This window comes from Syngnathoides biaculeatus, chromosome 11, assembly GCF_019802595.1.
Source record: "Syngnathoides biaculeatus isolate LvHL_M chromosome 11, ASM1980259v1, whole genome shotgun sequence".
In the NCBI taxonomy this organism is placed as follows: domain Eukaryota; kingdom Metazoa; phylum Chordata; class Actinopteri; order Syngnathiformes; family Syngnathidae; genus Syngnathoides; species Syngnathoides biaculeatus.
This window is the reverse complement of record NC_084650.1, coordinates 8,337,673-8,862,954: the sequence shown is the minus strand read 5'-3', so window position 1 is coordinate 8,862,954 and position 525,282 is coordinate 8,337,673. Positions and strand designations below refer to the sequence as shown.

At 43.4% G+C, this 525,282-nt stretch overlaps 8 protein-coding genes, 1 long non-coding RNA gene and 1 other non-coding gene across 49 annotated transcripts in view; 6 read left to right on the top strand and 4 right to left on the bottom strand.

Annotated features, from left to right (window-relative positions):
- Positions 1 to 26,845, top strand: part of nkx1.2lb (NK1 transcription factor related 2-like,b) — a 30,846-nt gene extending 4,001 nt beyond the window's left edge. Inside the window, exon 3 of the mRNA XM_061835610.1 lies at positions 26,106 to 26,845. Coding sequence (XP_061691594.1) covers positions 26,106 to 26,845 — 740 coding nt within the window. The remainder of the gene's footprint in view (positions 1 to 26,105) is intronic.
- Positions 26,846 to 31,090: 4,245 nt separating this feature from the next.
- LOC133509240 (uncharacterized) lies at positions 31,091 to 54,782 on the top strand. The gene is made up of 3 exons (XR_009797281.1): positions 31,091 to 31,316; positions 42,102 to 42,329; positions 54,724 to 54,782. It is a non-coding gene; the product is annotated as an uncharacterized LOC133509240 (long non-coding RNA).
- Positions 54,783 to 57,012: 2,230 nt separating this feature from the next.
- uvssa (UV-stimulated scaffold protein A) lies at positions 57,013 to 187,883 on the bottom strand. Of its 6 annotated transcripts, XM_061836067.1 has the most exons (19): positions 187,542 to 187,880; positions 178,935 to 179,046; positions 177,492 to 177,585; positions 177,124 to 177,277; positions 162,201 to 162,375; positions 154,874 to 154,996; positions 151,317 to 151,784; positions 151,072 to 151,102; positions 150,236 to 150,378; positions 139,031 to 139,140; positions 131,933 to 132,052; positions 108,355 to 108,451; positions 93,673 to 93,877; positions 92,439 to 92,558; positions 86,278 to 86,403; positions 86,008 to 86,191; positions 78,124 to 78,232; positions 58,314 to 58,488; positions 57,014 to 58,211 (listed from the first exon to the last, which is right to left on the bottom strand). In XM_061836067.1, exons 3-19 carry the CDS (start codon positions 177,524 to 177,526, stop codon positions 58,118 to 58,120), a joined length of 2,469 nt encoding a protein of 822 aa, XP_061692051.1. In that variant the 5' UTR covers positions 177,527 to 177,585; positions 178,935 to 179,046; positions 187,542 to 187,880; the 3' UTR covers positions 57,014 to 58,117. The 6 variants fall into 6 exon arrangements, with proteins under 6 accessions (XP_061692055.1, XP_061692051.1, XP_061692054.1 ...); XM_061836066.1 differs by lacking the exon at positions 177,492 to 177,585 and having other exon boundaries at positions 57,018 to 58,211; positions 187,542 to 187,874; XM_061836071.1 differs by lacking the exons at positions 177,124 to 177,277; positions 177,492 to 177,585 and having other exon boundaries at positions 57,013 to 58,211; positions 187,542 to 187,883.
- A 304-nt stretch (positions 187,884 to 188,187) lies between these two features.
- On the top strand, positions 188,188 to 313,929 carry tctn1 (tectonic family member 1). 21 transcript variants are annotated; one of them, XM_061836088.1, is made up of 14 exons: positions 188,188 to 188,412; positions 190,380 to 190,554; positions 217,251 to 217,365; positions 256,428 to 256,506; positions 270,982 to 271,084; positions 274,205 to 274,317; positions 278,573 to 278,593; positions 286,738 to 286,872; positions 286,938 to 287,063; positions 290,011 to 290,100; positions 290,186 to 290,322; positions 290,411 to 290,564; positions 306,543 to 306,674; positions 310,190 to 313,929. In XM_061836088.1, the coding sequence occupies exons 5-14, from the start codon at positions 270,997 to 270,999 to the stop codon at positions 310,331 to 310,333; spliced, it is 1,140 nt and encodes a 379-aa protein (XP_061692072.1). In that variant the 5' UTR covers positions 188,188 to 188,412; positions 190,380 to 190,554; positions 217,251 to 217,365; positions 256,428 to 256,506; positions 270,982 to 270,996; the 3' UTR covers positions 310,334 to 313,929. The 21 variants fall into 21 exon arrangements, 19 of the variants coding, with proteins under 19 accessions (XP_061692072.1, XP_061692070.1, XP_061692074.1 ...); XM_061836081.1 differs by lacking the exons at positions 188,188 to 188,412; positions 190,380 to 190,554; positions 217,251 to 217,365 and adding exons at positions 251,164 to 251,293; positions 255,711 to 256,064 and having other exon boundaries at positions 256,428 to 256,579; XM_061836079.1 differs by lacking the exons at positions 188,188 to 188,412; positions 190,380 to 190,554; positions 217,251 to 217,365 and adding exons at positions 251,179 to 251,293; positions 253,942 to 254,508 and having other exon boundaries at positions 256,428 to 256,579.
- On the top strand, positions 263,588 to 263,660 carry trnai-gau (transfer RNA isoleucine (anticodon GAU)). The gene has a single exon. It is a non-coding gene; the product is annotated as a tRNA-Ile (tRNA).
- On the bottom strand, positions 310,494 to 363,995 carry hvcn1 (hydrogen voltage-gated channel 1). 3 transcript variants are annotated; one of them, XM_061836105.1, is made up of 6 exons: positions 363,866 to 363,995; positions 361,600 to 361,800; positions 349,226 to 349,330; positions 341,183 to 341,414; positions 340,051 to 340,163; positions 310,494 to 314,056 (listed from the first exon to the last, which is right to left on the bottom strand). In XM_061836105.1, exons 2-6 carry the CDS (start codon positions 361,774 to 361,776, stop codon positions 313,856 to 313,858), a joined length of 828 nt encoding a protein of 275 aa, XP_061692089.1. In that variant the 5' UTR covers positions 361,777 to 361,800; positions 363,866 to 363,995; the 3' UTR covers positions 310,494 to 313,855. The 3 variants fall into 3 exon arrangements, with proteins under 3 accessions (XP_061692089.1, XP_061692091.1, XP_061692090.1); XM_061836107.1 differs by having other exon boundaries at positions 310,494 to 310,622; XM_061836106.1 differs by lacking the exon at positions 310,494 to 314,056 and adding an exon at positions 332,882 to 333,105.
- Positions 363,996 to 364,292: 297 nt separating this feature from the next.
- Positions 364,293 to 395,985, top strand: LOC133509230 (protein Jade-1-like). Of its 3 annotated transcripts, none has more exons than XM_061836102.1 (3): positions 364,293 to 364,431; positions 372,141 to 372,277; positions 394,118 to 395,985. In XM_061836102.1, exon 3 carries the CDS (start codon positions 394,767 to 394,769, stop codon positions 395,400 to 395,402), a length of 636 nt encoding a protein of 211 aa, XP_061692086.1. In that variant the 5' UTR covers positions 364,293 to 364,431; positions 372,141 to 372,277; positions 394,118 to 394,766; the 3' UTR covers positions 395,403 to 395,985. The 3 variants fall into 3 exon arrangements, with proteins under 3 accessions (XP_061692086.1, XP_061692084.1, XP_061692085.1); XM_061836100.1 differs by lacking the exon at positions 394,118 to 395,985 and adding an exon at positions 373,703 to 374,971; XM_061836101.1 differs by lacking the exons at positions 364,293 to 364,431; positions 394,118 to 395,985 and adding exons at positions 365,489 to 365,734; positions 373,703 to 374,971.
- LOC133509237 (uncharacterized) lies at positions 374,762 to 436,667 on the bottom strand. 7 transcript variants are annotated; one of them, XM_061836112.1, is made up of 5 exons: positions 436,534 to 436,657; positions 425,850 to 425,924; positions 389,912 to 390,016; positions 375,215 to 375,335; positions 374,762 to 374,939 (listed from the first exon to the last, which is right to left on the bottom strand). In XM_061836112.1, the coding sequence occupies exons 1-5, from the start codon at positions 436,655 to 436,657 to the stop codon at positions 374,762 to 374,764; spliced, it is 603 nt and encodes a 200-aa protein (XP_061692096.1). The 7 variants fall into 7 exon arrangements, 3 of the variants coding, with proteins under 3 accessions (XP_061692096.1, XP_061692097.1, XP_061692098.1); XM_061836113.1 differs by lacking the exons at positions 425,850 to 425,924; positions 436,534 to 436,657 and adding an exon at positions 401,594 to 401,692; XR_009797278.1 differs by lacking the exon at positions 425,850 to 425,924 and having other exon boundaries at positions 374,829 to 374,939; positions 436,534 to 436,667.
- Positions 436,540 to 462,590, top strand: gfra3 (GDNF family receptor alpha 3). 2 transcript variants are annotated; one of them, XM_061836110.1, is made up of 5 exons: positions 436,540 to 436,677; positions 453,237 to 453,591; positions 459,853 to 459,962; positions 460,652 to 460,786; positions 462,160 to 462,590. In XM_061836110.1, exons 2-5 carry the CDS (start codon positions 453,413 to 453,415, stop codon positions 462,381 to 462,383), a joined length of 648 nt encoding a protein of 215 aa, XP_061692094.1. In that variant the 5' UTR covers positions 436,540 to 436,677; positions 453,237 to 453,412; the 3' UTR covers positions 462,384 to 462,590. The 2 variants fall into 2 exon arrangements, with proteins under 2 accessions (XP_061692094.1, XP_061692095.1); XM_061836111.1 differs by lacking the exon at positions 453,237 to 453,591 and having other exon boundaries at positions 436,610 to 436,677.
- A 21,725-nt stretch (positions 462,591 to 484,315) lies between these two features.
- Positions 484,316 to 521,983, bottom strand: hars (histidyl-tRNA synthetase). Of its 4 annotated transcripts, none has more exons than XM_061836095.1 (14): positions 521,794 to 521,952; positions 515,753 to 516,069; positions 515,532 to 515,618; positions 511,593 to 511,712; positions 511,420 to 511,515; positions 505,562 to 505,687; positions 505,008 to 505,115; positions 504,818 to 504,916; positions 503,406 to 503,499; positions 499,838 to 499,965; positions 499,479 to 499,751; positions 499,234 to 499,350; positions 497,485 to 497,627; positions 484,316 to 484,559 (listed from the first exon to the last, which is right to left on the bottom strand). In XM_061836095.1, the coding sequence occupies exons 2-14, from the start codon at positions 515,852 to 515,854 to the stop codon at positions 484,502 to 484,504; spliced, it is 1,551 nt and encodes a 516-aa protein (XP_061692079.1). In that variant the 5' UTR covers positions 515,855 to 516,069; positions 521,794 to 521,952; the 3' UTR covers positions 484,316 to 484,501. The 4 variants fall into 4 exon arrangements, with proteins under 4 accessions (XP_061692079.1, XP_061692081.1, XP_061692080.1 ...); XM_061836096.1 differs by having other exon boundaries at positions 484,319 to 484,559; positions 497,485 to 497,631; positions 521,794 to 521,951; XM_061836097.1 differs by lacking the exon at positions 515,753 to 516,069 and having other exon boundaries at positions 521,794 to 521,983.
- Between the last annotated feature and the right edge of the window lie 3,299 nt (positions 521,984 to 525,282).

Genomic DNA, 525,282 nt, shown 5'->3' with positions numbered 1-525,282 from the left:
TGGTGAGTTGAGAGGACAAGCAGCTTGAAAGATAAAATAATTATGCAGCTAAAACTAGCAGTTAAGATAAATGGGAACTTAGGACCTTGGACCTACCAAATTTATCATTATGCTTCAATTTCCCATTTCAATTTACATTCCCACCACTGTCCATCTTCCACAAAGCTAAAAGAAAACACCTTCCTTCCCTATTTTATGAGGGAATGTCATGCATTCAAAATGGAAGATGGCAGGGCGGATGTGTTAAAAAAGGAGGGGGATATTACAGTAAACAGTACAAATAAACAAATGCATAAATGAATCAATAGTCAGGGAAGAAAGATGGAAAAAGTGATCCTAAAAATGCCCAAGGCTTAAAGTCCAAACAGTGAAACAAACAAACAAAAAAGAACTTCCATGCTCTTTTACTGTTATATCACTGAGATTCTTTTACATTCTTCAACAGGTAGATCAAGGTTTACTGCCATGGTTTTCACCCAGGGATATCAAACGTTTTTTCATGTGGACTGTTTTGCAGCCTGCCATTCACCTATCGATGCATCAATTTTCTTTCACTGCTAATCCTCACAAGGATCGCAGGGGTCATGGGGCGCTGGAGGCTATCCCAGCTCACTTTGGAAGAAAGGCAGGCTACACCCTGAACTGGTTGCCAGACTGTCGTAGGGCACATATAGACATGGACAATGATTCAGCCTCACTGAATAGGAATTGTACCAACGCTGCTCACACCAAAGTCAGGCGAGTGTATCATTATACCGTCGGTGACCTGGCTTAAACTAAAAATAACATTTCACAGTTATTGCTAGCTATTGTAACAAAAGGCACCCTGAGAAGTGTAGGTGTTCAAAAAGTGTGTGTGCAGGAAGGGCTGGAGACAACCATGTTTCATGGGTGCAACACCCCTAACAAGTACTTCAACTAATAATAATACACAATATGAAATTGGTTTTATTTGTAGCATGAACTGGTTCTCAAACTTCTTACACCAAGTACCTTTTCAAAATAAATTAGTTCTCCAAGTACTACTATGGTCTTCTTTTCCTTTCAGCTTGTCCCGTTAGGGGTCGCCACAGTTTCCATGTAACCTTATCTCCTGCATCTTCCTCTCTAACACACACTGCCCTCATGTCTTCCCTCATAACATCCATCAGCCTTCTCTTTGATCTTCCTCTCGCTCTTTTGCCTAGCAGCTTCATCGTCAGTATCCTTCTACCAATATACTCACTCTCTTGCCTCTGAACATGTCCAATCCATCAAAATCTGCTCTCACGAACCTTGTCTCAAAAACATCTAACTTTGGCTGTCCCTCGAATGAGCTCATTTCTAATCCTATCCAACCTACTCACTCCTAACATCAACATCTTCATTTTTGCCTCCAGGATTGCAGGTATCTAGAGGACTGGGTTGATGTTGCAGCATTTGAAGCAGGTGGGTACGTTACATAGTTCTAGAGACCTGGTGAAAGTCATTGCGAAGACTGGAGCAAGTTGGTCTGTGCAGACTTTGAGGCAGGATGGGGACACAAGGTGTAGGCCTGCTGCTTTGTTAATCTTGTTATTTGAAGATGTGTCTCACGTGCACTTCGTGGATGGTCAACGGAGGAGTTGGAGATGTTGAAGTGGTCAGTGGTGCGACTTGGTGGGTGTGTGGAGTGAAAGTGTCCCTTTCGAATCTGTAGTAAAAGCTGTTCAGGTTGTCACCTATCCTACTACTGTCTACTGGGGGGGGGGGGCAAATCATCGCTTGTAATTAGCAATTATTTTGGCTAAATAATCCATCTTGCCCTGTGAATTTGTTTAGTCAGCTGGTTTCTGGTGTGATTGTACAGGGTCCTACCCCCACTACGATAGGCTTTAGCCAGGCTGAATTGCCTGAGTTTGGCTGAAACAATAACTTATTATTTTTGGTACACACCTCCGCACAGAAAAGGACATACAATGTAATAGCATCCGTATATGTTTATATTTTATCTACCTGAGGTTAGAATTAGTGTCAACAAACAATTGGCATGCGTGACTTTGCATGAAATTAGGTTGTAGCAGAGATGTAGGCTAAAGAAGGGACTTTCAGTTTTTTTCTGTCAGGGGTGTCCGCCACAGAGAGTCACTCACATAATCTATCTGTGTTATGCAACCCATTGATTTTTATCCAGTCTTGAAACCATATCGTAATTAAAATCACAAACTCATTTTCTAACTTCACATGTGCACATTGCACTTGAAATTACTTAAACAATACATACTTGCATATGTCATGGGCGTGTCCTTCTTCGACCGAGTGCGCACCTGCTCCGATGAGGAGATGCGCACACCTGCCTCTTGTTTCGCTACTTACGGTCCTGATATATTGCCAAGCGTGCGGTCCGGTCCTTGCCAGATCATTATACTTTCATTTTACGTTCCCACAACTCTATGTCGTTGTCCTTGATGTTCTGTGTACCAAACCCTGCCTGGTTGATGACCTCCCTTCTATGCAGAGTGATTTTGACACCGCTGCCTGTTTTGACTGCCTGTCTATGTACTGACCTTGTACTGAATACTGTACGCTCCCCAAACTGTAACTGGTCTTGTGAGTTGTGCATTTTGGGTACAGCCACCTGTTCTGGTCATGACAGAACGATCTGGCCACGACATTGACCCAGGCGACTCTCATTCAGCATCCAAGGTTCTCCAGGTTCAACACGAGGATCATTTCCTGATGTTTGGTGACCAGTTGGAGCAGCAGGGCAACATGCTGCGGCAGGAAATGGCTCGGCTCAATTCCCTGCTCGAATCTTCCCAAGCGGGGCAGTCACCAGACTGGCGCCAGTAGCAGCCGTGGAATCCTTGCATCTCCCCGAGTCAGTCACCTTGCCGGTTGCTGCCGCACATGGGGGCGTCTCCTCACTGCCCTCCCATCCAGAGCGATTCTCATGGAACTTCGGCAATATTGAACCATTCATCATGCAGAGTGAGCTCCACTACGAGCTACGAGTGGCCGCCTTTTCTTCGGACAGAGCCAAGATCACTTTTGTCATTTCCCAAGCGGAAGCTTGGGGGACTGCGGAGTACAGCCACGACGCGTACATGTGCCGAAAGTGGATGTCCTTCATGAAGTCCATGGCAAAAGTGTTCCAATAGGCATCCCCTGAACACAAGGCGGTGAACTCTTTGATCACACTGCAGCAAGGCAAGTGCAGGGTGTCAGACTAGGCCATTGATTTCCGCATTGTTGCAGTCAAAAACCAGTGGAATGACATGGCGCTCCTAGATCCCTTCTTTCAAGGGCTGTCCCCCAAAGTACAGGCCCAATTGATCCCAATGGACTTCCCGACAGACCCTCATCCTTCTCACTTTGAAAACTGACAAGAAGCTCATGGAAGGGCAGCAGAACTACACTTGGTGGAGGAATACTCTTTCACATATCAAGAACACCGATGCTCCTCAAGGTGCGTCTGCTGATACGGAGGAGCATCCACCTGTCACCCAAGGAACATCTACACCGGCTGAGGGAGGGACTCTGCTTCTTCTGTGGGCAATCGGGGCACACCAGCTGCCCGGTCAAACCAGCTAGTACCTCACTCTGAACCCCAACTACGATGAGTCTCAACCTCATCCAGGACAGCCCAGACCAAGGGTTTCCTCTAGTCACCCTGTGTTCAGGAGGACAACCACTCAGGACGACGGCTTTCACAGATTCAGGTTCATATGGCAATCTTCTAAATTCCCATTTGGTCAAAACTATGGATCTCGGGACTTTTGAGGTACAGCACCCCATAACGCATAGGCGGCAGGTGGCAGTTTTCTCGGCAAAATAACCCACCATGCTCGGACTCTCACGTTGACATTGCCGGACTTTCATTGGGAACGCATCAGCTTCGACGCCAAGAACCAGAACATAATCTTGGAGGGTCCCTGGCTGAGATTACATAACCCCCAAATTGATTAGTCAACTGGACAAATCAGATCTTGGGGAGCCAAGTGCGCACTAAAGTGCCTCTTATCCCAGAGGGGAAGGGGGAGATGCCGCTCAAACCTCGCGAGATGAGCCAGACTTATCATCAGTTCCCTCCTGTTACGATGACTTAAAGGAAGTATTTTCCAAGTGCAAGGCCAAGCCGCTTCCTCTTCATAGGCCATATGACTGCACAATTGACTTGTTGCCCGGGTCCTCACCCTATCGCAGGAGAAGATATTCTCTTTCAGGTCCAAAACATCAGGCCATGAAAGAATATCTGATGGAGTCCCTGGCTGCAGGACTTATCCGGCCTTCGCCGTCACTGGCCCGGGCAGGCTTCTTCTTTGTGGAAAAGAAGGCTCAGACCCTGCAGCCAAGGACTGAACAACATTACAAAAAAGAAGAGGTAGCCTCTCCCTCTCATTGGAACAGCCTTTGAACTCCTGAAGGGGGCAGAGGTTTTTACCAAACTAGACTTGAGGAGTGCGTATCACCTAGTGCGGATAAGAAAGAGGGACGAGTGGTAAACGGCATTCAACACACCCACAAGGCATTATGAATATTTAGTGACGGCTTTTGGACTCACAAATGCACCTGCCATCTTTCAGAATTTTGTCGACGCTTATGCAAAATGCTTAACATGTTTTTGTATACCGAGACGACATTCTGACTTTCTCCCCCGAAGAAAAATCCTATGATGGGCACGTTTGAGCTGTACTACAGCAGTTATTGCGTCGTGACCTGTATGTCAAGGCAGAAAAGTGTGAGTTCCACCAACCCTCCGTATCATTCTTTGGCTTCGTCTTGGTGGAGGGGGAGATACGGTTTATAGGGCAGAGGTTTATAGGGTTCATCAACTTCTATTCCAAATTCATTCAGAACTTTAGTAAGGTTGCGCCCCCATTACATTCACTAAACTCACCCCACAGTTCCTTCGATTGGAACCCAGTCAGGCAGCCTTCAATAAACTCAAGGCCAGCTTTACCTCCGCTCCGATCCTCACCTTGCCCGATCCTGATCAGCAGTTTGTCTTAGAGGTTGATGCATCGGATCCAGGGATAGGGGTGGTCTTCTCAAGGAGGAGTCCCAAGGACAGAAGATTACACCCCTGTGGATTTTTATCTAAAAAACTGACCTCAGCAGAATGCTATTATGACATCGGAGACCAGGAACATTTAGCAATCAAGGCAGCAATGTCTGAATGGAGACACTGGTTAGAGGGGGCTCAGGTTCCGTCCCTGGTGTTAACTGACCGCAAAAACCTGAAATATCTTAGATCAGCCAAAATTCTTCATGCCAGGCAAGCTAGGTGGGCACTCTTCTTCACGCAGTTTTGCTTTGTGATGTCCTATCACCCGGGAACCAAGGATAGGAAACCCGATGCGCTATCACGCATCACGATAGGGAGAAAACCAAATCCGACCCTGTGGCTATCCTCCCCGAAGCTTGTTTCAGCTTTTCACCTGGGAAATAGAAACACAAGTTAAACACGCTAAAGGACTCTCACAGTTCTGAAGGGTGCACCGATGACAAACTGTCTGTCCTTCCCCCGCTAAGGGGTAGAGTAATTGACTGGGCCCGCACCAATTGCACCGTGTGCCACCTGGGCATGGCCGAACAGCAGTCTGTAATAGAGCAACACTTTTGGTGGCTGAATATAAAAAAAAACGTCAGGGAGTATGTCAATGCGTGTCCTGCTTGTGCAGCGAACAAACCATCCCGGCAATGCCCCACCGGGGAGTTACGCCCTCTGTCCATTCCTCGACGACCGTGGTGACCTTTCTCTCAAATTCAGGATCGGGTTACCAGCTTCACAGGGTCACACCACTAATTTCAGTGATGGACTGTTTTTCCAAAATGGTTCACTTCATTGCGATGCAGAAAGTCCCCTCCACAAAACAGATGGCCGAGGTAATGATAAAAAGGTTTGCATGGTCTTCCCACCGACTGAGTTACCGACAGTTCCAGTTCATTTAACGGTTCGGGAAGGAGTTTTGTTCCCTAATAGGGGCCACCTTGAGCCTTTCCTCGGAAACCAATGGTCAGACTGGGTGCATTATTCAGGACCCGGAGACGGGCCTCCACTGTCTCGCTTCTTGTGACCCGCGCTCTTGGAGCCAACAGGTTATCTGGGTAGAATACTCCCATTATTCTCTTCCCCCAGCGTCCACTGAGATGTCGCCCTTTCACATTATGCACGGTTATCCACCCGTCTTTTTCTCTCTGTAGACTCTAACTCATCGGTGCCATCTGCGTTGGCATTTGTGAGGCATTGAAAAAGAACCTGGGAGCGAGCCCGACAGATGGTACTGCACAAGCGGGGCTCCTATAAAGCCACGGTAGACTGTAAGAGGACGCCAGCACCAGTTTACAAGGTGGATCAGAGAGTCTAGCTGTCAGCTAAAGGCCTTCCACTCAGAGTGGAATCACAGAAGCTTGCTCTCAGGTTCATCGGTCTGTTTCCGATTACCAAGGTTATCAATCCGGCCACCATGAGATTGACAAGTCGATGCGGGTCCACCTGACCTTTCATGTTAGCCTGCTCAAGCCTACTCCGGTGTTTTCACTGGTCCCGCCCACCAGGCTCCCTCCCCCTCCCCGTATCATGGACGGGGGTCCTGTCTGCGCTGTACGCTGTCTCCTGTTGCCATGCCGTCGGGGGAGGGAGGTGCAGTATCTACTTGATTGAGAAGGCTACAGTCCCGAGGAGCGGTCGTGATTCCTTCCCGGTTTATTGTCGACTCCTCGGTCATCAGGGACTTCCACGCTGTGCATCTTGAGGCCCCCAGGCCGTCTGGGGCTGATCTTTTGGGGGGATGGTACTGTCATGGGTGTGTCTTTCCTCGACCCAGTGCACACCTGCTACAATGGGCAGATTCACCTACCTGCCTTAGTTAACAGTGGTTTCAAGTGAGAGGGGATGGGAGGAAGATATTGGCATGGTATAGTCTGGACTCGAACATTGTATTCAGGTTATGAGAGGGGTTAGGGATTTTTGAAAACATTTTCTTTTCAGGGCATGAATGACGTATACAGTAAAAAAAATTTGGCAGTCAATAACCTTATCTTTTTAGACAGAAACCGTCTGCTTTGTAAAGATGTCTATACTCCCAAAAAATACAGAAATGGTAAATAAAATTCAGAGACAGTGCAGTACACTTCTCGCTTAACCACTTATTCAACTGAAGGAGCCTCGAGAAACGTTCATCTCCAAATTGTACACGTGGGAGAGGTTTGCTTATAATAACCTCAGCATCCAAACCTTGCACTTTTGTGAGGAAATCTGGCTTCACTACCTATGATTGCTACTTGAGAACATCCAGTCCCCCTGTGTGTATAATGACAGATTTCACAGTTGCTCATCAGTGATCTCCAGGATTTTTTGAGCGCTATAGACTGCAAAAGTGTTTCACATCCTTGACGGCTCCATCACCAACTATTGTTTGGGGTCCCAAATTTTTCTTGAATGATTTAATTTCATGCCTTTCAGTGGTGGTGGGGGATAAGCATTCTTTCCCAGGGTCTTGTAAAAGTGGCTCAAATCTATTTTTAAGTCTGATTCTTTCTTTTTTCTTGCTCTTCACTGTAACGACCTTCAGTGGCCACTCACTTGGGGTTGAGGTAATCTGCAATGCAGGCCAGCCGAATTCCTTCCTTGCTGGTGGTGTTGTCTTCCATTTTAGCCCATATCTTTGGACTTTCCTCCCAGTAAATTCCAGGGATAACTACTGGAGGATCCGTTATTGTTTCCACAGTCCACATCTGCTCTCGTTGTTGAGTACGTGGCTGTCTGTTAGCACAATGCTACACACCATTTTGAGACATCAGTAGAGTGGTTTCATTCCCCAACTACCCATTTACATCCACAAGGACTTCAGGACGGCAGATTTTTTATTCCAGAATTGAGATTCTCTGTATTCCATGATTGTCCTCAGTAGAGAAGTGAGGCATCTTGACTAGTCTTGTTGCTTACACCAGGCTTGTGCTAATTATCAGGCAACACTCACATAATGATGAAACAACTGACTATCCACACTAAATAATCAACTCCCACAGATTTAAAAGTATCCAGGAGTTGCTGCTTTAATTTTTTTTTTTTTTTTTTAAGAAAAACAAGCTTATCAGCAAGAAAAAATATCAACAGAGGCAAAGCAAGCAGAACAAGGAAAAAAATGTCTAAACTGTATGAGAAGCAAGATGGACTGTGGAGAAAACTTGTAAAATGGCTCAATATGTAACCAGGGCAAAACTGTCTAAGGTTTCCTGAGGTAAAGAAAGTCACTTGAATGTTGTTAAAACCATATCATTAACTAAAATATTTCACCTGACCATGTCAGTCTTACCTTGAAGTCGCCAGTTGGTGTTAAGGGAACCTTCAAATCATGATTAAAAATATGGATGATTGTGGAAAATTCCATTACACTCCATTTTCTATGGCGTATATCCTCGCAAGTGTCACAGGAGTGCTGGAGCCTATCCCAGATAACTTCAGACAAAATGCAGACTACACTGTGAACTGGTCATGGACGGATGGATGTACAGTATTACATTGAATCCAAAGAGGCGACATGGTGGATGACTGGTTTGGACATCTATCTCACAGTTCTGAGAACCGGGGTGGAAATCCCAGTCTTACATGTGTAGAGTTTAAATGTTGTCACTGTGTCTGTGTGGGTTTTCTCTGGGCACTCTGGTTTCCTTCTGCATCCCCAAAACATGTCTGGTAGGTGAATGAAGACTCTGAATTCCCCTTAGGTGTGATTGTGTGCGTGAATGGTTGTTTATTTATATGTGACCTGCAATTGGCTGGTGACCAGTGGACCCTGCCTCTCACCCGAAGACAGCTGGTGTAGGTTCCATCAGGCTCGTGACCCTAGTCAGGATAAAGCAGTACAGAAAATGGATGGATTAATGAATGGAACAGTGTATAATCAACAAAGTTATTTTACTTCTGTGTGTCCAATGCCCAGACATGTCATTATTTAAATGTGTAGTTAAAATACATAAAATCATTTCAGTTTTAAATACTGTCCCAAATACAACAGAGACTCAGCAAAATATTTATATTCAAACCAAACTATTCAAGGAATGATGAAAACAAGAGTAACTTTATTTGAAATTCTGATCTTTTTCAAACATCTCCATCAGGGAATTTTAAGACTTCCGCAGAGGACACATCAGACCTCCCTCGATTTAAGATACTGTAGCTCGTGGAGGCTCAATGCTTGATCCTTGGTGGGTGTTTAAAACACTTGAGATCTTCCTTAATATGCTTGCATAGTAGGAACCCCCGGTTCACGTTCATTTTTTTGAGCATGCAGCGAGGAACGTTGCATTTAACAGACTTGAAATGCACCCTTTGTCTTTACTGTGCTGGCTCAGACTGACCCACAACGTAGCAGCATGTTGAAGTTAGAATCAGAAGTGATCTTGTTCAAGTATTAACAACAAAGTGTGGCTGCTGCAATACTGGAAAGATAATCAGAGATGGACAGCAAATGGACTTGAGGTAAATACCATGCATAAACAATGTAACATTGTGTAGTCATGCTGTTGTTATATAAGTGTTAATTTCATTCTTGGGTTTGTGATCGCTTCTTGCGAACAGTGTAATCTTGGCTCCAAGGCAGTAATGTTTGATCGAATGTATTCTACAAAAATCATGTTCATGTTTATTCAGCTTTCAGACAATCACGCCATTTCTATTGTTGTACAAGCTATTAGCCTCAGTGTATTTCCCAAGCCAAACAACAGTTAAATGGAGCTCACAGACATGGAGTTAAATTTGCGTGCAACAAAATAACAACATTGTCTACCCCCCCCCCAAAAAAAATGGTCAAAAGTGAATAGTGCACATTATACATAGGAATAGGGGAAACTGATTTTTTTTTTAATAAATGTATCTTGCCATCCAGCAGTCATGAAAAACCTGTACTTTCACTCCAATGTCACCGCCACCTAGAGGTTATAAGAAAGCTGTAGACTTTCATTCCAATATGCCACCCAAAAAAACATGAAAACGTGGTCGAATTACTTAAAGGTAAAAACAAGACATGACTTAGCTGTCGTAGCATCTGGAACACTGGCAGTGACATGAGGCTAATACAGTGATGAAAATAAGTATTTTAACACCCTGCTAAATTGCAAGTTCTCCCACTTAGAAATCATGGAGGGGTCTGAAATTTTCATCGTAGGAGCATGTACACTGTGAGAGAGATAATCTAAAAAGAAAAATCTAGAAATCACCATGTATGATTTTTTCATGATTTATTCATGTGATAGACCTGCAAATAAGTATTTGAATCCCTGTCTATCAGTTACAATTCTGACCCTCAAAGACCTGTTAGTCTGCCTTTCAAAGTCCACTTCCACTCCATGTCTTATCCTGAATCAGATACACCTGTGTGAGGTCGTTAGTCGCATAAAGATACCTGTCCACCCCATACAATCAGTAAGACTCAAACTTGTAACATGGCCAAGACCAAAGAGCCAGAGACAAAATTGTACAACTCCACATGGCTGGAAAAGGCTACGGAGAAATTGCCAAGCAGCTTGGTGAAAAAATGTCCCTTGTTGGAGCAATCATTAGAAAATGGAAGAAGCTAAAAATGACGGTCAATGTCAATCGGAGTGGAGCCCCATGTAAGATATCACCTCGTGGGGTCTCAATGATCCTTAGAAAGGTGAGGAATCAGACCAGAACTACACGACAGGACTTGGTCAATGACCTGAAAAGAGCTGGGACCAGCATTTCAACGGTGACTGTCGGTAATACATTAAGACGTCATGGTTTGAAATTATGCATGGCACGGAAGGTAACCCTGCTGAAACCAGCACATGTGAAGGCCCGTCTTAAGTTTGCCAATGACCATTTGGATCATACAGAGGAGTCATGGGAGAAAGGTTTGTGGTCAGATGAGACCAAAATGGAACTTTTTGATCATAATTCCACTCACCGTGTTTGGAGGAAGACAAATGATGAGTTCCATCCCAAGAACACCATCCCTAATGTGAAGCATGGGGCTGGTAACATCATGCTTTGGGGTCTTTTTCTGCACATGGGACAGGATAACTGCACTGTATTAAGGAGAGGATATCTGCAGCCATGTATTGTAATAATTTGGTGAACAACCTCTTTCCCTCAGGCAGAGTGGTGAAGATGGGTTGTGGCTGGGTCTTTCAATATGACAATGATCTGAAGCACACAGCCAGGAAAACCAAGGAGTGGCTCCGTAAGAAGCATATCAAGGTTCTGGCGTGTCCTAGCCAGTCTCCAGACCTAAACCCAATAGAAAATCTTTGGAGGGAGCTGAAACTCTGTGTTTCTCAGCGACAGCCCAGAAACCTGTCTGATCTAAAGATCTGTGTGGAGGAGCGGGCCCAAATCCCCCCTTCAGTATGTCCAAACCTGGTGAACAACTACAGGAAACGTTTGAACTCTGTAATTGCAAACAAAGACGACTGTACCAAATATTAACATTTGTTTTGTGTTCAAATACTTATTCGCAGCTGTATCATACAAATAAATCGTTTAAAAAAAATCATACTTTGTGATTTCTGGAGTTTTCTTTTTAGATCTTTCTCACAGTGGACATGCACCTACGATGAAAATTTCAGACCCCTCCACGATTTCTAAGTGGGAGAACTTGCAAAAGAGCAGGGTGTTTAAATACTCATTTTCTTCAATGTAGAAGAATAAAGTTGATTAGCCACACAATGAAGTTATGGGAAAGAGTAGTGGAGGCTAGACTCAGGACAGAAATAAGTATCTGCGAGCAACACCATGGTTTCATGCCTAGAAAGAGTACCACAGATGCATTATTTGCCCTGATGATCCTAGTGGAAAAGTACAGAGAAGGTCAGAAGGAGCTACTGTACATTGTGTCTTTGTGGATCTAGAGAAAGCCTATGACAGAGTACCCAGAGAGGAACTATGGTACTGTATGTATAAGGATGGTGTGGCAGAGAAATATGTTAGAATAGTAGGGGACAAGTATGACGGCAGCAGAACACTGGTGAAGTGTGCCGTAGCTGACAGAAGAATTTAAGGTGGAGGTGGAACTTCTGTTCTGTGATAGAAGAATCTGCTTGGACGAAGGGCAAAGCTTAAAAAACAGTGGTGATGCCAGCCATTATGTATAGATTAGAGACGGTGGCACTGAAGAGATGACAGGAACCAGAGCTGGAGGTGGCGGAAACAAAGATGTAGAGGTTATCTCTCGGAATAACTAGGTTGGATAGGATCAGAAATGAGTTCATTAGAGGGATCGGCAAAGTAAGATGTTTTGGAGATAAAGTTGAAGAGAGCAGACTACGGCTTGGACACGTCCAGAGGAGAGAGAGTGAGTATATTAGTAGAAGGGTGATGAGGATGGACCTGGCAGGCAAAAAAAAATGTGAAGAATACCAAAGAGAATGTTGATGAATGTTGTGAGAGAAGACATGAGGGCTGTTTGTGTTGGAGAGGAAGATGGAGGAAATAAGCTTACATAGAAAAAGATGATGCGTTGTGGTGACCCCTAAAGCGACAAGATGAAAGGAAAAGAAGAAGTATCCTAATCCTAATCTGAACACAGTCTTTGTCATTTCATTCTCTGGCACTGTATAACACAACCTACTCCAGGATTCAGCTCTCCTCAGGTGCTTCCCTCACCTACTGATCCCTGTGAGACTAGGAGTCCCAGCCTGATCTTTGGTCTGGGCTTCAGAATCACAAAAGAGGATGGCAGCGTCACCGTCACCAAGGTGCCAATCGGTTGTCAGATCTTTCACTCTCTGCTTACCAAACGACCTGGTGAAAATAGAGTACTCTTACAGTTTGAAGCAGCCAATTTTACAAGAGGGCCAAGATCCCAACGGTGAGGGACAAGCCTACATGGCACAAGGTGGTAGGATAAGTCACTGCCAACAACCAGTTGCACAAAGTCTCCGACCTAAGCGCTCCAGTAAGTTTAAGTGAAACTTTTGGAGAAAATGGAGCGCAGACTTGATGCCACATTTAGGCTTTTGCCTCAAAATGTTGAGGAGCTGATTGATAACCCAAAAGACGTAGCTTTCTTTGTCAGCATGAAGGCTAACAGAGTGGCAACATTTAGTGTATTGGACAAAAAGATGCAGCTCAAGGTAAAGTGATGAGAAGAGCATTAAGCTGCCGCAACAATCAGGCAGCCCCGGTGTGAAAATGAGCTGAAGGAAATGACTGCATTGTCCAACTATGGTAAACAGCCACCAACTTCATTTTCGCCTGTAAAAGAAGTCGCACTCGGTGCATGCTGGGATATGATTGTGCAAAACGTGCCGTTTCTTTTCCATTTGTGTGTTTGTGAAAAGACCTCAAAATGACTCCTATTAAAAGACACCCTACGACGCAAAGTTTACACTCAAGGTGATCAGTCACGCAGTGAACTGAACTGAGAGGCACCAAAGAGGCCAAGGTGGCCTACAAAATGAACTCTGCAAAGAATGATCAACAGCACCCAGAAGATCACTGGCTGCTCTCTGCACCCCCTAGAGGATGTTGCTAGCTCTCGCTACCATAGTAGAGCTACTGACATTACTAAGGACTGGTCACCCTGGTCACCACCTGTTTAACCTGCTGCCCTCTGGCAGACATTACATGTCCCACAAAACACAGACAAATCAGAATCAGAATAAGAATCAGCTTTAATGACCACTTGTGTAAAAACACACAAGGAATTTTTCTCCGGCAGTCGGTGCTGCTCTGGTATGACAATCAGAACAAAGAACAAGGAACAACATAGCAAATGGACTCAAAATAGCTTTTTTCCTTATACCCATCAATGCCTCAAGACCACCACATAAACACGACTGTAATTGTAAAATTACTGCACAACTGCACTTTGTTTTATTTCTCTGAGCAATAATGGAGTACTAATGTGTAGTGATCTTACTAATGCCTGGACATGGGGAATAAGACTGCTTTATACACCTTATTTATTTATTTTTGTGGCACAGTAGCGCAGCTGTAGAGAGCGCTGGTCTTATGGTTGTAAGGACTAGGGCTCAATTCCTGGTCCTGCCTGTGTGGGTTTTCTCCGGGCACTCCAGTTTCCTCCCACATCCCCAAAGAAATATGCATTAATTGGAGACTAAATTGCCCCTAGGTGTGATTGTGAGTGTGACTGTTGTGTCTCCATGTGCCCTGCAATTGGCTGGTAACCAGTTCAGGGTGCACCCTGCCTCCTGCCCGATGAGCTCCCGCGATCCCCATGAGGGTAAACGGCTCAAAAATTGAATGGATAGGTGAATTCTTTTGGTGAATACTTCTTTTTAGCAATCACTCTTCCTTGATTGTAAATATTTTAACTGAATCATTTTACCTCACATTTATATACAGTATATTTACACATTATATATTTATTTTTTCATATTGGTTCAAGCACGGCGACACGGTGGTTCAGCTGGCTAAGTGTTGGCCTCACAGTTCTGAGGTCCCGGGTACAATCCCAGACCTGCCTGTGTGGAGTTTGCATGTTCTCCCTGTGCCTGCCTGGGTTTCCTCCCACATCCCAAAATCATGCAACATTAATTGGAGACTCTAAATTGCCCCTAGGTGTGATTATGAGTGCAGCTAGGTGTCTCAATGTGGTCTGCGATTGGCTGGTAACCAGTTCAGGGTGTACCCTGCCTCCTGCTCGTTGACAGCTGGGATAGGTTCCAGCACTCCCCGCGACCCTTGTGAAGATAAGCGGCTAAGAAAATGGATAGATGGATGGTTCAAGCACCTTGTGGATTTGCGCTCGAAAGAGTCATATAATGACAATAATGGCTTTTGATTAGGTGATTGCTTTTTGAGTTTTTGTTCTTGTTTTTTCTAATAGGAAGAATATGATACTATTACGTGACACGGTGGCGGACCTGTTTCGATCATTGGCCTCATAGTTCTGAGGGCCGGGGTACAAATCTGGGCACTGCCTTGTGTGGAGTTTGTATGTTCTCCGAGTGCCCGCATAGGTTTTCTCAAGGCACTCCAGTTTCCTCTTTAATCCCTAAAACAGGCATTAATTGGAGACTCTAAATTGCCCCTAGGTGTGATTGTGAGTGTGACTGTTGTTTGTCTGTTTGTGCCCCGTGATTGGCTGGCAACCAATTCAGAGTGTACCCAGCCTCTTGCCCGAAGATAGCTGGGATAGCCCCCAACACTCCCGCGACCCTTGTGAGGATAAGCGGCTCAGAAAATGGATGAATGATGTTATTAAACGTCTCAAAACAGCTTTTCCAGTTTTCCACAACAGAGATGGGGATAAGGTTGGAGAGTTGTTGGCTTTCAGAAAGTCATCCCATTCCTTCCTCACAAAATCTGTGTCCTTCAGGGGAGGTGTTGAAGCAGCATGTTGGTGGGGTCCCAAATTTGATTCAGCTATTATATTAAGAGAAATTGGTGCATGATCATAGATGATTAATGGATGTATTTTGGGAGTAATCCTTTGAACTGCTGAGTTGTTTGAAAGAAAAAAATCTATTCTTGAAAAAGAACTGACGAGTGTTTTTTCAGCCTCCATTTGCAGCAAGACCAAAATCCTTCATCTCCTGCTTTAATATATTAGAACATTGTGGCTGAGAGTTAATTTTCAAGATTCGAGTAATCTATTTAGGGATTTAAGTAAGATGGAAATCTCCTTCCATCATAATTATTGAGCAGGAAAGCAGAAAGATAGAAGTGAAGGTTCATGCCGATGCCATACTGATTCCATTTTTGTTTTGTCTAAGTTGAAGTAGAAGATTGGAACAGAATAATAGTCACTTGTGACAATTTGTAACAGCAACAAATCAAAAAAGTCGTAGTATGTACAATAGCTTACGAGTGATGTTGGTATTTCGAAATAGTTGACAGTTGACATAAAGCTTAATTATCAACCACACTCGTTTGCCTTTGTCTCAGTAATTCTTTATCAATGGGTTTAAGGATTTACGCCTCTCGTTGACTTCATTGGGGAACTGGTCGTTGATTCCAAACGCAGTTCCTTTAAGCTCCCGGCCTTTGGATTTTACAAACACTTTCTACCAAAAGTGTTCAAACTTTGTTATGATAGGACGAGGTCGATTTCCTGAACGTGGGCCTCCCAATCAGTGGACTTGGTGAAAAGGAAACTTGTTGACTGTATCTTGCTGTATCTTCAGTGCAGATGTCAAACTTTTTAACCTGAATTTTGGGGTCTTCAGGAGCATTTTCTGGGATCCCAGAAAAGATGAGGCTGTCACGCATACTTCTTGATTGAATATCTAGTGTAGTTTCTTTCAAAAGTTTATAATCCAAAATGAGAGTTTATAACTGTGCAGTACCTGAGATCATGTTGGACCAAAGTGCTGTATTATCTACCTTTAACTCCCTCACTTGCTGTTGCATGAATTCCAAACTCTTCCTGAATTTAGTGAGTCCTTGGCGAAGCAATTCAAGTGAGGTCGACAATTTATTTTCAATTGAGAGGAGGAGACTCATATTTATCTCTGTTGAATCAAGTAAATCTTCAGTTGCAGTGGAGGAATCAGTTTGTTTTCTTCTTCATCAGAAGGGTGATAGAAGCGCTGGGGTCCTCCATTGCCGGTTGTCTCGTTGGCGTTTGTCTTCGTTACAGAGATGATGTGTGGCAGTCTAGAAGTTACCGCTGCTAGTGAAGCTGGGGAAAGACGGGGAAAAAAACGAAACGATCATCCACCGTTTAAATAAACTGGTAAGAAAAAAGATTCTTTCTTGTAATAAGTTTTTTCAAATCTACGCAAAAAGTCCCATTATGTTTTGTTTTTGGAAGGTCACACGACTCTAGCGTTGTCACACCTTGCTCCTCAGGGTCCCTGTCCAAACAGTGATGCATGGTTCTGGCAGCATCGTGCTGTGGGGGTGCTTTTCAGCTGTAAGGACAAGACAACTGGTTGCAATTGCAGGAAATATGAATACCATCAAGTACGAGGATATCCTGGATGAAAACCTTCACCAGAATGCTCAGAACTGTAGACTGAGCCGAAGTTTCACCTTACATTATGAAAATGACCCTAAGCACACAACTAAAATTACAAAGGAGTGGATTTAGAAAAACTCTCAGTGTTCTTGAATGGCCCAGCCAGAATCCCGACTCAAACCCAATTGGCCATTTCAGGAGTTACATAAAAATGGCTGTCCACCAACCTTCACCATCCAACCTGACAGAACGAGTGAGGATCTGCAAGTAGGAATGGCAAAGGATATCCAAATCCTGGTGTTAAAACTTGTTGTATCATTCCCCAAAACACTCAAGGCTGTATTAGCTCAAAAAGATGCTTCTACTAAATACTGAGCAAAGGGGCTGAATAGTTTTGGCTGTGTTATATTTCAGTATCTTTTTTTTAACAAATCTGCAAAAATGTCAATTTTTTTCTGTCAACATGGTGTGCCGTGTGTACATAAATGAGCGCAAAAAGTTAAATTATTTTAGCCAATGGCTGCAAACGAGTGAAAAATTTAAGTGAGTCTGGATACTTTTCATACACATTGTATAGCTATCTGTCCATTTTCTACACCGCTTACCCTCACAAGAGTTGAAGATGTCCTGGAGTCTATCCAAGCTAACTGCGGGCAGGATGCAGAGAACACCATGAACTGGTATTTATGTGAGAGTGAAATCTTGCTTGTAATGTATATACAGTGAAGAAAATAATTTGAACACGCTGCAATTTTGCAAGTTCTCTCACTTAGACATGATGGAAGGATCTTAAATTTGCATCTTAGGTGCACTTCGACTGTGAGAGACAATTTAAAAAAGAAAAAAGTATCCAGAAATCACAATATATGATTTGTTAAATAATTTATTTGTATGTTACTGCTGCAAATGAATTCATGAATGAATGCCATTTATTTCATCATACAATGTACAATTAAATTGAGATCTTCTCCTGCGTCAGTGCATCCATAAAAGGAAATTAAAAATTAGAATAACAATAAATACAAATAAATCATAATACATGTGTAAAATGGAATGGATAAAATGTATTGCTCAAGATGTTGAAATCAGTATGCATTTGCAATACTAGTTCGGCTAGAGTAAAAATGAGCGTTCAGGATGGTGATGGCTCTTGGCAAAAAAACGGTTCCTCGGTCTGTTGGTCCTTGCTTTTGCGCATCTGTACCAGCTTCCAGATGACAGGAGCTCAAACAGTTGATAACCACGGTGTGTAGTGTTCTTAATAATGGTCTGAGCTCAACTGACACCATGGAGGGAACAGGGCAGCCAAAAATCTTCTATGCTGCTTTGATTGTCCTCTGAAGCCTTGCTCTGTCTGCCTCAGTATAGCTCCCGTACCAAATGGAGACACAGTATGTCAGCAGACGCTTGATAGATGCGCGATAGAAGGCCAGTCACAACTTTGTGTCCAGGTTGTTTTTCTTGAAGACTCAGGAAGTGGAGATGATATTGAACCCTCTTGATGACCAATGAGATGTTGTCGATTCTTACAGTCTGGAGTCTGTCGGTCAATAAGTCCTTCATCCAGGTGTATGTGAGAGGAAGGAGGCCCAAGATGTCCAGTTTAATCATCAGAATGTCTGGAATGATTGTTTTATAATCCACAAAGAGCATGCTAGCATAACTCAGCAGTTGTTCCATGTGACTTAACAAAGTATGTAGAGCTATGCCAATGGTGTCCTCTGTTCATCTATTCTCCTGGTATGCGAACTGGTGGGAGTTGAAGTTGGGGGGACAGTCTTTGATGTACTTTAGAACTAGCATCTCAAAGCACTTCGTAAAGACAAGTGCGAGGGCAACAGGATGACAGTCATTGAGGCTAGTTAATGATTTCATTTTTGGGATGGGAATGATTGTCAATGGATTTCAAACAAGTGGGGATGACTACTTGGACCAGTGAGAGGTTGAAGGTCCAGCAGAAGAGGCGGTCTGGTGCTCTGTCTGAGCCAGCAGTCTTCACGGCCAGGAGCACATGTCTCACAGCGTGCGCCTGTACAGTGAGTGAAGAGTTACTGGAGCCTGGTGGGGTGGGGGAAGGGGTGGCACTGGACAAGCTGAGTGACACCGAGATGATTCAAGGAAAGCCAAGAAGCTGTTGAGCTCCTCTGCCAATGACTCGCTTGTGTCTCCTGGTGTCGCGTTGCAGCCTCCGAAGTTTGTGAGGCTCCGTAGAACCTGTCACACTTCCCGCGGTCTGTTGCGAGGAAGATGGGATTGTATCCTCCTCTTGTACTCCTTTTTGGCATTTTTGATACCTTTTTTCAGTTCAGCTAAGACTCGTGCTGTAAAGAGCTCTGTCACCTGACCTGAAGGCAGTGCCAGTGGCCCTGGGGAGTGAACAGAACTGGCTGGTCATCCAAGGTTTTAAATCCTTTTCCTCACACACACAGTTTCCATACAGAACTTGAAATAGTCGAGCACAGCCCCTGTTTATCTGTCGAGGTCCTGGTGTACTAAAAGGTCCCAATCTGCTTCTTGAAAGCAGTCCTGAAGCTCACTGAGTTCAGTGTCTGGCAAAGTTGTTACAGTGTTTGTGGTGGGCCTGGATCTGCATCTGAGTGGGGTGTATGAAGGTAAGAGCAGCAGGGAGATATGGTTTGACTCACCAATGTGGGGGTGGGGTGTGATTCTGTCGCCTTATTGGACATTTAACATGCTGGTGGAACTTTAGATTGGCCCTGTTAAATTCCCCAGCTATTATGTCAACGCCTGCAGTGTGAGCCCGCTGCTGTTAATTGATGACATTCAGGAGGAAAGAGAGTGCAGCATAAGCATCCGGTGTGATGTAAACAACCGTGATTATGGCTAGAGTGAGCTCCCTCAAGACGTAAAGGGCTGGCTTTTGATGGACATGTACTCAATGTCGGGTGGACAGTGTCTCTCAATAACCAAACTTGTTATTGCACCAGCCATCAAGCAAATACATAAAGAGGCTCGTCACCATAGGTGAGGGTAGGAAAGTAGCTCAACCAGTAAATCGAGAGCTTCACCTTTCGACTTTGCTCGTTCTTTACCACAATGGATTGATACAAAGCCGCATCACTGCAGATGCTGCACCAATCCACCTGTCTATAATTGTCAGTGATGGGAATAATGCCGTTACTTTTTTTCAGTAATGGGTAATCTAACTAATTACTCTGTTACCATTATCAACACCCCATGTTACTGAAGATCAATAAAAAATATAAAATCTGTCATCCGACTCGCGCACACAGTCACAGGACTCAGGCCCAAATGTGTGTCTTGTCATGTGTGTGTGTGAGAATTGCAGAGTGACAAGCGAGGGGAGGGTGAGATAATCGCCTAAGCCAGGGGTGTCAAACTCCCTTTGGTCTGCGGGCCGAATACAGCTTAATTTGAGATCAAGCGGGCCGGACCAGTAAACTCATTGCAAAATTACATAGAACTAACAATAAGCCCACTTTTTTCCTTTGTATTAGTCACTAATACTAATAATTAGTGCAAAGAATGAGTAAATAATCAAAATGTTTATTAACAGAATTTTCCTTTTACATTATGAAAAATATATTATGAACAAGAGAATAACATAAGAACATAAATAAAGTATGTGCAATTTTAACAACACTTTTACACAGTTAAACATATATTTAAGTGTGTTGTACATAAAACTGATCACAGAAATAGTAACAATGTTCCAAAAACATTTAGTACCAGCCTTGTGGAACTTAAAAACACTGTTTTTCAACATCTGGAAAGCAATTTGAACAAATGAATAACTTTCACAGTAATTATTCGTCTTGCTTGGAATTTGCCCTTGAAACTTGACATCCTTTATCCTGCACAAGTGCATCAATATGAGGCATCATGTCCTGAGAAGCAGCCAATTTCAGAATCTCATTCAAATGCTTATGTGTGAGCTTTGAGCGCAGCTTTGTTTTCTTAATGTTCATTAGTGAGAAAACTTGCTCACAAAGGTAGGTTGTCCCAAACATGGACAATGTTTTAGCAGCTAGTGCTGTCAATGCGGGATAGCCTGGTAGGAGGTACTTGTAAAATGTGTCCAAGCTTACAGAGGCAAATCTGTCCTTCAGTTCTACATCACACTGTAAATCAATGATTTCAAGTTGCATGGCAACGGGGAAATCAGAAGCTTTGACGAGCTTTGGTGAGCGAAAAACTGCAAAATCTGTTTCGAGTTCGCTAAAAACCTGAAATCTTTTCTCAAACTCCATCAACAGCCCTGAAATCTTCTCTTTGTACCGTTTCACGTCAGAATCAACGCTTGCTGCGCACATATCTTTTAAACAGGGAAAATGAGCAGGGTCATCGCTTGCCACCTGCGTCTCCCATAACCCGAGCTTTAACTTGAATGCACGTATGCTGTCATAATACTGTGTTACGATTTTTTTGCGTCCCTGCAACATTTTGTTAAGAATATTCAAGTGCTCAGTGATGTCAACCATAAACGCAAGGTCCTGCAGCCACAGATGGCACTGTAATTCCTTAACAGGTTTACCTTTTTTCTCCATGAATTGTCCGATTTCATCACGTAAATCAAAGAAGCGCTGTTGTCAAATTGACGATGATTGAGACCTCTGGCTCGGATGAATTAACAGTTCGGACAACCACCTCCATGACGTGATCCATTCTTAGCGATTTGCTGCATAATGCCTCCTGATGCAAAATGCAATGAAATGTCCAAAAATTACCTCCCCCATTTGCGGCTTGTACTTTATCTCTGAACTTTGTCACAACACCTGCCTTTTTACCGATCATTGACGGCGCACCATCAGTAGCCAGGCTTACGGCGCGTGACCAGTCCACTCCGACTCTGTCCAGCGCTCCAACGACGGCGCTGAAAATGTCCTCAGCTGTTGTGGTGTCGATCATCGGCACCAGCTCGAGAAACTCCTCTGTGACAGTCAAAGTCTTGTCAACTCCACGAATGAATATGGCCAGTTGAGCGACGTCCGTGATATCAGTACTCTCATCAATCGCAACAGAAAATGCCACAAATGACCCCACTTTGCGTTTTAGTTGGTGGTCCAAATCTGCAGAGAGTTCCGAAATCCTGTCTGCCACGGTATTTCTTGTCAAGCTTATATTGGCGAAAGCATGTCGCTTCTCAGGACACACATTTTCAGCAGCCGTCAGCAAGCAGTTTTTGATGAACTCTCCATCACTGTACGGCTTTGATGCCATTGCTATTTGGCTCGCAATTAGGTAGCTGGCTTTCACCGCAGCATCACTGGCTTCTCGGCTCCGGGTGAAAACAGATTGCTGTTTCTTCAGACGCGCCATCATTTCATTTACCTTCTGTTTTCTCAATTCTCCATGCAAACTGCTGTATTTTTCACCATGCTGAGTTTCGTAATGGCGCCGAATATTGTATTCTTTAAGCACCGAAACTTGCTGCTGGCACACCAGGCACACGGGTTTCCCATTCACCTCCGTGAACATATAAGAACATGTCAATTTTTCTTGAAAAGTCCGACACTCTGTCTACTTTTCTCCTTTTTGACAAAGACATTTTGCTGATGAGGGTGCGAGGCAAACGGAAAAGTAGATAATGCAATTGTCGCCAATAGACGCTGTACAGACGTTCAATTTTACTAGGTCAAGGTGGTCCTAGTTCCGCCGCAGTGTTGCTTTCATGTTGTCTACACGTACTAAAACACTGCGCCCCCTAGCGGATAATACAAGAACTACAAGAAAGAAAATTCATATTTTTTTTATACAATGCAGGTTTCTTCCCCAGGCCGTACCAAACCACCAGACGGGTCGGATTCGGCCCGCGGGCCGTATGTTTGACACCCCTGGCCTAAGCAATGATGATTGGCTAAGGTACAGTAAGATTACGTCTTCGGCCAATAAGAAAAATTAGGTGGTCGAGATATGTCGAGTGAGAAGGACTCAGACACCGGTGGGAAGACAGCATTTGCCAAATGGAGACTCAGACACTCCTTTAATCTCATTGAGATGAAAGGTAAAAATGTGCATATCAAGTGTGGGAAAGCTGGTCTTCGCACCAAAGAGCAGACAGACTCTGACCTCAAGTTTGAGAAGCAGATTCTCCTACGATACAACCACTGGTTCTAAGGGCTAAAATCTTGAGATGGATATTTGGAGAGAGGAAACCATGCATGTTAATAGTTGGATTTAACAAATTAACATTTTCAGTTCAATGTAAACATGAGATGCAAAAAATTCCAACCTCTGTGCAGGTACCTGTTTATATATATATATATATATATATATATATATATATATATATATATATATATATATAAAACATGCCTGACTGATCATACCATTTCCTCACTTGTGAACAATATCCCAAGATACTTGAACTCCTCCATTTTGGGCAGGATTTCATCCCCCAAACTGGAGAGGCCACACTACCCCTTTTCAACTAAGGACCAGAAACCATGTTCTCAGATTTGGAGGTTGTGATTCTCATACATGCCGCTTCACACTCGGATGAGAACTGCTCCAGTGAGAGTTTCTGACCACTGCTTCACCGAAACTAGTCTGACTCACTACTGGCAATGGGAACTAAACTGACACCGGTCGTACAAAGTAAAGCAGATTTATTTATATAGCGTATTTTATACACAAGGCAACGCAATGTGTCTTACATGATTAAAATGGGGAGGAGAGCATGACAACAATATATGTATTTAAAAAAGAAAACAAAGTATAATTCAAAACAGCATACAGTGCAAGAAATATTAAAATTGGAAATACGCTAAAAAGCATGAGGAAAAAAGTTTTCAGGGATCAGGGATGAACAGCCCATATCAGGGTGTTCGATACCAGTGTTCCCTCTAATCTCTGCGCGTGCGGAATTGCACAGTGCTAATGTGGTCTCTGTGCACAGACATTCTATGTTGTGGCGCAAAAAAAATGAATTTAACGTATAAAATTACAGTATTCTATTTGTGGCATTTTGCAATATGATTCAATGATGGTCCAATAGGACAATTTAAAACATATTTACTGTCATACCCTCGGTCATGACGAAAATGAGTCACCAATTGGGTTATTTTCATTGGTTTTTTTTTTTGTGAACACTTTGGGAGCCTACCAAACTCTCTCTAATGAGCTGCAACTCAACCACACACTCGCGTCTAGTCTACCTTACACCAGCTCTTAAAGTGGTACACTCATAATTACAGCTATGACAGCGCTTACATCAATGTGGTTTACAATGACAGAGTCCTTATGCACCGCCCACTAACGGTGCCGGTGTTTAGTTAGCAACGCAGTCTGGGCAATGTAGAGCGAAAACGAACTAGACAGGCTGCTCATGTTTAGTCTCAATATTAATGGCAGAAGTAAAAAAAAAATGCTATCATTTTAACCTAAGCGAACCCAAGACATCTAAATTCTCTTTTAAAATTTTGTGTAGTAACTAAATTAATCAATAAATGTCAAAGGAACACAAAAAAAAATCACTCAGAAAACCAGAATTACTGGAGCCCTGTGGGGTGGGGGAAGGGGCGGCACTGGACAAGCATAATTAATAACTTAACATATTTAATGGAACAAGGAGGTCTTTTTGTCTAGGAGAATGGGCAGCTTTACTGGTTTAAAAAATAAAGGACATCATCCGCTACCATCACACAAGACTGCAAGCAGTCATTAATGCTAAAAAAAAAAAGGCAATCCACAGTATAAACATCCATCCATCCATTTTCTTAGCTGTTTCTTCTCACTAGGCTCACGGGAGTGCTGGAGCCTATCCCAGCTGTCAACGGGCAGAAGGCAGGGTACACCAGCCAATCGCAGGGCACATTGAGACAAACAGCTGCACTCACAATCACACCTCGGGGTAATTTAGGGTCTCCAATTAATGTTGCATGTTTTTTTTGAGTGTCCAGAGAAAACCCATGCAGGCACAGGGAGAACATGCAAACTCCACACAGGCGGGGCCGGGATCGAACCCTGAACTTCATAACTATGAGGCCAACACTTTACAGCTGAATCACCATTCCACTATAAAGAAATAAGGGCAATTTTTGAACATGTGTCACTATTTTCTTTATTGTCATGTTATTTATTTATTTTTTCTACAATTATGTTCCTCTAAAATGGCATATAGTTGAATTTGAATACCTATTAAGTGGTGTTTTTTAATGTGTTTTTCCCTGCAGTTATTGATTTCTACATGTATGGTATTTCGGTATATCAAAAAGTAGAACTTCATATAAAGCTTTCATACTGACAAACTTTTGTTAGAAATATGAACAAATACTTTAACTGTTCTTATACAACAATGGCAAAGCTGCTCAGATAATTTTTTGACACTTGAGAGTGAACCTGGCACACCATATCCAACCTTTCAGTCTATCAAGTGTGAGAAAAATTCTTGCCCAAGAACACAATTGTGAAGGTCGACAATCAAACGCAATTAAATACATGAAAAACTACTTATTTCCAAGCCACGAATAACTTGTCATTTTTTGAAATAGCTAGAACACAAATCATTTCATTAATAAACCTAAGTTACATTTGTCTTATGTCCTTTTAGAGGTTCAGTATTTTCTTGTAGTGCCAACACGCCAGACATACTATTCTCTCTGTGAGCAACAGATACTGCATGCACCTTTTGTTGAGGGTATCATCCTAGGAAGCACTAAAAAGTGGCATCCATCTATCCTTTCTCTTAGCCGCTTATCCTCACAAGGGTCGCAGGCCATGCTGGAGCCTATCAAAGCAGTCAACGGGAAGTACACCCTGAACTGGTTGCCAGCCAATCACAGGGCACATTGAGACGAGCACCCACACTCACAATCACACCTAGGGGAAATTTAGAGTGTCCAATTAATGTTGCATATTTTTGGGATGTGGGAGGAAACCGGAGTGCTCGGAGAAAACCCGTGCTGGCATGAGGAGAACATGCAAACTCCACACAAGCGGGTTCAATCATGAACCCGGAACCTCAGAACTGTGAGGCCAACGCTTTCCAGCTGATCCACCGTACCGCCCAAGTGGCAAAGTGGAATGATAAATGAAGGAAATGGAGAGGGACCTGTCTTTGAAGGAACATTGAGCAACTGATGGCCTATTATCTTACTTCATCACAAGTTTGTATGTATCACATGAATGTAGCAACTAGTTTTGTGTTAAGAATTCGTCGTCTTCTTTTCCTTTCGGCTTTTCCCATTAGGGGTCGTCACACCGTAATGTGTGTTGAGAATTATCATTTCATAAAAAATGTAAAACCTAATTTTTATTGTCATGTTTCAGAAAACCTTGTGTATAGAAGTCCAGAGGATGACCTCCACAGAATTGGTACCCCAGTTTCGGAAGCACCGGATGGTTCATATAGCAGTGAGGAGATCACTTCAGCACTGCACTTTAGTGACGACAGAGACGTCAACCACCAGAGCCTCCAAGATTTCAACAAACAGACAAAGAGTCCCAGAAGAGGCTCTGCAGGCCAGATCACCAATGTGCAGCCTAATGGGGGCCAGGGCCCACAAGGAAAGCCGAAGAGAAAACGTTCAGGCTCAGACTCTAAGTCAGGGAAACCCCGCAGAGCTCGTACTGCCTTCACCTACGAGCAGTTGGTTGCGCTGGAGAACAAGTTCAAGTCTACAAGGTACCTGTCAGTGTGTGAGCGCCTCAACCTGGCACTGTCACTCTCCCTCACTGAGACACAGGTAAAGATCTGGTTCCAGAACCGGCGGACAAAGTGGAAGAAACAAAATCCTGGTGCAGACACTTCGGCTCCCACCAGTGTAGGAGGTACAGCTGGTACTGGAGGAGGAATAGGAGCGGCTCTAGGAAACCTTAGTCCACTTAGTACATCACCACCAATCAATGGGCATCTAGGCATGCACACAGGCTATGCACCAGGCCACCATCACCCTTCTGCAGGCAGCCTGGTACAGCTGCCTTTCCTCACGACCAGCCACGTTCTGTCCCCATTCATGTTGGGGGGACAGAGCTATGCTGCACCTGCCTTCTACAGCTCCCATGTGTAGAGAAATATACATCCATGCACACACTGAGCCAAGTTATTGACATATTTCATCTTATGAATAAATTTGTTCAACTCAGCTTGAGTTTTCTGTAACATCATAGCTTGATTTTTACGGATCATTTTGACTGGATGTTGACCTCCATATAAAAGTGGTCCTAATCCTTAAGCTCCAGCTTCATATTCTCAATGCAGTTAAACTAAGCTAAACAAATATTTGATCTGTACTTAAATCTGTTTGGAATCTGAATGTTATAAGTATATAACTCAAGGGATTGGCGGATCTATTATAAGTACTACGTAGCTTCAGCAGTGAGTGTTTTTGTTTGGCCAATTTGGCCATGAAGCCATGGGTGAACTGATACACGACTCATATGGTAATGTCTTTGGTAATAAACAGTGAAGAATAATAAAAGATGATCAATGTCTATATGTCTGAACTTCATTTACAATAAAGGCGACATATGGAAAATTGACTTTAAGGAAAGACTGTTTAGCACAGGGATGTCAAACACATTTTAGTCCCCGGGCCACATTTAACCCAGTTAGACCTCAAGCGGGTTGGAAGACTATTTGTGGCTTAGATATCCATAAATAACAGCTATTCAAAATTTCCCCCATTGTTTTGGGTGCAATTTACATCTTCTTTTCCTTTCGGCTAGTCCCGTTAAGGGTCGCCACGTGTCATCTTTTTCCATCCAACCCAATGTCATGCATCTTCTTCTCTAACACCCACTGTCCTCATGTCCTCCCTCACAACATCCATCAAACTTTTCTTTGGTCTTCCTCTTGCTCTTTTGATTGGCAGCTCCATCCTCAGCACCCGTCAACCAATCTACTCACTCTCTCGCCTCTGCACATGTCCAAACCATCAAAGTCTGCTCTTGCTAACCTTGTCTCCAAAAACTTTAACTTTGGCTGTCCCTCTAATGAGCTCATTTCTATTCCTATCTAACCTGCTCACTCCGAGCGAGAACCTCAACATCTTCATTTCTGCTACCTCCAGTTTTGCTTCCTATAGTCTCTTCAGTATAACCGTCTCTAATCCGTACATCATGGCTGGCCTCACCACTGTTTTATAAATTTTGCCCTTCATCCGAGCGGAGACTCTTTTGTCGCATAGAACAGTGATTTCAAATCTTTATAGAGCACATATATTACAATTGAAAAATCCCTTGGCACACCAAAAAAAGTAAATGTCACCAAAAATGGATCGATTAATTACTGTATGTACTTCCTGCCATTTAATAGACGATGATTTTTTTGTTCTCTCCGTCATTGTGCCTCACTGGCATAAATAAATGAATAAAGATATAGGAGGCCGGCTTGCGAGAATGCGCCTTTATGTGCGTGCACTTGACGTGTTGGCCACACCTGAATGAAGCGACGAGGTGGATGATCATCTAACGTCTTTTTTTTTTTTTGGGCACGCCATCACACGGTCACGATCGACGCATTGAGCACCCCTGGTGTAACTAATTTCCTTTGACATATGTTGATGACTTTCGACGAAAATGCACTCGCAAGTACATGAAAGAGCTCAGAACATGTGCTTTTGGCATCACTTCCGAACATACACGTACACAATACAGTTAAACTGCATTTCCTGTTTCTGGGTGAATACTGATTGTTTAGGTTCAGGCTTGTTTTGTTACCAACGTTTATGAAAAAAAACACTTAAATTAATGTCAAGACTACACAAAATAAGCAATGTCTTTCAATATCTATTTTTCTACTCATAAATTTTATGCACGTGATTTTTCATTCTCAACTGTGCAGATTTGCAAGTTATATATATATATATATATATATATATATATATATATATATTGAAAAATCAGAAAGGCATAAAGGAGTTTTGAAATGACAGGCAGAGGGACAGAACAAATGGAAAAGATGTACAGACCACAGAACAATTAATTGAACAAACTACATACCAGAAAATGACGACAAGGAATGTTACTAAGGAGCCACATTCTTAAATGTGAATGGGGGACACACCCCATGAGGACATACAATAGCTAACCAATAGGGCAGGATGAGAACTTGCTGAGTTTCTTGGGTTCCTGTTGATGAGTGAGGAAAGAATGGAATGGGCGATCGTCAGGTGGGATCGGTGCAGCGTCTGGAGTGATGCAGACTCTGTATCGGCCAGAGATAAACCGAAAAACAAAGCTCTCAATTCACCAGTTGATAGATGTTCCTGCAGCACAGTGGAGAAGCTGTAGAGCATTGGCCTCACAGTTCTGTGGACCAGCGTTCAAATCCCAACTGACCTGTGTGGAGTTTGTATGTTCTCCCAATGACTGCGTCGTTTTTTTTCCGGGCACTCCTGTTTCCTCCCACATGCCAAAAAAGTGCATTCATTGTAGACTTTAAACTGCCCCGAGATATGATTGTGAGTGCGAGTTGTCTGTCTCCATGTGCCATGTGATTGGCTGGCAACCAGTACTGGATGTACCCTGCCTCCTGCCCGATGACAGCTGGGATAGGTTCCAGCACTCCCGGGACCCTTGTGAGGATAATTGGCTAAGAAAATTGATGGATGGGTGGATGGATGGATGAATGATGGATGGATGGACATAATCGGCCAAAATGTGTTGCATCCGTTGGGTGTCCGTGTCATGGTCTCAGTTTTGGTTGGGTTGGTTTTCTTTGTTACACGTTCCATGTCTCTTGTGTTCATTTTGTTAGCTGTGTCCAGTTGTTCACGTTTACACTCCTCCCTTGTGTTGTCCAATCAGCTTCCATGTAGCTCGAGTCTTGTCATGCTATTTCTCATTGTCTCGTCAATCTGTGTATTTAACTCCTTTGTTTCTTTCTGGTATTGTCGGTAAATTGCATTGTTGTCTGTCCATGTCCATGCCATGAGCTCTCTGTTTTGTCTAGTTTCTTGTTTAGGTTTATTTAAGATATACTGTCTGTCTTTAAGTATTTTGTTGATACTTTGTCTTTTCTCAAAAATTATGTATTTTTTGAGATACCTGGATTCGTGCCTTGAGTCCCTGCTTCCATGCACTTGGGTCCTTCCATGCCTTGCCTTGCCTTCCTTGCCTTCACTCATCCTGAGCTTAACAGAACGGACCGACCATTTTACCTCCACGTTTTTGTAGATTCAGATTTTTCTGATTATGAAGATGGCCTTGATTTCGTAAACCATCTGTCCAATAAAGTCTCCAACACAGATTTGGGTTTTTCCTGTTCCTTACCCAGTTTTACAAGTCCAAGTCAGTATTTGTCACGTCTCCCCTTCTCTAGTCCCCCTGAGTATAAGCCCAAGTACTTTTCCTCTGAGCTTTTCTGGGACACCTGTTTGACCATTTGGGACCAATGTGTGGTGGCCAGCAGATGCAACCAAGTTAATGTAGGTTTTTGTCCTCCCATTTTATTTTACTTAAGATACTTAATTTTTCGATAGTTTCCTCAACTAGTTCCACGCCACGCTCGACCAGCAGCCTCCACCTGTCCTTGTTACCTGGCTCCTGCTTTGCAACTGGAATTGTCATCACAGACGTCTGCCTGAATGGCCCTATAAAGAACCCCGTGCTTGGTCCTCTCCGACCTCCTGAAATTCCCAGCAACTCATCTCATTTTGGGTGGCCAGGACGGCCACCAGACGAACCCTGATGAGTGACTGTGCTCTCCTCCGGGCCCCCTATCGCCTGCCATGGGTTTGTGACTTTTTGTTGTTGTTGTTTTGGTGTGTCTGGAATCCATTCCTTGAAAGGAGGTAGTCATGGCCTCAATTTTGGTTGGGTTGGTTTTGTTTGTTTCCCATGTTCCATATCTTGAGTGATCATTTTGTTAGTTGTGTCCACCTAAACTCCCTTGTGTTGTCCAATCAGTTCCCTCCAGCCATTCACGTCTTGTCCACGTGTTTCTCATCTATTCGATCTCTGTGTGTTTTACTCCCCGGTTTCTTTCAGTTCTTGTCAGTCCATTGTGTTGTTGAAGTCATGTATGCCAGAACTCATTAGATTATGTCTCTGTGTCATGTCTTGTCTAGTTTAGGTTTATTTAAATGTAATCCAGAGGAAATGTATTTGATTTGTCTATCATACAACTGAGGCTAAAATTTCAAAAAAAATTTTTTTTCAATTTTAAATAAGAGAAATGAGCTAAATTAGCATCAAAGTCAGTCTCGAGATTTTGTTCGACGTGTCGCTTAGATTCGGCAAGTTCCGGTTCTCTCTGGAATCTAACGTCACGTCCAGGCAACATTTAGCAAGAGTGAAAAAGCTAGCAAAGATGGTGAGGAAGTGTGTTGCATACAGCTGTTCTGCGACAAACGCTGACGCAGTCAGCTTACATGAATGGCCGAAAAACCAACGGATGGGCAAGATATGGACCAGGTTTGTGAAGAAAAAGCGGGCGCATTAGAGTTACAAGTCAAAGTCAACAGTATTATATTCCAAGCATTTCACTGAGGACTGCTTTGAAAACCCCGTACACCGTTCACTTGGTTTCGCTACCAAGTAAGTACATCCGTGTTCAATTGTTTCGTATTGACAAGTATCTACCTCGTTTTAAATGTAAGTACAATATGATGTTTAGGAGGTGACAAAATTTGGACACTGTATAAAGTTAGTGTATTGTTGACGCTGATCTTCCTCAAATTCGACGACAGCAGTGTGTGCGCTCAAGTGTTCAGTGCATTATAATACGGTCTAAATGCATGTAAATAACGCGAAGAATGCGCTATAAACAATGGACATTACTCTGATCTGACAAAATATTCCAAATTGAAAATATGAATGAAATAAAAGAGTAAAGATGTGATGAAGCTATCTCCACTGGAACAGACCTCCACAATAGACTTTTTTTGACTGACGTCACACACCTTCCGATTGAGAACACAGGCTTCATCTTGGCTTGGTGAATTCACGGAAACACATGTAACTAACCAGAAATCATTTCAGAATGGCGTATGAATGGCGGTGCACTGCTATATTATGGGTTGCTCAAATGGGCATTGTAAAGTGTCTTTCTTTCGACTGACAGCTGTGATCAAAAACCAGTGCGAGAAAACGGAGCATTTAGCAACCAAACAGCGACAACTGTGGCTGTCTCGTATTAGCAGAGCAGCTGATCTAGCAGCCAAGCACAATACTCATGTGTGAATGCAATGCATGTCTCCAAAATCTGTATTTACTGTTTCATTATAAAAAACGACTTACCGCACCGCTAGTTGTTTCATGAGTTGAGTTAAAAATATAGCCGTGGAAGTGGAGAAAAAGGTGTGGGCTACACTTGGGACTCGTCCCGGTCGAACCTCTCTATCTTCCTCTAGATAACAAAAATGAAATAATAATCTACACCTCTTTCGTTGGTATAATCAACATAATTTAACACAACGCTGACTGTAATCATACGGTACATATTGAAATTGCATTGTGCGGTACACTAACCTTAGCAGTGTGGAGACACAGGTTGCTTACAATGGATACTGCCGCATCACGAACCCAGCCATTGATGAATTGGTTGTAGGCCTCCAGACCTTTGTAATTCTTTAGTTGGTCCATGGTACAAGCGCTTGTCGAGAAGAGGAGATAGTTGACGATGTCTGGATAGGTTACTGACACCCACAGTTGTGTGCTCCATTTGTGTTTCTCCGAGGCATATGGGTCGATATTGTCGATCAAAGCACAATTCTTGTCGTAACAGTTTCTTGAAACCACATCTAATGAGCCCTGATAACTTTCCAAAGTCTTTTTAGCCATCATGCGTCATTTTTACCCGCCGTACGAACATGTGTGTAACTCCGGTCTGTATGCAAAAGCATTAGAGTGAATGGCGCGTCAGTAGAGTGAACCCATCCAACACAGCCACGTCGTCATGTGGTTGAAAACAGTCTATCGAGGAATACCATAGTGTTGTGAACCACTTTTTTCCCAACATGTATCACTTTGGATATGATGGGATGAGAAACTGGAAAATGACAATTACTGAATTAGTCTGTAAGACACCATTTAACTTTCAATTTTGTGTTTCAACGAGAATGTTCAACTGGCTCAAGCAAAAGATAAATCTGGCAGTTTGATGTTCAACATAACCTTTCCAAAGGCAGAACAAGGGCATCACACAGTGAAGAAGATAATGCAGGATTGTACATTTGGTGAAAAGGAGTCGGAGGCGGAGTCTCAGAATCAGGAACAAAAGTTGTTTTATTGGCAGACATCAAAACACTACTCGCATAACGGCGGGAACTCTGAACTCGTCACTCCGGAAGAGGAACAACAAAAACAGTCCGTGCAGAACCCCGCACCCCAACTCGAGGTCCCGCGGGTGAATTATGTAAACACCACAATGGTACCGATTTTAAAACTGGTCAATCTTTTTTTTGCTACAGGTGTTCGGTTAAAACCGATTATGAAAGTAAGCGTTTTTTCGCGATCCCTAGTTGTCGTACTCTTGGAGTAGTTTTAGTTGCTCGTCCACTCTTTGGAAGGTTTGCCACTGTTCCCAGGTTTCTCTATTTTTGTGGATATTAGCTCTGACTATGGTTTGCTGGAGCCCCAAAACCTTGTAAATGGCTTTGTAACCTTTTCCTTCTTTCTTCTTCTTTTCCTTCTGGCTTGTCCCCTGAGGGTTTGCCACAAAGTGTCATCTTTTTCCATGTTAGCCTAGCTCCTGCATCTTCCTTTCGAAGACCAACTGCCCTCATGTCTTCATAATATCCATCAACCTTCTTATTGGTCTTCTTCTCACTCTATTGCCTGGCAGTTCCATCTTCAGCACCCTTCTACCAATATACTCAGTGATTTTAGTTGGTTGTCCACTTCTGGGAAGGTTTGCCACGTTTCCCAGTTTTCTCCATTTGTGGATAATGGTTCTGACGGTGGTTCAATAGAGTCCCAAAGCCTTGGAAATGGCTTTGAAAACTTTTCCAGTCTCACCTTTTCCAAATTTGTGTTTAGTGAGTGACTTTGTTATTCAACAATGGGGGTCAATTACTTTTTCATAGAGGTTGAGAAAGATTTTTTTTTGTCATTTCAAAACTGCATTTTGGATTCCTTTGGGTTGTCTGAGTAATATTAAAATTGGTTCGATATTTAGAAAGAAAACAAAAAGAAATCAAGGAAGGGGCGAATGCTATGTATGCCCTGGAAGAAGACGTGTTAAAATGGCGAACAGTGGAAGTCTAAATCGTAGTATTGCTCACAAAATAGTTGATAAATAAGCAATAATTGATCAAAGTAGCAAGAGATTTAGATTATTATAATGAAATTAAATTATTGTCACTTGGTATGCTGAAATTTTCAGAGGTCGTTTCACTGGAGCTCTCGGGGTATGATTTTGTACATTTCTAATTTCATGGGAACAGTTTGGAGATGGCCCCTTCCTATTCCATCAATGCACAAAATCAAGGTTAATAAAGACATGAATGAAAGTTTAGTCTGTATGAACGTGACTGGCGTGCACAATCCTGACCTCAACCCAATGGAATGCTTTTGATGAATTAGAGCAGTGACGAAGCGAGGCCATCTCGTCCAACATCAGTTTTTCATCTCACAAATGCACCTCAGAACTTTTTTTCATGAATTTCCATAAAGACACTCTTCAACCTTGTAGAAAACCATCCCAAAAGAGTTTAAGCAGTGATAACATAAGAGAGGGGACAAATGTCATATTCAACGCTCTGAATTAAGATTGGGATACCACCTAGACTTTGGGAATTAAATCTTAGTTATATACCCTGATGATAAATACAAATATTGTATCTAGGCTTCCCTTCCCTGAATGAGGGTTACCAGGGGCCCTCTCTGGAGCCTAGCCGGAGGTGGGGCTTGAAAGTGAGCACCTGGACCGGGTCTAGTTCCATGGGGCTCGGCCAGGCATAACCCAAAAGAGTAACATGGGTCCCTTTTCTCATGGGCTCATGGCTTATGGGAGGGACTATAGGGGTCAGGTGCAGTGTGAGCTGGGTGACGGCCAAAGGCAGGGACCTTGGTGATCTGATTCTTGGCAACAGAAGCTGCCTCTAAGGTCGTGAAATATCACCTCTCTGTCAGTTTGTTAGTGGACGTCTGTTCTCATCACGGGTTGTTTATACTGAACACCATATTCAAGCAGAAGCGTGTCCATATGTGCACTTGGCACTGGGACACCCTTGGTCACAGTTCGTGACAGGGCATTGTGGAGGAGGAGGCACACGCAAAACTTAATTCCAACTTCAGGTTCAACCTCCATTTTGATCCTCCCAAAATCCCATGGAGCAACAGCATGAGGCTACATGCACGCATGCCTTTTTAAAATTTCTCGTGGATTTCTTGTTTTGATGGAGAAAACAACTCCCATCTTCCACTCACTGGCACTAGCCATCAATTTCTTGGGGCCGATGCTGAAAAAAGATGAACAAATCTCCGAAGAAATTGTACAGTACGCTAGCGTACAAGCAATGAAGGGATGTGATGCAAGAAAGATGCTACGTTATGGCCAATAGTAGAGCAGCTCTTTTGCACCACACAAAACAAGAAACAGGAAGTGCATCATGGCTAAAGCTTGATGCCCCTCCAAGCCAATGTGATGACAGGAAGATGCTATGGCGATAGCCAATGGAAGAGGAGCTGTATCGTGCCACTTTCAAACCACAATACAGTACAGGATGTTTACGTTTGGTGGAATCCAGCACCATTTTTTTCCCTTTCATATCCTGAATGTCCTTCATAACTAGAGAGAACATTTTTCCGGGGAGGCTTTTCGTAACCTGAATTTTTCATTAGTAGAGACAAGAGAGCAGCCTTCAATGGTTTGGACATGTCCAGAGGTGAGAGTGAGTGAGTATATTGGTAGAAGGGTGCAGAGGATGGAGCTACCAGGCAAAAGAGTGAGAGGAAGACCAAAGAGCATGTTGATGCATGTTGTTAGTGAAGCCATGAGAGCAGTTGGTGTAAGAGAGGAAGATGTAGGAGATAGGCTTACATGGAAACAGATGACATCCTGTGGCAACCCCTAGCGGGACAAGGCAAAAGGGAAAGAAGAAGAAGATACATTTATAAGTAGAGGTATGACTGTAGTTTGTTTTCGGTTTCTTCTGTTTGGGGTTGCCACAGCATGTCATCCTTTTCTATGTTAGTATATCTCCTGCATCCTCATCCCTAACACCAACTCTCCTACTGTCTGCTCTTACTACACCTATCAACCTTCTCTTTGTTCTTCTTTGACCTCTCTTTCCTGACAGCTCCATTCTTATCACCCTTTTAGCAGTATTTTCACTATCTGCCCTCTGAATGTTTCCAAACCATTAAGGTCTGGGCTCTCGAATTTTGTCTCCATAGCATATAACACTGGCTGTCCCTCTGCTTAGCTCATTTCTAACCCTATCCAACCTGGTCATTCCTATCCAACAGAGTCCCTCCTGAAGACAACCTCAACAACTTAAATTTCTCCTCCAAACCTGCTTCCTGTTGTCTCTTCAGTGCCACTGTCTCTAATCCATACATCATGGGAGGTGTCACCACTGTCTTATCAACTCTGCCTTTAACCTAACAGAGACTCTTCTATCACGCAACACACCTGACACCTTCCTGCTTGGACCAATTCCTTTACTTCCTTACCACACCATTGATTTGGACCGTTAAACCTAATTATTTAAAGTCGTTTTCCCTCATGACCTCCCTGCAGCCTCTCTCTTCACCCTTTACTTTTCTCATTCAATCGCATACATTCTGTCTTACTTTGGTTAATTTTCATTTCTCTCCTTTCCTGTGCATGCCTCCACTTTTCCAACTTTTCTTCCACCTGCTCCCTGCTCTACCTGCAGTTCACCACCCTCATTTCATTTTCATCATCCTCATCAATCACAGCAGATTTTTGTCAAGAACTTCTTGGGGAAAATTACCCCATACATCCTTCCTTCAATGATATGAAGTTTCCCAGTACTATTTGTTGAAAAGCAGTCCCACACCATCATGTTCCCATCTCTGAACTGCACTGGTATGTATTTTTTTGGTTCTGCTGATATTTTTTCCCAAGGCAATATATTCTGTAATGAGATTTAATCAGTTATTGATGTAAATAGCTTGTTTTTTTTTCCAGTTTAAAACAATTCTTTGCATAGAGGTAGCTAAAGCTAGGAGTAATTATTGTGAATATTTATCAGGGAGGTCAATTGTGTTTCAGTCGCCAAGTATGCACAATCTTGGGGAACGTTTCAACTAACAATAATCGTGCTTCAGACAAACCTTTCAGGCTACAATACAGCCTCTGCGCAAATGGAATCCTGCAATTCAAAATAAAAGAGAATTTCTGTGTAACTGAAGACCAAAACCATTGAATTGTTGTGCATTCCCTTACAGTGTGAAAATAGGTATCTGGAGTATTTTTGGTCCATTGCACACAAATATTCGATGGAGAAAAGCCCATTGTATACATCGGCTAGTGGTTAAAATTTACTTGATGGAGTCCTTCCTATTTTATGACCTGTAGATTTATATTTTTTCCATTATAATTGTTAATGTGACATATTACAGTAGTTTCAGTCGGCAGACATGGAAAGATCCTCCTATTTGGTGATAGGTAGGCCAATTAACTGAGTACATAAAATTAATTTATAAACTCTTGGCAGATTTCTTTTACTTTGTGAGAGAAGATTTAATGTTTTCTTGACAAAATCTGGCTGTTCAAGAGTGATCTAAAGTATTGGTACTTTGAAAAAAAAATCTTGCTACTTTTCTTGTTTTCCTTTTGGCTTGTCCTGTTAGGGGTCACCACTGTGTGTCATCTTTATCCATGTAAGCATCTTCCTCTCTAACACTAACTGCCCTCATGTTTTCCCTCACAACATCCATGAACCTTCTCTTTCTTTGTCTACCTCTCACTCATTGGCCAGGCAGTTCCATTCTCAGCATGCTTCTACCAATATACTCACTGTCTTGTATCTGGACATGTCCAAACAATTGAAGTCTGCTCTCTCGAACCTTGTCTCCAAAACATCTAACTTTGGCTGTCCCTCTAATGAGCTAATTTCTAATCCTATCCACCCTGGTCACTCCTAGCAAGAACCTCAACATCATCATTTCTGCCACCTCCAGCTCTGCTTCCTGTTGTCTCTTCAGTGCCACCGTCTCTAATCTCTTCAGTGGTACCGTCTCTAATCCGTACATTATGGCTGGCCTCACAACCGTTTTATAAACTTTGCCCTTCATCCGAGCAGAGACTCTTCTCTCACATAACACACCAGATACCTTCCGCCAAATGTTCCAACCTGCTTGGATCTGTTTCTTAACTTCCTGACCACACTCACCATTGCTCTCGATTGTTGACCCCAAGTATTTGAAGTCCTCCATACTGCCTATCTCCTTTCCCTGTAGTCCCACACTTCCCCTCCACACCTCTCATTCACACACTTGTGTTCTGTTTTACTTCAGCTAATCTTTATTCCTCTCCTTTACAGTGCATGTCACCATCTTTCTAATTGTTCTTCCATGTGCTTCATGCTTTCACTGCGGATCACAATGTCGTCTGCGAACATCATGGTCCAAGGACATTCCAGTGTAACATCATCTGTCAGCCTATCCATTATCACAGAAAACAGGAGGGGGGTCAGACCTGATCTCTGATGCAGTCCCACCTCCACCTTAAATTCTCCTGTCACATCTACGGTATATATATGATGAAAAACACCCTGCTCTATTGAAAGTTCTCCCACTTGGAAATCAAGGAGATGTCTGAAATTTTCATCGCAGGTGCATGTCCTATGTGAGAGAGCGCATCGAAAAAGAAAAATCCAAAAATCCCAATGTATGATTTTTTTTAACAATTTATTTGTGTGATACAGCAGCAAATAAGTATTTGAACACCTCAGAAAACCAAAGTTAATATTTGGTATAGTAGCCTATGTTTGCAATTACAGAAGTCAAACGTTTCCTGTAGTTGTTCAGCTGGTTTCCACACACGACAGGAGGGATTTGTGCCCACTCCTCCGCACAGATCTTCTCTAGATCAGACAGGTTTCTGGGCTGTTGCTGAGAAACATGGAGTTTCACCTCCCTCCGAAAATTTTCCATTGCGTTTAGGTCTGGAGACTGGCTAGGCCATGCCAGAACCTTGATATGCTTCTTACGGAGCCACTCCTTGGTTTTCCTGGCTGTGTGCTTCGGGTCATTGTCATGTTGAAAGACCCAGCCACAACCCATCTTCATTGCTCTGACTGAGGGACAGAACAACCCACAAAATCTCACAATACATGGCCGCGGTCATCCTCTCCTTAATACAGTGCAGTCGTCCTGTCCCATGTACACGAAACCACCCTCAAAGAATGTTGCTAACACCCCCATGCTTCACAGTAGGGATGGTGTTTTTGGGATGGAACTCATCATTAGTCTTCCTCCAAACACGGTGAGTGGAAAAAGTTCCATTTTGGGGGATTTGTTTTTGAGAAGAATCAGGAAGTGACGTAAAGGACAGAAGCCCCCCCAATTGGACTCGTTTGTTTCCATTAGTTTTACCTCTGGGAAGGTAGCTTGTTGTTCCTGCATGTTAGCCAAAATGCCGGCTCGTTGCATTGATGGACATTGCTTGAACACTCGGGAGAATGGATTAACCCTTGCTAAGTTTGCATGAGACCTGGTTCGTCGTGAAAAATGGATTGCACAGGTGCAGAGGACGAGAGCTTCCTCTCCTTAATACAGTGCAGTCGTCCTGTCCTATGTTCAGAAAAACACCCTCAAAGAATGATGCTAACACCCCCATGCTTCACAGTAGGGATGGTGTTCTTGGGACGGAAATCATCATTTGCCTTCCTCCAAACAGTTAGTGGAAAAAGTTCCATTTTGGTCTAATCTGACCACAAAACCTTCTGCCATGACTCCTCTGTATCATCCAAATGGTCATTGCTAAACTTAAGACGGGCCTTGACATGTGCTGGTTTAAGCAGGGGAACCTTCCATGCCATGCATGATTTCAAACTATAACATCTTGGTGTATTACCAACCGTTACCTTGGAAACGGCGATCGTAGCTCTTTTCAGGTCATTGACCAAGTCCTGTCGTGTAGTCCTGGGCTGATTCCTCTCCTTTCTAAGGATCATTGAGACCCCACGAGGTGATATCTTGCATGGGGCTCCGCTCTGATTGAGATTGACCGTCATGTTTAGCTTCTTCCATTTTCTAATGATTGCTCCAACAGTGGACCTTTTTTCACCAAGCGGCTTGGCAATTTCTCCGGAGCCCTTTACAGCTGCGTGAAGTTGTACAATTTTGTCTCTGGGGTCTTTGGACAGCTCTTTGGTCTTGCCCATGTTACAAGTTTGAGTCTTACTGATTGTATGGGGTGCACAGGTGTCTCTATGCAGCTAAAGACCTCACACAGGTGCACCTGATTCAGGATAATACATAGAGTGGAGGTGGACTTTTCAAGGCAGACTAACAGGTCTTTGGGGGTCAGAATTGTAGCTGCTGGACAGGTGTTCAAATACTTATTCGCAGCTGTATCACACAAATCGTTAAAAAAAACATGCATTGTGATTTCTGAATTTATCTTTTCAGATTATCTCTCTCACAGTGGACATGCACCGACGCTAAAAATTTCAGACCCCTCCATGATTTCTAAGTGGGAGAACTTGCAATAGAGGAGGGTGCAATACTTATTTTCTTCACTGTATATATATATATATATATATATATATATATATATATATATATATATATATATATATATATACACACACACACACTTTTAGTGTATCATCAGTCTCAGAATTATTTTAAATAACATTGTTACTCTGTTGCTAACCAATGATGATAAAAGTACTTCTTACCATTAATGCGATTTCTGGTGCTGCATAGTTTTGCAGATGGCTTTATTGCTTGTTTCATATGTTGTTAGATTAACCTTTCATCTGTTAATCGTGACCATAATTCAATTTGATTTGCCATTATGATGGTACATTGGTGAACAGTTCTTTCCAACAAAGGCATGTCTTTTATCCGTTTAATTAGCTTGTCTTTATGCGAAGTTGTTAAAATGTTTATTGGCAAAATCAAGTATGAATGTTTTGGCATACTCCCCATCTGTGAATTTAGACACACAGCAGAACCCTCTCTCTCCACAAAGGCTGTCCAGTCTTGTTGAAAACTTCAGTACTCCCCATCTTTTTTTCTTTGCGTAATCTTTGTCAAATTGTTTCCATAATTAGTTGTTCTGACCCGATCACCGTTCAACCCTTCTGCGGCTGTGCACTTCGACTGCCACACTGAATTATGGCAACCTCACTAGGACAAAATCTCTCTGCGTTATTTGCGTTGGCTGCCACACCAAACTACGGCAACCCCACTACGACAAACTGTCTGCGTCATTTGTGTTGGCTGCACAACAGAAATCACATGTACAGCATGTCATTATGAGGGCTCTGCAAGCTATATGCAACCACCAAAAGAGCCAGGTCTGGCTTGCGAGCCATAGGTTTCTGACCTCTGCTCGAGTGCCTGGTTAACTTCCCCCTTACTAATCATTGCCACTTCCTGCTCCTTCACACTTGCCTATTCTACTCTTCCTTCTCTCTTGTTTTCTTCATTCATCAACTTCTCAAAGTATTTTTTTTCCATCTACTTAGCACACTACTGGCACCAGTTAACACAATTCCATTTCTAGCCTTAATCACCCTTACTTGCTGCACATCCTTCCCATCACTATCCCTCTGTCTGGCCAACCTGTAGAGACCCTTTTCTCCTTCTTTTTTTTAATTGCTGCATTTGATGTATTTAATTGAAGAAAATTTCCACTGATTTGGAATTCTCGTGTTACAGGCCTAACAAGTCAGCCTTCAGTGATTTGTCTAACAAAATATGAATTTTCAGCTAAGTGTATCCATCAATCAGATGTTTGCAATTCTTAGATGTTATCTTCTTCCACACTTCCTCCACTTTGTTGAAGTTCTTGAACATTTGCAGGGTTCTTTTCTCGTATGGAAGATTTCGTCTCCCCCCAATTCTTTTTAAAACGTTTCTTTCCCTCTTCAACCATTCCTGTTTGCTTTTGGATATGTGTTTTAGATCGTTGTCTTGCTGGTGGACCCAAGATTTTCACCTCAAAGTAAAATTTCTTACACAGGGTGAGAGGAGTGTTAATTAGTGATGCTTCCCATAACCGTTGAATACCCGAATGTATTGTGCAACCATGGTTATATAACTTGTTTTTCACTAACTTGTTTTTCTGGTCAAGACGTCTTGACCGTTTCACTATCTTGTTCACATGCATAACAAAGAAGAACATTGTTGTGGGATGTCTTGACAGTTATGGCTGCGTAATATGTTTTTCAGAGCCTGAAGGACACACTTAAGTGTCAATAGTAAATCAGGAAACAAACGTTGCGGCGCCAGGGGTGACGGGTCGGCCACCTGCCCTTCCTCTCGCACGGAACTGAAAAGTATAATAGAGAGATGCAGAGTACAAACAGGTAGAGTCTGCTGTGGATTGCGTACGGACGCCCAGCTGGTTGACAAGCGGAGCTCTGCCTGGGTGTTTGGCTCTCCACCTTCTCGGCATAGGTAAGGAGCTCATATGATGATTTCACGCAATGTCAACTGTGTTTTGAGAACTTGCATTTGGTCAAAATAAATATGCCAGTTATTGAGGCTAAATAGCATTTGGGAACGTTGGTCTTTTATTGAGTGTCGTCTTTGTCTCCTGAGCGCTGACCAGCACCGATCCCTTCAATAAAACACAGGGTAAGACATTTTTCTGTAAAATATCCTGATAGTTTTCTTATTTTATGATATCCATGAGAGAGTCAAGACCTTCAGTACCAAATGAAGACAAACAGCCCCACAGCATTATACAGTGGGTATGCAAAGTATTCAGGTCCCCTTAAAATTATCAATGTTATATGACACCCATCAAAGCATCCATTTTCTTAGCTGCTTATCCTCACAAGGGTCATGGGAGTGCTGGAAACTATCCCAGCTATCAGGGTACACCCTGAACTGGTTGCCAGCCAATCGTTGGGTACATAGAGACAGACAACAGCTGCACTCACAACCACAGCTCAGGGCAATTAATACATGTTGTTGGGATGAAGAAGGAAAGTGGAGTGCCCAGAGAAAACCCACACACCGAGATAACATGTAAACTCCACACAGGCGGGGTTGTGCTCTAAACCCCGGTCCTCAGAACTGTGAGGCCAACCCTCTCACCAGTTGCTCTACCATGCCACCTACAAAGTATATACAATATCCCATACTGACAGAAATAAATCAATTGTTGAAATCTTCTGAGATTAAATAGAAAAATTGAAATATCACACAGTGATATATTCTGTCCCTTCGCTCAGTACAGTGTTTGAGATATAGCGTAATTTCTGGACTATAAACTGATGATGTGAAGTGTCATGCATGTTTAAGAAAGGGACATTAAAGATGTGTGTGCAAGTCCAAATCTGTGCATGAGGTTGAAGAGAAGCAGGTAAAGGAGGAAGTCTTCCTCGGCAGCGTCGTGACAGATGGAGACCCTTGGATGGTCAAAATTGACATTAATAAATGTCAAGTGTCAAGTTCAAAATAACACGGGCGCCGATGTCACAGTCTTGCTGCACACTGTGTTCCAAAGAATATACAAGGACAACTCACCCATACTCAAGAAGGCAACAAAGTCACTGTTTGAACCAGGGAGGAGTCCGCTTGAGGTGGTGGGTGTCGCCAGGCTGCTGCTGAGGAAAGGTAAGAGGAAAGAGATGGAGAATGTTTACATTGCTCGCCATGTGCATACTGCCTTGCTGGGGAGGTCTGTGAGATGTAGGCTGGGGGTGGTGGCACACTTAGACAATGTCACTGTGGAGGCATTAAAGGAGAATTACCAAAAATTATGCACCTGGCTTTGAAAAGTACGTCAGCCTGAAACTATCAAGCTGAAACCGGGAGCTGTACCATTCTCTTTAAAAACACCAAGGAGTATTCCATTGCTGCTGTAGGACAAAGTCAAGCTAGAACTGTCCTGCATGGAACGACTCGGGAGTTATTTGCAGAATTCAGGAGCCCACAGAATGGTGCCCGGGCATCGTAAAAAGAATGGTTCTGTGCGGATATGTGTAGATCTCACCAAGCTAAATGACTCCGTGTGCAAGGAGAAATAGATCCTGCCTTCAGTGGAGGAAACGCTGGGAATGCTGGCAGGAGCCAGGATTTTCAGGAGCTGGATGCCAAAATGGAGTTTTGCAAATTCCCCTGACGCCAGACTCAGCGAAATTTACATCTTTCATTACGCCCTTTAGGCGCTATTACTTCAACAGCCTGCCTTTTGCGATTGCCTCCGCCCCAAAACACTTTCAGAACCGCATTGTGACGGAGGTCACTGAAGGGCATTGTCTACCAAATGGACAATATTTTTGTGTGGGGCCTAACACAGGAAGAGCATGACACCCGCCTACATGATTCAGTGGGCGGGCATCACTCTGAACGTCGACAAGTGTGACCTGTCAAAGACGGAGGTGACCTTTCCGGGCCATGTGGTCTCCACCAGTGGCATAAGCCCTGATCCATGCAAGCCATCTTGAAAATGAAGGAGCCCAACGACTGTAACTGAGCTGAGGAGTTTTCTCTGAATGCTGAACCAACTTGGGAGGTTTGTGCCGTGACTGGCTGACAGGGACAAGGCTCTGCGGGATCTCGTATCAAACAAGAACTGCTGGGTGTGGGGCATCAACCAGGTCTGGGCCTTTCAAGACTTGAAGGAGGCAGTGACATCTACACCAGTGCTGACCATGTGTGATCCCAACAGTCCAATGTCACAGCAGATACGTGGTTGTATGGACTGGGAGGAGTACTTATCCAAAAATGGGATGAGGGATGGAGGCCAGTTGCCTACATGTGTCAGGCTCTCACACCTACAGAGCAGGGATATGCGCGCAAGTGGAGAAGGAAGCTCTGGGACTGAAGTGGGCTTATGAAAGGTTCCGTAACTTCCTCATAGGGAAACGTTTCCAAATGGAGACAGACTACAAACCCCTCCCGAGTCTCCTGGGTACACAGCCATCGGATGCTCTACTTCAACGGATCCAACGCTCCAGGATGCCACTCATGCGCTATTCTTACTCACGAGCCAGGGAAGTGCCTCTGGACAGTTGACATACTATCATGAGCTCCTGTGCAGTGGGAGGAGATGCCTGCAGACAAGGAGCTGTTTGAAGATACCAACATCTACATGGACATGGTGACGGAGAACCTGCTGGCGAGCGTCGACTACCTGGAAGAGCTGAGGGAGCAGCAGAGGAGGGACAGTGTGTGTGCATGTGTGATGCAGCTGTGTACAGAAGGCTGGCCTGTCAACAGGCCCAAAGAGCCAGGATTCAAGCTGTATTGGGCAGAGCATGTGTTCCTCACAGTCCAGAATGGGGTCTTTATGAAGGGACAGACACTTGTCATTCTCTCAGTGATGAGAAATAATGTGCTTGCCAAATTACACGAAGGTCACCAAGATGTGGTGAAATGCAGGCAGAGGGCACAATAGTCAGAGTGGTGGCCCGGGCTGAGCCAGCAGCTGAATGAGCTGGTTCTTAACTGCCGAACATGCTGCAAGGAGAGGCAGAACCAGAGAGCCAATGATGCCATCACTGTACCCAAGCCGACCATCGGAGAAGCTGGGAGCGGATTTATTTAAAAAGTGCTCTGGAGTAAGACCTACCTTCTGATTGTGGACTACATGTCAAGGTATGTGGAGATAGCTCTACTGACATCCACAAGGTCAAATGATGTAATCAACCACCTTAAGTCGATCTACGAAGGTCACGGGATACCAGACCTTCTCGTTTCGGATGGGGGGCCACAGTTTTCAGGAGTCGCTTTCTTAGAGTTTGAAAAGTCCTATGGGTTGCGTCATATCACCAACAGCCCAAGATATCCACAAGGCAGAGGCTGAACGAACAGTTCAGACCGTGAAAGGTCTCTTGAAGAAAGCAGACGACCCTTATCTGGCCTTTCTCGCTAACAGGAATACCCCTTTGGAGAATGGGTATAGTCCAGCTAAGCTTGTCATGGCGAAGAAGCTTTGGACGACAGTACCCGTCCTTCCCGCTTTGCTGAGTCCAGCTATTCCAAACCTTGAACCTGTTCAGTTGAAGGAAAGTGAGAAGCGAGTGAAAGATGTGTGACGCTATTACCGGCTGAATCATGCACGGAACCTTGCGGCACTGGAGCCAGGACAGGAGGTTTGGATGAAGGAACAGCAAGGGCCGTCATCAGTGGTCACACCACCCCATGTTAGTATCTAGTGGATGGACCCCAAGGAACCATGAGACGGAACTGTCGTCATCTCACACCCATGAGAGCCGTGCCAGAGCAGAGTTGCCCCATTCCACTGGGGCCTTCCCAGAGGGGCCGTTCAGCTCAACTGAAAGAGTAACCACCGTTGTAGAACCTTGCAGAGCCACCATCTACTCCGAAACTCTCAGGACCAGGTCTGGGAGTGCTGTAAGGTTGCCAGCGAGGTTGGATTTATGATTACGTTTAGCGATAGAGATAATTCAGGAACTCAAATAAAAGAGACAAATGTTGAAATGGGATATGATTCATGCTAAGTTTTTCTAATGTAAATGTCTAGTTAGCTGCAGGATTGTTGGTTGAGTTATTGATTTGTTGAATTCTTCAAGCTAAGGCTAAAATGTTGTGTGTTGTGTAGTTCAAGGAGACATGTTTATTATATGCAGAGGTAGGGGATCGAGCAGGCAGTACGGTGCAGCAGCGGTAGTTGGGACGTCGGGCGAAGAGAGCAGGTGAGCGGACAGGCAGGAGTCAGTACACAGGAGAACAATCAAAGCAGGCAGAAGTAACGAAGGAGTCAGGCTTACAAGGTTGGTCAGAGAACGGACGAAGGTCGGTACACACAGGTTCAATCAGGGATACCGGAGCACACGAACGGGACATGAAGATCAACGAACTGGCGCCGGCCAGTTGTCATCGCAGTCATATAAATCCACAGCATAATCAGCCTGCATGAGGTGCAGGTGTGCACCTTCCAATCAGCGCACCTGCGCGCACACCCGCACAGCTCGTGCTGGAGCGGCAGGATCATGACAGTACCCCCCCGTCAAAGGCACGGCTCCCAGACGTGCCTAAATGAAAAAAACAGACAATAATTAACACAGGCAGGGGTGGGCGGAAGGGGTGTCTGGAGGAGGGCACACCCCCCCCGAACCACAGTCTGGTGGCCATCCAGGCCACCAAACACAAGGCGTCCGGGTGTACAGGTCAGGAGGACGACCCGGACGCCAAGCACCAGGGTCCCCAAGGGGCGATTCGGGCGGACAACCTCTATGAGCAACCAAACGGCGAAGCAGGAACCAGAACGAGGCAGGCCACTGCTCCGGACGAGAACCTCCCACACTGTGGTTGCAAGACGACCAGGGATTGGTCGCCACCGAGGCTTGGTCAGTATGCAGTCGTGGATTGGTCACCAACGAGGCCAGGTCATGAAGCGGCTGGGAGCCATCTGGAGCGAATAGGATGATGGAGAAAAGGACCAGAGCCATGACCGCCTTGCCGAAGTCTCTCCAGCTCCAGGGTGGCTCCACAGAACTCCCCAGCTCCTCCTGGACAGCAACGTGAGAAGGCGGCGACACCATCGCCTCCTCCTGGACAGCAACGTGAGAAGGCAGCAACACCATCGCCTCCTCCTGGACAGCAATAGGAGAAGGCGGCGACACCATCGCCTCCTCCTGGACAGCAACGTGAGAAGGCTGCGACACCATCGCCTCCTCCTGGACAGCAACGTGAGAAGGCGGCGACTCCATCTCCTCCTCCTGGACAGCAACGTGAGAAGGCGGAGGCAGCATCACCAACTCCACCTCCTCCTGGACGGGAGCGTGAGGCGGCTGGGGAACTGTCGCCACCTCCTGGACAGGAACGTGAGAAGGCGGAGGGAGCATCACCAACTCCACCTGGGCGGGAACGTGAGGCAGCTGGGGAACCGTCGCCACCTCCTGGACAGGAATGTGAGAAGGCAGCGTCAGTGTCACCGTCGCCACCTCCTGGACGGGAACGTATGGGCGTGCTCGTCGCCGACAGAGCAGGAACGGGGAGTGACCGCGGGGCGGTCGCCAACAGAGCAGGAGTGTGGAGCGTCCGCGGGCGGGTCGCCACTCGCACTCCAGAGCACGGACGAGAAGCGGCTGTGGAGACGTGGCCACCTCCTGGACAGCAACGTGACGCGGCATCGGGTCAGTCCCCACTGCCACGTGAGCTTGCAGTGCATCCGTTGCAACAGCAACGTGGGCGTGGCGCGGTGGCGAATCCGTTTCCAGGGCAACGTGAACGAGAGGCGGCAGAGAGTCAGTCGAAACTGACACGTGGGCGTGTCTCGGGAGCGGGTCAGTTCCGACTGCCGCGTTAACTCTGCTCGAAACAGCCAAAACCTCGACGTGGGAATGGCGAGGAGGCGGGTCAGTTTCCACAGCTACGTGCGCTTGGCGAGGTGGCGAGTCCGTACCCACTGCGACGTGCACTTGACGAGATGGCGAGTCCGTTCCCAGTGCGACTTGCACTTGACGAGGTGGTGAGTCCGTTCCCACTGCGACGTGCACTTGGCGAGGTGGCGAGTCCGTACCCACTGCGGCGTGCGCTTGGCGAGGGGGCGGGTCGGTTTCCACGGCAACGTGAACGAGAGTAGGCAGAGAGTCAGTCGAAACTGACACGTGGGCGTGTCTCGGGAGCGGGTCAGTTCCTCCTCCCTCTGGGCTGGAAACTTCGCCACCAGCTGCGGGTCTGCCGGTTTCGCCGTTGCCGCCGAGGAGTGGGAGGACGATGTCTTAGTTGCCGCGCAGCGGGAGGCACCGGGGACCGCCCGTCCGGGGCGTCTCATCTGGCCGCCACGCGGAGGTCCGGGGTAGATGGCCAAGCGGGTTCCCTCAAACGGATTGGTGTATTTGTATCCACCGGGCAAAGACGTTCGGGTGCTGGGAACGCGGGGAGGTGGAGCAAACTGACTGGGATGAAAAGCCGGGCAAAGAGATTCAAAATCAAAGTCATCGGAGTCGTACTCAGGCAGCCGGTCATACAAATCACGGTCCTCATATTCCGAAAAGTCAGAGTCCAGAAGAATATGAGGAGCCGGACGGGTTGTGTTCGGGACTTATTCATACCTCGTGGCGGAGCGTAAGACACGGAAGCGGAGGACGTCAGGGAGCCTACCCGGATTGGACAGGCTTGGTCCTCCGGCAGACGGTCTACCTTGCGTCGGTCCCGGCGACGCTGGGTCTTTCCTGCTGGGTCCTGTTGTGGCCAGTTCGTTCTGTCAGGACCCATCGGAACGTGAGTAGAACCCAAATGCAGGACTCGGAAGATGCAAGGTAGTTCAAGAAGAGACAGGTTTATTATATGCAGAGGTAGGGGATCGAGCAGGCAGTCTGGTGCAGCAGGGGTAGTTGGGACGTCGGGTGAAGAGAGCAGGTGAGCGGACAGGCAGGAGTTGGTACACAGGAGAACAATCAAAGCAGGCAGAAGTAACGAAGGAGTCAGGCTTACAAGGTTGGTCGGAGAACGGCCGAAGGTCGGTACACACAGGTTCAATCAGGGATACCGGAGCACACGAACGGGACATGAAGATCAACGAACTGGCGCCGGCCAGTTGTCATCGCAGTCATATAAATCCACAGCATAATCAGGCTGCATGAGGCGCAGGTGTGCACCTTCCAATCAGCGCACCTGCGCGGACACCCGCACAGCTCGTGCTGGAGCGGCAGGATCATGACAGGCAGAATAACCCTCAAGGTCTGTTGAATCATTGGCAGTCTACCCAATGATTCTAGTAAGGAGATATGAGTTGTGATTGTGTTGACGTCAGCAGGGCGCAAGGCGGAGTGACGACAAGGAAGTGAGTTAAAGAGTTGGCAGTCAGAGCGCAAAATAAATATCACGCACGTTGAAAGACAGTGGACTCACGTCTGTTATTTAATAACATGACAATGACTTAGAAGACAAAAGTGTCCTGGTGCAAAATCCAGTGAAAAGTCAAAAATCACATCTTCCATTTGCATATTGAACTTTGTCTCGCCTGTTTTTTTTCCTCAATCATTGAGGGTGCACCATCTGTAGCCAGGCAGACAGCACGGGACCTGCGCTACGACGAGCACGACGTTGTTGGAGCTTTCATTGGGACCCTCTCAACAAACTCTCTGGTGACGGTCAATGTATCATCAACGCCGCGGATTAAAAGAAGGAGTTGTGCAACGTCTGTTATGTCAATGCTTTCATCAAGTGCAACTGAAAATGCAATAAATTACTTTGTGGTGTAACTATATGTCCAAATCCACAGAAAGATCAGAAATTCCATCTGCAACCGTGTTTCTCATCAAGCTAATATTTGTAAAACCCTGGCGCCTTTTAAGACACACAATCACCGCTACCTTCATCATGCATTTTTTTTTTTTTTACAAATTCAGCCTCATGAATTGGTTTTGAAGCCACTGCAATTTCATTAGCAATGAGGAAGATAGCCTTCACAGCTGTGTCACTGATGTCTCTGGTGAGAGTAAACGCAGACTGCTGCTTCTTCAGACCCACCAATAGTTCATTAGCCTTCTTATTTCTTCTCCATTGTCCTTGAAAGTTGTCATATTTGTCGGCATGAAGACTCAAATAGTGGCAACAAAGGTTATTTTCTTTCAGCACTGCAACATGCTGTGACCACAAACATACACGTACAGCTTTTCCTTTCACTTCTGAGAAGAAATAGAAGGATAACAATTTCTCTTGGAACACGCTGCATGCACCCTGCGTCCACTTTTTGCTTTTTCGACAGACATATTGGGGAAAATGAGGCTGCCAAATGACACATTAGTATCATAGAAAGTAAAGTACCATAGAAGCCGTAATAAATAGCATGGGCAGTACACAAAGGAGCTCATCTGGACTGTATAATAAACCTGCTTATGCTACCTCAGTGTAAATGATTTGTTGAACACAATTGTTATTGTGCCATCCAGTGGACGAGACCAGAACAGCAGTTGCTTTCATTGACGACATGGTTTTATACTTTACAAAATCCTCTCGCGGGCCAAATTAAACCCATTTGCAATTGGATATCTATAATAAAAGACCAAAGAATAATACAACTCAAGAATAATACAACTCAACCGTACACTAAAAGAAACCATAATCTTAATAATTGCAATGATGGATTTGAGGTTGTCGGTTGTTGAGTTGGCGCTTCCTATCGAGGGTTTTTAACTGTAAGTTGCCCCTTGCAGTTCTGTTTTCTGGTCATTTCGGGCATGTGTCCAAAGTACGAGCTGATACTGAAGGTAGTAAGACTCAAGTAAAACGTTGTCCACCAAATAAATACTCAAGATGTTTTCTGTGAAAAAACTACTCCAGAACTGAGTAACATGTGCATAAATTGTATTTTATTTTTGTAGTCAGTGCCTAATTAAAAAAAAAAATGTACAAATTAAAATATCATCCTGTAATTTCATCCTTCAATCAATTTTCTTAGCCGCTTATCCTCACAAGGGTCGCGGAAGTGCTGGAGCCTATCTCAGCTGTCAGCGGGCAGGCGGCGAGGTACATCCTGAACTGCTTGCCAGCCAATCGCAGGGCACATGGAGACAAACAATCGCACTCACAATCACACCTAGGGGCAATTTAGAGTGTCCAATAAATGCATGTTTTTGGGATGTGGGAGGAAACCGGAGTGGCCGGAGAAAACCCACGAATATACAGGGAGAACATGCAAACTGCACACAGGGATGGCCGGGATTGAACCCAGGACCTCAGAACTGTGAGGCCAACACTTTACCACACCTAGCCTAGATCGCTAACAACAAAACTCATCTGTATTCTAATATTTAAATGAGTTGAATTAATATTTAACATCAAACGATAGTACTTACACTACATTTCATTTACAACGAGGACCGTGAGTACTTAGTAGGAAGTTGGGCAAGTAGGAACGTCAACTTAAACTTAAAAATTCATAGGCCTTAGCTGGCTGACAACAAGTCGCGTTTGTGATGAAACCATGCTGTTGAAGAAACATCGAGCATTAGTAACTTCATAACTTATATAACGAGGGCCATGAAGACTTATAGGAAATTTCTCATCTTAGTACATCTTCATACCCAAATTGGGGCCGTATTGTTCGCGTTGAAGCTGCTCGGCCCAAGTTAGCCTAGCGCGCTAACAACATTACCTACGTAGAGTATACAACAAGGATCAAACATCGAACGTGGACTCAACCTTAAACTATTAGAGTGAGGGCCATTGTGGTTTGAATCACTTCCATCCACGTATCCTTTAAATCGTCATATCCTTTATATTTTCACATAGGTAGTATGTGATTTGTGTACCTTATGTGCCGACTTGATTTAATTGCTTGTTTTGGTTATTTGCAGCCCGAAGGGGCTAACTACGCCCGCCCTCGTCACTGTTAATTTGCAAGGCGTAGGGAGATATTCAGATAATGTAGGTCGAAGACGAAATAGAGGAGGAAAGCGGCTTAGTGGGCAGAAGAAGAAGAGGCATGCACAGACCCTACAACTGTGTCTAGGGACTTTGAATGTTGAGCCTATGACAAGAAAAGCTAAGGAGTGAGAAGACATGATGATTAGGAGAAAGGTTGCTGTATTGTGCATCCAAGAGAGCAAGTGGAAAGGGAGTAAGGCTAGAAGTTTAGGTGCAGGGTTTAACTTATTTTATCATGGAGTAGATGGGAAGAGAAATGGAGTAGGGGTTATTTTAAAACAAGAGCTGACTAAGAATGTCTTGGAGGTGAAAATGGTATCAGACCGAATGATGAGGCTGAAATTTGAAATTGAGGGTATTGTGTAGAATGTGTTTAGCAGCTATGGCCCACAGGTAGGATGTGACCTAGAATTTCGAGAGAAATTCTGAAAGGAACTAGTCGAAGTAGTCCTGAGCATCCCCGAGAGGGAGAGAGAAAGAGAGAGAGAGAGAGAGAGAGAGAGTTGTGATTGGTGCAGATTTTAAAAAACATGTTGGCCAAGGAAACAGGGGCGATGAAGAAGTGATGGGTTGATGTACGGCATTCAGCAAAGTAACTTTGAGGGGCAGATGGTGGTGGTCTTCTCAAAAAGGATGGAATTGGCAGTGGTGAACACTTATTTCCATAAGAGACAGGAACATAGAGTGACCTACAAGAGCGGAGGGAGAAACACGCAGATGGATCATATTTTGTGCAGACGATGTGATCTGAAGGAGGGTACCGACTGTAAGGTGGTGGTGGCGGGGGAGAGTGTGGCTCTACAGCATAGGATGATGGTGTGTAGGATGACTCTGGTGGTGGGTAGGAAGATTAGGAAGAGAATCAGGTGGTGGATGTTGAGAACGGAAGAATGTTGTGTGGCCTTTCGAAAAGAGGTGAGACTGGCTCTAGATGGTTAGGAAGAGCTCCTGGAAGACTGGAATACTACTGCCAAGGTATTCAGAGAGGGAGGCAGGAGAGTACTTGGGTTGTTTCTGTTAGGAAAGGGGAGAAGGACACTTGGTGTGGAACCCCAAAATACAGGAATCATCCAAGGAACGATATCAGCGAAGAAGAAGTGGGACACAGAGAGGACTGAGGAGAGGCGTAAGGAATAGAATGAGATGCGTTGTTGGGCAAAGGTAGAGGTGGCGAAGACTAAACAAGTGGCATATGACGACATGTACTCCAGGTTGGATACAAAAGAAGGAGAAAGGGATCTCTACAGGTTGGCCAAACAGAGGGATAGAGATGGGAAGGATGTGCAGCAAGTAAAGGTAATTAAGGATAGCGATGGAAATATGTTGAATGGTGCTTGTAGTGTGCGAAGTAAATGGAAAGAGTACTTTGAGAAGTTAATGAATGAAGAAAATGGGAGAGTAGGTAGAGTTGAAGAGGCAACGTGAATGACCGGGAAGTGGCAATGATTAGTAAGGGAGAGGTTAAAAGGGCACTGAACAGAATGAAAAATGGAAAGACAGTTTGACCCAATGATATACCAGTTTGGTGAGGTGGCTGTGGAGTTTTTGATCAACTTATTCAATAATACCAGCGGGAGAGAAGATGCCAGAAGAATGGAGAAAAAGTGTGCTTGTCCCCATTTTTAAGAACAAAGCCGATGTTCAGAACTGTGGAATAAAGATGATGAGCCATACAATGAAGGTATGGGAAAGAGTAGTGGAAGCTAGACTCAGGACGGATGTAAGTATCTGCGAGCAACAGTATGGTGTCATGCCTAGAAACAGTACCACACATGCATTATTTGCCCTGAAGATGCTTGTGGAAAAGTACAGAGAAGGTCAGAAGGAGCTACATTGTTTCTTTGTAGACCTAGAGAAAGCCTATGATAGAGTACCAAGAGTGGAACTGTGGTAATCCATGCGCAAGTCTGGTGTAGCGGAGAAATATGTTAGAGTAGTAGTGGAAGGTGTCTGGTGTTTTATGTGACAGAAGAGTATCCGCTAGGATGAAGGGCAAAGTTTATAAAACAGTGCTGAGGGTGGCCATATTTTTTTTTCCAAGGTTACACATCATGAACATTTGACATGAAGAACCTGGTAGGTCAAACTCCTGAGATGTCTGGATTTTGTGTTCAGGGTAAAAAATAAATTTAATAAAGCTTAGCATTTAGATGTAAATTTGCAATCTATACTAACATGTACGCCATGTATTGACAAATTTCAAAAACCTTTCATCTTACTGCTTGTGCAGTTAAAAATGACACCTGCTTCATGATAAGAAACAATTTACACTTTGGAATGCAGACACGTTCAAAAAGAAAAGGAGACATCTGTACCTTGGAAACCCTTTAGAAATGTAAAACTGGCATATTTATGATTTAGATAGTCGGGAATATCAGCACTTGTGTTTTGATTGTAGCATTGAAAACAAGAACAAGCGTGACTAACCACCCCGCGTTTCACACATTCCCTGTGGTCAGAAAAGATTTGTCTTGGCTCAATTCTCATTTTTTTCCAGTTCTTCTAACCGCTCAGTCAATGTTATGTGCTGAAACCACGTAAGTACCGCATTCGCTGCCAATGCAGTGTCACCTCTGGAAATGACTAATTCCTTTTGTGCACAGGCCATCTGAGTATTCCCAATCTTTGCCTGTCCTGTGTAACCTCTGGACAAGACCCCCATCTGAAAGAACCGTTTTCACCAGCACAAGCCACGCATTTCCTTTCACTGCTTACACCTTTCCAAGACACTTGAGTAACTTCATTCTTTGCCTATACTGTGACCTCTGGACAAGATCTACTAACCTCTCAGACACCCAAGTTCACCCCCGAACATTTCAAACAAACGATTTCACCAGCACAAGTAACGTGAGTATCTCCTTTCACTGATCTCACCTCCCCAAGCCATGTGAGTATCCTCATTCTTTGCCCATGCTGTGTGACCTGTGGATATGGCCCCCTAACACCTCAGCGAAACCCTCGGGATGCCTACCATTCTTGAGTGACCTCTGGAAAAGACCCCCTCACATCTCAGACACCCAATTTCGGCTGCAGAACTCACGTGAGAGCATCCAATCTCTGTTTATGCTGTGTGACCGCTGGATATTACCCTCTAACCTCTCAGGCACCCGATTTCACCAACACAAGCTACGTGAGTGTACTCATTCCCTGCCATTCCTGTGTGACCTCTGGACAAGAATCCAATAACACCAAAGCAAACCCCTCAGGAGGCCCTACCATCCCCGGACACACAGGACAGAGCCAGAAAGCACCCTATTGACAGGTATGAATGCAAATGACCTTTTATTCCCCCCAATTCTATGACATCCTCATGATTTCCTTTGCTCATAGCCATTCCTGAACTTGATGTCATCCCCCAACAATGCAAGGAAACATGACCGCACCTTGTTTGCCGTTCCTTTTATGGTCAATGGATGCGATGCCATTTTGTTTCCCACAGATATGATGCCATTTTATTTCACCGGATCCAAGTCAACAGATGTGACGTTAGCACATGTGTCCCAAGAGGTGACACCAGCTGGACTCATGCCGAGTGATGAAGTCAGTGCCAATAAATCATTCTGATTGAAGAGGCAGATTCAAAATCTCTCGTGTTCCCTTCCGGTTCACCATTTGCGGTCCCACATACTCTTTTTTTGGCTTTCAAAGGTTTTTATTTTTCATAATGTATTTGAATTTGTGGTAGTTAGTTATCGAATTTTCTGGACAACTGTGCGCCCCAATTAAGAGGCTCTGCCCAATTTTGGAGCATTTTTTTTTTGTTTTTGTCCATACACAAGCTATGCCGGACGATCTGCCGCGGATATATTGTATACCATATGCACTAGTACATAGGTGCCCAGACTTCTTTACCCCAAGATCTACTTTTACAAGAGCTACCGGGAGGGGGGGGGGTTATGATGATGCTCCGAAACCGTTTTCAGGTTAATGTTATGTTGGCTCCTATATTTAAAATACAGAATTAGCTTTTTGTGCACTCTATTGTCTGTGCTTTCATCCTGGATCAGGCTGTGCCGAAGTGGAATTTTAAAATTACACACCATCTCATCCTGTACTTTCTACTTTGACTTCAGACCAGACCTTTCCCACTCGGAAAAGAAAAAATCTCGTCCAGTGTAACCACTTTTTCTTCAATTATTCACATACCCTGACAGTCATTGCATCTTAAAACAACAGCATTTCTTTTTTAACTTTCTTCATTAATATCGAAAGTAAACATAAGCAGTATGTCTAGCTCGTCTTTGCTCAACGTTGCCCAGGCTGTGTTGCTAACTAAAACAGCGGTGGTGGACGCTGTCATTATAAAACAGATTGACGAGTTGCATAAGTACTGTTCACCCAAACCACTAAAGTATCAGGGTTTAGAGGACTTTGTCCAAAATTTCTATGAACAATAAACTCTCCAATCCGAAGCAATATTATTATATATATTTTGGACATTAATTGAAAAAAAAAATGAAAATAAAGAACGTTTTTGAAACCCACGCAATATCTGGATATGTGCCAGCTTTAATAGCCAGACACGGAAGAAACATCATTGACCCCGCCCTGTGACATCACTGGGCCTTAGCATTCAAGGCATTCTTTCTAGCTAGACCAAGATGCCGACGTGTTGTGCTCTAAATTGTAACAACGATGAGAAAACGCACCCCAATTTGTCGCTCCTTAGCCTCCCATGGGGTAATTTCATCATTAGTATAATTATTATTATTATTATTATTATTAGAGCAAAGCAAAGCAAATTTATTTTTATAGCACATTTCATACACGAGGTAACCCAATGTGCTTTACATGATTAATGGCATTTGAAAACAAAGATATAAAACATTTAAAACGGGATAAAAACAATAAAAATGACAAACAAAATATTAAAAAAAAAGACAGTTAAAACTGCATACAGTGCAAGTAATATGATCAAAAAGTAGATACATTCCAAAAAACGTGAGACAAAAGAAGAGTTTTCAACCTTGATTTAAAAACGTTCGCAGTTGGGCCTGACTTCACCTCTGATGGCAACTTATTCCATTTGTGTGCAGCAGAATGTCATTTGTCATTTTACAATTGTTAGCGTTGCATATTTGTTGCTACTGCACCAAACATCAGAAACGACTACCCGTGAGTTTGTTTTAACTTAAACGAAGACATAAAATGTCGACTACAAGGGCTAGTTGTGCAGCCCCTTTTAAAAGAAATGTGTCATCACTCCAGTCGATGACGTGACCAAACCAGAACCAAAACAACGTGAGTTGAAACTACGTAGTACGATCATACAATCATTTAAAAAAAATAGCGCGCCTGACCTCTATGACACACAAGATGGCATAATTGGAAAACTATCCATTGGTGGTGTGCATTGTTCATTGGTAGAAGGGTTTTCACGATTTTTATGGCCAACTTTGGGGGTGCGCATTACACTTCAGGATGCATTATATTTGAGAAATTACAGTATTCATTCATTTTTTGTACCACTTAGCCACACATGGGTCGTGGGCATGCTGGAGCCAATCCCAGCCATCTTCAGGAGAGAAGCAGGGTGCATTCTGAATTGTTCAAAAGCTAATCACAGGGCCCATGCAGTATTGAATAAAGAATCTGTCATTTGCACTCACGTTCACACCTACGCATAATTTAGGGTCTCTAATTAACCGACAATGCATGTTTTTGGGATGTGGGAGGAAACCAGAGTACCTGGAGAAAACCCACGCAGGCATGGTGGCAACATGAAAAGTACACACAGGTGAGGCCGGATTTGAACCCGAGTCCTCAGAATTATGCTAACCAGTCGGCCACATGTCGCCGCATAATTAACATATTTTCTCAAATTATGTGATTGAAGTAAGATTATGTTATGCAATTGTTCATAAACAATACCAATGATACAAAACTGATGATCAATTCAGGGCATAGTTGAACTGGTTGGAAAACTTTTCGTGTTTTTTGCAGTCAACTTTATTCATCGTCTGGGCAACTCTGTGCATGGCGCTCCTAAAGGAACAAAAAGTAGTTGTTTTAAGGAAAAATAGAAACATGATCTTTGTTGTTTTTTCACACCTAATTCATGAGATGAGACCATAAAGGAAAACATACTTATTGAATATCCGTTTCTCAAGCCGAGACCGTGATGTGTTGGCGCTCTGCTTCAGATTACTGAGGTTGGGGTATTTTTTCTTTTTTCCTTTTCCCGGTTTAGCCATTCTGTCAGAACATAGCTTTTGTCCTCTTTCCATCTCAATGTCTCGAAGTAGCCCTGGATCATGCCAGTCTAAAACATATAAAAGAGATAAAATAGATCAGATAAAATTCTAAACAATTCAAATACAATTCTCAAGAACATTCTTATTTTCATTTTCTCTTTACATTTGAAAAAAGTAGGTTGAACAAAACTACCATTCAACCAGTGTTAATGCTCACACCAGGTATAATGTATAGTGCTGTGAAAAATTGTCTCCCTCTTTGCTAATGCTTATATTTTTGGATTTCCCTACTTGAATCATCAAACAAATGCAAATATACAAATATAACCCTAGTGAACTTAAAAATCAGTTTTAAAACGGTGATTTCATTGTCTAAGGAAAATAAACTACATTGGTACCTCTACTTAAGAAAGTCTCTACTGATGAAAGATTCAGGTTACAAAAAGCCTCTGCAGAAATTTTTTGCCTCTAGTTACGAAAGAAATTTAGGATACGAAAGGAAAAAAATGGCGCTGGAATCAACCGAATGTAATCATCTTGTCCTGTATCTTGGTCTGAAAGAGGCACCAGAGAGCTGCTCTCCCATTGGCCACCAGTGAAGCACTTTCTTGGCAACACATTGGCGAGAAGGGATGTCAACCTTAAGCCATGATACACATCCTGTCTTTTGGTATGTGTGGGGCAGTAGAGCAGCTCCACCTATTGGCTACGACATCTTCCTGGCATCACATCCCTACATTGGCTTAGTGCGACGTCAATTTAATTTTATTTTTTTGGAGATGTCAATCTTTACCCGTGACGCACTTCCTGTATATTTGTTACCAAATCCTTTGTCATAAGCTCGCGCACACTCGTACTGTAAAATGTTTTTAATGATTTTTTCATCTTCTTTCACCATAGGCCCCAACAAATTGATGGCCAGTGCCATCATGCTGCTTCCATTTGGTCTCAGGCTGCTGCTGCTCGACTTGAGAGGTTCGAAGTGAAGGTTGAACCTGAAGTTGAAGAAATGGTTTCGCTGGAAAAGGACATTGACGACTTGGTTCACCATAAGGATCTTTCAATGGAGAAGCTAAAGGCTGCCAGCGATGTAATACACAACAATGCAAGAGCAGTTTCCAGCTGAGAGGAGGAGCCAGCCACTCTTCCGTCAGTCAGAATAAAAGATGTGTTGGTGAAATTCCATGGCATTTTCAAATTTATTCAAGAGTCATCTGGAAAAAGTGTTAATTAGCAATCGTTCACTTTGATGATGTTTGCCTTGTACTTTTCCGCATAAACAAAAGACATCAAAGGCAACCATTCTTGGATTGGTACTTGAAGAAACATTGAAAGTTAATGTGAATGTTTGTTTTGAATTTACAGTTTGTGGAAATTATTAGTTTTAGTGGAATTAGGTTGTGTGCGTGCCTCCACCTCTGAAGACGCCACAATGCCTTTTTGCTCATCATACACTGAACGCCAAAGGGAAATCAACATTATTTTTTCATTATTCTTTACAATACGTAAACTTTGAATGCTTATTTTGGAATTGGGGGCTTGGAACGAATAAAGTTATTTAAATGTAAAATGCGTTACTACTTACGTAAGTTTCACGTTATGAAACGACTTCCGGAACGGATTAATTTCATAACTAAAGGTACTAGAGGTATTCAAAATTGAACAAGTTAATATCTTCTTCTTTTCCTTTCCTTTTCAGCTTGTCCCGTGAGGGGTCGCCACAGTGTGTCATCTTTTTCCATCTAAGCCTATCGTGCATCTTCCTCTCTCACACCCACTCTCCTCATGTCCTCCCTCATAACATCCATCAACCTTTTCTTTGGTCTTCCTCTCGCTCTTTTGCCTGGCAGCTCCATCCTCAGCACCATTCTGCCAATATACTCTCACGCCTCTGAACATGTCCAAACCATCGAAGTCTGCTCTCTCGACCTTGTCTCCAAAACATCCAACTTTGGCTGTCCCTCTAATGAGCTAATTTCTAATCCTATTCAACCTGTTCGCTCCAAGCGAGAAACCTCAGCATCTTCTTTTCTGCAACCTCCAGTTCTGCTTCCTCTTGTTTCTTCAGTGCCACCATCTCTAATCCGTACAACATGGCCGGCCTCACCACTGTTTTATAAACTTTGTCCTTCATCCTACCGGAGACTCTTCTGTCACATAGAACACCAGACACCTTCTGCCAGCTGTTCCACCATGCTTGGACCCGTTTCTTCACTTCCTTACCACACTCACCATTGCTTTGTATTGTTGACCCCAAGTATTAGAAGTTGTCCACCCTCGGTATTTCTTCTCCCTGGACCTCCATTTTTCCTCCTCCGCCCCTCTCATTCATGCACATATATTCTGTTTTACTTTGGCTAGGCTTCATACATCTCCTTTCCAGTGTGTGCCTCCAACTTTGTAATTGTTCCTCTGCCTGCTCCCTACTTTCACTGTCGATCACAATATCATCTGCGAACATCATGGTCCAAGGGGATTCCAATCTAACCTAATCTGTCAGCCTATCCATTACAACAGCAAACAGGTTCAGAGCGGATCCCTGATGCAGTCCTCCGTCCACCTTAAATTATTCTGTCACACCTACAGCACATCTCACCGCTATTCTGCTGCCCTCATACATGTCCTGTAGTCTTCTAACACATTTCTCCGCCACACCAGAGTTGCGCATGCAGTACCACAGTTCTTCTCTTGGTACTCTGTCATAGGCTTTCACTGGGTCTACAAAGACACAATGTAGCTCCTTGTGACCTTCTCTGTACTTTTCCACGAGCATCCTCAAGGCAACTATTGCATCTGTAGTACTCTTTCTAGGCATGAAACCCATACTCCCGATCGCAGATACTTCTGTCCTGAGTCTAACCTCCACTACTCTTTCCCACAACTTCATTATGTGGCTCATCAACTGCATTCCTCTATAGTTTCCACAGCTCTGAACATCCCCTTTCTTCTTAAAAATGGGAGCTACCATACTTTTCCTCCATTCTTCTGGAATCTTCTCATCCGTAAGTATTCTCTTGAATAAGTTGGTCAAAAACTCCACAGCCACCTCTCCAAATTGCTTCCATACCTCCACTTGTATGTCATAAGGACATCTTTCCATTTTTCATCCTGCTTTGTGCCTTTCTAACTTGTCCCTTACTAATCATTGCCACTTCCTGGTCATTCACACTCATTTTCTTCATTCATTAACTTCTCAAAGTATTCTTTCCATCTACTTAGCACACTTACTGGCACGACTCAACATATTTCCATAACTATCCTTTACTTGCTGCACATCTTTCCCATCTCTATCCCTCTATCTGGCCAACCTGTACAGATCCTTTTCTCCTTCTTTCGTATCCAACCTGTTGTACATGTCATATACCTCTTGTTTAGCCTTCGCCACCTCTACCATTGCCCTATGTCAATTTATTCCTTTGGCCTCTCCTCAGTCCTCTCTGTGTTCCACTTCTTCACTAATCTCCTTCCTTTCTGGCAGAAGTATTCCAGTCTTTTGGGAGCTCTTCCTGTCAATCTAGAGCCTGTCTCACCTCTTTTCGAAAGGGCACACAACATTCTTCCTTTCTCATCTTCCACCACTTGATTCTCTGCTCTACCTTTGTCTTCTCAATCTTCCTACCCGCTACCAGAGTCATCCTTCTACCACCGGTCTTGTAGGTCACTCTATGTTCCCGTCTCTTCTGGAAATAATGCCAATAAGGATCATTGAGAGCCTCCGAGGTGATACCTTGCATGGGGCTCCATGCCGATTGCGATTGACTGTCATGTTTAGCTTCTTCCATTTCCTAATAATTGCTCCAACAGTGGACCTTTTCTCACCGAGCTGCTTGGCAATTTCTCCGGATCCCTTTCCAGCCATGTGGAGTTGTAAAATTTTGTCTCTGATTCAGGATAATACATGGAGTGGAGGTGGACTTTTAAAGGCGGACTAACAGGTCTTTGAGGGTCAGAATTCAAGCTGATGTGTTCAAATACTTATTTGCAGCTGTATCACACAAATAAATCGTTAAAAAACCATACATTGTGATTTATGGATTTTTCTTTTTATATTATCTCCCTCACCATGGACATGCACCTACGATGAAAATTTCAGACCCCTCCAGGATTTCTAAGTGGGAGAACTTGCAATATAGCAGGGTGTTCAAATGCTTATTTTCTTCACTTTATGTACTTACTTACATTTGATGTTTCTTCAACAGCAATGATTTGATCACAAATGCATCCTGCTGTTAGCAAGCTAAGCTAAGGTATGCTGGGCCACGAAGCAAGTTTATGTTGAAGGTTCCACTTCCCCAGCTTCCTGTTCGTACTCACGGGTCCTTGTTGTATACGCTACGTAGGTTTTGCAAGTCGTGCAGGTACTAGCATTTGATGTTTTCCTCAGCATAGATTTGATTACAGACCCGTCTTGTTGTTCTCGAGCTAGGCTAGGCTGAGCTAGGCTGAGCAGTTCCAACGCAAACTATATGTCTCCAATTTGGGTACTAAGATTACACAGATGATGATTTTAGTCCACTGAAGTCATTACCAGGGGCGCCCCACGTCGAGGATTTACAACATTCGGTCCAAATTCAGTAGGATTTATTGGAGTACGATCGGGCGGACCAGAGCCTCCACGTTTAGCTGCCACCAGCTCGGGAACCGGAAAAAACTATAACAACTTATTATCACTCTTGTAAAATCATAACTTAATTGTGGCTAATCAGAACTTTTGGTCAATTTTCATTTATGACTCCCAAGCCTGATTACCTCTAGAACTGTTCAATCAAGAAATCACTTTAACTAGAGTGTGTCCCGAGAAACTGAGATAAAAAGTCAGATAAATCAGCTAAAAAAAAAAGGAAACAAAGTGACATTATCCAAAGACATTCCAGAAGAGTTGCAAAACAAAAACAAAAACAAAACAAAAAAATCTCTCAGTCTGTAAAGGGTTACAAAAGCCATTTCTATCTTTGGGATTTCAGCGAACCATTGGAATAGCCATTCTCCTCATATGGAGAAAACAAGGAACAGTGGCGAACCTTCCAAGGAGTGCCAAGCCTATGAAAATTACACCAATAAAACAGCAATGACTCATCCAGGAGAGCACAAAGGTACTCAGGATACATTTTAACGAACTGTAAGACAACCATTTCTCAGTCACAAGCCACTCATACCAAAGCATTCGATGATAACAAAAGCAAACGTGCGCAGGACGGTGACCAACACAGCAGTGAAGTCATGGTACTAATAGAGTTACAGTATACACTAATGATGGAGGCAGCACTCCTGGCGATTTGTATATTACTGTAATTTCTCATGTATAATCTGATTGATTATATTGAAAACCCCCAAAGTAGACCCAAAATAAGGAAGTCTTCTTTGTATTATCGGGTTCATACTCAGTCTGACCCAAAAAATTTAAGGGCTTTTTAGGGGCATTCTTAGGGGCTGACATGAAAAATTTAGGGCCAACACGGAAACATTTTAGGGCCGACATGAAAAATTTAGGGCCATCGTGGGACATCACCCAATGGTGCCATCGGCTGTTCTTGGTTCATCAAAGGTTCCAGTACCTCAGTACGTGTGACAGTGATCACCTGTCGCACCTTGTGGTAGTTCTCATTGATATGACCATTGTCAATGTCTTCACATAATTACTTCACATAAGTCTACAGAAAAACAGATAACTACAATTACAACTATATACACAAATGTCTTCTACTGATGTCTGTCTCAGCACCCCTACTCTAGCTCCTTGAGCCTACCCAGTGCCTCCTCTATTTGTTGCTGCAAAGGTGCCAAAGTGACTCTCTTGTCCTTTGCTCTGCCTCTGACTGCATTGGCCTTGGTGATAAACCTCAGATTCCTCTTTTCTTCTGCTTCTTCACACAGCCTGTCAGCCTTCTCAATAAGCGTAGATATGTCAGTCTCTAGTCTGGATTTTTTGGCTTTGAGGCTGTCTATCTCTGCCTTAGCTGCCTTCCTCTTCTCTGCCTGTTTTGATGCATCCTTCTTCTTCTTTTCCTCCTCTAGATGCTGCATGTAAATACTTCTGGCAGAAGACGCAGCGACCAACAGCTGCCTTGTGATAGGGACCATATCAGGCCCTCCATATTGCTGGACCACCTCCATGATTTGCCTCCGAGCAATCAGTGACTCGTTTCTTAGGTTGTCCTCGGTGACCTCTGTTTGTGGAGAAGCCCCTTTCCACAGATGCCTGTCCATGGGACAGGAGCAGGAGGTGCTTTATGACGCCCCATAGCTTCTGGAACTGCTGGTTTTCCTGCTGATGCAGAGTGGAGTGGAAGAGCGTTTCCAGCCTGTCCTTAGAGATGTAGAAAGCGACCCTAATTTCCTCATCTTTTTGGATCTTTTCACTCAGTCTGGAATACTGGAACAGAATCCTGTCGCAATTGCTTTCCTCCACCCTTCTGTGATCCACCATGATGTTTAAGGTTTTTTGGAGTTTTTTGTTTTTGTTCTCCTTTTCATCTTTCATGGCAATCTGCCAAGGGTCCATCCAGCTGAGTAGGCGGAGTAAACTGTATATGATGGGGGCCTTCTCCAGCAACTTTTCTATCATGTTTACCAGGAAAGTTTGGCAGCTCATTCTAAATTCCTGCTTTACACGGTCGATTGCAATGCCAGATTTCAGAAGCAGTCTCTCAGCAGCAAAGCCTATGCCTACTTTCGATAAATCCACCCAGTGTGACTTGTCACCCACATTAATCTTGATAAGGCTGGTGAGGGAGGCTGCCTTTTCTTTAAGGACTTTAGGCTTGATGAACTTCAATCAGAGTCTTGAGGAGGGTGCCCATGTCCTTTGCGATGAAGGGAAGCATAGGCTTGTCAGTCTGGTACAATTTCAGGAATGGTTCCACCAGCCTGGCGCACATGAGAAAGAAGTGAAGCTTGGCAACAAAGATGGGGTCCTGTGCTGCTTTCTGAACAACAATGAAGGAGCTGTTGGTTGGGCAGGTCACCTTCTTCGCCTGGCAGATGGATCGCGAAACAAGTTGTAGAGGCTGGACAGAAAATCTTCCACCCCCCATCCAGCTGCCTCGCAACCGATCCGAAATGCGTTATGGAGGATGTGTAGACCACAGCTTCCAGTCTGCAGCATACGGCGGGTGGTCATCTTTTCTATTTGTTCTTGAATTGATTTGTACAGCTTCCAATTAACATTGGGGTCATCCATTGAGAGCTGGAGTAGCTTTTGGTGACCGAAGTCACACAGAATAGGGTCCAGACGCTCCTGAAGATCAGTTGCTGCTGAATGTCCCAGGAAATTAGAGGTGATGTAGCAAGTGTGGACCCGGTCATCAAACCACAATCGCACACGAATGTCCAGCTGCTTCTCTTGCATCTCATGATTTAGAGACTCATCAAAGAGGATGACATTCTCTGATTTAGCCTTCACTTTCTGCCTCAGTAGAGATGAAAAGTGGGCAGCGATGCCAAATGTAGCCAGGTACCAAGTCTTCCTTTCCTCACAGTGGTAGTTTTTAGCAATGTCACTGTCTGGAAACATGACTGCAAACATTTTCAAATTATTTTCACAAGATTTGTAACTGTAATGGCTGCAGATCACTTTTAAAGTCCACACGATCTCTGCCTTTAACAAGTCTGTCTTCGTGTATTGAACTACGTTCATAAAGCCTGACTTCTGGCTGGTTGAAGTCGATGACTGGACAACTATAGGTGCGCATGCACTGCCAATAACACTGCCTGAACTTGATGCTTCACTATCTTGATATTTTAGAAACAGATTCATACCAACGAAATATGAGAGATTCTTCACCAAATCAGCGTGTCTCCCGTTTTTTCGGTGCGACTCCAGCGCTTTGACAGCCATCTTTCCAAGCTGGTAACTCTGCTTGCACAGATGGCAGTAAAACATGTGCCGATCTTTTGGATCTCGACGAACTCAGCTCCCAAACTCCTTACTTTCAACCCAAGCATCTTGAAAAATGCATTTCCCCATGATACAAGTTGGATCGATGAAAGAACTACGCTACGTCGTAACGAAGACGAAGTGAAATGCCTACTCACGGAAACGAACAATGGAATATCGACGACAAGATGGCGACTAGTTGTGAACACGGTGACTTCCGTTGACAATTTCCGGCTGTTTTGGACGCCAGACGGATCGCTATTTTTTTTTTTTTTAAATAAAAGATTAATTTTTTAGGGAGAATTTTGGTGGTAGAGGTCCTCCCTTTGATTTTTTTTTAATTTAAGGCCTTTTTAGGGGCTTGACCGGTTTTCGCGGACTTTTAAGGACTTTTAGGGGCCCCTAAATGCACCTTCGAAGCTTTTTGGGTTTTTAGGGACTTTTAGGGCCGCGTGCGAACCCTGACTATAGTATGACTTACATATTTTCATACACATTTTTTTCTATACGTCACTGATGGTGTAGTGGTAGACGTGCAGGCAGCGTGGGTTCAGCTCCCACTCAGTGACGGTGTTTATATGTGCCCTACGGCTGACAGGTGACCAGTTCAGGATGTAGACTTTCACCTGACCTATCTGAACCGCTTATCCTCACAACGGTCACGGGAGGGCTGGAACCTCTTCCAGCTATCTTTTGGCAGGAGACAGGGTACACCCTTGAACCAGTTGCTAGCCAATCGCAGGTCACATAGAAACAAGTATTCGCACTCACTATCACACCTAAGGGCAATTTAGAGTCTCCAATTAATTCATGTTTTTGGGATGCAGGATGAAACCGGAGTGCTTGGAGAAAACACATGCATGCACGGGGAGAACATGCAAACTCCACACAGGCGGGGACAGGTTTTGAACCCCGGTCCTCAGAACTGTGGCTCAGATGATCTAACCGAAGAGTTGGCAACATTTAACATTCAAAGAGTTATTTTGTTCTGGTTTCCGTGGAAAAGACAACATTGGTGGCCGTAAATGTTTCTTGATATCTGAAATGAAGATGTTAGCTTATATAGAGTGAAGAAAATGAGTATTTGAACACCCTGCTATATTGCAAGTTCTCCCACTTAGATATCAAGGAGGGCTCTGAAATTTTCATCGTAGGTGCATGTCCACTGTGAGAGAATCTAAAAAGAAAAATTCAGAAATCACAATGTATGATTTTTTAATGATTTATTTGTGTGATACAGCTGCAAATAAGTATTTGAACATCTGTCTATCAACTAGAATTCTGACCCTCAAAGACTTGTTAGTCTGCCTTTAAAAGTCCACCTCCACTCCATGTATTATCCTGACTTAGATGCACTTGTGTGAGGTCGATCGCTGCATAAAGACACCTGTCCACCCCATTCAATCAATAAGACTCAAACTTGTCACATGGCCAAGACCAAAGAGCTGTCCAAAGACCCCAGAGACAAAATTGAATACTTCGAAGACATCCTCAATTCCACCAACACGCCTGCCCATGAGCAAGCAGAGTCTGGATTCTCTGAGCCGGGCTATTCTATCTCTGGGGTTGAGGTCACCGAGGTGGTTAAAAAGCTTCTTGGTGGGAGAGCGTTGGGGGTGGAGGAAATCCGCCCGGAGTTCCTCAAGGCTCTGGATGTTGTGGGGCTGTCCTTGTTTACAAGCCTCTGCAACATCAGGTGATCAGGGACAATGCCTCTGGATTGACAGACTGGGGTGGTAGTCGCCCTTTTTAAGAAGAGGGACTGGAGGGTATGTTGCAACTATAGGGGGATCACACTCCTCAACCTCCCTGGCAAGGTCTATTCAAGGGTGGTGAAGAGGAGCGTCCATCGGGTAGTCGAATCTCAGATTCAGGAGGAACAATGTAGTGATCGTCCTGGCCGTGGAAAATTGGACCAGCTCTACACCCTCAGCAGGATCCTTGAGGGTGCATGGGAGTTTGCCCAACCAGTCTACGGGTGTTTTGTGGACTGAGAGAAGCTGTTTGACCGCGTCCCCCGGTCAGTCCTGTCGCGGGCTGTTCCTTGGATGACCGGAGTGAGTCAGAGTTTTGTCAGCATTGCTGGCAGTAAGTCGGACTCATCTCTGTCTGGTGGGAGGTGGCCGGAACATCTCACCAGGGGAGTGCCCGGGAGGCATCCGGATCAGATGCCCCGGCCACCTCATCTGGGTCAATACTGATCCCCTTCCTGACGACGGAACTTCTCATGCTATCTCTACAGGAGAGGCCGGACACCCTGTGGAGGAAACTCATTTTGGTCGCTTGTATCCGGCATCTTGTTCTTTTGGTCACGACCAACAGCTCGTGACCATAGATGAGGATAGAAACGTAGATTGACTGATAATTGAGAGCTTCGCCTTTTGATTTAGCAACCTTTTTACCACAGTGGACCGAAACAAAGTTCCCATCACTGGAGACGCTGCAGCGATCCGCCTCTCCATCTCTAACTCCATTCCTCCCTCACTGGTGAAGAAGACGCCAAAATACTTTAACTCCTCCACTTGGTGCAGGATTTCATCCCTGACCCAGAGCGGGCACTCCACCCTTTTCCGACTGAGGACCATGGTCTCAGATTTGGAGGTGCTGATTCTCATCCAAGTCGATTGACTCAGCTACGAACTGCTCCAGTGAGTGCTTGAGATCACCACGTGACTAAGCCATTAGAACCATATTCATCTGCAATGAGCAGAGATGCAATGCTGAGGCCACCAAACCGTACCCCCTCTTCGCCACGGCAGCGCCTAGAGATTCTGTCCATAAAAGTTATGAAGAAAATTGGTGACAAAGGGCATCCTTAGTAGAGTCCAACTCTCACCAGAAACGAGTCAGACTTACTGCCGACAATGCGGACAAAACTCTGACACTGGTCATACAGGGACCGAACAGCCCGGATTCACTCAGAGGGATGCAGTTGAAAGCCTTCTCCAAGTCCACAAAACACACGTAGACTGGTTAGGCGAACTCCCATGAACCTTCACGGATCCTGCAGAGGGTGTAAGGGCTGGCACGGCCAGGACAAAAACCACATTGCTCCTCCTGAATCCGAGATTTGACTTCCTGGTGAACCCTCCTCTCCAGTAACCCTGAATAGACCTTACCAGGGAGGCAGAGGAGTGTGATTCCCCTATAGTTGGAACACACCCTCCAGTCCACTTTCTTAAAAAGGAGGACCACAACCCCAGTGTGCCAACACAGAGGCACTGTCCCTGATGTCCCCTTTAGAACTCCGGGTGAATCTCATCCACCTCAGGGGCCCTGCCACCGCGGAGTTCTTTAACCACCTCGGTCACCTGAACCCCAGAGATAGGAGAGCCCGACTCAGAGAACTCGGACTTTGCTTCCTCATGGGAAGGTGTGTTGGTGGAATTCAAGTCTTCGAAGTATTTACTTCCATCTACTCACAACATCCCAAGTTGAGGTCAGGAGTGACCCATCCTCACAATACAGTGTTCAGTGTTTTGGCTGTCCCTTTAATTAGCTCATTTCTAATCCTTTCCAAACTGTTCACTCCGAGCGAGAACCTCAGCATGTTCATTTCTACTACCTCCAGTTCTGCTTCCTGTTGTTTCTTAAGTGCCACCGTCTCTAATCCAGACATCATGGCCGGCCTCACCACTGTTTTATAAACTTTGCCCTTCATCCCAGCAGAGACTCTTCTGTCACATAGAACACCAGACACCTTCCACCAACTGTTCCACCCTTCTTGGACCCGTTTCTTCACTTACTTACCACACTCTCCATTGCTCTGTATTGATGACCTCAAGTATTTGAAGTTGTCCACCCTTGCTATCTCTTCTCCCTGGAGCTTCACTCTTCCTCCTCCGCCCCTCTCATTCACACACATATAGTCTGTTTTACTTCGGCTAATCTTCATTCCTCTCCTTTCCAGTGTATGCCTCCATCTTTCTAATTGTTCCTCTGCCTGCTCCCTGCTTTCACTGCAGATCATCTGCGAACATTATAGTCCAAGGGGATTCCAGTCTAACCTCATCTGTCAGCCTACCCATTACCACAGCAAAGAGGAAGGGCCTCAGAGCTGATCCCTGATGCAGTCCCACCTCCACCTTAAATTCTTCTGACACACCTACGGCACCTCACTGCTATTCTGCTGCCCTCATACATGTCCTATACTATTCTAACATATTTCTCCTCCACACCGGACTTGCGTATGCAGTACCACAGTTCCTCTCTTGGTACTCTGTCATAGGGTTTCTCTAGGTCTATAAAGACACAATGTAGCACCTTCTGACCTTTTCTGTACTTTTCCACGAGCATCCTCAAGGCAACTATTACATCTGTAGTACTCTTTCTAGGCATGAAACCTGAGTCTAGCCTCCACTACTCATAACTTCCCATAACTTCATTGTGTGGCTCATCATCTTTACTCCTCTATAGTAGTAGTAGTAGTAGTAGTAGTAGTAGTAGTAGTAGTATAGGATGGATAGAGTATTTTCAATTACTGTGTGGCTTTCGGGGAGAAGAAATGAAGATTGACTAATGCAAAACTTAATGAAAAAGTTTTTTTTGGAAAGAAAAAACAAACTCAAGAGGATAAATGAGAAAAAAGCGTATCTGGTATCAATGTTGCAGCGGTGGCAGTTTCTCTTTCATCACTCTTTAGTCACTGCAGATGGGGTCTCTGTTTGTTTTTTTTTTTCAGTGTGTCTGGGTAGGAGCAGAGTGCAGACCACACACGACCACTACATAATGTGTTTTTATGGTTTGTTTGGTTATCATTTGTCTAATTACATGGACGTTGCATCCTTGCGTGACAGCTATTTTTAAATAATTTACTAAATATAATCGCTCAAATGATTGAATTTTATTCAGCTGTACGTGTTCCATAACGCGTAGTCGTGCAAGGAGAGATAGAGTGAAAGGGGGGCACAATGATGCACCTCTTGAGATAGCGTTGAGGGGCATGTGAAAGAGTAATATGACAGTCATCACAAGACAGACATTTTCTTTCGTTTTTATATAGGGGACATGAACCCCTGCTTACAAATGAGCTACTTCAACCCAGCCACAGTGGTAACTCTACTTACAAACGTCTCTCGTAACGAAAAATTCAGGTTTTGAAACACCTTGGAAAAATATTGTCTCTAGTTACAAAGGAAATTCAAGATCTTCTTTTCGTCTTTTCCTTTCGGCTTATTCCATTAGAGGTTGCCACAGGGTGTCATCTTTTTCCATATGCACCTATCTCCCGCATCTTCCTCTCTCACACCAACTGCCCTCATGTCTTTCCTCACATCCCGCCTCTTGCCAAGAGTGAGCCGAGACAGCTTGCCTGCAACCTCAGTAAGGATAGGTGGGATGTAAAATCGATGAATGGATAGTCTTCTTCTTTTCCTTTCGGCTTGTCCCGTTAGGTGTCGCCACAGCGTGTCATCTTTTTCCATCTAAGCCTATCTTGCGCATTTTCCTCTCTAACACCCACTGTCCTCATGTCCTCCCTCACAACATCCATCAACTTTCTCTTTGGTCTTCCTCTCGCTCTTTTCCCTGACAGCTCCCTCCTCTGTATCCTTCTACCAATATACTCACTCTCTCACCTCTGGACATGGCCAAACCATCGAAGTTTGCTCTCCCGAACCTTGTCTCCAAAACATCCAACTTTGGCTGACCCTCTAATGAGCTCATTTTTTATCCAACCTGCTCACTCCTAGAGAGAACCTCAACATCTTCATTTCTGCCACCTCCAGTGCTACTTCCCGTCATCTCTTTAGTGCCACCGTCGCTAATCCGTATATCATGGCTGGCTTCACCACACTGCACTGTCAGCACTGTTGCATTAATTGTATATAAAGTTAACTCATTTGTTTTGCTGTTAATGCTTGATGCTTTGTGCTTAAACCATGTGATGCAACGAAGAAAGGCACATTGGTGGGTGAGAGAGGGGTCACAATGGCGAGACGTTACAACAGTGAAACGGATGGAACGTCACAGGGGTCTGTCGTGCACATTCTGTGCTATACAGGAGAAGACATCACGCGTTTGCTTTGTTACTTTGTTGTAATTTTTGTTTCATGTGTGCAAAGTATACATATTGTACTGTTGACACATTTTAAACATTCTGGTACACAGACAACACACACACGCACACAAAACAACTCCCTATCTCAAAGCTTCACCAGCGCTTCCAGCAAAAGTCTGAGTGAAGAATGTTACTTCCGTAGTGCAATAAAAAAAGTTTTATTGTTATTGTTTAACTAGACACTTGTACTGTTGTAATCTTTGACTCAACTTTGCAAAGTATACATGCTGTACTGTTGAAATTTTAAGCATTCCGGTACCCCCCATCTCACACACACTCTCTCACACACACACACATACACACACACACACACACACACACACACACACACACACACACCACACACACACACACACACACACACACACACACACACAAAAACAACTCCCCATCTCAAAGCTACATTGCCAGCACCTCCAGAAGTCTCCAAGTAATGAATGGTCACTATACAGTAATATAATTGTGTTTTATAATTTATTTTTATGTTACAAATTTATGATATGGTATATATTATATTTACTGGATCAGGTTTTAGAATTAAATATTTAACTAAATACATATTTTTGTCTCAAATATACAAAGTACAAATACTGTTTACATATTTTAAACGTTTTGGTACCTTGATAAAGCCATCCCCCACTATGTCACAGTTTTTCACTTTTCACGGGTGGTTCTGGTCCAAATTAACTGCGAAAAACCAAAGATTCTGCTGTAATTATTCATAAAATGCAGTATATTGTGAAGTCCGGTTAAGGTGAATTTACTATTGTAGTCTAAAAGTAGACTAGCGATGTGCAAGCTCATAACAAGATGCTTACCAACAATTCAAAACATGCTTCTCATTAGTATGACTCTCAATAATTATGCTTACATTTATTTATTTCCTTGTCCATTCTACCGTCATGTCAGCAAGTTCTTGGTCAGTCAGCGGCTGCAGAGATCTCTATCACAAGGGTAACAGACACCCTAAGCCCTTTCTCTAAGAATTACGATACCCATTCATTCTCGTGCACATGCAAAACCAAGGGCTCGAGGCCACTTTATACTCTTGTGGTCGCCCAGCCGACAAAGCCTGGATTGTATCATGTGACCTATGCATTGACCTGAGCAACAGCCCTGGCTACCCTGCTACATACATGTAAAAAAAGGTTCCTGCATGGGGAAAGAAGCGGAGCTCATCTCTCGCGATTGACCCGTTTTCGTCATTTGCTTTGATGGCGTACTCACCGTTTCTCCCGGCTCCAAATACCACCTATCTGCCTTCTTGATCAATTTTGCAGTATAATTAAACATTTTATCTGGTCATTTAGGTCCATTCAACGGTCACAATTGTTGTTGCTTTTTTCCTTCTTACAAAAAGGAAAGTAAAAACGACTACCGTAAATGACCAAAATGTGCTGAAGAATTTTCATGCTGTGTCGTCCTAGCCAATACCAGCCGTAGTGAAACCTCTGACTTGAAGAACTGCAGCACATTTTCAAAACTGCACCCAAGGGCCACACTTGGGTATAAGGGCAAACTATGTGTGGGATAGCCACAGTAACGTTAATGCAGTCGCTGCGCGAAAGACACCTTAAAGCATAGGTGTCAAACCCAAGGCCCGGGGGCCAGATCCGCCCTACTGCATGATTTTCTGTGGCCCACGAAGGCAAATAATCTGTATTAAACTCCATGATTATTGAAATCTGTTCAAGACATTCAAATCATCATATCATAAATGATAATGTTAATACAGTGGAAATGTTTTGATGACCAAACATCAACAATAGTTGAAAAACCCATTACCCTTGATTTCTGATTCCAAAACTAAAGGGCCACTGACACCTGAAACATAAAATTTTGTATGTTTTTAACCAAAAATAACCATCTGGAATGGACCCATCCATTTTTTCACAGCAAGTCAGAATGTTGCCGAAAATTGTTTTCTTCATCTCCCGCCAAGAAAGTCTCTCTAGGATTTTGTGTTGAGGAAGAACTGGGAAGGGACCTTTTTTTAGAGTAGCGGGGTCGGGTGTTTATATTGGTTCATACCTATTGTACCGCGTGAGAAATTACCCGTTTTTTTCAGCGTGTTAACCAAAATGTCGCCTCGTTGTATTGCTGGATTTTGCTTGAACACTCGGTAGGATGGGTTAATTCTTCACACTTTTTCAAACCACCCGGACGGATCATTGTGAAAAATGGATTGCACAGGTTCAAAAGTGTTTCCAAATGGTGTTCATAAAGCTATTAACAAAAATAATAGTTGGGAGGACTAATTTGTCTCACAGTTTTAGTTGTTAAAACGGGCAAACTATAACGAAGCACTTGTATTGCGCTTAAGACAATTTAATCACACACAATACTATCCGACACAAAACAATAACAAAATGGAAGTACAAAGACAGTTGAGTAGCGTTCACGAGCTAACTAGCCAAACGACGTATAGTCACCACTCGAACAACTTGTCCGAAATCGGCAGGATGAATAAAATGCTCCGTCCGAGTCCGACGACGTAAACCTTCTCTCAGAACATAACAAAAGAGCCGCGTCATAACGGTGATGTCTGTGTATTTGTCCGTAAACGGCAGGATGGATAAAAAGCTCCGTCTGCGTCCGACAATGTAATCCTTCCCTCAGAACGTAACAAAAGCTCCACGTCATACCGCCGTTAGCCCTGTTGTGGAGGTGGGTCGGGCCGGGAGGCTGGCTTTTGCACCGCTGGTGGGGAGGAGAAAGGAGCCCCCCACCCCACCGGCCACCGGTGTCTGGGTACTCCTGACGTACTTACTTCGCCCGGCATGGGTGCTCCCAAGTACGCTACATACACAAGACCTCTAAAAGAGTTAGGAAATCAAGCAATCAAAGCATTATCGGCCTGTCATTTTGAATATTTCATCGGGTTCCTTGTCCGTCTGTCGGGGAGTCTGTTGTTAGTTAGAAGTGATCCGCATATCATCTAAATATAAAGTAAAATTGCCAGAAGTACAGTAGTGGTCCCCAACATTGGACTGAAAAGACATTTGTAATAAGTAATCCAGCATTTTATACAAAGAGCATCATGCTTTTAGTCAAACATGGTGGTGGCAGTGCGATGGTCTGGGGCTACCTTGCTGCTTCAGAATTTTGATGTTGAAGAAAAACCACAGAACAATGGCAGACTATTTCATCCCCTCAAACTCAAGACCTCTGGTTTCCAGCAGACAACAACCCCAAACAGACCAGCAAGTCCACTTCTGAATTAAAGTAGGAAGGCACCATCTTGACATAAATCTAATTAAAATGCTGTGGTCGCCGCTTGAAAGGATAGTTGGTGCAAGAAAATCCTCAAATATGATTAAGTTTAAGCAATTCTTTGGAAAAGAGTGGACCAAACTTTACATAGGGACGTTGAAAGACATCAACAGTTATCAAAAAAATGCTTGATTTCAGTTGTTGCTGCCAAGGGTGGCACAACCAGTTGTAATGTTCAGGGGGAATACGTTTGTCACATAGGCAGATACATTTGGATACCGTCCCTTTCCCAATTATTAAATTGAATAGTCTAATGATTTCCAAACTTTATTGAGCCAAGGCACATATCTTACATTTGAAAAAACGCACAGCACACCACCAAACAAAAATATCACAAGGAGTGGATACACAAGTCAATTTTACACTTTCTGCCATGTAATAGAAGAGCATTTACTTGTTGTCAGTCTTTATATGCCGCTGCCATACATACACAAAGATACATTATTTGTTCTCAATAATATTTTGACCAATTAGTGTATTTTCATAACTAATAGGCGGACCTAAAAGTCTTAAGGTAAAATGGATGGGACATCTTATGATGTGCGAGCGCCTTATGCGTGGGCCAAAATCTGTAACTCACTGGGAGCATTTCCTGCCAACACTACTTATATGGAGGAAAAACTGATGAGAGGACAGAAAGCAGAGGTTACAGGAGGAAGTGTGGGCATGGGAGAGGACACTAAAATCACACTCCCAGAAGGTATAAAATGCCGGTATGTGTTTTATGCTAATCAACATCGTTTTGGCTAAGGACTCCCAAAAATGGCATCAAGGAAGAAACACACTAATGAAGTACAGTTGAAACTGCTAGCTACCAGTTACACAGAGAAACATGGGAATCAAGCAGGAGCGAGAGAATTCAAGATCAATGAATCCATGGTGCTTGAGTGGAGGCAGCAGGAAAACAGGCTTCACTAAGTCAAGAAGATGCTGAGTTTCCACAGAAACAAGTCGAGGTGGCCAGAGTTGGGAGAGCAACTGGAGCAATGGATTAATGATCAAAGAACAAACAACTACCATGAAAAAACAAGTGCCGCAAATTAACTTGGAGCTTGTTATTATTCTGGGAGGCTGGACAAAGCAACTTGAACTGCTGGACATTAGTGTAAACAGGTTGTAAAAAGAGAGGTTTCAAGCGGCCTGGGACCAAAGGATGACAAATGGCGAACACAGCTTTATTAAGACAGAGGCAGTGCTGGACGAGTTACGCCACAATTTTTAAATGGATTGTGGATGCTTGGGCTAACGTGTCTGCTTCCACTGTTGTTCGAAAAGCCACCATCATATCTGAGGAGCTGCACTGCAACGAGATTGACTGAGAATGACGAGAGGGAACCTGGCATGTTTGATGGAGAACTTGCCCAACTCTTCATTTTGGATAGAGAAGATAAGTACATTGATGGATTTGTCTATGAGGATAAATAAAAATAACATATGTACATTGTTAAATACGTCAATAAACAACCACCAAACTCAGTTTTGCTCCCGGTGTGTTTTTTTAAATAGCATGCATGCAGGGTATTGTATGTTTTAAGTTAGTGTTGCTGATATATTGCTATAATTCTTGCTCTGCCAAACATGTATGTAAATATTGTTTCAAGGTGCATGTTTTGTTTCAATTATTTATTTACTCATTGTTTTGTCGGCTGGTTGTGCTGTTTTGATTGCTTTCGTGTAAAGATTTTGGTTTGGTGTGACACCGTGGGTGAGGATGGTGTCTTAACTGGTGACTTGCTTGCACCAGCCGTAGTAGGGGAAAAAAAAAGTATGAGGTTCTGAAAGATTTGATAGTCCTACTGATTGTGAGTCTTACTGATTGTATGGGGTGGACAGGTGTCTTTATGCAGCTAATGACGTCACCCAGGTGCATCTTATTGAGGATAATACATGGAGTGGAGGTGGACTTTTAAAGGCAGACTAACAGGTCTTTGAGGGTCAGAATTCTAGCTGATAAACAGGTGTTCAAATACTTATTTGCAGCTGTATCACACAAATCATTAAAAAAAAAATCATACATTGTGATTTCTGGATTTTTCTTTTTGGATTATCTCTCTCACAGTGGACATGCACCTACGATAAAAATTTCAGACCCCTCCATGATTTTTAAGTGGGAGAAGTTGCAATACAGCAGGGTGTTCAAATATTTATTTCTTCACTGTACGTACGACTGTACGCACGCACACAACTTAATTCCATGAAAGTTAGTTGGGGCCCAGTATACAGGATGTTTACGTTTGGTGGAATTTGGGAGCTGTGAATCTAACGCCCATTTTTATCCCTTTTGTATCCCGACTTTTCCTTCATAAGACAGAGACAATGTTTATCCGAGGAGGCGTTTTGTAATCTGAATTTTTTGTTACTAGAGACGTTCCTAAGTAAAGGTACCATTGCACAACTGATGTCGCTGTGAATAATGAGGACAAATTTAATGATTGTATTGAAACATTATTTTCTTCTTGAGCAACATTCCTCCAATACATCTTCAATTCTACATACCATGTGGATTCTTTTTCTTCCGCCAATCCTGCTCTTCTCTCTGACAGTCCTCCTGGATGCAGGGCCGACCCTCTTGATCTCGCGGAACCATACGACCATGAAAAGGGCACTAAAGAACAGTGTATAGAGGCACTGATCAGAAGCAAACGAGCACTGAAAAACAAACTAGTATCTGCTCTGACTGGCTAATTGACTAATCTTGAGATAAATATTTAACATTTTGGATTTATTAAATCATGATTGTGAGGAAAAGTAAAATTACATTCATTATACTATCCCTTGCTTCACAGGAACTGTGACAACACAGACAAGAAACAAACAGATTGGAGACAAATCAATGTGAAGTCATACATTTATGCACGAGTTATTGTAGTTAGATGGATGGGGTGTGGGGGCAAGAGGATAATCCAATGTGTAGTATATATGGATTAAATAAAAATTTAAGTAATCTAGGAGAATAGAACGGAATGAATAAAATGGAAACGACCCCAGCGTTACTTCCGGTTTAGCATAGCAATTATAGCATTACAAATCAAGCTATTTTATCTAGTAAAATGGACACCACGTCACTTTTTATACATATAAAATTGAGGGAAATTGATGAGAAACCTTTTTTTCCCCCCTCATAATCTGAAGGTTGCTACACTTTCTGAAATTTTTAGACACAACAATGAAGACTGCAATTTTATAGAAACTTGGACGACATCTAACATGGGGAATTTAGAAAAGGAAAATAATGCATGAAACCTAAAAAAAAAGCATCTAAACATTGGAAAAGGAAACGTACTTGTGTTGTGAGGTTTTAAGGATTCCCGTTCTTGTTTATTTAAACCCAAATCTGAACTAATCTGCATTTTTAGTAGACTGCAATGTTGGATTTACTTTATGTCTTATGCGAGCTTCCTGGGCAGCACGGGGAACAGGTGGATTTGTCAGAAAAGAGAAGGAAAAAGAAAAAAGGGAGCACAAAAACTGTCTCGGCTTGTAAGAAGTTTGGAGTGGACGTGTGGTGCCCACTTCCGACCCCACAGGGTGTGCTCAGGCCCCCAAAAAGCGTAGCCCAGGGTGCTTTTAGGATATTATGATGTCGGCGGTGGTCCGACATGTCCTCACCACTTGTGGTGAGATGCCACATGCTGCCTGGGCCAATCTCCGGCAACTTGGTCGGACAAGACAAAAGCTGAGCCGTGAACGAGCGTAGCTCAGGCTTTTTTATGGCTCGAATGGAACAAAAGGGCGTGGTTTACCCCACACACCTCTTCCTTTCTCACCACCTGAGGGACCAAAAGGGAAACTAGACCACCTATGAATGTTACTTTCCCTTTGTGGAATTATTTTGTGGTTAAACCCAGTGGCAATAAAATGTTAAATTAATTGGATTTAGGATATGACCATTGTCCCGCTTTGCCTTGTTAGACGCCCATCCTCTTTAATCCCTGTAATGAAAGTTTTAAGGGTGATTGTTGAGAACGTTGTAATATTTTCCAAGGTGGCATTTGTGTTATGGTGTGAAACATTTCATATGGCTCAGTTGACAACTGATCCAACATCAAACATTCAAATTTGTAAAAAAAAAGTTACATGTGGCGTTCATGAAAAGTTTTTAAAGCACATTCAAGTCTGTTGAAGATTGTGGTTGATTAAAACAGAGCTGCAGTGGCTCCCTGGCCTTTCAGTGTCGCTAGTGCCTTGTTCATTGTCAAGCCCAGGTGGGCAAATGGCGCGCGATAAAGGAGGAAGAAGATGTCATTGTTGGTCAGGCCCTCCAGGATGGCTGCTGGTGGAAGTTAATTAATTAAGCATCCTTGTATGAAATGTTTTCTGTTTTACATTTGATAATCTTTGATCTTAAAATGTTCTTAGAATCAGCGTTCAAGAAAAGCGGCCTGTGCCTCATTTCAATCTTTAGGTCACACTCTCTAATGCAGCCCAATAGGGGCACAAGCCAGTGCAATCTGTAGGCCGGTCCCAAGCCCGGATAAATGCAGAGGGTTGCGTCAGGAAGGGCATCCGGCGTAAAACTGTGCCAAACAAATATGAGCAATAATCTAAAGAATCCCATACCAGATTGGTCGTGACCCAGGTTAACAATGCCTGTCCCCGGCACCGTTAACTTGCAGGACTTTGGTGGGGATTGAGCTACTGTGGGTCGAAGACAAAGAAGAAGAGGAAACCGGATTTGTCGGCAGAAGAAGAAGAAGAGGAATGCACAGAGCTGAGATCTGAGTGGAGGGACTTTTAATGTTGGAACAATGACAGGAAAAGCTCAGAAGTTGGTTGACATGATGATAAGGAGAAAAGTTGATATATTGTGCATCCAAGACAGTAGGTGGAAAGGTATTAAGGCTAAAAGTTTAGGAGCAGGGTTTAAATTATTTTACCATGGAGTCGATGGGAAGAGAAATGGAGTAGGACTTATTTTAAAGGAAGAGCTGGCTAATGTCTTCGAGGTGAAAAGGTAATCTGATCGAGTGATGGAGCTGAAATTTGAAATTGAGGGTGTTATGTATAATGTGATTAGCGGTTATGCCCCACAGGTAGGATGTGACCTAGACTTATGAGAGAGAGAATTGTGATTGCCGCAGATTGTAATGGACAAGTTGGTGAAGGAAACACGGGTGATGAAGATGTGATGGGTAAGTACGGCACATCCAGGAAAGGAACTTTGAGGGACAGCTGGTGGGGGACTTTGCAAAAAGAATAGAAATGGCAGGAGTGAACACTTTTTTCCAGAAGAGGCAGGAACATAGAGTGACCTACAAGAGCGCAGGTAGAAGCACGTAGGTGGATTATATTTTGTGCAGACGATGTAATTTGAAGGAGATTACTGACTGTAAGGTTGTGGTAGAGGAGAGTCTAGCTCGACAGCATAGGATGGTGGATAGCTCTGATGGTTGGTAGGAAGATGAAGAAGGCAAAGGTAGAGCAGAGAACCATGTGGTGGAAGCTGAGAATGGGAGAATGTTATGTGGCCTTTCGGAAAGAGGTGAGACAGGCTCTCGATGGACAGGAACAGCTCCCAGAAGATAGGACTACTCCAGCCAAGGTGATCAGAGAGACAGGTAGGTTGGGGTGTCTACTGGTAGGAAAGGGAAAGGCTAAACAAGAGGCATATGAAGACATGTACACCAGGTTGGACACGAAAGAAGGAGAAAAGAATCTCTACAGATTGGCAAGACAGAAGGATCGAGATGGGAAGGATGTGCAGCAGGTGAGGGTGTTTAAGGATAGAGATGGAAACGTGTTGACTGGTCCCAGTAGTGTGCTAAAGCGATGGTAAGAATACTTTGAGAAGTTGATGAAAAAAGAAAAGAAGACGCAAGTGTGAAGGACCAGGAAGTGGCAATGATTACTAAGGGGGAAGTCAGAAAGGCACTACAAAGGATGAAAAATAGAAAGGTAGTTGGTCCTGATGACATACCGGTGGATGTATGTAAGCAATTTGGAGAGGTGTCTATGCAGTTTTTAACCAACTTATTCAACAGAATACTAGCAAGTGAGAAGATGCCTGAAGAATTGAGGAAAAGTGTACTGGTTCCCATTTTTAAGAACAAAGGGGATTTGCAGAGCTGTGGGAACTATAGAGGAATAAAGTTGATGAGCCACACAATGAAGTTGTGGGAAAGAGTAGTGGAGGTTAGACTCAGGACAGAAGTAAGTATTTGCGAGCAACACTATGGTTTCATGCCGAGAAAGAGTACCCACAGATGCATAATTTGCCTTGAGGATGCTAGTGGAAAAGTACAGAGAAGGTCAGAAGGAGCTACATTGTGTCTTCGTGGATCTAGAGAATGACAGAGTACCAAGAGAGGAACTGTGGTACTGCATGCGTAAGTCTGTTGTGGCAGAGAAGTATGTTAGAATAGTACAGGACATGTATGATGGCAGCAGAACAATGGTGAGGTGTGCCTTAGGTGTGACAGACGAGTTTAAGGTGGAGGTGGGACTGCATCAGGTATCAGCTCTGAGCCCCTTCCTGTTTGCAGTGGTAATGGACAGGCTGACAGATGAGTTTAGGCTGGAATCCCTTTGGACCATGATGTTCGCAGATGATATTGTGATATGCAGTGAAAGCAGGGAGCATGCAGAGGAACAATTAGAAAGATGGAGACATGCACTGGAAAGGAGAGCATTGAAGATTAGCCGAAGTAAAACAGAATATATGTGCGTGAATGAGAAAAGTGGAGGGGGAAGAGTGAGGCTACAGGGAGAGGAGATAGCAAGGGTGGACGACTTCAAATATTTAGGGTCAACAACAAGGTTCGAGAGAGCAGACTTCGATGGTTTGGACATGTTCAGAGGCGACAGAGTGAGTATATTGGTGGAAGGGTGCTGAGAATGGAGCTGCCAGGCAAAAGGGCGAGAGGAAGACCAAAGAGAAGGTTTATGGATGTGGTGAGGGAAGACATGAGGGCAGTTGGGGTTAGAGAGGAAGATGCAGGAGATAGGCGAAGATGGAAAAAGATGACACGCTGTGGCGACCCCTAACGGGACAAGCAGAAAGGAAAAGAAGAAGAAGATGCACCTATGTGAGGTCGTTAGCTGCATAAAGACACCTGTCCAGCCCATACAATCAGTAAGCCTCAAACTTGTAACATGGCCAAGGCCAAAGAGCTGTCCAAAGACACCAGAAACAAAATTGGGCTATGGAGAAATTGCCAAGCAGCTTGGTGAAAAAAGGTCCACTGTTGGCGCAATCATTACAAAATGCAAGAAACTAAACATAACGGTCAATCTCAATCGGAGTGGAGCCCCATGCAACATAAACGGATAAAAGACATGCCTTTGTTGGAAAGAACTGTTCACCAATGTACCATCATGATGGCAAATCAAATTGAATTATGGTCACGATTAACAGATGAAAGCTTAATCTAACAACATATGAAACAAGCACTAAAGCCATCTGCAAAATTATGCAGCACCAGAAATCGCATTAATGGTAAGAAGTACTTTTATCATCATTGGTTAGCAACAGAGTAACAATGTTATTTAAAATAATTCTGAGACTGATGACACACTAAAAGTGGATATATATATATATATATATATATATATATATATATATATACATAGTGAAGAAAATAAGTATTACACCCTCCTCTATTGCAAGTTCTCCCACTTAGAAATCATGGAGGGGTCTGAAATTTTTAGCGTCGGTGCATGACCACTGTGAGAGAGATAATCTAAAAAGATAAATTCAGAAATCACAATGCATGATTTTTTAACGATTTGTGCGATACAGCTGCGAATAAGTATTTGAACACCTGTCCAGCAGCTAACATTCTGACCCCCAAAGACCTGTTAGTCTGCCTTGAAAAGTCCACCTCCACTCTATGTATTATCCTGAATCAGGTGCACCTGTGTGAGGTCTTTAGCTGCATAAAGACACCTGTCCACCCCATACAATCAGTAAGACTCAAACTTGTAACATGGGCAAGACCAAAGAGCTGTCCAAAGACACCAGAGACAAAACTGTACAACTTCACGCAGCTGTAAAGGGCTCCGGAGAAATTGCCAAGCAGCTTGGTGAAAAAAGGTCCACTGTTGGAGCAATCATTAGAAAATGGAAGAAGCTAAACATGACGGTCAATCTCAATCGGAGTGGAGCCCCATGCAAGATATCACCTCGTGGGGTCTCAATCATCCTTAGAAAGGAACCATCCCAGACTACACAACAGGACTTGGTTCATTAAAGAAAAAAAAAAAAAAGAGCTGGAACCACTGTTTCCAAGGTGACGGTTGGTAATACACTAAGACGTCGTGCAATCATGCATGGCAGGGAAAGTTCCCCTGCTTCAAGGTCAAGAGTCATCCCTATAAACATTATAAATAGGTATTGTCATGAAAAATATATATAACATTATTCACTTCAATGTCAATACGAAAAAATAAATGTGAGCGGAGAACGCGTCATACATGCGCAAAGTTGCAGAAGTGTCATTCTACGACATCCAAGTGGTCGCCATATTGGCTGCATCCTCTGTCCGTGACGTCTCCTGGACATTCACCCAAGAAAACACGTAGTGCACCCTACTATGGGAGACAAACACGCCCCTTAATACACGGAAGCTCCATTTCGAAAAGGAGAACACCACACAACCGAGTGAAGATACCGGGCAATATTACACTATTGTTCTGAGTCATATTCAGATTATACTGTATGCAATTATGGCCAAACTGCCTCCCCATCCGATCCACTTCCGCGGCGGAGATGAGCCATTGCCGGCCGGTGTGGCTCATTTTCGGTGCCAGGGTGGCTTATCATGGAGCCGAGCCGTGCTGCTTTAGGGGGTTGTTCATAGCTGCCGCAGTACGCGATTAATTACACCGTCAAGCCGGGGCGCTTTACTGCATTGTTGCCGCACGCGGCTGAGTGAGGCATTGTCGTCTGCGTTCTTCAGAGCTGCCGCCGTCCGCAAGCCCGACGTGCAGCCTTCGCCGAAGGTGTGACCGGCAAACGCGGCGGGTCAGCCGGTGTGGCTCGTTTTCGGCGCCGTGGTGGCTTATAATGGAGCCGAGCCGTGCTGCTTTAGGGGGGGTGTTCATAGCCGCCGCAATACGCAATGAACTACACCGTCGAGCTGGGGCATTTTACTGTGTTCTCGTCTCATGCGGCTGAGTGAGGCATTGGTGTTGCGTTCTTCAGAGCCGCCGCCGTCCGCGAGCCGGAAGGCCAGCGAAGTGACACAGCAGCCCGACGCCATCCAACGCGCACATCGACACATTTCATACACGGGTCTTTTGTTATGTTATGAGAGACCAATTACGTGGTCCACCCCAAACTATTATTTTTTCTAATAGCTGTATACACACCTACTTGTCATTTGGAACCCATGAAGCTCTCGTCCTCTGCCCCCGTGCAATCCATTTTTTACGACGAACCAGGTCTCATGCGAACTTAGCAAGGGTAATCCATTCTCCCGAGTGTTCAAGCAATGTCCATCAATGCAACGAGCCGGCATTTTGGCTAACATGCGGGAACAACGAGCTACCTTCCCAGAGGTAAAACTAATGGAAACAAACGAGTCCACTTGGGGGGGGCTTCTGTCCTTTACGTCACTTCCTGATTCTTCTCGAAAACAAATCCCTCGAAATGGAACTTTTTCCACTCACCGTGTTTGGAGGAAGACTAATGATGAGTTCCATCCCAAAAACACCATCCCTACATGGGGGTGTTAGCATCATGCTTTGGGGGTGTTTTTCTGAACATAGGACAGGACGACTGCACTGTATTAAGGAGAGGATGACCACGGCCATGTATTGTGAGGTTTTGGGGAGCAAACTCTTTCCCTCAGTCAGAGCATTGAAGATGGGTTGTGGCTGGGTCTTTCAACATGACAATGAACCGAAGCACACAGCCAGGAAAACAAAGGAGGGGCTCCGTAAGAAGCATATCAAGGTTCTGGCGTGGCCTAGCCAGTCTCCAGACCTAAACCCAATAGAAAATCTTTGGAGGGAGCTGAAACTCTTTCTCAGCGGCAGCCCAGAAACCTATCTGATCTAGAGAGGATCTGTGTGGAGGAGTGGGCCAAAATCAACAGGTCTTTGAGGGTCAGAAATATAGCTGATACACAGGTGTTCAAATACTTATTTGTAGCTATTTCAGACAAATAAATCGTTAAAAAAAAATCATACATTGTGATTTCTGGATTTTTCTTTGGATTATGTCTCTTGCAGTGGACATGCACCTACGATGGAAATTTAAGGCCCCTCCATGATTTCCAAGAGGGAGAACTATAGCAGGGTGTTGAAATACTTATTTTCTTTACTGTAAGAGCAAGTTGATGTATGTGTGGAAATTTTAAGTGGCAGGAATAGTATCCATCACAATACTTAACAAAATGTATAAATGTGGTGGAAAAACTTTTCACTCCCTTCCGTTACCTTCAGTCGGTCCTGTCTTTTACACAGCTTCCCATTGCCTAATGGTGCATTACAATAATGGGTGACGGGAATGAATTTTCCAGAGAAAGTGATGAATCTGCATGTGCTCTCAGCTATAAGCTCCTTGTTTTGCACCTCCTCAACCACCTCTGATGGAACCCAGAACTGATGCTGAGAGGACAATCTGAAAAAGTATCACATAGATTTTTTATGTAGATAAGAATGCTACAGTTTAGACATAAGGCAGTTTAAATGTACCAGGTACAATACTTGGTGATCTTGCCGGCGTAAGGCTGCTCCTTTCCCCAGTAATAGAGATCCAAACCAAATGGTACCACTGGAGCCTTCAATGCCATTTGATCTTTGTTGGACTGAGTTGAACCGGGTTGAGAAGAGCTACAGCAAAAATAAATGTTAATTTGCATTACATTTTTAATCATATTAACTTTAACCAATTAAATTCACTGCTACCTGTCTTTCTGTATTACCACATCACACAAATAAATAAATAAATATCGCATGCATGCAAGGGGCAGATATTAAAGAAATTTTCTGAAAGGTGTTGAATTCCTGAGTGCTTTGAGGGTTTGGTGCCACTTGAGTATCAGCTCTGTAAAAACTAGGTCGAATTCAAATCTTCTGCAATGATTTCAAAGCCAAAACATGAGGGACTGAGCGACAGCCGTTCAATGAGTAAGATGAATTAGATGTTGGTTATATATAGTGAGCGGGTATATGTGAGAACATCCCATGCACAGGCAACCAGTAACATTTAAAATTTTTCCTCATTCCTTAATTGTTTATATACAGAGTGTCCCAAAAAAAATTATATACACTTTAAATAATTGTACACTTCATGCTTATTATAATTTGAATACTTTTTAATGTATAAAATAATTTGCATATATCATTGTTTTAAGTGTGTACACATTTTTTGGGACATTTTTTTTGGTATTGATTTTTTTTTTGCCTTATATCCTTGAATTTTCATGTATGTAGATGCATGTGTATTTTGTGTCGTGACAATTACACGGTTATATTGTGTATATATATATATATATATATATATATATATATATAAAAAGCAGGGTGGCACAGTGGCGCAGCTGTAAAGCGTTGGCGTCACAGTTCTGGGGTCCAGGGTTCAATCCCGGCCTTCCCTGCGTGAAGTTTGCATGCTCTGCCCGTGTCTACGTGGGTTTTCCCTGAAATCTCCGGTTTCCTCCCACATCCCACAAACATGCATTAATTGGAGACTCTAAATTCCTCCTAGGTGTGAATGTGAGTGCAACTGTTGTCTATTTCTATTTGCCCTGTGATTCGCTGGATACCAGTTCAGGGTGTATCCTGCCTCCTACCCGATGACAGCTGGGATAGGCTCCAGCATTCCTGTAACCCTTGTGAGGATAGCCAACTCAGAAGATGGATGGATGACACACACACACGCACACACACACAAACTTCACGACTGGAGCAAGTTCCATCAATCCTGTGGACTACCAGTAAGCATGATGTTGGGCTAATTAAAAATCCATCGGTTCAGATTGGGCATAAATCATTTTATTTTCCAGTACATCATCAATACCCATTGCGCGCAGATTTTGTTGATTATATTTGACCGGTATTTGAAGCATTGCTCAATGCAGCCCTATGGGGGGCACAAACCAGTGCAATCTGTAGGCCGGTCCCAAGCCCGGATAAATGCAGAGGGTTGCGTCAGGAAGGGCATCCGGCGTAAAAACTGTGCCAAACAAATATGAGCGTTCATCTAAAGAATCCCATACCGGATCGGTCGTGGCCCGGGTTAACAACGCCCGCCCCCGGCACTGCTAACCTGCAGGGCGTCGGTGGAAATTCAGCTACTGTGGGTCGAAGACAAAGAAGAGGAGGAAACCGGATCCAGCGTCAGAAGAAAAAGAGGAATGCACAGAGCCTACAACTGAGTGTAGGGACTTTGAATGTTGGGACTATGACAGGAAAAGCTCAGGAGTTGGTTGACATGATGATTAGGAGAAAGGTTGATATTCTGTGCATCCAAGAGAGCAGGTGGAAAGGTAGTAAGGCTAGAAGTTTGGGAGCAGGGTTTAAATTATTCTACCACGGAGTAGATGGGAAGAGAAATGGAGTAGGGGTTATTTTAAAGGAAGAGCTGGCTAAGAATGTCTTGGAGGTGAAAAGAGTATCAGATCGAGTGATGAGACTAAAATTTGAAATTGAGGGTGTTATGTACAATGTGGTTATCGGCTATGCACCACAGGTAGGATGTGACCTAGAGTTGAAAGAGAAATTCTGGAAGGAACTAGATGAAGTAGTTCTGAGCATCCCAGACAGCGAGAGAGTTGTGATTGGTGCAGATTGTAATGGACATATTGGTAAAGGAAACAGGGGCGATGAAGAAGTGATGGGTAAGTACGGCATCCAGGAAAGGAACTTTGAAGGGCAGATGGTGGTGGACTTTGCAAAAAGGATGGAGATGGCTGTAGTGAACACTTATTTCCAGAAGAGGGAGGAGCATATAGTGACCTACAAGAGCGGAGGTAGAACCACGCAGGTAGATTATATTTTGTGCAGACGATGTAATCTGAAGGAGGTTACTGACTGTAAAATAGTGGTAGGGGAGAGTGTAGCTCGACAGCATAGGATGGTAGTATGTAGGATGATTCTGGTGGTGGGTAGGAAGATTAAAAAGACAAAGGTAGAGCAGAGAACCATGTGGTGGAAGCTGAGAAAGGAAGAATGTTGTGCGGCCTTCCGGAAAGAGGTGAGACAGGCTCTCGATGGACAACCGAAGCTCCCGGAAGACTGGACGACGACAGCCAAGGTGATCAGAGAGACAGGCAGGAGAGTACTTGGTGTGTCATCTGGTAGGAAAGGGGAGAAGGAGACTTGGTGGTGGAACCCCAAAATACAGGGAGTCATACAAGGAAAGAGATTAGCAAAGAAGAAGTGGGATACTGAGAGAACTGAGGAGAGGCGAAAGGAGTACATCGAGATGCGACGTAGGGCAAGGTAGAGGTGGCAAAGGCTAAACAAGAGGCATATGAAGACATGTACACCAGGTTGGACACGAAAGAAGGAGAAAAGGATCTCTACAGGTTGGCCAGACAGAGGGATAGAGATGGGAAGGATGTGCAGAAGGTTAGGGTGATTAAGGATAGAGATGGAAATGTGTTGACTGGTGCCGGTAGTGTGCTAAATAGATGGAAAGAATACTTTGAGAAGTTGATGAATGAAGAAAATGACAGAGAAGGAAGAGTTGAAGAGGCAAGAGTGAAGGACCAGGAAGTGGAAATGATTACTAAGGGGGAAGTCAGAAAGGCATTACAAAGGATGAAAAATGGGAAGGCAGTTGGTCCTGATGACATACCGGTAGAGGTATGGAAGCAATTTGGAGAGATGGCTGTGGAGTTTTTGACCAACTTATTCAACAGAATACTAGCGGGCGAAAACATGCCTGAAGAATGGAGGAAAAGTGTTGTAGTTCCCATTTTTAAGAACAAAGGGGATGTTCAGAGCTGTGGGAACTATAGAGGAATAAAGTTGATGAGCCACACAATGAAGTTATGGGAAAGAGTAGTGGAGGCTAGACTCAGGACAGAAGTATCTGCGAGCAACAGTATGGTTTCATGCCTAGAAAGAGTACCACAGATGCATTATTTGCCTTGAGGATGCTCGTGGAAAAGTACAGAGAAGGTCAGAAGGAGCTACATTGTGTCTTTGTGGATCTAGAGAAAGCCTATGACAGAGTACCAAGAGAGGAACTGTGGTACTGCATGCGTAAGTCTGGTGTGGCAGAGAAGTATGTTAAAATAGTACAGGACATGTATGATGGCAGCAGAACAATGGTGAGGTGTGCCTTAGGTGTGACAGAGGAATTTAAGGTGGAGGTGGGACTGCATCAGGGATCAGCTCTGAGCCCCTTCCTGTTTGCAGTGGTAATGGATAGGCTGACAGATGAGGTTAGACTGGAATCCCCTTGGACCATGATGTTCGCAGATGATATTGTCATATGCAGTGAAAGCAGGGAGCATGCAGAGGAACAATTGGAAAGATGGAGACATGCACTGGAAAGGAGAGGAATGAAGATTAGCAGAAGTAAAACAGAATATATGTGCGTGAATGAGAAAAGTAGAGGGGGAAGAGTGAGGCTACAGGGAGAAGAGATAGCGAGGGTGGACGACTTCAAATACTTGGGGTCAACAATACAGAGCAATGGAGAGTGTGGTCAGGAAGTGAAGAAACGGGTCCAAGCAGGTTGGAACAGCTGGCGAAAGGTGTCTGGTGTGTTATGTGACAGAAGAGTATCTGCTAGGATGAAGGGCAAACTTTACAAAACAGTGGTGAGGCCGGCCATGATGTACGGATTAGAGACGGTGGCACTGAAGAAACAACAGGAAGCTGAACTGGAGGTGGCAGAAATGAAGATGTTGAGGTTCTCGCTCGGAGTGACCAGGTTGGATAGGATTAGAAATGAGCTCATTCGAGGGACAGCCAAAGCTGGATGTTTTGGAGACAAGATTCGAGAGAGCAGACTTCGATGGTTTGGACATGTTCAGAGGCGAGAGAGTGAGTATATTGGTAGAAGGATGCTGAAGGTGGAGCTCCCAGGCAAAAGAGCGAGAGGAAGACCAAAGAGAAGGTTTATGGATGTGGTGAGGGAAGACATGAGGGCAGTTGGGGTTAGAGAGGAAGATGCAGGAGATAGGCTAAGATGGCAAAAGATGACAACGCTGTGGCGACCCCTAACGGGACAAGCCGAAAGGAAAAGAAGAAGATTTGAAGCATTGCTCAAAGCTGGAATTATTGTACAATGCGATAATTTTCCGGTTCAAACACCGATATTTCCGGTGAGAAAAAAAAAAAAAAATCAGACCTCAAGGTCAGCCAACTGAATGGCATTTTGTTCAAGAAAACTGTTAATGCTGTAATAAATACTACAGCTTCTGGTGTGGCAAACCCTGACACGATTTTGAGCCAAATTCCACCTGACCCATAGAGATTTTCAGGTGTTGACCCTTCTAATGAATTTTTTTCTGTTCCAGTTCACAAAGCTTCATAAGTTTGGTTTCCTTTCACGCTCAAAGGGGAAAAGTACACTTGCACGCGCTTGTGCCCAGGGCTGCCATGCACCCCCACTGACTTCTGCAAGGCACTCGCCCAGTTTTGAACCTTTGACACTCACACTGGGCACAGCTTTGGCACAATATGTTGATGTGTTGATCGCTGCTCCCACCAAAGAACAGTGTGAGACTGATACGGTTGTTTGTTAAAACACCTCGCTTCAGAAGGCCACAAAGCAGTTTGTGTCACAGTTTCCAAGATACATCCTCAATCCTCAAGGGAAAATGCTTTCTCCAGCCTGACTGCAGGCTATTGTCGACACACCCAAACCACTCACAAAGAAACAGGTGCTGTTTTTTTTTCTTCCTTCCTTCATTCCTTCACTGCCCATTCACCCCCCCTTTCTCTCACTGACCTTCACTCGCTATCTACTCCTGCTGAACGTACTTTTTGGTGACAGAGTGCGGCGACTTTCGAGAATGACATTTGGAAGGGGCCTGATGATAAGTGTTGTCTCCCCAATGTCTCGTCATTTGTTATGATAAAATATGGGTTGGACCATGTTTCAAAAGGGGGGCTGGCTTTCAGATAAACCACAATTTGACCTCAAAACACATTGTAATCTTCGTTCTCAGTCCGGCGGTGCTGTAGAAAAAGAAAATGGGATTCTAAAAGGTAAATTGAGTAAATGTTGTGATGACGAAATTAAATTGGATTAAGTGTCTGCCAATTGTCTTGATGGATACGAGGACGCTTGTGCGTCCAAGGCACAATCTGTCCCCGTTTAATCATGTCTGCAGGCCCTCCGAATGTTGGACTGCATCCTCCAGTCTTGCCAATGGACACACACACACCATTGTAAGGACAATATGATCAATTATTGCACATCTGTGACGAACTTTCTCTCCGATGTCAGGAAACAAGTTCATGCAGCACTACTGAGGGTGTCAGATGGACCATTGCATGATGTCAAAGAACTTTCGCTGGAAAATGTGGAGGCATCAGTGCTGCCTGGGCTCTTTTCAAGTTCTCCTTGAGACCAACACTGTGGTGAAGGTTGCTGAAAGGGCTACATGCGTTCGTGCATCACACTATCTGAAATTCCCAATGCTGCCGATGGTCCTGAATCCTCCGCTCTCCTTATCTTCTACAGTGATTGACCATAAAGGTCACCAAGATCATAAAGTTTGGCCTATAAAGCCAGAGTAACTTCTAGGAAAGAGGGTTCACCTTCATCATGGTGTATCTGCTACATACTTGACAATGACCCACTTATAATAGATATTCTTTAACCAGAGGTAAGAATTTCTGGATGACTGGAGGTTGTTGTTTTATTGATGTATGATGAGTTGCTGTTTCATTTGTTATACCTTAGAGCTTTACTTTTTGTTTTACTTTCTTCTAGCACGTTGTTTGGTAGAGCAGACTTCGATGGTTTGGACATATTCGGAGGCGAGAGAGTATGTTGGTAGAAGGGTGCTGAGGACGGGCTGCAAGGCAAAAGAGCGAGAGAAGACCAAAAAAAAAGGTTGATGGATGTGAGGGAGGACATGAGGACAGTGGGTGGTAGAGAGGAGGATGCACGAGATAGGCTTAGATGGAAAAAAAATGACACGCTGTGGCGACCCCTAACGGGAAAAGCTGAAAGAAAAAGATTTAGTTGCTTTGCTTCACTTTTGCCTTTAGATGATTAATTTTTAGTGCTTAGTTACTTGTTTGGGTTTGTTTTTAATTTTTTGATGATTTTAATCGGTAGGGTTTAATGATGTAGTAGTATATTGATTAGGTTGGATTAATCAAAAGGGGAGAAACTGTGTTGACAGATATATGTTTTGCATATATACCGAATATTAGTTCTATTCGTTATACCTTGAACTTTAACAGGTTTTATCCCGTTGTGGGTTTTAGTTCTCTCGGTCAGGTTGTTAGCTGTTCCTCATGTTTTGTTTTTTTTTACCTGCTCCATGTGTATACAGCTGAACATAGATAACTGTCTTGTTTTTTTCTCTTTCTGCCTCTTTAACTTTTATATAACCAAAGGCCTTTTAGTTTGATCATTAGTCAGTGGTGACAACTCATGAGAATTGCACTCTTTCCTCTTTTTTGAAAGAATTTCCTTTATTTTGTCATAAAAATCCACAAAGACAAGATTGTCTCCCTGTTTATTGTGTAAGAAAAAGGTTTTGCCAAAACAGATGTAAATTTGAACAAGTACAAATGAAATGTGAAAGAAGGGTGAAAAATGTGCAATTTCGCTGATTTTGATTCTGAAATGTTGAAGCATTATGGAATAATGTAGATTTTTTTTTTTTTACCAATGTGTCCAAAAGTAGAATTTTGGTAAAGTGGTAATATGGGGAATGTGGAAAATATTTAAAAGTTCAAATGCACACATCTGTATGGTGAATTTTTGGAGTAAACTCAAATTAGAATGGTGTGAATCATGTAAACATTTTATTGGTAAATACACTGGAAAAAAAAAAAAAGAATCAGCGCAGAATAATTTAAATGTACTTAAAATAAAGAAAAAATAAATAAAGAACACAAATAGTGTGAATTCCTCCACTATTCACACAATAATTATAAGGTTACATGTAATATCACCTAGATAATCTGGTCACCGAAAAATCCTTTTGGAGGATGGGGAATGTTGCAGTGCCGGAAGTTGAATTCCACTCATCTGTCTGGACTCTTTTCAAACTTGTGTTGTAGGAATATGGAGGTCGGGGTGGAGTGGAAGATGTTTCAATCACAATGCTTTTAGTGACATACTTAGATGATGCTGGAGTGGATGAAAAGAGACTTGAACCTGGTAACAAAAAAAGGTAAAGTTGAAAAAAAACATTTTGCACTCCAATTTATTAGGATTTCTCCAGCTGATATCTGAAGAATTACAATATTGAAAATCAAACATTGATGCTTTAAGTATACAGTATCAAATACGAACATAGAGTATGGATCTTAATTTGAAATTGCTGATCAAGTGTTAATCTAAACAAACGTGAGGTGATGTTTTTAAACTAGCCCACAGGGGCATTACAGCCCCTCCTGGAAACGGTCACTTTAACATGGCGAATGTTATGTCCCAATGATCCAAGGAGCTAAGTTGGCTTCACACCTCTACTAGGGTCACCCATGACAAACAGGTCCAAAGTGAGGGAGCTGAGACTCGTATGATGAAGGACTTAAATGGATCGAGGTTTCCCTTTCCCGGACGCGGGTCACCGGGGCCTCATTCTGGAGCCAGGCTTGGAAGTGCGGCTCGAAGGTGAGCGCCTGGTGCCCAGGCCTGCCCCAATGGGGCCCAGCCGGCCACTGCCCGTACCAGTCCTCTTGAGGGGGGTTGGACTCTTTTCCACTCTGGAGTTGCCCACGGTGAGAGGTGCTGAGAAGGTGTATACTTGTTGCCCCGGCTTGGCACCTGTCCGTTGGGGTTCACCTCAGTGGATGAGAGGGTTGCCTGCCTCTGCCTTCAGGTGGGGGGACAGGTCCTGACGGTTGTTTGTGTCAGCAACAGTTCTTTTTTGGACTCCTTAGAGCAGGTGCGCGAGGGCACTCCCACTGGGGACTCAATTTTTCTGCTGGGGGATTTCAATTCTCCCGTGGACAATGACAGTGAGACCTGGAAGGGTGTGATTGGGGGGAGGGAGGAACACCCCCCCACCCCCCAGCTCGAGCTGTCCTCGACTTGGGACGTTGTGAATCGGTGGGGAGAATACTTCAAAGACCACCACAATTCCACCAAAACACCTTCTTATGAGAAAGCAGAGTCTGGGTTCTCTGAGGCGGACTCTCCGATCTCTGGGGATGAGGTAACCGAGATCGTTAAAAAGCTCCTCGGTGGCAAGGCTTCGGTGAGGATCAGATTTATCTGGAGTTTTTCAAGGCTCTGGATGTTGTGGGCCGTCCTGGTTGACGCTTCTGCAACATCACATGGATATCGGGGACAGTCCCTCTGGATTGACATACTTCAGTCGAATCTCAGATTCGGGAGCAGCAATGTAGTTTTTGTTTTGGCTGCGGAACATTGGTCCAGCTCGACAGCTCTAGTGCATGGTCGCGAGATTGACAGGCAGCTTGGTGCAGCGAAAGCAGTCATGTGAACTTTGTATCAGTCAATTGTGGTAAAGTGGGAGCTAAGTCCAAAGGTGAAGCTCTCTATTTACCAGTCGATATACATTCCTCCCCTCACCTATGGTCAGGAGCTGTGGGTCATGACCGAAAAAACAAGATCCCGGATACAAGCAGCCGAAATGAGTTTCTCCCACAGGGTGTCTTGGCTCTGTCTTATAAAAGCTCACTCATCAAGGAGGAGCTCAGAGTAGAGCCACTCCTCGTCCGCATTGAGAAGAGCTGGATGAGGTTGCTGGGGCATCTGATTTGGTTGCCTCCCAGATGACCCGTTGGTGAGGTTTTCTGGGAATGTCTCACTGGAAGGAGACCCAGAGGATGACCCAGGAAATGCTAGCAAGACTATGTCTCTTGGCTGGCCTAGTAATGCCTCAGGGTCCCCTCAGAAGAGACGGATGAAGTGGATCTGAAGAGTCTGGCCATCTCTGCTAAAGGCCCCCGTGACCCAACTTTGGATAAGCGTTATAAGATGGATGGAGGGATGGATGATCAGGGGCTGGTTATGGTGTGTGAATTTTACTTAGTTTATTTATTCTGGTAAAAAAATTGAGAACAGATTTTTACCTGCAATTTAACCCGGCAAGTGTTTAGGTGTCCACTGCATGCCCCATATACATAGATTTGTGCACTATTTGCAAAGGGGGCTCACATTGACTTTACACTTGGTTTATTAAACTGGAAGTTTAGCCAATAAGTGAACGAAACACCTCCTAAGAACCAATCAGCCTTAAAACTTGGGCCATTTGATTTGTTCAACCAGGCTATGTATTTTTGCTACTGCAGTTTAAGTATTTAACACAAAATAAGTATTTGAAAACCCTGCTATATTGCAAGTTCTCCCACTTAGAAATCATGGAGGGGTCTGAAATTTTCATCGTAGGTGCATGTACACTGTGAGAGATAATCTAAAATGAAAAATCCAGAAATCACAATGTATGATTTTTTTAACGATTTATTTGTGTGATACACCTGCAAATAAGTATTTTAACACCTGAGAAAAATGTAAATGTTGAGTAGCCTTTGTTTGCAATCACACCCTGCTAAAAATATTCTGTAGAAATTGTATAGAAACCTATAGAATTTTATATAATTTGTATAGAACTTGTTCTATAGAACTTTGGCTGTGACTTTCTAGAGAATTTCTACAGAAGGAAATGTTTCTGTAGAAATTCTATAGAAAGGTTTGAAGAACAGAAAGTAGCACATTGTTTGATCTGAAATTTCTATAGAATTTCTACAGAACAACTTTCTCTACAGAACTTTGGTTGTGACCTTCTATAGAATTTCGATAGAACAAAATGTTTCCATAGGAATTCTATTGAAAGTTTTGAAGAACATAAAGTGGCACAGTGCTTGATCTCAAATTTCTATAGAATTTGTACAGAAAATATTTTCTGTAGAACAATTTTCAAGCAACATCAGAGTTAATGCACATGCTGAAGTCACATAATAAAATCCATCAATTATTTGTTACAGTATATAAATACTGTCATGACTATGGAGATTTCAAAAATAGGGCAAGTCCATCATGTAAGTGCTTAAGCCACTATTGTAACATCTTGAAAAATCGGAAACCAGCTATCAGTATGTTGAAGAGGGCACTACGTTCACAAACCTTCAATCACTATCAACCAAATGGCCAAATTAACAGACCAAGGAGAAGTCATCTGACCAAATCCAGATTTGAACCATTATTCCACAGTTTGATGCAGGTTAAAAACAATCAATCAACTGGATTTTCATCCATTACATCTTGAGTACCAAAATGACCAACAAAAATAAACAGCTGACATGTTTTTTTCAAGTTCAAGTATTAAAGTTTGCAGAGGTACACTTAACATTTCTAACTTCTCTGGGTGTGGCATGTTTCGCCAGCCAGCAGGTGGCGGTGAGTTGTATGCTGATGCAGTTGACTTAAGGAAAAGAAGAAAATGTGCCATATCTTTTATTTTAAAGAATGGCAGTTTCTAGTTTTTAGTTATCGTCACAAAATTTGAATGTGCAGCTAGCTAGCCAGATTGCTACCACGGCCTCGTGTCGATAGACCATTTGCTTGGTTTTTGAACGTCTTGGTTTTCGTACAAATCGGTTTTCGAATGAAAACTTGTACATTTTTTTGCCTTGGTTTTCAAAGGAAAATCAGTATTCGAACACCCCGACCAGCTGACCCATGACTTTTTTATATTGTGCTTTCGAACGCTCCCCCGAAAAAAATGGAAAAGACGTAACGACGCAACCAGTTGACTCACACGCTCCTCTGCTCACGGACGTTTCTTCGTACTGTAGTGACTTTTTTTTCCTTCAAATTTAGCAACATTAACCCCTGATCAGGGCTGCAAAGAAGGCAAGTGGAACTGCTGGTGCTGAAAAAAGGAAAGTGGTGCGTAAAACTGTCAACTTCAAGAAGGATTTGATAGCCGAGCACGAATCTGGTGTGCGTGTTTCTGAGTCATCAAAGAAGTATGGCATGGCGAAAACGATGGTCAGCAACATCCTGAAACACAAGAATGCCATCAAAGAACGTGATGTTGCTAAAGGAGCAACCGTGTTGACCAAGCAGAGGCCAGAGATATTGGAGGAAGTTGAAAAGTTGCTTGTTATTTTCGTGAACGAGCAGCAGGTCGCTGGGGATAGTGTTGGCGAGGAAGGGAGGAGATGTTGTCTGATGAGGCTGAAGGCAGGAAGGTTGTCTCATGTGCCAATATTAAAGCTACCTGTGCTAAATGGAACGACATCCATAATTTGGTAGAACTTCATCACCCAAATGAAGCTGAATGTTGCAGAGCAATTCAAAATTTTAATGTTATGAGCCACTTCAGAAAAGTGCTTAAAAGATGGCAGAAACAAACAGATTCGTTCTTTGTGAAAAAGGGGAGAGTCACCACACCAAAGACATTTGAAACAGTTGTTTTGCGTTGCTTTTTTTTTTCTTCCATTATCCCTACCTCGAGTTGCAAGTTTTTTTTTTTTACTTTACGTACTTCCTGTGCAAATAAAAAAACAATTTGGTCCCCCCCACCCCTTATTTCTTGTTTAAAGTTATTCTGCACTTTTATTAATAAAAAAAAGTTTCCAAGGCTCAGGGCTGAGTCGCTACAGATACAGCAATGCACTCTCAGCCTAGCATACTCTACGAGGCTAAAGCATACATTTTAAGCAACAAATGAATATATTTAAATTATTTAATTATATAAAGTATTTAAACTATACATGTATTTCTACTATGCAGTTTATTATCAGGAAAAGCTAAAAAAAAAAAAAAAAAAAAAAAAAAAAAAAAAAATCGCTTAAAAAATTTTTTTAGGCTTGGAACGCATTATTTCACTTTCCATTCATTGTAATTGGAAAACGTGCTTTGGCTTTCAACCAGCCTTCTGGAATGGATTGTGTTCAAGAATCAAGGCACCACTGTAGTTTTTATTCAAAACTTTTCTCCGTTTTACACCTCGATCAAAACCCGTCGGTAAGTATATTTTTTTTTCCAAATTGCTTCATTTTTTTTATTTGTACTTATAGATGTAAAAGTCAGTGGGAGATGTAGGAGATGCATATAGTGAAATATGAAAGTGATATGACTGCTTGCAATGTTTTTTTGGGGGGTTTTTTTACGCTCGCAAAAATGTTGGTCGCATTGCAAAATTGGTAAAACTGCCGGATTTGGTGCTTTGTATGGAATTATAATGACAATAAGTGCAAATTGTAATAATCAAGTGATCGTTGAGAAACAAAAAAAGTCATGACATTTTAAAGATCCTATAACCGGGAAGGTCACAAGTTATTGTTCTTCTCTATTGTTTTACCAATACCATAATTATCCCATATTCCGAATCTTTGAATGATCATAACGTTTGTTGTTTGAGCTATTGAGATCATTTAAGTGAGATTTTAAGGGGTTTTCAAAGCTCTTTCCAATGATAGTTTTTTAAATTCCATCCATTCATTTTCTTAACCGCTTATCCTCAAGAGGGTCGCAGGAGAGCTGGAGCCTATCGCAGCTGTCAACGGGCAGGATCCTGGTACAAGCTGAACTAGAACATGTGTAATGAAAAATTTGGCACTTACATTAATATACTGACCTATTTTGCAGGCAAAGCTCCCTTGGCAAATCCATCGAAGAAAAAATATGTTCATCTTGAGATTGGTACGCAATTTTAGTAGATGCAATCTTGCTACACAACCAAATGTATTGAGGATATATATTCCATCAATTAAGGGTGCCGGCTGTGCCGATTACATTTATAATTAATCCAAAATATCTGTTCTTTTTTTCAGTTAACACAAGTGGGTTATGGTACCCACCCAATTTAATTGGGGCAGAATAAGACGGATATAGTAAAAGTGACCAGTCGGTTATTTTTCCCCACTTCGGTATGGTGGAATCATAATTGGCATGTCTCATTTAATTCTCTCACTGCATGCATATCAGCAGTGTCATTCATTGATTTAGTGTTTTTTTATATAAATGTATAATTTGGGATATTTTGTTTTATTTTTTCAAAGAGTCCAGGAATTCAATGAATTTATGTCAAGACTATATCTATCAACGTTTCAGTGATGTGATATTGCAGGTTGGTTTATTTTCTTTACAGCTCCAAAAACCTGAACTGGAGGATTCAGGAGGTGATGCCAGTGGTGTAATTGCTCGGCAAGGCCATTAAAGTACATACATGTTCTGTTTAAAGCACTTTATGAAAAGAAATCTGGCCCAAGGAGCACAATAAAAAAAGTTGGTTACAATGATATTCTGTTTTCTTCATACTGTTTTAGGCAGTGGAACAGGTGGTTCACCATCATCATGAAGAACCCCAAGGCATTCAAAACCAAGACATCTACCATCAACCTAAAGCCATCCACCACCAAACATGAGCCTCTACCATTCCTCGAAAGAGCTGTTTCATGTAAGAAGCAAGAAGGCCAAAAATTTCTACGAATAACTCATCTTAAGACCTTTTTGTCAGATTTGTGCTTTTGCATTGTGCATGTGTTGTTGTTCAGAATGCAGCCCCATGGGGGCACAAACCAGTGCAATCTGTAGGCCGGTCCCAAGACCGGATAAATGCAGAGGGTTGCGTCAGGTAGGGCATCCGGCGTAAAAACTGTGCCTAACAAATATAAGCGGTCGTGGCCCGGGTTAACAACGCCCGCCCCCGGCACTGCTAACCTGCAGGGCGTCGGTGGAAATTCAGCTACTCTGGGTCAAAGAAAGACAAAGAAGAGGAGGAAACCGGATCCGTCGTCAAAAGAAAAAGAGGAATGCACAGATCCTACGACTGAGTGTAGGGACTTTGAATGTTGGGACTATGACAGGAAAAGCCCAGGAGTTGGTTGACATGATGATTAAGAGAAAGGTTGATGTACTGTGTATCCAAGAGAGCAGGTGGAAAGGTAGTAAGGCTAGAAGTTTAGGAGCAGGGTTTAAATTATTCTACCACGGAGTAGATGGGAAGAGAAATGGAGTAGGGGTTATTTTAAAGGAAGAGCTGGCTAAGAATGTCTTGGAGGTGGAAAGAGTATCAGATTGAGTGATGAGACTAAAATTTGAAATTGAGGGTGTTATGTACAATGTGGTTAGCGGCTATGCCCCACAGGTAGGATGTGACCTCGAGTGGAAAGAGAAATTCTGGAAGGAACTAGATGAAGTATTTCTGAGCATCCCAGACATCGAGACAGTTGTGATTGCTGCAGATTGTAATGGACATATTGGTAAAGGAAACAGGGGCGATGAAGAAGTGATGGGTAAGTACGGCATCCAGAAAAGGAACTTTGAGGGACAGATGGTGGTGGACTTTGCAAAAAGGATGGAGATGGCTTTAGTAAACACTTATTTCCAGAGGAGGGAGGAACATATAGTGACCTACAAGAGCGGAGGTAGAAGCACGCAGGTGGATTATATTTTGTGCAGACGATGTAATCTGAAGGAGATTACCGACTGTAAAGTAGTGGTAGGGGAGAGTGTAACTCGACAGTATAGGATGGTGGTGGGTTGGATGACTCTGGTGGTAGGTAGGAAGATTAAGAAGACAAAGGTAGAGCAGAGAACAATGTGGTGGAAGTTGAGAAAGGAAGAATGTTATGCGGCCTTTCGGAAAGAGGTGAGACAGGCTCTCGATGGACAGCAGAAGGTCCCGGAAAACTGGACTACGAGACCCAAGGTAATCAGAGAGACAGGCAGGAGAGTACTTGGTGTGTCTTCTGGTAGGAAAGAGGAGAAGGAGACTTGGTTCTAGTTCCCATTTTTAAGAACAAAGGCGATGTTCAGAGGCGTGGGAATTATAGAGGAATAAAGTTGATGAGCCACACAATGAAGTTATGGGAAAGAGTAGTGGAGGCTAGACTCAGGACAGAAGTAAGTATCTGCAAGCAACAGTATGGTTTCATGCCTAGAAAGAGTACCACAGATGCATTATTTGCCTTGAGGATGCTAGTGGAAAAGTACAGAGAAGGTCAGAAGGAGCTACATTGTATCTTTGTGGATCGAGAGAAAGCCTATGACAGAGTACCAAGAGAGGAACTGTGGTACTGCATGCGGATGTCTGGTGTGGCAGAGAAGTATGTTAAAATAGTACAGGACATGTATGATGGCAGCAGAACAATGGTGAGGTGTGCCTTAGGTGTGACAGAGGAGTTTAAGGTGGAGGTGGGACTGCATCACGGATGAGCTCCGAGCCCCTTCCTGTTTGCAGTGGTAATGGATAGGCTGACAGATGAGGTTAGACTGGAATCCCCTTGGACCATGATGTTCGCAGATGTTATTGTGATATGCAGTGAAAGCAGGGAGCATGCAGAGGAACAATTAAAAAGATGGAGACATGCACTGGAAAGGAGAGGAATGAAGATTAGCCGAAGTAAAACAGAATATATGTGCGTGAATGAGAGAGGTGGAGGGGGAAGAGTGAGGCTACAGGGAGAAGAGATAGCGAGGGTGGACAACTTCAAATATTTAGGGTCAACAATCCAAAACAATGGTGAGTGTGGTAAAGAAGTGAAGAAACGGGTCCAAGTAGGTTGGAACAGCTGGCGGAAGGTGTCTGGAGTGTTATGTGACAGAAGAGTCTCTGAGGACAAAGGGCAAAGTTTACAAAACAGCGGTGAGGGCGGCCATGATGTACAGATTAGAGACGGTGGCACTGAAGAAACAACAGGAAGCAGAACTGGAGGTAGCAGAAATGAAGATGTTGAGGTTCTCGCTCAGAGTGAGCAGGTTGGATAAAATTAAAAATGAGCTCATGAGAGGGACAGCTAAAGTTGGATGTTTTGGAGATAAGATTCGAGAGAGCAGACTTCGATGGTTTGGACATGTTCAGAGGCGAGAGAGTGAGTATATTGGTGGAAGGGTGCTGAGGTTGGATCTGCCAGGCAAAAGAGCGAGAGGAAGACCAAAGAGAAGGTTTATGGATGTGGTGAGGGAAGACATGAGGGCAGTTGGGGTTAGAGAGGAAGATGCAGAAGATAGGCAAAGATGGAAAAAGATTACACGCTGTGGCGACCCCTAACGGGACAAGCCGAAAGGAAAAGAAGAAAAGAAGATGTGTTGTTGTTCAAGGGTTCCAAAAAAAGGGCTGATGCTGCTGACTGAGATAAAGGACACCAGCAGGCATCAAGACCATAAGAGAGCACAAGAAAAGGACATCCATCCATCTTTTACCGCTTTTCCGGGTCGAATCGTGGGGGAAGTAGCTGCAGCAGGGATACCCAGACTTCCCTTTCACCAGCCACTTGTTCCAGTTCTTCCGGAGGGATCCCAAGGCGTTCCCAAGCCAGCCGAGAGACATAGTCTCTCGAGCATGTCCTGGGTTGTCCTCAGGTTTCTCTTTCTGGTGGGACATGCCCAGAACACCTCATCTGGCTCTTCTCAATGCGGAGGAGTAGCGGTTCGACACTGAGCCCCTCCGGATGACCGAGTTTCTCACCCTATCTCTAAGGGAGAGCCCGGACACCCTGCGGAGGAAACTCATTTCGGCCGCTTGTATCCGGGATATTGTTCTTTCGGCCACAACCCAGAGCTCATGCCCATAAGTGAGGGTAGGAACGGAGATCGACTGGTAAATTGAGAGCTTTGCCTTTCGACTGAGCTCCCTCTTTACCACAATGGACCAATAGAAAACCTGCATCATTCCAGACACTGCACCAATCTGTCTGTCGATCTCCCCCTCCATTCTTCCCTCACTTGTGAACAAGACCCCAGGATACTTGAACTCCTCCACTTGTGGAAGGAACTCATCCCTGACCTGGGGTGGGTGCACCACATTTTTCCGACTGAGGACCATAGTCTCGGATTCGGAGGTGCTGATTCTCATCCCAGCTGGAGATCACGGCTTGATGAAGCGAATGGAACCACATCATCCGCAAAGAACAGAGATGCGATGCTGAGGACACCAAATCGGACAGCGTCTACGCCTTGGATGCGCCAAGAAATTCGGTCCATAAAAGTTACGAACAAAATCAGTGATAAAGGGCAGCCTTGGCGGAGTCCAACTCTCACCAGAAACAAGTCTGACTTATTGCCGGCAATGCAGCCCAAACTGACAGCGGTCGTACAAGGACCAAACATCTTGTATCAGGGGATTCGTACCCCATACTCCCGAAGAACCCCCAACAAGACTCCCTCAGGGACACGGTCGAAGGCCTTCTCCAAGTCCACAAAACACAAGTAGACTGGTTGGGAGACCTCCCATGCACCCTCGAGGACCCTGCCGAAGGTGTAAAGCTGGTCCACTGTTCCATGACCAGGATGATAACTACATTGCTCCTCCTGAATCAGAGACTCGACTTCCCGACGGACCCTCCTATCCAGTACCCCTGACTAGACCTTACCAGGGAGGCTGAGGAGTGTGATCCCTCTATAGTTGGAACACACCCTCCGGTGACCCTTCTTGAAAATAGGGACCACCACCCCAGTCTTCCAATCCAGAGGCACTGTCCCCGATGTCCACACGATGTTGCAGAGGCGTGTAAACCAGGACAGCCCCACAACATCCAGAGCCTTTAGGAAATCCGGGCGAATCTCATCCACCCCCCGGGCCCTGTCACCAAGGAGCTTTTTAACCACCTTGGTGACCTCAACCCCAAAGATAGAGGAGCCCGCCTCAGAGCACCCAGACTCAGCTTCCTCGTGGGAAGGAATGTTGGTGGAATTGAGGAGGTCCTCTAAGTATTCCGTCCACCGACTCATAACATCCCAAGTTGAGGTCAGCAGTGCCCCTTCCCCACGATACATAGTGTTGACGGTGCACTACTTCCCCCTCCTGAGACGTCGGACAGTGGACCAGAATTTCCTCGAAGCCGTCCTGAAATCGTTCTCCATGGACTAACCGAACTCCTCCCATGCCCGGGTTTTTGCCTCAGCGACCACCCAAGCTGCATTCCGCTAGGCCAGCCGATACCTATCAGCTGCCTCGGGAATCCTACTGGCCAGAAATGTCTGTTAGGACTCCTTCTTCAGCTTGACAGCATATCTCACTGATGGTGTGCTCGTGGGTTGCCGCCACGAGTTACCGACCACCTTACAGCCACAGCTCCGGTCGGCTGCCTCAGCAATTGGAGGTGCGGAACATCCAAAAAGGGTGGGTACTCTGCACTGCTGCTTTGTGCATAAGCACAAACCACAGTCAGGACCTGGCCCCCTACCTGCAGGCGGAGGGAGGCTACACTCTAAACCCCAACGTACAGGCCCCGAGCCAGGGAGGCAATAAGTATACCCACACCTGCTTGCCGTCTCTCCCCGTGGTCAACTCCAGTGTGGAACAGAGGAATGGTGCCAGACCCCAAGTGGTGCGTAGAGGCGAGTCCAACTATATCTAGTCGGAACTTCTCGACCTCACGCACCAACTCGTGCTCCTTTCCTGCCAAAGAGGTGACATTCCATGTCCCGAGACCTAGTTTCGGGATCGGATCGCCAAAGTCCCTGCCTTTGGCCACCGCCCAGATCACATTGCACTCGACCCCCATGTCCCCTCTCACAGGTAGTGAGCCAATGGGAACGGGGGGACCCATGTTACCCTTTCGGGCTGTCCCCAGCTGAGCCCCATGTGTGCAGACCCGGCCACCAGGCGCTCGCCTTGGAGCCCCACCTCCAGGCCTGGCTCCAGTGAGGGCCCCCAGTGACCCGCGTCTGGGCAAGTGATAAAGAAGTTATTACTATGTTAGTTATCATAATAAAAGTTATTACATTACTACTCATTACTACTATCGTTGCTGTTAGGATTGTTTTATCATGCGTTTGTTTCTGTTAGTCTTAGTCTGAATTGTTTTCTTTGTGAGCTGTGTGCGTGTCTTGAAGTGTGACCCAGTGACACCTGGGAGGCGATGCCCCCCTGCCGACCTCAAGCTGATGCCCCTGAACAGTGGGAAGCAATGTCTCCATCTGGCCTCAGCATGTTTCCCTTCTGATCTTAAGCAGATACTCCTCAACACTGGGAGGAGATAACGCCCTTCTACCGCAGGAGGATACCCCCAAATGCCATAAACGTGTCTTTAAACAATGCCCTGATTTTTCTCTTGTGGGTTTATCAAGACACTCTTGCAGCCTTGAAGAAACATGTACTTAGTGTTTGTGTGCTGTTGGTGTAGCCATCTGTGTCAGCATTTTCACATTGTATCTGATAAATCACAAATGGAATCATTCAGCAAAGAGGCCTTTTCTTTTGACATCAAACGAGTCACTGCACAAGATGGAAAAATACCTGGAAAGTCACACTTCAACTTCTCTGTACTGGGTGAACACTCCGGAGAAACAGTGACAATAGGATCAGGGCCAACTCGAGCCCCGATAAGATAGTTGCCGATTACCAAATCAAACCCTGGAACTCGAAGACAGTAAAGAACACCAACCTTGATGGTATTGGAAACTACATCTGAAGTCAAATTCACAAAATGACCTAATAAAGTGTTCAAGTTTAAACAAAATTTTTCTGGCTTCACAGTTTCAGTTGCAAATGTGCAAAAAAAGTTTTAACCAACGCTTTTAAACAGACGTCTCAAAGGACAAATGAATTCGATCCCGGACGAGCCCCCACTTTTGTTACGTGTGAATTTAGACTACAATTCCCTTTGCTCAAACCAGCAAAATGTGACAAAGCAGTTGTATTGTGTTTATATTAATTTAATCACACACACAACAATACAACACAAACACGAAAAACAACTAACAAAATAGAAGTCCAAAGACCTAGTAGTCAAGCCAAACGATGAATAGTCAAAGTTGAACGAATTTTCCTAAACAGGCCACTGTTCTTTCCAGCAAATATTCCAAGTGAATGAATGTTCCAGAAATGTCCAAAAACGAAAGGCAGAAGGCGCCCCTGTACTTGTCCCAAGCAGCAGTGCGGTGGTAAGAAGCCCCGTTGACGGTCTTTCTCGTCCTTATATAGGCACTCCTCAGAACATTCCAGACTTCCGGATCGAAAAAGATCCACATAAAAATAACTTCAAAATATGAAAGGAAAAAAAAAAAGAGAATAAAGAATAGAAATACGCACACGCACACACACACACACACACAACACACACACACACACACACACAGAACATTCAGCAACTCTTTCGGCAGGCGGTGCTTCCTTGGAAGCCTCAAGTAGTACATCCTTTTCTGGGCTTTTTTGAGGATGGGAGTTGATGTTTGTCTTCGACTTTGGGCCCTGTAAAGACTGTAATTCGCAGGAAACTATAGGTCCTGTTCTGTGCGGTGTAGGATGCCTGGTGAAGTCCACAATCATCTCTACTGTCTTTAGTGCGTTTAGCTCCAGGTTGTGTTGGCCATACCAAGGCTCCGGCCTTTCTGGTTGCTGTCGATATGCAGATTTGTCATCATGTTTTAATGACCCCAATGCTGACCTGAAGAAGCTTGGAGGAGAGGAGTTCAGGGATGATGGTGTTAAAAACAGAGCTTAAGGATCCTTGCATAGGTTCCCTCGTTGTTGAGATTTTCAAGGAAGAGGTGCAGACCCATGTTCATGGCATCATTCGCACACCTATTAGCTTGATAGGCAAACTGCAATGGGTCCAGATGGGGACCTGTGATGCTCTTGCAGTGGGACAGCACAAGATATTCAAAGGGCTTCATGACCACATATTTCAAGGCAAGAGGCCTATAGTCATTAAGACCTGAGACTTTTTGGGGGACTGGTATGATGGTGGAGCATTTGAAGCAGGTTGGTAATTCACACAGTTCTATAGACCTGTTGAAGATCTTTGTGAAGACAGGAGCAAGTTGGTCTGCGCAGACTTTGAGGTATGATGGGGACACAGGGTCTGGTGCTTTGCTGATTTTTTTTTGTTCAAAGATCTGCCTCACATCCCGTTAATACTTTTTAGAGAATTTCCTCTTTTTAATTATATTTCTTTCATTGTATACTGTTTTTAATTGTACTTTTATTTTTTAGTTTTTTTTTTCCATTCACATTTTGTCATTTTGTCTTGTTTGTATTCAAATCCTTTTAAACATGTAAAGCACATTGAGTACCTTGTGCATGATATGAGCTATATAAATAAATTTGTTTTGCTTTGCTTTTGAGAAGGTTCCAACATATAAAAAGCTGGAGAGGAAGGCCGTCCTGGAAGATCCAAAAGAGGAAGCATCTGATTGCTGACTGATGGCAACGTTGGATGTGGGGAACTTGGAATTGGAACTGGGGGTTAGGTTCCAAACAGGTGTTTGATGAGCATTCTATTTTTTATTCATGTTTAACACAACATTCCAACTCATTGGAATTGGGTTTGTATTTTCAGATAAAATGTTAAAAGTGTCCTCTGGCCTAATGATTGAAGAAACACCTCGACCAGAATAAAAGAACCGGATAAAAAGGGTTTCAACGCTCGCCTGGCCAAACTGAGGGCCGCAGCCTTTCATTGTTCTTTTTAGCATTTACAGAACCAAAGCAATATGTTAAAATCTGTTTTAAATTGATTTTTTTCATGGGCAGCAGGAGCAGTGAGCTGAAGCACCACTGTATAAACATACAATGTGTAAGAACTTCTTATCAACCAGCACGTTTTCTAATAAAATCAACTTGCAGAAGGATAACTTTTGACTGTATCACCTTGACAACCCACCTGTTCACGACAAAATTTCTAAAGATAGAACCAGAGATTTCAAATTATCAGTAAAGGCAAAATTGATAGATGGTCATGTGTGTCAGTAATGTATTTTACACTAACCACTTTCCACTTGTATATGTCCTGGCATTTGCAACTCTTCTTTTTCTGGTACCTCAATGAAGTCACTGTCGTCATCACTCTCTTCAAATGATGAAGCCTTAATGGCAGAAGGACATTTAATGCAATTAGTAAAAGGAAAGCAACAGTCTCCTGATGGAAGTAATTTCTTTTGCATCATTCCTGTATGATTATTTAATACATTTGTATTACTTGTGCAGAAAGCTCCACAAAGTGTCACCTGTAGTAGTTCTCTGACACATGGCTATTATCAGACTGGGTTTACACCTGAACAATATCCTCACAACATTCTTTAGAGGGTGTATGGACACAAAAAATGATATATAAGATATCATTCATTAGAGATGATAAGAAGTGTTCGCGGCTCCCAGTGTTGTCTTTTCCATGCAAACCGGGTTGAAATGGCTCTTTGAGTGTTAAAGGTTTCCGACCCCTGAACTAGAATGTGGTGGGACTGAGTGAATTTTAGAGATATGGAACAAGAAAATATGTGGGTTAATACATATGCTCTTTATGGATACATGAACTGATTATTGCAATAGGTTATTCATCCCACAGCCAGTGATAGAATCGCAGGGGTGTGTGCCTCTACAGACACATGCAAGTGAATTAACACCATTACGCATGCAAAAAGACTGACAGAAATGTCCTATAATATAATTCTATAATCCTGCAACGCAGAGGCTTGGTTGAACTGGTAGTTTATGTGAGAAAGAACACACAGTTTAAGTTGGTGTGTGACATTTACAATAAATCTGGCTGACCAAAGGTATGAGTGTGAGGAGGGAATGATGTGGCTCTTTGCCATAACACTCTTGATCTCTGACTGGTTGGCCAACTCTGGTTAGATCCACAAAGACAAAGCAGCTTCTGACATTCTCAGTATATTTCCATTAGCATCCTCAAGAGAAATAATGCATCTGTTACTCTTTCTATGCATGAATTTATATTGTTGGTCAGAAATACTTTTGTTACTTTAGTTCCCACAGCTCTGCACATCACCTTAGTTCTCAAAAATAGGACAATGATGACACATCAGAATCAGCTTTAATCGCGTGTAAAAACACACAACGAATTTTTCTCTGGCAGTCAGTGCTGCCCTGGTACGACATGCAGAACAAAGAATAAGGAACAACATAGCAACAAGAACAGGAACAAGAGACATTTCTGTTTATAGGAACTATTAATTATAAGACATGCAAGACGTAAAATCTATACGTGTGTTAATGTCAATTGTGCAAACGGAGCAGTTTAAAATGACAAATCGTATGGTGTACAAAATATAAAAAAACAAAGAAGTATAGATAAATGTAAAAAAATACATATAAAAATACATGTATAAATATATTACTAATACAGATTGGACCAGTAGGATGTGAGTGAGTGACCTAACATAGCATAAGTCAGAAAAATAATAGGTTCTCTAATCAAGAATTTGATGACTTAATTCCCAAAGGGGAAAAAAAAACTGTTTGAATGCTTGCAACCAATGAGAACATGTGTGGATTTATCTTGTGTGCTGATCATCAAAGCCCCACCCAGCAACATCGATACAACCCTCTCTCTTGTCCTTACTAACCACCATTTTCTACACTGTTGACTGTGTGCGTGATAATGTCTCTAGTTCACAATGACGCCAAAGCACTGTGCTGATGTTAAACTGCACTGTATTAAGGAGAGGATGACCGCAGCCATGTAATGTGAGATTTCGGGGAACAACCTCTTTCCCTCAGTCAGAGCATTGAAGATGAGTCATGGCTGGGTCTTTCAACATGACAATGACCCGGAGCACACAGCCAGGAAAACCAAGGAGTGGCTCCGTAAGAAGCATATCTTCTCCAGACCTAAACCCAATAGAAAATCTTTGGCGGGAGCTGAAACTCCGTGTTTCTCAGCGACAGCCCAGAAACCTGTCTGATCTAGAGAAGATCTGTGCGGAGGAGTGGGCATGCAGTGTGTACCTGGTGAACAACTACAGGAAATGTTTGACCTCTCTAATTGCAAACAAAGGCTACCGTAGCAAATATTAACATTGGTTTTCTCAGGTGTTCAAATAGTTACTTGCAGCTGTATCAGACAAATAAATAGGTTAAAAAAAAAAAAAGAAAAAAAATCATACATTGTGATTTCTGGATTTTTCTTTTTAGATTATCTCTCTCACAGTGGAGATGCACGTACGATGAAAATTTTAGACCCCTATATGATTTTGAAGTGGCAGAACTTGCAATATGGCAGGGTGTTCAAATACTTATTCTCTTCACCGTACATTTCGATATGATATTCAATGTCTTATGTTACCGTTACACATACATATATATATATATATATATATATATATATATATATATATTATATATATATATATATATATATATATATATATATTAGGGTAATGTGCGCCACCAACCTAAGCTCTCTGACTTCCTCGTGGGAGCTTTCCATTTTACGATCGTTAACGTAGCATATTTGTTGTTACTGCACTAAACATCATAAATGACTGCCCATGAGGTTTTGACTTAAACGAAGACGAAAAATGTCGACAAGGGCTAGTTGTGCACTCGCTTTTAAAAAAAAATGAGTCATCGCTCCTGCCGATGACGCAAGGAACCCAGAAGCAGTGTGGCAGTCCAAAACAATGAGAGCTCAATGGCTACAGGTTGTTATCAAAACAATTTGAGCTCAGACTAGATAGTATGAGCATAATGGGAATATTTAAAAAACAAAAAAACATCAAAAAAAAAAAAAAAAACAGGAGGGCGCACACAATTGAAATGCAAAAATGTTTTAAATGTGCCTGTTACACTCGTTTCTACATAGTTTGAACTCTCGTTGTTGGCAGAGTCGTTTCGAAAATACTTTTAAAGAGTCGTTTGTGATCTCCAGCATTTGATCTTCGTGTTGCAAAGACATGCTGGTTTCACCTGGTTTGCTGATAAATGGGCCGCGGATACATCCCTTGGTACTTCATGGGTGCTTTTTGGTTAGGAAGTAGCGCTCGAAGTCTTTTAACAGCAAAGACAGGTGACTGTGCACCAGATGGGAGAATGAAGGCTCTGTCTTACACAAAAATCCCTGTTAATGTTTGAAACATGTCAAATATGCCTTTGTGCATGCGTTGTACCCACAAATCCAGTTTGCCTTTAAATACAGCTACTTTATCTGCCAACTTGAACACTGTTGTCATTTATCCCTGAAGTGACAGATTGAATTAATTAAGCGGGTAGAATATGTTGCACAAGTACGCCAGTTTTGTGATCCATCCCTCGTCACTGAAATGTGCTGCCGGTTGCGATTTTTTTTCTGAGAATAATATTTGCAGCGGCTCTCGTAATTCAAACACTCTGGATAACGTCTAATTCCCATGTATAAGAGAAGCCATGTGTGCTCCGGGTCCATTTCCTTACTACTTCTTTTCCTATTGGCTTGTCCCGTTAGGGGTCGCCACAGCGTGTCATCTTAGATGAACGCTCATATTCATTTGGCACAGTTTTACATAAGAGGCCCTTCCTGACGCAACCCCTCTGCATTTATCTGGGGAGAGAAACTAACAGCACTTGGTATTCTCAGGTTGCCTCCTATCCATGTACTAACAAAGGCAAACCCCGCTTGGCTTCCGAGATCGGACAAGATTGGCTGTTCTCAAGGTAGCATGGCCATAAGCGTCCATCTCATTAAAAAGCTCTTCAAAAAGTCGCGAGTTAAAGGCATGTGCATTGATGTTGTTAATAACTTTCTTTTCTTGGAAGTTGTGGGATCTTCTGTCTCTTCATTGGGCCTTTTCCCCTTTGAAAAAGAAGCTTTCCAAAGACGTGTTTTTTTCCCCTCATTTTGCAAGCTTGTGGGGGTAAATTTTGGCATTGAATTGACCGAGATGTAACCAAGAGAATTGGTCATTTTTTAAAATATAAGATTGGTCAGACTTGGATAATGAGTACAAGGGAACTAATTAATTATTTTTTTGACGGCCCGGTACCAATTGACCCCTCCGTACATGGCACTTAACCACGCCTCCTGAAGTTATGTCACCCCACGTGTGCTAACCTTAGACAAACAATTAGCAAAAATGGCGGCGCAGGAAGAAAAGACTAGAGCGAAATTGTCCGATGTACCAGCTGATTTCTCACTTGCATTCTTAGCGAATAGTGAAATATCGTTGAAAAGCAGACAGCAGGGCTTGAAGTATTTTAGCGAGGGGTATTTCAATGGTATTTACATGCATATCGACGGAGAAACCATTGATATTAGCGCGAGATCTTTCCGGAGTTAGAGGAAGACCGAGAAGCCACATAATATAATATATAATAACCCAAAGACGAATTTGTCATTGACAGTTTCCTATTTTCGTGTTACATATCACACTTGTGTGCAGAATCTGTATGTGTATCTGTATAGCCATTTGTGAACCGCCGTATGAAGGAAAAGAAGGCGAGGCTTGATTTACGAGTTGTTTCTCTCGTTTTCTTTGTGTAACGTCACGCGCTCCCTTCAATAATTATTCTTGCATTAGTGTCCTCAAACATCCTTCCTTCAGTCTTGGTGTCTGTGCACGTCGAAGGCTTTTAGGACACGCTAGTCCGGTTTAGCGTAGCTCGGTAGCCGCCGAACAGAGACACGTTTGTGCAGTCAGATCATCGCAAAATATCGCGTAGCTATGTTATGCAAGCGAAGAACTGGTAATTCATTTATATGAGACATGTATTGAAAATCAAATATAGGGCATACCTTCGCGCAAACAGTCTGGTTTAACTTAGCTCGGTAGCCACCAAACAGACACGTTTGTGCAGTCAGATCATCTCAAAATATCGCTCAACACAGATCAAGTGTGTCAATCATTCACACGTAGCTATGTTATGCAAACGAAGAACTGCTAATTCATTTATATGAGACATGTATTGAAAATCAAATATAGGGCTTACCTTCATGCGAACATACCTGTTAGGGTTGATTTTAGATGGATTCAGTTGATCATACGATCTTCCACAATGTTTGATCCATCAAAGACATTTTTCGTACTCGGTCTTCTGTTCCGGTTGATTTTAGATAGATTCAGTTGATCATGCCTTCTTCCACAAAGTTTGATCCATCGAAGACATTTTTCGTACTGGGTCTTCGGTTTTGGAAAGGGTACGAATTGAACTCCACCAACTAGCCTTTCAGGATACCTGTCGTCACTATTACAAAGTCCGTGACTACACCTCTTAACCATATCTATTGTTAAAGAACCCAAATACGCGATAAAACGCTAACAAAAGCTATACTGGACCATGCAATGTTGTCTGAGGTAATGGTGGACGCCAAAAGGGGGCGTGGTTTATGCAGATCTCTGGCCTCTGATTTATCAGCGACGCGGATGACGCAATTTCTACGGAGGGGTCAATTGATTCACAGACCGGTACCGGTCCGCGGCTCGGTGGTTTGGGAACACTGCTCTAGACCACTGTTATACTTGCATCAAACACCATCGCGCAATTCCCCGTGCTCCCCTAGGGTCCTCTGATCACTGCTTACTCTACTTAATACCTACATATAGGTAAGCACTTAAAGTGTATCGAATTTCTAATTTCTATAATAATCTTATCTAGATGAAAACACATGTTCAACTGTTCCATAAAATGCATACCCTGTTCGATGTTTTTACTAAAAAACATGTTTATGAATTAATGTCCGCCAACTTTGACCTCGTTTATCTTACCTGCAAAACGACTCATTTCGTGGGCGGACGTCACAAACTCTGGGACGGGCTGTTTTGGAATGACTGGGAGTCTTTGTATTCATGCCAAAGAAAAACCCATTCGTTTCAAGAATTTCTTACTGATTGTTAGCTAAAACCAATTCGTAAAAATTATTTATTATTATTATTTTTATTTTATTGTTATATTATGACTTATTTGTGAAAATATACCAACTTAGATTATGTTATCAGCTACTGTGTGTTTCGGTGCAATAAGCGTTTTACACGCAAAGTAGTTGTAGCAGTTGTCGCGTTCCAAATCACTAAAATTGGCGACATTTGCATAATTTCAAAATTAGACCAAAAACTTATAGATATTGCAGCCTTTACTATTTCTCAGTTCATGACCAACTAAACCAAACAAAAACTTCACAAACGCTTACCAGTCGATATGTCCAACACGGGGCATATCCTCCATGATGGGTCTGACTGGTGTGTCGGCATCTTCGTCGCTAGCTACTTCGTCTGAATTTGAATGTGTGTGCTTTTTAACTGGCTCAAATTGATAACCTTCAACCCCTCATAAAGCTCGTATTCTTCAATCTTCATGGGACCCTTCAGAATAATGAATAATTGCTCAAATTATTGGAAAATTTATTGGCGTTCTTCCAGTGTATTCCTACGGGATCCATGTTGTTGTCACAACTTTCAACGTCACGCCCCTGATCGGCTTTCTACGCCACATTTCCATCGGATACAGAAATGTGCAAACATTTGTTGTAGATAATCAAAAAAGAAAAATGTTTCCTTCATTACGGATTTAATATTCATATTCAGCATAAAAATTGTATGATATTAACGAAAACGTGCATTGCGGTCCTTCCATTCCCTTTAAGTGTGGAAAGCCTTTGGTAAATTCAGTTAAAGAGTGGACCAAAAAGGCAAAAGTAGAGCTTCAAAGCTGCTTTGACTGCACAAACTGCAGTGTCTTTGAAAATTCAGCGAGCAGCCTTGATGAATTCACAGGTATTGTTCCCGCGTATGTTTCTGTGAGGAGCAATGTTCCCTCTAAGCTGCGTCAATGCCCAATTGGGCACTGGTCACACACTCTCAGAACACAAGAAAACCTATGCAGCGCAGTGAATGCACTGCAAATGAATTAGATATATATTTTTTTTCTGTATCATTTTGCTGTGTTAATTAATAATCCAGTGACTGACAGGAGTCCAGCCAATCATACCACACGATGCAATTACGCTACACAACCCATCACGACATTGACAGGACTTGTGCATGTGCTCTCCTCGTAAAAACTCTATCACAATAATAACAGTGCGGCAGAGTTCAGTAATGCTAATGCTTACCCCATATCCCAGTGAAACGAGCGGGCAGTGAATGGGATACGTCAACTCCCCAAACCGAAGTAAAAAGAACTGCGGTTCTTCTAACCCTAGAAAACCCATGGGGTCACATTTGACCCAGTGTAATGAAGGGTCCACTGTAGAAACACAATGCACCACAGTTACGTGTTTTACCCTTAAAGCCCAACATCTCACACGCGTCTGTATTAAATGCATTGTTTTTTGGTAGTTAAGGATCACTGGGCCATATGTGACCCATTATCTAAACCGGAAGTAAATTTGTAAAATTTTCCAAATTTTATGTTTTTGTGTTCTTTTGATGCTTATTGATTAATTTAGTGAGTACATAAAATTTTAAAAGAGGATTTGGATGTCTTGGGTTCTCTAGAGTAAAGATGGAATGGCTGTCGGAGTACATGCAAAAGAAGAACAAGCAGTGAAACTGGGTGGGATATTTTCTTCGAGTGAGAGAGCTCTGCTCTGCAAAACATGCAGTGAAGCTAAAGTTGTGAGTGAGATTTTGGATGGAAAAATATCAACTAAATGGAAGCTGGACTACTTCACACGACACAATCAGCAGAAATGTAATTTGAGCGCTGTTGGAATTATACGACTCAAACTAGGAAAAGGGACTGGCACATTATAACGGGAGCTTTTAACACACTTTCTTCCTGCTGCCCGCGCAGGATATGTTGAAGCAAACATAGTATGGCGTGTCTCAAACTTTATATTTGAGTATTTCATCATTGCAATTTTGTCATTAGAAATTAGACACACAACTGAACCTTCTCTCCCCACCAAGGTGAATTCCTCTGTCCACTAGGTCCTGCGGTTCATCTTTTTTTCTTTGATCGATCTTTGTCAAGTGTTTCCGCAATAAGTTGTTCTGACAAGATCTACGTTTGACCCTTCAGAAACTGCGTACATCTGCTTTGCCTACGCGACAGAAATGACATGTACAGTATGTTATGAGGGCTGCAGTATGTTGTTATGACCCCTGCTGTAGACTATTGTATGAATTGTCAATTTAAACTGCTCCCTTCCTTGTGTGTTGTTACATACTGGGCCATTAAAGTTGATTCTGATTCTAAATGAACATAAGTATATTGTGGTGTTTAGAAGAGTGTATAAGTCTGTTTGTACTACATTTTCACATTTGTACTTTCTCTGCAGAAATATCCGACTGGCACATGCATTGTTTGCATGCACCATATTTTCATACTGCATTTGGCGACTTTTTAGAACAGTGTAATGGTACCAAGTCTTGTTAGTATGTTGACTTCAGCTAAACTGTGTATGTGTCAAGAAATTAATTAGTAATAATATTTTTCTTCACGTGTCCTGGGTCCTGTTCCCACAGCACTGAAAATCACCTTTGTTCTTAAAAATGGGAACTAACATACTATTCCTCCATTCTTCAGGGATCTTCTTACCACACCCACCCATCCAAATTGGTTCCATACATCGACAGGGATATCATCAAGACCAACTGCTTTACGCTTTTCCATCCTCTTTAGTTCCTTTCTAACTTCCCTCTTACTAAACATTGTCAGTTCCTGGTCAAGCACACTTGCCTTTTCTACTCTTCTTTCTCTCTCATTTTCTTCATCAACTTCTTAAAAGTATTCTTTCCATCTAATTAGCTCAGTACTGGCACCAGTCAACATATTTCCCTCTCTATCCTTAATCACCCTTACCTGCTGCACAGCCTTCCCATCTCTATCCCTGAGTCTGGCCTGTTGAGATCATTTTTTTCCTTCTTTCGTGTCCAACCTAAAGGCCTCTTGTTCAACCTTTGTCACCTCTACCTTTGCCCAACATTGCATCTCAAGATATTACTTTCGACTCTTCTTTCCTCTGAGTGTCCCACTTCTTCTTTGCTAACGTTTTTCCTTGTATGACTTCCTGTATTTTGAGGTTCCACCACCATGTCTTCTTCTCCCTTTTCCTACCAGAAGACACACCAACTACTTTCCTGCCTATCTCTCTGATCACCTTGACTGTATTAGTCCAGTCTTCTGGGAATTCTTCCTGTCCATCGATAGCCTGTCTCACCTCTTTCCGAAAGGCTACGCAACATTCTTCCTTTCTTAGCTTCCACCACATAATTCTCTGCTCTACCTTTGTCTTCTTAAGCTTCATACCCACCACCAGTCATCCTACACATCATCATCCTATGCTGTCGAGCTACACTGTCCCCTATCGCCTTACACTCAGTAAACTCCTTCAGATTACATTGTATGCACAAAATCTAATCTACCTGCGTGTTTCTATATCTTTGCTCTTGTAGGTCACCCTATGTTCCTGCCTCTTCTGGAAAAATGTGTTCACTACTGTTATTGCTATTGTTTTTGCAAAGTCCCTCAGGGTTAGGGTTTGATCGATGCCGTACTTACCCATCACTTCTTCATCGCCCCTCTTTCCTTCACCAACATGTCTGTTACAATCTACACCAATCACAATTCTCTTTGTGTCTGGGATGATCAGAATTGCTTCTAGTTCCTTCTAGAATTTCTCTTTCAACTCTAGGTCACATCATACCTGTGGGGCATAGCCGCTAATCGCATTTTGTATTTCCTTGGGTTCTTATAAACTTAGCCTTGCTAACTAAACACCAGTGGTGGGAGGTGCATAAGGACACTGGCATTGTAAATGTCAGTATATGAATTGTGCCATCGAATGAAGCAGCCAGTCCCCCCCTCACTACTTGAATTACATTTCAAAATGCACAAACTGAATGTTACATGGTTGTATTTTTATTTTAAATGCGCAATGCAGAATGTGCAGAGACAACATCAGTAATGCGCAATTACGAACGTGCGCAACTTGGAGGAAACACTGGTTCAGATACAGCCAATCAAATACATTACATTTAAACTAGAATGATGCCATGTTGTTATTGAAAACAAAAAAACAATTGTGTGCTGCATTGGATAACTGCTTTCCTCACTTAAATTTTAGTTTGACAACATAGATGGGACTACATCTAAAAATCTATTCAATCATATGAACTGAGATTTAAATGTACTAGATTGTGATGGGCATTCAGTTCACTGGCTATTTAAATGCTAATGTGCATTACACCTGCCAACGTCTTGCAAATGATTACCGCATAGGAAAGGGAGAATGTGTGTGTGTGTGCCATGTGTGCGGATATGTCTGTGAAAGGGTGGGGTTGTATGGATGGGTGGGTGGGTATAGTTGGTGTGGGGTTATGATGGCACATTGGTGGGAATGGGGACAGAAAAGAGGAAAGAAAATAATAATGGAAGCATTGGTTGAGTTTTTAAAATTCAGCCTTCATAGATTAGAAAATAAAAAGTCAAGATGTGAACATCCATTTAAAGATTTCATTTTGAAAATTTGAAAAAAATCCAGATTTGGAGCATCATCTAGCTTCATAGTGACCAGAACTGGAAGAATTGATCGTTAGTTGACTTCCAGACACACAAATTTTAAGCACAGTGTTCAAATTATTATTATTAATTGTTATTATTATATTATTAGGACACCACATAAAAACATTTTTGAAAATCAAATTCAAACATGGACATTTAATCCATCCATCAATCCATGTGACATGTGAGTGAGAAACTAGTCGAACAGTTTCAGGACAATGTTCCTCAACATACAATTGCAAGGAATTTAGGGATTTCGTTGACGGCCCATATCATCAAAGGGTTCAAAGACCCTGGAGAAATCCCTGCATGTAAATGGAAAAGGCCGAAAACCAACACTGAACGCCCATTACCTTCGGTCAATCAATCCCTCAGCCACAATACATCAAAAACCGACAATGTGTAAAGGCTACAGGAACACTTCAAACAATCTCAGAAAATACAGTTCGGCTCAATAAGTGCATCTTAGACAAAACTTTGCTCATGTTCCGAGGGAGGCGGGGGACATTTAGTCTGAGTGGACCATGTTCCGCACCCAGATTGCAGAGGCAGCTGACCGGAGCTGTGGTGGGTGCCTAATGTGGCAGGAATCCCCAAACCCATTGGTGAAGACCAACAGTGAAAGATGTTGCCAAGCTGAAGGAGGACTTCTTATTGAGCATTTTTGCCCTGAAGGGAGTCCTGAGGCAGATAATGATTACCGACTTCCCAAGGGAAATACATATTACATGGGTGCTGAGACAAAGAAGAGGAGGAAACCGGATCCAGCGTCAGAAGAAAAAGAGGAATGCACAGAGCCTACAACTGAGTGTAGGGACTTTGAATGTTGGGACTATGACAGGAAAAGCACAGGAGTTGGTTGACATGATGATTAGGAGAAAGGTTGATATTCTGTGCATCCAAGAGAGCAGGTGGAAAGGTAGTAAGGCTAGAAGTTTGGGAGCAGGGTTTAAATTATTCTACCACAGAGTAGATGGGAAGAGAAATGGAGTAGGGGTTATTTTAAAGGAAGAGCTGGCTAAGAATGTCTTGGAGGTGAAAAGAGTATCAGATCGAGTGATGAGACTAAAATTTGAAATTGAGGGTGTTATGTATAATGTGGTTAGCGGCTATGCACCACAGGTAGGATGTGACCTAGAGTTGAAAGAGAAATTCTGGAAGGAACTAGATGAAGTAGTTCTGAGCATCCCAGACAGCGAGAGAGTTGTGATTGGTGCAGATTGTAATGGACATATTGGTAAAGGAAACAGGGGCGATGAAGAAGTGATGGGTAAGTACGGCATCCATGAAAGGAACTTTGAAGGGCAGATGGTGGTGGACTTTGCAAAAAGGATGGAGATGGCTGTAGTGAACACTTATTTCCAGAAGAGGGAGGAACATATAGTGACCTACAAGAGCGGAGGTAGAACCACGCAGGTAGATTATATTTTGTGCAGACGATGTAATCTGAAGGAGGTTACTGACTGTAAAGTAGTGGTAGGGGAGAGTGTAGCTCGACAGCATAGGATGGTAGTATGTAGGATGATTCTGGTGGTGGGTAGGAAGATTAAGAAGACAAAGGTAGAGCAGAGAACCATGTGGTGGAAGCTGAGAAAGGAAGAATGTTGTGCGGCCTTCCGGAAAGAGGTGAGACAGGCTCTCGATGGACAACCGAAGCTCCCGGAAGACTGGACGACGACAGCCAAGGTGATCAGAGAGACAGGCAGGAGAGTACTTGGTGTGTCATCTGGTAGGAAAGGGGAGAAGGAGACTTGGTGGTGGAACCCCAAAATACAGGGAGTCATACAAGGAAAGAGATTAGCGAAGAAGAAGTGGGATACTGAGAGGACTGAGGAGAGGCGAAAGGAGTACATCGAGATGCGACGTAGGGCAAAGGTAGAGGTGGCAAAGGCTAAACAAGAGGCATATGAAGACATGTACACCAGGTTGGACACGAAAGAAGGAGAAAAGGATCTCTACAGGTTGGCCAGACAGAGGGATAGAGATGGGAAGGATGTGCAGAAGGTTAGGGTGATTAAGGATAGAGATGGAAATGTGTTGACTGGTGCCCGTAGTGTGCTAAATAGATGGAAAGAATACTTTGAGAAGTTGATGAATGAAGAAAATGAGAGAGAAGAGTTGAAGAGGCAAGAGTGAAGGACCAGGAAGTGGAAATGATTACTAAGGGGGAAGTCAGAAAGGCACTACAAAGGATGAAAAATGGAAAGGCAGTTGGTCCTGATGACATACCGGTAGAGGTATGGAAGCAATTTGGAGAGATGGCTGTGGAGTTTTTGACCAACTTATTCAACAGAATACTAGCGGGCGAAAAGATGCCTGAAGAATGGAGGAAAAGTGTTCTAGTTCCCATTTTTAAGAACAAAGGGGATGTTCAGAGCTGTGGGAACTACAGAGGAATAAAGTTGATGAGCCACACAATGAAGTTATGGGAAAGAGTAGTGGAGGCTAGACTCAGGACAGAAGTAAGTATCTGCGAGCAACAGTATGGTTTCATGCCTAGAAAGAGTACCACAGATGCATTATTTGCCTTGAGGATGCTCGTGGAAAAGTACAGAGAAGGTCAGAAGGAGCTACATTGTGTCTTTGTGGATCTAGAGAAAGCCTATGACAGAGTACCAAGAGAGGAACTGTGGTACTGCATGCGTAAGTCTGGTGTGGCAGAGAAGTATGTTAAAATAGTACAGGACATGTATGATGGTAGCAGAACAATGGTGAGGTGTGCCTTAGGTGTGACAGAGGAATTTAAGGTGGAGGTGGGACTGCATCAGGGATCAGCTCTGAGCCCCTTCCTATTTGCAGTGGTAATGGATAGGCTGACAGATGAGGTTAGACTGGAATCCCCTTGGACCATGATGTTCGCAGATGATATTGTCATATGCAGTGAAAGCAGGGAGCATGCAGAGGAACAATTGGAAAGATGGAGACATGCACTGGAAAGGAGAGGAATGAAGATTAGCCGAAGTAAAACAGAATATATGTGCGTGAATGAGAAAAGTGGAGGGGGAAGAGTGAGGCTACGGGGAGAAGAGATAGCGAGGGTGGACGACTTCAAATACTTGGGGTCAACAATACAGAGCAATGGAGAGTGTGGTCAGGAAGTGAAGAAACGGGTCCAAGCAGGTTGGAACAGCTGGCGAAAGGTGTCTGGTGTGTTATGTGACAGAAGAGTGTCTGCTAGGATGAAGGGCAAAGTTTACAAAACAGTGGTGAGGCCGGCCATGATGTACGGATTAGAGACGGTGGCACTGAAGAAACAACAGGAAGCTGAACTGGAGGTGGCAGAAATGAAGATGTTGAGGTTCTCGCTCGGAGTGACCAGGTTGGATAGGATTAGAAATGAGCTCATTCGAGGGACGGCCAAAGCTGGATGTTTTGGAGACAAGATTCGAGAGAGCAGACTTCGATGGTTTGGACATGTTCAGAGGCGAGAGAGTGAGTATATTGGTAGAAGGATGCTGAGGATGGCGCTCCCTGGCAAAAGAGCGAGAGGAAGACCAAAGAGAAGGTTTATGGATGTGGTGAGGGAAGACATGAGGGCAGTTGGGGTTAGAGAGGAAGATGCAGGAGATAGGCTAAGATGGCAAAAGATGACACGCTGTGGCGACCCCTAACGGGACAAGCCGAAAGGAAAAGAAGAAGAAGAAGAAGGAGTTTGGTGAGGGCATGGAGGAAAATTTCCAGATTTCGAGGAAATTCTGGTCCACCATCTAAGGTCTATTTAGGGGTGGTTGACACGCCTCTGCAACATTGCATATACATCCAGGACAGTGCCACTTAATTGACCAACGGGTGGTGTCCTCCTTCTTAAGAAAGGGTGTGTTCCAACTCTGTGGGGATCCCACTCCTCAGCTTCCCTGGTAAGGTCTATTCAGTTGTGCAGAGAAGAAGGTCCGTGGGGAAGGCAAATCTCAGATTCAGAAAGAACAGTATTTTTATCCTGGTAGTGGAACATTGGATCAAATCGATATCCTCGGCATCTCATATCTATTTCCATTTTCCTCTTTGTGATTGTTTAGCAAGAAAAAAACACGAATGAAAAAAAAAACCCTTCTTGTCTCACCAAACTACACTCTTTCCCTGTTCAAATGGACTCCGACATAAACACCCATGGGCGCCTTTGCTTTAAGGGAGTAGTCAGCTCCTTTGATCTCTAAAGGGACATCTTTATGTCACTAATCTTCTGTGGCAGGTCTATTAGCCAACCCGGGAGCTTCCCAAAGCATTATCTGTCAAGGAGCATTTTCCCAGCTGTCTCGTCAACAAACCCTGTCTATCTTAATCAGATCACCCATAAAAATGTCATTATAAATTCTCACCATTCTAAATATGAAATAAGACTGTCCACTTCTATTTTATATGTGACACAATGAACTACCTCAAATTATTACTATGCTATTACTATTATTACTAAATATTGACTATTTTAAATTACTATTAATTATGATTCTGGTGGGGCCCACCTTAAAAAAAAAAAAAAAGAAGCCCGAATTGGTTTGTGGCACCCAAGAGTGATTTATTTTTACAGGGACTACAGAGAACAGGAAAATCCATCCCACAATCTGATGACTCCGGTAATTGGAACATCTTCATTTATTATACCATTTAATGCATACTGTACAACCTAAGAACCCAAATAAAGATGGTACCAGCATTGACTGGCTAAATTCTAATCTAATAGTAAGATGGACTTTTATAAATATAAAAAAATCATTTTTGCCACGCTATATTTATTAAAAGCTTTACTACGTTTCCAGTATATCCAGGGGTGGACTGGACCCAAAAACAAAAAAAAAATCCCAAAAACTTTAGTCTTAGAAAATAATAATTTGTAATGCTATTTTTTAATTTAACGTACTAATCCAGGGGAAATGTATTTCATTAACATTTTTTTTTCAAAAATTCTCAACAGAACAGAAATGAAATAAATTAGCGTCAAAGTCAGTCTCATGATTTTGTTAGAATTGTTACTTAGAATAGGCAAGTTCCGGTACTCTCCGGAATCTGACGTCAAGTCACGACAACATTTAGCCAGAGTGAAAAGGCTAGCAATGATAAGGAGAAGGGTGGGATACGGCTGTACTGTGTCAAACGTTGATGGAGTCAGCTTACATGAATGGCCGAAAGATGAAAAGATGGGCAGGTCAGGGACCAGGTTTGTGAAGACAAAGCGGGCGCATTGGACTTACAAATCAAAGTGGACAGTAATATGTTCCAAGCATTTCACGGAGGACTACTTTGAAAACACGGTACAGCGTTCACTAGACTTTGATACCAAGTAAGTACATACATGTTCAATTGTTTAGTATTGACAAGTAGCTACCTCATTTTAAATGTAAGTACAATACTGATACAGATATAAATGTCAGGTAATATCAGTATCCATGTGATGTTTAGGAGGTGAAATTTGGACACTGTATAAAGTTAGTCTACTGTTGACGCTGAGGTCTTGCTGAAATTCAAATACGGCGTTGTGTGCTCTCAAGTGTTAGGTGCATTATTTAAAATACGGGCTAAATCTTTAAACGCAGAACAATTCCGAAGGTTTCGATTTTTGTTTTACGCCGACCCAATCACTAGTACAACAACAACAACAACAAACTCACTCTTGTGTGCAAGCAGCATCAGACGTTTAAACGTGTTTGAATTAGATTATTTCGTCAACAAGGTTTAAGTACATTTCTTGAGGCACCTACCAGTCTGTGTTTTGTGTGTGAAGTTCCACGACAACTTCATCAGGTCTCGCCGAATCCCGTCCTTACATTTGACGCTGAGACCATCACACCGGTTCAAACGTATATGGTTGAATTATATCTGCATGGGATGTTTTTCCAAACATAGGAAGAATGAGAAAATTCCTCCCCTTCAGTTCCTATCTCTTCCACAGAGCATTCTGGAGATTATTGGTTGTTTGTCACTATGCCGAGTAGGGGCATACACCTCTCCTAGGTGTTATGGGTTGGGTCCCTTATCTTTGTTCTAATTATTTAGCTGTGGCAGTATATGTGTAACCGCTCACTGTGTTCCATGTCCTCGGACTTCAAGAAACACTCATTGCTTCAGAAACCCGAGTTATCTCTTATGCACGCACAATAAGCCAGTAGCATTTACACTTTCCATAAAAACTTCATCACTGCTATCTATCTTCTCTAGATTCCACTCGCATGTATGATTGTCTGTGTAGGAAGCCATTATTTACTGGGGTTGTCTCAGTGTGACGTCACACGGAAGCAGCTTCAACAGAGCCTTGGTTTGAAACAGACATGGGAGGCATTCGGATTACATAGAAAATGTGCACTTTGGCACTAATTTATTTAATCATTGTTGTGTTGAAAACTTTTTAAATATTTTTAATGAAATTTTAGCTACATTTGCATGATAGACAAAATACATTTCCTCTGGATTAATACTTTAATTGAATTTTCTTCACAAAGCCCAAAATCCTTATTCATACAGGGGCAAAAATTAAGATTTCATGTCACCATTTTTCTCAAATTTCTTTCCAAAGATGATTTCAGCAAATGTTGGTAACAACCCAAGTCCATGCATACATAGAAAGTAGAACACCTATCTGAAATTAGGTTTTGCATAATACTGTAAATCACACAGGGAAAAAGAATTGAACACGAAGAAAATGAGGCGCAAAAAGGCCTGCAAAGCCAAGATAGCACCTAAATACTATCAATAAACAGGAATACAGCCCGTTAAACTTAGCCTTAACACTAAGCATCTCACCGCATTACATACAAACCAAAGTCAGTAACCTAAACCCAATTGTTTTCATATCATTGTATTCACATCATTGTTTTTGACATAAAGACATCAACAGGATGCGTTTCAGCAGGCGTTCACACCCTGCGGTTAGCAACGGCGGAGCAAAGCTGCCTGCAAGTGATAAACAGGATGTTTGCATCATCACTGAGTTGCTGAACAGGAAGCCTGTGACACCCTTGAATTACCAGTTTGCAAGCACTGACATTACTTTTTTTTATTGCAGTTTTAACTTGCAGTTTTGATATTTTTTTCATCTATCTTATAGTGAAAAAGATGATGCTTTGAAACCGATTTGTGTAAAGAATATAATCTGTGTATGACTGTCTCTAAGGCAACACACGATGTGCTACCAACGAGAACAAGCCTGTTGAATACATGAGAGAATTGTATTCACAAGAATGTTGATACATTTATTCCTCTTGCTTAAGAACTAGAGTGAAGCTAGAAGCAAGATAGTGATTATATCTACCGGATACACCTGTTTGTTGATGTTAAGGGAAGTGACAGCTGCATTTGCGGGCACCTTGCCCTATTTTGAGTGAGCTGAGAAGGCCATGAGAAGACAACCCAGGGATGGTGAAAGGTACTTGACAGAAAAACAAAAGCGCTATTTCCCACTGGGCGTAGACAAGCCAAAACCTTCCAGAATGTTCCACCCGAAAGCTATAAAAGCCTTGGACACGGACGTCCGAGGCTCTTTGTTCGGATGTGACGTGTAAGGTGCCACACCAAAGGCTCGATTACATTGTGCCCAGCGCTGATTTCTTGGATTTATCCTCATCTGATGAAGAAATAGCAGTATTGGTTGCTCGGAGGAATACTTCCATACAGATTTGAACCTGTGGCTGTAAATGTAGAATATTCGGATGGTTCTTCAGGTGGAATGACGCCGCAGTCTGACTACTCGGAGCCCTGTGTGTGTGTGTGTGTGTGTGTAAACAAAGGCCCCTTGAGCTCCGGGCCGGCAGCCACTGATGGTTCTTCGGAGGGGAATGACAGTGTTGACGGTGCACTTCTTCAAATGTGGATAAATCCAAGAAATCAGCGCTTGGCACAATATAATCGAGCCTTTGGTGCGGCACTTTACACGCCACATCCACGCATGTAAGTCACATGACTCGTGGAAATGGCAGCGCCCCTGAAAATTCATAATTGTCGATAAAAATCTTCTCAAAACCTTATGAAATGAGAGAGGGTTTAACATCACATAGTCAAAATAGAGTACATATTACATGACCTATCGGATACATTGTTAATCCAAACCACCGGAATTCCCCTTTAAAGAAGAATATCATGGGTCTCAATCGTACGGCCCGTGAGATGATTTTGTGAAGTACAAAACGATGGCATGGACATGGACATAAAATGAGCTGCAATTTTGCAACAAAAGAAAGTGCTGTTCTGATTGGGTCCACTGGATGGGGGAATCACAATTGTGTTAAGCAACCAAACTATTCATTCCGGGGCAGAATAAATAGGTCGAGCACAGTCTTGATGCGCTGCCTTGTGCTCTTCCTGTGCTATTTATTACAGATTCTACTTCTAACATGTGCTTTGGCACCCTTATTGCCCCAATATGTCTCGAACACAAAAGAGAAAGGTCGACGCCAAGTGCAGTGTTCCAAGAAAAATTGTTAGCCTTCTATAAATTCACAGAAGTGAATGTGAAAAGTGTATTTTTGGTGTGTTCACAGCATGTTGCAGTGGTGAAATAATATAAACTTCATAGCCAGTATTCGAAACTTCAGGCCAAAAAATATGACAACTTTCAAGGACAGCGGAGAAGAGAGGTGAATGAAGTGTTGGGGGTCTGAAAAAACAGCAGTCTGCTCATTCACAGGAGAGACATCACTGACGCTGCTGTGAAGGCTAGCTACCTCATTGCTAATGAAATCTCAGCGGCTTCAAATCCATCTGGGGGGAAAATTTGTAAAAACATTCATGATAAAGGCAATGGAGATTGTATGCCCTGAAAAGCGCCAGGCTATGCCAAATACCCTGACAAGAAACACGGTTGCAGGCAGGATTTCCGATGTTCCAGTGGATTTGGGTATCCAGTTACAGCACAAAGTAAAGTCGTTATTATGTTTTTATTGCAATTGATGGAAGCACAGACATTACATACATTGCACAACTGGCCATTTTTATCCATGGCGTTAACGAAACATTCTCACCCAAAAGTTTGTGATGTTGTACCAATGAAAGAAACTACATCATCTGATATTTTCACCGCAGCTGTCGTAGTGCTGGACAGGGTTGGAGTGGACTGATCCTGCAGTATAAGCCTGGCTACAGATGGTGTGCCCTCAATGATCATGAAAAAAGGCCAGTGTTGTGACAAAGTTAAGAGAGAAACCACAATCTGCAAATGGAGGATGTGATTTCTGCATGTTTGACTGTATTTTGCACCAGAAGACATTGTGTTGCAAGTCATTAAAAATGGATAACGTCATAAAGGTGGTCATCTATATTTCTGCCCGAGAAATGACATCCTGATATAGTTGTGTTCTGTGATATACTTCTGTGAATAACTGAGGTGTTGTTCTTTTTCCTTAGAATTAAAAAAAGTGAAATGGTTTATGAGTAATAGTACAGTATTATTAGTATTAATAGTAATCGTACTATTTTGTTCTGCATTAAAACAAAGAAAACAATCATGAACTTGTTTTTAACTTATAAAGTATGTAACTTGGTAAATATAGACCATCATTTTACCAGTCTGGCCCACTTGGAAATAGATTTTCCTCCATGTGTTTGGCCTTTGAGCTAGAATGAGTTTGACATGCCTGATATATGTTTATTTTGTGTTCTGTCTCTGGTGAGGAGATGCGTTTAATATCAACACTGAAAAATAGCAATAGCAAGAGATTCAATAAATATTGCTATTTGAATTAGTGAGTGGACATCCTTGATTTGTTCATCTTTGTAAAGTAAAACTTTGAAGAATAAGCCCGTTTGTGTTGATTGTCGTTTTCGTCGAATTGCATAATGATGCTATTCAATGTGTGAATGAATCTCCAAAACCAAATTTGCGAAATATTGCAAAGAGGAAAGCCCAGTTAACTTTCAAAAAATTTCTCAGCATCAAGTGACCTTTGAGTGTAGGTTTTTACTCTGTGACGTGCTTATTAAATTTAGCAACCATCTGACATCATTTGTGGAACTTCTACCTTTAATGAAGCCTGTCTGGTCAGAGGGGATTATCAACGGGCATAACTATTCAATTCTCGCTGTGACGGCTTTCGAGATAATTTTGATATCTACATGGATGATAATTATCCGAGAGAAGGTGGGTCTTTACTTGGCTTTAATAATAACAAAATTGAAGCTGTATTCATATGGCTACTAATTTGACCTTTATTTTTTTATCTCTTTGACGGTTCTCAAAATAAAAAGAAAAGAGCAGCAAATATTGGCCAAAAATACTTAATGAATTCAACAGGGTTTACATCTGGGCCAGGGAACCATCCTAATTGCATAGTCTTAAAGCCTAATATAATTCTGTTATGGGTAACGTACATTTAATTGAGGAATGTTTAGATCCTTAATAAAACTTTCAATTATGTTTTGATCTCAGTAGTTCAAAAATGTGTACAAGCTGCTATAAAAATTGTAACAAAATGTCTTATTTCTAGTGATGACTGTGTACAGTTCCCTATTGTATCTTGAATAGCTGTCATTAATGACTTATTTATTGCGTTGAAATTTATTCACAAGAAATGTTCCATATTTATTATTGTGCTCAAAGTTAGTGAACTTTATTTTCTGTTGTTGTAATCCACTCTTTTAGATAGGATCGGGTGTAACTCATGTTTCGCCTTTTGAAGTTGATTTTTAAGAGTATCTGTTAGATTACTTGCATACACTACTGTGAGATTATTTGTTTTTCCCCAAATCTATTTTCAAATTTTTTTTTTCTTTTGGGAAGAATATAGGATTCTATCTCTCAAAACAGATGTTCTAGTTTCCCACAACAGAGATGGAGATAAGGTTGATTTCAAAGTGGGAGAACTTGAAATATAGAAGAGTGTTCAAATACAGTGGTGCATCGGTTCTCAAACACAATCTGTTCCAGAAGGCTCGGTTGTAAACTGAAACGTTTGAAAACAAAAGCGCGTTTTCCCATTACAAAAAATGAAAATGAAATAATGCATTCCAAGCCTAAAAATGTTTTCTTTTTTTAAAGCTTTTCCTGACAACAAACTGCAGAGTAGAAATACGTGTATAGTTTAAATCCTTTATAGAATTAAATCATTTAAGAAATATATTTGCTAAAAATTTATGCTTTAGTAGTAGAGTATGCTAGGCTGGGATTGCATTGTCGTATTTGTAGCGAGTCGGCCCCCAGCCCTGTAAAACTTTTTTTTTTTATTAACAAAAGTGTAGAAGAACTTTAAACAAGCAATAATGAGTGGGGAGGGATTGTTTTTTATTTGCACAGACCGTACATAATGTAATTTTTTTACTTGCAACTATAGGTAGGGTTAATGGAACAAAAGATAAAAGCAATGGAAAACAACTGTTGTCTTAGATGGGGGTGACTCACCCCTTTTTCACAAAGAAAGAATCTAATGTTGATCGTTGATCGTTTCTGCCATCTTTTGAGCACCTTCCTGAAGTGGCTTATAACGTCGTCATTGAAATTTTGCAGTGGTCTGCAGCATTCTGCTTTGTTTGGGTGATGGGAGTTCTACAAAATTATGGATGTTGTTACATTTAGCGCAGATAGCTTTAATATCGGCACTTGTGACATCCTTCCTGTCTTCAGCCTCAGACGACATCTCACTTCCTCGCCAACACTATCCCCAGCTAACTGCTTGTTTACGAAACTAAGAAGCAATTTTTCGACTTCCTCCAAGATCTGTGGCTTCTGCTTGGTCAACACGGTTGCTCCTTTAGCAACATAACTTGCTTCGAGGGCAAGCTTGTGTTTCAGAATGGTGCTGATCGTCGATTTCGCCATGCCATACTTCTAAGATAGCTCAGAAACATGCACACCAGATTCGTATTCATCTATCAAATCCTTCTTGAAGTCGACAGTTTTACACACCACTTTACTTTTTTAAACACCAGCAGTTCCAGTTGCCTTCTTTGGAGCCATGATCGGGGGTTAATATTTCTCAATTGGAAGAAAAAAAGTCACGACGGGAAACGTCCGCGCGCAGAGGAGTGTGTTGGTCAACTGATTGCGTCACACGCTGTTGCCCGCGGTCCCGCGCGTTGTCGTTTCCGTTTTTTTTCGGCGGTGCGTTTGAAAGCACAATAACAAATCGTTGTGGGTCAGGTGGTCAGGGCGTTCGAATACCGATTTTCATTCGAAAACCAAAGGGGGGAGAAAAAAAAAAAAAAAAAAAAAAAAAAAAAAAAAATCAAAATTTTCGTTCAAAAATTTATTTGTACGAACAGATGTTTTAAGACCGAGGTACCACTGTCATTATTTTCTTCACTGTATATCCTCAATCACTCTATTCTGCTTCAGGTCCTTCCCATCTCTATCCCTCTTTTTGGCCAACCACTATGGATCTTTTTATTCTTTAGTGTTCAACCTGCCATACGTGTCATCATATGTGAACCACAGGGTGCCTGAAGGCACCACAATGTACAATAATTTGCTATACATTTTGTTGTGTTTCACAATGCTGTTATCTTCTGGATACTTTTTTTAGGGGGCTTCATTCCTGTATTTCAATGTTTGCAACTTTCCAACAATCCTTAACCGTGGTATGCACGAAGCACTCGTGGCTTGATAGCCGGCTTGTTTCCATGGCATGTTACGGACAGCGCATGTCTCCTGCATGTTAGTGATGGACATGGCTTTAGTTAGGGACGCAATGGGATGGGTCAAGTGAAGTAACATTAATATCTTGCTTGCATCTTGAACATTGCATATGCCACCTTGAAAGGGTGGTTATTATTGAAACTCTGCATAATGTTTAAAGTGCCTCAAAATCTTTTGCAGCTGGTTCGAGCATTGGCCTCACAATTCTGAGGACCGGAAAGTTTGCATTTTGTCCCTGTGGTTGTGTGGGACTTTTCCGGGTACACCGGTTTCCTTCCACACACCCTCCACCCAAAAATAACTTTAATTGGAGACTCTAAATTGCCCTTATGTGTGATTGTGACTGTTTTCTGTCTCAATATGCCTTGCAATTGGCTGGCAACCAGTTCAAGGTGTACCCCGCCTCCTGCCCAAGGACAGCTCAGATAGCATCCACCACTCCCATGGCCCTTGTGAGGATAGGTGGCTCAGAAAATTGATGGCTGAAGCTACAGTAAAACCAGTGATGTATGAAAAAAAAACAAAAATTAATGTGGAAATCAATTTGATTTGTACTTTTATTAAAATGCAATTAACTCACCATTTTGGTCTTGGAGTCGATGTTCAACTCGCTCAGTTTCAGCAGGGAAACTTCTACAGAGTTCTTTAGATCCAGTGATCTTCTCAACAGACTTTGATCAGCACCAGAATTGGTGAAAACCTATGAACAAACAGTTTTGACTGCGACCCATTCAATGATAAAAACAATAATAATAATCATATAAACAATAACAGGCATTTGATTTCACAATGAAAAAAGACTGAAAAGTAGCCAGGGGTCCGGGGGCTGCAAGCATGATCAAAGGATGAGCACCAATTTTAACATGTAAGTTTTCTAAAGTGTACTATGAATGAAATATACCTAGTACATCGATAAATAAATTCTATTCTGTTTACAAATTTTACACAATATAATTGTTCATTATTTAGGTGCATACCTTTACCCCAAAAAATTACAAACTCAAATACAAATTCAACGAAGTAACTACTAGAAGTAAAACTAAATTGAATACAGATGTGCATCATCTCATGCAAGTGTGCATTCACAGAGTGTATATTGTATCCATTCAAAATCGTTTTGATTTCTTGTTTTTGTAAATGATTGAAACACATGAATTTGACAATTGTTAACGTCATGTGTCGTTATCAGTAAATAATACAGACATTTTTACAAGGAATTGCTTCTGAACTGTCATCTCGTCATTGACGACCCTGTCTGCAACTGGGTTTGGTTATTTCGGTGGATCTTGCCTCTCAATACCGGGAGTAGTGGAAATAAACAAGTGATGAAGTCCCTAAGGTTTGTTGGCCGTGGGTTGCCATCTGAATGTTCCTGCTATGGAAAAGTTTTCCTTGCTTCCAGTTGATTTCAATGTTTTTGTCGTTTCGCGTGAACTTCCAATGCCTTGAAACCTTGCTTAACAGAGTGGTAACTTCCTTCTTTCCAACTGTATCAACGAGTTCTCGTTCCATCTAATCTCATTGGAACTTATTTTTGACATAGCTATCAATTTCTTTCACTCGAGAGGTGTCTTTCCTCTCGACATCCGCCATCATGTTCACTTGCAAATGGCCCCATAAACTGCTTTGTATACAACAAGCGTTTAGTGGTCAAATGTGTTCCACATTCAACAGACGTATCAAATTTTCCGCCTCGCTTGAAAAAGTCGAAACCATTACAGTACCAAACCAAAAAGAGTAGTGGAGGGTAGACTCAGGACAGAAATATCTGTAAGCAGCAGTATGGTTTCATGCCTAGAAAGAGTACCACAGATGTATTATTAGCCTTGAGGATGCGAGTGGACAAGTACAGAGATGGTCAGAAGGAGCTACATAGTATCTTTGTGGATCTGGAGAAAGCCTATGGCTGAGTACCAAGACAGAAACTGTGGTACTGCCTGCGTAAATTTGGTGTGGCGGACAAATTTGTTTGAATAGTACAGGACATGTGGAGGCAGGGTTCATACTCAGTCTGACCAAAAAAATTTAAGGGCTTTTTAGGGGCATTCTTAGGGGCTGACACGAAAAATTTAGGGCCGACACGGAAAATTTAGGGCCATCGTGGGAAATCAAGAGTAAGGAAAAAAAAGACTCACCCAATGGTGCCATCAACCGTTCTTGGTTCATCAAATGTTCCAGTATCTCAGTACCCGTGACAGTGATCACCTGTCGCCCCTTGTGGAAGTTCTCATTGATATGACCATTGTCAACGTCTTCACATAACAGTATACAGAAAAACAGATTCTAACTACAATTGCAACTATATACACAAATGTCTTCTACTGATGTCCGTTTCAGCACCCCTACTTTAGCTCCTTGAGCCTACCCAGTGCCTCCTCTAATTGTTGCTGCAGAGGTGCCAAAGTGCCTCTCTTGTCCTTTGCTCTGCCTCTGTGAAAAGCCTCAGATTCATCTTTTCTTCTGCCTCCTCACACAGCCTGTCAGCCTTCTAAATAAGCGTTGATATGTCTGTCTTTATTCTGGCTTTTTTGGCTTTGAGGCAGTAGAGATGAAAAGTGGGCAGCGATGGCAAATGTAGCCAGGCACGAAGTCTTCCTTTCCCCACAGCAGTAGTTTTTAGCAATATCACTGTCTGGGAACATGACTGCAAACACTTTCGAATTATTTTCAGAAGATTTGGAACTGTAATGGCTGCAGATCACTTTTAAAGTCCACACGATCTCTGCCTTTAACGAGTCCGTCTTCGTGTAATGAACTACGTTCATAAAGCCTGACTTCTGGCTGGTTGAAGTTGATGGCTGGACAAATGTAGGTGCGCATTAGCGATCGCAACCGGTTGTAAATAACCGGTTATAACCGGTTTTCTTTTTTTTTTTTAAACCGAAACCGTAATCGGACTTTTGAAATCAGTTAAAATTTGAATAATTTCTTCCGGTTCCGGTACTCCACATTGCGCTATTTTTTCAACATCATTTCCACTTTTTTCAAGTTTCGCTGTTAGAGTAAAGTTGGACTCAAAAGAACGTTTAGTTAAATCAAAGAAACATCAAACATGGCATCGAGGAAACGCTCGGTATACTTTCATGCCCTTTCTGAAAGTCTGAAAGAAGAATAACATTAAAACATTTTTACAAAAAAAAAAAATAAATAACTTACACGAGTGCGTTGTTGAAAGCCACATTCAACAAGCTTGTTTGTCAATATTGTATACAAACTACCCCATTACTGCGGAGTAAATTAACGATCGATGGTGTAAAAGGAGTCGGAGGCGGAGTGTCGGACACAGGAACAAAACTTGTTTTATTGGCAGACATCAAAACACTACTCGCATAACGAGGGGAACTCTTTGAACTCGTCACTCCGGAAGAGCAACAACAAAAACAGTCCGTGCGGAACCCCGCACCCAACTCGAGGTCCCGCGGGTGAATTATGTAAACACCACAATGGTACCAGTTTTAAAACCGGTTAATCGTTTTTTTGCTACAACTGTTCGGTTAAAACTGGTTATGAAAGTAAGCGTTTTTTTGGATCTTGACGAACACAGCTCCCAAACTCCTTACTTTCAACCCAAGCTTCTTGAAAAATGCACTTCCCCGTGATACAAGTTGGATCGATGAAAGAACTACGCTACATCGTAACGAAGACGAAGTGAAATGCCTACTCACGGAAACAAACAATGGAATATCGACAAGATGGTGACTAGTTGTCAACACGGTGACTTCCTTTGACAATTTCCGGCTGATTTGGATGCCAGACGGATTGCCATTTTTTTTTTTTTTTTTACATAGATTAATTTATTTTTTAGGGAGAATTTTGGCGCTAGAGGTCCTCCCTTTGATATTTTTTTAATTTAAGGCCTTTTTAGGGGCTTGACCGGTTTTCGCGGATTTTAAGGACTTTTAGGAGCCCCTAAATGCACCTTCGAAAATTTAAGGGTTTTTAGGGATTTTTAGGGCCGCATGCGAACCCTGGGAGGGCAGCAGAACAATGGTGAGGAGAGCCGTAGGTGTGACAGAAAAATTTAAGGTGGAGGTGGGAATTCATCAGGGATCAGCTCTGAGCCCATTCCTGTTTGCTGTGGTAATGGATATGCTGACAGATGAGATTAGACTGGAATCCACTTGGACCTTGATGTTCGCAGATGACATTGTGATCTACAGTGAAAGCAGGGAGCAGGTGAAGGAACAACTACAAAGATGGAGGCATTGACTGGAAAGGAGAGGAATGAAGATGAGCCGAAGTAAAACAGAATATATGTGCATGAATGAGATGGGTGGAGGGGGGACGGTGAGGCTACTGTGAGAAGAGATAGTGAGGGTGGACGACTTCAAATACTTGGGGTGAACAATCCAGAGCAATGGTGAGTGTGGTAAGGAAGTGAAGAAAGCAAGAAGGTGAGAATTGCTGGCAAAAAGTGCCTGGTGTGTTATGTAACAGAAGAGTCTCTGCAAGGATGAAGGGCAACCTTTATAAAACAGTGGTGAGGCCAGCCATGATGTACGGATTAGAGACTGTGGCACTAAAGAGACAACAGGACGCAGAGCTGGAGGTGGCAGAAATTAAGATGTTGATAGTCTCTCTCAGAGTGAGCAGGTTGGGTAGGATTAGAAATGAATTCATTAGAGGGACAGCCAGTTTGATATTTTGGAGACAAGGTTCGAGACAGCAGACTTTGACAGTTTGGACATGTCCAGAGACGAGAGAGTAAGTATATTGGAAGAAAGGTGCCAGGCAAAAGAGCAAGAAGACCAATGAGAAGGTTGATGGATGTTGTGAGGAAAGACATGAGGGCAGTTGGTGTTAGAGAGGAAAATTTAGGATTTAGGATTTACATGTGGCAACCCCGAAATCGACAAGTCAAAAGGAAAAGATGTTTTTGCTAAAAATAGGTATTTAAAAACCTGTAAAAGTCAAAATTTGGTACAGTTGCCTTTGTTTAAAATTTCTGAGGTCAAATGATTACTGTAATCTTTAAGCAGGTTTGCACATACTGCAGCAGGGATTTTGGCCCATTCCTCCACATACATCTCTATATCAGCCAGGTTTCTGGGCTGTCGCTAAGAAACTTAATTAAGAAAATTATTTTTTTCTTGAGTTTTTGAGCCACTCCTTAGTTATCCTGGCTGTGTGCTTTAGGTCATTGTCACGTTGGAAGGCGCAGCCACAACCCATTTTATAATTCCCATAATTGAGGGAAGGAAGTTTTTGCCCAGAATATTTCAAAAGATGGCCCTAGTCATCCTCTCCTTGGTACAGTGCAGTCGTTTTTTCCCCATGTACAGAAAAACACAATGGTGCGTCCATCCGACGCTTCACGTTAGGAAAGGTGTTTTTGGGATGGAATTCCTCATTCTTCCTCCTCCAAACACAGCAAGTGGAATAAAGACCAAAATGTTCAATATTGGTCTCATCAGAACACTTAACTTTAACCCATGACTCCTTTGGATCGTCCAAATGGTAATAAGCAAACTTAAAATGGGCCTGGACGCGTGCTGATTCAAGCATGACAACCTTCCGTGCCATTCATGATTTTAAACCATGACGTCTTCGTGTATTAGTCAGAGTAACCTTAGAAACGGTGCCAGCTCTCTTCACATCATTGACAAGCTCCTCTTGTGTAGTTCTGGAGTGAGTCCTCATGTTTTTTTTTTACCAAAATTGATATGCCACAAGGTGAGATCTTGCTTGGAGCCCCAGTTCAAGGGAGATTGACAGCTTCTTCCATTTTCTAATCATTGTTCTCGAAGTTTATCTTTTTTCCCCAAGCAGTTTGGCAATTGTCCCACAGCCCTTTCCAGCCTTAGAGGTCTACAGTTTTATCTCTGCTGTCTTTGGACATCTCTTCGGTCTTAGCCATGTTAGTAGTTGGAGTCTTAATGATTGTGTGGGGTGGAGAGGTGAGTTTATGCAGTTAACGATCTCAAACAGGTCTTTATCATTTAGAATCATCGAAGTGTAGGTTGACTTTTGAGGCGGATAAACAGGTCTTTGAGGGCCAGAATTGTAAGTGTTCAAATAATTATTTGCAACAGTAACATACAAATAAATTATTAAAATATTATACAGTTTTTTTTTTCCCCCTTCACATTATGTCTCTCACAGTAGACATGCATTTAAGAAAATTTCAGACCCGGCCATGATTTCAAAGTGGAAGAACTTCCAAAATCACAGGATGTTCAAATATTTTCTTCACTGTGTATTTACATACATATATATATATATATATTATATATATATATATATATATATACATATATATACAAGTCATGTATATACACAAGAGTTTCTAAATATTTTTGCGAGAAATTGTTGGATTGTTTCTAATTCTTACTTGAATGAAGATAAAGTGAGATGGGAAAATGTGATTTTCATTTACTGTGAACCTCAGAGTTCATATATCTTGGTTGTTGTACAAATCGATGTTTGACCAAATCTGCATTTAAAAAACTGCCACGTTGTCCCAACACCTGTCCAAAGCGAAACCCATGTTGACCGGGTAGCCGACTCACACCGAGCGAACGCGATTGCAAACGCGACGGTGCCGAGATAAGCCACTGCCCACTTAGAGTCAAGCAGTTACTCATAGTGCACCAGTGGACGCTCATAGCATGAGCACACACTTTCACTAGTGCTTCTGAAGATTATTTTTTTATTTTTCCAGTATTTTCTTTCCAATGAGCCCAAAGAAAGACAGCAGTGCTACCAGCAGCGAAGGAAAAGGAAAGTTGAGCGAACCACAGTGGATCCAATTACACTAAGCACGGAAATGCGGTGTGTGTTTGTTATGGCTCTTGCCAGAAAGCATTATATGGCTAAGTCCACTATACTAATGAATACAAACATAATAAAAGGGAGGTAGTGTTGCCAAATGATTGAGTAGAACTATAAAGCAAAGCTCACAGATAATCAGCATAACACTTCCTTGTTCCTTCTTGAGCCAACCCACTGACACCAAAAAGGTAAATGTAAAAAAGCATTTAAAGTTGCTTTAAGTTTATGTATTATTTATTGTTTAAATAAAGGGTGTTGTTACATGAATAGGAATGAAATAATTTACAATTTGGAGATTGGTAACAGATTTAACTCATGTACAGTATTTCAAATGGAAAAAAATGTTTCAGAGGATGAACAACTCCAACATTGAACACCTCACAAAAAATTTTGTTCAAACTCTGAGGTTCCACAGTAGTTGTCATAATTGCACACACCAACATTTGTCTGATAACTGTCCACCGATTGATATTCTCTTAAGAAAGCCTGCACTTCACTTTTACTTTCTTAAACATTTTTGTTCGAGGTTTATCAATATTTTGGATTAATCAAAAGTAGTCACCAAATTTGATACTAATTTGATTACAGTGTAACAATTTAAAATTAAAAAAAACATTTGATTCAGGATAATTTTATTTATATCGGTGTCGCTGGTTTGCAGAACAAAATCTAAGCAATGACTTTCAACGCCACAGGCAAGAAACTTGAATGATTTTGAAAATTTCTGGAAAGAAAAGCAAGCCAAGAATGCCAACAAGAAACAACTCATTCTTGTGATGAACCAATGTGGGTATTGTTATCACACGTTTAACCGATATTCTTTGACCATAGACAATGCATACTCATATAAATGAGATTTATTCTGAGAATTTATTTAAAGTAAGCACTGCCCTTGACAAGTACATACCTGAACCCAATGACGCACAGCTGGTAGGTGCTTGGTTTTTAGTAGTCTCTGTAGCTCTAACAATGTGGAAAATATAGCTTCATTATCCTCCGTCTCCTTTATATGAGGACCTGTGTTAAATAAAAGGAAAATTATATGGAAGTATTGTAATTTCTCGAAAATAATGCGCAAATTTTTCAAAAAATATTTTCAAAAAGTTAATAGAGCACATTATATTTTGGAATGGATGAAAAAAAATAATCACATTGTATATTTGTATACAAGTACATAGTGGTAAAAAAAAAAATTAAAAAAAAGCAAATCAAATTTGTATAGCACATTTCAAACACGAGGTAAGTCAATGTGATTTACATGATTAAAGGCATTTGAAAACAAAGAGATAAAACATTTAAAACTGCATAAAAACAATAAAAATGACGAACAAATGTAAAGAAAAAAAATTAAAACCACATCCAGTGCAACTAATATGATCAAAATGTAGATATATTCTAAAAAGCATGACGAAAAAAAAAAAAGAAGAGTTTTATACCTGGATTTAAAAACATTCCCACTTGGGGCTGATCTCATCTCTGTTGGCAACTTATTCCATTTCTGTGCAGCATAAAAGCTAAATGTTACTTCACCATGTTTGCTTTGCACTCTGCGCTCCAATATTTGACCTGAGTCAGTTGATCTTAGAGCTTTACTGTGTTTGTACTCCATAAGGATTTCTTTCATGTGTTCAAGACCGAAATCATTTAGTGATTTGTAGACCAGTAGCAGAACTTTAAAATATATTCGAAAGCTGACTGGAAGCCAGTGCAAGGACTTTAGGATTGGAGTTACTGTATACGCTCTGTATATGCTTTGTTTTGGTTAGAACGCGAGCTGCAGCATTATCAATAAGCTGCAACTGTTTAATAATCTTTTGTGGGAGTCCAGTCAGAAGAACATTACAGTAGTCAAGTCTACTTGAGATAAAAGCAAGGATGAGCTCTTCCTGGTTTGCTTGACACATACAAGACTTCACTGTAGATATGTTTTTCAGATGGTAGAAGGCAGTTTTTTTTTGATTGATTTGATATGATTGTTGAAAGTCAGGTCGGACTCAATCAGAACACCAAGGTTTTGGACTTGGTCTTTGGTTTTCAAAGATAGAGAGTCCAGGTGTTTAATAACAGCAATTCTCTTTTCTTTATTGCCAAAAACAATTGTCTCAGTTTTGTTAGGATTTAGTTGAAGAAAATTTTGGCTCATCCAGTTATCTGATTTAGACAGTGGCACAATACCTCAATTGAACTGTAGTCATCTGGAGACACTGCTAAATATAACTGTGTGTCATCTGCATAGCTATGGTAGTCAAAATTAAGTTTTGAAGAATTTGACCCAACGGTAGCATATACAGGCTGTCGTTGAGACAGAGCACCTCCAATGGTCACAAAGTAGCTCCTTTCCTCCAGGTAAGGCCTCAACCATTTGAGGACAATTCCATTTAGTCCTACCCACGTTTCCAACCTGCTTAGCAGTATATTGTGATCTACCGTATCAAAAGCCGCACTGAGATCCAACAAGACCAAAATTGACACCTTTCCTGAGTCAGTATTCAAGCTTATCATTTAGCACTTCAATAAGAGCAGATTCTGTACTGTGATGAGTTCAGAAACCTGATTGAAATTTTTCATAGAGTCCATTTAAATTCAAGAAATTGCTGAGTTGATTAAGAATAACTTTTTCAAGATTCTTGGCTATGAATGGGAGATTTAAGATGGGTCTACAGCTTGCTAACATGGAATCCTCCAGTGCTCTGTTTTTTAGAAGAGGCTTAACAGCAGCTACTTTAAGAGCTTTGGGAAACTCACCAGACTGAAGTGAGCAATTGATTATTTCCTGCAAATCAGGTAGCACTGACGACAACAGTTTTGAAAAAGTCAGATGGTATTGAGTCGAGACAGCTCGTTGATTGGTTCAACTGCTGAACTGTTTCCTCTAAAAAATTTTTGGTCAACTGTATCAAATTCTGACAAGGTAATAGTTTTCCCTGGGTGGCTTCAGATGTGAGATCATTCTATCTTTTTTCTGATTACATAGATAAACATATACATTTCAATTTGATATTCAATGTCTTGTGTTTCACATTATTTATTATGGTAATGTGCGCCCCGTACCTGAACTCTATGACCTCGGGGAGCTTGCATTTTATGATCGTTAGCGTAGCATGTTTGTTTGAGAGTGGGAGAGCGTGAATGACCAGGAAGTGGCAATGATTAGTAAGGGGGAAGTTAGAAAGGCACTGAATAGAATGAAAAATGGAAAGACAGTTGGTCCTGATGACATACCAGTTGGAGGTATGGAAGCAATTGGAAGAGGTGGCTGTGGAGTTGTTGACTAAATTATTCAATAGAATACTTCCAGGAGAGAAGATGCCAGAAGAATGGCGGAAAAGTGTGCCAGTCCCGATCTTTATGAACAAAGGCGATGTTCAGAGCTGTGGAAACTACAGAGGAATAAATATGAGCCACACAATGAAGTTATGGGAAAGACTAGTGGAGGCTAGACTCAGGACAGAAGTAAGTATCTGCGAGCAACAGTGTGGTTTCATGCTGAGAAAGAGTACCACAGATGCATTATTTGCCTTGAGGATGCTCGTGGAAAAGTACAGAGAAGGTCAAAAGGAGCTACATTGTGTCTTTGTAGACCTCGAGAAAGTCTATGACAAAGTACCAAGAGAGGAACTGTGGTACTGCATGCGCAAGTCTGGTGTGGCGGAGAAATATGTTAGAATAGTACAGGACATGTATGAGGGTAGCAGAACAGCGGTGAGGTGTGCCATTGGTGTGTCAGAAGAATTTAAGGAGGAGGTGGGACTGCATCAGGGATCTGCGCTCAGCCCCTTCCTGTTTGCGGTAGTAATAGATGGGGACTGACAGATGAGGTTAGACTGGAATCCCGATGGACTATGATGTTCGCAGATGATATTGTAATGTGCAGTGAAAGCAGGGAGCAGGCGGAAGAACAATTAGAAAGATGGAGGTACGCACTGGAAAGGAGAGGAATGATGATTAGCCGAAGATGTTGCTTTTGAAGTCTTGGTCAAGGATGTGTAAAGTAGAGGATAAACTGCACTATGCACCAACGTTTTATGCACAAATATTTAACGCAAATAATGTTTACGTCAAACAGGGTCAAATGTTAAGACTGTAATATGTGTTATCAAAAGTATTAACAAAATTTTGCCATCATTGAGCATTTATTTGAGTTGGTTGAGGGAATCTGTTCTGACAATTACAGGGACCAGGACAAGCGTGTCCTGAGCCTGACCCAAGATTATATTACGGCTACATCAACACGTGCACAATGATTATTATCCGGACAGTTTTTTCAAAAACAATACTAGTACCAACCGAACAAAATATTTATTCAGATACTGTAATTCCCAATATTTTGACCTTATGGGTACCAGCAAATTGGTGGTCCGCATTGTACATTGGTAGAAGGGTTTTCATGACTCTTTAGGTCAACTTTGGGGGTGTGCATTATAATTCAGGATGCATTATACTCGAGAAATTACGGGAAATATGTGCCACCAGGATTTAAATTAAAAAGGCCACTGAAAATGTTATGTTGGAAAATTTACATTATTTCAAAGTGATCACATTTTCAATAGCTGTATTTCAGTTTAAGTTTTCAATGTTAAAAAATTAGCCAGATAAAAAAAAATGCAATATTTTCAGTTTACTGAGATTCAACTGGCTACAATTCTTCACAGTGAATGTATTTACCCCTAATATTGAAGATCCATCTTTTATTCATTCATATTCTTTACATCTGACCAATTTGTCATCAAATTCAACAATTACATTTCTGTTATAGGTAATGCAACTCTATGGGGATACAAGCCAGTGCAATCTGTATGCTGGTCCCAATCCGGGATAAATGCAGAGGGTTGCGTTAGGAAGGGCATGCGGCGTAAAACTGTGCTAAACAAATAAGTGCGTTCATCTAAAGAATACCATACCGGATCGGTCGTGGCCCGGGTTAACAACACCCACCACCGGCACCGTTAACCTGCAGGGCATCGGTGGAGATTCAGCTACTGTGGGTCGATGACAAAGAAGAGTAGGAAAGCGCATTCGTCGGCAGAGGAAGAGGAATGCACAGAGCCTACAACTCGGGGTAGGGACTTTGAATGCTGGGACAATGACAGGAAAAGCTCAGTTGGTTGAGATGGTGATTAGGAGAAAGGTTGATCTGTTGTGCATCCAAGATAGCAGGTAGAAATGTAGTAAGGCTAGAAGTTTAGGTGTAGGGTTTCAATTATTTTACCATGGAGTAGCTGGGAAGAGAAATGGAGTAGGGGTTATTTTAAAGGAAGAGCTGGCTAAGAATATCTTGGAGGTGAAAAGGGTATCTGATCGAGTGATGAGGCTGAAATTTGAAATTGAAGGTGAGAGAAAAGAGGTGAGACAGGCTCTCGATGGACAGGAAGAGTGTCCACCTGGATATTTTTGCACGGCACTTTGCCGGGAATGTCAACTTTTTGTATGTGTTCAGTTAGACGTTGATACCGTTTTCAATCCTATCTGCACGGTTACACTTTTTTCAAGCCATGCCCGTCTGAAACAGTTTTTGATTCCAGCATCCTTGTCAATTGCCCTCGCTCGATCTTCATCCTTTTTTTTCTAACACTTTCGCCATCGTAAAACTTCGAACACACTGTTGCTCAGTTCACGGGATCTAAGTCCCACGCGCCATTACTTGGCTAACTAACATGTTACACTGCGATTTCTGAGAACCGAGAACACATGTACATGGCAATGGTGAAACTCGATTAACTACTAACACGATTGGATCGTTATACTGTATAACTCTGTTGTCCAATCGAGTAATCTGCCGCAAACACGTTTTAATGTTTATGTCGCAAACTGCAAATATTTGCACTACCGAGCAAGTTAGAACGGCATATGATGGTCATGCTTGTGCAAGCACTAAGCTGAACTTGCAGCTCGGAGCCCGCCACCGAGAGGCAGGCGTACGATACCCTACCCCTACCCCTGAAATTTTCTCAACGGATTTGCGCTTCTCTCGAGAATGGTCATTTTGGTCTGAAAAAGTCGGAAATCCGCCGATCGGCAGAAAATTCTCATCCCTGGATCCTTTTCTGCTTGTCCAAACTATCGCCATCCTCTGCTTCACTTTTCCGCTGTGAATTCCTTTTTTGACGTGTTGCTTTGCTAATATGTCTCACTTACGCTACCAGAGACTCTTCTTTTTCTCTCGTTCTCTTTCTTGGGTCCCCCGTAGCAAACATTCCATCCAAAGCTGCAAACAGCCACTTCTGACACCATGTGTTGTCTTGTTCTATTGTATAACAAATAATTCAATCTTTGGAAGCAAAGGACAGCAGCAGATTGGACAAGCACAAAAGGATCCCGTGCCCGAGACGACTCCTTGTCCAAAAAATTTTTCCCAATCATAGTTAATGAATCCGAGTTTGTGGAAAACCAGGGGTCATTTATTTAAATCTTGTTATTTGTATTGAAAAGACACAATACAGAGTAATGGAGAGTGTGGTAAGGAAGTGAAGAAACAGGTCCAAGCGGGGTGGAACAGCTGGCGGAAGGTATCTGGTGTTCTATGTGACAGAAGAGTCTCCGGTAGGATGAAGGACAAAGTTCATAAAACAATGGTGAGGCCGGCCATGATGTACGGATTAGAGATGGTGGCACTGAAGAAACAAGAGGAAGCAGAACTGGAGGATACAGAAAAGAAGATGCTGAGGTTTCTCGCTTGGAGCGAACAGGTTGAATAGGATTAAAAATAAGGTCATTAAAGGGACAGCCAAAGTTGGATGTTTTGGAGACAAGATTCGAGAGAGCAGATTCGATGGTTTGGACATGATCAGAGGTGAGAGGGTGAGTGTATTGGTAGAAAGGTGCTGAGGTTGGACCTGCCAGGCAAAAGAGTAAGACCAAAGAAAAGGTTGATGAATGTTGTGAGGAAAGTGGGTGTTCGAGAGGAAGATGCACGAGATAGGCTTAGACGGAAAAAGATGACACGCTGTGGTGACCCCTAACGGGACAAGCCGAAGTGAAAAGAAGGTACTTGTATCGAAAAAATATTGAGTGCGTCCATCACAATTTGGGATTATTCCTGATTGAGAACAGATCCACCAATTAAGTATATGCATCCAGACTTTAAGACGCTTTCACACTTTCCTGTGTAAATCTCGATGACTTACACACTACATACGTGTATATCCAGTTGTCCAAGACAAGCGGAAGCGAATTAACAGTCCAATTTTTTATCTGTGAAAACATCGACTTTGGCATTGAAAATGGATCCTCTATGCCAAGTGTCTCTAATTTTTCCATGTACCTTCGTTTATCACCATATAAATGTTTCACAGTATCAGACAAAACTGAGTGTCATGCTATCAGACATTTTCTTTTCGTCTCAACGGAGTTAAGTTTCAACAATGCTTTGTTTGACCGGCAGTTTGGCAGTGTAGATAAAATCCACATGATTTTATGACGTAGGCGCACGATCTCTATGGAGGAATAAAACTGATGAACCACACAATGAAATTATGGGAAAGAGTAGTGGAGGCTAGACTAAGAACAGAAATAAGTATCTATGAGCAACAGTATGGTTTCATGCCTAGAAGGAGTACCACAGATGCATTTTTTGCCTTGAGGATGCTAGTGGAAAAGTACAGAGAAAGTCAGAAGGAGCTACATTGTGTCTTTGCGGATCTGGAGAAAGCCTTTGAAAGAGTAACAAGAGGAACTGTGGTAACTACATGTGTAAGTCTGGTGTGGTGGAAAAATATGTTAGAATACCACAGGACATGTATGAGGGCAAGAAAATATTGCTGAGGTATGCCGTAGGGTGACAGAAGAATTTAAGGTGGAGGTGTGACTGCATCAGGGATAGACTCTGAGCCCCTTCCTGTTTGCTGTGTGTAGGAATAATTGTGATCATCATTATCATACATCTGCTTCCAATAAAGAAATGCTTTGCTCTGGTCAAGATAACGTGGCAGCATCTTAGCAGGAGATAGCAAGAACAAAAATGTCTAATCATCAGAACTGTTAGAACTGCTGCCTGTTAAAGAAATGATGACCACACATGTATTCAGCAATCTTCCACACATGCACACGCACATGAACAAACATGTACACTTTGTTTCCAACTGTTTTGCTTGCCGTCTCCTTTTTGTAACATCCATGTAAATAAGGGGCGTCTTAAAACTAAATAAATAGAGGTGCCGAGGAGAGGATAATCAGAGAGTGCAGTGGTGAATTGTACGAGACAGTTTCTCTCCTCTCTCCTCACGAGACTAGAACTGGTGTCTTTGCTTCCTTTTTTGTCCTGTTTAATGAATGTCTGATTGGTAAACCTGACATTTACTTGGTCCTTCGAGTCGGATCTCAAGATACCTGAGGTTTCCAGGAGTTGATTCGACTTCCAGGCAAAGACCATGGCCACAGCACTTGAGAACCTTTCTGGGACTGGGCCTCGACTTTGCATCTGAAGGATGAGGGTTGACGAGAAGCCGAAGGAAGTAAAGGCATCTTTGGTGAGTTGGAAACTCTCACACTCATGAGGAATTAGTGAATGCGCATCTGGGTGACTGCGGCAGAACCAAACCTCGAGAATACTAGTCCCTATCGACTAGACTGAGAAAAGGGCAAGGTGTGTCCTATACGTGAGCTCCGTGAAACGTGTGCATGTGTAAAAGTGTGAGAGGAGGTTCGCTACCTCATTTGAACAGGAAATTGAGTGACAACTGTTTGACGATGCAGAGGTAAGAATTCTCTGCCACTTGTGGTAGAAGCTTGAGAACTACCTCAAACAGCACGTAATTGTCACCCTGTTCAGGGGTAAGTCAGTAAAGTCACCCTAGGTAATGTGTAAGGACTAGAAGTTTGTAGAAAGCCAATGTCCTACGAAAATAAAACATCTAAATTTGTGGATAACACATAACTTTGCTAGCCAGCTCAACATACACACAAAAATATGTATAGTTAACCTGCAGGATAAAATAAGAGAAACACACACACAAAAAAAGAAAAAAACTGGACTCAAGATGATGTGAAAACGGCCATAAAAGGTATCCCATCTCATAAAGTTGATGTAACATAATTCGTCCAAGGAACGGAAGACTTGAGAAAATCTTACCACTTAAATGGTGTGGAAGTACAACAAATTTGGATGACAGCAAAGTACTTTCTCACAGCAGCAGGGAGTTCAAGGGTTAATATCGCGCACTTCTGCTAGATCTAGACAAAAACCAAATTTTCTGCCATTGGAAGAGCAAAATAAAACAACAATGAACCATTTGAAAAGTATATATGTTTGAAAGCAAACAGTGGCATTCCTGAAGATCACACTCCAGGGAGTGTGCATCAAGGGCAATTAAAAACGCTCTTCATGCGAATTGAAATAATCCTACAAAACTATGGATTGAAAAACCTTGGGTTGATAAACCGACTGGGAGCCCTTTAATAATACGTTAACCAACCACTACACGCAGAAAGAGTGCTACAAAATAAGAAAAAGAAAGTTGACACCTTTCTGACAGAGGAAGGAGAAATTTATGGAGCTTTATGCGAAACATTTAATAATTGTGGCCGCAGATGAGTAAGAGAGCAGCCATCGCCCCATACACTTTTTAATTTGCCCCATACGTTTGTTGGGAAGAGATGGCTTGCTGAAACTAGGACTGGGCTTAATTCCCTCTCTGACAGGAAATATAGAAGTAAAAATAAAAAAAGGAGTTACTGGGATGACAGTTAAATATCTTACAAAATGGGAATCCAGCACTCAATTATTACACCTTAGATATTCCAAACAAACCTCCCACAAGAACAGGAGATTTCTTACTGCAAACAGCTCGACATGATTGAACAACCACAAAATGATGTAGGAAGTGACTTGTTGCATGTGACTATGTAGTATCAGATACTGTCAACTTATAACACCCCACACCAGACAAAATCATGATTGATAATCTGTACTCAGATGGTACATAAGTCGTGGTGGCAGAAACAAGACTGACTTATAAAATAAATGCATTACACAAGGAATGGACACTACCGCACATGTCATTTCACAAACAAACTTAACAGAAGTGGAAGAGTTTGAGACCATTTGTATTGGTAGTACGAAATGTTCCTGATTGGACAGATAAAGAACCAGATTTGGATTGGAATGACTGAACTGTACAGACAAAATCTTATTGGACAGTCTTAAACAATCTGAGACCAGATGCTGCTGTATTCATGGTGGTATCAAAATCTACAGAGTACTGGAAAAATAGAGGAATAGTGACAACTACAGGGAACACAGTGACACATGCATAGCTACTACAAAATTTGCTTATCGCAGTTCAATTACCGAAGGAAATAGCCATATGTAAATTTGCAGTACACACATCAAATACAGACAAAGTATCATTAGGAAATGCATTGACAGATAAAATAGCAAAAGAAGTAGCAGACAAAACTTTTATGGGATTTGCTGACCATGCAACAAATGAAGACATACTTTCAGATGATGTGTTAAACAAAATGCAACAAAGCTTACCAGCAGAACTAAAAATGTGGAAAAAATAAGGTGCTACATTACAAAATGGGAATTATGTCAGCATAGATACAAAAAAAAAAAAAAAAATCTACCAAAAACATTTTTTAAGTGGCGGCAATCTTGAGCCATGGGAAGTCTCAGGTCTCAACAGGGGAATGGTAGCCCTGGTACAAAGTACAAAGGCATTACATGATCCATGGATTTAACTTGAATGCAAAAAACTTTTTTGTAGGGCTTGTTTGATCTGCGTGCGACATAATCCACAAGGGAATGTGCATCCAAAACATCCAGTTTCCTCAAACTACACATCCATTCATCCCTCCATCCATTTTCTTAGCCGCTTATCCTCACAAGGGCTGTGGGGAGGGCTGGAGCCTATCCCAGCTGTCAACCGGCAAGAGGCAAGGTAAAACCTGACCTGGTTGCCAGCAAATTGCAGGTCACATTGAGACAAACAGCCGCACTCACAATCACACGTCGGGGCAATTTGGACACAATGATAGATTTAGATCAACTATACATACATACATTACAAGCACGTAACGGTCTCATTCCATTCAAAACACTGTTTGAGAGACCATACAAATTACCAATATTTTCCACACAATGAGAGATAGACGAATGATGAAGGAAAAAAAACACACAAGTGGGTCCCTTTCATGAGTTATTAACAACCCCAAACATCTTAAAAATTGCAAAAAGGGGTACTTGAGTTCATTTGTTGATTGTAAGAAAGTTATTGCTTTTGAAACCATTGTTAACACAAACAAAACTAATTTGTTTTTATTGGCCAGTTGTAAGATAGCTGTTCTCATTCCCACTGCCAAGGTCGCTGTAGTCCGGTTACACATGGGAGTGAGACTGCTGTCATAATGGTGACTAAACAGCTAAATTTTGCTGTTGGGTGTTGGATGAAAACGTTACCTGTTATTTTCATTTTTCTGTTAGAGTGGTACCTCAAGATCCCACCCAAAAATAAATAAATAAATAAATAAAAACAAGATAAAATGGATAACTACATACAAAAAACCTGTCCAAATGTTTGTGTTGTTTGCACAGATCCAGAGATAATACCAATGCTATTAATTGATAACGAATGCAAAAAAAAAAAAAAAGTTGGGGGATTCTGTGTATCCATTAACTTCTTTTGAAAAACAAAAAAACATTGTTTTCTAATACCGTGTCACGAGGAAATTTCAGATGCATCAATTTGATGACTGAAAACATATTGGGAAATTTATCAGCATTGATGTGTAAAACCATTTTTGTGCCATTGTCATGGTGGTGCGGCAGTAACTTTTAACACCGGATGCCTTTCCTGACGTAACCCTTCTGCATTGATTCGGAGAGAGAGAGCTGGAGCCAATCCCAGCTAACTTTGGGCAGCAGCAGACTACGCCCCGAACTGGTCGCCAGCCAGTCGCAGTGCAGATGTCGACACCATCCCTATCTTCCACACATGCACACGCACATGAACAAACATGAACACTTTGTTTCCAACTGTTTTGCTTGCAGTCTCCATTTTGTAACATCCATGTAAATAAGGGGCGTCTTAAAACTAAATAAATAGAGGTGCTGAGGAGAGAATAATCAGAGAGTGCAGTGGTGAATTGTACGAGACAGTTTCTCTCCTCTCACCTCGCGAGACGAGAACTGGTGCCTTTGCTTCCTTTTTTGTCCTGTTTAATGAGTGAACCTGACACTGTGGTAATGAATAGGCTGACAGATGAGGTTCGACTGGAATCCCCTTGGACCATGATGTTCGCAGATGACATTGTGATCTGCAGTGAAAGCACTGATCAGGTGGAGGAACAATCACAACGATGGGGGCATGCACTGGAAAAGCGAGGAATGAATATTACCCGAGGTAAAACAATGTATGCGTATGAATGAGGAGAGGCGGAGAAGAGTGAGGCGATAGGGAGGAGGATAGCGAAGGTGGATGACTTCAAATACTTGGGTTTGACAACCCACAGCAATGGTGAGTGGGGTAAGGAATTGAAGAAATTGGTCCAAGCAGGTTGGAACAGCTGGCTGAAGGAATCTGGTTTGTCATGTGATTGAAAATTCTCTGCTAGAATGAAAGACAAATTTACGAAACAGTCGAGAAACAATGACGCTATGATTAGAAACCATGGCACTGGAGAGACAACGAGAAGCAAAACTAGAAGTGACAGAAATGAAGATGTTGAGCTTCTCTCTAAGACTTATTATGTTGGATGAAATTAGGTATGAGGTAATCAGAGGGATAGCCAAGGTTAGATATTTTGGAGACAAAGTTAGACAGAGCTGGCTTCGATGGTGTGGACACGTCCAGAAGAGAAATAGTGAGTTTATTGGCCTAAATTTTTGCGAGGATTAGAGATGCCGGGCAAAGGAGCTCGAGGAAGGCCAAAGAGACATTTGATGGATGAGGTGAGAAAAGACATGAATGCAGTTGGTGTTCAAGAGGAAAATGCACTTGGTAGGCTTACATATGAAAAGGATGACAAGCTGTGGTGACCTCTGATGGGGCAAACCAATGGGAAAGAACTTTAAAAATTGTGATTTCAATAATCAAAATCAATTATTAATTTCACATTAAGTTCTCTTCAAATAAGATATTTGAACTTTATTTTCAGTGTATTCACTGGAAGTATTGTGGTAAATCTCTTTCTCAAAGAAATTCTTCACTATACAAGCAACTTTTCTATTTCAAATGTTGAAAAATTGCACTTACCATGACTCAGGTTCAAAGCCAGACAATATGAGCGAGAGATGAGGCCAGAGTTCTGGATAAAAGAGTCTTCATGAAGAGGGCCCTGGTCTTCTGTTTCAAATCTGTCCTTGTTGTCATAGTGTTTAATCTTAAACATTTGTCCTCCTTCCATTTCTTTCTTCTGTTTGTCACTCCTGTTCAGTTCATTTTCACACCTTTTTTGCTTTTTCCCCCCCCCCACACACTCCTGCTCTTCATTGTAATTGTTATTTTCTTCTTTCCTCCACCTTTCCTTGCTCTCATCTATCTTCTCTGTCCTGTCATTCACGTTTTTACTGCAACAGGGCTGTTCATCCTCTGACAAACATTGAGTGGTTGTTTGGAGCTGGCTCTTAGTTGTATGGCTGTCACGAAGGGGAAACTGAGGGCAAAGCAGCATCAGGCAGGAGTCTAACTCTGTCAGCGTCACCTCAATATCTGGGGAGGAGTCTGTAAATTGAACAATACTTTTGTTAAAATTACAACTGTAGATATATACAGTGAAGAAAATAAGTATTTGAAAATCCTGCTATATTGCAAGTTCTCCCACTTAAAATCATGGAGGGCTCTGAAATTTTCATCGAAAGTGAATGTCCACTGTGAGAGATAATCTAAAGAAAAATCCAGAAATCACACTGTATGATTTTTTTAACGATTTGTGTGATACAGTTGCTAATAAGTATTTGAACACCTAACAGCTAGAATTCTGACCCTCAAAGACCTGTTAGTCTGCCTTTAAAAGTCAACCTCCACTCCATGTAATATCTTGAATCAGATGCACCTGTGTGTTGTCGTTAGCTGCATAAAGACACCTGTATACCACATACAATCAGGATGACTAAAACTTGTAACATGGCCAAGACCAAAGAGCTGTCCAAAAACAGACAAAATTGTACAACTCTTCACGGCTGGAAAGGGCTACGGAGAAATTGCCAAGCAGCATGGTGAAAAAAGGTTGATTCTTGGAGCAATCATTAGAGAATGGAAGAAGCTAAACATGACTGTCAATCTCAATCGAAATGGAGCCCCATGCAAGATATCACCTCGTCGGGTTTAAATGATCCTTAAAAAGGTGAGGAATAAGCCCAGGACTACACGACAGGACTTAATCAATGACCTGAAAAGAGCTGGGATCACCGTTTCCAAGGTGACCGTTGTTAATACACTAAGACGTCATGGTTTGAAATCATGCATGGCATGGAAGGTTGTCCTACTTAACCCACCACATGTCAAGGCTCGTCTTAACTTTGCTAATGACCATTTGGATGATATAGATGAGTCATGGGAGAAAGTTGATCATTTCAATTGTGTGCGCACGTATTTTTTTATTTTTTTTTATAAATGGGCCCATTACGCCCGTACTACGTAGTTTGAGCTCACGTTGTTTTGATACCGATCTGAAGCCATTAAGCCCTTGTTGTTTTGAAGTACCCCGCTGCTTCCTGGTTGGATGAGTCATCGGCAGGATTGATGACATTTTTTTAAAAGCAGCACAACTAGCTGTTGTCGTCGACATTTTCTGTCTTAGTTTAAGTTTAACCAAACTCCCGGGCAGTTGTTTCTGATGTTTGGTGCAGTAGTAAACATGCAATGCTAACGATAATAAAATGGCAAGCTCCCATGAGGAGGTAAAATTTCAGGTTGGTGGCGCACATTACCATAACACAGTGAACAAAATGAGTATTTGAACACCTGAGAAAACCAATGTTAATATCTGGAGGTGTTCACCAGGTTTGCACAAACTGGAGGAGGGATTTTGGCCCAGTCCCCCAGACAGATCTCTTGATCAGACAGGTTTCTGGACTGTCGCTGAAAAACACAAGCGTTTCAGCTCCCTCCAAAGATTTTCTATTGGGTCTGGGTCTGTAGGCTGGCTAGGCCACGGCAGAACCTTGATATGCTTCTTACGGAGCCACTCCCCGGTTTTGCTGGCTGTGTGCTTCGGGTCATTGTCATGTTGAAAGACCCAGCCATGACCCATCGTCAATGCTCTGACTGAGGGAAAGAGGTTGTTCCCCAAAATCTCACAATACATGGCCGCGGTCATCCTCTCCTTAATATAGTGCAGTCGTCCTGTCCCAAGTGCAGAAAAACACACCCATGCTTCACAGTAGGGATGGTGTTCTCGGGATGGAACTCATCATTTGTTTTTCTCCCAACACGGTGAGTGGAATTATGACCAAAAAGTTCCATTTTGGTTTCATCTGACCATAAAGTTTACTCCCATGACTCTTCTGTATTATCCAAATGGTCATTGGCAAACTTAAAACAGGCCTTGACATGTGTTGGTTTAAGCAGGGGAACCTTCCATGCCATGCATGATTTCAAACCACGACGTCTCAGTGTATTACCAACGGTCACCTTGGAAACGGTGGTCCCAGCTCTTTTTAGGTCATTGACCAAGTCCTGTCATGTAGTCCTGGGCTGATTCCTCACCTTCCTAAGGATCACTGAGATCCCATGACGTGATATCTTCCATGAGGCTCCACTCCGATTGAGATTGACCGTTATGTTTAGCTTCTTCCATTTTCTAATGATTGCACAAACAGTGGATCTTTTTTCACCAAGCTGCTTGGCATTTTCTCCCGTAGCCCTTTCCAGCCATGTGGATGTGTACAATTTTGTCTCTGGTGTCTTTGGACAATTCTTTGGTCTTGGCCACGTTACAAGTTTGAGTCTTACTGATTGTATGGGGTGGACAGGTGTCTTTATGGCACTAACGACCTCACGCAGGTGAATCTGATTCAGGATAATGCATGGAGAGGTGGAGGACTTTTAAAGGCGGACTAACCGGTCTTTGAGGGTCAGAATTCTAGCTGATAGACAGGTGTTCAAATACTTATTTGCAGCAGTATCACAAATAAATTGGTTAAAAAAAAAAAAAAAAAAATCATATGTGATTTCTGTATTTTTCTTGTTAGATTATCTCTCTCACAGCAGACATGCACCTACGATGAAAATTTCAGACCCCTCCATGATTTCTCAGTGGGATAACTGGCAGTATAGCAGGATGTTCAAATACTTATTTTCGTCACTGTATCTATAAATGTGCAGCATAAGACATCGATTACCATATCGAAATGTGTACTTTTTTTTAACCACTCTATGTACCTGTATACGACTATACAATGTGATTGTATTTTTTAATTTTCATCCATACCTAAATATAATTGGCTCTAACTTTTTGAAAATATTTTGGGAAACATTTGCACATAATTTTCAAGAAATTACAGTACTTAAATAAAAGCAAGCAAACTAACTGCAACTGCCACAATAAACTCAACCAAAACGCACACGCACAAATAAAAAAAAAAAACTTTGATAAGCTTTGATGCTTTTATGAGAGCTGCATAACAACAGAGTAGTAGCCACGACTTTGTCACCTGTCCACTACACCATCAGTGACGCTAAAATAAAAATTACATTTCAAAATCCTAAAAAAAGGTTATAGTCCAGGTTATCTTAAATTGTACTTGAAAGCAGAAAGCAGCAAATGAAGCAGAAAGAACCTTCTTGTTAATAGTATATTTTCAATTTACCCTCCATATCTCTCATGGCTGCTTTCAGTCTCTCACTGTATATCCTCTCCATTTTCCTTTGTCTCTTAGTCTCTCTTTCACGCTCTGCTACTGTCCTGGCCTCAGCGTCCTGGAAGTCCACCTAATAAAACCAAAACAAATCTAGATATTATGAGGTGGTTTGAGAAATGTACATTTTAGTAAATTTTTCAGAACACATCTGAAAGTCTCAATTTCATTGCCAGTTGGGACTGCATTCAATGGACACAAAGGTTTCAAATCATCAAACCAATTTTAATTTCACTCAGGGACAACCCAAAAAAATACAAAACAGTTCTCAAATGAAAATTCATCAAGAAACAAAAAAATCCAAATCTTTCTGACCCTTTGTGAAAAGGTAATTGATAAACCACAAAGTCACTGAGACTAACAAAAATTTGAGAAAAGTCATGAAAGGGTTACATAATTATTTCCAAGGCTTTGGGGCTCCAGCAAACCACTGTCAGAGTCATTACCCACGAATGGAGAAAACTGGGAACAGGGGCAATCCTTTCCAGGAGTACACGACAAACTAAAATTACTTCAAGAGTACGACGACAACTCATACAGGAGGCCACAAAACAACCTTGAACAACATATAAAGACATGCATGCCTCACTGCCCTCAGTCTCTTTTGCCTGGAAGCTCCATCCTCAGCACCCTTCTATTAAGATACTCGCTATTTTGCCTCGGAGCATTTCCAAACTAAGTCTGCTTTCTTGAACCTTGTCTCCAAAACATCCAACGACGGCTGTCCCTCCAAGGAGCTCATTTCTAATCCTATTTAACCTGCTCACTCTTGGCGAGAACCTCAACATCCCGCAACTTCTAGCTCTGCTTCCTGTTGTCTCTTCAGTGCCACAGTTTCGAATCCGGACATCATGGCTGGCTTCACAACTGTTTTATAAAGTTTGCCCTTCATCCGAGCAGAGACTCTTCTGTCATATAATACACCAGACAACCAACCTGCTTAATTTCTTTACTTCCTTACTACACTCACCATTGCTCTGGATTGTTGACACAAAGTATTTGAAGTCGTCGCCATCTCTTCTTCCTGGAGCCTCACTCTTTCCCTTCAACCCTCTCATTCACGCGCATACAGTAAAGAAAATGAGTTTTTAAACACCCTGCTATATTGCAAGTTCTCCCACTTAGAAATCATGGAGGGATCTGAAATTTTCATCGTAGGTGCATGTCCGCTGTGAGAGAGATAATCTAAAAAGAAAAATCCAGAAATCACAATATATGATTTTTTTTTACCAATTTATTCGTGATACTGGTGCAAATAAGTATTTGAACACCTGTCTATCAGCTACAATTATGACCCTCAAAGACCTGTTAGTCCGCCTTTAAAAGTCCTCCACCACTCCATGCATTATCCTGAAACAGATCCACCTGTGTGAGGTCGTTAGTGCCATAAAGACACCTGTCCACCCGATGCGAAGAGTAAGACTCAAACTTGTAACATGGCCAAGACCAAAGAGCTGGGACCACCGTTTTTTTCAAGGTGACTATTGATATTACAGTAGCACGTCATGGTTTGAAATCATGCATGGCACGGAAGGTTCCTTTGTTAAAACCAGCACATGTCAAGGCCTGTTTTAAGTTTGCCAATGACCATTTGGATGATACAGAGGAGTCATGGGAGAAGGACAGATGAGACCAAAATGTAACTTTTTGGTCATAATTCCAAATAGAAAATCATTGGAGGGAGGTGAAACTCAGTGTTTCTGAGCGACAGCCTAGAAACCTGTCTGATGTAGAGGAGATCTGTGTGGAATGGGCCAAAATCCCTCCTGCAGTGTGTGCAAACCTGGTGAACAACTACAGGACACGTTTGACCTCTGAAAAGCTACTGTACCAAATATTAACATTGGTTTTCTCAGGTGTTCAAATCCTTATTTGCAGCTGTATCACACAAATCGTTCAAAAAAATCATACATTGTAATTTCTATATTATCTCTCCCGCAGTGGACATGCACCTATGATGGAAGTTTCAGACCCCTCCGTGATTTCTAAGTGGGAGAACTTGCGATATAGCAGGAGGTTCAAATACTTAATTTTCTTCACTATATATTGTTTTACTTTGGCTAATCTTCATTCCTCTCCTTGACAGTGCATGCCTGCATCTTTTTAATTGTACCTCCACCTGCTCCCTGGTTTCACTGCAGATTATGTCATCGGCGAACATCACGGTCCAAGGGGATTCCAGTCTAACCTCATCTGTCTGACGATCTTTTACCACAGCAAACAGGAAGGGGCTCAGAGTTTATCCCTGATCAGCAGTCCGACCTCCACCATAAATTCTTCGGCACACCTCACAAATTTTCACCTGCCAGGGTTCAGCAGGGATACCCAGACTTCACTTTCCCCAGCCACTTCTTCCAGCTCTTCCGGAGGATCCCGAGGCGTTCTCTAGCCAGTCGAGAGACACAGTCTCTCCAGTGTGTCCTGGGCCGTCCTTAGGGTCTCTTTCCGGTGGGACATGCCCGGAACACCTCACCAGGGAGACGTTCAGGAAGCATCCAAATCAGATGGTCCAGCCACCTCATCTGGCTCCTCTCAATGAGGAGGACTAGCGGCTCGACATTGAGCCCCTCCCGGATGACTGACCTTCTCACCCTATCTCTAAGGGAGAGCCCGGACAGCCTGTGGAGGAAACTCATTTTGTCCGCTTATATCCCGGATCTTGTTTGTTCAGTCAGTCCCCACAGCTCATGCCCGGGCGAGGGTAGGAACGTAGATCGACTGGTAAATTGAGAGCTTCGCCTTTCGACTGAGCTCCATCTTTACCGCAACGGACCAATACAAAGTCCGCATCACTGCAGACGTTGCACTGATCAGTATGTCGATCTCCCAGTCCATTCTTCCCTTACTCGTGAACAAGACCCTAGGATACTCTAACTCCTTCCACTTGGGGCAGGATCTCATCCCCAACCTGGAGAGGCCAAGTCATCCTTTTCTGACTGAGGACCATAGTCTCTGATTTGGAGGTGCTAATTCTCATCCCAGTCGCTTCACACTCTGCTGTGAATCGCTCCAGTGAGAGCTGGAGATCACGGCTTGATGAGGCCAACAGAACCATATCATCTTCAAAGAGCAGAGATGCGATGCTGAGGCCACCAAACCGGACACCTTCTACGCCTAAGCTGCGCCTAGAATGTCTGTCCATAAAAGTTATGAACAAAATCGGTGACAAAGGGCAGCCTTGGGGGAGTCCAACTCTCACCGGAAATGAGTCCAACTTGTTGGCGGCAATGCGTACCAAACTCTGACAGCGGTCGTACAGGGACCAAACAGCTCGTATCAGGAGGTTCGGTACCGCGCACTGTCGAAGAACCCCCAACAGGACTCCCCGAGGGACACGGTCGAATGCCTTCTACAAGTCCACAAAACACATGTAGACTGGTTCGGTGAACTCCCATGCAACCTCAAGGATCCTGGCGAGGGTGGAGAGCTGGTCCACTGTTCCATGGCCAGGACGAAAACCACATTGCTCCTCCTGAATCCGAGACTCGACTTCCCGATGGACCCTCCTCTCTAGTACACCTGAGTAGACCTTACCAGGAAGGCTGAGGAGTGTGATCCCTCTATAGTTGGAACCCACACTCTTTTCACCCTTCTTCAAAAGAAGGGCGACCACGACCTCAGTCTGCCAATCCAGGGGCACTGTCCCTGATGTCTATGCAATGTTGCAGAGGCGTGTCAACCAGGACAGCCCCACAACATCAAGAACCTTTCAGAACTCCGGGCGAATCTCATCCACCCCTGGGGCCCTGCCACCAAGGAGCTTTTTAACCACCTCGGTGACCTCAACCCCAGAGATTGAAGAGCCCGCCTCAGAGCCCCCAAACTCAGCTTCCTCGTGGGAAGGAGTGTTGGTGGAATTGAGGAGGTCTTCGAAGTATTCCCCCCCACCGACTCACAACATCCCGAGGAGAGGTCAGCAGCGCCCTCTGCCCAATATACACAGTATTGATGGTGCAGTGCTTCTCCCTCCCGAGATGCCAGACGGTGGACCAAAATTTCCTTTAAGCCGTTCTCCACGACCTCACTGAACTCCTTCCAAACCCAGGTTTTTGCGTTAGCGACCACTGAAGCTGCTTTCAGCTTGGTCAGCCGGTACCGACCAGCTGCCTCTAGAGTCCATGAGGCCAGAAATGCCCGATAGGTCTCCTTCTTCAACTTGACAGCATCCCTCACAGTTGGTTTCCAACAACATGTTCGTGGGTTGCTGCCACAAAAGGCACCGACCACCTTACAGCCACAGCTCCAGTCGGCCACCTCAGCAAAGGAGGCGCGGAACATTGTTCACTCTGACTCTATGTCCCCCGCCTCCTCCGGGATGTGAGCAATGTTCTTTCGAAGGTGGGAGTTGAAATTCCTTCTGACAGGGGAATCTGCCAGCCATTCCCAGTGGACCCTCACAAAACTTTGGGCCTGCCACGTCAGACTGCCATCTTCCCCAATCATCAGAGCCAACTCACCATCAGTTGACAGCTTCGCCCCTCTCTTCACCTGAGTGTCCAAGACATGCGTTTGCAAGTCCGATGACACAACCACAAAGTCGATCATCGAACTGCGACCGAGGGTTTCCTGGTGCCGGGTGCACATGTGGACACTTTTATGTCTTGAATATGGTCTTCATTATGGAGAATCCGTGATGAGCACAGAAATCCAGTAACAGAACACCACTCGAGTTGTGATCGGGGGGGAGCGTTGTTCCCAATCACGCCTTTCCATGTCTCACTGTCATTGCCCACGTGGGCATTGAAGTCCCCTAGGGGACTGATGGACTCGGCAGAGGTGGTGCTCACCAGCACTCCCTCTCAGGACTCCAAAAAGGGTGGCTACTCTACACTGCTATTTGGTGCACAAGCACAAACAACAGTTAGGACCCATCCCTAACCTGCAGGCAGAGGGAGCCTACCCTTTCATCCACCGGGATAAACCTCAATGTACAGGTCCCGAGCCAGGAGGCAATAAGTATACCCACACCTGCTCGATGTCTCTCCCTGTGGGGAACTCCAGAGTGGAACAGAGTCCAACTCCTCTCAAGAGGAGTGGTGCCAGAGCCCAAGCGGTGCGTAGAGGAAAGTGCGACTCTATCTAGTCGGAACTTCTCGGCCTCACGCACCAACTCGGGCTCCTTCCCTGCCAAAGAGGTGACATTCCATGTCCCTACAGCCAGTTTCTGTAGCCGGGAATCGGATCAACAAGGTCCCTGCCTTTAGCCACCACTCAGCTCACATTGCACCCCGATGGCCACTCTCACAGGTGGTGAGCCCATGGGAAGGGAGAACCATTTTACCCTTTCGGGCTGTGCCTGGCCGAGCCCCAAGGGTGCAGGCCCGGCCACCAGGCGCTCGCTTCCGGGCCCCACCTCCAGGCCTGGATTCAGAGGGGGGCCCCGGTGACCGCCGTCCAGGCAAGGGAAACCAAAATCCAATTTTTGTAGTCATCATAAGGGTTTTGGAGTCGTACTTTGTCTGGTCCCTCACTTAGGGTGACCATGGGTGACCGTATCAGGGTCATGAAGCACCAGACAACTTAGCTCCTTGGATCATCGGGATACACTATAACTGCTCCACCACGATAAGGTAACGGCTCGAGGAGGGGGCCCTCATACATGTCCTGTACTACTCTGACATATTTCTCCGCCTCACCAGACTTACGCAATGAGTGTGTTATAGACATGACAAAAGAAAAAAAAAAAAACAGGAGGGAGGTAGATACTTTTTCAAAATACTACAAATGCAAAATCAGCCAGAGAACTTGTTAGACACCACCTCTGGACATGTCCAAACCCATTTTTTCACTTCCTTACCACACTCACCATTGCTGTGGATTTTTGACTCCAAGTATTAGAAGTCGTCCACCCTCACTATCTCTTCTCCCTGTAGCCTCACTCTTCCCCCTCCACCCCTCTTATTCACACAGATTTTTTTCTGTTTTACTTTGGCTAATACTCATTTCTCTCCTTACCAGTGCATGCCTCCATCTTTCTAATTATTCCTCGACCTGCTGTTGTTGCGATAGCCAGCATGAGTGTTGTTGCGTCGTTGTATACAATCGTGCGAAAGTGTTATAGCCGTAGGAAAGTGGCCACCTTGGTTGGTCGCCGCCATAGATCTTCTGCCGTGAGCGTAGTATGGCAGTTGAACAGGTGCTACGTGTCGTGTGGCCCAGTGCCACAGTCCAGGCAGACGTCGGCAACTGTGTCGTCGAGCCATTGTTTGTCGCTATGCAGCAGGCGACAGAAGCTCGACCATAGTTGGGCGAGAATGGAGCCTGCTTCCCGAGGCATAGACCATTCGTCGTCATGAATTGAAGGCAGGTAGCCCCCAAGGACGTTGTTAGGCTTGTAGGCCAGCCTGGTGTTGGTGACGGCCAATGTGTGGAGTTTAGTTAGTCCGTACTTGTATTGTTGGTCGTCTAGCCGTCCGTTGGTACCTACGAACTGGTCTATGTCCGTTTGCCAACGAGAGACGTCGTAGATTTTGAGAAGCTATGGTCGGACGCGACGGACCAGGTCGCTTCCTTCACCTGCTCCCTTCTTATACTGCCTATCACAATATCATCTGCGAACAACATGGTCCAAGAGGATTCCAGTCTAATCTCATCTGTCATCCTAACCATTACCACAGCGAACAGGAAGGGGGCTCAGAGCTCATCCCTGATGCAATCCCACCTCCACTTTAAATTCTTCCATTATGCCTACAGCACACCTCACCACTGTTCTCCTGCCCTGATACATGTCCTGTACTATTCTAACATATTTCTCACCACTCCAAACTTGCGCATGCAATACCACAGTTCCTCTCTTGGTTCTCTGTCATAGGCTTTCTCGAGATCCAAAAAGACACAATATAGCTCCTTTTGACCTTCTCTCTACATTTCAATTAGAATCCTCAAGGCAAATAATGCATCTGTCTTTCTTGGTATCAAACCATACTGTTCCTCGCAGATACTGACTTCTGACCTGAGTCTACCCGCCACTACTCTTTCCCATAACTTCATTGTGTGGCTCATCAACTTTATTCCTCTGCAGTTGCCACAGCTCTGTATGTCCTCTTTGTTCTTAAAAATGGGAACTAGCACACTTGTCCTCCATTCTTCAGGCATCTTCTTGCCCGCTAGTATTCTGTTGAATAAGTTCTTAATCACCTTTACCAGCTGCCCATCCTTCTTATCTCTATCCCTCTGTTTGGTCAACCTGTAGAGATCCTTTTTTCCTTTCCTGTCCAACCTGATGTATATGTCATCATATGCCTCTTATAAATCATCTTTTACATTATGATACTTATCTTTTTAAAATGTTTGAGAAAGTGATAGCCCAGTTCCAACTTCTTATACGCCGACCCATACAGGGATTGCCAGGACTGGATAGTCTGGACAGCAAGTGACCGAAGTTTCCTCGCTGTTAGTTTCGGAGGGGGAAGGGGCCGCTCAAAGTTTGTCTCTACTGTCAACTCCAAAAATTCCTAAGAGAGAGGAAGGACAGATCAAAATATTGATGAGAAGAACAAAGTTGAGATGGGAAAGTATTGTGATAAATGTGGATGACTCACTATTCAGTAAAAATGCTCCTAATTTTCAAGGCTGTGATGTGAGGGGGAAAAAAGTCAGGGAACCAGATGCAAACATTCTTATTAGGAGAATCCTTTCAGAGACAAAAAACCGAAACCTATTTCATTGATTAATTAATGTGATTAGGCAGAAGTACTATTTGTCATTGTTGAGCTTCCCAAGCATCATCGGTGCCAGAGGGAGCACCTGGTGCCCACTCCTGAACCCATGGGGCCTGGCTGGGCACAGCTCGAAAGGGTAAAATGGGTCCCCATTCCAATAGGCTCACCACCCAGGCGGCCACCCCTGGGCAGTGGCCAAAGGCAGGGACCTTGACGATCCAATCCCCGGCTGAAGAAGCTTGCTCTGGGGACGTGGAATGTCACCTCTCTGGCAGGGAAGGAGCCCGAGCCGGTGTGCGAGGTTGAGAAGTTCCAACTAAATATAGTAATGCTCGCCTCCATATAGAGCTTGGGCTCTGGTACCATTCTGTTACCAATTCTGGTCCACTATCTGTCGTCTCAAGAGGGGGAAGCCCCGCACAGCAAAACTGTGTTGTGGGGATGGGATACAGTTGACCTCAGTTCGGGATGTTGTGAGTCAGTGGGGAGAAAACTTCGAAGAAGACCTCAACTCCATAAACAACTTCCCATGAGGAAGCAGAGTATGGGTTCTCTGAGGCTGTTTCTCCTATCTCTGGGATCCAACATAGGTTAGGGAGCTAACATGGCACATCCCACACCAAGGGACCAAGCGTGGTCCACCAGCCCCACCGAGGCACCCTGACAACCAGAGACCCAGAAGAAGTCACAGGGACCCAATGCCACCCCCGGCACCACCAACCCACCACTTGCCTCAAACTCTCAGGAGAGCAAGCAGGTCAGACAACAACTTGCGGAAGGCATGGCAAAGACTGATTGAAGCTAGCAACCAGGAAAGGACATGTGATGCTACCAGGACAACTATCCCAGGACGTGATGTGGTCATGTTATATATGTGAGGACGCAATGTCAAATGTAAACAAGATGGGAAGGCAAACAACACCTACATTTGGAAATGTATAGGCTTTCCCCATTGCTTTTCAGAGGCAGGTCTCTCTGGACGGAATATGCTGCAAGTCCCTTTGAAATCTGTTAACCTTGACTACAAACAGAAGAAGGCACATATTGTAACGAAGATGAAGAGATCCACGGGCGATTTCGTAAGAAGGGCGGCAGGTGGATAGCATCTGCCGAAGTGGAGAATGTCACTACCATAATGCAACATAAAATGTTTTGGGGGTCAACTTAGACAGGTCACACTGTCTGACACTGGGCCGGTGGCTGTCATGGCAACAACCCATGAACACGTTGGTGGACACCAAACAGTGAGGAATGCTGTCAAGCTGAAGAAGGAGTCCCATTGGGCATTTCTGGCCTGTGGGACTCCCAAGGCAGCTGATAGGTACCGGCTGGCAAAGCAGAATGCAGCCTCTGTGGTCGCTGAGGCAAAAACCTGGGCGTGGGAGGAGTTCAGTGAGGCCATGGAGAACGACTTCAGGACAGCTTAGAGGAAATTCTGGTCCAGCGTCCAGCGTCTCAGGATGGGAGGGAGAAGCAGTGCACCGTCCACACCCTGTATAGTGGGGACGGGGCGCTGCTGACCTCAACTCAGGATGCTGTGAGTCAGTGAAGAGAATACTTCGAAGACCTCAATTCACACGAGGAAGCTCAGTCTGGGTGCTCTGAGGCGGGCTCTTCTATCTCTGGGGTTGAGGTCACCGAGGTGGTTAAAAAGTTCCTTGGTGGCAGGGCCCCGGGGGGGGGGGGGGAATGAGATTCGCCTAGAGTTCCTAAAGGCTCTGAATCGTGTGGGGCTGTCCTGGTTGACACGCCTCTGCAACATCGCATGGACATCAGGGACAGTGTCTCTGTATTGGCAGACTGGAGTGGTGGTCCCCCTTTTTAAGAAGGCTGACCGGAGGGTGTGTTCCAACTATAGAGGGATCACACTCCTCAGCCTCTGTGGTTAGGTCTACTCAGGAGGACTGGAGAAGAGGGTTAGTAGGGAAGTCGAGTCTCGGATTCAAGAGGAACAATGTGGTTTTCGTCCTGAGCGTGGAAGAGTGGACCAGCTCTACACCCTCGGCAGGATCCTCGAGGGTGCATGGGAGTTCGCCCAACCAGTCTACATGTGTTTTGTGGACTTGGAGAATGTATTCGACCATGTCCCTCGGGGAGTCCTTTGGGGGGTTCTTTGGGAGTACGGGGTACCAAACCCCCTCGTACGAGGTGTTCGGTCCCTGTACGACCGCTATTAAGAGTTTGGTACGCATTGCTGGTTGGACTCGTTTCCGGTGAGAGTTGGACTCCACCAAGGCTGCCTTTTTTCACCGATTTTGTTCATAGCTTTTATGGACAGAATTTCTTGGTGCAGCCGAGGCATAGAGGGTGTCCAGTTTGGTGGCATCAGCACCGCATCTCTGTTCTTTGCAGATGATATGGTTCTGTTGACTTCAACAAGCCATGATCTCCAGCTCTCACGGAAGCGATTCGCAGCTGACTGTGAAGCGGCTGGGATGAGAATCAGCACCTCCAAATCAGAGACTATGGTCCTCAGTCGGAAAAGGGTGGCGTGCCCTCTCCAGGTCAGGGATGAGATCCTTCCCCAAGTGGAGGAGTTCAAGTATCTTGGGGTCTTGTTCACGAGTGAGGGAAAAATGGAACCAGGAGATGGACAGACGGATCGGTGCAGCGTCTGCAGTGATGCAGACTTTGTATCAGTCCGTTGAGGTAAAGAGGGTGCTCAGTTGAAAGGCGAAGCTCTCAGTTTACCAGTCGATTTACGTTCCTACCCTCACCTATGGGCATGAGCTGTGGGTCATGACCGAAAGAACAAGATCCTGGATACAAGCGTCCGAAATGAGTTTCATATGCACTGTCTCCGGGCTCTCCCTTTGTAGGATATAGATAGGGTGAGAAGCTCAGTCATCTGGGAGGGACTCAGTGTCAAGCCGCGACTCCGCCGCATTGAGAGGAGCGAGATGAGGTGGCTGGGGAATCTGATTCTGATGAGGTGTTCCGGGCATGTCTCACTGGAAAGAGACCCGAGGACCACCCAGGAGAGAGTATGTCTCTCGGCTGGCCTGGGAACGCATCGGGATCCCTCCGGAAGAGCTGGAAGAAGTGGCTGGGGAAAGGGAAGTCTGGGCGACCCGGAAAAGCGGTAGATAATGAATGGATGGATGGATGGATGGATGGATGAATGGGCTCTTCAAAACCTGAATCTTTCGTTAGTAGAGACTTTTGTCATACAAACACAGTTGAAGATAGAAGTCAACATACACTGTGCAAATGCACATTTAACTTTTCCTCTCACTATATGAAGTCAAATCAGACTTCTCTCCTATTTAAATTCATCAGGATCACCAACTTCTTTTTCTTTCGGCTTGTCCCGTTAGGGGTCGCCACAGCGCGTCATCTTTTTCCATCTAAGCCTATCTCGTGCATCCTCCTAATACCCACTGTCCTCATATCCTCCCTCACAACATTCAGCCTTTTCTTTGGTCTTCCTCTTACTCTCTCTCTTTTGCCTGGCAGCTCCATCTTGAGAAACCTTCTACCAACATACTCACTCTTTTGCCTGTCCAAAATAATCGAAGTCTACCCTCTCTAACCCTGTCTCAAAAACATCCAACATTGGCTGTTCCTCTGAGTTCATTTCTAATCCTATCCAACTTGTTCACACCAAGCGAGAACCTCAGCATCTTCATTTCTACTATCTCAAGTTCTGCTTCCTGTTTCTTCAGAGCCACAGTCTCTAATCCGTACATCATGGCTGGCCTCACCACCGTTTTATAAACTTTGCCCTTCATCCTGGCGGATACTCTTCTGTCACACAGAACACCAGACACCTTCCGCCAAGTGTTCCACCCCGCTTATACCCGTTTCTTCACACTCTCCACTGCTCTGCATTGTTGACCCCAAGTAGTTGAAGTTGTCCATCTTCGCTATCTCTTCTCCCTGGAGCTTCACTCTTCCTCCTCACCCCTCTCCTTCACACACATTGTTTTACTTTGGCTAATCTTCATTTCTCTCCTTTCCAGTGCGTACCGCCATCTTTCTATCTGTTCCTCCTCCTGTTCCCTGCTTTCACTGCAGATCACAATATCATCTGCGAACATCATGGTCCAAGGGGAATCCAGTCTAACCTCGTCTGTCATCCTATCCATAACTTTCGCAAACAGGAAGTGGCTCAGCACGGAACCCTGGTGCAATTCCACCTCCACCTTAAATTCTTCTGACACACCAACGGCACATCTCACCGCTGTTCTGCTACCCTCATACATGTCCTGTACTAGTGTAACATATTTCTCCGCCACACCAGACTTGCACATGCAGTCCCACAGTTCCTCTCTTGGAACTCCGTCATGGGCTTTCTCTAGGTCTACAAAGATACAATGCAGCTCCTTGTGACCTTCTCTGTAGTTTTCCACTAGTATCCTCAAGGCAAATAGTGCATCTGTGGTACTCTTTCTCGGGATGAAACCATACTGTTGCTCGCAGATACTTACTTCTGTCCGGAGTCTAGCCTTGACTACTCCCATAACTTCATTGTGTGGCTCATCATTTTTATTCCTCTGTAGTTTCCACAGTTCTGAAGATCGCCTTTGTTCTTAAAAATGGGGACTAGCACATTTTTCCTCCATTCATCTGGCATCTTCTCTCCCGCTAGAATTCTACTGAATAAGTTGGTCAAAAACTGGTATATCCCCGGGACCAACATGATCACCAACATAGTACAATTTTATTAAATGCCACAATAACGAGGGAAGGAATTTCTTAGAGAACTTTACATTATTTTCTTTGAGGTCAAAAGGTTACATATATTTCCTTAGTATCAAGTAGGATTTACAGTAAAACCTCGGTTCTCGACCACAATCCATTCCAGAAGGCGGTTCGAGATTTGATTTGTTCGAAAACTCAAACGATATTTCCCATTACAATTAATGGAAAGAAATAATGCATTCCAAGCCTAAAAAATTTGGCTTTTTCAAGCATTTTTTTAGCTTACCTGATAATAAACTGCATGGTAGTGTTATGTGTGTGTATGTTTATTCTTTGTCCCTTTATTTTTCTTTTATGCTTTTAATTTGTTAAGATGCGGATCTTTGTGACAATGTTTCCTTTCATACTTTTAAGCCCTTATGATGCGTATCTTTGCGACACTGTTTCCTCTCATGCTGTTTGGGTACTTGGGACGTGAATCCTTTGTGGTGCGGAAGTCTGAATGTTTCAAAGAGTTCCTGTATAAGGACGAGAAAGACGGCCAATGAGGCTGCTTCTTACAACCTCACCGCTGCTCTGCGAAACTACGCTGCTTTCGCATCACTGCAGATGCTTTACGGATCCGCCTGTAAATCTCCCATTCCATACTTCACTCACGTGGGAACAACACCCTAAGATACTCGAACTCCTCCGTTTGAGGCAGGATCTAATCCACCGACCTGGAGAGGAAATGCCTTCCTTTTCCAACTGAGGCCCATGATCTCAGATTTGGAGGTGCCTATTCTCATCCCAGCCACTTCCAATTGGCTGTGAAACGCTTCAGTGAGAGCTGGAGATCACAGCTTGATGAAGCCAACAGAACCACATCTGCAAAAAAGCAGAGACAACGTTAAGGCCACCAAGCCGGCTCTTCTCTAAGGGTCAATTGCTCTAAGAAATTCTGTCCATAGAAGTAATGAACAGAATCGATGACAAAGGGCAGCCTTAGCGGAGTCCAACTCTCATCAGAAGCATGTCTGACTTGCTGACATCAATGCGGACAAAACTCTTCGACACCAGTAGTGCAGGAACCGAACAGCCTGTAATCAGTGAGTTTGGCATTCTCACAAAGGACCCCCCACAGGATTGAGCAAGGGACATGGTCGAACACCTCCTCCAAGTCAGCAAAACACATGTAGATTGTTTGCGCGAACTACCATGCATCCTCGAGGATGCTGCCAAATGTAGAGCTGCTCCAGCTTTCCAAGGAGAGGAAGAAAACCACATTGCTCCTCCTGAATATGAGGTTCGACTTCCTGACAGACCCTCCTCCCCCGCACCCATAAATAGACCATACCAGGGAGGCTGAGGAGTGTGATTTCCCTGTAGTTAGAACACAACCTCCTGTCTCCCTTCTTAAAAAGGGGATCACCGCCTCAGCCTGCCAATCCAGAGACACTGTCCTTGATGTCCACACAATGGTGCAGAGGCTTGTCAACCAGGACAGCCCCACAACCTTTTGGAACTCCAGGCAAATATCCTCCAACCCCTTGCCACCTGAGGAGATTTTTTAACCATCTCAGTGACCTCAACCCCAGGAATAGGAGAGCTCGCCTAAGAGACCCCAGACTCTGGCTCCTCATGGTAGGGTGTGTCGGTGGAATTGAGGTCTTCAAAGTAAGTATTCTCCCCACTGACTTCCAACATCCTGAGTCAAATCAGCAGCGCCCTCATCCTCACTAAACACAGTTCTGATGGTGGACTATTTCTCCTTCCAGAGATGCCGGATGGTGAACTAGAATTTATTCAAAGCCATCAGGAAACCTTTGAGGATTTGGTTTGCTGAAGCCTTTTATGCTTCAGCAAACGCCAAATCTGAAATCAGATTGGCCAGTCGGTACCAATCAGTTGCCTCTGCAGTCCCACATGCCAAAAGTTTCTGATAGGAATCCTTCATTTTGACGGCATCCATCACCGCTCGTGTCCACCAAAGGGTTTGGGGACTGATGCCACGAGAGGCACCAACCACCTTATGGCCACATCGAAAATATGAGTAAGAGTATGTAGTTGTTCCCTAAAACAATAATCATAATTTATTAACACTGCATAGACAAGAGACATTTTTAAAGAGGTCAACAGACATTCAATTTCAAAATTAAATACTCATAAATCATTTTATTGCATCATGATGCATTGTTATAATCTTGCGTGATTTACGGTGCTATCTATTGTCAATCGATTGATGAAACCTTGTAGATAATCTATATCTTGCTAAGGCATGGAGAGGGGAAAAGTTTTCAACTTCAAGATAACGCGGTACCACGGGGGAAAATGATATGGACGGAATAGTCTAACATAAGAGCTTAGATCAAATCAAAGTAAATCACAATCTCATACTTATTATATTTAGATACTGAAACATTACCTGTGTTATATCCCAGAAATGTTTTTAATGTTAGTCAGGGGTGCCCAGATTTCTTTCCCCCACGGTCTGGCGTAAAAATTGTGCCGTATGAGTGTTTCATCTGAGATGTCACGCTGTGGAGACCCTAAAGGGATAAGTCGGAAGAAACTTACTATCTACTTTTCAAGTAACCAGCCTCTCGCAATCAACCGTCGGGTCGGGGGTGGTCGGCTACATCGCCGCGACTGCCGTAAATAGGAGGCCGGCTTGCGAGAACGCGCCTTTATTTGCCTGCGCTCGACGTATTGGCCACACCTGAATCAAGCGACGAGGTGGATGATAGTCTAACGTCTTTTTTTTGGGGGGCACGCTGAAGCAGCTCGGAACATCCGCTTTTGGGATCACTTCCTAACATGCTCAGTATGGTTAGCTTGCGTTTCCTGTTTCCGGGTGAATACTGATTGTTGAGGATCAGGCTTGTTTTGGTCTCAAAGTTTATGAAACACGTAAATTAATGTCAAGACGACAAAATTTAATATCTTTTTTTCTTCTTGTAACAAATTTTACATCCGTGATTTTTTGTGCTCGACTGTGCAGATTTGTGAGTGCAGTGGCACCCGAGGGTGATCGCGCTCATCAAATGTGATTGACTACAGTCAGGTTTGGGGCCGCCACAAAAAAGGGCAAACTCCGACTGCAACTGACAATCAAAACCGCTGAACGGATTGTCGGCACCAAGTTACCCACGATTGAGGACTTGCACCCAACGTGATTCTTTAGGATCCTCCACATCCTGGCCACCGACTCTTCCAGATACTCCCATCGGGAAAGCGCTACAGATCAATGAAAGTCAAAACTAGCAGGAATTTGAACAGTTATTTCCCCTGTGGCAATTAAGTTATTAAATTATTGACCAGCGAACTTACTATTTTTCTGCCTTGTGCCATGTTAGGAAACTAACTCACGTCCTGCTGGTCCAATCAGTATTAGTATTAGTAATATATTTTGTGCACTATTGCACCATTGTCACTTTAAACTGCTCCCTTTGCACATATGTCATTGCAACTTCCTGGCATCCCATCGGAAAAGTACAACTTTTTCTTCTTTCCTCACTACTGGCCCCAAGAAACCTTTGTGGAATTAAGTTGTGTGCATGGGTATGTTTGTACGTATGTTTTATCTCAGCTGTCAAAGTTTGCCTCCTCCTCCATCCCACAAAATGCCTTTTGCTTGCCACTCACCATTCTCTTCGCATTGTTGCCCAACGCTGAAGGTAAATTCAACAATTTGTTTTATTATTTTTTGAATGCTGACTTGGGCAGGGGGTTAGGGGGAGATCTTGGAACATATTACGCTATTAACATGTAAAATGCGCTTCTACTTCTTCTAAAGATTCTGGTTACAAAACAACTTTCGGAAAAGATTAATTTCGTAGGTAGAAGTACCACTGTGTGTGGTGAACACTTATTTCCAGAAGAGATTTGGAACAGAGTGATTTACAAGAGCGGAGGTAGAAGCACACAGGTGGATTATATTTTGTGCAAACGGTGTAATCTGAAGGAGGACACGGACTGGACGGTTGTGGTCGGGGAGAGTGTAGCTCGACAGCATTGCATGATAGATGTGTCGGATGACTTTGGTAGAGGGTAGGAAGACTAAGAAGACAAAGTTAGAGCAGAGAATCAGGTGGTGGAAGTTGAGAAAGGAAGAATGTTGTGTGGCCATCCGGAAAGAGGCGAGACAGGCTCTCGATGGACAGGAAGAGCTCCCAGAAGACTGGAATATTACTGCCAAGGTATTCAGAGAGGCAGGCAGAAGAGTACTTGGGGTGTCTTCTGGTAGGAAAGGGGAGAAGAAGACTTGGTGGTGGAACCCCAAAATACAAAAAGTCATCCAAGGTAAGAGATTAGCGAAGAAGAAATGGGACACGGAGAAGACTGAGGAGAGCCGTAAAGAATACATTGAGCTACGTCATAGAGCAAAGGTAGAGGTGGCAAAGGCAAAACAAGAGAAATATGACGACATGTACACCAGGTTTGACACGAAAGAAGGAGAAAAGGAGCTCTACAGGTTGGCCAGACAGAGGGATAAAGATGGTAAGGATGTGCAGCAAGTAAAGATGATGAAGGATAGCGGTGGAAATATGTTGACTGGTGCCAGTAGTGTACTAAGTAGATGGAAAGAGTACTTTGAGAAGTTAATGAGTGAAGAAAATGGGAGAGAAGGTAGAGTAGAAGAGGCAAGCATGAATGACAGGCAAGTGGCTTTGATTACGAAGGGAGAAGTGAGAAAGGCACTGAACAGAATGAAAAATGGAAAGACAGTTGGTCCCGATGACATACCAGTGGAGGTATGGAACCAATTTGGTGAGGTGGCTGTGGAGTTTTTGACCAACTTATTCAATAGAATACTAGCAGGAAAGAAGATGCCAGAAAAATGGAGGGAAAGTGTGCTAGTCCCCATTTTTAAGAAGAAAGGCGATGTTCAGAACTGTTGAAACTACAGATGAATAAAGATGATGAGCCACACAATGAAGTTATGGGAAAACGTAGTGGAGGCTACACTCAGGACAGAAGTATCTGCGAGCAACAGAATGGTTTCATGCATAGAAAGAGTACCACAGATGCATTATTTGCCTTGAAGATGCTAGTGGAAAAGTACAAAGAAGGTCAGAAGGAGCGACATTGTATCTTTGTAGACCAAGAGAAAGTCTATGGCAGAGTACCGAGAGAGGAACTATGGTACTGCATGCGCAAGTCTGGTGTGGCGGAGAAATGTTAGAATAGTAGAGGACATGTATGAGGGTAACAGAACAGCGGTGAGATGTGCCGTTGGTGTGTCAGAAGAATATAAGGTAGTGGTGGGACTGGACCGGGGTTCCGCACTGAGCCCCTTCCTGTTTGCGGTGGTAATGGATAGGCTGACAGACGAGGTTAGACTGGATTCCCCTTGGAGCAAGGAAGTGAAGAAAGCAAGCAGGTTGGAATTGCTGAAGAAAGTAAGGTAGTGAAGAAACTGGTCCAAGCGGGGTGGAACACTTGGCGGAAGGTGTCTGGTGTTCTGTGTGACAGAAGAGTATCCACCAGGATGAAGGGCAAAATTAATAAAAGAGTGGTGAGGCTGGGCATCATCATGTACAGATTAGAGACAGAGGCCCTGAAGAAACAACAGGAAGTAGGAAAATGTTGAGGTTCTTGCTTGATGTGAACAGGTTGGATAGGATTAGAAATGAGCTCATTTGAGGGACAGCCAAAGTTGGATGTTCTGGAGACAAGGTGAGAGAGCGCTGACTTCGATGGTTTGGACATGTTCAGAGGCGACAGAGTGAGTATGTTGGTAGAAGGGTGCTGAGGATGGAGCTGCCATATAAAAGAGCAAGAGGAAGACCAAAGAAAAGATTGATGGATGTTGTGAGGGAGGACATGAGGACAGTGGGTGTTAGAGAGGAAGATGCACGAGATAGGCTTAGATGGAAAAAGATGACACGCTGTGGCGACCCCTAACGGGACAAGCCGAAGTGAAAAGAAGGTACTTGTATTGAAAAAAATTTGAGTGGGTCCATCACAATCACAATCACAAGCCAAAAGAAGAAGGTACCGCTGTACCTTTGTATTCAAATATACAGGGTGCGATGGCTACGTGGAGTAAATGTCTTTTGCATAGCCGATTGGCGAATTATAACAAGCCAATCAAACGATTACCATAAAATGCTCATGATTGGCCGATACCACCGATCAAATTGATGTAAAGGCTACTTAATATATTTAACAACATCAACATCAGTAAGCCGATTACATAATTGACCCCTCCGTACAGGGCACTAAACCACGCCTCCTGAAGTTACGTCACCCCACGTGTGCTAACCTCAGACGAACAATTGGCAAAAATGGCGGCGCAGGAAGACTAGAGCGAAATTGTCCGATTTACCAGCTGATTTCTCACTCACATTCTTAGCGAATAGTGAAAGATCGTTGAAAAGCAGACAGCAGGGCTTCAAGTATTTCAGCGGGGGGTATTTCAATGGTATTTACATGCACATCGACGGAGAAACCATTGATATTAGCGTGAGATCTTTCTGGAGTTAGAGGAAGACCGAGAACCCACATAATATATTATAACCCAAAGACCATTTTGTCATTGACAGTTTCCTATTTTCGTGTTACATATCACACTTGTGTGCAGAATCTGTATGTGTATCTGTATAGCCGTTTGTGAACCGCCGTATGAAGGAAAAGAAGGCGAGGCTTGATTTACGAGTTGTTTCTCTCGTTTTCTTTGTGTAACATCACGCGCTCCCTTCAATAATTATTCTTGCATTAGTGTCCTCAAACATCCTTCCTTCAGTCTTGGTGTCTCGGTGCACGTCGAAGGCTTTTAGGACTCGCTAGTCCGGTTTAGCTTAGCTCGGTAGCCGCCGAACAGAGACACGTTTGTGCAGTCAGATCGCAAAATATCGCTCAACACAGATCAAGTGTGTCAATCATTCACACGTAGCTATGTTATGCAAACGAAGAACTGACATGTATTGAAAATCAAATATAGGGCTTACCTTCGTGCAAACATATCTGTTACGGTTGATTTTAGATGGATTCAGTTGATCATACAATCTTCCACAAAGTTTGATCCATTGAAGACATTTTTCGTACTCGGTCTTCTGTTCCGGTTGATTTTAGATAGATTCAGTTGATCATGCCTTCTTCACAAAGTTTGATCCATCGAAGACATTTTTCGTACTGGGTCTTCGGTTTTGGAAAGGGTACGAATTGAACTCCACCAACTAGCCTTTCAGGATACCTGTCGTCACTATTACAAAGTCAGTGACTACACCTCCTAACCATATCTATTGTTAAATAACCCAAATACGCGATAAAACGCTAACAAAAGCTGTACTGGACCATGCAACGTTGTCTGAGGGAACGGCGGGTGCAAAAAAGGGGCGTGGTTTATGCAGATCTCTGGCCTCTGATTGGTCAGCGACGCGGATGACGCAATTTCTACGGAGGGGTCAATTGTAGGCATTTCCTAATTAATACAAGATGTTCTAGTGGACCTTGTGGCTGATGTTACAAGTGCTTTGCGGTTCTGCTGGGACCACAAACGAGGCCACAACCAACAGAACCTCAAAACACAAATGTAATAGATCAGTGGAACAAATAAGACTGGCCGAGCCAATGAGCAAATACTCTACGTTGGTTAAACACAACAGTAGCAATAGAGGATTTATGCTCCAGAGGTGGGTAGAGTAGCCAAAGATTGTACTCAATCAAGGGTAATGTTTTACTGGACAATAACGTAACTCAAGTAAAACATAGTCCTCCAAAAACACACTTGAGTAAAAGTAAAAAGTACATAGTAAAATTCTTATTCAAGTACTGAGTAAATCCCACAAAAAACAAAGCTATTTACTGCACGGTGTTTTCTTAAGTGAGCTGAAATATTCACATTTGGGCAGACAGCGCCAGACAAATACTACAGGACATGAAAGCTGTTATTTTTGCTATTCTAAAGAGTAAACAAGAGTAGCGCGCCATTGCATTCATGATAACAACGACCTTCCCAAAATGGTGGCCATTTAGGCATGACGATTACCCGGGCTGGTTTATCTAGGCTTAATTCGTATGCACTGGAAGCCAATGGAAGACATTATGTCGGCTCATGTGACTTTTTGTCATTTGATTGAACTTGACTTAAAAGACTCGAGTGCTGGGGTTGCCATAAGCAGCATCCAATGCAGAAGTCGAAGTATCACACTCAAAATAGTTAAACAATGATTGATCAAAGAAGCAAGCAACATTTAGACTATTATAAGAGAGTAAAATTATCATTAGCACAAGGTACCAGTGATCAATGTCAAGATTATAGGACATAAGTAGGATGAAAATGCAGGACTCTGAGTCAGGGACATGATTTTGAGGGTGGGTTTATTCCAGGAAGAGGTCATACACCGGTAGGCAGTCCAACAAAGGCAAAGGCACAAGAACATGTGGCAAAATACAAGGTCAAAAACATGAAAATGAGGTCAGATAACTACGAGGCAAAAACAAGACTTAACTAGACTTGGCTGTGGTGGCACAGGAAGGCTGGCCGTGACAACGAGGTAAAGAGACAAGAAGCTCGAATACTCACGCAGACTAATGCAGTCTCATCGCGACATAACAGAAAACAAAACACCAACCAGGGCGGGAGGAAGGGGGCCCCAGAGGAGAGCACAAAGCTTCACCCCGGTCTGTCCGGTCGCTGTCCAGGCAACCTAAAGCAAGGAGCTTGGCTGAGGAGTTCAGTAGGTCGACCAGGACGCCAAATGCACGGGTCCCTAAAGGTGCCACTCAGGCGAGGAGGGTCTTAATGGCAAAGCAAGATCCAAACAAGAACAAGCGACAACTGTGGGCCAAGCACCGGTGAGGCAGGAGCAAGAAGCAACGGCTGCTGTAGGTCGAGAATTGCCAAGGCCTGGGCTAGAGACAGCGGTTGCTGCTCATCAAGTATCGCCGAGGTATGGCCGAGAGGCGGCGGCTGCAGCTGCTCAGGCAAGGTCGCAGCACGGTCGAAAGGCAGGTGCTGCTGCTGGTCAAGCACCGCTGTGGCATGGTCGAGAGGCAGCGGCTGCCAATGCTCTGGCACCACCGCAGCATGGGCAAGAGGCAGCGGCTGGGGGTCAAGCACCACTGTGGGATGGGTGAGAGGCAACTGGGCTTCAGGCACCGCTGCGGCATTAAGGAGAGGCGACTGGGGATCAGGCACCACTGCAGCATGGGCAAGAGGCGACTGGGAATCAGGCTCCGCTGAGTCGTGGACGAGAGGCAGCTCGAGGTCAGGCACTGCTGAAACATGAGCGAGAGGTGACTAGCGGTCTACAGATGCCTCCTTAGCCTGCTGCCATCGAGGCTTAGTAGGTGTAGATACGAGAGGGGCAGAGTGCACAGGGACTCGGGAAGGTGAAGTGGAAAACATGAGTGGTTTGGAACAAGTTGACTCATGGGCAGATTTTAGCATGGCTTGAAGCAAGAGGCATAAAACTGAACTCTACTTGGATGCCTCCACCAGCCACCATGAGGGGGGCTAGGATAAATGGCGAAAAGGATGCCCCAGAAAAATATATATATAAATATAAAAATATATATGATATTGCAAGAGGAGCCTCCCCACCCATTCCCATTGAAAAAACGCAGTTGACGTCACCAACAATTATGTGCATGTTTTTAGTGTCTTTTTCATTTTTACTGTCTTCCTAAAACATTTCAATTGAATTGTTCACATAATCACTCATATTACAACCAGCAAAGTTCTGATATGAAACTTGGCTTCATTTGTTTCTAACATGAATTTTTTAAAAATTTGGTAACATTTTAACATGCACTATAAACCCTTGTACAACTTTAAATGAATCTTGCTTCTTCTGCTCGGATATGACAACAAAGATATCAGGCTGCATTAGCAGTCATGATTAGCATTTTCAATTGGAAAATATTTTTGAGTGCATGTTATAAAGGTAATAGTTAAAATTATCCTAGTACCTGGAAGTTGTCCACGAGGAGTGTTCTGAAGTGATGTGATTTGAGGAAAAGCTCACTAGCTATTTGAAAGGCCGATAGACGGATCACAGCATGTTCTTGGTTGAGCTGGGACATTATTGAGTGGTAGACATGATCGATGCAGTCATTAGACACCCTGTGGGAAATAAAAACTTGTTTCAAAATTGTTTGTCCACATAAGTTGCCAATTGAAAGTGTGTATGAACAGTAACTTATACAATTCCAAGAATGAGGTACATACATTAGCACAGACAGCACCAAGAAAAAAAGTGATACAGTAAATGAAAGGATGGATGGGATGTATGCACATTATTCTTGTTATTCATTGTACATAGTCTCCCTTAAGTTACCCAAAACGGCAGCGGAGACACGTCCTTTGCGTCATGCCCTCTAGTGATCCAGCAGTCAATCATATTGCATGAGGCTTGTCACCAGAGATCTTAACTTGAAGAGAACAAAGAGACCTTTGGTGGAGCTTTCAGCTTATCACGGTAGTAGTAGTAGTAGTAGTAGGCCTGAAGTGATATTGCTATAATGTTCATTACTGACATATTATGATTAATATAGAAACTTTGCTTCACTTATGGATATGCAATGATAGCATGTAGTGAGCTAGTCTTCAAAAGTGGGAGGGACCAAATATAATTTAAGTTGTGTTTGGGTTCATGCACCTGGTAGGGTCACCCACAGCAAAAAAAAAAAAAAAAAAAAAAAAAAAGGTGCCTAGGTGATGGACCAAACAAAGCACGCCCAACCAGTTTATGTGTTTTGTGGAATTGGAGAAGGCATTCAACCATGTCCCCCGGGAAGTCCTGTGGGGGGGTGCTTCGGGTGTATGGGCTACAGAACCCCCTGATACAGACTGTTTGGTCCCCGTACAACCGGTGTCAAGAGTTTGGTCCGCAGAGTCGGAAGTAAGTCGGACTCATTTCCAGTGAGAGTTGGAAAGTACCAAGGCTGCCTTTTGTCTTCAATTATATTCATATGGATAGAATTTCTAGGCAAAGCTGAGGTGTAAATGGGGTCCAATTTGGTGGCCTTACGTTTCGCATTCCTGCTTTTAGCAGATGTGGTTTTGTTGGCGTCGTCAACCTGTGATCACCAACTCACACTGGAGCAATTCATAGCAGTGTGATAAGCGTCTGGGATGAGAATCAGCACCACCAAATCTGAGACCATGACCCTCAGTCGGAAAAGTGTGGAATGTCCTCTCCATGACAGGGATGAGATTCTGCCCCAAGTGTAAAAGTTCAAGTATCTTCGTTTAATGAACAATGGAACGACAAATAGGACAGGCGGATCGGTGCGACTTCTGCAGTTATGCAAACTTTGTATTGGTACATTATGGAAAAGAAGGACTTGAGTCGAAATGTGAAGCTCCAAATTTACCAGTCCATCTATGTTCCTAGCCCTCCTACTGTCACGTCTTGTTGGTCATGACCGAAAGAAAAAAATTCCGGATACAAGCAGCCAAAATGAGAGGGTTGAGCATTCAATCCATGTTCCAGGAATCAAGATTTGACGGGAAGCTGCTAATTTGGTGAAGGTTCATTTGGAGTCTCCTCAGCCTTTTGCTTGACTCGGATTGGTGGCACCTTTATGACTCCAGACTTTGAGGATAATTATTTTAAGAACCACAAAGACCATCCCAGAGTAGGGCAGCATCAAAGAATGCCTTTTGTAGAATCGTGGGGAGTCTGTATCACCTTAGTTTGGAGGGCCATGATAAATGCATGGAACTTAGAAATGAAAAATAAACATCTATATTTTGTGACCTTTAAGGTTTTACCTACTTGCATATCTTCTTCACTTCCCTCATTTTTTCTGTGTTGATCCGCAGCTGTCCCGAAGTGGTAAGCTCTTCCACAAGCTCAGAGAGCCTGTCCCTTTGAGACAACTTCATTCCTACCAGTAACACAAGAGGAGAGTCACATGGAGGTTCGACTAGAACTATCAGAATGAATTACAACTCCAGTATGGCGCTTTACCTTTATAGCACAATTTCCTGAACAATATAAAACTCACCTGAGCTGCTTACAGAAATTCAGGAGGGAGGGAGATCTCATGTGGATGTCAAGAGCAAGAACCACTGAATTCTCTGTTCAAACTGTTTTTCAATCACCGAGTCACAGCACACTAGTGTGCTGTGAGATATTAAGTCTGCTGTGGGAAATTTCTAATTATATCTCTCCATCCATTTTTTAGCCACTTATCCTGGGGGAGGGCTGGAACCAAGCCCACCTTTCATTGGGCAGGAGGCGGAGGACACCCTTAACTGGTTGCCAGCCAATCGCAGGGCACATGGAGTCAGACAATAGTTGCACTCACAATAACACCTTGGGGCAATTTCATCTCCAATCAATGCATGTGTTTTTTTGCATGTGGGAGGAAACCGGAGTGCCTGGAGAAAACCCACACAGGCACAGTGCAAACATGCAAACTCCAATCAAGCAGGCTGGGATTTGAATCGCAGTCCTCAAAACTGTGAGGCCACCGTGCCACCCAATTTTACCTGATTAGGCTAAATGAGATTTTTGGAAAAAAATATTTTCGTAACTATGATGCGCATCAATTTAAAAGATGCAGTGTCAGTTACGGGCGCTATTTCTTTATTCAACACATACATAATGCACACCGTATAATTGGCTGCAGGCATGGTAAAACATACACTTGCTAAAAACATACTGTGGTGTTCACAAGGTAATTGTTAAAGCTGTAGATCAAGCTTACATTACCCAAAACAATGGAAGCACGACAATATTGTAACGTCGCTGGGAAGCAAGAGTCACTCCTAAAATGCTTTCCAACACTAAAGATGTAAATTGCATTTAAAGTGCATGTTTGGTGTCAATTATTTCTTCAGTCATTGTTTTAGTTCTATTATTTGCTATTTACGCTATTGTGTTGGGTATGGATGATGATTTTACTTTTGAAATAACAGTGATAAAGCTTTCACCCCCTTCCTGATTTTTGTTTTATTTTTTGCATATCTACTGTATCTCACACAAAGGTTTACAATCATCAAACCAATTTTAATAGAATAAAAACTCAAAGATTAAAAATTAAAAGGCAGTTGGTCCTGATGAATTATCTATGTAGGTAGGGAAGCAATTTGGAGAGTTGGCTGTGGAATTTTTTTAATTTTTTTGAACGCAACCCTATGGGGGCACAAGCCAGCGCAATCTGTAGGCCCAAGCACGGATAAATGCAGAGGGTTGCGTCAGGAAGGGCATCAGGCGTAAAACTGTGGCAAACAAATATGACCGTTCATCTAAAGAATCCTATACCGGATCAGCAAGAAAGGTTGAAGTGAAGGAAACGGGGACAATGAAGAAGTGATGGGTAAGTACGGCATTCAGGAAAGGAACTTTGAGAGACAGATGGAAATGGCTGTAGAACACTTTTTTTCCAGAAGAGGCAGGAACATAGAGTGCCCTACAAGAGCGGAGGTAAAAAGGTAGGTAGAAAAGGGGAGAAGGAGACTTGGTGGTGGAACTCCAAAATACAAGAAGTCAAACAAAGAAAGAGATTAGCGAAGAAGTGGGAAACAGAGGACTGAGGAGAGATGAAAGGAATACATTGAGATGTGATGTAGGGCAAATGTAGAGGTGGCGAAGGCTAAACAAGAGGCATAAGACGACATGTACACCAGGTTGGACATGAAAGAAGGAGAAAAGGATCTCTACAGGTTGGTCAGACGGAGGGATAGAGATGGGAAGAATGTGCAGCAGGTAAGGGTGATTAAGGATAGAGATGGAAATGCATTGACTGGTGCGAGTAGTGTGCCAAATAGATGGAAATAATACTTCAAGCTGATGAATGAAGAAAATGAGAAGGAAGAGTAGAAGAGGCATGTGTGAAAGACCAGGAAGTGGCAATGATTAGTCAGGGGGAAGTTAGAAAGGCACTGAACAGGATGAAAAATTGAAAGAAAGTTGGTCCTGATGACATACCGGTGGAGGTATGGAAGCAATTTGGAGAGATGGCTGTGGAGTTTTTGACCGACTTATTCAACAGAATACTAGCGGGCGAAAAGATGCCTGAAGAATGGAGGAAAAGTGTTCAAGTTCCCATTTTTAAGAACAAAGGCGATATTATGAGCTGTGGGAACTATAGAGGAATAAGGTTGATGAGCCACACAATGAAGTTATGGGAAATAACAGTGGAGGCTAGATACAAGACAGAAGTAAGTATCTGCGAGCAACAATACGGTTTTATGCCTAGAAAGAGCACCATTGATGCATTATTTGCCTTGAGGATGTTAGTGGGAAAGTGCAGAGAAGATCAGAAGGAGCTACATTGTGTCTTTGTGGATCTGGAGAAAGCCTATGACAGAGTACCAAGAGAGAAACGGTGGTAAAACCTGTGCAAACATGGGGAGAACATGCCACTGCCAGACTATCAGGGAGATGCCTGGGTTTAACCCCAACATCACCGTGCTGCTAACAAAAAAGATCAACAAATGAGCACACTCATTTTCACACCATTTTCCTTTTGACAGGAAAGGAGACAAGTTGAGAATAATCACAATTCATTGTGCAATACAATACAGGTTCAAATCTGTATGGAAGTATTCCTCCATCTTCCCGATCAACCGATGCTGCTATTTGTTGATCAGATGAGGATAAATCCGAGAAATCAGGGCTGAGCATAATGGTGTCCCATGTAATCGAGCATTTGGAACGGCACGTAACACATCACATAGGCCAACGTAGGTCATGTGACTCGCGAAGAGATCAGCACCCCTGAAAATTCAGAATTGTTGATAATCTTCTCAAAACACCAATAAATGAGAGGATTTAACATCACATTGTCAAGATAGAGTACATATTACATGAGCTATTGGATACATTGTTGATGCAAACCACTGGAACTTCAACAAAACGGAACTTTTTGGTCATAAGTCCACGAACCATGTTTGGAGGAACACAAATGATGAGTTCCGTCCGAAGAACATGATCTCTGCTGTGAAGCATGGGTGTGGTAACTTCATGCTTTGGGGTGTTTTTCTGCACATGGGACAGGACGACTGCACTGTATTAAGGAGAGGATGACCGCGGCCATGTATTGGGAGATTTTGGGGAACAAACTCTTTCCCTCCGTCAGAGCATTTAAGATGGGTCACTGCTGGATCTTTCAATATGACAAGGACCCGAACCACACAGCCAGGAACACCAAGGAGTGGCTCGTAAGAAGCATATAAAAGTTCTGGCGTGGCCTAGCCAGTCTCCAGAACTAAACCCAATAGAAACTCTTTGGAGGGAGCTGAAACTCCATGCTTCTCAGTGACAGCCCAAAAACCTGTCTGATCTAGAGAAGATTTGTGTGGAGGAGTGGGCCAAAATCCCTCCTACAGTGTGTGCAAACCCCGTGAACAACTACAGGAAACGTTTGACCTCTGAAATTGCAAATGAAGGCTACTGTACCAAATATTAACATTGGTTTTCTCAGGTGATCAAAAACTTATTTGCAGCTGTATCACACAAATAAATCGTTAAAAATAAAAAAAGACAGTGATTTCTGGATTTTTCTTTTCAGATTATCTCTCTCTCACAGTGGACATGCATCTACGATGAAATTTTCAGACCCCTCCATGATCTCTAAGAAGTAGAACTTGTAGGGTGTTCAAATACTTGTTTTCATCACTGTACATGGTTGAATTACACCTGCACGGAATGTTTTTTTGAACGTGGGAAGAATAAGAAAATTCCTCTTAATCCTCTTAAATTCCTATCTCTTCCACACAACATTCTGGAGATTATTGGTTGACACTATTCCGAGTATGGGCATACACCTCTCCTTGGTGTTATGGGTTGGGTCCTTATCTATGTTCTCATTATTTACCTGCGACAATCTATGTGTATACTCTCACTGTGTTCCATGTCCTCGGAGTTCAATAGACACTCATTACTTCGGAAACCTGTGTGATCTCTTATGCACACACGAGAAGTCAGTACCATTTATACATTCCATAAAAACTTCATCATTGCTGTCTATCTTCTCTAGATCCCACTCGAATATATGATAGTCTATATAGGAAGCCATTTCTGGACTGGGCTTGTCTTTGCATGACGTCACACGGAAGCAGCTTCAACAGAGCCTCGGTTTGAAACAGACATCGGAGGCATTCGGATTACTTAATTGTGCACTTTGGCACTCATTTATTTCATTTTTGTTGTATTGAGAATTTTTAAATATTTTTATGAAATTTTAGTTACATTTGCATGATAGACAAATAACATACATTTCCTCTGGATTAGACCTTCAAGTCAGGTGTATGCCGGCAGCCACGGTGGCGTGGTCGTATGCCGGCAGCCACGGTGGCGTGGTCGTATGCCATTTATTCGTCCGCGCTGCTGAACCACATTTCACCCGGATTACATTGTTTTATTTAAGCCTCGTGTTTCATGCCACTTGTTGTGTATGCATGTGTGGTCACAAGGGTCAGCTAGCATCATTGCCTCATCCCACGTTATCGCGTTACTGAGCCATATCAAGTCAAGTTATGTTTTCATGTTTGTCTGATGTTTGACATTGTTTCATGTTTTTTGGACTGCCTTCCTGTGTATGACCTTTGCCTGCCAATAAAACCTTCCTAAAAATCCATGCTTACATCACCGATTCCTGCATCTGGGTCTTACTCTCCGCCTCATTTGTGACAAAATCAAGTTTATCATCTGTGCTAATATTCCGGTGATTCACAACAGCATAATTAATTTTGATCTTGTTATGCATGAGACCGTGAATTTCGCGGCACCATTTTCTGAAGATGGAGTAAAAAATTTTGTAAAAATAAATAAAACAACCTACGACCCAAGTTCTGAAAAGTAGGAAATAACCACTTTTTTTCCTTTGATAAGGACCAATATGTTATCTCCCATTTTTTGTAAGTATTTTGCATTGGGAGAAAAAGGGATTTAAACCAGAGTGAGTTGTTGTGCAAGTCGCGCTCAGAAAAAATTGTAAAGTGACTCTACTATCGTCAGCATCATGGCTAGAAAATACTTCAACAAGCTCTTATTCTATGCCTGTGTTCTGAGGCAGTCACTCACATTTGAAAAATGTACAGGTGTGGTCAATCATGCCCGCAGATATAAAGTAATGGGTGTGGTCCACCAGTCATGCCCGCAGATAAAGTTGTGGGTGTGATTAGGGATGGAATCTCGAGACCTTAAAATAACTTACTGAGCTATTATACCCGAGTTTGTAGTTGTTCCCTAATACCATTATCATAATTTATTGACATTGCACTGAGACAGACATTTTTAAAGAGGTCAACAGACATTCAATTTCAAAACTAAGTATTCATATAATCAAATAATTTTATTTTATCATGATGTATTTTTATAATTAGCGTAATTTACGGCGGTATCCATTGTAAATCCATTGATGAAATGTAGCAGTAGATGATCTGTATCTTCTTAAAGCATGAAGAGGGGAAGTTTTCAACTTCAAGATAATGCGGTCCCACGGGAGAAAATGACCATTCGCATTTAGCTATATGGATAGACTCGTCTAATTTTAGAACTTAGATCAAGTCAAAGTAAATCACAATCTCATATTTATTATAGTTACATACTGAAACATTACCTCTGTTACATCCGAGAAATGTTTTCAATGTAACTGAATAACCTTTGGCATGGCTCATGATGTTGATGACTTTCGACGCAATTGCGCTCGCAGTACATGAAGCAGCTCAGAACGTGCTTTTGGCATAACTTCTGAACATTCTCAGTACAGTTAACTTGGATTTCCTGTTTACGGGTGAATAGTTATTGTTTAGGATCAGGCTTCTTTTTTTACCAACGTTTATAAAATAAACACGTAAATTAATGTCAGCGTTCCCTCTAATTTTTTACGTGTCCAAGCTAAGCCCGTGAGGGCCCCTTTTGACCACTGTGAGCAATATCAGACGTATGCACTGTGGTCAGATCACTGTCAACCATTGAAGTTACATAGCTCATTCAAAAATTCATCTTACAGCATTTACATTCCCATCAGAACATTTTTAAGAACAATTTTGTGTTTCTGCAAACTTACAATGAAAATGGCAACAAACGAAAAAAATACATTGCTAACTAAAACCAAGCCAGCTATGAACTGTAAATTTGAAAGGTCATTTGGAACTTTGATTCAATTTTAACCCACAATGATATCCTTGTCTGTTTTTTTTTTTTTTTGAGTAAAACTGAATTATTGCTTGCAGAATATGTTTAGCAATGCATGTTGAAAGCTGAATGATGCTCCCAAACAGTTTTAAGCTTAATGTTATTATGCCTCCTATATTGAAAATACAGAATTAGCTTTTTTGTGCACTGTATTTGTCTGTGCTTTCAACCTCGATCAGGCTTTGCCAAGGTGGAATTTTAACATTATACATCATCTCATCCTGTAATTTCTACTTTGGCTTCAGACCAACCTTTTTTTACTCAAAAAAGAGAAATTGTTTTTTTAGTTACACTTTTTCTTCTATTATTCAAATAGCCCAACATTTATTAAAGCAACAGCACTTCTTTTATTTGTTTACTTTTACCATTATTATCGAGAGTAAACACAAGCAGCATGTATAACTCTTTGCTCTACGTTGCCCAGACTGGGTGGGTGGACGGTGTTTGTAATTGACCCCTCCGTACAGGGCACTTAACCACGCCTCCTGAAGTGACGTCACGCCACGTGCACTGACGTAAGACAATCAGTAAAAATGTCAAATACAATACATTCTGAACTGAGACAGACTCCATGCTTCTGATTTCATTCAAATCAACGATATATTATAGATTCTAAATACAATACATTCTTAACTGAGAGAGACACCATGCTTCTGATTTCATTCAATCATTCACACGAAGCGACACGTTTGTGCAGTCCGATCATCGCTAAATATCGCTCAACAAAGAATAAGTGTGTCAATCGATCACACGTCGCAATGTTATGCTAGCGGAGAACATCTCATTCATTTACACGAGACGTGTATTAAAAATCAAATTTAGGGCATATCTTCGTGCAAACACAGTCTGGTTAAGCTTCGGCCGCGAGCCAGCAAGAAATCGATACGTTTGTGCAGTCCGATCATCGCTAAATATCGCTCAACAAAGAATAAGTGTGTTAATCGTTCACACGTACCGGTGTTATGCTAGCGGAGAACGTCTCATTCATTTATACGAGACGTGTATTAAAAATCAAATTCAGGGCATATCTTCGTGCAAACACCGTCTGGTTAAGGTTCTGGCCGCGAGCCAGCAAGAAATCAATACGTTTGTTCAGTCCGATCATCGCTAAATATCGCTCAACAAAGAATAATTGTGTCAATCGTTCACACGTAGCAATGTTATGCCAGCGGAGAACGTCTCATTCATTTATATGAGACGTGTATTAAAAATCAAATTTAGGGCAGATCTTTGTGCAAACACAGTCTGGTTAAGCTTCTGGCCGCGAGCCAGCAAGAAATCAATACGTTTGTGCAGTCCGATCATCGCTAAATATCGCTCAACAAAGAATAAGTGTGTCAATCGTTCACACGCAGCAGTGTTAAGCTAGTGAAGAACTTCGAATTCATTTATACGAGACATGTATTGAAAATCAAATATAGGGCATACCTTCGTGCAAACATATCTGTTGTGATTGATATTAGATGGATTTAGTTGATGATGCGGTCTTCCACAAAGTTTGATCCATCGAAGGCATTTTTCGTACTGGGTCTTCGGTTTTGGAAAGGGTACGAATCGAACTCCACCAACTAGCCTTTCAGGACACCTGTCGTCACTATTACAAAGTCCGTGACTACACCTCTTGACCATATTTTTTGTTAAATAACCCAAATACGCGATAAAATTCTAACTAAACCTATACTGGACCATGCAATGTTGTCTGAGAAAATGGAGGGAGCAAAAACGGGCTTTGGTTTATGCAGATCTCTGGCCTCTGATTGGTCAGTGACGTGGATTGCGCAATATCCACGGAGGGGTCAATTATGAGTGTACCCCTTTGAGAGCCAAGGGAGGCGCAGTCAGGTAAACTTTCAGAGACCGTGTGTTTCCATGTTTAAAAAAAAAAAAAGTCAGGCTGTGGTTCACTGCGCTGAATTGGTTTTCATGTGCGCTGAGAATGTCTATGTATTTCTACTCGTAGCAAATTTTCCGCGTGTGATTTCTTTGTGCTCAATTGTGTAGATTTGAGAGAGATGGCGCGCGGGCGTGTTTGTGCCCGTCAAATCACAGTGACTGCTCAGGTCTCTTTCCATTTCAAAATAGCTAATCTGAAATAGTTTAACATGCTTTATTTCGGGATGGGGGGGGTGGCGGAGTACGAGGCAGGGGAAGAACATGCAAACTCCACACTTGGCGTCCCGGACAGCGGTAATAACCAATTGGTCAGTAGTTTGTTCGTTCCATTGCACTTACCAGGTTGTTGGGATTCTAACCCTTGCCCTTGATATATCGACTTGTTCAGATGTGTTCTTAGTCTTTTACGATCTCAAATGAAACAGTAGAAAAATTCTAGGTGCAAACTACGCAATGCACCCAACGACCTTTTTTCCACCTTCTTCTTCTTCTTCTTCTTCTTCTTTTTCTTCTTCTTCTTCTTCTTCTTCTTCTTCTTCTTCTTCTTCTTCTTCTTCCTTCTTCCCCGAAGCCTCCGCCATATTGGATATGCCAAAAAGGACATCTCAATACGCCGTGTCCCAACTCAGTGGCTATGTTCGAAAACGTTCACTTAGTTTGTTGTTTCCAGAGTAAACCATGTTGGCAGTCAATACCTTACTTAACTCTTTGTGTATTTTTGTAAACATATCTCGACTCACAAAAAAGTGGAGAAGTTTTCAATGAAACTCACAGATAGTGTAATCCACATGTAACATACAAGAGACAAGAGTTGGTTAAATATATACATATTTTTATTAATTTCACCAAATCCTTCACATTGTGTTTTGGATTATCTTCATTATTGTAATTATATCTTCAATCCGATTTATATATTTTGGCTTTATACTTTATATTTTCTTGATTTGTCGCTTTTATTTTGAAAACTGGTGGAAGTGATGTAAGGTCGGCCCGTCTCTCAGTCTGCCTTGACTATGATTGCGACAGTTGTGTACCTGAGGCAGCGATAACAAAAAGTTGTTCAGTTTTATTAATAATTTCATGTCAAAAAAGTTTGAGTACTGTTGTCTGATGACATGTGAACGTTATAATTCAAATAACGAACTGTGTTGTTGTATTTGAGTAAGGAAGCAAGCTGGCTAACCTTGCAGCTTTTCCTGCATGTGTGGAGGTGAGTATGGGTTTTGGAGGTGCTAATCCACTTCTCCTGTAAATTGACCCCTCCGTACAGGGCACTTAACCACGCTTCCTGATGGTGATGTCACGCCACGTGCGCTCACGTAAGACAAACAGTAAAAATGGCAAATACAATACAATACATTCTGAACTGAGACAGACACTATGCTTCTGATTTCATTCAAATCAACGATATATTATAGATTCTAAATACAATACATTCTTAACTGAGAGAGACGCCATGCTTCTGATTTCATTCAGTCATTCACACGTAGCAACGTTATGCTAGCGAAGAACGTCTCATTCATTTATACGAGACGTGTATTAAAAATCAAATTTAGGGCATATCTTCGTGCAAACACAGTCTGGTTAAGCTTCGGCTACGAGCCAGCAAGAAATCAATACGTTTGTGCAGTCCGATCATCGCTAAATATCGCTCAACAAAGAATAAGTGTGTCAATCGTTCACACGTAGCAGCGTTATGCCAGCGGAGAACGTCTCATTCCTTTATACGAGACGTGTATTAAAAATCAAATTTAGGGCATATCTTCGTGCAAACACAGTCTGGTTAAGCTTCTGGCCGCGAGCCAGCAAGAAATCAATACGTTTGTTCAGTCCGATCATCGCTAAATATCGCTCAACAAAGAATAAGTGTGTCAATCGTTCACACGTAGCGGTGTTATGCTAGCGGAGAACGTCTCATTCATTTATACGAGACGTGTATTAAAAATCAAATTTAGGGCATATCTTCGTGCAAACACAGTCTGGTTAAGCTTCGGCCGCGAGCCAGCAAGAAATCAATACGTTTGTGCAGTCCGATCATCGCTAAATATCGCTCAACAAAGAATAAGTGTGTCAATCGTTCACACGCAGCAGTGTTACGCTAGCGAAGAACTTCGAATTCATTTATACGAGACATGTGTTGAAAATCAAATATAGGGCATACCTTCGTGCAAACATATGTGTTCCGGTTGATATTAGATGGATTTAGTTGATGATGCGGTCTTCCACAAAGTTTGATCCATCGAAGGCATTTTTCGTACTGGGTCTTCGGTTTTGGAAAGGGTACGAATCGAACTCCACCAACTAGCCTTTCAGGATACCTGTCGTCACTATTGCAAAGTCCCTGACTACACCTCTTAACCATATTTTTTGTTAAATTACCCAAATACGCGATAAAACGCTAACTAAACCTATACTGGACCATGCAATGTTGACTGAGAAAATGGCAGGAGCAAAAACGGGCTTTGGTCTATGCAGATCTCTGGCCTCTGATTGGTCAGTGACGTGGATTGCGCAATATCCACGGAGGGGTCAATTTTATGCTAGGTGGCCTTATGAATGGCATGAAGCTCACACTCTTGATTTCATTTCACATGATGTAGGAATATAACGCCACTCAGACAGCAACCTCTGTGTCCAGCAACCCACACATACACGCACAGACAGATGCACACGGACATTTATATCAGAGTTATTATTTGGCACTTTATTGTATTTTCGTTTTGTTATAGAATGTTTTTGGATGGGGAGAACACGCAAACTCCACACAGGCGGGTCCAGGATTTAACCCGGGTCCTCAGAACTGTGAGGCCAATGCTTGACAGCTGCGACACCGTGCCGCCTGTTACAATTCAAATTTTAATTTCAAGGGCAACAATCTGGCTACACCCTGTTCAATCAAATTATAAGTCGAGGAGTTGCTTAATGATTTGTCCAAACCTTGTGTGTTGACAAGGCTAAGCATCATCAGGTTCGCACTCGGACACGGTATGATGATGTGTATCTGGCCCCTCTTGCGTAGTACTGGCGTAGCCATCGCTGGTTTCTGGTTGCTGTGTGTTAGTTGCGCTGTTATTCAGCAGATGTCGCTGGTTGCATCTGAATGACTGGCAGTCACTGGTCTGGATGTGGTAGGTTCACGGTGTCTCCGCTGGTCGAGTGACTGTCCCTGGTTTTCAGGTGCCGTCTTCCTTCTGGAAATGGATGGGTGCGCCAGCATGTAGTGTCGACATCTTGGCATGGACAGAAACTTCAGGAGCCACCTGAGGTCGGAGTTGTTGTGTTGTCGCTGGCAGGGTGGAACGCAGTCCACAACTCATCATAATCTGGACTGGTGATCAGAAGCCATCGACAGGTGTGTTTCTACACTCCAGAAAACTAAGTTATGGGTCTTTCTTACCCTCCTTGGCCTTGGAGAAGATTTGGTTTGCAGTTTGGACAGTTTTTTCTGCCATCCCGTTGCTTATTATTTTCTCACCCTTTAGGAGGATCCCATCAGCTTCTGTGATCTCATCACGGTGGTTCCAGTACTCACTGATAAGAGGGTAACATTGTTTTTGGGTCTCTGGCCAGCCTGACCAAATGACTTGCTTCGTAGTGGAGAGCTGCTCATCCTGAGCTGTCTGTGTTCTGATGTCATCTAGCCAATGAGCACTTACTGGGGCTGTGCTGTTGACCGTGTGGACTTGTGTCTCCATAGCCTCCGATGGAGACTCGTGCTCTTCATCCATGGATTTTCTAGACAGTGTGTCAGCCACCGGGATCTCTTTGCCTGATCTATGGATAAACGTTGATTACAGTTATGCTGAATTTTTGCAACACAAGCATCATGTGCTGTAAGTGCAGTGGAGCAAGAGCTGGGGGTTTTCAGAAAGTGGACTCCAGTGGTTTGTGGTGAGATTCCACAGTGATGTTTCGCCCATAGAGATATTCGTCGGACCTCTTACAATCATACAAGACTGCATAAAGTTCCTTTTCAATTTGGGTGTAATTTTTTCTGTGGTGTTGAGCATACACTAGCATACGCTACTGGCCTCCCTTCCTCCATGATGGTTGCACCAAGGCCATGTTTTGATGTATCCACTTGTTGTGTTACTTCTTTATCAGGATCAAAATAGGCTGACACTCGCCCTGGCTTTAATGTGATTATCGCCTTCATTTTCTGGAATGCATTTGCATGTGTTGTGTTCTGCTTGAACTCGGTTTCCTGCCTAAGCAGTTGTCTGAGTGGTGCACACACATCAGCTAGTTTGGGTGCAAATCATGCCAGGTAGTTAGCTATGCCAAGCAGTTTCAAGCTCTGCCTCACTAGTTAGTGGTGGCATGTCTTTTGATAGGTTTCACCTTGAGTGGGTCTGGTTTCAGACCCTCGGCTGTGAGCTTGTTGCCAAAGTAACTCACCTTAGAAACACAGATGCGGCACTTGTCTGGGTTCAGGCGTATGCCTCGCTTTCTGGTGCTCGGAGGTTGGTGTCGTGCTCCTGCTTTGTTTTTCCAAACACGATGATGTCATCCACAATGCATGCAACTCCTGTCAGACCTTCATCCATCTCATCCACCCTCCTCTGGAATTCACCCTTGGCAGACATGATGCCAAAGCCCAGCCTGAGGAAAAGATACCTTCCATATAATGTGTTTGATAAAGATATGATATTACTATGTTAGTTATCATGATAAAAGTATATCATTACTACTTTCATTGCCGTTAGGATTGTTTTATCATGCGTTTGTTTCTGGTAGTCTTAGTCTGAATTGCTCTCTTTGTGAGCTGCGTGCGTGTCTTGAAGTGTGACCCAGTGACACCTGGGAGGCTATGCCCCCCTGCCGACCTCAAGCTGATGCCCCTGAACACTGGGAAGCGATGTCTCCATCCTTGCCTCAGCATGTTTCCTTTCTGATCTTAAGCAGATACTCCTCAACACCGGGAGGAGATAACGCCCTTCTACCGCAGGAGGATACCCCCAAATGCCATAAACAAGTCTTTAAACAATGCCCTGCTTTTTCTCTTGTGGGTTTATCAGGACACTCTTGCAGCCTTGAAGAAACATGTACCTTAGTGTTCGTGTGCTGTTGGTGTAGCCATCTGTGTCAGCATTTTCACTGTGTAAACATGTAACCCTTTGACCTGAGAATGCAATAAAAAAGAGCAGACAAGGACTACCACTTTGGCAGTCTGAGGTAGCGCACTCTCACAGTGTGTCCTCCGTCTGTCCCGTGCACGAAAAGACAATCTTGGTTGGTTTGAGTTCACTCTCTACAGTCCTCAGGCTTGTTTTAGCTGTTTTTCTAGGAACATTTCTGACATTCTAAAACTTGGTCCTTCGAGCCGGATGACGTTTTCTTTTCGGCGGATGATCGACGACGACTGAAATCGGTGCACTGGTCAAGTCTCCAGGAGACCCGGAAAGTCCTACTTTCCACGAGGCCAGCCCTCGAACATCCTCCGCCGGGTGAACACAAACGTCATCCTATGAATTACATGTGTCTCAACCAACGGAGATTGTCAGACGTCGGTGTTTGCATTACACTTCGAAAAGTATCTAGTCGAAAAACTAGTATAGCTCCTATTTTTCGCAGGTCAGTGTTTTTATAACACTTGGAAAAAATAGTGTACAATATCTAGTCGAAAGACTAGTATATTTCCTATTTTTCGCAGGTCAGTGTTTGCATAACACTTGGAAAGATAGTGCGGATATCTAGTCGAAAGACTAGTATATTTCCTATTTTTCAAACGGCAGTGTTTTTATAACACTTGGGAAGAATAGTTCTGAATATCTAGTCGAAAGACTAGTATATTTCCTATTTTTCAAAGGTCAGTATTTCTAGAATACTTAGGAGAAATAGTGCAGAATATCTAGTCGAAGGACTAGTATATTTTCTATTTTTCAGGAGTCAGTGCTTGTACAACACTTGGAAGAGTAGTACAGAATATCTAGTGGAAAGACTTGTATATTTCCTACTTTTCACGGGTCAGTGTTTTTATAACACTTGGAAAAATAGTACAGAATATATGGTTGAAGGACTAGTATATTTTCTCATTTTTCAGGAGTCAGTGCTTGTAAAACACTTGGAAAAGTCGAAACTTTTAGTTTCAGGACACAGAAATTGATCAGTCTGTGTGGGTGAATGTGTATAGAGTGAATGTCCAAAGTTTGAGAAATCTAAAACTGATTGAGGGTCGTGAGTAAAAACACCCAGGTAATACCCGCTCCGAATTCGGAGTAGAAGCTTGGTATTCAACCCGAAGTCAGGCACTTTGAATTTTTCTCAAAACTGAGGAACCATATCTAGACGTTTATAATAAATAAGACCGTCAGAAATGGCGGCAATGTCGACCAAAAATTCCAACCGTCCACTTTACGATGTTAAAGTAAAGGAAAAATGTCGTTTAGCTTAAATTGATTTCAAGGGAACAACAAAATTCACCAAAAAGTGGCAGAAAAAGTATGGATTTTCTGGAAATGTTGACAATTGTGAAGAATTGGACAAACTTCTCAGTAAATTATCGATTAAAGATGGGCAAAAGAGAAAAGACAATACCCACTGTAAACAGTGGTTTTATTGTAAGGCCCTTCTTGATAGGGCCAGAGAAATTCAAAGTCCTAAAATTGAAATAAATAAATAAATAAATTATGAACGTGTTGAGCAAAAAAAAAAAAAAAAAAAGCGGAGCGTCCTGTCGTAAACATTAACTTTACAGGAAAGCTTTGTGACACAAAAGAGGGACCACATGACGGGAGTAACAAAAAACCTCAATTTGACGTGTCCAAATTATCACCCAAAAAGCAAAAGTGGTTCAGAGAAGGCAATTCAATCCAAATTGTCTTAACTGCGGCAAAGACGGTCATCGTGCTCGCTATTGTAAAGCCAAGGCTAAGCCTAGTCGACGCCGTGTTGACGATTCATCTGATGATGTGATAGTGACGAGGCCGCGACTCCAGAGGGGTCGCGGACCGCAGATTGGTTACCAACCCTCTGAACTCCTCCGATAGCGACAATGATGAAAATGTCGAAGAAGACATTAAACATGTTCGATCTCGAAAATTATTTAATGCGTCATCAGACTGAACCGATGATGAAACCAGAATTAACTTTACTAGTCCAGGGAAAACCAACCGTTTTCCTAGTTGATACAGGCGCTGATGTGACCGTTTTAGGAAAATGGGACCCCGCGACAGTTAAGCCAAGCCGAAAAAAGGTTTACATGCGCGGAGCTCATGATTTAATTCAACCCTTAGTTTTGTCCCGTACTATCGAGTTCCGGAGTCCCGATGACCCAAATAAAAAGGCGAATGTGGAAGCAGTTCTACAGCCACGGTACCCCCTCAATTTATTAGGTTGCGACGCATTAACACAATTAGAGATTAGCATCGCAATTAATAAACAGCGGCGAATGGAAGCTAACAACCAAATTCAAGAAAATGGGGCACATTATTATTGGTCGCTGGATTTGCCTGAAGAGGAATGTGGCATTGAAAATTTATTAAAAGTAGCTCATAGGAGGGTCCGGCCGGGAGGCGACATGCAGTACCGAAATAATTTACATGTCACCATTAGGTACAAAGAATCCCCGGGCCCTGATCCAGACTACACCAAATTGTTTTTGGAATTGGCTGAACAAGAAGTGCAGGTCAATTACATTTATTGGAAAGGAAGGTGGAGTTTTGCGACTGTCGGACTCACCGCGGAAGTGGAAGCGCTGCTCCCTCCCGGGCAGCATCCACACATTTCACTTGTGAAGCCAAAACAACGTGACTGGAGGGACACAAACAATTTCGCCAGAACGATTCCACACGAAATTTGGGTCCCATCACAAAACTTCGACAGCGTTGAAGAAACAGAATCAGGATGGTTCCGATTGCGTGTTTGATGGAATTTTGATACGTTTGCGCGAGTCCATTACAGCTGACTGGCCGAAGTTTATGTGCTCACCGCTGTTGAAGAGGATGCCATTTGTCATCTCCCAGCCTGGCTGTGGAGCACTGGACCCTCTCATGTTGGACTCATGACAAACACACAACCAGTAATTATACAGGGAAAAACGGAACATCGTCCGATAATTCAACAATACCCGCTGAAAAAAGACGCTGAAATCGGCATCAACCCATAGTTAACGAATTGAAAAAGGCAGGAATTTTACGCGCGGGCCCAAACTCGCCTTGTAATACACCTATATTTCCAGTCCGAAAAGCACACTATTAACAGAGAGTGGAGATTAATTCAAGATTTGCGTGCAGTAAACCAAGCAGTACAATCGCGTGCGCCAAATGTTCCTAATCCACACACTCTTTTGAACTAATTACAACTGGGAACCAGGTGATTTTCGGTGGTGGACCTGAGTAATTTCTTTTGGAGTATCCCTGATCATTCTGACAGCCAATACTGGTTCACGTTTACGTTCAAAGGTGAGAAATTAACGTTCACAAGGTTATCCCAGGGATTTTGTGACTCCCCAACAATTTTCTCAGAAGCAATCACAAGGTGTTTGGCCTCATTTAATGCCCCACACAAGAGCCAAATTTTGGTCTATGTGGATGACATTTTAGTGGCCTCAAACACACAAGAGCAATGCAAAATCGATACATTAGCGTTACCGCAATATTTGTGTGACACAGGAAATAAAGTTTCAAAAGACAATGCAATTATGGAAACAAGAAGTAACCTATCTAGGACACATTTTGACTGAGCGAGGATACATTGTCAGTGACAAACAAAAACAAGCCGTCGCCAAGTCTCCAAAACCTGTAACAAAAAAGCACATGATGTCATTTTTGGGTCTTTGCAATTATTGTCGTGCCTCGATTGCAACTTACTCAGAAATCACGCGACCATTGCTGAACATAATTTATGATAAGCCAATGACATTACAAGACAAAATTGAATGGACGCCAGAAGCCGACAAAGGTTTTGATCTTGTCAAAAGAGTACTCATTGATTCAGCTGTGCTAGCACTACCAAATTATGACAGGCCATTTGAGCAGATACTGACTGCAAAAAACGGGTTCATGACCTCAGTGGTGCTGCAGAAACACGGAGGAAAAATGAGACCAGTTGCATAATATTCGAAACTATTGGATTCCGTAGCACGAGCCACTCCAGAGTGCGTTCAGGCAGTGCTGGTCGCTGCTCTGGCTGTTGAGTGTTAACACTCAAAGTGCCACACGCAGTTTCAGTCCTTCTACTGGAAACAAAGATGACATTTTTGTCACCAGCACGGCACTGACATTGCACCGCGACATTGTTATCACAGGGAACGCAATCCGCGTCACTGACCAATCAGCGGCCAGAGATCTGCATAAACCAAAGCCCGTTTTTGCTCCCGCCATTTTCTCAGACAACATTGCATGGTCCAGTATAGGTTTTGTTAGCGTTTTATCGCGTATTTGGGTTATTTAACAAAAAATATGGTTAAGAGGTGTAGTCAGGGACTTTGTAATAGTGACGACAGGTATCCTGAAAGGCTAGTTGGTGGAGTTCGATTCGTACCCTTTCCAAAACCGAAGACCCAGTACGAAAAATGCCTTCGATGGATCAAACTTTGTGGAAGACCGCATCATCAACTATATCCATCTAATATCAACCACAACAGATATGTTTGCACAAAGGTATGCCCTATATTTGATTTTCAATACATGTCTCGTATAAATGAATTCGAAGTTCTTCGCTAGCATAACACCGCTGCGTGTGATCGATTGACACACTTATTCTTTGTTGAGCGATATTTAGCGATGATCGGACTGCACAAACGTGTCGCTTTCTTGCTGGCTCACGGCCGAAGTTTTACCAGACTGTGTTTGCACGAAGATATGCCCTAAATTTGATTTTTAATACACCTCTCGTATAAATGAATGAGACGTTCTTCGCTAGCATAACACCGCTACGTGTGATCGATTGACACGCTTATTCTTTGTTGAGCGATATTTAGCGATGATCGGACTGCACAAACGTGTCGCTTTCTTGCTGGCTCGCGGCCGAAGCTTAACCAGATTGTGTTTGCACGAAGATATGCCCTAAATTTGATTTTAAATACACGTCTCGTATAAATGAATGAGACGTTCTTCGCGAGCATAACACCGCTACGTGTAATCGATTGACACACTTGTTCTTTGTTGAGCGATATTTGGCGATGATCGGACTGCACAAACGTGTCGCTTTCTTGCTGGGTCGCGGCCGAAGTTTAACCAGACTGTGTTTGCACGAAGATATGCCCTAAATTTGATTTTTAATACACCTCTCGTATAAATGAATGAGACGTTCTTCGCTAGCATAACACCGCTACGTGTGATCGATTGACACGCTTATTCTTTGTTGAGCGATATTTAGCGATGATCGGACTGCACAAACGTGTCGCTTTCTTGCTGGCTCGCGGCCAGAAGCTTAACCAGACGGTGTTTGCACGAAGATATGCCCTAAATTTGATTTTTAATACACCTCTCGTATAAATGAATGAGACGTTCTTCGCTAGCATAACATTTCTACGTGTGAATGATTGAATGAAATCAGAAGCATGGCGTCTTTCTCAGTTAAGAATGTATTGTATTTAGAATCTATAATATATCGTTGATTTGAATGAAATCAGAAGCATGGAGTCTGTCTCAGTTCAGAATGTATTGTATTGTATTTGCCATTTTTACTGTTTGTCTTACGTCAGCGCACGTGGCGTGACATCACTTCAGGAGGCGTGGTTAAGTGCCCTGTACGGAGGGGTCAATTGTAAGATGTGGGGGACTGAATTCAGCGACACTTTTACCCACACCAGCAGAGGCCACTCCACACGACTGTGGAAGCCACGTCCAAATTTCCACCAAACGGCGACCTGACCTAATGGACACTCCCCTCCCGACTGAAGAGGTTGTTTTTGTTGACGGATCAGCAAGCAAAGGGGAAGACGGCCGCAACAGGGTGGGATTTGCAATAACGACACAAACTAAGGTCTTGTTTCAAACAACACTCAACTCTTGTGTGTTCGGCACAGGCAGCAGAATTGTCTGCACTGGTCCAGGCTTGGAAGATGTTTTCCAAGAAACGTGTTTCAATCTGGACTGACAGCCAATATGGCTGGGGCTCAGTTCATGTGTATTGTGAACAATGGTCAAATCGGGGCTTTACTACCACAACAGGTAAAGAGGTTGCTCACAAGGCACTTCTCCAGCAGTTACTGGATGCAGCACAACTGCCGGACAAAGTAGCCATTTGTAAATGTGAAGCTCACTGAGCAGGAAATGACCCAATCACAATTGGTAATGGACTAGCTGATCAAGCAGCCAAGGCTGCAGACCAAGGATTCCCCATGGTTTACCCAGCACTGGTGAAAGAGGTAACAAAAACACACGCAGTAAATGATGACATTTTGATTTCACGTCAGAAAAAAGCACCACTCACTGAACGCACACATTGGGAGGACAAAGATGCGAAAATTGACAAGGACGGGGTTAGTTTATTGGCCGATGGAAAACCCTGGCTGCCAAAATCATTGTTTGGATTGACACATGGATTGAGTCATGTGTCAACAGGGGGGATGGTGGCATTGACACAACAGTATTATCACACACATGGGTTTACACACTTTTCAAAAATTTTTTGCAAACAATTATCTGTTTAAAAAATAATGCACAAGGGTATTTAAGACCACGAAGAGGAACATTTCCTCTGCCTCCAGAACCATTTCATACAATCCATATGGATTACATTGAGTTAAACAAAGCATTAGGGATGCAATATTGTTTGGTAATAATTGATGTGTTCTCCAAATGGGTTGAGTTGTTTCCAACAGCGCATGCTGATGCAAAGACAGTTGTAAAAGCACTGTGTAATCGTATTATTCCAACGTTTGGCATTCCAAGTGTGATTCGAAGTGACAATGGCACACATTTTGTGAATGACGCTGTGACAAAAGTTGGACAGCTGCTGAAAATCGACTTAAAGCGTCATTGGGTGTATCATCCGAAATCTGCTGGGCTCGTTGAACGAACAAACGGAACTGTCAAAGCTAGACTCATGAAGACAATGAGGGAAACAAAACGACAATGGCCTGACTGTGTTTCAATCGTTGCAACGGCAATGAGGATAGTGCCAGCCGAAGGAAAAACATTATCCCCATTTGAAATTCTATATGGGCGCCCTTATAGACTTCCAGACCTGGACTTGTCAGAATCTCCAGCAACGGGCACATCGATCCCAGTCCACATGAAAAAGATGTTTGACCAGAAAGAGATGCATAAACACAATGACTTACCAGTGTGTTCTGCTCCACAGACAGATCACGTCCGCGTGGGAGACCAAGTCTTCCTCAAAGTGCTGAGACGACATCGCTGGGACAGTGAACACTGGGACGGCCCCCACCAGGTGATAGCAGTGACACCTACGGCTGTAAAGGTCCAGGGACGTGACGGCTGGATCCACCAGTTGCAGTGCAAGTTCCTTCGATTCCCTGCTGACGGGCCTAGTGACGCCAGTCCCTCGGGGTAGGATCTCCACTACGTACACACTAGTGTACCGATGAAAGACCACAGTTGGAGAGAGGGTTTTCCGTGGCAAACACACCCCTCTTGAGAAGATGGAGCAGACCACCGGCCAGAGGGTGACCGCAGTCCTGTCAACCATATATGCTGTTTACTTTCTTGCAGGGCTGTGCCTGATGGCAGTTGGTGCACAAGCTCGCAGCAAGGAAAGCACTAACACGGAACGGTTGCCCAGCTGTAGACTGTTGTCTACGTCCATCCTGGGAAACCTACAGCTGCTGATGGACAGAACGGGGACGATGATTAAAGTAACTTCCCTTTCTCAAGAACTTTCCATCACCATCCCGCTGGACCAATTGCAGTCCCGCCAGACAAGCTTCAGCAAGATCTCAGCGGTTCCTGACTATTTGGGTGCAAATTTATAAGAGCAATATACTGAAGTAACTAAAATAATGCAGCCCTATGGGGGCACAAACCAGTGCAATCTGTAGGCCGGTCCCAAGCCCGGATAAATGCAGAGGGTTGCGTCAGGAAGGGCATCCGGCGTAAAAACTGTGCCAAACAAATATGAGCGTTCATCTAAAGAATCCCATACCGGATCGGTCGTGGCCCGGGTTAACAACGCCCGCCCCCGGCACTGCTAACCTACAGGGCGTCGGTGGAAATTCAGCTACTGTGGGTCGAAGACAAAGAAGAGGAGGAAACCGGATCCAGCGTCAGAAGAAAAAGAGGAATGCACAGAGCCTACAACTGAGTGTAGGGACTTTGAATGTTGGGACTATGACAGGAAAAGCACAGGAGTTGGTTGACATGATGATTAGGAGAAAGGTTGATATTCTGTGCATCCAAGAGAGCAGGTGGAAAGGTAGTAAGGCTAGAAGTTTGGGAGCAGGGTTTAAATTATTCTACCACGGAGTAGATGGGAAGAGAAATGGAGTAGGGGTTATTTTAAAGGAAGAGCTGGCTAAGAATGTCTTGGAGGTAAAAAGAGTATCAGATCGAGTGATGAGACTAAAATTTGAAATTGAGGGTGTTATGTATAATGTGGTTAGCGGCTATGCACCACAGGTAGGATGTGACCTAGAGTTGAAAGAGAAATTCTGAAAGGAACTAGATGAAGTAGTTCTGAGCATCCCAGACAGCGAGAGAGTTGTGATTGGTGCAGATTGTAATGGACATATTGGTAAAGGAAACAGGGGCGATGAAGAAGTGATGGGTAAGTACGGCATCCAGGAAAGGAACTTTGAAGGGCAGATGGTGGTGGACTTTGCAAAAAGGATGGAGATGGCTGTAGTGAACACTTATTTCCAGAAGAGGGAGGAACATATAGTGACCTACAAGAGCGGAGGTAGAACCACGCAGGTAGATTATATTTTGTGCAGACGATGTAATCTGAAGGAGGTTACTGACTGTAAAGTAGTGGTAGGGGAGAGTGTAGCTCGACAGCATAGGATGGTAGTATGTAGGATGATTCTGGTGGTGGGTAGGAAGATTAAGAAGACAAAGGTAGAGCAGAGAACCATGTGGTGGAAGCTGAGAAAGGAAGAATGTCGTGCGGCCTTCCGGAAAGAGGTGAGACAGGCTCTCGATGGACAACCGAAGCTCCCGGAAGACTGGACGACGACAGCCAAGGTGATCAGAGAGACAGGCAGGAGAGTACTTGGTGTGTCATCTGGTAGGAAAGGGGAGAAGGAGACTTGGTGGTGGAACCCCAAAATACAGGGAGTCATACAAGGAAAGAGATTAGCGAAGAAGAAGTGGGATACTGAGAGGACTGAGGAGAGGCGAAAGGAGTACATCGAGATGCGACGTAGGGCAAAGGTAGAGGTGGCAAAGGCTAAACAAGAGGCATATGAAGACATGTACACCAGGTTGGACACGAAAGAAGGAGAAAAGGATCTCTACAGGTTGGCCAGACAGAGGGATAGAGATGGGAAGGATGTGCAGCAGGTAAGGGTGATTAAGGATAGGGATGGAAATGTGTTGACTGGTGCCGGTAGTGTACTAAATAGATGGAAAGAATACTTTGAGAAGTTGATGAATGAAGAAAATGAGAGAGAAGGAAGAGTTGAAGAGGCAAGAGTGAAGGACCAGGAAGTGGAAATGATTACTAAGGGGGAAGTCAGAAAGGCACTACAAAGGATGAAAAATGGAAAGGCAGTTGGTCCTGATGACATACCGGTAGAGGTATGGAAGCAATTTGGAGAGATGGCTGTGGAGTTTTTGACCAACTTATTCAACAGAATACTAGCGGGCGAAAAGATGCCTGAAGAATGGAGGAAAAGTGTTCTAGTTCCCATTTTTAAGAACAAAGGGGATGTTCAGAGCTGTGGGAACTATAGAGGAATAAAGTTGATGAGCCACACAATGAAGTTATGGGAAAGAGTAGTGGAGGCTAGACTCAGGACAGAAGTAAGTATCTGCGAGCAACAGTATGGTTTCATGCCTAGAAAGAGTACCACAGATGCATTATTTGCCTTGAGGATGCTCGTGGAAAAGTACAGAGAAGGTCAGAAGGAGCTACATTGTGTCTTTGTGGATCTAGAGAAAGCCTATGACAGAGTACCAAGAGAGGAACTGTGGTACTGCATGCGTAAGTCTGGTGTGGCAGAGAAGTATGTTAAAATAGTACAGGACATGTATGATGGCAGCAGAACAATGGTGAGGTGTGCCTTAGGTGTGACAGAGGAATTTAAGGTGGAGGTGGGACTGCATCAGGGATCAGCTCTGAGCCCCTTCCTGTTTGCAGTGGTAATGGATAGGCTGACAGATGAGGTTAGACTGGAATCCCCTTGGACCATGATGTTCGCAGATGATATTGTCATATGCAGTGAAAGCAGGGAGCACGCAGAGGAACAATTGGAAAGATGGAGACATGCACTGGAAAGGAGAGGAATGAAGATTAGCCGAAGTAAAACAGAATATATGTGCGTGAATGAGAAAAGTAGAGGGGGAAGAGTGAGGCTACAGGGAGAAGAGATAGCGAGGGTGGACGACTTCAAATACTTGGGGTCAACAATACAGAGCAATGGAGAGTGTGGTCAGGAAGTGAAGAAACGGGTCCAAGCAGGTTGGAACAGCTGGCGAAAGGTGTCTGGTGTGTTATGTGACAGAAGAGTCTCTGCTAGGATGAAGGGCAAAGTTTACAAAACAGTGGTGAGGCCGGCCATGATGTACGGATTAGAGACGGTGGCACTGAAGAAACAACAGGAAGCTGAACTGGAGGTGGCAGAAATGAAGATGTTGAGGTTCTCGCTCGGAGTGAGCAGGTTGGATAGGATTAGAAATGAGCTCATTAGAGGGACGGCCAAAGCTGGATGTTTTGGAGACAAGATTCGAGAGAGCAGACTTCGATGGTTTGGACATGTTCAGAGGCGAGAGAGTGAGTATATTGGTAGAAGGATGCTGAGGATGGAGCTCCCAGGCAAAAGGGCGAGAGGAAGACCAAAGAGAAGGTTTATGGATGTGGTGAGGGAAGACATGAGGGCAGTTGGGGTTCGAGAGGAAGATGCAGGAGATAGGCTAAGATGGCAAAAGATGACACGCTGTGGCGACCCCTAACGGGACAAGCCGAAAGGAAAAGAAGAAGAAGAAGAATACTGAAGTAACTAAAATGAGTCAGTGGCAAGATTATTGGTTTTATCTAATGAGTGCCCATGATGCAAATGATAAAAAATGGTTGTCCTGGTTGAATTATATCACTTCTGTCGATGGTGATTATTGGTTAAATCCACATAGGAATCAGGGACCGTCAAATTGGCACGGCAAAATATCCATCAAAGTGACAAGGTCTGATGTACCCACCATAACATTTGTATTTCAGCCAATGTCGTCCCAGACAAAGATAAATTGTTAGGTGAAACGAAAGCAGCATTCACACAGCTGCCTTTCATAAGTTATCTTTTTCCTATAACCACGTATAAGCACACTGAACTAATCAATTATCTAAATCATAAAGTTAACACGTTAACAAATTTCACAGAAGCATTGTTTACACATACAGCGTCACAATTGGATGCCACTTCACTTGTGGCTTTGCAAAATAGGCAGGCATTAGGCATGATATTGGCGGAAAAAGGAGGGGTTTGTCGTATAATTGAATCTGGTGAGTGTTGTAACTTTATCCCTCTACATACATTGTCTAATGGTTCATTAACTGAAACCCTTACACTACTCGGGGCATATAGGGAGAAAGCTCAGAGTATGGAACCAAACGCCTTTTTGCAATGGCTATAGAATACGTTTGGAAAATTGGAAAAGCATAGCTGTTGCTATAGCCGCGATTATCGTTTGTATTTTATTATTGTCTTGTTTTTGTATCGTTTGTGGTATTCCCCTTTGCAAAGTCTGTACTGCGAGAGTTATGGATGTTGTTGAGATGAAAGTGGCTGCTCAAGTTACTCTCGCCATGTCTAAATATCAACTAGTGTACATGGACTCTGATAATGATGATGATTCTACTGTTATGTAAACCTTTATTGACGAATTCACAGAAAAGCAATGCAGTTGTGAATGTTTGATGTTTCCAGGTTTACCTTGTATATACGTATATTTAGTCAAATACAACTTTAGTCTTTCGCCTCAACTTTCGCTCTTGCTTGGGAAAGAGTTTCTACTCTTTTTTTCCCTGGTGGGTTTTTTGAGTAGTTTTCTTCCCACTCAAGCAACGGCTTTTGATAATATTTCATGTTGTGTTTTATTTTTGTCATGATAAACAGGGGGGAAATGATAAAGATATGATATTACTATGTTAGTTATCATGATAAAAGTATATCATTACTACTTTCGTTGCCGTTAGGATTGTTTTATCATGCGTTTGTTTCTGGTAGTCTTAGTTTGAATTGCTCTCTTTGTGAGCTGCGTGCATGTCTTGAAGTGTGACCCAGTGACACCTGGGAGGCTATGCCCCCCTGCCGACCTCAAGCTGATGCCCCTGAACACTGGGAAGCGATGTCTCCATCCTTGCCTCAGCATGTTTCCTTTCTGATCTTAAGCAGATACTCCTCAACACCGGGAGGAGATAACGCCCTTCTACTGCAGGAGGATACCCCCAAATGCCATAAACATGTCTTTAAACAATGCCCTGCTTTTTCTCTTGTGGCTTTATCAGGACACTCTTGCGGCCTTGAAGAAACATGTACCTTAGTGTTCGTGTGCTGTTGTTGTAGCCATCTGTGTCAGCATTTTCACTGTGTAACCATGTAACCCTTTGACCTGAGAATGCAATAAAAAAGAGCAGACAGGGACTACCACTTTGGCAGTCTGAGGTAGCACACTCTCACAGTGTGTCTTCCGTCTGTCCCGTGCACGAAAAGACAATCTTGGTTGGTTTGAGTTCACTCTCCACAGGCCTCAGGCTTGTCTTAGCTGTTTTTCTAGGAACATCTCTGACAGTGTTAAACGTGAGCACTGAGGATTCCTTACTTAACTTGATGGCCAAATACCCGGATGTTGCATCTAAGGTACTGAAATACTTTGCCCCTACTAACTTGGATGTCACATCCTCCAATGCGGGTGGGTTAGTGGGGTGGGGGGTAGTGTGGCCTCATTATTGGATGTCACATCTTCCAATGTGGGCAGGGGGTAGTGTGGTCTATTGCTTTGTGAAAAGGTCTTGGTCCTAGGCACACTCTAAGTTTGTGTGTCTTTGACTTTTCACACACTACCAGGGAATTAAACCACTTGGTTAGCTCTGTCATCTTGCATATAATTCCATTTCTTTCCTTGTCTAACTCTATCTTTAGATGCTTTTTAAGGACAAATGGTACCCTTGGTGTTAGGCAAACAACTGGTGCTACATTCGGGTCAATTCTGAAACTGCACTCACCTGGGAATGTGCCACTGCCTTTGAAAATGTCTGAATATTCATCGAGGATGTGGTCTGACTGGATGCTGTTTTCTTTTTCACTGTTGACTGCATCCACCACTTTGATTAGGCCCAGAGCTTAGCAAGCCTTGAAGCCAAGGGTTGGCAAACCTTTGCAGTTCACAATGTCGAACCTCCCTGTTTTTGACTTGGCTTTGTATGTGCTTGTTATTTCGCAGTAGCCATTCATTTCCACTGGATTTTCTGCTATAACTTGTGAACTTGTGGTCATCAGTCATCAATTGTGTGTTAGGCATCAACGAATTGAAGTCTTTTACTGGTAAAATGCTCGCTTGTCCACCAGTATATAACTTAAGTTCATTTTCTCTTCTGTGACCCCAAACCAATGGCTGCATATGCACTTTACTCATCATCCATCGCTGTAGTGACATTGTCCACAAATGGCTCCGGGTCATGTTTCTCATCATGCTTTTGAACTGTGTGGATTTCTCTTTGCATTATTTTACCTGGGGTGTAGGATTTGGCTTTGCATACTTTTGCATAGTGATTCGATTTTCGACACTTCAGGCATTGTTTACTTTTTGCCAGCCATTTTGGTGATTTACTGTGGTGTCCTCCACACTTGTTACATATGTTTTCGTGTTTCTTTGGGCTGTCGATATGCCTACTACCACCCGCAGTGAAACTTAGCTTTCCAGGTTTGCGGTGGATAGCGTGAACTTCATGGCTGTTGCTAGCCATAGCCTTTAGCTACAATTTGATAACTCGTGGAGCTATGTCGATCGCTTCTTTGAGCATGAGTTCCGGCCCTTGGCTGAGTAAATTTTTGCACACTCTTGGTGAGTTTGTAGCAAAAACTATGCGGTCTGTGAGCATCTTATTGTGTTTTTTTTTAGTTAGTCTTTAACCAACAGCTTGAGTTCTGTCACAAAGTGCTCAAATGACTCACTGTTACCTTGCGTCTTCTCATGAAATCTACCAACTATGGGGGTGGCTTTTGGAGTGACGTAATGAGAAAATTTATCGGAATATGTTTTCAGCAACTTCGCTTTGTCTCCGATCATTGTCCACGTGTTGCTGACGTCCCGTCCTTTATCGCCGATCCACTGCAGGAGGAAACTGCACTTTTCCTCTTTAACTCTGTTTTCAAGAGGTCCCATGAACATGAGTTCAACGTGTTGTTTGAATATCCCCCCCACGCATCGAGTAAGTTGGATGAATCCCACTCCATCTTCGGGGTAGGAACATTGAACGCCTCCATCTTGTACTCTTCCTTGTCATCTTCCTTCTTTTTTTCATGAGTCCTGAGTTATGCTATTGTCACTCTAACACCATGTTATGATCTTGCTATATACAAGAGGTACGAGAACTCAATCTAAGAATAAAAAGATAATACCCAGTCACAAATTTGAAAAATGTTAGGGTGTGGTCAGTCATGCCCGCAGATTAAGTTGCGGGTGTGATTAGGGATGGAATCTCAAGACCTTGAAATAACAACCTTTTTACTAAAAAAAAAAAAAAAAAAAAAAGAGAAACTCTCATCCAGTTTCACCACTTTTTCTTCTATTATTCACATACACAGACATTCATTAAAGCAACAGCACTTCTTTTTCTTTTTGTTTTTACTTTTACAATTATTATCGAGAGAAAACAATGCAGCCCTATGGGGGCCACAAACCAGTGCAATCTGTAGGCCGGTCCCAAGCCCGGATAAATGCAGAGGGTTGCGTCAGGAAGGGCATCCGGCGTAAAAACTGTGCCAAACAAATATGAGCGTTCATCTAAAGAATGCCATACCGGATCGGTCGTGGCCCGGGTTAACAACGCCCGCCCCCAGCACTGCTAACCTGCAGGGCGTCGGTGGAAATTCAGCTACTGTGGGTCGAAGACAAAGAAGAGGAGGAAACCGGATCAATCGTCAGAAGAAAAAGAGGAATGCACAGAGCCTACAACTGAGTGTAGGGACTTTGAATGTTGGGACTATGGCAGGAAAAGCTCAGGAGTCGGTTGACATGATGATTAGGAGAAAGGTTGATATTCTGTGCATCCAAGAGAGCAGGTGGAACGGTAGTAAGGCTAGAAGTTTAGGAGCAGGGTTTAAATTATTCTACCACGGAGTAGATGGGAAGAGAAATGGAGTAGGGGTTATTTTAAAGGAAGAGCTAGCTAAGAATGTCTTGGAGGTGAAAAGAGTATCAGATCGAGTGATGAGACTAAAATTTGATATTGAGGGTGTTATGCATAATGTGGTTAGGGGCTATGCCCCACAGGTAGAATGTGATCTAGAGTTGAAAGAGAAATTCTGGAAGGAACTAGATGAAGTAGTTCTGAGCATCCCAGACAGCGAGAGAGTTGTGATTGGTGCAGATTGTAATGGACATATTAGCAAAGGTAATAGGGGCGATGAAGAAGTGATGGGTAAGTACGGCATCGAGGAAAGGAACTATGAGGGACAGATGGTGGTGGACTTTGCAAAAAAGATGGAGATGGCTGGAGTGAACACTTATTTCCAGAAGAGGGAGGAACATATAGTGACCTACAAGAGCGGAGATAGAAGCACGCAGGTGGATTATATTTTGTGCAGACGATCTAATCTGAAGGAGATTACTGACTGTAAAGTAGTGGTAGGGGAGAGTGTAGCTCAACAGCATAGGATGGTGATGAGTAGGATGACTCTGGTGGTGGGTAGGAAGATTAAGAAGACAAAGGTAGAGCAGAGAACCATGTGGTGGAAGCTGAGAAAGGAAGAATGCTGTGCGGCCTTTCGGAAAGAGGTAAAACAGGCTCTCGACGGACAGCAGAAGCTCCCGGAAGACTGGACAACGACAGCCAAGGTAATCAGAGAGACAGGCAGGAGAGTACTTGGTGTGTCTTTTGGTAGGAAAGGGGAGAAGGAGACTTGGTGGTGGAACCCCAAAATACAGGGAGTCATACAAGGAAAGAGATTAGCGAAGAAGAAGTGGGACACTGAGAGGACTGAGGAGAGGCGAAAGGAGTACATCGAGATGCGACGGAGGGCAAAGGTAGAGGTGGCAAAGGCTAAACAAGAGGCATATGAAGACATGTACACCAGGTTGGACACGAAAGAAGGACAAAAGGATCTCTATAGGTTGGCCAGACAGAGGGATAGAGATGGGAAGGATGTGTAGCAGGTAAGGGTGATTAAGGATAGAGATGGAAATCTGTTGACTGGTGCCAGTAGTGTGCTAAATAGATGCAAAGAATACTTTGAGAAGTTGATGAATGAAGAAAATGAGAGACAAGGAAGAGTTGAAGAGGCAAGTGTGAAGGACCAGGAAGTGGCAATGATTACTAAGGGGGAAGTCAGAAAGGCACTACAAAGGATGAAAAATGGAAAGGCAGTTGGTCCTGATGACATACCGGTAGAGGTATGGAAGCAATTTGGAGAGATGGCTGTGGAGTTTTTCACCAACTTATTCAACAGAATACTAGCGGGTGAAAAGATGCCTGAAGAATGGAGGAAAAGTGTTCTAGTTCCCATTTTTAAGAACACAGGGGATGTTCAGAGCTGTGGGAACTATAGAGGAATAAAGTTGATGAGCCACACAATGAAGTTATGGGAAAGAGTAGTGGAGGCCAGACTCAGGACAGAAGTAAGTATCTGCGAGCAACAGTATGGTTTCATGCCTAGAAAGAGTACCACAGATGCATTATTTGCCTTGAGGATGCTAGAGAAAAGTACAGAGAAGGTCAGAAGGAGCTACATTGTGTCTTTGTGTAGCTAGAGAAAGCCTATGACAGAGTACCAAGAGAGGAATCGTGGTACTGCATGCGTAAGTCTGGTGTGGCAGAGAAGTATGTTAAAATAGTACAGGACATGTATTATGGCAGCAGAACAATGGTGAGGTGTGCCTTAGGTGTGACAGAAGAATTTAAGGTGGAGGTAGGACTGCATCAGGGATCAGCTCTGAGCCCCTTCCTGTTTGCAGTGGTAATGGATAGGCTGACAGATGAGGTTAGACTGGAATCCCCTTGGACCATCATGTTCGCAGATGAAATTGTGATATGCAGGGAAAGCAGGGAGCATGCAGAGCAACAATTAGAAAGACGGAGATGCACTGGAAAGGAGAGGAATGAAGATTAAACGAAGTAAAACAGAATATATGTGCGTGATTGAGAGGGGCGGAAGAGGAAGTGTGAAGCTCCAGGGAGAAGAGATAGCGAGGGTGGACGACTTCAAATATTTTGTGTCAACAATCCAGAGCAATGGTGAGTGTGGTAAGGAAGTGAAGAAACGGGTCCAAGCATGTTTTGGAGACAAGATTCGAGAGAGCAGACTTCGATGGTTTGTACATGTTCAGAGGCGACAGAGTGAGTATATTGGTGGAAGGGAGCTGCCAGGCAAAAGAGCGAGAGGAACACCAAAGAGAAGGTTTATGGATGTGGTGAGGGAAGACATGAGGGCAGTTGGGGTTCGAGAGGAAGATGCAGGAGATAAGCTACTATGGAAAAAGATGACACGCTGTGGCGACCCCTAACGGGACAAGCCGAAAGGAAAAGAAGAAGATTGCTTGAACTTTTATTTTGAAGGTCCTTGTTAGTTCCTGGAGCTATGAACACTGTAACCGCAAGTGATTGATGCAAATTTGCTGGAGTAAGAAATAAAAAAAGAGCAACATGTGAAATTCAAGAGCAGGTATCCAGTCACTGTGATTTGACAGCAGTGATCGCGCCCGGTGCCATCGCACTCAAGTGCGGACTTCCCTATAGACCTTACCAAGTAGGCTGAGGAGTGTGATTCCCCCCAATAGTTGGAACACACCCTCGGGTCCCCCTTCTTAAAAAGTGGTGCTACCACCCCAGTCTGCAATTGAGCACAAAACTTTAACAAGTAATTGTTATTGAAAAATATAGTAATCCACTTTAAGATTAAACGATATTTATAAAGAAAGGAATTTTTAAACAATGTAGACGTGCATATAAAAATTACAAATAAATATAATCCCTGCCTACACCTTACAGACTAAGGAGAGTGATATTAAATATGTAAAGAAAAAAGTATTCACGTAATTCAAGTAATGTGTAATCTTCATACATGGAACGCACATACACATTAAATACATACTGAAAATTCATGGACTTGCATGAACAGTAGAATTCCACCATACTTTTTTGTTGTGAAGTTGCTGACATTAAATTTCACATTTTTGTTGTGGTGTCCATCAGTGAGAAATGAATTCACAACGCGGTGTCTTCTTCTTCAGGACACAATGTGCGGTCTATTTAGTTAATAGCAAAACAAGAACACATTTTGTTTCAACATTGTCACATATGAAACGTATAATATTTTTAAAGGGTTAATTTCACATACAGTATCTACAATTTAAATAAAGTGCATTTAACTTTTGCAATAAAATGCTTAAAATAATGCTTGCACCACAAAATTTAGAGCTTGGCAGATTGTGAACAATATATGATAGCGTTTGTCTATAGTTCAAGTTCTTAATGAGAGTTTTACCTGCGTAATGACCCCGTCTCACACAATGACGTTCTGGCCAGCATCTTATAGCGTTTGAGGAAACATTGGTAGTCGCTCATGGTCGCCGGGATAGCCCCAGAGTAGCGTTGTTTCCACGCCAGTGAACGTCAATGATCGCTAGGAATCGGCGGAGAACGCTGGTCCGGAAAAAAAGTTTTGAACATGCACAAAAGTTCTCACCGAGACCAGCGTTCATCAACGTTTAATTTTAAACGCTGCAGAACGTTCAAGCATATCTGTGGAACGTTTTACTAAGGTTCGCCGAGCGTTGCACGCGTTTGCCTATCGTTAGTCAGTCGTAACTGTAGCTTTACTTGGTTGTTACTTAATCGTTTGCTTTGCAGTGAACGACTCACTGGCAACCTGTCAACGCCCACTGAACAATCCCGTAGTGCACACAGCGTGTAACCAAAGTGAAACAAATGTCGTTTGGTGTCCATTGAGCGTCATTCAAGCGTTTCCCGAACTTCCATGCATATGGGTATATAAACCAATGCTTTGTAAAAGCAAGGTCCATTTAATATTAAGCTACAGTAGAGAGCACCTAATTTGGAAGATTCAGAAAGCAGCAGTTCGTTTTTGCGGAAAAACTCCACCAGACTATCCTCAACAGCCCGGTCCAGGAGCCTGCAATCCTTTCTCTGCTTCTTTTGTCTCTTTGTCGGACCGTCGTCACTGGGGTTTGCAAGGTGTTTAGGGACCTAACGACTTCCTCTGCTGACTCCTAACCACCACCACGTTTGAGCAGCCAGACCACAAAACTAAGCAAAGACTTGGCTATTTGGGATCATTTTTCAAGATTTTAAAATCAAAGTTGTTGAAATGAAATGTGGTGAAATTGAAAAAAGATTTAAGAATTTGAATAAGACGATTTAAAAGCTCTGTCCGGTTTGTTAAACTGAAACTACATTCTATCCTGATGGAACTTCAGCTGCAGAAGTTTTATTTTACGAATTTCTGACCTATGCTGATTAACCAGTCATGTTTCATGATGCATAAAAATAATGCATTATCTGGTCTGTTTGATAGTCATATTCTCAACATGTGTGAACCTCTGTAAATATGACATCCATGGTGAAAGCAAGGTGAGGTGGCATACTCTGGATTTGAACTCTCCAGCTCCTCATGACATTTTATGGAATGAGACAATATCATGTTTACCATGTGCATATACAAATGGTTATTGAATAATGATTTCACCATCAGTGGTTAGTAAAAAAAAATGATTTGGTTTAGAAACTTTTTCAGTGCTGTAATACTTAGAGATTATATATATATATAATATATATATCACAAATTCTTCAACCATTTCACTTACTCTAATTAGTCAACTTGAAAGGTAAAATTTTGAACCAGAACAACAAAAAATATTTTAGAGTCGAAACTGTCACATAATTACAGGAATGTCCATCCATTATTAGTCAAGGATCAACACCCACACTTTGGTTTTTCTGCAAAGAAAAGGGTAATGTTCATCAGCTGGGCATAAATCCTGTGAACACGGCATCATCTCCAAGTCCTGAGGGTGAAAATTCTGCTCGGATTCTCTGCAAAGCACATGTTGGTATAACAACCATGTTGCTCTTGCCGAGGGGCCCTCAACACCACCTCACCAACTGTCTGTAGGCCACGTGGTGATTTCTTTCATGTCCTTCTCCTGTGAAGGCGTTTCTGCCATAATGGTATTGAAAGACATGCCAGGCTGTCTCCAATACAAATGGGTTTCGGCAGACTGGGTGAAAGCCTTTGTGGTTAACAATGCAAGCCAAGGTGGTTCCATCCAACTTCCGGGTGGTTTCTGTAATTTCCTTACAGCAGCGGCATTCTCTCTGGGAAGGCATTGGCTGGCAATTTCCACATTTACACCTGGGTATAAAATATAATCAGTTAAAATAATGTTATTTGGTTTGTTTTAAGCACAAAGTTGCATTTCATTGCTATCTTTTGCTTGCCGAGATAAGACTGAAATAATCCCACTGTGGTGTAAAGCCACATTCATTATCTTCTGACTAAAGTGAAAACGTGACACTCTTGAAAGTATGCAAACCAACCTGATTATCCTCTCCTCACGAAACGTTCTGAGTCAGCCTTACCGGTGTCCCCCTTTTTATTAGTTTCTCAAAACAAAGGGTCACAAGATTACAAAACAAATGCAGGAACAGATGGCAATACAACACAAAGACAAATATGAAAGTAAAGATTTCTTCAAAGCTGCAGCATTGTCCTAATAAACCTGCTAGAGGTCAGCGGGTTTCTGATTTACAGCATGTTTATGGTGTTGAGGAGCATCTGCTTTGAGGTCAGCAAAGGGGTGCATCTCCCCCCAGATGTCGCTGGGTCACACTTTGGGTCACACAGCCGCTCGGAAGGAGAATGATTCGGGCAAAAATGATATAAACAAATGCATGATTAAAATAATAAATCTAACATTTCCCTCCTGTTTATTATGTATTTGCACAAATTCTTTATCATCTCTATTATAAGTTATCATTCTCTATCATCTAGTACTAAAATATTTTTTTCTTAAAACAAATACACAGACCCAGAGACAAAAAATGTTTTAACTCATAATCTGGATTTAGAAACAAGTCGGACAAGATTAATAGAAAATCATGATCATTGTCACTGTCATTCTTCATCATTAAATGATACATCACCACCTGTTCCTTGTGGAAAACAGTGTTAAGTTTTGCAAATGAGAACACATAGACAAAAAAAAAAATACAACAGCATCCAATCAAGGTCAATATTGCTGCAAAAACAGTGGCTTATACCAAATTCAGGACACCAGAGCTTTGTATTTTCCAAAGGCACTCATCCAGGAGTCCCGCATGAAAACGTCAACACCAAAATGTTTTTGACGATTCACCATTAAGGGTTCGGAAACTCTCTTATGGCGTTGGTGTGTGACTTCTCAACACCTGTAATGTTTGGCGAGAAGTGTGCGACATTGTTTTCCGAACATAGCGTAGACATCCCCTCTCTTAGCCAACATGTCAACAACAACTCCACGTTGGAATGCCATAAATGAAATACCAGATAACTGCTCGTACACAGCTTCAAACCCTCTTTGTATCCAACTGCTCAATTTTGTTTTGTACGTTGTAATGAATGCAGTTGATTCTGTCTACATTTTTCTCAGTTGTACACCAACAACCTGAGGACTCAAATCTTGCAACCAATTCATCCGCCAATTTATACTTACTTGGAACATCAGTGGCGTCAATGTACGTTAAAACACTTTTGTTGTTCCCATTCCTCTGCGCTTTCTCCTATGCCAGTGTTTGGTTAACTGCATGTACAGTAGATGTTAATTCATAAACAGACATCATATGAATAGATAAGACAATAGTGTTATCAATGCACAGTAACCCATCTCTTTCTTTTTCCAATTTGTCCAAAATCCTGTTACCTCTTCATCATCAACAGATGTCCTGACGCGACAATGACTTAAATGTACTGTCAATCACGAAAATTGATCGAAGCTGATGCTTCCAGTTCCTATCAATTTCATGTATGTGAAATTACTCAGTGCTATGTTATTAGAAAACAGTGGGTTTTATGTTTGTTTTGTTTTTTATTCTCAAAGAAGTTAGTGTAAACACAAAATCCCATTATTTACATTCATTATCAGGTGCTGTTCCACTCCAATTCGAAGGTACAATCATCTGGTAATAGTGCCGGGATAATCTGTAAAATTTGTCATGCAAACAACACAATCTTTCGATAAGGATTTTCTGCTTGTTCTAACATCCATCCATCCATTCATTTTTTAAACCGCTCATCCTCCCAAGGGTCAAGGGAGTGCTAGAGCCCATCCCTGTCACCACCAGGGAGGAGTCGGGGCAGCCTCAAACCAACTACCAGTCAATTGCAGGGAACATAGAGACAGACAACAGCCGCACTTACAATCACACTTAGGGGTAATTTAGAGTGTCTAATTAATGTTTCATGTTTTTGGGATGCAGGAGGAAATCGGAGTGCCCGGAGAAAACTTACGCAGGCACTGGGTCAACATCCAACTCCACACAGGTGGGGCCGGGATTTGAACCGCAGTTTTCAGAACTTTGAGGCCAACACTCTACAACAGCTCCATCGTGCCACCTTTGTTTTGCAATAGGAAACCAATTATTATTTTGTACAGAAATGCCTGTCACAATTTGAAACCAGTCACCAGCCTCTAGTTTTTTCACTTTTACTTTAGTTAATTTTGATTTAGAAGAAGAGGGACTAGTAGTTATCTCTGTGGCCTTGAGACTATTCTTGTCTTTGCAAAGAAGCTACATGAGGTGTACTTGCTTCTTCATAAGAAGGTGGTTTCAAAGGTACTTTGGTGGTACTCAAAATGACTGGGAGTGTGTATGGTTTTTCAATGTAGGACAACATTTTGACGCTACACAAATGTATCATAAGCAATCAGAATGTTATTGTAATTGCGACCATGCCACAGCCTCCTAATTTGGGATTTAACCACTTTTAGGGTAAGCATTTCATCTAGGTGTCTCTAATAGGTTAGGTGTCTTTTATCGTCTTCTCTGACTTTTGGCTATTTTTAGACACTATAAGTCTGCACCCAGCCCCAAGTCAGCTTTCCGCTCAACTAACCAAATGGATCCTAGATTGAAATGACCTTTTTACAATGTGTCAAATTAACCTAAATTTAGTTTTCTATTTTATTTATTTATTTTTTAAGCTGTTGGCATTGTCGGTAACTTACAAGAACACCAACGCTCCTTCCTCACACATCTCACAAGCACCCAGCCTCCCAGCTCCACTATTTCGGCCTTCTGCTGAGAGCCTGGAAGATGCTCACTTGGTGTTCGTGTGGGTCCCTGTTCTTTGAACATTTTTCCTCATATAGTCTGCTAGATTCAAGTGATCATTAGTTTCATATTGGCCTTATAAACAATGTTTCATGGAGTTTTTTTTAGGCCTGAAATAGTCGTAATGTTGATGTAGCATTTAATAAAATCTAAACTTTGTCTATATTCTTTTTCCTGCATACACTTTTTAATCTGTTTGCAGATAAGTGCAATGATGTTTTAAATCAATATGAAACATTTTTGCCCATTTGTCCATATTTTTTTTTCTTTGATTTACAAAATGTGTTCCATTGTCACTGTTAATTTGTTTTTGGAATGCCATAGCATGGTATTATGTCCCTCCATAATACATTTGATACTGTTAGAGCATCAAAGTGTTTTGTTGGAAATAACTCTATCCTGTTAGAGAATGCTTCTGTAGTGGCAAACAATATTTTTTTCCTTCACTTCGATTTAGTTCAATAAAATCTATATATATATATTCTTTGAAAGGGATAAGTAGGTGTCGGAGCCTTATGGGTTATGTTGAGCATAGATCAAATATGCTTGACAAAAAAATTCTTTCCATAAATTGTATACTGTATCTACTCTTCATTTCCCTCCTGTTGAGGCGTGTAAAAAGCATGGCTCAAAAAGGCCTCCCATTTATATGTTTTTTGTAAAATGTTTTTTGTTTATAGAGAGGAATTTTGATAAGAATTTTCCAATTTAGAGATGTTAAATATGAGATTGTGATTTACTTTGACTTGATATAAGTTCTAAAATTACACTAGTCTGTCCATATATCTAAACGCAAATAGTCGTTTTCTCCCATGGTACCGTGTTATCTTGAAGTTGAAAACTTTTTCCCTTTCCATGCTTTAGGAAAAGATAGATCACTTACCGCAAGCTTTCATCAATGGATTGACAATAGATACCGCTTAAAATTACGCTACATTATAACAATACAACACGATCAAATGAAATGATTTCATTTTATGAATATTTAGTTTTGAAATTGAATGTCTATTGACCTCTTGTCTAAAAATGTCCATCCCAGTGCAATGTCAATAAATTATTATTATCGTATTGGGTAACAACTTCATACTCGAGTATAACAACTCAGCAAGTTTTTTTAAGGTCTTGGGATTCCATCCCTAATCACACCCACAACTTTATCTGTGGGCATGGCTGACCACACCCGTACATTTTTTAAATGTGAGTGACTGGTAAATTACGTATTAAAGTATTGTTTGATAAGGAATTTAAGTGCGCAACCCAAGTCCGTCCTTCCATATTTCCAGAGAATTTGTCGGACTCCGCCATCCATCAGCTTGCCATTGACTAGTATTCATAGGGCTTAACCTACACCATACCTTCGCGCAGATTTTATGTCGACAAGCACTCGTTCATAGTCCACAAGAAAAATTATTCTTACCAAGACATCTTCTTGTGCCTCAGATTTCCGTCAACCCTCAGATCCCAGTTTGAGAGCTCGAGGACCAATCCCTTAACGGGTCTGTGTTGCCGTGGCCACGGTCTTCCTGGAGGTCGACTCTGAAGCTGGGATCCTCAGGTAAGTTGAAATATTGTTTCAAGGGCCAAGTAAATGTTGAGTTTAAACCCAACAACTGGATGAATTATGCAAATGAAGGACAAGAGAGGCTCATGAGGAGAAACGGGTTTGACTGACCACCTGGAACTCCAAACCACGTTCTGAGTCAGCCTTACTGGTGTCCCGCTTTTTATTAGTTTCTAAAAACAAAGGGTCACAAGATTACAAAACAAATGGAGGAACAGATGGCAATACCAACACAAAGACAAATACGAATGTAAACATTTCTTCAAAGCTGCAGCATTTTCCTAATAAACCTGCTAGAGATCAGCAGGTTTCTGATTTACAGCATGTTTATGGTGATGAGGAGCATCTGCTCTGAAGTCAGCAAGTTGATGCATCCCCCCCAGATGTCGCTGGGTCACACAGCCGCTCGGAAGGAGAATGAGTCGGGCAAGAATAATATAAACAAATGCATGATTAAATAATAAATGTAACATCAATATGGATGCGACCATGTACTGTATATAAAAAAAAAAAAACAGTGACAGTCCCATGGTATAGCCGTTGAAGTAAAACCAAGAAATCAATGTCCTAATTATTGATAGTGCAAACAGACAGTAATGGGTGGGTCGACAAGGTTACCACTGTCCTGTACAATAACAACCAAATAGAATAAACACACCAATATTCAATTTCACTCACATAAATTCAAAGCCATCATTGTGACTCCAGAGAGTAGTGTTGGTTACATTATGACTCTTGCTTGCCATTTCTCCAAATGACCAGCAAAAAGCAAACAAGAAAAATTGTTGTGTATGTACGCTTTGAAGATAGGAAGCGTACTGCCTGCGGCGCGTCTGAGCTCTGGTTTTAAGGGCGAAGAGGCTCCACCTACAAGTCATGCCTTTCCCGCTTGACGTTCCTGGGCTTGACTCTCGATTACAGTGGCCAGTGTTGGGCCTTAATGCAGCAAAGGTTCCCCATTTACTATGCATAAAGAATTACAGCAAATACAATAATCCCGCCACCGAGCAGCTATCAATGCCAAATGAATCCCCATGTTGAGTTCAGTGATCCCGTAACCACGGAGCAACCATTTCTCTTCAGGAGAAACAAGTTCCATTATTAAACACTTTGTTTTTCCCAACCTAATCAAAGCCAATGGAATTGAGTGAGTTGGCTTCAGTTGGGAGTCCACACGGGCGCCGCGTAATTCAGGATCAATCTTCCGATGGCCTTATATGTCGTGAGGATGGTCTCCTTGGTCTGGCCCCACGTGGTGCCGACTAGGCACTTCAGAACATTGGAGTTCGAGGTAGCTATTTGATACCTCTCCACATTGTCACCTCGCTGGGCTGATGGTACATTTCGTCTTTTCCTTGTTACAGGTCATTTGTTTTGGCGTGGTTGTCACGTAGCAGTCGAGTGAATAATAACCCGTTGGTACAATGTCATGGTCTTTGGAATACACACTTGATATGTATGGGTATTTTACCCAATAATTACGTGAAACATTTAAGCAAGCAATGACCCAATCCTTCATTTCAACATTTTGAAATCTCCGCTAAGATTTAGTTATCTCTGGAGCAGGGTTTGGCAACTTTTAAAACTCAAAGAGCCATTTCGACCTGGTTTCCACGGAAAAAACAATACTGGGAGCTGCAAACACTTCTTGACATCTGAAATTAAGATGTTATATTGTATATATTTTTGTGTGTGTCCATACACCCTCTAAAGAGTGGATATATATCTATATCTATATCTTTACACTTCTAATATCGTGTGTTGCTTATGAAATTGATGCAGTCATCCATGTTGCAGAAAATTTCATTTTATTCATTAAACACATTGTCAGGTTCAACAATCAGACATTCATTAAACAAGACAAAAAAGGAAGCAAAGACACCAGTTCAAGTCTCGCGAGGAGAGAGGAGAGGAACTGTCTCGTACAATTCACCACTGCACTCTCTGATTATCCTCTCCTCAGTACTTCTATTTATTTAGTTTTAAGACGCTCCTTATTTACATGGATGTTACAAAAAGGAGACGACAAGCAAAACAGTTTGAAACAAGGTGTACGTTTGTTCATGTGCGTGTGCATGTGTGGAAGATTTCTGAATACATGTGTGGTCATCATTTCTTTAACAGGCAGCAGTTCTAACAGTTCTGATGATTAGATGTTTTTGTTCTTGCTATCTCCTGCTAGGAGGCTGCCACGTTATCTAGAGCAGAGCAAAGCATTTCTTTATTGGAATTAAATGTATGATAATTATGATCACAATTATTCCTACACACATTAAACCCATTTTTACCTCTCAGAAAAAAATCACAGAGTTGAACGCATCTTTCAAATAAATTAAAAAGCTGAACCTAAATTATCAGTCTAGCATCAAGCCAACATACATTGGGGTTTTGTAGCATAAAGCATAGGCTTGACGTGAATCCAAAAATACTGTAAGATCTTTGATTATGAGTGTCCTTTAAGAGTGCAGGGTGGGGTGGGAGAAGGAGAAAGATAGATGAGGGAAAGAGTGAGTGTAACCGAGAAGCTTGTTGTTGTTGGAGTTTTAATTAAAAAAACAACTAACAAAGCGTGTGGTGACTCCTGTTCCTCCCATTGCTGCGGGTATTACAATATAATGGAAAAAATGCACTATTTCACTAAACAATGGAAGTAAATATTTGCACAATAACTGCCTGAATATTTATTTTACCTGCTCCTGAACCTCCGTGCACAGTGTTTACAAATCAAGTCTGTCGTAATTTACTCCGTCTGGTAGGCTTGTTGGCGTCTCTGAGAGTGTGATGCATATTTTGAGCGATTATATATTTCGAGATCAGAATAATCTTACAATTTACAACTATATTTAAAAACAGCTTGATTTTTCAACAATCAGTACAGTCATTGATCCATCTTGGAAGGATTGTTCCCGTTATCTGTTGCAAGGGGCATCGGGGGCATTTCCTCTTGCTCCATTCTGTTGTGTTCAGTGTGTCAAAAATTTGCATTTGTCAATTTTGTTAAAGTCTTCTTGAGGTACTCAGAGCAAAGGCAATTGTTGGTAGTAAAAATGTCTAATTAATGGCTCCATTAGATTCTTTTCCCCTTTACATGTATCATGTTTATCAAATTCAAATTGCCCCAATGCCTATTTTGCTGTTTTGCCCTTTTGTTATTCCAATTTAGAAAATTGTGAAGCCAGTTTTCAAACTGGGTTTCTGCTTCTTCTCCAGTGACTATTATTAAATTCGAAAACCACATACCTATATCTATATTTATATTTGCGAGGCTTATCTTCTGTTAGTCTTGTTATGAGCGGGAGTGTTGCAGCTAATCCCAGCTGTCATCAGGTAGGAGGCGGGGTACACCCTGAACTGGTTGCCTGCCAGTCGCAGGGCACATGGAGGAAGAAAACAGTCGCACCCAAAATCACACCTAGGGACATTTTAGAGTCTCCAATTAATGCATATTTTTTGGGATGTGTGAGGAAAACGGAGTCCCCAGAGAAAACCCACGCAGGCACGGAGAGAACATTGCCAATTCCACACAGGTGGGGTCAGGATTTGAACCTCAGAACTGTGAGGTCAACACTCTACAGCTGCTCCACCGTGTCGCGGTGGGAGAGCTGATAACAGTAATTTAGATATATTCTCCTATGGTCTTGGCGTATGATGTTCATCCTTAATGCCACCGCATCAGTAGTCAAGTCCACGGAGAAGTTACTGGTTTGGAAGTCAGCCAGTTTAACATGGAACATCTCTCACGTTGTCTCACTTGAAACGGTACAGGTCAATGTGAGCTGGTTGTCATGGTTGGCATTGCTAGTATCTGTGTCTCAGGACCTTGGTTCTTGGTCGAAGAGTTACACCTGAGATTGATACAATGCCAACAAGGTTTCCACCCAGGGGTAAGTATGTACACGGGTATTTATTTACATGGGTCTTATTTATCATTGCAGCCTTAAAGTGTGTGAAACTTGAAACTTAAAACATATTCTGGTTTTATTATCACTGAGAAAAATATGAGTCATTGTAGAACTATATTGGAGAGTTATTTAGCAACTGTACCCAGTGAACGTAACTTTTTTGTAACCTTGTGCCTAAAGTTCAGTATCCTTAAAATCTTCTCATCACTTCTGCTTTCCAGGTGAGGTGGTTGTGTAAAACACTGTCCAAAACTGTTGTCCTTGAATGATGCGTTTGTGTACTGAATTGATGAATGGCCGATGTAAACCTGAGGAGCGGACGTTTCACAGCAATGGTGCTCATATGGATGGAGCAAGTGTGGGTGTGGTGACGTCACGCGTTAATTACTTTTTTTCTGTGTTATTTAAACGTCAACTGACATATAAAACATAATCAATCAATTAATCAAACAAAAGTCAGCCCATCCCTTTTTTCACCACACATCAGGATGTTGTCGTATATGGATTTTTGCCTTTCCCGACAAGAAAATCCTCTCGAGGCATTTAGAGTGTTAGAGAAGAACCAGAAAGTGATGTTTTTTTTACAGATGTCCACAAGCAGAGGAATCCAATGTAGAATTGAGATTTCTTCGAAAGAGAGAACTTTAATTTGGTAATAAAAATGTGGAAAATTGGGACCCTAAACATTAATAGTTGGTGATGGAGGCATCAAGGATGTGAAACACTTTTGCAGTGAAAAGAACACCAAAGTACGGTGTTTTACTATTGACAGAGTGTCTGATATCTGTCAAAAAATCCTGGAGATCACTGATCAGCATCCAACTGTGAAATCCGTCATTGTACACACAGGGGCCCTGGATGTTCTATTATTATTATACTATTGTTAACGATGGAGTACAGCCCATACCACACCAAGATCCTCCTTCCATCCCTTCTCCCCTGAAACCACCGTCCACTAAGAAGCAAAAGGCCCCTCCTCCACCCATGAAGACTCTCTGTAAATCTGACTGATATTTACCAGATATTTTCCAGAATAACTCAGACCCCTATGTAGATCAAGCATTTTTCAACCTTGTAATTACAAGGGACAGAAAGTTGTTCAAAAAGATATGGGACCAAGAAAGTAGAACTTCCAACTTAGTGAGGATAAAATGTGAGTCTATTGAAAAATTCTCTCCAGTCGTCTCTGTGAGACACACTCTTTTTACAATCTATGGTCTGGACTTTTTGTTATTAAATGAAACGTGAAAGTAGCTGTAAAACCATTTTAAATGAGGGAACGCCAGCAGATTTTAATTTTATGAACAAGTGTCGAACAGGGAAAAAAGGTGGTGTGGTATTGCTGTTATTTTTAAATCATTATTTCAATGTAAAAAAATTATACTCTGTGATTTTAGCTCTTTTGAATATCTGTGTTTTTTTAGTCAAGAGTGAACCAAAGGTTATCATTTTAATAATTTATAGACCTCCAAGATACAATGGAAAATTTATGGAGGATTTTTCACACCTTCTGTCAGTTACTTAGACTGAGTACAACTATATTGTCATAACAGGGGACTTTAACATTCATGTTGACAGTACCATGGAAAAAAACATCTAAAGAACTTTCCGCCATAGTAGACACATTTGACCTCTCTCAACATATTAAGAGTCCAACTCACACTCAAGGTCACATCTTAGACCTCGTCATCTCTAAGGATGTTGAAATTGTATCAATTAACATTAAGTATATGGCTATTTCTGACCATTTCTGTGCATTTTAGGAATTACAGATTCTTCCAAAAGTTCAGACAACCTCTATCTCTATTTTGTAAAGGTACATAAATGAGAGTACTGCCACTAAGTTTATGGAGACTGGCTGTGCCACAGACTGTGAATGCTGAGACAGTTGATGAACTTTTGGACAATTTCACCTCAAAAATCACAAACGCCATGAATCCTGTCGGTCCTGTTAAAACTAAGACCATCCTGAGGCGACCTAGAACACCGTGGAGGAGCACAATGATGATCAAGAGATCTAAATGGGAGTGTAGGAAAGTGGAACGCAAGTGGAGAAAAACTAAACTCCATATTGACTATGACCTTTACAGACAGTATCTTCATAATTTTAACCAAGAGTTAGACCTTCCTGACGCAACCCTTTGCATTTATCCGGACTTGGGACTGGCTTACAGGTCGCACAATATTGTGTTCCCCAAAGGGGTGCAGATAGTCAAAAAAAGCAATAAAAAAAATCTAAAGAGGCTTAGTCTTTAGTGTACTCTGCATAAATGATATCCTTTCAGCATGATTCTAACAAAATGTTGAATCCATTAACATTAAATAGACAGGTAGTAGGATTAAGTGCAGATAAAAGGCAATTCATTTATACCTATGAAATTGGTATACATGCTCGAGGTCATGAGTGACTATACATTTCAAATTCTTGATATTTGTCTTTGACCTAATAGATTGCGTCACTGCTCACAACTTTGGTAGAGTATTGGCTGCAGTTGGACATAACTCTTACCCTCCCTCACTCTGTAAGACTTTGCGAGGACAATACAAATTTAAAAGAAAGAATCAAGGTTCAAGGCTGAAACTATTTTTATTTTCACTAATACATATATGATGAATCCAAATTGAGCATTACTGTTATTCAGGCTGTGGACTGGACTGAACCTCTTGCTCTTGCAGAGGACACACGGATTACTTGCCATCCTGGCTCTCCAGCAGGACTTAGACTCTCTCCAAGTGGGGTTCTTGGGGCTTCACCGGATGCAATCATCGCTGCAGGCGCTATCATTGAGGTCAAGTGCCCCTGGTCAGCCAAAAATGAAACACCCACCCAGCAAGCGGCTGAGAAGAAGGACTTTTATTTGACTATAGATGAGGTTACTGGCTCATTGAAGCTAAAAAAGGACCATGCTTACTGGCACCAAATATAGGGTCATCTGTACTTGGCGGGGTGTTAAAAGTGTGACTTGGTGGTGTGGACTCTTAAGGGCACAGAAATCATTCCTGTGATGAGGGATCCATCCTGGGCTTGTAACCTAGATGTACTTCACACATCCTTCACACAACTGTTTTCCTGCCAAATTTTAAATTTCTAAAAATGTTAGTCTGGACATGTGTTTAAAGGTTCAGTGTCATGAAATGGATGATTTTTAATGTTATTAATGAAAAAACAGCAGCCGGTATGGACCCATTCGTTTCTTCACCACAAAACCTGATTTTGACATATATGGCTTTTTGTAACTCCTGCCATGAAAATCCTCTCAAGGGATTTCTTTTTGACAAGAAGCAGGAAGTGACGCTGGAGGCAGTAGCGCATTCAAGCGGAATCGTTTGTTTCTATTAGTTTTACCTGCGGGAAGATAGCTCGTTGTTCCTTTGTGTTAGCCAAAATGCCGGCTCGTTGCATTGCTGAATATTGCTTGAACACTCGGAAGGATGGATTTACCCTTCATAAGTTTCCAAGAGACCCGGTTCATTGTGAAAAATGGATTACACGGGTACAAAGGACGAGAGTTTCATGGGTTCTAAATGACAGGTTGGTGTGTACACAGATACTAAAAAAAATAATAGTTTGGGGGGGACCATGTAATCCGTCTCTCATAACGTAACAAAAGATCCGCGTATCTATGACAGGGGTGCTAAATGTGTTGATGTGCGCGTCACACGGGTTCCGCTTTGGGTTCGCCGGCAAAGGCTTCGGCGTCAGGCTCGCTGGCGAAGGTTCCGTGTCGGGCTCGCCGGCGAAGGCTTCCGCGTCATGCCTCGCAGACGAGCACGGCGTCGGCCGGGCTGGCTCACACATACTGTCTGGGAGTCTGTTGTTAGTTTGAAATGATCCGCATATCACCTAAATTGGCTCGAAACAATAGGGTAATATTGCCCCGGACTCTTCACTCGATTGTGTGATGTTTCCTTCTGCGAAAAGAGCTTCCTTGTCTGAAGGGGCATGTCTCATATTCGGGGCCACAGTGTGTTTTCAATGGCGAATGTCCGTGGTGACGTCACGGACGGTAGATACAGCCAATATGGCAACCACATGGATGTCAAATGACACTTCCGCAACTTTGCGCATAGATGATGCGCTCCCTGCTCATATTTATTTTTTCGTATGGACATTGAAGTGAATTATGTTATATGTATTTTTCATATCAATATACATTTGAGAATGTTTATAGGGATGAAGTTGACCTTTAAGAATCATATGCTGAGGATATGTACAATAAATACTTGAGAATAAAATACAATTAAAACCACATACAATGGAAGAAATAAAAAGTGGAAATACTCCAAAGGGCATGAATAATAAAAAAAAAAACATGGATTTAAAAACATTCACACTTGGAGCTGACCTCACCTCTGTTGGCAACGTATTCCATTTGTGTGCTGCATAATCGCAAAATGCTGCTTCATCCCGTTTGCTTTGGACTCTGCGTTCCACTATTTGACCAGAGTCAGTCGATCTCGGAGCTCTACTGGGTTTATTTTCATAAGCATTTCTTTCATTTGTTCAGGACCTAAACCCTGGGGATTTATAGACCAGTAGCAATACTTTACAATCTATTCTAAAGATGAGTGGAAGCCAGTGCAAGGACTTTAGGATTGGAGTTATATGCTCTGACCAGTTTGGTCTGGTCAGAACTCGAGCTGCAGCATTCTGAATGAGCTGCAGCTATTTAATACTGTTTTTGCGGAGTTCAGTCAGAAGTCCATTACAGTAGTTTAGTCTACTTGAAATAAAAGCACGGATGAGCTGTTCCTGGTCTGCTTGGCAGATACAAGCCTTCACTCTAGATATGTTTTTCAGATGGTAAAAGGCATTTTTTTAAATTGATTTGATATGACTGTTGAAAGTTAGGTCAGAATCAATAAGAACACCAAGATTTCTGACTTGGTCTTTGGTTTTTAAAGATAGAGAGTCCAGGTGTTTCCTAACAGTAATTCTCTTTTCTTTGATGCCAAAAGCAATTGTCTCAGTTTTGTTTTGGTTTAGTTGAAGAAAAGTTTGCCTCATCCAGTTATTTATTGGCTTTATACAGTGGCACAAAACCCCAATTGAACTGTAGTCATCTGGAGACACTGCTAAATATAACTCTGTGTCACCTGCGTATCTATCAGAGTCAAAATTAAGGTTTTGAAAAATTTGACCTAAGGGTAGCATATACAGTCTTAACAGGAGGTCCAAGAACTGACCCTTGAGGGACTCAATAGGTCATTGCCATTTGTTGAGATTGAGCATTTGCAATGGTTACAAAGTTGCTCCTTTCCTCCAGGTACGACCTAAACTCTTTAAGGACAGTTCCCAAATCAGTTACCACTAATTTCACAATAGTTTGGAAAAGTCAGATTGTATTGAGTCGAGACAGCTCGTTGATGGTTCCAGCTGCTTAACAGTTTTCTCTACAGTTTTTTGGTCAACTGTCTCAAATTCTGACAAGTTAATAGAGTTTTCCCTGGGTGGCTTCAGATGTAAAATAATTTTAGCATTTTATCATTTTGCTGATTTGTGCTGATATTTGACCTGATGGATTGTATTTTTTTAATAAATAACAGGCAAACCCATTGCATTTGTCAGTTGTTACGAGTTCTGGATCCATCTGATATGGGGGTGAGCTTGTCAACCACAGCAAACAAAGCGCGAGTATTGTTGAGGTTCTTCCTAATGATTTCAGAAAAGTGTTGCTGTCTAGTCCTAACTAACGCTTGGTTAAAGTTACAAAGACACAATAAAGGTGATAGTCAAGTTCAAGTTTAGTTTTTCTCTACTTGTGTTCTGTTTTCCTACACTTTGATTTAGAGCTCTTGACCATCTTTGTACTCCTCCCCGGTGTTTTAGGTCACCTCAGAATATTTTTAGTTTTAACAGGACCAAAAGCATTCATGGCATTTGTGATTTTTGAGGTGATATTGTCGAAAAGTTCAACTGTCTCAGCATAGCGACGGTCTCCATAAACCTAATGGCAGTATTCTAATTTATGTACCTTTTCCTAATGGAGATAGAGGTTGCCTGAACTTTTGGAAGAATCTGTAATTTAAAAAAAACACACAAAAATGGTCACGAATAGCCATATCCTTAATGTCACTCGATAGAATTTCAACATCCTTAGAGATGACCAGGTCGAAGATGTGACCTTGAGTATGAGTTGGACTCTTAATATGTTGAGAGAGGTCAAATTTGTCTAGTATGGCAGAAAGTTCTTATTGTTTGTTAATCTTATTGTCAACATAAATGTTAAAGTCCCCTGTTATGATAAAATAGTTGTACTCAGTACAAATAACTAATAGCAGTTCTGAAAAATCCTCCATAAATTTTCTATTGTCTCTTGGAGGTCTATAAATTCTCAAAGTGTTAATCTTTTGTGTTAAAGTGTAAAAGTGAAGTAAAAGTGTTACCTTTAACTAAAAAAAACACATATATTCAAAAGAGCTAAAATCATCCAGCCTAATTTCTTCACATTGAAATAATGATTTAAAAATAACAGCAATACCACCATCGTCTTCTCCCTGTTCATCACTTGTTCATAAAATTAGAATTTGCTGTTGTTGCTTCGTTTAAAATGGTATTACAGCTACTTTCTGTTAACCACGTTTCATTTAATAACAAAAAGTCCTGATCATGGGTTGTAATGATTTTATTAATCACCATTGCTTTGTTACCCAGTGACCTGATATTAAAAAGAGCTAGTCTCACCATTCAGGCCACCAAACGCAAGGCGTCCGGGTGTACGGGTCAGGAGAACGACCCGGACGCCAAGCACCAGGATCCCCACGGGGCAATTCAGGTGGAGGACCTCGGTAAGGAACCCAACAGCGAAGCAGGAACCACAGCAAGGCATGCAACTGCTCCGGACGAAGGCCTCCCAAGCTGTGGTAGCGAGGCGACCGGGGATTGGTCACCGCCGAGGTCCGGAAGCGGACGAAGCTCGGTGGTCATCGTGGCATGATTCTCAGACGACCGTGGACCAGTCACCATTAAAGCAGGAGAGGAAGGTGGCAGGAGGCCGTATACCTGTCGCTGTCGAGACAAAAGCGTGGAGCGGCCTCGGGCCGGTCGCCGCCGGTACTCCTGGACCGGAACGTGAGGCGGCTGGAGAACCATCGTCACCTCCCGGACAGCAACATGAGGCGGCTGCGGCGCCTTCGCCACCTCCTGGACGGCAACGTGAGAAGGCAGCGGCGCCATCGCCACCTCCTCCTGGAAGGCAACATGAGGCGGCGGCGTCCTCGCCACCTCCTCCTGGACGGCAACGTGACAAGGCGGCGGCGGCGTCCTCAGCATCTCCTCCTGTACGGCAGCATGAGAAGGCGGCAGCGCCGTCCTCACCACCTCCTCTTGGACGGGAACCTGAGAAGGCGGCAGCGGCGTCCTCACCACCTCCTCCTGGACGGGAGCTTGAGGCGGCTGCGGAACCCCCACAGGTGGCACAGCGCTGCGTTGTTGCTCCCGTTGTGTTTGCCTTGGCACTACAGCATCATCGGGGACAGCCTGGAGCAAGTGGGATGATAAGGTCCTCCCCCTTTTAACAGGAGGAAAATAGCTCGCCTCATCTTTATCAGAATTCCCTCCATCCTCGGAACTTAAGCTCTCTGCACTACATTTGTGAATCCTGTTCTTTAGGAAAACACACGTTGCGGAGGCTCTAGCAGGACCATCTTCGATAGTAAATCCCATCGTTCTCTTTCGACGGCCACCCGGAAGCCTGTCGCCACCGTGATATGAGTGTGACGCGGTGATGAATTTGCTGCCAGGCGCGACGTGGGCTCGGCTGGGGGAGGAGTCAATGGATGCCGTGACATGAGAATCGGTCACCAGCGCATCTCTCAAAACTGTGATGTGAGCAAGGCAAGGCGGCGGGTCTGTTCCCACTGTCACGTGAGCTTGCAGTGCATTTATTGATACAGCAACTTGGTTGTATGACACGGAAGTGGAGGACGTCATGGAGCCTACCCGGATCGGACAGGCTTGGTTCTCCGGCAGTCGGTCTACCTTGCGTCGGTCCCGGCGATGCCGGGTCTTTCCTGCTGGGTCCTGTTTTGGCCAGATCGTTCTGTCATGACCCATCGGAATGGAGGTAGGACTCAAATGCAGAACTCGGGAGATGCAAGGGAGTTCAGGGAAAAACGTTTATTATTAGAAGGGTCAGGGGATGAGGCAAGCAGTCAGGTGCAGCAGCGGTAGTTGGGACCTCAGGCGTAGAGAGCAGGTCAGCGGGCAGGCAGGAGTCGGTACACGGGGAAGGACAACAAGGAGCAGAGTGTGACAGGAACTTTGCTTAAGCTGGTATGGTGAGAATTCCGCCAAGTTTCCCAGAGCCATTGTGTAGCGCTAACTCCTCTGCAGTTATACTTAATACTGAATTAATTAAGAAGAGTAACCATTGGATATAGAATAAAATATAAACCACACTCCTTTAAAGCCACAGTAGTGTATTTTAGCATGACTGATAAAACCAGAGTGATGAGAATTAAGGGTTGAACTTTAAATAATTCATTAAACTACCCGAGTCATTCTACTTCAAAGGAACTCCGAGAAGTCAGAAAGAGGGGTAAAAATATGCTGCTAAAAATATTCAATAGAATTTCTATAGAAATCTATAGAATGCTATTGAATTTATACAGAACAACTTCTTCTACAGAACTTCGGTTGTGACTTTCTATAGAATTTATACGGAAACATTTTTTTCTGTAGGTTTGAAGAACAGAAAGTGGCACAGTGGTTGATCTCAAAATTCTATAGAATTTGTACAGAATAATTTCTGTAGAACAATTTTCCTGCAACATCAGAGTTAATACAGATGCTAAAGTTGCATAATAAAATGCATCAAGTATTTGTTACAATATATAAATACTGTCATGACTATGGATATTTCAAAATAGGGTCCATCATATTAGACGATCCACGATTATAAAGCCTATATTTTCCCCATTAAATCATTTTTCAAATTCGAGTTTTGAAGTTTGCAGAGGTACCCATACTAACATTTCCAACTGTTCTCTATGGAGATAGATTTGCATGTTTCACCTGCCAGCAGGTAGCCGTGAGTAGTATGGTGATGCAGTTGACTGAAGGAGAAGGTGCTCATTCGAGATGGATCAATGTGCCTGCACCACGCCTCTCCACCACCGGAGTCGCCCAAAGCCTCGAACCCCCAAATATGAATGCTCAACCATTTTTTTTGGCTTCCGGAGTGGCCCACGTTGGCTGTGCTGCTCCACATCCTGTTAATCCATGCTGGTATTGAGCCAAACCCCGGGCCTCTCTAGTGGCTCTGCTGCATCTGCTCAAAACCGATCTATCGAAACATGACGTCCGTTTGCTGCACCAAGTACAACGGCTGGTGCCACTTCACTCGATGCTCGAATCTACGCTAAAGTCGAGACTGGACTGACCGCTATGTAGTGCCACGTTGCGCCACTCGTCCACCACCGGACGCAAACTGCCAAACCAAGCCTCGATGAGTTCCGTCGGCCTTCCGCATCCTGCAGTTCAACTGCAATGACCTCACATCCAAGGTCCCGGAAATAGCGGACTATTTGTCCTTGCTGCCGTCAAAGAAACCAAGCTCTGTCAGCGGTCAAATCTACACAAGATCTGCGACTATACCATCCGACGAAATGACTGCAACCGCGACGCTGAAGGTGGCCTGGCATTTATCATCCATTGTAGCATGAACTATCATGTCATCCAACCACCTCCCACCAACGACCCCGTTATCGAACAACAGTGTATGGCCGTCCAGTCCGGGTCATCCGAAGTAGCCATTTTCAACATCTACATCCTGACAGCATCTTCCTGTCCTGCTGGCTACTCTGTGTCAATCGGCCACCTACTCGCCGCTGACCACACCCTGGTCCTTAGCGACCTGAACGTTCAGTCCCCAGCGTCGTTGAATCGAATCTACCATCTTTGCTCAAGCGCTGGACTGCCAACTACCTACGCGGCAGGTATTCATACATGGAATTCAACAATGTTCCGACTGCCGCGTGAACTCTGCTCGGAACAGCCAAAACCTCGACATGGGATTGGCGAGGAGGCGGGTCAGTTTCCACAGCGACGTGCGCTTGGCGAGGTGGCGAGTCCGTACCCACTGCGACGTGCACTTGATGTGGCGAGTCCGTACCCACTGCGACGTGCACTTGGCAAGGGGGCGGGTCGGTTTCCACGGCAACGTGAACCTGAGCAGGCGGAGAGTCAGTCGAAACTGACACGTGGGCGTGTCTCGGGAGCGGGTCAGTTCCAACTGCCACGTGAACCTGCATCAGCAGCGAGTCCGTCGCCACGTCAGAGTAGCTCGGCAGGTTCGCCAATCCTTGCCGGACCTGGGCCGTGAGAGCCGCCAATTCGACGCTCTGCCGCTCTATCTCCGCCCGCATTTCACGGTAGAATGCCTCGTGATTTGGCGGCTCCTCCTCCCTCTGGGCTGGAAGCTTCGCCACCAGCTGCGGGTCTGCGGGCTTCGCCGTTGCCGGAGAGGAGTGGGAGGACTGTGTCTTAGTTCCCGCGCAGCGGGAGGCACAAGGGAGCGTCTCCTCTGGCCGCCACGCGGAGGTCCCGGGTAGATGGCCAAGCGGGTTCCCTCGTACAGATTGGTGTACTTGTACTACAGACCCTGGTCCTTAGCGACCTGAACGTTCAGTCCCCAGCGTGGGACCCCCAATGGCGAAATGGGATGGTTTAACAGCTTTCATTGAAGTCAACTTGGTGGAGACCCCTACCAATGTTTTTTCCGGTGAAAAACATTTCTGTACCATGGTGAATCGAGCGGACAAACGATATGTTCCTTCTGGCCATTTACCAAATGTCCGCCCAAACTACCCTGCCTCGGCGGCCTTTCTTGCTGATGAACGTGACAGCATCTGGCAAGCAGACCCATCCGATGCTCGACTTCCCAACATCCAACGCCAGATTGACCGTCTGGTGTCCAAGCACCGGCAAAATCGGTGGATTGAACAGATCAAAAAATCCAGGGACTGAAAAAGCTCTGGCCTACCATCAAAGCCTTGAGCAATCCAACCAAACAGCCAGACAATGCTGCCATCGAATTTAACGGAGTCCAATCAAAAAACAACAGGGACGCATGTTAACGTTTCACCCAACAATTCATTGAACATCCACCTTCCAACCATTCCATTCGATATACGTTCCATTCCCTCCATGGAATGTTGTGCGAAAAGCATCCTCGCCGCACGACAGCGCAAGTCTGAATGGCCATCAAAACATCCAAAAACTCCAAGGCGCTGGGGCCTGATGGCTTATACCCAGTGATCATGAAACACCTTGGACCGAAGGCTATCCAATAACTGATGACATCTACAACTGTTCATTGGCCACCCTGGACATTCCAGCCATATGCTCCATACCATCACCAACCAAATAGCACATGGTTTCAACCAACAAGAGCCTGCCCACTTACCATTGGCAAGACATTTGACTGCGTTAGCCACTCGATGCTGCTGTTGGACATCGTCGAATCGAATCTACCATCTTTGCGCAAGCGCTGGACTGCCAACTACCTATGCGGCAGGTATTCATACATGGAATTCAACAATGGCAAATTGTCAAGCCAACAAGTTCGCTAAGGCATCCCCGAAGGGGGTGTTCTGAGCCCGTTGCTTTTCAATCACTACATTTGAAAACTGCCCGGGCCACCGATGGGCACCAGCGTGGTATCATACGTCAACAACATTAGCATCCTAGCCAGTGGTCCCTCCATCCCAGCACTGTGCACGGCATTGAATCAATACCTATGCATGGTCCACGACTTCTTTGCCACCCGAACTTTTCAACTTTCGGCTTAAAAATCATCAGCCACGGTGTTCACCACCTGGAACGCCGAACAGAGACTGAAAAGCGAAATCGGAGGCAATCGGATCCCACCATCTGTAATCTGATAATACTTGACCTCACCTTCAATCGCTTGCTGACGTTCCATGAACATGCGAAAATCGTGCGCTCCAAACTCAATGAAATAAACAATGTTCTGAAGTGCCTAGCTGGCACCACGTGGGCCAGACCAAGGAGACCATCCTCACGACGTATAAGGCCATCGGAAGATCGATCCTGAGCTACGCGGCGCCGGTGTGGACTGCCAACCTGAAGCCAACTCAATGGAACTCCCTCCAGGCAGCTCAAAACACTGCCCTTCGAACTGCCACGGGCTGCTACAAAATGGCTTCCATCGATCACCTACACGCAGAGTCGAAACTCCTTCCGGTACACGACCACAATGTGATGCTCACGAAACAATACGCGCTTCAGTGCTACCTCAACGGACATCCTAATCACGAGATGATAAGGCAAAAAACATGCACCAGAGTGTTGCGCAAAACGGTCTGAGAAATCGAGCCCTCAATCGAGCAATACATTCATTGGCCGTCCGTCGATGCAGAGGACTACAGGCACAGAATCTCGGCGATCCATCGAAACGCCGTAGCTGACGGGATTGCCGTGTTGGGCGGCGACCCGCCTCCAGTAGTCGAATCCCGTGGCCTGTGCGAAGATAAATGACCACTGTGTAACATCGCCCCCCACTATACACATCATCTCTTCAACTGTGCTCAAAAACTGACCATGCTGACGGTGGAACACCTGTGGAACGCCCCAGCCGATGTGGCTCACTTTCTGGACCTTGATACGGAATAACGACCATCGTACTTGGCTACAAGAACAACAACTGAAGTAGAATAAGAAAATTAAGTCATAGTCTGTCATGAGTTGTAATATCTGCTGCAGGGAGGCTATCCAGCTAGCTAGCTAGCCAGCCGCCATCTCCCTCAATTGGGAGCGAGCGCACGTGTGTCTTTCGCCATGGGGAATATGCCAGAGAGCAGTGAGTTTGGCATGTTTTTTCTTTGGATTGGTCACGGACCTTGAATGTGCCGCTAGCTAACCTACCTAGCTAGCTACCCTAACTAGCCCGCTACCTTGTGGTGCAACCAAGGAAAAAATATTAAAGTTCATAAAATTTGTTCTAGCGAGAGAAAAGGACATTTGTGTTTTAATTTTTCATGAAATGATAATTTTTCAAAGAGTCCAGGAATTCAATGAATTGATGTCATGACTATATCTATCAACTTGTGAGTGATGGGATATTGCAGGTCATGGTTTATTTTCTTTACAGCTCCAAAAACCTCCAAAACACCAGAAGTCAATGACATCAGGTGTAAAAACCGTGCCAAACAAATATGGGCATTCATCGAAAGAATCCCATACCGGATCGGTCGTTGCCCGGGTTAACAACGCCCGCCCCGGCACAGGTAACCTCCACGGCGTCTGTGGAAATTCAGCTACTGTGGGTCGAAGACAAAGAAGAGGAGGAAACCCGATCATTGTCAGAAGAAAAAGAGGAATGCAAAGAGCCTACATCTGTCACGTCCCATCGGAACGAGAGTAGGACGAAAAGTAGTTCAAGAAGAGACGCGTTTATTATATGCCGAGGTTGGGGATCGAGCAGGCAGTCCGGTGCAGCAGCGGTAGTTGGGACGTCGGGCGAAGAGAGTAGGTGAGCGGACAGGCAGGAGTCGGTACACGGGAGAACAATCAACACAGGCAGAAGTATCAAAGGAGTCAGCTTACAAGGTTGGTCGGAGAACGGACGAAGGTCGGTACACACAGGTTCGATCAGGGATACCGGAGCACACGAACGGGACATGAAGATCATGCGAACTGGCGCCGGCCAGTTGTCATCGACATGAGGGCAGTTGGGGTTAGAGAGGAAGATGCAGAAGATAGGCTAAGATGGAAAAAGATGACACCCTGTGACGACCCCTAACGGAACAAGCCGAAAGAAAAAGAAGAATATAGTTTATACTGAAAATAGAACATAATAAACATGATCATGAATTATAAAATATAATAATGAAATAAATTAAATACTAAACACTAAACACTCCATAAATGTTATTTTTCAACAGCTGAAATAAATTTGTCAGTTTCAACCATCTCCTCTCCCCTCTGCCTCACCTCACTCTGTTGGCAACCACAGCCCTAACGCTCTCTGACTGGTTGCTGTAATAAATATTATCACATTAATAAACATGCCTTCAAAATAAGACATAGATACACCAGGAAAATATTTCTAAAGTGCATGAACATTTTACCTCACGGTAGGACCTGAGCTTAACGCTAACACCTGAGCTTAACGCTAACACCTGAGCTTGTTTCTCTGCAACAGCTGCGGGTAATGGTAGACAATGACACCGAAGTGTGTTGCTTATGCCCAGTTTATTGTTTTTTTTTTGTTTTGTTTTTTTTTTTGTTTTTTTTTTGTCACTCCACGAAATCCTGCTTCACAGAGATAGGATTTCAGAAATGGCAACTTAGTTTTCAGTGCTTTGGTGGCGATCGCCGGGTATTCTGCCATGACTTTAATCCAGAACATCGGCAGAGTTTGTTGTCTCGAAAATACTTTTAGAGCCACCGTCGTTTCGATCTCCAGCAGTTCATTTTCTTGTTGCACAGACACGCTGGATTCACCTGATTTGTTGATAAATGGGTCGCGGATCTATGCTTTGGCAGTTTATGGGTCCTTTTTGGTTGGGAAGTGGCGCTTGAACTCTTAATAACAAAGACAGGTGATCTTCCAGCAGCTGGGAGAATGAAGGCTCGGTGTCACACAAAATCCATGCTAATGTTTGTAACATGTCAAATATACCTCTGTTCACATGCCGTCCGCACAAATCCAGTTTACCTTGAAATCCAGCTACTTGCCAACTTGAAGAGCATTGTCATTTTCTCCTGTAGTGGCAGATTGGATTCATTCAGCGGGCTGAAAATGTCGTACAAGCCAGTTTTGAGACCCTTCCCTCTTCACTGAAATGTGATGCCAGTGGCGACTTCTTTTCTGAAAGAAATCTTTGCAGTGGCTCCTGTAATCCAAATACTCTTGTGAGCGATTTCCCTCTGGATAACTTCTTGTTTTTGTCCATTTCATCACAAAGCTCCTCAAAAAGTCCCAAGTTACCTGCGTGTGCTTTGATGTCGTAAATTACTTTCTTTTCTTGGAAGTTCTAGGCTTTTCTTTTGTCTCTTCACTGAGCCTTTTCCTCCTCGAAAAGAAACTTTCCGAAGACGTGGTTTTTTAGACTTATGTTGCTAGTTTGTGGGGGTCAGTTTGAGCACTGAAGTGACCAAGATGTAACCAAGAAAATCCAGTCATTTTTCAAATTAAAATGTTGTTCAGACTTGGATCATGAATACAACGGAACTAAATAATTATTTCATTGGCCGCCCGGCAACAATTGATCCACAGACCGGTACCGGTCCGCAGCCCAGTGGTTGGGGACCACTGTTCTAAGGCAACGTTGATTGTATGTGGGATTGTCATGTTAATGCAATATACAAATACAATGTAGAAGCAATGTTGTTTCTGTTCTTTAGAACAGTTCTAATGAACTTTCTTCACAGCACAGTTCTATAGAATTTGGGTCCTAAAGTTCTTTTGAAAAATTTCTTTAGAACAGTTCTATAGAACTTGGGTCCCAAAGTTCTGTTGAATTACTCTAGCATTTCTATGTAATGTTTCTATAGAATTTCTTGAGAAATTTTTTACAGAATATTTGGAGCACAGGAACGTTCCATAGGTGAGAAGCCGAAGTGAGGGTAGCCGGGGGAAACATGAGAGGGGGACCTCCTGTCCACGCACAAGGGAGAACAAGGATTTTTAAGCAGAGAACAAAGGTTAAGGGGGTCTTCTTTTTTTTTTGCTGGCGCTCCAACGCAACACATGATCGGACCTGTAGATTGTAGCTGTTAATCGAAAAAAAAAAATAGCCCAAACTTCAGTCTCTGAGAGTGCTTCCTTCATTTACCGCCGGACTCAAGGGGAAAATACACTTCAGTCTGCCTCACAAACGGGATTCGCAAAGCCCTTCTCCAGTGGGCCGTTCCAGTTACCGGCAGGTGAGCGTTTTTTCGCAATACAATGGTACCTCTACTTACGAACGTCAGGTTACGAAATGTCTCCTCTGAAAAATATTGTCTCTCGTTACGAAGGAAATTCAGGATTCAAAAAGAAAAAATAGGCACTTGATTCCCAAAATTTCACCGACTGTAGACATCCTGCATCTTGGTTTTTGTGGCGTGATAGAGCTGCTGTCCCGTTGGCTATCACCAAAGCATATTCCTGGCATCCCATTGGCTAGGACGGATGTCAATCTTTACCCATGAGGCTTTTTGATTCCTTTGGACACTTGACTATCACCAAATTACACTAGCCCTGTCACAGGCTAACTTACATTGGAAAAGTACAACTTTTTCATTTGTGTTTTTTGCAAATTTATTCATCTTTTTTCACTATAGGCCACATGAAATGTTAGTGGAGTTAAGTTGTGTGCGTGCGCACGTTCATACGTTCTCTCAGCTGCCAAAGTTTGCCTCCTCCTCCATCACCCACGATACCTTTTGCTTGTCACTCACTGTTCTCTTCACATAGTCGCCCACTGCTAAAGAAAGTAATAGAACATAACTTTTATTATTCTTGACCTTATGGCTGGCTACATTATTGGCTGGCAACCAGTTCAGAGTGTACCCCCCCCCTCCTGCCCGTTGATAGCCGGGATAGAGTCCAGCACTCCCGCAACCCTTGTGAGGTTAAGTGGCCAAGAAATTGGATGGATGGATTATGTACTGTGAATGCTTATTTTTGGCAATGTGTCTGTGTGGGAGGCGGGTGGTCGGGTGGCTTGGAACGGATAAGGCTATTTACATGTAAAATAATAAACAAATAAACAAAATAATTAAATAAAAAATTCTGTTTTTATGTTTTCGATGAGAGCTGCTTCATGAGAATGTAACTCATGGATTTTGGCTTGCATATGTTGCATGCATCCATGTATTTGCTGATCAGCTTCTGCATGTGTTTGGGCCTCAAGAATTTCATTTTTTTTGTGTTCCATCAGAGAGCACCCCTGGGTCGATGGGACTCGAGGAACAACATTGCATGCGTACAATAACAGCATATTAACTTCATGGTCGACCATTAGTTGAAGGGGAAGTCACGACTGTTCGCACGACGGTCTGTTGAATTATGAGAAGCAGATGTAATCAACAATAGAAGACAGATAAACGAAACCTCTCATAGGCAGAACGGAGCCCCCAGAGCCTGAAATAAAAGCAGACAATGTATGAATGTGTATTCTGAGTGGTATGACTATAATAAATCTATAGGTGTATAAGCGTTTTGCTGCGTACCCATGATATTACAAAATAATTGTGAAAATAAGAAAAATTAGCGGCATGTTGGCGCAGCCGTAGAGCGTTGTCCTCATGGTTCTGAAAACCAGAATTCAAATCCCGGCAACGCCTGTGCGAAGATTTTAAATTCTCTGCTTGCCGGCATGGATTTTCTCGAGGCACTCCGGTTTCCTCTCACATCTCAAAAATATGCATTCATTGGAGATTCTAAATTGCTCCGAGGTGTAACTGTGAATGTGCCTGTTGTCCATCTTAATGTGCCCTGCTATTAGCTGGCAACTAGTTCACTGTGTACCCCGCCTCCTGGCCAATTAGAGCTGGGACTGGCTATAGTACTTCCATAATCCTCTTTAGGATAAGTGTCTTAGAAAATGGATGGATAAATGAAAAGAAAAATTAGAAACAAAAATGCTAACCGAGAGAGCCTGAGGCAAACATGTATAGAGACTCTGTGTTGTTCCTGTACAGGACGGTGTGGCACGGTGGCTTTGCAGAGACTGTGTAAGCAAATAAGAGTGTTGTCCAGCTGATCTCGACTCAGCGGTTAGATTTGTAGAATGATGGGTTGTGATGTTGGGGAGATCGAAGATCTTTTGACGAGATTACAGTGACTATTGACACGGTTGATCTGATGGAAGTTGCTTATGCATGCGGATGGTGATGTTGGGAATGCATCGTGAGAGGTGAGCACAGTGTGTGTGCATGACGATCCCACGTGAGTGGCGAAGGGGGTGGGGGGAGCATAGTCTGAAGTTTGCCCGGCTGTGGGACTGGCGCGCTGCCGAGTGGAGGTCATCTCCATGGCACGGCGGACTGGGGTCACGCTCGGATGAAGAACTGGAGAGAAGTTTGCAGACAAGACTGGCCAACTTGCTAGGCAAACAAATTATCCGCTTCTCCCAGGGTCAGCAAAGGCCCGCCCGGGGCTATTCCACGCTTCGTGTGTGACATCACAACAGTTGGTTACAGGATACTAGCTCGCCTTGTCTGAGCATACACAGCAGGCTTTGCGTGTAGAAATCCATTGTGCAAATTCCGGTTATGCTTAGAAGGAATAAGAAATTTGCTACTCTGAAAATCCTGACACCCTTCATGAATGTTGATGGCGAGGAGAATAGGGAGTGAGTGCTGAGGTGGTTTGAATACATTCATAGAGCACTACTCTGTCATGCTCCTGCTGGTCCAGCCCTGGCTAGGCGGTCCCCGCACAACGGCGCTGATTAGGAGGCGCACACCTGCGCCTCATCTTCGTTGATTAACCCCTGTATTTCTCAGCCCCAGGGGACGACTGGTCTTCGCCAGATCGTCGCAACTCATGTCCCATTCCTGCAGTCCCGTATTCTTGATCGTGAACCCTGGTGTACCGACCTCCGCCTGTCCTCTGACCGGACCCGTAAGCTTGACGTCTTTGATACTCCTGCCTTCTCTGATCGATCTCCCGAGTACCAACCCGCAGATCTGCTCTCTACGCCCGACGTCCTAACTACCGCTGCTCCACTTGACTGTTTGCCTAATCCCCGACTTGGAAACGAATAAACACTTTTCCCAAACTGCCTCTGCGTCTCTGCAGTCCTGCATTTGGGTCCTTCTTCGTACCGTTGGTCCATGACATACTCACATGAATAAGAGGAGAATGAGAATTGAAAAAGTGGAATTGTAGTAGTAAATTTTAAAAAATGGTAGAACTTTGAGATCTCAGTTATCAATAGAAATGTACATTCAGTACTTCATGTTGTATTTTCACTGTCAATGACACTTTTAATGTGCATGACTTAAACTGTTCTCTGTTATAATGTGTGTTTTTCTATTTACATGAGTGACAGGGAGTAGCAGTGCGAGGAGGACCAAAGGTGCCTCCCAAGGAACATTAGGTTTAGACTGCTTCCTCCTAAAGTGTATGTTTCAGAGGGAGCATCCTAACATATAAAGCCTGGGTAATTTTGTCCACAAACCTTTTTTGGTTGGTGGGGTGTTATATTGGGGGAAGGGAACGTTTGTAGTCATCTTCATAACAGAGTATTCAATTGTGATAACCCTGAGAGGACGTTTTAAACTGATCAAACACCATAGCCCGTTTATTATTAGGATTCAGAGTGTTTCAGATTCCAGGGTTTGTTTGTTGTGAAAATGTAGTGGTCTAACTCATTGATATAGGTAAAGAGCTCCGATACTACTTGTTTTCTAGCTTGAAGTCTGGCATTCATTAAAAGGGAGTTTTAAAGTAGTATTGTAAGTGGTCCATTGTGAAGTTGGCAAATTGATTAAGGGTTCCCTAATACGTGATGTGTTAAAGTGTTATTATTAGATGGGGAAAACAAAATTAATAATTTGAAGGGGAAGAAAAGTGTTCAGGGCAGCTAAGATACGAGTTCACTGTAAGTGACTGAGTTCTCTCATTATGCTGTCTTGGTATAGGCCTGCTGCTCTTGAAAATACTCCTTTTTATCTGAGGAGTGACTCGAGCCACAAAGTGATGGATCACAGCGCAACCAGGTGACAAAGTGTTTGTGAAAGGTTTCAGGAGGCAGTGGTTCAATGAGTGCCGATGAGGTCCATATGAGGTTGCTCACAGCCTTGGCACAGCAGTCCAGGTTGAAGGGTCACAAACCTGGTGCCATCTGTCACACTGTCAAAGGGCCAGATGAAGAAGCTGCACAAGAACTTGGACATAAAAGGGATGGGTCAGGACTTATTAAAGTTGCCGCAGGCGGAGACAGAAGGACCAGAGGGTCTTTGGCCGTGGACTGCAGGACCGACTGAGAGTGACATGGCGTCTGTTGACCCTGCTTTGCATGCTCGGGGCACGGCTGGCGGTGACACAGCCTTTGATAGTGGGGAGAAAAGGTCCAGTGGCATCAGCCTACAACATGCCCCAAGGGAACTCGGAGTGGCACATGCAACGCACAGAGCGACCCAGGTCAACCAGAGTAGTTACGACTTGGTCAATGCTCCAGCAACCGGAGCTGAACCCATAAACCCCAAGACCAGCTCGCGAAAGGTGTAAATTTAAACGTTATGATGATTAGAGTTAAGGGTGTTTTGGGAAATTCAATTTTACTGCGATGTTTATGTCCATGATTATAATACTATTCTATGTGAACAAGGGGCTAGGGGCTGAGTGGGAAAATAATCAAGGGAAAATATTTGAAGAGTTTGTTTTCAAAACGAGACATAGCCATTTTTTTCAGATTTACGAAACTCGCGCCAAAATTATCCAGCTCCGAATGGATAATTTTGGTGCGAGTTTCATAAATCTGAAAAAAAATGCCTATGTCTCGTTTTGAAAACAAACTCTTTATTTGATCTACCAAATAAAATTTTAAATGATAATTTCTTGCTATTCGATAACCTGAGGAGATTTGAGGTTAAAGGTCATTGTGCACTTTTTATTAGACAATTTAAAAAAACAAACTGGGATGATATACATGTTCATGCATAAGACCAAGGTCAACAAATACAGACCTTAAAGTGCCACTGTCATGAAATGCATGATTTTTAGTATGTTATCAATGAAAAAAACGGCAGCCGATATGGACCCATGCGTTTTTTCACCACAAAACATGTTTTTGACCTATACAGCTTTTTGTAACTCCCGCCTTGAAAATCCTCTCGAGGGATTTTCAAGAAGAAGCAGGAAGTGACGTAAAGGACAGACCCGCCCTCAAGTGGCCTCGTTTGTTTCAATTACTTTTACCTCCGGGAAGGTAGCTCGTTGTTCCTTTATGTTAGCCAAAATGCCAGCTCATTGCATTGCTGGACATTGCATAAACACTCGGGAGGATGGATTTATCCTTCATAAGTTTGCAAGAGACCTGGTTCATCATGAAAAATGGATTGCACAGGTGGAGAGGACGAGAGCTTCGTGGGTTCCAAATGACAGGTAGGTGTGTATACAGCTAATAAAAAAAATGATAGTTTGGGGCGGCCCACGTAATCCGTCTCTCATAATGTAACAAAAGATCCGCATATGAAATGTGTCGATGTGCGCGTCGGGCTGCTGCGTCGTTTCGCCAGCGAAGTGCTAGGGCTCCCGGACGTCATCTGAAGAACACTGCCGCAATGCAGGACTCACCCGCGTGCGACAACAACGCAGTAAAGCGCTCCGGCTCGACGGTGTTGTTCATCGCGTACTCTAAGAAAAAAACCCTAAAGCAGCACGGCTCGGCTCTGCCTCACTCAGCCGTGTTCGGCGACAACACAATAAAGTGCCCCGGCTCGATGGTGTTGTTCATCGCGTACTGCGGCGGCTATGAAGACTCCCTTAAAGCAGCACAGCTCGGCTCTACCTCACTCAGCCACGTGCGACGACAACGCAGAAGAGCGCCCCGGCTCGACGGTGTTGTTCATCATGTACTGCGGCGGCTGTGAACGACGCCCTAAAGTTTCTCCGTGATAAGCTACCTCAGCGCCGAAAATGAGCCACACCGGCCGGCTGTGATGAGCCGCGATGGCTCATCTCCGCTGCGGAGTGGATCGGATGGAAAGCGGTTTGGCCGTGATCGCATATCATGTGACTATGGCTCGAAACAATAGTGTAATATTGCCCCGGTAACTTCACTCGGTTGTGTGGTGTTCTCCTTTTTGAAAAGAGCTTCCGTGTCAGAAGGGGCGTGTTCGTCTTTCATAGTTAGGGTGCACCACATGTTTTCATTGGAGAATGTCCGGATGACGTCACAGACAGAGGATGAAGCCAATATGGCAACCACTTGGATGTCGTAGAATGACACTTATGCAACTTTGCGCATGGATGACGCGCTCTACGCTCACATTTATTTTTTTGTATAGATATTGAAGTGAATAATGTTATATGTATTTTTCATTACAATATCTATTTTAGAATATTTATAGGGATGACACTTGGCCTTTAATGAATGGTTAAATCTAGATTACAAAACCTATATAATTGACCTGATAGAAAATGAAAATCAAAAACGGGGTATCTCTCAGAGGAAAAACGATGAAGCCTGTGTAGCATCCACTGAAGGAAGTAAACAACATTGGGCTCCATCAAAATTGAATGGCAAAAGGACAACAATCGATTTGACCACTCAGGAAGAAATTAGCTGGCATACCACCAAAGAATTGATATTACAGTGAGGAGATGGATACGAATGAGAGTTCTTTGCCCGGGCAAAATTGGCCCTGAAAAGGGTGTAAAAAAAAGAAAAACTAGGAGGATTTAAAGAAACTGCAAACTAAATGGAAAGCTTTTGGTTTTGATTCCTTGGCATGACAAAGTGATGACCTTTGGGCAAATACAAATACGTGGTCTAAGCATTTGACACATTCAATTAGAGTCTGATGTAGCCGCAGAACCATGTTTGGTCAGGGTTTCAGATCCTAGTACATCTATGTCAATTTTCGAAAACCATACCGATTCCATTGTGACATCATTGCCAGCATGCTTTGTTTAGGAGATAAGACTTCATGCAAGGCAATTCTACAGTACATTATATGATAAGGTATCACAAGAAAATCAGAGTGATGGTGGAGAATGTGATTGGGTGTGGGATTTATAATATCTGACCCTGCTTGGAAAACATGAGCATATCAAATCCGCTGTACCTGATTCGATTGAGGCCAGTGGAATCAACAATTTGTTTTTGTTCCAATGAGTCACATAGTTACTCAAGGAGATTCATGGGAATTTCCATGTATACTACCTGTAGAAGTTTCAGGCACACCCATTTGGAGAAGGGCTGAATACTTATTAAGTGACATTGTATTTGCGGGACAAGGCCCATTGGGTGACTTTGGAATTAAGGAATCGTACATGAGTATGAAACAGTACTTTTAGTTACTAGTAACTAATTGGTTGTTTTCAAAGATTTTTGGTCGGTCTGTGGAGATAAGGCTTACATATTTTTGCCTTATGGCTGCACTGGTTGTTGCTATGGAGTAACATTACGGCTTCATTATGATGATGTAACAATTGAAAGGAGGAAAGAGCCAGGGAATGAGCATCTTAGGGGAATGCAAAACTCCAGAATTAAATGAGAAATGGCACAGTCGCATTCTTTGGAAGCTTATCATTGGCAGATTAGTTTAGGAGAGCAACGGATTATTGGGTTTTTCCCAAGGTATGGTGTGACATTTTTGGCAGATCACGTTGACAATATAACATGTACTTTGCCGCGAATTTCTAATAAAACGACCAAGGTCTTTGAGCTGTTATCCAACTCTCAAAGAAGCCATCGACTAACTACTTAAACCTGACATGCCATTAGACTACATTCTGGCCCCGCAAGGTGGTTTGTGTGCTTCTCTGAACCTGAAGGGAGAAGAATAACAGTACATGAGAAGATATAGTTGGGCCCATGTGTGCAATGCTTATTCGACTTTTAGCAGTACTTGTAGTAAGATTGACTATGTTTTGTTCTTGCACATTGTTGCTCACATTTGCAAAGGGCAGGATTTTTAGATGGTTGGCATTGTAATGCCTGGAGACAAAGAACAATTATCAGCGTTACAGGAAGGGCATCCGGCGTAAAAATTGTGCCAAACATATATGTGCGTTCATCTGAGATGACACGCTGTGGCGACCCCGAAAGGGACAAGCCGAAAGAAACTTACTTACAGAGGGATGACTTTATGGACAAGGTAAAGAAAACAGAGATTGTAATTGATAGATATTCACTGTGAATTCTGTGTATTGTTTGCATAGGAAATTAAGTCTTTTTCAATGCACAGATGCCTTCACCATGTTACTTCTTTGAGTGGTGATACCCAGATGTCATGTCTACATCCATTTGGGGCCCATGGAAGAGTGGCCTATGCAAAGGGTGTTGAGCCATGGAACATAGCTGTTAGCAACTCCACGACTGTTACACAATTTCCCCCACCAAGGTGTTCCAAACTTGTGGAAAATGACTGGCCTACATTTGTCATTTTATTCAATATTCATTTGAAGATTGTGATGATATGTTTGGTTTGTTACAAAATACTGTCAGATATTTTGTTTTTCGAGGAATATGCATTCTGGAGCTGTTCGGGGCCCCAGTGTATGGATTTAGACATTTGGACTGGTGCATGAACTGTGACTATGGACAGCGGGCCCTGGGGTGACTCATTTAGATTTTCGATGCAACGGACTCTGACAGTGTTACACACAATGCACCATATGGAGGACGTCTTTTGTTTTCATGTGTGTAGGGGTCAGGAACCTTTTCGACTGAGAGAGCCATAAATGCCCAATATTTTAAAATGTAATTTCAAAAGAGCCATAAAGTATTTTTAAAAACTAAATACAGGTGTATTTGCGGATTTATGTACAACCAACACTTTTAGAATACAATAAGTCTCTGAATTCTTTTGAATGAATAAAATGAAATATCATTGTTACGCGTTGCAAACCAATGATGACAAAAGTACTTGGTTTTGGTATCATATTTTGTTAGATTAAGCTTCATGCAGGCATTGAGACTATCATCCGTCAATCGTGAACGTAATTCAATTTGATTTGCCATCACTCTGGTACGATGGCGAACAGTTCTTGCCAACAAATGCATGTCTTTTATACGTTTGATTATCTTGTCTTTATGCAAAGTTGTGAAAATGTAAAAAATGTAAATCTGATCACATTGACAATATTGCACTTATTCTTAATAAAAATAGAGGAGACATGAAATGCTCTGAGATAAATAAATTGACAGTTTAGCAACGGCAAAGCTATAGTAAAAATAAAATGAACTTTGTTAAAAAAATGCAAAAAGGAACAAATAATGAAAAATATCAAAATAAACGAATAAAATGTGCACAAAGGAACTTAGTGAGAAAAATGAATACTCATTCTTGATGTAGGACATTTAAATTGTTTCCTTGAGATTTAAAACACAGATGCTTATGAAACTATATAAAGGTATCCTAGGTTACATTCAGTTATATCAGTTGAAATCTTTACAAGTTCCAAATGTGTAACATCAATAACTCAAAATTATCTAAAATCTGGCTAAAACGTGTAACATCTGACTTATCAGATCAAACATTTCTAAAATCGAAAATGCAATAGAGAATGGAAAAAGGATTCTGGAGAGAGAGAGATCAAAGCCTCTTGTCCTCGGCTAAGATCACCTATATGGTACAAGCTGTCGAGTTTAGCAATTGTGTTGACCGGGTTATGTTCTTGTACAGCGGAATTTTGAAGCAGAAGGAAAAACAAAGACAACACCATGTTTTCTCAAAAATAAAAACCTATTACAACGTCAGCACTGTTGGATTAATTGTACATGAAGTTATCTCATATTTTTTCTCTTGTTTTGCTTTTAATTATTAATGCTGTATGTGTTTAAACAATGTGACAAAACGAAGAGAGCCACATCTGTCGGACGGAGGGGACGTCAAAACGGTGAAACTGAGGGATCGTCAGAATGGTGAGACGAAGGGGATGTCACAAGGCTGTGTCGGAAACATTCTGTGCTCTGCACTCTACAGAAGACATCATACGTTTGCAATGTTTGTCACAGTTGCTTACAGTTGTTTTATCACGTTTGCTGTGCTTGTTAAGATGGGGACTGAGTTAAGGAAATAAAAAAGAGGATTTGTGGAGATGTGGCCTGAATCAGCAGGAGATTGGAACTGGACACATCCCCTATGTTCTCCTTGCGAGCAAAAATTCCTCGTCTTCTTTCCTTAAATATTGTATTTTAAATGTCCTAGGTTGCATAAGCCTGACAAGCACCTCCAGCAGAAGATTCTCCATGTGAAGAATGCTAATTCCGTATAGCAATAAAAACATTAGTTTTATTGTTATTGTTTAACTAGACAGTTGTACTGTTGTATTTCTACTGTTGCATTTGTCTCAAGTATGCAAAGTATAAATACTGTACTGTTGACATATTTTAAACATTGTGGTACCCCACCACCTCCACACACACACACACACAAACACAAAAAAAACCCAACTCCCCATCTCTGTCATGGCACTGCCGGTTCCAGCCCTGGCGGTGCAGGTCCCCTAAACTCCTGCGTTGATTAGGAGGCGCACACCTGCGCTTCATCTGCGATAATGAATTCCAGTACTTATAGCACCAAGTGGACAGTCTGGCTTTGCCAGATCATTGCCATTAATGCCTCGTTCCAGCACTTTCTTGTTTCTGATCCCGAATCCCGGCGTATCTCCCTCTGCCTGTCCTCTGACCAACCCAGTAAGCCTAACGACCTTGATACTGCCCATCTCAAGGCGACATCGCCAGCACCTCCAGCAGAAATCTCCAAGTGACGAATGATATACAGTAATATAATAGGGTAACTGTTTTAAAATGTACATTTATATTATAAATTAACACTCTAAATTGCCCCTAGGTGTGATTGTGAGTGTGGCTGTTTTTCTCTATATGCCCTGCGATTGGCTGGCAACTAGTTTAGGGTGTAACCCGCATCCTGCCCGTTGACAGCTGGGATAGGCTCCACCACTCCCCACGACCCTCGTGAGGATAAGCGCCAAAGAAAATGGATAGATATTATAAATTATAATATTGTATACGCTTAGAAAATGGATGGATGAATGACAAGAAAAATTGGAAACAAGAATGCTAAGTGAGAGAGCCGGAGGCAAACATGTATGGATTTATCTATGTATAGAGATGCCATGTAGTGAGCGTGTTGCCACTGTCTGACCGCCATGCAGACTGCTCAGCAGAGGACCACAATTCATGTCTCGGTTCTGGAAGGAGGTTTGCACCCTCATCGGGGCGAAAGTAAGCCTTACGTTAGGCTATCACCCGGAGTCCAATGGTCAAACGGAAAGAATAAATCAGGATCTGGAAACCAGTCTATGCTGTCTGGCATCACATGATCACAGCGCTTGGGGCCAGCACCTCGGATGGGTGGAATATACCCACAACTCACTGCCTTCCACTTCCACAGGTATGGCTCCGTTCCACATCGTTCATGGGTACCCCACGCCCCACCCTCTGTTTCCATCTGTAGCTGCCGACTCCGCGGTCTCTCCGCATTGGCAGTAGTGAGACGGTGCAAGCTGATCTGGGAGCTAGCCAGGAAGACGCTACTACGCATGGGCAGCTCCTACAAATCCGCAGGAGATCTCAAGAGAAGAAGGGCACCAACGTTCAAAGTGGGACAACGCGTGTGGTTGTCCACAAAGGTTCTTCCGCTGCAGACGGAGTCACACAAGATAGCTCCCAGGTTCGTGGGTCCTTTTCCTATCACCAAGATCATTAACCCTGTCGCTTTATTCTTGAAGCTTCCCAGATTGATGACAGTTCATCCCACGTTCAATGTCCCATCCTGGGGCTCCTGGCCCGTCTGGACCTGGCCGTTGGGGGGGACTGTCATGGTCCTGCTGGTCTCAGCCCTGGCAGTGCAGGTCCCCTACACACCTGCGTTGATTAGGAGGCGCACAACTGCGCTTCTTCTGTGATAATGAATCCCAGTACTTATAGGGCCCAGCGGACGGTCTGGCTTTGCCAGATCGTTGCCATCCATGCCTCGTTCCAGCACTTCTTTGCTTCTGATCCCGAATCCCGACGTATCAACCTCTGTCTGTCCTCTGACCAACCCAGTAAGCTTAACGTCCTTGATACTGCTGCTTTCGCTGACTGACCTCCCGGCTTACGACCTTGGAATGAATAAAGACCTACTTTTAACTGCCTCCCTGAGTACGGGGTCATGCATTTGGGTCCACACTAGAGTTCTGGTTATGACAATCTCAAGGCTACATCGCCAGTACCTCCAGCAGAAATCTCCAAGTGACGAATGGTAACTATGCAGTAATATGATACAGTAAGTGTTTTCAAATGTATATTTATGTTATAAATTAACACTCTAAATTGCCCCGAGGTGTGATTGTGAGTGTGGCTGTTTTTCCCTATATGCCCTGCGATTGGCTGGCAACCAGTTCAGGGTGTAACCCGTGTCCTGCCCGTTGACAGCTGGGATAGGCTCCAGCACTACCCGCGACCCTCGTGAGGATAAGCATAAAAGAAAATGGATATATATTATAAATTATAATACTGTATACGCTTAGAAAATGGATGGATGAATGACAATAAAAATTGGAAACAAGAATGTAAGTGAGAGAGCCGTAGCCAAACGTATAGATTTATCTATGTATAAAGATGTCATGTAGTGAGTGTGTTGCCACTGTCTGACCGAGATTTGTTAAGATTCTATGGTTCTAGTCTGACATTGTGCACTTGTGAAAGATCAAATTTCTCTTGTACTCTGATCCAAGAATTAGCCATTGTTAATGTGTGTTGCACTGTAGCTCAGATATACCACATGAAATAAATGTTCCCATTCATGAAGAGGCAATGCATCAGTATGATTGCCTCTGAAAAAAGGTGAGGGGTCATTGTCAGACTGCCCAACAACCTTTAACTCTGACAAATTACCATTACTGGATGAATGACCACTTGGAGACTGAGGTTGCACTGGACTATAGTGATGGAAAGAACTAAGATCGTCAAAAATGCTCTCACCGATCTGTTTGGCCAAGTCAGTGATAATGACTCAAAGGGCTTCAACAGAGATGACTTGTTCGTACTCAGGTGTTTAACTGGCAAAGGGAGCCAATGGAGGATCAACAACAGACTGATCAACTGTATTGTCACAAGGAAGCTGCTGGCCTCTGCCTATCCTGAAGGTGACATCACGCCCACAACCAGCCCCTGTGTGAACCCGATAACTATCTCCCACTGACATGACAATAGTTGCAAATACAAGCAGAGGAAGGAGGGGGGGGGGGTACCCCAGGATACACACACACACAGACGCAAACAAATAAACAAAGCTTGAATAATTTAACTTGAACAGGGCACACAGAGACAAGGCCCTCCCCGTGTGGAGTTTGCATGTTCTGCGTGGGTTTTCTCCGGGCACTCCGGTCCCCCCCCCAAAAAAAAAAAAAACAAACAAAAAAAAAAACCACGCAACATTAATTGGACACTTTAAATTGCCCCTAGGCGTGATTGTGACTGTGGTTGTTTGTCTCAATGTGCCCTGCGATTGGCTGACAACCAGTTCAAGGTGTACCCCGCCTCCTGGCCATTGACAGCTGGGATAGGCTCCAGCACTCCCAGTGACCCTCGTGAGGATAAACTCACAACCCTTGGTTTACCAAACTAGCCCCCACCCTCTCTATCTATCTGTTTATCTATCTATCTATCTACACACACACAGACACACACACACACAGACACACACACACAGACACACACACACAGACACACACACACAGACACACACACACAGACACACACACACACCACACACACACACACACACACAGACACACACAGACACACACACACACACACACACACACACACACACACAGACACACACACACACACACACACACACACACACACACGGGTGGGTGTTCCATTTCTAATGACTCAATTTTAAATGTAAGTGGAATGGAAGTTAGCGTTGCAGTAGGCACGCCGTTCAGAAGGGGCGTGTTGTAGATCAGGATTAATATCTGTGAAGCGGAAGCGGATGCAGTCGGGTTGATTATAAGTATTGGGAAAATCCACCGAGGGATTTAGTAAGGACGACGAACGAAGCATGGCGGGTTCGGTTTCTATGATTTGCTTTGTCCTGTGCTGCGTGTATGCGTTTGTATTGTTTGCAGTAGTCACTTCAAATGACAACGGAGCAGGTTACAACGTGAATTCGACGGCATTTCTTGTCCACTATTCCGCAAATAAGGAGTCTCTCGATAGTTCTGCGTTTGCTTGGGCAAAGCCCACTGACTTAGACACTTCCATTTCAAACACAAATTACAATATCATCGAAACTACAACTCAACAAGCATTTAATGACAAGTCCCTGCGTGTCTTCGGTCGTCCACCGACTCCCGTGAATGACGGTAACCAAGACCCTCATGATTAATTTATAACGACTTATGTCTCCAAGGTTTAACTTTTTAATACAGTACGAGGGTTTCATCGTGTTTTGACTACATAAAGTTAATACTTATTCAATTTTAGCTGTCTTTTTTTCTCTGATTAAAATGTTTCCTCAAGGCACGAAATAAAAGTACGTGGCTCGCAGACATAAATGTGTAGCGTTTTTTAGCACACTTTTCCTCCGAGTATAAATCCACGTGTATTGGTTATTTATGGTTAATTTTCCATGTAATTTGATCAATGATGGCAAAGACATACTTCTTATTTTACATTCGGCTTGTCCCGTTGGGGGCCGCCACAGCGTGCCATCTTAGATGAACGCATATTTGTTTGGCACAGTTTTACTCCGGATGCTTTTCCTGACGCAACCCCTCTGCATTTAGCCGGGGAGAACGGGAAAGACATACAGTGGGGCAAAAAAGTATTTAGTTCGCCAAAAATTGTACAAGTTCTTCCACAGGTAGAGATGAGAGGTCTGTAATTTTCACCATAGTTTTACCTCACCTATGGGGCGTGGGGAATCCAGAAACAGCACTGATTTGATTGTATTTGAGTAAATTATGGTGGAAAGTAAGTATAAGGTCACCTACAAACAAGGTTTCTAGCTCTCACAGGGCTGTAACTTCTTTAAAGGGCTCATGTGACTTCCACTCATTACATGTTTTAATGACACCTGTTTCAACTAATTACCAGTATTTAAGACACTTGTCCACAACCTCAGTCACAATCCATACACCACTGTGGGAAAGATCAAAGCGCTATCGAAGGGAATGAAAATCTTCCAACAGCAAGGGCATTGAATAGAGAATGTGGATGATCTTTTTTTTAATTTAAATTTTTTTTAATCATGAGAATGATCCCAAACACTGCCTGGGGAATGACAGAGTGCTTTTGTAACAAAATTTTCAAGGTCCCAGAGTGGCCTCGCCAGTCTCCAGATCTCAACCCCATAGAAAATCTTTGGATTGAGTTGGAAGTCTGTGTTGCCCAGCAACAGCGCCCAAACATCACTGCTCTGGAGGAAATGGACCAGAATTCCAGCAAGTGTGTCTGAAAAACTTAAAATAACCATTTGACCACTGTCATCTACAGCAAAGGATGTATAACAAAGTACTGAGATGAACTGTTGATGTTGACCAAATATTTATTTTCCACCATAGTTTGTTAATCAAGTATTTGAAAATTGACTTTGATTTTCAGTCCCCCCATCATTTTTTTTCTGTCATACGTTTACCAATGATTAAAGTTACAGACCTGTTATCTTTTTAAGTGAGAGAACTTGCACAATTGTTGGCTGATTAAATTTATTTTTTTCCCCAATGTAGCCCAACTAATTTCCTCTTGAAAATAAAATAATTTTTACTATTTTGAAGAGGCAGGGTGGCACAGCTTGAAAGTGTTTCCCTCACAGCTCTGAGGACCCGGGTTCAATCCCAGCCTTCTCTGTGTGGAGTTTGCATGTTCTCCCTGTGCCTGCGTGGGTTTTCTCTGGGCACTCCGTTTTCCTCCCATGTTCCAAAAAAAAAAAAAAAAATACGTAACATTAATTGGGTACTCTAAATTGCCCCTAGATGTGATTGTGACTGTTGCTGTTTATCTCTATGTGCCCTGCGATTGGCTGGGAACCAATTTAGGGTGTCCCCTTCCTGCTGCCCGTTGACAGCTGGAATAGGCTCCAGCACTCCCGCAACCCTTGTGAGGATAAGTTGCTAAGAAAATGGATGGATAATTTGAAGAATTTTATTGTTGGAGCTTACTATCCTTTAAAATGTTAAATTTGAAAAATATATTTTTCAAATTTTTAACAAATCATGAAACTTCATTTTGGATGTTATGTGTGAAACAAAACTGGGATTTGGAACTCTTTCTGATAATGTGAATTCTTGTACCTAATGTTCAATACATATTTCTATTATTCTGGTATGCCTTTTTTCCATGAAAACTAACACAAATCATCTCAGGGTCTTTAGTGATTATTTTATGGTTCTTTTAAAATTGGCCTTCTTTGTACCCCACCTCCTGCGTAAGGATAGCTGTGATAGCCTGTAGCACTTTTGTGACCCTTGTGAGGATAAGTGGCTCAGAAAATGGATGGATGAATGTTATGCCAGCTGTCTTTATTGTTATGTAATTCCACAGGACTCTCATGCTGTTGCAATACAGCAGAGGGCTGTGAGTCATAGTGCCAGGATGAGGGAGCCATTTTTCATTCTCATAATAGCACATGACAGAATTAATTATTTCTAACCCATGAAGGAATATATATGAATTTGTGAGTTTTGGAACTACTGCATGTCTTTGTTATTGTGATGTTATGAAAAGAGACTTAACATGTGAGAGGATCATCAATGCAATTTTATTCAAAGTTTGAAGCACAATATTTATTTTTTTACATGATTTTTATGAAGGTGTTTGTCTTTACAGGAATGGAAGTTTGTCATTATTGTTAGAAAAATAGAAAATTAGACTTTCAGTATTGGAGACATTTACATATTTACTCAAAAAAAAAAGGCAGTGTTAAAAATTTCATTTTTTTCCCATCTCTGCCTTTACCAGAATTGATGAGATTATATTAATATGACCCTTATGCAGTATTTCTGTGTGGTAGTTGGCAGTGTATGTTTCTGTGATGAGCACAATGGTGTCTGTGACATCAATTGCTGCTGTGACAAAGAGTGCAGTCTGGAGATCGCCCTTTTCACTGACTGCTCAATGCTCACCATCAGGCAAGTGTCTGCACACATTTATGGTCATGTCGTTGAGACTGACTGTGTTGCTAATGCTGGGTTGGTACTTTTGACACGATTTCAAACAGTTGATTTCTCTACTGAAAAAATTATTTTATGTTACAATGTGCTGACACAAAATCTCTAGTATAGTCACAAGTTTTGATTAGCATTACTCATTGAGACCCAGAAATATTTCAGACCATTCACTGAAAATGAAACACAAAACTGGCGATGTCTTGACACATGATTAGAGGATGAATACACAGCAGCTTGTGTGCGCTTGTTCTTGTTTATTTATTAATTTATTTTGACAGTGGCAACAAGCAGTTGCAACCATGCCGCTGCATTTTATGCTTTGCAGTATACTGTAGAGGGCTACTCACAGATGGAGTCCTTTGTCCAGAAGGAGACTCCTCATCACAGTTTATGCATTCAGTCACATTATCGTAAGTCTCAAATCGTCTTTGTTTTGATTAGAACATATTTCAATACTTGTAGGTCTTAAACCTTAAAAACACACTGACTAGTGACAGCACAGTGGGGAATGTGGCTTACAAATATCCCTCAAAGTAAAAGGTTTTTGGTTTATATCTGAGCTCGAACACTCATTGTGGATAACTGGTTTCCTCCAAAATTCACAAAACATGCATACAACGTTAAGTAGAGGCTCAAAATTTTCCAGAGGTATGACTTTGAATGATTGTATGTGCACTGTAATTGACCAGTGACAGACTAGGAACTAGTTAAGGGTGTATCGCAGCTTTTTTCAGAATTAAGAATAGGCTCTATATTCCTGATAAGGCTAAACAAATTAAACAGAAAATGGATTCATAGATGGATACTAATAGACATGAATTTACACCTTTTTAATCTCATATGAATTGCCTAATTGTAAAGTTAACCTCCTCAAATGTCTTTAAAATTGTAAAGGCAGGCCCTTTATTTTTGCTGTAAATCTTAACACATTTTTGTCTGGCATTAAAGTGGAATATGAGGGTTGTGTCAGGAAGGGCATCCGGCATAAAAATAGTGCCAAATATATATGTGCGTTCATCTGAGATGACACACTGTTGCGATCCCAAAAGGGACAAGCCGAAAGAAAGAATGAGGTATGAGACTAGCATTTAAGCTTTTATTTCAAGGCATTCACATCTGGAGCTGCACAATTTTAGAAGATTATGTTTAACAGAACAAAGGATGAAGTGGTCAAACGTATTGAAACAGGCTTACTTTCATGAACAACAGCACTTGGACCCCAAACTCACGGTGGAGCAGTTCGCAGCTGAGTGTGAGGCGGCTGGGATAAGAATCAGCACCTCCAAATCTTAGACCATAGTCCTCAGTCGGAAAAGGGTGGTGTGCCCTCTCCAGGTTGGGGTTGAGATCCTGCCCCAAGTGGAGGACTTTAAGTATCTCGGGGTCTTGTTCACAAGTGAGGGAAGAATGGAGCGGGAGCTCGATAAGCAGATCAGTACAGTGTCTGCAGTGATGTGGACTTTATATCAGTCCGTTGTGGTAAAAAGGGAGCTACGTTCAAAGGTAAACCTCTCAATTTATGTTCGTACCTTCACCTACTGTCATGAGCTGTGGGACGTGACCGAAAGAACAGATCCCGAATACAAGCGGCTGAAATGAGTTTCCTTCGCAGGGTGTCTGGGCTCTGCCTTTGAGATCTGGTGAGAAGCTCGGTCATCTTGGAGGGGCTCAGTGTCGAGCCGCTGCTCCTCTGGATTGAGAGGAGCCTGATAAGGTGGCTGGGGCATCTGATTTGGATGCCTACCAGACGCCTCCTTGGTGAGATCTTCTGGCCACGTCCCACCAGAAAGAGACCCTGGGGATGACCCAGGACACGCTGGAGAGACTATGTCTCTCGGCTGGTCTGGGACCGCCCCAGGATCCCTACGGAAGAGTCAGATGAAGTGGCTGAGGAAAGGGCAGTCTGGGTATTCCTGCTGAAGCTACTGACCCCCTGACCCGACCCGGATGAATGTATTTATTTTTAGTGAGCACATTTATCTGCACTTAAACAGGAAAAGCTCCCTGACCTTGTTTTACAATGTATAATGACAGTAAATGACATTCTTTCTGTCAATTACTTGTTCTAATACTTTAGCTCACATGAAACGTGTGGATTCAAACTCTGGGTTGTGTCCAGATGTAATTACCTGAAAATATGACATGCTTCGTAAAAGCTGTAACGTTGTCTCATACCTGTATTCATCTTTTGATTTTAAACCCGAATATTTTTAATCCACATAAAAAAATAAAGAAATTGGCCTCACTTTTGGAGAGGAATGTATTTACAATGTAACTTGCTTCATGTTCAAATTTGTCTAGATTGCTAATGTTTGATTGTTTGTTTTAGGTGTTGATGGATTTTATTTTCCTGCCCCTACTCTTCCACTGGCCAGAAACTTTGACTCACTCTTCACACAGTTCAATAGGTTTGTTTTCAGTTCACCGGACAATAATGACATGTCTACATATACTCCTGCTGTGGTCCACAAATTCTATCAGGCAAGAATTTCGCATTTTCTGTATTGACCTTTTGACACAAGAGGCCTCATTCACTAATAGATTTGTGCTTAAATTCAGTGTACGCAGATTTCACTTACAAATCGGTTGTTCATCAATATGTTCGTACAGTGGAACCTTCATTTAACGGACTGCAATTTTCTGTATATCAGAAGTAACAGACCCTCTCGACAGTGCATCTGTCCAAAAATAGTTTACACGTTGACAAAGTTTTAGTTCCAGTGTTTGCCACTGTTGTGTAATGGCACTGTGGTCCAATATGGGCAGAGACTGGGATGCATGTATTTCCGGGTCTCAGATGTGACTAGCTCCAAGCAACCATGTGCCTCCTGTGGCTACGTTGTGGCCATTTTGAAATTGGCGACATTCCATTAAAGGCAAGGCATTGACATTAGTTGGCCATATTGCCTGTGGTAAAATTTGCAGGCAGCAGCACAAAAAAAGCTGCTACAAGGTCATGTTTACTACTGTGTTACATCACCTTTTCTCTTAACAACATTCACTAAATGTTTGGTAGCTGAGGAGATTAAATCTTGAAGCTTTGTAGGTGGAATTCTTTCCCATTCCTGCTTGCCTTCAGCTTTTCAATAGTCCAGGGTCTCAGTTCTCGTATGTTACGCTTCATAATCTGCCACATATTTTCAATGGGGGACAGGTCAGGACTCCAGGAAGGGCACTTTAGTACAGCACTCTTTTACTACGAAGACATGCTGTTGTAACATGTGCAGAATGTAGTTTGGCATTGTCTTGCAGAACTAGGCAAGGGCGTCAGTGAAAAGGATGTTGCCTGAATGGCAGCATATGTTTCTCCAAAACCTGTTTGTCCTTTTTGACAATAATGGTGCCTTCACAGATATGTATGTTACCCATACCATTGGCACTAACAGACCCATACCATCAAAGATTCTGCCTTTTGAACTTTGCGTCCATAACTGTCCGGATGCTTCTTTTCCTCTTTGGCCCAAGGACAGGACGTCCACAATTTCCCCCAAAAATTTGAAATGTGAACTCAACAGACCACAGAAGATTTTTCCATTTTGCATCAGTCCGTCGTAGATGAGCTCAAGCCCAGAGAGGTGGGCAGCATTTTTGGCTGTTGTTGAAAAATTACTTGTGCTTCACATAGAGTTTTAAGTTGCGTTGAGGGAGGTAACGCTGAACTGTATTTATTGACATTGGTTATCTGAAGTGTTCCAGAGCCCACGTAGTGATATCCTTTATTCATTGATGTCAGTTTTTGATGCAGTACCCCCAAGGGATCGAAGGTCATGGGCATTCAATGTTGGTTTTCGGCCTTGCCGCTTACAAGCAGTGATTTCTCAGCTTCTAATTCCCTAAACCATTTGATGATATTATTAACCCTAGATAATGAAATCCCTAAATTCCTTGTAATTGTACTGTGAGGAACATTGCCCTTAAACTGTTCGACTATTTTGCCACTCGTTTACAAGGAGGTGAACCTCGCCCCATCTTTACTTGTGAATGAAACTCTTTTTATACCCAATCATAGTACCCACTTGTTCCCGTTAAGCCTATTTACCTGTGTGATCTTCCAAACAGGTGTTCCTCAAGTTTCTCAGTCTTTTTTTAAACCTGTCGCAACTTTTTGGGAATCTGTTGCAGCAAATTCCAAGTTAATGATTATTTGATAAAAACAATTTGAACATTAAATATATTGTCTTTGTAGTGTTTAATGAAATGCAGGTTGAAGGGGATTTGCAAATCATTGTATTCCGTTTTTATTTGTTTTACCCAATGTCCCAACTTCATTGGAATTCGGGATGTCCATTCTCTGTTTAACCTTATTGTGGATGAAGTTGGTGTTAGTCTCCCATTTCAGGTCCTGAGTGACTGTAATGGTCTGAAACTTTACAATCTCCATGTTTGACTCAGTGCAGTTGGACAGTGTGAGGTGCTGTTGCAGCGAAGAATACTTCCTGAAGTCCCTGATCATCACAATCTTGAGGGAGTTCAGTTCCAGGTTCTGTTTGCTGCAGCACATCTCCAGCTGCTCCACTTCTTGTTGATATGCAGCTTCTTTGATCTTCTTTGAGGAAAGAGCTAGAAAAAAGAATGAGTCAATGCAAAACATTGACATCAGAAAGGTATGAAATTAAATCATACTAAAAAAAAAAATGGGACCCCAAACGTTAATACAGTGGTACCTCTATTTATGAACGTATCTTGTAATGAAAAATTCAGGTTACAAAATGCCTCTTGAAAAATATTGTCTCTTGTTATGAAGGAAAATTCAGGAAACAAAAGGCCAAATGGGCTTGAGGTCAGCACACAGTGCAGGAGGAGTTCAGTGAGGATGAAGTAGAAGAGGAGAGAGAGAGGAAAGAATCACCCATAAGAAATGTTCACTAGTTGGGCTATTGGGCTAGATTAATAAAAGCCGTCAAAGGCAAATGTCCTTGGATCGGTACTTTACAAAACTTCCGGCAACAACCACTGCTTCGCCATCTCCTTTCACTTCTATCACCCTTCTCTTCACAGTCACCCAACCCCAAAGGTAAATAAAGAGATGAGGCTGTTTGTATGCACAAAGCCCTTCTACTTCTGGAAAAAAAAAAAAAAAAAAATGTTACAAAACAACTTCCAGAAGGAATTAATTTTGTAAGTAGAGGTACCACTGTAGTTGTTGGAGATATTAAGGATGAGAAACATTTTTCAAGTTCAAGTAATTTTATTGCCTGATGTGTTATACATACATGGCATACAAAATACCTGAAATAGCATTCCTCTCAGACCTGCAGTGTTATAACAGACAGTTAAAAATATATGAATAAAATATAAACAAACCGGTCTGTCTAAGGGGAGCACGATCAACTGGTTAGAGTGTTGGCCTCACAGTTCTGAGGACTGGGGTTTGAATCCTGGCCCGGCCTGCGTGGTGTTTGCGTGTTCTCCCTGTGCCTGCAAGGTTTTCTGGGTACTCTAGTTCTGTGATGCTGTGTGTGGCTGCTTATTTGAACATGCTCCTGTGCTGATAAAATTGTCCTTGAGTGCTTCTGATTAGCCCTGCGGGGACACCCGGATCGTATTCTTGGCTGGCGTTGTTACTTTAACCCAGGGGTCAGGAACCTATGGCTTGTGTGCCATATCTTGTTCTTCTGATGGTTGCATATGGCTCACAGAGCCCTCATAACGACATACTGTACCTGTGATTTCAATTGTACAGGCACCGCAAATGACGCAGAGACAGTTTGTCCTAGTGGGGTTGCCCTAGTTTGCCTTGGCAGTTGATGTGCACAGGCGCAGAAGCGTCAAACGCAGATCAGGTCGGAACAACTGATTATAGAAATGCTTTTGACAAAGGTTGCTCAAAGAAAAAAAGATGAGTACTGAAGTTTCAACAAGAATGGACAGCATATGTGGAGAGAGAGGGTTCTGCTGTTTGTCTAAATTATAATGATAAAATTGCAATGTTGAAATTCAACATTCCACTTCAACACACGGCTTACTGTGTTTGCATCAGAATGTCCTGCGGGGTGCAGTAGGAAGAAAGCATGTCAAGAGCTACTTTCCAGAGTCGGAGTTAGTCAGCAGCAAATCCGTGTTTGGACCCAACAAAGTGAATGGAATTCAGATTGCTTTGCTGGTGCTTTCGCAGTTGTGATAAATGGAAAGCAATTCACAGATGGGGATTATGCTCAAGCATTTGTACTTGATGTTTCCAATAAACATTTTGACAACTTTGCATAAAGACAAGATAATCAAACCAATAAAAGACTGCCTTTGTCGGCGAGAACTCTTCACCATTACAGGAACATGATGGCAAATCAAATTGAATTACGTTCATGATTAACGGATGGAAGTCCCAGTGGCTGCATGAAGCTGAATCTAATGACGTACGAAAAGCCATCAGCAAAGCCATGCAGCATGTTAGCTGACTTTGTTGAATTGCGCAGTCCGGGACGCTATCGTTCAGCTATATTTCGACAAAAGTGAAGACACAGCAATCATTCACGCGTTTTGTTGATGTGTACAGTAAACGGCTATAGTCCATCTTGTTGTCCAGCGAGTGTATGTTGGTCAGAGTGATGAAAGGGAGATCTGGCCGGTGCGGGTTAACTGCTCACCTTCCTCAGACACCTCCGCGCTTTCTCCTCTTCAGCTTCCTTTTGGTCAGAATACCGATTTCAAGGCTGGGAAAAAAAATAAATAAATATATATGTGTGTGTGTGTGTGTGTGTGTATATATATATAATATATATATATATATATATATATATGTGTGTGTGTGTGTGTGTGTGTGTGTGGTGTGTGTGTGTGTGTGTGTGTATATATATATATATGTCTGTGTGTATGTATATATATATATATATGTGTGTATATATATATATGTATGTATATAATATAGTACCTTGTGAAAGTATTCCGCCCCCTTGAACTTTTTAACCTTTTGCCACATTTCAGGGTTTAACATAAAGATGTAAAATATTTTTTTGTCAAGAATCAACAAGTGGGATACAATCGTGAAGTGGAATGAAATTTACTGGATATTTTAAGCTTTTTCAACAAATACAAACCAAAAGTGGGGCGTGCAATATTATTCGGCGCCAGTGCATTAATACTTTGTAACGCCACCTTTTGCTGTAATTACAGCTGCAAGTTGCTTCGGGTATGTCTCTATCAGTTTTGGACATCGAGAGCCTGAAATTCTTGCCAGCCTTGTAAAACAGCTTGAGCTCAGTCAGGTTGGATGGAGAGCGTTTGTGAACAGCAGTCTTCAGCTCTGCCCACAGATTCTTGATTGGATTCAGGTCTGGATTTTGGCCATTTTAACACCAGGATACGTTCATTTGTGAACCATTCCATTGTAGATTTGACTTTGTTTTGGATCATTGTCCTGTTGGAAGATAAATCTCCGTCCCAGTCTCCAACAGGTTTTCTTCCAGAATGGTCTGTATTTGGCTCCATTCATCTTCCTATCAGTTTTAACCATCTTCCCTGTCCGTGCTGAAGAAAAGCAGACCCAAACAGTGAGGCTGCCATCACCATGTTTGACAGTGGGAATGGTGTGTTTCGGGTGATGAGCTGTGTTGCTTTTAAGCCAAACATATTGTTTTGCATCTGTTCATCTGAACAGAGCACCATCTTCCAAATGTTTGGTGTGTCTCCCAGGTGGCTTGTGGCAAACTTTAAACGAGACTTTTTATGGATATCTTTGAGAAATGGCTTTCTTCTTGCCACTCTTCCATAAAGGCCAGATTTGTGCAGTGTATGACTGATTGTTGTCCTATGGACAGAGTTTCCCACCTCAGCTGTAGATCTATGCACTTCATCCAGAGGGATCATGGGCCTCTTGGCTGCATCTCTGTTCAGTCTTCTCCTTGTTTGAGGTGAAAGTTTAGAGCGACGGCCGGGTCTTGCTGAGATTTGAAGTGGTCTGATACTCCTTCCATTTCAATATGATTGCTTGCACAGTGCTCTTGGGATGGTTAAAGCTTGGAAAATCTTTTTGTATCCAAATCCGGCTTTAAACTTCTCCACAACATTATCTCGGACCTGCCTGGTGTGTTCCTTGGTCTTCATGACGCTCTCTGCAATGTAAACTGTAAACAGAACCCTGAGACTCTCACGGAGCAGGTGCATTTTTCCAGAGGCTTGTGTACACACAGGTGGATTCTATTTGTCATCATCAGTCAACATTGGATCGTTCAGAAATCCTCACTGAACTTCTGGAGGGAGTTTGCTGCACTGAAAATAAAGGGGCCTGATATCATTGCACGCCCCACTTTTCAGGTTTTTATTTGTTAAAAAAAGTTTCAAATATCCAATAAATTTTGTTCCACTTCACGATTGTGTCTCACTTGTTGTTGATTCTCGACATTTTTTTTTTTTGTACTTTATATCTTTGTTTGAAGTCTGAAATGTGGCGAAAGGTTCAAAATTTCAAGGGGGCCGAATACTTTCACAAGGCACTGTGCGTGTGTATGCTATATTGCAAGTTCTCCCATTTAGAAATCATGGAGGGGTCTGAAATTTTCATCGTAGGTGCATATCCACTGTGAGAGAGATTATCTAAAAAGAAAAATCCAGAGATCACAATGTATAATTTTCTAACAATTTATTTGTGTGATACAGCTGCAAATAAGTATTTGAACACCTGTCTATCAGCTGGAATTCTGACCTTCAAAGACCTGTTAGTCCACCTTTAAAAGTCCAACTCCTCTCCATGTACTATCCTGAATCAGATGTACCTGTGTGAGGTCGTTAGGTGCATAAAGACACCTGTCCACCCCATACAATCAGTAAGACTTAAACTTGTAACATGGCCGAGACCAAAGAGCTGTCCAAAGACACCAGAGACAAAATTGTACAACTTCACACGGCTGGGAAGGGCTACAGAGAAATTGCCAAGCAGCTTGGTGAAAAAAGGTCCATTGTTGGAGCAACCATTAGAAAATGGAAGCAGCTTCTCCATCTTCCCTTCCTTGGAACCTCACTGGCAGTTCTGTAAGTGAACTGTTTTCATCATGGGTTGTCCACACTGAACACCATGTTCAAGCATAAGTGTGTCCACATGTGCACTTGGCACCAGGACACCCGAGGTCACAGTTCGATTACCGACTATGGTCGTGTCATCGAACTTGTGGCCATATGTCTTGGACACTCAGATGAAGAAAGGGGCAGAGCGGTCAAGAAGGAATCTTAGTGATATGATGGGGACCGACTTGACAAAAGTGTCAAACTTTGTGAGGCAATTCTGTCGACTCCACTCATTAATTTTTTGCTAGGCCCCATCAAATTTGGCCAATGGGGGACAGTCACGTGACGTCATCAATACTGCATATACGTCTAAGCAAGATGTTTTTCAAATTTAAAAGCAATATGACCAATTTAATGAATAAAATCAGAAAGTATACATTTCAAATTATTATTTGCGAGATATTTGTTTATGGTCTGACAAAACTCGAAAATAAGGCCAAAAAAAATCATGTTGTGACATTTTACAGAATTTACTTCCATAGCATTACTGGAGGCCCTGTAGCTCAGTGGTTAGAGCACTGGTTTGATAAACCAGGGGTTGTGGGTTCGTATCCCACTGGGGCCTCCACTCCCTGAGAAGGGTTGCGTCAGGAAGGGCATCCGGCGTAAAAATTGTGCCAAACATATGTGCGTTCATCTGAGATGACACGCTGTGGCGACCCCGAAAGGGACAAGCCGAAAGAAACTTTACTTTTACTTCCATAGCATTACTGAACATGACAATTAAACATTAATTTGTTTCAGAAATATTAGTGTTTATAACTTCTTATTCAGCCCCTTAAAGTTTTCAACATTTAGGAAAACGTCTTTCGCAATTCTTGCATGTACATCAGCAAACTGCAGCTGGTACGTGTATGTGGATATTCATTGATCTTTTTGTTTACAGATGCACTTGCACCGTCTTGTGCATTGCCATCCACCTGTCCTGGAACCACATCTGGTCCCACAAACTCTTGCACCCTTGCATGCATATTTGACTAGTTGGCTGCAAGCTTCAAATGCTATTGGCAGCGTTGTCCAAAAAGGGAGCTAAGCTTAGCTTGTCCTTGTCCAGACTAAGTTGCTATTTTGCCAGCTTGTTTCGATTTTTCCTTTGGTGTTGGACACTTGAAGAGTGGAAGGGAGTTTTTCTTGATGGGGTCAATCGTGGGCAGTCTACCAAAACTGATTGAAGATATTCATCATACTGGCTCTTTCCAAGTTTTTCCACTGTACGGACAGTGTTGCTCACTGATTCATTCATCACATCCCAATTATCCAGCATCAACAGTTCTGCAGTGTCATTCATGAAATGATTCCCCATATCACTGATAGTCTTGGCAAGGCTCAAAACTTGCCCTCTGAAGCTCTGTTGAGTTGATCAACCTTCCTCATCTCAGATCCCGCTGTAAAACTTGCTTCTAACTCCTTTAGCATTCTTGCTTGTTCAGGTCCTGCAAGCATCCACTTTTGAAATGCTGACAGGTTTTCAGTGAGTCCAACAGCATCACCAGACACTTTCACAATGTCAGTGTTGTTCTCATGGGCCTGGTCGATTGGGATTGCCGAGAATCTGTTTGCGGTCTTGAACAGAACCCACTGTCCATGCTTTTCAAATTCATCTTTGAGCGTTGGAGGCAGATTTTCCATGTCCCTTGTGTACAGGGATCCAGCGAGCATAGTTGTGGTAATCCATGCTGAAGAACCAAGGCACCAAGGCTTTCATTGAGATTACATACAAGTGGAAGTTGGCCTCCACGGAGTGGAAGAGCAGTCCCAGGACCTCAAAGTGCAGGATAGTGTCCCAAACCTTAAACGTTGGGCTTCGGCTGATCAAGTCATGTCTCCAGGTCTCTTTTGGATCTTCAGTGTCAGGTTTACCAGTTGACAAGAATGCGTCTTCTTGAAGCTTGGCCAAGGTCACAGCACCGACTTGATGTGCTGTTTGTGTTCTTACGAGATGGCACCAGAGGAGAAAGGAGTCTGAGGTTCCAGAGGAAGCAATACCTGCTTGGGTGAGTGCAGCAGTCCAACCTGAATTTAGTCTACAATGGTTTTCCACACTACCATATCTATATGGAGTCCTCCAAACATTATGACATACCGATCTTCTCCATGAGTCTTTGGCTGGATGTACTTTGCCAGGGCATAAAGTGGAGCATCAATGGCCAGAACAGGAGCTTTCCTGGGGTTCAGGAACTGTGTGGCCTGTAGATTGACATCCATGCTGTGCTTGATAATCGTAGCTGTGGGGGCCTTCTCAATAAAAAAAAGTGGCAAGAGTTGTGTCAGAGCTGCCTGTTTGTCATTTAGGAGTGAGTCACCTTGTAGTGCTGTATGGTAAGCTGACCAAGCTATGGCATCACCCTTTTCCAGTTTCTCTTTGTTGAGAAGTTCCAGTACCTCCCTCAGCCACTGTTGTCCTTCATGTATTCCTGCAGCCACAGTATCTGGTTCAGACTGACCAGCACTGGTGAGGTTGGGTAATTTTATAGTATTTTCCTCGAGTGCAACTGCTGGCACTATTGTGAAACCTTTTGTGAGCATTGCTTTGCATCTGGAGGCAGGTGTTCGATTGTTTCTCTGGGCTGTCCCATGTTTGTCTTTTTTGGAGACTGGAATAGACTAATCCCTGTAGTATGCATGTAAGCTATCTCTTTAGGTGTATCCTCAGAGTGACTGTTTCAATACAGAAATATAATAATACCATTGTGCATCATAAATCTTGGTGGACACCAAGAGTGAGGGATGCCGTCAAGCTGAAGGAGTCCTATCGGGCATTTCTGGCCTGTGGGACTCCCGAGGCATAGGTACTGGCTGGCCAAGCAGAATGAAGTTTTGGTGGTCGGTGAGGAAAAAACTCGGGTGTGGGAGGAGTTCGGTGAGATCATGGAGAACGACTTTAAGACTGCTTTGAGGAAATTCTAGTCCACCATATGGCATCGTGGGAGGGGGAAGCAGTGCACTGTCAAAACTGTGTATAGTGAGGATGGGGCACTGCTGACCTCAACTTGGGACGTTGTGAGTCGTGGGGAGAATACTTTGAAGACCTCCTCAATTCCACTCGCATTCCTTCCCATGAGGAAGCAGAGTCTAGGTTCTCTTCTATCTCTGGTGTTGAGGTCACCGAGAAAGCTCTTCGGTGACTCCTCGGCGTTCCTAAAGGCTCTCAATGTTGTGGGGCTGTCCTGGTTGACACGCCTCTGCAGCATTGCGTGGACATCGGGGACAGTGCCTCTGGATTGGCAGACTAGGGGGGATGGTCCCTTTTTTCAAGAAGTGGGACCGAATGGTGTTTTCCAACAATAGGGGGATCAAACTCCTCAGCCTCCCTGGTAAGGTCTATTCAGGAGTGCTGGAGAGGAGGGTCTGTCGGGTAGTCAAATCTCAGATTCAGGAGCACCAATGGGGTTTTCGTCCTGGCTGTGGAATAGTGGACCAGCTCTACACCCTCGGCACGATACTCAAGGATGCATGAGAGTTCGCCCAACCAGTCTGCATGTGTTTTGTAGACTTCGAGAAGGCGTTCGACCGTGTCCCTCTGGGAGTTCTATGGGCGGTTCTTCGGGGATATGGGGTACTGAACCCCCTGCTATGGGCTGTTCAGTCCCTCTATGACTGGTATCAGAGTTTTGTCCACATTGCCAGCAATAAGTCAGAGTCATTTCCGGTGAGAGTTGGACTCTGCCAAGGGTGCCCTTTGTCACTGATTTTGTTCAGAACTTTTTTGGACAGAATTTGTCGGTGGAGCCGAGGCATCGAGAATGTCCTGTTTGGTTCCCACAGCATTGCATCTCTCCTCTTTGCAGATGATGTTGTTCTGTTGGCTTCATCAAGCTGTGTTCTCAAATGCTTAGTGGAGCGGTTTGCAGCAGAGTATGAAAAGGCTGGGCTGAGAATCAGCACTTCCAAATCTGAGACCATGTTCCTCAGTCGGACAAGGGTGGTGTGCCCTCTCTCAGTCAGGGATTAGATCTTACCTTACCTTTAGCTGCTGTTCCGCTGCATTGACAACAGCCAGAGGAGGTGGCCTGCCCAACGCCTCCCCGGTTAGGTGTTTTGGGCATGTCCCACCGGAAAGAGACCCCAAAGATGACCCAGGACATGCTGCAGAGACTATGTCCGTCGGCTGGCCTTAGAACTCCTTGGGATCCTCTGGAACCATGCTAAAGCTACTGCTCTTGTGAAACAACCCTGAAAAGAAGTAGAAGATGGATGGATGGATGGATGGATGGATATTTCAGTGAGAAGAAATAGTGTGATTTTTGCAATTTTTAATGTGTTTTTTTTAGTTAAAGGTGACCCAGAGGTGATTGTTTTAATAATTTATAGAACTCCAACATCCAGTAGAACATTTATGGAGGATTTTTCAAAATTGCTGACAGTTATTTGTCCTGACTCCAATTATTTTGGCACAATGGGAGAAAAACATGCATGTTGACAATGACATGGAAATAAAATCCAAAGAACTCTTTGCTATGCTTGACACATTTGATATCCTCAACATATTAACCGTCCAACTCACACTCAAGGTCGTATCCTAGACTTGGCTATCCCTAAGGATGTTGAAATTCCATCTAATTACATCAACGATATGGCTATTGCTGACCATTTTGGTGTATTTCTTCAAAGTTCCCAAAGTTCAGACAACCTGTGTCTATTAAGAAAAGATGCAAAAATGAGAGTACTGCCCCTAAGTTCATCGACAGTGTAGCTGTGCCACATACAGTGAATGCCAAGACAGTTGATGAACTTTTGGAGAATTTCACATTGAAAATCTCAAATGTAATGAATGCTGTCACTCCTGTTAAACCCAAGATCATCTTGAGGTGGCCTAGAACACCGTGGAGTACCACAATGATGGTCGAGATCTCTAAATCAAAGTGTAGGAAAGCAGAAAATAAGTGGAGAAAAACTAAACTCAAAATTGACAATGACCTCGACAGACTATTTTAAAACAAGAATTAGTCAGGTCTAGGCAATGAAACGTCAGCAATATTCACACTATGTCTGGTGGTCGTGCAGGCCACCCAAGCAAGGAGCTTGGGTGAGCAGTTCAGGACGCTAGGACGCCAAGCACCATGGTTCCTACGGGGCCACTCAGAGGAAAGTGTGTGAAAGGCGTCCTAATGACAAAGCAGGAACCAAAAAGGAACAGGTAACTGCTATGTGTGAAGCACTACCAAGGCAGGACCGAGAGGGGGCAGCTGCTGCAGGTTGAGAACCGCCGAGGCGTGTGCAAGAGGCGATGGCAGCTGCTGTTGGTCGAGCACCGCCAAGTCATGGACTAGAGGTGACTGCTGCTGCTGGTTGAGCACCAACGAGGCATGGGCAGGAGGCAGTGGCGGCGGCAGCTGCTGCTGGTTGAGACCGGTGACTCGTTTTTCCTTCTGGGTCCTGTTTTGGCCAATTTATTCTGTCACAAACATGGGACAAGGGGTAGGACCAAAATGCAAAACGCCGAGGCAGTGATATGATTTCGAGTGTGGTTTTATTCCAGGCAAGCGTCATACGCAGGAAGACAGTCCAACAAAGGCAATGGCACAAAACACATGGCAAAAGGGAAGGTCCAAAAACATGAAAACAAGGTCGGATAACTACTAAACAAAGACAAGACTTAACTAGACTTGTCTGTGGTGCCACAGGAATACTGGCCCATGGCAGGGAGGCAATTACACTACAAGAATCTTGTATTCTTACACAGACTCATGTAGTATCATACCATGAACTGGCAAGTAGTAATACAACACACAAGGCTTAAATCCATGGCATAATTAGAGCCATTAAGCCGCAGGTGATTAGCTGCTGCCGGAGGCAGCCACGCACCGGGCAATGGCCTGGCCACGCCCCTGACACCTTCCAGGAAAGTGTAACTACGAGCTGGAGACGGTGTGTGGAAGAACTTCTATTGTGTCTCCAAAAGCCGTTTCCCCCAATTGATGATCCCACTCTTTTTAACCGTACTGCTGGACTTGCATATTTGTGACCACCCTGGCCACTATCCATACAAAACATAGCGTTGTATTTCCATGCCCCTTTTTTGGTGGAGAGCCTACCCTTCCCACTTGGATGGTTTCAACAATGTCAGCGATGGTTGGGGGCTATTTTGGCTGAATAGGTGATTGATTAATGTGTGGATGAAACTGTATCAAGAGCACAAGACATTTGCATCTCATTTATGCTCTCTGTGGCACTTTCCAAGAAGGCAATTAATGTTTTTTACAAGGTTAATAAGTTGATTAAGGTTGGGGGGGTTCATCATGGAAGGCTGACTCCTCTTTAAGGGAGTCATTGAACACAGAGAGGAGTACCTCTTAGAGTGCTTGATCATTGAATGTACGACAGCGAATGTACAACACGTCATGGAATTCCTCTATGGTAGAACCCTGGTAGATGGAAAGGCTGCATCCTTTCCAAGCCCTACATAGTCAAATATTGTATGCATCTCTTTAATGAAGCCGAGTAGGTTGCGCATACCTCTGCTCCTGAGATAAAGTCCAAAGGTACGCTATCCTTTATCGGTCTGAACTGTATTTGTGGTTGTTGTTCCAACACGAATGGGCATTGCACCAAAAATGTCGGACATGACCCAAGGTTCCCTTCATCCGATATGGTAGTGGGCACCAAATGTTCTCTGAATGTCTGTGAAGGTGAAACCGGAACAGGTCCATGTAGAGGCTGATTCGGTGTTTGTAAAGTGGCACGCTGGCTTTGCAAGGAGGTGAGTGTCTGATGGAATTCTTTTATCTTGCCAATGTCTTGGTGGAGAGCTTAATTAATTGAAAACCTAACCCCATGTTTTTGTACTTCAAATTCAGAATTTCAGCCAGATAAGGGAAACTGCAGGCTGGTGTCCAGGTGATATAGGAACTGTTGAGGTTGAAGGTGAAAAGTAAGAAATACATGATCAGGATCTTTATATCTCAGAACAGTGAGATATATATGACTGACAGATTGACTACTTCATAAGATCTGGCAACGAGGTGGAGTTAAGGAATGGCTCAAGTACACACTTTATTATGATGAAATGTAGCTCTTCCGTCCAATTCATCGCTCCACTCTTTCCCAACCACCACCACACACACACAGGTGTTCGGGTTGCTTGGGCAGCAGCCCTGACAGCAATAGTTTCTTGGTGACGGATAACGTTAGATGTCATCATTGCAAATCCTTTCCATTCTCGTGTCACAATTTTGTCAAAACACAGAATCCATGAATCCAAATGAAATTATTTTTGGCAAAATAAGTCGAATAGCTTTTATCCAAAATGCTCATCGTTTTTGAAGTACAGTCCTTTATAAAAGCAATAATAACTTGAACCAGGAATTTGCTAATTTGGTTTACTGTCCTAAATAAGAATGAAAAGGACACATCACCTTTATCCTTGTTTCGTTCAGTTGCTTGTATGTGCTGTATGGACATTGTATGTGTATTTGTGTCCTCCCACTGCAGCCGTCTTGTGTGAAGTCTCACATCTCTCAACAAGCAACATGTGCGATCAGACAGCTCGCATTTCCTAGTTTTCCCCCAAGCTTTAGTATTCTTTGAAATCCCTTTGAAATTATTTGAAAATATTGTCTGTGATTCTGGATGTGCATATGTTATGAAATTGTTTAAATTTTGGAGCAGCCATCTCTTCTAACTGAAACCTCCCACATTCGCTGAGCTGTCCCTGACAGATGTCCAGATAGGGGATTAGGATGCGGTTTATGTAGATTGCAGCTCGTGGGCACCAGTATTCGGATTCATTTACATACGCAAGCAGATGTGAAGACAGTGATTTTGCATATACTCTCAACTTGTTTGCAGAGTGAGAACATTTCTACCGTACAGATGTATTAGTGAATGCGGCCCAATATTCTTGTTATAATGTAATCTTTTAATATTGTTTGTTGTTTTTCTTTCAGTATGGAGATGTAATCATGTCCACTCAAGTCAATGGAAAAAGACAAATATTTTTCTTGCCAGCGTCCAGTGTTTCTTTTGAATGCGTTGACCAGAATCCTGCAGGTAGTAAATACGATTCATTCACAGGTTTTGTTTGGTTAAAATAGTTTTGGTTGTTCTATATGTTTGATCAAATGTGACTGTTATTGTTCAGAGTGGACAAAAAGTAGTGGCAATGTTGGTACAGTTTGGGCCTATTCAGATAAAATGTGAAAATTACACAGACCAGTGCTCAACGAATATGAGTATGAGTGGGTTCACTTTGTGCATGCTCTTTAAAACGTTCGCAGTGAAGATAAAAACAAATTTCAGAATATTGATGGTAAGATTTACCTGTGGAGGAATTCTTGTGAATCAATAGTTAAGCTAGTCATTACAACTCAGCAAACATCAATAGCTAATATGGCACTAGCTGCATGTTTTGACACCAATTAAATTGTGTGCATGGCCCTGTGTGAAAAAGGAATTACCTGCCTTGGTAATTGTGAATTATGGCTAATCACAATTTTTGATTAATTTTCACTGACCAGACCCAAGTCTTATTACAGTGGGCACAGAAAGTCTTCAGAACCCCAAAATTTTTCACTATGTAATATTGCAGCCATTTGCTAAAATCATTGAAATTTATTTACACGCAACACAACATATTGCCAGAAAAACAGAATTGATTTTTTTTTTCTTGCAGATTAAAAAATAAAAACTGAAATATCACACAGCCGTAAGGACAGTGGTACCTCTACTTATGAAATTAATCTGTTCCAGAAGTCATTTTGTAACTTGAAACATTTGTAAGTCAAAACACATTTTACATGTAAATAGACTAATGCGTTCCAACTCACCCGCCGCCAAAAATAATCAAATTGTGCAAAATTTAAAGAACAATACAAAATTATGTTAATTAACTTAAAAATAAGCATTCTAAGTGTACATAATGTAAAGAATAATTTTAAAAATATATTTTTATTTACCGTTGGCGTTGAGTGCATGACAAGCAAAAAGGAATCAGAGGGACCCTGACTAATATTCAGAAAGGAATTACAGACAAAAGTCATGCATGGTACAGATATTGACATTGACAGATATTGATTGGCTATAAGACCTTGGGAGCTGAAATGGAAAGAGTATCAGACCACTGCAAATCGACTAAGGCCCGGCCTTCCCTCTAAACTTTCACCGAGTACAAGGAGAAGACTGATCAGAGATGTAGCCAAGATCACTCTGGATGAACTGCAGCAATCTACAGCTGAGGTGCGAGAGTCTGTCCATAGTACAACAATCATTTGTACACTGCACAAATCTGGCAATTATGGAAGAGTGGAGAAGAAAACCATTTCTCAAAGATATCCATAAAATGTCTCGTTTAAAGTTTGCCACAAGCCACCTGGGAGACAAACCAAACATGTTGAAGAAGGTGCTCTGGTCAGATGAAACCAAAATCAAACTTTTTGGCCACAATGCAAAATAATATGTTTGGTGTAAAAACAACACAGCTCATCACTCTGTTGGTGCAATTGAGAATGGAAGAAGCTCAACATGACGGTCAATCTCAATTGGAATGGAGCTCCATGCAAGTATCACCTCATGGGCTCTCAATGATCCTTAGAACGGTGAGGAATCAGCCCAGGACAAGACAGGACTTGGTCAAGAGCCTGAAAAGAGCTGGAATAATTGAATCATTTTTCAAAATCTGTTTATTTACCTTTGGCATTGGGTGACTATGCAAAGAGAAGGGTGACTGACAGGCAAAAGGCCTTGTGGCGGATGGAGCAGGAGGCAAAAGTTTGACAGACGAAATAAAACGTGTCACACATAACTTAATTCCACTAAAGTTTCTTGGAGACCATCATGAAGATCAATAAACTTCCAATAAACACAAAGGAAAAAGGCGTACTTTTCCAATGTGCGCTAGCTTGTGACGCGCTAGCGTGATTCAGTGACAGTCGAGTGTGCAAGGGAATCAAAAAGTGTCATGAGTAAAGATTGGCATCCCTCGTAGCCAATGGGATAGCAGAAAGATATAAAATAGAAAATAATAGTTTGGGGTGTACCACGTAATCCATCTCTCATAATGTTACAAAAGATCTGCGTACTTATGACAGGTGTGCTAAATGTGTCGATGCTTCAGTGCCACGTCCGCCGGTCACGGCTTCGGCGCCACGTCCGCCGGTCACGGCTTCGGCTGGGTGGCTCATCTTCGGCACCGAGGTGGCTTATCATGGTGCCAAGACGGGCCGCTTCACGTTGTTGTCATCGCATGTGGCTGAGTGTGCCGTTGCCGACCGGGTTGTTCATAGCCGCTGCCGTCGTCCGCGATGAACAACACCACCGATGGCGGCAGTGATGAACAATTGTTTATGGCGCACTCAGCCGCGAGCAACGACAACCCCGTAAAGCGGCTCGGCTCGCCGCCGAGGTGGGTTATCACGGGGGCGAAAATTAGCCACAACGGCCTTGTCAACAATGCGAAGCCGGCTGGCTCGGCTTTCCCAGCCTTGTCAACAAGGTTGAGCCGGGGACCAGCCTTGTCGGCCGGGGTGCCTCTTCGCTGCCGGCCTTGTCGGCCGGGATGCCTCGTCACTGCCGGCCCTGTCGGCCGGGGTGGCTCGTTGCTGCCGGCCTTGTCGGGCAAAGTGGCTTGTAACGGTGCCGGGCTGCGATGGCTAATCTCCGCCGCGAAAGTGGATCGGACGGGGAGCCGGTTTGGCTGTGATTGCATATCATCTGAATATGGCTCGAAACAATAGGGTAATATTGCCTCGGTAACTTCACTCGGTTGTGTAATGTTCTCTTCTTCGAAAAGAGCTTCCGTGTAAGAAGGGGCGTGTTCGTCTCCCATAGTAGGGTCCACAGCGTGTTTTCAATCGCGAATGTCTGGGATGATGTCACGGACAGGAAATGCAGCCAATATGGGAACCACTTGGATGTCGTCGAATGACACTTCCACAACTTTCCGCATTGATGACATGTTCTCCGCTCATATTTATTTTTTCGTATAGACATTCAATGTTATATCTATTTTTCATTACAAAATCTATTTAAGAATGTTTATAGGGATGACACTTGACTTTTAAACTGCAGCCACTATGACCTGACCCCAGATACTGTAACTGAAAGAAGATGGATGGATTATTCTGAGAGATTTGTGCATCAGTGGAACTAAACTTGAGTGTCCTTTTTTTGCAGCTTTCCTGGTGGACAGGAGAAATCGTTGTTCCCGGCGTGTCGTTCTGAAACAGGATTGTACCTCTGTACAAGCCCTAAACCTAGATACCTACAAGAACACCATGCTCTTTGCTGTGAGTTACACTAAACATATCATTGTTATAGTTTTACCGCTGTCAGTTATTGTATTGCATGTAAGCATTCGGCGTAGAAAAAAAAAAAAAGCTTGTGGTTCCAATTTCCCAACCGACCCAAAAAATTCCTGCCAACCCGAACATTTTTACACCACGTAATAAAGATGTGAGGGATGTGGTTCTCCATGGCGACATGCGTGCATTTGTGGTGTGCCGCTTGCGCATATGCGAAAGCACAGTTATGTCGGTCGGGTGTTTGACAGCAGCCGCGGTGGGCGTGTGCCACTTCCTCGTGCGGGCTCCTGTACATTATTCCCCCATGATTATGTTGTATATTTAAGCCTTGTTTTTCATGCCACTTGTTTCCAGATCGTTGTGTGTATGAAAATGCACGAGTGTTCACGAGCGTCAGCGAGCGAAACTACCTTGTCCCATGTCATCGCTTATCAAGTCAAGTTATGTTTTCATGTTTTGCCATGATTTTTGGATCAAGCATTCGTGATTTTTTAGCCTAAATGAATGATAACTGGCAAAAAAAGGGCGGCACCATGTGCTGGAGACGTAGTAAAAATCTTTTTCTTTTCCTTTTGGCTTGTCCAGTGATTGGTTGCCACAGCGTGTCATTTTTGCCATCGAAGCCGATCTCCTGCATCTTTCTCTCTAACACTCCCCCCGTCATGTCTTCCCTCACAACATCCATCTACCTTCTTTTTGGTCTTCCTCTCGCTCTTTTGCCTGGCAGCGCACCCTTCTACCAATACGCTACTCTGCTCAACTCTCTCGCCTCTGGACATGTCCAAACCATCGAAGTCTTCTCTCTCAAACCTCATCTCCAAAACATCAACTTTGGCTGTCCCTCTTATGAGCTCATTTATAATCTTATCCAACCTTCTCACTCCTAGAGAGAACCTCAACATCTTCATTTCTGCCACCTTCAGCTCTGCTTCCTGTTGTCTCTTGAGTGCCACCATCTCTAATCTGTACAACATGGCTGGCCTCACCACTGTTTTATAAATGTTGCCCTTCATCCTAGCAGAAACTCTCATCACAAAACCCACCAGCCACCTTCCGCCAGCTGTTCCAACCTGTTTGGACCCGTTTCTTTACTTCCTTACCCCACTTTCCATTGCTCTGGATTGTTGACCCTAAATATTTGAAGTCACCTCTGCTTATCGCCTTTGTTCTTAAAAGTGGGAACTAGCACACTATTCCTCCATTCTTTAGGCATCTTCTCGTCTCGGAGTATTCCGTTGAATAAATTGGTGAAAAACTCCAGCCACCTCTCCAGATTGCTTCCATACCTCCACTTGTATGCCATCAGGACATATTTCCATTTTTCATCCTGTTCAGTGCCTTTCTAACCTCCTCCCCCTTATTAATCATTGCCACTTCCTGGTCATTCACACTCATTTTTGTCATTCATTAACTTCTCAAATTATTCTTTCCATCTACTTAGCACACTACTGGCACCACTCAACATATTTCCATCGCTATCCTTGACTTGCTTCACATCTTTCCCATCTCTATTCCTTTGTCTGGCCAACCTGTAGAGCCTTTTCTCCTTCTTTCATATCCAACCTGGTGTACATGTCGTCATATACCTCTTGTTTAGCCTTCGCCACCTCTACTCTCTCTGATGTCGCATCTCATTGTATTCCTTTCGATTCTCCTCAGTCTTCTCGGTGTCCAAATTATTCTTTGCTAACCTCTTTTCTTGTATGACTTCCTGTATTTTGGTGTTTCAACACCAAGTCTCCATCTCCCCTTTCATACCAGAAGACACACCAAGTACTCTACCTGCCTGTCTCTGATTACCTTGGCTGTAGTAGTCCAGTATTCCGGGAGCTCCTCGTGTCTATTGAGAGCTTGTCTCTTTCCGAGAGGCCACATATCATTCTTCCTTTCTCAGCTTCCACCACCTGCTTCTCTGCTCTACCTTTGTCTTCTTAAAGCCCGGCTGTCATCCCTATAAACATTCTAAAATAGATATTATGAAAAATACATATAACAGTATTCACTTCAATGTCAAAACGAAAAAAAAGTGAGGGGAGAGCGCGTCATCCATGCACAAAGTTGCGCAATTGAGTGTCCCTCGACATCCAAGTGGTCGCCATATTAGTTGCGTCCTCTGTCCTTGACGTCATCGTCACTTCTGCCGTTGAAAACGTGCAGTGCCTGCTACTATGGAAGCTGAACAACAGATATTTGCATTTTTCCGAAGCCTCTTCTGCGGTGCTGCTTTAGTTACAGTCGAGCCGGGGCGCTTTATGCACGCACACGACTGAATAACGCATTCTTGGCTGGGTTCTTCAGAGCCGCCCCCGTCGCAAAGCCCGACGCGCAGCCTTCGCAGAAGCTGTGACCGCCGAACGCGGCGCCTCAGCCGGTGTGGCTGAGTTTCTGCGCCTGTGGTGGCATATAAGGAGGAGGTGGAGCCTAGCTATGTTGCTTTTAGGGGTATGTTCAAAGTTACCGCAGTACTCGATGAACACTATCGAGACATTGTTGGCTGGGCGACGCACAAATCGACACATTTCATACGCGGATCTTTTGCTACGTTATGAGAGAGACTGATTACGTGCTCCGCTCCAAACTATTTTTTTTTTTGGAGCTGCATACGCACCTACCTGGCATTTGGAACCCACGAAGCTCTCGTCCTCTGCACCCATGCAATCCATTTTTCACAACGAACAGGGTCTCTTTCAAGCTTATGAAGGGTAATTCCATTCTCCCGGGTGTTCAAGCAATGTCCAGCAATGCAATGTGCTGGAATTTTGGCTAACATGAAGGAACAACGAGCTACCTTCCCGGAGGTAAAACTAATGGAAACAAACGAGTCCACTAGGGGGCGCCTCTGTCCTGTACGTCACTTCCTGCTTCTTCTCGAAAACAAATCCCTCGAGAGGATTTTCATGGCGGGAGTTACAAAAAGCTGTGTACGTCAAAATCATGTTCTGTGCTGAAAAAACATGGGACCATATTGGCTGTGGGTTTTTCATTAATAATATACCAAAAATCATCCATTTGACAACACTTGACCTTTAATCTTCCTACCTACCACCATGGTCATCCTGCACACCACCATCCGATGCTGTCGAGCGACACTCTTCCCTACTACTACCTTACAGTCAGTAACCTTCAGATTACGTTGTCTGCACAAAATGCAATTTTCATCCTTTTTGCAAAGTCCACCACATCTGTCATCAAAGTTCCTTTCCTGGATGCCATACTTACTCACTACTTTATCACCCCTGTTTCCTTCACCAACATGTCCATTACAGTCTGCACCAATCACAACTCTGTTTGGGATGCTCCGAACCACTTCATTTTGTTCCTTCCAGAATTTTTCTTTCAACTCTAGGTCATATCCTACTTGTGGAGCATAGCCGCTAATCGCGTTATAGATAACACCCTCAATTTCAAGTTTCAGCTTCATCACTCGATCTGATCTTCTTTTCATCTCCAAGACATTCTTAGCCAGCTCTTCCTTTAAAATAACCCTGACTCAATTTCACTTCCCGTCTACTCCGTGGTAAAATAATTTAAATCCTGCTCCTAAACATCCAGCCTTACTACCTTTCCACCTGCTCTCTTGGATTTACAACATGTCAACCTTTCTTTGACTCATCATGTCAACCAACTCCTGAGGTCTTCCTTTCATAGTCCCAACATTGAAAGTCCCAACACTCCATTGTAGGCTCTGTGCATTCCTCTTCCGACGAATACGCTTTTCTCCTCTTCTTTGTCTTTGACCTGCAGTAGCTGAATTTCTACTGATGTCCTGCAGGTGAACAGTGCCGGGGGCGGGCATTGTTAACCCGGGCCACGACCGATCTGGTATGGTATTCTTTAGATAAACGTCATATTTGTTTGGCACAGTTTTACGCCAAATGCCCTTACTGACGCAATCCTCTGCATTTATCCGGGCTTTGGACTGGCCCACAGATTGGACTGTGCCCCCACAGGGCTGCATCAGACGGAGTAACAATATTTTGTAAAAAAAAGGGAAAAAAAAAAAGACATACCAACGCTCTTTCTAAAATGCAGGGAATCGGAACCACAACATTGTTTTTTGTTTTGCCTTTTTAGTTTCATACAATAAATAGTCTTCCTTTTTGGGTTACTGCATATGTTGACATTCATGAAGTACATCATGTGGCTGCAATTTGTAGCCTTCTGGTGTGTGCGTGACTGCGTGTGCATCCAAGCAAATAAGAGTGTTATTTTATTTTTTGTTTTTATTTTGTTGTTACAGGCTAAGAATGAAGATGCTGCTGTGAGTATGCCCCTTTTGTATTCTGGGGAAAAATTACAGCAAAATTGTGAGGTCAAATTGTTAAAAATGTTGCCATACCATCCATCCATCCATTTTCTACCGCTTATCCGGGTCAGGTTGCGGGGAAAGCAGCTTCAGCAGCAGTCACTCACGTTTGAAAAATATACAGGTGTGGTCAGTCATGTTCGCAGATAAAGTTGCAGGTGTGATTAGGTATGGAATCTCAAGACCTTAGAATAATTTACTAGGTTAATATAACATAACTGTAAATTAAAAATAAAATAAAGAAATACATCATTAAAATAGAAAACAAAAACTCTGAAATAATAATTTCCAATTTCAACTAATAGAAGAACATGATATAAAATGGTATTTAAAATTTTTCATCAATAAAAATTCTTGATCTGACAAACTTTATCTGAAGAAAAGTTAAATGCACTCATCTATCAAGGATTGAACGCGAACGCTCAATACCCGCAATGTTTTGAAAATACTGAACGTTTAGTTCAACATAATAGGATTAAGTGGCAACAAGCTAGCGATACATTGTACCAAACATTCCTGTCGGCAGTCGTGATGTATTGTTAAAATCTGTCGGAATTTACGTCAGTATCGATATTTTCTATCTATTGATGAAAGCTAGCAGTAGATGATCTATAGCTTCCTAAAGCGTGAAGAGGGGAAAAGTTTTCAACATCAAGATAACACGTACCACGGGGAAAACGACCGTTAGAATTTAGATTAAGTCAAAGTAAATCACAACCTCATCCGTATTATAGTTAGCGGGGGTGCACGCGCGCTACACCGCGACTGCAGTAAATAGGAGGACGGCTTGCTAGAATGCGCCTTTATGTGCGTCCGCTCGACGTATTGGCCACACCTGAATCAAGCGACAAGGTGGATGATAGTCGAACGTCTCTTTTTTTTCACACAATCAACCAAAACTGCCTCACAATCGACGCATTGAGTACCCCAGATGTAACTGAATTTACTTTGACATAGCTCATTATGTTAATGACTTTCAACATAAATGCGCCCACAGAACTTGAAGAAGCTCTGAACATGCACTCTTGCCATTACTTCCGGAGGTGGAATTTTAACATTCGACAGTCTCATCCTGTACTTTCTCCTTTGGCTTTTGACCAGACCTGTTTTACTCAAAAAAGAGAAAAATTCATCCAGTTTCACCACTTTTTCTTCTATTATTCACATAGCACGACATTCATTAAAGCAACAGAACTTTTTTTTTTTTTATTCCTTTTACCATTATTATCGAGAGTAAACACAAACAGCGTGCTCTATGTAGCCCAGACTGTGTGGGTGGGGGGCGGAGTCAGGTAAGCGAGCAGGAGACCGTGTGCTTCGATGTTTTTTTAAAAAAAAGAGTCAGGCTGTGCTTCACTGCGCTGAGAATATCTATGTATTTCTCCTCGTAACAAATTTTACTCGTGTGATTTTTCGTGCTCGACTGTGCAGATTTGCGAGGGCAAAGGTGCGTGAGGGCGGTCCCGCCCGTCAAATGTGAGTGACTGCAGCAGGGATACCCAGACATCCCTTTCCCCAGCCATTCTTCCAACTCTTCCGGAGGGATCCCGAGGCACTCCCAGGCCAGCCGAATGACATAGTCTCTCCGGCATGTCCTGGGTCGTCCCCAGGGTGTCTTTCCAGCGGGACATGCCCGGAACACCTCACCGGGGAGTGTCAGGGAAGCATCCAGATCAGATTCCCCAGCCACCTCATCAAGCTCCTCTAAATGCGGAGGAGCAGCAGCTCAACACTGAGCTCCTCCCGGTTGACCGAGGTTCTCACGCTAACTCTAAGGGAGAGCCTAGACACTCTGTGGAGGAAACTCACTTAGGTTGCTTGTATCAGAGGTCTTGTTCTTTCGGTCACGACCCACATCTCGTGTCCATCGGTGAGGGGAGGAATGTAGATCAACTGGTAAAGCGAGAGCATCGCCTTTCAATTTAGCTCTCTCTTTCCAGCAACGGAACGATACAAAGTCTGGATCAGTGCAGACGCTGTACCCATCTGGCTATCGATCTCCCGCTCTATTCTTCCCTCACTTGTGAACAAGACCCCAAGATACTTGAACTCCTCCACTTGGGGCAGGATCTAATCCCCGACCCGTAGAGAGCACGCCACCCTTTCCCGACTGAGGACCATTGTCTCAGATTTGGAGGTGCTGATTCTCATTTAAGCCGCTTCACACTCGGCTGTGAACCGCTCCACTTAGAATTGGAGATCACGGCTTGATGAAGTCAACAGAACCACATCATCTGCAAAGAGTAGAGTTTCTCTCTATAAAAGTTATGAACAAAATTGGTGACAAAAGGCAGCCTTAGTGAAGTCCAACTCTAACCGGAAACGTTTCAGACTTATTTCTGGCAATGCAGACTAAACTCTAGCACTGGTCGTACAGGAACAAAACAGCCTGTATCAAGGGTCTCGGTACGCGGTATACTCCCGAAGAACCCTTCACAGGACTTTCTCAGGGACACGATTGAACACCTTCTCCAAATCCACAAAACACATGTAGACTGGTTGGGCATGCACCCTCGAGGATCCTGCCGAGCGTTTAGAGCTGGTCCACTGTTCCAAGGCCAGGAGAAAAACCACAAACCTCCTCCTGAATCTGAGATTTAACTTCCTGACGGACCCTCCTCTCCAGCACCCCTGAATAGACCTTTCCAGGGAAGCTGAGGAGTCTGATTCCCCCTATAGTTGGAACCACCCTCCGATCCCCCTTCTTAAAAAGGGGGACCACCCCAGTCTGCCAATCCAGAGGCACTGTCCCCAATGTCCATGCAATGTTGCCGAGGCGTGTCAACCAGGACAACATCCAGAGCCTTTAGGAACTCCGGGTGAATCTCATCCACCCCCAGGGCCCTGCCACCAAGGAGCTTTTTAACCACATCAGTGACCTCAACCCCAGAGATAGTCACCATCAGGTGGTGATCAGTGACAGCTCTGCCCCTCTCTTCACCCGAGTGTCCGGGACATGCGGTTGCAAGTCTGATGACACGTCAACAAAACATGTCATCATTGAACTGCCACCCAGGGTGTCCTGGTGCCAAGTGCACATCTGGACACCCTAATGCCTGAGCATTGTGTTCGTGATGGACAATCCGTGCATCCATTGCAGAAGTTCGATCATAGAACTCGATCATGCCCTTCCAGGTCTCAAGCCTTTATGGGGGGGGCATAAGTCAGTGCAAACTGTAGGCCGGTTCCAAGCCCAGAGGAATGCAGAGGGTTATGCAAGAAGCAGCATCCGTCTTTAAGCTTTTCCAAACAAATATGAGCATCATCTAAAGTACAGGTGTCAAACTCATTTTTGTCGAGGCCCACATTGTCGTTTCAATTTCACACAGAGGTCCATTATGACCATGAGGCGTCATCATATTCTTTCATGTCAACAAAAAATTGAGTGATAACTAGTTTTCAAATCAGAAGAATAAAATTTTGCTCAACTATTGAGCAGATTACTGTAAAAAGGGGATTTGTCGCAGAAAAATGCCAGATCTCAACATTACCATTACCACTATGACCATTTTGAATTTTTGTTCAGATTTGAGCAAAAATCATGGAAGATGACACATGTGATTTCCTTTCGTGGGCCACATAAAATTACAGGACAGGCCACATCTAGCCCCCAGGCCTTGAGTTTGAGAAATCCATTCCGGATCTGTCGTAACCCAGGTTATCAAAGTCTGCCCCCTGGCACCGTTAAACTGCAGAGCGACGCTGGAAATTCAGATCCAGTGGGTCGAAGATTAGAGAGAGGAGGAAAGCTAATTCTTCGGCAGAAAGAGAAGAGGGAAGCATAAAGCCTTACAACTGAATGTGGTAACTTTGAATGTTGGGACTATGACAGGGAAAGTTCAGGAGGTGGATAAAATGATTAAGAGAAAGCAGGAATATTCCTGGAGCAGTTTACCAATGAGAGAAAATCTCACCATATTAAAAACCAATGGGATTTTCCCAAAACTGATGACAACAATGGGATTATTTTTCATATATGCTTTTTATTATACTTATTCATGTTGCAGTCATTTTAATGCATATGAAAGAGAAATAAATAGGTAATACTTAAACTCTCACTGTGTTTTTCTTCCATGTGTTCAAATAATGTGGACTAGATTTGTTAAAACATATCCAGCAAGTTTGACTAAATTTGGAAACTGGTCTCCATGATATTTATTTATTAAAGACCACAGTGTCGCAGTTGACCTGACAGTAGTCATGGGAGAAAGTTTTGTGGTCGGATGAGATCAAAATGGAACGTTTTGGTTATAATTCCATTAACCGTGTCTGGAGGAAGACGAATGAGGAATTCCATCCCAAGAACACCATCTCTACTGTGAAGCATGGGGTTAGGAGCATCATGCTTTGGGGTGTTTTTCTGCACGTGGCACAGGACGACTGCACTGTATTAAGGAGAGGATGACCGTGGCCATGTATTGTGAGATTTTGGGGAACAACCTCTTTCCCTCAGTCAGAGCATTAAAGATGGGTCGGGTCTGGGTCTTTCAACATGACAATGACCCGAAGCACATAGCCAGGAAAACCAAGTAGTGGCTCTGTAAGAAGCATATCAAGGTTCTGGCGTGGCCTAGACCAGACCTAAACCCAATAGAAAATTTTCGGCGGGAGCTGAAACTCCGTGTTTCTCAGCGACAGCCCAGAAACCTGTCTGTCTAGAGAAGATCTGTGTGGAGGATTGGGCCAAAATTGCTCCTGCAGTGTGTGCAGACCTGGTAAACAACTACAGGAAATGTTTGACCTCTGAAATTGCAGACAAAGGCTCCTGTACCAAATATTAACATTGGCTTCCTCAGGTGTTCAAATACTTACTTGCAGCTGTATCACACAGAATAAATCATTAAAAAAAATCATACATTATGATTTCTGGGTTTTTCTTTTTAGATTATCTCTCTCACAGTGGACATGTACCTACGATGAAAATTTCAGACCTCTCCATGATGTCTAAGTGGGAGAACTTGCAAAATAGCACGGTGTTCAAATACTTATTTTCTTCACTGTAAGAGGACACAAACACTGCATGGCCATAATGGGTATACAAGATTTGCCTTCTCAGAGGAATCTCATTTGAGTTATGAAACTCGAGTCAAATTTTCATTTTCAACAGACTGTTGTACTTAGAAAAAGGAAAAGCTTCCTTAACCATCCAATACACAACCTTCAGACATGTAATGATACTTCGTTCTTCTGTAGTTTTTCTCCCTCGACACTGCGTCTAAAACTTTCTCGAGCTAATGGTGCAGCAACAGCTTTTTCGTGATCTCATGATGAAATGTGTTGGGTGATTGTGGTGGTTTTAAAATTATCAGTGCCCTTGCTCGTACTATTTATAAGATTTTCACTTCTACAGAGCGAACAGTACGTCTTATTAAGGTCGCTACCGTACTTCAGCCATTCACCATACTCAGTCACCAGCTGCTTTGAAAGTTCAAAGGTTTTCCGGAAGTAGTTGTCTGGGCAAGGCCTGTCACTGCATCTGTCAGTCCATGTTCTTCACTGATATTCTGTGGATTTTCATTGTTCTGTGGACTTACAGTGCCCGTACAAGTGAAGGGACGTTTAATGCCTTTGTCATCCGTCTGTGGCGGGGGAGCTCGTTTTTTTTAGGTGGCATTTTGTAGTTACAAGCAACAGCACCACTTGTACTCAGTAGCAGACCGCATGCATGATCACAACATACCTCACTGTCAAAAGTTGGTCGATCTGTGGGTTTACGATATTGAGTCGGAAATACTTTGCGTGGGGATTTCTGAGTGCTTGGACAAGACAAGCAAACATGGTGGTTGTTATCAACCTCCCTGTTGCTTGTGCAGTCTATTTTGTCAGATTATTTTAACCTCTCTATTAAATGTGTGCTCATCGTGTAAAAGAGTCAGTGTGATGTTGATAATAGTCAATGTGATAATTTAACACGTAAGTCAAATTTTTATGCGACTTTCTGAATTTTAATGCACGAATATCACAGAATTGTGCCCTTCAATTATCCCTGAGAAAGGTTGATATACAGTATTATGCATCCAAGAGAGCAGGTGGAAAGGCAGCAAGGCTTGAAGTTTAGGGGCTGGGTTTAAATTATTTTACCATGGTGAAGATGGAAAGAGAAATGGAGTCAGGGTTATTTTAAAGGAAGAGTTAGCTAAGAATGTCTTGGTGGTGAAAAGAGTATCAGATCAAGTTGATGGGCCACAAAATGAATTTATAGGAAGTACTGGAGGCTTGACACAGGGCGGAAGTGAATATTTGCGTGCAAAAGTATGGTTTTATGCTTGCTATATATGCATTACTTTCCTTGAGGATATTAGTTGAAAAGTACAGAGAAGGTCAGAAGGTGCTACATTTTGTCTTTGGGGATCTGAAGAAAGCCGATGACAGATTACCAATTAAGGAACTGTAGAACTGCATGCAGAAGTCTAGAGTGGCAGAGAAGTATGTTAGAATAATCCTGTACACAGCACATATCGTATGAGCGCAGCAGAACTCTGGTGAGGTATGCCGTAGGTGTTCATTCATTAATTTTTTATTGCTTATCCGAGGTTTGCTCGTGGGGGCAGTAGATTTAACAGGGATGCCCAAACTTCCCGTTCCCCAGCAACCTTTCCCAATCATCCTGGGAAAAGTCCTGTGGAGGGTTCTTGGGGTGTATGGGGTTCAGTCCCTGTACGGCTGGTGTGGGAGTTTGGTCTGCAGTCTTGGCAGTAAGTCGCAATCGTTTCCAGTGAGGGTTGGACTCTACCAACACTGATCTTTGAAAGTTCTGTTAACTTTCATTGACAGAATTTCCAGGCTCAGCTGAACTGCAGAAGGTGTCCAGTTTGGTGGACTCAGTATTGCATCTTTGCTTTTCATAGAGGTGGCACAGCTGTTGAGTATTGGCTTCATATTTCTGAGGACTGGGATTCTGATCCTGGCACTGCCAGTGTGGAGTTTGCATGTTCTCCCCATGTCTGCGCAGGTTTTCTCCGGGCACTCTGGTTTCCTCCTACATCCCAAAAACATGTTAATTTGTGAGTCTTAATTGTCCCCAGGTGTTTGTGAGTGTGACTGTTGTCTGTCTCTGTGTGCCCAGTGATTGGCTGGCAAACAGTTCAGGGTGTACCCCACCTACTGCCCGATGACAGCTCGGATTGGCTCTGGCACTCCCACGACCCTCATGACGATAAGCAGCTCAGAAAATAGATAGTTGGATGTTTTGAAAGTGATCTGGTTCTGTTGGCTTCATCAGGTCGTGATCTTCTACTCTAGAGCTGCTGATCCTCTGCATTGAGAGGACCCAGTTGAGGTGGTTCGAGCATCTGTTTAGGATGCCTTCATGACACCTCCCTGACGAGGTGTTTTTCCAGGCACATCCCACTAGGAGGAGATCCCAGGGACTATGTCTCCCAGCTTGCCTGGGATTGCCTCTGGATCCCCTCGGAAGAGTTGGAGGAAGTGACTGTGGAGAGGGAAGTCTGGGCTTCTCAACAAAAGATACTACTCCCGGGACCTGACCACTGATAAGCAGAAGAACATGGATGGCTGGGTCTTTCAAAGAGGTTGCTGGGTGCTGAGTTAGTGGCCAAAGATTTTTCGCTCAACAGTCAGCACATTTGACTCCCTATACATGATATAGCAGAACTGTGGAATCTAACACTACTGTGGTTGAGGGTGCAAAAGTATCACGGTAGTTATTTAACCCAAACCACAAAACCAGGCAGGTTACATCCTACATCAGTGACTTCCAGCTTGTTTGGAAACGTCTCTGAGGCATCATCGTAGTAAGAGCACAAGGAGTACTCTGATCTCTGATGTCCCGTCGTCAACGCAACTAATCAGTCTCAGCAGTTGCAGTGATGTCTCCACCAGTGAAATGGGACCGTTCTGCCTCTGTTACAGCTCAAATACTACCTCTGGAGGAAGTATATTCAGCGCCAGTTTCATTTATGTAGTACAGTGAGAAGGGAGAAGAAAAGATAGTATTTACAGGCTTTGTCAAAAAAGATTCTAAACAAAAGATGCTACAGCTTAGATCATCGGTCTTTGGAATATATTGTACAATGATACTTAATCCTGTTTTTAAAAAAAGACAATACGTGATTGTCCTTCGTATATATGATTCGCAGGTTGTTCCTGTGAAGATGGCATCGGTCGTCTTGCAGTCTTTCGATGGCATCCAAAATGAAGTTCAGATCGATGAAAATATGAGAAATATGACGCCATATGTCAATTCAAATATGTGCTCAAATGTTGTGTTGAAGGTGAGTATAACAAGTTTTTGACTAACAACAAATAGTTTAAACATTTATTTGTTTTGTTTTCTCAGGTTGTATACTTGGTGAAGTACAATATGGCAGGCCTAATCGTAAATGCTGGAGTGCATCTGCTGCTTGGGCATTTTCTTATTCCAGCACTTACCCTGGAACAGGAGTTTTCTGTCATTTTTCTTCAGGTACTATTACGCAATCTGCTATTTTTTCCCCACCTTAGCAATATATTATTTACAGAGTCACTAATGGTGTAGTGGTACACCACCCTTGGTGCAGACAGCGTGGGATTGATTCCTGCTCAGTGATGGTGTCGATATCTGCCCTGCGACTGGCTGTCGACCAGTTCAGGCTGTAGTCTGCCTTTCGCCCGAAGTTAGCTGGGATAGGCTCCATCTCTCTCCCCAGATAGATGCAGAGGATTGCGTCAGGAAGGGCATCCCCCGTAAAAACTGTGTCAAACAAATATGAGCATTCATCTGAGATGACACGCTGCGGCGACCCCTAACGGGACAAGCCAAAAGAAATGCATACTTACATACCAATATGTTATTCATAAAATAATACCTTTTCTAATATGAGATCTGATTGGTTTTGGTTTAGACAACAAAAAACGCTTCAAGGAGATGGACAGTTAGCATCTATTGTATTATAGTTACTAAATTGATGTACATCCCGTCAAACACATCCAAAAGACATTTAATGGTGTTTTTTGCTCAAACAAGCCATGGAATGGAAGTTAGTGTATATATGCAGAATTTACTCAGTATTCAAAATGACAAAGGTTAATTTAATTAAAGCTGGTACAATTCAAAATGAATTAGATCACTGGACAGAACACTGGAAAGAACCTTAACTGAGCTGGGCACCAGGCATGAATGAAACTTCTTAAAAATACATATATTTTTAAATGTATTCTCATTGGTGTTCCTCAAGGGGCAGGACGCTGGATGACTGGCTAACACATCTCCCTCAGAGTTCTAAGGACCTGGGTTCAAATCCTGGCCTTTCCTGTCTCGAGTTTGCATGTTCTTTCCGTGCCTGCATGGATTTTCTCCGGGTACCCCAGTTTCCTTCCTAATCCCAAAAAACGTGAGGTAGGTTTATTGAAGACTATAAATTGTCCCTCGGTGTGTATGTGAGTGCCAATGGTTGTTTGTATATATGTTCCTTGCAATTTCCTGGCAACTAGTTCAGGGTGTACCCCGCCTCTTGCCCGAAGATAACTGGGATGAGGCTTCAGCTCACCTGCGACTCTGGTGAGGATAACCAGAAGAGAAAATGGATGGATGGTGTTTCTCAAGAGGAAATATAATTCACACTGTGACATATATTTTAAGGGTCCAGCCAGGTGTCCCACAGTAACAAAAATATTTACCTGTATGAGTCGGTACAAAGAAGAACAAATGAGGACGATGGACACGACTCTCTCCCACACTGAAACAATCCAGGGAAACATTTATTTTTATGTCCATGAAAAGAAAAACATCAGACAACAGGACATCACATTGTCATTTAGATGGTTAATTGAATGGTTTGTTTTTGTCAGTTGAATAAACAGCAAAAAGACAACAAAGATGCAGAGCTTACCTTAGTCTCATTGCGTGACGCACAGTCAGCGCCAGTTGCAGAATGTACCTATCTTTCTGCTCATCTATGATAGAAATGATCTATCATCTAGTGCTTCATAACACTCACAAATTTCCTTTTTATTTTGGGTGCCTTTCTGACTGTTTTGCACTTTTATTGCTTTTTTTTTTTTTTAAGTTCCACTCCACGATACCACACCTTCTGTATTTCAGTCTGGTTTGCTATCGGCTGGGATTGAAGAACGGCAAACCCGATGCGGTGTCGCGGGTCCATGATAGGGAAAAAATGGAATCAGAACCCGAGCCCATCCTTGCCGACGCGTGCTTTGTATCAACGTTTTGCTGGAAGATAGACGCAGCTGTAAAGGAAGGACTTAGGGATGCTCAGACCCTGGAAGGATGCCCCGATGGTAAGCTTATTTGTCATTCCTCCATTACGGGCCAAAGTGGGCCAGCGCGTCTGCCTGTCAGCGAAGGGTCTTCCACTCAGGGTGGAATCACAGAAGCTTGCTCCCAGGATCATCGATCCGTTCCCAATCACGAAGGTGATAAACCTTGTCACCATAAAGCTGAGACTCCCTAGATTGATGTGGGTTCACCCAGCTTTCACGTCAGCAGACTTAAGCCGGCTTGAGTGTCTCCATTGGTCCCGCCTGCCCCCTCCTCTTCCCCAAGTGGACTGTGAAGGCTACGGCTCCGAGGCGCGCTCTTGGATTTATTCCCAGTTTGTGATCAACTCCTCCCTCATTACAACTAGTCGCCATCTTGTCGATATTCCATTGTTTGTTTCCGTGAGTAGGAATTTCACTTCGTCTTCGTTACGTTGTGTTTCTCGCATAGACAGCGTTCTGGTCTACATGTCAGCTTCACTGCAAATGCAGTTTTCACAGGGGAAACACAAAGCCAAAAACAAGCACTATGTTATGTTTAAGCAATCAATCTAAGAGGCAATACCTGAGCAACTAGAAAGACCCATCAGTCATGTTCCAATAGTTTTGCTCACTAGACAAGTGGGTGGCTTCCAACAAAGGTGCACTGTCCTGAATTGTCTAAAACAGTAATTAATTCATACGTCATCACTTATCCTCACTAGGGGCATGGGTGCACTGGAGCCTATTCCAGGTATCTTTGGGCAAGAGGTAGACCTTGAACTGGTTGCCAACTAATCGCGGGGCACATACTGTATAAGCAAACACAAATTCACACTCACATTCAGACCTACGAGAAAATTAGAGTTATCAGTTAACAAACCATGCATGTTTTGGGGATATGGGAGGAAGCCGGAGTACCCACCGTGCCATAAACATAAACAAGAGATGTAAATGAAATAAAAGCTGGAATTTAATTTATATGCTCATATTTATCTTTTGATCTGCAACCCAAATGTCTAAAGTGTAAAAGAAAAATAAAGGAATTGACATTGCTGTTCTAAATACTTTGGGAGGGGTCAGTACATGCAAAATGGACAGCAACAATGGACGTTACACTTACAATATGTTACATTATTTTTTTGAAGTACCAACTGTCTTGTATCATTGATTAGGAGAAGAATAAGAATGTGCCGGTCCAAAACAGCGGAAATCCAGGTTATGTCATTGGACGTCCTATTTTGTCTGGACAAGTAATTTCTAAATATCCTTTCTGAGTCATGTTTTTGACTGTAACAATTACTTGTTTCATTTGCTTTGTTTCTTTTATCCTTAATGGTTGTCCTTACAGAAAAAGTGGTGATCATCAACCCTGGAGACACACTGTCTCTTCTCCAGGGTTCTGCAAACCACAACTGTCTGAACGGTCTTCATCAGCACTCTCCTATCTTGTTTGGTGTAGAATCGATGTCTGGGTGCACATTAAGGCATGGCTTTTTTCCCATAAACCCCACAAACACAGTCTAGTGAAAAGATTTGTAAAGTATGTGATTGAATGTGTTCTGTCTTCTGCAGACTGGAGGAAGCAGCCAACTGTTCCCTTGCTTCCCAAATTATTCTTGATGTCCTGCGAGGACAAACCTATTCCCAATATGTTGCTATATTCGGAAACTCAGAATTAGACAATTACCTTGACTGGGTACCTATCAAGCACAACTATAATCACTGGGTAAGCACAGTCTGAAGACTATTTCACGTCACCCACCATATGAGATGGGGCCAGAAAGAGATTATTTCTATTTCACAGACCATTTTTATCACAGACTACTGTCATCTTAAAATTGATAGATGCAATGAAAACGTTCTTTTTAATTGAAAACTCCTCTTGGTTTGTGTGTGTGAGAGAGATAGAAGAGTGTGAACATTTATTTTGATTATCATGACCAAAAGTGTTATGACGATCGGTGTACTGCCTCCACATTGTTTGGGCACTCACCAAAACTCATCTAATACACTAGGGGTACTCAATGTGTCGATCACGATCAAGGCAGTTTTGATCGATCGCGTGACGCCGTGCCAAGAAAAAAATGACGTCAGCCTATCCTCCATCTTGTCGCTTGATTCAGGTGTGGCAGGTACGTCAATTCCACCCACATAAAGGCGCTTTCAAGCAAGCTTCTCTCCTATTTCCGGTCTCTCTTTTGCCTTTCTCCACGGCAGTTGCGGCAATGACACACACACACACACACCAAGACTCTGATGACAACTATTTGTCCTGATGTTTAATGATGCTGAGTGAAACTATAACAAGTTGTGTGTTGACCTTACCATTGATGGAAACCAGTGAGTATAATACTGTAAATACAAATTCAAAATTTCCTGATAATTTGATCTTGTCATCCAAAAGTCAGCTCAATGGTAACGTCCTTCCAAATGGACACACAGTGAGGAAAATAAGTTTTCCTCCCTTGAAATCATGGAGGGGCTGAAATGTTCATCTTAGGTTCATGTCCACTGTGAAAATACAATCTAAAAAAAAATCCAGAAATTAAAATGTATGATTTTCAAATCATTTATTTGTATGATCCTGCAGCAAATATGTATTTGAATATCTGTAAAAATCAATGTTAATATTTGGTACAGTAGCCTTTGTTCGGAATTAGTGACGTCAAACATTTCCTGTAGTTTTCAACCAGATTTGCATACACTGCAGCAGAGATTTTGGCCCAATCCTCTACACAGATCTCGAGATCAGCCAAGTTTCTGGGCTGTCGGTGTGAAAAACAGAGTTTGGGCACCCTCCAAAGATTTTCTTTTGTAGGTCTTGAGACTGGCAAGGCGAGTCCAGAACCTTGATATGCTTCTTAAAGAGCCCCCTCTTGGTTATCCTGGCTGTGTGCTTAGGGTCATTGTCATGTTGGAAGACCCAACCATGACCCATCTTGAATACTCAAACAGAGGGAAGGAAGTTGTTCCCCAAAATCTCACAATACATGCCCCCGGTCATCCTCTCCATAATACAGTGCTGTTCAGTCTCATGGAGAAAAACACCCCCAAAGCATGATGCTTAAACCCCCATGCTTCACAGTAAGGATGGTATTTTTTTGGGATGTTATTCCTCATTCTTCCTTCTAATGCAGCCCTATGGGGAGCACAAGGCAGTGCAATCCATACACCGATCCCAGCCCCGGATCAACGCAGAAGGTTGCATCAAGAAGTGCATCCGGCCTTAAACTTTGCCAAACAAATATGAGCATTCAGCTAAAGAACCCATACGAGATTGGTCGTGGCCCAGGTTAGCATTGTCCACCCCTGGCACCGTTAACCTGCAGGATGGGTTGTCGGTGGGAATTCAGTTACCGTGGGTTGAAGACAGAAGAGTAGGAAAGTGGACTCATTAGCAGAAGAAGAAGAGGAATGCTCGGAGCCTAAAGCTGAGTGTAGGGACTTTGAATGTTGAGACTATGACAGGAAAAGCTCAGGAGTTGGTTGATATGATCATAAAGGGGAAAGTTAATATATTGTACATCCAAGAGACCAGGTGGAAAGGTAGTCAGGCTTGAGGTTTAGGGGCAGGATTTAAATTATTTTACCATGGAATCAATGGGAAGAGAAATGGAGTAGGGGTTATTGTAAAGGAAGAGCTGGCTATAAAATTGATGGTGTTATGTATAATGTTATAGGTGGCTATGCCCTACAGGTAGGATGTGACCTAGAGTTGAAAAAGAAATTCTGGAGGGAACTAGATGAATATTTCTGAGCATCCCAGATAGTTGTGACTGGTGGAGATTGTAATGGGCATGTTGGTGAAGGAAGGATGAAAAAGTGATGGGTTAGTACAGTAACCAGGAAAGGAATTTTGAAGGACAGATGGTGGTGGACTTTGAAAAAAGATGGGAATGACAGTGAGCACCTTTTTCCAGAAGAGGCAGGAACATAAGGTGACCCAAAAGAGCGGAATAGCAGCACATGGGTGGATTAAATTTTGTGCAGACTATATAATCAGAAGGAGGTTACTGATTGTAAGGTAGTGGTAGGGGAGAGTGTAGCTCAGCAGGATAGGATACTGGTGTGTAGGATAACTCTGGTGGTGGGGAGGAAGACTAACAAGACAAAGCTAGAGCAGAAAACCATGTGGTGAAAGTTGAGAAAGGAAGAATGTTTTGGAGCCTTTTGGAAAGAGGTGAGACAGGCTGTCGATGGACAGGAGGAGCTCCCGGAAGACTGGACAACTACAGTCAAGGTGATCAGAGAGACAGACAGCAAAATACTTGGAGTGTCTTCTGGTAGGAGAGGGGAGAAAGAGACTTGGGGAAGAAACCTCAAAATATAGGAAGTCATACAATGAAAGAGCTTAGTGAAGAAGCAGGGGGACACTGAGAGGACTGAGGAGAGGCAAGGGTAATAAATTCAGATGCAATGTAGGGCAAAGGTAGAGGTGACGAAGGCTAAACAAGCCTATGATGACAGGTACACTAGCTTGGACAGAGCTTGGACAAGAAAGAAAAAGATCTATATAGGTTGGCCAGAGAGAGGGATAGAGATGGTAAGGATGTGCAGGAGGTAAGACTGATTAAGGATAGAGATGGAAATGTGTTTATTGGTGCCAGGAGTGTGCTAAATAGATGGAAAGAATACTTTGAAAAGTTGATGAATGAAGATAGAGAAGAAAGAGTAAAAGAGGCAATTGTGATTGACCAAGAGGTGGCAATGATTAGTAAGGCAGAAGTTAGAAAGGCATGAAATAATATGAAAAACGCAAAAGCAGTTGGTCTTGATGACATACCTGTGGAGGTATGGAAGCAATTCAGGTCACTGTGGAGTTTTTGACCAACTTATTCAACAGAAGCCAGTGCAATCTGTTTGCCGGTCCCAAGCCTGGATAAATCAGACGTGATTTTTCCGATTATTGACGGAATTCTGTTGTTTTGAATTGCATAGATAAAAAAAAAAATCTGTTTTTCTGCAATATACCGACCGTAACCTGTGCCAGAATCCACACTCGTTCATTTTCCGATCTGACTTTTGCAAGTGAGGCGGAAGTAATGCGGAAGCGAGGCGGAAAATGTGATATGCGTCTATTGATTGCGGAACAATCAGGTAATGGGCCCATTTGTAAGTGAACACAGTGGCAGTGCTCGAAAGGAAAGACCATTCGCGATTGAAGGAAATGGATAGAAATGTAAAAAATAACTTTCGATGGGATTGGATGGAATGAGAAATTGACGATGCCGTTGGAAAGAAGGAAGTTACCATTCCATTCACTGTGATTTGACAGGTGCTATTGCGCCCGCGCGCCATCGTACTCGCAAATCTGCACAGTTGAGCACGAAAAATTACGCGCGTAAAATTTGTTACGAGTATACATCAACATTTTCAGTGCACACGAAAACCAATCCAGCGCAGTGAACCACAGCCTGACTCCTTTTTTTTTTTTAATGGAAGCACATGCTCTCCTGCTAGTTTACCTGACTCTGCCCCCCTTCCGCTCTTAAAGGGGTACACTCATAATTACAAACACCGTCCACCCACACAATGTGGGCAATGTAGAGCAGAGTGAGACATACTGCTTGTGTTTACTCTTGATAATAATGGTAAAAATAAATAAATAAATAAGAGATGTTGCTTTAATAAATGTTGGGGTATGTGAATAATAGAAGAAAATGTGGTGAAACTGGATGAGATTTTCAACATGCATTGCTAAAGATATTCTGCAAGCAATAATTCAGTTTTACACCAAGAAAAACAGACAGGGATATCATTGTGGGTGAAAAAAAATGAAACAAAGTTGCAAGCGACCTTTCAAATTTATAGTTCATAGTTAGCTTGGTTTAGTAAGCAGTGTATTTTTTTGTTTGCTGACATTTTCATTGTAAGTTTGGATAAACACAAAGTTGTTCTTAGAAATGTTGTGATGGTAATGTAAATGCTGTAATCTGAATCTTTGAATTAGCCATGTAACTTCAATGGATGACACTGATCTAACCACAGTGCATACTTCTGATGTTGTTCACAGTGGTCAAAGTGGGCGCTCACGGGCTGAGTGTGTTTGCTCAGACACGTAAAATATTAGAGGGAACATTGGTCTTGACATTAATTTACGTTTATTTCATAAACGTTGGGAACAAAAGAATCCTGATCCTAGACAATCAGTATTCACCAGGAAACAGGAAATGCAAGTTAACCGAAGTGATGCCAAAAGCACATGTTCTGAGTTGCTTCACGTACCGCGAGCGCATTTACGTCGAAAGTCATCATCATGAGCCATGTCAAAGGAAATTCAGTTACACTGAAAACATTTCTGGGACATAACACAGGGTAAAGTTTCAATATCTAACATAAGTATGAGATTGAATGTCTATTGACTTCTTCAAAAATGTCTGTCTCAGTGCAATGTCAATAAATTATGATTATTAAATCAGGTAACAACTACAAACTCGGGTATAACAACTCAGTTATTTTAAGGTCTTGAGATTCCATCCATAATCACACCCGCAACTTTATCTGCGGGGATGACTGACCACGCTTTTACATTTTTCAAATGTGAGTGACTGGGTACCATCTTTTTATTCTTAGATTAGCTATAGTACCTCTCGTGTATAGCAAGATCATAACATGGTGTTAAGAGTGACAATAGCATAACTACGGACTTGTGAAAAAAAAGAAGGAAGACGACATGGAAGAGTCCAAGATGGAGGCGTTCAGTGTTCCTTCCCCCGAAGATGGACTGGGACTCATCCAACTTACCAGATGCGTGGCGGAGATTCAAACAACACGCTGAACTCATGTTCATAGGACCACTTAAAAACAGAGAGGAAAAGTGCAGTTTCCTCCAGCAGTGGATTGGGGATAAAGGACGGGACGTCAGCAACACGTGGACAATGATCGGAGACAAAGCTAAGTTGCTGAAAACATATTACATATTAATTCTTTAATTATTTCACTCCAAAAGCCACCCTCATAATTGGTAGATTTCATGAGAAGACGTAAGGTAACAGTGAGTCATTTGAGCACTGTGTGACAGAACTAAAGCTGTTGGTTAAAGACTAACTAAAAAAAAACACAATGAGATGGTCACAGTAAGTTATTTTAAGGTCTTGAGATTCCATCCCTAATCACACCTGCAACTTTATCTCCGGGCATGACTGACCACACTTACATTTTTCAAATGTGAGTGACTGCCACTCTAAGTGACTTCATTCGCAAAATCGATCAACCTGGTAAAGCATTCTGCACGTGGTGTCAGGATACTATTGATTGATCAAGAGGTTTCAAGGCACTGGAAGTTCACGCGTTACGACAAAAACACGTCAACAACTGGAAGCAAGGAAAACGAACTTTTCCACAGCTGGTACATTCGGATGTCAACCCAAGGTCAACAAACCTTCCGGACTTCATCCATTGTTTACTTCCACTACTCCCGGTATTGAGAGGCAAGATCCACCGAAACAATCAACCTCAGTTGCACCAAGTCCTGTTGTGTAGTCCTGGGCTGATTCCTCACCTTTCTAAGGGTCATTGAGACCCCACGAGGTGATATCTTGCATGGGGCTCCACTCCAATTGAGATTTGCCGTCATGTTTTGCTTCTTCCATTTTCTAATGATTGCTCCAACAGTGGACCTTTTTTCACCAAGCTCTTGGCAATTTCTCAGTAGCCCTTTCCAGCCGTGTGGAGTTTCACAATTTTATCTCTGGTGTCTGTGAACAGCTCTTTGGTGAGAAAGTTGGAGAGAGATGCGACGTAAGGCAAAGGTAGAGGTGGCAAAGGCTAAACAAGAGGCATATGACGACATGAAAACTAGGTTGGATATGAAAGAAGGAGAAAAAGATCTCTACAGGTTGGCCAAACAGAAGGACAGAGATGGGAAGGATGTGCAGCAAGTAAAGGTGATTAAGGATAGCGATGGAAATATGTTGACTGGTGCCAGTAGTGTGCTAAGTAGATGATGGAAAGAGTACTTTGAGAAGTTAATGAATGAAGAAAATGGGAGAGAAGGTAGAGTAGAAGAGGCAAGCGTGAAAACCGGCAAGTAGTAATGACTAGTAAGGAGGAAGTTAAAAAGGCACTGAACAGAATGAAAAAGGAAAGACAGTTGGTCCTGATGACATACCAGTGGAGGTATGGAAGCAATTTGGATAGGTGGCTATGGAGTTTTTGACCAACTTCTTCAATACAATACTAGCGGGAGAGAAGATGCCAGAAAAATGGAGGAAAAGTGTGTTAGTCCCCATTTTTAAGAACAAAGGCAATGTTCAGAGCTGTGGAAACGATAGAGGAATAAAAATGATGAGCCCCGCAATGAAGTTATGGGAAAGAGTAGTTGAGGCTAGACTCAGGAAATAAGTATCTGTGAGCAACAGTATGATTTCATGCCTAGAAAGCGTACCACAGATGCATTATTTGCCTTGAGGATGCTAGTGGAAAAGTACAGAGAAGGTCAGAAGGAGCTGTCTTTGTGGATCTAGAGAAAGCCTATGACAGAGTACCAAGAGAGGAACTGTGGTACTGCATGCGCAAGTCTGGTGTGGCAGAGAAGTATGTTAAAATAGTACAGGACATGTATGATGGCAGCAGAACAATGGTGAGGTGTGCCTTAGGTGTGACAGAGGAATTTAAGGTGGAGGTGGGACTGCATCAGATCAGCTCTGAGCCCCCTCCTGTTTGCGATAGTAATGGATAGGCTGACAGATGAGGTTACCCTTGGACAATAATGTTCGCAAATGATATTGTGATCTGCAGTCGAAGCAGGGAGCAGGAGGAGGAACAATGACAAAGATGGAGGTACGCACTGGAAAGGAGAGGAATGAAGATTATCTTAAGTAAAACAATGTATGTGCATGAATGAGTGGAGGAGGAAGTGTGAAGCTCCAGGGAGAAGAGATAGTGAGGGTGGATGACTTCAAATACTTGGGGTCAACAATACAGAGCAATGGTAAGTGTGGTAAGGAAGTGAAGAAACAGGTCCAACCGGGATGGAACAGTTGGCGGAAGGTGTCTGGTGTTCTATGTGACTGAAGTATCCACTGTGACAGTAGAGTATCCACTAGGATGAAGGGCAAAGTTTATAAAACAATGGTGAGGCCGGTCATGATGTACGTATTAGAGACTGTGGCTCTGAAGACAGGAAGCAGAACTAGAGGTAGCAGAAATGAAGATGCTGAGGTTCTTGCTTGGGGTGAACAGGCTGGATTGGATTAGAAATGAGCTCATTAGAGGGACAGCCAAAGTTGGATGTTTTGGAAACAAGATTAGAGAGAGCAGACTTCGATGGTTTGGACATGTTCAGAGGCGAGAGCGTGAGTGTATTGGCAGAAGGGTGCTGATGTTGGAACTGCCAGGCAAAAGAACGAGAGAAAGACAAAAGAGAAGGTTGATGGATGTTGTGAGGGAAGACATGAGGGCTCGATAAAAATGAGTTTGAGACCCTTACGTTCGATCAGTGTTTCTCAAATAGTAGGGCGCGCCCCCCTGAGGCGCGTGTGACCCTGGTAAACATGCTTTTTTTTCCAGGACTAGAATAAAGTGTTTTTGCACATCCACTACAGTAGTAGGCAGTGGTGCTCTCATTGTCAGAGTGTGCGTCAGCATGGTTAAGGGGTTTTTATTGCATCAAGCTGGCGAGCTGATATCCAGTAAATGAACCAATAAGAGACATGAAACATTTTTAACAGGGATGAAAAGAAAGGCGGAGAGAGACAAAGACAATGAGACAAAAGAAAGTCACCCGCATGCTAAAATAGGCTAAAATATTTTTACTGTCTGTAGCACATGGTGGCGCCATTTTCTCGTCAGTTCTCGTTAATTCGGGCATAACAAAATCAGTTACATTCAGTAACCTCCTTCAGATGACATCTTCTGCACAAAATGTAATCAACCTGTGTTGTTCTACCTCCACTCTTGTTGGTCACCCTATGTTCCTGCCTCTTCTGGGAAAAGAAAAGTGTTTCCTCCTGCCATTTCCATCCTTTTTGCAAAACCCACCACCATCTGTCCCTTAAAGTTCCTTTCCTGTACTTACCAATCGCTTCTTCACAAACTCATCCATTACAATCTGCACTAATCACAACTCTCTGTGTCTAGGATGCTTAGAACTACTTCATCTAGCTTCTTCCAGAATTTCTCTTTCAACTCGAGGTCACATCTTACCTGTGGGGCATAGCCGCTAATCACATTATACATAACACCTTCAATTTCAAAATTCACCCTCGTCACTTGATCTGATATTCTTTTCACCTCCAAGACATTCTTAGCCAGTTTTTCATTGAAAATAGCCCAGACTCGATTTCTCTTTCCATCTACTCTTTGGTAGAATAATTTAAAACCTGCCCCTAAATTTCTAGCCTCAATACCTTTCCACCTGCTCTCTTAGATACACAATATATCAACCTTTCTCCTAATCACGTCAATCAACTCCTGAGCTTTTCCTGTTATGGACCCAACATTCAAAGTACCTACACTCAGTTGTAGGCTCTGTGTATTCCTCTTTTTCTTCTGACAATGGATCCGGTTTCCTCCTCTTCTTTGTCTTCGACCCACAGTAGCTGAATTTCCACAGACACCATGCGGGTTAAAGGTGCCGGGGGTGGGCGTTGTTAATCGGGGCCATGACCGATCTGGTATGGTGTTCTTCAGATTAACACTCATATTTGTTTGGGAAAGTTTTAAGCCGGATGCCCTTCCTGATGCAACCCTCTCCATTTATCCGGACTTGGGACCGGCAAACAGATTGCACTGGCTGGTGCCCCCATAGGGCTGCATTAGGTGTCTTTATGCAGCTAGTGATCTCAAAATAAACTATTAAAAACATCCTAAATTGTGATTTCTGGCTTTTTTTCCCCCCAAAGTATATCTGAATAGCTGACGGTCACGCTACCCTGAGAACGCCCAATCTCATCGGATCTCGGAAGCTGAGCGGGTTTAGCCCTGATTAGTACATGGATGGGAGCCCCCCTGAGAATACCAGGTTCTGTAAGCGTCTCTCCCCAGCTAAATGCAACGGTGTTGCGTCAGGAAGGGCATCTGCCGTAAAAACTGCCAAAAAAATATGCGTTCATCTAAGATGACATGCTGTGGCAACCCCTAACGGGGGTAAATGTCCGGTTCACCAATCAGACATTCATTAAACAGGACCAAAAAGGAAGCAAAGACACCAGTTCAAGTCTCGCGAGGAGAGGAACTGTCTCGTACAATTCACCACTGCACTCTCTGATTATCCTCTCCTCAGCACCCCTATTTATTTAATTTTGAGACACCCCTTATTTACATGGATGTTACAAAAAAGAGACGACAAGCAAAACAGTTTGAAACAAGGTGTACATGTTTGTTCATGTGCGTGTGCATGTGTGGACGATTGCTGAATACATGTGTGGTCATCATTTCTTTAACAGGCAGCAGTTCTAACAGTTCTGATGATTAGATGTTTTTGTTCTTGCTATCTCCTGCTAAGAGGCTGCCACGTTATCTAGGGCAGAGCATTTCTTTATTGGAAGCAAATGTATGATAATTATGATCACAATTATTCCTACATTACCCCCCTGTTTATCCTACATTTGCTACCACGTTTTCTAGAGCACAGCAAAGCATTCTTCATTGCAGCAAAGCCAGTAACTGAATTGGAAAAGAGCAAAGCATTTCTTCATTGCAAGCAGAGACAGTAACTGAATTGGAGCAGAGCAAAGCATTTCTTTATTGCAGGCAGAAACAGGAAGAAGACAGGATATCTCAACAGTGGACATGCCCCTAAAATGTAATTTTCCACCCCCTCCATGACTTCAAAGTGGGACAACTTGCAACTTGTGTGTTGAAATATTTATTTTCCTCACTGTATTTGCAAATTCGTTTATGGTATTGTCTAATGATTAAGACTGCTGTTTGCTGATTTGAATAGTCTGATCAAAATAGTCTCTGAAGGACATGAATAGTGGTGCGCTGAGCTTCTGTAACGAAGAGCCACCAAGTCACTGCTAGGGATGGGAATTAATAATTTTCCAATTCCATTTTCGATACTGCTTACCAAGTCCAATATTTATCGATTCTCCTGGTTGTCATGATCCTGCCGCTTCAGCATGAGCTGTGCGGGTGCCCGCGCGGCTGCGCTGATTGGGAGGCGCACACCTGCTCCTCATGGGGGCTGATCATCCCCTGTATATATATGACCCGGTGACGACTGGTCCTCGGCCAGTTCGTTGAGCTTTATGTCCCGTTCCAGCACTCTCGTATTCCTGACAGAACCTGTGTGTACCGACCTTCGTCCGTTCTCCGACCAACCCTGTAAGCCTGACTCCTTGACACCTCTGCCTGCGTTGATTGTTTCCCCGTGTACCGACTACTGCCTGCCCACTCATCTGCTCTCTTCGCCCGACGCTCCAACAACCGCTGCTGCACCGGACTACCTGCTCGATCCCCGACCTCGGCATATAATAAACGTGTCTCTTCTTGAACTACCTTGCGTCTTCCGAGTTCCTGCATTTGGGTCCTACCTCTCGTTCTGATGGGACGTGACAGAACGAACTGGCCATCACAGGACCCAGCAGGAAAGACCCGGCGTCGCCGGGACCGACGCAAGGTAGACCGTCTGCCGTAGGACCAAGCGTGTCCGATCCGGATAGGCTCCCTGATGTCCTCCGATTCCGTGTCTTACGCTCCGCCAGCGAAGTACGAATACGTCCCGAACACGACCCGTCCGGCTCCTCATATTCTTCTGGACTCTTGACTTTTCGGAATATGAGGAGGACCGTGATTTGTATGCCGGGCTGCCTGAGTATGACTCCGACGACTTTGATTTTGAGTCTCTTTGCCCGGCTTTTGATCCCAGTCAGTTTGCCCCGCCTTCCCGCGTTTCCAGCACCCGAGCGACTTCGCCCGGTAGATCCAGGTGCACCTATCGGTACGAGGGAACCCACTTGGCCATCTACCCGGGACCTCCACGTGGCGGCCAGAGGAGACGCCCCGGCCGGGCGCTCCCTGGTGTCACTCGCTGCGCGGCAACGAAGACACCGTCCTCCCACTCTTCGCCGGCAACTGTGAGACCGGCAGACCCGCAGCTGGTGGCGAAGCCTCAAGCCCAGAGGGAGGAGGAGCCACCAAACCACGAGGCGTTCTGTCGCGAAATGCGGGCGCAGTTAGAGAGGCAGAGCGCTGAATTGGCGGCTCTCACGGCCCAGGTCCGGCAACGATTGGCGAACCAGCCGAGCTTCGCTGACGTCGCAACGGCGACGGACAAACTGCTGACTCAGGTTCACGTTGCCGTGGAGACTGACCCGCCCCCTTGTCAAGTGCACGTCGCAGTGTTGGCGGTTCCGAGCAGAGCTCACGCGGCAGTTGGAACTGACCCGCTCCCGAGACACGCCCACGTGTCAGTTTCGACTGACTCTCCACCTACTCAGGTTCACGTTGGCCTGGAAACGGATTCGCCACCGCGCCACGCCCACGTTGCTGTTTCAACGGATGCAGTGCAAGCTCACGTGGCAGTGGGGACCGACCCGATGCCGCCTCACATTGCTGTCCAGGAGGTGGCGACGTCTCCACAGCCGCTTCTCGTCCGTGCTCTGGAGTGGCAGTGGCGACCGGCCCGCGGACGTTCCCCGTTCCTGCTCTGTCGGCGACCGGCCCGCGGTCGCTCCCCGTTCCTGCTCTGTCGGCGACGGGCACGTCCTCACGTTCCTGTCCAGGAGGTGGCGACAGTTCCCCAGCCGCCTCACGCTCCCGTCCAGGTGGAGGTGGAGTTGGTGATGCTGCCGCCGCCTTCTCACGTTCCTGTCCAGGAGGCGGCGGCGACGGGGTCGCTGCCTTCTCAAGTTGCTGTCCAGGAGGGGGCGGTACTGGCGCCGCCTTCTCAAGTTGCTGTCCAGGAGGGGGCGGTACTGGCGCCGCCTTCTCACGTTGCTGTCCAGGAGGGGGCGGTACTGGCGCCGCCTTCTCACGTTGCTGTCCAGGAGGGGGCGGTGATGGCGCCGCCTTCTCACGTTGCTGTCCAGGAGGGGGCGGTGATGGCGCCGCCTTCTCACGTTGCTGTCCAGGAGGGGGCGGTGATGGCGCCACCTTCTCACGTTGCTGTCCAGGAGGGGGCGGTGATGGCGCCGCCTTCTTACGTTGCTGTCCAGGAGGGGGCGGTGATGGCGCCGCCTTCTCAAGTTGCTGTCCAGGAGGGGGCGGTGATGGCGCCGCCTTCTCAAGTTGCTGTCCAGGAGGGGGCGGTGATGGCGCCGCCTTCTCAAGTTGCTGTCCAGGAAGGGGCGGTGATGGCGCTGCCTTCTCACGTTGCTGTCCAGGAGGGGGCGGTACTGGCGCCGCCTTCTCAAGTTGCTGTCCAGGAGGGGGCGGTGATGGCGCCGCCTTCTCAAGTTGCTGTCCAGGAGGGGGCGGTGATGGCGCCGCCTTCTCACGTTGCTGTCCAGGAGGGGGCTGTACTGGCGCTGCCTTCTCACGTTGCTGTCCAGGAGGGGGCGGTACTGGCGCCGCCTTCTCAAGTTGCTGTCCAGGAGGGGGCGGTACTGGCGCCGCCTTCTCTCGTTCCTGTCCAGCAGGCGCTGGGGAGTTCTGTGGAGCCACCCAGGAGCTGGAGAGACTTCGGGGTGGCGGTCATGGCTCTGGTCCTGCTCTCCATCATCTTCTTCACTCCTGAGTTCGCCCAGCCGCTGCAGGACCTGGCCTCATTGGCGACCAATCCCTGGTCGTCTTGCAACGACGGCGTGGGAGATTCTCGTCTGGAGCAGTGGCCTGCCTCGTTCTGGTTCCTGCATCGCCGTTTGGTTCCTCACAGAGGTCGTCCGCCCGAGTCGCCCCGTGGGGACCCTGGTGCTTGGCGTCCGGGTCATCCTCCTGACCTGTCCGCCCGGACACCTCGTGTTTGGTGGCCTGGATGGCCACCAGTCTGGGGTTCAGGGGGGGGCGTCCACTGTGTGCATGTCCACTGTGAGAGAGAATCTAAAAAGAAAAATACAGAAAGCACAATGTATGTTTTTTTTTTTTTAAATGATTTATTTGTGAGATAAGTATTTGAACCCCTGAGAAAACCAGTGTTAATATTTGGTACAGTAGGCTTTGTTTGCAATTACAGAGGTGAAATGTTTCCTATAGTTGTTGACCAGATTTGAACACACTGCAGGAGGGATTTCGGCCTACTCCTCCACACAGATCTTCTCTAGATCAGACAGGTTTCTGGGCTGTCGCTGAGTTTCAGCTCCCTCCAAAGATGTTCTATTGGGTTTAGGCCTGGAGACTGGCTTGGCCATGCCAGAACCTTGATATGCTTCTTACGGAGCCACTCCTTGGTTTTCCTGGCTGTGTGCTTCAAGTCATTGTCCTGTTGAAAGACCCAGACACGACCCATCTTTAATGCTCTGACTGAGGGAAAGAGGTTGTTCCCCAAAATCTCACAATACATGGCCGCAGTCATCCTCTCCTTAATACAATGCAGTAGTCCTGTCCCATGTGCAGAAAAACACCCACATGCTTCACAGTAGGGATGGTGTTCTTGGGATAGAACTCATCATTCGACTTCCTCCATATGCGGTGGGTGGAATTATGACCAAAAAGTTACATTTTGGTCTCATCTGACCATGAAACTTTCTCCCATGACTCCTCTGTATCATCCAAATGGTCATTGGCAAACTTAAGACGGGCCTTGATGTGTGCTAGTTTAAGCAGGGGAACCTTAAGTGCTATGCATGATTTCAAACCATGACGTCTCAGTGTATTACCAACAGTCACTTTGGAAATGGTGGTCTCAGCTCTTTTCAGGTAATTGACCAAGTCCTGTCGTGTAGTCCTGGGCTGACTCCTCACCGTTCTAAGGATCGTTGAGACCCCACGAGGTGATAACTTGCATGGGGCTCCACTCCGATTGAGATTGACCATCATGTTTAGCTTCTTCCATTTTCTCATGATGCTCCAACAGTGGACCTTTTTTCAAGAAGCTGCTTGGCAATTTCTCCGTAGCCCTTTCCAGCCGTGTAGAGTTGTACAATTTTGTCTCTGGTGTCTTTGGACAGCTATTTGGTCTTGGCCAAGTTACAAGTTTGAGTCATACTGATTGCATGTGGTATACAGGTGCCTTTATGCAGCTAACGACAACAAACGGGTGCATCTGATTTAAGGTAATACATGGAGTGGAGGTTGACTTTTAAAGGCGGACTAACAGGTCTTTGAGGGTCAGAATTCTAGGTGATAGGTGTTCAAATACTTATTTGCAACTGTATCACACAAATCGTTTAGAAAAATCACGCATTGTGATTTCTGGACTTTTCTTTCTAGATTATCTCTCTCACAGTGGACATGAACCGATGAATATTTCAGACCCCTCCATCATTCCTCAGTGGGAGAACTTAACATATAGCAGGGTGTTCAAATACTTATTTTCTTCACTGTACATGGAGGCAACCAGCCAGAAGAAAGGAAGCATTTTTATCCAAAAACAGACAAAGCAAATACAAAACTGGGTTTAACAGAAGTAGCTAGTTTTCAGGCACTATGATAATCATATGATAAATAAATTTTTTTTTTCACTTTTGTCCTGAATCCATGTTAAAGAGTAACTCAATGGAGATCAAAAATACAGCACCTTTAACTGCAACTGCGACGGATGGGATAACGGCAAAACAGACAAGTCATGTTTGCTTTAGGTGGAACGAAGACAAGATGAAAGTCAGGGTTGAGCATACCTAAATCTCCAAGTATGGTGACTGAGAATTCCTCTTCCTTAACTCTTGGAAACAGATTGATCAGGCTTTCCCTCATGTTAAGGTACAGTTTTCACATAACCTGCTTGCTGAAATACAGCCCAGGCCAATCCTGGCAAACTTGGGTGCCAGGGATCGGTGTAATGGAGAGCCTCAGGAAGTATCCTCAACATTGGTAGGTTTAGCATACGCCGTGTAAGTCAAGGACGACGATTCTGGTGGGGCTTCAGTTTCTCAAATGAGTGGGAACAAGTATAGGCCAGGCATGTGATTCAGGAACCCCCAGGGTGTAATAACATGAGGAACTTTGCGTCCATGTATTCATGGAACACGAGTGGCTGTATTCTATGTTCACCCGCTGGCAGTTTCCTAGAGCTGTTAGGTCATCAGTTCGCTCATCCATTTGGTTGACATTTGACCATTTATTCTGCAGAATAATCGAGGGGAGAAAGTAGCCTTCTCAATTCTCTCTAACTTTGACGTCAGCTGTTTTCCATTGGAATGTTTTTCCATATTTTTTCAGGGATACATACATAGGGGACACCAGCCCTTTGTTTGAAGTGAATTTGATGGCTGGAGAAAAAGCATTGTAAACAAGCATTGATGAGCACGGTAAACAGCATTGTAGACAAACAGCAAATTCAAAATTCCCTGGCTTTTTTGCACTTCAATAGTGCAAGAAGAATGCTGAATTGGCCAAAAAATTGTGAGCGCATAATATAAGCAATTGGCTACTAATTCCCATGTGCATCTGATACAGAGACATTGATTTCCACATGTATGTTATTTATTAATTCAGACAGTTTTAGTAACAGTTCATATAACATCACCCCTCTAAAGTCACAAATACTGACAACAGTGCTTTCCGTAACAGCAGCCAAACAAAAAAAAGGGGACTTGGTTCTGGGGCTGGAATGTATTAATTCTATTAACATTTAATTTACAAACTTTGGTTTGAACACTGCTCCATGTGTGCATGTGCGTGTTTTTATTACGCATAACAAGACATGCATTTTCATTTGCAGGACACACATGCTTGCAATATCCCATTGTCACTTCACCTACAAATTAAATGGACCAAATATGGACACTTGTGGAATCCCCAAGCTGTGATTGTGAGCGTTGAGCAAGTTATCCGAAACACTGCCACTAATTTGGTAGGTCATACAGTGAACATGTAGGGTAATAAACTGTACACTTAAACAGGCCTCTCCAAGCATTGACAAAATAAAAAAGCAGGACATATATTTATTTGTTTTGAACTCTAACCACGTTCACCTCCATGAAGGAGTTGGTAGTACATGAAACACATGAAGCAAGATTTTGTGAGGAGAGAAATCTGTCAACTACCTCAAATACCTCAGTTGGATTGCTCAAATGTTTTTAGGTAAATTTATGATCGGAGCGTTCATCTGTGATGACACGCTGTGGCGTCCCCTAACAGGACAAGCCTGAAGAAACTTACCATGATAGTTGAGATCAAAACCCTCCAAAAAACGAAATATGCATGCTTTCTTCTGGCGGTGGGGCTTGAAGGAGAGTGCCTGGTGGCCGGGCCTGCACCCATGGGGCTTGGCCGGGCACAGCCCGAAAGGGTAACATGGGTCCACCTTCCCATGGGCTCATCACCTGTGAGAGGGGCCACAGGGGTTGGGTGCAATGTGAGCTGGGCGGTGGCCAAAGGCGGGGACCTTAGCAATCTGATCCCCGGCTACAGAAACTAGCTCAAGCGACATGGAATGTCACCTCTTTGGCAGGGAAGGAGCCAGAATTGGTGGGTGAGGTCGAAAAGTTCCGACTAGTTATAGTCGGACTCGCCTCTATGCACCACTTGGCCTCTGGCACCACTTTTCTTGAGAGAGGTTGGACTCTGTTCCACTATGGAGTTGCCCACGAGGAGAGACGCCGAGCAGGTGTGGGTATACATATTGCCCCCTGGCTCAGGCCCTGTACGTTGGGGTTTACCCCAGTGGATGAGAGGGTACCCTCCCTCTGCTTGCAAGTCGGGAGATGGGTCCTGACTTTTGTTTGTGCTTATGCACCAAACAGCAGTGCAGAGAACCCACCCTTTTTGGAGTCCTTAGAAGGAGTGCTGGAGAGTGCTTCCTCTGAAGACTCTATCATTCTGCTGGGAGGCTTAAATGCCCACGTGGGCAATGACAGTGAGACCTGGAAGGGCGTGATTGGGAAGAAAACCCCCCCGATCAGAACTCGAGTGGTATTCTGTTATTGAACTTTTGTGCTCATCACGGATTGTCCATAACAAACAGTTCAGGCATAAGGGTGTTCACATGTCTACTTGGCACCAGGAAACCCTAGGTTGCAGTTCAGTTCGATGATCGACTTTGTGGTCGTGTCATCGGACTTGAGACCGCATGTCTTGGACACTCGGGTGAAGAGAGGGGCGGAGCTGTCAACTGATCACCACCTGGTGGTGAATTGGCTCGGATAGTTGGGGAAGATGCCAGTGCGACGTGGCAGGCTCAAACGTATTGAACGGTTGGCAGATTCCCCTGTCAGAAGGAATTTCAACTCCTACCTCCAAAAGAACTATGCTCACATACCAGAGGAGGCGGAGTGCATTGAATCTGGGTGGACGATGTTCCGTGCCTCCATTGCTGAGGCCGCCGACTGGAGCTGTGGCCATAAGGTGGTCGGTGCCTGTCGTGGCGGCAAGCCACGAACATGTTGGTGGAAAGCAACAGTGAGGGACTCTGTCAAGCTGAAGAGGGAGTCCTATCAGGCATTTCTGGCCTGTGGAACTTCCGAGGCAGTTGGTAGGTATTGGCTGGCCAAGTGAAATGCAACTTTGGTGGTCGCTGAGGCAAAAACATGGAGTGGAGGGGAGGAGCTCGGTGAGGCCATGGAGAACGATTTCAGGACTGCTTCGAGGAAATTCTGGTCCACCGTCCGGCGTCTGAGGGTATAGTGGGGACGGGGCGTTGCTGACCTCAATTCGGGATGTTATGAGTCAGTGGGGAGAATACTTCAAAGACCTCCTCAATTCCACCAACATGCCCTCCCATGAGGAAGCTGAGTCTGGGGGCTCTGAGGCGGGCTCTTCCATCTCTGGGGTTGAGGTCACCAAGGTGGTTAAAAAGCTCCTTGGTGGCAGGGCCCCGGGGATGGATGAGATTCGCCCGGAGTTCCTAAAGGCTCTGGATGTTGTGGGGCTGTCCTGGTTGACATGCCTCTGCAACATCGGGCGGACAGCGATTACAGTGCCTCTGGATTGGCAGACTGGGGTTGTGAACCCCCTTTTCAAGAACAGTGACCAGAGGGTGTGCTCAAACTATCAAGGGATCACACTCTTCAGCGTCCCTGGTAAGGTCTACTCAGGGGTACTAGAGAGGAGGGTCTGTCGGGAAGTCGAGTCTTGGATTCAGAAGGAGCAATGTGGTTTTCGTCCTGGCCATGGAACAGTGGATCAGCTCTACACCCTTGGCAGGATCCTTGAGGGTGCATGGGAGTTCGCCCAACCAGTCTACATGTGTTTTGTGGACTTGGAGAAGGCATTCGAACGTATCCATCGGAGAGTCCTGTGGGTGGTTCTTCAGGAGTATGGGGTACCGAATCCCCTGATACGAACTGTTCTGTCCCTGTACAAGTGCTGTCAGAGTTTGGTCCGCATTTCCAGCAATAAGTCGGACTCGTTTCCGGTGGGAGTTGGACTCCGCCAAGGCTGCCCTTTGTCACCGATTTTGTTCATAGCTTTTATGGACAGAATTTCTAGGCCCAGCCGAGGCGTAGAGGGTGTCCGGTTTGGTGGCCTCACCATCGCATCTCTGCTCTTTGCAGATGTGATTCTGTTGGCTTCATCAACCCGTGATCTCCAGCTCTCACTGGAGTGATTCGCAGCCGAGTGTGAAGCGGCTGGGATGAATCAGCACCTCCAAATCCGAGACTACAGTCCTCAGTCGGAAAAAGGAGGCGTGCCTTCTCCAGGTCAGGGATGAGATCCTTCCCCAAAATGGAGGAGTTCAAGTATCTTGGGGTCTTGTTCACAAGTGTGGGAAGAATGGAGCGGGAGATCAACAGACGGATCAGTGCAGCTTCTGCAGTGATGCGGACTTCCATTCAGTCCGTTGTGGTAAAAAGAGAGTCAAGTCGAAAGACGAAGCTCTCAATTTACGAGTCGATCTATAGTCCTACCCTCACCTATGGGAATGAGCTGTGGGTTGTGACCGAAAGAACAAGATCCCGAATACAAGCGGCCGAAATGAGTTTCCTTCTCAGGGTGTCTGAGCTCTGTCTTAGAGATCTGGTGAGAAGCTCGGCCATCTGGGAGGGGCTCAGTGTCGAGCCGCTGCTCCTCTGCAATGAGAGGAGCCAGGTGAGGTGGCTGGGTGATATGATTCAAATGCTTCCTGGACGCCTCCCTTGTGAAGTGTTCCGGGCATGTCCCACCAGAAAGAGACCCTGAGGATGACCCAGGACACGCTGGAGAGACTCTGTCTCTCGGCTGGCTTGGGAACGCCTCAGGATCCCTCCGGAAGAGCTGGAAGAAGTGGCTGGGGAAAGTGGAGTCTGAGTATCCCTGCTGCAGCTACTTCCCCCGCAACCTGACCCAGAAAAGCGGTAGAAAATACATGGATGGATGGATGATGGATGGATGATGGATGGATGGATGGCATGCATTCTCACGTTCTTTTCTTCTTTCTCTCTTTCTTAGGCTAGTCTGAACAGAGGCGGTTATGTGTCAATTTGGAGTTCAGTGAGCTTCAAAGAAATTGCATCTGCTCCTCGTCCTGGTTACAGAGCTACGCCAACCATCAAAGCACATCTGCCAACTGACTTCTTCTTTCCATTTGTTTGATTCAGCAACTTCAAATAGACAGTAAACGTCATCTCACCAAAATGGTCATTGTAATTACAATGCATGACAAAATATTGGTTGGATCAAGCAAAACAGCTTTAATAGAGTTAGTAAAGTAAAATGGTTTTATAATATAAAAGACCAAACCAAACAATTCAGAAATGTTCCATATATTTACTCATACAAAAAAAAATACAGAAAGTTGAATAATAATTCAAATTAAAACCAGCAATCAGATGTCAATGCCATGCTTCTTCAGAAGTGTCTGAAGCTTCTGGTTGTCACGTTGCTAGGATAGATGAGAAGAGACAAATAAGTTATTTTGTTTCAGTCATCAAGTATCAATATGTGGATACAGCGGCTGAAATAAGTATTTACCGTCACCTTTTTTCTCACTAAATATATTTCCAAAGGTGCTATTGACCTGAAAATTTCATCAGATGAACATACCTGCACGGGCCTGCACCCATGGGGCTCGGCCTAGCACAGCCCAAAAGCGTAACATGGGTCCCCCTTCTCATGGGCTCACCACCTGTGAGAGGGGCCGTAGGGGTCGAGTGCAAGGAAGGAGCCCGAGCTGGTGCGTGAGGCCAAGAATTTCCGACTAAATGTCATTGGAGGGGTTTGGAGTCTGTTCCACTCTGGAGTTGTCAACGGTGAGAGGCGCAGAGCAAGTGTGGATATACTTATTGCCCACTGGCTTGGCGACGGTATGTTGGGGTTTACCCCGTTGGATGAGAGGGTAGTCTCCCTCCGCCTTCGGGTCGGGGAACGGGTCCTAACTGATGTTTGTGGCTACGCATCAAACAGCAGTTCAGAGTACCCACCCTTTTTAGAGTCCTTACTTTTGGGTGCAGCTGGGATTATACTGAGCCTATGGATCACCAGATGCTGGTCTGTAGCCAGGTCCAGTCTGATAATATTATCCCCTCGGTAAGTCCCACTGGCACGGCCAAGGTTGAAAGAATGTGTGTTTGCCCGGTTATCAATTGGTTAGTGTGTGTGACCAGCGGGTTTGGGAAGTTCACAGTTGACACTTTTACGAGCACCTCATCTTCGATCAAGACTTCATAAGCCTCTGGGATGATTTGTCCAGACTTGAGGTTTAGCAGTTGACAAGCATGGCTGGCATAGTTATTTGGTCATGATCCCAAAACATTGTTAATCGTGTCAACTTGAACAGCCAGTTGGACAAGTACGTCAGCACCGAGATAGGTTTTATGCGGCAAGTTGAGGACTACTAGGAAGCAGAGTGTTAACGAGCAATGATTCCATTGCAGGCTCAGGGCGCATGCGCCCAGTGCAGTGACGGCATATGGGTATGAACAGGAAAGCGAAAGATTTTCAGTGTTAATCTAAAGTCAGGGTGTATATGTCGTATGGTGTCAAACAGTGTCTGAGAAATTACGGATTTGTCAGCCCACAATGCCAGGGTGATGTCATCTGTCGGGGAGTCATGCAAATGTGTCCTCTGAGTATTCCAACACATGGCACTGGTCTGAGGACAATTCCGGAGTTGGTGGTGGTAATGCCTGTTTCACCTGCATCCACAGCTGAAGATTTTTATATTCGATTAGAGAAGGGGATCACCAACATTTTTGAAAGTGAGAGCTACTTCATGGGTACTGAATCATACAAAGGGCGACCAGTTTGATAGGCTTCCCTGAATAACAAATTTGCTCAGTTTACCTATAGTTATACATGAGTAATAATGATTAATGATACGCACATATGTGGAGACACTAATCACCTTAATGATTTCCAACAATAAGTATCAACAATGACAAGTTGGGAAACAGATGTCATTATTCAGCACTTTATTATTCTCAATAATGGTTAAATTTACTTACATCACAACATTTAATCTGAAAAATTACCCTTTTTCAGTATGATCCACCATGTTTATCAATTACCGTAATTTCTTATGCATAATGCGTCCCGAAGTAGAATGCACACCCCCAATGTTGACCTAAAAAAAATTAAAACCTTTCTACCAATGTACAATGCACACCACAAATTTGCTGCTATCCATATGCTCAAAATATTAGTAATTATCTGTATTTCTATTTTGCTAGGTTTGTGCTTTTATTGTTTGTACTTATTTTGTTTTCAAAAAAATTGTCTGTACAACAATCATTAATAATAATCTTTGTGCATGTACTGATGCAGCGGTAATACATATCTCGGGACAAGCCACAATGTAATTGTAATTGTCAGAACAGAATCCCTCAACCAACTAAAATAAATGCTCAACGATGGCATAACATTTTATTAATGCTGTTGATAACACGTATTAGTCTTAAATAAAATCATTAACAATGTTTAATTTAAACATTTTTTTGCATGAAATATTTGTACATAAAATGTTTGTGCATAGTGCAGTTTATCCACTATATTACACATCCTTGGTCAAGACATCAAAAGAAGCATCTGAGTCATCTCCAATCTGAAAAAGATCCATCGTAGCTACCTTTGGTGCATCGTTGTGGAACTCATCATTGATGACTTGGTCCAGTTCCGGTGCCTCCTGCATTGCATCATGAACATCCCATCTTACTCCCACAGCATGTCCTGCCCTCTGTGCCATCCTTGGCATTTGTGAGGAAACATATTTTGAATCCCAAGAATTTTGGTTTCGCAACGCAGCCTCTCGCCCTTCATTTGGCTACAATCTGTAGCAGCTTTCCTATGGTGTCAGGTCGCCATCAAAACGAGAGCTCAAACTACGTAGAGACGAGCATAATGGGAACATTTATTTAGAACGCAATTCTTCAATATTTTAATTCAAAGTTACCATGGCACTGGTATGCTGCCATCGATAATGACTGGTGTCTGTTTCTCTGTTAGTGGGAAGACTGATATTACATGCTGTTCACCAGTGTATTCTAACCTGGTGTGTAACTTTCAGATGTGCATCAGTGAGGCATATTCTTTGTTCTTGATTAAGTTCATGTCAGAAAATGCTTATTCACAGAGATAGATTGAAGCAAACAGGCTTACAACATTCATAGCTGCTGTACATGCACACCTGTGCGTCCACTGCTGTATCAACAAGACATGGTTTGGTGCATCCTGGTAGTCTTTGAGGTGAAGATCATTTTGCAAGGTTATGATTTGAATCTCCACCTGTCCAGCATTCAGGCTGTTCATCTTTGGCATTTAAAGCACTTGTCATATCAACAACCGTCTGTGTTGGCAGATTTATGTTTTACATACAGGGTGTCCCCCCCAAAAATGTATACACACTTTAAATAATGGTAAACTTGATCTTGATTGAATAATTTTTAACATGTAAAATAATTCACAAATGTCATTTAAAGTGTGAATACATTTTTTTGGGACACCCTAATATACACCAAATAGCTATATTAGTTCTACCTTCAACTTTAACATGTTTTGACATGTTGTGGCTTGTAGTTCTCCCAGTCAGGCTGTTCCTCATGTGATGTTGTTCCTACAATGTGTATAGAGCTGGACATAGATACTGTAACTGTCTTGTTTTGCCTCTCTCTGTAGCTCACTCTAATATGACGAAAGGACTTTTAGTCTGATCTTTAGTAAGGAGTGACAACTCGTAATAAATACCTTTTCCTCTCTTTGCAAAGACTCCTGTCTTTTTGCAATAAAAATCCACAAAGATGAGGTTGTCTCCTTGTTTATGGTGTCAGAAGTCTGATTCCAGGATTGATCACTAAGCCAGAGAATCTCCGGACCAATGATCATCTGCGACGAGAACAATAGTCCTGCCATTACGCCAAGAATTCGGACAGGGGACTGACCGGCTGCCTTCCTGGATCGACCATCACCTCAGGATTCCAAACGAACCACAACAAAGAATTACGGTAAAGAATTGTATCATTTATTTCTTGATTTTTGGGGGGAACAATCTTCTGTGTATTAAGGTGTATTGGTAGTTGCTCTCATTCCATTTGGTAGGGTTCGAGTCTGTACCATCAAGTACAGTTCATTGAGGGGTTCGAGGCAGCAAAATCTGTGGGGTTCGTGGCCTGAGGTTTAAATTCATTGAGTGAGTGAGGGATAGAGTTCCTGGGCTTATATTCAGTGAGGAGTCAGTGCCTCAAGATCTGACGGTGAGGGATTCAAGTCCCAACAATTAGGGGTTCAAGTTTCTGACAATTTTAAAGACGTTCAAATATTGTGATAAAGCACTTCTCAAGAAGGGGGGGTGGGAAGAGCAAAACCAGTAATAAGAACAAAAACAGGGATTTACCAGTTCATACATCACCAATCATGACCCATATGAGGGGAAATATGGGGAGAAATCTATAGCGTGGGTACACAAATGGGTAAATGACTATGTTTTTCTAGTCACGGTAAGTTTCAGTATCCGGCAGTTGCATCATTTAAAAGGAAGGTTGGAAGAGGAAAAAAGTAATTTATAAAAGACAGAAGATTTAGAAGACACTGACAAAAATGCAGAACGTCTGGAAATATTGTTGACAGAAGCTAATAAGAAAGAGAAGAGTCAATAGAATTTAGATACGGGAAAAGTGAAAAAAGGAAAAGGGTGCAAAGAAATTAATGACTGTATCTCCTCCTGTGACACTGTATCCAAGGTTTCCTGGTGGAATACGTCGGGACAACACCAGTGACTGATGAAAAGGTCAGCCAACCGAATAGCATTTTGTTCAAGATTTACAAGCTGTTAATGCTGCAATAAATGCTGCGGCTCCTTGTGTGCCAAACCCTGATAACATTTTGAGGCAAATTCCACGTGACGCAAAGTGGTTTTCAGTTGCTGACCTTTCTTGTATTTTTTTCTGTGCAAATTCACAAAGATGCACAATTTTGGTTTGCTTTCACTTTCAAAGGGAAACAGTACACTTCAACACGCTTGTGCCAAGGGCTGAGATGGAGCCCCACCCTCTTCTGCGAGGCACTTGCCTGCAGTCTTGAACCTTTGACACTCACACCAGCCACAGCTTTGCTACAATATGTTGATGATTTCTTGATTGCAGCTCCCATCAAAGAACAGTGTGAGACTGATACGATTGCTTTGGCAAAACACCTTGCGTCAGAAAGCCACAAGGCATCCTTATCAAAACTGCAGTTTGTATCACAAGAGGTTAAGTTTCTAAGACACATCCTTATTCTCCAGCCCGAGTGTAGGTAATTGTTGACACACCCAAACCCTCCACAAAGAAACTGGTTTTGGGAATGTACTCTTATTGTAGACATTTCATCTCGAATTATTCTGATTATGACTGCCGTGCATTCTCTCAATCTGGACAGGTCACTGACTTCTTCATCACATGTTAAATGGACACATGAGACAACTAGTGCCTTTGAACACCTCAAGTGTGCCTTGCAATCCTGCCCTACTCTTGGGATCCCGGACTCATCCAAACCCTTTGTTCAGTTTATAGACGAACGCCACGGAAATATGACATCGGTGTTGCTTAAGCGCCACGGCGCCCTTCTCTGTCCAATGGGGTATTTCTCTCGTCAACTTGATCCAGTAGCACGAGGTATTCCTGCGTTCGTTCGTGCATTGCAGCCTGTGAACAGGCTGTACTTGCTACACGTGACTATGTGGGGTACGCGTCGCTTACTCTGTATGTACCCCACTGTGTGAGTTCTATCTTGCAAGAGCAACGCTCATTAGTTGTCTGCTGCATGTTGGCTCAGATACAACACGTCGTTGTTGGGCCTTCCTAATGTATCAGTACAATATTGCAAAACTCTCAACCCCGCTACTCTCATGCCACTCCCTGATGAGGGTGAGCCACACTTGCGTAGCGGAATTACAGCACTTATGCACACCTCATGTTGACCTTTCTGATATGCCCTTGCAAAATCCAGATTTGTTTTTTTATGTAGACTGCTTTACTTCATGAGATCCTGATACTGGTTCCTACCACAGGATTGATGATTTTGGAGTCGTGGCTTCATCACCACTCCCTTCACATTACTCATCACAAGCAGTTGAGTTGGTGGCACTCACAGAGAACTGCTGTTTCCGTCACCATTTACACACTCCCGCTATTCTTTTGACGCCCTGTGGGGTTACTACAAATTTTTGAAATCTAATGGCAAACCAATTCTTCACAACGACAAGGTTGCAGTTCTCCTCAATGCTGTCCTTCTCCCATCTCTTATAGCAGTGTGTAAATGTGCGTTGCACACAGACTTGTCTGAAGGACATGCACATGCAGTTACCACCGCCAAGGCTCCATCACACAAGCCTCTTCCTTCATTCCACCTTACCTCCTCCCTCTCCACTGCCTGCTCACTCTCTCTTCTTGACCTTCACTTACTATCCTGCTGGACGTGCTGTGTGGCAACCGTGCGGGCTGACTTTGAAGAATGGCATTTGAATGGGCCTCGACAGCGAGCCTTGTCTACCTTGGCGCCTTTTCTTTTGTTATGTCAAAATGACGCATGAGTTGGACCATGTTTCAAAAGGGGGGATGGTTTCTGTGGTGCAATGTCATGGGTTAACAAAAGGGTTTTCTGCATTCACAGGCGTATTTTGTAAATCTTGCCTCACATGTGCTTGCTTCACTTCTGGTAAACCACGCCAACTCACACAACAGGCGGCACATCTACCACCTACGTGGCCATTCCACCATATGATGATGGACTTAGAATTAACACCTTCTGGAGACCAGAAACACTGTCTAGTTATGGTCAACATGTTTTCAAAATGGATTTAAGTAATTCGAGCGAAGTATGCGTCAGCGTCTTCAGTGGCAAAAGTTCCATCCAGCCATTCATTTTCTTTGCCACTTATCCTCACGAGGGTCGCGGGGAGCGCTGGACCCATCCCAGCTGTGTGTAGGGCCGGGATCGAACCCAGGTCCTCAGAACGGTGAGACCAAGGCTTTACCAGCTGATCCACCATTCTGCCGTGGCAAAAGTTGACTGAAATTATTCCCAGATGGGGAATTCCTGAAAAACTTTCTTCTGACAACAGGAAGCACTTTGTAAATGAGGTAATGACTCAGCTTTCAGATGGACTAAAATTTGACCTCAAAACATATTGTAGTTACCAGCCCAGTCCGGCGGTGCAGTGGAAAAAGAAAATGGGATTCTAAAATCTAAATTGAGTAAATGTTGTGAAGACACTGTCATAGGCGTGTCCTTCCTTGACCCGGTCTGCACCTGCTCCTCTAAGCAGTCGCCCGGACCTGGTTCTTGTTGCACTGAATTCGGTCAAGATATATTGCCACACGTGTGGTCTGGTCCTTCACCAAATCGTTGTACCTTGATGTCACGTTCCCACAAGTCCATGTCCTTGTCTTTGGGAACAAAACAGCGGAGCTCAATGCGGCGATCGCGGGACGGCGTGCCAAAAAAAATGTTCCCTCTAAACTTCGCGCGGATGCAATTGTGCACCACTGATGCAGTCTCTTCGCAGATATTCTGTGTTGCATGCAACAAAAAAAAATCCATTGCAAATTGAAATTATAACATACAGCTATTCAGTTTGTGCCCTTTTGCAATGTGATTCAATGAGAGAGGTAACTGGTTGTTACATTCAATGGCACATTTCACATGCGTACTGTAAAAAAAAATTAAGAGTATGCCACTGGTTTCTTTAGGCAGCACATGGAACATTCTCCAATAACAACCGCTGCACCGCCACACACTCTGTTTCCTACTGCACCTTATAACGCCCCTCGACACCCCAGCTCCTAAAGACGTACACTCATAATTACAAATGTTACAGTACTTACGCAGCCCATCAGATGAGCTCGACATGTTTAGTTTTGATATTAATGGAGAACGTTAAAAAAGAAATGCTGTCGTTTTAAGATGGAATGACTGTTGGATTATGTGAATAATCGAAGAAAAAGTCGTTAAACTGAAGCCAAAGCAGAAAGTGGAGGATGAGATGGTGTGTAATTTTAAAATTCCACCTTGGCACAACCTGATCCAGGATGAAAGCACAGATAATACAGTGCATAAAAAGCTAATTCTGTATTTTAAATATAGGAGGTAACATAACATTAACCTTAAAACAGTTTTGGGAGCATCATCACCAACCCCCGGTCGTCGGTCGCTCGTAGGAGGCTGCAATGTTGCATTTACAAGCATTGACCAAGGTCAAGTCAGGCAAATTGAGCTTCCGGGCTCAGCCCAAGAGAACAGGTGCTCACAGGAGGTTCAGAGTGGGTGCGTTGTGCCGTTTATGTCTGCTTCAAGTGCGGGCAAGTATGCTAGTATGCTCTGCTGTCAAGGCTGCTCTTGAGTCCGCATCACCTTGGTGAGAGTGAGACCGTGCAGCTTGATCGGGAAGGTCTGGGCAAACACAGAACACCAGCCAAGACGGGAGCATCAAGTGAGAAAGAAAAGAGAACTCCAGAGAGAGAACCTTAGAAAGAGCCTTGTCCCATTCAAGTGGGTAAGAGAATTCCCGGACTGTGGAGTCCGTCTGGGGTGGCGATGAATTAATTCAGTGCCGCCATGCTAGCCACACTGACCAGTCTTTTCTTTGATATTCTTGCTGGCAGCCCACTTCACGTAGGAGTGCCAGAACAAATATGCAGTCTTCTTGTCCTTCTGTTCCAGTGGGAACTTGGGCCGAGAGCCAAACTGCGGCTTGTCATCTTCATGTCTCGTGTTCCCGAGATCCTGAAGCTTCACCCCTCCCTCTCATTCTTGCACATGTATTGTTTTACTTTGGCTAAACGTTTTCCCTCTCCTTTCCAGTGCATCTTTCAAAACAAAGGGTGTCCAATGCATCAATTGCCAAGGCAGTTTTGGTTGATGGTGTGACCTTGTGTCCCAACCCCTCAAAAAATAAAAAATAAAAACCATCAGAATATCATCCATCTCCTCGGTTGATTCAGGTGTGGCCAATAAGTTGATAGCGCAGGTAGATTGATTGAAATTCGATTTGACCAATCCCGGCCTCTTCTGGCATGTCAATGCACATGTATACATAAAGGGAAATTCTAGCAAGCTGGCTCTGACTGACTGTTGTGTCTCTTGATTTCTCCATGGCAGTTGCTGCAATGCACATCACAGCGATAATAGTCAGCAGCACCCTCCCACCGCTAGATTGCAAGAGGCTGGCTGCTTCAAAAGTAGATCTTGGGACAAAAAAGTGTTGGCACCCATGTTTTAAACTAAATGGCATTAATGCTGTCACTGCTGTGAAAACTTAAGACAATCTTAAAGCGACCTAGAACACCAATGAAGGAGCACAATGATGGTCATGAGCTCTAAATAAAAATGTAGGAAAGGAGAACGGAAGTGGGGAAAAATCAACTCCAAATTGACAATAAACACAAAGTCTTTCTAAGTTTAGTCAGGGCGAGACCACCACTTTTCAGAAATGATCAAGAGTGAAAAATGCAATGAATTTGCTTATTTTCGTGAACAAAATACAACCCATCAAAATGATAAAATGACACTACATCTGAAGGACCTCGGGGGAAAACTCAAATACCATGTCAGAATTTTATACAATTAACCCTCCCCGACCCAAAAAATATAGAAAACGATTCAGCAGCTGAAACCATCAACAAGTCGTCTTGACTCAAGTCCAACTGACTTTTTCAAAACTATTGTGGAGTCTGTGCTAGCTTATTTGCAGCAAATCACTCACTTCAGTGAGGCTAAACTCTGAAAGTAGCTGCTGTTAAGCTGTACGCTTCCATGTTAGCATGCTAAAGACAGAGCTCAAATCTCCCTTTCACAGGCAAGATTGTTGAGTTATTTTTGATCAATTTCTTGACCTTAAATAGACAATTTGACGAATTTCAAACTAGTTTCCAAACTCATCACAGTACAGAATCTGTTCTTATCTATCCATCCATTCTTTTTTTGCGCTGCTTATCCTCACAAGTTTCGTGGGAATGTTGGAGCCTAACCTGGCTATCATAACTGCGGAACAAGGTACACCCTAGACTGGTTGCCAGCCAATCACAGGGTACATAGAGACAAAGTCGCACTCACAATCACACCTAGGGGTAATTTTGAGTCGCCAATTAATGCATGTTTTGGGGATATGGGAGGAAACCAGAAAGCACAGAAAAAACCCACGCAGGCACGGGGAGAACATGCAAACTCCACACAGGCAGGGCTGGGCTTGAACCCTGGTCCTGAGAACTGTGAGGCCAACGCTCTACAGGTGTTCCACCGTGCCGAATAAATTTCATTTATTTATCCCCCAAAAATGAATGGGTTAAATTTCAAAATTTAGTCACGCTGATTCATTTAACTCTAACATATTGACAACTCACACACAGCAGTCCTGTCGATCAAAGATATTTTCTACGCAAAGCTTAATGGCGTAAAAAGGTTTGTGCTATCCGATCACTGCTTTTGGGCAGGAACACCTTTAAGGTTGCATGATAAACCCTCAGGCCATAATTTGCAAACGCCGTTTACCGAGGGATTACGTTGCCAATTTGTGCCTCTATTCTAGAGGTGGGAAAACTACAGATTATGGGCCACATCAGGCCCGTTGTTCTTTTTAATTTGGCCTGCCAAAGATTGGTACAGTATTAAGGTTTGATGTGAATGATTGCATTTCATTTTGACTAGTAAGGTCAGGCATTTCAATACCAGGTGGCGCAGGAAGTGCAGTGATTTGAATTTGCAGAGCCCGGGCCCCGGAAGAATGAGAGCGAGCAAATTCCAATTATTGCTCTTCTTCTGTTGGTCATATCAGAACCCATTTGCGGCAGTGTGAAAGAAAAGAAAAGTTGATAATGTGTGCCAGGTGTTTAACAAAGCATCTTCTTCTTCTTTACAATTGGCTTGCCCCGTTAGGAGTCCCCACAGCGTGTCATCTGTTTCCATCTTCGCCTGTCTCCTGCATTGTCCGCTCCAACACCAACTGCCCTCATATCTTCCCTCACAAAATCCATCAACCTTCTCTTTGCTCTTTTGCCTGGCAGCTCCATCCTCACCACCCTTCTACCAATACTCAGTCACTCTCTTGCATCTGGACATGTCCAAACAATCAAAGTCTGCTCTCTCGAACCTTGTCTCCAAACCATCCAACTTTGGCTGTCCCTCTAATCAGCTCATTTTGAATCCTATTCAACCTCCTTACTCCGAGCGAGAACCTCAACATGTTCATTTCTACCACATCCAGTACTGCTTCCTGTTGTCTCTTCAGTGCCACTGTCTCTAATCCGTACATCTTGGCCGACCTCACACTGTTTTATAAACTTTGCCCTTCATCCTAGCAGAGACTTCTGTCACATAACACACCAGAAACCTTCCGCCAGCTGTTCCAACCTGCTCGTTTCTTCACATTCTTACCACACTAACCATTGCTCTGGATTGTTGACCCCTGGTATTTGAAGTCGTCCACCCTCGCTATCTCATCTCCCTGCATCCTCACTCTTCACCCTTCACCCCACTCATCCAAGCACATATATTGGCTGCATATACGGCTAATCTTCATTCCTCTCCTTTCCAGTGCGTACTTCCGTCTTTGTAATTGTTACTCCACCTGCTCCCTGCATATCACAATATCCTCTGCGAACATCCTGGTCCAAGGGGAATCCAGTCTAACCTCATCTGTCAGCCTATCCATTACTACTGCAAACAGGTAGGGGCTCAGTGCGGATCCCTGATGCAGTCCCACCTCCACCTTGAATTCTTCTGACACACCTACGGCACATCTCCCCACTGTTCTGCTGCCCTCATACACTTGCATATGCAGTACCACAGTTCCTCTCTTGGTACTCTGTTATAGGCTTTCTGTAGGTCTACAAAGACACAATGTCACTACTTCTGACCTTCTCTTTACTTTTCCACGGGCATCTTAAAGGCAGATAAGAGCAAAGATGAGCGAGACATGCTGGTTTTGTTTACTTTAGATATTAATGGAGAAAGTTAAAAAAGAAATGCTGTTGTTTTAAGATACAATGACCGTCAAAGTATGTGAATAATATAAGAAAAAGGGGTTAAACTGGATTAGATTTTCTCTTTTTGAGTGGGAAAGGTCTGGTCTGAAGCCAGCCAAAGTAGAAAGTGCAGGATGAGATGGTGTGTAATTTTAAAATTCCACCTAGGCACAGCCTGATCCAGGATGAAAGCACAGACAATACAGTGCACAAAAAGCTAATTCTGTATTTTAAATATACATATATTTTAATCTATAGTATAATATATCACATAACATTAATAACATAACATTGGGAGCAACATCAACCCCCATACCCCACCCCTCCTGTCGTCGGTAGGTTGCGAGAGGCTGGCTCCTTGAGCTCTATGTTTCTCAGACTGTGTTGTGAACTAAAGCAGCGGTTGTGGACGCTGTCATTATAAAATACTTGATGGGCTGCGTAAGTACTGTAACATTTGTAATTATGAGTGTTTGAATGAGGTAAACTAGGAAAAAGAAAAAGTGTGTGTGATTTCAGCAATTAAATGGGATGGATGGTGCCCAACGAAATACACGCATGTATTGCGATCCTTTCATTCGAAGTAGGAATTATTCTTCTAAATCTCAAATTGTCAAGTATTCATAATGCCAAGTTGACTCATTTGAGAACAATGCATATTTACATAAACAATAAACCGTCTGTCACGGCTCGGTATTTTGAGAATAAAAAACCTTGGCTCCTATGAGGGTTGCCATTTTTGTTTAGTCAAACACATAAGCCTCTTATGGCTTATGACCTCATTTGGTCATTTACAGATGTAAGGTGTAATTCCTCTCCTTGTGGGAGGACATGATTGTCATTAGATGTTGCCAGTTGGGGTTCTGTTCTTTGTGTCTCTGACCCAAAAACACAAGCGTCGGGTTGTCCTCGAATTTCCCACTCATGGATGTTCCGTCCGCCAAACATGATCTGGCTATGTGATGGGACACTGTGTTCTACCGACTTGCTGTGTAAGCTCTTAAAATCCACTTTATACTTATAGGCTAGAATGCGTTCTAAGGCTTCGCAATCCTCTATTGTTGTTGCTTTTAGGAAACAAACATTGGCTTGCATATTAACCACTGGCGTGTGCGTCGTCAACTGGTAAACTGCAATCATGCACTTCTCAGTCTGCCAAATCACGCGACGTAACTTAATGCCTTAGTAACCCAAACTCCTGCAACACAGAATCTCATAAAAGGGTGTCCATTAATTCAAATGGTGTCTCGCTTCCGAGGCACCAATGCCGCGATCGTGTTTAAAGCTTTATGCTTGGTAGTTGAGAAACTAGTTGAATGCATTGCCCGTGTGATTTTGTCCCCTTCCTCTACACAAGCAGACTTCAAATCTCAAAGGTTTTGTGGACTTTTTTTATGGACCTTGTGTTTCAGTTTCAGCTTTTCAATTGGATTCAAATCAAGTAATTGGCTGAACCATTACCAGCTTTATTTATTTATTTGAAACCAGTTGAGCTTTTCCTTGGCTGTATGATTTGGATCATGACCCTGGAGAAATGTCGAATGCAGCCCTATTGGGCCACAAGCCAGTGCAATCTGTATGATGGTCCCAAGCCGTGGATAAATACAGAGGGTTGCTTTGCCAAACTTTACCAAATATGAGTGTTTAGCTAAATAATCCCATACCATATCAGCTGTGGCCCAGGTTAACAACGTCTGCTCCTGGCACTGCTAACCAGGAGGGCCTCAGTGGAAATTTAGCTACTGTGGGTCAAAGACAAAGAAGAGGAGAAAAACTGATTCTTCAGCAGAAAGAGAAGATGAAAGCACAGAGTCAACAACTGAGTGCAGGGCCTTTGAATGTTGGGACCTTGACAGGAAAAGCAACTGAGTTGGTTGTCATGATGATTAGGAGAGAGGTTGATATATTGTGCTTCCAAGAGAGCAGGTGGAAAGTTCAGTAAAGCAAGAACTTTAGGTTCCAAGGTTTAAATTATTTTACCATGGTACTCCGTGAAGATGACTGGAGTAGGCGTTATTTTAAATAAAGAGTTGGCAAAGAATGTCTGGTGAAAGGAGTAAGGGGATCGAGTGCTGAGGCAGAAACTCGAAATTGAGGGTGTTCTGTATAAAAATACTTAGCGACTATGCCCCACAGGTGGGATGTAACCTAGAAATGAAAGAGAAATTTGAAAAGAACTAGATGAAGTAGTTCAGAGCATCCCTGATACACAGAGAGTTGTGATGGCTGCAGATTGTAATGCAGGGGTTGCTGTGGAGTTTTTGACCAACTTCCTTAATTGAATACTCGCGGGTGAGAAGATCCCTGAAGAATGGGGGAAAAGTGTGCTAGTTCCCATTTCTCAAGAACAAAGGTGATTTGCAGAACTGTAGCAACTATAAAGGAATAAAGTTGATGAGCCACACAATGAATGATGGGAAAGAGTAGTGGAGGCTAGACTCAGCACAGAAGTAAGTATCTGCGAGCAACAGTATGGTTTCATGCCTAGAAAAAGTACTACAGATGCATTGTTTGCCTTGAGAATACTAGTGGAAAAGTAGAGAGGTCAGAAGGAGCTACATTGTGTCTTTATGGATCTAGACAAAGCCGATGACAGAGTACCAAGAGAAGAACTGTGGTACTGCATGCATCAGTCTGGTGAGGCAGAATAATGTTAGAATAGTACAGGACATGTATGAGGGCAGCAGAACAGTGGTGAGGCGTTCAGTAGGTGTGATGGGAGGACTTTAGGTAGAGCTCTGAGCCCCTTCCTGTTTGCTGTGGTAATGGATAGTAGATGAGCGATGAGGTTAGACTGAAATCCCCTTGGACAATGATGTTGGCAGATAACTGTGATCTTCAGTGAAAGCAGGGAGCAGGTGGAAGAACAATTGGAAAGGAGAGCAATGAAGATTCACCCAAGTAAAACAGAATATATGTGTGTGAATGAGAGGGGTGGAGAGGGAAGAGTCAGGCTACAGGGAGAAGAAAGCAAGACTGTATGACTTCAAATTCTTGGGATCAACAATGCGGAACAATGGTGAGTGTGGTAAGCAAGTGAAGAAACGGGTCCAAGCAGGTTGGATCAACTGCCGGAAAGTCTATTTTGTGTTATGTGACACAAAAAGTCTCTGCTAGGATGAACAGAAGAGTTTATAAAACACTGGTGACGCCAGCCATGATGTACAGATTAGAGACGGTAACACAAGAACAAGAAGTAGAGCTGGAGGTGGCAGAAATGAAGATACGGTAACACTAAAGAGACAACAGGAAGTTCAGCTGGAGGTGGCATTTGAGGTTCTTTCTAGGAGTGAGCAAGTTGATAGGATTAGAAAATAGCTCATTAGAGGGACAGCCAAAGTTAGATGTTTCGGAGACAAGGTTTGAGAGAGCAGACTTTGATGGTTTGAATATGTCCAAATGCAAGCCAGTGAGTATATTGGTAGAAGGATGCTGAGGATGGAGCTGCCAGGAAAAAGAGCAAGAGGAAGACCAAAAATAAGGTTGATGGATATTGTGAGGGAAGACATGAGGGCAATTGGTGTAAGAGAGGAAGATGCAGGAGATCGGCTTACATGGAAAATGACGCGCTGTGGAGACACCTAACGGGACAAGCCGAAAGGAAAAGAAGACGACGACCTAACTTGTACATGTAAATCTTTTGGTTTCTTTAATTTGACGCACCTTTCACGTCCATTTCGGTAGGTAGGTAGTGGTGGATGTAGTTTAATATTTTGTACTGTTCTAAAAAGGCCAGTCCAATGAATGTCCAGTTTGCCTCAAAGTAGGGAAGCAACATTATGCAAAAGAAGCAATTCTAATTCAAATATGAAAATTTGATGCAGAGCATCGTAGTTTGTTTGGACTAATATTTGGAAGCTGATTCATAGTGAGCTTTTTCTCCAATTGGAATTTTTTTGTGCAGTAAAGAAAAATGAAAATCACAATTTGTAATGTGGCAGGTTGACAATGCGTGCCTTTTTTTTTGTCTTTTATCCAAAGTATTCATATTTAAATACAATTAAAAAATAAAGAGTTTTAATTATACAGTTTTGTGTGATTTTGTTCTACTAAAATGTTTATTCTTGCATTTGACTTAAATAAATTGTCTTTTTTTTTAAAGTTACTTTTACGATAATGATAATAATAGTAGTAGATGTAATAATAATAATAGTCATAATAATGCGGCCTTTGTATCAGTCCGTTGTGGTAAAGTGGAAACTAAGTCGAATGGCAAAGTGCTCAATTTACCAGTCAATCTACGTTCCCTCACCTATGGGCATGAGCTGTGGGTTGTGACCAAAAAAACAAGATCCTGGATACAAGCGGCCGAAATGAGTTTCCTCCGCAGGGTGTCCAGGCTCTCCCTTACAGATAGGGGGAGAATCTCGGTCATCCGGGAGAGGCTCAGTGTCGAGCCGGTGCTCCTCCCCATTGAGAGGAGCCAGATGAGGTGGCTGGGACATCTGATCCAGATGCCTCACGGATGCCTCCCTGGTGAGGTATTATGGGGGCATGTTCCACAGGAAAGAAATCCCGGGGACAACCCAGGTCACGCGGAAGAGACTGTCTCTCGGCGGGACTGAGAACGCCTTGGGATCCCTCCGGAAAAGCTGGAAGAAGTGGCTGGGAAAAGAAGTCCGCTGTATCGCTGCTTAAGCTACTTCCTGCGACCCGACCCGGAGAAGCAGTAGAAAATGGATTGATGAACATTAATAATAATATAAATAATAATTGTGCACACAATTTAAAAATGCTTTTCAAGGCTAACAGATGCTTTAAGAACAAATACAGTTTATAAGCAATTTTTTTTAATTTTAATGAGACTAAAATATTTAATGTCTACATTTCCTATTCATCGGAGGCACTGCAATTTATTCACTTCAAGGATTTAAAATTACTCTTTTGTTTATCTTCTGTTTACCAAGTTGGTTTACAGTATAAATACTCCCACCACATTAACAAGTGTTCATAGATGGCACGGGTGGTACATAAGCATGTAGATGTAAATCCAGGGTGCCAATATCATTTGTTTATGGTTTCCTTCAGAGGGCCATAATGAATCATAAAAATATTTAACTGCCTCATCACATTTCCACTTTTTTTTTAACTACTGCTATTTCAGAGTAATGGGTTTTTTCAACTATTGTTGATTTATTGGCCTCACAGAATCCCATTCCACTATCCAGTAAGATAAACACAAGATAGGTTTAGACTTCGTTTTTATATGGCAGGTGTGAAACTAAGTATTTGAACACCCTGCTATATTGCAAACTCTCCCACTAAGAAATCACGGAGGAGTCTGAAATTTTCGTCGTAGGTGCATGTCCACTGTGAGAGAGACCGTAATTTCTCGAGTATAATATGTCCTGAAGTATAATGCGCAGCCACAAAATTGACCTAAGAAAAAAAAAAAAAAAATCAGGAAAACCCTTCTACCAATGTACAATCTTCTTTTCCTTTTGGCTTGTCCCGTTAGGGGTCGCCACAGCGTGTCATCTTTTTCCTTTTTAGCCTATCTTCTGCATCTTCTTCTCTAACCCCAACTGCCCTCATGTCTTCCCTCACCACATCCATAAACCTTCTCTTTGGTCTTCCTCTCGCTCTTTTGCCTGGCAGCTCCATCCTCAGCACCCTTTCACCAATATACTCACTCTCTAATCTCTGAACATGTCCAAACCATCTAAATCTGCTCTCTCGAATCTTGTCTCCAAAACATCCAACTTTGGCTGTCCCTCTAATGTGCTCATTTGTAATACTATCCAACCTGCTCACTTCGGAGAACCTCAACATCTTCATTTCTGCTACCTCCAGTTCTGCTTCGTGTTGTTTCTTCAGTGCCACCGTCTCTAATCCATACATCATGGCCGGCCTCATGCCCTTCATCCTAGCAGAGACTCTTCTGTCACATAACACACCAGACACCTTCCGCCAGCTGTTCCAACCTGCTTGGACCCGTTTCTTCACTTCCTTACCACACTCACCATTGCTCTGGATTGTTGACCCTAAATATTTGAAGTCCTCCACCCTCGCTATCTCTTCTCCCTGTAGCCTCACTCTTCCCCTTCCACCTTTCTCATTCACGACATATATTATGTTTTACTTCGGCTAATCTAATCCAGTGCATGTATCCATCTTTCTAATTGTTCCCCTGCATGCTCCCTGCTTTCACTGCATATCACATCATCTGCGAACATCATGGTATAAGGGGATTCCAGTCTAACATCATCTGTCAGTCTATCCATTACCACTGCAAACAGGAAGGGGCTCAGAGCTGATCCCTGATGCAGTCCCACCTCCACCTTAAATTCTTCTGTCACATCTAAGGCACACCTCACCATTGTTCTGCTGCCATCATACATGTCCTGTACTATTTTAACATACTTCTCTGCCACACCAGACTTACGCATGCAGTACCACAGTTCCTCTCTTTGTACTCTATCATAGGCTTTCTCTAAATCCACAAAGACACAATATAGCTCCTTCTGACCTTCTCTGTACTTTTCCACTCGCATCCTCAAATAATGCATCTGTGGTACTTCTTTCTAGGCATGAAACCATACTGTTGCTCGCAGATACTTTACTTCTAACCCTAACCCTACTCCACAGCAATCTCTCCACATTGCTTCCATACCTCCACTGGTATGTCATCAGGACCAACTGCCTTTCCATTTTTCATCCTCTGTAGTGCCTTTCTGACTTCCCCCTTACTAATCATTGCCACTTCCTGGTCCTTCACACTTCCCTCTTAAACTCTTCCTTCTCACTCATTTTCTTTCTTCTCATTCATCAACTTCTCAAAGTATTCTTTCCATCTATTTAGCACACGACTGGCACCAGTCAACACATTTCCATCTCTATCCTTAATCACCCTTACCTGCTGCACATCCTTCCCATCTCTATCCCCGTCTGGCCAACCTGTAGAGATCCTTTTCACCTTCTTTCGTGTCCAACCTGGTGTACATGTCTTCATATGCCTCTTGTTTAGCCTTTGCCACCTCTACCTTTGCCCTACGTCGCATCTCGATGTACTCCTTTCGCCTCTCCTCAGTCCTCTCAGTGTCCCACTTCTTCTTCGCTAATCTCTTTATTTGTATGACTCCCTTTATTTTGGGGTTCCACCACCAAGTCTTCTCCCCTTTTCTACCAAAAGACACACCAAGTTCTCTGCTGCCTGTCTCACTGATTACCTTGGCTGTCGTAGTCCAGTCTTCCGGGAGCTTCTGCTGTCCATCGAGAGCCTGTCTCACCTCTTTCCGAAAGGCCGCACATTCTTCCTTTCTCAGCTTCCACCACATGGTTCTCTGCTCTACCTTTGTCTTCTTAATCTTCCTACCCACCACCAGAGTCATCCTACACACCACCATCCTATGTTGTCAAGATACACTCTCCCCTACCACTACCTTACAGTCAGTAACCTCCTTCATATTACATAGTCTGCATAAAATATAATCCACCTGCGTGCTTCTACCTCCGCTCTTGTAGGTCACGATTTGTTCCTCCCTCTTCTGGAAATAAGTGTTCATTACAGCTATCTCCATCCTTTTTGCAAAGTCCACCACCATCTGTCCCTCAAAGTTCCTTTCCTGGATGCCGTACTTACCCATCACTTCTTTCTGACGCCCCTGTTTCCTTTACCAATATGTCCATTACAATCTGCACCAATCACAACTCTCTCGCTGTCTGGGATGCTCAGAATTACTTCATCTAGTTCCTTCCAGAATTTCCCTTTGAACTCTAGGTCACATCTTCCCTGTGGGGCATAGCCGCAAAGCACATTATAAATAACACCCTCAATTTAAAATTTTAGTCTCATCACTCGATCTGATACTCTTTTCACCTCCAAGACATTCTTAGCCAGCTTTTCCTTTAAAATAACCCCTACTCCATTTCTCTTCCCATCAACTCCGTGGTAGAATAATTTAAACCCTACTCCTAAACTTCTAGCCTTACTACCTTTACACCTGCTCTCTTGGATGCACAGTATATCAACCTTTCTCCTAATCATCATGTCAACGCACATATATTATGTTTTACTTCGGCTAATCTAATCCAGTGCATGTCTCCATCTTTCTAATTGTTCCTCTGCATGCTCCCTGCTTTCACTGCATATCACATCATCTGCGAACATCATGGTATAAGGGGATTCCAGTCTAACATCATCTGTCAGTCTATCCATTACCACTGCAAACAGGTAGGGAAGGAAGCTGATCCCTGATGCAGTCCCACCTCCACCTTAAATTCTTCTGTCACACCTAAGGCACCCCTCACCATTGTTCTGCTGCCATCATACATGTCCTGTACTATTTTAACATACTTCTCTGCCACACCAGACTTACGCATGCAGTACCACAGCTCTTCTCTTGGTACTCTGTCATAGGCTTTCTCGAGATCCACAAAGACACAATGTAGCTCCTTCTGACCTTCTCTGTACTTTTCCACGAGCATCCTCAAGGCAAATAATGCATCTGTGGTACTCTTTCTTGGCATGAAACCATACTGTTGCTCGCAGATACTTACTTCTGTCCTGAGTCTAGCCTCCACTACTCTTTCCCATAACTTCATTGTGTGGCTCAACAACTTTATTCCTCTATGGTTGCCACAGCTCTGCAAGTTCCCTTTGTTCTTCAAAATGGGAACGAGCACACTTTTCCTCCATACTTCAGGCATCTTTTCGCCCGCGAGTATTCTGTTGAATAAGTTGGTCAAAAACTCCACAGCCATCTCTCTAAATTGCTTCCATACCTCTACCGGTATGTCTTCAGGACCAACTGCCTTTCCATTTTTCATCCTTTGTAGTGCCTTTCTGACTTCCCCCTTAGTAATCATTGCCACTTCCTGGTCCTTCCCACTTCCCTCTTCAACTCTTCCTTCGCTCTCATTTTCTTCATTCATCAACTCCTTAAAGTATCCTTTCCATCTATTTAGCACACTACTGGCACCAGTCAACACATTTCCATCTCTATCCTTAATCATCCTTACCTGCTGCACATCCTTCCCATCTCTATCTCTCTGTCTGGCCAACCTGTAGAGATCCTTTTCTCCTTCTTTTGTGTCCAACCTGGTGTACATGTCTTCATATGCCTCTTGGTTAGCCTTTGCCACCTCTACCTTTGCCCTAGGTCGCATCTCGATGTGCTCCTTTCACCTCTCCTCAGTCCTCTCAGTGTCCGACTTCTTCTTCGCTAATCTCTTTCCTTGTATGACTCCCTGTATTTTGGGGTTCCACCACCAAGTCTCCTTCTCCCCTTTCCTACCAAAAGACACACCAAGTACTCTCCTGCCCGTCTCTCTGATTACCTTGGCTGTCGTTGTCCAGTCTTCCGGGAGCTTCTGCTGTCCATCGAGAGCCTGTCTCACCTCTTTCTGAAAGGCCGCACAACATTCTTCCTTTCTCAGCTTCCACCACTTGGTTCTCTGCTCTACCTTTGTCTTCTTAATCTTCGTACCCACCACCAGAGTCATCCTACACACCACCATCCTATGCTGTCGAGCTACACTCTCCCCTACCACTACTTTCAGTAATCTCCTTCAGATTACATCGCCTGCACAAAATATAATCCACCTGCGTGCTTCTACCTCCGCTCTTGTAGGTCACTATATGTTCCTCCCTCTTCTGGAAATAAGTCATGTAGTTCCATCCAGAATTTCTCTTTCAACTCTAGGTCACATCCTACCTGTGGGGCATAGCCGCTAACCACATAACACATAACACCTTCAATTTCAAATTTTAGTCTCATCACTCAATCTGATACTCTTTTCACCTCCAAGACATTCTTAGCTAGCTCTTCCTTTAAAATAACCCCTACTCCATTTCTCTTCCCATCTAATCCGTGGTAGAATAATTTAAACCCGCTCCTAAACTTCTAGCCTTACTACCTTTCCACCTGCTCTCTTGGATGCACAGAATATCAACCTTTCTCCTAATCATCATGTCTACCAACTCCTGATCTTTTCCTGTCATAGTCCCAATATTCAAAGTCCCTACACTCAGTTGTAGGCTCTGTGCATTCCTCTTTTTCTTCTAACGACAGATCTGGTTTCCTCCTCTTCATTGTCTTCGACCCACAGTAGCTGAATTTCCACCGACGCCCTGCAGGTTAGCAGTGGTGGGGGCGGGCGTTGTTAACCCGGGCCACGACCAATCCGGTATGGGATTCTTTAGATGAACGCTCATATTTGTTTGCCACAGTTTTTACGCCAGATGCACTTCCTGACACAACCCTCTGCATTTATCCTGGATTGGGACCGGCCTACAGATTGCCCTGGTTTGTGCCCCCATAGGGCTGCATTTTCTACCATGTACAATGCGCACCATCAATTTGCTGCTACCCATATGCTCAAAATATTGGAAATTATCTGTATATATATTTTGTTAGGTTTGTACTTGTATTGTTTTTCCAAAAAAGAACCATGAACAACAATCATTCATAATAATCATTGTGCAAGTGCTGATGTAGCCGTAATATAATCTCAGGACAGGCCACAGGACACACTTGTCCTGGTCCTTGTAATTGTCAGAACAGAATCCCTCAACCAACTAAAATAAATGCTCAATGATGGCATAACATTTTATTTATACTGTTGATACATATTAGTCTTAAATAATATTTCATTCTGTTTGCCTTTAACATTTTTTGCATTAAATATTTGTGCATAAAACATTTGTGTATAGTGCAGTTTATCCTCTACATTACACATCCATGGCCAACTTCAAAAGCAATATCTGGCTCATGTCCAATATGAAAAATAATCATCGTAGCTACCTTTGGTGACTTGGTCCATTTCTGGTGCCTCCTGAATTCATGAACAGTGATCCTATTTTGCTCCCACAGCATGTTGTCCTCTGTGCCATCCATGGGGTTTGTGGGGAAACATGTTTTGAATCGCAAGAGTTTTGGTTCTGCAGCGCAGCCTCTCGCCCACCAGACTCCACAGCTTTCCTATGCCGTCAGGTTGCTATCAAAACAATGTGAGCTCAAACTACGTAGAAACGTGGGTAATGGGCACATTTAAAAATAGTGACCATTTCAATTGTGTGCGCTCTTGCTTTTTTTTTTTTTTTTTTTAATGCACCCATGATGCTAGTATTACGTAATTTGAGCTCACATATTTTTAATACCCACCTGAAGCCATTGTGGCAAGCTATTGTTGTTTCTGACTACGGCGCTACTTCTGGATTGGTGGTGTCATCTGCACAAGTCATGGCACATTTCTTTTAAAATCAGCTGCACAACTAGCCGTTGTAGTTGAATTTTTTTGTCTGGGTTTAACATAAAACAAACTCCCGGGCAGTCGTTTCTGATCTTTGGTGCGGTAGCAACAAACATGCTACGCTAACGATCGTAAAATCCAAGCTCCCCGAGGAGGTCAGAGAGTTAAGGTTGGGGGCGCATATTACCATGATAAATATAAATGTGTAACATAAGACATCGAATACCATATATAAGTTGGGCCCTGACAGTAGCATGGCGTTGAGAGGAGAACCTTTGAACTGTGCGCTTGAGTCAAATACAACTTGGATTTGTGATGGCTTTTGTGGATGGTGCACGCCAAAATAAGGTAAGTACCAATACTCTTTGTGATCTAAACTGGGGGTGCGAGGTCTGCGTTACCATTGTCCAACATTTTCTGCACAAAATCCAAGACATGGACCTTCATCTCAGGATTCCTTGGCAGCGGCGTCCTTGGCTGGCGAAACGTGAGCAGATCCGCTCAGCTTTGTGACTTGTCCTGAAAACACTCATTGTCCATAATCTCAAGGAACCGCAGATCCTCCTTGAAAGTTGTGAGCTTGTTGTCATTTTTTGGTTTGATAAATACATTGTTTCCATTGGGTTCATTTTGTGTGTTGCCTTCATATTTATAAGATTACTAATTACTAACATTACTAATCAAGCCATCACCTTATCAGAGTGGAGGGGTTTGTGTGTCCCTATCATTCTAGGAGCTAAGTTGTCTGGGGCTTCAAGCCCCTGGTAATGTCACCCATAGCAAAAAGGTCCTGGGTGAGGGACCAGACAGAGTATGACTCCAAAACCCCTATGATGAATACAAATATTGGATCTCGGTTTCTCTATCATGGACGTGGGTCACTGTAGCCCCCATGTGGAGCCAGGCCTGGAGGTTGGGCTCGAAGGTGAATGGCTGGTGGCCGGGTCTGCACCCATAGAGCTCGTCCGGGCACAGCCCATAAGGGTAACATGGTCCCCCTTCCCATGGGCTCACCACCTGTCAGAGGGGACCATAGGGATCGGGTGCGATGTGCGCTGGGTGCTAGAGAAAGGTGGCGACCTTGGTGATTTGATCTTCAGCTACAGAAACTGGCTCTATGGACATGGAATAAGACCTCTTTGGCAGGCAAGGACTGGTGCGCGAGATCGAAAAGTTCAGACTACATTTAGTCAGACTCTATGCACCGCTTGGGTCTGGTGCCAGTCCTCGTGAGAGGGGTTCGACTCTGTTCCACGGTGAGAGGCGCCGACCAAGTGTCCATATACTTATTGCCCTCCGGCTCGGCGCATGTACGTGGATGCACATAGGGTAGCCTCCCTCTGCCTTTGGGTAGGAGGACATGTCCTGACTGTTGTTTGTGCCTATGCATCAAACAGCAGTTCAGAGTACCCACCCTTTTTGGAGGCCATAAAGGGAGTGATGGAGAGTGCCCCCTCTGGGGACTTCAAAACCCATGTGGGCAATGACAGTGAGACCTGCAATGGCGTGGTTGGAAAGCGGAATGCAGCTTTGGTGGTTGCTGAGGCAAAAACACGGGCGTGGGAGAAGTTCGGTGAGACCATGGAGAATGACTTCAAGACGGTTTTGAGGAAATTCTCGTACACCGTCTTGCGTCTCAAGAGGGGGAAGCAGTGCACCGTCAACACTGTGTATAGTGGAGACAGGCCGCTGCTGACCTCAACTGGGGATGTTGTGAGTCGGTGGGGAGAATACTTCGCAGACCTCCTCAATTCCACCAACACACATTCCCACGAGGAAGCTGAGTCTGGGTGCTCTGAGGCGAGCTCTTCTATCTGCGGGGTTGAGGTGACCAAGGTCGTTAGAAAGTTCCTTGATGGCATGGCCCAGGGGATGGATGAGATTCGCCTAAAGTTCCTAAAGATTCTGGATGTTGTGGAGTTATCCTGGTTGACACCCCTCTGCAACATTGGATGGACATCGGGGACAGTGGCTCTGGATTGGCAGACTCGGGTGGTGGTCCCCCTCTTTAAGAAGAGGGACCAGAGGGTGTATTCCAACTATAGGGGATCACACTCCTCAGCCTCCCTGGAAAGGTCTATCCAGGTGTGATGAGGAGGAACATCCATCGGGAAGTCGAATCTCTGATTCAGGAGGAGCAATATGGTTTTCATCATGGCCATCGAACAGTGGACCAGCTATACGGCCTCGACAGGATCCTCAAGAGTGCATGGGAGTTTGCACGACCAGTCTCAATGTGTTTTGTGGACTTGCAGAGGGTATTCAATCGTGTCCCTCAGGGAGTCCTGTGGGAGGTTCTTCAGGAGTAAAGTTCTTTAGTTCTTCAGGAAGGCAAAATGTGCCTCTTGTACTGCTGGTAGTTTACCTACCCTGCCTGTGACTATTCTTGCTCGCTGTCAGGTAAAACATATTTGGGTCAAGCACTCATGTCTTCTCCCTGTAGCCTCATTCTTCCCCCTCCACTCCTCTCATTCAAGCACATATATTATTTTTCTTCAGCTATAGATTCATTTTCGTTCCTCTCCTTTCCAGTGCATGTCTCCATGTTTGTAATTGTTCCTCATCCTGCACCTTGCTTTCACTGAAGATCTCAATTTCATCTGATAATATCATGGTCCAAGAGGATTCAAGTCCAACCTAATCTGTCAGCCTATCCATTACCACAGCAAACAGGAAGGTGCTCAGATCTCATAACTTATGCAGTCCCACCTCCACCGAAAATTCTTTTGTCACACCTGCAGCACACCTCACCACTGTTCTGCTGCCCTCGTACATGTCCTGTACTATTCTAACGTATTTCTACGCCACACCAGACTTACGCATCCTGTACCACAGTTCCTCTCTTGGTACTCTGTCATAGGCTTTCTCTAGATCCATGAAGACACAATGTATCTCCTTCTGACCTCTGGACCTCTGTACTTTTCCACAAGCATCCTCAAGACAAATAATGGATCTGTGGTACTCTTTCTAGGCATGAAACCATACTGTTGCTCCCAAATACGTACTTCTGTCCTGAGTCTTGCCTTCACTATTCTTTCCCATAACTTCAGTATTGGGCTCATCATCTTTATTCCTCTATAGTTTGCACAGCTCTGCAAATCGCCTATGTTCTTAAAAATGGGAACTAGCACACCTTTACTCCATTCAGGCACCCCCTCACCCGCTAGTATTCTGTTAAATAGGTTGGTCAAAAACTCCACAGCCACCTCGCCAAATAGCTTCCATACTGCCAAAGGTATGTCTTCAGGACCAACTGCTTTTCAATTTTTCATCCTCTTTCATCCCTTTGTAACTTCGCCCATACTAATCATTGGCTTCCTCGTCCATCACACTTGCATGTTCGACTTTTCCTTCTCGCTCATTTTCGTCATTCATCAACTTCTCAAAAAGTATCCTTTCCATCTATTTAGCACACGACTGGCACCAGTCAACACATTTCCATCTCTATCCTTAATCACCCTTACCTGCTGTACATCTTTCCCATCTTTATGCCTCTATTTGGCCAAATTGTCCACCTCCACTCCTTGCATTATCCTGAATGAGATGCACCTGTGTGAGGTCATTCACTGTTTAAAGACACCTGTCCAACCCATACAATAAATAAGACTCAAACTTGTAACATGGCCAAAACCAAAGAGCTGTCCAAAGACACCAGAGACAAAATTGTACAACTCCACCCGGCTGGAAAGGGCTACGGAGAAATTGCCAAGCAGCTTGGTGAAAACGTTTTGTGGTCAGATGAGACCAAAATTGAACTTTTTGGTTATAATTGCACTAACTGTGTTTGGAGGAAGACGAATGACGACTTCCATCCCAAGAACACCATCCCTACTGTGAAGCATGGGGGTGGTAGCATCATGCTTTGGGGATATTTTTCTGCACATGGGACAGGACGACTGCACTGTACCGCGGCCATGTATTGTGAGATTTTTGGGAACAACCGATTTCCCTCAGTCAGAACATTGAAGATGGGTTGTGGCAGGGTCTTTCAATATGACAATGACCCAAAGCACACAGCCAAGAAAACCAAGGAGTGGCTGCGTAAGAAGCATATCAAGGTTCTGGCATGGCCTAGCCAGTCTCCAGACCTAAACCCAATGGAAAATCTTTGGACGGAGCTTAAACTCAGTGTTTCTCAGCGACAGCCCAGAAACCTGTCTAATCTCGAGAAGATCTGTGTGGAGGATTGGGCCAAAATCCCTCCTGCAGTGTGCTCAAACCCGGTGAACAGCTACAGTAGAGGTGGACATGCACCTATCAATACAGCAGGGTGTTCAAATACTTACTTTCTTCACTGTATGTTAGAATAGTCCAGGACGTGTACGAGGGCAGCAGAACAGTGGTGAAGTGTGCCGTAGGTGTGACGGAAGAATTTAAGGTGGAGGTGGGACTGTATCAGGGATCAGATGTGAGCCTCTTCCTCTTTGATGTGGAAATGGAAAGGCTGACAGATGAAGTTAGACTGGAATCCCCCTGGACCATGATGTTCGAATATGATATTGTGATCTGCAGCGAAAGCAGGGAGCAAGTGGAGGAACAATAAGAAAGATGGAGGCATGCACTCCAAAGGATAGGGATGAAGATAAGCCGATGTAAAACAGAATATATGTCTGTGAATGAGAAGGGTGGAGGGGGGTGAGGGAGGCTCAAGGGAGGGAGAGATAGCGAGGGTGGACCACTTCAAATATTTGGGGTCAATAATACAGAGCAATGGTGAGTGTGGTACGGAAGTGAAGAAACAGGGCCAAGCAGGTTGGAACTGCTGGTGGAAGGTGTCTGGTCTGTTATGTGCCAGAAGAGTCTCTGCTAGGATGAAGTGCAAAGTTTATAAAACAGTGGTGAGGCCAGCCATGATGTGCGGATTAGAGTCGGTGGCACTGAAGAGACAACAGGAAGCAGAGCTGGAGGTGGTAGAAAGGAAGATGTTGAGGAGTGAGCAGGTCGGATAGGATTTGAAATGAGGTTATTATAGGGACAGCCAAAGTTGGATGTTCTGGAGACAAGTTTCGAGAGAGCAAACTTCGATGGTTTAAATATGTCCAGAGGCGAGAGAGCGAATATATTGGTTGAAGGGTGCTGAGGATGGAGCTGCCAGGCAAAAGAGTGAGAGGAAGAGGAAGAGGAAGAGAAGATTGATGGATGTTGTGAGGGAAGACATGAGGGCAGTTGTTGTTCGAGAGGAAGATGCAGGAGATAGGCTTAGATGGAAAAAGATGACAAGCTATGGCGATCCCAAACAGGACAAGCCAAAAGGAAAAGAAGAAGAAGAAAACGTTGAACCGTGAACAGGTAAGGGCACTCTTAAAAGCTATAAGCTTAACATCATGTGGGGCAGTGACTTACTCTAACTGCTCTAAATGCTTGAAGACTGCATCTTTGCACAACTGTGACTCTTATCAGGAAAAGTTCCCTATTAACTGAATGTCTATTGTTTTTCGTTCTTGTTAGTTTGTTCTTCTTAGTACTCAATATGACTGTTGGTCCCAGGGCAGCACCGACTGCCGGAGACAAATTCCTTCTGTGTTTTTACATATCTGTCAATTAAATCTGATTCTGATGTGGATCGTGACCGAAAGTACAAGATGCCATATAGAAACGGCTGGAAGAAAAGTCTGGGGATGACCCAGGACTCGCTGGAGAGACTATCTCTCTCGACTGGCCTGGTAATGCCTTGGGATACCCCCGGAAAACCTGGATGAATTGGCTGGGGAGAGTGAAGGCTTATCTCTACTTGGGCTGCGGGCGTGTTGGAGCCTTTCCCAGATGACTCTGGGTGAGAGGCAAGGTACATCTTAAACTGGTTCACACTCACATTCAGACCTAAAGGCAATTTAGAGTCTTCAATTAACCTGTTTTTGGAATGTGGGAGGAAACCGGAGGAGCTGGAGAAAACCCACACAGGCACGCAGAGAACAAAACTCCACACAGGCAAGGCCAGATTTGAACCTGGGTCCTCAGAACTGTGCATTTCGGACAACTGTTCCTTGTAATGAGGACATTTTTCAAATTTTAAGACTGTCTTAAATGCGCTTGATTTATAAACTCATTTTAAGAATTCCAGTCAAAAAATGTTGGTCTATCCCATTAGTAGATTTTTATTTGTTTATTTTGCTTAAAAAAAAAAAAAATCAAATTTCTGCAAATTTGCGGACAGGCTTTTTTTTTTTTTGTGCAGTGCAGTGTGGCTAACAGGCAACATTAGCATTGCCACATCCAGTTTGCCATTGGCAAGGTGGCAAATGGGCAGCGCCATCACTGGAGTAGTGCTGTATCAGCTTTGACTAAATCTAATTTCAGCTGCATTTCCTTGTATCTCGGTCATTTCAGCAGACATAGCAATAGATTTCTTTTCTGTCAGCCAGTAATATGTTTGACTCTTCCACGAACACTTACAATTCCACTATTTCAATTTTAATTTTCTCACAAAGATTCCATGGAAAAAAACGTCAGCGGTACCTACAGCACAAAACCCCCTTTTAAATATGGCGGTTCCACCACTGTAACATTTATTGCAAACAGTGCACACATTGTTTGCAATATATGTTCCAGTGAGTGCACAAGCAATTTATCGCCACTAGAACACTACATGCAGAACGACCCGCCAATGACTTGTTTGTGAACACGCAATTTAGCCTCTGCTATTTGCAATCTTGGTCTACCATGCCTTTGGAGTAAGCAGTGAATACTTACTAGTTTATCAATATGCTGTTGTAGTTCTGTGACTCTTTGTACGAGATGGTCATAGCTGGCCTTCAACTTGTGCATCTTCTGGTCTGCACGAGTTTTTACAGACACGAGAATCCCTGCAATATATTCAATCATCATACTAATTAAGTGATGATAATCCAGACAGGTACTAAGCAGTCATACAACATAAATAGATATGAGTAGCTGTTTTTTCCTTATCTGTTGCAACTGCCAAGAACCAGGTTACGTCAATAAAATGTATTTTTTTTAACATTTCTGTGGCTGGGTATTCTGGAATGTCATCTGATGCATATTTAACTATCTAGCAAAGTAGTTCTCCAAGAGCTGTGATACAATTGACATTAATAATAGCCTTCCAGATTGTGAATTCAAATAATTAACGATCAATTTAAAACAATTTAATCAATAACTGTAAAGACATGGGCCAATTAATTCCCTTTTGAAAAACTATTAATTTATAATATGATTCACTGAATTATTGTTAGTTATCCAACAAAATATCAATTGTTTCTTTGAAAAAAATACTCTTATTATTATGTAATATTTCTCAAACAATTCAAAATTATGTTGATTGTGAAGTGCCTGAAACAAAGTTTAATTATTTGCAACCCACTTTCTGAGGATGCTAGCAATCACATTTTTGGATGTATAGATTTTTATCTATCCATCCATGCATCCCATCTATCCATCCATCCATTTCCTCCCTGGACTTGAGGCTGTGCTGGAGCCCATCTCAGCTATTTTTGGGCCAGAGATGGGGTACACTGGCAGGCAGTCCTATTGCTTAAAATGCCTTTTCATGAAAACAAAATGCATCTTGTGCCGCACTCACACTGAATGTGAATTTAAATATTTACATGACCTGGTTACATTTGATGTAAACACAGATCATGTGAATTGGCATAAATCTGTGACGTTTGACACCATTCGCTCAGGTGGAAAAATTTGAACTACAAGCCACAAATCATAATGTGACACTCAATAGGCTTCAAAAATGGTGAGCGAAAGGACACCTTGGGGGACAGGACATCCCATTAGCTGCCGTTTACCAAAATAAAGCCATGTTACTGTTATAAATCAAATTACAGTATACAAAAATGACAGTTTTACTCACCATTAATGATTCTAGCAACCCTCCAGAGACGCAGCAAGATGAGTAGACCCATTCCATCAAATATATCATCATGAAAGATGAATACTATGTCCAGCACAAAAGACAGGATCACCACCAAAGCATCAAACACCTCAAACCTATGCTGGAAGAACTCAAGGCGATATGCAAACAGTTTGCCAGCGAGCTCCACCATGAAGAATGTGAGAAGTGCCAGGCTGAGGTAGTGAAAAACCTGGCAAGTGAATTTATAATTACAAGAAATTATTTAATGGAGAGTAGTAGAGCATCAGTACAGTGAGAAAAACAATTTGATCCACTGCAAATTTTGAAAAATACAGTATGTATATATCTTAACAGAGGGAGCCACATTATGTAATGGACTGTAATTTATTGTGTATAATGCACACCCATGTATGATACGCGCCCCCAAAGTTGAACCCTTCTACCTATGTGCAATGCATTTTTACAATACAAAATTTTCCATCTACCCTTATGATCAAAACTAAAAGTAACTGTATTGTGTCTTTTTATTTTCAAATAATTATTCTGAAGCTAAACAGTTTATTTGAACATGTAACCCTTATTTAAATTTGCTTGCTTTTATATTGACATTCAGAGACATACTTTCTTTTAGTAAATTTCCAAACATAGAATTGTGTTCATATGTTTGATGACCCAAATTTGCAATGTGGGAACAATTTTTTAAAGAAAATGTGAAGCACCAGGCAAAACAAATTTAATTTTACTTTAACGGGATGAAATTTGGTGGGACATTTTGGAGTGAAAGTGTCCATCTTTTTCAGAACCACTAGATGGCAGCATAGATTTCTAAAATTTGAAAGATTTTTTATTTGCCAGTATATCTATGTATGTATAATGCACACGATTGACTTTTGACATTTTTGGGGGGCTGTAAATATGACAAATTACAGTAAACATCTAGCTGGGGCACTTTTTAGAAAATGTATCATTTGTGTGAGTTTGAGAAATACAAGCATTATTATTAAATATAGTGGCACCTTGGTTTTCGAATGTCTTGGTTTTTGTACAAATTGGTTTTCAAACGAAAATTTCAATATTCTTTTCTTTGGTTTTTGAACGAAAATCGGTATTTGAACACCCCAACCAGCTGAACCACGATGATTTGTTATTGTGCTTTCGAACGCACCCCGGAAAAAAAACACTAAAGACATAACATGTACGACCGTGTGGTGCAACCAGTTGACTCACACACTCCTCTGTTCGTGGACGTTTCCCATTACTATAGTGATTTTTTTTCTTGAAATTGAGCAACCCCCGATCGTGACTCCAAAGAAGGGAAGTAGAACTGCTGGTGCTGAAAAAAGGGAAGTGGTGCATAAAACTGTCAACTTCAAGAAGGATTTGATAGCCGAGCACAAATCTGGTGTGCGTGTTTCTGAGCTATCGAAGAAGCTTGGCAATCGACGATCAGCACCATTCTGAAACACAAGGATGCCCTCAAATGTTGCGAAAGGAGCAACCGTGTTGACCAAAGCACAGGCCACAGATCTTGGAGGAAGTCGAAAAGTTGCTTCTTATTTTCGTGAACGAGTAGCAGTTACCTGGAGATAGTGTTGGCAAGGAAGGGAGGAGATGTCGACTGATGAGGCTGAAGGCAGGAAGGATGTCTCAAGTGCCGATATTAAAGCTATCTGCGCTAAATGTAACGACTTCCATAATTTTGTAGAACTTCATCACTCAAATAAAGCTGAATGTTTCAGAGCACTGCAAAATTTTAATGATGTTGCTATGAGCCACTTCAGAAAAGTGCTTAAAAGACGGCAGAAACAGATTCGTTCTTTGAGAAAAAGGGGCAAGTCACCCCCACCGAAGACATCTGCTTGCTTGCTCCAAAGACATTGCTTTTTTCTTTTGTTCCATTAACCATACCTCTAGTTGCAAGTTAAACTTTTTTACGTTACATACTTTCTGTGCAAATAAACAATTTGTCTGCCCCCCCCCCTCATTATTGCTTGTTTAAAGTAATTCTGCACTTTTGTTAATAAAAAAAAGTTTTACAAGGCTTGGGGTCGAGTCGCTACAGATACAGCAGTCCCAGCCTAGCATACTCTAGTAGGCTAAAGCATACATTTTAAGCAAAAAATAAAATATATCTCTTAAATTATTTAATTAATTATATAAAAGTATTTAAACTATACATGTATTTCTACGATGCAGTTTATTACTACGAAAAGCGAGAAAAAAAAATCGCTTAAATATTTTTAGGCTTGGAACACATTTCATTTTCCATTCATTGTTATGGGAAAACGTGCTTCAGTTTTCAAACGTTTTGTTTTTCAACCAGCCTTCTGGAATCGATTATGTTCGAGAACCGAGGCACTACTGTATATAGATGTACTACGTAGGTCTAGATGTTAATAACCCTCTATTCATTAATATTTGAGGCTCCAATTGGGCTTTGTGGGATGTTCATACATACATATGTTGATAACCCTTGGGTGCCATCAAAGTGATGGCACCCAAGGGTTATCAAGCGAGCTTCCTTCTGTCTTCAAGTGTTTCAAGTGATAGGATCACGACACTCTCGAGAGGATTCAGCAGTGAATCCCAGAGTCTCGGGTTCACCCCCTAAGTGCTATTGATTCTCTTGAAGGCCTAATTGCGGTCTTTTGTCTTGATCCACATGCACTGATTGGCCTTTTACGGTGACTTGGAGAGATATCTGACTGCCTGGTGATGTGCCTTCCCTCGAACTCCCATCTCTCTGAGTAGCCTGGATGTTGAGGAGGCTATAAACCCTCTGCAGCCTACTTCCGTCGGGTGTACATCTGCTCTCCAGCCTTGCTGTTGCACTTCAGCCGCAAGTCCTGCATATCTCAGCCTCTTCCACTCATACGCCTCCTCGACCACCTCCTCCCAGGGCACTGTGAGCTTGAACTAGACAAGAGTTTGAGAGAGGCAGACCACAGCACCAAATATAGTCGTAGGGTGGTAATTGCAATCTCAGCAGGGAAACAAAGCTTCTTGTCCAGGTCTGCAAAAGTCTCGTGCACTGCCCAGCTGTCCGCTGTCTTGTGGGTTGTTGGTGTGGGTGGTTTGACTTTCCCCTGCCCGAACAAAAAACTTTGGTTGCCACTTGGCTGACAAGGGTGGAAGGGTGTTCAACCTCATCCCCTGGTTCTCCAGAACACCAGTGAAAAAACTTCAGCACTTGGCTGTCCCGCCAGGTGTAACGGCCTTGAGTAAGGCTTGTCTTGCTTCCAACCAGGATGTGCTTCAGTGTTACAGGATTTGGGCATAACAGGCACTTGAGGTCTTTGGCATACCATTGGTTTAGGTTTGTGGGAGAAGGCAAGATGTCATATACGGCTCGGATAGTAAAGCTTGCCCAGAATGCCTCAATCTCCCAAAAAGTGTAAAGTTGGTTCATAAGATGATTAGGAGAAAGGTTGATATATTGTGCATCCAAGAGACCAGTTGGAATGGGAGTAAGGCTAGAAGTTTAGGAACAGGGTTTAAATTATTTGACCATGGAGTAGATAGGAAGAGACATGGAGTAGGGGTCATTTTTTTTAAAAGAAGAGCTTGCTAAGAAAGTCTTGGAGTTGAAAAGAGCATCAGAGTGATGAGGCTGAAATTTGAAATTGAGGGGTGTTATGTATAATGTGATTCGTGGCTGTGCCCCACAGGTAGGATGCAACCGAAAGTTGAAAGAGAAATTCTGGAAGGAACTAGTAGAAGTAGTTCTGAGCATCCCAGACAGAGAGAGAGTTGTGATTGATACAGATTGTAATGGACGAATGAAGGAAAAAGGGCGATGAAGAAGTGATGGGTAAGTACAGCATCCAGGAAAGGGACTTTGAGGGATAGATGGTGGTGGACTTGGCAGTTGTAAACATTTTTTTTCCCAGAACGGGCAGGAACATATAGTGACCTACAAGAGCGGAGGTAGAAGCATGCAGGTGGATTATATTCTGTGCAGACGATATAATCTGAAGGAGGTTAGTGACTGTAAAGTAATGGTAGGGGAGCAGTGTAGCTCCACAAAACAAGATGGTGGTGTGTAGGACAACTCTGGTGGTGGGTAGAAAATCAAAAAGACAAAGGTAGAGCAGAGAACCAGGTGGTGGAAGCTGAGAAAGGAAGAATGCTGTGTGGTCTCTCGGAAAGAGGTGAGACAGGCTCTGGATGCACAGGAGGAGGTCCTGGAAGACTGGACTACTACAGCCAAGGTGATCAGAGAGACAGGCAGGAAAGTACTTAGTGTGTCTTCTGGTAGGAAAGGGGAGAAGGAGACCTGGTGGTGGAACCCCAAAATACAGGAAATCATACAAGGAAAGAGATTAGCGAAGAAGAAGTGGGACAGTAAGAGGACTGAGGAGAGGCAAAAGGAATACATTGAGATGCGACGTAGGGCAAAGGTAGAGGTGGCGAAGGCTAAACAAGAGGCATATGACATGTACACCTTGTTGGTCCCGAAAGAAGGAGAAAAGGATCACTACAGGTTGGCCAGACAGGGGGATAGAGATGGGATGGATGTGCAGCAGGTAAGTGTGCTCCTTCCCATTTTTAAGAAAAAAGGGGACTTGCAGAGCTGTGGCAACTATAGAGGAATAAAGTTGATGAGCCACACAATGACATTATGGGAAAGAGGAGTGGAGGGTAGACACAGAGTTGTGATGGCTGCAGATTGTAATGCAGGGGTTGCTGTGGAGTTTTTGACCAACTTCCTCAATTGAATACTCGCGGGTGAGAAGATCCCTGAAGAATGGGGGAAAAGTGTGCTTGTAGAACAAAGGTGATTTGCAGAACTGTAGCAACTATAAATGAATAAAGTTGATGAGCCACACAATGAATGATGGGAAAGAGTAGTGGAGGCTAGACTCAGCACAGAAGTATCTGCGCGCAACAGTATAGTTTCATGCCGAGAAAGAGTACCACAGATGCATTATTTCCCTTGGGGATGCTCGTGGAAAAGTACAGAGAAGGTCAGAAGGAGCTACATTGTGTCTTTGTAGATCTAGAGAAAGCCTATGACAAAGTACCAAGAGAGGAACTGTGGTACTGCATGCGAAAACCTGGTGTGGCGGAGAAATATGATCGAATACAGGACATGAGGGCAACAGAAGAGTGGTTAGGTGTGCCGTAGGCATAACAGAAGAATTTAAAGGGGAATTCCAGAGGTTTGCATGAACAATGGATCCAATAGGTCATGTAATATGTACTCTGTTTTGACAATGTGATGTTAAATCCGCTCTAATTTCAAAGTGTTTTGAGAAGATTTATATCGACATTTACAAATTTTTAGGGACACTGCCATTTTGGCGAGTCAGATGACCTACGTGGGCAGATGTGATGTGTTACGTGCCGTTCCAAACGCTCAATTACATGGGACACCATTTATGCCCAGCGCTGATTTCTCTGAGTTTTTCTGATCTGATGAAGAAGTAGCAGTATTGGTTAAACAGGAAGACTTCCATACAGATTTGAACCTGTGGCTGTAAATAATGTTGAATACTCTGATGGTTCTTCGGGCGGAATGACGCGGCGTCTGACTACACTATGGAACATAAGTGCATAAACAAAGGCCCCTGGCGCTCCGGGCCGCCAGCCGCGGATGGTTCTTCGGACGGGAATAACGCAGAGTCTAACGAGCGAGCTCCGGGGGAGCCATGAGCTCGTTCCCAGCCAAGCCCCAGAGCTTGCTCGGCCAGGTAGCTCGCTCTCCGAAACTTGACTAATGGCCTCCCCGGCTGCCAAAGTTCAGCTCACAGCCTCCCCACCCGCCGAAGCTCGGTTAATGGCCTCTGCTGCCGCTCACTCGACAGATTCCGCGTCATTCCGCCCGAAGAACCATCCGAATATTCTACATTATTTACAGCCGAGCGGCAAGAAATCAGCGCTGGGTATAATGGTTTCCCATGTAATCGAGCGCTTGGAACGGCACGTAACACGTCACATGACTCGCCAAAATGGCAGCGCCCCTGAAAATTATAAAAATAGATTTAAAAAACATGAAAATCTTCTCAAAACACTAGTAAATGACAAATCACATTGTCAAGATAGAGTACATATTACATGACCTATTGGATACATTGTTAATGCAAACCACTGGAATTCCCCTTTAAGGTGAAGGTGGGATTGCATCAGGGATAAGCTATGAGCCCCTTCCTGTTCGCTGTGGTAATGGATAGGCTGACAGATGAGGTTAGACTGGAATCCCCTTGGACCATGATGTTCGCAGATGATATTGTGATATGCAGTGAAAGCAGGGAGCAGGTGGGGGAACAATTAGAAAATTGGATGCATGCACTGGAAAGGAGAGGAATGAAGCTGAAGTAAAACAGAATATACAGTATGTGCATGAATCAGAGGGGTGGAGGGGAAGAGTGAGGCTCCAGGGAGAAGAGATAGCTTGGGTCGACAACTTCAAATACTTGGGGTCAACAATCCAGAGCAATGGTGAGTGTAGTAAGGAAGTGAGGAAACGGGTCCAAGCAGGTTGTTACTGCTGGTGGAAGGTGTCTGGTGTGTTACGTGACAGAAGAATATCCGCTAGGATGAAGGAGTGAGTTTATATAACAGTCGTGAGCCCGGCAATGATGTACGGATTAGAGACAGTAGTACTGAAGAAACAAAAGGAAGCAGAAATGAAGATGTTGAGGTTCTTGCTCGGTGTGTTTTATGACAGAGGAGTATCCGCTGGGATGAAGGGCTGAGTTTATAAAAGTCGTGAGGTCAGCCATGATGTATGGAAGGTGGTTCTGACGAAATGAAGATGTTGAGGTTCTCGCTCGGAGTGAGTCGGTTCGATAGGATTAGAAATGAACTAATTAGACATGATTCGAGAGAGCAGACTTCGATGGCTTGGAGATATCCAGAGGCGAGAAAGTGAGTATATTGGTAGAAGGATGCTGAGGATGAAGCTGCCAGGCAAAAGAGCGAGGAACCAAAGAAAAGGTTGATGGATGTTGAGGACAGTGGGTGTTAGAAAAAGAATCTCTCTCTCTCTCTCTCTCTCTCTCTCTCTCTCTCTCTCTCTCTCTCTCTCTCTATCTCTCTCTCTCTCTCTCTCTCTCTCCTCTCTCTCTCTCTCTCTCTCTATATATATATATATATATATATATACACCTCACACACACACAACACACACACACACACACACACACACGGTGCCCTGTGAAAGTATTCTGCCCCCTTGAACTTTTCAACCTTTCGCCACATTTCAGGCTTCAAACATCAAGATATAAAATTAATTATTTTTGTTAAGAATCAACATAAATCAATCGGGTTAAGACAATCATCAGTGGGACACAATCATGAAGTGGAAAGAAATTCATTGGATATTTTATACTTTTTTAACAAATAAATAATTGTGGGGTGTGCAATACTATTCAGCCCCCTTGGATTAATACTTTGTAGCGCCATCTTTTTCTGCAATTACAGCTTGCAAGTCGCTTGTGCTATGTCTCTATCAGTTTTGGACAAATAGCGGCATGGTCGCTCAGCTGGAAAGCGTTGGCCTCACAGTTCTGAGGTCCTGGGTTCAATCCCGGCCCCGCATGTGTGGAGTTTGCATGTTCCCCCCGTGCCTGTGTAGGTTTTCTCCAGGTACTCCGGTTTCCTCGCACATCCCAAAAACATGCAACTTTAATTGGACACTCTAAATTGCCCCTAGGTGTGATTGTGAGTGTGACTGTTTGTCTCTATGTCCCCTACGATTGGCTGGCGACCAGTTCAGGGTTTACCCCAGCTCCTGCCCGTTGACAGCTGGGATAGGCTCCAGCACCCCCTGTGACCCTCGTGAGGATAAGCGGCAAAGAAAATGGATGGATGGCGATATATATATATGATCAAACAAATTAATGTGACATTTATGTGAAATACTGTAAATCCACAAAAATCAATCTTTTCTGTCATTTGCCTTAAGGGAACTGGAGTCTATCTCAGCTGACTTTGGGCTAGCCAATCACAGGGCATACATTTTATGTGAAAAAATTAATGCGTAAAGGATCAAATATATTTTATCACTATATTTAGATCAAACCAACTAAGTCTCACCTCAGGTGCAACATGGCCATGTTCCAGCTGGATAATGGATAAATCTACAAGCAGCTCTGCCAGAACAAAAATGGCATCCAGGACAACTAAACACACCACCAATACCTACAGGTAAAAATAAAAGAATCTCAATATTCTTAATTCTCATACAAGAAAAATACTGACATTTTTAACAGGGTTGTGTGTACTTTTTACACATACTGTACACCAAAACTAAATTGATCATTGAATACTGGGTAATAGTTTCATTTAGAAAGCAAACAAATGCCAGAAAATCTCAAATGTCCGTTTGTCAGTTTAAACATGTAGTTGGACACCACTTTTTTAAAACAAAAAATGACAGAAAAAGTGTTAGTCAATTAACACCCAGAACGTCCGTTCTCTGAGATGTTGTGGTTTATTTTTATCCACACATGATATATGAATTGTGTTTTACAGTTATACTGTTCTTTCTACGTGTTAACGTGCTCAGTGTAGAATGCAGAATTAACAGCCTGCCAAACTATGTTCAAGAGCCAAGAGATGAGCGTTCTATAGCTCCTTTATTGAACAATTGAAGTAGAGTGAAAAGCCAACGCTTTCTGGAGGCTAGCATTCAGGAAATGATGGACAACCACACGATGAACTTCATGTACGTTCTTTGCTGCTTTGTACACAAAGGAAGTTCGATCTCTGTAAATGTTCGGCATGAACGAATGAGTGCTGCCACTGAGAGGTCAGATGCAGAATTACACTAAAGCATTAAATTAACAAGGCTGTGTACAAGTGTAACTGATTAACACGTGAAAACGATAATAAAATATGTAAATCAGAATAATTCATAGTATCTTGCAGGGCAGAACGCTCCCCGCCTGATATAGTGCAAAGGTCACTCCTCTACTTGCATTGTCATTTTCTAATGATCCTTAGTTCTCTTTGGGAAGAAGTAGGATGACCTCAGACACAGTTCTGAGGAATGTCTTGACAGAGTCCAGAGTGGTTACTCTGACTGCTATCTTCCTAACCTTCCCATCACTGCTTGGGAAGGTTGAGGTGACCAGTCCCATCGGACTCATTTCGAGGGAGCTGCATATCCTTCAGAAGCACAATGTCTCCCGTCTGCACGTTTCGATGTGCTGTGAGCTATTTGCACCTCGGTGAAAGAGTGCTGAGATAGTGTTCTCTCCAACGGGCCCAAAACTCATTGGCGAGTGCTTGCAGTTGTTTCCACTGAGACTTGAAGAGATCTTTTCCTGTGAAGTCGCCTGGTGGAACTGGTAGACCCTACATTTGAGTTAGAAGCATATCAGGAGTGAACATGAATGGAGAAGATGCATCAGAGGAGATGGGGACATGTGGTCTTGCATTGAAAAGCACATTGTGTGTCAAAGGAGCACCTCTTGTCTGCAGAAGCATTGAGTCCAGGATTCTTCGGGACACGTCTATCATGCGTTCCCAACCTTCCTCCCATGTGGGAGGCGTGAGGGGGATTGAATTCCCAGGTGCATATCCTTGTCGTGTAAGTCCTTTAAGACACTGGTCTGGTGTTTCTCGTCTCTCATGCCCAACGCCCTACTTGCTCCGATGAAGTTGGTTCCTTTGTCCGATGTCAGCTGTTTTGCCGGTCCTCTCACAGCAAAGAACCTGCACAGGGCATCTATGCAGCTGGCAGTGTCCATTGAGTCCACGACTTGAATATGCATGGCTCTGGTACTAATGCAAGTGAAAAGTACGGCCCAGGGCTTGCTCTGTGCAGCACCGCTTTGGGTACGCCTGGTGGCCACAGTCCAGGGACCAAAAACATCTAGTCCCACAAAGCTGAAGGGAAGCTGAAGTGCTCAGGTGCTCTGGAGGAAGATCTGACATCTTTTGTTCTTCTATTTTCCCTCTCATCTTTGCACGCAGTTATGGAGTACAGAGCTTATCACCTTCTTACCAGACACTATGCACAGGCCAGCTGCCCTTATTGCTCCTTCCAAGAAGTGTCGTCCCTGGTGTTTCACCTCTGCAAGGTAATGACGCAACTACCAGAGTTGTGACATGACTCGTCTTTGGAAGAATGATGGGATGTTTGACTTCTGGGTTGAGAGGAGAATGTCTCTGACAGCTGCACAATTTTGTCTCTGGTGTCTTTGGACAGCTCTTTGGTCTTGGCCATGTTACAAGTTTGATTCTTACTGATTGTATGGGGTTGACAGGTGTCTTTATGCAACTAACAACCTCACACAGGTGCATCTGATTGAGGATAATACATGGAGTAGAGGGGGACTTTTAAAGGCGGACTAAGAGGTCTTTGAGGGTCGGAATTCTCGCTGATAGACAGGTGTTCAAATACGTATTTGCAGCTTATCACACAAATAAATCGTTTAAAAAAAATCATACATTTTGATTTCTGGATTTTTCTTTTTAGATTATCTCTCTTAAAGTGGACATGCACCTACAGTGAAAATTTCAGACCCCTCCATGATTTCTAAATGAGAATGCAATAAAGCAGGGTGTTCAAATACTTATTTTCTTCACTGTATTTTACCGTTAGACTTGAACATGAGCTTACCTGTTCTGATTGACCCCGCAGCAGACATCACTGTTATCCCCCATGTGGTGTTCAATCAGCTTCTGACACTGTTACAAGCTAGTGGTCAAGACCTCCAGCTGCAGTGCTCTGCACTAACCAGCTGCATATTTTCAGAGGGAAACAACACTTTGACTTTCCACTGGACAATTCAGCCAATGACATTCTTCGATATGATTTATGCGTCTTCTATTGAGTCCATCCCCCTTGCTATTACCAAAGACCTCCTTTGCCACTTTGAGCTTCAAAATCACTATAAAAACCTTCAGATGAAGGTGCATCTGGAGCATGCTTTACCACCACCAATTTGAGAATTGACCTCAGACCGGTGCCTTGTGTTGGACCACTTGAGTGGCAGTGACATGCTAGAATGCACTCCCGTTCAAATGAGACACTCCGATTAACACCGCTGAGTCCCCCGTTGCCACCTCGCCGCCGCCTCCTTTGCCATCTCGTCTAACCAACGAATCGGGAGCGCCACTGCACAAATGTTGCTGGTGGAATTAATTTGCATGAGTGCCAGAGAGACGACGCCGTGCTAGCCTGAGAGAACAAATCAGCATTTTCTCAGTCACTGTAAGCATCCCAATCTTCAATTCATGCCAAAAAACAATTGCATTTCCTTTAATACCACGCCGCCACAAATGCAACCACAACCAGTTGATGATCTTACAAAAGGTTGGACCGCACTGGTAATGTTATACATATCCAGCAGGGGGGCACTCTGGTCACACGGGACAGTCCATTAACCATATGTGTCCAACATTATATATGTCCTATTTAATCCAGCCGTATGGGGGCATAAACCAATGCAATCTGTAGACGAGTCCCAAGCCGGGGTAAATGCAGAGGGTTGCGTCAAGAAGGGCATCTGGGTTAGAACTTTGTCAAACAAATATGAGCGTTCATCGAAAGATTCTCATACCGAATCGGTTGTCGCCTGGGTTAACAACGCCCGCCTCCAGCACCATTAACCTGCAGTGCATTGGTGGAAATTCTGGTACTGTGGTTCGAAAAAAAAGAAGAGGAGGAAAGCAGATTCCTTGGCAGAAGAAGAAGAGGAATGCACAGAACCTACAATTGAGAGTAGAGACTTCAAAAGTTGGAACTATGACACGAAAAGCTCAAGAGTTGGTTGACATGATGATAATGAGAAAGGTTGACATATTATGCATCCAAGAGAACAGGTGGAAAGGTAGTAAGGCTAGAAGTTTAGGAGCAGGGTTTAAATTATTTTACCATGGAGTAGATGGGAAGAGAAATGGAGGGGTTATTTTAAAAGGAAGCGCTGGCTAAGAATGTCTTGGTGGTGAAAAGAGTACCAGATCTCGTGATGAGGCCGAAATTGAGGGTATTATGTCTAATGTGATTAGCGGCTATGCCCCACAGGTAGGATGTGACCTAGAGTTCAAAGAGAAATTCTCAAAGGAATTAGATGAAGTAGTTCTGAGCATCCCAGTCACAGAGAGAGTTGTGATTGGAGCAGATTGTTTTGGACATGCAGGTGAAGGAAACAGGGGTGATGAAGAAGTGATGGGTAAGTACGACATCCAGGAAAGAAACTTTGAGGGACAGATGGTGTTGGATTTTGCTAAAAAAAAAATGGAAATGGCAGTAGTGAACACCTTTTTCCAGAAGAGGCAGGAACATAGGGTGACCTACAAGGGCGTAGGTAGAAGCACATGAATTACATTTGTGCAGACCATGTAATCTGAAGGAGGTTACTGACTGTGTGGTACTGAAAGGAGAGAGTGTAGCTCAACAACATAGGATGATGTTGTGGAGCAGTGGGCCCCCAACCTTTTTATCACCACGGACCAGTCAATGCTTTACAATTTTTACTGGGTAATGGGGGGAGCCTGGGTGTATGCTGTATGGTTGTTTGTATTGAATATCGTTTGTATTGAAAATCTAACATAATAAACATTATCATAAATACTAATAATGAAATAAATAAAATAAACATAAAAATACATGTGGAAAAATAAAGAACAAGAACCAGCAATTACACATTTCTCTCTCTATCTGTACATATCTACACTACAGTTCATTTTTTTAAATGATTTAACTCTCAGTTTTTCAACAGATTAAATGAATTGTTTAGTTTGAACCATCTCCCCTCTGCCTCATTTCACTCTGTTGGTGACCACAATGTTGTGACTGATTAAACATGCCTTCAAAATAAGACAGATACGGCAAGAAAATGAATTCAAAGTGCATGAAAATTTTAACTCACCATAACACTAACACCTGAGCTTGTTTCTCTGCAACATGATGGTCCCATCTGCAGGTAATGGGAGACAATGACATTCGACATGTGTTGCTTATGTCCAGTTTATTCCGTTGTTTTGTTTTGGTTGCTGTCACTCCAGAAAACTCCGCTTCACACAGATAAGATGTCCGAAATGGCAACAGGGTTTTCAGTGCCTTACTTTAATCCAGAACACAAGTTGTTGTTTCGAAAATACCTTTAATGCTACCATTGTTTGCGATCTCCAGCAGCTGATCTTCTTGTTGCACAGACATGCTGGATTTTTAATAAATGGGTCATGGATCCATCCCTTGGCAGTTTGTGGGTCCTCTTTGGTTGGGAAGTATTGTTCGAACTCTTTTAATATCAAAGACACATGATCGTGCACCAGCTGGGAGAATGAATGTGCTGCCAGTGGCGACGTCTTTTCTGAGAGAAATCTTTGCAGCGGCTCTCGTAATTCACTCAGGCCACTCATGGAAGCAGTTGGCAAACGCCGCACACTGAGCGACAGTGCAACTGCGTTCTATCAAGTCTCTCAGTATGAGGTTTGAAAGCCTTTGTGCTGAATACTTGCGTTCAACCAACCATGGCACGAAAGGATACACATCACCTTTTACCATGCCCTTTAGGCTGTCTTCAAAAGCAGAAGTTGTATGATGTCACATTAGCATCAGACCTCTTTCCCGAAATAAGATCCAATCCTTCCTGAAAGCTTCCCAGATTTATTACAATCAGATCAGAATCATGTTTATTCGCCAAGTATGTCGGAAACATACAAGGAATTTGTCTCTGGTAGTTGGAGCTGCTCTTGTACAACATGCATGACAACAACAGTCAATTGTGACATAGCAATAAAGGTTGCTAGTCATCTTGCACTCCAATTACAACTCTTTTTTGTGGGGGGGGGGGGCATTGTGCAAAGGATGCAGAGTCCTCTAGCATTTAGAGCAGCTAGAGTTCCTAATAAAGCAAAAGTCAAGTACACTGACCACTGTGCAAAGGGCAGCAATACTTATACATAAATAGAAAACAACAATTTCAAAGTCAGAAATGTTAATTTCCAATTTCAAGCGATATTAGTAGAATGTGATCTAAAACGGAATTTAAAATTTTTCACCAAAAATTCTTGATCTGACAAACTATCTGAAGAAAACTTAAACGCACTGGCCTGTCAAGGAATAAACAAAAACGGTCTATACCCACAATGTTTTGAAAATGCTGAAAGTTTAGTTCAACATAATCGGCGTTCGCGGCAACATGCTAGCGATACATTGTAACAAACAGTCCTGTTGGCAATCTTGATGTATTGTTATAATCTAGAGTAATTTACGGCGTTATCAATATTGTCAATCCATTAATGAAAGCTAGCAGTATATTATCTATATCTTCCTAAAGCATGGAGAGGGGAAAAGATAACGCATACCACGGGCAAAATGACCGTTAGAATTTAGATCAAGTCAAAGTAAATCACAATCTCATCCGTATTATAGTTAGCGGGGGAGACCGCGCAGTACGCCGTGACTGTCGTAAATAGGAGGATGGCTTGCTCGAATCCGCCTTTATGTGCGTGCGCTCAATGTATTGGCCACACCTGAATCAAGCGACAAGGTGGATGATAGTCAAACACCTTTTTTGGCACCTTCACACGATCAACCAAAACTGCCTCACAATCGACACATTGACTTGTATTTCCCGTTTCCAGGTGAAGACTGATTGATTGTTTAGGAGCACGCTTGTTTAGTTAACGATTATGAAATAAAGACGTAAATTAATGTCAAGACTAGACAAAATAAGTGACGTCTTTCAATATTTATTTTTTCTACTCGTAACAAATTTTACCCGTGTGATTTTTATAATTATTATAAGGGAGAAGTTAGAAAGGCACTGAAAAGAAGGAAAAATGGAAAGACAATTGGTCCCGATGACATACCGGTGGAGGTATGGAAGCAATTTCGTGAGTTGGCTGGGGAGTTTTTGACCAACTTATTCAATAGAATACTAGCAGGAGAGAAGATGCTTGAAGAATGGAGGAAAAGTGTGCTCATCCCCATTTTTAAGAACAAAGGCGATGCTCAAAACTGTGAAAAACTACAGAGGAATAAAGACGATGAGCCACACAATTAAGTTATTAGAGACGGTGGCTCTGAAGAAACAGGAAGCAGAACTTGAGATAACAGAAATGAAGATGCTGAGGTTCTCACTTGGTGTGAACAGATTGGATAGGATTAGAAATTAGCTCATTAGAGGGGCAGGCAAAGTTGGATGTTTTGGAAACAAGGTGAGAGAGAGCAGACTTTAATGGTTTGGACATGTTCAGAAGCGAAAGAGTGAGTATGTTGGTAGAAGGGTGCTGAGGATGGAGCTGCCAGGCAAAAGAGTGAGAGGAATACCAAAGAAAAGGTTGATGGATGTTGTGAGGGAGGACATGAGACAGTGAGTGTTAGAGAGGAGGATGAACGAGATAGGCTTAGATGGAAAAAGATGTCATGCTGTGGCAACCCCTAACGGGACAAGCCGAAAGGAAAAGAAGAATCGAGAGAAAACACAGGCACCATGCTCTACGAGCCCAGACTGTGTGGGTGGACGGTGTTTGTAATTATGAGTGTTCCCCTTTAAGAGCCAAAGGGGGGCGGAATGAGCAGGAGACTGTATGCTTCCATGTTAAAAAAAAAAAAAAAAGGGGCAAACTGTGGTTCACTGCGCTGAATTGGTTTTCATGTGCGCTGAGAATGTCTGTATTTCTACTCGTAACAAATTTTACGCGCGTGATTTTTCATGCTCGACTGTGATGATTTGTGAGCACGGTCACGCTCGTCAAATGTGAGTGACTGCTGTTTAAAGTGACTAGTCATGTAATAATCTGGGACGATGTCGATTGTGCAAGTGTTGCAGAAATTTCTCAGTTGATTGCAAAAGTGGACCAGATGCTACAAAGGTGTGAGAGGCTAGCATTAGTCAACAACAGATGTGCAGACAGTACAGCGTGGTGAGACGATTACAGAAAATGGACGAGTAATGTTTGCTATAAAATAATAATCGGCTCGGCAGAATGTGACAACAAACTCAAGACAAAAAATTGGCACCAAGTTGCAGCTGAATTTTAAGTTAGCTGTTTAAGATGTTAATCCAGAATCAGAATCATCTTTATTGACCAAGTATGTAATAACACACAAGGAATTTGTCTTTGGTAGTCAGTTTTGGTTGTCCATTGCAGTCGGAGTTTGTCCTTTGTTGTGGCAGTCCCAAACCAGACCATGATGGAGGTAGACAATAATGATTTGATGACCACTGTTTAGAACTGTTTCAGCAGCTCTTGTGACAGGCCGTGCTTCCTCAGAAGCCATCAGAAGTACAGTAATCACTTGTTTTCCGTGGTTAATTGGTAACAGACCCACCTACGAAAAGTGAAAAACAACGAAGTAGGGGTAAATGGCGTTTTTTTTTTTTTTGTTTTTTTTTTTTTTTGCTTCCTAGGTCCTTGTCATCTTGCTGGGGATGCCACATTATACCCTATCAATGCGGCTTCCCGCTACAGTACTGTACTAATGTATGCTGGCATTTTATTTTATAATTTTTTTTTTAATTCTTATTTTTTTGCTGCATTGGTGTGTGTCATCACGGTGGGGACATTAGTATGTAGTGATCCGTTTATTTTTTTTTTTTGGGTGGGGGGGTCTGGAAAAACCAGCGATGCACTGAATCCGCAATAGGTGAAGAAGTAGAGAGGGATTAATGTAAATCCTTTGCTGCGCTTTTTTTTTTTTTTTTTAGTATGGAGTTGATATATATATATATATATATATATATATATATATATATATATGAGAGAGCGAAAGAGAGAGAGAGATCATGAAATATAAAAGTGAGCGATAAAATGCGTGATCTACAGGGCTAGTGCTACACATAGGCCTAATCGTATTCACAGTTGTCAATTATATAATATTTGAGAAATTTATGTCCAACTTACCTTTGTGTTTCCTGGTTTGGATATGCTCCTGGAAAGTTTTTGTTCCTACCGGAACATAGAGTACACAGCACTTTGCTGGGAACGTCCACTTTTTGTATGTGTTCGGTTAGACATGTTGATACAGTTTTCGTTCCTATCTGCACGGTCACACTTTTTTCAAGCTATGCCCATCTGAAACAGTTTTTTACACTGTGTTTTTTATCAATTTCCGTTGCAGAATCTTCATCTTTTCACTCCTGGCAAACGTGCAGACCCCTCGATAACATACGTGCACCTATGTCTATAAGTTATAACGATGCCGTAGTAAACAGAATGGTTCTTTATGAAATGTTAACATGAGAGTGAAAATACCGATGAAATACTGCCAAAATGCTGCTGGAAATCGGAATGTTGTCTTTATTATGAACACCAAATTTAATGCAAACAGACAGCAATGCCGTTTTCCACTATCACAGCTGTGACTACTTTCATGACGAACGTTGCCGATAGATGCTGGTGGCCAGTCTTGATCACAGTGTCACCCCGCGTCATGCCGTACCCGCCCACCCCCCAAAAAAATTTTCTCAACGGATTTACACGTATCACAAAGATCACAATTTCAGATGAAAAAACTTGGAATTCTGTGAATCCGCGGAAAGTTTTCATCCCTGAAAGTTTGAGAAGTAGTCAGTGACCACTACGTAACGCTTTCCTTCCCAGTCGAACAGATCTATTCCGACTATTTAGACCAGTTAGACATCCAAGTCCTTCGAAACAGTCTTTATATTCCTCCATGAGTGAATCCTGAACAGTTGCATTGTTTGATGATGTCACTACAAACACTCTTTTGACAAGATTGAGCTTGATTGAAGCACTGAGCCCCAGTATTGGTTGTACACACATATCCACGATCAATAGTTGTCCTCTTATCTTATCTTGCAATACAACCTCCTCTTACAGGAACTCATTCTTCTGTATAATAACTCAATTTTTTCTTTACAGGATGAATTTTGCTCTTAACCTTCAATGCTTTGTAATCTCGTACAGAGATCAGATTTACATGAACACCTGTATCAAGCTTGAATGGTTTTATAGTCTGATTCAATTCAATTGGGACAATCCATTCCTCTTTTTCGGCTGTACACCTGTACCTCGCCTGTACCACTGCCCGTTGACAGGTGAGATGGGCTCCAGCACACCTGCGACCCTTCTGAGGATAAGCGGCTCACAAAATGGATGGATGGATGTTTTTTTCTCCATGTTTCTTCAATCTGGAAGTAGCTGTTTTTACCAAAAGGAAGCAGAAGAGGGGCAAGCGCAGGTGTCCGAGCTACCTTAGCAGCTAGCCCGCACCGGCCTGCTCTCCCTTTCATCACCCTGGCCAACATATGTTCGCTGGACAACAAGACGGAAGTTAAGAAAATAAGTATTTGAACACCCTGCTATATTTCAAGTTCAAGGGGTCTGAAATTTTCATCGTAGGTGCATGTCCACTGTGAGACACATACTTGTTGATATTTGAGAGAGACTTTGTGTTTACATCAGTGATACCTGGTGCCGTGAAGATGCAGTGGTTTGCAAACACTGTTCACCGCAGCTGGAGTTGATGATTGTCAAGTGCTGGCCTTTCTACCTACCGAGGGAATTTACTGCTGTTCTGTTGGCAGACATTGACATCCCTCCCAGCTCAACTAACATAAGGAGTGTGGAACTGTATGAACTCCACCGGCTCATCTGTGAGTAGCGGACATCACACGCAGATGCCTTCCTCATCCTAACTGGGGATTTTAACCTCGCCAACCCCAAGACCGTGTTTCCACAACTTTATGGACGTGTTAAATTTCCCAAAAGAGGGGACAACATTCTGGAAAATGTTTACACAGCTCACAAAGGAGCAGACAAAGGCTTCTCCCTCCCCCACCTGGAAGCTTCAGACCACACTACTGTCAAGCTCATGCCAGCAAAAATACCTCTGGTTATCAGAGGCACTCGAGGACTGTTTTCCCACCACAGACTGGAGCATGTTCAAACAGGCAGCCACCCACAACAACATCACGGACTTCCAGGAGTACACAGAGACTGTAACTGCCTATATGTGAAGTTCATGGACGACATCACAGTCTCTCGTCTCCAACACCATCCCAGCACAATAGATCTCTCTGGCTCCTAACAACCGGGTGCTGCTGCTGTCTTCAACACCTCACTGAGCCAAACTGTTGTTTGTGAGTGTGAATGGTTGATTGTTTATACAGTTGTACCTCTATTTATGAAATTAATCCATTCTGGACGCCGTTTCGTGACGTCAAACTTTCATAGTAGAAACACATTTTTCATGTAAATGGCCTAATCCGTTCTAAGTCCCAATCCACCTCCACCAAAAATAAGCATTCAAAGTGTCCATAATATAAAGAATATTGAAAATATGTTCATTTACCTTTGAGGTTGAGCAACGATACGACGAAAAGGGTGCATAACAAGAAAAAGGGCATCATGAGGGACAGAGGAGGAGGAGGCACGCATACAACTTAATTCCACTAAAATTAATAAATTCCAAAAACTATGACTTCAAAACAAACACTAATATTACCTTTCAATGTTTCGTGAAGTACGGATCCAAGGATGTTTGCCTTCAATGGTTTTTAATAATCTTGCAGAAATGCGCAAGGCAAACGTCGTCGAAGTCAGCGATAGCCCGACTAGTTAACACATTTTTCGGATGATTCTTTTGAATAAATTCAGAAATGTCATGGAATTTTGTCAACACTTCTTTTATTCTGATTGACGGAATAGTGGCTGCCTCCTAAACTTCTGCATTGCCGTGTGCTGCATCACCTCCAGCTCCTTTCACTCCTCCGTCAAAAGATCCTTGTGGTGCTCCTGAACGTGGAAAGATCCTTGTAGTGCTCCTGAACATTGAAAGATCCTCGTGGTGCTCCTGAACCAACTGGTCGATATTCTCAGCCTTTCTCAGTGAAACAATTTCCTCAACTTCAAGTTCAACCTCCACTTCGATCCTCACAAAATCATGTCAAGCAGCAGCATGAGCCCACATGCACGCCTGTCTTTTTCATATTTCTCACCGATTCCTTATTTTGTTTTGATGGACAAAAGAACTCTTGTCTTCTTCTCACTGGCAATGGCCATCAATTTCTTTGGGCCCATGGAGAAAAAAGATGAATAAATCGTGCAAAGCTGTACAGACCGAATGTGCGCAAGCGTATGACAACGAATTTGGTGACGAAAATACAGGAAGTTTGTCACAGGAAAAGATTGACATCCTTGGAGGAATGGAGGAATGTGATGTCAGTTTTTATGTTTGAGTTATTTAGGAAGGGGCGGGGGGGGGGCTGCTATACATTACATTAGGATTACATTACGATGCATCATATTTAATTGATGCCAAGTTCACATTAGGTTAAAATAATATCTTTATTAGACCCATAATGGGGGTTAACTTAATCCTATGTGTTAACCATGCAGTCACACGATCAATTAACCAGTGTTTTTATCCACATACAGTATCTGAATTACCACTTGAACCACTTGGTGTAAATATATCCTTATTGATGTGGATCCTATAAATTTATGAAACAACATTGTATATAAAAAAAAAACACACACACCTGAAAGCGTGCAGAGCTGTAGAGTCTTTTCAGGGAATCCCTGAAGGTCAGGGTTTCAGGGCACTGCCCAGTGGAAGGACCCAGTTCATCACTGTCTGCGTGCAATTCTTCCTCCTCCTCCCACTGGCCAGGCTGCTCATCACCCACTGTGGTGAAATACCTCAAGTATTGGGCCATGACAATCTCTCAGAGGGACCCAGGCTATACAGAAGAAAGTGCATGTCATTTGAATTTTATAACTCAGAGAGGCAGTCAACTAGTTTAAAAATGTTAGTTTCTTATCTAGTTGATTAACATGTTAATTAATTAAACAAACCCTGATAGCGGCAGTTCAAGACCATTTTTTTCTTCGTTGGGGGGTTGCAGGTAGACTGGGGCCAGATGTTTTATTATGGGGCCACAGTTTAAAGCTCTCTCCCACACAAGCCCACATCCACGAACACCCACACTCAATTTACTTAATCATGGCATTTATTTATTTATTTATTATTTTGTTGTATTTTCAATTGTATTCAGAACATTATTTTCTTGTATTCTAAAGACTGACCATACAGGGAGTAAAACTGCAAAGTAGCTGAAGCAAGACGTCCATGCATCACATTTTCCCATTTTTAAATGGCAACAAAGAGCAGTGCAGAGGAATACACAACATTTCAACAACATAGTTGGCCTATTGTATATAACAACATTAAGAATAGACTACTGTTTTGGGCTTAATTGGTTTTGTGTTTTGCAAAAAGTAAACTAATGTTAGTTCAAAGCATCCAAACAACTCAAACTGACATAAATACCTGGTCTGAAAGAATGCTACAAAATGTATTCAGTGGGCGACCAACAAATTTTGACCACAAGTGTTTCTTCTTAAGTTAACAAATGTTTTCTTGGTTGTGATTGCCTATTGTCAAGTAGATGGCAATATTGTGCTGGGATTTTCAACAAACCATCTTGAAGTATCTCAGCAGAACGTTTTAATGATAAACATTAATTCCGCATTTTGCATCACTCCAATACCACAATTATAATATTTACATTTTATTTAATTTTTTGGGTGTGTGTATGTGCTTCCCCACAATGATAATTGTTGGTGTGTTTTATACACCTTATGTCGTACTCCTATACTATGGTGGCCATTGACCTCACAGTTCTGAGGATCGAGGTTCAAATCCTGGCCCCGCCTGTGGGAAGTTTGCATGTTCCCACGTGCCTGCGTGGGCTTTCTTCGGGCACTCTGGTTTCCTCCCACATCCCAAAACTATGCATTAATTAGAGACTCTAAACTGTCCCTATCTGTGATTGTTAGTGTGACTGTTGTCTGTCTCCATGTACCCTGCGATTACCCGGCAACCTGTTCAGGGTGTACCCTGCATCCTGCCCAATGAGAGCCGGGATAGGCTCCATCACTCTTGTGACACTCCTGAGAGAAAGCGGCTCAGAAAATGGATGAATGGATGGATGCTGTACTATAGGTGTACATTGTGCTCTGTCTCGAAATTCCATCCTACCTTCCACTTTCAGTGCTCCTTTTCACTGTGTATTGAGTGTGCTTGAGTTAAAGGTGCTGCTGTCATACTGAAGGTGAGCGCCCCCCCCCCCACACACACACACACACACACGCTCACACCAGATCCCCTAACTGAATCTGGGGAAATGTGGGCACTGGTTGTAAGCTAAATTTTAGCATAGATGTGCAGTCTCTGGGGGGAAATATTGGTTCATTTATCTCTTCGTTAACTAACTTGTCATCATTTCATCATGTTCGACTTCCCTTTTTTCATCTTGCAACGTTATTAACAAAACAAGTACAGCGCGAAGGTGGAACTATTTAACCCCATGAAGCCAACCATACATGAAGATTTAAGTAAAGCAGAAAGACAATGTTTTAAGGAAAGTGTAACACTACGCTAATATTTACAAAGAATAACACTTTCTGGTTCCTGTGCCAATGTATTTGACAACATTCGTCTTAAATAGACCCACACAACAACAACAACAGTAACATTTGAGTCTTGAGTTCAGTCGAAATCAAAGTTCATATTAAATTAGCCCATGCAACAGATGTCTGAGTGTATTCATTACGTCTGCATTTTTTCAGTCACAGAAGTAACCCAACTCCAAAGAATACTGACAGAAACAATTCGCCTTTAAGGGATCCAAGTTAACCACCATCAGTATCGCTTACTTCATTCCTTTCTTAAATGTATACTTTGCATAGCTCAGAGCATGTAGTAGTTTCGCTTGGTCCCACAACAATTAAAATTGTGCTCACCCTGTTGTCAATACCGATGCACTACAGAAGTTGCACGCCGCTCTCCCAAAACACACAAAACCCGAAACGGAAATCCACTAATTTGCCTCCTCAGTAAAGCGTATCCGGATCCGTTTACTTCCATTCTTTCCTCTCGAAAAACTGAACTACGTACAACTCGGCTGCGAAATTGTACTCGCAAGCGTCTTAGTTAGTCAGTTACTCTTTATTTTGATGTACAATTAAAATAAAATGAATTCATCATTTAAAAAAAACAATTCAACAAATGTAGAAAAAAATATTAGCCCAAGTATAATTTTAAAACATGCACATTCAAAAAGGAGGTCGCTGATGTTGTAGTGGTACACACGCCTGGTTTTGGTAGGGACAGCGTGGGATGAATTCCCGCTCATTGATGCTGTCGGTGTATGTCCAGTGACTGACTGGCGACCAGATCAGGGTCTCGTCCGCCTTTCGCCCGGGATTAGCTCGAATAGGCACCGGTGCTCCCATGTTCCTTGCGAGGATAAGAGGCTTGAATAATGCATGGATTGGTTGATGGATGGATAGACATTCAAAAAGGAGTGGTAAGTAAAACATATGCTCTCAAACATAAAAATTACATAAATTTTCAGAATAAAAACCAGCTCCCATGGTGAATGTTATCTGCAAGGAATGTCTCATTTTTACTTTTTAAACATTTTCTGTTATTATTAACTATAGTATACTACACTCTACATTTTATATACACAGAATTGTAGGCACACATTTGTGGGCATAGCCAAGATGCACTGTATATTAAATACATCTAAAAATGTATTATGGATTATTTGTATACATTAACTACGACAATATTAATCCTGGCAGCACAGTAGCGCAGCTGTAAAGTGTTGTCCTCACAGTTCTGAGGTACATGGTTCAATCCCGGCCCTGCTTGTGTGGAGTTTGCATGTTCTACACTGCCTGTGTGGGCTTTCTCCAGGCAATCCGGTTTTCTGCCACATCCCAAAAACATGCAACATTAATTGGAAACTCTAAAGTGCCCCTAGGTGTGATTGTGAGTGCGACTGTTGTCTGTCTCCATGTGCCCTGCGATTGGCTGGCAACCAATCCAGGGTGTACCCTGCTTCCTGCCCGTTCACTGCTGGAATAGGCTCCATCACTCCCGCGACCCTTGTGAGGATCAGCGACAAAGAAAATTGATGGATAGATGGATATTAATCCCTGAAAACACCAGTCAATCGGCTGGCTCTGCTGTGCCATTACATTTCTTTCATTGAAACCAATTAACATCCGAACATTGCTTCAGTTTTAGCCCCAACACATTTCACAAGTTGACCAGACACAAACTTCTTGTGGTTGTTCTTAGAACTTGGACTTTAAAGTTCCTGTATCACATCAAGTTGTGTGCCCTGCATCCTCACTCGTAAATAGGTTTGGGATATTTTTGGGTGGAGACAAGGTTAACCAGGGACACGTGGAATGTTGGGTGGATCTTGAGGGATTGCTGGAGCTTCAATTGAACTGATTGATTAAATCGGAACTAAACCAATAAAGCATGGAGTTAGCGAACAGGATTCTGTTTGGAGTGGGAAGTTATGGAAGTAAAGCCAAACCATCTGTCACACATTGTACACAGGCATGGCGGAGCATCGAAGATATACCAGCTGCTTATTCCTGTCAGAGTCACCCTGACGTGCTCCCAAACAGACTGGACCGATTGTAGGTGATCTCTCACCGTGGTATAACCACCATATCGTCTCGTTCCTGAAACAACAGAGCTTGGAAACCGTAACATGCCAAGAAAGAAGCGATGGTGAGGGAGTTGTGGCAACGTCAATCCATCAGATAAAGGGACTCCATGGCATGGGAGTGCGTGCAGTAACGCAGGCAAGATTCAACTCTAGATTCTGATTTGCCCGCTCTACCTGGCTGTTGGACTGTGTGTGGTACCTAGAAGATAGACCGGATGGTTTTCCCAAGCCTTACAAAACTCCCGTCCATACTCGGACAGGAATTGAGAACCTCATTCTGAGATGATGTCAATGGGGATTTCATGTAGTGTAAAGATGTGAATCACATGGAAGTTGGTGGTTTCAAATGCAGAGGGTAGCTTGAGGAGGAGTGCGTACATACTCTATCTGAAAAACTGATCGTTAATTGTACAAATAACAGTGTTATCTTCAGAAGGAGTCAAATGCGATCTGGGGCCTAGGGCGGCTCAGGATAGGTAAGGCCTGAAGCAAATCAGCTGGGGCAGATGTGATGTCTTCCCTTGGGCACAGACGGATCAGGCTCAAATTAATGTCCAAGTGTCTTTCAACACGCTGGGTCAACAGCAACACCATTGGATGACTTGGATGGTGCAGGTAATTCCTGGATGGGCCCACTGAAGAATGTCAGAACATATCAAATTGCGTACAAACCACTGATCGGGAGGGCCAGTCTTGTGATCCAGTTGGGTTCTCTGAGGAATTTTAACCACCTGCTCGATCTCCTAAGTGGCTGCCACAAAAAAGCAGGAGGAAGGAAACATGGGTTCTGTCAGGGGGGTTGTAAGGGCATCTCCCTGCACCTCCTCATCTCATTGACACCAATTGGGCCAGGCATATAAGCCTTGTAGATTGCATTGTCAGAGGCCAGTTTGCTGTGATTGACACTGCAGCATTGTATGTGAGTATGCAAACCTCTTGTGAGATTATTTCCCTCATTACAGCGTTTCCGTGCCACGTAATCAAGTCTTGTTCATGTTTCAAGTTGGGTCGTTCTTCCCAATCACACCCTTTCAGGTCTCACTCTCATTGCCCACTTGAGCATTGAGGTCCCCCAGCATATCGATGGAGTCCCCAACGAGATGGCTCTCCAGCACTCCCTCTCAGAACTCCAAAAAGGCTGCGTATTCTGAACTCTTGTTTGGTCCGTAAGCACAAACAACATTCAGAACCTGTCCTCCCACCTGAAGGTGTCAAGATTCACGAGGAAGGAGGTCATTGTGGCAGGGAGAGGTGGCAGAAGTGTTGGTATGCCTCACCACGGGAGTTTGTGGGGAGCCTGGTCTTTTAGTCTCATGGAACATGGGGCAATGAAGTGACCTAGTTCTCCACAGTACAACCTTAATTGTTGATTGAAACTGTGCTGATGCTCCTGATGGTCTGATCTGGTTTTGATGAGTTGCACGGGCTTATTCAAAACAGTGGGGTGTGATGAGGAGGGGTCAGGAGTTCAGGATGTAGTAGAATTCCTGTGGAAGATGCAAGTCTTCACACTCTTCTTCCATGGTCTTTCCCGCAAGTGATTGTCTAGTCAGATGTAAATCAAAATTAAGTCCTCGAGTGAGGTGGGTTCATCTCTGGCTATGAGCTGGTCCTTGAGCTGGTCAGAAAGCCATCTTAAAAAAAAAAAAAAAAAAAAAAAAAAAATCAGCATGTGATCATCCCGCCCACAGTCACCTGCCAAAATGAGGGGTAACTGAGAGTAAGGAGGCGGTGAGTGGTTTTCCGGCCCTGAATGAGGGCAGCCATTATTGAAGAACTTTTTAACTTTGGCCAAAAAGGAATTGAATGACGTGAGTACCATGGAGGAATTATGCCCATAACATGGTTACCCATTTGGCATCTTAACCACATTGGAGATTGGTGACAAATGAAATTTTGGATTGTTCAGTAGGGTAGGTCAACGGTTACAGATTATATACACAGGAGCAATAGAAAGGTCCCCTGTGTAGGAAAGTGAGGTCCCTTGTCCTGAAGGTGTGATTGATCAGAGACTGCTGTGTCAGAAGGAATACTCATGGGGTGCATCTGGGAAGATATGAGGGATACCTGTTCTTTCTTTGTATGTATGGATTACTTGTGTGATTCCCAAAAGCTTGCAATTTTTTGATGTAAAGCAAAGCAAATTTATTTGTATAATGCATTTCATAGACAAGGTAACTCAATGTGCTTCATATGATTAAAAGCATTTAAAAACAAATAAATAAAATATTTAAAAAAATGAAAACACTGTACTGTGCAAGAAATATCATTTGAAGATGGAAATACACTAAAAAAGCCTGAGAAAAAAGCTGGATTTGAAAACATTCACACTTGGGGTTGATGTCATTTCTGTGAGCAATTTATTCCACTTGTGTGCAGCATAAATGTTGCTTTACCATGTTGGATTTGGACTCTACACTCCACTATTTGACCTGAGTCAGTCAATCTCAGAGCCCGACTGGGTTCATATTCCATTAACATTTCTTTCAATGTATTCAGAACCTTATCATCTGGAGACACTGCTAAAGATAACGGTGTCATCTGCAGAGCTATGATCGTCAAACTTAAAGTTCTGAAGAATTTGACTTCAGGGTAGCCTATACAGGATGAACAAGAGGGTCCAAGAACTGACACCTGATAGACCCCATAGGTCATTCCCATTTAGTGAGATTGAGCACTCCCAATGGTTCCAAAATAATTCTTTTCCTCCACGTTGGACCTGAACCATTTAAGGACTCTTCCATTTAGTCCTACCTTTGTTTCCAACCTGTTCAGCAGGATATTATGATCTACTGTATCAAAAGCCACACTGAGATCAAACAATTGACCCCTTTCCCGAGTCATTATTTAACCTTATATGATTTAGCACTTTCAGATTCTGTACTGTGAGTGTGTTTGGAAACCTGATTGAAATTTGTTATAAAGTCAATTTAAGTTTAAGAAATCATTGGATTCATTCAAAATAATTTTCTCAACAATCTTGGCTACGAAAGAGAGATTCGAGATGGGTCTATAGCTTGCTAACATGGAAGCGTCCAGCATTCTATCTTTTAAAAGAGGCTTCACGGCAGCTACTTTAAAAGCTCTAGGAATCTCGCCAGACTGAAGTGAGCAATTAATTATTTGCTGCAAATCAGCTTAAGCAGAGATCATAATAATTCTGAAAAAGTCAAATGGTATTGAGTCAAGAATGCTCATTGATGGTTTCAGATGCTGAATCGTTTTTGCGACAGTTTTTTTTTTTTGGTCGCTTGTGTCAAATTGTATATGGTAATAGTGTTTTCCCTGGGTGGTTTCAGATGTGGAAATATTTGATAATTTTGCTGATTTATGCTGATTGTCAAACTGTATTTGAGGTGTAGCACCTTTGGAAATATATACATACATCAATTTCCCCTCCTCGAGCCATCACCTTATCGTGGTGGAGGGGTTTGTGTGTCCCGATGATCTGAGGAGATAAGTTGTCTGGGGCTTCACACCCCTGGTAGGGTGACTCATGGCATAAAGGTCCAAGGTGAGGGACCAGACAATGTACGACTCCAAAACCCCGATGACAAGTGCAAATGTTCGATCTTGGTTTTCCTTGACCAGACGTGGGTCACTAAGGCCCCCCTTTGGAGCCAGGCCTGGAGGTTGGGCTTGAAGCCGAGAGCTTGGTGGCTGGACCTGTACCAAAGGGACTCAGCTGGGCACATCCTGAAAGGGTAACATTGGTCCCCCTTCCCATGGGCTCACCACCTGTGAGAGGGGCCATAGTGGTTGGGTACGATTGTCATGGTCCTGCCGGTCCAGCCCTGGCTGTGCGGGTGGCCGCACTGATTGGAAGGCGCATACATGCGCCTCATCCTGGCTGATTGGCCCCGGTGTATATAGGACCATGGGGACGACTGTTCCGGCACCAGATTGTCGCAATTCATGTCCCGTTCCTGCACTCCCGTATCTCTGATCGACAACCCGAGTGTACTAACCACCGCCCGTTCCCCGACCGACCCCGTAAGCCTGACTCCCTTGATATTCCTGCCTGTTTTGATCGTTCTCCCGTGTACCGACTCCTGCCTGCCCGCTGACATGCTCTCTTTGCCCGACGTCCCACCTACCGCTGCTGCACCTTACTGCCTGTCCGATCCCAGACCTTGGAATAATAAAAGTTTTTTCCCGAATTACACCTGCGTCTTCTGACTCCTGCATTTGGATCCTACCTCCGTTCCGATGGGTCGTGACAGCGATGTGAACTCGGCGGCCGAGTCCCTCGTGGAGCCCTGTGGGAGTTTCTTTGGGGCTATGGGTAACAGAGTCCCTTGACGCGAGCTGTTCGATCCCTGTATGGCCGTTGTCAGAGTTTGGTACGCATTGCCAGCAATAAATCAGACTCGTTTCCAGTGAGAGTTGGACTCCGCCAAGGCTGTCCCTTGTCACCGATTTTGTTCATAACTTTTACGAACAGAATCTCTAGGTGCAGCCAAGGCATAGAGTCTGTCTGGTTTGGTGGCCTCAGCATCGCATCTCGGCTTTTTGCAGATGGTGTGTTTCTGTTGGCTTTATCAAGCCGTGATCTCCAGCTCTCACTGGAGCGGCTCACAGGCAAGTGTGAAGCAGCTGGGATGAGAATCAACACCTCCAAATCTGAGACCACGGTCCACAGTTAGAAAAGGTTGGCGTGCCCTCTCCGTGTCGGGGATGAGATATTGCCCCAAGTGGAGGAGTTTAAGTATCTTGGGGTCTTGTTCACAAGTGAGGGAAGAATGGAGCGGGAGATTGACAGACAAATCGGTGAAATGTCTGTAGGGGTGCGGATTTTGTATTGGTCCGCTGTGGTAAAGAGGGAGCTAAGTCGAAATGTGAAGCTCTCAATTGACCCCTCTGTGGATATTGCGCAATCCGCATCACTGACCAATCAGAGGCCAGAGATCTGCATAAATCACGCCCCTTTTTTGCTCCCGCTATTTTCTCAGACAACATTGCATGGTCCAGTATAGGTTTTGTTAGCGTTTTATCATGTATTTGGGTTATTTAACAAAAAATATGGTTAAGAGGTGTAGTCACGGACTTTGTAATAGTGACGACAGGTATCCTGAAAGGCTACTTGGTGGAGTTCGATTCGTACCCTTTCCAAAACCGAAGACCCAGTACGAAAAATGCCTTCGATGGATCAAACTTTGTGGAAGACCGCATCATCAAATAAATCCATCTAATATCAACCGCAATGTTTGCACGAAGGTATGCCCTATATTTGATTTTCAATACGTCTCGTATAAATGAATTTGAAGTTCTTCGCGAGCATAACATTGCTACGTGTGAACGATTGACACACTTATTCTTTGTTGAGCAATATTTAGCGATGATCGGACTGCACAAACGTGTCGCTTTCTTGCCGGCTCGCGGCCGAAGCTTCACCAGACTGTGTTTGCGCGAAGATATGCCCTATATTTGATTTTTAATACACGTCTCGTATAAATTAATGAGACGTTCTTCGCTAGCATAACACCACTACGTGTGAAAGATTGACACACTTATTCTTTGTTGAGCAATATTTAGCGATGATCGGACTGCACAAACGTGTCGCTTTCTTGCCGGCTCGCGGCCGAAGCTTAACCAGACTGTGTTTGCACGAAGATATGCCCTATATTTGATTTTTAATACACGTCTCGTATAAATTAATGAGACGTTCTTCGCTAGCATAACACCGCTACGTGTGAACGATTGACACACTTATTCTTTGTTGAGCGATATTTAGCGATGATCGGACTGCAAAAACGTGTCGCTTTCTTGCCGGCTCGCGGCCGAAGCTTCACCAGACTGTGTTTGCACAAAGATATGCCCTATATTTGATTTTTAATACACATCTCGTATAAATGAATTAGACGTTCTTCGCTAGCATAACATTGCTACGTGTGAATGATTGAATGAAATCAGAAGCATGGCGTCTCTCTCAGTTAAGAATGTATTGTATTTAGAATCTATAATATATTGTTGATTTGAATGAAATCAGAAGCATGGCGTCTGTCTCAGTTGAGTATGTATTGTATTTAGAATCTATAATATTTCGTTGATTTGAAACATGTTTGCTTCTTCACTTTTTTAGCACTTTGTAAACCACTCACTACAATTCAAGACATTACCTGACCCCTTTCCTGCGGATCCCCTTTGTCGGTCTAAATCAACCAGGAAGGCACCATTAAAAAGAAAATGTTTGAACTTTGCAACTGAGCGGTATGGTTTTATCTGGACAATAACTCAACATTGGACAATGGAAAAGACAACAAAGTGTTTTGAACTATAACTATATTTTGTATTGCATAATGTGCCAGTTCTCTGGGTTAAAAGTCACAATTCAGTGCTTAAAAATCCACTTTTAATGTACCAAAACAAGGAAGCACTCCCCCTATATATATATATATATATATATTATATAAATGACAATATTAAAGTACAGCTGTTCAAAACATTGTGCATCACAGACTGAAATTTTAATTCTGGAAGCATAACAGTGCTGGACAAGTTTCTTTATGTATAAAACTCAGTTATTATTTAATCATTCACAGGAAATCAACTGTAAGTACTCAGCCTGAGGAAAGCACCATGACAGAAGATATTGGCACCAACGGCGATACATCTACCGGAACAGTTTCTACTGCGAGTACCGGAACAGTTTCTACTGCGAGTCAGACGCATTCAAGATGTAAGATGTTTCTTTATTCAAGTTAAAACAAAACGAAGTTTAAGATCCATATAGGGAAGAACACAAACATCCTATGTGACACAAATGTAAACAACCCTAAAAAGAAATTCATGGGTCAGTTGAATGTCTTCTGATATAAGACTGCACATGATGGAAATAAAATTGACTCAGCTTATTCAACATATTCTCCATGAAGTCAATGTTTGGGTATATTCTTTGAACAAATAGGTCTACTCTTGTGTAGACCACAAAATCACAAAACTCAGCTCCAGATGTGAGCAGCTGTCCTTGTACTTGGTAGTAATAGTTGTGATTACTTTTGAGCCTCAATTGTTCATAATTATTTTCCAAACAGAAACTGTCTGAAGTGCTGGCTTCTTGTACAGTAACATCCCGTGCAGAGTAGGGGCATTTGACCTCAAGGAGTCCTGTAATTCCATTAGAGCACACTTTGGAATCGGGTGTTGATTCAAGATATGGAAATTTGGGATTCACTATTAGTCCACAGTCATGCAGATGGTTTCCTGTACTCTTGATATATTGTGCAGCTGCCACTTTTTCGTTTTTTTGGCCATACGAAGTTTGCACTGAGCTGAAACGCTTTGGGTCGATTAATTCCATCAGAAATTTGTCTGTAATTTTCTTTCTTTGCAAAATTGCTCCAAAATTAGATGCTGTTAGACATTTTTTTCTTTCTGCGTGCCACAGAGTACTGTTGGTTTGGTCCCTTGTGCTTTCTTCTATCTTGATACACTGTTCTTGATGTAGTTCAGTGAACCATGTCTTGAATAATTCAGCTGGGGTAACTTTTGCTGATTGAGGGAAGGCTACGTTTCCACAACAGGTCCCAACTTTCTTTGCATCTTCTAGTTCAAAGAACCTGGCCTGAAAAATAAACATTTAATGAGTGATTACAGTTTGAAAAATACACACTGTATCATCATGTCCATGTAAACTGTTTCAACCATGTAAACTTCTTCTTCTTCTTCTTTTCCTTTCGGCTTGTCCCGTTAGGGGTCGCCACAGCGTGTCATCTTTTGCCATCTTAGCTTATCTCCTGCATCTTCCTCTCTAACCCCAACTGCCCTCATGTCTTCCCTCACCACATCCATAAACCTTCTCTTTGGTCTTCCTCTCGCTCTTTTGCCTGGGAGCGCCATCCTCAGCATCCTTCTACCAATATACTCACTCTCTCGCCTCTGAACATGTCCAAACCATCGAAGTCTGCTCTCTCGAATCTTGTCTCCAAAACATCCAGCTTTGGCCGTCCCTCGAATGAGCTCATTTCTAATCCTATCCAACCTGGTCACTCCGAGCGAGAACCTCAACATCTTCATTTCTGCCACCTCCAGTTCAGCTTCCTGTTGTTTCAACCATGTAAACATACTGTCAAAAATTATATAGTTTTTTTTTTTTTTTTGTCAGGGGTTGAACCAATGGATCTGATGTCGTTAGTCGCTGAAAAGGAAATCCTACTGAGAGATTATGCCAAATGCACACTTGAACACCTGGAGACCAAACGACAGCTGAACATGCTGGAAGAAAAGTTGAGACGGAACGACAATGTGACATCTTCATCTTTCACTGTTGATGTGCTTATGGAGGATGAGAGTCATATGCATTATTACACAGGCTTTTCCAAGGACACATTTAATGCAATTTTCAAGTTTTTGGTGCCTGACACTGATTCATGCCCTTTAAAATATGTTGGCAAAGGCAATCTTTCTCAGATAAAGAAGATATCATTTAAAGATCAATTACTATTGACTCTATGCAAACTAAGAAATGACTCTGACCTACAAGACCGAGCTTTTCGATTTAGTCTTACAAAGCAAGTTGTTGGCGTTGTGTTCAACTCGTGGGTGAATTACATGTATCTCCGATTTGGTGAAGTATGCATCTGGCCACCCAGAGATGTTATATATGAACACATGCCAGGTAATTACAGACAGGAATTCCCAGATACTTTCAGCATTATTGATTGTACTGAAATTAGAATTCAAAAGCCTTCATCACTCAATGCCCAGTCTCAAACCTACAGTACTTACAAATCATGTAACACACTCAAAGCCTTAGTTGCTGTAGATCCCAGAGGGTCTGTTATATTTAGCTCTATGCTGTTTGCTGGATCGATTTCTGATAAGGAAATCTATAAAAAATCTGGATTTCAGTCTATGTTGATACAACTTGTTGAGATTGGATATCTAAAAACGGGTGATGGGATAATGGCTGACAAAGGTTTTGACATTGTGAAAGAAGTAGAGGATGTTGGACTTAAACTGAACATTCCACCTTTTGCCAAATCAGGGATACAAATGAATTCACATGATGTGAACCTTACACAAAAAATTGCCAAACACAGAGTTCATGTAGAAAGAGCGATCAGACGAATTAAAAGTTTCAAGATACTGAGTGGCCGCATTTCTTTGTCACTGATGTCTTCAATTGCACAGATTTGGTATGTCTGTTCTTTTCTAACCAATTTCATGCCATTGTGTATAAAAAGAAAGTGAAACTTACAGATGTTGCAAGACCACCAGCCACAGGCACTGTACCCAGATGAGTGTTCAATGTCAGTCTTGGGCTGGACACCACATAGGCCATTGAACACTCTTCCAAAGACTTTAAGTGATCAATATATTTTTTGTGGGATTTAATGTTTCTGTGAAATAAAGGAGTTTGACAGTTGATTAACATTTGACAAGTTTATTCATTGTTGGTTATTTTTGTCACATCATGCAATAAAATGTCAATGAACAGTATTCACAAGAGTGTATTATGAACTACACTTAAAAGAATTGTAGTGTATGAATAATATAAAATGGGTGCATGTGTACATGTTGGTATTGTTATTATTAAATTATCATGAAATGAAATTTAAATTATGGTGACGACAGAACCAAACTGTTATAGCGTAATGAAACAAATTAAATTTACCTGCAGTCTGTCAATGTGTTCCTCACAGGTCTTTTCTTTCTTACAAGTTTGGGGTTGACAAATACAACTTGTGGAACTGCAGCTGGCTCAATCTTCTGACCTCTTGGCTTGCTCCATTGCTCTGGAAGAGATGTGCATGCCAGTCTCGATGGCACTTCCGTGAAGCCCATCATCAGCCATTGTTGTAATGCTATTACCAGCCCAACAATATTTGAACAGGATCCAGAAACACTGAAAAAATAGATTTATATTTTAGATTATATTTTAGAGCCTTTACAGGTTTCTGGCCTCCCCCTTAATGATAAGGTGAGAAGCTCGATCATCCAGGAGCGGCTCAGTGTCGAGCTGCTGCTCCTCCGCATTGAGAGGAGCCAGATGAGGTGGCTGGGGCATCTGATTCAAATGCCTCCTGGACGCCTCCCTGGTGAGGTGTTCTGGGCATGTCCCACCAGAAAGAGACCCCGGGGATGACCCAGGACACGCTGGAGAGATTATGTCCCTCGGCTGGCTTGGGAACACCTCGGGATCCCTCCAGAAGAGCTGGAAAAAGTGGCTGGGGAAAGGGAAGTGTGTGTATCCCTGGTGAAGCTACTTCCCCCGCAATCCATCCCAGATGGATGGATGGATATATCCATTTTCTGAACTGCTTACCCTCACAAGGGTCGCGGGATTGCTGGAACCTGTCACGACCCATCGGTACGGAGGGAGGACCCAAATGCAGGACTCCGGAGATACAAAGGTAGTTCAGGAAAAGTGTTTATTCGGTCCAAAGTCAGGGATCAGGCAGACAGTCAAATGCAGCAGCGGTAGTCAGGACGTCGGGCGTAGAGAGCAGACCGCGGGCAGGCAGGGGTCGGTACATGGGAGATCGATCAGAGAAGGCAGGAGTATCAAAGATATCAGGCTTATGGGATCGGTCGGAGAGACAGGTGGAGGTCGGAACACCAGGGTTGACGATCAAGAGTACGGGAGTGCAGGAACGGGGCAAAAGTTGCGACGATCTGGCCAACCCAGACCATCCACTGGGTTCTATATATACACTGGGGTAATCACGGACGATGAAGCGTAGGTGTGCGCCTCCTAATCAGAGCCGGTGCGCTGGGACCCGCTCAGCCAGGGCTGGACCGGCAGGACCATGACAGAACCTATCCAAGATACAGTATCATTGGGCACAGTACATAGAGACAGACAATAGTCACACTCACAATCACACCTCGGGGCAATTTGGAGTCTCCAATTAATGCATGTTTTTGGGATGTGAGAGGAAACCGGAGATCCCGGAGAAAACCCATGCAAAGCCCACACAGGCAGGGCCAAGATTTGAACCCCGGACTTCAGGGCTGTGAGGCCAATGCTCTTCAGATGCACTACCGTGCCGCTTCGTTTATAAAGTGCATGTTTTGTGTCAATTGTTTCTTCAATTATAGATTTATTTGCTATTTTTGCTATTGTGTTTGCTGTGGTGTGATCATTTTAATTTTGATGTGATACCATGACTTCACTACACTTTCATTGTATGTGGTGATGTAAGCTTCTTCTGGCTGCAGATGTAAAAATGCAGTTGTTCCTCACTGCCTCGTGAGTGTCATCATATGATAACTTGCATACATGTTAAAATGCATATTGGCATGCATGCTAACTATTTAACGGGTGTGTTCAGGTGTACACGTACTTCATTGGTCTAGCGACACAACAATATTTAGAGATTTTGGAACTCATTGTGTACTTAGGTTATAAATATGGTACACATCACGCATCAATATTTTAATGCACAAAGGTAGCTTTTTTATTGCATACCACATGAAAAAAAATATTCATTGTAGACCAGGGGTGTCCAAAGTTTTTTTGTGAGGGCTAAATATATAAAAATAAACAAAGGTCCAGGCCACACATTCGAGGTGAGATATTGACACGTGAATATTGTGTGTATTTATAACACACCTATAATGTGAAGAACATTGCAGTCAGTAGCAGTGATGCTGTCCTTTGGACAGAAGGATGGCTGACATGACAAGAGAAAGTTTGGTGGTTGAGACACGAAGGACTTCACAGAGATGGCTTTCAGTCATTCTGATTCTCAGTCTGCTTTTGTTCTGATTTAACAGAGAAAATATTTGTGCACTGTGGCGTTTTGCTCTACTAAAAATTGCTGTTGAGCTTGCAGGCTAGCTGCCATTTGCTTACATTTTTGTTTTCATTTGGCACCGGTGTAAGATACGTAGCTCTGATGGTTGATGCCATTGTGGTGACGGACATTATACCTTTACATCACAGCAACATCTTCATTGCAAATCAAACAGACACATTTTCCGTTGATTTCTTTGAAAAAATATTCTCACGTATCAATCTTCTACACTCACCTGCTGTTTTGCGTTTCTTCGGTACTGCTGTCATTTTTGCTGACTTATGGTTAACGTTTTTCTTCGCTAACTAATTTTGTTGTGTTGGGATTTCCATGGCTGCCTCCTTTTAGTGTTGAAACTGAGAAGTGAAATAGAGTTGAGCTCAAGCTTCTTATGTGGGCCATATTCAATTATATTTTCATAATTTGCCATTGGCCAATAAAAACTGGTGTGTGGGCCACAGTTGGCCCGCGGACCGTCGTTTGGACACCACCGTTGAAGACATATACACAGGCAGCACGGTGATACAGCTGTAGAGTATTGGCCTCACAGTTCTGAGGACCTGGGTACAAATCCTGGCCCCGCCTGTGTGGAGTTTGCATTTTCTCCTCGTGCCTTCGTGGATTTTCTCCGGGCACTCCAGTTTTGTCCCACATCCCAAAAACATACATGAATTGAAGAGTCTAAATTGTTTGTAGGTGTGAATGTGAGCAACTTTGGAGGTAAATACCGTATGTGCCACCAGGATTTGAATTTGAAATGCCACAGAAAACAGTATTTGAATTTAAAATGTAAAGTGATCCTATTTTCAATAGTTCTATTTCAGTGTAACTTTTCAATGTTAATTCAACTGGCTACAATTTGCTATCTGAAATTCAACCAGCTACAACTCACTGTCAGAAATTCAACTGGCTACAATTCGCTGTCTAAAATTCAACATCTGTGCCACCAGGCAGGGTTACTTCAGGTCAGAACCAAACAACCAGCCGATCCAGTTGCACTTTCTCAGTATGTGGCGTCACGTGACTAAGAAAGCATAACTGCGATTGAAAATGTGGTCACTTTACATTTCAAATCAAAATCCCATTTTCTGTGGCATTTCAAATTCAAATCCTGGTGACATATATTTACTTCCATAGTGACTGTTGTCTTTCTCCATGTGCCCTGCCCTTGGCTGGCAACCAGTTCAGTGTGTACCTTCCCTCTTGGATAGGCTCCAGTAGTCCCACCTCCCTCGTGAGGATAAGTGGCTCAAAAACCGGATGGATAAATATATATATCCACACACACACACACACACACACGCGTTGTGTGTTTGTATGTTGTGGTAAAGTTGTTCAGATATTTGAACCTTCACAAAAACAAAAAATATTTGTACCAAACCTTTATTTGAAGTGCATCTCTTCACAAAAAGCTGATTTTCTCTATTTTCTTGTCACCATAGAAGAATTTTGGGGAAAACCTACCCATTTTTAACCATCAATTACAACAGAACGGAAAAAGGTAGAAACAAACTTTTTATTTTTTTAAAGCTGGAAGACTAATCTTTCATTTGGTGGGTGTCTATAAAACCATAGAACACAATATTCTGTGTGTCTTCAAAGATCGGTCAACACCCAGGGGTCACCAAAGCGGTGCCCGTGGGCGAATGGTAGCCCACGAGGACCATATAAGTGAGGTATATTCAAAAAATACCACAAATTGTTACTATTATTTGTGCTTTAAATTCTGAATCTCACTTGCTAACGTGAATTAAAAATTTAAAATACCTGTAATGTCATTTACTTTTAATAAATTAAAACAGAAATATTTTATGTACGTGTAATGAACTGAGTCTGAAATTTGCCGCAAACATGTCACGTAGCCCTTCATGCGATCGGTGCTATCGAAGTAGCCCTCAGCCTCAAAAAGGTTGCTGAGCCCTGTAAAATGACTGGGAGTGGGGGGGTTCTCTTTTGAAAAATAGCTGCGATTGATTGTTAAGCACTTAGATACAGATATGGTTGACCTGAATAGATATAGCTGACATATTTATTTTTTCTTCAATTTATTAGTTTATTAGTAATCTGCCTGAACACATTTCTAAGGCTGGGAATAACTGCACTTTCATTCTGGGAAGTTCCCACTTGCAACTGTAAATGAAAATACACATTCATAATACTGTTCAAAATGTTCAAATTTTTCTCATGTACTTTTTTTCCAAAATAATGCAATTGTTCAGTCTCAGGCGCCATCTTGAGGTGACAGCCCACTTCCTCGGCATCCACAAACTGGTAGAAGACCTCATCCATCTCTTGCAATATCATCTTGCGGACGTTGTTGTGCTTTTCCTCCACGTTGTCTTGATGAACACGACACAAGGACGACTGCAACGACAAGGGGGATGACGAGACGAAAGGGATGAGACCGAAGGCGGCGGTGTCCGCTTCATTGCTCCCTCAAATCCTTTCTCTCTGTTTGCCCTTCTTGCTCCTGATGCTTTCCTCATTTTCTACCTCAGCAATGGAGTCCCGCTCCACAGAGTCGCTGCCCTGAAGGCCCGAGTGCTTGGGCCAGTGGTACTTGAACTTGACTTTGTCGTCCTGGGTGATGTCAATGCGGCAGTTTTTGGCGGAGCACTGAATGTAAGCTCCTATCTTTTCTTAACACAGGCAGCAGTTGAGCACCCACCTGTTGGTGGGAATGTGCGACACATTGGTGACAGACTCCATCTTCTCTGGTTCCCATTGCTCACATCTGGGATCCACAAGGCATAGCTGACATGGACCCACTTGGTTGCCAAAGTCCTGATGTCCACGTAACCAAGGGCCAGGGCGGCCAATGTGCGGATCAGCTTCTTGGGCCTGATGAACATGACTTCCTTGCTTTTGTCGGTTAGCGCCCAGGCCACGGGCTCCGCCTTTAAAACTCCACATCCACTCCATGTATTATCCTGAATCAGATGCACCTGTGTGAGGTCGTAACCTGCATAGACACCTATCCACCCAATACAATCAGTAATATTCAAATTTGGAAGATGGCCAAGACTAAAGAGCTGTCCAAAGACACCAGAGACAAAATTGTACAATTCACACAGCTGGAAAGGTAATGCAGCCCTATGGGGGAACAAACCAGTGCAATCTGTAGGCCGGTCCCAAGCCCGGATAAATGCAGAGGGTTGCGTCAAGAAGGGCGTCTGGGTTAAAACTTTATCAAACAAAAATGAGCGTTCATCGAAAGATTCTCATACCGAATCGGTTGTCGCCTGGGTTAACAACGCCCGCCTCCAGCACCATTAACCTGCAGTGCATCGGTGGAAATTCTAGTACTGTGGTTCGAAAACAAAGAAGAGGAGGAAAGCAGATTCCTTGGCAGAAGAAGAAGAGGAATGCACAGAACCTACAATTGAGAGTAGAGACTTCAAAAGTTGGAACTATGACACGAAAAGCTCAAGAGTTGGTTGACATGATGATAATGAGAAAGGTTGACATATGCATCCAAGAGAACAGGTGGAAAGGTAGAAAGGCTAGAAGTTTAGGAGCAGGGTTTAAATTATTTTACCATGGAGTAGATGGGAAGAGAAATGGAGGGGTTATTTTAAAAGGAAGCGCTGGCTAAGAATGTATCGTCTTAGCGAAGGGCATCCGGCGTAAAAAATGTGCCAAACAAATATGAGCGTTCATCTCAAGAATCCCATACCGGATCTGTCGTGGCCCGGTTTAACAACGCCCGCCCCCGGCCCACTGCTCACCTGCAGGGCGTCGGTGGAAATTCAGCTACTGTGGGTCGAAGACAGAGAAGAGGAGGAAAGCAGATTCCTTGGCAGAAGAAGAAGAGGAATGCACAGAACCTACAATTGAGAGTAGAGACTTCAAATGTTGGGACCATGACAGGAAATGCTCAGGAGTTGGTTGACATGATGATTAGGAGAAAGGTTGATATTCTGTGCATCCAAGAGAGCAGGTGGAAAGGTAGTAAGGCTAGAAGTTTAGGAGCGGGTTTAAATTATTCTACCACGGATTAGATGGGAAGAGAAATGGAGTAGGGTTATTTTAAAGGAAGAGCTAGCTAAGAATGTCTTGGAGGTGAAAAGAGTATCAGATCGAGTGATGAGACTAAAATTTGAAATTGAAGGTGTTATGTATTATGTGGTTAGCGGCTATGCCCCACAGGTAGGATTTGACCTAGAGTTGAAAGAGAAATTCTGGATGGAACTACATGACTTATTTCCAGAAGAGGGAAGAACATATAGTGACCTACAAGAGCGGAGGAAGAAGCACGCAGGTGGATTATATTTTGTGCAGGCGATGTAATCTGAAGGAGATTACTGAAAGTAGTGGTAGGGGAGAGTGTAGCTCGACAGCATAGGATGGTGGTGTGTAGGATGACTGGTGGTGGGTACGAAGATTAAGAAGACAAAGGTAGAGCAGAGAACCAAGTGGTGGAAGCTGAAAAAGGAAGAATGTTGTGCGGCCTTTCAGAAAGAGGTGAGACAGGCTCTCGATGGACAGCAGAAGCTCCCGGAAGACTGGACAACGACAGCCAAGGTAATCAGAGAGACAGGCAGGAGAGTACTTGGTGTGTCTTTTGGTAGGAAAGGGGAGAAGGAGACTTGGTGGTGGAACCCCAAAATACAGGGAGTCATACAAGGAAAGAGATTAGCGAAGAAGAATTCGGACACTGAGAGGACTGAGGAGAGGTGAAAGGAGCACATCGAGATGCGACCTAGGGCAAAGGTAGAGGTGGCAAAGGCTAACCAAGAGGCATATGAAGACATGTACACCAGGTTGGACACAAAAGAAGGAGAAAAGGATCTCTACAGGTTGGCCAGACAGAGAGATCGAGATGGGAAGGATGTGCAGCAGGTAAGGATGATTAAGGATAGAGATGGAAATGTGTTGACTGGTGCCAGTAGTGTGCTAAATAGATGGAAAGGATACTTTAAGAAGTTGATGAATGAAGAAAATGAGAGCGAAGGAAGAGTTGAAGAGGGAAGTGGGAAGGACCAGGAAGTGGCAATGATTACTAAGGGGGAAGTCAGAAAGGCACTACAAAGGATGAAAAACGGAAAGGCAGTTGGTCCTGAAGACATACCGGTAGAGGTATGGAAGCAATTTAGAGAGATGGCTGTGGAGTTTTTGACCAACTTATTCAACAGAATACTAGCGGGCGAAAAGATGCCTGAAGTATGGAGGAAAAGTGTGCTCGTTCCCATTTTGAAGAACAAAGGGAACTTGCAGAGCTGTGGCAACCATAGAGGAATAAAGTTGTTGAGCCACACAATGAAGTTATGGGAAAGAGTAGTGGAGGCTAGACTCAGGACAGAAGTAAGTATCTGCGAGCAACAGTATGGTTTCATGCCAAGAAAGAGTACCACAGATGCATTATTTGCCTTGAGGATGCTCGTGGAAAAGTACAGAGAAGGTCAGAAGGAGCTACATTGTGTCTTTGTGGATCTCGAGAAAGCCTATGACAGAGTACCAAGAGAAGAGCTGTGGTACTGCATGCGTAAGTCTGGTGTGGCAGAGAAGTATGTTAAAATAGTACAGGACATGTATGATGGCAGCAGAACAATGGTGAGGGGTGCCTTAGGTGTGACAGAAGAATTCAAGGTGGAGGTGGGACTGCATCAGGGATCAGCTTCCTTCCCTACCTGTTTGCAGTGGTAATGGATAGGCTGACAGATGAGGTTAGACTGGCAGATGATATTGTGATATGCAGTGAAAGCAGGGAGCATGCAGAGGAGCAATTCGAAAGATGGAGACATGCACTGGAAAGGAGAGGAATGAAGATTAGCTGAAGTAAAACAGAATATATGTGCGTGAAAGAGAAAGGTGGAGGGGGAAGCGTGAGGCTACAGGGAGAAGAGATAGCGAGTGTGGAGGACTTCAAATATTTAGGGTCAACAATCCAGAGCAATGATGAGTGTGGTAAGGAAGTGAAGGAACTGGTCCAAGCAGTTTGGAACAGCTGGCGAAAGGTGTCTGGTGTGTTTTGTGACAGAAGAGTCCCTGCTTGGATGAAGGGCAAAGTTTACAAAACAGTGGTGAGGCCAGCCATGATGTACGGATTAGAGATGGTGGCACTGAAGAAACAACAGGAAGCAGAACTGGAGGTAGCAGAAATGAAGATGTTGAGATTCTCGCTCGGAGTGAGCAGGTCGGATAGGATTAGAAATGAGCTCATTAGAGGGACAGCCAAAGTTGGATGTTTTGGAGACAAGATACGAGAGAGCAGACTTCGATGGTTTGGACATGTTCAGAGGCGAGAGAGTGAGTGGAAGGGTGCTAAGGATGGAGCTACCAGGGAAAAGAGCAAGAGGAAGACCAAAGAGAAGGTTTATGGATGTGGTGAGGGAAGACATGAGGGCAGTTGGGGTTAGAGAGGAAGATGCAGAAGATAGGCTAAGATGGCAAAAGATGACACGCTGTGGCAATCCCTCACGGGACAAGCCGAAAGGAAAAGAAGAGGAAGACACAGCTGGAAAGGTCTACGGAGAAATTGCCAAGCAGCTTGGTGAAAAAAGCTCCACTGTTGGAGCAATCATTAGAAAATAGAAGAAGCTCAACATGACTGTCAATCTCAATTGGAGTGGAGCCCCACGCAAGGTATCACTTCGTGGGGTCTCAGTGAACCTGAGAAAGGTGAGGAATCAGCCAAGGACGACACGACAGGACTTGGTCAATGACCTGAAAAGTGCTGGGACCACCATGTGCAAGGTGGCTGTTGGTAATACACGAAGATGTTTATAGTTTGAAATCATTCACATCACGGAAGGTTCCCCTGCTGAAACCAGAACAAGGCCCATCTTAAGTTTGCTACAGAGGAATCATGGGAGAAGGTTCTGTGGTCAGATGAGACCAAAATTGAACATTTTGGTCATAATTCCACTCACCGTGTTTGGAGGAAGACAAATGATGAGTTCATTCCCAAGAACGCCGTCCCTACTGTGAAGCATGGCGGTGGTAGTATCAGGTTTTGGGGGTGGTTTTCTACACATGGGAGAGGACGACTGCACTGTATTAAGGAGAGGATGACCGCGGCCATGTAATGTGAGATTTTGGGGAACAACCTCTTTCCCTCAGTCAGAGCATTGAAGATGGGTCATGGCTGGGTCTTTCATCATGACAATGACCCGAAGCACACAGCCAAGAAAACCAAGAAGTGGCTCCAAAAGAAGCATATCAAGGTTCTGGCATGGCCTAGCCAGTCTCCAGACCTAAACCCAATAGAAAATCTTTGTAGGGAGCTGAAACACCATGTCACTCAGTGACAACCCAGAAAGCTGCTTGATCTAGAGAAAATCTTTGTGGAGGTATGGGCCAAAATCTCTCCTGCAGTGTTTGCTAACCTGGTGAACAACTACAGGAAATGTTTGACCTATGTAATTCCAAACAAAGATTACTCTAGCAAATATTAACATTTGTTTTCTCAGGTCTTCAAATACTTATTTGCAGCTGTATCACACGAATAAATCATTCATTGTTCATTCATTGAGATCATTCTGATTTCTGGATTTTACTTTTTGGATTATCTCTCTCACAGTGGACATGCACCTACAATGAAAATTTCAGACCCCTCCATGATTTCTAAGTCAGAGAACTTGAAATATAGCAGGGTGTTCAAATACTTGTTTTCTTCACTATATGTTTTTGTTTACCTAGACGACATCCTGATTTTTTACCCCCAGATAAAAAAATCCAATGTCAGCCATATTTGTGCGGTGCCGCAGTTATTGTGCCATGACCTGTATGTCAAGGCTGAAAAGTGTGACTTCCACCAACCCTCGTGTCGTTCATGGACTTCACCTTGGTGGAGGGAGAGATACGCATGGATCCCAGGAAGGTCGAGGCCATTCTTAATTGGCCCACTCCAACTACCCGCAAGGAGGTGCAGAAGTTTATTGGGGTCATCAATTTCTACCGCAAATTCATCCGAGACTTTAGTCCGGTTGCGGCCCTATTGCATGCACCTCTCCCTACATTCCCTTCGTTTGGAACCCAGCCTGCCAGGTGGCCTTCCGTAAGCTCAAGGCCAGCTTTACCACAGCTCCGGTCCTAACCTTGCCCGATCCAGATAGACAGCTTGTCGTCAAGGTTGATGCGTCAGATTCAGGGATATTGATATGATTTCTATGTGGGAAAACTTGAAATATAGCAGGGTGTTCAAATACTTATTTCCTTCACTGTATATCAGTGGTCCCAAACTCGACCTTGTGTACTTCACCGAAACACAGACTTCTGTTAGCATCATCAGGTCTCCATCCATGACCTATGATTCCACAAGTAATGCCATTCACACTCGCATTCACTCACTCACACATCTATGGATCCTGATAAATCTCATTTTCCTTTTGGCTTGTTCCGTTAGGGTTGCCAGAGCATGTCATATTTTCCATCCAAGCCTATCTCATGCATCATCTTCTTTAACACCCACTGTCCTCATGTCCTCCCTCACAACATCCATCAACCTTTATTATGGTCTTCCTCTCGCTCTTTTGCCTGGCAGCTCCACCCTCAGCACCCCTCTACCAATATACTCACTCTCTCGTCTCTTAACATCTCCATACCATCTAAGTCTGCTCTCTCTAACCTTGTCTCCAAAATGTCCAACTTTGGCTGTCCCTCGAATGAGCTTTTTTCTAATCCTATCCATCCTGTTCACCATCCTGTTCATTCCAAACGAGAACCTCAGCATCTTAATTTCTGGTACCTCAAGTTCTGCTTCCTGTTGTTTCTTCGGTGCCACCGTCTGTAATCCGTACATCATGGCCAGCCTCACTCCTGTTTTATAATGCTTGGACCCATTTCTTCACTTCTTTACCACACTCTCCATTGCTCTCTATTGTTGACCCCAAGTATTTGAAGTCATCCACCCTCGCTATCTCTTCTCCCTGAAGCTTCACTCCTCCTCTTCCGTCCCTCACATTCATGCACATATATTCTGTTTTACTTCGGCTACTCTTCATTCCTCTCCTTTCCAGTGCGTGCCTCCATCTTTTTAATTGTTCCTTCGCCTGCTCCCTGATTTCACTGCAGATCAAAATATTATCTACGAACATCATAGTCCAAGGGGGTTCCAGTCTAACCTCATCTGTCAGCCTATCCATTACTACCGCAAACAGGAAGGAGCTCAGCACAGATCCTTGATGCAGTCCCACCTCCACCTTAAATTCTTCTGACACACCAACGGCACATCTCACCGCTGTTCTGCTGCCCTCATACATGTCCTGTACTATTCTGACATATTTCTCTGCCACACCAGACTTGCGCATGCAGTACCACAGCTCCTCTCTTGGTGCTCTGTCACAGGCTTTCCGTAGGTCTACAAAGACACAATGTTGCTCCTTCTGACCTTCTCTGTACTTTTCCACGAGCATCCTCAAGGCAAATAATGCATCTGTGGTACCAAACCATAGTGTTGCTCGCAGATACGTACTTCTGTCTTGAGTCTAGCATCCACTACCCTTTCCCATAACTTCATTGTGTGGCTCATCATCTTTATTCCTCTATAGTTTCCACAGCTCTGAACATTGCTTTTGTTCTTAAAAATGGAGACTAGCACACTTTTCCGCCATTCTTCTGGCATCCTCTCTCCTGCCAGTATTCTATTGAATAAGTTGGTCAAAAACTCCACAGCCACCTCTCCAAATTGCTTCCATACCTCCACTGGTATGTCATCAGGCCCACTGTCTTCCCATTTTTCATTCTGTTCAATGCCTTTTGAACTTCCCCCTTACTAATTCATTCTAATTCATTCATGCTTGCATTTTTGACTCTACCTTCTTTCCCATTCTCTTCATTCATTAACATTCAAAACTCTTTCCATCGACTTAGCACACTACTGGCACCAGTCAACATATTTCCATCGCTATCTGATGTCAAGTAGATGTTTTTGTTCTTGCTATCTCCTGCAAGGAGGCTGCCACGTTATCTAGGGCAGAGCAAAGCATTTCTTTATTGGAAGCAAATGTATGATAATTATGATCACAATTATACCTACATTTCCCCCGTGTTTATCCTATATTTGCTACCACGTTTTCTAGAGCAGAGCAAACCATTCTTCATTGCAGGCAGAAACAGTAACTGAATTAGAGCAGAGCAAAGCATTTCTTCATTGTAGGCAGAAACAGTAACTGAATTTGAGCAGAGCAAATCATTTCTTCATTGCAGGCAGAAACAGTAACTGAATTGGAGCAGAGCAAGGCATTTCTTCATTGCAGGCAGAGCAGTAACTGAATTGGAGCAGAGCAAAGTATTTCTTCATTGCAGTCAGAAGCAGTTACTTAAAACTATTTGAAATTATTTCAACGTTAACCTCCTCTTTATCCTACATTTGCTCAAATCATTAAATCGGCTTACACTCGGAGGAAAATACAGCACTAATTACTTGTAATCTTCTGGATCAGAGAACAGGTCTGGAAGAGAAGTCATAACATCATCATCGTGGTCAACAATATCACTGTCATTACCCTGTTGTGCCAATAGTGGATATATTTCTGCCAATTTTGAATTTGTCGGGGCAATAACAGTGGTTATAAGTTGTTTAAGTGATGCCTTTATGCAGGGAATACAACAACATCCACACAATGCAAGAATAGCTGCAAACAGCGATAGAAACTAGGACAGGGAACACCAAATTTTTAGATTTGCCAAACTTTTTTTTTTTTCCCCCACCACTCAGACCTGGCTGATGTGTTTACACCAGAGTGCTCCTTCATCTTGTGGTTCAGGGTGCGGAGGCCTTGAATGGCCCTTGTGCGTGACCCATCAGGTGCTGTGATATTTGGAATAAACAACACTGGTCACCGAACATTGAGCAGTCGCCACCCTTATCGGCCAGGAGCATGTCGACCGCTATGCGGTTCTGGAACGTCATGAGTGAGGTTGCAGCTGGTTGTTCCCTTATGGCAATAAAGCCTGCTTCCGTATAATTACCTAGTTTCTGTACATTGTAATGTATGTAGTTGATTCTGTCAACGTTTTTATTCAGAGTTATCCATAACAAGATGGATTCCAATCCTGCAGCAATCTCGTTAACCAATTTACACTCATCTGGTATGCAGTTGGGATGCCATTTGCATCAATGTATGTCAGATCTCTATCTTTCAAAGAGGACCTTTGCCTTCGGGAGAACCCAAGGGGTGGTCCAAAGATGGATGCGGTCAATTGTATATCCTCTGCTTTGGATGGAAACACAGTCACAGATAAGAGCAGTGATACCAGTGTACATGTTCCTGCTGCATTTATCAGTGTGTCATACAACCTTTGACCAACACACCACGACAACAAATCGTTGCATGGGAGCAGTGGGGCAGTTTGCAGATGGATATCATGACACCATGTTTTGTTGAGACTTCCCACCTTAAAATCTGTCCCTGTAAAGCTAACACAGGATAAATTAGCTAATGCAACATTAGTAGAAAATATCAGTTTATCATTTACAGCCTGAGTTGTTGGATAAACACTTTTACATTTCTGACAAGTGGTGTAAGGAGTTGTTTTAGTCATTACCTCCAGGGTACATTGTGTTGGGATTTCTGTTGGAATGACAAGCATGAGTGGCCTCGGGCCCATGCATGTGATGTAAGTATAGTTTACCTTGTTAGCTGCATTCTACATTAATAACAACCAGTTTTGTTTCCTATTTGTAAAAATGATAATCATAAGAATGAAGAAAATGTTCCTCAGGCTTTTTCGGTTAAAATACTCCCTCCATAGTATACATACTCTTTTGTATGGCATTCAGGTTTAAGGTAGCATTAAATTGGCAAATGGTGAGAAGAAAGTGGGGGTTTCATTTAGCATAAGCCCAAAGATGGAATCCCCAGCAATTAGACTCTACCAAGGAATTGAAAAAGTGCTGAACTGATTCACTGGGAGGCACACATGGAGTCCTCCTCTCATGCCTCATGCCTCATGCCTCATGCCTGCCGCATAGTTGTTTACCAAAGTTATTTGAAATGAGGTTGCACCTCTTTATCTTATGTGTGGTAGGTAGAGTTGACTGAGTATAATTATTGGTTCTGTTGTTATGTATTTTTGTCAGCTTTACAGGTGTCCAAAAGTAGCATATGAACAAAAATATCATTACGGCTGTCAATGTTGCAGCCCAACATGCTATCATGTTATTTAGCCATTTTGAAGTCATGTCCACCAAGTCACCCCTAAATGAGTCAAGTATCTTTTAAATCTTCACCAGCTTTTAGGTATTTTCAGATACTATAAATCTCCACCCACCGTATGCTGGTCTTTGCTCACCTTTCCCCTTGGGTGACTCAGCTGAGATCACCTTTTACAGTGTGTAAGGTGTATCCACGTGTTTCTTTCTGCTATTTTGTCCATGTCATTCAGCTCTAGCTCAGTCTTTTCCAGTGTTCGGATAAAACTGCATGTACAGTAGATGTGAATTCATAAACAGACATAGGATGAATGAAGAAATGGCAGTAAGAAGGTTATTAAAGCACAGTAACTTTTTTTTTTTTTTTTGATGGTGTAGTGCAGGGATGTCAAACTCATTTCTCTTGCGGGCCGCGTTGTAGTTCGGGTTTGCCTCAGAGGGACATTTCGAGTGAAGGCAGCGTGGGATCGATTACCGCTCAGTGATTGTGTCGACATCTGCACTGCGACTAGCTGGCAACCAGTTCGGTGTGTAGTCTGCCGCTGCCCGAAGTTAGCTGGGATTGGCTTCAGCTCTCTCTCTGAATAAATGCAGAAGGGTTGCGTCAGGAAAGGCATCCGACGTTAAAAAAAAAAAAAAAAAAAGACAGTTACTGCCCCACCACCATGACAGTGGCAAAAAAATGGCTTCACACATCAATGCTGATAAAATTCCCAATTTGTTTGTAATCCTATCAAAGTGATGCATGTGAAATTTCCTAGTGACACGCCATTCGAAAACTATATGTTTTCATTTTTTCAAAAGAAGTTAATGGATACACAGAATCCCCCAACTTTTTTTTTTGCATTCGTTATCAATTAATACCATTGGTATTATCTCTGGATCTGTGCAAACACTACAATATTTTGGACACGTTTTTTGGATGTAGTTATCCAATTTGTTTTGTTTTTATTTTATTTAATTTATTTTTTTGGGGGTTGGGACCTTGACTGGTTCCCACAGGGACCACTCAAACAGAAAAATGAAAATAAAGGGATAGCGTCTCGTATAATTGACCACTGCACTCTCTGATTATCCTCTCCTTGGGACCTCTTTTTATTTAGTTTTGAGATGCGCCTTATTTACATGGATGTTACAAAAAGGAGACGACAAGCAAAACAGTTTGAAACAAGGTGTAAATGTTTGTTCATGTGCGTGTGCATGTGTGGAAGATTGCTGAATACATGTGTGGTCATCATTTCTTTAACAGGCAGCAGTTCTAACAGTTCTGATGATTAGATGTTTTTGTTCTTGCTATCTCCTGCAAGGAGACTGCCACGTTATCTAGCAGAGCAAATCATTTGTTTATTGGAAGCAAATGTATGATAATTATGATCGCAATTATTCCTACACTATCCTTAATCACCTTTACTTGCTGCACATCCTTCCCATCTCAATTCCTCTGTCTGGCCAACCTGTAGATATCCTTTCTCCCGCTTTTGTATCCAACCTGGTGTACTTGTTGTCATATGCCTCTTGTTTAGCCTTCGTCAACTCTACTTTTGCTCTACGGTCCATCTCAATGTATTCCTTCCGCCTCTCCTCAGTCCTCATCATGTCCCACTTGGATGACTTCCTGTATTTTGTGGTTCCACCACCAAATCTCCTTCTCCCCTTTCCTACCAGACGGCACCCCAAGTACTCTCCTGCCTACCTCTCTAAGTTCCTTGGCAGTTGCATTCCAGTCTTCCGGGAGCTCTTTCTGTCCATCTAAAGCCTGTCTCACCTCTTTCCGGAAGGCCACACAACATTCTTCCTTTCTCAACTTCCACCACCTGATTATCTGCTCTACCTTTGTCTTCTTAGTCTTCCTCTCTACTACCAGAGTCATCTACCATCCTATGCTATCGAGCTAAACTCTCTCCCACCACAACCTTACAATCAGTAACCTCCTTCAGATAACATCGTCTGCAAAAAATATAATCCACCTGTGTGCTCATATCTCCGCTCTTGTAGGTCACTCTATGTTCCTGTCTCTTCTGGAAAGTGTTCACCACTGCCAATTCCATTGTTTTTGCGAAGTCCACCACCATCTGACCCTCAAAGTTCCTTTGCTGAATGCCGTGACTGGCCCATCACTTCTTCATCAGCCCTGTTTCCTTTGCCAACATGTCCATTGAAATCTGTACCAATCACAACACTCTCTCTGTCTGGGATGCTCAGGACAACTTTGTCTAGTTCCTTGTAAAAGTTCTCTTTCAACTCAAGGTCACATCCTACTTGTGGGGCATAGCCGCTAATCACATTATCCGCCTCATCACTCGATCTGATACTCTTTTCCCCTCCAAGACATTCTTATCCAGTTCTTCCATTAAAATACCCCCAACTCCATTTCTCTTTTGATCTACTCCATGGTAAAATAATTTAGAGCCTGCTCCTCAGCTTCTAGCCTTACTCCGTTTCCAATTGCTCTCTTGGGTGCACAATACATCAACCTTTCTCCTCATCATCACGTCAACTAACTCCTGAGCTTTTCCTGTCATAGTCCCAACATTCAAAGTCACCACACACAGTTTTAGGGACTGTGCATGCCTCTTTTTCTGTCGACTATGTTGCTTTCCTCCTCTTTTTTGTCTTCGACCTACATAACCTGAATTTCTACCTACGCCTTGCAAATTAACAGTGCTGGGGGCGGGCGTAGTTAGCCCGGGCCACGACCTATCAGTTATGGAAGTCATTTGATGAACACTCATATATGTTTGGCACAGTTTTTCATCAGATGCCTTTCCCGCCACAACCCTCTGTAGCCCTATCCGGGCTCGGGAGCCGCCTACAGGATGAACAGGAATTGTGCACCCCTTCGGGCTGGAGATAGACAAAAACAAGCAATTAAATAAACAAAGTCAGCACATACGATACAGAATTCACACACGAGTCTATGTTAAAGTTAAAGTCCGATAAAAGCAATCAAATATACAAAGTCAACACATGGGATGCACAATTTACATACTACTTAATCTATGTTAAAGTTTAAGTCAGATAAGCACAGTCAGCACATAAGGTACACACATCACATACAGCCTGTGTGAAAATATAATGGCTATGACGATTCAAAGGATATGTGAATGTAAGGGATTAGGTAAAGTTGTTAGCGCATGTTGGAGGACACTTTTTTCCTCCGCGTGCTCGTTTAATTTTGGGTATTGAGAATATTGGTAATCCAAATAAAGGCTGGAGATGATGAACAGTTCCTTTGAAGAATTTACTTGCAGAATATTCCGGGCACTTATGAGTTACAGACAATGGCTGTAGAGAGCAGATCACAAGTGCGACGGTACAGAGAAAGCACACATCCTTTATCTTGTCAGAAGGGCGGACTATGGGTGGTATCAAACCTGTGGCGTGAGATCGGGGCTTTCCACTTAGACAAAGGGTTTCTGTCTCAACCGGTTCTAGCTGGCAATGGATTATTACAAAATGTCCAGTATGCAGTTCATCAAGGTTAGCCTACATGCAGAGATGTGCTCAAGGACACATCTGGCTACAGAACAGAGCCCCAGTGAGGACATGAGGAAATTATGGAGTCATGATTAAATATGGGCAGAAGACATACTTCACGCACGAGGCTAAACTTGGGCCGAGCAGATTCTACGTGAACGATATGGCTCGTATTTGGGTACTAACATAAGACTTGTTCAATTTCCTATAAGTTCTCACGTCCCTCGTACCCGTTGTTTAGTTCATACATGTTATGAAGTTGAACATGTTAGATGCTTCTTCAACAGCACAGTTTGATCGGAAACACTACTCGTTGTTAGCCAGCTAAGCGAAGGTGGTCTGGGCCTATAGGCACGTTTAAATTGGTATAAGTAAACGAAACGTAGGTTTCTCAGGTCGTGTAAGTCGTCACTAGTGAATGTTTACCTCCTCAGCAAATATTTTATTACATAAGCTGCTTGATTTTCCCGAGCTAGGCTAGGCCGCACAGCTTCAACACGAACGCAAACGGCTCCAATTTGGGTCCTAAAATTATACAGATGATATTAGTCCACTGAAGTCATCACCAGGGGCGTCCCACGTCGTATAGTCACAACATTCGTTCCAAATTCAGCAGGATTTAGTTATTTAACGGTCGCTCAGGTCGGAGCTACTTCTGTTTGGTGTCACCAGTTTGGAAACCTTTACGGATCCTGATAAATACCCCCTTTAAATCTGGAGTTACCTTAAAACCTCCTTCTGGTGGAGTAGCCTTGAAACCTCCTTCTGGCGGAGTAGCCTAAATCCTCCTTTTGGCAGAGTAATCTAAATCCTCCTTTTGGCAGAGTAGTCTAAATCCTCCTTTTGGCAGAGTAGCTGCTGTAAAATGGTAAAGTAGCTGAAAATCTAGAAATAACTTTGAAAAATCATTGTGCAGGATGAGTGGAACGAAGCAATGAGACAGTGAAGTCTCGATTAAGGAAAGTGTGGAACATGCAGGGAGAACTTGGGCAGAATGTTTACATTTAGTAAAACTGTATATGAGAATAACCCCAACAGACAAAGGATTGTCGCCATTTGAAATAGTATATGGTAGAACATTTATGGTCATGGTCGAGCAGCCAGTTTGGCAATCAGAAGATAATACTTCAGCTGATTGGATGAAAGAGATGCTACAAAATAAAAGTGTGAAAGAAGCAAGTGATCTGCTGTACCTTCTTCACAGGTGCCATTGGTGTCCATTGGTGATTGGGTCCTGAGAAAAGTCATCAAGAAGAAGTGTTGGTCTTCACCTCGCTAGGAAGGTCCCTACCAGGTCTGCTGACCACTCCCACGGTTATAAAGATAGCAGAATGTCCCACACGGATACACCTGTCCCACTGCAAGCCTGTGGCTCCCTTTTCATCCAAGGACGAGTAGCGGTGGAAGTCCGGCTAAAAAGGGTGGGGTTGCAATAGGCTGCCCTGGTATCAAACTGGTGAAGAATTCAGCTGATCCGCACTTGAGCATGTTAGGTAAAGGAGCGGCACTGTTGGGACTGCTGGCCTTGGTGCTGATCAGAGCATGGCTCCTCCTCACGGGCCAGTCTGGTACTGTACATGTTCGTCACTGGATCTACCAAGGACAATTCCACATCTCCAATGGACGCCAATGCCTGGTTTTCGTATGTGAAGATGGTGACCCTCCGTGCACAACCGATGACAGATCAACAAGTGTGGTGAAGCTGGAACTCCTTATACACCCTACCACGTCAAGAAGTCGGCACACCAGCACCTGCGACGAGTCCAACACTGCACTGCAATTCCACCTGCTAGTCCCAGACTTCCTCCCATGCCAGGAGAGGATGCAGACAGAAACCATCTGAGATCTTCAGGATGGACCTGATCACCACCATGAAGGTGCACAACTCAAACCAGATCAGCGCGGAGGATTACTACGTCCTGGTCGATCCATTGAGGCAGAAGCGGGAAAAAGGGTGTTCAGGTGCCGTTAGCCTGAAGTCCATCCTGGAGCATATGGCCTTGGTACTAACCGACAAAAGCAAGGAAGTCATGTTCATCAGGCCCACGAAGCTGATCCGCACGTCAGCGGCCCTGGCCCTCGGTTATGTGGACATCAGGACTTTGGTGGAGAGCATGTGTCGCTACAACCTCAACGAGGAAGACGTTACCTGGCTGCAGGTCGTCAATGAAGAGTTTGGACGGTTGGCCCTTCCGCCACTGGATGAATTAATCATGGAGTGCGCCTTGGAGGAGTTTGAGCGCCGTTGTCATAACAACATTATACACGCTACCCAGACACAGCAGGGTCTGGGCATTGAGTACGATGAGGACATGGTGTACGACATGTGCCAGTTCCCCAATAGAGAGGACAACAACGAGATGGTTTTCTGCAATGAGTGCAATAACTGCGTCCACCAGGCATGTTACGACAAACAAAAACTCCCAAAGAGCAGTTGGTTGGTATCCTGCCAAACTGCCAGTTGTGCCCGAAGATGGGCGATGTTATGAAGCCCACCCGCAGTGGAACCAAGGGGGTCCATGTCAGCTGTGCCTTGTGGATCCCAGAGGTGAACAATGGGAACCGGAGAAGATGGAGTCGGTCACCAATGTATCGCACATTCACAGCAACAGGTGGGCACTCAACTCCTGCCTGTGTAAAGAAAAGATGAGAGCCTGCATCCAGTGCTCCGCCAAAAACTGCCGCATTGCCTTCCATGTGACATCTAGCATCCACTCTGGCCTGGAGATGGCCACCATCATCACCCAGGTGACAAAGTCAAGTTCAAGTATTACTGGCCCAACCACTCAGGCCTTCAGGGCAGTGACTCTGTGGAGCGGGACCTTGGTATTTTGTTATGATGAAGTTCCTTGTAACTGTAATGACTGTATTGGGTTTGTTCTGCCTTTTCCTTTTAATCCCATGTTGGAACTATATGATGGCTATAGCAAGGTCAAATCTTTTTGTGAACTGTGCCCTTGTACAACAAGTAGACCCTGATTATATGCAGCTACAGCCAAAAGGAAACTTCTGATGCTTTTTAAACCCTCAAGTATAAATGATGAACTTTCTGTAAATGCAACATCATTCTGATGTCCCCACTCATATTTCCAAAATGTTAAACATGAGGGAAATGTTAAAGAAATCATTCACATGTTCTCATGACCCAGTTTTCTATCTGCTTTCTCCATTTCTGGCTCAGACTATCCTCTTCCACCTGATTGGTTGCTTCTAGAACCACATCCAGCCCTTTGATCTTTTTAATTTGGTCCGCCAAAGATTGGCAGAGACTTAAGGTTTGATGTGAATAATTGCATTCATTCAATTTTCACTTGTAATGACAGGCATTTCAACACTAGGTAGCACAGTAGGTGCCGTGTCTTGACTTAGCGGAGCGCAAGCCATTTCTTGTTATCGGTCTTTTTCCACCGATAAGATCAGAACCCATCTACAACAACAATGTTAAAGAAAAGAAAAGTCGACAGTGCGTGCTGGGTGTTTAAGAAAGAATGGACGCCTAAATATTTTTTTTACTTAAGTCCAGCCCAAGGCTGTATGTCTTATTTACCAAGAAACCATTGTGGTTTTAAAATAATACATTAGTCATCACTTTTCTACCAGGCATTCTCATTACGCCAGCAACCTTTCATCACAAGAACATACAGCTCATGCTGACAAGTTGGTAGGTAGCTTGTAGGCTCAGCAAAACACCTTTATTGGAGCATCTTCCATCCAAGAAGCAAGCAGAAGACAACTTATATACTGGCATTCAAACAATGATATAAAGCACATCGCTCAGCTTTTAATTTTTCATCAGAGGAATTAATGAAAATTTTTAGATAACAGAGGAGTTCTTTGTTATGGAATCCCTGAAAGGAAAAATATGTGGATTAATTGAACAGCTTGTCAGTGGTCGTACAGAAGCACAAGTTACGTTGGGGTACACTTGCCAACGTTACCGCTGATGGATCACCAAATCTGACCGTTAAAAATGTTTGGATGCTCATAAGAATTCAAGACAGGGTGAAAGAGGACAACCCTGACCAGCAGGTGATTTTTCTACACTGCATAATTCAACAAGAAGGACTTTGTAAATCCGTGCTGCAGCTTGCAGTTGTGAAACTTTTTCACTCTATTCGAGGAAGGGGACTTCACCATCATCAGTTTATTCATTTTCTTGCAGAAACTAACACTGTTCACACAGACTTACTTTACCATTCTAATGTCTGTTTGTTTAATTTAGGAAACGTATGTCAACGTGTGTGGGAGCTCAAACAGGAGATTATTTCAATTTTGGAGCTACTTGAGAATACTGTCAATTTTTCTGGGCTGAATGACACAGAGTGGCTTTGTGATTTACCTTTTACTGCGGACATACTGACACACATGAATGCGCTGAATGTTGAACTACATGGGAAAAAACAGTTTGTTCATGAAATGCAAGCATACGTTACAGTCCTCAAAACTAAGCTGGTTTTATTTTCGAAACAAATGTCAGACAAGTCATTGACTCATTTCCCAACACTGTGTATTTTAAAAAAGGCCCCATGACGTGTCAAAACATATAGAAAATCACTGGATGACCCGCATAAGAAATTCTGCCGTCGGTTTTGTGATTTTGGAAAAATTGACAGGGCACTTCAGCTGGTGTCATGTCCCTTCTCGCACGACCTGGAAACGGTGCCACAGGAGTTGTAGTTGTATCTCATTGATCTCCAATGTTACATGGTGTTAAAGGACATGTTCAACTCCCTGAAACTGGATGAGTTTTATGGTTCATTAAGTGCAGCAAATTTTCCAAACAGGCACAGAGGATGCTGGTGTTGTTTGGCTTTACATATGTTTGTGAACAGACTTTTAGTGTTATGAACACCAACAAAGCACCCCATAGATCCCAGATGAGTAATGAACACCTTGGATCTTTTCTGAGAATGGCCACAACAGAATTACCACCAGAGTTTGATGCATTGGCGAAAATGGGTGACCAACAACACTGTTCTCATTAAAATCATACTTCAATGCTTTTTCTGGGTATGCTTGATATGTACTGTTTTAAAATATATATATATATTTTAATATGTATTGTATCTTGTGCTGACCCAGCCCATCTGTCAAATTTTAAAAGTCGATGTGGCCCCCGATCCAAAAAGTTTGCCCACCGTGCTCGAAAAAAAGTAGAAGACTCAAACCTCACCCTTTCCAAATCAAATTTATTTTGCTACTAAGCAGAAAATGATTAATTTAGCCCTGCACATGATCCAAAAACCTCCAGACTTCACAATTCCGTCACATCCTGTACACATCCATCCATCATTTTCTTTGGGCTGCTCATCCACACAAGGGTCACAGGAGTGGTGGAGGCTCTCCCAGCGATCATCGTGGAGGAGGTGGGGTACACCCTGAACTAGTTGCCGGTCATTTGTAGGAGATGCAGAGGCAAACAACAATCGCAATGATAATCACACCTAACAGCAGTATTGAGTCACCAATTATTGCATATTTTTGGGAGGTGGAAAGCGGAGTGCGTGGAGAACACCCACACAGCCACAGGGAAAACCTGCAAACTCCACCTAGGCAGGGCTGGGATATGACCCCCCCCCCCCCGCCCCCAGTCCTCAGAACTGTGAGACCAACGCTCAAACCAATTGCGTCACCATGCTGTCCATCTTGAACACATCTTTGTGATATTCAGTAATATAATGTATAATATAAAGTAATATAGTGCCACCTATTGGCGACAATAAATGTCTTTACATTTCAATGGACTGCCCAGACCACATTGAGCTATTTTGGTCAGTGAAGCCTCACGACGTTTCTCATGTTTTGGAAGAAAAATTGTTACGTTTTGGCAGAAGGCCTGGCCCTGGCATCCTATCAGATTTTGATGATTCAACCATGACATCAAACCTGTTGAAACTTGACTCCATATGCTCACATAATTTCAAGACTTAACTCAGTAAAAGGCATCTACGGGAAAAAAGATGCATCTTTCCCAATATTCCCACATCCCGGCGCAATTAAATAACATGTTTCATTTTGTGGTGTTCTCCATTTAATCCAATATACCTAATAGTATTGTCTGAGAAGACAGCAAATTTCAGATAGATTTTAGGTAGATTAATCTCCTGACAGGAGAACAACAAATAATGAAATGTCATTTCCATGTACTGGTAGGTGGGATTAGTATGTTTTTTTTTTTTTTTTTTTCTATAGATGCTTTTAAAGGGTTAGGGGTTACTGTAATCAAGTGTGTGAAAAGCTATATACCATCTGGATTGAAGTTAAGACTTTTGATGTCACTGCAAATCATCCAACATTGCCAAGGCACCACAGTCACAACCACAGTCGAAACCTCACTATTTATTCATTTAAATTAAAAAAAAAAAATATGAGGAGTGTCTTGCAGTTTAACTCATCATATTTCAAGTGTGTCTGCTCAATGTGCTCAGAGCAGTACAGTAGTAGTGGTAGTCATATAAAGGAAGAAATTTGTTGTCGCCAATAGATGGTGGTATATGTATGACAAATTATTGTCATCCGGGCTAGGATGAAACGTGAAGTTGATTTTTTTTTCACGCATGAAGAGATGAGTTATCAGGCATTTACTGTTTTTTTCACGAAATGTCCTTCCCCCATCATAGAGTACGGTGAAACAGAAAGCTTTTATTACATGTATATGTCTATATATGCGACACACCAAGCATGAAGTCAAATAATATGAAAGCTGTGGGGAAAGTTTTCCCAAGTATGAGTCCTGTGAATGTGATAGGAATAATAAAAAAAAAAAAAAAAAGACAAATTTATGATTTAAAAAATGATAGCTCGCTTCCTGTACATTATAAGATATGGTTTCTGCTGCCCTTTTAAATTTTTTGTACATCTTGGGCACTACATGCGCCTTCCAATTTTGGTAGCTGTAGCTGACATAGTGCAATTGTTTTATGAGGTTTTAGGGGGCACTACAGAGTCATTTTTGAGTAATGTATAAAAACTTTAGCCATCCATCCATTTTCTGAGACTTATCCTCACAAGGGGCATGGAAGTGGTGGAGCCTATCCCAGCTGTCATCGGGCAGGAGGCAGGGTGCAACCTGAATTGGTTGCTGACCAATCACAGGGCACATGGAGAGAGACAACAGTGGCACTCACAATTACACCTCGGGGCAATTTAGAGTCTCCAATTAATGCATGTTTTGGAGATGTGGGAGGAAACCTGACTGACCATAGAAAACCCATGCAAGCACGGGGAGAACATGCAAACTCACATTTTGGGGAAGGCCGAGATTTGAACCCCGATTGTCAGAACTGTCAAGCCAACATTCAACAGCTGCTCCACCGTGCTGCCAAAAAATTTTTTAAAAAATAAAATTTTGTGCCAGGCTCAGTGTGCATACAAACTTTGCGTTGAATCGGGAGATGGTTAGGCCTCTAAAATGTGACTTTTTAGGGAAACCAATGATGAAAAATAACTCCTATGTTGCAAGTCGACCCTTTCTCTGGTTGCCTCTCAGATGCTGAGCTGCGGGCAACTTTTCAGGGCCCCTGGGCACAATGAGATACTGGCATGTTGGGGGTAGTGCCACATTGTGCATGCATTTAATAGAAATATGCACCACGCTTTGCAGATTTACATGATTGCTTTGGCTAAATCTTTTTCTGACACCATAAGCAAGGAGACAATCTTGTTTTTGTGGATTTTTATTACAAAAAGAAAGGAAAGTCTTACGAGCTGTCACGCTTTACGAAAGATCAGACTAAAAGTCCTTTTGTAATATAAAAGGTCTAATCCAGAGGAAATTTATTTTATTTGTCTATCCTACAAATGTATCTAAAATTTCTTGAAAAAATATTTAAAAAATACTCAACACAACAGAAACAAAATAAACTAGCGTCAAAGTCAGTCTCAAGATTTTGTTCAAAATGTCACTTAGATTGGGCAAGTTCCGTAACTCCCCAGAATGTGACGTCACGTCAAGGCAACATTTAGCCAGAGAGTGAAAAAGCTAGCAACGATGGTGAGGAAGTGTGTTGTATCTGTTCTGCATCAAACACTGACGGAGTTAGCTTACATGAATGCCCGAAAGATGAACAGATTGGCAGGTTATGGACCAGGTTTGTGAAGACAAAGCGGGTGCATTGAACTTACAAATCAAATTGGACAATAGTCGGTTCCAAGCATTTCACGGAAGACTGCTATGAAAACCCGGTACAGCGTTCACTTGGCTTCGGTAGCAGGTAAGTACGTATGTGTTCGATTGTTTAGTATTGACAAGTATATAGCTCGTTTTAAATGTAAGTACAATACCGATGCAGATATAAATGTCAGCTTATATCTGTATCCATGTGATGTTTAGGAGGTGATGAAATTTGGACACTGTATAAAGTTAGTGTACTATTGACGCTGAGGTCTTCCTGAAATTCGACTATGGCAGTGTGTGCTCTCAACTGTTAGGTGCATTATTAAAAATACAGGCTAAATGCATGCAAATAACACAAACAATGGCGTATAAACGTGATCTTTGAACGCAGAACAATACCGAAGGTTGCTATTTTTGTTTTACCCACCGACTCAGTTGCTAGTACAAAAACAACAATAACAACAAACAACTCACTGTTGTGTGCAAGCAGCATCAGACATTTAAACACGTTTGAATTAGATTATTTTATCAACAAGCTGTATGTCGATTTCTTGAGGCACTTACCAATCTGTGTTTTGGGTGCGAAGTTCCACGTCAACTTCGTCAGGTCTTGCCGAATCCTGTCCTTGTTTTGCATTCGTCAACTCAGGTTCGAACATGTATGGTTGAATTACACCTGCATTGGATGTTTTTTGAACACAGGAAGGGTAAGACTATTCCTCCTCCTATCTCTTCCACAGAACATTCCATAAAAACCATTCCTGTCTGTCTCCTCTAGATCCCACTCACAGTGTGTATGATTGTCAATATAGGAAGTCCTTTGTGTTGACTGGGGTTGTCTTGGCATGACGTCACACGGCAGCAGCTTCAACAGAGCCTCGGTTTGAAACAGACATTGGAGGCATTTGGATTACAAAGAAAATGTGCACTTTGGCACTAATTTATGTCATTTCTGTTGTGTTGAGAATTTTAAAAATATTCTTAATGAAAAATGAGCTATGTTTGTGTGATACATAAATAAAATATAGGTCCTCTGGATTAGGCTTTTAGAGTGAGAGAGACAGAGCCAAACCAAGACAGTTATCTATGTCCAGCTGTATACACACACCGTTAGGAACAACATATGAGGAACAACCTGACCGGGAGAACTATAAGCCACAACAGAACAAAACCTGTGGAAAATGAAGGTAGAACCAATAGAAGCAATATCTGGCAAATATGTAAAACATAAATCTGACAACACAGTATCTTCACATACAACCGTACATCGTACATTGGATGGCGATCAGTTCAGGGTGAAGCCTGCGTCTTGCCCAAAGACAGTTGTGATAGGCTCCAACACCCTTGCGAGCCTAGTGAGGATAAGGGGTGGAGAAAATGGATGGATGGATGGATGATTTCAGTTGGAAGTAAACAAACCCATTTAGTTGTTGATGCAACTAAAATAATAATGAGAGCGTCAAACAAAGATTTATTGATTACCAACCTACATTTTAGTCAGAAAAATTCTCCACTACTTTGTAGATTAATGGAATATGGAACACCCTGACTGGAAAAACATAAAAAAGAAGTAAATATTACAGCAACCTCTGGAAAGGAAAAATCAACGTGAGTCCACAAGGTAAGCACATATCAAATGAGTAGGCTGCTTCATGTTAACTTATTTGGCTCTTTGAAAAATTGGGATGCTAGTGCTTTGACATGTTTTTTCATAATCAGAATCATCTTTATTTTGCCAAGTATATAAAAAAACACAAAGAATTTTTCTCTGGTAGTTGGAGCCACTCTAATGCAACAAGGGTCAATTGACAGAGAATACTTTTGATACATGAAGACATTGAGGAAAAACAGTCACTGAACACAATACAGTAACTAATGTGTTATACATGCAGGACATACAACATACCTGAAATAACATTCCTCCCAGATCTCTGGTGCTATAATAGACTACTTCTGTTCTTTTCGGCTTGTCCCGTTAGGAGTCGCTACAGCGCGTCATCTTTTTTCACCTTAGCCTATCTTCTGCATCTTTCTCTCTAACACCAACTGCCTTCATGTCTTCTCTCATTGTTTTAGTATAGTATTAATCCCAAGCAAAATGTTTCTAATTTTAACAGAATCTTGACTTTCATAATTTTATCCATATTTTGTTTAATTTCTTTCCAGCATTTTAAAATGATTGGATGGTCCCAGAACACATGAAAATGTGTCGCCTTCTTCTCTCCACAAGATCTCCAGCAGGAGGTACTTGCTCCCAGCGAGATCCTCTGAGGTGGAACTCTAAAACAGTCCAACTACAATTTTCCAACCAAATTTTCTCCAGGATAAAGCAGATGTAGTTTCCACTGGTTGGAGATGATCTTTTCCCAAGTTTCCACTTGCAATTTAATGTTACTATCCTTTTCACCTTCTAACTCCTGTAATATTCTGTAAATTTTAGATATGTTTCCACCCCCTGGGTCTGATTTATCAGCAAGAAGGAATATCTTAACCATCCACAAATTAGCTTGTGATTCCTCTTTTTTCATTATTTTCTCAAGGTAATTTCTCAGTTACAATAAACTATAAAAGTATTGGTTAGTCTAAACTGATTCTTTAGGTCCTGGAATTGTCGAAGTGCGCCCCCTTCATAAAGATCACTGTGTATGATGAGCCCCTTTTCGGCCCATTGTTTGAATCTTATGTCAAACCCATCGGGTCGGAAATCTGAGTCATCTCTGATCCATTTTATAATCCAGAATGGTTCCTTATATTTGTTTTCATGGATTATTCTATGCCAAATATTGATGGACACTTTTGTTAATGGGTTGATGTCTTCTAAAAACTTGACCAAGCCTGTGTCCCCAATAATTGCTTGGAATGGAATATCACTTGATATCGTACATTCTATATCTTTCCATTTTGCTTTGTAGGAAGGGTTACAAATGTCAACTAAAGTTTTTATCTGCACTGCTTGATAGTAATTTTTAATATTTAGGAGAGCAAGGCCTCCTTAGTCTTTTGGTAGCTGGAGGATCTTATAACGAATTCTCGGTCTCTTGCTCTGCCAAATAAATCTTGATATTAATTTGTCTAGTTCTTGAAATGTCCCTTATGGGAGACCTACTGGTAGATTTTGAAACGGGTAAAGTAATCTGGGTAGCAGGCTCATTTTTATTGTTTCAACCCTCTGTCCTAATCCTAAAAAAGGAAGCAGATGGGAAATGAAGAGGAGGAATTTTCTTGTACTTCCCGTGTTCGAAAAACATCCCATACAAGTGTAATTCAACCACATATGTTTGATCCTGAGTTGAGGAATGCAACACAAGGGCAGTATTCGGCGAGATTTGATGTAGTTGACATAGAACTTCGCAGCCGAAACAAAGACTGGTAGGTGCCTCAAGAAATCTATGTACACCTTGTTGACGAAATAATCTAATTCAAACACCTTTAAATGTCTGATGCTGCTTGCACACAACAGTGAGTCATTTGTTGTTGTTGTAGTAGCGACTGAATTGGGGTAAAACAAAAATTGAAACCTTCTGTATCGTTCTGCATTTAAAGATCACGTTTATAGGCCATTCTTCACGTTATTAAAATGCATTTAGCCTGTATTTTAAATAATGCACCTAACACTTGAGAGCACACACTGCCGTAGTCGAATTTGAGGAAGACCTCAGCGTCAGCAGTACACTAGCTTTATACAGTGTCCAAACTTCGTCACATTCTAAAACATCACAAGGATACGGGTATTAGCTGACAAATATATCTGTATCGGTATTGTACTTACATTTAAAATGAGGTCGATACTTGTCAATACTAAAGCAAAGCAAAAGTTTAGCAACTGTCTCAGCATTCACAGTCTGTGGCACCGCCACATTCTCCATAAACTTAGTGGTAGTACTCTCATTTATGTACCTTTTCCTAGTAGAGATAGAGGTTGTCTGAAATTTTGGAAGAATCTGTAATTCAAAAAATACACAAAAAGATAAAAAATAGCCATATCCTTAATGTCAGTCAATAGAATTTCAACATCCTGAGAAACGACCAGGTCTAAGATGTGATTTTGAGTGTGAGTTGGACTCTTAATATGTTGAGAGAGGGCAAATGTGTCTAGTATTGCAGAAAGCTCTTTGGATGTTTTTTCCATGTTATTGTCAACATGAATGCTAAAGTCCCCTGTGATGACATAATAGTTGTACTCACTACAAATAACTGACAGCAGTTCTGAAAAACCTTCCATGAATTTTCCATTGTATCTCGGAGGTCAGGTTATTAAAATGATAACATTTGACTAAAAAAAAAAACAGATTTTCAAAAGAGCTAAAAATCACCCAGTATAATTAATTTATATTGAAATAATGATTTCAAAATAACAGCAACACCACCACCCTTTTCCCTGTTGGACACTTGTTCATAAAATTAAAATCTGCTGATATTGCCTCATTTAAAATGGTTTTGCAGCTACTTTCTGTTAACCACATTTCATTTAATAACAAAAAGTCACGACCATAGTATGAAATGATGTAATTGATTGTTACCCAGTGACCTGATATTAAAAAGAGCTCGTCTCGCAGAGATGGCTGGAGAGAATGGTTCGACAGACTCACATTTTATACTCACTAAGGTGCAAGTTCTACTTTTTTGGTGCCATATCTTTTTGACTAACTTTCTGTCCCTTGTAATTACAGGGATGAAAAATGCGTGATCTCCATAGGTGTCGGAGTTATTTTGGAAAAGACCTGGTAAATAATCAGTTTCATAGATAGCCCTCATGTGGAGGAGGGCCCTTTCGCTTCTTAGTGGACGGTGGTTTCAGGCGAGGGGGGATGGGAGGAAGATCTTGGCGTGGTATAGGCTGGATTCTATCGTTGACAATAGTCTTCATACTATGCATCAGACCCAACATTGCATTCAGGCTGGGAGATGGGGAGCTAACATCTACTGCGGATTGTATGTTTTATGTAGTCATAGAGGGGAGATTCTAAAGTGTGGATGGGTCCAATGGGACAGGAAGAGGTGTGGGAGATTTAAAGTGCTGCCACATTCCATTTGCCAATTGCTCATCAGATTGTTTGGATGACGCAAATGAATCTGTGATCACCTTGTCTCGCCTAATCTCTTGTTCCTCTGATTGTTTGGGAACAACTGGATCCTTTTGTCCTTGGTTTTTGTAAACATTTTCTTTACAGGGCGGTGAATGACGCACACAATAGAAAATGTTGGCAGCTAATAACCTTGTCTATTTAGACAGAAACCGTCTGCTTTGTATTTTTACGCTCCCAAAAAAGTCAGAAATTGTTGGGAAAACATGATATGCGTGTCTCGAAGAATCCTGGACTCAAACCTTCTGCAAACCCGAGGTGCGAAGCCAAGTTAACATTGTACTGGGTTTTCAAAGCAGTCCTCCATGAAATGCTTGGAACATATTGCTGTGATTACTTTGATTTGTAATTCCAATGGCCCACTTTGTCTTCATGAACCTGGTCCATAACCTCCCTATCTGTTCATCTTTTGGCCATTCATGTAAACTGACTCCGTCAGCATTTGACACAGAACAGATGTATACAACACACTTCCTCACCATTTTTGCTAGCTTCTTCACTCTCTGGCTAAATATTGCCATGACGTGACGTCATATTCCAGGGAGTTACGGAGCTTGCCAAATCTAACTGACATTTTGAACAAAATCTTGAGACTGACTTTGACGCTAAATTATCTCATTTCTGTTGCGTTGAGAATTTTTTAAATGTTTTTTTTTGTAATGAAATTTTAGATAAATTTGTATGATAGATGAATGAAATACACTCCCTCTGGATTAGACCTTTAACTGAGCTTCACCGCATGACTGCTCAGTGGCGAATACATAAATGCCCTTGTCAGAGTTCCGAAACAAATGGCAACACACTGGCTAGACAAGACCATCAGGTCCGAAGAGCCTAATGCGTGCGACCTCTCTTGAGGCTCCACATCCACGGGGAAATGTTATACACCAGACTCATGCAACCACACGCTGTTAAAACACACTACCCACTTTGTCTCCAAAGCCTGCAACCACTCGCTACCCCAGACGGGTCACAAAGGATGAATTTCAAAGCCACAATTCTGCCCAGTGGAAGCACTGCATGGCCACCATTACATATTGTGAGAAAACACTCACCTATAAACTGCCAGGTCACCGGTGTGGCCCACAGCCCCACTGCTGTCGGGGGGCTCTGTAAATTCTGTTCGTGATGCCAACTTTCCCCTTGAGTCCGGGTAGCAAATGGAGGTCTCTCAGAGACTGAAGTTTGGGCTAGTTGTTTTATAAAGAGGTGTCACAGCTGCAAGCAATCCGTCTGGTCATCTGTTACCTATCAAAAAAGTTATCCCCTGTTCCTTTGTCCGTTTCTTAAACCATTCACCCTGCCCCTCCCTGGGCATGGAAAGAAGGTTCCACCCTCCCCTGTCCTGCCGGGGGAGCTTTCATCCTCAACATCACCCATGTCGCATCCTTCCCCTTTCCTGGCACCAGGACACCTGTGGGCCTTGCATACTTGGGTGAAATACACAAACGAGTGCAGATTTGGGACCAGAACCCCTTGTGATATGCCCAGGAGGTCATCCATGAGGTCATTGACAGTGAAAACACCAAATGGCCATATAATTCCTTTGAAGGGGACTTACTCAATGTGTTTGTCCATCTGACTTTCTAAGCTCAGACCTTAATTCTCCTCAGTCAAGTGCCGTGGGTAGTGCTGGAGCCTATCTCAGCAGTCAATGGGGAGGAGACAGGCTACATCCTGAACTGGTTGCCAGCCAATCACAGATCACATAGAGACAAACAGCCGCACTCACAATAAGACCTAGGGGCACTTTAGAGTATCCACTTAATGTTGCATGTTTTGGTGATCTGGGAGGAAAGTGGAGTGCCTGGAGAAAACCCACACAGGCACAGGGAGAACATGCAAACTCCACACAGGCGAGTCCGGGATTGAACCTGGGTCCTCAGAACTGTGAGGGGAATGCGTTCCAGCTACTCCACTGTGCCCCCCATCAGGACATTTCTTCTTCTTCTTCTTTTCCTTTCGGCTTGTCCCGTTAGGGGTCGCCACAGCGTGTCATCTTTTGCCATCTTAGCCTATCTCCTGCATCTTCCTCTCGAACCCCAACTGCCCTCATGTCTTCCCTCACCACATCCATAAACCTTCTCTTTGGTCTTCCTCTCGCCCTTTTGCCTGGGAGCTCCATCCTCAGCATCCTTCTACCAATATACTCACTCTCTCGCCTCTGAACATGTCCAAACCATCGAAGTCTGCTCTCTCGAATCTTGTCTCCAAAACATCCAGCTTTGGCTGTCCCTCTAATGAGCTCATTTCTAATCCTATCCAACCTGGTCACTCCGAGCGAGAACCTCAACATCTTCATTTCTGCCACCTCCAGTTCAGCTTCCTGTTGTTTCTTCAGTGCCACCGTCTCTAATCCGTACATCATGGCCGGCCTCACCACTGTTTTGTAAACTTTGCCCTTCATCCTAGCAGACACTCTTCTGTCACATAACACACCAGACACCTTTCGCCAGCTGTTCCAACCTGCTTGGACCCGTTTCTTCACTTCCTGACCACACTCTCCATTGCTCTGTATTGTTGACCCCAAGTATTTGAAGTCGTCCACCCTCGCTATCTCTTCTCCCTGTAGCCTCACTCTTCCCCCTCTACTTTTCTCATTCACGCACATATATTCTGTTTTACTTCGGCTAATCTTCATTCCTCTCCTTTCCAGTGCATGTCTCCATCTTTCCAATTGTTCCTCTGCGTGCTCCCTGCTTTCACTGCATATGACAATATCATCTGCGAACATCATGGTCCAAGGGGATTCCAGTCTAACCTCATCTGTCAGCCTATCCATTACCACTGCAAACAGGAAGGGGCTCAGAGCTGATCCCTGATGCAGTCCCACCTCCACCTTAAATTCCTCTGTCACACCTAAGGCACACCTCACCATTGTTCTGCTGCCATCATACATGTCCTGTACTATTTTAACATACTTCTCTGCCACACCAGACTTACGCATGCAGTACCACAGTTCCTCTCTTGGTACTCTGTCATAGGCTTTCTCTAGATCCACAAAGACACAATGTAGCTCCTTCTGACCTTCTCTGTACTTTTCCACGAGCATCCTCAAGGCAAATAATGCATCTGTGGTACTCTTTCTTGGCATGAAACCATACTGTTGCTCGCAGATACTTACTTCTGTCCTGAGTCTAGCCTCCACTACTCTTTCCCATAACTTCATTGTGTGGCTCAACAACTTTATTCCTCTATGGTTGCCACAGCTCTGCAAGTTCCCTTTGTTCTTCAAAATGGGAACGAGCACACTTTTCCTCCATACTTCAGGCATCTTTTCGCCCGCTAGTATTCTGTTGAATAAGTTGGTCAAAAACTCCACAGCCATCTCTCTAAATTGCTTCCATACCTCTACCGGTATGTCTTCAGGACCAAATAATGCATCTGTGGTACTCTTTCTAGGCATGAAACCATACTGTTGCTCGCAGATACTTACTTCTGTCCTGAGTCTAGCCTCCACTACTCTTTCCCATAACTTCATTGTGTGGCTCATCAACTTTATTCCTCTATAGTTCCCACAGCTCTGAACATCCCCTTTGTTCTTAAAAATGGGAACTAGAACACTTTTCCTCCATTCTTCAGGCATCTTTTCGCCCGCTAGTATTCTGTTGAATAAGTTGGTCAAAAACTCCACAGCCATCTCTCCAAATTGCTTCCATACCTCTACCGGTATATCATCAGGACCAACTGCCTTTCCATTTTCATCCTTTGTAGTGCCTTTCTGACTTCCCCCTTAGTAATCATTTCCACTTCCTGGTCCTTCACTCTTGCCTCTTCAACTCTTCCTTCTCTCTCATTTTCTTCATTCATCAACTTCTCAAAGTATTCTTTCCATCTATTTAGTACACTACCGGCACCAGTCAACACATTTCCATCTCTATCCTTAATCACCCTTACCTGCTGCACATCCTTCCCATCTCTATCCCTCTGTCTGGCCAACCTGTTGAGATCCTTTTCTCCTTCTTTCGTGTCCAACCTGGTGTACATGTCTTCATATGCCTCTTGTTTAGCCTTTGCCACCTCTACCTTTGCCCTACGTCGCATCTCGATGTACTCCTTTCGCCTCTCCTCAGTCCTCTCAGTATCCCACTTCTTCTTCGCTAATCTCTTTCCTTGTATGACTCCCTGTATTTTGGGGTTCCACCACCAAGTCTCCTTCTCCCCTTTCCTACCAGATGACACACCAAGTACTCTCCTGCCTGTCTCTCTGATCACCTTGGCTGTCGTCGTCCAGTCTTCCGGGAGCTTCGGTTGTCCATCGAGAGCCTGTCTCACCTCTTTCCGGAAGGCCGCACGACATTCTTCCTTTCTCAGCTTCCACCACATGGTTCTCTGCTCTACCTTTGTCTTCTTAATCTTCCTACCCACCACCAGAATCATCCTACATACTACCATCCTATGCTGTCGAGCTACACTCTCCCCTACCACTACTTTACAGTCAGTAACCTCCTTCAGATTACATCGTCTGCACAAAATATAATCTACCTGCGTGGTTCTACCTCCGCTCTTGTAGGTCACTATATGTTCCTCCCTCTTCGGAAATAAGTGTTCACTACAGCCATCTCCATCCTTTTTGCAAAGTCCACCACCATCTGCCCTTCAAAGTTCCTTTCCTGGATGCCGTACTTACCCATCACTTCTTCATCGCCCCTGTTTCCTTTACCAATATGTCCATTACAATCTGCACCAATCACAACTCTCTCGCTGTCTGGGATGCTCAGAACTACTTCATCTAGTTCCTTCCAGAATTTCTCTTTCAACTCTAGGTCACATCCTACCTGTGGTGCATAGCCGCTAACCACATTATACATAACACCCTCAATTTCAAATTTTTGTCTCATCACTCGATCTGATACTCTTTTTACCTCCAAGACATTCTTAGCCAGCTCTTCCTTTAAAATAACCCCTACTCCATTTCTTCCCATCTACTCCGTGGTAGAATAATTTAACCCTGCTCCCAAACTTCTAGCCTTACTACCTTTCCACCTGCTCTTGGATGCACAGAATATCAACCTTTCTCCTAATCATCATGTCAACCAACTCCTGTGCTTTTCCTGTCATAGTCCCAACATTCAAAGTCCCTACACTCAGTTGTAGGCTCTGTGCATTCCTCTTTTTCTTCTGACGCTGGATCCGGTTTCCTCCTCTTCTTTGTCTTCGACCCACAGTAGCTGAATTTCCACCGACGCCCTGTAGGTTAGCAGTGCCGGGGGCGGGCGTTGTTAACCCGGGCCACGACCGATCCGGTATGGGATTCTTTAGATGAACGCTCATATTTGTTTGGCACAGTTTTTACGCCGGATGCCCTTCCTGACGCAACCCTCTGCATTTATCCGGGCTTGGGACCGGCCTACAGATTGCACTGGTTTGTGCCCCCATAGGGCTGCATTTCCCATCAGGACATCTGTAGGTTAATTATTACTTTCGAACAATTATTCGAGGTTTTGGCATCTTCAGTCTTCATCCTTCTTCACTCCTTGTCTCTATCTGGACGGTTCAGGCGTGGTCCCAGCTTACATCCTTCTCATCTTTCTCAACACTTGTCCTCTTCTTCCTCTTTAACACTAGAGAGCCACACTTTTAGGATCGAACAGTTCTGTAAATTAGGGAGGCTGCACACATTCTGTACTGTACAGGACACATAGCACGGAAGAGACTGATTGAAAATGGTCAACAGTGCCTTTTCTAATCGGGACTCAGAACACAATTCGAGTTTTCATCAGGATACAGAACACAACGCACATTCATTTGCTCTTAAAAAAAAAAAAGCCTGCGATACTGTAAAACATTACACACACACAAGATATCCATGAAACAGCAAGGCCGCGTAAAGTGAACCACGTTAGAGTGTGGGAACACGGTACAAAAAAAGTGTTCCAGACAAATGTTTGGTGAAGTTAAAAGCTCTAGATACTTTTCTTTCCCCAAAACAAAACAAACAAAAGGAGAGATGTTTTCTCTGAGCCACTTGAATTCTACTGCCACTCCTCAAACACACACACTAATTTCATAAACTACAATGCCAACAGGAGGATTAGTTTTGGGTGCCTTCCTCATCGTTCTGAGGACTGGGGATAAAATCCCAGCCTCGTCTGTATGGAGTTTGCATATTTTCCCCATGACTGCTTGGGTTTGCTCCTGGCACTCTAGTTTTCTCCCGCATCCCAAAAACATGGATTAATTGAAGACTTGAAGTGAAGAAATTGCCCATAGGTGTGAATCTGTGTGTCCCTCCTGCCTGAAGATAGCTGTGATGGACTCCACCACTCCTGTGACCCTTGTGAGGATTAGCTGTTCAGAAATGGATGAATGGATATTGCCAACACAACATGAAAAGTGTTGATGTGAACAGCAGAGAACCATAGCAACAGGACCAGGAAAGCTACAACCATACAGTACCTTACAATGTCATCTGAACTAATGGTCTGAATTTACTTCTGAATTTACCTCACAGAGTGCCTTGGATGGTCAATAAAGATCTCCTTTAAGAAGATTTGATTGTCCCAAAAGAGTCAATGTCTGCTTATCGGTCACTCAAAGAGTAATTCACTTACTTTTGCCCAAACACAGATAAGATCACTTTTAGGAAAACAACAAAAACTTTATCAACGGACACATAAACAAACAAACACTATCTGTGGAACATATCTATTGAAAAATATATAATCCTTCTATTCCACATTTGTTTCCTCCCATACGTCATGTCATCACGAAGCTTTTGATTTTATTCTTTCAAACTGTGCAATCGTCCAAATACCCATCCGATTTTCAGGTTAAACATTTCATTTTCTCTTCTGCGACTATTCCTGCCACTTCCATTCATCACAAGGGTCATGGGAGAGCTGGAGCCTATCCAAATAGCTTCATGCAAAAGGCAGACTCCACCCTGAACTAGTTGCCAATCAGTCACAGGGCAAATATAAACACCATCACTGAACGGGAATCGATCCCATGTTGCCTCCACCAAAGTCAGGCATGTGTACCACTACACCATCGGTGCAGTACTTGTTTCTCTGCAGCTAGATGGTCCCATCTGCGGGTAATGGGAGACAATGGCACCTGAAGTGTGTTGCCCATGTCCAGTCCATTACGTTGTTTTGTTTTGGCTGATGTCACTGCATAAAATCCTGCTTCACATAGATAGGATGTCTGTCAGGTTCACCAATCAGACATTCATTAAACAGGACAAAAAAGGAAGCAAAGACACCAGTTCAAGTCTCGCGAGGAGAGAGGAGAGGAACTGTCTCGTACAATTCACCACTGCACTCTCTGATGATCCTCTCCTCCGCACTTCTATTTATTTAGTTTTAAGACGCCCCTTATTTACATGGATGTTATGAAAAGGAGACGACAAGCAAAACAGTTTGAAACAAGGTGTACATGTTTGTTCATGTGCGTGTGCATGTGTGGAAGATTGCTGAATACATGTGTGGTCATCATTTCTTTAACAGGCAGCAGTTCTAACAGTTCTGATGAGTAGATGTTTTGTTCTTGCTATCTCCTGCTAGGAGGCTGCCACGTTATCTAGAGCAGAGCAAAGCATTTCTTTATTGGAAGCAGATGTATGATAATTATGATCACAATTATTCCTACAATGTCAGAAATGGCACCATGGTCTTCTGTACTTTAGTGGCGATCTTCAGGTATTCTGCCACGACTTTAATCCAGAACATCGGTTGAGTTGTTGTCTCGAAAATATTTTGAAAGACACTGTTGGTTGCGATCTCCAGCAGTTTATCTTCTTGTTGCACAGACATCCTGGATTCACCTTGTTTGTTTATAAATGGGTCGCGCTTGAACTCTTTTAATACCAAAGACAGGTGATTGTGCACCAGCTGGGAAAACGAACGCTCAGTCTCACAGAAAATCCCGCTCCTTGGGACCGTAGCCCTCCCAATCCACCTGTACTACATCCCCCTCCCACAACTGCGCGACGACAGGAGCCAGTGTACAGTGTAGACAGGACCCCCGTCCACCATAGAGGGGGGTGGAGCCTGGCAGGCGGGACCATCGAGGAGACTTGGGTAGACTTGAGCTGGTTAACGTGAAAAGCCCACATTGACTTAGGGAGTTTAAATTTCATCGTGACTGAATTGATTACCTTTGAAATGGGGAACGGACCGCCAAACCTGGGAGCGAGCTTCCGCAATTCCACTCTGAGTGGGAAGCCCTTAGCAGACAGCCAAACTCGCTGAACCACCCTGTAGGAGTGGAGCTGCCGCCCTCTTACAGTCGAACTGTGGCCTTATAGGAGAGCCCCTTGCGCTGTAGAATCCGTTTGCATCGCTCCCAGGTTCCCTTGCAGTTTGGTGAAGTTAATAGCTCTAGCTACTTTTCTTTCCCCAAAACAAAACAAACAAAAGGAGAGATGTTTGTGCAATATGTGAAAGGGGGACATCCCCGTGGACGCTGAGGGAAGGGAATTTTGTGCGTATTCGACCAATACGAACTGTTGGCTCCACCAGCATCATTTTTAAGAACAAAGGCGATGTTCAGAACTGTGGAAACTACAGAGGAATAAAGATGATGAGCCACACAATGAAGTGATGGTAAAGAGTAGTGGAGGCTAGACTCAGGACAGAAGTTAGTATCTGCGAGCAACAGTATGGTTTCATGCCTACAAAGAGTACCACAGATGCACTATTTGCATTGAGGATGCCCGTGGAAAAGTACAGAGAAGGTCTCTTTGTAGACCTAGAGAAGCCTAAGACAGAGTACCAAGAGAGGAACTGTGGTGCTGCATGCGCAAGTCTGGTGTGGCGGAGAAATATTTTATAATAGTACAGGACATGTATGAGGGCAGCAGAACAGCGCTGAGATGTGCCGTTGGTGTGTCAGAAGAATTTAAGGTGGAGGTGGGACTGCATCAGGGATTTACGCTGAGCCCCTTCCTGTTTGCGGTCGTAATAGATAGGCTGACAGACAAGGTTAGAATGGACTCCCCTTGAACCATAATGTTCGCAGATGATATTGTGATATGCAGTGAAAGCAGGGAGCATACCGAGGAGCAATTAGAAAGATGGAGACATGCACTGGAAAGGAGAGGAATGAAGATGAGCCGAAGTAAAACAGAATATATGTGCGTGAATGGGAGGGGCAGAGGAGGAAGAGTGAAGCTGCAGGGAGAAGAGATAGCGAAGGTGGACGACTTCAAATACTTGGGGTAAACAAAACAGAGCAATTGAGAGTGTGGTAGTGAAGTGAAGAAACGGGTTCAAGCGGGGTGGAACAGTTGGTGGAAGGTGTCTGGTGTTCTATGTGACAGTTCTATATGAAGAGTCTCCGCCAGCATGAAGGGCAAAGTTTATAAAACAGTGGTGAGGCAGACCATGATGTATGGATTAGAGACGGTGGCTGTGAAGAAACAACAGGAAGCAGAAGTTGAGGTAGCAGAAATGAAGATGCTGAGGTTCTCGATTGGTGTGAACAGGTTTGATAGGATTAGAAATGAGCTCATTAGAGGGACAGCCAATGTTGGATGTTTTTGAGACAAGGTTAGAGAGAGCAGACTTCAATGGTTTGGACATGTTCTGAGGTGAGCGAGTGAGTATGTTGGTAGAAGGGTGCCGAGGATGGAGCTACCAGGCAAGAGTGAGAGAAAGACCAAAGAAAAGTTTGATGCATGTTGCGAGGGAGGACCTGAGGACAGTGGGTGTTACAGAGGAGGATGCATGAGATAAGCTTAGATGGAAAAAGATGACACGCTGTGGCGACCCCTAACAGGACAAGCCGAAAGAAAAAGAAAGATATATATCTATATATCTGCAAAAATAGGACATGCATTGATGTACTCCCTCACGTCATTTTTTTTTTATGGTTGGCCACCAGAAATGTTGCTCTAGACTGTGTTTTGGCCATGCCCGAGTGACAGACAGTGTGATTGGTGTGGGCCCAGTTAATTACTCTTCCTCTTAACGGGCAACAACATAAACCTGTCTTCAGTGCATGTCCACTGTGAGAGAGAAAATCCAGAAATCACAATGTATGATTTTATTTGTGTGATACAGATCCAAATAAGTATTTGAACACCTGAGAAAATCAATGTTAATATTTGGTACAGTAGTCTTGTTTGCAATTACAGATGTCAAACATTTCTTGTAGTTGTTCACCAGCTTTGCACACTGCAGGAGGGATTTTGGCCCACTCCTCCACACAAATCTTCTCTAGATTAAATAGGTTTCTGGGCTGTCACTGAGAAACACGGAATTTCAGCTCCCTTCAAAGATTTTCAATTGTGTTTAGGTCTGGAGACTGGCTAGGATTTGCAACCTTGATATGCTTCTTACAGAGCTATTGCTTGTCCTGAAGCCAGCGCCTCCTCCACATATGCTTTCGCGGCTTGATGCGCCGGACCTGAAAGACAAAATAGTCTCCCGGTGAGGAGCCAGGCAGCAGGTCAATGGCGTACTCATATGGCCTGTGTGAGGAAGCGACTTGGCCTTATACTTGGATGATACTTCCCTCAGGTCATGGTAACAGGAAGGGATTGAAACCAGGTCCAGCTCATCTTCCCTCCCTGACTACTGGGACGAGAGCCACGTGCATGCACACCTTTCTCCCCAGGACTTGATTTGTCTGGTTGACCAGTCAATATGGGGGTTATGTATTCTCAGCCAGGGGCTCCCCAAGATTATGTTGTGACTCACGGTGTCAAAAACATGGAAGCTGATACGTTCCCCATGTAAATCCTGAAATGTCAGGGTGAGCGTCTGAGTGTGGAGGGTTATTTTGCTGAGGAAACTGCCATTTGCCGTGTAAGCCTTACGGCGGCACTGTACTTTGAAGGTCCTTAGACCCATGCTTTTGACCAGCTGAGAATTTAAAAGATCGGGGTCCGAACCATAGTCTATGTACGCTGTTGTCCTGAGTGACTGTCCTCCCGAACACAGCGTGACAAGAGGAAGTGCTTTGCCCGGATTGTCCTGAATGAGGTTGAGACGCACCCTAGTCAGGGTTCGGGGTGAGGTACCAGCTGGTTTGATCAGACAGTGGGTCACTATGTGCCCCGACAGCCCGCAGTAGAAGCAGAGGCGCTCCCTCTGCCGGAGTAGGCGTTTCTTGGGTGACAGGCAGGGGCAGCCCAGCTGCCTGGGTTTCTCCGCTTCATCAGACGTACCTTGAAGAGTGTCAGCGTCGCTGATATGGGTAGGTGTCTCCCTCCGCCAGGCATTGTCCTGCTCCCGTTACATGAGTCTCTTGTCTATTTTCAAAGTGAGAGCGATGAGTGCGTCCAGGTCTGTTGGCATGTCCAGTGGGATCAGATGGTCCTTTACCCCGGGGGACAGCCCTTGAAAGAATGTATCTAGGAGCGCCCTGTTGTTCCACTGGCTTTCGGCTGCAAGAATGCGGAAGTCAATGGCGTAGTCTGAGACCCGGCATTTGCCTTGCTGCAGCGTGATCAAGGAGTTTCCGGGATGAGAACTGGAACACATGGACTTCACGAAGACCCCCCATGTCCGACACGTGTCCACGTTGCGGCTCCACTCAGTAGACGCCCATGCTTCCACACGTCCCGTCAGGTGGGAAATGATGAACGCGATCTTGGCTCTGTCCGAGGGAAAGGCGGCTGGCTTCAGTACGAAGTGGAGCCCGCACTGTGTGACAAAAGGCTTGACATTACCAGAGTTCCCTGAAAAATGCTCTGGATGGGAGAGTGGAGAGCAGAACCCCGAATGTGCGCCGGGGACCGACGGAGGGGCTGGCTAGGGGACAATGAAGGCTCCCACGTCGGCTCTGGCAGCTGCCAGATTCGGACTGGCATCGGCTCCACTGGGAAAGGATGCAGGCAAGGAATCAAGCCGGGCCATTACTTCCTGCAGCTGGAGAATTACTTCGTGTTCGGCGAGACACCAACCTTGAAACTGGAGTGCGTTGCACACTGGATCAGAGTTTCCTGGGTCCATGTCTTGGCCAGATTGCTCTGTCATGGCCAGAATATAAGGCTGAACCCAAAAAGCACAACTCACGAGACCAGGTACAGTTCGGGAACCGTCTTTATTTAGTCCAAGGTCGAAACACAGCTGGGCAATCCAAAGAAGCAGCAGTATCAAAATCAGCAGGCGAGAAGGCAGGGTCATTAATTAGGCGGGGTTTAGTACACAGAGTAGCAAGGACGTGGACAAAAGGTTGCGGGAATGTGACATAGTCGTACAACGATCTGGCAAGGACCAGATCACACATGTGGCAATCTATACCTGGGGTATAATCACTAAAACAAGATGCAGGTGAGCGCATCTGTGATGTGATGTATTACGTGCTGTTCCAAACGCTTGATTACATAGGACACCATTATGCCCAGCGCTGATTTCTCAAATTTGTCCTAATCTGATGAAGAAATAGCAGGATCTGTCACGACCAGAACACGGGGATGGACCCAAATGCACGACTTGGGAGACGCAGAGGCAGTTTGGGAAAAGTGTTTATTCGGTCACTGTCGGGGATCATGCAGCCAGTCAACGAGAGCAGCAGTAACAAGAACGTCAGGCGGAGGAGGCAGGTCAGTGGGCAGGCAGGAGTCGTTACAGGGGAAATCAGGAACGGGATTACGAGAGTGCGGGAACGAGGTATGAAGCAACGATCTGACAAAGGCCAGACTGTACGTGTGGTTCTATATAACTGGGATATAATTACTGGGGACAAGGCGCAGGTGTGTGCCTCCACCGATTGCGGCAGGTGCATGCTGGTACGGCCAGGGCAAGGACCGGCAGTAGCCTCAAAACGGCCGGCCCCAGACGGCCCAGGAGCCTCGGGGGGAGAGGCGTGAAAGTCTCTGATGAGGGAGAGATCAACCACGAACCCGTACGGGACACATGATCGTTCTGCAGGACCGTAGCCCTCCTAGTCCACTAGGTACTGGACACCCCTACCCCGACGCCGAGACGACAGGAACCGGCGCACAGTGTAGACGGACCCACATAACCATGCGGGGGGGGGGGGGGGGGCTTGGCAGGCGAGACCAGCAGAGATGACAGAGCTGGCTTGAGCAGATTGACAAAGGTAAGGTGGACCCGCATCGATCTTGGGCGTTTCAATGATACCGCACTTGGGTTGATCACCTTAGTGATAGGGAAAGGACCGACAAACCACGGATCCAGCTTACGAGATTCCATCCACAGCGGGAAGCCTCTTGCTGACAGCCAGAAGAGCTGTCCAACTTTATAGGTCGGAGCCCTCAAACTCTTGCGGTCCAATGAAGCCTTGAAGATGCGCCCCATACGTAGGAGCATCCATCTGGCTCGCTCCCATGTCTGCTTATAGTGCCTTACCACGGCCAATGCCAACAGAACCGGTGAGTCAGTGTCTAGAGATGAGAAGAGCGAGGGGGGGGTACCCATGCACCACATGGAAGGGTGACTTACCTGGCAAAGCCTAGGGAAGGGAGTTCTGTGAGTATTCCACCCAGCCGAGCTGCCGACTCCATGAGGCGGGGTTGCGGGAGGCCAGGCAATGGAGACTAGTTTCCATGTCCTGATCGACCCGTTCAGTCTGGCCATTGGACTCTGGGTGCTGACCCGAGGACACACTTGCCGTGGCTCCAATCAGCGAGCAAAACTCCCTCCAAAATCGTGAAACGAATTGGGGTCGCCTGTCTAACACCACATCGGTAGGCAAGCCGTGGTACCGAAACACTTTGTCCCAAGGAAACTCGGTGGTCTGCTTGGTGGAGGGGATTTTCGGCAGCGGAATGAAGTGAACCATTTTGAGAACCAATCCACTTTTGATAGCATGGCGGTGTGACCTTGTGAAGGTGGAAGACCGGTCATGAAATCTTGGGAGATGTGGGACCATGGTCGTCGAGGAACGGGCAGTGGAAGAAGCTCTCCAGCGGGCCGTTGCCGGGAGGGTTTGTCGGCAGCGCAACCTGGGCACGCAGACATATTCTCGTACATCTTTTTTGATGTTCGGCCACCAAAAGCGCTGTTCAACCACCGACCGCGTCTTGGCCATGCCTGGGTGACACACATTGCGGTTTGTGTAGACCCAGTCAATCACCTTCCCCCTCAGAGGAGGCACGCCATACAGTCTGTTTACAGGTCAATCTGCAGGACTGGAGGACTCTTTAAGTACTTCTTTCACTTGGACCTCGATCTCCCAAGTGAAGGTTGGCACGAAGCAGTTGTCCAGAAGAATCAGGGAGTGATTGGTTTCGTGCCACTCCCTCTCCTATATGTGCGACAGCGCATCAGGTTTCCCATTTTTGGACCCCGGCCGGTAGGACATAGTGAAGCGGAACCTAGTGAAAAAGAGGGACCACCTAGCTTGCCGGGCGTTCAGCCTCTTGGCGGTTTTTAGATATTCAAGGTTTTTATGGTCTGTCAGCACTAGGAAAGGGACCTGAGTGGCCTCCAACCAGTGTCTCCACTCCGCCATGGTTGTCTTGACAGCGAGCAACACCCGGTCTCCGATATCACAGTTCCATTCCGCTGGAGTCAGCCTCTTGGAGAGGAAAGCGCAGGGGTGTAGTCTCCCATCCCTGGAACTCTTCTGAGAAAGGACCACCCCTAATACCAGAATCTGATGCGTCCACCTCGACAATAAACTGCCTATCAGGGTCAGACAGGATGAGGACTGGGGCTAACATTAAGCAGCCCTTGAGCTTGCTGAAAGCTGCCTGGCAGGCCGGATGACAGTCGAAGGCACTGAGGGGAGAGGTGAGTGCATTCAAGTGGGCAGCTATATTGCTAAAATTCCAAATAAACTTGTGATAAAAGTTGGCAAACCCAATGAATCTCTGCACCTCTTTGCAATCTGTGGGAGTGGGCCACTAAAGGAGAGCCTCAACCTTCCCGGGTTCCATGCGGATTTTCCACTCCAGTAGGATAAAACCCAGGGACAAGATGGAGGGTTGGTGGAATTCGCACTTCTCTGCCTTCACGTACAGATCGTGCCAAAATAGCTGCTGCAGCATGGACCGGATGTGCCTGATATGGGAATCTTCGTCTGGGGAAAAAAAAAAAAATCAGTATGTCGTCAAGCGACACGAAAACATGCCTATTAAGCATCTTGCGCAGGACGTCATTGACGAAGTGCTGGAACACCGCTGGTGGATTCGTCAGTCCAAAAGGCATCACCAGGTACTCATAATGCCCCATGGGTGTGTTAAAGGCAGTTTTCCATTCGTCTCCCTCCCTAATGCGTACCAGGTGGTACGCGTTCCTCAGGTCCAGCTTAGTAAAAATCCTGGCTCCCTTCACCAGCTCGAAGGCAGTAGCGATTAGGGGAAGAGGGGACCTGTTTTTTATGGTGATGTCATTCAGCCCCTGGTGGTCAATGCAGGGATGCAGGGATTTATCCTTTTTCTTTACGAAAAAGAAGCCCGCTCCGGCGGGTGATGATGAGGGTCTGATGAGACCCGCGGCCAGCGACTACTCCACATAGTCCCTCATGGCTTGGTGTTAAGGGCCTGAAAGAGAGAAGAGTCTCCACCGCGGGGGTGAGGGGCCAGGCAGTAAATCAATACCACAGTCATTCGGTCGGTGAGGCGGAAGGGACTTCGCCTTAGCTTCAGAAAACACCTCCTTCAGATCCGAGGAGCAGGGAACAAGGTGAAATACGGCTCCTGTGGAGAGTCCCGGGGAGGATCCGAAGCGACTTGCGAAGCACGCGCCTCTGCATTTCGAACCCCACGACTTCATTTGTCCAGATGGCTAGTCAATGAGAGGGTTATGTTGCCTGAGCCAGAGACTCCCCAAGATGATGTCACTGCTTCGTGAATTGAACACGTGAAAACTCAAGCATTCAGTGTGTGTGTCTGGGAACGTCTTGTTTAAAGTCTGAGTGCAGTGAGTAACCTGGGACAAAAACTTGCCATTGGCTGCATAAGTGTGTCGGAGATGCTGCGTTCTAAAATTCTCTAAACCCAATAAGTCAGTTACTCGCAGGTTCAGGAGATTAGCGTCAGACCCAGAGTCAATGAATACTGTAGCCATGTATCAACGTTCTCCTGCACTTAAAGTCACCTGAAGCAGGGACCGCGTCAGACTCAGACTCACCATCGTGGATACCCCGAGTGTGGGTCATACGGGTTTGACTGAGCAGCGAGCCACGAGGTTGCCCAGGCCGTCCACAGTACCCCGGCGTCATTCCTCCGGGGAGCCGTGAACCCCCTCAACTTGCATAGCCTCCCCGTTTCAACACCCTGAATTGGTTGACGCGTGCTTTGTGATGCGAAGCTCCATTGGACGGCCCCCTGTAGCGCATCGACCCGCCCCTTTATTGCAAGCCTCTGGTTGACCGTCGAGGCAAGGGCGATGAGCGAGTCCAGGTCTGTGGGCACTTCCACTGCGATGAGGTGATTTTGGATTCCGGGCGAGAGACCCTGCAAGAATGCGTCGAGGAGTACTCCCTCGTTCCACCGGCTCTCTGCCACTCAGATGCGGAACTCGATGTTGTAATCCACGACGCGACATTTCCCTGCTGGAGCGAGATCATGGAAGCTTCCGCCTCACGTTCCGGAGAAGCATATTGGAACACTTGCGTCATTGCACACACAAAGGAGGTCCAGGAGTGGCAGGTTTCGGAAGCGGGGCTCCATAAGGATGTGGCCCAGGCCTCTGCTCTCCCTGTCAGGTGGGAGATCACGAATGGTATCCAGGAGTGGTCAATGGGGAAGGCGGAGGGCTGCAACTCAAAATGGAGATCACATAGGGCGAGGAAGGGTTTTAATGTTACCTGTGTCACCAGAGAACCACTCGGGTGAGGAGAGTGGCGTACACACAGTCCGCTGGACTTCATTGACCGGCAGGGGAGCGGGCGGAGACAGACTTGAACCCGGGGTGGCGGCGGCTGTCGGCAGACTGGCGTCGGCTGCGCTGGACATGGACGCAAACCACTTGTCCACCCGAGCACACATCTCCCGTAACTGGTGCCTAGTTGCCTGGAGAGTGGTTTCCTGCTCGACGATACGTCTTCCCTGGAGCTGCAGGGACTGGCGGAACGCAGCTGAGTCAGCTGGGTCCATGTTTTTGCCAGATTGTTCTGTCACGACCAGAACACGGGGTTGGACCCAAATGCACGACTCGGGAGACGCAGCGGCAGTTTGGGAAAGGCATTTATTCAGTCCAGTGTTGGGGATTACGCAGGCAGTCAACGGGAGCAGCAGTAAAAACAACGTCAGGTGTATGAGAAAGGTCAGTGGGCAGGCAGGAGTTGGTAGACGGGAGATCAGGAACAGGATTACGAGAGTGCGGGCATGAGGCATGAAGCAACGATCTGGCAAAGGCCAGACCGTACGTGTGGTTCTATATAACTGGGACGTAATTACTTGAGACGAGGCACAGGTGTGCGCCTCCGCCGAGTGCAGCAGGTGCGTGCCGCCTCGGGGACCGGTACGGCCAGGACAGGGACCATGACAGTATCAGTTGATCGGAAAGACCGAGAAATACTTCCATACAGATTTTAATCTGTGGCTGTAAATATTTCCGCCGAGCAGCGGAGCCGTGAACTGAGCCGTGAGCTCGTTCCCCGGCCGAGTGAGCTCCAGAGCTCACCAGGGTGTGAGTTTGGCCGCTCGGCTGTACATATTGTTGAATATTCGGTTGATTCATCGGGTGGAATGACGCGGAGTCTGACGAGCTCGCTCCACGGTGGAGCCGTGAGCTGAGCTCCACCAAGTGGCAGATCCGTGAGCTCGCTCCCCGATGGCGCTGCCGCTCGACGGAATTATTTACAGCAACCGGTTCAAATCTGTATTGAAGTATTCCTCTGTCTTCCCGATCAACCGATACTGCTATTTCTTCATCAGATGAGGATAAATCAGAGAAGCCAGCGCTGGGCATAATGGTGTCTCAATGTAATTGAGCATTTGGAATGGCACGTAACACGTCAAAGGTCATAGGACATGTGACTCGCAAAAATGGCAGCACCTCCGGAAAATTCGTAATTGTCAATAAAAATCTTCTCAATACACCATTAAATGAGAGATGATTTAACATCAGGTGTCTGTGTTTCCGACACACTGGTTAATTTAGTTGTAGTTTGTGAAGTGTTGTACTCCTCAGTCTTCTTTTTGTAGCCCACCTTAGCCACTTTGATGCCTCTCTAAGTCACATCTGGCAGTGCTGTAATGTGCCTTGTCCCTTGACCTGAAAGCAGTGTTGCGCCTGAGTGCCTTAATCTCTCAGGTCATCCAGGGATTTTGGTTGAGGAAAACCCAGATCCGTTTATTGAAAGTCACAGTATCTATGTAGTGTTTGAGAACAGTATCTGTATGTTCCTAGAGATTCTGGTGTTTGAATAATTCCCAAACAGTGCGTGAAAAACTGTCCTACTTCCGAGAGAGTGCATTCTCAGGCCATGTTGTAATTATCTTTGTTTGAGGCCTTGTTTGTGTTTGTGGGTGGATGTATATGTATATAAACATGATTAGATCCAGCAAGATGCGGGAGTGGGTTGGCCCTGTATGCATGTTTAATGTTGGCGTATAAACGTGGTCCAGGGTTTACGCTCCTCTTATAGGACACTTCACATACTGGACGCATTTGGGTAGAACAGTTTTTAAACATCCTTGATTGAAGTCACCAGCAAAAAAAAAAAAAAAAAAAAAAAACAACTCTGTCCGGGTGGGCGGTCTGCTCGTGAAACTGCAGCATTGGCGATTTGCGGATGTAGCCACGTCTCCATGATGAAAATACAGTAACATTCTAGTTCCGGGCAAAACTGTTCGTGGCTAGTTGTAATTGCAATTAATCCATTTTGTGGGTAAAGGTTCTTGCATGGGTAACGGTGGTCTGTAGGTTGCTTCCTTAGCCTAGCAGCCAGGCCCAACTGACATCCTCACTTTTGTTTACGCTCCCTCCCCCTTCTCCGTCACTTGCTTGGTAGACCGGCTGGTCATGGAGATCTCGGTGGACTCGCAATGTCCTCTGGAATATTGTTTTTGTTTTGATGTTCATTTCTGATTGATACGTTTTGCTTCAGTCCCAGAACAATCAGGCCCTGGACGCAATAGGTGAATGTGGCTTCCACAAAGAGCGACAAAATATTTAAGAAGAAAAAGCACCAAATTGAAGAGCTAAGAGCTGCTGCACCTGTGTGCGCCGCCATGTTTATCCACAAGGTGCCCTGCAATTGGCTGGAAACCAGTTCAAGTGTGTACACCTTCTCCTGACCGATGAAAGCTTGGATTAGCTCCAGCACTCCCACGACCCTCATGAGGATAAGTGGCTCAGAAAATGGACAGATGAGCCATGTCATGACTCACTTATGCTTATCATATGTTTTTGTTAAATTACACTGAATAAAAGTCCATTTTGTTTATATGCAATTTGATTTTAGTTTTTGGCACCAATTAATCATGAAAACCAAGGTTCCACTGTACCTCATTCTAGATAGCCTTGCCCAGAACTAACAAAAATGGAGGAAAAACAGAGGAGGGAAGGTGACAACATCAAATGATAAACCCAGTCTTTTGCAGCCAGTCAAGATGACTTGCACAGGAATGCACTCATCAGAATAGACGTGATGAGTCCAGCAAGCAAAATGTAATGCTTGGCTTGATGCCTGCATTCACTAATTGAATTGCACACGGACCATGCTGCACAACTGAAGTGCAAGAGAGTGAATTTTCTCCGTTGTTTATAACAAGCATCTTCCTTTACATTGCATCAACAAATTTAAGGAGCCACATTGTGGTTTAATGAAAGGCAAACTCTGTATATACATTCAGGATATTTAAGCCTTTATTATTTATTAGTTTATGACTAACTAAACCAAACAAGAACTTCACAAATGCTTACCAGTCTTTTTTTCCATCACGAGGCAAATCCTGCTCCCTGCGTGCTCAGCACTTTCTTCATGGCCAGCTATTTCGTCTGCATTCGAATGTGTATGCTGTCTAATTGGCTCAAATTGATAATGCATTTACAAAGCTCATATTCTTCACTGTCTTCATGGGACCCTTCAGAGGGAAAAAACGGTTTGAATGCCTGCTTTTTTTGACTTTCAATGATCTGTAGCGCTTTCCCGACGGAAGGCTCTGTAAGAGCTGGTGGCCAGGATGTGGAGGGTCTGAAAGGATCCTGCCTGCTCTGGACCTAGTTCGCATTGTGTGCAAGTCCTCGATAGTTGGTACCGTGGTGCCAACAATCCGTTCAGAGGTTTTGATTGTTTGTTGCAACCCAAGTTTGTCCTTTTTGTGCCGGGCCCAAACGAGGCTGTGATGGAGGTACACAGTACAGATAAGTTTTTATGGGCGCTGCCATTTTGGGAGCCACATGACCTACTTGCGCGGATGTGACGTATTCTGTGTGTAAACAAAGAAATCATGGCCAATTTGTAGTGTAATCACATGCAGAACCACCACCATCAAACTCGTAAAAATGCCCCACTGTATCGCAAAATTCTGCCATAATTCGGATAGAAATAATCCGAGGAAGGCTCGTTGGCATATTATGCCCAGTAAGAAAAAGAAACATTTAGGGATCCCCTAGCTAGTGTTGTTGCCCTGAGCCGTACGACATGCCATACATATTTGCGCATTTATTTAAGACCAACACGTTTTGAGTACAATAGGTCTGAATTCTTTTAAATAACATTGTTATGAAGTTGCTAACCATCCATCCATCCATTCATTATCTACTGTTTTTCCGGGCCGGGTCGTGGGGGAAGTAGCTTCAGCAGGGATACCTAGACTTCCCTTTCCCCAGCAACTTCTTCCAACTCTTCCAGAGGGATCCTCCAAGCCAGCCAGCGTGTCCTGGGTCGTCCTAGGCGTCTCTTCCCAGTGGTACATCCCCGGAACACCTCACCATGGAGGCATCCAGGAGTCATCTGAATCAGATGCCCCAGCCACCTCATCTGGGTCCTCTCAATGCCGAGGAGCAGCGGCTCGTCACTGAGTCCCTCCCTGACGACTGAGCTTCACAGCTTATCTCAAAGGGGGAGCCCGGACATCCTCCAGATGAAATTCATTCCAGCTTCTTGTATCCGGGATCTTGTTCTTTTGGTCATTACCCACAGCTCATGCCCTAAGGGTAGGAACATAGATCAACTGTTAAATTGAGAGCTTCGCCTTTCGACTTTACAACAACGGACTGATACAAAGTCCGCATCACTGCAGACACTGCACCGATCCGTCCGATCTCCCGCTCCATTCTTCCCTCACTTGTGAACAAGACCCCAAAATATTTGAACTCCTCCACTTGGAGTAGGATGTCATCCTTGACCTGGAGAGGGCACACCACCATTTTCCTACTGAGGACCAAAGCCCCGGATTTGTAGGTGTTGATTCTCATCCCAGCTTTTTCACATTCAGCTGCTAATTGCTGCAGTGAGAGCTGGAGATCACGGCTTGATGAAGCCAACAGAACCACATCATCTGCAAAGAGCAGAGATGCGATGGCGATGCTGATGCCACCAAACCGGACACCCAAGCCTATAGATTCTGTCCACAAAATCGGTGACAAAGGCCAGCCATGGTGGAGCCCAACTCTCACCGGAAACGAGTCCGACTTATTGCCGGCAATGCGCGCCAAACTCAGGTCGTTTCCGGGGGTTCGGTACCCCATACTCCCAAAGAACCCCCAACAGGACTCTCCGAGGGGTACGGTCGAACGCCTTCTCCAACTCTACAAAACACATGTCGACTGGTTGGGCGAACTCCCATCAACCCTCGAGGATCCTGCCGAGGGTGTAGAGCTGGTCCACTGTTCCACGGCTATGACGAAAACCACTTTGGTCCTCCTGAATCAGAGATTTGACTTCCCAACGGACCCTCTTCTCCAGTGTCCTTGAGTAGACCTTACCGGGGGTGTGTGTGTGTGTGGGGGGGGGGGGCTGCGGAGTGAGATCACTCTATAGTTGGAACACACTCTCCGGTCACCCTTCTTGAAAAGAGGGACCACCACCCCAGTCTTCCAATCCAGAGGCACTGTCACTGATGTCAATGCGATGTTGCAGAAGCGTGTCAACCAGGACAGCCCCACAACATCCAGAGCCTTTAGTAACACCGGGCAAATCTCATCCACCCAGGGGCCTTGCCACCAAGGAGCTTTTTAACCACCTTGGTGACCTCAACGCCAGAGATAGAAGAGCCCGCCTCAGAGCACCCAAACTCAGCTTCCTCGCGGGAAGGCGTGTTGGTGGAATTGAGGAGGTCTGCGGAATATTCTCCCCACCGACTCACAAAATTCCGAGTTGAAGTCAGCAGTGCCCCATCTTCCCTATACGCAGTGTTCACGGTGCACTGCTTCCCCCTTCTGTGATGCTGGATGGTGGACCAGAATTTCCTTGAAGCTGTCTTGAAGTAATTCTCCATGACCTCACTGAACTCTTCCCACGCCCGGGTTTTTTTCTCAGCGACCACCAAAGCTGTATTCCGCTTGCCCGATAGGACTCCTTCTTCAGCTTGACAGCATCCCTCACTGTTGCTGTCCACCAACATGTTCGTGGGTTGCCGCCACCGACCACCTTACGGCCACAGCTCCAGTTGGCTTCCTCAGCAATGGAGGTGCGGAACTCAATGTCCCCTGCCTCCTCTGGGACGTGAGCAAAGGTCTTTCGGAGGTGGGAGTTGAAATTCCTTTTGACAAGGGGAATCTTATTGCTTTTCCCAGCTGTCCCTGACAATACATTTGGGCCTGCCACATCGGTCTGTCATCTTCCCCCACCATTAGACCCAACTCACCACCAGGTGGTGATCAGTTGACAGCTCCGCCCCTATCTTCAGCCGACTGTCCAAGACATGTGGTCGCAAGTCCGATGACACGACCACAAAGTCGATCATCAAACTGCAACCTCGGATGTCCTGGTGCCAGGTACACAAGTGAACATCCATATGCTTGAACATTGTGTTTCTTATGGACAATCCGTGATGAGCACAGAAGTCCAGTAACAGAACACTCGAGTTCTGATCGGGGGGCCATTCTTCCCAATCACGCCCTTGCAGGTCTCACTGTCATTGCCCACATGGGCATTGAAGTCCCCCACCAGAATGATGGAGTCGCCAGAGGAGGCGCTCTCCAGCACTCCCTCTAAGGACTCCAAAAAGTGTGGGTACTCTGAACTGCTGTTTGGTGCATAAGCACAAACAACTATCAGGACCTGTACCTGCAGACGGAGGGAGGCTACCCTCACATCCACTGGGGTAAACCCAAATGTACAGGCCCGAACCAGGGGGCAATAAGTATACCCACACCTGCTTGGCATCTCTCCCTGGAGGAAACTCCAGAGTGGAACAGAGTCCAACCTGTCTCAAGAGTAGTGGTGTCAAAGCCAAAGCAGTGCATAGAGGCGAGTCTGCTTATATCTAGTCGGAACTTCTTGACCTCACCCACCAACTCGGGCTCCTTCCCTGCCAAAGAGGTGACATTCCAAGTCCCGAGAGCTAGTTTCTGTAGCTGGGGATCGGATTGCCAGGTCCCGGCCTTTGGCCACCCCACAACTTACTTCGCACCCGACCCATATGGCCCCTCTCACAGGTGGTGAGCCCATGGGAAGGGAGACCTATGCTGGGGATCGGATTGCCAGGTCCCGGCCTTTGGCCACCCCACAACTTGCTTCGCACCCGACCCATATGGCCCCTCTCACAGGTGGTGAGCCCATGGGAAGGGAGACCTATGTTACCCTTTTGGGCTGTGCCCAGCCGAGACCTATGGGTGAGGTCCGGCTACCAGGTGAGGGCAAGTGAAACCAAGATCTAATTTTTGGACTCATCGTAGGGGTTTTCGAGTCGTACTTTGTCTGGTCCCTCACTGAGGACCTGTTTGCCATGGGTGACCCGACTTGGAGGCATGAGGCCCCAGACAACTTGCTCTTAGGATCATCACACACAAATGCCTCCACCACAATAAGTTGACGGCTCAAAGAGGGGTGTTGCTAATGATGACAAAAGTACTTACCATGAATGCACCTTCTTATGCTTTCATACATCTTGCAGGTGTTTCGACTTCCATCCATTAACTGTGAATGTAATTCAATTTGATTAGCCGTCATGATGGTACGACGGTGAACAGTTCTTGCCGACAAAAGCATGTCATTTATTCGTTTGATTATCTTGTCTTTATGTAAAGTTGGCAAAATGTTGATTGGCAACGTCGATTACGAATGCTTCGGCATACTCCCCATCTGTGAAGTTAAACACAGCAGAATTCACCCTCACCACAAGCACTGTCCATTCTTGTTGAAGATTTCAGTACTCCTCATTTTTTTTCTTTGAGCGACCTTTGTCAAAAGCTTATTGTTCCACAGAACTGGTGTTCGAACGTTCTGCACCTGTGGTTAGTTAGTTCGTCAGAGTCCACGTCATTCCCATCTGAAAATCCATCCAAATATTCACCATTATTTACAGGCTCAAATCTGTATGGACGTATTCCTCCATCTTCCCACTCAACCGCTGCTGCTCTTTCTTCAGTAGATGAGGATAAATCCAAGGAATCAGCGCTGTTCGTGATTGTGTGTTCCTTTTTTTTGCGCACGGGAGATGTCACTGCCTGATTTTTAAGTCGTGTGACTCCCAAAATGGCGGCGCCCATGAAAATTCATAATTGACGATAAAAATCTTCTCAAAACACCATTGAATGATGTTGGATTAACCTCAAATTTTCAAAGTACAGTACAAAGGACATGACCTATCGGATTAAGGCTTTTTCAGCGGAGTATTTGTTTAAGGTTACAGAGAAACTTTCCTTTGTAATATAACTAAGAAACATTTGAAACATGTTAAAACAGAAAATACATAACCGAAAACAGAAAAATACAACATGTCAAACAATTTTACACTCTGGAAAGTGCATCAGCACAAACATTGTCTCGACCTTTAATGGCTCCGATTTTTGCGGTCAAGAACAACCTTGTCTGCTAACCGGTTTCCTCCCACATCCCAAAAACATGCAACATTAATTGGACACTCTCAATTGCCCCGAGGTGTGATTGTGAGTGCGGCTGTTTGGCTCCATGTGCCCTGGGATTGCCTGGCAACCAATTCAGGGTGTACCCTCCCTCCTGCTCGTTGACAGCTGGGATAGGTTCCTGCACTCCCCGCAACACTCGGGAGGATAAGCGGCAAAGAAAATGGATGGATGGATGCATCTATGTACACATAATTCCCCCTAAGTCTCTAATGTGATAATTAAAGCAATTTTATTTCGTAATTATAATAATAATTATAATCCATCATCTGCCGCTTATCCATGGTCTGGTCACGGCGCAGTAGCTTTAGCAGAGATGCCCACTGTTTCCTTTCCCAAGCCACTTCATCCAACTCTTTTGAGGTGGCTCGACATTGAATGAGACGTGCCTGGAACACACACCGCACCAGGGAGTCATTCGAATGATGAAGATGATGAGCAATACAATGAAGTTATGGGAAAGAGTAGTGGAGGCCAGACATGGCCAAGACCAAATAGAGTCCATCTTTCTAATTGTTCCTCCGCCTGCTCCCTGCTTTCACTGCAGATCACTTTTTACTTTTGCCCTACGTCGCATCTCATTGTATTCTTTACGCCTCTCCTCAGTCCTCTCCGTGTGCCACTTCTTCGCTAATCTCTTACCTTGGATGACTTATTTTGGCGTTCCACCACCAAGTCTCCTTCTCCCCTTTTCTACCAGAAGAAACCCCAAGTACTCTCCTGCCAGCCTCTCTGAATACCTTGGCAATTGTATTCCAGTCTTCAGGGAGCTCTTCCTGTCCATCTCGAGCCCGTCTCACCTTTTTCTGGAAGGCTACACAACATTCTTCCTTTCTCAACTTCCACCACCTGATTCTCTTCTCGACCTTTGGCTGCTTAATCTTCCTGCCCACTACCAGAGTCATCCTACACACCACCATCCTATGCTGTCGAGCTACACGCTCTCCCACCACAACCTTACAATCAGTAACCTCCTTCACATTACATCGCCTGCACAAAATATAATCCACCTGCGTGCTCCTACCTCTGTTCCTATCTCTTCTGGAAATAAGTGTTCACCACTGCCAATTCCATCCTTTTTGCAAAGTCCACCACCATCTGACCCTCAAAGTTCCTTTGCTGAATGCCGTACTTACCCATCACTTCTTCATCACCCCTGTTTCCTTCGCCAACATGTCCATTGAAATCTGCACTAATCAGAACTCTCTCTCTCTCTCTCTCTCTCAGTGTCAGGTTCACCAATCAGACATTCATTAAAAAGGACAAAAAAGGAAGCAAAGACATCAGTTCAAGTCTCACGAGGAGAGAGGAGAGGAACTGTCTCGTACAATTCACCACTGCACTCTCTGATTATGTTCTCCTCAGCACCTCGATTTAGTTTTAAGACACCCCTTATTTACATGGATGTGACAAAAAGGAGACGACAAGCAAAACAGTTTGAAACAAAGTGTACATGTGTTCATGTGCGTGTGCATGTGTGGAAGATTGCTGAATACATGTGTGGTCATCATTTCTTTAACAGGCAGCAGTTCTAACAGTTCTGATGATGAGATGTTTTTGTTCTTGCTATCTCCTGCTTGGAGGCTCCCACGTTATCTAGAGCAGAGCAAAGCATTTCTTTATTGGAAGCAGATGTATGATAATTATGATCACAATTATTCCTACACTGAGGGACAACGTCATCTAGTTCCTTCCAAAATTTTTTTTTCAACTCAAGGTCACATCCTACTTGTGGGGCATAGCTGCTAATCAAATTATACACAATACCCTCAACTTCAAATTTCAGCCTCATCACTCAATCTGATACGCTTTTCAACTCCAAGACATTCTTAGCAAGCTATTCCTTTAAAATAACCCCTACTCCTTTTCTCTTCCCATTTACTCCATGGTAAATAATTTAAACCCTGCTCCTCAGCTTCTAGCCTTACTCCGTTTCCAATTCCTCTCTTGGGTGGACAATACATCAACCTTTCTCCTCATTATCACGTCAACTAACTCCTGAGCTTTGCCTGTCATAGTCCCAACATTCAAAGTCCCTACACACAGTTTTAGGGATTGTGCATGCCTCTTCTGCTGTCGACTATGTTGCTTTCCTCCTCTTTTTTGTCTTCGACCTACATTACCTGAATTTCTACCTTTGCCTTGCAAATTAACAGTGCTGGGGGCGGGCGTAGTTAGCCTGGCCCACGACCTCTCAGCTATGGAAGTCATTTGATGAATGCTCATATATGTTTCACACAGTTTTACACCGGATGCCCTTCCTGCTGCAACCCTCTGCATTTATCGGGGCTTGGGACCGGCCTCCAGGATGCACAGGAATTGTGCACCCCTTCTGGCTGCAGATAGACAAAAACAAATCAACAATCAACAATCAACAAAGTCAGCATATATGATACACAATTAACACACTACCTAGTCTATGTTAAAGTCAGATAAAAGCAATCAAATCTACAAAGTCAACACATAAGATGCTCAATTTACATACTACTTAATTAAAGTTCAAGTCAGATAAAAGCTATCAAATAAACACAGTCAGCACATAAGATACACAAATCACATACTACCTGTGTAAAAACATAATGGATATGACGATTCGAAGGATATAAATATATAAAGTTGTTTGCGTGCTAGGCTAAACTTGGGCCAAGCAGCTTCTACGCGAACAATACGGCTCGTGTTTGGGTACTAACATAAGACTTGTTAAATTTCCTATAAGTCCTCATGTCCCTTGTTGTACCCGTTGTTTAGGTCGTACACGTTATGAAGGTAAACACGTTCAATGCTCCTTCAACAGCACTGTTTGATCGCAAACGTTACTCATTGCTAGCAGCAAAGCCAAGGTGGTCTGAGCCCATAGGCATGTTTAAATTGGTATAAGTAAGTAAGTAAGTAAGTACTCACGGTCCTCGTTGTAAGTACTCACTATTGAATGTTTAACTCCACAGCAGATATTTGATTACATACGTAGCTTGGTTTTCCCGAGCTAGGCTAGGCTAGGCCACGCAGCTTCATCATGAATGCAAGCGGCTCCAATATGGGCACAAAGATTATACAGATGATGATTTTAGTCCACTGAAGTCAGCAGGGGCGTCCCACATCAAGGACTCACAACATTCGGTCCAAATTTAGCAGGATTTAGTTTGTGAAGGGTTGCGCAGGTCAGAGCCTTTTCGGTTTGTTGTCACCAGTTCGGAAACCGGAGACAATCACGATGTTGTGAAAGTACTGAAACATTTGTAATTATGAGTGTACCCCTTTAAGCGTGGAGAGCGCCGGTGTAGGGTAAACTAGGCAGGAGAGTGTGTGGCTGAGCCGCATGTCGTTCAGAGAAAGTTCCATGTGCTGCTGAAACGTTCATGAAACATTGCCTAAAAGAACCTACTTCTACTTTTCATTTTTTACGGTATGTATGTGGATCGTGCCATTGGGTGTAGCATCCAGTCATCCCTCTCTCATTGAATCACATTGCAAAATACCACAAACTGAATACTTGTAGCGTGACATGGTGGCTCAGCTGGAAAGCATTGGCTTCACAGTTCTGAGGTCCCAGGTTCAATCCTGGACCTGCCTGCGTGGGTTTTTTTCCGGGCACTCCAGCTTCCTCCCACATCCCAAAAACATGCAACATTAATTGGACACACTAGATTTTCCCCAAGTGTGATTGTGAGTGCGGATGTTTGTCTCGATGTGCCCTGCGATTGGCTGGCAACCAGTTTAGGGTTTACCCTACCTCCTGCCTGTTGACAGCCGGGATAAACTCCAGCACTCCCTGTGACCCTCGTGAGGATAAGCGGCTAAGAAAATGGATGGATGGGTGGATGTAACACAGAATATCTGTGCGCAGAGACCACATTGGTGGTGTGCAATTGCACACACACGCATCTTACAGGGAACATTTGCTTATGTCTCTTTTTATTTGTTTGTTTGTTTGTTTTTGGCACGCCATCACGCAATTGGCCAAGACTGTCTTGCAATCAACCCACCCCTGTCCTAGATTAATACTTGGATATTATCACAGCGTATGTCAGTTCCTGTGAGGAGGTGTATATACCGACAAAAATTTTTGGCACGTTAAACAACAACAAGCCGTGCTTTCCAGTCAGAGTTAGGCAACTCCGTCAGGTTAAAGAGGTTGCATATTGTACCAGGGATAGTGCAATGTAAAATCGAACAAAAAAAAAACATCTGCCTAAAGAAATTAACATCGCAAAGAGGGATTATGCAGCAAAACTGGAACCACTCCAAATCAGTCTGGCACAAATTAAAATCGCTAACTAATTACAAGAGATTATCCCCACCAATAGACAAGACTGGGCTGGGTGACAACCTGAACAGGTTTTACTTCAGGTTTGAAAACAACACTTTGACTCCACACATCCATCAAGTCGCACTGCTGACCAATTCAACCAATTCAATTCCTCCGTTGACCATCAATGAAAAGGACATGAGGCCGATCTTCTAACATAAAAAGCTCAACCAACTGGCTGCCCAGGTCTTGTGTCTTGTGTCCCCATCCTGCCACAAAGTCTGCACAGACCAACTTGCTCCAGTCTTCACAAATATCTTCAACAGTTCTCTAGAACTGTGTGAAGTAATATACTGCCTCAAGCAGTCCATCATCCTCATAATCCCCGAGAAATCTGCAATCTCGGGTCTAAATGACTGCAGGCCTTCTGCATTGACATTTGTGGTCATGAAGTGAACACATTGTGCTCGACCAAAACAAGAGCGTCGCAGGTCTGCACCTGGATCTACTGCAGTTTGCCAACCAAGGTAACAGGTCAGCGGATGATGCAGTCAACATGGGTCTGCACTTTATCCTTGAAGACCTTGACAGCCTATCTGTGTGAGGATCCTGTTCGTGGACTTCAGCTCTGCGTTTAACACCATCATCGCCAAACTCATTTCCTCCAACCTTCTCCAGCTCGTCAACTCGACTGCCATCTGCCAGTTGATCTAAACTTCCTGATGTGCAAGACACAGCAGTTGAGCCCGAGGGTCACCACATCATGCACACGCACTATCATCACTGGGGCACCCCAAGGTTATATCTTCTTCCCGCTGCTCATAACTCTTCACCAAGTCACTCATTCGTACACTTGGTTCGTGTTTTTCCACTTTTTCATGCTTTAATTCCATCGATATCATGCTTCTTCTTTCTTCTCACACCACTCTCTTTAGCAATTGCTTTCTTTTGGTGCATGGTTGAAAATTCACTTGTAGTAAATACAAAATAACAAAATGCGAGCACCATTGTACAGATATGCTACCGAGTTGAGGTGCACACATGGAAAGACCTAGTGAAGCACAAAAAGCTGAGCAGAACTTCTGTGCTTTAGCATCTTAATGACCACGGGGCCATCTACTGGAGGTTGTTCGTACATCAAACCCTGGCTCACAAGACAAAGCAAAACAAATTGTCTCAGCCTTGTGACGTATCCCGGAAAAGTCGTATGTTAAGTTACTTGTATGTCACAGCGCCACTGTAGTTCTTGTGGCTTCTGAGGAAACACAGCCTGCCACAATCGCTGCTGTGACATTTCTACACAGCAGTCATAAAATCAGTACTACGTACCTCCATCACAATCTGGTTTGGGGCCGCCACAAAAAAAGGACAAACTCCAACTCCAACGGACAATCAAAATTGCTGAATGGAGTGTCGGTACCACTCTACCCGCCCTTGTGGATTTGCACGCCATTCGATCTCGGAGAAAAGCAGGTAGGATCCTGTCGGATCTTCCATATCCTGGTCATCAGCTCTTCCAGCTAATTACTTCCAGCTGGCGCTACCAATCAATGCATATCAAAACTACCAGGCATGTGAACAGTTTCTTCCCTCTTGCGATTGAATGAATAATAATAATAATAATGACTAAATAAAATTAATAAAATTCTTTAACAGGTTACCTACAATTCCACTGCAACATGCTGCCAGTTTTCTTCCTTGAATTGTTGTCACACCTTGCAGTGCCAATCAGTATTAAAATTATGTATGACAGACTATCACATGACTCATCAATTTAAACTGCAGATACACTTCTTAAACCTTGACACCCTTTGGTAAATTGTCACTGCACTGGAATATCCCTCTAATAGGCATGCTACAAGACTCTGCATCCTTGCACAATTTTGCACAATAGTGAGTTATGATGAGAGAAAAGTTCCCTGTAAATTGACTGTCTATTCTACTTATAACTACATTTCTAGTTCTAATTCATTTGTTCTGTTTTTCTTACTCAATATGTATGTCGTACTAGGGTGGCACCAACTACCTTAAACAAATATCTTGTGTGTTGTTACATAGCCAGTAAATCTGATTCTGCTACTCTTTTCACTTCCAAGTCATTCTTGGCAAGCTCTTTCTTTAAAATAACCCCTACTCCATTTCTCTTCCCATCTACTCCATCATAAAATAATCTAAACACTGCCCATGTCAACCAACTCCTGAGCTTTTCCTGTCATAGTCCCAACCTTCGAAAGCCCAACACTCAGTTGGAGGGTCGATAATCTCCTCTTCTCTTTCTGCTGCAAAATCTCCTTTATTCCTCTTCTTCATCTTTCTCTATGCCTAAAAATTGTTTCCATGAAAGTTATGATCAGAATCAGTGACAAAGGACAGCCTTAGTGGACTTCAACCCTCACTAGAAACGAGTGCGGTATACTGCGACTGGATGTGCCTATGCACTAAACAACAGTTCAGAGGACGCCCACCTTTTTGACAGGCTTAGTGGACTTCAACCCTCACGAGAAACGAGTGTGATATACTGCGACTGGATGTGCCTATGCACTAAACAACAGTTCATAGGACGCGCACCTTTTTGAGTCCTGAGAGGAAGTGCTGAAGAAGGAAGGAAGGAAGCTTTTTGGTGGGAGACTTCCATGCTCACATGGGCAATGATGGTGAGACCTGGAAGGGTGTGATGAGGAAGAAGGCTGGGGCATCTGATTTGAATGCTTCTTTAGTGAGATGTTCCAGGCACGTTTCATTGGAAGTAGACCCATGGGAAGACCCAGGACACACGGGAAAGACTACTCCTCTCGGCTTCATCGAAACCTCTTAGGATCTCCCCAGAAAAGCTGGATTCAGTGGCTGGTTAGAGGAAAGTCTTGGCCTCCCTGTTCAACGTACTATTCCCGTGACCTGATCTTGGATAAGCGGTAGAAGATGAATGGACTTAAATTGTTCCCTCGCTACAACGCGGTTCACTTATGTGGACTCGCTATTACACATTTTGTGTGTGTAATTTTTTACAGTGTAGCTGGCAAACCCCGCGTGTGCTGCATCCCAGTTGGCTAAAGGACTGTAGACCATTGTCAATTGGCCTAAGTACTCGCCACCACTCTGGCAGGACCTGCGACATTTCTGTGTACCTCATGCTGTGCCCGCGTGGTTCCATCTTCAGAGTCCCGGTACTTTGGGCAGTCAATCGCGGGGTGTCTGGGCTCTCACTTAGAGATAGGGTAGAAGCTCAGTCATCCAGGAGGGGCTCAGAGTGAAGCCACTGTTCCTCCCCATTAAGAGGAGCCAGATGAGGTGGCTGGGGCATCTGATACGGATGCCTCCCATGCGCTTCCCTGGTGAGATGTTCCGTGCACGTCTTAACGGAAAGAGAGCCTAGGAAATACCCAGGACATGCTGGAGATACTACGTTTCTTGGCTGGCCTTGGAATGCCTCGGCATCCCCATGGAAGAGCTGCATGAAGTGGCTGGGGAAAGGGAAGTCTGGGCAATCTTGCTAAAGCTATTACTCCCACGATCCGACCCGGATAAGTGGTAGAATTGATTGCTTGTTTCTTTATGCCCAAAGATTGGCTGGCAACCAGTTCACGGTGTACCCCGCCTCCTGCCCAAAGACTGTTGCGATAGGCTCCAGCACTCCTGGCACCCATGTAAGCAGCTCAAAAAAATGTATAGATGAATAGATTTTTTTTAAATTGAGTGATTCAGTACACTCAAAAGACCTCCTGTGGCTATCACTTCAATTCATTGTGTGTGGGCTGAAGGGGGCTTTAACATGTTTTTTTTTTCATGATGTGTCACTGGATAAAAATACCGTATATTCTATTTGAGATCGTTGAACCGGCTACGCCAAATAGCTCTTCCAATGGCAGCGGAGTTTGTGGAGTGATTTCTGTGTGCTATTTTGTGGACTTGTTCTGTAAAAGCCAAGAGAGAGATAAAGTTGGAGATGGATCAGTTCTAATTGCAGCTCCAGCTGTGCTGTTTTGGGTTCTTGTGATAACGGACAAGACACCAGCTCAAGTGCTGTCTCAATTTTATCAAAATGAAAGAATCGATCTACTAGGGGTCGAAGACATAGCTACTAGGGGTCGAAGACATAGAAGAGGAGGAAAGCAGATTTGTCGGCAGAAGAAGAGCAGGAATGCATAGAGCCTACAGCTGAGTGTAGGGACATTGAATGTTGGGACTATGACAGGAAAAGCTCAGGAGTTGGTTGACATGATGATTAGGAGAAAGGTTGATATATTTTCCATCCAAGAGAGCAGGTACAAAGGTAGTAATGCTAGAAGTTTAGGAGTGGGGTTTAAATTATTTTACCATGGAGTAGATGGGAAGAGAAATGGAGTAGGGATTCTTTTAAAGGAAGAGCTGACTCAGAATGTCTTGGAGGTGAAAAATGTATCAGATCGAGTGATGAGGCTGAAATTTGAAAATGAGGGTGTTGTGTATAATGTGATTAGCGGCTATGCCTCACAGGCAGAATGTGACCTAGAGTTGAGAGAGAAATTCTGGAAGGAACTAGATGAAGTAATTCTGAGTATCCCAGACAGAGAGTTGTGATTGGTGCAGATTGTAATGGACATGGTAAAGGAAATAGGAGCGATGAGGAAGTGATGGGTAAGTACAGCATTCAGCAAAGGCACTTTGAGGGTCAGATGGTAGTGGACTTTGCAAAAAGGATGGAAATACCAGCAGTGAACGTTTTCCAGAAGAGCCAGGAGCATAGTGACCTACAAGAGGGGAGGGAGAAGCATGCAGGTGGATTATATTTTGTACAAACGATGTATTGACTGTAAATTTGTGGTAGGGGAGACTGTTGCTCGACTCTGGCGGTGGGTAGGAAGATTAGGAAGACAAAGGTAGAGCAGAGAATCATGTGGTGGAAGCTTAGAAAGGAAGAATGTTGTGTGGCCTTTCGGAAAGAGATGAGACAGGACGTGAGGAGCTCCCAGAAAACTGGACTACCACAGCTAAGGTGATCAGAGAGACAGGCAGGAGAGTACTTTGGGTGTCTTCTGGTAGGAAAGGGGACAAGGAGGATTGGTGGTAGAACTCTAAAATACAGGAAGTCATACAAGGAAAGATATGGCTCATGGGCCATAGTTTGCCTATGTCCGCTGTAGATTCTAAACTTTTCCCCTTACCCGTTAAAATACATGTGATTATTGAGTTCTTGAAGTAGAAATAAATGAGAGTATTTGGAGTTGGGCGCACAGTGGATCAGGTGGTAAAGTGTAAAACAACTTAGGGCGGCATGGTGCACAATTGAAGAGGGTTGGCCTCACAGTTCTGAGGATCCGGGTTCAATCCCGGCCCCGCCTGTGTGGAGTTTGCATGTTCTCTCCATGCCTGAGTGGATTTTCTCCGAGCACTCTGGTTTCCTCCCACATCCCAAAAAGATGCAACATTAATTGGACACTCCAAATTGCTCCGAGCTGTGATTTTGATTGCGTCTGTTTGTCTCTATGTGCCCTGCGATTGGCTAGCAACCAGTTCAGGGTGTACCCCGCCTCCTTCCCATTGACAGTTGGGCTAGGCTCCAACACTCTTGCAACCCTTGTGAGGATAAGCAGGATAAGACTCTAAATTGCCCCGAGGTGTGATTGTGAGTGCGACTGTTGTTTGTCTCCATGTGCGCTGCGATTGGCTGGCAACGAGTTCAGGGTGTACCCAACCTCCCGCCCGGTGACAGCTGGGATAGGCCAAAAACCAACCCAACCCAAAACACAAAAGAAAATGGATGGATTTGGAGTTTGCTGCAGTCTATCTGTTCTAGCCAGAATCATTCTTGGCTCCTCATTGTGGTGTATACATTCCATGAGGTTTTGTAATTAGTTAGCTAGATACTCCTGTTTAAAATTGGGAGCATTCAGGTTTAAGAACCTAACTGTCTCTTAAAGAAGGCGAACAGACAAGGCTTCAAGTTTTACTTGCTGCAAGGGGAGCAAGCAGAGCCTCTCCCTGGTACCAATCAATTCCACCTCGTGTACCACTACAGCTTCTTTTACTCACATAGGTCACATGATAAGACCTTTTGATTGATGACATCTGTATAATTGATTACATTTGTTTGATTCATTACATCTGTTTCAAGACAATAAGTTCAGAGATAAAAGCTAGGTGGAGAGATGTAACCAACTGTTTACAAAATGAGAACATATGAATGATTTCTTAACACTTTTATTTTTTGAAAAAAATGTATTACTGCAGAATGTAATGTTTAAAATAATATGAATCTGGTTGTAAACGGAATAATTGAAAAGAAAAAAATATTTGGGGTAAGGTTTCCCTTTTTTTTTGTATTGTGGCTATTCTTCCCAGTATTGATAAAGATACATTTTTAATTTTAATAGGTGTAAATTGGATGAGATTTTTTTGAGAAGTGGTGTGGAGCTTAGATTTGTTCACGTTGTGAAACTTGGTGAAATATTACAATCTAAATAAATTGTTTCCTTTAAGATGGAGTAATACGGGATTTCATCTGCAGGATTACATTATTTTTCTGTTATTGGAATGATTGTTGATTTTCTCCAGTCAATGTTACGTGCCTCAAGTTTTGAGGCTGGCGTTTTGTTGGTTTGAACTGATCTCTTCTATCTATCCTCTTGGAACCCTGGTGATCAGGAGAGAGCCAGTGGTTACTTCTTCCCCGGAAAGCATATTCTTTACGTAGTGCCTCTCAAGTATATAATACTTTGATGAGAGTTGGCTAACCCGAGTTCTTTCCTCAATCTAAATTAGGAACTAATCCATTAACGTAATAGTAGTTACTCTAAACTTCTACTACAACTTCACTCTTTACTTGTGTGCTTATTCCCTCTCAAAAGGTCTCTGAAATAATGTTTCCCCTTATGAGTGAAGGTTATCTTAATTTGAATAACCAAGCTACCAAATAAACTCCTCACTTTTTTAACTGGCTTGCAGATAGTCAAATAATAGACCTGGTTATGTAACAAAAAGTGTGCACATTTAACAACAAAATAAAGGATGGAAAATCAAATATTTATATCCATCCATCCATTATCTACAGCTTTTCCGGGTCGGGTCGCGGGAGAAGTACCTTCAGCAAGGATACCCAGACTTCCCTTTCCCCAGCCACTTCTTCTAGCTCTTCCGGAGGGATCCAGAGGCGTTCCCAAGCCAGCCGAGAGAAATATTTCTAAATTATATAAATATTTATACAAAACAGTCAAATAAACAAAGTCAATGTAACAGGTACAATGTACACTTAAACGAATCTAGGCTAACTTGAGTTAAATTAAGGGCTCATACTAATATGAACATCACTGGCAAAATAAAATAAATTCAAACCCCAATGTCCCTGCAGTTTCAAACGGCAGGAATTAAGAATGTCGAGAGTTGTGTCCAATTGCCCAGCCTCATCCAAGTCCTGACGGTCCGATCCGTTGCAAAGCTTTTCCCTTGTGGTCCAATGCAGCCCTCGTTAGCGTTTGCTCGTCGCTAGCGTCCTCGTCTTCTTCCACCTGTTCCAACACAGGCCTCGCTAGCTGCCATTAGCTTGTCGCTAGCATCCTACCAAAGTTCCACGCATCCACTTAGCCTCTTTATTAGCGGCTAACTCCACCACGTTACGGCGTGATCTGAGTAGTCCACTCAAACGACACACTATCACAATTGAACTGTCAACAGTACTTGTTGAACACGTTGATCAATGTTGATAAATGCCTGACCTTAACTTTTCTTTTCTTCAAACAACAACTAGTACTTTGCATTTTGTCCAGCTTTCTCTTCTCTCTCTCTCTCTCTCTCTCTCTCTCTCTCTCTCTCTCTCTCTCTCTCTCTCTCTTTTTCTAGTGTCTCCCCTCAACTCGTCACTTCCTCTCCTTCTCAAACACTGGTTACAACAATAAAATGACAAACAAAAGTATTTCTTTTCACAAATTAATAAAACATGATTAAATACAAATCCCTTCAACAGAAAATAAAATTCAGCACACACTTTAACAAATATTCCACCACTTTGTATAAAGAAAACAACTCAATTGCTACTCTATTTTAACTTTTAACTACAGCAATTTTTTAACTGGGTTACATTTATCACAAGTACTTCTGTACATTTTCAAACAAAACATAATATTATAGTCATTATCTTCTTCCTACAATAAACTTCCCCATTTCTAACAATTGTGGTTTACAGTCAATCACACCAGAGATCGTGCCCGTGATGTCACCGTTGTTTGCGACGCCATATTGCAGATCAAACAAAGCTGCTTGGCAGTGCGGGAGTCGCTGTATCGGAGCAGATTTTTCACAATGCCCAAGATCTGTTGTGCTGTTGGTTGTCACAATAGATGGGACAGTTCTTCAAAGATATCATTCTATAGAATACCGCTGAAAAGACCAGAAACGATCAATGGATTTAAGCCATTAAACAGGATGGATGGTGCCCAACAAAATACACACGCCTATCTTGCGATCATTACATTTCAAGTAGGAATGATTTTTCTCAATCTCAAATTATCAATAAGTATTTATAATGCCAAGTTGACTCATTTGATAAAAATGTATATTTAAAAAAAAATAATAAACTGTCTGTCACAGAGAGGTTTACAGTGGTAAGCGTGTGGCAGCAATACTCTTATGTGACCGGGGTAAATGACTCCCTGTACTAAAATTTTTTTCCAATCAGAGTTAAAGAATGTGAGTTTCTGCAAAATCAGGGGTCATTTATTTAAATATTAGTATTTGTAGTGAAAAAATCTATTTGGGATTTATTCCTGATTGAGAACAGATACAGCACCAAAGTATTTTTTGAGTCCAGACTTTTATACGCTTTCAAACTCTTCTGTGTAAATCTCGACGACTTAGTCACCAGATACTGTACATGTGTATATCTAGTTGCCCAAGACAGGGAAGCGAATTAACATTCAAATTTTTTATCGGCAAAAACATTGACTTCGGCATTAAATATGGATCCTCTATGCTAAGTGTCTCGAATTTTTCCTTGTATCTTCATTTAATATCACCTTCTAAATTAACGGTATAGGACAAAACTCTGGCTGTCGTGCTATCAGACATATTTTCATTTCGTCTCAACGGAATAAACTTTCAACAATGTTTTGTTTGACGGACAATATGGCGACATAAAAATCACGTGATTTTATTACTTAGGTGCACAAGCTCTATACGTACATCTCCACTTTTGCTGATACACAATGAAGGACTTCAAAGAATGATTCATGTCACAGACCAAAGCAATGTTAATGTTCTCTCTTTCAAAGACATTTCAATTCTCCATTGGATTCCTCTGCTTTAAACTGGGGAGTGACTTTTATCATCACCATTTGCTACTACTGCTGAACACTGAATGTTATATTATACTATAAACTTAAATAACAAAACAATAAGTCATATTAATGTGTCGCGTCACCACACCCATTCATCTGAGCACCATTGCTGTGAAACATCTGCTCCTCAGGTGTACATCAGCCATTCATCAATGCAGTACACAAACGCATCATTCAAGGGTAACAGTTTTGGACAGTGTTTCGCACAACCACCTCACCTGGAAAGCAGAAGTGATGAGAAGGAGAGAGCCAGTTGTTACTTCTTCCCTGGAAAGCATATTCTGGAGTAAGAAGGAAGATTCCCGCCCCTTTATGCAATGCTGGAGACCAATCTCGGTCAACGTTTGGCTCTGCCCACCATCACAGTAGTTGTTAACTCAATCTGATTGTGAAACCAAACCAGCCATTTGTAATCCATACATTTCCCATTTGTGTTACCCTACATAGAGTAATCTGATATTTGTGAAATTTTTTTTAATGAGATTGAAGAGTGCCTGACCAGAGGAATATGGTTCATCTAAATAAAGAATATCATCACATACTTATTTGTGTTTTTACACTAGCGAGCGGATATCTTTCATATCAGTGTAACGTATCGTGGTAGCAGCCGGTTGGACGAATTTTGTAAATAGCATTTTGAGAGTGGATATCCTTGTCTGGTTCCTTTTTGTAAAGTAAAACTCTGTGGTCCAATCTTATGGCGTGTCTTTTAGTTAGGTGTATAATGTTGTTCTCCAATATACGTATAAATGAGTCTCCATTGCCAAATTGGCAAAGTACTGTAAGTTAAGTTTATCAAGAACTTTCTCTGGACCAATTGATATGTTTGGATATACATTTTTATGCTGTGACATGCTTCTTAAATTTGACAGATGTCTGTCATTATTTGTGAAGTTTCTGCCTTTAATGATGCCTGTCTGGTCATAGTGGATTATCATTGGGAGTTACCTTTTCAAGCCTTGGTGCAAAGGATTTCGAGATAAACTTGATCTATCCATCTGTATCTCTATATCTAAGGGCCGATAATTAGCTGGAGTGGGGTTTTTACCTCTTTACTAATAAATTCATGGAAGCTATGTTCATATGGCTAGTTATTTACCATGATTGTATATCTCCTCCCAAAGTAGAGAATGGAGATGTCGCTGGGGAGTCGTTGAATAGATTACTCGCTAGGCAAACTCTAGGCGGTCCAGCAGGAGTCCTCTAATGCTAGTGAGGTGGTTCGGTACAATGCATTGCGATGACTTAATGACCACAGATGTCACGATGACATGCCTGTAGTCATTCAAAATCCTAATCGAACGTTTCTTTATGAGTGGGACTGTAGTGGAGGATTTAAAACAGGATTTTTCACACGACTGTGCCAACTGGTGATTGATTAAAGCATCTGCCTCACAGTTTTGAGGGCCAGGGTTCAAATCCCAAACCTGCTTGTGTGGAGTTTGCATGTTCTTCCCATGCCTGCGTCGCTTTTCTCCTGGCACCCCAGAGAAAAACATGGATGGTAGATGAATTGAGGAGTCAAAATTGCCAGTGAGTGTGAGTATGCGTCTGAATGGTTGTTTGATTTGTGTGCCTTGCGATCGGCTTTGTACCAGTTCAAGGTCTACCCAGACTCCTGCCCAAAGATTGCTGGGATAGGCTCCAGCGCTCCCATCTCCCTAGTGAGGATTAGCAGCTCAGCAAATGGATGGATTGTACTTTACACAGTTCCCGAGATCTATTGAAGATCTATGTGAAGACTCGAGTGAGCTCATCCATGCAGACTTTGAGGTAGGATGAAGGCAAGTTCTGGGCAGGCCGCATTGTTGACCTTTTGTAGTTTGAAGATGGGTCATCCTGTTCATGACTGGGTAACGCAGAAGTCATAGGAGCCATAGTGGTCGGTGATATGGCTAGGTGGATATGGGGTTTGAAAATGTCCTTTTCAAATCTGCAGTAGATGTTATTCATGCTCTTTTGTTTGCTTGGGAGGATGGTTGTTTGTAGTTGGTCAGGGATTTTCAGACACTGGGAGCCATTTTTTCATCTTTTCTGCATAATTTCTTTGCAATGTTAATTTCTTTTGTCAGGTGATTTCTAATGTGATTGGAAAGTGCTCTGTCCTCACTTCAATATGTGTCCTTTTGGCCTGAAGAGGGTGCCTAAATTTTTCAGAGAACCACAGTTTTGTTATTGCATGTGTGAAATGTCTTTGTTGGCACTCACATATTTTGACAGAAACAGATACAGGATGTGACACAGTCCATCAACTCACCAGGCTGCCAGTTAAAGTTTCAAAGACACTTCAGTCTTTGCAGTCTAAAAAGCTTTCAAGTTCTGTATTTGTGTCGTTGCTCCACTTCTTCATTGTTTTCTTCTCACATTTCAAGTTTTTGCCTTTATGTTGGTATTAAGTGAATTAAGCAGTGATCAAAGAAGCCCAGAGCTGCAAAGTATGCGGGAGGATAGGGGAGAGAGATAGGGTGAGAGGGCGCAAAGCACCACCCAGTCTCTGACAATGGTACTGCAGGGGAATTCATCATAATAACCCCCCTCTCAACGGACGCCTCTCGGCATTCTGCCAGGCTTCCCCGGGTGAGCTGCATTGAAGTTCTCTAGAAGGGAGTGATCAAGGATGAGCTTCCAGGAAATCCAAGAACGCTCCACTGGCCAATACCCTTTCCAGTTACAGGTACTGGTACCCTGGGCCTCATGTCAAGGATGAGTGACACCGTAAAGGCCAGATGGTCATCGATAATCTTGGGGGTGGCGGATGGCATGTGCTGAGAGGGCTCAGGGTACAAGTGGAAACAGGTGGAAGTAATGATATCTGGAATGTGAGATGAATTTTCTAAGGCAGTGGTTCCTGGTTTCAATCAAACTCCAGGGGTTTGGTGAGCCACTTGCTTGGGTTCAACGGACAACACAACGCACACCGTGTGTGTCTAGTCTTTTTAGACTACAGTTCTAATGCTGTGTTCATGCCATTCAAAATGCAATGCTGAGCCAAGGCATGTACCATTGTGGCGCTCCACCTTTAGTTGAAATGTTGTTCTTTTTTTAAAATGTTTATTAAACAACATTTCACACTTCAGTTGATAACTGTCAGACACTGCATCCAATATTAAAAAAGAGCCCCCAAAAGTGTGGCCTGATGGAAAACTCTCATGGAAACACATGAAAGGCCCACTATAGCTTGCAAAAAAAAAAAAAAAGGGGGGGGGAGGGGGTCTCTAAGATTGTGAGGAATAAGATTCCCCGGTCCGATGAGACCAACATAAATATATTTTTTACTTAATTCTAAGTGGTAAGGAAGATAAATGTGCCCAACTACAGGGATATCCTCAACGAAAACCTTCTCCAGAGTGTTCAGCACCTCAGACTGGGCTGGACACAGCTAAAATAACAAACGTTTGGCTTCAGAACAACTACGACCATTCTTGAATGGCCCAGCCAGAGCCCTAAATTCAACCCAATTTTATACTTTTGTATTCTTTTCCAGCATTATACATATTTATATATAAAGTCCTGATTTCAACCCAATTAAGATGCTCTAGCATGGCATCAATTGAGTGATGCACAACTAAAATCCCAGGAAGGTTGTTGGACTGCAACCCTTTTATAAAGAAGAATGGCCCAAAAGCCATCCTGATTGTTGTGCACAGGAAATGGTTCACTGAAGTAAATGTTTCCAAAGGACAGTCATCCAGTTTTTAAACCTTCATGTTCACATACATTTTCCTCCCTGTCCTCTGAGTGTTTCCATTATTTTCAATCTCTTCTTCTTTTCCTTTCGGCTTGTCCCGTTAGGGGTCGCCACAGCGTGTGATCTTTTGCCATCTTAGCCTATCTCCTGCATCTTCCTCTCTAACCCCAACTGCCCTCATGTCTTCTCTCACCACATCCATAAACCTTCTCTTTGGTCTTCCTCTCGCCCTTTTGCCTGGCAGCTCCATCCTCAACACCTTATCACCAATATACTCACTCTCTCGCCTCTGAACATGTCCAAACCATTGAAGTCTGTTCTCTCGAAACTTGTCAGCAAAACATCCAACTTTGGCTGTCCCTCTAAGGAGCTCATTTCTAATCCTATCCAACCTACTCACTCCGAGCGAGAACCTCAAAATCTTCATTTCTGTCACCTCCAGTTCTGCTTCCTGTTGTTTCTTCAGTGCCACCGTCTCTAATCCGTACATCATGGCCGGCCTCACCACTGTTTTGTAAACTTTGCCCTTCATCCTAGCAGAGACTCTTCTGTCACATAACACACCAGACACCTTTCGCCAGCTGTTCCAACCTGCTTGGACCCGTTTCTGCACTTCCTTACCACACTCACCATTGCTCTGGATTGTTGACCCTAAATATTTGAAGTTGTCCACCCTCGCCATCTCTTCTCCCTGTAGCCTCACTCTTCCCCCTCCACTTTTCTCATTCACGCACATATATTCTGTTTTACTTCGGCTAATCTTCATTCCTCTCCTTTCCAGTGCATGTTTCCATCTTTCTAATTGTTCCTCTCACCGCTGTTCTGCTGCCCTCATACATGTCCTGTACTACTCAAACATATTTCTCCGCCACACCAGACATGCGCGTGCAGTACCACAGTTCCTTTCTTGGTACTCTGTCATAGGCTTTCTCTAAGTCTACAAAGACACAATGTAGCTCCTTCTGACCCTCTCTGTACTTTTCCACTAGCATCCTCAATGCAAATAATGCATCTGTGGTACTCTTTCAAGGCATGAAACCATACTGTTGCTCGCAGATACTAACTTCTGTCCTGAGTCTAGCCTTCACTACTCTTTCCCATAACTTCATTGTGTGGCTCAACAACTTTATTCCTCTATGGTTGCCACAGCTCTGCAAGTTCCCTTTGTTCTTCAAAATGGGAACGAGCACACTTTTCCTCCATACTTCAGGCATCTTCTCGCCTACTAGTATTCTGTTGAATAAGTTGGTCAAAAACTCCGCAGCCACCTCTCCAAATTGCTTCCATACCTCCACCAGTATGTCATTAGGATCAACTGCCTTACCATCCGGAGTGCCTTTTCGAACTTCCCCCTTGCTAATCATTGCCACTTCCTGGTCCTTCACACTTGCCTCTTCCTTCTCTCTCATTTTCTTCATTCATCAACTCCTCAAAGTATTCTTTCCATCTATTTAGCACACTACTGGCACCAGTCAACACATTTCCATCTCTATCCTTAATCACCCTTACCTGCTGCACATCCTTCCAATCTCTATCCCTCTGACTGGCCAACCTGTAGAGATCCTTTTCTCCTTCTTTCGTGTCCAACCTGGTGTACATGTCTTCATATGCCTCTTGTTTAGCCTTTGCCACCTCTACCTTTGCCCTACGTCGCATATCAATGTACTCCTTTCGCCTCTCCTCAGTCCTCTCAGTATCCCACTTCTTCTTCGCAAATCTCTTTCTTTGTATGACTCCCTGTATTTTGGGGTTCCACCACCAAGTCTCCTTCTCCCCTTTCCTACCAAAAGACACATCAAATACTCTCCTGCCTGTCTCTCTGATTACCTTGGCTGTCGTAGTCCAGTCTTCCGGGAGCTTCTGCTGTCCATCGAGAGCCTGTCTCACCTCTTTCCGAAAGGCCGCACAACATTCTTCCTTTCTCAACTTCCACCACATGGTTTTCTGCTCTACCTTTGTCTTCTTCATCTTCCTACCCACCACCAGAGTCATCCGAGACACTACCATCCTATGCTGTCTCGCTTCACTCTCCCCTACCACTACTTTACAGTCAGTAACCTCCTTCAGATTACATCGTCTGCACAAAATATAATCCACCTGCGTGCTTCTACCTCCGCTCTTGTAGGTCACTATATGTTCCGCACTCTTCTAGAAATAAGTGTTAACTACAGCCATCTCCATACTTTTTGCAAAGTCCATTACCATCTGACCCTCAAAGTGCCTTTGCTGAATGCTGTACTTACCCATCACTTCTTCATCGCTCATATTTCCTTTACCATGTCCATTACAATCTGCACCCATCACAACTCTCTGACTGGGATACTCAGAATTACTTCATCGAGTTCCTTCCAGAATTTCTCTCTCAACTCTCGGTCACATTCTGCCTGTGAGGCATAGCCGCTAATCACATTATACACAACACCCTCATTTTCAAATTTCAGCCTCATCACTCGATCTGATACATTTTTCACCTCCAAGACATTCTTAGCCAGCTCTTCCTTTAAAATAACCCTTACTCCATTTCTCTTCCCATCGACTCCGTGGTAGAATAATTTAAACCCTGCTCCTAAACTTCTAGCCTTACTACCTTTCCACCTGCTCTCTTGGATGCACAGAATATCAACCTTTCTCCTAATCATCATGTCAACCAACTCCTGAGCTTTTCCTGTCATAGTCCCAAAATTCAAAGTCCCTACACTCGGTTGTAGGCTCTGTGCATTCCTCTTTTTCGTCTGACGATGGATCCGGTTTCCTCCTCTTCTTTGTCTTCGACCCACAGTAGCTGACTTTCCACCGACGCCCTGCAGGTTAGCAGAGCCGGGGGCAGGCGTTGTTAACCCGGGCCACGGCCGATCCGGTATGGGATTCTTTAGATGAACGCTCATATTTGTTTGGCACAGTTTTTACGCCGGATGCCCTTCCTAACGCAACTCTCTGCATTTATCCGGGGTTGGGACCGGCCTACAGATTGCACTGGTTTGTGCCCCCCATAGGGCTGCATTCCATTATTTTCAATAATGAAAAAAATTAAAACATGATTATTTTTGTGCCAGCAGGGTGGCACAGCTTTTTGGATTCACAGTTCTGAAGACCGGGTTTCACATCCCGGGCCCACCTGTGTGTAGTTTCTATGTTCTCGACCGTGCCTGCGTGGGTTTTCTTCGTGGGCTCTGGTTTACTCCTACATCCAAAAAAAAAAAAAAAAAATCATTCATTGTAGAGTCTAATTTGCCCTTAGGTGTGATTGTGAGTGTGACTGTTGTCTGCCCTGCGATTGGCGGGCAACCAGTTTAGGGTTAGGGTCCGCCTCCTGCCCAAAGATAGCTGGGATAGGCTCCAGCATTCCCACGATAAGCGGCTCAAAAAATGAGTGGATGGATGGGTTTTTATATGGGTTCGGCCAGCAGAGCAGACTATAAAAGCACTCACTTGTTTCCCTCTGGTTGTTCACCTATAAAATCTTTTTTTTTTTTTTTTAACAATTCCAATTTGTTTTCCACCACCTCCATACCACTGAAACAGCAATCATCAAGTTCACAAACAACCTCGTCCTGGCAACTGACTCTGTCTTATTTACCATCCTCATCTTCGCTGAGGTCCTTTTGAAGTAGAGTTGTAATTCATAATGCCTTTTGAGTCTGGAATCCCCTTCACACAGTCTAAAAAAGGCTGTGGAAAAATGCTCAAATTCACTGGATGCACATGTAATAATTCTTCCAAGCACATACTTGTTTTCCTCAGTTTGCTGATTGTGCAGTTCAATGACACGTTTATTAGCGGAATTCAACTATACAGCAATGTAGCAGTCCCAAGCAGACCCAGTTTCAGGGAACTGAGCCACTGCTCTCATGTTTGGCCAGATGTTCTGAAAGACGTTTCAGATCTTTGAATCCCATTGAAGTCCATGTAGTGTCTTCCCCGAAGAGCAGGAAAGGAAAGAAAAACAGTGATTTTCTGATCACACATTGAGTTACACGTGTTTTCCTCTTGAACCATTCAGGATTGAACGTGTGGGTTTTGTCCTTTCCTGCTTGAATAATGTCCAAATCCACCGGCTTATCTATCCCAAACATTAAATTTCAAATTTTTACTCAAGTGGCAAAGTGCTACATTTACTCTTGTTTAAAGTATCTATGTCGTTCATATTGATGGGTTCCTTCTATTGGTCCTTTAACTTGCAATGAAAACAAAGATTGTTGTTTGTTTGTTATGACTTGATTTATGTCACTCTATTACTGTATTTTAATTGGCTGATTTTGTCTGTTGGGCCACATTAACTGGGCCCCATGGTTGTCTACTGAGAGGAGTTAAAGATATGCACTATGATTTTAGTGGCTCATCACTTAAAACCAAATACTCTCAGGACAGCAAGAGTTGAGTCAGAGTTAGAGAAATTGTGCTTGGCTTTGCAAAGCCTTTGGATTATGCAAAATGTTTACAACCGAATTGCCTTGGTAACATAATGGGTATTCGTATTTATAGATATTATTTAAGATAAAATATTATTTTTAGATTGCTCGATAGAGGACAATAATTTTGAGCCTGCATAGAGCTCCACCAGCGCCATCTGGTGGGGCCAGGCCCCAATGGCCCACAATGCAAAGACGTCACTGCTTGTCAGTGATAAAACTGAAATCCCATTAACAGTTACCATGTAAATGCTAGCTGCATTATAAAAGGCTGTGCAAACTTGTGTAACCACATCATAGCTGTTTATCTTTACTTCCACTCTCAGATGTACATGTTTTCCAATATGTTGTACATGTTACAGGACACATTATTGGTGGGAAATATCAAAATGATTTCTTTTTCTCATTTCCTTTATATCGCAAAAATATGGCATTTGAATAGGGGTGTGTATATATTCAATATCTACTGCAGCTATTCAACTGAAGATCAAGATACAGTGAGATAAAATTGTTGCATGTTTCTCTATTCCTGCATCTCACACTTCAAAAGCTATCTTAAACAATCCATTTTTGGGAGGAAAGAAAACATTCCATAACATTTAGCACTTTTTTTTTTTTTTTTTTTTACAGCCTTGCCTGTCATTCAAGGGGATTTGGAAAACCAAAGCCTGAAAGCGGCTCAGGACTGTGGCCTATATGAGAAGTGTGGTGCTCTCCACTCAGAGTATGTTCTGGCATGCACCAAGAAGGTACCTGCAACCAATCGATGTAACCAGCACAAATGACACCGGGCTCTGAGTAGATTCATGGAGAGAGTACCTAAGGAATATAGCTTTGGTGTCCTTTTCTGCTCCTGCACAAACACTCTGTGTGGTGAGAGGCGGAGGAAGACCATTGTACCCTCATGTGCTTATGACGATATGGAGGATCTCCAGTCCAATTGCCTCCACCAACAAACTTTCTGCCGCAGGGACGCCCTATGCAGGTCAGACCAGGCCCTGAAGCCGGGGCATACACTCTGAGAGTCAAACCAAGATCAGGTCCAATTTGAATCATCCATATCACTTATTGGGTTGGAAATTAGGTACAATTTAGAAGTCCTAAGTGGCCATAGAAATTATTATTATTGTCAGCGATAAAAGGGCAATAGAGCAGAAAAGAGATTTAATCATCATTTTCTTCACCCCACTGTCTAATAGACAAATTAAGGGTCTGTTTCTGTGGCTGTATGGTCTAAACGTATGAATACCTATTTTACTTTTGTTTCCTAAAAAGATCAAGGCACAAATGAAAATAGAGGCAACTTGATTTCTATTGGTAATGTGTTTTGCATTCACAGTCCAAATCCAGAGACTTTTGTTTTAATTGTTTGACAACGAACAGAACTAATTTGAACAGTGCCAATTCAAATGTGAGTATGGCAGTCATTGCTCTCAGAAGCTATGAACATATGAGATAACACCCTCAATAATGAAAACCCCTTTGGCCTCTCATGAACATAACAAGACTAAAAATGTAAAAAATTGTCTCTCAGTGGATGTTTTTACAAATAAAGCCATTCACATTTCCTCCAAATTATTCTGCATGGTATATTGTAAAAATGGAGAGGTGTTTAGTTTTGACATTAAGTGAAGAAAATGAGTATTTGAACACCCTGCTATATTGCAAGTTCTCCCACTTAGAAAACCAATGTTAATATTTGGTACGGTAGCCTTTGTTTGCAATTACAGAGGTCAAACGTTTTCCTGTAGTTGTTCACCAGGTTTGCACACACTGCAGGAGCGATTTTGGCCCACTCCTACACACAGCTCTTCTCTAGATCAGACAGGTTTCTGGGTTGTCGCTCAGAAACTCGGAGTTTCAGCTCCCTCCAAAGATTTTCTATTGGGTTTAGGTCTGGAGACTGGCTAGGACACGCCAGAACATTGATATGCTTCTTACAGAGCCACTCCTTGGTTTTCCTGGCTGTGTGATTCGGGTCATTGGCATGTTGAAAGACCCAGCTATGACCCATCTTCAATGCTCCAACTGAGGGAAAGAGGTTGTTTCCCAAAATCTCACAATACATGGGCACGCTCATCCTCTCCTTAATCCAGTGCAGTCTGCAGTCGTTCTGTCCCATGTGCAGAAAAACACCCCCAAAGAATGATGCTACAACCCCCATGCATCAAAGTAGCGATGGTGTTCTTGGGATAAAACTCATCATTCGTCTTCCTCCAAACAGGGTTAATCGAATTATGACCAAAAAGTTCCATTTTGGTCACATCTGACCACAAAACCTTCTCCCATGTATACTCTGTATCATCCAAATGGTCATTGGAGTGGTCATGGTCAATTTAAAATCTGGGGCGGCACAGTGGAGCAGCTGGAGAGTATCTGCTTCACAGTTCTGAGGACCGTTCACATCCTGGCCGCTCCTGTTTTGAGTTAACATGTTCTTGCTGTGCCTTCCTGGGTTTTCTCTGGTTTCCTCTCACATCATAAATTGTGATTTCTGGATTTTTCTTTTTAGATTATCTCTCTCACAGTAGACATGCATCTACGATGCAAATTTCAGACACCTCCATGATTTCTAAGTGGGAGAACTTGCGATATAGCAGGGTGTTCAAATACTTATTTTCTTCATTGTTGAGTATTTAGTATCAACATGCGCAAGGTCACAGCCAAAACCATAATGGTGCGCCACACTCCTGTTTTTGTGGATTTATAAAACATCAGCATTTACTACAGCTTATGTTCAACTGAAACCTATAACTAGGATAATTCTAATTATAAGTCATACATACAGTATGGGCAGCATGTTGGAGCAGCTGTATAGTGGTGGCCTCACAGTTCTGAGGACCCGGGTCCAATCCTGAGGCGTTCCCAGGCGAGTGGAGACGTACTCTCTCCACCGTTTCCTGGATCTTCCCATGGGTCTACTTCTGGTGAGATGTGCCCGAAACATCTCATCAAAGAGGCAATCAAATCAGATGCCCCAGCCACCTCTTCTGCCTCCTCTCAATGCAGAGGAGCAGCGGCTCTACTCTGAGTTCCTCCCGTATGACCGAGCTTTTCACCGTATATAAGAGAGAAACCGGACACTGTTGGATGAAACTCATTTCAGCCACTTGTATATGGGATCTTGTTCTTTCGGTCATGACCCACAGCTAATGGCCATAGGCGAGGATAGGAACGTAGATTGACTAGTTATTTGAGAGCTTCACCTTTCCGCATTACTGCAGACACTGCACCGATTCGCCTGTCGATCTCACAATCCATTCTTCCCTCACTCGTGAAGAAGACCCCAAAATATTTGAACTCTTCCACCTCATACATGTTCTTGTCCCAACCTGGAGAGGGCACACCACCTTTTCTGACTGAGGACAATGGTCTCAGATTTGGAGGTCATGATTCTCATCCCAGCCGCTCAAGGCTCGGCTGTGAACCACTCCAGTGAATGTTGGAGATCATGGCTTAATGAAGCTGACAGAATTACATCATCTGCAAAAAACAGTGATGTAATACTGAGGTCACTGAACTGGACCGCTGCTACACTTCAGCTGCACCTTGGAATTCTGTCCATAAATGTTAAGAATAGAATTGGTGACAAAGATCAGCCTTGGCAGACTCCAATCCTCACTGGAAATGAATATGACATGCTGCCATCAATGTGGACCTGAGCTGTGTGATCCCCTGTAGCTTAAACTCAGCCGCCCATCCCGCTTCTTTGAAAGAGGGAACACCACTCCAGTCTCCCACTACAGAGGCACTGTCCCTGATGTTTGGAAACTCTGGGTGGACCTTGCCTCCAAAGAGCATTTTTACCACCTTGGTTACCTCAGAGATTGGACAACCCACCTCAGAGAACCCAGACTCTACTTCGTCATTGGAGGGCGTGTTGGTGGAATTGAGGAGGTCTTTTAAATATTCTTCCCAACGTGTTACATAACATTGAGAGAATAAGGACCCCAAAAGCAGACACGTGATTAGGTTATGTACACTCGATTTAATAACCAAAAGCAGAATGTCACATAAAAGGAGAACGGGACACTAAAAGTGTGCATAACACGTGAGCAGAAGCCATAACAATACAAACCATGGGAAACACTGATGAAAAAGGACATCATTAAATAAGCATCAATAATTCAATTCAAAATCAGATACAGTGAAGAAAATAAGTATTTGAACACTCTGCTATATTGCAAGTTCTGCCACTTAGAAATCATGGAGTGGTGTGAAATTTTCATCGTAGGTGCATGTCCACTGTGAGAGAGAGAAACTAAAAAGAAAAATCCAGAAATGACAATGTATGATTTTTTTAACGATTTATTTGTGTGATACAGCTGCAAATAAGTATTTGAACACCTGTCTATCAGCTAGAATTCTGACCCTCAAAGACCTGCTGGTCCGTCTTTAAAAGTCCACCTCCACTCCATGTATTATCCTGAATCAGATGCACCCGTGTGAGGTCGTTAGCTGCATAAAGACACCTGTCCACCCCATACAATCAGTAAGACTCGAACTTTTAACGTGGCCAACACCAAAGAGCTGTCCAAAGACACCAGAGACAAAATTGTACAACTCCACATGGCTGGAATGGGCCACGGAGAAATTGCCAAGCAGCTTCTTGAAAAAAGGTCCACTGTTGGAGCATCATGAGAAAATGGAAGAAGCTAAACATGACGGTCAATCTCAATCGGAGTGGAGCCCCATGCAAGTTATCACCTCGTGGGGTCTCAACGATCCTTAGAACGGTGAGGAGTCAGCCCAGGACTACACGACAGGACTTGGTCAATTACCTGAAAAGAGCTGAGACCACCATTTCCAAAGTGACTGTTGGTAATACACTGAGACGTCATGGTTTGAAATCATGCATGGCACGGAAGGTTCCCCTGCCTAAACCAGCACATGTCAAGGCCCGTCTTAAGTTTGCCAATGACCACTTGGATGATACAGAGGAGTCATGGGAGAAAGTTTTGTGGTCAGGTGAGACCAAAATGGAACTTTTTGATCATAATTCCACTCACCGTGTTTTTGAAGGAAGACTAATGATGAGTTCCATCCTAAGAACACCATTCCTATTTGGAAGCATGGGGGTGGTAGCATCATGCTTTGGGGGTGTTTTTCTGCACGTGGAACAGGACAACAGCACTGCATTAAGGAGAGGATGACCACAGCCATGTATTGTGAGATTTGGGGGAACAATCTCTTTCCCTCAGTCAGAGCATTGAAGATGGGTCGTAGCTTGGTCTTTCAACATGCCAATGACCTGAAGCACACAGCCAGGAAAACCAAGGAGTAGCTCCGTAAGAACCATATCAAGGTTCTGGCGTGGCCTCGCCAGTCTCCAGACCTAAACCCAATAGAAAATCTTTGGAAGGAGCTGAAATTCCGTGTTTCTCAGCGACATCCCAGAAACCTGTCTGATCTCGAGAAGAGCTGTTTCGAGGAGTGGGCCAAAATCCGTCCTGCAGTGTGTGCAAACCTGAACAACTACAGGAAACATTGGACCTCTACAATTGCAAAAAAAGGCTACTGTACCAAATATCAACATTGGTTTTCTCACGTATTCAAATACTTATTTGCAGCTGTATCACACAAATAAGTCGTTAAAAAAAAATCATACATTGTGATTTCTGGATTTTTCTTTACTGGATTATCTCACAGTGGACATGCACCTATGATGAAAATTTCAGACCCCTCCATGATTTCCAAGTGGGAGAAATTGCAATATAGCACAGAGTTCTAATACTTATTTTCGTCACTGTAGGTAGACAGAGCCACAGCAGAAGGATGATGTCAAGTGGGAAAAAAACAAACTCAGGGGAATCAAACCTGCACTGGATTACTCGTGACACAAGTCTAGGGTCAAACACTGAGGGTAATACAACGAAAACTACAGTACTTGAGGCAATGGTAAAATACGCACATGATTGGAATGACAATGACAGTGGAAGAGAGTATTTCAATAGTCCAGCGGTTTCCTGATTCTATTGCAAATAAACTGATCATCCTTGGCATCAGGTGTGCAACAGGAGGCCCCGCCCACCAGCAGTCAGCCAGGTAACAGCAAACTGAAACAGCAAAACCAAAATTCGCAGACAAGAGTGGCATGACACACACACTCAGAATGTCCCGAGTCGAAGTCAGCAGCACCCATCCTCACTATACACAATGTTGACGGTGCTCTGCATCTCCCTCCTGAACAAGAATGTCCTCTAAATTGTCAGGAAGTCTTTCTCCATGGCCTCACTAAACTTCTCACATGCCCAAGTTTTTGCTCCAGTGATTACCAAAGCTACTTTCTGCTTGGCCAACTGGTATCCATCGGCTGCCTCCCATAGGCCAAAAAGGCCTGACAGAACTCCTTTTTCATCTTGTCGGCATCCTTCACCGTTGCTGTCTACCAACGTGTTTGGGGATTGCCGTCATGACAGGAACCAACTACCCTACGGTAATTTTAAGTTTAATCATTAAAATCAACTACTTTATCAAGTCAATGGGAATCATGTCACTTTTTAGATGTATAGAACTTTATGAAAAAGTGGTGAAAAACCTTTTTTCCTCAGTCTCGTGATTTGAAGGTTGCTACATGAATTAGACGAGTTCTAAATTCGAGCCAGTGTTTTTTTTGTTCTTGAATCAAAACACACAAGTGATGTAAGTAGTGATTTTTTTTTTAATAGAAATTTAATGAAGAAGGAAAAAAAGTCAGGCTTAGGGGAAACTTCCAGGGAGTAAAAGGTTACTTGCAAAGCATGGCAAACAGAACTGGAGATATGGCAGGGTACTTAGAACCAATAAACAGACACAGATTAGGAAGAATCAGATTATACAATGCAGTGAAAAGGGCAGAGCTGGTTACCGTTGAAGGATAATAAAAAAACGGTGAAGAGAATCTCAGTGGTCACTGGTATTTGAACAGAAGTGAGTGGAGATCAGCGGTGATGCAGTTCATCTGGTTGAAGAAAGGGAGCAGCAGCAGAGATCTACGTATGTCATGCCCAGCCAGTATGAAAGCCAGTATGAAAAAAAAACAAAAAACAAAGCAGAACAGGAAGGGGAAACAGAGACCTCACACATCAAATCCCAAAACCTGTACAGTTTTATGAAACAATTTTGAGAGCAAAAACAAAGAGAATACTAAAGTGTTAAAAAATATGAAACTTAATCTAAATTAATATTTTCACAAACACAGCCATACGACACAAATCTTCAACACTCTTCAGTCTTTTATTTGATGTAAAAAAATATATATTTCCAGGTCCAGATTGGCTGACTTCATTCAGAACTGCGAGCCATTGCCACTAACAACCAGCGGCTGTCTGAGAGACTCAGCTGGTCTTTGCCTCCAAGCGTATGCAGGACTTGTCGGTATGATATGTGGGGGGCTGGTGAAAGTAAAGTACAGAGGAAACGCAAGATGAAATTGTAGTTCCATATTGTACCTCCTTCAGGTCAAACTAGAGTTTAATACAGAGAAACGCAAAGATAGGAGATAGACAGTGGAACAATTAATGTATTTAAATCCAGAATCATGTTCAAAGACAACATAAAGAAAGGTCAATGTTTGATGGAAACATATTTTTCTTTATAAAATAGTAATCAAACTGAACTGAAAACTTTTTCAAGGTTCCATAATGGAAGACAACAAAGATTTCATCAAGCCACAAAATGTGTCATCACCCGGGGAAAGAAAGCCACAGTTCAATTATTATTTATTTATTAGTAGTAGTATTATTTGTTCTGTATTAAACACAAATATGATCTTTACTATTAAAAAGAAACATACTCAATCTAAATTCGCTCACTTGAGGAATACTATCTATCTATCGATTGATCTACCCCCCCCCCCCCCCCAACCTCCCTTCTCTATCAAATTCCCCATGCATCAGACATCTGGAAACAATTAAAGCAATTCTCAATGTTCTCAATTGTTTCTTGCAACTAAGAAGTACACACCTCTCTCCCAGTTTTCATCACAACTATGTCAACAACCCAACCTAACATTGTGATTAATATATTTAAATTTTCGATGAATAAACTATTTTTCTGATGTTTAGGAACTATCATGACTCCAAACTACATTGATAATGACTCTGCAGCTGTATCATTGTCATGCAACTGTAAAGGGAGTAGCAACCAATGGCAAGAGTGTCTGAAACTCCAACAAATGATTTCCCACAACACCTGCCTACGTAAGTCTGATCTCATTGGATTGTGCTGGTGGCCATAGTGTGGTCAGTGTATAGATCTCCTAATTCTCTTGTCTTTTAAATAGGAAGGTTTTGTCTTGATGCACTATGGTTGTTTTCTCAGAGCCTGTGTCTGTGGATGGGATTTGTAATGTGACAGCATTTTGGGTAATTCTAGGGGAGTGGAAAGTAACAGAGTTAAAGGTATACTTTTTATTTTTATAATCACACAAAATTTGTAAACAGTTGCCATATAAACCCTGAGTGGAACGTTACAATTAAGCCCTCGCACCCCGACATACACTTAGAGGGGACACACCCTCCCATATTAATTGCCGGGACCGTCTTCACCCCTCCCAATTTTGCCGATGTACGTTGTGGTAAGCTACATTGTGGTTGAGGAATATTCATACTTTGTAGTATGTATAGAGGATAATATATTTGTTTCACTTGTCTGGATCCTAGCTTGATGGTACAGACTACTATAAAGTGTTTGTTTCGCCTTGTTCATGGCAGGTACGTTCATTAAAGTGTATGGAATGTCTAATTTCTAACGGAAATTATCTTATCTAGACAAAAATATCTGTTCAACTCTACCATAAAATGCAGAACATTTTCGAAGTTTTTACCAAAAAATATACGTGTTTATGAATTGAAGTCCACGAACTTTGACCTAGTTTCCCGTCTGAAAAACACGTGTGTGTGGCTGACCTCTGACGTCGCTACATGTAAACACTTCATACTGCAGATAGTTTCTCACACAATCACAGGCAGATCCATCGCGCGGTACAATGAAGGACTGGGTGGTCGCGTACCTATTTCCTAAATACACAGCGTTTATAATTTTAAAACAAGACCAAAAACTTCGGATATAATTTCAGGATATAAAAGCCTTTAGTATTTATCAGTTTATGACTAACTAAACCAAACAAGAACTTCACAAATGTTTACCAGTCTTTGTTTCCAACACGAGGCATACGTGGGACCCTTCACAATAGTGTTCAACACTCGATTATTTCGGAAACTTCATCGACATTCTTCTAAAGTAATTCCAATGCTCACCATGTTGTCACCGGTTCTGATCTCATGTTGCTACTCAGCTGTTTCCGTTTCATTTCCATCTTTTTCCGTTGAATCCAGCAATGTGCGATCATTTTTTGCCGATAATTGAAAAATAAAAATAAAAAATCCTTCATCACGGATTTCAGATTCAAATTCTGCATTAAAAAAACGGTATAATATTAGCAAAAAGGTGCACTGAGAACCTTCCACACACTTTAATGTCAGGTATTCCACTTTTCGGCGATGTACGTTCTGGTCCTAGCTCAATGCTACAAATATTACAAAGTGTTTGTTTCGCCTTGTTTGTTTCGCAGCTGTGTCAAATAAATGGAGATTCCCTCTGAGAAGAATCCTATGTCACAATGTGGTCTTTAAACTACACAACGCAGAAGTCCACCGGTCACATGGAGGAATTCTGTCATGGCCCTGCCAGTTCCTGTCATGGCCATACCGGTCCCCGATGCGGCACGCACCTGCTGGAATCAGCGGAGGCGCACATCTGCGCCTCGTCTCTAGTAATCATGTCCCAGTTATATAGAACCACACGTACGGTCTGGCCTTTGCCAGATTGTTGGTTCATGCCTCGTTTCCACACTCTCGTAATCCCATTCCTGATCTCCTGTGTACCGACCCCTGCCTGCTGCCACTGACCTGCCTCCTACGCCTGACGTCATTGTTACTGATGCTCCCATTGAATGCGTGCCTGATCCCTGACACTGGACTGAATAAATACCCGTTTCCCGAACTGCTTCTACGTCTCCCGAGTCATGCATTTGGGTTCAACCCCGTGTTCTGGTCGTGACAGAATGATCTGGGCATAACACGGATCCAGTCGACTCAGCTGCAATCCACCAGTCGTTGCAGATCCAGGGCAGACGTATGGCTGAGCAGGAAGCTGCTGTCTAGGTAACTAATCACTGGTTACAGGAGATGTGTCCTCTGCTGGACTCGTGGTTCACGTCCATGTCCAGTGCTGCCGACACCAGTCCACTGAAAGCCACTGACGCCCCGAGCCCAAGTCCATCCACGCCCGCTCCCCTGCCGGTCACGGACGCCAAGCGGACCGTGTGCATGCCACTCTCCAGACCCGAGCAGTTCTCCGGAGACACGGGTAATATTAAACCCTTCCTCGTCCAATGTGATCTCCATTTTGAATTTCAGCCCGCCACCTTCCCCTTGACATCCCACCTGATGAGGTGAGCAGAGGCTTGGGCCACAGCTGAATGGAGCCACGGTTCCGATACCTACCGCACCTGGACCTCCTTTGTGTGTGCAATGACGCAAGTGTTTCAATACGCGTCCCCGGTATGTGAGGTGGCGGCTGATTTGATTTCGCTCTGGGAGGGGCACCGCAGCGTTGCAGATTACGCCATCGAGTTTCGCATCCAACCAGCACAGAGCGGGCGGAACGAGGGACCGCTCCTCGACACGTTCTTTCAGGGGCTCTCACCCGGGAGTCTAAATCCCCTCGTTGCAGTGGAATTGCCCACAGACCTGGACTCGCTCATTGCCCTTGCCCTGAGGGTCGACCAGAGACTCGCTATACAGGGGAGAGTCGACGTGTTACAGGGGTTGTCCAACGGAGGTTCGTATCACAGATCCTGTGCCAAACGGTTCAGGCTGTTGAGACTGGGCCCATGCAGGTTGAGGGGGTTCATGGCTCCCTGGAGGAACGACAATGATGCCGGCAAGTGGGTCGCTGTTACAACTGCGGACAGCTGGGCCTCCTAGTGGCGACCCGCACTCAAGGTATCCATGATGGTGAGTATGATTTATGCCGTGGACAGCCTGACGTGGTCCTTGCTTTGGTGACGTTAAGCGCAGGAGAATGATTATAAATGGCTACGGCGTTTATTGATTCCTGGTCTGACGCCAATCTCCTGAACCCGTGAGTGATTGACTTATTGGGCTTAGAGACTTTTAGAACGCAACACCTCCGACACGCTTATGCATCCAATGGCAAGTTTTTGAACCAGATTTCTCACCGCACTCAGACCTCCTGAGTCCCTGGCTCAGGCAACTTAACGCGCTCATTGATTGGCTATCCGGACAAATTAAGTCGTGGGGTTCGAAATGTGGCGGCGCGTGCTTTGCATCTCCTGTTAAGGAGGGCTCACGTGTCGCTTCGGAACCCTGGTCCCTGACTAGTACTCTGATCTGAAGGAGGTGTTTTCTGAAGTAAAGGTTAAGTCCCTTCAACCTCACCAGCCTTATGACTGTGGTATTGATTTACTTTCCGGCCCCTCACCCCCGCGGGGGAGACTCTTCTCTCTTACAGGCACAGAACATCAAGTCATGAGGGACTATGTGGAGGAGTCACTGGCGGCGGGTCTCATCTGACCCTCGTAATCACCCATCGGAGCGGGATTCTTCTTCGTAAAGTAAAAGGATAAATCCCTGCATCGACTACCAGGGGCTGAATGACACCACCATAAAGAACAAGCTGCTGAAGGGAGCCAGGATATTTACTAAAATGGACCACAGGAACACGTACCACCTGGTGCATATTAGGGAGGGAGATGAATGGAAAATTGCCTTTAACATGCCCACAGGACACTTTGATACCTGGTGATTCCTTTTGGACAGACGAATGCACCAGCAGTGTTCCACAACTTCGTCAATGATGTCCTACGCGAAATGCTCTTGACGACATCCTGATTTTTCCCTGGACGAAGATTCCAATATCAGGCAAATCCGGTCCATGCTGCAGCAGCTGCTATGGCACGATCTGTACGAGAAGGCACAGAAGTGCGAATTCCACCGATCCTCAGTCTTGTTCCTGGGTTTTGTCCGAGTGGAAGGGGAAATCCGCACGGATCCCGGCAAGGTCAAGGCCGTCCTTCAATGGGCCACTCCCACAAATCGCAAAGAGGTACAGAGATTCATTGGGTTTGACAACTTTTATTGCAAGTTTATTCGGAATTTTAGCACCATTGCTGCCTCCTTGCATGCACTCACCTCTCCCTGCAGTGCCTTCGACTGGGATCTGACCTGCCAGGCGGCTTTCAGCAAGCTCAAGGCCAGCTTCACGTCAGCCTCGGTCAGTCCTCATCCTGCCTGAACCAGTTTATTATTGAGGTGGACGCATCAGATTCTGGGATAGGGCGGTTCTCTCTCAGAAGTGTTCCAGGCATGGAAGACTACACCCCTGCGCTTTAGTCTCCAGGAAGCTGACGCCGGTGGAATGGAACTATGATATCGGAGACCGGGAGTTGCCCGCCGTCAAGACAACCATGGCGGAGTGGAGACTCAAGTCCCGTGCCTCGTGCGGACGGACCATAAAAACCTCCAATGTCTAAAAACTGCCAAGAGGCTGAACGCCCGGCCAGCTTGGTGGGCCCTCTTTTTCACTAGGTTCCGCTTCACTATGACCTACTGGCCGGGGTCCAAAAACAGAAAAACCTGATGCGCTGACGGGCATATACAAGAGGGAGAGACGTGAATCCAATCACGCCCTGATTCTTCCAGACACCTGCTTCATGTTGACCTTCACTTGTCATGACTCCTCTGAGGGGGAAGGTGATTGACTAGTCCCACACAAACCACACCGTGTGTCACCCAGGCATGCCCAAGACGCAGTCGATGGTTGAACAGCGCTTTTGGTGGCCACACATAAAAAAAGACGTCCAAGAATATGTCAATGCGTGCCCGGGTTGTGCTACCAACAAACCCTCCCGGCAATGGCCTGCGGGAGAGCTTTGTCCGCTGCCCATTCCTCGACGTCCATGGCCCCACATCTCCCGAGATTTCGTGACCGATCTTCCACCTTCACAAGGTCACACCGACATGCTTTCTGTAGTGGATCGGTTCTCAAAAATGGTTCACTTCATCCCGCTGCCGAAAATCCCCTCTGACAAGCAGACCACTGAGCTTCTGTTGTACAAGGTGTTCCGGTATCACGGCTTGCCTCCCAATTTGGTGTCGGACAGAGGACCCCAATTTGTCTCATGATTTTGGAAGCAGTTTTGCTCACTGATAGGGGCCACAGTGAGTCTGTCCTCGGGTCAGCACCCAGAGTCCAATGGCCAGACCGAACAGGTCAAAATCAGGACAAGGAAACCGGTCCTCGTTGCCTGGCCTCACGCGACTCCGCCTCATGGAGTCGGCAGATCGGCTGCGTGGAATACTCCCAGAACTCCATTCCCTTGGCTTCAACAGGTATGCCGCCCTTCCATCCATCTCAAGACACTGACTCACCAGTGCCGTTGGCAGTGGCTGTGGTAAGGTGCTGTACGCACACATGGGAGCGAGCCAGACAAATGCTCCTACGTATGGGACGCATCTACAAGGCCGCAGCGGTGTGCAAGAGGTTGAGGGCACCGACCTATAAAGTTGGACAGCACGTCTGGCTGTCGGCTGGAGGCCTCCTGCTGAGGATGGAATCTCGCAAGCTGGCCTCCTTTTTTCACTGTCAGTAAGGTGATCAACCCAGTTGGAGTATCATTCAAACTCCCGAGATTGATGCAGGTCCACCCAACCTTTCATGTCAGTCTGGTCAAGCTACCTCGGTCGTCTCTGCTGGCCCCGCCTGCCGAACCACGTCCTCACCCCCGCATGGTTGATGGGGGCCAGCTCCTGTCATCTAGCCGTCGGGGAAGGGGTGTCTAGTACCTGGTAGCCTGGGAGGGTTACGGTCCTGAAGAACGATCATGGACCCTGTCCCGGTTCATGGTTGATCCCTCCCTCGTCAGAGACTTTCACGCCTCTCACCCCGAAATGCCTGGGCCGTCCGGAGCCGGCTGTTAAGGGGGGGGGGTACTGTCCTGGCCGTACCGGTCCCCGATGTGGCACGCACCTGCCACAATCAGCGGAGGCGCACACCTGCGCCTCGTCTCTTGTAATTATGTCCCAGTTATATAGAACCACACGTATGGTCTGGCCTTTGCCAGATTGTTGCTTCATGCCTCGTTCCGGCATTCTCATAATCCTGTTCCTGATCTCCTTTGTACTGACCCCTGCCTGCCCACTGACCTGCCTCCTCCGCATGACATCCTTGTTACCGCTGTTCCCGTAAAATGCCTGCCTGATCCCTGACACTGGACTGAATAAATATGTTTCCTTATGCCGCCTCCACGCCCCCCGAGTCGTGCATTTGGGTCTGACCCTGTGTTCTGGTCATGCCAAATTCTGCCCCACTCTATGCAGAATTATTTCAACTATGCCATTTGGAGGGTTTTCTAGCATGAACTGCCCATTTCAGGTAACACCACATCATCTCAACTAAATTTAAGTCCAGATTTTGACTTGGCCACTCCAAAACCTTAATTTTGCTTTATTTGAGCCTTTCAGAGGTGGACTTGCTGGAGTTTCAGATCTTTGTCCTGCTGCATGATCCAAGAGTGCTTGAGTTTGAGCACATGAAATGATGGGTGGACATTCTCCTTCAGGATTTTCTGGTACACAGCAGAGTTCATTGTTCCAATCAAAGCAAGTTGTCCTGGTCCTGAGGCAGAAAAGCAGCCCCAGACCATCACACTGCCACCACCATGCTTCACTGTTGGCATAATGATATTTTTATACAATGCTGTGTCATCAGCGAGAGAGTTGTGATTGGTGCAGATTGTAATGGACATATTGGTAAAGGAAACAGGGGCGATGAAGACGTGATGGGTAAGTACGGCATCCAGGAAAGGAACTTTGAGGGACAGATGGTGGTGGAGTTTGCAAAAAGGATGGAGATGGCTGTAGTGAACACTTATTTCCAGAAGAGGGAGGAACAAATCGTGACCTACAAGAGCGGAGGTAGAAGCACGCAGGTGGATGATATTTTGTGCAGATGATGTAATCTGAAGATTACTGACTGTAAAGTAGTGGTCGGGGAGAGTGTAGCTTGACAGCATAGGATGGTGGTGTGTAGGATGACTCTGGTGGAGTGTAGGAAGTTTAAGAATACAAAGGTAGAGCAGAGAACCATGTGGTGGAAGCTGAGAAAGGAAGAATGTTGTGCGGGCTTTCAGAAAGAGGTGAGACAGGCTCTCGATAGACAGCAGAAGCTCCCGGAAGACTGGACTATGACAGCCAAGGTAATCAGAGAGACAGGCAGGAGAGTACTCGGTGTGTCTTCTGGTAGGAAAGGGGAGAAAGAGACTTGGTGGTGGAACCCCAAAATACAGGGAGTTGTACAAGGAAAGAGATTAGCGAAGAAGAAGTGGGACACTGAGAGGACTGAGGAGAGCCAAGAGGACTATATCGAGATGCAACGTAGGACAAAGGTAGAGTTGGCAAAGGCTAAACCAGAGGCATATGAAGACATGTACACCAGGTTGGACATGAAAGAAGGAGAAAAGGATCTCTACAGATTGGCCAGACAAAGGGATAGAGATGGGAAGGATGTGCAGCAGGTAAGAGTGATTAAGGATAGAGATGGAAATCTGTTGACTGGTGCCAGTAGTGTGCTAAATAGATGGAAAGAATACTTTGAGGAGTTGATGATGTGAAGAAAATAAGAGAGAAGGAAGTGTTGAAGAGGCAAGTGTGAAGGACCAAGAAGTGGCAATGATAAGTAAGGGGGGCGTTAGAAAGGCACTACAAAGGATGAAAAATGCAAAGGCAGTTGGTCCTGATGACATACCAGTGGAGGTATGGAAGAAATTTGGAGAGATGGCTGTGGAGTTTTTGACCAAGTTATTCAACAGAGTACTACCGGACGAAAAGAAGCCTGAATAATGGAGGAAAAGTGTACTAGTTCCCATTTTTAAAAACAAAGGTGATGTTCAGAGCTGTGGGAATTATAGAGGAATAAATTTGATGAGCCACACAATGAAGTTATGGGAAAGAGTAGTGGATGCTCGACTCACGACAGAAGTAAGTATCCGCGAGCAACAGTATGGTTTCATGCCTAGAAAGAGTACCAGAGATGCATTATTTGCCTTGAGGATGCTAGTGGAAAAGTACAGAGAAGGTCAGAAGGAGCTACATTGTGTCTTTGTGGATCTAGAGAAAGCCTATGACAGAGTACCAAGAGAAGAACTGTGGTACTGCATGCATAAATCTGGTGTGGCAGAGAAGTATGTTAAAATAGTACAGGACATCTATGATGGCAGCAGAACAATGGTGAGGTGTGCCTTAGGTGTGACAGAAGAATTTAAGGTTGAGGTGGGACTGCATCAGGGATCAGCTCTGAGCCCGTTCCTGTTTGCATTGGTAATGGATAGGCTGACAGATGAGGTTAGACCGGAATCCCCTTGGACCATGATGTTCGCAGATGACATTGTGATATGCAGTGAAAGCAGGGAGCATACAGAGGAACAATTGGAAAGATGGAGACATGCACTGGAAAGAAGAGGAATGAAGATTAGCCGAAGTAAAACATAATACATGTGCGTGAATGAAAAAGGTGGAGGGGGAAGAGTGAGGCTCCAGGCGGAAGAGATAGCAAGGGTGGAGGACTTCAAATATTTAGGGTCAACAAATCAGAGCAATGGTGAGTGTGGTAAGGAAGTGAAGAAACGGGTCCAAGCAGGTTGGAACAGCTGGTGGAAGGTGTCTGGTGTCTTATTTGACAGAAGAGTCTCTGCTTGAACGAAGGGCAAAGTTTATAAAATAGTGGTGAGGCCGACCATGATGTACAGATTAGAGAGGGTGGCACTGAAGAAACAACAGGAAGGAGAACTGAAGCTAGCAGAAATGAAGATGTTGAGGTTCTCGCTCGGAGTGAGCAGGTTGGATAGGATTAGAAATGAGCTCATTAGAGGGACAGCCAAAGTTGGATGTTTTGGAGACAAGATTCGAGAAAGCAGACTTCGATGGTTTGGACATGTTCAGAGGCGAGAGAGTGAGTATATTGGTAGAAGGGTGCTGAGGATGGAGCTTCCAGGCAAAAGAGTGAGAGGAAGACCAAAGAAGGTTTATGGATGTGGTGAAGGAAGACATGAGGGCAGGTGGGGTTCGAGAGGAATTTGCAGGAGATAGGCTAAGATGGAAAAAGATGAAACGCTGTGGCAACCCCTAACGGGACAAGCCGAAAGGAAAAGAAGAAGAAGAAGCTGTGTCATTTTTACACCAGATGTAACGGGACACACAAATACCAAAGAGATAAATTCTTGACTCATCACTTTACAGAATGTTTCTCTGAAAGTCTTAAGGATCATCAAGATGTTTTCTGGATTTTGGCCTGGGAACTTTCCCATTGATTCCATTTTTGGACAGTGGCCCTCTCATGGTAGAGTCTTGAACACTGACCTTAACTGAGGCCAGAGAGCTCTACAGGTATTTACATATTGTTCGAGTTTCTTTTGTGATCTCCTGGATGAGTTGTCGTCTCACTCTTGGAGTAAATTTACTTGGTGGTCCACTCCTGCGAAGTTTTGCCACTGTTTCAGGTTTCCCCCCATTTGTGGAAAATGGCTCTGACAGTGCTTCACTGGATCCCCAAAGCCTTGGAAATGACTTTGTAACCTTTTCCAGACTGAAGGATCTCCATCACTTCTTTTTTCTCATTTCTTCTTGAATTTATTTGGCTTATGGCATGATGCATTGTTTCTTGAGATCTTGTAGCCAACTTCACATTCTATGACAGATTCTAATAAGTGATTTGTTGATTCAACAGGTATGGTGGTAAGGTTTGTGAAATTAAACAAACCCTTCCCAAATTTGTGGTTAGTCACAATGACTGTGATTTAACAACGGGGGCATTTACCTTTTCACATTGGGTCTGAAAGCTTTTGATTTTTTTTTTGTACCTGAAGAAATATAATTGTAATTTGAAAACTGCCTTGTATTTTCTTTGGTTTGTCTCCGAGTGATGTTAAAATTGGTTTGATGACTTGAAAACTGACTAACTCACTGATGACTAACGATGCCTTTCAAGCAGCCAGCGTGGGAACAATTCCCGCTCAGTGATGGTGTTATCTGTTCTGCAACTGAAAGGACAGTTGTCCCGCGACCCTTGTTAGGATAAGCAGCGAGGAAAATATGTGGATGGATGAATTTAAAATCTGGGGCAGCACAGTGGAGCAGCTGGAGAGTTTCTGCTTCACAGTTCTGAGGACCGGGGTTTACATCCTGGCCGCACCTGTTTTGAGTTAACATGTTCTCGCTTTGCCTTCCTGGGTTTTCTCTGGTTTCCTCTCACATCCCAAAAACATGCATTGAATGGAAACTCTAAATTGCCCATAGGTGTGATTTTGAGTGCGACTATTGTCTGTTTCAATGTGACCTTCGATTGAATGGCAACCAGTTCAGGGGGTACCCCACCCCCTGCCAGATGATAGCTCGGATGGGCTCTGGCAGTTATGCGACCCTTGTGAGGATAAGCAGTTCAGAAAATACACGGATGGACGGATGAATTTCAAATGTGGACTCATCAGACCACAAAACGCTTTTCCACTTTGCATCCATCTTGGATGAGCTCAACTCAGAGAAGCTGACGGCATTTCTAGGTGTTGTTGATACTCTAAATGGATTTTGCTTTGCACAGGAGAGTTTTTAGCTGCATTTTCAGATGTAGCGTCGAACTGTATTTACAGACCATGTTTTTCTGAAATGTTTCTGATAACATGGTGATACCCTTTACACATTGTGATGTTTTTTGATGCAGTGTTGCCTGAGAGATTGACGGTCACTGGCATTCAATGTAGATTTTCACCCTTGCCCCTTACATCCAGTGACTTATCCAGATTCTCTGAATCTTTTGATATTATGGATTTTAGATGGTGACATCCTCAAATTTCTTCCAACGGTATGTTCTGGAATATTGTCTTTAAATTGTTCAACTATATTCTCACGCACTTGCTCACAAAGGGGTGAAGTTCCTCCATCTTTACTTGTCAATGAGCCATTCAGCGAACCTCCTTTTATAACCAATCATGGCATCCATTTGTTCCCATAAGCCTGTTCCCTTGTGGGATGTTCCAAACAGGTGTTTGATGAGGATTCCTCAATTTCTCTTTTTGCCACCTGTCCCAGCTTTTTTCAAACATGTTGCAGCGATAAAATCCAAAGTTAATGATTTACTTAAAACAAAGATAAGTTTGAACATTAAATATTGCATCTTTTTAGTGTAAATACAATGAATACACCGAATACAATGAGTTTATTTTTGCTCAACACAATGTCCCAAATTGGAATTGTGCTTTCAATTTTATATCTACTGCACCAAATTTACAACGGAAGTTATCTAAAAATACGCTACACATTTAACAGGTTAAAAACCACAATTCTCATACATTATATACAGTAGCAACGGAAAGGATTGATGCATATATTTTCTTTGCCGCTTATCCTCACAAGGGTCGTGAGAGTTTTTGAGCCTATCTCAGCTGTCAACGGGTAGGGGGCAGGGTACACCCTGAACTGGTCGCCAGCCAATTGCAGGGCACATGGAGACATAACAGTCACACTCACAATCACACATATGGGCAATTTAGAGTGTCCAATTAATGCATGTTTTTCGAACCTTGGAGGAAACTGGAGTGCCCGGAGAAAACTCACGCAATTACGGGGAGAACATGCAAACTCCCCACAGTAAGGGCTGGAATTGAACCCGAGTCCTCAGAATTGTGAGGCCAATACTTTACACCTGCCCCACCATGTCGCCAGAAAGTATTCAGACCGTTTTAACATTGCAAAGAGGGTTTTTGTAGTTTAACTGGAAAAATATCTCGGCGCTAATGACCTCAAATTAGTTTGGCATGGATTACAATCACTCACTCACTACCTGCAAGCGACATTCTCCCCTGGTAGAAAACAAGAACGGGCTAGCCGACAACCTAAATAACTTTTACTGCAGATTTGAAATAGACACTTCCACAGCATGTGCCCACCAATCCACACCACCTTCCACTACACCGTTTAACATTCATGAAAGCGACGTTAAACAGACAACAACAACAAAAAAATTCAACAAAGCACTGGCCCAGACCTTCCACGCCACCATTTAACATACATGAAAATGACGTTAGACAGATCTTCAAACAACAAAACATCAACAAAGCACCGGGCCCGGACCTTGTGTCACCATCCTGCCTCAAAGTCTGGGCACACCAACTTGCTCATGTCTTCACAAAGATCTTCAACAGGTCTCTACTCTCTAAGTACCAACCTATTTCAAAACCTTCACCATGATACAGGTTCCCAAAAAGCAGCAGTCTCAGGTCTTCATGCCTACAGCCCTGTTGCCTTGACATCTGTTGTCATTAAGTCCTTTGAACACCTTGTGCTGGACCACCTCAAGAGTGTCACAGGTCCCCAACTGGATCCACTGCAGTTTGCCTGTCAAGCTAACAGGTCTGCAGATGACGCCGTCAACATCACAGAAGTCCACACCATCCATGTTATCAGTGTACTCCCACACTCACTTGGACCTGGACTTTGTCTGTATTCGATCAATCTGGTGCAGACATCTACACAATTTTTCCTGTGTGCAGTAGAGGCCATCAAAACTGGCTTGTTGTCAAGCTATTTTCTGATTGCCCAACTCTGGACCTCTCCTGACTATCATCCCTGATGCTCCCATCCCTTCTCGTTTCAATTTTTTTGTCATCAAGCAACCAACATGGCTTTGGGGTACTTTTTTTTAATATATACTCTCAGTTGCTGGAAGGCCAGCAAATCATCCATCGGGTTATTTGACATTAAGTAGCGGTTGAAGTACAGGAGACTTCTGGTGGGAACAATTTCAACCATTCGTAGGACTGCTGCCCCAATTCCTAACTTTTCGACCAGCAAACATATACTTCACGAGACCTCAAAGTCCAGCATCAGACCATCTGGAGAAGCAAGAACAAATACCTGTAAGCCTGTAGGGTATGGCTTGTGTGGAACAAATTGGCTGATGGGACAGCAGCCCGTAAAAGGGTTAATTTGCTCATCAATGTGGACTTTTCCTTGTTTTATTAGGCTAAGGCATCCTTGCCTTACTCTGTCAAGAAGAGGCCTGACCCTCCAAACAACGTTTCTTTGTTTTCTTCAGGCCACCAGTCACTGTGATTTGACGGTCATGTATGTGCCCGCGCGCCATGACACTTGCAACTCTGCACAGTCGAGCACCATAAATCATGTGTGTAAAATTTGTTACAAATAGAAATATATAGATATTGAAAGACGTCGCTTATTTTGTGTAGTCTTGACCAATGTTCCCTTGAAAATGCGCCACTGCACAATTCCGCACTTGTTTCACACTCTCAGCACACATGAAAACCGATCCAGCACAGTGAATCACAGCCTGGTCTTTTTTTTTTTTTTTTTAAACACGGAAGCACACGCCCTCTAACAATGAGCTGTTGCTCAGCCTATTTCTCATTCCTAGTTGACCTGATACCGCCCTCTGCTCTTAAAGGGGTAGACTCATAATTGCAAACAGAACACCCGCAACTTTATATCTGAGGGCATGACTGGTCGACCACACCCGTAACATTATATTTGCGAGCATGACTGACCACTCCTGTACATTTTTCAAATGTGAGTAACTGAGGTCACTGACAATCTTCAGTGAGTTTCTCAAGTTGAAGAATCTGTTCCTTGTCATTTTTGTCCGACTATTGGCACTTGGGTTTTGCTGGCCCAAAACATTTTGATTCTTAGAAATCCAAGGCCGGCCATGTGGATTGATATGCCAAAAAAAGAGCCCAATTTCTTCAGCAGTGATGTTTTGGGAGACCCTGCTAATCTGCAGTCTCTCTGATTTCTGAATGTTGGCAATTTTTCTTTTTTAGACTTTTGTGAAAAGTGTTAAAAGTATTGAGTAAGACCAGTTTGTACGAATGGTGTGGATGTCTTGATAGCGTAAGTATATCATATCATAAGCAAGCTCATTTTTGTCATTTTAATAATCTGACCATTCCAAGATAAACTTATAACACCTCACACAAAACAAAATCATAATTATCTGTACTCAGATGGAAAATCAGTCGTGGTGACAGGAACAAGACTGAAACTAAATGCATTACACAAGGAATGGACACCACCACACACGTCATTACAACAGGAGTGGAAGAGTTTTGGACAATTTGTTTTGGTAGTACGAAATGTTCCTGATTGGACAGAAAAAGAACCAGATTTGGATTGGGACGACTGAACTGTACAGACAATATCTTATTGGACAGTCTTAAACAATCTGAGACCAGATGCTGCTGTATTCACGGTGGCATCACAATCTACACAGACAATACTGGAAATATAGAGGAAAAGCGACAACTACAGGGAACACAGTGACACATGCAGAGCTCCTACAAAATTTTCTCAAAGCAGTTCAATTCCCAAAAGAAATAGCCAAATGTAAATGTGCAGTACACACACCAAAAACAGACAAAGAATCATTAGGAAATGGATTTACAGATAAAAGAAGCAAAGAAGCAGCAGCCAAAACCTTTATGGGATTAGCTGACCATGAAACAAATGAAGACATACTTTGAGATGATGTGTTAAACAAAATGCAACAAAAAAGCTTACCAGCAGAACTAAAAATGTGGAAAAAACAAGGGACTACATTACAAAATGGGAATTATGTCAGCACAGATACAAAAAAAAACAAAAAAAAACAATTCTACCAAAAATATATTTTAAGGGGCGGCAATCTTGAGCCATGGAAAGTCTCAGGTCTCAACAGGGGGAATTGTAGCCCTGGTACAAAGGCATTACATGATCCATGGATTTAACTTGTATGCAAAATCAATTTTTTTTCAGGCTTGTTTGATCTGCGTGCGACATAATCCACAAGGGAATGTGCATGCAAAACATAGTCAGTTAACTCAAGCTACACATCCATTCATCCCTCCATCTATTTTCTTAGCCGCTTATCCTCACAGGGGTCGTGGGGAGGGCTGGAGCCTATCCCAGCTGTCAATGAGCAGGAGGCAAGGTACACCCTGACCTGGTTGCCAGCCAATTGCAGGTCACATGGAGACAAACAGCCGCACTCACAATCACACGTAGGGGCAATTTGGACACAATGATAGATTTAGATCAACTATACATACATACATTACAAGCAAGTAAGGGTCTCATTCCATTCAAAACACTGTTTGGGAGACCATACAAATTACCAATATTTTCCACACAATGAGAGATAGACAAATGATGAAGGAAAAAAACACACAACTGGGTCCCTTTCAGGAGTTATTAACAACCCCAAACATCTTAAAAAAAAATAGCAAAAAGGGGTACTTGAGTTCATTTGTTCATTGTAGGAAAATTTTTGCTTTTGAAACCATTGTTAACACAAACAAAACTAATTTGTTTTGATTGGCCACTTGTAAGATAGCTGTTCTCATTCCCACTGCCAAGGTCACTGTAGTCCGGTTACACATGGGAGTGAGACCGCTGTCATAATGGCAACTAAACAATAAAATTTTACTGTTGGGTGTTGGATGAAAACGCTAGCCGTTATTTTCATTTTTCTGTTTGAGTGGTACCTGTAGGAACCACTCAAGGTCCCACCCCAAAATAATAGAACAACAAACAAAACAAATTGGATAACTAGATACAAAAAACGTGTCAAAAGATTGTTTGCACAAATCCAGAGATAATACCAATGCTATTAATCGATAACGAATGCAAAAAAAAAAAAAAAGTTGGGGGATTCTGTGTATCCATTAACTTCTCTTGAAAACCAAAAAAACTGTTTTCTAATGGTGTGTCACGAGGAAATTTCACATGCATCAATTTGATAGGACTAGAAACAAATTGGGAATTTTATCAGCATTGATGTGTAAAGCCATTTTTGTGCCATTGTCATGGTGGTGCAGCAGTAACTGTCTTTTAGAATTTTTTATGCTGGATGCCTTTCCTGACGCAACCCTTCTGCATTTATTCGGAGAGAGAGCTGGAGCCAATCCCAGCTAACTTCGGGCAGCGGCAGACTAAACCCCGAACTGGTCGCCAGCCAGTCGCAGTGCAGATGTCGACACCATCACTGAGTGGGAATCGATCCCACGCTGCCTTCACTCGAAATGTCCCTCTGAGGGAAACCCGAACTACAACGTGGCCCGCAAGAGAAATGAGTTTGACATCCCTGCACTACACCATCAGATAAAAAAATGTAACAAGTTACTGTGCTTTAATAACCTTATTACTGCCATTTGTCTATTCATCCCATGTCTGTTAATGAATTAACATCAAGTGTACATGCAGTTTTACCCGAACACTGGCGTAGACTGAGCAAGAGCTGAATGACAAGGACAAAATAGCAGATAAAAACACGTGGATACACCTTACACACTATAAAAGGTCATCTCAGCTGAGTCACCCAAGAGGAAAGGTGAGGAAAGTCCAGCATACGGTGGGTGCAGATTTATAGTATCTGAAAATACCTGAAGACTGGTGAAGATTTAAACGACACTTGACTCATTTAGGGGTGACTTGGTCGACATGACTTCGAAATGGCTAAATAATATGATCGCATGTTGGGCTGCAACATTGATAGCCGAAATTATATTTTTGTTCAATATGCTACTTTTGGACACCTGTAAAGCTGACAAAAATACGTGACAACAGAACTAATAATTATACTCAGTCAACTATGCCTACCACACATAAGATAAAGAGGTGCAACCTCATTTCAAATAACATTGGTAAACAACTATGCGGGAGTCACCGAGGCATGAGAGGAGGACTCCATGTGTGCCTCCCAGTGAATCAGTTCAGCACTTTTTCAATTCCTTGGCAGAGTCTAATTGCTGGGGATTCCATCTTTGGGTTTATGCTAAATGAAACCCCCACTTCTCACCATTTGCCAATTTAATGCTACCTTAAACCCGGATGTCATACAAAAGAGTACGTATACTATGGAGGGAGTATTTTAACCGAAAAAGCCTGAGGAACATTTTTTCATTATTATAATTATCATTTTTTACAAATAGGAAACAAAACTGGTTGTTATTAATGTAGAATGCAGCTAAAAAGGTAAACTATAGTTACATCACATGCATGGGCCCTGGGCCACTAATGCGTGTCATTCCAACAGAAAACCCAACACAATGTACCCTGGAGGTAATGACTAAAACAACTAACACCACTTGTCAGAAATGTAAAAGTGTTTATCCAACAACAAAGGCAGTAAATGAGAAACTGATATTTTCTACTAATGTTGAATTGGCTAATTTCTCCTGTGTTAGCTTTACAGGGACAGATTTTAAGGTGGGAACTCTCAACAAAACATGGTGTCATGATATCCATCTGCAAACTGCCCCACTGCTCCCAGGCAGCGATTTGTTGTGGTGGTGTGTTGGTCAAAAGTCTAATGAGACACTGATAAATACACCAGGAACGTGAACACTGGTATCACTGCTCTTATCTGTGACTGTGTGTCCATCCAAAGCAGAGGATATACAAGTGGCCGCATCCATCTTTGGACCTCCCCTTGGGTTGTCCCGAAGGCGAAGGTCCTCTTGGAAAGATGGAGATCTGACATACATTGATGCAAATGGCATCCCAACTGCATACCAGATCAGTATAATTTGGTTAACAAGATTGCTGCAGGATGGGAATCCATCTTGTTAATGATAACACTTTATAAAAACGTTGACAGAATCAACTACATACATTATAATGTACAGAAACTAGGTAATTATACGGAAGCAGGCTTTATTGCCATAAGGGAACAACCAGCTGCAACCTCACTCATGACATTCCAGAACCGCATAGTGGTCGACATGCTCCTGGCCGAGAAGGGTGGCGAATGCTCAATGTTCGGTGACCAGTGTTGTTTATTCCAAATATCACAGCACCTGGTGGGTCACGCACAAGGGCCATTCAAGGCCTCCGCACCCTGAACCACAAGATGAAGGAGCACTCTGGTGTAAACACATCAGCCAGGTCTGAGTGGTGGGGAAGAAAAAAAAAAAGTTTGGAAAATCTAAAAATTTGGTGTTCTATGTCCTAGTTTCTATCGCTGTTTGCAGCTATTCTTGCATTGTGGGGATGTTGTTGTATTCCCCGCATAAAGGCATCATTAACCAACTTATAACCACTGCTATTGCACCGACAAATTCAAAATTGGCAGAAATATATCCACTATTGGCACAACAGAGTAATGACAGTGATATTGTTGACCACCATGATGACATTATGACTTCTCTTCCAGACCTGTTCTCTGATCCAGAAGATGACAAGTAATTAGTGCTATATTTTCCTCCGAGTGTAAGCCAAAAGGGTGATCCATTCGATGATTAAAGGATTTGAGCAAATGTTGGATAAACAGGAGGATAATGTAGAAATAATTGTAAATAGTATTAAGTAACTGCTTCTGACTGCAATGAAGAAATGCCTTGCAGGCAGGGATGCGATCCTGGCCTCAGTGGGGGAGTTCAAGTTTCTTGGGGTCTTGTTCACAGGTGAGGTAAGAATGGAGCAGGAGATCAACACGTCGATTGGTGAAGAGTGTGCAGGAATGGGGAATTTGTTCCAGTTTGTTGTGATAAAGAAGAAGCTAAGTCAAAAGGCGAAGCACTCAATGTACCAGTCGATCTACTTTCCTACTCTCAACCTTCGGTCATAAGCTGTGGGTCGTGACCGAAAGAATAAGATCTCAGATACAAGAAGCCGACAGTTTCCGTTGCACAGTGTCCAGGCTCTCCCTGAGAAATAGGGTGAGAACCTCAATCATCCAGGAGGGGTCAGTGTTAAGCCGCTGCTCCTCCATATTGAGAGGAGTCAGATGAGGTGGCTGGGGCATCTGATCCGGATGCCGAATGCCTCTGGGCATGTCCCACTGGAAAGAGACTCTGGGGACAATCCAGGAGACGCTAGACATACTTTGTCTATTGGTTGGCCTGGGAATGCCTCAGGATCCCTACGGAAGAGCTGGATGAAGTGGCTGGCGAAAGAGAAGTCTGGATGTCCCTGCTCAGGCTGCTGACCCCATGACCTGACCCTGAGAAGTGGTAGAAGATGGATGGATGCTTTCTATCATATTTGCATGGAAAATCAGTTTTACCATTTGTCAAGGTGAGTAAATTATTTTTTTTTCCATTTTAGATTCCAATCTTTTTATTTTATTTTTTAAACATTCAATTCAGGCAATGAAGGTAGACTTATTTCAATCGTACATTCGCACTTCATAAGCTATTTTCATGATCTATCATGAAAAATAGCTTTGGAATAGGCTGGTGATAGGCCAATGATTAGGCAGCACGGTGGCTCAGCTGGAAAGGCGTTGGTTCTGAGGACACGGGTTCAATCCCAGTCCTCCCTGTGTGGAGTTTGCATGTTCTCTCTGTTCTGCGTGAGTTTTCTCCGGGCACTCCGGTTTCCTCCCACATCCCAAAAACATGCAACTTTATTTGGACACTCTAAATTGCTCCTCGGTGGGATTGTGAGTGTGGCTGTTTGTCTCTATGTGCCATGTGATTGGCTGGCAACCAGTTCAGGGTGTACCCCACCTCCTGCCCGTTGATAGCTGGGATTGGGTCCAGCACTCCCAGCGACCCTTGTGAGGATAAGCGGGGAAGAAAAAGGCTGGACAGGCCAATGATTATGTGAAAATAAAACATCATTTTGGTATAACCATGGGTTTGTGTTTATTTCCATCAACTGATTTTACTAATTGCTTCTGCTAATTAAGGCTTAATTGGTGCTCTTCAGTGATCATCAAGGAAAATAGCATTGGAAGGGGCTAGTGATGGACCAAAGATCATTATCACAAAAGTTTCATAGTCATACCTAAAGAATTAAAAGTATGGGCATTTTAATCGGCATGAAACACATTTTGGTCACAGATTTCCCATTGTTTCTCCTAAAAAACAGACATGTTTTTTCCGAACTTCAAAGTTTAATAACTTTGTTCGTTCATATTGATCTTGTCATTATTGGAAAGTTCATCTCAAGCTCAGGATTTCAGCATCAAACTAATAGGAAAATTTTGCCAACGTAGCTCATTTTGTACACAGGCTCTTCCACCACATCCAAAACCAATCTTCTTCTTTGCCTCACAGCTCTTTCCAGATACAACTCCCTCCAAATGGTATTTAAAGTTCCATTGTCACGCAGTTTAGGAATCTCTATCTTTTAGAATTTGTCAATGTTTAACGATACATGGGCTGGCTGAATCTATGGATTTTAAACCATTTTTGGCAGGAACACCTCAGCTGCCAGAGACTTCAACCTGAGCCGTTAACAGATTTTTCACAGAGATGCAGGCAAGTCAACATTTTCCTACATTTTCAGATCTTAAAAAGATACCTGTATTTGTAATTTGGTTTGTGCAACTTAAATTTAGGATACACCAGGAGAGAATGTGAGGAGACAGTATCCAGCTGAAATTTAGAAATAGGCTATCTGCTTAACTTTGTTGTGCTGTACTTTTTAGACGTCTCATCTCAACTCCCTGGGTATGTGTTTAAGAACCTGGGTCACGGCACCATTTTTTAGAGATTTTGAAAAGAGAACAAAGATAAGTCACGGCCCCGGTATAACCTAGTGGTTCTATAAACTTTATTCCCCTGTCTTTAAATTCTGGTTGAAGTAAAATATTTGGTTGGATGAAAAGTTTAAGAATTTATTAAAAAATACAAACTAAAGTGCTGTGAAAAGGTATTCACCCCTTTCCTTATTTGTCCCCCCACACCAATCTCGATCACACACACGCACGCACGCGCACACACACACACACACAACACACACACACACACCACACACACACACACACACACACACAACACACACACACACACACACACACACACACACACACAACACACACACACACACACACACACACACACAGGTTTCAAATCATCAAACCAATTTGAATATTGTTGGAGAAATGGATATAAACTTCTCATATTTACTCTCTTGTTTGCTTTTAAATGCTCTTTTGCTATGATGTGCTTAAACAATGTAATGCAATTAGGAGGCACATTGGGTGCTGTGGAAACACCAGCGATGCAACAGACAGCATAAAGACTTAAGACGATCTCAAGAGGATGGTGAAGATGTTTTTTTGTCAAGGTTGCTTTGTTTATCCACTCAGAACTTGTCATGTTTGTTTTGTTGCGTTGCGGACTGCTCTAAGGAAATAAAAGGAGGATTCGTGGAGATGTGGGCAGAACAGACTAGAGATGGTGAGAGATACACATCTCACGTTCTCACAAGCAAAAGTTCATCTTCTCTTTTTTTGAGAAATTGCACTTTAAATGTCCCGGGTTGCGTGAGCCTGGCTCTCACTTGACGCCATATCACTGATCACGTCACTGAAGCGGTCTCTGACTGCCATAAGCTGCGTAAACTAGACAAATATCACTAAGAGACAACCCAAGGAAATACAAAATGCAGCTTTCAAGGGACAATACAATTTATTAAGGCGCACACACAAAAAATGCTAACCTTCACAACTCTCTGTGGAAAAATTACCTCCTGAACCCTATAACGGGTTGTGCCTTCCTTGGCAACAATAACTGAAAGCAAGCGTTTGCAAATATTGATGACTTTCACACCAATGTGGAAGACCTTTGTCCATCTTTTCTTTGCAAAATTGTTTCAATTCTGTCATATTGGGAGGCTTTTATACCACGAACTGCTCATTTAAGAGCACACCACAACATCTCAATTGGATTTAAACTCCACTCCAAAACCTTAATTTTTTTTTTCTTTGAGCCATTCAGAGGTGGACTTCCTCAGGTTTTTCAGATCGTTTTCCTACTCCATGATCCGTAACCCCGTGACTTTAGGGGACAAACTGACCGCTAGACATTCTCCTTCCGTATTTTCTGGTGTACAGCAGAATTAATTGTTTCATGGTCCTAAGGCAGCAAAGAAGCCACAAGACCATCAAACTGCTACCACCATGCTTCACTGTTGGTATAATGTTCTTTTTTTTTTTTTTTTAAATCTAATACTGTTCCATTTTTACACCTGATGTTACGGACCACACACCTTCCAAAAAATTCACTTTTTGACTCAGCAGTCCACAGAATGTTTCTCCATCGTCTTGAAGATCATCCAGATGTTTTTTTGCCAAATGTGAGATGAGCCTTTGTATTCTTTGATGACAGTGGGGTGTTTTGCCTGGGAACTCTCCCACGGATGCCATTGTTAGCCAGTGTCTATCTGATGGTAGAATGATGAACAGTGACCTTCACAGAGGCCACCAAGGTCTGCAGGTCTTAAGATGTTTCTTTTGTAACCTCCTGGATGAGTCGTTATCACACTCAGAGTAATTTTAGTTGGTCATGCACTCCTGGGAAGGTTTGCCACTGTTCCCAATTTTCTCCATTTGGGGGTTAATGGCTCTGATAGTGGTTCGCTGGAGCCCCAAGGTCTTGGAAATGACTTTCTAACCTTTTTCCAGTCTGATGGATTCAAATCACTTTTTTTCTGATTTCTTTTTGAATCTCTTTGGATCATGGCATGAGGAATTGGTTCTTGACATCTTGTCTACTTCACATTCTCTGACAATCTATTTTAACGATTTCTTGATTCAACAAGTATCGTGGTAATCAGGTTTGGGTATGGCTTGTGAAATTTAACCCCTTTTCCAAATTTGTGAAGTCAGAGCGACTTCGCGAATTAAAAACTTTCACAGGGGCCATAAAGTTTGGGATTTTTTTTGTGTGCCTTGATTGATTCATTTGAAAACTGTATTTTGTATTTCCTTGGGTTTTCAGTTAAAACATTGGTTTGATGATGTGAAACATTTTGTGTGTGAAATGTGAGGGGGCAAATACCTTTTCATGACACTGTATAAGGTTGAAAAAGATTCTGGGCTGGGATCTCCTCCACTTGGTTCAGAATAACACCCATGGAAGAGATCTCAGAAGTTCTTGTCCGCTTGTTTTGTGATCAAAACTGCTTCATGTCATGCAGTCAATGGCCAATCATAGCTTCACACTCGCGCCGTTCAGAAATTCATTCTGATTTTCCCCATTGCACCCGAGACCACAGCACCCACAGGCAGTGTGTGCTCTAATGTCTAAAACTTTACTACTGAAGGTTCTAGCTTTTGCTTGGGATGGGTCAGTACATTCACTTGTATACTGTTTTACTCATATCGAGTAATGCAGACAATACAAATGCTGAGTTACCAAAGGTTTCCAAGACATCCAGCAGTTGCAAAGGGGAAAATAACATAGAGACATCACCTGTGATCTATTATACATTCATCAAAAAGATAAGTTAGCAAAAATAAAAAAGACTGCCAAAGGTGAAGGCAACCTGTGACCCTGGTGAAGGTAAACGTAATGGAAAAATGGATGTACAGAGCTTCAGGCAAAATTGTTTTAATTTGTTATTGGGAAGCACCTTTTTTATTTTATTTTTTGTCAAGAATTGATAGTCAACTCGACTATCTTTCCCCCTCACTATCATTGCTAAAGTTAACAGCATCCCATCAGGACATGGATTTTTCTATCTGACACACAAACTTGAGCCTCAAACATTTTATGTTGATTATAGTTTTAATACATTTGTCCGGGTACATAACAGTGAAATCTAATCCTTTCTCACATTGCCCCCCCATACACACACCCACCCACACACACACACACATATATACATACATACATACATACATACATATATATATATATATATATAATATATATATATATATATATAAATACGGGAAAACTGAGAAATGGATACTAAAATAATTTGGTGAACGTGAGGTTCATGTGTACCCACTCAAATTTTTATTAGTATGCGTTGACAAGATGTTTAACTGTTAAAGACTGGACAGAACTGTGCCATGTTTGGGTGAACCGAGAAGATGCATTCGTGGCTGAATTAGGCCTCAGGTCCTCCTCCTGATCTCTTCGACAAGATCAGATCTTGAAATATCAACCTGTTGGAAACAAGCAAGAAGAGCTGATGGGGTTTAGACAGTAAACATCTTTGGTACAATAACTAAAAATACATGGCTGTGGACCACATTTTGTAACATCAGGAATCATCCAGATCTCTAATACTACTGCAAAATATACAGTACACATGCACTTTGCTGTGGTCTACAACTGTATTGCATCATACTGCAATCCTACTGTTCCTCTATATCCCACTATGAATAAGTACACGAAAATATTAGAATCTGCTCCACTTTATGCAGTGCCGTTGCATATCATTGCAAAGTATGACCACATAAATATGCAGTATTATTAAACCAATAATAGTCATAAAACTAAAGGCAAGCAGTGATGCAGAGAAGGGTGCGTGGCGAGCAAAAAGGCATCGTGAGGGACAGGAGGAGGAGGCAAGCACAACTTAATTCCACAAATGTTGATACATTTCCACAAACTGAACTCAAAACCAACATTAACTTTTTTTAAACTTCAATGCTTCATAAAGTACAAATCCATGGTTGTTTGCTTTTGACGTCTTTTAATAATCTTGTGGAAATGTGCAAGGCACACGTGATCGAAGTGAGTAATGGCCCGACTAGTTTTTGAATGAAGTCAGAAATCTCATGGAATTTTGTCAACACTTCTTTGATTCTGGCTGATAGAATAATGGTGGCCTCCTCCTCTACGTCATCCTCTTTAAACTGCTACTGCATCGCCATGTGCTGCATCGCCTCCACCTCCTCTGTCGAAAGATTCTCACTGTGCTCCTGAACCAACTTGTTGATGTCCTCCTAATCAACATCAAACTCCATGAGCTTTTCAGCGAACATTTCCTCAACTTCAGGGCAAGTCTCCACTTCAATCCTCTCAAAATCTCGTGGAGCAAGAACATGAGGCCATAGCTTGTTCGGGCTGCATTAAGGGTTTGTGTGGTCACCTCCCGCCAAGCCATGTCAATTCGATTGAGGCAAACCACAATGTCGAAGTCCTCCTTCCAAAACTCACGAAAGGTAAGGTGTGTGTTATCGGTGATGTCAAAACACCGCTTGAACCACCATTTCGTAAAGAGCTTCTTTACATTTGAAATTACTTGTTAGTCCATGGGGTGGAGGAGAGGAGTTGTGTTAGGTGGGAGATACAGCACCCGAATGAAAGAACTCCAGAATATCATCGTCGTGGCTGGGCGGGTGGGCAGGTGCATTGTCGAGAATGAGGAGGCACTTCATGAAGATTGTTTTCTTCTAGAAACTTCTTCAGAGCAGGGCCAAACACTAAGTTCAACAACTCAAACATAAAAAAAGTCAGGTGACCCAGGCCATGGCATTAGCCATCCACATCAGAAGTTTCTCTTTCAAGATTTTGTGAGCTTTGAATTATTTGGGATTTTCAGAGTTGCTTAATTTTAATAACCCCACGTGCATTGGGCACAAAGAGAGTGTAAAGCGGTCCTTCATCGGCTTGTGGCCTTGGAGTTTCTTTTCCTTCTGCTGGGATGAATGAACGATAAAGCATCTTTTTGCAAAACATGCCAGTCTTGTCACAATTGAAAACTTGCTGTTGGACTGTGGGACAATAATTGTTCGAATTTCAAAACAAATCCTTTCACCGGCTTCTGGTCTTAGAGATGGAAGGGGACTTTTGTGAAAATTCCTGAAAATACAAATGTGAGCACCATGAAATTTTTGAAAAAAATGGATGGCTGTGGTGCATTCTGGCGATATCTCTGAACAAAATTCAGACAAAAATTGAAAGTAAAATTTGTAAGTCCTGACCAAAAAAAAAAAAAAAAATTGGGCAGAAGTTCCCTGAGGGCCAAGCCCAGATTTCTTTGCCCCGCATCCCCCATCACTGGATAGCACAAAATCACATTTGTCATTAAAATATGCCAGTTTATGTCAAGACAAATGAATTAAGTGAACTATTCAGTAAAAAGACATCTAAAATTATCCTTTTCCCCACATTATACATATTACAGTATAGATATAAAATATACCTGAAAATATATCCTATAATTTCTACACCATACAGCAAAACATGATGCCATGTTGACGATTCATCTGATGATGAATGACTAGGCCGGGACTCCAGAGGGGCCGCGGACCGCAGATTGGTTACCCACCCTCTGAACTCCTCCGATAGCAATAATGATGAAAATGTTGAGAAAGACAAACACGTTTGACCTCGAAAATTATTTAATGCGTCATCAGACTGAACCCATGATGAAACCAGAATTAACTTTACTAGTCCAGGAAAAAACAACTGTTTTCCTAGTTGATACGGGCCCTGATGTGACTGTTTTAGGAAAATGGGACCCCGCGACAGTTAAACCAAGCCGAAAAAAGGTTTACATGCGGAGCTCATGGTTTAGTTCAACCCTTAGTTTTGTCCCATACTATCAAGTTGCGGAGTCCCGACGACCCAAATAAAAAGGCGAATGTGGAAGCAGTTCCACAGGCATGGTGCCCGCTCAATTTATTAGGTCGCGTCGCATTGACACAATTAGAGATTAGCATCGTAATTGATCAACAGGGGCGAATGGAAGCTAACATCCAAATTAAAGAAAATGGGGCACATTATTATTGGTCGCTGGATTTGCCTGAAGAGGAATGTGGCGTTGAAAATTCACTAAAAGTAGCTCAGGGGAGGGTCCGGCCGGGAGGCGACATGCAGTATCGAAGTAATTTACGTCACCATTAGGTACAAAGAATCCCTGGGCCCTGATCCAGACTACACCAAATTGTTTTTGGAATTGGCTGAAAAAGAAGTGCAAGTCAATTCCATTTATTGGAAAGGAAGGTGGAGTTTTGCGACTGTCTGACTCACCGCGGAAGTGAAAGCGCTGCTCCCTCCCGGGCAGCATCCACACATTTCACTTGCGAAGCCAAAACAATATGACTGGAGGGACACAAACAACGATTCCACACAAAATTTGGGTCACATCGACGACGACATTGAAGAAACACAATCAGGATGGTTCCGGGGCTTTATTACCACAACAGCTAAAGAAGTTGCTCACAAGGCACTACTCCAGCAGTTAATGGACGCAGTACAACTGCCGGACAAAGAAGCCATTTGTAAATGTGAAGCTCACTTAGCAGGAAATGACCCTATCAAAATTCCTAACAGACTAGCTGATCAAGCAGCCAAGGCTGCAGCCCAGGGATTCCCCATGGTTGACACAGCACTGGTGAAAGAGGTAACAAAAACACACACTAAATCAATATGACATTTTGATTTCACGTCAAAAAATAGCACCACTCACTGAACGCACACATTGGGAGGACAAAGGTGCGAAAATTGACAAGGACGGGGTTAGCAAATTGGCCGATGGAAATCCCTGGATGCCAATATCATTGTTTGGATGGGCAGCAACATTGACACGTGGGTTGAGTCATGTGTCAACAGGGGGGATGGTGGCATTGACAACAGTATTATCACACACATGGGTTTACACACTTTTCAAAAATTTTTTGCAAACAATTATTTGTTTAAAAAAATAATGCACAAGGGTATTTAAGACCACGAAGAGGAACATTTCCTCTACCTCCAGAACCATTTCACACAATCCATATGGATTACATTGAGTTAAACGAAGCATTAGGGATACGATATTGTTTGGTGATAATTGATGTGTTCTCCAAATGGGTTGAATTGTTTCCAACAGCGCATGCTGATGCAAAGACAGTTGTAAAAGCAGTGTGTAATCATATTATTCTAACGTTTGGCATTCCAAGTGTGATTCCAAGTGACAATGGCACACATTTTGTGAATGACGCTGTGACAAAAGTTGGACAGCTGCTAAAAATGGACTTAAAGCGTCAATGCGTGTATCATCCGAAATCTGCTGGGCTCGTTGAACGAACAAACGGAACTGTCAAACTAGACTCATAAAAACAATGAGGTAAACAAAAAGACAATGGCCTGACTGTGTTTCAATCGTTGCAACGGCAATGAGGATAGTGCCAGCCGAAGCAAAAACATTATCCCCATTTGAAATTCTATATGGTTGCCCTTATATATAGACTTCCAGAACTGGACTCGACAGATACTCCAGTAACGGGCACATCGCTGCCAGTCCACAGGAAAAACATGTTTGACCGGAAAGAGATGCATCAACACAATGAATTGCCATTGTGTTCTGCTCCACAGACGGATCACGTTTAGGGTTAGGGTCACAAAAGCACAATGTAGCGCCTTCTGAACTTCTCTGTACTTTTCCACTACCACCCTCAAGGCAAATAATGCATCTGTAGTACTCTTTCTAGGCATGAAACCATACTGCTGCTCGCAGATACTTACCTCTGTCCTTAGTCTAGCCTCCACGACTTTTTCCCATACCTGCATTGGGTGGCTCATCAACTTTATTCTTAGCCAGCTCTTCCTTTGAAATAACACCTACTCCAGTTCTCTTCCCATATACTCCATGGTAAAAAAATTAAAACCTTGATCCTAAACTTCTAGCCTTACTACCTTTCCACATGCTCTCTTGGATACACAAAATATCAACCTTTCTCCTCATCATCATGTCAACCAAGTTCTGAGATATTCCTGTCATAGTCTCAACATTCAAAGTCCCTACACTCAGTTGTAGGCTCTGTGCATTCCTCTTCTTCTGCCTACAAATCTGCTTTTCTCCTACTGGTGCCCAGCAGGTTAACAGCGCGGGATGTGGGGGCGTTGTTAACCTGGGCCACAACCAATCCGGTATGGTATTCTTTAGATGAATGCTCATATTTGTTTGGCAGTTTTACGCCGGATGCCCTTCCCGACACAACCCTCTGCATTTATCTGGGGTTGGGATCGGGCTACAGATTGCAGACTGAATTATTTAAAAAAAAAAAAAAAAAAGATCTTAACTCCTGGAGACATATCCTGTGGTCTGATGAAAGGAAAGTAGAGTTGTCTGACCAAAATGACAAATGATACATCTGGAGCAAAAAGAGGAAAGCTTGTTGACCTGTGAACACCATACCAATTGTGAAACATGCAGTTGGCGGTATCATGTTGTGGGGCTGTTTTGCTGCACCAGGACCTGAAGCTCTTCATAAAATATATGGCACGATGAAGAAAAAAAAACATTCCATGGGGATTTTAAGGCAACACCTGAAGACATCAGCCAGGAAGTTCAAACTTCGACACAAATGGGTCTTCCAAATGGACAATGACCCAATGCATACAGGCAACATTATACAATGTTGCTTGAGGATAAATTCAATGTTTTCGTGTGGCTATCACAAAGCACTGATCTGAATCACATCAAAAAGTTGTGGGAGATCTGAAAAGGTGATTGCAATAACGACAACCGATAAACTTGACTCAGTTACACCAGTTCTGTTAAGAGGAACGGGCCAGGATTCCAGCATAATACTGTCAAGAAGCTTGTGGAAGGTTCCCCAAAATGTTTGACCCAAGTCAAGCTGTTCAAAGGAAATGACACTCGATACTAGGGATATGTATGCAAACATTTGACGTTGAAGACAACATAAAATTCTCATTTTATTTCTAACTTTGGTGATCTCAAGTGACCTGAAACAGGAGAGTATGTCTGATTTGACATGAGACAATGAGACAAAAAAATGAAGTGTTTTAGTATGTAAACTTCAAGCTTTCATTGTATTTTTCTGAATAAATTAAAACTGAAATAACCACACCAAATCTTAAATGTTTGTTCATAATGGCTTAGTATATAGTGCCCGCCAAATGAATCCCATTTTATATTAAATTGTATTTACATCTACTTCATAAACAATTCTGGAAGGTGCACCTTTTGTTTGAAGCCAAACACTTTCCAAGAATGCAAAAGTATTGGAACAGAAGTGAAGAACCTATTTGGTGGCATAACCCTTACTTGCAATCATGGTATCAAGGCTGTTACCCACTGACTTCAAACTGTTGTATTCTTCATTTGAAATGATTTTCCAAGCCTTGATTGTAGCCTCTTTAAGTCCTTGTTTCTGGTGGTTTCTCCCTTTAGTCTCCTCTTAAGGAGGTAAAACGTGCTAATGGGTTTAAGATCCGACGATTGACTTGGCCAGTCAAAGACTTTCCACTTTGTCTCCCTGTTGAAGTCCTTTGTTGTGTTGGCCTTGGCTTCGTAAAAAGCATTTCAAGATCCTGGAGTAGTCTAGTCAGTCTCCAGATCTCAACCCCATAGAAAATCTTTGGAGGGAGTTGAAAGTCTGTGTTGCCCAGGGACAGCCCTAGGTCTTCCGAGCCTGGTGCAGGTCTACAATTTTGTTTCGGGTGTCCTCTGACAGCTCTTATGTCTTGGCCTTAGTTGAGTTTGTTGTGTGACTGCTGGAGGTTGTGGACAGCTGTTGTTGATGATGAGTTCAAACAGCTGCCAATAATACAGGTAATGAGTCGAAGACAAGGGAGCCTCTTAAAGAAGACATTACACATCTGTGAAAGCCAGTAATCTTGCCTGTTCGGTAATGAGCTGTTCGGTCCCTGTATGACCACTCTCAGAGTTTGGTCCACATTGCTGGCAACAAGTCTGACTATTTTCCAGTGAGAGTTGGATTCTGCCAAGCCTTCCCTTTGACACCGATTTTGTTCACAACTTTTATGTACAGAATCTTTAGGCGCAGCCGAGGCGTGAACGGTGTCGTGTCCGGTTTGGTGGCCTCAGGATCACATCTCTACTCTTTGCAGATGATGTGGTTCTGTTGGTTTCATCAAGCCGTGATCTCCAACGCTCACTGGAGTATGAAGCAGCTGGGATGAGAATCAGTACCTCCAAATCTGAGACCATGGTACTCAGTCGGAAAAGGGTGGTGTGCCCTATCCGGATCGGGGGATGAGATCCTGCCCCATGTGGAGAAGTTCAAGTATCTTGGAGTCTTGTTCACGAGTGAGGCAAGAATGGATCGGGAGATCGACAGGCGGATCAGTGCAGCGTCTGCGATGCGGACTTTGTATCGGTCCGTTGTGGTAAGGTGAGAGCTAAATTGAAAGGCGAAGCTCTCAATTTATCAGTTGATCTACGTTCCTACTCTCACCTATGGGTACTAGCTGTGGGTCATGACCTAAAGAACAAGATTCCGGATACAAGCGACCAAAATGAGTTTCCTCCGCAGGGTGTTGGGGCTCTCACTTAGAGATAGGGTAAGAAGTTTGATCATCTGGGAGGGGCTCAGTGTTGAGCCACTGCTCATCCGCATTGAGAAGAGCCAGATGAGGTGGCTGGGGCATCTGATTCGAATGCCTCCCGGGCGCTTCCCTGGTGAGGTCTTCCGCGCATGTCCAACCGGAAGGAGACCCAAGACACGCTGGAGAGACTATGTCCCACATTGTGTAACGTTTGTACATTCCATTTACATGCAAACTTCAAACAATGAGGTGCAGTTGTTAGTGTAGAGCGAGAAGAGCAGAGGTGAGAGGACACAACCTTGGGTTGCGCCAGTGCTGATTCTGCGGTGTCCCCTAGCCACACCTGTTGTGCCTGCCCGTAAGGAAGTTGTCGATCCACCGGGAGATGGTAGGCAAGACACCGAGCAGGAGAAGTTTAGAGGAGAAGAGTTCAGGGATGATGGTGTTGAACGCAGTCTCGATGTCCAAGTGCAGACCCATATTGATTGCATCACCTGCAGACCTGTTAGCTTGATAGGCAAACTAGTGGTTTCAGCTGGGAACCTGTGATGCTCTTGAGGTGGCCCAGCACAAGGTGTTCAAGGACTTCATGACCACAGATGTCAAGGCAACAGACCCATAGTCCTTAAGACCTGAAACTGCTGCTTTTCTGGGGACCGGTACAATGGTGGAGCGTTTGAAGCAGGCTGGTACTTGACACAGTTCTAGAGACCTGTTGAAGATCTTTGCGAAGAACAAGTTGCTCTTGTGCAAACTTTGATGAAGGATGGGGACACAAGGTCTGGGCCTTGTGCTTTGTTGATCTTTTGTTGTATGAAGATCTAACGTCTCCTTCATGGATGCTAAACGGTGAAGAGAAAGGTTGTGCGGCTTGGTGGGTGCGTAGTGTGGAAGTGTCTATTTTGAATCTGCAGTAAAAGCTGTTTAGGTCGTCGGCTAGCCCGCTCTTGTTTTCTACTGGTGGTGAACGTCGCTTGTAGTTAATGAGCGATTGTAGATCGCACCAAACTGATTTGGAGTGAGCGTTGAAATATTTTTCCACTTTAACTGCATAGGCTCTCTTTGCAATGTTAATTTCTTTAGTCAGCTGATTTGTAGTGCGATTGTAGAGAGCCCAGACCCGACTGCGATATGCAATCCGTTTAGTCTGGCAGAGTTTCCAAACTCTGGCTAAAAAACACAGATTGTTGTTATTGAACGCGCGAAAGGATTTTGTTGGAACACATACCTCCTCACAAAAACTGACATTCGCGGTAACACTATCAGTGTGGTCAATAGGTTACGCGCTGAATTTCTAAAAACACTCCAGTCTGTACAGTCAAAGCAGCTTTGAAGTTTTAATTTGGCCTCGTTGGTCCACTTTTTAACTGAATTTACTAAAGGCTTTGCACATTTAAGTCCTTGCCTAAAACAAGCAGTGATCAGAGGAGCCAATGGGTACGCAAGGAATTGCACAATATGTTTTTCATGGAAGTATAACAATGGTCTAGGGTGTTATTGGAGACAACAGAAAGACATTGTGGCAAGAGTCACAGAGTAATAAAGGCTGCTAGTAATCTGGCAATGATGGAACAATTTTTTTAAAATAATTGTGCAAAGGATGCAGAGACCTCTAGCATTTAGAGGGGTTAAGAGTGCCTAACAGAGCAATAGTCCAGTGTAATGACAATTGCGCAAAGGGCGTCAAGAATTCAAGGAATGTATGCAGTTTAAAGGGACTAGTTGTGCAGTCAGAGGACATTGTCGATTGTACGCGTTTCAGATATTCCTCAGATTGTGGAAGGGGAGCAGATGCTACTCAGGTTAGTATTGGTCAACAACACGTGGAGATGGTGACGCGGTGAGATTACTACAGTGAGTGGACGAGTAATGTACAGTATGATATATAATAAAAATAATAATAACAACTGGCCTGGTTAGAATGTGACAAACTCAAGACAGAAAATTGGCAGCATGTTGGAAATGAATTTTACGTGAGCTGTTTAAGTAAATTATGAGGGGGAAGAAGCTCTTGGAATGGCTCCTAGTTGGTTTGTGTTGCTCAACAGTGCCTACCCAAGAGAAGGAGCTTGACGCGTTGGTAGTCAGGATGTGGAGAGTCAGACGATTTTGTCCTTGTTCAGGTAGCGTGCAGGTCTTCAAGGGTAGGTGTAAAGGTACAGAATATCCTATTAGCAGTTTATTGTCCGTTGCAGTCGGAGTTTGTCCCTTTTTTATGGCAGCACCAAACCAGACTGTGACGGGAGGTACACAGTACTGATTCGATTACTACTGTGTAGAACTGCCTCAGCAGGTCTCGTGGCAGACCATGCTTTCTTCGGAGCCACAGGAAGTACATCTTCTGGGCGTTTTTGAGGATAGAATTGATGCTGATCTACCACTTCAGGTCCTGTGAGACTGTGATTCTGAGGAACTGAAAGGTCTCTACGATTGAGATAGTACAGTTGGACAGCATGACGGGGAGCTAGGGTGAAGTCCACAATCATCTCTACATCAATCTGTACTGCGTTCAGCTACAGGTTGTGTCGGCCACACCAAAGCTTCAGGTTTTCCACTTCCTGTCGATATGCAGACTAGTCGCCATCTTTGATGGGGCCGATGACTGGTGTTAGCTGCATACTTCTGGTGTTTGACAGCCGGGTGCGTTGAGGTGCAGTCCTTTGTGTAGAGAGAGAAGAGCAATTGGGAAAGGACAACTTTGGGATGTCCCGGTGCTGATGGTATGTGTGCATGACGTGGTGGCCCCCAGGCTAACCTGCAGTGTCCTCTCCGCTGGGAATTTGTGAATGAATTGCTAGATGGCAGGCGAGACGCTGAGTTGGAAAAACTTGGCGGACAGGAGTTTGGGGATGAAGGTGTTGAACGCGGAGGCTAAGTCGATGAAGAGGATCCTCGCATAAGAACCCATGCCTTTGAGGAGTTCTCGGGTGAAGTGCAGTCCCATTTTCACTGCATCATCCCATGACTTGTTTACACGGTAAGCAAATTGCAGTGGGTCCAGTGGGGGACCTATGACAATCTTATGGTGATCTAGCACAAGGCGTTCAAAAGGACTTCATGACCACAGACAATGTGATAGGCCTGTCGTCATTCAGACCTGAGATTGCAGATTTCTTGGGGAACAGGATGAGAGTGCAGCATTTGAAGCGGGATAGTACTGTGCACAATTTTAGAGATCTGCTGAAGAGCTTTGTGAAAACTGGAGCAAGGTGGTCTGTGCAGACTGAGGCAGGGTGGTGCCACAAAAAGGAAAAACTCCAAATGCAATGGTCGATCAAGACATCTGAACGGATTGTTGGCTCCACTCTACCCGCTATTGAAGACTTGCATGCGACTTGAACTAGGTCCAGAGCAGGCAGGATCCTTTTGGACCCTCCACCTCCTGGTCACCTCCTCTTGCAGCTCCTTCCTTCGGGTAGATGCTACCAATCAACGCAAGTCAAAACTAGCAGGGATTGAAACAGTTTTTTTCCCTCTAGCAATTAAGTAATTAAATTGATCAGCGAACAATTTCACTGATCATTGATCAGTGAACAATTTTGCTGATCTGCCTTGTGCCATTTTTAAGACACCCTCATATTCTGCTGGTGAATCAGTATTAGTAATTTATTCTGTTGACTCGCATAACTCGTCACTTTAAACTCCTCCCTTTGCACAGTTGTCATTGCACTGGTCTATAACAGGAACTGCAATCGGGTAAGGGCACTCTGTATAAGCTTAACATAATGTGGGGCGTTGACGCACACTTAACTTTTCTAAATGAAGACTGCATCTTCCACATCTGTAACTGAATGTCTCACGTCCTTTGCTCTTTTTAGTTTGTTCTTTGTCCTGAATGTCGTACCAGGGAGGCACCGACTACCGGAGACAAATTTCTTGTGTTGATACACAGATGGACAATAAAGCTGATTCAGATTCTCCCCATGCCTGCGGGGGTTTTCTCGGGGAACTCCGGTTTGTACTCACGTCCCAAAAACATGCATGAATTGGAGACTGTAAATTGCCCCTAGGTGTGATTGTGACTGTTGTCTGTCTCCAGTTGCCCTACAATTGACTGGCAACCAATTCAGGGTGTACCCTGCTTCCTGCCCGATGACAGCTGAGATAGGCCCCAGCACTCCCAGGACCCTTGTGAGTATAAGTGGCTCAGAAAATGGATGGATGCAAATTTTTGGAATCACCACTCGAATCAAAATGTGACCGGGATGGTATGTAGTAACGTTTGTTCAGCGTGTGAACCATTTCCTGAAAGCCCACTTTTGTTACTGTGTACACTGGTATCATTTCTTTTGCTATGTCGTAAGCTGTAGCATATGTAATGTCTTTGTGCCTGGTGGACGTTGATTCATAAGGCATAACCCTATTAAACGCGTCGGCAATCAAACTTCGCTTTGGATGACCAAGAAATCGCCACTTTTATGCTCATTGGACTGCACATGAATTACACGGTGATGGTGTTTCGTTGAGATATCTTGCGTCATCGCAATTCTCTTCAAGTCCTGCACAAAAACTCACTCTGTTCTAAAGCCTCTCTTTTAAAGCTAAAATACCTCCAAATTGAAGAAGACTCGTTCTTGCCTGCTAAATCTACCCAAGCAGATACTGCACCAAGCTCATTATCCAAGCTCGTTTTTGTTTCTCCTCTTCTAGAGCACGTGTATGGTTTTTGTGTGTGCCTGGGCTGCACTCAGTCAGATGATTATCATTGGATCGGGTGGCTTTAGCAGTCGATCAACGCAAAACTCTAAAGGGTGGATGCAGTTGGGGTCTCCTGGACATGGAGCATGAGCATGAAAAGTACACATGGTGATACTATTTTACTTTTCGGGATTAATATCTTTAATGTATATCTAGATAAAGGCATAATGTTATATCGCCTAGCTCCAGTCTTCAAAGGTAAAACCCAAATCCCCAAAAAAGTGCTATTTAACGCTTAAGTAATCAGTAAATCTAAGAGGCACCACAACAGCAACTAGAAACGTTTGTCAGCCAATATTGTTGCTCACTTGAAAAGCTAGTGGGTTCAAACTAAAGGTGGTCTGTCTAGAGTCGCTTAACACAATATATAACATGAATAAAATAAAAATAAAAAAAATAAATCAAAGCTTGGGAACTTTTCATAGTCTTTTTTTTGACTGTAAACCCAAATGTATTCTGTACAAAACAAAAACAATGTGACCTTTCCATTCCTATACTTATGGAGGAGAATATTTTAATAATAATATGTACACTCTCTCATTGAGCATCTAATTTTATTAAGTGTTATGTTTACATGGCTCTGCTTCAATTCCAGGTTTTTGTGGTATAAAAAAAATAGCAAGATAAATTGCAGTACTTCAAAACTTTTTCCACCACTAATATGACCTAAATTGTTTAACTCAACAGGCAAAAAAAATAGAGTGGAGGTAAAAACAGAATGTGGTTGCAAAACTGCACACAGACTTTTATAACTGGGGATGTGGCTGGGTATAGTAAGTTATTGATCACATTCAAACTCATTTTAATTGGGAGTTTAGAACCAGTGCCACCATTTCACTGGTCTCATTAATTACTCTATTTTTATTTCCCCTCTCAAAGATTTTACTTTTCACCATTTGGTTGTACAGGTTCTAGGTCACAATTACGAAAAAAAGTTTGAAATATTTGAAAGGAGTCTGAATTCTGATATTAAATATTTTTATCTGAGTTACTTTACCTCATCTTTAAGATATATTTTATTTGATTTTATTGGTTCAAACAGCTTGTGGAGAAGCGGCTGTTATTTTGTATGCACAGTCATATAATGACAGTAAAAGCTTTGGATAGATTGATCTGATTGAATAATAAAACTGCAGTTACCTCCTCTCTAGTGGCCACAACACGGAGCTTGACAACACCATCTTGCAATTCCTGTTCACCAAGTATGGCCACAAGGGGGATCCCCGATTCCTCACAGTGCTGTAGCTGACTGAGTAATTTGGGGTTCTTCTTGTATAGCACTTCTGCCTTCAAATGTGCACAGAAATAACAACATAGGCCCTATTAACACTCAACCATATTGAAATGAGCAAAGTACTGCTTAGTAGGGCCGTAACGGTGCATGCAATCATATTAGTGTTTTGGTGTGGAATATTTGCTATGATGAGAGGCATACCAAATCATAGACTCCAATGAAGGTACAGAACCATCTCAAGGATGATCAGAAGAAATGGACAGCACCAGAGTAAGATATCAGTGTCACAGGAAAGGGTCTGAATACTTATGGCTGCGTGACATTTCAATTGGACAAATTTCAATAAAATCTGTCTTTTCTGTCAATGTGAGGTGCTGTGTGTACATTAAAGAAATGAAGGGGAGAAAAAAAAACTACTTTGCGGTTTTTCACTTTTCGCAGGTGGGTCTGGTACCAATTAACTGCGAAAAACGAGGGATTGCTGTCATGAAAAATTTAAGGAGCCTGATTTTTTTCCGTACTCACTGTATATCAGTGTGGAAACAAAGACAATTGTGAACCTACTCATGTGTGCTGACTGACCAAAATTACCCCGAGAGCACAGTGACGACTCTTTCAAGAGGTCATAATTTCATGCTTCCAAACGTAACTGCAATTCGCATTTGAACTTTCATACCTCTGGCTTGTAATAAAAACTTTAATCAGTTCAGCATTATATTGGAAAAAAGGCTACATACCTCAATTGCTCTCAGATAATTGTTTTAAAGATGCTTAAAGGCTGACCTGGTGTGTCAAATTTGTACTTTTTTAATTCAGTGGGAGCAAATAATTTATTACCACGTAAATTCTTTTGAATTAATAAAAACACTAAGAATTTTGAATTTCATGTTCTGTAATTTATAATTATATTGCTTTGGATGCATTTTTGGAACATATCCTTTCAGTCCTGTTATACTTTATGCAGGTATGTCATTAAAAATATCTAAAAAAAAAAAAAAACATTTTAGATGTTGAACTTTATAGAACATATACTTTTATTTCATTGAATACATTAGTAGCAGCAGACACCACCATAAAATAGAACATGTCTGCTTTAAAGTTGAGAGGTTCTGGGTTTGAGTCTCAGATACTCCATATTTTAAGGCATTTGCATGTTCTCCCTGGGCATGTGTAGGTTTAGCCCATGTGCAAAAGTTCCCTCCCACAAAAACATGCATGGTAGGCTATTTTAAGATTAAATTTAATGTGAAAGGTTGTTTGTTTCTTTAAGCCCTGAAACTGACAGCGACCAGTTTATGAGAGTAACCCACCACTTGCCCAAAGTCGGCTGGCATCGGCTTTACTGCTAAGAGTTAGCAATTTTTTTCACGTTTCATTTTAACTGTCATTAAGTCTCCTCCTAGTTACAAAAAACTTTTGCATTTTCCTATCCATATAGCATGAATTTTGGCATACTGTCAAACCCCAACTGATTATTGATCGTATCAGTTTCCATATAGTCTTGTTTGGGTCTCTGTCAGATAGTGACAAAGCTCTGCATAGTTATGTCTGTTTCGTTGTGGAGATACTGTCAAAACCTAAACAACACTTTAAAGATGCATCAACAACTCAACTCAATTCTTGCAGATTAAATACAGTAGAAAGAAAATCTTAACCTTGATTCCAGCGTTCCAAAGTTCTGTGACAAGTTTTAGCCTCTCTTCCATCAGGTTCTTCTGCGCAGATGCCACCATCACCTGCACCTCGGTTGTGCGTATCTTCAACGCTAAATCCTAAAGAAAACCACTCCTAAGAAACTGATCGTATGCCCAATTTAGACAGTAAGCAAAAAATAAAATTAAATGAAAAAGTGTTTAGAAGAAAAAAACAAGTATGGCTCTGAAACTGACTTCACACATACCTCAGCTTTTTGCTCCATGAAAGAGAAGATTCTCTCAATGCCAATGCTGACACCCACACATGGCACTTTCTTACCATTGGGGTCAAACATGCCAACCAATCCATCATAGCGACCCCCTCCAGCAACACTCCCCACACTAACACATTCAACACTAAAAGTACTATTATGAACGTCAGCGGGGGAGGACGCTGCACCAGCCTGACACAGCACTGCTTCATATATAACTCCTGTGTAATAGTCCAGACCCCGAGCAAGACTGAGGTCAAACACTACCTGGAAATAACATAACATTACAGCAGCAAAAAAATAAATAAATAAAAAGATGGACAACCATGTGTATATAAACCAAAGTTTTGTACCTTGTCTGTAACCTGAAAAAGTTGCAAGTAGCTGAAGAGCAGTTTTATGTCTGACAGACCAGCACAAGCTTGCTTACTACGAGACATTTTCTGGTCCTGAAGGAGGCGCTCTGCTAAATCCATCCCACCTATAAATTTAAGCAGAAACAGGTCTTTAAAGGTGAAAGAAATTGTAACATGTACATTTTGTTCTTCGCATTTTAAGCATTGCACTGAAATACTGGGCAGTAACCATGTAGTGCACAGGGATCAAATCCTGAAATTTTATCACCACCTTGACCGAGAGTGTTTGCATGTTCTCCTACTGCTTGCATGACCTTTTTACTGGGGAGACCAGCAAAAACGCAAGTTAGGTTAGTTCAGCATTTGCACCATGTCCACACATCCTCCCAAAACACCAGGAGCGACTCACCCAGCTATGGCTAACCCAGATGGAAACAAACATGGAAAGAGGCTTTGTAAAGTTTTGGAGGGCTGTTAAAGTGAAGTACATTGTATTTTGTCGCACTGAATTATCTGCAGTATCACAAGATCTTGAATGGTCAGGCTTCGTTTTGAGATCAAGGGATTTGTTTATGTTTGCTTACTGTGCTATGGCAAACAAATTCCGTCATGTGGATTATAAATCCGAGGTGTCTGCTTGCAGTGGATTTCTAAATGTACTGTATGATACCAGTGGGATTTAAAATAATATATGATCTTCTCCTTTCGGCTTGTCCTGCTAGAAGTCGCCACAGCGTGTCATCTTTTTCTATCCAAGCCTATCTCGTGCATCTTCTTCTCGCACACCCACTGTCCTCATGTCCTCCTTCACAACATCCATCAACCTTTTCTTTGGTCTTCCTCTCACTCTTATGTCTGGCAGCTCCATCCTCAGCACCCTTCCACCAATATATTCAGTCTCTCGTCTCTGAACATGTCCAAACCATTGAAGTCTCATTTCTCGAACCTTGTCTCCAAAACATCCAACTTTGGCAGTCCCTCTAACGAACTAATTTCTAATCCTCTCCAACCTGTTCACTCCAAGCGAGAACCTCAGCATCTTCATTTCTGCTACCTCCAGTTCTGCTTCCTGTAGTTTCTTCAGTACCACCATCTGTAATCCTTACATTATAAAACATCACCATTGTTTTATAAACTTTGCCCTTCATCCTCGCGGAGACTCTGTCGCATAGAACACCAGACACCTTCTGCCAACTGTTCCACCCCACTTGGACCCATTTCTTCACTTCTTTACCACACTCTCCATTGCTCTCTATTGTTGACCCCAAGTGTGTGAAGTCATCCACCCTCCATATCTATTCTCCCTGGAGCTTCACTCCTCCTCCTGCTCCACCCCTCACATTTATGCACATATATATTCTGTTTTACTTCAGCTAATCTCCATTCCTCTCCTTTCCAGTGCGTTGCTCCATCTTTCTAATTGTTCCTCCGCCTGCTCCCTGTTTTCACTGCAGATCACAATACCTCCGAACATCATAGACCAAGTGGATTCCAGTCTAACCTCATCTATCTATTAGCCTATCCATAACTACCGCAAACAGGAAGGGGCTCAGCGCGGATCTCTGATGCAGTCCCACTTCCATCTTAAATTCTTCTGACACAACAACGGCCCACCTCATCGCTGTTCTGCTGCCCTCATACATGTCCTGTACTATTCTACATATTACTCCGCTGCAGCAGACTTGCACATACAATACCACAGTTCCTCTCTTGGTACTCTGTCATAGGCTTTCTCTAGGCCTACAAAGAGCTCCTTCTGACCTTCTCTGTACTTTTCCACAAGCATCCTCAAAGCAAATAATGCGTCTGTGGTACTCTTTCTAGGCATGAAACCATACTGTTGCTCACAGATACTTACTTCTGTCCTGAGTCTAGATTCCACTACTCTTTCTCATAACTTTGTGTGCTTCATCATCTTTATTCCTCTATAGTTCCCACAGCTCTGAACATAGCCTTTGTTCTTAAAAACGGGGACTAGGACACTTTTCCGCCATTCTTCTGGCATCTGCTGGTATTGTATATGTCATCAGGACCAACTGTCTTTCCATTTTTCATTTTGTTCAGTGCCTTTCTAACTTCCCCGTTACTAATCATTGCCAATAATTTTTTGGTGTTATTTTAGTCTATCATATATTATATCATTTAAAATAATATATGATAAAGACCACACAAACACCAACAAAATAATTATTTTAATCAACCTACTTTTCAAACCAAGGGCAATTAGAACATGGATATAATTTGGGTACAGAAAGTATTCAGACCTTTAAAATCACATTGCAGCCATTTCCAAAAATCTGTAAATTTTTTCCTTCTCAATATACAAAAGGAAGAGAAAATGCAGAAAAAAGTATAACTACAAAATGCTGGCGGTTGACTTAATAGTACAGTGGCAGCGCTATTATGAAAGTCTCTACTAACGAAAGATTCAGGTTACGAAAAGCCTCCCCAGAAAATTTTTGTCGTCAACGAAATAAATTTACGATACGAAAGGAAAAAAATGGTGTTGGATTCCACCAAACGTAATCATCCTGTACTGTATCTTGGTTTGAAAGGAGTGCAATAGAGCTGCTCTCCCATTGGGTACTGCCGGAGCATCTTCCTGGCGTCACATTGCCTACCTATTTTTCATTAAAAACATACTAAAAATCATGCTTCACATGTCAGTGGCACTTTAAAAATGCATATATCGGTTTTCTGAGAATCAACTGCACCTACTGGTATCTTCTTTGACATGTAGTAATAAAAAATATGCTAAAAACGTGGATTAATCTGATTAGACAAACTGGACTGCTATTATTTTGAACACTACTGTATGTGCCCTGCGACTGACTGGTGACCAGTTCAGGGTGTGGTCTGGCCCTCACCCGAAGTTAGAGCAGATATGCCTCAGCACTCCAACAAGCCTGGTAAGGACAAACGGCTTGGAAAATGGACGGATGAATAGGTCTGGGTGTTGTTTAAATTTGAGTGATATATACGAGTGATTCTGGTTCCTCATTTCAAATCCCGATGATTATCAATTCCGATTCTTTTCGGGGGCTGGGTCAAAAAAGTCTGCATGACTTAAATTATATCCTATTTACTTATATTTACCCTATTTTCATCCATTTGCTTAGCAGACTGCAGTGTCGATAAAAATGAACATTGGACTTGGGGTTCGTTATCAGTAATATCACCATGAAACCTATGAACTAAAGGGCAATGTGTGTGGAACTAATCCAATTGACTTAATATTCATTAATGAATGTTCAACTAAACAGTATAGAATTGTTAAAATTGTTATTTGGGACTGTTTTATCATGTGTATGTGCAAGTATTAACTTGACTGTTTTAAGCTTGTCTTTTATTTTGAAGGGCACACACTGCAACGCAACATTTTTACACAAAAATTGTTTTGAGGTTAGGGTTAGCTCACCCTTCTCAAATTGGGTAGTGACCAGTTTAGGCTGTACCCTCCCTCTCATGCAAAGCTAGTTGGGGTAGCCTCCAGGAAGCCTGTGACCCTGGTAAGTATAAGTATGGAAAATGGATTGATGGATGACATTACACCATGAAATCTTACCCTGCATACTGACATATTCCCCAATCTGATCAGCAGCCTCTTCAGACAAGCCTTTGTCATTCACCATCTCTCGCTTTACATCCTCCCATGGGATCTGGAAAATGGGCAAAGATAGAGGGGGTGGGAGTTGAAGTTTAAGGTTTACAGATTTTAAAAAATATTAGTGGCAAAAAAATGTGGACATTTTGCAATTTCAGTTTTCTGAAAAAAATTGTAAGTCAAGGGTACAGATTTTTTTTTCCTCTAAAATACAAACACTACATAAAAAAATGAGAACATTGGAGAGCCCCGAAAAACATCAAGTTAGTGGAAAAGGTATGTGAACCCTTGAATTCATGGCTTCCAAGAAAGGGATATTCGCACAGAGTCTTAGTTTCGTAATCTCGTTAAGATACATTCGGAGGTGTTGATAGCTACTTGGACTCCTAAAAAAAAAAAAAAAAAAAAAAAAAAAAAAAAACTCTAATGCTCGGAGTTTGCGGTGCACAAGAACAGGATTATGTGACCCTTCCCTTGCCAAAAAGTGGTTTCAGAGGACTCACAATCAAGAATTATTGATTTAGATGAAACTGGTAAATTTCACAAACAGTTAACACTTTGGGACCATTGCTACTCTACCTAGATGTTGGCATAAAGTCAAAATGACACCAACAGCACAACAAAGACATCCTTCAAGGAAATAAAATACGTGAATGATTGCTAGACATATAAAGGCATTGTTGGAACAGGCTAACCTCTCCAATTCATGAGTCTTCAATATATAAAACATTGCAGGACACCACAAAGAAAGCCACTTCTTACTTAATGGAACATTACTGAATGCCTCAAGTTCGCAAAGCTCATCCTTACACTTCGCAGCAGTATTGGTTAAATGTTTTGTGAACTGATTGCACAATGACTCTCCAGAGTGTGCTTTTAGATTTTTAACCTAAGGTTTTTATGTCTCAAAAGGGCTATTGTCATACTGGAGTGGCTCGACTACCAGAAAAAATCGTGTTTTTGACATACTTGGAAAATAAACATGATTCTGATGGGTCACAAGCTTTTAACTGTTTTTTTTTTTTTTGTTTTTTTGCTTGTTCTCAATGGAGGTAGTTCTAATTTGTCAATACATGTGACTCATAAGATCTGATTTCATTTCATGATAAATGTGTTAATTACGCATGCCTGTGAATATTTTCATTTATTCAGGTCATTACATTCTCTGGGCACTGAATCAATTGCAACTCGACTGATCTGGTTGTCTTTGGAGGAGTTTTGTAACTTTAAACGCACATAAAGTCGGCATTCTATGAGACGTGAAATAAAAAGCATTTTAATAAAAGATACAGATTTGCAAATGGAATGGAATTTTGCTCCTTTCCTAAGGTCATCAGGTAGTGTATAAAAAAAAAAAAAAAAAATCTGCCTACCTTGTCCAGTTTATCAACTGTTGAACAGATCGTGCGGAACATGTCATCCGGAACGCCACACACAGCGAACATCCCATCAAGGATGCGTCTGTCATTGACCTTTAACACAAAAGGATGACAGTTTTGTTCAGTAGTTTTGTCATTTTCATATTAAAGATTCAGATTAAATGGTCTTCTTCTGTGTCACTACCTTAACGCGGAACTCCCCAAGGTCCAGCTCACTTAGAATTTCATAGACAATCCTTAAGCACTCTGCATCTGGAACCATGCTATCATACTGCCCGGCAATGTCAAAATCCTACAATGCAGAAAATCATAAATTAAACGTAGCAGTTATGATTAGACAGCCACCCAAAGAACAACAGTATAAACAGGGTTGCATAGTTCACCAGCAAATATGAAAGAACTACAAAAATGCAATAAACAGCATGGTTGATGATGTCTCTTGCCATTTCTAGGGTTACATTTATCATGTCACGGTTGAACTTACCAGTATGTTTTACCACAATCAAACATTCTTGTGCTTTTATGCTTTCTCAGAACTGTTTTTGAACAATTGTTCACCTGTACCAAAAATGGAACACGCTTGAAAGGGAAAGAAAGGGGGGGAAAAAAAAAAAAAAAAAAAAAAAAAAATCAAAACAAACGAGGTGCCAAATTCCAATTGAGCAAAATTTACAGTTTAAGGTTAAAACCAGAAAGTCAAAATTCACACTTTAATAGGGCTAACAGAAACGGACTCACACATTGGTAAAACTCTCGATAGCGTCCACGGGTCATAGCAGGATTATCTCGGCGATAGACCTTAGCAATGTGATAGCGCTTGATGTTAGTGATCTTGTTCATCGCCAGGTAGCGAGCAAATGGTACCTGAAATTGATGCAATCAAGGCCAACATGTAAATTTTTTGTGAAGAATGATGTTGGGGAGTACTGCTGCGCGCTATATCAAAAGAAGATAACCATCACAGTAATGGCACGTGCAGTATGCGGATCACAAAGACATGCTGTATACTGTATTAATATTTTTAGAGTAGAGATTCGTTGCATGCAGTGTGGATCAAAGTTTGACCAATCAGATGTGACCTAAAATGTGGAAAGCCATCAACCCCAGAGACTCAGCAATAGGAGATAGGGTAAGGATAGCAGATGTAGAAGAGGAGGAAATGAAAGTGAATGAAAACAAAATACGAGTGCCTCAAAGGAGAGAAGACCTATCCCAGACGAAGGTACTGTGCTAGTCCTGTTGAAGAATAGTGGCTACATCAAGAGGAAACAATCCACCTACACAGTCACACAAAACACAACAACAAGAACCTCAATTATGCCTTCAGATAATATCGCATGATTCAACACAAATGTTTTTCACAATATCGTACATCAAATCGAGAATCGTATTGCTCCCATACCGAATTTAATATACCGAATCGTTCAGCCAGAAAAATGTTTTTGAATCCAATTGCTACGCATGTTGTATTGTTATTGGTCAATCTGACTAATTTCTATTTTTTTGTTGGGCAAACCACCATTTTTTTCTGATGAAATTTGACTTTTCATGGGGTCATGAAGTAGTGTGCAAAATTCATGTGTAGCGGAATGTCATGTGTAGAAAACTATAGAGGAACATTCATGTGTAGTGGAATGTCTGTGCAGCTTTTGTATTCGAAGATGTTGTGGCCTGCACATTTTGTGGAAAAGTAGATGTTCAGATCCAAAATGAGCATTTTTTATAGACTTTATTTTAATTGACTCTAAATAGCCCGTTAGACCCAGAAACCCATTTGTGTATGGAAGAGGAACTTTCACTTCCCTATTCACAGTTCTCGTATCACCTTTGACAAATAGACCACAAATGCAAAAGTTTTACATCTGAAGAAGCCCTATCACAGATCTTGAACGATACAGAGGAAGATGTTTCAGAGACAGAGGACTTTTCTGAGACAGAGGACAATGTTAGTAATGATCCAGCTTGTCAATGCTCCCATTACAAGGAAGATTCAACCGAGGCGTCTGTTGTCTTCCCATCAGATGAAAACCAAGGAATGCAAACAGACAGAGGCATGGGCATTTAAGATACCATACTATATGGCTACTATACTATATGGCCAACATCCTCACACCAAAGCAGAGGCAGACTGTCACCTTACAATATCATCAAAATTACTCACGGCCCTACAAGATTTTCCATGACAAATGGTGGTATTCAATCTGCATTTTAGCTCTTCAAATACCCACCAAAAGAGAGGATTATGACCAACATGGAAGGGAGGTGTGTATTTGAAGATAAAATGGAACCCACTGAATCAGACTGACTTGAATGCATCCATTGGAATTTTATCACCTTGAGTGTACAAGTCAAAGAGAGAAGCAACTGCAAGTCTGTGTATTGAAAAAAGTGGAAGGCAATTTTTCGAACATTGCTCATGAGATTTTTCATGTAATTTCTCATCTCCTCCTTGAGCAGTCACTTTATCACGGTGGAAGGGTTTGTGCGTCCCAATGATCCGAGCATCTAAGTTGTCTGGGGCTTCACACCCCTAGAAGAGTCACTCATGGCAAATGAGTCTGAGGTGAAGGACTAGACAAAGCATGGCTCCATAACACCCTATGATGATCAAAAACAATGGATTAACGTTTCTCTTTCATGGACGTGGGTCACTGTGAAGCCCCCTCTGGGGCCGGGCCTGGAGTTGGGGCTTGGCACAGCCCGAAAAGGTGACGTGGGTCCCCCTTCCCATGGGCTCACCACCTGTGAGAGGGGCCATAGGGAACGGGTGCAATGTGAGCTGGGTGTGGTGGCGACCTTGGCAAGCCGATCTCCAGCTACAAAAACTGGCTTTAGGGACATGGAATGTCACCTTTCTGGGAGGGAAGGATCCCAACCTGGTGTTTGAGGTGGAGAAGGTCTGACTAGATAGAGTTGGACTCTCCTCCACAGACTGATTGTGCTCTGGTAGCAGTACTCTCTGGAGGGTTTGGAATCTGTTCAACTCTGGAGTCACCCACGGTGAGAGGCACCGCGTACTTACTTGTGCCCCCTCGCTTGACACCTGAATGTTGGTGTTCAGACCGGTGAATGAGATGACGGGTTCTGACTGTTGTTTTTGCTAATACACAAAACAACAGTTCAGATTACCCACCCATTTTGGAGTCCTTAGAGGGAGTGCTGGAGAGTGCCACTGAAGCTGTGACCGGAGGACGTGGTGCCGACTAGCGCATGGACACATTTAGCACCCCTGACTTATGTACGCAGATCTTGTGTTATGTTCTGAGAGGATGACATCCCCAACCCCAACTATTATTTTTTTTAGTAGCTATATACACACCTACCTGTCATTTCAAACCCACAAAGCTCTCATTCTTTGCACCGATGCAATACATTTTTCAAAACGAACCATGTCTCTTGGAAACATATGAAGAGTAAATACATCCTGCCAAGTGTTTGAACAATATCCTGGAATACAATGAGCCGGGATTTTGGCTAACATGAAGAAACAAACAGCTACCTTCCAGCAGGTAAAACTGGTATAAATACACGAGCCCGCCTGAGTGCGCTCCTACTGTTAACGTTACTTCCTGCTTTTTCTCCAAAACAAATCCCTCGTAGGGATTTTCATGGTGGGAGTTACAAAAAGCCATATAACGTCAAAATCATGTTTTGTGGTGAAAAAACAGATGGGTCCATTCCGGAGACCTCCACATTCATCAATATTTGTTTTCAGAGAGAGCAACAGTAGTTTCATACTGCCCAAAGAGAAACAAGAATGTTCTTGCAATGAGCACAACCCACACATATGCATCCTTTAAAACAAGGGAAGGCATGAAGCCACAACTTATGCTACACTACAACTCCACCAAAGGAGGACTTGAGAATCTGGACAAAGTCACAGAAACATACACCTGCCAGCACAAGACCGCTCATTGGTCCATGGTTAAGTTCTACATTGTGGATAAGTCTGCTTACAATGCCGATATCCTGTGGACTGACTGGCTTCGGAATACTGGCTGATTTTATCGATGTCTGCTTTTCCGAGAAGAACTCGGCAAAGCACTAGTCACTCCCAAGATCCAGAGGCAAACCAGGGCAGGTTGATCCCATGCAGCTGGAGCGGTTATTGAAAAGCTCAAGTCTTCCTTCTTCTTCTTATCTTCCTTTCGCCTTCTCCCGTTAGGGGTTGCCACAGCATGTCATTATTTTCCATCTAAGCCTGTCTTGTGCATCTTCCTCTCTAACACCCACTGTCCTCATGTACTCTCTCACAACATCCATCAATCTTTTCTTTTGTCTTCCTCTCACTCTTTTGCCTGGCAGCTCTCTCCTCAGCACCCTTCTACCAATATACTCACTCTCTCGTCTCTGAACATGTCCAAATCATCGTAGTCTGCTCTCTCGAACCTTGTGTCCAAAATATCCATCTTTGGCTGTCCCTCTAATGAGCTCATTTCTAATCCTATCCAACCTCTTCACTCCAAGGGAGAACCTCAACATCTTCATTTCTGCTACCGCCAGTTCTGCTTCCTCTATTTTCTTCAGGGTCACCGTCTCTATTCCGTACATCATGGCCGGCCTCACCATGTTTTATAAACTTTGCCTTTCGTCCTTGCGGAGACTCTTTTATCACATATAACAGACACCTTCTGCTAACTGTTCCACCATGCTTGGACCAGTTTCTTCACTTCTTTACCACACTCTCCATTGCTCAGTATTGTTGACCAAGTATTTGTAGTTGTCCACCCTCCCTATCTCTTCTCCCTGGAGCTTCACTCCCACCCTCCCTCTCTCTTCTCCCTGGAGCTTCACTCCTCCTCCTCCACCCCTCACATTCATGCACATATATTCTGTTTTACATCGGCAAATCTTCATTCCTCTCCTTTCCAGTGCGTGCCTCCATCTTTCTAATTGTTCCTTCACCTGCTCCCTGTTTTCACTGCAGATCACAATATCATCTTTATTCCTCTATAGTTTCCACACCTCTGAACATTGCCCTTGTTCTTAAAAATGGGGACTAGAACACTTTTCCTCCATTCTTCTGGCATCTTCTCTCCCGCTAGTATTTTATTGAATAAGATGGTCAAAAACTCCACAGCCAACTCTCCAAATTGCTTCCATACCGCCATTAGTATATCATCAGGACCAACTGTCTTTCCAGCTTTCATTCTGTTCAGTGCCTTTCTAACTTTCTGATACTCTTGTCACCTCCAAGACTTTCTTCGGCAGCTCTTCCTTTAAAATAAAGCCTACTTCATTTCTCTTCCCATCTACTCCATGGTAAAATAATTTAAACCCTGCTCTTAGCTTCTAGCCTTACTCCCTTTCCACTTAGTCTCTTGGATGCACAATACATCAACTTTTCTCCTAATCATCATGTCAACTAACTTCTGAGCTTTTCCATTCATCGTCCCAACATTCAAAGTCCCTACACACAGTTGTAGGGTCTGTGCATGCCTCTTTCTTCTGCCAACTAAGCCGCTTTCCTCCTCTTTTTTTTTTGGCTTTGACCTACATTATCTAAATTTCTACCTACGCCTTGCAGATTAACAGTGCCGGGTGCGGGCGTAGTTAGCCTGAGCCACGACCTATCCGTTTTGAAATTTGTTTGATGAACGCTCATATATGTTTGGCACAGTTTTATGCCAGATGCCCTTCCTGCCGCAACCCTCTGCATTTATCTGGGCTTGGGACCGGCCTACTGGACGCACAGGAATTGTGCCCACCTTTGAGCTGCAGAGATAGTCAAAACAAGCAATCAAATAAACAAAGCCAGGATATAAGGTACAGAATACACATACTACCTAATCTATGTTAAAGTTAAAGTCATATAAAAGCAATCAAACACAGTCAGCACATAAGGTACACAAATCACATTACCTGTGTGAAAATATCAACGAGATGGCGATCTAAAGGATATGTGGATGGAAGGGATTCAAACCACAATGGCCCTCACTATAGTCGTGGAAGAATGAGTCCACGTTCGATGTTTGGTCCTCGTTATACACTCTACGTAGGTAATGTTGTTAACATGCTACGCTAACTTAGGCCGAGCAGCTTCAACGTGAATGATACGGCACCAATTTGGGTACTAAGATGTACTAAAACGTTACATTTTTTATCAGTCCTCACGGCCCTCGTCGTATAAGTTAAGTTATTCGCGTTCGATATTCCTTCAACAGCACAGTTTGATCGCAAACGCGTCTCGTTGTTAGCCAGCTACGCTAAGATGGTCTGGGTCTGTAAGCAAGTTTAAGTTGGCGATTCTACTTGCCCAACTTCCTACTAAGTACTCACGGTCCTTGTTGTAAACGACACAGGTTTTGCCGGTCGTGTAAGTCCTAATGTTTGTCAAACTCAAGTCATCCAAACTATCTACAGTTATGTATGTGATTTTGTATTTTTAAAATTTTAAGAAATTTGCAAAAATTTCCCAGACTTTATTATATTGACATAAGACTTGAACATAAAAAAGTGAAGCACTGTAAAACCTCTCCAGATTGACTGTACAATAACAAATGTGCCGTATCACTGATGTTTAATATTTACCGTTATATGCGACACATATATATGTATGTACTATAGCCTAGGAGAGTTATGTATATTAAGGATACGGTGAGGTCATATCTGAGGGAAAGCAGCTCTCCTCCTTGGTCTTTAAGGTCATAGATGAGCTTGGAGTCTTCTCCATACTTGCCCGTTAGGGTCTCCTACATAGGAACAAAGACAAACATATCTGTTACATTCAAACAAATATATTTACATTTGTATAAAAATACATTTTTACTTTTAGTTCAAAAACTGGTGTGTCGATGGTTTCCGCTCCATGTCGTTTGAAGGAACTGATGATGGTGTTAAAAACTCTCTCTCTTATTGCCATCTGCTTTGGGTTGTAGTCTCTCGTTCCCTAAAACAAGGACAATGACGTGCCAAGTTTAATGTATTGTATTCAATCAATTTCAGATTGCTTATAATAGTTTCAAACTCTTGGGTACACTGTGGACCAAAACAAGACCAGTAATTAACAAGTTAATAAATAAGTACAAGTTCAATTAATAATGTCACTGCTAACTGCACTGTAATTTCATTTTTATGTACTGTACATTATGTATGGGCTGTTTTCACGCGACGTCACCCATTGTGCTGCTTCGAATGGCGGCCATTTTCTATCCGTAAGCTCCGTTACACATACAGAGGCAAGATGGACGACATTAAGTTTCTAACTGCATTAATTGAAGACACGACCAATAGCACATCAACCCCAGACTGACTATTAGGCTACCTGGCAGACACACATCATGGGACTCAGGACTGCGTCAAAAATGCACAGTATTGTGCTCTTAATATTTTAATCTATGTGGCAGAAATGACGAAGGAGGAGCATTTACATGTATGCTAACACGGAAAAAGAAAGGTGGTGGAATACTATTTTTTCCAATAGAGGCAAATGCCATTCAATTTTTTTTTTCAAAAAATAAAACCTGTATATATTAGTTCACCACAAGCAAAGTCAAATCTCTGTTTAAAATTTGATGACAATGGCAAAAAGACAAAAGAATAAATCTAGTATTTCACAAAATTCTCAAATCTTTCAAGTGACTAACAAAAAAAGGATCTTGTAATATTGGCCTTCTGAAAAGAGTATCGTTTAAGTTTGTTAGCTTGGCGACACATCAGCATGATGGAATTTGAGACCGGGCAGCGTGATAGCAGCGTCGGGTAATCGTCCACAAAGCCAAGTCTCCGTGAAGCACAGAGCCGCAGAACGTCCAAAATCTTTCGTCGGAAACATTAGACTATGCCCCCACTGACACAGCCAGACTTTGGTACCGGATAGCGAGGCTTTGAAGAGTGCGCTGACTAGTAACTCTGGAAAAAGCTTCAGCGACTTGGTGAGAGAGGTTTACAAAAAAAAAAAAAAAAAAAAAAAAAAGTCTGAAAAAGGCTTTCTGATGGTTAGCAAGTCCTCTCTTGTGTACTTGAGTCCCGAGACGCCCGTGAAACACAAAAAAACAAACAGTAACGAGAGCATTCCGGAGACTTCCTCACTTGTAGCTACTAGGTCGAGAAGTTAAATTGTGGTGCACAGTGGTGTATGGGTAATTCAGCAAAAAATATGACATCAGTGAAAACAACCCATTAAGTGTTTGATAAATGCCTTGAATTAGGGATGGACAATTACAGAAAAAAATAGGATTATCCATCCCCAACCACATATATGGGTCAGGTCTTGGGGGCAGTAGCTTTTGCCGGGATGCCAGCTCCAGCAACTTCATCCAGCGCTTTTGGGGGGATCCCGAGGCGTTCCCAGGCCAGCTGTGAGTACGTAGTCTCTCCAGCGTGTCCTGGGTCGTCCCCGGGGTTTCTTTCTGGTTAGACACGCCCGGAACACCTGACCAGGGAGGCCTCCGAGACGTATCCGAATCAAGATACCCCAGCCACTTCACCTGGCTCCTCTTAATGCGGAGAACCTGGACACTATGCTGCAGAAACTCATTTCGGCCTCTTGCATCCGGGATCTTGTTCTTCCGGTCATGACGCAAACCTCGTAGCTATAGGTGAGTGTAGGAACGTAGATAGACCGGTAAATTGAGAGCTTCGCCTTTCGACTTAGCTCCCTCTTTACCACAACGGACACAGACATACTCCACATAACTGCAGACTCTGCAACGATCTACTTGTCAACTTCCTGCTCCATTCTTCCCTTACTTTAGTCATGATTTGGATTGATGTTGAAATAAATGTGGAAAAACAATAATTCAATAGTCCCAAAACTTAGTATTTCAATATTTATTAAACTAAAACTAAACTTTAAATTAGGGTTGTCATTTTATATATACACACACACACACACACACACACACACACACACACACACACAAAGTATTTGCCCCCTTCAACTTTTCAACCTTTTGCCAAATTTGAGGCGACAAAGATATAAAATTAAATTTTTTTCTCAAGAATCAACAAGTGGGACACAATCGTGAACTGGAACAAAATTTATTGGATACTTTGAACTTTTTTTAAGAAATGAAAACCTGAAAAGTGGGGCGTGCAATATTATTCGGCCCCACTTGCATTAATACTTTGTAGCGCCACCTTTTGCTGCAATTACAGCTGCAAGTCGCTTGGGGTACGTCTCTATCAGTTTTGCATATCGAGAGACTGAAATTGTTGCCCATTCTTCCTTGCAAAACAGCTCGAGCTCAGTGAGGTTGGATGGGGAGCGTTTGTGAACAGCAGTCTTCAGATCTGCCCCATGATTCTCGACTGGATTCAGGTCTGGACTTTGACTTGATCATTTTAACACTTGAATATGTTTATTTGTGAACCATTCCATTGTAGATTTGGCTTTATGTTTTGGATCATGGGCCTGTTTGAAGATAAATCTCCGTCCCAGTCTCACGTCTTTTGCAGACTCCAACAGGTTTTCTTCCAGAATGGTCTTGGATTTGTCGCCATTCATCTTCCCATCAATTTTAACCATCTTCCCTGTCCCTGCTGAAGAAAAGCAGGTCCAAACCATGAGGCTGCCACGAGCATGTTTTACAGTGGGGATCGTGTGTTCAGGGTGATGAGGTGTGCTGGATTTACGGCAAAGTTTTTTTTTTTTTTTTTTTTGCAATAACTTCCGTTCCACTTCACGATTGTATCGCACTTGTAGATTCTTGACAACAACAAAAAAAAATATACACACACACATTATATATATATATACATATATTTTTTTGTTTTGTTTCGAAGCCTAAAATGTGTCGAAAGGCTGAAAAGTTGTATATACATGTGTGTGTGTATATATATATATACACACACACACACAACACACACACACACACACACACACACACACACCACACACACACACACACACACACACACACACACACAACACGAATGCAACACAGAGTAAATGTCTTTTGCAGAGCGGATCAGCATAAAATGCAAATTTTTGGCCAATACCAATCAAAGCAGTCAATCGGTGTCTAACTCCAGCAAGTGTCCTCACAATTTACTGCAATAACAGTCCAAAAAACATACTTCTGTCTCATTTAAAAGTTGATCACCTCATCACAAAAATCCCGGCCCTGCCTGTGTGGAGCTTGCATGTTCTTCCCGTGCCAGCGTGGATTTTCTCCGGGTACTCCGTTTTCCTCACATATCCCAAAAACATGCATTAATTGGACACTCTAAATTGCCCCTAGGTGTGATTGTGAGTGGAACTGTTGTCTGTCTCCATGTGCCCTGCGACTGGCTGGTAACCAGTTCAAGGAATACCCTGCCTCCTGCCCGTTGACAGCTGGGGTAGCACTCTAGCACTCACGTGACCCTTGTGAGGATAAGCAGCTCAGAAGATGGATGGATAGATATTCTGGACATTAATTTCTATAGGTTGGAAGCTCTGCAGTCAAGACAAATATTGAATTTTGATAATAATGGGCATCATGAAGTCTTTTGGTGTTTCGGCTTTTGGTTTTCGACCTTTAATTAGAATTTTAATTTTAGTATAACACTAGTTACTGTTACCAGATTTATAAAGTAGAAAGTAAAAACAATTGAGCTTCAGTGAATACATTTACATTTGAAACGCAACAGTTTTTAAACTTCCATAAGTTGCCTCAAGGAATAAACACCATACACACCTTTTTACCCCAACGTTTCCATGATATTCTGTAGAGGTTTTATGGAGTCCTAAAATATGAAGTCAGTTGCAGCACTGGGCACTTACCTTAGCTGTTTTGAGAACAAACTGATGTTTTCCATCATCTTCCAACTGTGCCTTCAGCTTCAGAAGTTTGGAAATTTCTTTATCAACCTATGAAGGACATGCCATTCATACAGTTTTGAACACATGGAATTGTCAGAACCGTGGTTCACTTTTCACATTAAGGGATGGAATTGCATTACAAGGAACACATGCATGTGCACGAAATGAGTACAATTACCTACCTGTGCCACAGTGATTCCCATAAAAAAACATTGAGATTGGAGACAGTTTGGAAGTTGGAAGCCAACCATAGCAGAGCGAGTCCAGACAAACATGCCGAACATTGTTCATCCAGTAGCAGAGAGGACAAAAAAACGGATCAAAAATAACCAAAAATTAGGAGTGGATCACCCAGTGGTATTATGGTCGCCATCCCAAAAAGCCATTCAAAGAGACGTCGAGGAGCCAGGAGTTTCCGTGGATGGTCATGTGATGTCGGCAACAAGATACCAATGGTCAGGCAGGAAGAACGGGAGAAAAGTGGTAAGAAAACCTGTTACTAGGGGTGGCGGTGTATGACGATGCATCATCATCATCATCATCACCCCAGTTGAGAAGGACAGAACATAAGATGTATCAAGTCAATAAAAGCGTCCGGGCTAATGGAGTTCACATACAGACAGTTTTGCATTAAAGATTATACAACATGTGTACCAACGCACAGCAGCATCGGTTATTATATTAATACTTTGTCAACAGTCCCCAAGATTCAGTCTCAACAACCAACTACAGTAAAATCAAATTTACAGTTAGGCAGATTGGAGGTCAGCTTGTTTTAACAAAAAAGGAATTATTGTTAATTTAACCCTTGTATTATTTTATTGTCAATTATTGGCATTTCTGTGTTGGCCAAAGTACTCGTTATCCTTTTCTTCATGAAATTGTGACTTTTTCTAATTTAGGGTAATGAAGTAGTGTGCAAAATCTGGACACCGTGATGTGTAGTGGAATGTCGGTGCAGAGTTAGTAAACATTTTGACCTGCACACTTTGATATAAGGAATTTAGCTTTTCAGATCTAAAATAAATATCTTCATGATGTACTTTATTTGGATTGCCATTCAGACACAGGTGTGTGTAAAGGAGGAACTCTCATTCTTGTGTTGTCACTGTTCTCATGTCACTTTTGACGACCACACAGAAGATGAGCTCCAGAGCTAACCCTGAAAAAGCTTAATCAGAGATTTTGAACTGTGATAGTGATGCAAAGATTTGTCAGGATCTTTCAGAAAAAGAGGACAATGTTATTGATGAACCATGCAGCTTTGTTTATCTATTTTTTAAAGATCTGGACTCACGTCCCTTTCATGGAAGGTCAACAGAGGAATTGGAGATGTTGAAGTCATTGATGATGCGACTTGGCGGTGTGTTGAGTCAAAATGTCCTTTTCCAATCTGCAGTAAAAGCTGTTCAGGTTGTTGGCGAGCCCACCACTGTTATCTTCGGAGGTGGATCATCACTTGTAATTAGTTAGCAACTGCAACCCATGCTAGACTAATTTGGAGAAGTTAGCACCAGGATGTTTTTCCTGTTTTGCTGCATAATCCCTCTTTTCAATGGTAATTTCTTTAGTTCTTAAATTTCTTGTTTCTGGTTTTCAGTGAGACTGTACAGGTCCTTATTCAGACTATGACATGGGACCTCTTTAGCCTGGCTAGAAACCACAGCGTGTTATTGAATGGGCGAAAAGGTTGTTGGTATATACCCCTCGCAATAACTGACTAAGACTGTAACAATATATGTGTATTAATTTAGGCTGATAGTTGAATTTTCAAAGATACTCTAGTCTGTGCAGTTGAAACAGCTTTGAAGTTCTTAATTTTGCCTTGTTGGTCGACTACGTTACTGATTTTACCAATGGCTTCGCGCACCTAAGTATTTCCCTGGATGTACAATACCATGAAAAAGTATTTGATTTATTTTTTTTGTGTGCATATCTGTCACACACAAAGGTTTCAGTTCATCAAAATAATTTTAATATCTCTGAGACAACACAAAGCAAAAACAAAATGCAGTTTTCAAATTACAATTCAATGCATTATGGCACAAAAAAAAATCCAAACCTTTCTGACACTCTATGAAAAAAGTAATTTCTTCCTGAAACTAATAATGGGTTTTGCCACTCTTGGGACAATAACTGAAATCAAGTTTTTGAGATAGTTGAGTCTTTCAAATGGCTCTGGGCGATTTTTGTCCCACTTTGCAGAAATGTTTCAATCATGCCGTACTGAAAAGTTTTCTTGCATGAACTCCCCGTTTAAGGTCACACCACAGCATGCGGGGGGGCTTTCAGAGGTGGACTGGCTGGTGTGTTTCAGATCATTGTCCTTCTGCATGATCCAAGAGCACTTGAGTTTGAGGACACAAACTGATGGCCAGACATTCTCCCTCAGGATTTTTATTTCTGGTCCACATCAGAATTCATTGTTCCATCACATTGTCCATCACACTGCTACCACCGTAGTTAACTGTTGGCATAATGTTCTTTTAATCAACTGCTGTCATTTTAACGCCGGATGTAACGGTCCACACACCTTGCAAAAAGTTAAAATTTTGACTCATTGGTCCGCAGAATGTTTCTCAAAATTCTTGAGGATCATCAATATGTTTTGGGTGGAATGTGAGATGAGCCTTAGAATTGACCCCTCCGTACAGGGCACTTAACCAGGCCACCTGAAGTGACGTCACCCCACGTGTGCTGACCTCAGACAAACAATTAGCAAAAATGGCGGCGCAGGAAGAAAAGACTAGAGCGAAATTGTCCGATTTACGAGCTGATTTCTCACTCGCATTCTTAGCGAATAGTGAAATATAGTTGAAAAGCAGACAGCAGGGCTTCGAGTATTTCAGCGAGGGGTATTTCAATGGTATTTACATGCATATCTACGGAGAAACCATTGATATTCGCGCGAGATCTTTCCGGAGTCAGAGGAAGACCAAGAAACCACATAATATAATGTATTATAACCCAAAGACGAATTCGTCATTGACAGTTTCCTATTTTCGTGTTACATATCACACTTGTGTGCAGAATCTGTATGTGTATCTGTATAGCCGTTTGTGAACCGCCGTATGAAGGAAAAGAAGGCGAGGGTTGATTTACGAGTTGTTTCTCTCGTTTTCTTTGTGTAACGTCACGCAATAATTATTCTTGAATTAGTGCCGAACCTACGTAAGTCCCGACCGAGTACAACAATCACTGCTTAATAGTGTCCTCAAACATCCTTCCTTCAGTCTTGGTGTCTCGGTGCACGTCGAAGGCTTTTAGGACTCGCTAGTCCGGTTTAGCTTAGCTCGGGAGCCGCCGGACAGAGACACGTTTGTGCAGTCAGATCACCACAAAATATCGCTCAACACAGATCAAGTGTGTCAATCATTCACACGTAGCTACGTTATGCAAGGGAAGAACTGCTAATTCATTTATATGAGACATGTATTGAAAATCAAATATAGGGCTTACCTTCGTGCAAACATTATCTGTTCCGGTTGATTTTAGACGAATTCAGTTGATGATGCGGTCTTCCACAAAGTTTGATCCATCGAAGACATTTTTCGTACTGGGTCTTCGGTTTTGGAAAGGGTACGAAACGAACTCCACCAACTAGCCTTTCAGGATACCTGTTGTCACTAATACAAAGTCCGTGACGACACCTCTTAACCATATCTATTGTTAAAGATCCCAAATACGCGATAAAACGCTAACAAAAGCTGTACTGGACCATGCAACGTTGTCTGAGGGAACGGCGGATGCAAAAAAGGGGCGTGGTTTATCAAGATCTCTGGCCTCTGATTGGTCAGCGACTCAGATGACGCAATTTCTACGGAGGGGTCAATTCTTTGCCTACAGCAGGGTTTTTTTTTTTTTTAACCTGGGAACTCTCCCATGGATGGTATTTTTGGCCAGTGTCTTCCTTATGGTAGAGTCACGAGCACGGACCTTAACCGAGGTCAGCAAGGCATGGAGCTCTTTACATGCACTTGCATGTTTTATAAGGAATAATTCCTATAAACAGTCATGTCTCATTTTCTTTGTTCTTTTTGCTATATTGTTCCTTGTTCTCGTTTTTTTGTTCTGTATGTTGTACCAGGGCAGCACAGACTACTGGAGAAAAATTCCTTTTGTGTTCTGCATCTGATTCTGATGTTGTTCGAGGTTCTTTTGTGACCTCCTGGATGAGTCCTCCTCGCACTCTTGGAGTAATTTTAGTTCTTTGTCCACACCTGGGAAGGTTTGCCACAGTTCCCAAACTTCTCCATTTGTGGATAATGGCTCTGACAGTGGTTTGCTGGAGCACCAAAGCCTTGGAAATGGCTTTTTAACTTTTTCCAGACTCACGGATCACTTTTTTCTCATTTCTTCGTGAATTTCTTTGGATTTTTGCATGATGCATTGGTTCTTGAGATTTCGTAGCCTACTTCACATCCTCTGCCAAATTCTATTTGTGATTTCTTGATTCAACAAGTATGGTGGTAATCAGGATTGGATGTGGCTTGTGAAATTGAACTCAACTTTCCCAAATTTGTGGTTAGTCACAATGACTGCTTTTTAACAGGGGTGAGGGAGTGACTATTTTAATCACAAAAAGGCTTGGTTTTGTTTTATTTTTTGGGTGCCTTAGTAAAATGAATTGTCAATTGAAAATTGCATTTTGTATTATTTGTGTTTTCCCTGAGTGATATTAAAATTGGTTTGATGATTTGAAAACTTGTGTGATAGAGCTCCAAAAGAAAAACCTGACAACTGGATTTGGTAAATTCTTCCTCACAGCACTGTAGTTATTAAGTAGATTAAACAGTGATCAGAGGAGCCTAGGGCAGCGCGGGGAATGGCACAATAAGAGTTTTTTCTCTATCTTATTGTGGTATAGATCTTCACATCCCCACCAATAAAGAAGATTATACTGGACTTGACCAACTTATAAGGTAGGCGTGTATTGCAAGAGAAATGTAAACCGGTCGATGTGACTTACCTGTATGTGTACATTGAAATTCTGGTATTTGTTAGATGGAGCATGTAGGATAAAGGGAAAAGGCACCTGCAAGTCTATGGAATGAAGAGAACGAATGGCAAATTTTCCAGCAATGATCTCTCTGGAGCCATTTCTCATGATATCTTGTCCGATACAATTCGACAACACCAGAGATGGTCGATGTAAAAGAGATAAACTAGCTGTAGTTGTAGATGTGATAAATGGGTCGAAAGTCTACCTTTGTTGTACAAACCTTGTCATCATGTTACGGGAGATGAGCACATTGTTCCATTCAGGGGGTGGGGTGTTTTCTGACAGTACGTGTCCAACAAGCCTGCTAAGTTGGGTATTAAAATGTGTGCCTCTCATGCAAAATCTTGGGATACATGGAATGGATAGGTTTCCAATGACATCCTCACAGTCCTGAGACCAATCGGATAAATTAACAATGGGAAAAAAACTTCATACTTCACCTATCACCCGTGTTCTCTGACCTCTATGACACACAGCATGGAGGAATTGGAAACCTATCCATAGGCAGGGGTACACTGAAACGCTAACTGGAGGGGTAGCTGAGAAAAATCTGAGGATACATGTAGCGCTGGAGATGACTGAAGGGCTCAAATTTACTGCATATGTCTAATCTAAATGTTCATACAAATCTAAAACAGTTCAAACCGTTTTTTTGTGTGTGTATTTTTTCCTTTTACTGCTTTGCGTGGTTTCACACATTTTGGGTCAAAATGACCCGCCACATAATCAATGTAATTTTCAACAAAACAAGGGTCAACCACTTTAAGTTATGGTTGTATTTCATGATGAATTCAGTATTTGAATGTTTAAGGTGCAACTGCAGCGTGACTGTATTGCATCAGCCGTCTGATTACAGTTATGATTCGGAAAGATTTAAAGGTCTCCTATTTGAGAGTAATGTACATATACCGCAAATATGGCCAATGTTTCCATGTCATGTGGTCAAAAGCCCAACTGTACCTATCCACAAGAACGAAGGAACCCCGTTTTATCTGCAGTTCAGTGTGCAGGGGGGGAAAAAAGTAACATAAAAGGTAATATCTGGTGTTTCAGAAAACGCATTCCTTAACTCACAACCTGACAATGTTGAATCCGAAGTGAGATACTCTGTATAAAATAATCAACTACCACGCGGTTTCTTTCCACGCTGACATGGACTGATTAATGACAGATGGACACGCTGACCATCCCATGTTAAAGACGTCATTTAACATTGCTTACCTGCTCTTTGGTTGCCTTCTCAGCCTTCATCTTTCGAACAACGTCACCTTGGATTTTAATCGCTTCTTGGATCAGTGTTTTTCCTTCCATTGTAACTCAAACGTCAAACTATCCTGAGCGACGACAAATACCAGCAACACTGTGATGAAGGCTCATGAAATGTCCTTCTCTTCTTCTGCATCTAGTGATATCATGGTGGGTTCCATCGTTTTGGTGCATACTGCCACCTATTGTACGGAAGGGTGCACGGGTAAACAAGCGATGACAGATCCATCCATCCGTTTCAGTACATACAGCATATCCTCACAAGGGTCGCGGCCTAGTATCACAGCAATCGTCGGGTGAGAGACAGTGTCCACCCTGAACTGTTTGACAGCAAAGCACACAGAAACAACCATTTGCACTCACATTCACACATACAGTCGTTAGTCTTCAATTAACTTAAAGGGCCACTGTCATGAAATGCATGAGTTTACATATGTTAATGAAAAAACGGCAGCCGACATGGACCCATGCGTTTTTTCACCACAAAACATGATTTTGGCATATACAGTTTTTTGTAACTCCTGCCATGAAAATCATGAAAAAAAATGACTTGTTTTCGAGAAGAAACAGGAAGTGACGTACATGGCAGGAGCGCCCTCAAGTGGCCTCATTTGTTTCTATTAGTTTTACCTGCGGGAAGGTAGCTTGTTCATTCGTGTTAGCCAAAATGCCGGCCCGTTGCATTGCTGGACATTGCTTGAACACTCAGTAGGATGGATTTACCCTCCATAAGTTTGCAAGAGACCCGGTTCGTCAATAAAAATGGATTGCGCGGGTGCAATGAACGAAAGCTTTGTGGGTTCCAAATCACAGATAGGTGTATACAGCTACTAAAAAAATAATAATAGTTTGGTACGGACCACGGAATCCGCCTGTCATAATAATGTGACAAAAGATCCATGTACGTATGACAGGCGTGCTAAATGTATCGATGTGTGCGTTAGTGACCTTAACCGGTATGTTTTTTTTTTAACCAGCCCTGTTTATGCTGTGTTACTACCGTATTGCAGCTGTTACTGCCGCGTCAGAGGCACTGTTTGGAAAGAACAGCTAAGGTATATGATTAAAACTTTGAAAACTGTCGTCGTCTTTCTTTGAAAATAAAATATATGTCATGTTTCAATGTAGGCAAATGCAGCTCATGTACAAAGTGTTTTTCCTTTGAAAAAAGTACTGGGTGAGGCTTATATTCAGGTGTGCTCTTTGGTCCAGAAATTAAGGTAGCTTTAGCAGGGAAACCCAGACTTCCCTTTCCGCAGCCATTTCTTCCAGCTCTTCCGGAGGGATCTGGAGGTGTTCCCAGGCCAGCCGAGAGATATAGTCTCTCCAGCATGTCCTGGGTCGTCCCCGGGGTCCCTTTCCTGTGGGACATGCCCAGAACATCTCACCAGGGAGGTGTAAGGGATGCATCAGGATCAGATGCCCCAGGCACCTCATCTGGCTCCTCTCAATGCAGAGGAGCAGCGGCTTGACACTGAGCCCCTCCCAGATGACTGAGCTTCTCACCCTATCTCTAAGAGAGAGCCAAGAAACCCAGTGGAGGAAACTCATTTCGACCTTTTGTATCCATGATCTTGTCCTTTTCGGTCAGCTCGTGCCCATAAGTAAAGGTAGGAACGTAGATTGACTGGTAAATTGAGAGCTTTGCCTTTCAACTTAGCTCTCTCTTTACAGCAACAGACCGATACAAAGCCCGCATCACTGCAGACGCTGCACCGATCAATCTGTCGATCTTCCGCTTCATTCTTCCCCCTCTCATGAACAAGACCCCAAGATACTTGAACTCCTCCACTTGGGGCAGGATCTCATCCCCAACCCGGAGAGGGCATGTCACACTTTTCCGACTGAGAACCATGGTCTCAGATTTGGAGGTGCTGATTCTCATCCCAGCCGCTTCACACTCGGCTGTGAACCACCCCAGTGAGCATTGGAGATCACGATTTGATGAGGCCAACAGGACCACATCATCTGCAAAGAGCAGAGATGCGATACTAAGGCCACACAACCAGACACCCTCTATGCCCCGGCTGTGCCTAGAGATTCTCCCCATAAAAGCTACAAACAAAATTGTTGACAAAGGGCAGCCTTGGCGGAGTCCAACTCTCACCGGAAACGAGTCTGACTAATTGGCAGCAATGCGGACCACACTGACAGTGGTCGTACAGAGAAACAATCTGTATTAGGGGGTTTGGTATCCCATACTACCGAAGGAAACCCCCCCCCCCCCCCCTCACAAGACTTTCCGATCAACATTTGAATGTCTTTCTTCAACTTCACAAAACACATGTAGACAGGTTGGGCGAACTCCCATGCACCCTCGAGGATCCTGCCGAGGGTGTAGAGCTGGTCCACTGTTCCACAGTCAAAATGAAAACCACATTGCTCCTCCTGAATCTGACATTCATCTTACCGACGGACCCTCCTCCCAGCACCCCTGAATATACATTACTAGGGAGGCTGAGGAGTGTGGTCACACTTTTTAAAAAGGGAGAGACCATCACCCCAGTCTGCCAATCGAAAGGCACTGTCCCCGATGTCCACGCAATGTTGCAAAGGCGTGTCAACCAGGACAGCCCCACAACATCCAGAGCCTTTAGGAATCTCATTCACCCCTGGGGCCCTGCCACCAAGGAGCTTCTTAACCACCTCGGTGACCTCTAACCCAGAAAGTGAAGAGCCCGCCTCAGAGAACTCAGACTTAGCTTCCTCATGGGAAGGCGTGTTGGTGGAATTGAGGAAGTCTTCAAAATAGTCTCCTCGCCGACTCAAAACATCTCGTGTTAAGGTCAGCAGTGCCCCATCCCCATTATACACAGTGTTGACGGTGTATTGCTTTCCCATCCTGAGACACCGGACAGTGGACCTGAATCTCAGTCATGCCCGCAGATATAAATTTACAGGTGTGGTCCACCAGTCATGCCCGGAGATACAAAGTTGCGGGTGTGATTAGGGATAGAATATCAAGACCTTAAAATAACTGAGTTGTTATACCAGAGTATGTAGTTGTTACCTAATACCATAATCATGATTTATTGACACTGCACAGACATTTCATTTCATTTTCATTCAGGTCAATCGACATTCAATTTCAAAATTAAGTATTCATATAATCAAATCATTTCATCGTGATGATCATCCTGAAACATTACGTGTTACATGCCAAAAATGTTTTAAGTGTAACTGAATTTCCTTTGGCATGGCTCATGATGTTGATGACTTTCGACGCAAATGCGCTTGCAGTCAGTGAAGATGCTACGAACATGTGCTTTTGGCATAACTTCCGAACATGCTCAGTACAGTTAACTTGCAATTCCTGTTTCCGGGTGAATACTGATTGTTTAGAATGAGGCTTGTTTTGTTCCCAATATTTATGAAATAAACACGTAAATTAATGTCAAGAACAACACTGCCTCTAATTTTTTACGTTTCTGAGCAAACACACTA

Bases quoted from the DNA above. Each gene is read 5' to 3' on its own strand.
- uvssa (XM_061836066.1), bottom strand. From the start codon at position 179,044: ATGAAGTTGTCTCAAAGGGACAGGCTCTCTGAGCTTGTGGAAGAGCTT. The intron at 151,785-154,873 runs GTAAATTGAAAA...TTCAATTTACAG, and splicing joins AGCCATGAGAGATATGGAGG to ACTCCTCCCCAGATATTGAG. The intron at 151,103-151,316 runs GTAAGTGCAATT...TTGCCCCATCAG, and splicing joins GGCTTTGAACCTGAGTCATG to AGGTCACCACAGCTTGTCAT.
- LOC133509237 (XM_061836112.1), bottom strand. From the start codon at position 436,657: ATGGCGTGCAAATCCACAAGGGCGGGTAGAGTGGTACCGACACTCCAT. The intron at 390,017-425,849 runs GTAAGCATTTGT...GCATTTATTCAG, and splicing joins CGTGATGGAAAAAAAGACTG to AGAGAGAGCTGAAGCCAATC. The intron at 375,336-389,911 runs GTAATCGATCCC...CATCTCTTCCAG, and splicing joins GTCGACACAATCACTGAGCG to AGCAATGGAGCAAGCCAAGA.
- LOC133509230 (XM_061836100.1), top strand. From the start codon at position 372,178: ATGACAGAAGATATTGGCACCAACGGCGATACATCTACCGGAACAGTT. The intron at 372,278-373,702 runs GTAAGATGTTTC...TTTTTTTGTCAG, and splicing joins GAGTCAGACGCATTCAAGAT to GGGTTGAACCAATGGATCTG.
- hars (XM_061836095.1), bottom strand. From the start codon at position 515,854: ATGTTCGGCATGTTTGTCTGGACTCGCTCTGCTATGGTTGGCTTCCAA. The intron at 499,752-499,837 runs GTACAAAACTTT...TGTTATTTCCAG, and splicing joins TTTTTCAGGTTACAGACAAG to GTAGTGTTTGACCTCAGTCT. The intron at 499,351-499,478 runs GTATGTGTGAAG...GGTTTTCTTTAG, and splicing joins TCATGGAGCAAAAAGCTGAG to GATTTAGCGTTGAAGATACG.
- tctn1 (XM_061836074.1), top strand. From the start codon at position 250,990: ATGGCGGGTTCGGTTTCTATGATTTGCTTTGTCCTGTGCTGCGTGTAT. The intron at 256,580-270,981 runs GCAAGAATTTCG...TTTTTCTTTCAG, and splicing joins TGGTCCACAAATTCTATCAG to TATGGAGATGTAATCATGTC. The intron at 306,675-310,189 runs GTAGGTCATACA...TCTCTTTCTTAG, and splicing joins GAAACACTGCCACTAATTTG to GCTAGTCTGAACAGAGGCGG.
- hvcn1 (XM_061836105.1), bottom strand. From the start codon at position 361,776: ATGGCCCAATACTTGAGGTATTTCACCACAGTGGGTGATGAGCAGCCT. The intron at 349,331-361,599 runs GTGTGTGTGTTT...TTTTACCTGTAG, and splicing joins ACAGCTCTGCACGCTTTCAG to GTATTGGTGGTGTGTTTAGT. The intron at 341,415-349,225 runs GTGAGACTTAGT...TTCACTTGCCAG, and splicing joins ATGGCCATGTTGCACCTGAG to GTTTTTCACTACCTCAGCCT.
- gfra3 (XM_061836110.1), top strand. From the start codon at position 453,413: ATGGAGAGAGTACCTAAGGAATATAGCTTTGGTGTCCTTTTCTGCTCC. The intron at 453,592-459,852 runs GTCAGACCAGGC...ATATATTTCCAG, and splicing joins CGCAGGGACGCCCTATGCAG to GTCCAGATTGGCTGACTTCA. The intron at 460,787-462,159 runs GTAAGTCTGATC...TTTGTTTCGCAG, and splicing joins TTCCCACAACACCTGCCTAC to CTGTGTCAAATAAATGGAGA.